The 481,663-nt window shown below is 44.3% G+C and overlaps 2 protein-coding genes across 7 annotated transcripts in view; both read right to left on the reverse strand.

Moving 5' to 3' along the window:
• Positions 1 to 7,447: 7,447 nt before the first annotated feature.
• Positions 7,448 to 258,093, reverse strand: TMEM132A (transmembrane protein 132A). Its single transcript, XM_077250795.1, has 11 exons — positions 257,725 to 258,093; positions 220,802 to 221,019; positions 201,643 to 201,849; positions 171,137 to 171,438; positions 170,907 to 171,050; positions 104,676 to 104,859; positions 102,979 to 103,122; positions 102,707 to 102,888; positions 69,786 to 70,083; positions 41,417 to 41,611; positions 7,448 to 12,246 (listed from the first exon to the last, which is right to left on the reverse strand). Exons 1-11 carry the CDS (start codon positions 257,813 to 257,815, stop codon positions 11,050 to 11,052), a joined length of 3,162 nt encoding a protein of 1,053 aa, XP_077106910.1. The 5' UTR covers positions 257,816 to 258,093; the 3' UTR covers positions 7,448 to 11,049.
• Positions 258,094 to 365,176: 107,083 nt separating this feature from the next.
• LOC143764815 (catenin delta-1-like) overlaps positions 365,177 to 481,663 on the reverse strand; it is a 152,932-nt gene continuing 36,445 nt past the window's right edge. The window contains exons 2-20 of one of the 6 annotated variants that reach the window (XM_077250796.1): positions 469,761 to 469,978; positions 465,084 to 465,149; positions 464,855 to 464,992; positions 462,858 to 463,273; positions 455,992 to 456,220; positions 442,373 to 442,595; positions 439,016 to 439,208; positions 434,924 to 435,041; positions 434,401 to 434,548; positions 415,592 to 415,657; positions 409,946 to 410,073; positions 400,044 to 400,194; positions 399,740 to 399,923; positions 388,547 to 388,661; positions 380,200 to 380,278; positions 374,935 to 374,982; positions 370,178 to 370,257; positions 369,423 to 369,504; positions 365,177 to 365,737 (exon numbers count right to left, since the gene is read on the reverse strand). In XM_077250796.1, the coding sequence (XP_077106911.1) occupies positions 369,442 to 369,504; positions 370,178 to 370,257; positions 374,935 to 374,982; positions 380,200 to 380,278; positions 388,547 to 388,661; positions 399,740 to 399,923; positions 400,044 to 400,194; positions 409,946 to 410,073; positions 415,592 to 415,657; positions 434,401 to 434,548; positions 434,924 to 435,041; positions 439,016 to 439,208; positions 442,373 to 442,595; positions 455,992 to 456,220; positions 462,858 to 463,273; positions 464,855 to 464,992; positions 465,084 to 465,149; positions 469,761 to 469,955 (2,640 nt within the window). In that variant the 5' untranslated portion in view covers positions 469,956 to 469,978 and the 3' untranslated portion in view covers positions 365,177 to 365,737; positions 369,423 to 369,441. Of the gene's footprint in view, positions 365,738 to 369,422; positions 369,505 to 370,177; positions 370,258 to 374,934; positions 374,983 to 380,199; positions 380,279 to 388,546; positions 388,662 to 399,739; positions 399,924 to 400,043; positions 400,195 to 409,945; positions 410,074 to 415,591; positions 415,658 to 434,400; positions 434,549 to 434,923; positions 435,042 to 439,015; positions 439,209 to 442,372; positions 442,596 to 455,991; positions 456,221 to 462,857; positions 463,274 to 464,854; positions 464,993 to 465,083; positions 465,150 to 469,679; positions 469,979 to 481,663 lie in introns of those variants that run through there. The other 5 variants (XM_077250798.1, XM_077250800.1, XM_077250797.1 and 2 more) reach the window with 5 other exon arrangements.

The raw sequence follows: 481,663 nt of genomic DNA on the forward strand, positions 1-481,663 counted from the left end.
CTTCTATTCATTGTGCTTTTGTGATGTGTGCATAATGCTTGTGTGACATGGCCTCGATATTCTGATGTATGTACTGTGTTGTTCATATGTGTGTACAGCATGTTTTTTTGTCTGAGAAATTATTTAAAGGGAACCCGTCAGCAGGATTGTGCACAGTAACCTACAGTCAGCGTCAGGTTGGCGCCGTTATACTGATTAATATGATACTTTGGTGATGAAATCCGTCTTGTGGTTGTTGTTTAATCTGTATTTGCAGTTTTCAGTTAATGAGATTCTCGTGCCCCGGGGAACCTGATGTGGTAGGACTTTATGTGGTGCTCTGCTTACATATTTATCTGTATGTCTTATGACAAGTCACGGATACGATTATCTTAATCAAAATGGCACCATCTTGTTGGAGCCAATTTTTTTTCTCTAGCAAAATTGAGCCGGGGGCACCTGCGCAGTAGCATCTATTGCATTCCGAATGATGCTACCGCACAGACGCGGCCGCCGGCGCCATTTTGATTAAGATTTTTTTTCTCAAGAAAATTACATGACAAAATCAAAGGGAAATATGGATATTTTAGATCGTATCGTGTTAGAGCGCAGGTGCCTGAATGATGAATGTAATTTTTTTTTCAAACAATAAGATACACACAGTATGTATAATAGGGGGCAGGTCGGTGAGGGAACAGTGACCTGTCATAAGCCACACAGATGAATATGTAATCAGCGCACCACATGAAGACCCTCACACCAGCCGCCCCGAACACAAGAATCTCATTAACTGAAAACTACAAATACAGATTAAACAACAACCACAAGACGGATTTCATCACCAAGGTATCATTTTAATCAGTATAACGGCGCCAACCTGACACTGTCTGTAGTTTACTGAGCACAATCCTGCCGACATTGTTCACTTTAAGGGAAGGAAGGGAAGGTAGCACATACACTTTTTGCACAGGGTCCCTTTGATCAAAATATTGGCCCAAGGTCAATTGCCTGTATAAAAAAAATGCATATTCACAATCCCTAATGCATACTCACCCACCCCCACTCCAGTGCCAGCTCTCCAAAATTTCCTTGGCTTTTGTTTAAGAGAGGTGACATCATGATAACTACAGTACATGTGACCTATCTCTGGGCTCAACGGTCTCTTGATGTGGACAGGCTCACATACACATTACACAAAAGTAGGCCAAACCCAATTTTTACATGATTCTCCAACAGTTTGTGTATGATGCCTCCCAACCCTCCGGCCAAAGATTTAGTGTGGTGGAGAGAAGGATACGGCCTGTTAGATTTCCAGTAGCTGTTCATTTTTTCTTCTCCACGAAATAAGATGCTGTCAAAAGAGTCTGCAGGTAGACCGAAGAATCTGCAGGAGGACAGAGGTGTTTAGAGAAGTCCAGCAGTGACTCTCTCATAGAGAACACAGGAGCACATGACAAAGCTGAGTGTTCCAGTGCCAGGTGGAGCTCACAGAGATAGTTGCTCGTCAAAAGAATTGTTCAACCAACAACTAAAGTGTGTGGGGCCTTACCTGTTCATGAACGCTAATCTTAGTGATTAGTAGCAGTAGTCACATGCACTGTAGTTGTGATGTCACTACTGCAGCCTGTCAACAAAGATGGGAGTAGCAATGGAGAGGCAGCACTGGACCTGGGGAAAGTATTGGCATGTTTGTTATATTCTATATCCGCTGGTTTATGGGCAAATAAAAATGAATCCTGGATAATCGGTGTAATGGAGTGGTGTGGGGCATGGCAAAAGCAAAATTTACTGAACCATCCCATTGCATGCTGCTATTTTTGCTTGATGTGGGAACAAAGGGTATTATGTGGGCTAGTGGGATTTTTATATTTTTAATATGAACTTATAAAAAGTGAATTATTTTTATATTAATTTTAGTGGTTATCTTTTTTTTTCTGGCTGTGTGTTAGTGTCACTGACTTACCACTGTGTTAAATCGATATCTATAAGGAATACTGTAGGAGAGAGAAGCGCGAATAGGGTCGTATCCGATGGATAGGAAATCAGATTGCACTCACCTGATATATCTTTACACTAGCGCATGGAAACTCATCAGACTTGACAGCTGCTGCAGCTCCACTGGTCAAACCGGTGACCAAGTCATAGTATTGAACTGACAAAATTTGTGGATGATGCCTGCGCTGCTGTATAAAATCTCCGGTCACACAATTTTGAAATAAAGATGATGGTTTAATTACTCAACGCGTTTTGAAGTCGATAGGACTTTTTCTTCAGGAGACGCTATAGGTGTGTATAATCACACTCCACACTGTTTAAATAGATGCAACATTCAAATCTGGAGCCAAAAAAAGGAAATCACGTCGGACAGTGTCAAAGTTCAAGAGTCTGACACATGGTACAGCACATGACAGTTATAGCATAGTACATAAAATTTGTTTCACAATAAAGAAAAAACCTCATATTAAAAAATTGTAACCATATATTCTTATTTGTAGGTGCACTAATACAGTAGAAGCCGAAAAAAAAGATGAAAAAGGCAATTTTAATGTACTATGCTATAACTGTCATGTGCTGTACCATGTGTCGGACTCTTGAACTTTGACACTGTCCGACATGTGATTTCCTTTTTTTGGCTCCAGATTTGAATGTTGCATCTATTTAAACAGTGTGGAGTGTGATTATACACCTATAGCATCTCCTGAAGAAAAACCATCATCTTTATTTCAAAATTGTGTGACCGGAGATTTTATACAGCAGCGCAGGCATCATCCACAAATTTTTCCAGTTCAATACTAAATTGATATCTATGGGAGGGCTCTAGAAATATTTACATTATAAGTGGGTGAAATAAGTATTGAACACGTCACCAATTTTCTAAGTAAATATATTTCTAAAGCTGCTATTGACATGAAATTCTCACCAGATGTTGGTAACAACCCATTCAATCCACAGAGGCAAAGGAATCACACCATAGATGTCCATACATTAAGGTATGGGTACTAATGAGAAATCACACAGGGAAAAAGTATTGCACAGACTTACTGAAATTTATTTAAAACTTTGTACAAAAGCCTTTGTTGTTGATGACAGCTTCAAGACGCCTCCTATATGGAGCAACTAGTTGCATACCTTGCCTATTCTTCCACACAGTCTTCAAATCCTGAAGTTTCCGTGGGCTTCTATGAATTCTGAGCTTTAAATATAAATATACTTTTGCTATTGGATTCAGGTCAGGTGAATGGCTGGGCCATTGTAGCAGATTTATTTTCCTGCTCTGAAACCAATTGGGTTTCCTTGGCTGTGTGTTTGGAATCATTACCTTGTTGAAATGTCCACACTCATTTCATCTTCATCATCTTGCTAGATGGAAGCAGATTATTATCAAGGATCTTCGAGGTACATTTATCTATTCATCCTTCCTTTAATTATATGAAGTTTGCCAGTGCCATATGCTGAAAAACAGCCCCACACCATGATGTTCCCACCTCCAAACTTCATTGTTGGCCTCCAAACATGGTGTGTATTATGGCATCCAAACAGTTCAATTTTGGTCTCATCTGACTAAACTATATTCTCCTAATTTTTCACAGGCTTGACTAGATATTCCTCAGCAGACTCTTCAGAAAGATTTAGCAAACTCTGGTGTTGTGGTATATTGTTCTACTGTTTAGAAACACATGCACAAATATAGCCTTCATGGAAGAGTCCTCAGAAGAAAACCTCTCATGTGCCCTCACTATAAAATTCAGCGTCAGAAATATGCAAAAAAAAAATATCAAAACATGCCTGATGCATTTTTTTTTAAACAAGTCCTGTGGACCTATTAACTTAAAATATAACTCTTTGGCCACAATGATTAAAGGTATGTGTGGAGAAAAAAAGGCACAGAATTTCAGGAAAAAAAATATCTTGCCAACCATTAAGCATGGGGGTGGATCAATCATGCTTAGGGGTTGTGTTGCAGCCAATGGCACTGGAAACATTTCATAGGTAGAGGGAAGAATGAATTGCTTGAAATTTCAACAAATAAAACCATCTGTAAAAAAAAGCTGAAGTTGAAAAGAAGATGGATTCTACAAATGGAAAATGATCCTAAACACACATCAAAATCAACAATAGAATACCTCAAAAGGCGCAAGCTGAAGGTTTTACAATGGCACTAACCGTCCCCTTATCTGAACATTATTGCAAATCTGTTTCTAGGCCTCAAAATAGCAGTGCATGCAAGATAACCCAAGAATCTCACAGAACTGGAAGAATTTTCCAAGGAATGGATGAAAAGCCCTCAAAAAGAACTGACTCTTGGATGGCTATAAAAAGTGCTTACAAGCTGAGATACTTGCAAAAGGAGTGCTACTAGGTACTAACCATGCAGAGAGCCCATTTTCCTTTTGGTAATTTTTTAAATGTAAAAAATTACGATTTATGCATTATTTTGCCAAAAAATACAAAGCAAATGTGTATATACTTGAGTACAAGCAAACCCAAGTATAAGCCGAGGCACATAATTTTGCCACGAAAAACTAGGTAAGCTAATTGACTTGAGTATAAGCCAGGTATGCATTGTCCCCTCATCCCTGTCCTGGTATGCATGGCTCCCCCGTCCCTGTCATTGTATGCATGGTTCCCCCCTCCCTGTCGTTGTATGCATGGCTTCCCCATCCCTGTCATTGTATGCATTGCTTCCTGATCCCTGTTCTTGCATGCATGGATCCCCTATCCTTATATGCATGTTTCATATTAAAAAAAATAAACATCTTACTCATCTTCCTGCGTGCCCTGATTCCACTCATTCCGGCGCCAGCAGCTCTTACTGCCAAGCAGCCACGTGATCGCTCGGCGGGAAATGCTGCTGGCGCCGGAACCAACAAGATGCAGCGACTCCACGAGGGCGAACAGGAAGGCGAGTAGGATGTCTTCTGGAAGCCGGCGGATGCGGGTGTCACTGTGAGCGCTATAAGATAAATGAATATTCATTTCCCTTTAGTAGCGGGCACAGCGACAGTCGCAGCCGCCGTCTCCTGCCTCCTGTGACCAGCTGCTCCGCCGATCCCCCTCCACTGCCAGACATCTGGGACAATTGACTCGTACATAAGCTGCGCGGGGGGGGGAATTTTCAGGGAAAAAAAATGTGCTGAAAAACTGGGCTTTTACACGAGTATATACGGTATCTTTAACTTTGGGCCTTTTAGAGATCGTTTCATATTTAAAGGGAACCTGTCACCCCCAAAATCGAAGGTGAGGCAAGCTCACCGTCATCAGGGGCTTATCTACAGCATTCTGTAATGCTGTAGATAAGCCGCCGATGTTACCTGAAAGAGGAGAAAAGACGTTAGATTAAACTCACCCAGGGGCGGTCCGATCCGATAGGCGTCTCAGGTCCGGTACAGCACCTCCCATCTTCATTCCATGACGTCCTCTTCTGGTCTTCACACCGCGGCTGCAGTGCAGGCCTACTTTGTCTAGTAGTACTGCAGTGCGCAGGCGTCGGAAAGGTCAGAGAGGCCCGGCGCCTGCGCACTGCAGTAATTTGCTCCGCCCTCAACAGGGCAGACAAAGTACGCCTGCGCCGGAGCCGCGGCGTGAAGACCAGAAGAGGACGTCATGGAATGAAGATTGGAGGCGCCGGAGCGGACCTGAGACGCCCATCGGACCGGACCGCAGCGGGACCGCCCCTGGGTGAGTATAATCTAACCTCTTTTTCTCCTCTTTCAGGTAACATTGGGGGCTTATCTACAGCATTGCAGAATGCTGTAGATAAGCTCCTGATGCTGGTGAGCTTACCTCACCATCGATTTTGGGGGTGACAGGTTCCCTTTAACTTGCTAACCTGTTCACAATAACAGTAACCTTGACCAGGAGTGCCCAAACTTTTAGGGTATGTGCACACACAGAATGGTCCTCTGCGGATTTTTAACAGCGGATTTGATAAATCTGCAGGGCAAAAACGCTATTTTACATTCTAATGTAAACTCATGGGAAACGCTGCGGATCCGCAGCAAAATCCGCATCGTGTGCACATAGCCTTACATGCGACTGTATCTATCTATATATATCTATCTCTATATATCTATAGTTATAATATATATATATATATATATATATATATATATATATATATATATATATATATATATATATATCTATCTATCTATCTATCTCCACCATTACCGTTTCTCCTCCTATCCCTGGAAACAAGTACATATTCATACCTATATCCATGTTTGTCTGTGTATTAGTCAACACACTAACTGATTATTCATTATTTCTGATCTGTGATATTCTGGTGTTACCATGTTATATTATTTGTGACTTAAGATGTGGATTTTATTATTCAATATGCAGTCCTTTTTTATCATACGATGTTTTAAATTTATTCACACCATAGTTTTATGTGGATATGCACCTGCTTTTCATCTTGTACGATTACTGCACACCAACTGATTAATAAAATTTACATAGTATTTCAGTACATCCTATATTGGCTTATTTCTTTGGTTTTCATTCTCGGTTCCAAATATCAATTAAGACCTAGAAGGCCCAACATGCCCAAAGACTGCCGCCCTTACAAAGGCAGTCCATAGCTGAACCTTTATCACACTTGGCCCTGTTCATTCACTATGTGCCTCCCAACACATTTCCTAGGCCAGGATTCATCAGGGGAATTGCTATAAGGCCGGAGTCACATTAGCGTATATTAGCGATATGCTAATAACACTCGGCTCCAGCTTTGCTGCGAGCATGAGCTGACTGTCAGTGATCTGTGCTACGATCCGCTCGCATGCAAGCATCTGAGCACAGGGGCGGAGGAGACAGAGAAAGTGATTTCTCCATCTCCTCCATTGCTGGTGTCCACAGGAGTCGCAGTGCACTCGGGTGATATCCAAATGCAGTGTGATGTTTCACATGCAGCCATAGAATTGTATGGGTACGTGCAATCCAATTCACTGATTATTGTACTGGACAAACTTGTTGGTGGAGGCACTCCTGTTGGTATTTAAGCAAGGTTACTTATTATAGTTGCTTTTGGTGGACAGGACACTAGGTGGTTATACGGAGCAGCCTAGGTCATGGTATGGGTTGAATTACCCTATGGAATTTTCTGAGTCTTATAGCAATTTCCCTGAAGAATCCTGGAGAAGGAAACTCGTTGGGAGGCACATATGGAATGAACAGGGCCAAGTGCGATAAAAAGTCAGCTGTGGATTGCTCTTGTAAGGGCAGAAGTCTTTGGGGACATAAGGCCCTGTAGATTTCAGGATATTTGGTATCCTCCATACATATTGAATGAACAATCACGACATTCTTGACTGACCCCGCCTCTTCAACACCAACCAAATAGGGGAGATCATTCCACTTTTGTACATCACTGTGTTTGAATAGACAAGAACATGAAATTCCCTTAAGCACCATTGCTGATTATATATATATATATATATATATATATATATATATAATCACCATTGTGATTTGTCTGTATGAGAACATCTGTTCTGTTTGTCAGTTTTGGAACATGTGTCTCATAGGGGTGATTACTGTATTTCAGTATTTGTGTCCAACCACTGTTGGCTTCTTTGACCCAGTGTTCAAGGCTATGTGCACACGTTGTGGATTTTGCTGTGGATTTGACGCTGCGTATCTGCAGCTGTTTTCCATGAGTTTACAGTACCATGTAAACGTATGGCAAACAAAATCTGCAGTGCACATGCTGCGGAAAAAAATGTGCGGAAACGCAGGTGTTTTTTTCCGCAGCATGTCAATTCTTTGTGCGGATTCCGCAGCGGTTTACACCTGCTCCTCAATAGGAATCTGCAGGTGTAAAACCACAGGTGAAATCCGCACAAAAACCGCGGTAAATCCAGGGCAAAACCACGGGTAATCCGCAGTGCGGTTTACCTGCAGATTTTGTAAAAACAGTGCGGAAAAATCCGCACACCAATCTGCAACGTGTGCACATAGCCCAATTTTGTTTTTGGAATTGTGATTTTGATTCTAATTCTCTCATTGTCTATTATTTATTTGCTTGTTTCTTACTGGTGTAGGATATCACATTTAGGTGGGATAGATACCTACTGAGGTTAACATCAGTTCCCTCATAATTGGAATAATTAACATTGCAATTCTATTGTTAATATTAATAGGACTATCATTTTGTCCACTTGTTGATATGAAGTGGGAATTATAGGAGATGACACCTACACTACATTAGTTCTTAATCTTCTATTTCCATTTTAGATTTTGGATTATTGATTGGTCTCAGATTTTAGACTGATTTAATAAAGATTTGTTTTTTAATAAAATTCTTTTGTAACCAATGCCATCTGTGAGTTTTGCAACAATAAGGTTGCGAAGGTCTTGAGACAGCTCACTGGTTTTACACATCATGAGAGGTTTCTTGTGTGGCACCTTGGTAATGAAACACCTATTTATAAGTCATAAATTAAACCATCTGATATTTTTTACTAAGTGTCAGGATTGCATTCTAATTACTGATAGAGTGGCGTCATTAATTTCCATGGCTTTTTGCATCTCTCTTTCTTCATGTTTTTAAATAATTTTTCCCTGTATTATTTTTCATAAATACACATAACAATGTATGGATATTTATGGCTTGATTTTTTTGCCTGTGTGGATTGGAGGGTTGTTACTAACATCTGATGGGATTGGGAATTTCATGTCAATAGTGCCTTTAGAAATATATTTACTTTGAAAATTGGGGCCGCATTGAATACTTATTTCACCCACTGTATTTCTAGCCCTTAAGTGTAACATGTTTTGAAAGATATAGGAGCACGATTCATTACTTCACAGAACACATTTCTACTGCCTCACAGCTCAGTGGTGGCAGATTTACACATTAATCCATCCATCACTTGGTATTGTGCTTGCTTATGTAAGGCTTGCATGCATCTGCTCGGCTATGGAAACCCATTTCAAAGAGCTCCCATATTACAATTTTTCTGCTGATGTTAATGTTAGAAGAGGTTTGGATCTCAGCAGTTATTTAGTTAAAAAAAGTAACTGGAAACTCTTATGGGACCCCACTCAGTAACTTTAGGTGCTGACACATTGTGTTCCGAAAGCTTCCATTTTTCATGAACACCATTCACAGTTGTGGAATATTTACAAGGGTAGTACTATGCTCCAATTTGGTAAGCTATATAGAAACAACCATTTCATTTAGGTCTCATTGAGAGGTCCATTTTTTGCACTTAAGTGAAAAAACAGACTGCTTTTCATCTGTGTGCTAGATCAGAATTTCATCAGTGTTGGGCAGTGTATTAGTTCTTACCACCATATGTATGCCCCAAAAAAAGCTTCTTTTACCCATTACAATGATAAAACGGGACAAAAATGAATGAGTCAATTACTTTATACATCCTATATTGTTAGTTTCTCCTATGTTAACTGTAAGAGCCAAACAGTGCTTTAAAATTGTGGACTTATTAATTCAATGATTTAGTAAAAGCTGGCTAAGTTAGAAGTGGTTGCTTCTTTGAAGGTATACCCTATGAGAAATTGATACACTGTGTAAACCATTTATGGAAACCACATTGGATATAAGGGTATTCATTGCAATCATGTTTAAAGTGGTAGGGAACTATCTGGATAAGTTTCTTAGATGTCAAAAGCTTGTGTTTTGTGACAGGAAGCTCTAAACTTACACTAGGTCTTCACTTCAAAACGTGTTGTCTATTGGTAAGACTATAAACACAGGCCATGAGTATCCTCTTGTAGATAGACAGCCAACTCCACCATCATGAGTCCTCTGGACTCCATCCACTTCTGCATGAAAGCAGATATAGGACATGTTATTGTCTGCACAAGCGTATTTGGTCACATAAGTAGACAAATCTGGAGTCCATTGTCAGCAGTGGTTAATTCATGAGACCATCACCATAGTCTTCTCTATGGGCAGCATCAGGCTTTAAATAAACACCTGTGTTTAGAGCTTACAGGAACACAAAAGTTGATGGCCTATTAGTAGAATTGTGCATTGGAAATACTGCAATACTGGCATAAGCTTGAACAAAATTATTCTTAAAGGGAATCCGTCAGCAGGCTTTTGATATGTAATCTGAAAACAGCAGGAGGTAGAGGCTGAGACACAGAATTATGTGATGTGTCATTTGTCAATGGGTGGTGCTGTTTCTTTATGGTGAAGGATTTATTACTACAAGATTAACATTGCAAACTAGTCTGGCAACTAAGCACCTCACTGTCTATGAACTTTGTACATAGACAGTCTGGTGTGGGCAGGGGCAGCTTTCTTGGCAGTGCTTCATTGCTAAAACGATTGTGTCAGAACGGCTGCAACCAGTAACCTAAGTGATACACCTTTGGATTCAGTTTCTCTTTACCTACATAAAGGCTGCTCTCAGATAAGTAGTAAAACCTGCTGACAGATTCCCTTTAACCTGATTCTACAAACGGAGCTGTGTTAGCTTATCATATTTCATTATTTATATCTTACGCAAACTACTTATAGCAACTTTTCTTTCTTAAATGCATGTCCATACCATTACTTTCTCTTAAAACTGTCATTTGGTTTTCAATATATAAAAATGTCCAGAATTATAATCTCTTCTCTTGATCAAGAACAATAGAGAATGGTAATCCTGATACCCTACTCTCTTATGTTTCACATAACACTGAAATATACATGAAATTGTGGCCATTGCCTACAAGATCTGTGGGTTTATTGTATCTACAAATGGACATCTTAAGGCCCCAATAAATATTAGATAGCTGACGAACAAATGATTGTTCAGCCGACAGCCATATCTCCTGATTCCCCCATACATAGGATAATTCAGCTCAGCTGAAAATTCTTGTGTTTTCAAAGTGGAGAGCAGAAAAAGCCACTAACAGACAGTTCTGGCATCGTCTTATCTCCTGAATCACAGCAGATTCGGGCATTAAAACTCAAACTGTCCGACCCTTATCTGCTCCTACGTCATCTGTTAAAGCATTGGGAAAGCCCCCATACACATGGACCATTGGCCGATCCCGCCAATATCTGCATGTTCAGCCAACTTTAGTTTAATGTATATGAGGGCCTCCAAGCTTTTATTTGTCATCTACTGCTTTACCAAATTCATTCATTTTTGTGACATTAAGTTTTTTTTTTACTCTTGTTCCCATAATATCTATTCCTCTGCCTTTTAGTCCTTCTCTTTTAATATGATCTTGAGGATGCGTTTCAGCTCTGACCTTTTCCATGTAACTTAGGATTTCTTGAGGTTCTCTCATGCCCATATCCTTACATACCCAAACAATGTCCTCTTCACTTGCCACCATAATAGACTGCATATTAGGATCATAAGTTACCCTTTCAAATCTTCTTCCTCCGTGAGGAGGAGGAGTTGTTTTAAGTGACTTAACTTCAGATCTTAGTGCTTCTATAAATGCCATAGCATGGTTTGTAGAAGTAGAAAATGAGCTGGCATCCGACTGACATTCACTATTAGTCTCAGCCTCATGTACATTTTTTACTGGATGGAAAGTACTTGTTAGAGTTTGAGAACCTGAGTTACTGGCAAACCACTGCCCTCTTTCTTCCTCTTCCTCACCCACTGCTCCTTGGGATTTTGGTTCATCAGCATCTGACCCGTCTAACCATACCCAGTTTGGAGCCTCAGGATTGCAAGGGCCATCATGTGCTGATTTTTTCCTGTACCTTCTTATGAAAGCCAGACAGCTAAAAAAGAACAGAAGGGTGAGAAGAGAAAATATTGCAAGGAGTCCGTAAAGTCCTTTATCCAAGCCTGGTATTCCCCATCGTGTTGTAACAATGTCATCAGCACCTGCATGAGATCTATCATCTTCTATGGTAGTATGATCACTCCTAAGGATTATGTCATTGGTCCCTGGAATAACATTGTTAGCACTTGAGATAATTTCACGATCTCTGGACAATAGGATAGTATCCCCCTGAATTATATCTCTTTCAGGATGCTCATCAGCTGTTGTTCCATTTCTTTGAAAGGTCACCCTGGTATATCCAGCACTAAGTAAGCCATTGGATTCTTTTACTCTACATCTCTCTGGTATGAAGAGAGACATACGCAGTATAGGTTCGTCACCCAGATCTTCAAAAATTATTACTGGCAAAGACCAGTAATTTGCTGACGTCACAGTGCGACCAACTGACAAAACTGAGGGATCGGAGGACAAAACAGATAAAGACAGCTCTTGAGGATTATAGATGGTTATTGGAGTGACCGACATATCACTGAAAATTAGCCAGACAGATAGAACAGCCTCCTAAAAAAAAGAAGAAAAAAAAAATAATTAATTTAACTCTTAACTGCTTGGATAAATTTGATTTGCCATTCGTAAGCAAAGACACAGCTGGCAGGATGTGTTTCTCACCCAGAATCACAAGGAGCTGAGAGAATGCCATTACCAGTCTATGTTAGATGTCAAAGCCTGTAAGCACACTGGTGCAATTGCAGGTTGACATGGTCATCATCTGCCAAAGAATGGTCCACAGGCCTGCCATGCTAGCATATAAGGCAACTCTGTATTACTAGCATGGATATTTGAAATGTGTGCATGTTCTCTACTTTTATTTAAAGGAATTTTAAACCTAGAAATTAGTGTTTAAATTAAATGGGAAACTGAGTTGTCACTGTTCAATAGTCCATTGAATTTTCTGCATGATCCCGAAACAAGCAGTTTTTCAGTAATCCTGCAGAAAGTGCAGGGATTAAAAGAATATTCTCAAAATATTACATTGTTTTAATTAGACAACATGAAAATAAGCAAGTTTTCAATTGATTTGCTTTTTCTTTCTGCTGTCATTCTCCAGCTTTTATCTTTCATAGTGTACAGCTGGTTTCCACTGAGCTCAGTCCTGGCTGAGAGGGCTGAGTAGTTACATACCAGAAGAGAGGTTAACTCCTAATATCCCAGTCATCTCTCTCTAGGACAATGATTTCTACAAAGCAGTTAGCTGGTCACCTCTTTCTATCTCAGCTTCTGGTGAGCTGCTGTTAAAAATCTTGCAAAATCACCATCAGGTCTCCTAATCAGGGCTCTCACTGTCTAGAACTCTTGCACTGCACGTCGCTATGCGTCGTTTTGCAGAAAAAAACGCATCCTGCAAAAGTGCTTGCAGGATGCGTTTTTTCTCCATTGACTTGCATTAGCGACGCATTGCCACACGTCGCAACCGTCGTGCGACGGTTGCGTCGTATTGCGTCGGACCGTCGCCACCAAAAAACGTTGCTTGTAACGTTTTTTGGTGCGTCGTTCCCGTCTTTTCCGACCGCGCATGCGCGGCCGGAACTCCGCCCCCGCCTCCCCGCACCTCACAATGGGGCAGTGGATGCGTTGAAAAACAGCATCCGCTGCCCCCGTTGTGCAGCGCATTCACTGCTAGCGTCGGTACGTCGAACCGACGCAATTCGTCGTGCGTCGTCCGACGCTAGTGTGAAAGTAGCCTAAGCTTGTTGAAATGCCCTGTTATCTCTGGTTGTCAATACAGTGATAACTGTGTAGACACCAGAACAAACCACTGATAACTGAATGTGTTCCAGCAGAGCATGCGCTGAGCTTTTAGCTCTACTTATGCTACAGATCTATCACCAGAACGGTCACTCAAGGAGGAGTGCCCACTCTGCCAGAAACCAGGAAAAAAAGGGACTACACACTGCTTTAAAGAGTCATCAACTGGTAACTATTTATCGATCAGCGGTCGTGTAATAGCCTGTTTATACATACTGACGTGTTTAATGATGCACACTGAACAATCTGTAAAAGTACGATCCACTACAGAGAATGATGATTGTTTGTGGATCTGAAAAACATCATTCCACCATAGCCTCGAGTGTTTTCGTTGTGTGATTGGCAACCTGTTTAGAGAAAACAAGACTAAAGTGAAATGAGCTTTCAGAGCAACACTTTTCATGATAGTTTTGCACTGTAAATGGACCCTTAGCCACGTTCAGTATTTTACATCAATATTTGTAAGCCAAAACCAGGAGTAGGTGAAAAATGCACAAGTGGTGCACGTGTTTCTATTATACTGTACCTCTGACTGTTCAACTCCTGGTTTTGGCTTACAACTACAAAAGGTAAAATACTGAACGTGTGAACGTGGCCTTAGGCTATGTTCCTACGATGAGTATTTGCTGAGTTTTTGGGCTTGCAGATTTTCTGCACCTATTAGGTAAGTTAGCTTACGTTAAACAAAGCTAATTTGTTTTTGATACTTCCTACTATTTGGCTTTGATTAAAATCTATTGATACAGAAGAGAAATGGAAGCATGTGACCCAAAGAAGCAGGAGGATGAGGAGACAGTCAGCACCTGTAAAGCTGAAGTCCCGCTACCAGGTTTCTCTCACAGGAAAACTATGAAGATGTACATCAAAAAAGTGCTTTGCCCACAAGGAACACTCCAGTAAGCAATCAGAAGCCTCTTGAAGTGAGAAAAAAGTGCTGTGGTGAAGTAAAAAGGAGAGCCGTGGTCGCAGGGATTCCCTACTGAGAGGAACAGAAGCCACTATCTGCATAATGGACATCACCTCACAAGCAATTAACTGTCTTCCAGGTGCACAAATCAAAAATGTGTTGAATAGGATATCAAGACTTCAGTGCTACAGACGACTATCTGTGTCTGCGAATACATGTAGGAACAAATGACACAGTAAAAAAGGACCTGGAAACTACATGCAGAGACTTTGAAGACCTAAGCCAGAGAGTAAAGGAACTGGGAGCCCAGGTCATCTTCTCATCCATCCTCCTAGTGGATTGACATTGAACAAGGAGATTGAACAGGATTCTACAGGTTAACAATTGGCTATGTAGATGGTGCCGTTTTGGGTTTCTAGACCATGAAGTGAATTACCTGTATGATGGACTCCTTGCTAGAGATGGATTGAATCTTACATAAACAGGAAAACACTTTTGGTAGACGCCTTCCTACACTCATCAGGAAAGCTTTAAACTAGAGCAATATGGGATGGGAAAATATACGGTCAGGTAAGCTTTAAACTAGAGCAATATGGGATGGGAAAATATACGGTCAGGTAGAGGTATGCAGCTAATGAATTCTTTTTAGAGCCCTGCTATTAGAATTGGAAATAAACAACAAAGACAACAAATTCTGAATGAAAATAGAGAAGCTATAGAAACAGACTACAAACTAAAATGTGTATATAAAAATGCACAGAGCATGGGAAACAAACAAGGAAAACTGGAGCAGGTAACACAGGAAGAGAGATATGATGTCATAGGCACCAGTGAAACGTGGTAGAATGATACACACAATTAGAAAACAGGAGGAGGTGTTGCACTGTATGTTAGGAAAGAGTCTATCTACCCAGAGATCCAAGCTTCAGAGAATGGTAGCTCTGTAGAAACGGTTTGGGTAAGAATACAAGGAGAGAACAGAATGGACACTTTTGTAGGCATTTGCTACAGGCCAGAAGTAGATATTGATTCAACTCACAGGACGCCAGCTTGCAGGTAAAATATAGAGTACCTTTATTCCATTTTGTTAAAAACAACAGTGCGTCGCAAAATTGATAGAGAAACTATGTCCATGATAAAGTCGGGGGCACACAGAGGAGAGATGTATAGAACCAGATGAGTTTTGGGTGTGCCACGCTTGCAGCAGCGCTAATCACGGACTCTGGGACAAACTGAAGCTGCAGGAGGGTGAGCCGTTTCTTTGTCCTTTATCACACCATTTACTACAGGCCACCTGGACAAACTGAAGATATGAATGAACTCTTTTTACATTAGATATCTCTCTTATGCAAAAGTAATGGGTCCAGAAAATTCTTATCTTCTCTCACTGACAACTTTATCTTTCAAAAGGTAGAAAAGAATACAAGAGGATCTGCCATCTTTTACCTAATTCTTACCAATAGGGGGAAATGGTTGAGGAAGTAAAAGGTGGCTGGGAAGTTAGGAGGCAGCGATCATGCATTCTCCAAATTGTGGATTACAAGAGAAGGAAGACCTGTGAGGACTTAAACTTTAAGGCTGGGCTTCAGAAAGGCAGATTTTAATGAGCAGGCTGGGCTTCAGAAAGGCAGATTTTAATGAGCAGGCTGGGCTTCAGAAAGGCAGATTTTAATGAGCTCAGAAACAGGGTAGAAAAGGTTCAATGGCTGGATGCTCTAAAGGGCAGAAATGTCCAAGAAGGAGGGAAGATTATGCCAAATGAAATTCTCACTGTACAATCAGTAAAAATACCAAAGAGTAGGAAAAATTGAAAGCATTTAAATAGACCAGGATGGGTGAATATACACTCATCTTTAGCTCCCATCTCCTCCAATCCTGTGCAGACTCAGAATTGTCACACTACAATAAAACAGTGCAGAGTGCCCTAAATGTAGCAGCACCTGCTACATGCAGAAAGACCAGACACAGACGACGGCAACCCTGGCACAGAATGCAAACACGATTTCTTTAGCGTTGCTCAAGGTGCACTGAGCGTCAGTGGAGAAAATTGCTTTTAGCAGAGGATAATATCCACTATAAATTCATGCTCAAAACTAATACCTCTGCCCTTCATCTGGCCAAACAATCATACTTCACCACCCTCATCACTTGACTAGCCAATAATCCTAAATAACTTTTTGAAACCAAACACTCCATCCTGAGCCCCGGTCAACAATGTCAGCTGTGAGGATTTGGCCACTTATTTCCTAGAAAAAAAATCAACCACATCCATCAGGATATTGCTGTCCAACCTCCTCAGTGCCTGGATCCCTTTCTTTGCTGCACGTCAAGCTCACTTGCCATCTTTGAGCCTGTTACAGAAGAAATTACCCGACTCCTTGCTTCTTCTCAGCCTACAACCTGCATCAGTGACCCTATTCCCTCACATCTTTTATTCCTACAAAAAAACAAAGTGCACGAATATGTAATAAGATAAAAAAAAGTTTATTGTATCAATACAAGGCATAAGTAGACAGTTGAAACCAGAAGTTTACATATAGTATATAAAAAGACACATATGCATGTTTTCCCAATATCTGACATGAAATCAGAATAAACCTTTCCCGTTTTAGGTCAATTAGGGTTACCATAATTATCAATATTTGTCAAATGCCAAAATAATGAGAGAGAGAGAGAATGTTTTAAGGCATTTTTATTACTTACTGCAAAGTCAAAAGTTTACATGCACTAAGATTACTATGCCTTTAACCTTTTCATGACCGGAGCTTTCTTCGGCTTTGCGTTTTCGTTTTTCGCTCCCCTCCTTCCCAGAGCCATATTTTTTTTATTTTTCTGTCAATATGGCCAAGTGAGGGCTTATTTTTTGTGGGACAAGTTGTACTTTTGAACGACACCATTGGTTTTACCATGTCATGCACTAGAAAATGGTAAAAAAATTCAAAGTGCGGTGAAATTTCAAAGAAAAGTGCAATCCCACACTTGTTTTTTGTTTGGCTTTTTTGCTAGGTACACTAAATGCTAAAACTGTCCTGCCATTATGATTCTTCAGGTCATTACGAGTTAATAGACACCAAACATGTCTAGGTAAAAAAAAAAATTGCGCCAATTTCCGATACCCACAGCGTCTCCATTTTTCTTGATCTCAGGTTGAGGGTTTATTTTTTGCGTGCCAAGCTGACATTGTTAATGATACCATTTTGGTGCAGATACGATCTTTTGGTCGCCCATTATTGCATTTTAATGCAATGTCGCGGCGACCAAAAAAAGTAATTCTGTCGTTTTGACTTTTTTTCTCGCTACGCCGTTTAGCGATCAGGTTAATCCTTTTTTTTTATTGATAGATCGAGCAATTCTGAACTCGGCGATACCAAATATGTGTATGTTTGATTTTATTTTGATTCTTTCATTTTGAGTGGGACGAAAGGGGGGTTGATTTAAACTTTTATATTTTTTATTTTTTAATATTTTTAAACACTTTTTTTTTTTTTTACTTTTGCCATGCTTCAATAGTCTCCATAGGAGACTAGAAAGTGGCACAACCCGATCGGCCCTGCTACAAAGAGGCGATGGTCAGATCGCCTCTATGTAGCAGAATTGCTGAGTGCCGACCACTGGGTGGCCCTCACAGCAATCTGGCAGTGACAACCTTAGAGGTCTCCAGGAGACCTTGGGTTGTCATGCCGACACACCGGTGACCCGCGATCACGTGACGCGAGTCACCGGTGTGCATATTTCCAGAAGTGCCATTTACATACCGATGTCAGCGTTTGACAGCGCCATTTAACTAGCGGGCACATGTCCAGCATTTAACTAGCGTCTACTGCGGGCACATGTCAGCTGTTCAAAACAGCTGACATGTCCCAGGAAAGATGTGAGGCTATCCGCCGAAGCCCACATCAAAGGGAGGGTATCCGACATTGGCGTACTATTATGCCCGATGTCGGAAAGGGGTTAAACAATTCTGGACTGCCCATATGATGGTGTCATGTGTTTGTAAGCTTCTTTTTTTTGCAAAATCTGATTTAGAGACACACCTGTGGATGTATTTTAATGCACACATGAAACACACTACTTCTTTGCGTAGCAACATGGGAAAGTCTAAAGAAATCAGTCAAGATATCAGGAAGAGAATTGTGGACTTGCAAAAGTCTGACTCATCCTTGGGTACAACTTCAAGAAGGAGCCTCGTTCATCTGTACAAACAATTATTTACCTTCCTCTGGATCAACATGTTAGGGCATGTTAGGTTAGGCTATGGGTTGAACTAGATGGACTTAAAGTCTTCCTTCAACCTTAATAACTATGTTACTATGTTATACACAAGTATAAATAAGATGGGAATGTCCTGCCATCATACCGCTCAGGAAGGAGACAGGTTCTGTGTCCCAGAGAAAAACATACTTATTCCGACCTGTGCATAGCAACCCAAGGACAAAAGCAAAAGACCTTGTGAAGATGATGGCAGACGCTGGTAAGTTTGTGTCAATATCCACAATGAAATGCATACTTATAAACATGGGCTGAAAGGTCACTGTGCCAGGAAGATGCCATTACTCCAAAAGAAATATAAAAGGGCCAGATAAATGCTTGCGAATGAACACAGGAACAAAAACCTTAATTTTTGGAGACATATCCTGTGGTCTGATTAAACTAAAATTGAACTTTTTGGGCATAATGACCATTTGTACATTTGGAGGAAAAAAGGAGAAGCTTGGAACCCTAAGAACACCATCCCAACTGTGGAACACAGGGGTGGCAGAATTATGCTATGGGGTTGTTTTGCTGCATGAGGGACTGGGGTACTTCCCAAAATGAGATGGCATCATGAGAAAACAAGATTATGTGGCAATACTGAAGCAACAAACAGCTCAAAACATCAGCCAGGAAGTTAAAGCTTGGGCGGAAATGGGTCTTCTAAATACACAATGACCCGAAGCATACTGCAAAAATGGTAACAAAGTGGCTTAAGGAGAACAAAGTCAATGTTTTGGAGTGGCCAACAGAAAGCCCTGATCTAAATCCTATTGAAAATTTATGGTCAAATCTGAAAGAACAGGTGCCAGCAAGGTGACCTACAAACCGGGATCATTTACACCAGTTTTGTCGGGAGGAATGGGCCAAAATTCCGACCAACTATTGTGAGAAGCTTGTGGAAGGATATCCCAAACGTTTGACCCAAGTCATTCAGTTTAAGGGAAATGGTACCAAATACTAATGAAATGTATGTAAACTTTTGCCTTTGCAGTAAGTAATAAAAATGCCTTAAAAACATTTTCTCTCATTACTCTGGCATTTGGCAAATATTAATAATTATGGTAATCCTAATTGACCTAAAAGGGGAAAGGTCTATTCTGATTTCATGTCAGCTATTGAGAAAAACATGCATATGCGTATTTTTATATCGTGTATGTAAACTTCTGGTTTCAACTGTATAACAAAAATCATAAAAGTCAAAAGAAAAAGGCTCACATGTTCAGGACAGAAGATCATCAGTAATAAATCAGAGTGGGATAATAGTGGGCCCCTCTATCAACGTATAATGATTGTCATTATATAAATACATAAAGTGCTTGGTGCAGTCATGTCATAAATCAGAGAACAACCAATACTGTACCATCCATGTATAATGTGTGCACACACCATGCACAGATGCACCACTATTATTGAGAACACCAGTGTAAGAGTATAACCAGGCAACAATAGTCCGTAACTCAAGGGAAAGTATACATCTATATAAAGTACTGCAATCCACTTAGGGAACACCTGTGCTGTTTGGTAGACAGCAAGTTCCAGATATTCTAAGTGAGAGCTGTCTTTAAGTCCAGGGCTGCAGATAAGTCCATAGTTAAATGCAATATCATAGTTTGTGATAACAGTATGTTGTGTCCCATGAATGTTATGTACTTTCTATGTTATGCATTTCATTCTACTGTTGCTAGGGAGAAGCTCTGCCTTTTGAAGTTTGTCCCTTTTTCTCTCCTGTAGTTGATGTTTAGCCTATGCTCCTCCCGTCTTTCTCATTATCAGTTTGCTGTAGCCATTTTGGATGTACCGTATATACTCGAGTATAAGCCGAGAATTGCAGCCCATTTTTCTAGGCTAAAACTGCCCCTCTCGGCTTAAACTCAAGTCATTCCCAGGGGTCGGCAGGGGAGGGGGAGCGGCAGCTGTCTAATAATACTCACCTGCTCCCGGCGCGGTCCCTGGTTCTCCGGAAGCGAACAGCTTCTTCCTGTATTGAGCGGTCAGGTGGTACCGCTTATTACAGTAATGAATATGGACCCGACTCCACTCCCATAGAGGTGGAGCCGCATATTTATTACTGTAATGAGCGGTACCCTGTGACCGCTCAATACAGGAAGAAGCTGCCGGCACCCAGAGAACCAGGGACATGCAGGGACTGCACCAGGAGCAGGTGATTATGACGGGGGGCAGTGCGCTATATTCACCTGTCCCTCGTTCAACCGTCGGCGCAGCTGTGTCTTCTGCGTCCTCTGCAGTGACGCTCAGGTCAGAGGGCGTTATGACGCAATTAGTGTGTGCGCTGCCCTCTGCCTGAGCGTCAGTGCGGAGGACGGGGAAGACACATCGGCGCCGACGGTGGAACGGGAAAGGACAGTATAGTAAGTGCCGGGGGCCTGAGCGACGAGAGGTGAGTATGTGATTTTTTTTTTTTTTAAATCGCAGCAACAGCATAGCTCCATAGAGATATTTGCCCCAAATATCTCTATGGAGCATCCTATGGGGCCATGTGCAGTGCTATATGGGGCAAATATCTCTATGGAGCATCCTATGGGGCCATGTGCAGCACTATATGGGGCAAATATTTTTATGGAGCATCTTATGGGGCCATAATCAGCATTTGTGCAGCATTATATGGAGGCAAATATCTCTATAGAGCATTTTATGGGGCCATAATCAGCATTTGTGCAGCATTATATGGGGGCAAATATCTCTATGGAGTATCTTAAGGGGCCATAATCAGCATTTGTGCAGCATTATATGGGGCAAATGTCTGTATGGAGCTTCTTATGGGGTCATAATCAACATTTGTGCAGCATTATATGGGGCATATTTTAATATGGAGCATCTTATGGGGCCCATCATAAACTGTATGGAGCATTACCGTATATACTCGAGTATAAGCCGAGATTTTCAGCCCACTTTTTTGGGCTGAAAGTCCCCCTCTCGGCTTATACTCGAGTCATACCCAGAGGTCGGCAGGGGAGGGGGAGCGGGGGCTGTCTAAAAATACTCACCTAGTCCAGGCGCGGTCCCGGCAGGTCCCTGGCTTCTCCGGCGCCGGCAGCAGCAGCTTCTTCCTGTACTGAGCGGTCACATGGTACCGCTCATTATGGCAATGAATATCCGGCTCCACCTCCCATAGAGGTGGAGCCGCATATTCATTACTGTAATCAGCGGTAACAGTGACCGCTTAGTACAGGATGAAGCTGCGGCGTCGGGGAAGCAGGGACTGCACCGCGCCAGGACCAGGTGAGTATATGGGAGGGGAGCGCTGCGCTGCGCGATAGTCACCTTTCCTCGTTCCGGGCGCCGCTCTGTCTCCAGCAGTGACGCTCATGTCAGAGGGCGCGGTGACGTAGTTAGTGTGCGCCCTCTGCTGAACGTCAGTGCTGAGCATAGAGCGGCGCCGGAACGAGGTGCAGGTGACTACTGAAAGTGCCGGGGGCCTGAGCGACAGAGAGGTGAGTATGTGATTTTTTTTTTTTTTTATGGCAGCAAATGGGGCAAATATCTGTATGGAGCATCTATGGGGCCATAACATTTGTGCAGCACTATATGGGGGCCATAAAGTTTGTGCAGCACTATATGGGGCAAGTGTCTGTATGGAGCATCTATGGGGCCATAACATTTGTGCAGCACTATATGGGGCCATAACATTTGTGCAGCACTATATGGGGCCATAACATTTGTGCAGCACTATATGGGGCCATAACATTTGTGCAGCACTATATGGGGCCATAACATTTGTGCAGCACTATATGGGGCCATAACATTTGTGCAGCACTATATGGGGCCATAACGTTTGTGCAGCACTATATGGGGCCATAATGTTTGTGCAGCACTATATGGGGCCATAATGTTTGTGCAGCACTATATGGGGCCATAATGTTTGTGCAGCACTATATGGGGCCATAACATTTGTGCAGCACTATATGGGGCCATAACATTTGTGCAGCACTATATGGGGCAAGTGTCTGTATGGGGCCATAATTAACATTTGTAGGGCACTACGGTATATGGGGCAAGTGTCTGTATGGAGCATCTTATGGGGCCATAATAAAGGTTTGTGCAGCACTATATGGGGCAAATATCTTTATGGAGCATCTTATGGGGCCATAATCAGCATTTGTGCAGCATTATATTGGGCAAATGTGTCTATGGAGCATCTTATGGGGCCTTTATTAACCTTTATGCAGGATTATATGGGGCATATTTTAATATGGAGCATCTTATGGGGCCATCATAAACTGCATGGAGCATTATATGGGGCTTCTGATTCAATATGGATATTCAAAAACACAACCTACTGATGTCTCAATTAATTTTACTTTTATTGGTATCTATTTTTACTTTTGACATTTACCGGTAGCTGCTGCATTTTCCACCCTAGGCTTATACTTGAGTCATTAAGTTTTCCCAGTTTTTTGTGGCAAAATTAGGGGGTTCGGCTTATACTCGGGTCGGCTTATACTCGAGTATATACGGTATATGGGGCGTATTTTGTATGGAGCATTATATGGGGCCCATCATGAACTGTATGGAGCATTATATGGGGCTCCTGATTCAATATGGATATTCAAAAACACAACCTACTGATGTCTCAATTAATTTTACTTTTATTGGTATCTATTTTTATTTTTGACATTTACCGGTAGCCGCTGCATTTTCCACCCTAGGCTTATACTCGAGTCACTAGGTTTTCCTATTTTTTTGTGGCAAAATTAGGGGTCTCGGCTTATACTCGGGTCAGCTTATACTCGAGTATATACGGTACATTTTCTTCTCTGATAGGGATTACTCTTTCCACCTGCTGTATTGTGCTTAACCCCTTCCCGACATGTGACGGTATAGTACGTCACATGTCGGGACCCCCGCTTTGATGTGCGCTCCGGCGGTGAGCGCACATCAAAGCCGGGACATGTCAGCTGTTTTGAACAGCTGACATGTGCCCGCAATAGGCGCGAGCAGAATCGCGATCTGCGCGCGCCTATTAACTAGTTAAATGCCGCTGTCAAACGCAGACAGCGGCATTTAACTACCGCATCCGGCCGTGTGGCCGGATATGAGCGCATCGCCGACCCCCGTCACATGATCGGGGGTCGGCGATGCTCCTCCATTGTAACCATAGAGGTCCTTGAGACCTCTATGGTTACTGATTGCCGGTGGCTGTGAGCGCCCCCCTGTGGTCGGCGCTCACAGCACACCTGCAAATCTGCTGTGTAGCAGCGATCTTATGATCACTGCTGCATAGCAGAGCCGATCGGGCTGTGCCTGCTTCTAGCCTCCCATGGAGGCTATAGAAGCATGGCAAAAGTAAAAAAAAAAAGTTTTTAAAAATGTGAAAAAAATAAAAAAAATATAAAAGTTTAAATCACCCCCCTTTCGCCCCAATCAAAATAAATCAATTAAAAAAAACCCCAACCTACACATATTTGGTATCGCCGCGTTCAGAATCGCCCGATCTATCAAAAAAAAAAAGCATTAACCTGATCGCTAAATGGCGTAATGAGAAAAAAATTCGAAACGCCAGATTTATGTTTTTTTGGTCGCCACGACATTGCATTAAAATGCAATAACGGGCGATCAAAAGAACGTATCTACACCAAAATGCTATCATTAAAAACGCCAGCTCGGCACGCAAAAAATAAGCCCTCACCTGACCCCAGATCACGAAAAATGGAGACGCTACGAGTATCGGAAAATGGCACAATTTTGTTTTGTTTTGTTTTTTGCAAAGTTTGGAATTTTTTTTCACCACTTAGGTGAAAAATAACCTAGTCATGTTAGGTGTCTATGAACTCGTAGTGACCTGGAGAATCATAATGGCAGGTCAGTTTTAGCATTTAGTGAACCTAGCAAAATAGGCAAGCAAAAAACAAGTGTGGGATTGCACTTTTTTTGCAATTTCACTGCACTTGGAATTTTTTTCCCGTTTTCTAGTACACGACATGCTAAAACCAATGATGTCGTTCAAAAGTACAACTCGTCCCGCAAAAAATAAGCCCTCACATGGCCAAATTGACGGAAAAATAAAAAAGTTATGGCTCTGGGAAGGAGGGGAGCGAAAAACAAAAACGGAAAAACGGAAAAAGCTCCGGGGGTGAAGGGGTTAAATACAAGATTTCAGAGAAAATCAACTCTGTTTCTCCTGGACTCTTAGGCCAGGGTCACACTATCAGTATTTGGTCAGTATTTTACATCAGTATTTGTAGCCAAAACCAGGAGTGGAACAAATAGAGGGAAAAGTATAATAGAAACACATCACCACCTCTGGATTTATCACCCACTCCTGGTTTTGGCTACAAATACCGATATAAAATACTGACCAAATACTGATAGTGTGACCCCGGCCTTATTACAAGTCAGTGTGGCTGAGTTGGAACAATCTTGAGGACGCATTGCATGTGAGCAAAACAATCATACAGTTATCTAAGGGATTGATGGCTAAGGATTTAGAGACTCATACTGCCTTGAAGAGTCAGAATAGTGTATCTGTGATATTTGATGGGGAATTATCTGTGTTTGTTTGTCTGTCTGTCTGGGGGGCTGGTTAATACTTGTTTAACCCCTTAGTGACGGAGCCAAATTTTTGAAATCTGACCAGTGTCACTTTATGTGGTATTAACTATGGAACGCTTCAACAAATCCCAGTGATTTTGAGATCGTTTTTTCGGGACACATTATACTTTATGACAATGGTAAATTTAGCTCGATATGTTTTGTGTTTATTTATAAAAAATATCAGAAATTTGAGAAAAATGTTAGAAAATTAGCAATTTTCACAATTTAAACGATTATCTCTTTAATCCAGATAGTCATACCACATAAAAACATTAATAAATAACATTTCCCTCATGTCTGCTTTACATCAGCACCATTTGTAAAATGTTCTTTTATTTTGTTAGCATTTTAGGAGTTTTAAAAATGTAGCAGTAGTTTTTCATTTTTTCGAGTAAATTTACAAAATGTACTTTCTTAGGGACGTATCCATGTTTGAAGTGCCTTTAGGGGTCCCATATATTGGGAAAGCCTCAAAAGTTATACCATTTTAAAAACAGCACCCCCTAACATATTGAAAACTGCAATCAGGTAGTTTATTAACCCTTCACATGCTTTTCAGGAATTAATGCAAACTGGCATGACAGAAATGAAAATATGTATTTTTACCACCTAAATGCGGCTAACTTCTGAACCTATTACTACAGCAATCAGACTCTAAGGCCACTACTTGGTCATGAATTGCCATGGCAAACATCAGGACCACAAAATCATGATCTGAGGGCACCAATTTGGATAAAGAGGAAGCCCCCACACTCTGTTAACCATTTATAGTTAGGTCCATATATATTTGGACAGAGACATTTTTCTAATTTTGGTTATAGACATTACCACAATGAATTTTAAATAAAACAATTCAGATGCAGTTGAAGTTCAGACTTTCAGCTTTTATTTGAAGGTATCCACATTAAAATTGGATGAAGGGTTTAGGAGTTTCAGCTCCTTAACATGTGCCACCCTGTTTTCAAAGGGACCAAAAGTAATTGGACAGATTCAATAATTTGAAATACAATGTTAATTTTTAGTGCTTGGTTGAAAACCCTTTGTTGGCAATGACTGCCTGAAGTCTTGAACTCATGGACATCACAAGACGCTGTGTTTCCTCCTTTTTGATGCTCTGCTGGGCCTTCACTGCAGTGGTTTTCAGTTGCTGTTTGTTTGTGGGCCTTTATGTCTGAAGTTTAGTCTTTAACAAGTGAAATACATGCTCAATTGGGTTGAGATCAGGTGACTGACTTGGCCATTCAAGAATATTCCACTTCTTTGCTTTATCAAACTCCTAGGTTGCTTTTGCTTTATGTTTTGGGTCATTGTCCATCTGTAGTATGAAACGACGACCAATCAGTTTGGCTGCATTTGGCTGGATCTGAGCACACAGTATGGCTCTGAATACCTCAGAATTAATTCGGCTGCTTCTGTCCTATGTCACATCATCAATAAACACTAGCAACTCAGTGCCACTGGCAGCCATGCATGCCCAAGCCATCACACTGCCTCTGCTGTGTTTTACAGATGATGTGGTATGCTTTGGATCATGAGCTGTTTCACGCCTTCGCCATACTTTTCTCTTTCCATCATTCTGGTAGAGGTTGATCTTGGTTTCATCTGTCCAAAGAATGTTCTTCCAGAACGGTGCTGGCTTTTTTAGATGTTTTTTTTTTAGCAAAGTCCAGTCTAGCCTTTTTATTCTTGATGCTTATGAGTGGCTTGCACCATGCAGTGAACCCTCTGTTATTTACTTTCATGCAGTCATCTCTTTATGGTAAATTTGGATATTGATACGCCTACCTCCTGGAGAGTGTTGTTCACTTGGTTGGCTGTTGTGAAGGGGTTTCTCTTCACCATGGAGATTATTCTGCGATCATCCACCACTGTTGTCTTCTGTGGGCACCCAGATCTTTTTGCATTGATGAGTTCACCAGTGCTTTCTTTCTTTCTCAGGATGTACCAAATTGTAGATTTTGCCACTTCTAATATTGTAGCAATTTATCGGATGGGTTTTTTCTGTTTTCGCAGCTTAAGGATGGCTTGTTTCACCTACATGGAGAGCTCCATTGACCGCATGTTTACTTCACAGCAAAACCTTCTAAATGGAAGCACCACACCTCAAATCAACTCCAGGCCTTTTATCTGGTTAATTGAGAATGACATAACAAAGGGATTGCACACACCTGTCCATAAAATAGCCTTGGAGTCAATTGTACAATTACTTTTGGTCCCTTTAAAAACAGGGTGGCACATGTTAAGGAGCTGAAACTCCTAAACCCTTCATCCAATTTTAATGTGGATACCCTCAAATGAAAGCTGAAAGTCAACTGCACCTGAATTGTTTTGTTTAACCCCTTCCCGACATGTGACGGTATAGTACGTCACATGTCGGGACCCCCGCTTTGATGTGCGCTCCGGCGGTGAGCGCACATCAAAGTCGCGACATGTCAGCTGTTTTTTACAGCTGACATGTGCGCGCAATAGCGGCGGGTGAAATCGTGATCACCCGCCGCTATTAACTAGTTAAATGCCGCTGTCAAACGCAGACAGCGGCATTTAACTACCGCATCCGGCCGTGCGGCCGGATATGAGCGCATCGCCGACCCCCATCACATGATCGGGGGTTGGCGATGCTTGTACATTGTAACCATAGAGGTCCTGGAGACCTCTATGGTTACTGATCGCCGGTGGCTGTGAGCGCCCCCCTGTGGTCGGCGCTCACAGCACACCTGCATTTTAGCTACATAACAGCGATCTGATGATCGCTGTTATGTAGCAGAGCCGATCGGGCTGTGCCTGCTTCTAGCCTCCCATAGAGGCTATAGAAGCATGGTAAAAGTAAAAAAAAAAAGTTAAAAAAAATGTGAAAAAAATAAAATATAAAAGTTTAAATCACCCCCCTTTCGCCCCAATCAAAATAAATCAATTAAAAAAAACCCAACCTACACATATTTGGTATCGCCGCGTTCAGAATCGCCCGATCTATCAATAAAAAAAAAGCATTAACCTGATCGCTAAACGGCGTAATGAGAAAAAAAATCGAAACGCCAGATTTACTTTTTTTGGTCGCCACGACATTGCATTAAAATGCAATAACGGGCGATCAAAAGAACGTATCTGCACCAAAATGCTATCATTAAAAATGCCAGCTCGGCACGCAAAAAATTAGCCCTCACCTGACCCCAGATCACGAAAAATGGAGACGCTACGAGTATCGGAAAATGGCGCAATTTTGTTTTGTTTTGTTTTTTGCAAAGTTTGGAATTTTTTTTCACCACTTAGGTGAAAAATAACCTAGTCATGTTAGGTGTCTATGAACTCGTACTGACCTGGAGAATCATAATGGCAGGTCAGTTTTAGCATTTAGTAAACCTAGCAAAATAGGCAAGCAAAAAACAAGTGTGGGATTGCACTTTTTTTGCAATTTCACTGCACTTGGAATTTTTTTCCCGTTTTCTAGTACACGACATGGTAAAACCAATGATGTCGTTCAAAAGTACAACTCGTCCCGCAAAAAATAAGCCCTCACATGGCCAAATTGACGGAAAAATAAAAAAGTTATGGCTCTGGGAAGGAGGGGAGCGAAAAACGAAAAAACGGAAAAAGCTCCGGGGGTGAAGGGGTTAAAATTCATTGTGGTAATGTCTATAACCAAAATTAGAAAAATGTTGTCTCTGTCCAAATATATATGGACCTAACTGTATAATGATGTAGTCACTATTGACAGCAGCATCTAAGGGGTTAAACAGATATGGAAGGTGCAAACACTGATCGTGTCTGATACAGCAAGTTGTCAGCTATAGTGTACAGCTAACAGATGCTGGATTGTCACCTGTATGTGGAGGCTATTCTCTTATATCTCAGGTCAGTTAAAAGACGTATTGAACGTCATTAAGGGGTTAAAGAAAAACAAAAAGGGGAATGCTGTGATTGGTGCATGTGATCAGGTATCTGTGAGGTATTAGTTTCAGAATCTTCTAGCAGATAATCCTGTGCTTTGCTGCTGGGTTTACTACAAGTTCCAGATACTCTAAGTGAGGGCTGCTCAGAGGAGTGAGAGCTGTTTTCCAGTCCAGGGCTGCAGATGGGTCTATAGTTAAACGCAACATCATAGTTTAACACAGCGTTCCCTAAGTTCGGTCCTCAAGAGCCACCAACGGGTCATGTTTTCAGTATTTCCTTAGTATTGCACAGGTGATAATTGCATCACCTGCACAGGCAATAATTCCATCACCTGTGTAATACTAAGGAAATCCTGAAAACATGACCTGTTGGTGGCTCGAGGACCGGAGTTGGGGAACACTTGAACACCATAGCATAGTTCGGTGTTTTCCTTACTAGCTTTGCATTGCTTTTTTTCTGCTTTTATCTGTACGGTTTATCTCCATTGAATATGTGCTCCATGGACTATGCCACCAGTTGGGCAGCTTGTTAGATGTATGCATGCCTTGAACAACCATTTGAAGGTGAATACTGTATGTCTGCACTCTTTGCCAGAGAGTTACATGTTTGGAAGCCCAGATAATGGATCTACAGTGGGTATGGAAAGTATTCAGACCCCTTTAAAATTTTCACACTGTTTCATTGCAGCCTTTTGGTCATTTCAAAAAAGTTCATTTTTTTATCATTAATGTACACTCTGCACCCCATCTTGACTGAAAACCCCCCAGAAATGTGGAAATGTTTGCAAATTTATTAAAAAAGAAAAACTGAAATATCACACCCTTAACAAATTAAGGGAAGAGCTTAATCGACTAGACTGGGACCACATCATGGTAACTGTGGATACCGAACATAAATGGGGCATTAAGGAAATACTACTAGAATCCTGCAGAAAACTTATACCATCTGGTGATAAAATGTCAAGGAATAAAAAGAAATCATTATGGATAAATAAGACAGTACAAACTTTAAGAAGAAAGACAAAAACAAAGGGCATTCAAAATCTTCAAAGCCGAGAATACTGAAATAGCATTTCAGGAGTATAAAGAGCTAAATAAGAAATGTAAAAAAAAAAAGAAATCAAGCTCGCAAAGCTATCTACAGAGAAACAAATCGTCAACGACATTAAAATAAATCCTCCAAATTTTTATAAATACATAAAAACAGATGGTATCGGCCCCTTAAAAGATGACAATAACAAAATAATGAAGGACAAAGAAAAGGCTGAGATATTAATCAGGCACTTTTCATCTGTGTTCATCAATGAATTGTCTGTTACAGGGATCATTCAACAAGGCAAAAATCAAAATTCACCACCTGATATAACTATTTTAACGCAAAAAGAAGTACATCTACGTCTGAGCAACTTAAACATTGATAAATAACTGGCCCAGATGGAATTCATTCACAGATACAGAGGGAATTGAGCTCAATAATTAACAGACCATTTTATCTCATATTCTTAGGGTACCGTCACACAGTGCCATTTTCATCGCTACGACGGCACGATTCGTGACGTTGCAGCGTCGTATAATTATCGCTCCAGCGTCGTATACTGCGGTCACACGTTGCAATACACGGCGCTGGAGCGATAATTTCATGACGTATTTGCGATGTAGAAGCCGTTGGTTACTGTGCGCACATCGTATACAACCTGTGTCACACAATGCAATCATGCCGCCACAGCGGGACACTAGACGACGAAAGAAAGTTTCAAACGATCTGCTACGACGTACGATTCTCAGCGGGGATCCGGATCGCAGTAGCGTGTCAGACACTACGATATCGTAACGATATCGCTAGAATGTCACGAATCGTGCCGTCGTAGCGATGAAAATGGCACTGTGTGACGGTACCCTTAGACTCTCTTGTAACAGGGGTGGTGCCACGGGATTGTCAGATGGCTCACATGGTACCAATATTTAAGAAAGGTAAGAAGGTGGTTCCAGGCAACTACCGTCTGATAAGTCTGACATCAGAAGTGTGCAAAATATTTGAGGACATTATAAGAGATGACCTGCAGAAATATATTGTAGATAATATAATAACAGACAACCAGCATGGATTCATAAAGAATAAGTCATGTTGGGTTTCTATGAGGAGATATGTGCAAATCTGGATGTTGGTAATGTGGCTGATGTGATTTATCTGGACTTTGCAAAAGCATTTGATGCTGTTCCTCATAACAACCTTATACTGAAGCTACAGAAGCAAGGAGGGGGGGAAACTATATGCAGATGGGTAAGGAATTGGCTAAATGTCAGGAAACAAAGTTGTCATAAATGCTACGTTCTCTAAATGGGATATAGTCAGCTGTGGAGACTGCAGGGATCTGTGCTAGGACCGATTCTTTTTAACCTCTTTATTAATGACCTTGTGAATGGGACTGAGAGTAAAGTGTCAGTCTTTGCTGATAATACCAATCTATGTAAGATATTAAAATCTGACCTTGACATTACAGTACTGCAAAACGATATGAATAAGATGACTGAATGGGCAAAGACTTGGCAAATAAGATTTAATGTAGATAGATGTAAAGTAATGCACTTAGGACGGAGTAATCCTATTGCTGCATTTACATTAAATGTGAGTATACACGGGACTACAGAACAGGAGAAAGACTTGGGTATTCTGGTAACAAGTAAGCTGAGCAGCAGTAGTCAAACAGCAGTCACAAAAGAAACAAGATTTTAGGATCTATGCAAATAAAGATAAAATCCTGCGATCCTAACCTATTACCCCTTTATAAATCACTGGTCAGGCCACATCTAGAACAGGATATTCTAGGATATTCAGAAGTTAGAATCAGTTGAAAGACAGGCAACTAGATTATTACAAGGGATGGAAGGCCTCTCATATGATAAAAGGTTGGAAAAGTTGGCCTTGTTTAGATTAGAAAAAATGCCTCAGAGGAGATCTCAATTACATGTATAAATATATTTGTGGCCAGTACAAAACACTGGCACATGACTTATTTCTTCCAAAGACCACACTGAGAGCTAGGGGGCACTCATAGGGAAAGAAAGGTGATTCAGGCAGCTAAATAGGAAAGGGTTCTTTACAGTTAGAACAGACTGTGGAATGCTCACCTACAAGAGGTAGTAGAGGCAGACACTATAACAGCTTTTAAAAAAGGAAAAAAGGGTTGAACGATTTCCTTGATACACAAAGCATTGCGGGTTATAGTTAAATTATAGTTAAATTAATGACTAAATGTACAATTGGTGGAGAAAGGTTGAACTTGATGGACCTAGGTATTTTTTCATTCAAATAATTTTTTATTGAAAATTTTTCTCCCTAGGTCTTTTTTCAACCTATGTAACTATGCAACAATGATTTGTATAACCACGTTTAAGACCCATTTACCCATACTTCCACCTATGATGGTGGTATGGTATGATAAGCTGTACCTGCAGCCCCAATGCAAACCCTGTGAAAGATGTGTGGCCTACCCCAATATTGTTCAGGCTAATAATAATAATAATCTTTATTTTTATATAGCGCTAACATATTACACAGCGCTTTACAGTTTGCACACATTATCATCACTGTCCCCGATGGGGCTCACAATCTAAATTCCCTATCAGTATGTCTTTGGAATGTGGGAGGAAACCGGAGTACCCGGAGGAAACCCACGCAAAGAGAGAACATACAAACTCTTTGCAGATGTTGTCCAAGGTGGGATTAGAACCCAGGACTCCAGTGCTGCAAGGCTGCTGTGCTAACCACTGCGCCACCGTGCTGCCCTACTGATTTCTCTTCTTCTGATGGCCGCATTTTTGTTATCACGCAGACTATTACATGTACTACCTCAATGGTCGTTTACTATGCAACGTGTCCTTGTAACACAATTTATGTGGGCCTCACTACACAAGCTTTGAAGGTCCGCACGCGTGAACACATTTGTGACATTATAGCTGCAGCCAAGGAAGATAATGTGGAGTCTTTGAAAACTGTCCCATGCCATTTTAAGAAATATCATATTTGTGATTCATCTGGGTTGAAAGTAAAGGGGATAGATCGTGTTGTCTCTAATCTTCGTGGGGGTAATTTAAGTCGTTTATTGGCACAGAGGGAATCATACTGGATTTGGAGGCTCCGCACTGTACAGCCTCAGGGCCTTAATGAGGTTCTAAGCTTTTCCCCCTTTCTTTGAATACGCTGGTGCTGTGTACATGGTTTTTATTGGCATTCTTCTTTTTTTTTTTTTTTTGGTGTACATATTATTAACCATTTGTTTATATTTTCAGCATGTTCCTTAGTTCTCATCGGTCTGCTTCTCATCGGTCTGCTTTTTGTCAGTGATGAAATAACATCTGCTCGCACATCTTATGTGGATTCGCTTTAGATCAATCCAATTCCATTATTTGGCTTCCTTATTTTGTATGGAATGCTTTTTTTGTAGTAATCTAATTGAATTACTGTCACTTTTGTACTATTTATCTGTATCACTTATTATTTTTTTTACATATGGGTATTCGGTTGTTTATACTATGTATTTGAGTAATTTTTGATCACCTTGTATAAATGGTGATTTTTTATCACTATATACTATTGTATTGCATAATCTTTTTATATACTCCCTATTTCTAGGGTTTTTTATATATGTATTAGCATCTAATCTGTTTATAACATCGCTACTCACTTTAATATTTTCACTTTTGTATGTCTCTAGCGAACAGGTATTCACATTGTATTGTTGGCATGAATTGCGCCTACCTTATGTCACTTTGTTTAGGTGCTCACGCACTTTTTTATATTTGTATATCTCAGTATATTCATGACTTACTGCTAGAATGCATGTGTGCCTGCCCCCGGCGGCTTGGCTCCGGTGACAGCATCTTATCCGGCTCTGCTTTCTGTGTACGGAGTCCCGGTCACATGACTTTGTGGTAATTGCAAACAAAAGGTTTCTGTGCCAAATATTAAGTTCTGTTTCTCTAATGTATCAAATACTTATTTCATGCAATAAAATGCAATTTAAATATGTAAAAATCATACACTGAGTTTATGAATTTTATTTTTAGATTCTTTTTCTAAGTATACCTACGATAAACATTACAGACCTCTCCATTCTTTGTAAAACTTGCAAAAGAGGAAGATCAACTGCAGCCCTGACTTCCACTTCCTGTTCAATTTGTACGAAGGTGGGGACAGTGACGCTAACGCTGTTTGGGCTCCGGGATCACGTGTCATAACAACTGCACAAGAGCCCCAGGAAAACAAGTGCCAACACCACTGGAAAGATGCCAGCACGGGGGCGTGGCCTGCATGCAGACTAGGGGGGCGTGGCCTGCATGCAGACTAGAGAAGCAGCATAACTCACAGGCTCCTGCTTCTCCGGACTTAAACCGGCTAATATCAGCACTTTTTATTATCTCTTCTCCTCTCTGTGCACTGTAACGGCTCCTGGAAGATCTTGGGCACATGATGACCCGAGGGAGATCGCAGAAACGCAGTTCCCCACCGAGGCTCCCAGATTTCTTCCCCAGAAGACAGTCTGCACATGCGGCAGGTAAAATGGCAGCAGCTTCCCCCTCGGCTTCCTCCCACTCATCTGGTGGCTCTGGAGGGAGGGAGACATCTGAGACTCTTAGCAACTTGTCTCCTATTTCTAAAGGAGACATGAAGGAATTTTTAGCCTCCATCCGTGCTTCTCTAAAGGAAGACATGCAGTCTATGTTGCAAGAGATTAGGGGGGAAGTCTCATCCTTGGGGGAGAGGACTGCACATGTTGAGAGCAAGATGGCCGAATATGCCACAGCTATAAATGCTCTAGTGGATGAAAACAAAGCTTTGAGGGAGGATATGGATATGGTACAAGATAAGATGCATGACTTGGAAGATAGATCACGGAGAAATAATGTACGTGTCAGGGGTATACCAGAGGACATTCCAGATAAAGATCTAGCTGACTTTTTAATTAAGTTCATGCAATCTGTGCTCCCTTCCTTGCTCCCCAGGGATTTCCTAATTGATAGGATACATAGACTCCCTAAGCCACGGCATGTGAACCCAGCCTTGCCCAGAGACACTTTGGCGCGCGTACATTTCTATTCTACCAAAGACGCCTTCATGCAGAAGATGAGGAAAACCCCTGAGCTCCCTGCTGAATACCATGGCTTACAAGTGTTCTCTGACTTATCAGCACCCACACTGGCAAGGAGGCGAGAATTTGCTCATGTCTGTAAAGCACTACGTGATGTTCATATCCGATACAAATGGGGATTCAACCCTGTCAAGCTGATAATTTCCTATGAAGGTCGTGGTGTAGTCTGCCAATCTCCCAAGCAGGCTGAGATCATGCTAACTGAATGGAAGATTTCCTTCACTCCCCGTCAGAATCCGACAGGAAAGAAAATTGCTCAGGACTGGTTTCAAACTTGAAGAGGAGAATGAGTTGCTGTCCAGATGCAGGACTATGCTGTGAGGGTGCTGCGGATCTTATATTCTGTTTCTCTATTTTTGTTGTTTTGTTTTTTTTTTCTCTCCACCTTTTTTTCTCTCCACCTTTTTTTCTCTGCTCCAGCACCCCGTCCAAGATAACTCCTGGTTATTTTTACCTGTTTGGGAGTGACTCTTGGAATTGCCCTGAGCTGGCATCCACCTACGGTCTAGGACTGACCTTTTAGGTGTTTATCGCCTGACCAGCCTGGCCTTTGGCCTAGTGGCTACATGACTTTGTGTTTAGAAGTTCTTCTAGTTTTCTTTGTGTTTTGTTTCCCTTGTCTTTCTTTTTTTAGGTACACTTCCGAGATGGGTCTTTTTAATGTGGTTCCTGTGATCTTTTATGTGGCTAACACAGGTACACTGATGCAAGTGATGTGGGTTCATGAAGATGTATGTGTGATAGCAAGGTTTAGAATGTTCAATTATGAGTGTTACCATTTTGTCTCTGAATGTTAGGGGGTTGAACTCCCCCTGTAAGAGGTCCATCCTATGGAAAGAAGTGAAAAAATCAGGTGCGGAGATCATCTGCCTGCAGGAGACACATCTGATAGAAGCTGATAATTTTAGGCTTTGTCACCCACAATTCTCTAATATCTACTTCGCTAATAATAACACTAAAAAAGCTGGGGTGTGCATCATCTTTAAAAATACTTTAGCCTTTAAATATATTCGGAGGGTGGCGGATCCTGCGGGCAGATTTCTGATCCTCATATGTACATTGAATGGCGAGTTGCACACCATCACAGTCCTATATGCCCCAAATAATTCGCAACAGTCATTTATCCGCAAGGTATTACAAAGAGTGGATGGTTTGGCACAGGGTGAAAAGTTATATTGCGGAGACTTTAATCTCCCCATGGATAGAGATTTAGACTGCTCACGAGGTGGCGTTCGGCCTAGGGGAGAGTTGAAAGGCTTAACCAAAGAATATCATCTACATGATTTCTGGAGGTACTCCCATGCGAGTGAAAAAGATTATACCTTCTATTCTTTCCGACACCGTACATACTCTCGGATAGACCATATTTTGGTAGATACTACGGTTCTTTCAAGATGCATCTCCTCCAACATAGGACTAATTACCTGGTCTGACCATGCTCCCATTGTGTTACAGTTAGCATTAAAACATCATGTGAATCCTGCCTTTAGATGGCGCCTGAACCCTTCTCTCTTACTAAATGAGAGGGTGACGTGTGGTATTTCTAATGAGCTGACCCACTATTTCCACATTAACAATAATGGGGAAGTTTCAGATGAAACGCTATGGGCTGCACATAAAGTGGTTATTCGGGGATATCTCATACAACAAGCCTCCATACTGAAGCGCAATAGAGGGTTACGGGATGACCTCTTAACTAGACTTGATCAATTGGAATCACTGAATAAAACCTCACCCTCTCAGGCGGTATCGGATGAGATATACGGGGTTCGCTTTAAATTGCGGGAGAATTTGCTTTCTACCTATGCCCATAATTTACGTAAATTTAAAACTCATTTTTATGCCACTGGAGATAGGGCGGGAGCTATACTGGCCCGTAGGGTACGCAAGCGAGAGGCTAAATCCAGATTAGATGGTTTGCTAGGGCAGAATGGGTGTTTGGTTAGGAATCCGATTGAAATCGCAGAGACATTTGCAAAGTATTACTCCCATTTATATAACTTACATTCTGACCAGCAGACCCGTCAACCCACCCAGGTATCAATCGACTCATATCTACAGTCAGTTAATTTACCATGCGTATCCCAAGAACAATTACTCTTGTTAAATGCCCCATTTACAGAGGAGGAGATTAAAAAAACCATTAAAAGTAGTAAGCTGCACACCGCACCTGGTCCGGATGGACTATCAAATGAATATTATCGCACTTTTCAGGATCTTCTGGCCCCATATCTATTGAGGTTGTTTTCTAGTTGGAGGGAATCAGGCAAAGTTGCTGCCTCCAATCTGGAAGCTATTATTACCACTCTCCCTAAGCCAGGTAAGACCCCTGATAGTCCTGGAAATTTTAGGCCCATTGCTTTATTGAATTGTGATTTAAAGATATATACCAAATTGTTAGCCTCCCGCCTTCATTTGATAATCCCCTCTCTTGTCTCTCCTGACCAGGTCGGTTTTGTGGCTGGCCGGGAAACTAAGGATGGTACCCGCCGAATGTTGAATCTCATCAGGGTGGCGGAACTGTCGGGCCTTCCCAGTGCCTTTCTGTCTTTGGATGCTGAGAAGGCTTTTGATAGGGTACATTGGGGATATTTGGGAAGTGTTCTTCGGAAGTTCGGTTTGGAGGGCCCCATCCTATCGGCGATCTCGGCCATATATTCCACTCCATCTGCCAGAGTTCTCGCCTCTGGAGTAGTATCTGCCCCCTTTCTGATCACCAATGGGACGCGGCAGGGATGTCCATTATCCCCCATTATATTTGCATTATGCATGGAGCCATTGGCGGAGAAAATCCGTTTTAACTCGGATATTTCAGGCCTGATGGTGGGCCCGGCTGCTCATAAGATTGGTCTATACGCGGATGACGTTATCATAACTTGTGTGGATCTGGAGCGGTCGTTCTCGGCAGTCATGGCTGAACTAGAGGATTTTGCGTCAGTATCCTATTACAAACTGAACGCATCCAAATCTTTGGTATTCCCTGTCGCGGTCCCTTTGGTCGTCAGAACTGAATTAGAGAATAAGTTTCCCTTTCGTTGGACTGATCAGGGTATCCCTTTCCTTGGTATAAAGCTTACATGTTCTCAACATATTATAGAGGTGAATTATTCTGCTCTATTCAGAGAGATTAAGTCTGAGTTAGACACCTTGCATATGTTTATGACATCCTGGGCGGCCAGAATCAACATTTTCAAAATGAAAATTCTCCCCAAGATATTATATTATTTTAGATGTCTCCCTTTGAGGGTTCCAAGCAAAATTATAACAAACTTTCAACGCTTAACAAATAGATACATATGGGCCCACAAAACTCCTAGAGTGGCTAAATCCCTTATGTACTACCCTTATGATTTGGGGGGAATGGGATTACCAAATTTGATGGCGTACTATAAGGCCTCGGTGGTGGCAGGGTTGCGGGACTGGTGGCAGCTTGATAAGGATCATAGATGGTTGCAAATTGAAAATTTCTATGCAACTAGAGGCTCCACCCGATTCATGCTGGAGGTTGAAGCTTTGGGTCCGCGGACAGGTAGTCTCCCCCTACCGACCATGTCTACTGCACTGCATTTTTGGAGACAGACGGTCCCGTCTCTTATTAAAATTCCGTTAACTGAAGTGTCACTGAAGGCGCTAGAATTACATATTCCATATATAGATTTACAGCCATGGGTACTAGCTGGTGTAAAATCACTTCATCAGCTGCTTGATGACACAATGATTAAACCGTTTGATCGCCTAGTTGCGAAACACCCTGATATTCGGCATAGATTTTATCAGTTTTTACAATTAAGACATCTTATGCACACTACTCAACTGACGCCCTTTTTTAATACCAACCTAGTTCGTACAGTAAATGGTCTTTTCTTGGTGCCTGGTCCTAGTACTCGCAATGTATCTATTTTGTATAGAGCCCTGAATGATCCTGACCCAGAGGTTAAGTTGCAATTCATGAGCCAGTGGGAGGATGACTTGCAGGTCACCCTAGCGCCTGATGGGTGGCGGGAAGCGGTGTTAGAGGTTCGGAGAGTATCCTCATGTGTAAACCATCTGGAACAATTAAAAAAAGTCCACTTACGCTGGTACTATTACCCAGTTAAAGTTGCCCATTTTGGCCCTCAATGCTCCCCATTGTGCTGGAGAGGCTGCGGTATGTTGGGGACACTTAGCCATATGTGGTGGTCATGTCCGAAATTACAAAATCTTTGGGTTAGTTTAGAGGACGTGATAGCGGAGGTGACTGGGATTCGGGTGGCCCTGCGACCTAGTATGGTTTTATTGCATATTGGTTTGGATGAGATCCCACATGGGCTGAGAGGTGTGTTCTCACATTTGTTTATAGCCGCTAGACTGGCAGTGGCTTCCAAATGGAGAGTGACTAGCGCACCGACCATACAATCTGTGATTGATAGGATGAACCTTCATTGCCAATACGAACGGGCACTGGTGTTATCTGCGTCATCAAAAACAAAAAAGTCTCAGATCTGGGAGCCGTGGCTTGATAGCCGGTTTTCCTTTATCCCAGTGTGAAGACGCTTGTCCTACTGTGATCCGGGATCTGATACTCCCGGCACGTGAAAATCTTGCACTGTGCCTAGCTGTCTAGTTTATATGTCGCTTTGACTGTCAGGAACCTGTATTTCAGTAGGTTAGTTTATGTTTAGACCTTTGATCTAAATAATCTACAGTTGTATACCTATGTGTACCTACTCCCTTTCCCCCCCCTCCCTTGCGTTGGTATGTCTGTTTTCTTATTGTATTAATAATCTACTCTGCTCTGTTTGCGGAATTGTTGTGTTTATCTGTGTAACCTGAAAAATTTTTAATAAACATGATTCAGTAAGGAATGATGCCAGCACGGGAGGCAAGTTTTTACTTTTATCAAGGCCAAACATTTAGATCATGAAGGGGTTGTCCTAGTAGAACAGATACTAAATACACACAATTGCTGACATTTATTTGCTGAACCAGTAATTTTCCCTCCGCATTGTTTCAAGCTAGCCAGACTCTACTGTACAGCGAAAACTCTCCAAAATCCTCCTGAAAAACGCCTCAAAAACTTGGAGGTTCAGCTTATTTTCTGCTCCGAAAACTTTGCAAAAAGACTGTGTACACATACTCTTATAGTGTTATGCAACAAAACAGTTTTCATTCATGGGGCTCCAAAAGGTCAGATGCTGCTTTTTCCACTTTTACAGTTGGCCATGGACACGATCATAGCCTGAGGCATTCCCTTGTTCAGTGCCAAAACGTGTAGACTTATGCATTTTAGTATAAACGTTTTCTTTGGATGTATTTACTTACTTCAGTCTCTATTTTATTATTTCTGACCAGCAGCGCTTTTAAAGATGAATTGCTCTAAAGTGGGACTGCACAATATAAAGCAGCATGTGGTTCACCAAAGGATTTCTTGCTGCTCGCAGAGACCTTCCTGTATTCAAATGTATTCTCTCATCTTGTAGACGTGACTAGGCTTGAACGCCAGAAGACAAGGGCCGAGGAGCTCTAGTCAGCTCCGCTCCACGACTTCCCCATACTGCTGCGGTCACTATAGTGCTACAGAGGTAGTGGAAACGGTAGAGAGGTTGAACGGTAAGCACTCCATGGAGGAGTGAAAGATTAAATGTCACATTATTGTATGACCTGACATTGCAATTAATTGCTTTACTAAGCATGGTGGTGTATTCATGTACTGATGGTAGATCTGTTGATGTATTCATGTACTGATAGTGGTTCTGAAACTGTATTCCATTCATGTACTACCAGTGGTTCGAAGGCTGCATTCATGTACTGATGGTGGTTCTGGTGATGGATTCATGTACTGATGATGGTTCTAATCGTTTTGATTTTATAAGAAGGATTTGGGGAGTTTCTGCACATTTTCTGCTCCAAAAACTTGAGTGTGTTGTAATTTTTTTTTTTTCAGCAGAAATGATCTGATTTATTAATTTAATGATGGCTGTTCTGATGATCTAATCTTGTAAATACCCTTTTACATTTTTTTTGCAGCGCTCAAGATTGGTTCAGTATGACAATGTGGCCCCGTACAAAAAAAAATAATAAAATGTTGCGCACCTATGCCTATGCCCTAGGGGCTATAAGTAACCCTTTGAAAAGCTCACTTGAATGCATAAACTGCCCCAAATAGAAAAGCTACGAGACCTTACAAAGTTGCTTACCTGTTTAGGAATCATTCTTGCTTCTTGAGACATGTATGAAATATTGAAAACACCATAATGTTTGGTAACAGTTGGGGTGACAGAGAGGGATATACCCCAAAGCAAACTTGAACGCAGTTCCAAGATGGAAACAGTTTCTGGAGATACAGAGATTGTTTGCTCTCCAAGAATTGAATGTGAAAGTGGAGAGCGCACCTATATAAAAAAAAAAAATATATATATATATATATATGTCAGACAATCATGGCAGAAAACATAATAAAACAACAACAACAACAAAAAAAAAAATATATATATATATATATATATATATATATATATACAGTGCCTACAAGTAGTATTCAACCCCCTCGGGATTTAGCAGGTTTACACATTTGGAATTAACTTGGCATTGTGACATTTGGACTGTAGATCAGCCTGGAAGTGTGAAATGCACTGCAGCAAAAAAGAATGTTATTTCTTTGTTTATTTTTTTTTTAAATTGTGAAAAGTTTTTTCAGAGGGTCATTTATTATTCAACCCCTCAACCCACCAGAATTCTGTTTGGTTCCCCTAAAGTATTAAGAAGTAGTTCAGGCACAAAGAACAATGAGCTTCACATGTTTGGATTAATTATCTCTTTTTACAGCCTTTTCTGACTATTTAAGACCCTCCCCAAACTTGTGAACAGCACTCATACATGGTCAACATGGGAAAGACAAAGGAGCATTCCAAGGCCATCAGAGACAAGATTGTGGAGGGTCACAAGGCTGGCAAGGAGTACAAAACCCTTTCCAAGGAGTTGGGCCTACCTGTCTCCACTGTTGGGAGCATCATCCGGAAGTGGAAGGCTTATGGAACTACTGTTAGCCTTCCACGGCCTGGACAGCCTTTGAAAGTTTCCTCCCGTGCCGAGGCCAGGCTTGTCCGAAGAGTCAAGGCTAACCCAAGGACAACAAGGAAGGAGCTCCGGGAAGATCTCATGGCAGTGGGGACATTGGTTTCAGTCAATACCATAAGTAACGTACTCCACCGCAATGGTCTCCGTTCCAGACGAGCCGAGTAAGGTACCTTTACTTTCAAAGCGTCATGTCAAGGCTCGTCTACAGTTTGCTCATGATCACTTGGAGGACTCTGAGACTGACTGGTTCAAGGTTCTCTGATCTGATGAGACCAAGATCGAGATCTTTGGTGCCAACCACACACGTGACGTTTGGAGACTGGATGGCACTGCATACGACCCCAAGAATACCATCCCTACAGTCAAGCATGGTGGTGGCAGCATCATGCTGTGGGGGGCTGTTTCTCAGCCAAGGGGCCTGGCCATCTGGTCCGCATCCATGGGAAGATGGATAGCACGGCCTACCTGGAGATTTTGGCCAAGAACCTCCGCTCCTCCATCAAGGATCTTAAGATGGGTCGTCATTTCATCTTCCAACAAGACAACGACCCAAAGCACACAGCCAAGAAAACCAAGGCCTGGTTCAAGAGGCAAAAAATCAAGGTGTTGCAGTGGCCTAGTCAGTCTCCTGACCTTAACCCAATTGAAAACTTGTGGAAGGAGCTCAAGATTAAAGTCCACATGAGACACCCAAAGAACCTAGATAACTTGGAGAAGATCTGCATGGAGGAGTGGGCCAAGATAACTCCAGAGACCTGTGCCGGCCTGATCAGGTCTTATAAAAGACGATTATTAGCTGTAATTGCAAACAAAGGTTATTCCACAAAATATTAAACCTAGGGGTTGAATAATAATTGACCCACACTTTTATGTTTAAAATTTATAAAAATTTAACTGAGCAACAAAACTTTTTGGTTTGTAAGATTTATGCATCTGTTAATAAATCCTGCTCTTGTTTGAAGTTTGAAGGCTCTAACTTATTTGCATCTTATTAAACCTGCTAAATCTGCAGGGGGTTGAATACTACTTGTAGGCACTGTATATACAGTACAGACCAAAAGTTTGGACACACCTTCTCATTTAAAGATTTTTCTGTATTTTCATGACTATAAAATTGTAAATTCACACTGAAGGCATCAAAACTATGAATTAACACATGTGAAATTATATACTTAACAAAAAAGTGTGAAACAACTGAAAGTAGGTCTTATATTCTAGGTTCTTCAAAGTAGCCACCTTTTGCTTTGATGACTGCTTTGCACGCTCTTGGCATTCTCTTGATGAGCTTCAAGAGGTAGTCACCGGAAATGGTTTTCACTTCACAGGTGTGCCCTGTCAGGTTTAGTAAGTGGAATTTCTTGCCTTATAAATGGGGTTGGGACCATCAGTTGTGTTGAGCAGAAGTCTGGTGGATACACAGCTGATAGTCCTACTGAATAGACTGTTAGAATTTGAATTATGGCAAGAAAAAAGCAGCTAAGTAAAGAAAAACAAGTGGCCATCATTACTTTAAGAAATGAAGATCAGTCAGTCCGAAAAATTGGGAAAACTTTGAAAGTGTCCCCACATGCAGTTGCAAAAACCATCAAGCGCTAAAAAAAAAACTGGCTCACATGAGGACAGCCCCGGGAAAGAAAGACCAAGAGTCACCTCTGCTTCTGAGGATAAGTTTATCCGAGTCACCAGCCTCAGAAATTGCAGATTAACAGCAGCTCAGATTAGAGACCAGGTCAATGCCACACAGAGTTCTAGCAGCAGACACATCTCTACAACAACTGTTAAGAGGAGACTTTGTGCAGCAGGCCTTCATGGTAAAATAGCTGCTAGGAAACCACTGCTAAGGACAGGCAACAAGCAGAAGATGTTAGGGCTAGCGGAACGCACCGAGTAAATAGATGAAGTTATTGGTGTGATCGCAGCCCGGGGTCCACCGTGCAGGAGGAACCTGCTGCTAGCAAATGGCACTATATGACGGTATAAGCGAACTCTGTTACTTCACAGAGTCGCCGACAAAAGAAAGCACTGTGCCCTGTTAGACTCACAGGAGTACACAGCTAACTGCTGAGCTGATAGCAGTCAGTGGTCTTGCACAAACACAAACTCCTCACCGGAGGTGCCGGTATTCTAGGGCTTGTTCCAGCCGGGACCCTAAATACATACACACAAAACTCCTCACCGGAGGTGCCTGTATTCTAGGGGCTTATTTCAGCCGGGGCCCTAAATACATACACACAAGACCACACTGGCACAAAGCACATAACTTAGATTGATACTAGCGCATGGCCGTGCGGTCATGCAAACCTTTTATAGCTGCAGCAACTACAGGACCTTCCCAGAAGGACCAATGGGAGGCTGCCACAGAACTTGAGCAACTTCAGGACCTTCCTAGAGGACCAATGGGAGTTGCTGCAGTACCTGAGCATGTGACCCTTGATCTCCAATGAGAGATCTTACCCTGGGCATACTCAGAAGGGGAGAAGTAGGACTTAGTCCCAAAGACATCTGCTCGCCGCTGACCAGTACTGGCTACAATGGCAGAAGCTGGAAAGGCAGCAGTAACCATTTGCACAGTGTCAGACTGAGCGAGACGCTGGGACCGATGCCTCCGCTGAGCAGGCTCCACTGCGGCAGGAGAAGAATGGGAGACCGCAGCGGAGATAGCTCGAGATTCCCCCGTGCAGAGGCGGGAACTCGACTCCTAACAGAAGAGACTTGTTTGGGCTAACGAACACAAGGAATAGACATTAGACCAGTGTAAATCTGTGCTTTGGTCTGATGAGTCCAAATTTGAGTTCTTTGGTTCCAACCACCGTGTCTTTGTGTGACGCAGAAAAGGTGAACGGATGATCTCTACATGCCTGGTTCCCACCGTGAAGCATGGAGGAGGAGATGTGATGGTATGGGGGTGGTTTGCTGGTGACACTGTTGGGGATTTATTCAAAATTGAAGGCATACTGAACCAGCATGGCTACCACAGCATCTTGCAGCGGCATGCTATTCCATCCGTTTTGCGTTTAGTTGGACGATCATTTATTTTTCAACAGCACAATGACCCCAAACACACCTCCAGGCTGTGTAAGGGCTATTTGACCAAGAAGGAGAGTGATGGGGTGCTACGCCAGATGACCTGGCCTCCACAGTCACCAGACCTGAACCCAATCGAGATGGTTTTGGGTGAGCTGTACCTCAGAGTGAAAGCATCTCTGGGAACTCCTTCAAGATTGTTGGAAGACCATTTTTGGTGACTACCTCTTGAAGCTCATCAAGAGAATGCCAAGAGTGTGCAAAGCAGTCATCAAAGCAAAAGGTGGCTACTTTGAAGAACCTTTGAAGAACCTAGAATATAAGACATACTTTCAGTTGTTTCACACTTTTTTGTTAAGTATATAATTCCACATATGTTAATTCATAGTTTTGATGCCTTGAGTGTGAATTTACAATTTTCATAGTCATGAAAATACAGAAAAATCTTTAAATGAGGTGTGTCCAAACTTTTGGTCTGTACTGATCTACTATATAATTGTCTAAGGGGTACTTCCGTCTTTCTGTCTGTCACGGATATTCATTGGTCGCGGCCTCTGTCTGTCATGGAATCCAAGTCGCTGATTGGTCGTGGCAAAACGCCCACGACCATTGCCACGACTAATCAGCGACGGGCGCAGTCCGACGGCAACATGGCCGCTCCTTCCTCCCCGCAGTCAGTGCCCCCTCCATACTCCCCTACAGTCAGCGCTCACACAGGGTTAATGGCAGCGGTAACGGACCGCGTTATGCCGCGGTATAATGCACTCCGTTACCGCTGCTATTAACCCTGTGTGACCAACTTTTTACCATTCATGCTGCCTATGCAGCATGAATAGTAAAACGATCTAATGTTAAAAATAATAAAAAAAATAAAAAATCGTTATATACTCACCGTCCGTCGGCCCCCGGATCGACAACAGGCCTTTCCCGCTCGCGACGCTCCGGTAACCGGTCCATGCTGCAATCTCGCGAGATGATGACGTAGCGGTCTCGCGAGACCACTACGTCATCATCTTGCGAGAGCGCAATGCACTCTTGAGACCTGAGCACACGAGCAGCGTCGGTAACCGCTTCGCTTGGATCCGGGGACTCTGGAAGGTGAGTATAAAACTATTTTTTATTTTATTTCTTTTTTTTTAACAGGGATATGATGCCCACATTGCTATATACTACGTGGGCTGGGCAATATACTACATGGGCTGGGCAATATACTACGTGGCTGGGCAATATACTACATGGGCTGTGCAATATACTACGTGGGCTGCGCAATGTACAATGTGGGCTGAGCAATATACAGTGTGGGCTGCGCAATGTTCTGCGTGGGCTGCGCAATATACTGCATGGGCTGCGCAATATACAACGTGGGCTGCGCAATATACAATGTGGGCTGCGCAATCTACTGCGTAGGCTGCGCACTGTACTATGTGGGCTGTGCAATATACAACGTGGGCTGCGCAATATACAACGTGGGCTGCGCAATATACTACGTAGGCTGCGCAATATACTACGTAGGCTGCGCAATATACTACGTGGGCTGAGCAATGTACTGCGTGGGCTGCGCAATGTACTGCGTGGGCTGCGCAATGTACTGCGTGGGCTGCGCAATGTACTGCGTGGGCTGCGCAATGTACTGCGTGGGCTGCGCAATGTACTGCATGGGCTGCGCAATGTACTGCGTGGGCTGCGCAATGTACTGCGTGGGCTGTGCTATACACTACGCACATATATTCTAGAATACCGATGCGTTAGAATCGGGCCACCATCTAGTATATATATATATATATATATATATATATATATATATATATATATATATATATATATATATATATACACACTAGATGGTGGCTCGATTCTAATGCATCGGGTATTCTAGAATATGCATGTCCACGTAGAATATTGCACAGCCCACGTAGTATATTGCCCAGCCACGTAGTATATTGCCCAGCCACGTAGTATATTGCCCAGCCACGTAGTATATTGCCCAGTGACGTAGTATATTGCCCAGACACGTAGTATATTGCCCAGTGACGTAGTATACAGCACAGAGCCACGTAGTATATTGCACAGTGACGTAGTATACAGCACAGAGCCACCTAGTATATTGGCCAGTCACGTAGTATATTGCCCAGCTACGTAGTATATTGCCCAGCCACGTATGTCACAAGTTCAAAAATAAATCATAAACATATACTCACCTTCCGGGGGCCCCTTATAGTTGTGTCGCCTGTGTGTGGTGCAGGCGGCAGCTTCCGGTCCCAGAGTGTGATGACGTCGCGGTCACATGACCGTGCCGTCATGGCAGGTCCTTCTCGCATACCATCCTTGCCACCGGAACCTGACGCTTGCATGGAGCGGTCACCGGAGCGTCGCGAGGAGCGGGAAAGGCGGCGGAAGGTGAGTATATAATGATTTTTTTTTTTTCCACATTAGATGTTTCTACTATTGACGCTGCATAGGCAGCATCAATAGTAAAAACTTGGTCACACAGGGTTAATAGCGGCGGTCCGTTACCGCTGGCATTAACCCTGTGTGAGTGGTGACTGCGGGGAGAATGGAGCAGGTGCCGGGCACTGACTGCAGGGGAGTAGGGAGGGACTAATCGGACTGTGGCCGTCGCTGATTGGTCGCGGCAGCCATGACAGGCAGCTGGCGAGACCAATCAGCGACTTGGATTCCATGACAGACGGAGGCCGCGATCAATGAATATCCGTGACAGACAGAAGGACAGACAGAAGGACAGACAGAAAGACGGATGTGACCCTTAGACAATTATATAGTAGATATATATATATCTAGCACAGTCAAAGAGAAATACAAATAAAAAGGGATTGTACATTATTTTAACTCAAATGATTGCAGAAGATGAGAATAACAGCCTCAGCTATACTTCCCCGCTCTGGTCTTTGTTGAGTGGCTGCAGCATTAGAGGTAACTAATATACTGTAGTTACATCCAGACACTGAGAAGAATGGATTTGCAAATGTAGACAGAGCAAGCTGCTGAGTCTATTGATTGATTTTTTTTAATGAGTTTTATAACTGTGTGGCACTGTAATTATATATTTATTGTTAGTTTTATAACATTTTCTGATGTTAAATGTTATTTGTCACTTGGTCACCTTTTCATGCACTGTCACCATAATAGTTAATATGGTTGGGATATCTAGCCGTATTTATACTTTTAAAGTACTTTAATTTTTATATAAAATATGCTTTTCTGTTCACCTAGAATCATATTAGCACGGGGCCCATCCTTATTTTATAGATGGCATAGGTTTTGAATCGATTGTGGGATAATATAAATATAATCCTTTATCTGTGAATATGGAAGATCTTGTTATCACTATGTGATTGGTTGCCCTTACCAAAGATGTTGTTCCGAGCCCCGGCCAGGAGGTAAAATGGCGACTGGTGTGTCAGTGCGCATGCCCGGAGCGCGTCCTTTAGCGGTGCGTTGCCAAAGGTCTCTGATACTTCCGGTATCGCCGATCAATGACGTCATGCGGGAATTCCCACTCAGTGACGCCGGAATTTGAGGCCGGAAGCGTAGCGGTCGCGGGGAAGCGATACTCCGCGCATGCGCCGTATGATCACACTAATCTAATTGATTCCCCTATATAATGAGCGTTAGTGGCACACAGTGAGTTACAGCCCCCTGAGGAAGCCCATGCGAAAAGCGCGTTGGGGCTGCATTGCTCAGGTTTCAGCAGTGGAGACTATGGGTAAGGACACTAGCAGATCTCCTTAATACCATGACTTTATCCTCAAATGTTATATATTTAATTACTGGATTTATGACATGTTGAATGGCTTGGCTGCTTCTGGATCAGTAGCACTTTACATTTGGGTATAATCCTATGCACTTGGCACCTTAAAGATAGTATGAATTCATCACATTTGGTATTTTTTAGCAGCAGCGCCATTAAATGTGACAGTGACATTTATTAACTATAGGTTCTGTGTTTTTGTGTCCTCCCATCCACATATTTATGCTATCCCTGGGTATTATACCTGTGAAGTCAGTTTTTCCACCTTGTCTATATGTGATTGCCTTTGTTGGTTATTGTTATGATTTATTTGTACTTATTAAATAAATTGGATAAATATTTGGATTTTATTCAGGACTTTTTGTACTCTCTTTTGGTTCTCTTGTGTGTTATAGTTATTTGAGAGTGTTCGGAGCTAAATTTAGCATCCCCATGATGGTACTAGAGGGGAATTGATGTCTTAGCAAATGTTTTCTGCTCTGGAGCTTGTGTTTCTTGAGACTATTGATTGGGTGCAGTGACATGATCTGTTGTCATGACATCACTGCTGCAGCCTGTCAACCAACAGCAGAGCAGCCAACCAGACTCTCTTCTACACTTATTAGCAACAAACAGGTTGTCTTTAGACAAGTTTCTGCCATTAAACTATGATCTTGTCGCAGGCTCATTACAGGATTGGACAGTGATTTCTATTTCTTTAGAGTGTAGATATCTGCTAGGTGGTACATGTGATCTAATTTCTGAATTACTGGGGTGTGTTGTTGGTTCAATAAAATCAGTATTTTATTAGCAGATTATCACTTCAGGACTAGGTGTCTCATGTCATGTAGTTCTCCTGCTCTGTGTAAACCCTTTCCACTAATTAGTATTTTTTGTGAATGCACAGTGTATAAAGAAAGCTGCCAATCAGTGGTGCGGGCAGGGTAATACAAGGCTCAGTATTCAGAGAACTGCTAAATATGCAGCAGAGATCTGTGATTGTGTCAAATCAGCACCAAGCAGACCAGAATGTAACACCTCAGGTGAATCACTATGTCTGTGACTACATCATGCGGCTCTCACATTACATAGCAAAAACCTGCTAACAGGTGACAGACTCCCTTTTAAATATTTAAATGTATTTTTGCCAAATTATTTTGTGTTTATGGCAAATAAAGTAAACGTATTGGATACATTAGATATGGTTGTTTACACAAATAAGATTACATTTGATTAATTAACCATGTAGAAAAACATTGAATTTAATAAAATAATATTTTTACAATTCTGACCACTGTCGCTTTATGTGGTAATAACTCTGGAATGCTTCAATGGATCCCACTGATTCTGAGAAAGTTTTTTTTTGCAACATATTGTACTTTTTATGAAAAAAAATATAAATTTGGCCCAACATTTGGAAAATTTAGCAATTTTCAAACTTTTAATTTTTGTGCCCTTAAACCAGAGTCATATCACACAAAATACTTCATAAAGGACATTTTTCACATGACTACTTTACATCAGCTCAATTTTGGAAACATGATTTTTTTTTTGGTTAGGAAGTTAGAAGGATTAAAAATTGATCAGCAATTTCTCATCTTTCCAACAAAATTTACAAAACCAATTGTTTGGGATCACATCATAATTGAAGTGACTTTGAGGGGCATTTATGTCAGAAAATACCCAAAAGTGTCACCATTCTAAAATCTGCACCCCTCAAGGTGTTCAAAACCACCAACAATGTGGAAGGAAAAAAAATTAAGGTTAAAACCTTTTTCACAAAAAAATTACTTTACAAACGTTTTTATTTTCACAGGGTAACATGAGAAAATGGACCACAAAATTTGTTGTGCAATTTCTCCTGAGTACATCAATACCCCATATATTGGGCAAATCCACTGTTTGGGCGCACGGCAGGGCTTGGAAAGGAAGGAGACGTTTGACATTGTGAACGCAAAATTGTCTGGAATCGAGCGTTGACGCCATGTCGCGTTTGGAGAGCCCCTGATGTGCCTAAACAGTGGAAACCCCCCACAAGTGACCCCATTTTGGAAACCACACCCCCTCGAGGATTTTATCCAGGTATATAGTCAGCATTTTGAATCCACAGGCAGGACATAGTATTTGAGAAAAAAACAAAAACAGGCAGAGATGCTTAACTGTCTAACTAGGCCTCAAATACAATTGCACTAACGGTGCAGCGGATCCAAGTAAAATGGCAACTGCACAGGTGCAATAATACCTAATGAGACAGACAGCCTTCAATCAGGGATTGGCCGTGGTTCTGTAAACTCTGGCCTCTGTTCACACAGGATGCATTATAGTAAGCACTGGGCAGCCCGCCATAGGGCGTCATTAAAAGGCTGAGAACCAGATGCTTTGCATTCCTTGTGTGAACATTGCCACATACAGATTATATTTTTTTTGCATTGGTGTACCACATAGCCAATCCTTGATTGAAGGCTGGCTGTCTCATTAGGTATTATTGCACCTGTGCAGTTGCCATTTTACTTGGGTCCGATGCACCCTGTTAGTACAATTGTATTGAGGCCCATTTAGACAGGTAAGCATCTCTGCCAGTTTTTGTCTTCTTTCTTGAATATTGGAGGTTTTTCCTCTTTTTGTGGTTTTCATGTTAGGACATAGTATTTGCTAAGATTAGATTGTCATATTGAACATGTCGTCATTGGAGTATTGAGCACTTGCGCTCAACAATAGTTTGCATCGGCTGCTCTGGTATGCACCAAATATCATGGGTGAATGAGTGACATGTTCCAGTCCCTGCCTCACATGTTTCGCAGCTATTAGACACCCCAAAAAAACATGTGGGGAGCCGCTATACTCCATGCATACCCGAGCACCCAACACAAACTTGAATAAAATAAACATAAGGATGAATGACCTCGGGGAGATCAAAACATCCAACACCGCGACACCATCACGTGTTTCTCAATGTTTATAGTCTTTTCACTAGGCACTGCTCCAAATAGCCAGTTTCCTACTCCACACTAATGAGGGGCAAATACCCCGAAACAGCTGTCTGTGGATGGATACCATGTTTTGGCATAGGTGGTTTTCCTTTATTGGATGCTGCCCTTCCCGTGGTTGTTCCTTCCCGGTGAAAGACCTGGCTATTTATTGCTTGCGTTGAGAAACACGTGATGGTGTCTCCACGGCTTTTCTACATGCATTTGCATATTTCCCATAAGGGATGGGGGCAGTGTTCTGGATCACTGCGTTGAGAAACACGTGATGGTGTCTCCGTGGTGTTGGATGTTTTGATCTCCCCGAGGTCTTTCATCCTTTGGTGTCTATAGACTCGTAATCTATAAACATAAGGATGAAAGACCTCGGGGAGATCAAAACATCCAACACCGTGGAGACACCATCACGTGTTTCTCAATGTTTATAGTCTTTTCACTAGGCACTGCTCCAAATAGCCAGTTTCCTACTCCACACTGATGAGGGGCAAATACCCCGAAACAGCTGTCTGTGGATGGATACCATGTTTTGGCATAGGTGGTTTTCCTTTATTGGATGCTGCCCTTCCCGTGGTTGTTCCTTCCCGGTGAAAGACCTGGCTATTTATTGCTTGCGTTGAGAAACACGTGATGGTGTCTCCGCGGCTTTTCTACATGCATTTGCATATTTCCCATAAGGGATGGGGGCAGTGTTCTGGATCACTGCGTTGAGAAACACGTGATGGTGTCTCCGTGGTGTTGGATGTTTTGATCTCCCCGAGGTCTTTCATCCTTATGTTTATAGATTACGAGTCTATAGACACCAAACATGTCTAGGTTCACTTTTATCCAAGTGGTAAAAAAAAATTCCAAAGTTTGCTTAAAATAAAAAAAAAAAAATTGCGCAATTTTCCAATAATGGTAGCGTCTCCATTTTTCGGGATCTGGGGTTAGGTGAGGGCGTATTTTTTGTGTGGCAAGCTGACATTTTTAATGATACCATTTTGGTGCAGATACGTTCCTTTGATCGCCCGTTATTGCACTTTAATGCAATGTTGTGGGGACCAAAAAACTTAATTTTGGCGTTTTGATTTTTTTTCTCGCTACGCCGTTTAGCGATCAGGTTAATCCTTTTTTTCATTGATAGATCGGGCGATTCTGAATCCGGCGATACCAAATATGTGCAGGTTTTATTTTGTTTTTTTTCTATGCAGCAGAATTGCAGGCTTGCTATGAGCGCCGACCACAGGGTGGTGCTTATAGCAATCTGCCATCAACAACTATAGAGGTCTCAACGAGACCCCTGGTTGTGATGGCAACGCACCGATGACCCCCGGTCACATGACGGGAGTCAGCGGTGCGAGTACTTCTGGCCGCGCGGCTGACAGCGCTTGTTAAATGCCGCTGTCAGAGTTGAGAGGTCGCGGCTTTGAGGTGGGCTCACTGCTGGAGCCCACCTCAAAGTGGGGGATACTGCCAGCTGACGTACTATTCCGTCAGCTGGCAGAAAGGGGGCTAATTATAGCAACGGCTGTTGCAGGAGTAATGGGGCCTCATTTATGAGAACTGCCTCATAGTAAGATTGTTCTGGTTGCCTATAGACATTTTTTAAAGTAATTGGGGCCTGATTTATGAAAATTGCCTAATAGTAAGATTGTTCTGGCTGCGTATAGCCATTGTAGAAGTAACTGGGGCCTTATTTATAAGAATTGCCTCACAGTAGGATTGTTCTGGTTGCCTATAGCCATTTTTGAAGTAACTGAGGCCTCATTTATGAAAATTGATTCATAGTAAGATTGTTCTGGTTGCCTATAGCCATTTTTGAAGTAACTGAGGCCTCATTTATGAAAATTGCCTCACAGTAAGATTGTTCTTGTTGCTTATAGGAACCAGAATGCAGCTTTCAGTATTCGGGACACTGCGGCTTAGGCCGCTGTCCCCTGACTGCTGCGCCTTCCCCCTGTTGATATGCGGTCTCCCATTCTGTGAGACTTATGGTGGTACGGGGTTAACTCCCGCGGAGGGGGCAGGGCTTACCTCCTGTCTTGGGGCCGGGAAGCGCCGACGCCACATCCGGATCCCTGGACCCGGACCTGTTTGGGCAGCCGGCAGCATGGACCCACTGGAAGACGCGGTGAGGGACAGAATCAGCAGGGAAGGCAGCGCTTGGTTGGCAGCTTTGCTGACCAAGAGCGACTCCTTCCCTGCCATGGCGCAGGCGGTGCTGCCGGAGGGCCGGCGATCTCGCAGAGCCACCCGGCCTCCGGCACGGCTGAGCCCGCGATTATATTCAAATAAGAGCGCGCGCAACTCGCGTGCGCGCGCTTCTTCTGCTCTGGGTGCCAGGCGCGATAGTGCGGCGGGAAGAAGTGTTTTACCTCAGGTGGGGGAGGCTCAGGGGTCGGCGCCACGTGACACATTTATTACAGCCCCTTCTGCCCCGGGTACCCTCAGAGGGAGTAAAGGTCCGCAAGTGCCAGCGTTGTTAACCGGAGCTGCACATTTATTTGGGAATAGCATGGGGGGGAGTCCAGGGGACGTCTGCTTCCTCGCAGGACTCAGGCGCTGCAGAAAAGGAGACTGAGGCTCCACAGGGAGGCATCCCACCACTTTCAAGGAACGTGGGGGAAGCTATTGCTAATGCTGACAGGAGCAGGGATACGGCAGCGCCAGCGCAGCAGAATGTGGGATCATCTCACATAATATTAGCGCCCGGACATCAAAGCGCATACTCCCAGTCTAGTATAGGGGGCGAGTCACAGTTTCCCTCCTACCCACTCATCTTTAGTACTCTGTATTCGCAAATACCGGGCGGGCAAATAACTCCCTCTCAGGTGGCGGCAGTCGAACATCAGAACGCCCCAGCGTCACTATCGCTGATGGCAACCGGTGTTCGTGCCCCAATTCAGGGTGTTGGCACCCCGGCTCTTGACAACAGACAGAGTGCGGGTGTCCGCTCCGCGTGCAGATCATCATCGCCATCATCATCATCCTCCAGGGAGCACCGTAGAAGCAAAATTAGGAAGCGCGATCATTATAATAGCAAGCGACGTTCGAATAGATCCAGATCCAGCCGGCGCAGTAGGCGGTCTAGAGCCTCGCGTTGGCGCTCGCCTTCTTCATCCGGTAGTTCATCGGGCAGGTTGCACAGGCAGGAATCTTCTCGTCGTAGGTCCATGCCTCGCACGGAGCATCAAGGTTCGAAGACTCCCGTGTCACGGGAACCAAGCCATCCAGAATCTGGTGCGCCAATTGGTGAGTACCCCTTTATTGGGGCATGGGGCGGGGATAGAACCAATGCCAACCTCTTAGACTAAGTAGCCAATGCAAACTCAGGGAATAGAATCTATGTGAACCCAAAATTGCTACAACCAGCAGGCTTGAACAGGCAACCCCCCCTCCTCGCCCGGATGTCCTTTTTTGTGGTGTTCCCCCGCTAGGGGCTCACTTAGACAGTAACATCAGAGAACAAATCTGGGCTAATGAATTCATCGACATATGGTCCCTAGTTTTCACGGATCAGCACTCAATCGATAGAGAGAGGCGGTTGGGTGATAAAACGTACGAACGAAAACCAAAAGTAGCAAAAACCATTAACAACTGGTTGCAAGCTTTTGCGGTCCTAGGCTGTGTTATGGGGGAAAAACACCCCGAAAGGTGCTCCGAGCTATTTATATACTTAGATAGCATTTACAACTCCTATAAGGCCCACGGGGGATCAGCATGGTGGAAATATGACGAAGATTTTCGACGTCGCTTGGCCGTCAATCCCCAATTAGGTTGGGGAGTAAAAGCCACGAATTCGTGGCTCCGCCTGATGATGGCTCAGAAGCCAATCCTTTCCCGGGCCCGCTGCCGGGTCCAACAGCAGCGCGGCAGCAGCATCCATGCGTAGACCAGGTTCATGCTGGTTATTTAATGAAGGACATTGTAAGTTCTATGGACTTTGCAAATACAGACATGAATGTTCAGCGTGCGGAGGATCTCACCCTGCGGCAAAATGTACACGGCCCCCCCAAAAAGCTAATATCAGAAAACCCCTCCCACAGGAGAGGCTCACGACGCCAGTGAGCGTAAAAAGAATGGGGCCGTGGCTGGACAGATACCCCAATAAATCGGCTGCAGTGCAATTGCGTTTCGGTTTTCCTACGGTTTTTTCATCCCGTTTAATTGGTCCCATGAGCCACAGTCAGCCCCAAATCTAAAATCAGCAAAGGAATTACCCAACGTATTATCAGAGAAATTGGACAAGGAAATCAGGTTGGGGCGCTTCCGGGGCCCCTTCAAGGCCCTTCCTTTCCCTAATTTACGAGTTTCACCCCTGGGCATAGTCCCCAAAAAAGAAGAAGGAAAATACCGGTTAATTCACCACCTGTCCTACCCCAAGGGGATGTCGGTGAACGATGGTATACCGAGTGAGGACACAGCCGTCACTTATGTTTCTTTCGACAAAGCAGTTGAGTTAGTTAGAAATGCCGGCCCGGGGGGCCCTTATGGCCAAATCGGATATAGAATCCGCTTTCCGTCTACTCCCAGTTCACCCGGACTGTTACCACCTACTGGGAGCCAAGTTTGAGGGTTTATATTATTACGATACATGCCTCCCGATGGGATGCTCAATTTCCTGTTTTTACTTTGAATTATTCAGCACGTTTCTAGAATGGGTTGCACGCAAGATCACCCGGCTAACCGCCATTACACACTACCTCGATGACTTTTTGATAGTTGGTCCAGCCGATTCAGACATGTGTTCCATAGCCCTGGCCCAGTTCAAAGATTCCATGGCACATTTTGGTGTTCCTCTGTCCCCTGAGAAGACGATAGGGCCAGTATCAGTGATCACTTTCCTCGGGATTGAAATCGACTCGATTGCCATGGAATTTAGGTTGCCGAAAGAAAAAATTGACAGGCTTTTGGAGCTCATTAGCGGCTGTGTTTCGGTTGGCAAGGTCACGTTGACCCAAATGCAGTCGCTTCTTGGCTCTTTAAATTTTGCCTGCAGGGTTATGCCAGCGGGTAGGATTTTTTCTCGCAGATTAACGTTAGCCACGAGAGGCATAAAGCAACGTTATCATCGGATCAGGATTACGGCACAGTTGCGTTCTGATCTGAACACATGGAAGCTTTTCCTCAGCAACTACAACGGGAGGACCTGCTTTCAAGAGGCTGAGTGTACAAACGATGATATAAGATTGTTTTTTGAAGCGTCAGGTCATGCGGGTTTCAGTGTTCGTTTTGGTAACCAATTCTGTACAGCAAAATGGCCTGCTTTGTGGGTTAGCAAGAACTGGAGCGTGAATCCAACCCTGATTGAGCTTTTCCCTGTCGCAGTGGCTATAGAAATATGGGGGGCACAACTGGCCAACAAGCGAATTCGCCTACAACTTGAAACCGTTGGAGCGGCGCATGCCATAAACTATCTAGCATCCTCTTCACCGCTGGTTTTAGACCTAATTAGGTTCATAGTTTTAAAAAGTTTGATTTTTAATGTTCGGTTCAAAGCTAACGCATTAATCGATGACAATGAGATTGTAACAGATTTGTTAAATGGGACTTGTTCACAGGAGTTACCGGGACTGCGTCTTCAGGAGCGTTTGGAGGAGGTGGAATGTCCACATTCGATCTGGGATGTCCTGGGGATCTGATTCCGTTGATACGTTCGTCGGTAGCCCCATCGACATGGAGAGCCTATGGTAAGGCGTGGGAGGAGTGGTGCCTTTTAGCAGCTGACAAACCAGTGGGGTCTTCGGATGATGCTCGGATGCAGGTGACAATGGCATTTTTATCCAAAATGCATGCCACGGGAGTATCGGGTGCGGTGGCAAGCAACCGTGTATCTGCTTTAGCTTTCCACTTCAAACTGCGAGGTTGGTCAGATTCTACGAAACATTTTCTAGTCAGTCAGCTACTGAAGGGCTGGCGCCGAGTGGATAAACACTGCGATAACAGGCGTCCTATCTCCTTCGATTTATTAGTCAGCTTAGTCAAGACCACAGAATCAGCATGTGACTCTAAATATGAAGCTGCACTTACATCAGCGGCTTTTGGCCTGGCCTTTTTTGGGGCCATGCGTGTCAGTGAGATTTTACCTACCGCCCTTAATAAGTCAGGTGGCCTGAGGCGAGAAGATATATTAATTTGTGACAATGGTTTGAGGATCAGAATATGCAAATCTAAAACTGATCAGGAGGGTAGGGGGACCTGGTTTCCAATATTTGCCATCAACAAGGATATTTGTCCATTAGCATTAATTAAGAAGTACATGTTGGTCAGAAAGGATGGTGCCCAATTTTTCATTCATGAGAATGGTCTCCCTTTATTGTCGGGTCAATTCTTAGCAATATTACGACGCACTTTGCTGTTGTTGGGAATGCCCGCAGCAGAATTTGGTACTCACTCCTTTCGGATAGGAGCGGCGACTGAAGCTTCCAGGGCGGGTTTATTTGAATCAGAAATTCAAAGGGTGGGTAGATGGAAATCCCGCTGTTTTACTAGGTACATCAGGCCTGATTTATTGTTATAAGGTTTTTGTTTCTGTTTTTTTTTTATTTAAAGATATAGCTTCGGGGTTACATCGGAAGACATACCTTGGGTTGTATGGTAATTGACTGGTTGGCTAACTGTATACTTTACTTCCCAGATGGTGTACGTCCCAGCGTCTGGATGGTGGGCCACTCATACATCTATTGGGCGGCTCGTTGTGCCGAATTGTGCCCAGGAGGGCGATCATTGGGCTTCACCGATATGGACGTGATATGGCGTGGTATGAGAGGTCTGATGTGGTCCCAAGTTCTTCCTGAGATAGTTCGCATCACGCGAGTGGCGTCATCTCCTGCTATTGTTGTTATCCATGCCGGAGGGAACGACCTGGCTTCGTCTCCACTTGCTGAACTGCTTACGCTTATCAGATCAGACACTGACAAGTTTCCGAGCTTTTTTCCGCTGATGCGTTTAGTCTGGTCAGAAGTAATTCCGAGATTGGTATGGCGGGGTGCCAGAGAATTGAATGCTATGGAGAGATCCAGACGCACTCTGAATCAGAGGATATCACGCTTTGTCAGGTTTAAGGATGGTGTAGTGGTAAGGCACCATCGTGTGGAGGGAGACAATTCCGGTTTTCTTCTTCCAGATGGAGTTCATCTTAACAAGGCGGGTTTAGATATCTTCCTCAACGGCCTTCGTGAAGGTGTGGTTCAGGCGATTCATTCGTTGGGGGGGGGGGTCGTAGCTCACTGTCCTCGCTCCTCCTTGGCGGAAGGGTGGAGTTTGTTGGTGGTGAAGATACCTGCCCGGGAGACCGGAAGGCAGTTAAACACCCCAGTTGTTGGCAGATATTGCCTGTATTAAGCTGCGACCAAAAATAATTTAACCCAAAGTAAAAGATGGAAATTTTTATGATTATATTTCCCAATAAACGTTTACAAGCTTTGATATGTGTCGTTGTGTCACTTAATGGGAGAAACGGTTGTGGGTCGTAGCAGTCTTCGGGACACTGCGGCTTAGGCCGCTGTCCCCTGACTGCTGCGCCTTCCCCCTGTTGATATGCGGTCTCCCATTCTGTGAGACTTATGGTGGTACGAGGTTAACCCCCGCGGAGGGGGCGGGGCTTACCTCCTGTCTTGGTGCCGGGAAGCGCCGACGCCACATCCGGATCCCTGGACCCGGACCTGTTTCCCGCCCTCCCTCCCTTTTTGTTATGTATTTGTTCAGTTGCAGCTGCAGAAGGGTGGAGTTTGTTGGTGGTGAAGATACCTGCCCGGGAGACCGGAAGGCAGTTAATCTCCCTACACCCCAGTTGTTGGCAGATATTGCCTGTATTAAGCTGCGACCAAAAATAATTTAACCCAAAGTAAAAGATGGAAATTTTTATGATTATATTTCCCAATAAACGGTTACAAGTTTTGATATGTGTCGTTGTGTCACTTAATGGGAGAAACGGTTGTGGGTCGTAGCAGTCTTGAAGCTTCTGAGGTAAAGTGAAAGCTGAGCTCTGATTGGTTGCTATGGACAACTAGAACAATCTGACTGTGAGGAAGTTTACATAACTGAGATTCGAGATCCTTCAGGACACACATTTACTGATTTATATACCGTATATTCACCTATGATGATCAGTGTGAGGTGTTTACCAAGAAGAGTTGAAAAAAACTACTTTTAAGGGTATGTGCACACGTTGCAGATTTCCTGCGGATCTGCAGCGTTTTTTACGGTGCAGAAACGCTGCAGATCCGCAAGTGATTTACAATACAATGTAAATCAATGAGAAAAAAAACCTGCTGTGCTCCGTGAGGAAACGCTGTGGATTAAAAGAAATAGCATGTCCCTTCTTTTTTTGCGGATCTGCAGCGCTTTTGTACCCATTCCATTATAGGAATGCGCAGGGGTAAAAAACGCAAGAAATCCGCACAAAATCCACAGTAAATCTGCACAAAATCCGCTGAAAAAACGCATGAAATCTGCACCTGCGTTTTCTACCAAGAGATGCCGAATCCGCACAAAAAATTCCTGAGGCAATTCCGCAACGTGGGCACATAGCCTTAAGATGTGGACCATACGCCAGGTATCAACATGTCTGATATCCTGGGTAAAAATTCTGAAAATCCTATACAAGATAAATCCACATCAAAATTTACTTTTCTTGATGCAAAAAAGTATTTGGAAATGATAAAGAACAAACTGAGAAAATCAATGAAGTAAGGAGAAAATCGCAAAATTTCAAAGACCTTCTCCCAGTTTTCCCTAGGGATAATCTTGACAGAGAATCCCATAATCCCGCTTTTAAGAGTACCTGTTTACCCACTGGCAGTGATCTACTGCATTCCCAAAACCTTTACTGCATTCTACACAAAACCTTTACTGAAGATGAAGCTGGAAAAACACAGCAAAAAAAGGAAAAACAGTGATCCCTGTGATCCTAAACTAAGGGGACATGCAAAATTTGTAAATATTTTTAATTTATGGATACGAAAATGTTCTCTCCAAAGGACTTTCTTTTTGACCAACTTATGAAAGGAAGAATTTTTAATCTTAGATTTTCATTTTTTAGTAAAATAACTAGAGACATTTTCTTATGAATAAAAAAGAAGTACCTCTAATGGCACAAGGAGACACATCTGATAATTATCTACATGTGGATTGCAATGCAAATCCTCTTTTTACCCAACTGAAAGTAAAAGGCAGCATATCAGCACGTTTTGTGCTACTCAAGAAATTTAAGAGCTCCCTTAACTTGAAGACCAAAAAAATTTGACCACACAAGAGAGAAAAGCCCTAAAATCCCTTTAAAATAATGCTGATATTATCATTGGACCTGCTGATAAGGGTAGGGGGATTGTTATTCAATACATCACTTATTACTGCAAGGAGGCGAATAGAGTATACGGTATATAGAATGTGTATCACCATGTGATCCAAATTGATCCTTTCCGTCATTAAAGGACGGTATTCGGTATTCGGTATTAACGAATATAATATATTAATTGCTTACAGTAACTATGAATAACCTAAACAAAAAAAGAAAAAAAAAGTCCTTGCTGAACAGATTTCCAACTATCCCAATTTATTATTATCTTCCCAAGATCCACAAAGATTTTAAGAATCCCCCTGGTCGACTAATTATCTCAGGTATTGGGTCTCTCACAAGCAATTTATCTGCTTACATAGATAAAATCATGAAACCACATGCCTGCAATTTACCCAGCTACATCAGGGATTCCATGGAATTGATAAATTTACTTTGAAATTTGAAATGGAAAAATTCAAATTTTTTTTAACCATGGATGGGTCAGCATTATATTGTAACATTGATCATAACTTTGTTCTTCTTTGCTTTAAGAATTTTGTTTTTAGTGACCCCAGATTCCATTTAAGCCAAAAAGTTTTTTTTTATCATACAGGGGCTATCCTTCATTTTAAACAATAATTATTTTACCTTCCTGGGAAAATGTTATCACAAGAAGCGGTGGACTGCAATGGGATCGAGGGTAGCACCAACCTATGCTAACCACAAGTGGTTAAAAAATATCCCCATTAACCAATTTAAGAGAATCATAGAATCAAGAACTGTATGCCTGATTCTGATTTTATATACCAATCTAACATCCTACGTGACAGATTTGTGGAGCAAGATTACCCCCCAAAAAACTAATAAATGAAGCTTATAATATCTCAAAAACCGTTACTCAGGGTGTGGTATTGGCTAACAAAACCATTGCCCCCCCCAAAAAAAAAAAACCCCAACCTAATTTAGTGTTAATACTACTTTTAGTTCCCCCAATGACGTGATCCGTAATATTTTAAAAGCAACATTGGTGCATAATACTAGGTGATCCTATTCGGGCCTCCTATTTACCAAAAAAAAACAGGAATCAAATTCCACAGTGCTCCGACCATAAGAAACATTATAGCTCCCAGCTGTATACAAACAAAACTCTACAAACATGATAACCGATTAGACCTACGTTGTGGAACAGCAACGATTTTCCATTGGGGTAAGGTCTGCAGACTGGCTAGGCCACCACAGGACCTTGAGATGCTTCTTACGGAGCCACTCCTTAGTTGCCCTTGATGTGTGTTTCAGGTCATTGCCATGCTGGAAGACCCAGCCACGATCCATCTTCAACACTCCTACTGAGGGAAAGAGGTTGTTGGGAAAAATCATACGATACATGACCCCATCCATCCTCCCTTCAATAAGGTGCGGTCTTCCTGTCCCCTTTGCAGAAAAACATCCCCAAAGTATGTTTCCCCCACCATGCTTTATGGTTGGGACAGGGTTCTTGGGATTGTACATCATCCTTCTTCTTCCTCCAAACATGGCGAGTGGAGTTGATTTCAAAAAGTTGTATTTTGGTCTCATCTGACCACATGACCTTCTCCCATGCCTTCTCTGGATCAGCCAGATTGTCACTGGCAAACTTCAAATGGGCCTGGACATTTGTCGTGAGGAGGCGGACCTTGTGTGCCCTGCAGGATTTTAATCCTCGATGGCTTAGTTTGTTATAACGGTTTTGTTTGAGACTGTGGTTCCAGCTCTTTTCTCGTCATTGACCAGGGCCCCCTGTGTAGTTCTGGGCTTATTCATGACCTTTCTCAGAATCACCTTTACCCCAAGAGGTGAGATTTTGCAAGGAGACCAGACTGAGGAAGATTGAGGGTATGTGCCCACGTTCAGGATTTCTGGCAGAAATTTCCTGACAAAAACCGGACATTTCTGCCAGAAATCCGCATGCATTTATTTTGCGTTTTTGATGCGTTTTTTCACGTTTTTCCCAATGCATTACCTAGCGGGAAAAAAGCAAAAAATCCGCAAAATTAATGAACATGCTGCTTTTTTTACTGCGATGCGGTAAAAAACACACCATGCGCACAAATATTGCGGAATGCATTCTAAATGATAGGATGCATATTATGCGTTTTTTAATGCATTTTTATAGCGAAAAAAACGCGAATAATCCTGAACGTGTGCACATACCCTGACAGTAATCTTGTGATTCTTCCCTTTTCTAATAATTGTGCCAACACTTGTTCACTTCTCACCAAGCAGCTTACCGATTGTCCTGTAGCTCAAACCAGCTTTGAGCAGTTCTACAGTTTTGTTCCTGGTGTCCTTGGACAGCTCTTTGGGTCTTGGCCATGGTGGAGAGGTTGGAGTGTGATTGTGTGGACAGGTGTCTTTTAAATTATTAATAAAGGGTAGTGACACACTTGGTCATGGATGTAGTCCTTAGGCTGATCTCGTGATCTTGGGCTGGGTGAGGGCTTATTTTCTGCATGTCGAGCTGACGTTTTTATTTATACCATTTTGGCATAGATACAATCTTTTTACCTCTCGTTTGCAATGTAGCGGTGACAAAAAAAACAAACATTTTTCGGACTATAAGATGGTGCAGACGCACCTAGGTTTTAGAGGAGGAAATTAGGAAAAAAAATTGAAGCAAAAAATAGTAAATTCTGTACTGTAATATCCCCTATCCTGGTATATATGGTCCCCTCATCCCCATGCTGATACACATGGCTCCCTCATCCCTATCCTGGTATGCATGGCCCCCTCATCCCTATCCTGGTATGCATGGCCCAATTCTTATCCTGGTATGATTGGCACCATCCCGGTCTTGGTATGCAAGACCCCATCCCGTTCCTGGTATGATTGGCCCCATCCTTTTTCTTTTATAATTGGCCTCATCCTGTTCCTGGTATGATTGGTCCCATCCTTTTTCTTTTATCATTGGCCCCATCCTGTTCCTGGTATGATTGGTCCCATCCTTTTTATGGTACAAATGGCCCCATCCTGTTCCAGGTATGATTGGTCCCATCCTTTTTCTTTATAATTGGCCCCATCCTGTTCCTAATATGCATGGCCCCATCAGGAAAGATTAAAAAAAACAAACACTTACACTCACCTACACAGCACTCCCTTACAGCGTCCTGCTCCATGCCATCAGCTACTTAATGCTTGTAAGCAGCGCATGGCAGGGACGTCGTGTGCTGCTCACAAGCAGAGCACAGCTGCCAGAATACTCACCGGGACCATTCATCGCAGAGAGCGGTGAGTATCCATTCCTCTTCAGTAGCACACAGTGTCAGCCGCCGGTTTCCTGCTGCGGCCGGCATTCACGTGTGCCGATACTTAAGAGAAATTAATATTCTGAATATTCATTTCTCTTAAGTATCGGCACATGTGACCGCCGGCCGCAGCAGGTTTTTTTTCTTCCAAGATATATATACAGGGTGGTCCAAAAGTAGGTGGATAGTATGTGTAATAGGGTTATAAAGGGGGGGATTTATCAAACATGGTTTTTGGGGTTCAAAGTTCTCACCACACATCTAGATAAGTTTCTTGGGGGGTCTAGTTTCCAAAATGGGGTCACTTGTGGGGGGTTTCAACTGTTTAGGTACATCAGGGGCTCTGCAAACGCAACATGACGCCCGCTGACCATTCCATCAGGGTATGTGCACACGTCCAGAATGCATGCAGAATTTTCCTGAGATAAACCTGAGGTTTTCCACAGGAATTCTACATGCGTTTTTTTCGCGTTTTTTTTTGCGGATTTGACGCATTTTTTTTTTGCGTATTTTATGCGGATTTTTTGCGTTTTTTCCCTGACACTCCAAAACAATGGGAAATTCGCAAAAAGAATAAACATGATGCTTCTTTTCCCGCAATGCGTTTTTTTTTGCGGAAAAAAACGCATAATGTGCACAAAAATTGCGGAATGCATTCTAAATGATAGGATGCATATCTAAGCGTTTTTATAGCGTTTTTATCACGAAAAAACGCGCAAAAAACGTGAAAATTCCTGAACGTGTGCACATACCCTCAAAGTCTGCATTCCAAAACATCACTACTTCTCTTCCGAGCTCCGACGTGTGCCCAAACAGTGGTTTACCCCCACATATGGGGTATCGGAGTACTTAGGACAAACTGGACAAAAACTTTCTCCTTTTACCCCTGGGAACATAAAAAAATTGTTGCTAAAAGATCATTTTTGTGACTAAAAAGTTAAATATTCATTTTTTTTCTTTCATGTTGCTTCTGCTGCTGTGAAACACCTAGAGGGTTAATAAACGTCTTGAATGTGGTTTTGAGCACCTTGAGGGGTGCAGTTTTTAGAATGGTGTCACTTTTGGGTATTTTCAGCCATATAGAGCCCGCAAACTGACTTCAAATGTGAGATGGTCCCTAAAAAAAAATGGTTTTGTAAATTTTGTTGTAAAAATGAGAAATCGCTGGTCAACTTTTAACCCTTATAACTTCCTAACAAAAAAATTTTGTTTCCAAAATTGTGCTGATGTAAAGTAGACATGTGGGAAATGTTATTTATTAACTATTTTGTGTCACATAACTCTCTGGTTTAAACAGAATAAAAATTCAAAATAAATAATAATAATAATAATAATAAATCAAAATAAATGTTATTATTTTCTGTCCACCTACTTTTGGACCACCCTGTATAATATTCATTATGTAAACTAGGGGGCAGGTCACTGAGGGAACAGTGACCTGTCAGATGCCATACACATGTATACATGTATATATATAAGCAGAGCACCACATGAAGGCCCCACTCAGGCCGCCCCAAAGCCCGAAAATCTCATTAACTGAAGGCTGACAATATGGATTAAACAACAACCACAGGACGGATTTCATCAACCAAGGTATCATTTTAATCAGTATAACGGTGCCAACCTGACACTGTCTGTAGGTTAATGTGCACAATTCTGCTGACAGGTTCCCTTTAATTTCATGACGGAGCCCTTTTTCATTTTTGCGTTTCTGTTTTTCGCTTCCCTTCTTGCCAGTGCCCTAACTTTTTTTATTTTTTCCATCAATATGGCCATGTGAGGGCTTGTACTTTTGAGCTGACGTTTTTGGTGTGCATGCGATCTTTTGATCGCCCGTTATTGCATTTTAATGTAATGTTGCGGCAACCAAAAAACTTAATTCTGAGGTTTTGACTTTTTTTTCGCTAGGCCGTTTACTGACCAGATTCTTTTTATAGCTTGATAGAAGGGGCGATTCTGAACATGATGATAACAAATGTGTACGTTTGATTTTTTTATTGTTTTATTTTGAATGGGGAGAAAGGTGAGTGATTTGAACTTTCATTTTTTTAATTTTTTTTTTACTTTTTGCATGCTTCAACAGTCTCCATGGGAGACTAGAAGCTGCAGTTGTCCGATCGCCTCTGCTACACACAGGCGATGATCAGATCACCTGTGTGTAGTAGAAATGCTCACTTGATATGAGCGCCGACCACCGTAGCGCTGACAACCATAGAGGTCACCGATGGGCGGGATTTCCAGCGCGCTTCCCAGAAGCGCAAGTTAAATGCCGCTTTCAGAGATTGACAGCGGCATTTAACAGGTTAACAGCCATGGGTGGATCCCACCCAAGTCTGTTAGAGGCACATGTCAGCTGTTCAAAACAGCTGACATGTGCCAGGAAACATGTGGGCTCAGCACCGGAGCCCACTTCAAAGGGGAAGACACAACATGTGCAGTACATGTATGGCGTATGTCGTAAAGGGGTTAAAGAATCTTTGGGACCAAAATGAGTTAAACGGTCTTTATTTCCACAATGTGTTTCAACGCTGGACAAGGATCTTTTTCAAGTGAAAAAAAAAACAGTTGAATAGTAAGTATTCAAGGGCAGGTGGTTTAAAAAGGCTGGAGGTGAGACTGAAACTGAAGAAAACGCCCACAGGAAAAAAAAAAAAAAAAGAGAGATTGGATGATGGGCGGGGATCAAACCCATGCACTGTTGGGAAATAAAAAATAAGAGGAAAAGGGTGATTGAATTAATTGAGCTATTGCAAGAGGGAGAAAAGAAGATCAGAGAGCGGAGATGAGAAATGAACGAACAGAAGCAGGGAAAAAAGGAAAAGGGAACCAGTGATAATTGATGTAGAGAAAGATAGTGTGCAAGTAGTTATTGCCAGAGACACTGAAAGCTGTGAAATAGGTAATGGGGGACGTCTGGAGCTATTCAGGTTGATAGCTGATGATGACCACAGTGGATATTTTGACAACATAAGTCATTTAAATCATCTTGGTCCCAAGGATTATTTATTACAGCAGTGCAGCCTGATATCATGTTATCATCCAAAATGATCAACTATCCTGGAGGAGATCATCCCCCAGCCATGAGACAGCAGCAGCTGATATTACCAGGTGTTCATAGGAGTTGTAAAAAAACAAAAGGTATGAATTGGGATATAAACTGGTATGCATGCAGCATGTAAGCGCACGTTCACACCGGCCACTCAACAGAAAAAAACAAAGACAGAAACATAATTATTAAATACCCTGCAGTAAATAACTAAATAGCATAGTGCATGGAAATAATATACGGTACTTAGTAAAAATGTGGGGGGTTTTTTATGAAAAAAAAATGCAAAAGCCATCCCAATCACTTCACGGTGACTGTAATTGGTACAGTCCTAACTCTAATATTAAAAACCTTACCGTTTGTCAGTTGACATGCATGTGGATCAGGGCTGAGAAGGACTGGGCCCAAGTAGTGGACACACAGCCATGAATTAAATATTTAATCTTTATGTTTCTGTCTTTTTTTTTCTGTTCAGTAGCAAGTGTGAACGTGCGCTTACATGGGGCATACACACCAGTTTACATCCCAGTTCATACCTTTGGGTTTTTTTCAGTCTGTTTGCATCATATGCAAATAAAGGTGTGGACTGTCTTTCCTTGAGCTGGGTAGTAATGTGGTCTCTCATGGGTGTGTGTCCACTTCTTGGGTCCCTGTCCTTCTCCGCCCTTATCCACCTGCATGTCACTTGACAAACTAGTTAGGATGACAATATGCAGTTATATATGGTAGAAATTAAACCCTTTATATGACCTGTAGAAGCAATAGTATGATGATGATGAATAGGGGCGATGTATGCAAAGATCCATCAGACCCGAGATGAGAGAGCATGTCTGATTTGCAGGTATTGAAAAAAGTGTTACACGATAAATTGAATTACTCTTGAAGCTGTTGAAAACTTTTAAGGACAGAGTTTTTCAATAATTGTTCTATCAACCAGATCCCCATTTGCTCCAAATCAGAAAAACCCTTTAACTTTGCTACTTCAAAAGACACAGAGGGGAGGCCCATTTCATATTCTGTAAAATAAGAGCACCCGACTTGCCCATGTCATTTCTACCTCCCCATCCAGAGGTGTTGTAATTGGGATGCAATAAAATACAGCCATAGGTACATTCATATATATTTAGTATTTAGATAAAAGGGCTTTTGAAGAAGCACATGACTCAGGAAGGGAAGAGTGATTAATAAGGAGTATATCTCTAAACTACTAATAGAAAACCTCTCCTGCGTCCTCACCATAAAATTCATCATCAGAAGTATGTAAAAAAACATCTAAACAAGCCTGCTGCATTTTGGAAAGAAGTCCTCTGGACCGATGGGGTTAAAATAGAACTCTTTGGCCACAATGATTAAAGGTATGTGTGTAGAAAAAAAAACACAGAATTTCAGGAGAAAGAACATCTCGCCAACCATCAATCATGGGGCTAGATCTATCATGCTTTGGGGTTGTGTTGCAGCCAATGGCACAGGGAATATTTCATGAGTAGAGGGAAGAATGGATTCAATGAAATGTCAACAAATTCTTGACGCAAACATAACACCACCTGTAAAAAAGCTGAAGTTGAAAAGATGACGGCTTCTACAAGTAGATAATGATCGTAAAAACAATTATCAAAATCCGTACTAGACTACCTCAAAAGGCGCAAGCTGAAGGTTTTACAATGGCCCTCTCAGTCCCCTGATCTGAACATCACTGAAAATCTGTGGCTAGACCTCAAAATAGCAGTACATCCAAGATGATCCAGGAATCTCACAGAACTGGAAGACTTTTCTAAGGAAGAATGGATGAAAATCCCTCAAACAAGATTTTAAAGACTCTTGGCTAGCTACAAAAAATATTTGCAAGCTGTGACACTTGCAAAAGGGGTTGCTACTAGGTACTGACCATGCCGGGTGCTAAAACTTTTGCATTGACCCATTTTCCTTTTTGTAATTTTTAAAATGTAAAAGATGAAAATCTATATTTTTTGCCTAAAATACAAAGAGAATGTTTCATCTTTAACTTTAGGCCTTTTAGAGATCATTTCATCTTTAACTTGCTTGACTATTCTAATCTGAAGTAACGATTGCATTTTTTTTATCTTTAAGAAGAAAAAATCTGCAGCTACACACATTTGTTCAATCCAATTTAAGAATGAAAACTTTACCTCAACAGATGTGACACCTGGCTGCTGGCCAATAAGAACACTGCCCTCCTCCTCCAGACGAGCAATACGCTTATCAGTGACAACAGCCTGACTTCTAATCAGAGGGGATACATCCAACATCCAGTCAGAACCCAACAGATAGGTTAGCTGATTGCCACCATCCAAGGAATGTGCCACAAAGCTGGCCAAAAAACGCACAAATGCCCTTTGATATTGAGGACGACAACTTTGGCCCTTGTGATTTGATGTAGATCTACGATAATCTTCGCTTTCATTTTCCATAGTATTTCCTAAAGACCTGAAAGACATTGCACATTATAATCATTTAAAAAAACAAACATTTTAAAAACATTTTATATATTACAGCAAATCAAACTTCTAAACTATTCAATTTCACAGATTAAAATGAACTTGTTAGCAGTTTTGATCACACAAGGAACTGGAGATCTGCTTAAAGAATGACCATCGTTTTAATTTTGATTTCATAAATCAATAGTACAAATAAAAATAAGCAATTTTATAATATGTCTTATCAGAGAAATCTGCTTTCTCCACCTGGACTAATCATTCATTCTCAAAATTCTCAATTCAGAGGTAAAATCAGTATTCCGTGAAGACCGACTTCACATTACTGAGATAGAAGATGGCAGGTGCTACTGATGAGATTCTATGTAGTGGGGAGACTGGATTCTCAACTCACGGCAATATCTATATTCGGTGAAGAGGCAGTAACCTGCCTTCTTTTTAAAATTCCATGCCGCCGCCATTATTGTGTGGGCAGAGCATGCCCAGTGCGAGTCTGTGGCCTGTGTGCAAGATTTCAATAAAATAGCACTTGGTGAAAAATTCAACTGAGCCGAATTCTCGATCTGCACATGCGCCACCTCCGGCGGCATTTTATTGAAGTCCTACACAGGACACAGACACACTGTGATGGAGGCGGCAGAGCAGAATTGTCAAAAGGGAGGCAGGTCACTGAATAATCAGTGACCTGAACAGGATGTAGAGGAGGCTGGTTGGGGGGCGGAGAACCAGAAAAAGACACTGCCCCCACGTCCCACCCCGAAGCACACAAGATGTTATTATTGAAAACTTCATACGGTGAGTATTCAGCAGTCAGTGAGCGGATCCCTTCACATCAGTGTCAGATTAATCAGCATCACAGCGCCATTATGGCCATGCATTTAGTTTATAGGGCTAAATCCTGCTGACAGGTTCTCTAAGTACAGAGAGACATGACTCTGTGGCAGTGAAGTGCAGTGCCCCGATTCCACTTTGGTATCTCACTCACATTACTCATAATCTGTTCTTTCCATTCACGAAAAAAGGCAGTTTCATTGATTCTTAACTGTGCAGCACTAATTGTAACTCTTTGTGCGCTTTGCCTGCGGTACTTCAAATACTGTTCCCTCTACTTGGCAGAATTTTTAAGCCACCTCCTCTCATACTCTCTGACAGGCGCCATTCAATCACAGGTCACGCAACAAACTTTCCTGCAGTACCAGTGTCAAATAGCCCCAGAAGTCAGTTAACATCTAATGGATCCCAGTGTTGCCAGGGGCATTGATAGGGTGAAAAGAGATCAGGGGTCCAATCCACAAGACATACATTCTTCTACCCACTCCCCTTCCCCCCATAAAAAAATAGAAAATAAAACCTTACAGATCATACACAATGATAAGTCTGAATTCAGATAATGTAGTAGATGTTACCTGAAGTACTGAGTAATAAGTGATAACTGAGTACAAAAAATGTACTGAATTTCACTAGCGGTCCTATGTAACACCACAGATAACTCACAGTTATGACTTGAGCACAGATCCTGTAGAAGAAGCATTTTGGTGATGATCATTGCTTTTTCCAGCGTGATGGAAACCAAGGGATTACTAAGTGGCTCAGTGAACAAAACACTGATATTTGAGATTCATAGCAAGGAAACTACCCAGGTCTTTATCCTCTTGGGAACCTGTGGTCAATCCTCAAAATGTGAGTGGACAAACAAACACACAGAAATTGTGATAAACTCCAAGCACTGATTAGACAAGAATGGGGTCTCATCCCTCAGGGTTTGGTCCAGAACATGATATCCAGAAAACACAGGGCGAGGGGCAGAAGTATCCTCAAATAAAGGACAACACTGTAAATATTGAGTCTTTCCACAAACTTGATTTATTGTCAATAAAAATGTAATACCATATATACTCATGTATAAGCGGAGTTTTTCAGCACTTTTTTGTGCTAAAAACACCCCCCTCGGCTTAAACACGAGTCAATGTCCCAGAAAGACGGCGGGGGAGAGGCAAGGCCGAGCAGCGGGTTACAGAGGCAGGAGCCGGCAGCTGCAGCTGTAACTGTGCCCACTGCTAAAGAGAAATCAATATTGACTGAGCTGGCAGTGTGGACGCCGGCTTCAAGCACAGCAGCACACATCCTACATACCTTCCCTGCGCACGCTCGCTGCATCTCGTTCAGTCCGGCGCCAGCAGCTATTCTGGCCGAGCAATCACGTGTCCCCCACTCATTAAGGTAATAAATACCTCCCATAGGCGTGGAGTGAATATTCATTACCTTAATGAGCGATGACACGTGATTGCTCGGCAGGAAGAGCTGCTGGCAGTGGAACGAGATGCAGCGAAGACACGCGAAGAAGGTAAGTAGGAAGTTTTTTTTTTTGTTTTTTTTTAATAGGAACCATGCATACAAGGATAGGGGATAAGGAGCCATGCATACAAGGATGGGGATAAGGAGCCATGCATGCAGGGATGGGGAGCCATGCATACCAGAATAGGGATGAGGGGACAATGCATACTCGGCTTATACTCGAGTCAATAATTTTTCCAGTTTTTCGTGGCAAATTTAGGTGTTTCGGCTTATACGCATTCGCAAGATGATTTCACTGCACTCAAACAAGCAACACTCGCATTCAAATCAGCTCTCACCTCTGCTAAATAGGCCTACTTTACATCCCTTGTATCTTCCTTAACCCACAACCCCAAACAGTTGTTTAACACTTTTAACGCCCTCTTCTGCCCACCACTGCCCCCTCCAACCTCCCTCATCTCTGCTGAGGACTCTGCCATGAACTTCAAAAATAGGATCGACCAAACAAGGCAAGTCTTTATTGTCTGACCTATGCCCTAACTCAAACTTTCCTCTCCAAATCACACCTCACCACTTGTGCACTTGACTCTATCCCATCTCCTCCCCAACCTCACCACTACACTAATCCCATCCCTAATGTATCTCTTCAATCTATCACTAACTTCTGGTACCTTCCCCTCTAATTTCACACATGTCACAATCACACCTATCCTCAAAAAGCCATCCCTTGACCCGAGCTCTATGTCCAGCTTTCACCCCATATCTTTGCTCCCATTTGCTTCCAAACTCCTTGAGCAGCACGTACACACTGAACTTTCCTCTCACCTTGCATCTAACGTGCTCTTCGACAACCTGCAATCTGGCTTCCGTCCCCACCATTCTATTGAGACTGCCCTGACCAAACTTACGAACGACTTACTTACAGCCAAAGCTAATAGACAATTCTCTATACTCCTCCTTCTAGACCTGTCCTGTGCCTTCGACACAGTTGATCACTGCCTCCTACTACAGATCCTCTCTTCCTTTGGTGTCAAACACCTTGCCATATCCTGGATTCCTCATACCTTACCAACCACACATTTTAGTGTTTTTCTTCTCCGATGCTACCTCTTCATCTCGCCCCCTCTCTGTTGGTGTCCCTCAAGGCTCTGTCCTAGGAGCCCTTCTCTTCTCAATCTGTACCCTTGGCCTGGGACAACTATGCTTCCAGTACCATCTATATGCTGATGACACTCAGATCTACCTCTCTGGCCCAGATGTCACCTCTCTGCTCTCCAGTATCCCAGAGTGTCTATCAGCCATATCCTCTTCTCCTCTCGCTTCCTAAAACTCAATGCGGACAAGTCTGAACTAATTATCTTTCCTCCATCTTGCATACCCTCCCTTCCTGATCTATCGATCACAATAAACAAATTCACACTTTCCCCTGTCCCGGTAATCCGCTGCCTCGGAGTAACCTTTGACTCTGCCCTGTCCTTCAAACCGCACATCCAAGCTCTCGCCACCTCTTGTTTCCTCCAGCTCAAAAGTATCTCCAGAATCTGTCCTTTCCTCAACCCTCACTCTACCAAAATGCTAGGGCATGCCCTTATCATCTCCCACCTCGACTATTGCAACATCCTCCTCTGTGGCCTACCTTCTAACACTCTTACACCTCTCCAGTTAGTCCTTAACTCTGATGCCCGACTAATTAATCTCTATCCTCGCTACACTCCTGCTTCCCCTCTTTGAAAATCCCTTCACTGGCTCCCTATTTCCCAGCGTATCCAGTTTAAACTACTAACAATGACCTACATAGCCATCCATAACCTTTCTCCTCCATACATTTCCGAACTAATCTCTCAATATCTACCCTCATGTAATCTCCGGTCCTCCCAAGACCTCCTTCGCTCCTCCATGCTTATTCGCTCCTCACCCAATTGCCTCCAAGACTTCTCCCGAATATCCCCCATCATCTGGAATTCTGTGCCCCAACACGTCCGGTTATCCACCACATTTGGATCCTTCAAACGGAACCTGAAAACCCATCTCTTCAAAAAAGCTTACAACCTGTAATGACCACATGGCCACCTCAACACCATTGGAGCTACTGCAACCCCTGACCTACTGTCTCCTTCCCCATAATCCTGTAGAATGTAAGCCCGCAAGGGCAGGTCCTCTTCCCTCTATATCAGTCTGTCATTGTTAGTTTTGTTTATTGTAAGTGATAATTTGTATTTTGATGTAACCCCGTCTAATGTACATCACCATGGAATTAATAGTGCTATATAAATAATAATAATAATAATAATAATAATAATAATAATAATAATAATAATACTCAGGTCGACTTATACTCGAGTATATACTGTAACTCTAATTTGAAAAGATATGGAGTTCTTGGTTGGATACTCCGTGGCTTCCCACAAATCTAAATAGAGGTAGAATATTTACGATGCTATCCCTTGTTAGTCCTCTTTTTTCCTCCTCCCCCTTCTATGAATTTTATGCTCCATTATTCTAGACCTAGAAAATGAAAAAAGTATTCTGGAATGTTGGGATTTGGGTGGGTTAGTGTCACAAAGTGACTGTTCAAACGTGATACGACCCAACGGGTGGTCGGTCACAAAATGGCGGAACTCACAAGGGAACACCGGGGACACAATAACAACGGTGGGCCCTGCGATAGGGAATGGGGAAATGGACACCTCCTGCACTCTCCTAAGGATGTGCCCTAATCTTCCTGATGTCCTTATACAGGTTCTTTCAACCTGTCACCGAGCAGGATACCTTAGCCCTCGCTCGCCCTGCACTTATCCCTGGGTAGGGAATTGGCTAGTTAGAGCACTGGTCCCACCGCTGCACTAATAAAACACAAAAGGAAAATTTAGACAAACAAGGTATAAGCAAACAACACTTAGCTTTCTCTGCTGCAATACACAGTACAGCAGAGTAATGTACCAGGTATGAATATTTAGCAGAAGAACCACTGCACTAAGAAAACTCGTTCCACCTGCTTGGTTGATCTCCAGAAGGACCTGTATAACCAACAGTCAGCTGATGCACCAGGCGACCTTATGAAGGATGGTGGGAGTGGTCACCACCAACATCAGCTAACCCAGCAGCAATACAATTTAATGCAATGCAATAACACCAGCGGCCACCGGGGGGCAATGGACATGTTTGTGTTCTTGATTTTGAAGCCTCAATGCTATGCTGCTATTAATTGACAGTTACTATAATTGAATGGTAAATGAATAGATGATGCATAAGAATGGTTAAACCTGATATAACACTGTAGGCAAAAATTTACATTAACCAAAAATTCCATGATTGGTTTTCATGACGGTGTATAGATGCATTTAAATGTCTGATACAGGGTAGCATCTATGATAATAGAAGGGGTCAGTTCATAGAATGTTGTCTTCCATGTAAGTTTGACCTGAGATACAAAATTTACTCTTTCACGGTCTGATTGAAACCTGCACCTCTCTAAGGGTCACAAGAGGAATCATTTCTCTTACTCTACACTAAGTGTAGATTTGCATCATTTCCCTGACCGGGACATTACCAATACAGGGAACAATTAGTACTGTCATTTTATATGTTTTTTGTGTTTGTCCTCCCTTCTGTGTAGGGTACAGAGCACATTTTTCACTAGGGTCCTCTTTCCCCTTGTATCTTTTTCGTGTTTTTTGCATTTTTTCTTACATAGGTATTGTTTTTTAATACAATTTAATAAAAGTCAAGTTTTAAAGTTTCCAATCGCTATTCCCTACCTAAGTTACAGTTGGATAACTCACCCTGCTTGTCTACTAGGATTGCAGCATCTTTTTTGGAAGCATTGGAAGACTCTGACTATAATGTGAGTATACAAGCTATATGTCTGCCTGTCTGTTTTTCTCCCTGCAGTCTGAAATCATTCTCTTGCAGCATACCTCATCATGTCCTCCAGTGAAGATCAGAGCTCACAGAGTGGACAGGAGACTGAAGTGAGTACATTTGCTACTGATTGGAAAGTATTCACTGTCACTATACACGTGGCAAAATATATTTTTTCTTTTTACAGAACCATTCCAGTGCAGATGAGCAGAAGCAGCATGCTCAGGCCCAAGTTCTGGTAGCAAGACGGAGTGTAAGTATTCTTGACTGTTTTTATTTATTCTTGACTGTTTTTGCTACTCTTGACTGTTTTTTTTCTTCTTTTTGACAGTTTTGGTTTTAAGTGTTTTATCTTTCCAACATCAATGTCTTTGTTTCATTTCTAGGTTCCACAACGGGAGAAGGATTTCATAGACAACTACCTCCTCATCACCTTGGTGCAGGAGCGAGTTGCGTTGTGGGACACCCAGGAGCAGCAGCACTCAGACGCTGTGGTGATTCGGCGGCTGTGGAATGAGGTGGCCCAAGCGCTGATGGATGACTGGGACGCCACGTCACGAATGTCAGAAAGGCTTTTCGTAAGTATTGCAGTGTGGTCTGATGCGGCAGTGTCATGTTGGACGCTGTTCATACTAGGGCGTTCGACAGACAGCGGTAATTCCGCTTTTGGCCACTATGCGCTCAGTGGCGTCGGCTAGATATTATTTAGCTGGTCCGGGGTTAATTTAGCTGGTGCTCGGATTGGAAGCTGGGTCACGCCCACTGCCTTTAAATAGTTCTTCTGAACATTGGGCGTCGCCGATTATAGCTTCTGTCTTGTGCTTGGTTATCTCGGTCTGGAGTGGTGGTCTAGGAGAAGGAGAATCGTATCAGGTGGTGTATTTCCCTTTGTCATATTTTCTCCTTCCTTTATTTGTATTTGTTTTGCCCTGTGCACTTATAGTGTATTCCTGTGTGACTGCGGCGTGGTGCATATTTTCCGTTATCCTTGTCTGTGCTAACTGTGGGTATTGGTGTATGGTCTCTTCACTGGGTGGTGGGTGGTGGTTTCAGCCTAGGGTTGAAACAGGAGACAGGGTGAGGGTGGAGGCCCAGACATGCACACCATCAGTGTAAACTCTGGGAGAGGGTCAGTCAGGGTTTGCCAGAGTTGAGGGAAATCGCAGGGGCCTGGGTTATTAGCTCTTGCCTACCTAGGCTTCCAGTGACAGATAATACATACAAATGTCCTCATAATATTAGTGAGACCCCTCCATCAATATATAATGGGCATAAAAAGAGAAAGAAATGAAGAGACTGGGTCAAAGGTAAATATAACCATAAAAACAATCTATTTATTGATAAATAACAAGATAAAATCAGCTAGACATAATAACAATAACAAGGTGAGAATCAATCACATAAGCGGAGTCGCTACAAAGCCAGGGACTGAGATAACCTCCCTCTCATATAAATATCTGCCAATCACGGCACAGCTGGCCTAGCTGTGAATATCCGGCATATTGTAGGGGAACACCATAGGTCTAATCTCATAGATGGAAATATCGGATATAAAGGTAATCCAAACCTAGCTTAGGTGTACCTACTCGTCCTACATCAATCAAGATGCCGGTTAGCTAACCAGGGGCTATACAAGCGGTAAAAAAACAACAATTATAGTACCTGCAGTCATGTTGTATAGCCAGAGGGAGAGGGGGGTCGCACAGCCCAGAGTGCACCTCGACGCGCGTTTCGCCAGACAACCGGCTGACGAAGCCGGTTGTCCGGTGAAACGCGCGTCGAGGTGCACTCTGGGCTGTGCGACCCCCCTCTCCCTCTGGCTATACAACATGACTGCAGGTACTATAATTATTGTTGTTTTTTTACCGCTTGTATAGCCCCTGGTTAGCTAACTGGCATCTTGATTGATGTAGGACGAGTAGGTACACCTAAGCTAGGTTTGGATTACCTTTATATCCGATATTTCCATCTATGAGATTAGACCTATGGTGTTCCCCTACAATATGCCGGATATTCACAGCTAGGCCAGCTGTGCCGTGATTGGCAGATATTTATATGAGAGGGAGGTTATCTCAGTCCCTGGCTTTGTAGCGACTCCGCTTATGTGATTGATTCTCACCTTGTTATTGTTATTATGTCTAGCTGATTTTATCTTGTTATTTATCAATAAATAGATTGTTTTTATGGTTATATTTACCTTTGGCCCAGTCTCTTCATTTCTTCCAGTGACAGGCAGTGAACCTGAAGGCTGGGATCACACAACTGTGTGTGATGCGAGAAACTCCTGCGAGGTTCTCGCATCACACACGGTTGTGTGATCCCGGCCTAAAGTACATTGTTTAACAATTTTTTTTTCCCTATTCACAGTGAACTAAGTCAAAACCCGTTGCCTTTCGATGAAGGCTCGCTCCAACAAGGACCTGAGACAGGAGATCCAAGTTCGCAGTGGTGCTGCAGCAAGTATCGGGAAATACAAATATCACCAGGTGCTGTCTTTCCTGAGGCCTGTCTTTGCTCAGAGAACGTAAGTATTTTTGTGTTGTATTCCATTGTGTTGTATTCACTAATCTGAAATTTTCTACTCCACAGGAGTTGGCGCTTTTACAATTGTTGTTTTTGGGTAGTATTTCTTTTCACAGAACCTGTAGCAGCACCCTCGAACCTGGATCGTCCTCTGGAGCGGTCCCTCATTGAACAGCCATGGACCAGTCCCAGCCATCCACCAGCGAAGCAGCAAGTGGGCCGGCGTCATAGTCTGGAGAACAGGCAGCTGGTCTTTCAGGTGTTCCCCTGTCCCAGTCCTCTGCCTCTTTTTTTGGGGCTCTTCCCGCCAGCGGCAGAAGGCCTCGGACAGGTCACTCATGCCCAAGTTTATGCACTTGAGCTCGGTCTTCCAGCATGGCTTGAAGGCGCTGGGAGATAAACTGGAAAGTGGTCTGACCCATATTAACACACTTTTCCAGGATGTCAACCAACGCCTTAACTGTCTGGAAGCCGACCTCCAGAGACCAGCACACCATTTTTTTAATAAGATAGAGCAGTGCATGTCGGAACACCTTACGCCTGAATTCCAGCTCAATGTGTTGTATGCCTGCAATGCTGCTTACGTTCAGACTATGCAGCAGACTCGGTATTTCCATCATCCACAGGTGGTATTTTCACCTGTGCCACAAATTACACACTTAACATCAATACCAAGTTCTGCTGCATACCACTGTACGGCCACCACTATGCCCAGTCCTGCCGCACACCACTACACCGCCACCACCATGCCGGGTGCTGCTGAAAGCCACTCCACTACCACCATGCCAAGTCCTGCATGGCTGACCACCGCCACCAGCACTAGGCAGCCAACAGATCCTGCACGGCTGTCCACCGCCACCACCACTAGGCTGCCTGAAGATCCTGCACGGCTGTCCACCGCCACTAGGCCGTCTGAAGATCCTGCACAGCTGTCCACTGCCACCACCAGGCCGGGTCCACATTGTTAACGACCTGCTGACCCCATCACTCCCAAGGAGACACAAAAAAAGGAAGCTGCCGCATAAAACGGGACAGAAAGCCAAAAGGACTAAAGGTAGCAGAAGTGTCATACTACCTCTACCCTCACCTCCCAATGTGTCTGTGTTGTCCAGTTTTTCTCTCCCTTCCAATGTGTCTCTCCCATCCCATGCTTCCACTCCTAATGTGTCTACTTCCATTTTTGATCTCCCAGACCCCACAAGTTTAGTTAGCCCTTCCCTTGGAACCCTGTTATGGACCTGGTGGTTAGGAGCACCCGGAATGACCTGATGAGTAAACTAGAAATCGGAAAAAGCTCTGGGAAAGTGGGAACTCTGCTGACCGCAAACACTACTCCTATCACACACACTAGAAATAGCCGTGGAGCGTACCTAACTCTCCCTAGACGCCTCTTCACAGCCTAAGAGCTAACTACCCCTAAAGATAGAAATAGAAGCCTAACCTTGCCTCAGAGAAATTCCCCAAAGGTAAAGGCAGCCCCCCACATGTATTGACTGTGAGTTAAGAGGAAAGTCACAAACACAGGAATGAAACAGGTTTTAGCAAAGGAGGCCAGACTTAACTACTTAGTCAGAGGATAGAAAAGTGAACTATGCGGTCAGCACAAAAGACTACAAAAAACCACGCAGAGTAAGCAAAAAGACTCCCCACACCGACTCACGGTGTGGAGGTGCCACTCTGCACCCCAGAGCTTCCAGCTAGCAAGGGAATATCATGATAGCCAGCTGGACTAGAAATAGCAGTACTAAGAAATATATTCAGGAAGCTGTAACAAAAAATGAACTAGCAAAGACTTAGCTTCTGCTGGAGTAGACAGGTCCTCAGAGAAGTCCAAGAGAGATCTGAACCAATACTGAACCATTGACAGCTGGCATGAAGTAACGATCTGAGTGGAGTTAAATAGGGAAGCTAGCATAGCAATAAACGAGAGCAGCTGACAAAGCCAACCTCAGTGACCAGCAGTTCCGCTCAAAGCCACCAGAGGGAGTCTAAGAGCAGAACTAACCAAAGTACCATTCATGACCACAGGAGGGAGTCCGAGAACGGAATTCACAACAGAACCCCTTCATCATCCACCCATAGCCAATCCTCCCAGCTCCACACCCCCCAGGTCCATAACATTTCCCACTCATTGGTTTGTAAAAGTTATTTTTTTTTTAATAAATTTGTGTTGTTTTTTTCCCAATAACTGCTTGAAGTTTGTCTCTTTTGTCGCCTGCAACACACATGTCGCCATATACACACACTGTGTTTTTGCCACCTCATAGCTCCACAACATTACAAGAACACTAAACCCATGTAATTTTGCCAGGACAGACATCCACTCTCAGAAACAAAGTAGGAAGCAAATATATCCCTCATTTGGGCAATTTCAACTGTTGTCCTGAGAGGGTGATGATGGTAATCTGGCAATGAGTTAGAAATAGGTTCATCAAGTTCAACGTTGGGTCGTTCTTTAGCCATTATGTAGTTGTGCAGAACCACACACGCCTTGACAACCTCATCTTCTGTCTGAATTTTGAGATTAATGGCTGTCCCTAAAATGCGCCATTTTGAGACAAGGATACCAAAGGCACGCTCAACTGGTCTTCGTGCCCTCGTCAGTCTGTAATTAAAAATCCTTTTTGTGTGTGTCAAGTCCCGACTGGAGTATGGTGTCAGGAGGTTTCCACGCATCTGAAAGGCCTCATTCCCAACCACAACAAATGGTCAATGAATGGAATGCAGGGGAAGGTAGCATCGTAGACTTGCGGTGCTGCGCCCCCTGCTGGCATAAACTCATATGAACTCGAGCGTGAGAAAATATTCTGAAAAATTCCCACGCTCGAGTTCATAAGATTTTATACCAGCAGGGGGAGCAGCACTGCAAGTCTAGGTAGCTATGTTCCGCTGCATTCCATTCATTCCCCACTTTTTACAAGCAGGAGCACAGCTGCATTAGCAGGCTCCTGCTTGTAAAATTATTTAACACCTTCTGATGGATTTACATCTTGGCACTTAACTGTAACGCCGGAGAGGTATGGGATATTGTTTTTTATTTTAACTTTGTTTCAGGTGACAAGGGTCTTCAATTGGATTGAGCGTTTAATAAACTATTACAACTGTTATGATCCGGTGACCTTGGAGCGGCATGAGACTTTCTCAGGAGTAGGTGGAACCTGTACTGACCGCAAACCCTAAACGGTCACCGCAACTAGAAGTAGCCGTGGGGTATACCTAACACATCCTAGACACCTCGACACAGCCGGGGACCTAAATACCCCTATAGATGGAAATGGGAATTCTATCTTGCCTCAGAGCAGAACCCCAAAGGATAGGCAGCCCCCCACAAATATTGACTGAGTATGAGAGGAAAGACACACGCAGGCAGAAATCAGGATTTAGCAAAAGAGGCCACGCTAGCTAAATAGGAAAGGATAGGACAGAATACTAAGCGGTCAGTATTAAAACCCTAAAAATATCCACAGCAGATAATACAAAAATTCCACCATCTAACTAAAGACATGGAATGTATATCTGCATCTCCTGAGAATCCAACTTGACTGAAATATCCAAACACAGTCTAAGCTGGACAAGAAAAAACATTGAATAGTACTGAATTGTAAAGCACACAGCATGTGTGCTGCAGAAACAAAACCAGACACTTATCTTAGCTGATTTGGCAGCAGGGCAGTAGGAACCAGACAGAGATGCAAAACCTCCAAGAACAATGGACAACTGGCAAGGGCTAATGAATCCTGCACACCGAAATATCCCAGTCAGAGCTGCAATCAGCAGGGACACTTGCCCAGGATTGCAACCCAGGGACAACTGAATTACTATCAACAACCACCGGAGGGAACCCAAGAGCAGAATTCACAACAGTACCCCCCCCCCCTTGAGGAGGGGTCACCGAACCCTCACCAGAGCCCCCAGGCCGATCAGGATGAGCCAGATGAAAGGCACGGACCAAATCAGCAGCATGGAAATCAGAGGCAAAAACCCAAGAATTATCCTCCTGGCCATAACCCTTCCATTTGACAAGGTACTGAAGCCTCCGCCTCGAAAAGCGAGAATCCAAAATCTTCTCAACCACATACTCCAACTCCCCATCAACCAACACAGGGGCCGGAGGATCAACAGAGGGAACAACAGGCACCACATATTTCCGCAATAAAGATCTATCGAAGACATTATGGATAGCAAAAGAAGCCGGAAGGGCCAATCGAAAAGACACCGGATTAATAATCTCAGAGATCCTATAAGGACCAATAAAGCGAGGCTTAAACTTAGGGGAAGAAACCTTCATAGGAACATGACGGGAAGACAACCAGACCAGATCCCCAACCCGAAGCCGGGAACCAACACACCGACGACGGTTAGCAAAACGTTGAGCCTCCTCCTGAGACAATACCAAATTGTCCACCACATGAGCCCAAATCTGCTGCAACCTGTCAACCACAGAATCCACACCAGGACAGTCAGAAGGCTCAACCTGCCCCGAAGAAAAACGAGGATGAAAACCAAAATTACAAAAGAAGGGCGAAACCAAGGTAGCCGAACTAGCCCGATTATTAAAGGCAAACTCAGCCAATGGCAAGAAAGCCACCCAATCATCCTGATCAGCAGACACAAAGCATCTCAGATAAGTTTCTAAAGTCTGATTAGTTAGCTCGGTCTGGCCATTTGTCTGAGGATGGAATGCGGAAGAAAAAGACAAATCAATGTCCAGCTTAGAACAAAAGGCCCGCCAAAACCGAGAAACAAACTGGGAACCTCTGTCGGACACAATATTCTCCGGAATACCATGCAAACGAACCACATGCTGAAAAAACAACGGAACCAAATCAGAAGAGGAAAGCAATTTAGGCAAAGGCACCAAATGGACCATCTTAGAGAACGGTCACAAACAACCCAGATGACAGACATCTTCTGGGAAACCGGAAGATCAGAAATAAAATCCATAGAAATATGCGTCCAGGGCCTCTCAGGGACCGGCAAAGGCAAAAGCAACCCACTAGCACGGGAACAACAAGGCTTGGCCCGCGCACAAGTCCCACAGGACTGCACAAAAGAACGCACATCACGTGACAAAGAAGGCCACCAAAAGGACCTACCAACCAAATCTCTGGTACCAAAAATACCAGGGTGGACCAGCCAACACAGAACAATGAACCTCAGAAATCACTCTACTAGTCCATCTATCAGGAACAAACAGTTTCCCCACTGGACAGCGGTCAGGTTTGCCAGCCTGAAATTCCTGAAGAACCCGTCGTAAATCAGGGGAAATGGCAGAAAGGACCATCCCTTCTTTCAGAACGCTGACCGGTTCAAGGACCTCAGGAGAATCAGGCAAAAAACTCCTAGAGAGGGCATCAGCCTTAACATTCTTAGAACCCGGAAGATACGAGACCATGAAATCAAAAAGGGAAAAAAACAAGAACCATTGAGCCTGTCTAGGATTCAGCCGCCTGGCAGACTCGAGGTAAATCAGATTTTTATGATCGGTCAAGACCACAATACGGTGCTTAGCTCCCTCGAGCCAATGTCGCCACTCCTCAAATGCCCACTTCATAGCCAACAACTCCCGATTGCCGACATCATAATTGCGTTCAGCGGGCGAAAATTTACGGGAAAAGAAGGCACACGGTTTCATCAAGGAACCAACAGGATCCCTCTGAGACAAAACGGCCCCTGCCCCAATCTCAGAAGCGTCAACCTCAACCTGAAACGGAAGTGAAACATCCGGTTGACGCAACACCGGGGCAGAAGTAAATCGGCGTTTACGCTCCTGAAAGGCAGAGACAGCCGCAGAGGACCAATTCGTCACATCAGCGCCTTTCTTCGTCAAATCGGTCAAGGGTTTAACCACACTGGAGAAGTTAGCAATGAAACGGCGATAAAAATTAGCAAAGCCCAAAAATTTCTGAAGGCTCTTCACAGATGTGGGTTGAATCCAATCATGAATGGCCTGAACCTTAACCGGATCATCTCTATAGATGAGGGAGACAAAATGAAGCCCAAAAGAGAAACCTTCTGCACTCCAAAGAGACACTTAGACCCCTTCACAAACAAAGCATTATCACGAAGGATCTGAAATACCATCCTGACCTGTTTCACATGAGACTCCCAATCATCGGAAAAAATTAAAATGTCATCCAAATATACAATCATGAATTTATCAAGATAAGTCCGGAAGATATCGTGCTTGAAGGACTGAAAAACAGATGGAGCATTAGAGAGCCCGAATGGCATCACAAGGTATTCAAAATGGCCTTCGGGCGTATTAAACGCAGTTTTCCATTCATCACCCTGCTTAATACGAACAAGATTATATGCCCCCCAAAGGTCAATCTTCGTAAACCAACTAGCCCCCTTAATCCTAGCAAACAAATCGGAAAGCAGAGGTAAAGGGTATTGAAACTTGACCGTGATCTTATTCAAGAGGCGATAATCAATACAGGGTCTCAAGGAGCCATCCTTCTTAGCAACAAAAAAAAATCCCGCTCCCAACGGTGAAGAAGATGGCCGAATATGTCCTTTCTCCAAAGACTCCTTAACATAACTCCGCATGGCGGTATGTTCAGGCACAGACAGGTTGAAAAGTCGGCCCTTAGGAAACTTACAGCCTGGAATCAAGTCAATCGCACAATCACAGTCCCTATGCGGTGGAAGGGAACTGGACTTGGGCTCATCGAATACATCCTGAAAATCAGACAAAAACTCTGGAATTTCAGAAGTGGAAGAAGAGGAGATTGACATCAAAGGAACGTCATTATGAACCCCCTGACATCCCCAACTAGTCACAGACATAGACTTCCAATCCAACACAGGATTATGTGCCTGCAACCAAGGAAAACCCAGCACGATAGCATCATGTAAATTATGCAACACCAGAAATCGACAATCTTCCTGATGGGCTGCTGGCGCCATGCACATGGTCACCTGTGTCCAGAACTGGGGCTTATTTTTAGCCAAAGGTGTAGTGTAGCGCCCCCACTGCCGCAGGGCCGAGGGGTACCCGGTACCGGGCCTCTGAGTCTCTGCTCTGGGGTTGTCACGGTGGCTAGGCCCAGTCCGTGACCCTGCCGAGGGGCGCACAGTGATAGATATGACGGATGATGGTTGTGGTGAGGCTGTAGTGGTGCGGTGCAGTAAATAACGAGGACACCAGGTTGCAGTCTCTTTACCTCTTTACTGAAGATTTCTGGGTCCTCAGTCCGGAATCCGGATAACCAGGCTACGCAAGTCCGGCCGGTCCAATGGCACCTCCAGAGTTCTCTTAGCAGGTGGAAATCTGTGCCTTCCTTCTAGCGCTATGTGTTGCGGTCCTTCCCTGCTGTGCTTACAGAAAGTCCCCACAACTGTTGTGTCTGTTTCTTAAAGGGAACCTGTCACCACGTTTTTGGAAGATGGGATAAAAATAGCGTTAAATAGGGGCAGAGGTGGGCGTTACATTAGTGTGTTTGTTATGCGTTTATTACCCACCTAAGTTGCCGAAATACCTTTGCAAAGTCTCCGTTTTCGCCTGTCAATCAGGCTGGTCTGGTCAAAAGGGCGTTGTCTTCCCCCAGATTTTGCGTAGTTTTCCGTTGGTGGCGTAGTGGTGTGCGCATGCCCAAGGTCCCGAATCCTCTGCCAGGGGATTTAAAAGAGCGCGCTGTTCGTTATTTCATTGGTGATCGGTGGGCGCGGCCATCTTCCTTTGGCCGCGCGTGCGCAGAAGCGGCGCTCTGCTGGCCGCGGCTTCAGGAAAATGGCCGCGGGATGCCGCGCGTGTGCAGATGGATATCGCGGCGGCCATTTTCCTGAAGCCGCGGCCAGCAGAGCGCCGCTTCTGCGCACGTGCGGCCAAAGGAAGATGGCCGCGCCCACCGATCACCAATGAAATAACGAACAGCGCGCTCTTTTAAATCCCCTGGCAGAGGATTCGGGACCTTGGGCATGCGCACACCACTACGCCACCAACGGAAAACTACGCAAAATCTGGGGGAAGACAACGCCCTTTTGACCAGACCAGCCTGATTGACAGGCGAAAACGGAGACTTTGCAAAGGTATTTCGGCAACTTAGGTGGGTAATAAACGCATAACAAACACACTAATGTAACGCCCACCTCTGCCCCTATTTAACGCTATTTTTATCCCATCTTCCAAAAACGTGGTGACAGGTTCCCTTTAAGTTCCCTCACAACTCGATTAGATGATGTTCTGCTAATCCTCCGTCCCTCCCTGGTGTTCTGGTTGGGACGCCACCCGTTTGACGGGTAGGCTCGGAGCTCTTCCGGGACCCTAGAGTCGCCCCTCTCCACAAGTTGCCCCCCAAGACTGTATAGGTGATATAAGTTAGACAGCCCGCCTTAGACTGACTGCCCTGCCGCTGTTTAGAGTATTGCTTGAAGCTGGATGTTGAAAATACCCTCTCGGCGTTCCGGCCACCGGTAGTGCGCCTCAGTAGGGTGTTGCTTCGGTCTTACAGCACGACCCCTACTGGTATTCTCCTATTGCTTGATCTCGTTTCTCACTCAGCACAATCTATCTCGCTTCTCGTCCTTCCTTGGGCACCGCCGCTATCCTGAGCAGGCACGGTCCCGTTACGTTCGTTCAAGTTGCCAAGCCTCTGTCAGGATCCCACCCCTGACAGAGACCCTACTGTATCTTCCCCACAACACCCTCTGCCACAAGGTGTTGCCTGGTTCCAACCCAGTCAGCTTTCTGATCTAACTTCCTGCCTGACCCCCAGTTTACCCACTATGGTGGGGAGTGGCCTAGTGAATAGAACCCTTAGCTCCCCCCGGAGGCCCGACTGTGAAATGTATTGGTGTCTGTGATGCCTGATCAGATGAACTCTTTCAGTGCCACCAGACGCACCATAGCTCCCCTTAGTGGCGGAGCCACAGTACTGCAACGACCAGGACTCTGGGGCGCTGCAGTAGCATCAATCCCTCTTAAAGGAATAGGGTTCTGCAAAGACTGCAAGGGAAAACCACAACGCCTGGCAAAATCAAAGTCCATTAAGTTCAAGGCGGCGCCTGAATCCACAAACGCCCTGACAGAAAATGATGACAATGAGCAGATCAAGGACACAGATAATAAAAATTTAGGTTGGACAGTACTGATGGAAAATGAACTAGCGATCCTCTTTGTACGCTTAGGGCAGATTGAAATGACATGAGAAGCATCGCCACAATAAAAACACAACCTATTCTGACGTCTGAATCCCTGTTGTTCTGTTCTAGACAGAATACTATCACACTGCATTGACTCAGGCATCTGCTCTGAGGACAACGCCACAGCGCGCACAGTTCTGCGCTCCCGCAAACGACGATCAATCTGAATGGCCAGAGACATAGAATCACTCAGACCGAAAGGCGTGGGAAACCCCACCATAACATCTTTGACGGATTCAGAAAGACCCTTTCTGAAAATTGCCGCCAAAGCATCATCATTCCATTTAGTCAACACAGACCATTTTCTAAATTTCTGACAATACAATTATGCCGCTTCTTGACCCTGAGACAGGACCAACAAGGTCTTCTCCGCTTGATCCAGAGAATTTGGTTCATCATATAATAATCCTAAAGCCTGAAAAAAGGCGTCTACATTAAGCAAGGCCGGATTCCCAGATTCCAGGGAAAATGCCCAATCCTGAGGATCGCCACGCAGCAGGGAGATGACAATTTTAACCTGCTGAATGGAATCACCAGAGGATCGAGGTCTCAGAGCAAAAAACAGTTTACAGTTTACAAATCAGGAGTAGGAATCTTAGGCTCTAAAACTGGAGTCTGAACAATATAATCAGAAATACCCTGTACCCTAGCAGCAAGCTGGTCTACACGAGAAGCTAATCCCTGAACATCCATGCTAGCACAAGGCTCCTCAGCCACCCAGAGAAAAAGAGGAAAGAAAAGACAAAGCAGGCTACAGAAAAAAAAATGGCTCTTTCTTCCCTTCTTCTGAGATGCATTTAACTCATTGTTGGCCAGTTGTACTGTTATGATCCGGTGACCTTGGAGCCGCATGAGACTTTCTCAGGAGTAGGTGGAACCTGTACTGACCGCAAACCCTAAACTGTCACCGCAACTAGAAGTAGCCGTGGGGTGTACCTAACACATCCTAGACACCTCGACACAGCCGGAGGACTAAATACCCCTATAGATGGAAATGGGAATTCTATCTTGCCCCAGAGCAGAACCCCAAAGGATAGGCAGCCCCCCACAAATATTGACTGTGAGTATGAGAGGAAAGACACACGCAGGCAGAAATCAGGATTTGGCAAAAGAGGCCACGCTAGCTAAATAGGAAAGGATAGGACAGAATACTAAGCGGTCAGTATTAAAACCCTAAAAATATCCACAGCAGATAATACAAAAATTCCACCATCTAACTAAAGACATGGAATGTATATCTGCATCTCCTGAGAATCCAACTTGACTGAAATATCCAAACACAGTCTAAGCTGGACAAGAAAAAACATTGAATAGTACTGAATTGTAAAGCACACAGCATGTGTGCTGCAGAAACAAAACCAGACACTTATCTTAGCTGATTTGGCAGCAGGGCAGGAGGAACCAGACAGAGATGCAAAACCTCCAAGAACAATGGACAACTGGCAAGGGCTAATGAATCCTGCACACCTAAATACCCCAGTCAGAGCTGCAATCAGCAGGGACACCTGCCCAGGATTGCAACCCAGGGACAACTGCATTACTATCAACAACCACCGGAGGGAACCCAAGAGCAGAATTCACAACATACAACACCATGTGTCTTTATTTCATTAAAATACTTTTTCCTAATGTGTGTGTGTGTTTTAACCCTTTAAGAACATAGGATTAATAATGGATAGGTGTCTTATTGACACCTCTCCATTATTAACCTGGCTTAATGTCACCTTACAATAGCAAGGTGACATTAACCCTTTATTACCCCATATCCCACCTCTACAGGGGAGTGGGAAGAGAGTAGCCAAGTGCCAGAATAGGCGCATCTTACAGATGTGCCTTTTCTGGGGTGGCTGGGGGCAGATGTTTTTAGCCATGGGGGGGGCCCAATAACCATGGTCCCTCTCTAGGCTATTAATATCTGCCCTCAGTCACTGGCTTTCCCACTCTGGCGGAGAAAATTGCGCGGTAGCCAATGCCAGTTTTTTCCGTGATTTAACCCTTTATTTTAACAGCTAGAGCCCCCAAATTTTGCACACATATACTTCTAACATTACTAGTGAGGAATATGTAAAAAAAATAAGGGATATGAAATGGTTTACTGTATGTAAACCATGTCTCATATCCTATCGGGTTTGGGAAGGAGATAGCAAAAGCCGGCAATTAAATTACCGGCTTTTCTGCTACAATTATCTGTATGCCCTGTATGAAATATAAATATACATACATATGTGTCTCACTGACACATTATATACAGCATATACAGTATATACATTATATATATATATATATATATATATATATATATATATATATATATATATATATATATATATATATATATATATATTTATCCCTATACTATGTGTAGACATTAATTTTATCTGTTCTATTCTAACCTGTCAGTGTGATTTTACTATACACCGCACTGAATTGCCGGCTTTTCTATAGAACGCCGGTGCGTATTTCTCGCAAGTCACACTGATGATCCGTGTGTAATCCGATTTTTTTCTCGCACCCATAGACTTGCATTGACGATTCTCAGCCGAGATACGCTGACAATCGCAGCATGCTGCGATTTCACTCGGATCCTGAATACGGCCGAGAAAACAACGGATAATAGGAGCTGCCCCATAGATTAACATTGGGCCGAGTGCTATGCAATTTTTTTATCGCATTGCACTCGTCCGTATTACGGTCTAGTGTGACTCCGGCCTAATCCAGATAGTCATACCTCAGAAAAGCATTAATAAATAACATTTCCCTCATGCCTGCTTTAAATCGGCACCATTTGTAAAATGTTATTTTATTTTGTTAGCATCTTAGGAGGTTTAAAAATGTAGCAGCATACTGTGTGATTTTGAGGGATTGGATGGATTTTCAAACTCTAATGCCTTCCATCTAGTCCCAAACTAACATTATACGGGATGTCGTCACAAAAATGTTCATAATCACACTCTATTGATTGGTGGTCTGCCATGGTCCGCTCCCTCTCTCGCTTTATCTTTCATATGGAAAAACACATGCTTATACTCCCAATATACTGTAGTTATGCATAGATTTATATTTGTATTTTACTCCCTGTAGTATTTGTATTGTATTTCCTTGTACTTTCTAAATACAAAAATAAAAAACTTGAATTTGAAAGAAAAAATGGAGCAATAATTTTTAATTTTTTCATGGAAATTTACAAAATTTATTTTTTGAGGGCCCCATCCAGGTTTGAAGTGACTTTAGGGGTCCTATATATTGGAAACCCCCCAAAAGTGATACAATTTTAGAAACAGCACCCCCTGACATATTAAAAACTTCTGTCGGGTATTTTATTAACTCTTCAGGTGGTTTCCAGGAATTAATGCAAAGTGGCATGACTGGAATGAAAAAGAGTATTTTTACCACCTAACTGAACAGGCCGCTATAGCCATCAGACTCTAAGGGTATGTGCACACGGTGCAGATTTGCTGCGGATCCGCAGCGGATTTTACTGCGCAGAAACGCTGCAGATCCGCACTGTGATGTACAGTACAATGTTAGTTAATGGGAAAAAAAAAGATGTGCAGTCGGTGCGGAAAAATCAGTGCGGAATTGCTGCGGATTTCAAAGAAGTGCATGCCACTTTTCTGCGGACCTGCAGCGTTTCTGCACCCCTCCATGTTAAAAATCCGCAGTGGCAAAATCCGCACAAAATCTGCATAAAAACGGCACAAAATCCGCACAAAAACCGCGGGAAATCCACGGCTGCAGTTTCTGCCAGGAGCTGACGATTTTGTGCAGAAAATTCTGCACCTCTTTTCTTACGTGTGTGTAGCGCCCCCACTGCCGCAGGGCCGAGGGGTACCCGGTACCGGGCCTCTGGGTCTCTGCTCTGGGGTTGTCACGGTGGCTAGGCCCCGGTCCGTGACCCTACCGAGGGGCGCGCAGTGAATAATAGATATGATGGATAGCTGATGGTGGTGGTGAGGCTGTAGTGGTGCAGTGCAGTAAATAACGAGGACACCAGGTTGCAGTCTCTTTACCTCTTTACTGAAGATCTCTGGGTCCTCAGTCCGGCATCCGGATAACCAGGCTGCGCAAGTCTGGCCGGTCCAATGGCACCTCCAGAGTTCTCTTCACAGGTGGAAATCTGTGCCTTCCTTCTAGCGCTATGTGTTGCGGTCCTTCCCTGCTGTGCTTACGGAAAGTCCCCACAACTGTTGTGTCCGTTTCTTAAGTTCCCTCACTACACGATTAGATGATGTTCTGCTAATTCTCCGTCCCTCCCTGATGTTACGGTTAGAACGGCACCCGTTTGACGGGTAGGCTCGGAGCTCTTCCGGGACCCTAGAGTCGCCCCTCTCCACAAGTTGCCCCCCAAGACTGCATAGGTGATTTAGGTGAGACAGCCCGCCTTAGACTGACTGTCCTGCCGCTGTTTAGAGTATTGCTTGAAGCTGAATATTGTAATACTCCCTCGGCGTTCCGGCCGCCGGTTGTGCGCCTCAGTAGAATGTTGCCTCGATCTTACAGCACGACCCCTACTGGTATTCTCCTTGTTGCTTTGATCTCGTTTCTCACTCAGCACAATCTATCTCGCTTCCAATCCCTTCTTGGGCACCGCCGCTATACTGAGCAGGCACGGTCCCATTGCTTTCTCTCTAATTGCCAAGTCTCTGTCAGGATCCCACTCCTGACAGCGATCCTACCGAATCTTCTCCCGCAACACACTCTGCCACAAGGTGTTGCCTGGTTCCAACCCAGTCAGCTTTCTGTCTAACTTCCTGCCTGACCCCCAGTTTTACCAGTGTGTGAGGAGTGGCCTAATGAATAGAACCCTTAGCTCCCCCTGGAGGCCCGGCGGTGAAATGTATTGGTGTCTGTGATACCTGATCAGATGAACTCCTTCAGTGCCATCAGACGTACCATAGCTCCCCTTAGTGGCGGAGCCACAGTACTGCAACGACCAGGACTCTGGGGCGCTGCACTCCCCCCTGGTTAAATCCAGTACTCCGGGACTGGGAAGAAAACAACAATACAAGTTAGCAAAAAGACATACAATTTTGTTGAGTGCAATAACAATAAGTATATTTGAACAGAGCTTCCCTTTATGGGAGGTGAGGACACTTGAACGTTACAAACATGGTTAAATATCATAGCAACATGCTATAAGTAACTTTTCTTACCCAACCGGGTATTCTACTTAGTACAAATTCTTGAACAATAATTTAACATTGCCTTTAAGGCCGTACACTCTGAATCCGCTAAAGACCTTCTCATAATCACATTATAAGGCAATTTAACTTTTACATTCTCCTTCTTTAAATCTGCAGGACCGCCTGTCCTAACGGCACCAGACCTACTGCCTCTCCTTTCTTACAGGACCGCTCCTTTCAGCCCGAGCCTTCTGTCTTTTCAACTACTATACATAGTATAGAACATAACATTTCTTTCAGTTTAGGATCAATGAGCCCTTTCTTCTCCCTCTGCGCTCCCCGTGGCGCTGCAATGGCGGCGACTTTTGGCGGGAGTTTTGGCGGTAAATGGCGCAGCACAGTCTTTACAATAAAGTACAGTCCAAGCACAACAAATCACAGTTCCAAGGCACACATGACCTGATTCTTCAGGCTTAAGTAGATCCTGTTCGTGACGCCAAGTTGTAGTGCCCCCACTGCCGCAGGGCCGAGGGGTACCCGGTACCGGGCCTCTGCTCTGGGGTTGTCACGGTGGCTAGGCCCCGGTCCGTGACCCTGCCGAGGGGCGCGCAGTGAATAATAGATATGATGGATAGCTGATGGTGGTGGTGAGGCTGTAGTGGTGCAGTGCAGTAAATAACGAGGACACCAGGTTGCAGTCTCTTTACCTCTTTACTGAAGATCTCTGGGTCCTCAGTCCGGCATCCGGATAACCAGGCTGCGCAAGTCCGGCCGGTCCAATGGCACCTCCAGAGTTCTCTTCACAGGTGGAAATCTGTGCCTTCCTTCTAGCGCTATGTGTTGCGGTCCTTCCCTGCTGTGCTTATGGAAAGTCCCCACAACTGTTGTGTCCGTTTCTTAAGTTCCCTCACAACTCGATTAGATGATGTTCTGCTAATTCTCCGTCCCTCCCTGATGTTACGGTTAGAACGGCACCCGTTTGACGGGTAGGCTCGGAGCTCTTCCGGGACCCTAGAGTCGCCCCTCTCCACAAGTTGCCCCCCAAGACTGCATAGGTGATTTAGGTGAGACAGCCCGCCTTAGACTGACTGTCCTGCCGCTGTTTAGAGTATTGCTTGAAGCTGAATATTGTAATACTCCCTCGGCGTTCCGGCCGCCGGTTGTGCGCCTCAGTAGAATGTTGCCTCGATCTTACAGCACGACCCCTACTGGTATTCTCCTTGTTGCTTTGATCTCGTTTCTCACTCAGCACAATCTATCTCGCTTCCAATCCCTTCTTGGGCACCGCCGCTATACTGAGCAGGCACGGTCCCGTTGCTTTCTCTCTAATTGCCAAGTCTCTGTCAGGATCCCACTCCTGACAGCGATCCTACCGAATCTTCTCCCGCAACACCCTCTGCCACAAGGTGTTGCCTGGTTCCAACCCAGTCAGCTTTCTGTCTAACTTCCTGCCTGACCCCCAGTTTTACCAGTGTGTGAGGAGTGGCCTAATGAATAGAACCCTTAGCTCCCCCTGGAGGCCCGGCGGTGAAATGTATTGGTGTCTGTGATACCTGATCAGATGAACTCCTTCAGTGCCATCAGACGTACCATAGCTCCCCTTAGTGGCGGAGCCACAGTACTGCAATGACCAGGACTCTGGGGCGCTGCATGTGCACATAGCTTAAGGCCGCTCTTTGGCCGTGAACTGCCATGACAAACATCAGGAGGACCACCAAACCATGATCGCCGATGGGGATAAAGAGGGAGCCCCACACTCTTAACCATTTATATGATGTAGTCACTATGGACAGCAGCATCTAAGGGGTTAAACAGATATGGACGGTGCCGACACTGATCATTGCTGATGCAGCAAGTTATCAGCTACAGTGTACAGCCGACAGCTGCTGGATTGTCTCCTGTGTGGGCATGCTATTCTCTTATATCTCAGGTCAGTAAAAAGACGTATTGGCGGTCATTAAGGGGTTAAAGGACTTCAATAAATGTGTAATTTTATACAGTGAGTGCCGCTTTCTTTTGCTATAACATTGCTCTTTGTAGAACAAGTGATCACACGATTGCAGCTTCGAGTCCCCTAAGAGAACCATTAATCCCTTTCTACCATTGGACGTACTATTCCGTCTATCTGGGGTGGGCCCTACTTCCCATGGACGGAATAGTACGTCCAGCGCGATCAGCCGCGCTCTCGGGGGGAGCGCGGCCGATCACGGCCGGGTGTCAGCTGAATATCGCAGCTGACATCCGGCACTATATGCCAGAGCGGTCACGGACCGCTCCTGCCATACTAACCCCCGGAACGCTGCGATCAAAGATGATCGCAGCGTTCTGGCAACATAGGGAAGCATCGCGCAGGGAGGGGGCTCCCTGCGTGCTTCCCTGAGACCCTCGGAGCAACGCGATGTGATCGCGTTGCTCCGAGGGTCTCCTACCTCCTTCTCCCTGCTGGCCTCAGATCAAAAATTGCCGATGGGGCTGCTTCTGGGTCCTGCAGGGAGGTGGCTTGCAGGCGCCTGCTCAGAGCAGGCGCTGGTAAGCCTGGAGCACTGCCTGTCAGATCGCTGATCTGACACAGTGCTGTGCAAAGTGTCAGATCAGCGATCTGACACTATAGTGTGATGTCCCTCTCTGGGGCAATGTAAAAAAGTTAAAAAAAAAATATTTACATGTGTAAAAAAAATAATAAATAAATAAATAAAGAAAGAAAAAAATATATATATATTGTTTCAATAAATACATTTCTTAATCTAAATTTAAAAAAAATAAATAAAAGTACATATATTTAGTATCGCCTCGTCCATAACGACCCGACCTATAAAACTGTCCCATCAGCAAAAATATAAAAAAGTTATAGTCCTCAGAAAAAAGCGATGCAAAAATACGGTAATTATTTTTTATATAAAATAGTTTTTATCGGATAAAAGCGCCAAAACACAAAAAAATGATATAAATGAGGTATCCCTGTAAACGTACTGACCCGAAGAATAAAACTGCTTTATCAATTTTACCAAACGCGGGACGGTATAAATGCCCCCCTCCAAAAGAAATTCATGAATGGCTGGTTTTTGGTCATTCTGCCTCACAAAAATCAGAATAAAAAGCGATAAAAAAATGTCACGTGCCCGAAAATGGTTCCAATAGGATTAGGGTTTCAGTTAGAATTGGGGGTTTCCACTGTTTAGGCACATCAGGGGCTCTCCAAACGCGACATGGCGTCCAATCTCAATTCCAGCCAATTCTGCATTGAAAAAGTAAAACAGTGCTCCTTCCCTTCTGAGCTCTCCCGTGCACCCAAACAGGGGTTCACCCCAACATATTGGGTATCAGCGTACTCAGGACACATTGGACAACAACTTTTGGGGGCAAATTTCTCCTGTTACCCTTGGGAAAATACAAAACTGGGGGCTAAAATATAATTTTTGTGGAAATTTTTTTATTTTTTATTTTCACGGCTCTGCGTTATGAACTGTAGTGAAACACTTGGGGGTTCAAAGTTCTCACAACACATCTAGATAAGTTCCTTGGGGGGTCTAGTTTCCAATATGGGGTCATTTATGGGGGGGTTCTACTGTTTAGGTACATCAGGGGCTCTGCAAATGCAACGTAAAAAAGGGTTGACCGTCACAAATGTAAATGCCCAAACAGTGGTTTACCCTCACATTTGGGGTATCAGCGTACTCAGGACAAATTGCACAACAACTTTTGGGGTCCAGTTTCTTCTTTTACCCTTGGGAAAATAAAAAATTGGGGGCGAAAAGATCATTTTTGTGAAAAAATATGATTTTTTATTTTTACGGCTCTGCATTATAAACTTCTGTGAAGCACTTGGTGGGTCAAATTGCTTACCACACATCTAGATAAGTTCCTTAGGGGGTCTACTTTCCAAAATGGTGTCACTTGTGGGGGGTTTCAATGTTTAGGCACATCAAGGGCTCTCCAAACGCGACATGGCGTCCTATCTCAATTCCAGTCAATTTTGCATTGAGAAGACAAATGGCGCTCCTTCCCTTCTGAGCTCTGCTGTGCGCCCAAACATTGGTTTACCCCCACATATTAGGTATCAGTGTACTCAGAACAAATTGCACAACAACTTTTGGGGTCCAATTTCTCCTATTACCCTTGGTAAAATAAAACAAATTGGAGCTGAAGTAAATTTTTAGTGAAAAAAAATTAAATGTTCATTTTTTTTAAACATTCCAAAAATTCCTGAAGGGTTAATATTCTTCTTGAATGTGGTCTTGAGCACGTTGAGGGGTGCAGTTTTTAGAATGGTGTCACACTTGGGTATTTTCTATCATATAGACCCCTCAAAGTGACTTCAAATGTGATGTAGTCCCAAAAAAAGGTATTGTAAAAATGAGAGATTGCTGGTCAACTTTAAACCCTTATAACTCCCTAACAAAAAAAAATGTTGGTTCCAAAATTGTGCTGATGTAAAGTAGACATGTGGGAAATGTTACTTATTAAGTATTTTGTGTGATATATCTCTGTGATATAAGGGAATAAAAATTCTAAGTTGGAAAATTGCAAAATTTTTGCCAAATTTACGTTTTTTTCTCAAATAAACGCAGGTAATATCAAATAAATTTTACCACTATCATGAAGTACAATATGTCACGAGAAAACAATTTCAGAATCATCAGGATCCGTTGAAGCGTTCCAGAGTTATAACCTCATAAATGGACAGTGGTCAGAATTGTAAAAATTGGCCCAGTCATTAACATGCAAACCACCCTTGGGGGTAAAGGGGCTAAGAACAGATGAAAAGAGAAAAAAAATCTACGTTATATTTAAACAAATACGAAAGAAGATAAACAAACATAAAAGTTCAAATCTATTAGTGCAGCTCCCGCTTCAAATACCTATTCCACACAATTATTCTGGGTAAACGTGTACCAAAATTACCGTACCTATTGAGATCCACATACACCCTATGCTCACATTCTCAACTCGGCGAGCTTTGAGACCTTCCCAGGGAGGACCGGTCACATTTTCTGCAGCCTCAAGTGGAGAAGAGCCATCTTTGCATGGGATCGCCAGCTGAGGAAAGCTGTCAGGCTGTCTCCCTCCCATTTGAGTGGTTCCCAAGCTGGGGCTGACTTTTGGTGGAGATTCGGAATCTGACCGATGCCGGAGACTTAGGGGGTGAGGTGACGCGGATTCCCCCGCAACGTCTTGGAAGTGAGGATCAAGAAACCCATGCTGCAAGGTTCCTGAATCACAGATTGGTTGGCTGCTGATTGTGACTGAAGTGCACATGCTAGAGATGTTCTGGGGGGTTCTCCTCTGCCTTGGTGCTCCTTCTTCTCAAGACGCCCTTATAATCACCTTTTGACGCCAAAGTGGCCATTTATAGAAGTGGATCCAATAAGCTTCTTTTGAGTACTGCATATCCCATTACTGAGGGACCCCCTACCCCTCCTTGGCATTGTACTGCTATTGATTCTTGCCTCCTTTGCTGATGACCCACTGTTATACATCAAGGGGGAAAACAAAAGGGCTCGACAGAACTCGGGCACACTCTTTTTCCTGACATTTTTTTTCAAAACCCTGAAACACCTAAAAAAGGAGATGTACTCACTCCCAAGACGAACATCTTCAAGGACTATATCATCTGTCCGTACCGTTATTGCCTCCCCCCCCCTCCCCACACACACACTATTCAGGAAACACAGAAACTCAAAACCCTAAAGGATAACTCAACAGAAAAATGTCTTTCTGTTAACACCATATCCCTTAAAATGCAAAGATTTCAACTAAAGAACATATCCGGAGAAGCTCCTACCTCTAGAGAATGGGAGGACCCCTCTGAAAACCTAGGAGCTACTTTACCTCCGGCTTAATGGAAAGGCTCGATCCATGGGATGACCCCCTTGACCCTTCTCACTGCACAGTTACGGTAATTTGTCACCAAGATCATCTTTTCCTGAGGACTTACACTTAAATCTCCAACATCTACCAACAAAAGAGGACTTCAAAGCAGTTATGTCAGAAGTGAAATCCATCTACAGATCACCTGCAAACTTTGGATTTTCTTTTCACCACATAAATAAAGAACCAATACATGCTTGGTATCTGAAAACCTGTAATGACCTGGAGATTCATAATGGAATGTCAGTTTTAGCATTTAGTGAACATGGTAAAAATAAAATTATAAAAACTTGGAATTGCACTTTTTTGTTGCAATTTCACCGCACTTGGATTGTTTTTCCGGTTTTCCAGTACATTATATGGTAAAATCAATGATGTCGTTCAAAAGAACAACACTTCAAGCAAAAAGCAGGCACTCATACAGCCATATTGACAGAAAAATAAAAAAGTTATGGCTCTGATAATTAGGAGAATGAAAAACGAAACTGAAGAAAAAAAAAAAAAGGAAAATGGCCCTGGGGTGACAGGGTTAAAACTGATCTGGTATTCCTACAAGAAGCCCACTTTAATAAGTTTGACTCCTTTAATGGTGCCTTAAACTACTACCCTAAAATATACTCCGCCACACAATAGAGAAGAAAATCAGGAGTGGCAATTCTTCTATCACAGACATGTCCAATCCAGATATCCTCTTCTCACCTAGATGCCAATGAGAGATACTGTATATAATTTTAAAAGGTACTCTTAGGGGAAATCCCCTTATACGCTGCCACATCAAAACTCCTAACACAGATCAAATCACATTTCTAAGAAGAATCTTGCTCAAAATCTCACATATCAAGCCCTCTCATTTTTACCATCAAAATCTTGTTTTAGCCCCAGATTTTACGTTTACACACTGAGAAATGGGTAGAAATGGCACTAAAATTTGTCCCACAATTTCTGCTGAATGTAGAAATACCCCGTATGTGGCTATACAGTACTGCTTAGCCACACAGCGAGACTCTAGCCCATAAGTGCCAGAAGAGTAGAATTCCCCCTCAAGTGACCCCATTTTGGAAATTATACCCCTTTGGGAATTTATCTACAGGTGCAGTGACAACTTTGATTCCTTGGATGCTTTCCAGGAGCAAGCAGTAGTGGATATTGCTGAGTGAAAATTGCAAACTGCCATTGTAGTGACCAGTACGTGGTAGTGACCAGTACGTTATGCCCAGCTTGTGCTTCTGGAGATACGCATCCGTATATTAGGCAGGCTCTCATCGCTACAGACATGCCAAACATGTGGATGCTAAATGTGGTTTAGGCACACTGGGGCTCAGAAGAGAGAGGTGCATTTGCATTTGGGAGAACAGAATTCACTGGATTTCTTTTGGGGGGCGAGGAACCATTTTGCTAACAACAAAACCAGTAACATGGAGATCCCCTATATTTCCATTGACAGATGACAGACCCAAGAGGGACTTGCTATTTTGTGGATTGATTTAAAGCTTTTGTTGGGAACATTTTACATAACTTTTGGGATCACATTTATCCGGAGCTCTGTGCTGAGTAGTTACATCGTGGTTTCCAAGTAAATCTCCCAACTGCTGTGATTCAGATGAAATATCCGAGGGAGCCATTCACTGTAATGAGGCAGCAGAGTTACTCTAGACTCTGTCTGGCCTCTGTTCAGCATTATCCTTTTCAGAAGTGCACAAAAATGTGGCTGACGTCACTTTTATGCACGCCTAAAAAGAAGCATACTGCCAAATCACAGGCCAGACAGTGTCCACAGTGCCTCCATTTGCCTCATTATAAAGAATCTTCCGCTGGAGGTTCAGTCTCAACCACGTCTTTCAGAGATTTACACGGAAACCCTGGTGTAAGCACTAAATGTAGAGCGTAGTATAAATGTGAGCAGAGCCTTACTGCGATCTTTGAGAGGCAGAATGAACAAATCAACAGCAGGCAAAGAATTGTTTTTATTTATTTTTATGCAGTTCCTTGTGCAGTATAAGTGATTAGACAACTTTATTCTTCGGGTCGGTGCGATTACAATGATACCATATTTATATCTTTTTTATGCTTGGCTGCTTGTCACATGCTAAAAGACGCTTTTTTTTTGCAAAAACAAGTTTTTGCATCCCCATATTTTGAGAGCTATAATTTTTTTGATTGCTTTCTATTCCAATTTTTGGGAGGCAGGGTGAACAGACACCAGCAATTCAGGAATTTTTTTTTTTTATGCCGTTCTGTGTGTGGTAAAATTGATAAGACAGCTTTATTCTTTGGGTCAGTATGATTACTGCAATACCACGTTTATATAGGTTTTTTTTTTAATGTTTTGGCACTTTTACGCAATAAAAGCTATTTTATTGAAAAAATAATTATTTTTTGCATAGCTTTATTCTGAGAGCTATAACTTTTTTTTTTTTTCACTTAGTCCTACTTAGTCTTAGGCTGCCGTTACACTATCAGTATTTGGTCAGTATTTTACATCAGTATTTGTAAGCCAAAACCAGGAGTGGAACAATTAGAGGAAAAGTATAATAGAAACATATGCACCACTTCTGCATTTATCACCCACTCCTGGTTTTGGCTTACAAATACTGATGTAAAATACTGACCAAATACTGCTAGTGTGACGGCAGCCTTACACTTTCTGCAGTCTGAGAGTTGTAGTGTTACCTAAAGAAGGGCAGAACTTGACCATATCAGACTCTTAAAAAACAGTTTCTTCAATTGACAAAGTGCTAGCAAAAGCATTACCTATAAATTTGTTTAAGGTAGTGACATAGTACAAGCCCTGTATAGTCTTTAGATGCTGCCAAGGCATTTGAGAGTATACAGTGGGGGGTATCTGACCAGCATCCCGTAAAAGTTTGGTTTTGATTCAAACTTTGTTGGGTGAATGAATTTGCTGTATTTTACTCCAAAAGCATGGATTTTGCTTTCAGGTTGGTCCAGAAACTTTTGCCCTGGCTGTAGAATCTTTGCCATTCACCATTAGGCAGCATTCGGTGATGGCGAATTTTAGGATTGGTAGGTTGAAGGAGTGTAATGCACTTTATGCCAAAAAGAGTTATTATTGTTTTTGGGGGTAGGCTAGTCGCACTTTTCCTATCGTAATAGAAGTGATACCTTAATTTGGATGATTTCCGGGTTTAAAACATAAATTGGACTTAGTCCGCCATTATATACCGTACATAGAACTCTTTTTTTCTGCTAACTAAAGTTTTGGAGGGATTTAAAAAGATAATGTAGGTGGGCTGTCTGGTTACTATTTATCCTCTTTGGGGTAATAATAAACTCCCACATTTGTTAGTTTCCCTGGGCTAAACTCTAGGAAAATGGGAAGAATGACTGTCCCACTGGAAGTTGTATTGAATGAGGCCAAGCACGTCTAGTCAGAATGTTTCAGAGAATATGCATATCGCATACTTGCAGTCACATGACCATCCAGTCTCACCTCCAGCACCGGAGAATTTTGACAGTGTGTGCTGTGAGAATGCCAACCCTGGACAACGTCTTTGAAGACTCACTCTCAGGAACCTTTTACAACAGTCTTTCAGTGATCCAAATATTGGGAGGTGGGAGATCTGACAGGTAGGAAGAACTCTTCTTTTTCCATATTACAAAACAACAGTCATTCAAATTCCAAAACATCCTATATCAAGAAGCTCATCATGGGACAAATAAAGAAACTCAGCGACCGCCAAATCGCTAGCTGTAACGGTCTCACAAGCTGATCACAATGTATGCCCAATTTTATGCTTTTTAAAGGATATTCTGTCTTTCATGAACCTAATAACTTACCCTGATCCTGGTAAATGCTGCAAATTTGTATCAGACACCTCAACTCTCAGAGGAAGCAGAGGCACCCAGAGAGAAAGAGACAGAGAGGAACGTAGGCGCTCTAGCCAAAACTCCACTTTTACACCTACAGCTCCTTGAGTCTCCTTTCCACCAACAAACAAGAAATCACAGGAATCTGACACCTGCCAGGATGAATGTTTAAAAATAATTAGTTGACAAAAATGAGAATACCTACATTACTGTGTACATAATATAGAACAGCATACATATACCTGTATAATCTGTGCATTTGGAGTCTCACAACCTGCCTCTTTGGTGACATCCATCACAAATCCACCAGCCTCCAAGGCAAACACACGCACAGGAATCTTCTGAGAAATGCCAGTCAGCGGAGCTGTATTCAGTATCTCATGAGACTGCAGTAAAGAATAATAAAACGGTGTGTAAAGTATAATAAAAGGGTGTGTAAAGTCCTGAAAGCTTATCTGTGCAATATACAAGGATATATTTTGTGTCATTCCACTTTTATTATAGGTTTCTCATCATTAGTATGTTCCTTTACCACAAATTTTCAGCTATCTGACTGTCAGAAAAAAGGAAATGGCACACTCAAAGGACAACGGAATTAAAATTCCTGAAACTGTACAGATATCTACCCATGAGAATATAGGAGGTTTTTGTCAGCTCTGTATACATACTATCATACTGTATTTGCCATTTATATAAAGGCTATGCTGTATTATGCTGACATTTGTATACATGTGGCATGTACTCAACATTTGTTGACACATTTGTGACTAACCAGTACAATGCTGATATTTGCATATATTTGGCAAGTGTTTTTTATACTCTATGTGATGCATAGTCTTGCCTCTAAGTTACTAGTCAGATTACATGTGGAATACTATATACAAATTTGGGTTCCCGTGTATACGAAGCACATAGTTGAATCAGAGAAGAGGCAGAGATGGACAAAGGTATTCAAGGGATGTTCTGTTTTCTCATGGCACATGTTTAAAATCAAACTGTGTTTTCTCACTCTTCGAGGGTCCAGCGTTGAGTCTTCACCATTACTCACAGTGTGTTATTGTCTGCAGCATTGACATAATATCAACATACCGCCCCCAAAAAAAGCAATATCAATCAAATTGGTATAATTTAACCATCAGCTTGACACGCAAAAAGTAAGCCCTGACACAGGTCAAATGATGGAAAACTAGAAATGTAATGCGTCTCAGAATTTTTTATTTTTTTTTACACCAATTACAAAAAAAATTATCGTATACATGATTGTTATTGTCATAATTGTACTGACCTAGCGAATCATGTTTGAGTGAATTTAGCACATAATGAAACAAGTAAAGCAAAATTTAAAAAAACAATGCAGCATTGTATTTTTTCACAATTTCACCAAATTGAAATTTTTATTTTCTCGTCTTCCAGTACAATGAATGTAAAAATGAATGGTGTCATTGAAAACTACAAGTCTCCCCACAAAAAAACAAGCCCTCATATTACCATGTTGATGAAAAATTAAAAAAAGTCATGGCTTTTAGAAAAAGGCAGAGAACGAAAAAAAACCCTCAAAAATCGCTCGGTCACCCCCAAAGGCCACATTCATATGTTTAGTGTTTGGTCAGTATTTTACATTGGTAGTCGTAAGCTAAAATCAAAAGTGGAACAATCAGAGAAAAAATATATTAGAAACATGTCACCACTTCCGTATTTATCAACCACTCTTGGTTTAAACTAACTACTACTGATGAAAAATACTGACCAAAATACTCTACGTGTGAACACGGCCCATAGTTTATCTTTCAGTCCAACAATTTTCAGTATGCTGAATTATTTGGAAAGAATATGGTTAACATGCCTGAAACCATTAATCAGAATAATGTCCACTTCAGTAATGTAGCTAGATTATGCATATTAATGTGCAAAACAGATAGACAGAGAATTATTAATGTACCTTTACAAGTGGGATAATCGCTTTGAGGTCATGATCAGATACCAGCACTTCAATGTTGCCTCTACCACCTGCTGTAGCTCCACCACCACCTGAAGCGTCCAGCTGGAATGTAATTCTCCGAGATACAGCAAAGCCTACAGAGACATTACTCACAAGGAAATCCAAAAGAGCAACTTGTAGAAACCTGAAAGAAAGATGAACATGAAACTAGTGGCTAAAATTTGCGAAATCTGATATATTTAAAAGGAGAGTACAATAATAAAAGCAATAGCCTTGACATCTGGAGAGTCTCCTGGCCATGGAAGCAAAATGTCAATGTTTTGTTCACCGAGCTACTGGGAAGGCATTGTTCATCCCTAAATTGCTTCTGGATCGTTGTGCATTGTTTTAATTTGGCTGCCTTGTTATAGCTAAATATTTTAAGTTTTGAGTCATCGGTCCAGAGAACCTCCTGCCATTAAGCTGAACCCCAGTTCCTAGGTTTTCGTCCATGCTTGAGTCACTTGGCCTTGTTTCCACGTTGAAGTTACGTGGAAAGCAATCAAGAGGAAGATGGATAGTCACAAGCCATCAAACAAAGAAGAACTGCCTAAATTTTTGTACCAGGAGTGGCATAATGCCACCCAAAAGCAGTGTGAAAGACTGGTGGAAAGCATGCCAAGACGCATGAAAGCTGTGGTTAAAAATCATGGTTATTCCACAAAACATTGATTTCTAAACTCTTCCTGAGTTAAAACATTAGTATTGTTGTTTCTAAATGATTATGAACTTGTTATTTTTTGCATTATTTGAAGTCTGCAAGCAATGCATTTTTTTGTTATTTTGACCATTTCTCATTTTCAGAAAATAAATACAAAATTTATTGTTTGGAACGTCGGAGACATGTTGTCAGTAGTTTATAGAATAAAAGAACAATTTACATTTTACTCAGTAATATACCTATAAGGAGAAAAATCAAACTGAAAATTTTGCAGTGGTCTCTTAATTTTTGCCAGAGCTGTATATACATATACACACACACAAATACACAGTGGGGGAAATAAGCTCACAGAGATATGTTACACAAAATACTTAATAAGTAACATTTCCCACATGTCTACTTTACATCAGCACAATTTTGGAACCAAAATTTTTTTTTGTTAGGAAGTTATAAGGGTTAAAAGTTGACCAGCGATTTCTCATTTTTACAATACCATTTTTTTAGGGACCACATTATATTTTCAGTCACTTTGAGGGATCTATATGATAGAAAATACCCAAAAGTGGCACCATTCTAAAAACGGCACCCCTCAAGGTGCTTAAATCCACATTTAAGAAGTTTATTAACCCTTCAGGTGCTTCACAGGAATTTTTGGAATGTTTTTTAATAAAAAAATGAACATTTAACTTTTTTTCACAAAAAAATTACTTCAGATCCAATTTGTTTTATTTTACCAAGGGTAACAGGAGAAATTGGATGCCAAAGGTTGTTGTACAATTTGTCCTGAGTACACCGATACCCCATATGTGGGGGTAAACCACTATTTGGGTGCATGGCAGAGCTCGGAAGGAAAGGAGCACCATTTGACTTTGTCCTGAGTACGCCGATACCCCATATGTGGGGGTAAACTACTATTTGGGTGCATGGCAGAGCTCGGAAGGGAAGGAGCACCATTTGACTTTCCAATGCAAAATTGGCTGGAATTCAGATAGGACGCCATGTCGTGTTTGGAGAGCCCCTGATGTGCCTAAACAGTGGAAACCCCCCAATTATAACTCTAACCCTAACCCCCACACACCCCTAACCCTAATCCCAACCACACCCCTAATCCCAACACACCCCTAACCCTAATCCCAACCCTAACCATACACCTAACCACATCCTAACCCTAATCCCAACCCTAACCATAACCCTAACCCTGACACACCCCTAACCCTAATTCGAACCCTAATCCCAACCCTAACCCCAACCGTAATCTAAACCATAACCCCAACTCTAGCCCCAACCCTAACCCTAACTTTAGCCCGATCCCTAACTTTAGCCTCAACCCTAACCCTAACTTTAGCCCTAACCCTAACGGAAATAAATAAAAAATTGTATTTTATTATTTTTCCTTAACTAAGGGGGTGATAAAGGGGAGTTTGATTTACTATTTACAGCAGGTTTTTATGTTTGGCAGCTGACACACACCAAAAGACGCTTTTTATTGCAAAAATTAGTTTTTGCATCACCACATTTTGAGAGCTATAATTTTTCCATATTTTGGTCCATAGAGTCATGCGAGGTCTTGTTTTCTGCAGGACGAGTTGACGTTTTTATTGGTACCATTTTCGGGCACATGACATTTTTTGATCGCTTTTTATTTTGATTTTTGGGAGGCAGAATGAACAAAAAACAGCAATTCCTGAATTTCTTTTGGGTGGGGCATTTATACCGTTCCGTGTGTGGTAAAATTGATAAGGCAGTTTTATTCTTCAGGTCAGTACGATTACAGCGATACCTCATTTATATAATTTTTTTATGTTTTGGCGCTTTTATACAATAAAAACTGTTTTATATAAAAATAATTATTTTTGTTTCGCTTTATTCTGAGGCTTATAACTTTTTTATTTTTTCGCTGATGATGCTGTATTGCGGCTCGTTTTTTTGCGAGTCAAGATGACGTTTTCAGTGGTACCATGATTATTTATATCCGTCTTTTTGATCGCGTGTTATTCCACTTTTTGTTCGGCGGTATGATGATAAATAAAAAACGAGGCAAAAAACAATTCTTTATTTTTTTTACGATGTTCACTGAAGGGGTTAACTAGTGGGACAGTTTTATAGGTCGGGTCGTTACGGACGTGGTGATACTAAATATTATTGTTTTTTAATTTACATAAAGAAATGTATTTATTGGAATAATATTTCTTTATTTTTTTAGTGAAGTTTTTTTTTTTTTTCAATATTTTTACACAGTATAATATTTTTTTTTTACTTTTTTACATTGTCCCAGGGTGGGATATCTGTTATGATCCTTAGTGGCTGAGGATCACGAATAGACCAGCAAGTGAATAAACTAAGGACAAGCTCTAGGGAGATGGTAACTGGACTGATCGCAAATCTGAACCTATCCAACACAACTAGAGGTAGCCGGTGAACGTGCCTAAAAAATTCCTAGACGTCTCGAGCCAGCCTGAGGAACTAGCTACCCCTAAAGAGAAAGAAAGACCTCGCTTGCCTCCAGAGAAATAATCCCCAAAGATATAGAAGCCCCCAACAAATATTAACGGTGAAGTAAGAAGAAGGCACATACGTAGGGATGAAATCAGATTCAGCAAAAGAGGCCCACTAGTACTAGAAAGCAGAAAATAGAGTAGGGGTCTATGCGATCAATAAAAAACCCTTACAAAATATCCATCCTGAGATTTCAAGAACCCACGCACCAACTAATGGTGTGTGGGGAGAAACTCAGTCCACTAGAGCATCCAGCAAGCGAGGGAATCACATTTTAGCAAGCTGGACAAGAAAACAAGATAAACACTGCTGATCAAAAAATGAGCAAACAAAACTTAGCTTGTCCTGGATGGACTGGGAGCGAGGTAGTCAGAAAGAATCTGAGTAGCACTGATTACATCGACAGCCGGCAACAAGTGGAAGTGAAACAGAGCTATATAGGAACCTCCCAGAGGATAACGAACCAGCTGATAGCCAGAGACCAGCAGGATAACAAACAAAGCCACCAGGGGGAGCCCAAAGCAAAAGTCACACCATACCACCAGTGACCACAAGAGGGAGCCTGAAAACAGAGTTCACAACAGATATCACTGTAAAAAGTCAGATCGCTGATCCGACACTTTGCAGAGCACTGTGTCAGATGAGCGATCTGACAGGCAGTGCAGGGACTTGCCAGCGCCTGCTCTCACCAGGCACTGACAAGCCACCTCCCTGCAGGACCCAGAAGGACCCCACGGCCATCTTGGATCCGGGGGCCTGCAGGGAGGAGAACGGAGGAGACCCTTGGAACAATGCGATCACATCGCGTTGTTCTGAGGGTCTCAGGGAAGCACGCAGGGAGCCCTCTCCCTGCATGATGCTTCTGAAAGCCACCGGAATGCTGCAATCTTGTTTGAGAGCAGTGTTCCGGGGTTTAAAGTCCCGGGAGCCATTAGTAACCGCTCCTGGCACATAGAGCCGTATGTCAGCTGTGATAATCAGCTGACACCCGGCAGCAATCGGCCGCGCTCCCCCCGTGAGCGCAGCTCATCGTGTTGGACGTACTATTCTGTCCATGGGAATTAGGGCCCGGGTCACATGGACGGAATAGTATGTCCAATGGTAGAAAGGGATTAAGGGTAGGTTCATTTTAAGATTGAGAGATAGAATATCAAAAATAAAATCCAGAAAATCACATTGTATAAATTATATAAATGTATTGGCATTTTGCAGTGAGAAATAAGTATTTGATCTCTCTGGCAAACAAGACTTAATACTTGGTGGCAAGACCCTTGTTGGCAAGCACAGCAATCAGACTTTTTTGTAGTTGATGAGGTTTGCACACATGTCAGGAGGAAATTTGGTACACTCCTCTTTGCTGATCATCTCTAAATCATTAAGATTTTGAGGCTGTCGCTTGGCCCACTGGGAATGGAGCCTCAATGACCGGAGGTAACCTCTATGATGTCACCGCCGGTCACTGACGCTGTGCTCGCAGCAGCAGCTCATTCACCAGTGGATCTCTGCCTGGAAGGTCGCATCTTGGCACCGTCTAGGTTGAAAACGGTTTTTCCCCCCAGACATGGATTACGGCGTGGGACAGGACCACTGACAGGTGAGGGATATTGTTGTTTTTTTATTTTTGTTTTACTACAGAAGAACGAGGGCTTCGGTGGAATAGGCATTAGGTGAGTATAACCGTTTGTTATTTTGAAATAAAAATGGAAAAGTGTGTTTTGTTTTATTTAAAAAAAAAAAAAGACTATATTTTGGATGTGTCTTTCTTTACCATACAACTATAGGATTAGTAATGAATCTATTACTAATCCGTGGGCTTGATGTAACCAGACAATACAAAGGTGACATTAACCCCACAAATATGAACCCCACTTTCCACCGCTACAGGGCAAGTGGGAAGAGCCGGGCAAAGTGCCAGAATTGGCACCTCTAATAGATGTTTCTTTTCTGGGTGGCTACGGGGCTATTTTTGGGCTGGGGGTCAATATCCATGGCCCTTTACCAGCCTGAGAATACCAGCCCCCAGCTGTGAGCTTTTAGCAAGGTTAATTGTCAAAAATGGGGTGGACCCCACGCCTTTTTTAAAAAATTTATTTAAATAATTAAAAAAAGAAAAACAGTGTGGGGAACCCTCTATTCTTGATAACCAACCTTGCTGAAGCTGACAGCTGAGGGTTGCAGCCCCTAGCTGTGAGGTGAGTTTTTACTGGCTGGTTAAAGAAAATACAGGGGAACCCATGCCGTTCTTATCATTTATTGCGCAGTCAGCAGCTGATGAATACTCCCATCAGCTGCTCCTGCTGCCACTGTTATTAGCGGCAGCAGGTGTAGGCTGACGGGAGTAAGAGTCCCATTAGTCGCCGCCTGCTGTTTCTTTTATCACTTAAATAAATCTCTCATCATTCTCCCCTGCTCGCGCCGATCACAGGCAGTGCAGTGGAGAATGATGAGAGCCGTTCTCAGCACCCAGCACTGGGGAACAGCGCTTACTGTAACGCTTCTTCCCTGTTGCCCGTCCGTGTGTTTCTGATGTGGCACACGTGTGCCGCAAACATTACACACACAAAGACACTGACATCTCTGGTACTGGAAATATTAGAACGTGTGAAAGGGGCCTTATAGCGGGTTTTTAGGTTTGGCTGCTGTCACAGACTAAAAGATGCTTTTTATTGCAGAAAAATAGTTTTTGCAACACCGTATTTTGAGAGCTATAATTTTTCCATATTTCATTCGAGAGAGTCATGTGAGGTCTTGTTTTTTGGCGTGACAAGTTGACTTTTTTTTATACCATTTTCAGGAACATGACGTTTTTTGATGGCTTTCTATTCTGATTTTTGGGAGGCAGAATGAACAAAAACCAGCAATTCATGAATTTCTTTTGGGGGGAGGGGGTTGGGGTGGTTTATGCTGTTCATTGTGTGGTAAAATTGATAAAGCAGTTTTATTCTTCGGGTCAGTATGATTACAGCGATACCTCATTTATATATTTTTTTTATGTTTTGGCGATTTTATACAATAAAAGATATTTTATAGAAAAAATAATTAATAATTATTTTTGCATCACTATTCTGAGAGCTATATAGGTATATGTAGGTCGCTTTTCTCACACCTGCCTTTTCAGCTTTGGCCATACATTTTCAATAGGATCAGGGCTTTGTGATGGCCACTCCAAAACATTGACTTTGTTATCCTTAAGCCACTTTCTTATCATTTTGGCAGTATGCTTGTCTTTGTCCATTTGGAAGACGCATTTCCGCTCAAGCTTTAAGTTCCTTGCTGATGTCTTGAGACGTTGCTTCAGTATTGCCACATAATCTTCTTTTCTCATGATGCCTTCTATTTTGTGAAGTGAACCACTCCCTCCAGCAGGAAAGCAACTCCACAACATGATGCTGCCACCTCCCCCCCATGTTTCACAGTTGGGATGGTGTTCTTAGGCTTACAAGCTTCTCCTCCAAACATAATGATTGTCATTATGCCCAAAAAGTTAACTTTTAGTTTCATCAGACCATAGAACATGTCTCCAAAAATTAAGGTCTTTGTTCCTGTGTGGTGTGCATTTGCAATGATTAATCTGGCTTTGTTATGTTTCTTTTGGAATAATGGCTACTTACTGGCGGAGTGGCCTTTCAGCTCATGTTCAGCCTTTCAACCCAGTACTCGTTTCACTTCATCTTCAAGGTCTTTTGCATTTGTCCTTGGATAGATATGCACATGTCAGACCAAAGCATGTTCAAGTCTGGGACACAGGACCCATCTCCTTCCTGAGCGGTATGATGGCTGGGAATTCCCATCTTGTTTGTACTTGCATAAAATTGTTTGTACAGAGAAAGAGGTCCACAATTCTCTTCCTGATATCTTGGCTGATTTCTTGAGATTCTGATGCTACAAAAAGAAGCAGTGTGTTTCCGGAGTGCATTAAAATACATCCATAGGGGAGGGGATGCGGGGCTATTGGTTCTGGATCTCATATCTGGTGGTCCTGTCCGCGGATTCAGGTCTTCTGGCGTCAAGTTGAAACTCTGATTGCGGAGGTCATTCAGGTTCCTTTTGTTTTAACCGGGTGTCTGGCTGTTTTGGGTGTCTCCCTTGTGGGATTCCCCTCACCTCTCCGTCCAATAATCTCTAATATTCTGATTGCTGCTAGACAATGTATAGCGGGTCATTGGAAATCCTCAGATATTCCATCTATGGCTATTTTGATTTCCAAGATCAACCTTCATTTTACCTATGAAGCAATTATGGCACAGAGCCTCTCCAAGAAAAATAAAGTGCTCTCCTGGTGGGATCCTTGGGTTTCCTCAGTCCACATACCTCCATCCGCCCTCGCTCTCATTTAGTAACTTTTGTAAGCTGCGATTTGTGCTATGGTTAATTCTGTATTTCTTTGTTGGAATTGCTGTGATTCTGAACATTGTGTATTCTCCCCCCTTCCCCTTGTACCTTTTTCCCCTTTGTTTCTCCTGCGGGGGATGTTATATGTACTTATGTACTTATTTCTTTATTGCTAATAAAAAGTTAATTGGTTAAAAAAAAAAAAAATACATCCATAGGTATGTCTCTAATTAACTCAGATGTTGCCAAGAAACCTATCAGAAGCTTCCAAACACATGACAACATCATATGGGCAGTGCAGAATTGTTTAACCCCTTTACCCCCAAGGGTGGTTTGCACGTTAATGACAGGGCCAATTTTTACAATTCTGACCACTGTCCCTTTATGAGATTATAACTCTGGAACGCTTCAACGGATCCTGAGGATTCTGACATTGTTTTCTTGTGACATATTGTAGTTCATAATAGTGGTAAAATTTATTTGAAATTACCTGTGTTTATTTGTGAGAAAAACGGAAATTTGTCGAAAACTTTGGAAATTTTGCAATTTTCCAACTTTGAATTTGTATGCCTTTAAATCACAGAGATATGTCACACAAAATACTTAATAAGTAACATTTCCCACATGTCTACTTTACATCAGCACAATTTTGGAACCAAAATTTTTTTGTTAGGGAGTTATAAGGGTTAAAAGTTGATCAGGAATTTCTCATTTTGCAACACCATTTTTTTTAGGGACCACATCACAAATTGAAGTAACTTTGTGGGGTCTATATGATACAAAATACCCAAGTGTGACACCATTCTAAAAACTGCACATCTCAAGGTGCTCAAAACCACATTCAATAAGTTTATTAACCCTTCAGGTGCTTCACAGGAATTTTTGGAATGTTTTAAAAAAAAAATGAACATTTAACTTTTTTTTTTTTTTTTTACAAAAAATTTACTTCAGCTCCAGTTTGTTTTATTTTACCAAGGGTAACAGGAGAAATTGGACCACAAAAGTTGTTGTAAAATTTGTCCTGAGTATGCTGATACCCCATATGTGGGGGTAAACCACTGTTTGGGCACATGGCAGAGCTCGGAAGGGAAGGAGCGCCGTTTTACTTTTCAATGCAAAATTGACTGGAATTGAGATGGGACGCCATGTTGCATTTGGAGAGCCCCTGATGTGCCTAAACATTGAAACCCCCCACAAGTGACACCATTTTGGAAAGTAGACCCCCTAAGGAACTTATCTAGATGTGTAGTGAGCACTTTGATCCACCAAGTGCTTCACAGAAGTTTATAATGTAGAGCCGTAAAAATAAAAAATCATATTTTTTCACAAAAATGATCTTTTCGCCCCCAATTTTTATTTTCCCAAGGGTAACAGAAGAAACTGGACCCCAAAAGTTTTTGTGCAATTTATCCAGAGTACGCCGATACCCCATATGTGGGGGTAAACCACTGTTTGGGCACATGGCAGAGCTCGGAAGGGAAGAAGCGCCGTTTGACTTTTCAATGCAAAATTGCCTGGAATTGAGATGAGACGCCATGTCGCATTTGGAGAGCCCCTGATGTGCCTAAACATTGAAACCCCCACAAGTCACACCATTTTGGAAAGTAGACCCCCTAAGGAACTTATCTAGATGTGTGGTGAGCACTTTGACCCACCAAATGCTTCACAGAAGTTTATAATGTAGAGCCGTAAAAATAAAAAATCATATTTTTTCACAAAAATGATCTTATCGCCCTTTTTTTTTATTTTCCCAAGGGTAACTGTTGTGTATCCGCTTTTTTGGCTCCCCTGGTGGTTGCTGGTGGTACTGGTGACTTGTTTGCACTTTGCTTCTTCTGTTCACCTGCTTCCATCAGTGTTTGGGAGTTTCCTATTTAGCCTTGCTCTCCAGTCATTTCCTTGCCGGTCATCATTGTAACCAGAGCCTTCGGTTGCATGTTCCTGCTACTAGTCTGCTGATCAGCTAAGTGGACTTTGTCCTTTTGTTTTGTACCTTTTGTCCAGTTTGCAGTTTTTGTAAGTCTCTGTAGCTGGAAGCTCTTGCGGGCTGAAATTGCCACTCCTGTGTCATGAGTTGACACAGGAGTCTTAAAGTAATTTCAGGATGGTTTTTGAAAGGGTTTTCAGTTCACCGTGAAGTCCTCTTTTGTATCCTTCTGCTATCTAGTAAGTGGACCTCTCTTTGCTAAATCTACTTTCATACTGTGTATGTCTTTTCCTCTTAATTCACCGTTATTACATGTGGGGGGCTGCTATCATCTTTTGGGGTATTTCCCTAGAGGTAAGCCAGGTCTGTTTCTTCCTCTACCAGGCGTAGTTAGTCCTCCGGCTGGCGCGTGGCATATAGGAAGCCGTAGGTATGCTCCCTGGCTACTGTTAGTTGTGTGGTAGATTTAGCTCACGGTCAACTCGAGTTTCCATCACCCGAGAGCTCGTTCGTTACTTATGTGTTTTTTACGTTCCCTTGCCATTGGGAACCATGACAGTATGACCGGCCTACAAAGTGTTAATTGTTTGGGCTGAAGCAGGAGAAAAAGAAGTGTTGAAGGGAAAATTTTTTTTTTTTCTCTTTTCCTCAGAGTTTTGCTGCCTAGCCCTTAATTGCTGTCTAGCTGCTTCTTACCTCCTCTTAACCCTTGAATGGCTCTGACCTTAGCTGTTTAACATGGATGTCCAGAGTTTGGCTGCAGGTTTAAATAATCTTGCTACGAAGGTTCAAAATTTACAAGATTTTGTTATACATGCTCCTATTTCTGAACCTAAAATCCCTACACCAGAGGTGTTTTCCGGAGATAGATCTCGGTTTTTGAATTTCAAATATAATTGTAAATTATTCCTTTCTCTCAGACCTCACTCCTCAGGAGATCCTGTCCAGCAGGTTAAGATTGTAATCTCTTTGCTGCGAGGTGACCCTCAAAATTGGGCATTTTCATTGGCACCAGGGGATCCTGCGTTGCTCAATGTGGATGCGTTTTTCCTGGCTTTAGGGTTGCTTTATGAGGAACCTAATTTGGAGATTCAAGCTGAAAAAGCTTTGATAGCCCTATCTCAAGGGCAAGATGAAGCGGAGATATACTGCCAAAAATTTCGTAGGTGGTCTGTGCTTACTCAGTGGAATGAGTGCGCCTTAGCGGCAAATTTCAGAGAGGGCCTTTCTGATGCCGTTAAAGATGTTATGGTCGGGTTCCCTGCGCCTACAGGTCTGAATGAGTCCATGACAATGGCAATTCAGATTGATCGGCGTTTGCGGGAGCGCAAACCCGTGCACCATTTGGCGGTATCTTCTGAAGAGACGCCAGATAAAATGCAATGTGACAGAGTTATGTCCAGAAGCGAGCGGCAGAATTATAGGCGTAAAAATGGGTTATGCTTCTATTGTGGTGATTCTGCTCATGTTATATCGGCATGCTCTAAGCGTACTAGGAAGGTTGACAAGTCCATTTCAATTGGCACTTTACAGTCCAAATTTATTTTGTCTGTAACCTTGATTTGTTCATTATCAGTTATTACAGTGGATGCCTATGTGGACTCGGGCGCCGCTCTGAGTCTTATGGACTGGTCCTTTGCCAGGCGCTGTGGGTTTGATTTAGAGCCTCTGGAAGTCCCTATACCTCTGAAGGGTATTGATTCTATACCTTTGGCTTGTAATAAACCACAGTTCTGGACGCAAGTGACTATGCGTATGACTCCAGACCATCAGGAGGTGATTCGCTTCCTTGTGTTGTACAATTTACATGATATTTTGGTGCTTGGATTACCATGGTTACAGTCTCATAACCCAGTCCTTGACTGGAAGGCTATGTCTGTGTTAAGCTGGGGATGTCGGGGGGCTCATGGGGACACTCCTATGTTGTCCATTTCGTCATCTATTCCATCTGAGATTCCGGCATTTTTGTCTGATTATCGTGATATTTTTGAAGAGCCTAAGATTGGTTCACTCCCTCCTCACAGGGATTGTGATTGCGCCATAGATCTGATTCCTGGCAGTAAATTTCCAAAGGGTCGTTTGTTTAACCTATCTGTACCTGAACATGCTGCTATGCGCGAGTATATTAAGGAGTCCCTGGAAAAGGGACATATTCGTCCTTCTTCATCACCTTTAGGAGCCGGTTTTTTCTTTGTCTCTAAAAAGGATGGCTCTCTGAGGCCTTGTATTGATTATCGTCTCCTGAATAAAATTACAGTCAAATATCAGTATCCGTTGCCTTTGCTGACTGATTTGTTTGCTCGCATAAGGGGGGCTAAGTGGTTCTCTAAGATTGATCTTCGTGGGGCGTATAATTTGGTGCGAATTAAGCAGGGGGATGAGTGGAAGACCGCATTTAATACGCCTGAGGGCCATTTTGAGTATTTGGTAATGCCTTTCGGCCTTTCTAATGCACCTTCTGTCTTTCAGTCCTTAATGCATGATATTTTCCGGAAATATTTGGATAAATTTATGATTGTGTACTTGGATGATATTTTGATTTTTTCTGATGACTGGGAGTCTCATGTTCAGCAGGTCAGGAGGGTTTTTCAGGTTTTGCGGGAGAATTCTTTGTGTGTAAAGGGTTCAAAGTGTGTTTTTGGGGTTCAAAAAATTTCATTTTTGGGGTATATTTTTTCCCCTTCTTCTATTGAGATGGACCCTGTCAAGGTTCGGGCTATTTACGACTGGACGCAGCCTACTTCTCTGAAGAGTCTCCAGAAATTCTTGGGCTTTGCTAATTTTTATCGTCGATTTATAGCTGGTTTTTCTGGCGTTGCTAAACCTCTGACGGATTTGACTAAAAAGGGTGCTGATGTTGCCAATTGGTCCCCTGCTGCCGTGGAGGCCTTTCGGGAGCTTAAGCGCCGCTTTTTGTCTGCCCCTGTGTTGCGCCAGCCTGATGTTTCTCTTCCCTTTCAGGTTGAGGTCGATGCTTCCGAGATCGGAGCGGGGGCGGTTTTGTCGCAGAAAAGTTCCGACTGCTCAGTGATGAGACCTTGTGCGTTCTTTTCGCGAAAATTTTCAGCCGCCGAGCGAAACTAGGATGTTGGTAATCGGGAGCTTTTGGCCATGAAGTGGGCATTTGAGGAGTGGCGTCATTGGCTTGAGGGTGCCAGACATCAGGTGGTAGTTTTGACTGATCACAAGAATTTAATTTATTTGGAGTCTGCCAGGCGCCTGAATCCTAGACAGGCACGTTGGTCGTTGTTCTTTTCCCGGTTTAATTTTGTGGTCTCGTACTTACCGGGTTCTAGGAATGTGAAAGCAGATGCTCTTTCTAGGAGTTTTGAGCCTGACTCTCCTGGGAATTCTGAACCTGCTGGTGTCCTTAAGGATGGAGTGGTTTTGTCTGCTGTCTCTCCAGATTTGCGACGTGCTTTGCAAGAATTTCAGGCGGATAGACCTGATCGTTGTCCGTCTGGTAGACTGTTTGTTCCTGACGAGTGGACCACTAGAGTCATCTCGGAAGTTCATTCTTCTACTCTGGCAGGTCATCCGGGAATTTTTGGCACCAGAGATTTGGTGGCTAGATCCTTCTGGTGGCCTTCCCTGTCTCGAGATGTGCGTGTTTTTGTGCAGTCTTGCGATGTGTGTGCTCGGGCCAAGCCTTGTTGTTCTAGGGCTAGTGGGTTGTTGTTGCCCTTGCCTATTCCAAAGAGGCCTTGGACGCACATCTCTATGGACTTTATCTCGGATCTCCCTGTTTCTCAGAAGATGTCTGTCATCTGGGTGGTGTGTGACCGTTTTTCTAAAATGGTTCATTTGGTGCCATTGCCTAAGTTGCCTTCCTCATCTGAGTTGGTCCCTCTGTTTTTTCAAAATGTGGTTCGCTTGCATGGTATTCCGGAAAACATCGTTTCTGACAGGGGTACCCAGTTCGTGTCTAGATTTTGGCGGGCAGTCTCTGCCAGGTTGGGCATTGATTTGTCCTTTTCGTCTGCATTCCATCCTCAGACCAATGGCCAGACGGAGCGAACTAATCAAACTTTGGAGACTTATTTGAGGTGTTTTGTGTCTGCGGATCAGGATGATTGGGTTGCCTTTCTGCCGTTGGCGGAGTTTGCTCTTAATAATCGGGCTAGTTCTGCCACTTTGGTTTCTCCTTTCTTTTGCAATTCAGGGTTTCATCCGCGTTTTTCATCTGGTCAGGTTGAATCTTCGGATTGTCCTGGAGTGAATGCGGTGTTGGATCAGTTGCATCGGATTTGGGGACAAGTGGTGGATAATTTGGAATTGTCCCAGGAGAGGACTCAGCAGTTTGCTAACCGTCGTCGTCGTGTTGGTCCCCACCTTCGCGTTGGGGACTTGGTGTGGTTGTCTTCCCGTTTTGTCCCTATGAGGGTTTCTTCTCCCAAATTTAAGCCTCGGTTCATCGGTCCTTATAGGATTTTGGAGATTCTTAACCCTGTTTCCTTTCGTTTGGACCTCCCGGCATCTTTCGCTATTCATAATGTGTTCCATCGGTCGTTGTTGCGGAGATATGAGGTACCGGTGGTTCCTTCTACTGAACCTCCTGCTCCTGTGCTGGTGGAGGGTGAATTGGAGTACGTCGTGGAGAAGATCTTGGACTCCCGTATTTCCAGACGGAGACTTCAATATCTGGTTAAATGGAAAGGCTATGGTCAGGAAGATAATTCTTGGGTAACTGCCTCTGATGTTCATGCCTCGGATTTGGTTCGTGCCTTTCATAGGGCTCATCCAGATCGCCCTGGCGGTTCTTGTGAGGGTTCGGTGCCCCCTCCTTAAGGGGAGGGTACTGTTGTGTATCCGCTTTTTGGGCTCCCCTGGTGGTTGCTGGTGGTACTGGTGACTTGTTTGCACTTTGCTTCTACTGTTCACCTGCTTCCATCAGTGTTTGGGAGTTTCCTATTTAGCCTTGCTCTCCAGTCATTTCCTTGCCGGTCATCATTGTAACCAGAGCCTTCGGTTGCATGTTCCTGCTACTAGTCTGCTGATCAGCTAAGTGGACTTTGTCCTTTTGTTTTGTACCTTTTGTCCAGTTTGCAGTTTTTGTAAGTCTCTGTAGCTGGAAGCTCTTGCGGGCTGAAATTGCCACTCCTGTGTCATGAGTTGACACAGGAGTCTTAAAGTAATTTCAGGATGGTTTTTGAAAGGGTTTTCAGTTGACCGTGAAGTCCTCTTTTGTATCCTTCTGCTATCTAGTAAGTGGACCTCTCTTTGCTAAATCTACTTTCATACTGTGTATGTCTTTTCCTCTTAATTCACCGTTATTACATGTGGGGGGCTGCTATCATCTTTTGGGGTATTTCCCTAGAGGTAAGCCAGGTCTGTTTCTTCCTCTACCAGGCGTAGCTAGTCCTCCGGCTGGCGCGTGGCATATAGGAAGCCGTAGGTATGCTCCCTGGCTACTGTTAGTTGTGTGGTAGATTTAGCTCACGGTCAACTCGAGTTTCCATCACCCGAGAGCTCGTTCGTTACTTATGTGTTTTTTACGTTCCCTTGCCATTGGGAACCATGACAGGTAACAGAAGTAATTGGACTCCAAAAGTTGTTGTAAAATTTGTCCTGAGTATGCTGATGCCCCATATGTGGGGGTAAACCACTGTTTAGGTGCATGGCAGAGCTCGGAAAGGAAGGAGCGCTGTTTGACTTTTCAATGCAAAATTGACTGGAATTGAGATAGGACACCATGTCGCGTTTGGAGAGCCCCAATATGCCTAAACATTGAAACCTCCCACAAGTGACACCATTTTAGAAAGAAGACCCCTAAGGAACTTATCTAAATGTGTTGTGAGAACTTTGAACCTCCAAGTGTTTCACTACAGTTTATAACGAAGAGCCGTGAAAATAAAAAATATTTTTTTTCCACAAAAATTATTTTTTAGCCCCCAGTTTTGTATTTTCCCAAGGGTAACAGGAGAAATTATACCCCAAAAGTTGTTGTCCAATTTGTCCTGAGGGCACTGATACCCCATATGTGGGGGGAACCACCGTTTGCGTGCATGGCAGAGCTTGGAAGGGAAGGAGCGCCATTTGGAATGCAGACTTAGATGGATTGGTCTGCAGGCGTCACGTTGCATTTGCAGAGCCCCTGATGCGCCTAAAAAGTAGAAAACTCTACAAGTGACCCCATATTTGAAACTAGACCCCCTAAGGAACATATCTAGATGTATTGTGAGAACTTTGAACCCCCAAGTGTTTCACTACAGTTTATAAAACAGAGCCGTGAAAATAAAAAATCTATTTTTTGCCACAAAAATTATTTTTTAGTCCCCTGTTTTGTATTTTCCCAAGGGTAACAGGAGAAATTGGACCCCAAAAGTTGCAGTCCAAAGTACGCTGATACCCCGTATGTTGGGGGTAAACCCTTGTTTTGGTGCACGGGAGAGCTTGGAAGGGAAGGAGCACTGTTTTACTTTTTCAACGCAGCATTGGCTGGAATTGAGATCGGACGCCATGTCGTGTTTGGAGAGCCCCTGATGTGCCTAAACAGTGGAAACCCCCCAATTCTAACTGAAACCCTAACCCAAACACACCCCTAACCCTAATCCCAACCATAACCCTAACCACACCCCCAACCCTAATCCCAACCGTAATTGTAATCCAAACCCTAACTTTAGTCCCAACCCTAACTGTAGTCCTAACCCTAACTTTAGCCCCAACCCTAACCTTAGCCCCAACCCTAACCCTAACGGGAAAATGGAAATAAATACATTTTTTAAAAATGTACTATTTTTCCCTAATTAAGGGGGTGATGAAGGGGGGTTTGATTTACTTTTATAGCGGGTTTTTTAGCGGATTTTTATGAATGGCAACAGTCACACACTAAAAGGTGCTTTTTATTGCAAAAAATAGTTTTTGCGTCTCCACATTTTGAGAGCCATAATTTTTCCATATTTTGGTCCACAGAGTCATGTGAGGTCTTGTTTTTTGCGGGACAAGTTGACGTTTTTATTGGTACTATTTTTGGCACGTGACATTTTTTCATCGCTTTTTATTACGATTTTTGTGAGGTAGAATGAACAAAAACCAGCTATTCATGAATTTCTTTTGGGGGGGGGATTATACCGTTCCACGTTTGGTAAAATTGATACAGCAGTTTTATTCTTCGGGTCAGAACGATTACAGCGATACCTCATTTTTATTATTTTTTATGTTTTGGTGCTTTTATACCGATAAAAACTATTTTATATAAAAAATAATTATTTTTGCATCGCTTTATTCTGAGGACTATAACTTTTTTATTTTTTTGTTGATGACGCTGTATGGCGGCTCGTTTTTTACGGGACAAGTTGACGTTTTCAGCGGTACCATGGTTAATTATATCCGTCTTTTTGATCGCGTGTGTTAGGGGTCGAGTTCCCGCCTCTGCACAGGGGGAATCTCGGGCCATCTCCGCTGCAGTCTCCCATTCTTCTGCCGCAGTGGAGCCTGCTCAGCAGAGACGTCGGTCCCAGCGTCTCGCTCAGTCTGACTCTGTACAGAGAGTTACTGCTGCTTTTCCAGCTTTTGCCATTGAAGTCAGTGCTGGGCAACGGCAAGCAGACGCTTCTGGGACTAAGTCCTGCTTTTCTCGTTCTGAGCATGCCCAGAGTAAGATCTCTCAGTGGAGATCGAGGGTCACATGATCAGACACTGCAGCTAAGGCCATTGGTCCTTCAGGAAGGTCCTGTAGGTGCTCACGCTCTGTGGCAGCCTCTCATTGGTCCTTCTAGGAAGGTCCTGTACGTGCTGCAACTATTTAAGGCTCGCATGGCCGCATGCGCTAGTATTGTTCTATGTTGTACTTTGCGCCAGTGTGGTCACGTATGTTTGTGTTCAGGGACCCGGCTGAAATAAGCCCCTAGAATGCTGGCACCTCCGGCGAGGAGTTTGTGTGTTTGAGTATTCAGGGACCTGGCTGAAATAAGGCCCTAGCATGCTGGCACCTCCGGCGAGGAGTTTTGTGTGCATGCATGACCACTGACTGCTCTCGTTTGGATAGTTAGCCTGTGCCACTGTGAAGTTTAACAGGGCGCAGTGCTTTGAGTTCACGGCTACTCGGTGAAGTAACAGAGGTAGCTCCTACCGCCATTTATTTCCGCCATTTGCTAGCAGCAGGTTCTCCTGCACGGTGGACCCCGGGCTGCGAACGCATATATTATAAAGTCTCTATATCCATTTGGTGCGTTCCGCTAGCCCTAACAGCGTGTCATTCCACTTTTTGTTTGGCAGTATGTGTTGTGAATTCCGCTCTTGGGCTCCCTCCGGTGGTTGTAAGTAGCACTTTTGTGAGTTCTGCTCTTGGGCTCCCTCTGGTGGTTTTGAGTGGTATGGCTGCTTCTTGGATTTAGCATCAGCAGCTGCTTCCACTGATCGTCTTTCTGGCTCGGCTATTTTAGTCTGGCCTTATCCCTCAATCAATGCCAGTTGTCAATTGTTCCTGCTTTGAGTCACGGCTCTTTTGGATTTCCCTGACACTCTGACCTGTTCAGCAAAGATAAGTCCTTGCTTGTCCTTTTGCAGTCCTCTTGTTGTGGACTTTATTGTTCAGCACATTCTATGTTTTGCTCATTTGTCCAGCTTATCAGTATGGATCTATTCAGCTAAGCTGGAAGCTCTGGGCAGCAGATTTTGCCCTCCACACCTTTAGTCAGGTGTGGAGATTTTTGCATTTCTCTGCGGTGGACTTTTTCTAGTTTTTATTACTGACCGCACAGTGTTCTTTCCTGTACTGTCTATCTAGCTAGAAGTGGCCTCCTTTGCTAAATCATGTTTCATTCTACGTGTGTCATTTCCTTCTCCACTCACAGTCATTATTTGTGGGGGGCTATCTGTTCTTTGGGGATTTTCTCTGAGGCAAGATAGCTTTCTTGTTTCTACCTTTAGGGGTAGCTAGTTCTCCGGCTGTGACGAGGTGTCCAGGGAGTGACAGGAACATCCCACGGCTACTGCTAGTGTTGTGTTAAGATCAGGAACTGCGGTCAGTATAGTTACCACCTGCTCAAAGCTAGTCGCATGTCGCTACTAAATTACCAGTCCATAACAGTATGATAATAAAGCGTCGTTTTTTTGCCTGTTTTTTTTTTTTTTTTACGGTGTTCACTGATGGGGTTAACTAGTGGGACAGTTTTATAGGTCGGGTCGTTACAGACGTGGTGATACTAAGTATGTGTATCTTTATTGTTTTTTTTTTATTTAGATAAAGAAATGCATTTATTGGAACAATATTTTTTTTTTCTTTATTTAGGAATTTTTTTTTTTTACACATGTAAATATTTTTTTTAAACTTTTTTACATTGCCCCAGGGGGGACATCACAGTAAAGTGACAGATCGCTGATATGACACTTTGCAATGCACTGTGTCAGATCAACGATCACACAGGCACGCACTGCAGGGAGGCTTCCCGGTGCCTGGTATGAGCAGGTGCTTTCAAGCCACCTCCCTGCAGGACCCAGAAGGCCCCCAGCGGCCATTTTGGATCCGGGCCTGCAGGGAGGAGCAGGTAGGAGGGGACCCTCGGAACAACGTGATCACATCGTGTTCTTCTGAGGGTCTCAGGGAAGCACGCAGGGAACCCCCTCCCTGCGCGATGCTTCCCTGTGCCACCGGAACGCTGCGATCATCCTTGATCACAGTGTGCCGGGAGTTAATGTGCCAGGAGCGGTCCGTGCGATAGTCAGCTGACACCCGGCCGTGATCGGCCGCGCACCCCCGTGAGCGCGGCTTATCGCGTTAGACGTACTATTCCGTCGGTGGTCATACGGGCCCATACCACCTCGACGGGATAGTACGTCTAATGTCAGAAAAGGGTTAAAGGCATAGTAATTTTAGTGTATATAAACTTTTGACTTTGCAGTAGTACTAAAAATGCTATAAAACATTCTGTCTCTCTCTCTCTCTCATTATTCTGGAATTAGCAAATATTAATAATTATGGTAATCTTAATTGACCTAAAATGGGAAAGGTTTATTCTGATTTCATGTCAGATATTGAGAAAAACATGCAAGTGATGTAGAAAGTAAAATTACAACAGCCCTGGTGATAAAGATTATCCTCTGCTTCCCCTTCACTGAAATGGACGATGGGCTGGATCAATGGATGGATGGGGAGAGATCTGAATTTAAAGAATCTCTGCGCTATTAGTATAATGAAGACAACTGCTTAAAAGACAATGACATACACCAAAGAAAACTGCATAAAAGCAGCAACCTTTTTAAATTGCTGCCAATAACTGAAAATTATAAAAGTACATTGCAGGAAAGTTATGGTGGTATCACAAATTAACCCCTTCATCTCCAGGTCATTTTCTGTTTTTGCGTTTCTGTTTGTTGCTTACTTTCTACCCAGAATTATAACTTTTTGATTTTTTTCTGTCAATATGGCTGTGTGAGGTCTTGTTTTTTGGGAGGGACGATGTAACGGGGTCTACCAAGCTGTGGTACCTCTTTCAGTACCACCCCGTGTTTCAGGAGGTCCACTTTGCATTGGCTGGAGTCTGAATGAAGGACGCTGGCTGGAATTCCTTGATTACATGAGAGCATATAAAAGCTGACTGCTTCTCCACGTATTTCTAGTCTCACACCCCTTTATTCACAGAACACAGAATATACTGTATGTAACAACAGATACAGAGGGCAGGTCCATTCAAAAGCAGCAGGCCAGACATAGGGTACCGTCACACAGTGCCATTTTCATCGCTACGACGGTACGATTCGTGACATTCTAGCGATATCGTTACGATATCGCTGTGTCTGACACGCAGCAGCGATCAGGGACCCTGCTGAGAATCGTACGTCGTAGCAGATCGTTTGGAACTTTCTTTCGTCGCTTGATCACCCGCTGACATCGCTGGATCGTTGTGTGTGACACCGATCCAGCGATGTGTTCGCTTGTAACCAGGGTAAACATCGGGTAACTAAGCGCAGGGCCACGCTTAGTAACCCGATGTTTACCCTGGTTACCAGCGTAAACGTAAAAAAAACAAACAGTACATACTCACATTCCGGTGACTGTCCTCCGGCGTCTCAGCTTCTCTGCACTGTGAGCGCCTGCCGTCCGGAAAGCAAGCACAGCGGTGACGTCACCGCTCTGCTTTCCGGCTATGGTGCTTACACAGTGCAGAGAAGCAGAACGCCGGGGGACAGACACCGGAATGTAAGTATGTACTGTTTGGTTTTTTTACGTTTACGCTGGTAACCAGGGTAAACATCGGGTTACTAAGCGCGGCCCTGCGCTTAGTAACCCGATGTTTACCCTGGTTACCCGGGGACTTCGGCATCGCTCCAGCGCTATGATTGCAAAGTGTGACCGCAGTCTACGACGCTGGAGCGATAATCATACGACGCTGCGACGTCACGGATCGTGCCGTCGTAGCGATGAAAATGGCACTGTGTGACGGTACCCATACATTACAATAGCCGCAGGGGGCCAGAGCCTGCTGATATTTACTGTGGGAATTACAAAGGTGGGGGAGGTCAGAATGGGGATATCTTGTCTCCTCTGCCCAGGGGAGCAGCCTGTGGGCTGATGCATTAGGGACATATATCTCACATGGAACCTATTATATATACAAATAACTGCATAACATATTCTGGGTGCTGGGGGGTTCTGTAACACGACTCCCCCTTTCAGCGACGCGATCGGCATACACAGTCTGATCCTTAACGGATTGGTTTGGTGATGACCGAAGTTTATGGGGTTGGTACAAGTTCCGTTTGTCGACTTAGTCCATCGGCGTTACCGTTTGTTTGCCGGGTCTGTAGTGGATGGTGAAGTCCAGAGGTTGTAGGGCTAAACTCCACCGCAGTAATCTGGCGTTGTCTCCGGAGACCCGATTAAGCCAGATTATGGGATTATGGTCCGTTAGGAGGGAAAACTGTCGTCCATACAAATATGGTTGTAACTTTTTGAGTGCCCATACTACTGCCAGGCACTCCTTCTCGATGGCCGCATAGCTTACTTCACGGGGCAGTAGTTTCCGATTCAGGTAAGCTACCGGGTGTTCTTGGCCGTACGGCCCGACTTGGCTCAGTACTGCCCCCAATCCACACATAGAAGCGTCTGTGTGAAACAGGAAACGTTTAGTTGGATCGGGTGCGGCCAATACAGGGGTATTGGTGAGGGCGTCCTTTAGCTGGCACACTCTGGGGTCCTGGTTACCTGGCGGGGTTGGTTCTTACGGGTCAGATCAGTGAGGGGCTTGGCTACGCTGCTGTAATTGGGGATGAATTTCCTGTAATACCCCGCTGTCCCTAGAAACGCCATGACCTGGGTTTTAGGGCGTGGGGTGGGCCATTTGGCTATGGCCTCAATCTTGGCTGGTTCTGGTCGCTGTTTCCCACTTCCCACCCAATGTCCTAAATACTGAACCTCCGCTTTGCCCACGTGACACTTGTTTGGGTTCAGGGTGATTCCGGCCTTGTGGATCCTGTCTAATACTGTCTCTAGGTGATTTAGATGCTCTTCCCATGTCGCGCTGTAGATGGCGATGTCATCCAGGTAGGCACACGCATAGTCCTGGAGACCATCCAGAAGCCGGTCAGCCAGCCTCTGGAAGGTCGCAGGGGCATTCTTCATCCCAAATGGCATAACTCGAAACTGGAATAAGCCGAACGGGGTGACAAATGCAGACTTGGGAATAGCGTCAGGACTAAGGGGAATCTGCCAGTAGCCTTTGCATAGATCGATGGTGGCCAAATACTTTGCCCCCGCCAGCCCGTCTAACAGCTCATCCACGCGCGGCATGGGATACGCATCCGTCACCGTTTTCTCATTGAGCCTGCGATAGTCTACACAAAACCGCGTAGTCCCATCCTTCTTGGGCACTAACACTACGGGGGATGCCCAGGGACTATCTGATTCTTCAATGACCCCTACATCTCTCGTATATCTTGTCGCATCCCTTCTCGTACAGACTCAGGGACACGGAAGGGGGGTTGTCTCAGGGGGGTCTGATCCTGGGTCTCAACCTTGTGTTGTGCCAGGTGGGTGTACCCCGGTCTCCCTGAAAACATCCTCTGTCGCTGCCTCAACAACGACTCTGCCTGCTGTCTCTCCCGGGGACCTAGGTCTTCACCCCAGTGTACCTGGTCTCATGTTTTAGACTGAGTCCTCTCCCCTAAGACATCAGGCAAGGGGAGTCCGGCTACATCCTCTGCTTCAGGTGCACAGATGGCCACTACCTCTTCAGGGCGCTCCCGGTAGGGCTTCAGCATGTTCACGTGGAACATGCGGATAACCCTGGGGTCGTCACAATTGGCGACATTATAGGTGGTGTCGGCTATTTTCCCCACTACCTGGTAGGGCCCCTGCCATGCAGCTTGGAACTTGTTCTGCCTAGTGGGTTCTAACACCAGGACCTTCTGTCCTATCTCAAAGGTGCGTTCTCTGGCCCTCCGATAGTACTATACGTGCTAGCGCCGTTGGGCCACCTGCAAGTTCCCACATACAGCCTGGGTCAGCTCCTGTAGGAGGTCCCGGAATTCCAGCACATAGGGTACAATAGGTACCCCTTCTATGGTGCCCTCCCCTTCCCAGTGTTCTAGCACTAAGACTAGGGGTCCCCTTACCCGTCTCCCGCATACCAATTAGAACGGGGAGAACCCCGTGGATTCTTGGGGCACCTCCCGATAGGCAAACAGGAGGTGAGGCAAGAATTTCATCCAGTTCCTGTAGGTCCTGGTAAAAGTCCCAATGAGTTATTTTAATGTCCCGTTAAAGCGTTCACACAACCCATTGGTTTTCGGGTGGTACGGGGCGCTTCTAATGGACTTTACGCCGCACAGCTTTCACAGTTGGTTGGTCACCTCTGCTGTAAACTGGGTACCCTGGTCCGAGATAATCTCCCGGGGAAATCCAACCCGTGAGAAAACCTGGAGCAGGGCAGCAGCCACCGTCTCTGCCAGTATGTTAGGTAACGCAACCGCCTCTTGATACCGTGTGGCATAATCTACCACTGTCAATATATACCTTTTTCCCTGACGGACTGCGTTTGGCTAACGGCCCTATCAGATCGACCGCTACTCAGCTAAATGGTTCCTCCACAATGGGGAGGGGGCTTAATTTGGCCTTGCATCGATCTCCCCTCTTGCCAATGCGCTGGCAACTGTCACAGGTCTGGCAGTACTGACGAACATCATAGGTTACCCCCGGCCAAAAGAAGTTTTGTGTCAGACGATGCCTGGTGCGACAAACGCCGAAGTGCCCGGCCAAGGGTATGTCATGAGAGATTCGCAGTAACTCCTGCCTATACTTCTTGGGAACTACCAGCTGTCGTTTTATAGTGGGGCTCGTCCCTGTGTGGCGCTGCTCTGTGATCCGGTAGAGGAGTCCCTGCTTCCATATAAACTGTTCCCCTTCCAGTACCCCTCTCCCCTCCTGTGCCTTCCCACGATATCCCTCCAATGAAGGATCCTCAAGCAACTCCCTCTTAAATTCATCTGGGGTGGCCCAAGAAATGTGTCTGGCTATGGGAATACGTGTAGGGCTGGGATGTCTTACCTGGGCCTCCTCTGAGTGTGATTCCGCCTCCGCAGCTCGAGCTTGTCTCCGGGTGGTCACAGGATATGTCTCAGCCAGAGGGGCAACCGAGAAGGCAGACAACATGGGCCCCAAGTCATTTCCCAGCAAGACGTCTGCAGGCAAATCCTCCATCAAACCGACCTCAACAAGGCCATCCCCGACTCCCCAGTTCAGGTGAATCCTGGCAGTGGGCAGTCGATGTATGGCTCCTCCTGCTACACGGACTGCCACTGTCCGGTCCGTCTTCTCTTGGTCCCGGATGAGATGAGGCTTCACAAGGGTCAAAGTTGCTCCGGAATCCCTTAGTCCCTGCATGCGTTTCCCATTAACCCACACGACCTGTCTATGCTGTGGTCGATTATCTGCCCGGGCTGCCTGCACGGGGTCTATTTCATGCAGCACTTCCTCCATTTCTTCCACCCCTTGGTTAGTTGTAGCCCCCAATGCCGGGTCACCTTCGCCTTGGTAGCAGTGTACAGCGGCCCGGCTAAAGGTAGCTGTTCCCGCCTTTGGCCACTGGGTATGCTGAGTCCGGTTAGGACATTGTCTTTGCAGGTGGCCCAGCTGACGGCAGGTGTGGCATCGCGCCCCAGGGGAACTGTGGTAGGCCAGGTTTCTAGCTGGTCCCCCTACAATCTTTGGTGGTTTGGGGCCCTCCAGGTCCATGGGCGGACCCTTAGTGACCATCTTTGATCCAGACAACTGAGGCCTCCTGGCGTCATGATGTTCATCGGCCAGACGAGCGGCTTCCTCAAGAGTCATTTGCCGCCTGTCCCGAAGCCATTCCTGTGTCTCGGGGGTTAGTCCATTAAAGAATCATTCTAACAAGAAGAGCTGGAGGACGTCCTCTTTAGTGGTTGCTTGGCTCCCTTGTACCCACTGTAGCAGTGACCGCCGTAATTTACAGGCCCATTCAGCGTGGGTATCAGTTACTCGTTTTATAAGTCCACGGAACTTTTGTCGGTATGCCTCTGGTGTCAGTGCATACTGGGCCAAGATCACTTCTTTGATCCGCTCATAGTCCATACAGACATCATCAGGTACCGTGCGATAGGCGACCGCTGCCCGGCCGGTCAGCTTGCTGGCCAGAATCTGAACCCGTTCCTCCGGCTTCACTTGATGAAGGGCACACTGCCGCTCAAAGTCCTGCAGAAAGCCATCAATGTCTTCCTCTGCCTCCCCCAACTGTCGGAAGGCTTTATACTGGATCTTTTTGTGGCTGAGGGTATGTGCACACGTCAGGATTTCTTGCAGAAATTTCCTGAAGAAAACCGTAAATTTTCTGCAAGAAATCCACATTTTTTTTTTGCGTTTTTTCCCCGTTTTTTTCCGCATCTTTTTTAAGCATTTTGCAAGCGAAATTAGCTTGCAGAATGCTAAAGTTTTCCAAGCGATCTGTAGCATCGCTTGGAAAACTGACTGACAGGTTGGTCACACTTGTCAAACATAGTGTTTGACAAGTGTTACCAACTTTTTACTATAGATGCTGCCTATGCAGCATCAATAGTAAAAGATAGAATGTTTAAAAATAATAAAAAAAATAAAAAAAATGCTTATACTCACCTACAGACAGCCGATCTCCTCAGCGGCGTCCGTTCCTATAGATGGTGTGTGTGTGCAGGACCTTCGATGACGTCGCGGTCACGTGAGTGGTCACACGACCAATCACAAGACCGCGACGTCATCACAGGTCCTTCACACACACCATCTATAGGAACGGAAGCGGCAGCATGCACCTGAGAGGCGGGAAGACTCCGGGGCCATCAGAGGGTGAGTATATGACTATTTTTTATTTTAATTCTTTTTTTTTTTACCAATTATATGGTGCCCAGTCCGTGGAGGAGAGTCTCCTCTCCTCCACCCTGGGTACCAACCGCACATGATCTGCTTACTTACTGCATGGTGGGCACAGCCACATGCGGAAAGTAAGCAAATCAATGCATTCCTAGTTGTGCGAAATCCCCGCAATTCCGCAAATTTAATGAACAGGTTGCTTTTTTTTCCGCGATGCGATTTTTTTGCGGAAAAAAATGCAACATTTGCACAAGAAATGCGGAATACACTGTAAATAATAGGAGGCATATGTAAGCGGTTTTTTTCGCGTTTTTATCACTTTTTATAGCGAAAAAACGCGAAAAAAACGTGAAAAATACTGAACGTGTGCAAATGGCCTTACTGTTGAAGGTACCTGGTAGGAGGCCAGAGCTCCCCCTGCTCGCTGACTCTCCTCTCTCCGCTCTGCCATCTCCATCTTGGCCAGCTCCACTTTGTTCCGCTCTGCCATCTCCATCTTGGTTAGCTCTATCCTGGTCCGCTCGGCCATCTTTTCCTTCAGATCAGTACGTACATCAGCCTCTCGTATGATCTCTACTGCAGGGTTTGGGCCATAGAACACCAGTCTGTTCTTTACCTCCCTCTGGAATTCAGTCTCCTCCACGTTCACATTGGGGGGCGCTGCACCGTTGTGTTCCATGATGGCTGCTATCAAATCCGCTTTTGTTTTGTTGCTGGCGATTAACCCTCAGGCTTCCACCAGATCTTTTAATGAAGTCCTCTTTAACTTCTGGTAGTTGTTTTGTTAGAAGGGGTATCAGAACCCGCTGTCTGCCACCAGTGTAACGGGGTCTACCAAGCTGGGGTACCTCTTTCAGTACCACCCCGTGTTTCAGGAGGTCCGCTTTGCATTGGCTGGAGTCTGAATGAAGGACGCTGGCTGGAATTCCTTGATTACATGAGAGCATATAAAAGCTGACTGCTTCTCCACGTATTTCCAGTCTCACACCCCTTTATTCACAGAACACAGAATATATGTAACAACAGATACAGAGGGCAGGTCCATTCAAAAGCGTCAGGCCAGACATACATTACAATAGCCGCAGGGGGCCGGAGCCTGCTGATATTTACTGTGGGAATTACAAAGGTGGGGGAGGTCAGAAGGGGGATATCTTGTCTCCTCTGCCCAGGGGCGCAGCCTGTGGGCTGATGCATTAGGGACATACACTCACCGGCCACTTTATTAGGTACACCTGTCCAACTTCTTGTTAACACTTAATTTCTAATCAGCCAATCACATGGCGGCAACTCAGTGCATTTAGGCATGTAGACATGGTCAAGACAATCTCCTGCAGTTCAAACCGAGCATCAGTATGGGGAAGAAAGGTGATTTGAGTGCCTTTGAACGTGGCATGGTTGTTGGTGCCAGAAGGGCTGGTCTGAGTATTTCAGAAACTGCTGATCTACTGGGATTTTCACGCACAACCATCTCTAGGGTTTACAGAGAATGGTCCGAAAAAGAAAAAAAATCCAGTGAGCGGCAGTTCTGTGGGCGGAAATGCCTTGTTGATGCCAGAGGTCAGAGGAGAATGGGCAGACTGGTTCGAGCTGATAGAAAGGCAACAGTGACTCAAATCGCCACCCGTTACAACCAAGGTAGGCCTAAGAGCATCTCTGAACGCACAGTGCGTCGAACTTTGAGGCAGATGGGCTACAGCAGCAGAAGACCACACCGGGTACCACTCCTTTCAGCTAAGAACAGGAAACTGAGGCTACAATTTGTACAAGCTCATCGAAATTGGACAGTAGAAGATTGGAAAAACGTTGCTTGGTCGGATGAGTCTCGATTTCTGCTGCGACATTCGGATGGTAGGGTCAGAATTTGGCGTAAACAACATGAAAGCATGGATCCATCCTGCCTTGTATGGAGCATCTTTGGGATGTGCAGCCGACAAATCTGCGGCAACTGTGTGATGCCATCATGTCAATATGGACCAAAATCTCTGAGGAATGCTTCCAGCACCTTGTTGAATCTATGCCACGAAGAATTGAGGCAGTTCTGAAGGCAAAAGGGGGTCCAACCCGTTACTAGCATGGTGTACCTAATAAAGTGGCCGGTGAGTGTATATCTCACATGGAACCTATTATATATACAAATAACTGCATAACATATTCTGGGTGCTGGGGGGTTCTGTAACAGACGAGTTGTACGTTTGAACAACACCATTGATTTTACCATATAACGTGCTGGAAAACAGTGAGATTGCAAAAGAAGTGCAAGTCCACAGTTGTTTTTTCAGTTGTTTTTTTTACGATGTTAACCAAATTCTAAAACTGACCTGCCATTATAATTTTCAAGGGCATTACGAGTTTGTAAATAGCAAACATATATAGGTTCTTTTTTTATTTAGGTTCTTTTTTTTTTAAGTGGTGAAAAAAAATCTAAAGCTTGTAAAAAAAATTAAAACATTTTAAAAAAAGATGCCATTTTCTGAGACCCTTAGGCCGGCATCACACTAGGCGTATGAAAATACGGTCTGTTTTTTACGGCCGTAATACGCAGAAATTGTCCCAAAACACTGTTCTGTATTCAATGTGAGGATGCGATTTTTACACACAAATTTATCCGTGTGTCATCCGTATGGCATCCGTATGGCTTCCGTACGGCGTTTTTTTCACGCAGGCTTGCAAAATGGACATATCATGGATCCATCGGCTCAAATATTCTTAAAATGTCAGTGAGACACACACACATATATATATATATATATATATATATATATATATATATATATATATATATATATATATATATATATAATTCAGCGCTAGATAGCAGAAAAGCTGGTAATTCAATTGCCGGCTTTTGCTATCTCCTTCACAAACCCGACAGGATATGAGACATGGTTTAGACACAGTAAACCATCTCATATCCCTTCTTTTGTTACATATTCCTCTTTATTAATGTAACAAGTGTCTCTGTGTAAAATTTGGGGTCTCTAGCTATTAAATTAAAGGGTTAAATCCCAGAAAAAATTGGTGTGGGCTCCCGCGCAATTTTCTCCGCCAGAGTGGGAAAGCCAGTGACTGAGGGGCAGATATTAATAGCCTAGGGAGGGACCATGGTTATTGGCCCCCCCTGGCTACAAACATCTGCCCCCAGCCACCTCAGAAAAGGCACATCTGGAAGATGCTCCTATTCTGGCACTTAGCCTCTCTCTTTCCACTCACGTGTAGCGGTGGGATATGGGGTAATGAAGGGTTAATGTCACTTTGCTATTGTAAGGTGACATTAAGCCAGGTTAATAATGGAGAGGCGTCAATTATGACACCTATGCATTATTAATCCAATAGAATGAAATGGTTAATGAAACACACACATTATTAAAAAGTATTTTAATGAAATAAAGACACATGGTGTTTTCATATTTTATTATACTCTTAATCAACCTGAAGACCCTTGTCACCTGAAATAAAGTTAAACAAAACAAACAACAATATTCCATACCTTCCGTTGTTCAGTCTTGTCCCACACTGTAAATCCATCTGAAGGGGTTAAATCATTTTACACCCAGGAGCTCTGCTAATGCAGCTGTGCTCCTGCCTGTAAAACTTTGTGAATGAATGGAATGCAGGGGAATGTCCTGTAGTTACCTCAAGTCGCGGTGATGCGCCCTCTGCTGGATGAACTCATATGAACTCGAGCCTGGGAAAATATTCTGAAAAGTTCATTTACTGTACACCGCACTGAATTGCCGGCTTTTCTAGAGAACACCGCTGCGTATTTCTCGCAAGTCACACGCATGGTCCGTGTGTAATCCGCAATTTTCTCGCCCCCATAGACTTTCATTGGCGGATTTTTTGCGCAATACGCTGACAAACGCAGCATGCTGCGATTTCCTACGGCCGTACAAGACCGTATAATACGAATCCATAAAATGTGGCAGATAGGAGCTGGGCCATAGAGAATCATTGTACCCTATGCAATCCGTATTTTCTGCGCCTCTCATACGTCCGTAAAACACGCCAGTGTGACGCCGGCCTTAGAGTCTCAATTTTTCTGGATCTGGGGCTGGGTGAGGGCCCTTTCTTTTTGTGCACCGAGCAGACATTTTTATCAAAACCATTTTGGTTGAGATGCGATGTTTTGACTGTCTGTTATTGCATTTTATGGCAATGTTGTGGCGACCAAAAAACGTAATTCTGGCGTTTTGAATTTTTTTCTTGTGACGCTCTTTTACTGATCTGATTATTTTTATATTTTGATAGATATGGGGTTTCTGAACACGGTGATATCCAATGTATATATATTTTTTTATTATTGTTTTATTTTGAATGGGGCAAAATAGGTGATTTGAACTCTTATAGTTTTTGTTTTAAAATTCTCTTCTACATTTTTTAAAAACCTTTTTTTTCACTTTTTACATGCTTCAATAGTTTTCATAGGAGACTAGAAGCTGCGATCTTCTGATTGCTTGTGCTGCACAGAGCAGGGCTTCAGGTGCCATGAGCAGGAAAAGATGCAGGCTCAGCACCGGAACCCACATCAAAAGGGAGACATGACAAATGCCATATATGCATACGGCACATTCCCCATCGAAAAAAGCTTACGCGAAACGTGCGTCTGGGGTCAGCCCCTAGGAATTCTGTGGTCTGTGCAGTGGCACTTTAAAACATGGGTAAGTGCATGCAACCCTTATAACTTGGGTACGGGCAGTACTTTATGCCCTTGCTTTCCACATTATCAGTTTATAATTAATGGAAGATCCTCTAAACACAAGCACGCTATGATTGTTGCAAGATTACTACATTTGCACTAGGAGAGTATATGTTTAATTGATCTTTCAATACTGTATACTTATGTAATTTGTGGAACTGCCTCTTACCCCAACCACTTATTCCCAGGGCTTCTGTTGTGGATCCTATCTTTTTCTTCATCAATATCTTTTGTGTGTAAGAATATATGTTACTTATCATTGTATTAATAAAATCATATCTAATTTTTAAAGTCAGCACTCCAATTATCTTTATTTAAATCTTTTAGGAGTTTCTTCTATAATTTTTATCCTAATTTTTTTATTAAGACTGCACTATTAATTATGTTCATTACATCAATCAAAACATGTCTTATAATCAATGACCCTGTGAATTATTTAATATATAAATATATATATATAAAATAGGGTTGCTATGTATGAAGCTATGCAGGTGCGTAGGATGCAGTGACACACAGGAGGCAGAGCAAGCATTAACAGGTATTTTTATGTAAAACAATAGTAGGGGGGTACAATAGTAAAAGTAACAACAGTTTAACTTATCAGTCTCTGGGCCCTGGTGGAAGGTGGCTGGAAGATCCCTCGGTGGCGCCGCAAGCGGAGCGAGATGTCTCTGATCCGGTCCCGCAGAAAGGCGATGCACTGTCTCCACGCGGTGATGAATCTTTCGGGTCCTTTGGCACATGGTATCCTGATACAGACACGGGATGTTGTAGAGGCGTTGGTCCGCGGCGCAGCAGACGAAGCAGGCAGTTCAGCAGACAAGACCGCAGAAGACGTACACAGTCCAGCGATCACAGCCTCAGGAGCAGGCCGGTTCTCTGTAGGCACCGCAGGGATATGGCTGAGCGGTGCTTCCGCAGTGGTCAGCGGAACGATGCAATTCACTCTGTACCAGTAACTGTACAGTTCGGAGGTCTCTCTGAGCTGTGTGTCATCAGTCGGGATAAACTCACTAACCTGGTATATTGGCACGGAGAGCTGGCGTGGGTAAGTTGAGAGGGAGTCAACTGTCTCTGTCCTCACTCACTGGTTCCCCGCCAAAAGCTCCGTCTTCCCCCAGCTATTTAAGTCGGACCCGCCCCTACCAGTCAGGTGTCCTGAACTGCTCCGGTCAGAAATCTCTTCCCCCCCGGATTAATGGTCACATCCGGGTCACCAGGCACTAGGAAGTTGGTTAGATCACGCGCAGTGCATGATCTAACTAACTTGTCTCTGAAGGGCTGACAGTTATAAGGTTTAGCAATGCTGCTGCATTACTATGCCTTATAATTCTGATCAGACTGCAGAAAGTGAGAGTCCCATAGTGGGACTCGGGAAAAAAAGTAAAAAAAAAAAAAAATTACTTTTTTTTTTTATATCACAAGATAAAAAAAATTATTGTAATTATGAAAAAATAAACAACAAACTAAAAACATTAAAAGTAAACATATTTGGTATCCCTGCGTCCGGAATGACTTGAACTATAAAACTGTACCACTAGTTAACTCCTTTAGTAAACACCATTAAAAAAACAACAACAAAGAAACGCTTTTTATCATACTGCCGAACCAACAGTGGAATATAACACGATCAAAAAGATGAATGTTCTGTAAATAAAAATGGTATATCTGCAAACATCATCTAAAAAAACAAGCTTCCACACAGCTCAATCAGCGGAAAAATAAAAAAGCTTAATTATCAATTTTACCATAAGTGGAATGGCATAATAAAAAAAAAATCCTGAACTGCTGGTTTTTGTTTATTCTGCCTCCCAAAAATTGGAATAGAAAGCAATCAAAAAATTTCATGTGCCTGAAAATAGTACCAATAAAACCGTCAACTCGTCCTCCAAAACACAAGCTCTCAAAATATGGGGATGCAAAAACTAGTTTTTACAATAAAAAGCGTCTTTTAGTGTGTGACAGCAGCCAAACATAAAACCCCAATATAAATCTGGTATCGCTGTAATCGCACCGACCCGAAGAATAAAGTTGTGTAATTGCTTAGACCACACGAGGAATGGCGTAAAAACTAAATAAAACAAATTCTTCACCAGCTATTGATTTTTTTCATTCTGCCCCCCAAAGATCACAGTAAGGCTCGGCTCACATTTATCCTGCACTCTGAGCTGAGAACTTACACCGGGGTATCATGTAAATCTCTGAAGAATACGTGATTCAGACAGAACAGCCAGCGGATTCCCTATTATGAGGCACATGGAAACACTGTGGACGCCGTGTGGCCTATGATCCAGCAGAGTCCGCCTTTTTTTTTTTTTAGAGTGCATAAAAGTGCCGTCTGCCACAGTTTTCTGCACCTCTGAAAAATGGACACCGCGGAACAGAGGCCAGACGAAGTGCAGAAGTAACTCTGCTGCCTCATTACAGTTACAATCCCATGGGGGTTTCCTCTGAATTACGTCACTCAAAGATTTAAAGGGAAACCCAGATGTAAGTACTCAGCATACAGCGCCAAATAAATGGGATCCAAATTATGTAAAATGTTCCCAATAAAATCTTCAAATGAATCCAGAAAAAAAGAAAGTCACCACTCATGCCGGTCATCTGTTAACGGAAATATAGGTGGCTTCCACATTACTAGTAGAACAAAGGCTCTGGAAAAGCAAAATGGCCCTCGCCCCACAAAAGAACTTCAGCAAATCCAAATGCCCCCCTCCCTTCTGAGCCCCAGGCCTAATCAATATTTATAGTCCACATGTTTGACATTTCTGTAGCGATGACAGCCCGTCTAATTTACAGGTGCAAGTGTAGCGCCCCCACTGCTGCAGGGCCGAGGGGTACCCGGTACCGGGCCTCTGAGTCTCTGCTCTGGGGTTGTCACGGTGGTTAGGCCCGATCCGTGACCCTGCCGAGGGGCGCACAGTGAAGGTTGTGACGGGTGTAGATGGTGGTGGTGAGGCTGTAGTGGTGCGGTGCAGTAAATAACGAGGACACCAGGTTGCAGTCTCTTTACCTCTTTACTGAAGATCTCTGGGTCCTCAGTCCAGAACACGGTTCACCAGGCTACGCAAGTCCAGCCGGTCCAATGGCACCTCCAGAGTTCTCTTCACAGGTGGAAATCGGTGCCTTCCTTCTAGCGCTATGTGTTGCGGTCCTTCCCTGCTGTGCTTACGGAAAGTCCCCACAACTGTTGTGTCTGTTTCTTAAGTTCCCTCACAACTCGATTAGATGATGTTCTGCTAATCCTCCGTCCCCCCCCTGTTGTTCTGGTTGGGACGGCACCCGTTTGACGGGTAGGCTCGGAGCTCTTCCGGGACCCTAGAGTCGCCCCTCTCCACAAGTTGCCCCCCAAGACTGCATAGGTGATTTAAGTTAGACAGCCCGCCTTAAACTGACTGTCCTGCCGCTGTTTGGAGTATTGCTTGAAGCTGAATGTTATGATACTCCCTCGGCGTTCCGGCCACCGGTAGTGCGCCTCAGTAGGATGTTGCTTCGGTCTTACAGCACGACTCCTACTGGTATTTCTCCTTTTGCGTGATCTCGTTTCTCACTCAGCACAATCTATCTCGCTTCTAGTCCTTCCTTGGGCACCGCCGCTACCCGGAGCAGGCACGGTCCCGTTACGTTCGTTCAAGTTGCCAAGCCTCTGTCAGGATCCCACCCCTGACAGAGACCCTACTGTATCTTCCCCTACAACACCCTCTGCCACAAGGTGTTGCCTGGTTCCAACCCAGTCAGCTTTCTGATCTAACTTCCTGCCTGACCCCCAGTTTACCCACTATGGTGGGGAGTGGCCTAGTGAATAGAACCCTTAGCTCCCCCCGGAGGCCCGACTGTGAAATGTATTGGTGTCTGTGATACCTGATCAGATGAACTCCTTCAGTGCCATCAGACGCACCATAGCTCCCCATAGTGGTGGAGCCACAGTACTGCAACGACCAGGACTCTGGGGCGCTGCACATGAGCTGGGCATAATGTATGGGCACTATAACATACTGGGAACTACACCAGCAGTTTGTAATTTTCAGTTAGCAACATCCACTGGTGCTTGTTTCTAGAAAACTGCCATAGAGTCAAAATCGTCACGACACCTGTACATAAATTCGCAAAACGGGTATAATTTCCAAAATGGGGTCACTTGAGGGGGGATTCTGCTCTTCTATCACTTGGTGGCTCTGTTTATTAAGTATGCAAATTATTCTAGGAAATTCTGCACTCCTGGATGCCTCCTGTATAACAGTACTACTTAGCCATATTGTAAGACTCAGGAGGGATGCAGAACTATTTGCCAATAGCACTCCGTCCCTTCCGAGTCTCGCCATATGGCTAAGCAGTACTGTACAGCCTGGTTTGGGGTATTTCTATATTCAGCAGAAATTGTGGGACACGTTTTGGTGACATTTTTACCCATTTCCCAGTGTGAAATGTAAAATCTGGGGCTAAAACAACATTTTGGTGTTAAAAATATAATTCTTTTTTTCTTCATTGCCCAATGGTATAAAATTCTGTGACCCACCTGTGGTGTCAATGTGATCACTGCACCCATATATTAATTAATTGAGAGGTGTAGTTTGTAAAATGGGGTCTCTTATGGGGGATTCTGCTGTTCTGGAACCTCAAGGGCTCTGCCAATGTGACATGGCACTCTCAAACCATTCCAGCAAAATGTGAACTCCAAGATGGTGCTTCTTTCCTTCTGAGCTTTGCGCTGTGAGTCAAAACTATGGTAGTTTTTAACCACATATGGGGTATCGACGTACTCAGGAGAAATAGCACAACAAATTTTGGGGTCCATTGTCTCCTGCTATCCTAGTGAAAATAAAAAAATTGGGGCTAAAATAACATTTTGTGGAAACAATGTGAATTTTGTTATTTTTATTTTCACTGCTCTACATTATAAAGTTCTGTTAAGAAGCTGGGGGTTCAAGGTTCTCATCACACATCTAGATATATTCCTTGAGGGCACTAGCTTACAAAATGGTGTCACTTGTAGGGGTTTTCCACTGTTTTGGAACATCACAAGCTCTCAAAACGAGACATGACACCCGCAGACCATTTCATCAACGTCTGCATTCCAAAATGTCACTCCTTTTCTTACCCCTGCCGTGAGCCTAAACAATATTTTACCCCAACATATGGGGTATCTGCATACCCATGAGAAATTGCGCAACAAATTGTATGGTGCAATTTCTCCTGTTACTCTTGTGAAAATGCAAAATTTGGGGCTAAAAATCAATTTTGTTGGGAAAATGTGATTTTTTTTATTTTCACGGCTCAATGTCATAAACTTCTGTGAAGCACCTGGGGGTTAAAAGTATACATCTCGATAAGTTCCCAGAGGGGGTCTAATTTCCAAAATGTCTGGGCGGTTTAGACTATATAGGCACATCAGTGGTTCCCCAAATGCAACATGGTGTCCGCTAAATAATCCAGCAAACTTTAAATTAAAAAATCAAATGGCGCTCTTTCCTTTCCGAGCCTTGCCGTGCGCCCAAACAGTAGTTTTCCTCCACATAAGGGGTATCGGCATACTCAGTAGAAATTGCACAAATTTTGGGATCCATTTTTTCCTGTTTCCCTTGCAAAAAAAATGCGTCTAAAGTAAAATTTGGGTGACAAAGTTAAGTTTTTTTCCAAAAATTCCTGTGAAGCACCTGCAGGGTTAATAAACTTCTTGAATGTGGATTTGAGCACCTTGAGGGGTGCAGTTTTTAGAATGATGTAAATTTTGAGTATTTTCTTTCATATAGGCCCCTCAAAGTAATTTCAAATGTGAGGTGGTTCCTAAAAAAATGGTCTTGTAAATTTTGTTGGAAAAATGAGAAATCGCTGATCAATTTTTAACCCTAATAACTTTCTAACAAAAAAATTGCAAAACAATTGTGCTGATGCAAATTAGACATGTGGGAAATGTTATTAATTATTTTATGTGATTTAACTTTCTGATGTAAGGGCATAAAAGTCAAAAGTTTGAAAACTGCAAATTTTTCCAACTTTTCACCAAATTTCCGATTTATCACAAATAAACACAAGTCATATTGAATAAATTTTACCTCTATCGTGAAGTAAAATATGTCACGAGAAAATCTCAGAATCAGTGGGAACTGTTGAAGCCTTCCAGAGTTATTACCACAAAGTGACACTGGCCCCAATTGTATTGACCTGGTCATGAAGGTGAAAACAGGCTTGGGGATGAAAGGGTGAATACCAAGAATGTTATGCAGTATGTGTAAATGGAAAATGTAGTGGTGATAAATAGATAATTAAATAGGAGATGTTACCACTGTAGTGCTGCATAATTGGTAATAGAATGATTTCTCTGCACTTTTGCCTATTTTTTTTTTTATAATAGCATGATTTTTTATAATATCTTCCACAAATGTGCCATAATCGTTCCACAAGTTAATTGTTCATGCATATTTCACCCGATTACCAATTATGCAGCACTATAGTAGTAACAACTCTAATTATATATTTATCATCATTTTTCTTTTACATTAGTTCATCTAATAATTTTAATTTGTATATACTCCATCCCTTGTGTTAAACAATTTCTCCTTAGTCACTCCATCTCTTTATTTACGATCAAACTATTTCTACTATTACTATATGTGGTTAAATCCTTTGTCATTTTTCCCCCTACATTTTCCATTTACACAAGCTGCATACCATGCTTAGTATTAACATGATTTATGGTGTCAATAAATATAGCCTAGATGTTATCTGTTCACTTTTATTTTTGGCACCTATCACAACCATTGCTATTCTCTTTATTGCAAACTTATTATTAAGGTTATGTTAGTGTTATTCTTTTCTATTATATTTTTTCTGATAAATTCTCATCATTTTTCCTTTAATTTATCCACATATTTATTCCTCCATTTACTATCATCAACCCATGCGACACTATCACTTAAGGCCCCGTCTCACACAGCGACGCTGCAGCGATACAGACAACGATGCTGATCGCTGCAGCGTCGCTGTGTGGTCGCTGTGTGGTCGCTGGGGAGCTGTCACACAGACAGCTCTCTCCAGCGACCAACGATCAGGGGAACGACTTCGGCATCGTTGAAACTGTCTTCAACGATGCCGAAGTCCCCCTGCAGCACCCGGGTAACCAGGGTAAACATCGGGTTACTAAGCGCAGGGCCGCGCTTAGTAACCCGATGTTTACCCTGGTTACCAGCGTAAATGTAAAAAAAAACAAACAGTACATACTCACCATCTGTTGCCCGTCAGGTCCCTTGCAGTCTGCTTCCTGCTCTGACTGAGCCGCCGTACAGTGAGAGCTGAGAGAGCAGAGCGCAGCGGTGACGTCACTGCTGTGCTCTCACTGTACGGCGGCTCAGTCAGAGCAGGAAGCAGACGCCAAGAGACCTGACGGACATCAGATGGTGAGTATGTACTGTTTGTTTTTTTTTACATTTACGCTGGTAACCAGGGTAAACATCGGGTTACTAAGCGCGGCCCTGCGCTTAGTAACCCGATGTTTACCCTGGTTACCAGTGAAGACATCGCTGGATCGGTGTCACACACACCGATTCAGCGATGTCAGCGGGACCTCAACGACCAAAAAAAGGTCCAGGCCATTCTGACACGACCAGCGATCTCGCAGCAGGGGCCTGATCGCTGGTACGTGTCACACATAGCGAGATCGCTACTGAGGTCGCTGTTGCGTCACAAAACTTGTGACTCAGCAGCGATCTCGCTAGCGATCTCGCTATGTGAGACGGGGCCTTTACAGCCCTACTTCATGCTTTATCACAATTTAGATTTTTCTGAATAGATTTATCTTCATCTCCTATTCTATCACCTTTATTTCTATACCATAAGCGTTCTTCCCTGTGGGTGGTCACACTGGACATGCATTTCACGTTCTGGGATAGTCCTTTCTAATGCGGCACAATGAGTGGATTTCCTTTCATACCCTATGATTAGTGAGGCCGTACTGGGCCACCGGCCCTTTAACCCCTTCATGACCCAGCCTATTTTGGCCTTAATGACCTTGCCGTTTTTGGCAATTCTGACCCTTTATGAGGTAATAACTCAGGAACGCTTCAACGGATCCTAGCGGTTCTCAGACTGTTTTTTCGTGACATATTGGGCTTCATGTTAGTGGTAAATTTAGGTCAATAATTTCTGCGTTTATTTGTGAAAAAAATGGAAATTTGGCGAAAATTTTGAAAATTCTAAGGCTATGTGCACACGCTGCGGAAAACGCTGCGGATCCGCAGCGTTTCCGCAGCTGCGGGTCCGCAGCAGTTTCCCTTGAGATTATAGTTCAACGTAAACCTATGGGAAACAAAAAACGCTGTGCCCATGCTGCGGAAAAAACTGCGCGGAAACGCAGCGGTTTACATTCCGCGGCATGTCACTTCTTTCTGCGGATTCCGCAGCGGTTTTACAACTGCTCCAATAGAAAACCGCAGTTGTAAAACCGCAGTGAAATCCGCAGAAAAATCACGTTGAATCTGCGATAAGTCCGCAGCGGTTTTACACTGCGAATTTATCAAATGTGCTGTGGAAAAATCCACAGAGGACCAGAATACCCTAACCCTAAGGAAAAATCCACAGGGGACCAGAAAACCCTAACCCTAACCCTAACCCTAACCCTGGTTCTGAACCTAGTGGGGGAAAAAAAATATATATTTTCTTTATTTTATTGTTGTCCCTAGCTATAAGGGTGATAAAGGGGGGGGGGGGGGGGGTCATTTACATTTTTTTTTATTTTGATCACTGTGATAGGTTTTCACAGTGATCAAAATGTACATGGAACGAATCTGCGGCAGGCAGATTCGGCGGGCGTACTGCGCATGCGTCCGCCATTTTGGAAGATGGCGGCGCCCAGGGAGGAGACGGACCGACACCGGGAGGCTCGGTAAGTATGTGGGGGTAAGGGGGGGAGCTCGGGGGGTGGATCGGAGCACAGGGGAGGTGGATCGGAGCAAGGAAGGAGCGGGCAGGAGGACGGGGGAGCGGACAGGAGGACGGAGAGGACCGGGCCACATAACGGACGACTGGGGAGGAGATCTGGGCAGAACATGATTTCCAGCCATGGCAGATGCTATTGCAGCATCAGCCATGGCTGGATTGCAATATTTCACCATTTTCATAGGTGAAATATTGCAAATTGCTCTGATTGGCTGTTGCACTTTCAACAGCCAATCAGAGCGATCGTAGCCACGTGGGGGCAAAGCCACCCCCCCTGGGCTGAAGTACAACTCCCCCTCTCCCTGCAGATCGGGTGAAATAGGAGTTAACCCTTTCACCCGATCTGCAGGGACGCGATCATTCTGTGATACAGCATATGCGTCACAGGTCGGATTGGCACCGACTTTCATGACGCATACGCTGTGTCACAGGTCGGGAAGGGGTTAAAGGGAGACCGGCATGACAAGGAGACGTGGGATGATAAGGAGCGCTTTGGTTTTAAAAGTAAATAAAGGGTTAATGGGAATGCTGAGGTGATGAGATCACTGTTTGGGAGGGGCAGAGGGATTCAAAAAAGGCGGGTTTATAAATAGTGCAGCCATATTGGTGGGACAAACAGTCAGGTACTCACCTGTTAGAAGAAGCTCCCTATCACATGGCAGATATGGAGGTGGAAGCCCTGCTTCAAAGTTTGAGGGAGGCTGTGGGCACCCAAGGAAATACCAAAGACAAGTTCCCCAAGTATGTGGAGAGGTGGCGGGGTGAGTTGGGAGTTGCCATATCGGAGGCGGAGTGGAGGAAGGCGTTCGTATATTCACATAAATTCTCTATTGCCTGTGCCGCACAGGAAACGAATTAGAAAATTCTCACCAGGTGGTATCGCTGTCCTGATGTCTTACACGCCGCTTTTCCCTCAGTCTCCGATAGGTGCTGGCGTTGTGGAGTAGAGAGAGGTACCATGCTACACATTTGGTGGGGATGTAAGCTTATTAAGTCATTTTGGGATCCTGTCTTTTCCGCTTATCAAGCCATTAGTGGTCATTTGGTGACCAACTCCCCCCAGGTGGCTTTATTATCTATCCTCCCGGGCTCGTTTCGCTTCCAGAAAAAGGGGCTCCTAAGATTCTGCTTAACTGCTGCGCGCACTGTGATCCCGAGACATTGGAAATCCTCACAATCTCCTAATGTGTCTGAATGGGTCAAGGAGATGACCAGCCTTCAAAGTATGGAGGAATTGTCCGCCGGTTAACGGAGAAATATCTGCAGGTCTGGAGTCCTTGGATTTTGTTTATGGACTCTCAGGAATTTCAATCCCTCTTTTCTAAGCCATAAGGAAGATAGATTGAACAATATGGGTTAGATGGACGTCATTATAGGGGTGCAAGTTGCCCCCTTCTATATCAGACTTCATAGCTCCTCCCCCTCCCCCCTTTTTTTTCATCCTCTCTCCTCCCTCATATTCCTCTTCTTAGTCTCATTCTTTCCGTTCGTGTTTATACCATTATTACTTGGAGTGACCTAGCTCCTCTTGTTTGGGTCGCTCTCTTTCAGAGGATACCTCATATGTATCACCAAAGGTCCTACAGTCTCCCTAAATAGGGGATACCTACATCTGCCATGGATTTTTTTTTTCTTTTCAAATCTTGTTGGACTTGATTGAAAATTATTTTGACCTGAAAGTTATACCATTTCAGGACTTGTTGGTTACAGGTCTTGATATACAGTTGTTGTATATGAGATTTCTTTTTGTACTCAATACTTTTTATGTTGTTGAATCCTTTGTTCCTTGTTTGTTTTGAAGTTCTTTTCAATAAAAACCAGATTAAACATAAAGATCTCTATAAAATATGAAAAACATTTATGTGATTTGGGCTGGGTCTTGAGTAGCGTGAACCTTTGGGTTCTCTAATCAGGGGAATGTAACTGGGATCTTTCCTGGAATGCTAGACTAGATAACTGTGTCCCGCATTTATCCGCATTAATAAAAGAATCGATCTAGTCTAATTTTATCGCAATGGTATTTCTGATCAAAATATTTTTAAGTTCTTCTCTAGTTCTGATAAAAATGACTTTTTATGGGAGCTTTCAAGATTGTTGATCTTTTGCAATAAAGAGGTGACACTAGATGCTCTCTTTAACCAAGTCCCATGTTTAATCAAGACACCACTTAAGTGCCTCCCACTGCATTGGAAGACATGTCAGTCTCTGGAGTGTATTTCCAGAAATTCAGTAACAGAACTCTGAATTTCCAATGAATAAATTTGGTCTTTAAGCAAGTTTTCAATAATTCACCAACTCCACAGATGATGAAAGCCATAGGGGAGTGTAAGATGTAGCAAAAATGGGAGCATGGTCAGACCAAGATGTGTCTAATAAACGTCTCTACTTGCCAGGTTAAGTTGACGAAGAGCATATCAATACGACTATAGGAAGAATGTGCTGGAGAGTAACAAGTATAGTCTCTGTCAGTAGGATGCAAGACCCTTCATGTGTAGGCCCGGGAGAGAGTTCTTTAGGGCATTAATCTGTTTAAGGGAAATAAAGTGACGGCTCAATGAAGTATCAACCTTTGGGTCAAGAGTAAAACTAAAGTTGCAGCACACAGCCAAAACCCCCTCAGTAAAGTTTGCCAGTATAAACAGTATAGAGGAATAAGCCAAAGTTGGATATCTATTGGGAAGATACCAATCACCAACGGTAAATTTGGTGGAGTTAACACTTATTTTCAGAAAAGGAAACCTACTCTCTTGGCCAATCTTAGTATCCAAGACTGAGTGAACCAGAGATTTGTGTAGAGCAATGGAGACCTTGACTCGAAATATTGTATCTATCTCAGAGTGGGGATACGGCCAGTCTTTAAACTAGTTTCTTGGAGCATTAGGATATGGGTCCTCTTTTTATGCATATCATATGAGAATTGGGATCTTTTTTTGTGAGACATTCAACCCCACAAGTAGGACCAGTAGTCAATCTGTGTCATTTTGAAGCTTGAGGAAGGGGGGGGGGGGGGGAGAGATAAGAGGGGAAGATTGATATTAAATCAATATAATAAGTAAGAAAGTTAGGGGTTAGAAAAGAATAAGGGACAATGATAAAGAAAATAACTAAATTACTAGATTATTAATGTTCCACAAGATGGATGGGTCTGGTGTATTGGTAGAATTTGTAGTAAGAATAAAGTAAATAAGAATGCACAATTTGCAGAAAATAATAGGCTAACGTCACTAGTCGCTACACACTGACATATAATCCCAAGGATTATTTCCATGGAGATGCTCCCTTTCCTGAGCCGAGAAAAAGCATTCAATTCTTAGAAGACAATTGGACTGTAGGATGTTACTGGCAGAATAGGACAGAAAAAAGGGCAAATACAATTTCAAACAATAAGAACAATATAAAACAACAGATTTGTCAACTTTGCTTTTAGAGCCTATTATAAGAATTATATTGATCGGTATATTCTTATTTATATAGCAATGTCCTCGAATAGACCACTTTTGTAAGACACCACATCAAACTAGGGTGAATTAGTATTGAGATAACTGCTCAAATAAGCATTATATGGGTATTAGTTCACACTCTCATTGATAACAATTGTAACTGAGATAACACAGCAATAATCATAAAACAAAATCCAAACCAATTTTAGGGATATTTTCACATAACCATAAGGTCTAAAAAAATTGACTAAGCAAAAAATCTGATATCAAGGAGGGTGGAAGCCTTCAGTGTCTCTCCTCTTGCAGCGCTGGGTATTCCTTGTGGCACTCAAAAAAGGTCTAATTCGAAAGTATGTTGGAATAGCCAATCCTCGATTTCTTTCAAGGGAATATTCAGAGCCGTGTTAAAAGCAACGATGTCCTCTGGTGACCCGAGCATGAACATACAACTAGCATGACGCACTTAAAGCTGGGGGTTTCCATTTTGCCTTCATGTCAAATCGTATGACTGAAGCAAGTCCAGAAGAGATCTAAGAGCTCTTCTTTTTTGCAGGGTAAGGCGAGAAAAGTCAAGCAGTATTTGTATCTTGGACTTTTGGAAGAAAGCCACGGGTCTATTGCAGAGATTTTACATAATGGTGTGACGCTAGTCACGTCTTACAAGCTGTGAGTCAGAATGGTCAAGGAGTCCAAGTTCAGAATCCAGGAGGGTACATCATAAACAGAAGGAAGAGACAAAAACGTGGTCAGGTAACATTCCGAGGTCAGAATACTAGAATGATAATGGATCAGAGCAGGAATTAAACAGTCCTATGGTCAGAACAAAGTCCAAGGTCAGGCATCAAAAGATCAAGTATACAGAACTCAAGGCACAGGAGAACAAACCTCACAAGCCGAATCTGGTCTGGCAGTGGTCTGGGAGAAGCAGCTCAATTAAGTAGCATGGCAATCACCCAGAATAATGAGCGCTTGGAGACAGCCGACACCTCCCAGTCTCAGACTGGATAGTCGAGCTGTCAATCAACACACTGGCAGCTCAGCACACTCCTGTACAACATTGTATGGCCGAGCTGTCAGTAACTGCATCCCAGACGCACTGAGGGGTAAAGTATGACAAATGGCCTCCTTTTGGACATAACGGTGACAATGACAGGTCACATCGCATTGGCGATCAGGATCACTAGGTTTGGGGCCGAGATCCCTATGTGCCCTATCTGTTGTGAATTCCGTTCTTGGGCTCCATCCTGTGGTTGCGAATGGTATTTTTGGGAGTTCTGCTCTTGGGCTCCCTCTGGTGGTTTCAAGTGGAACTTAGCAGCTGCTGTCACTAATCGGTTCCCTGGCCTTGTTATTTAACTGGGCTTTTGGCTGTAGTTGATGCCAGCTGTCAATGTTCTCCTGTGGATTCAGTCCTTTTCTGGAAGTTCTCTGTTGGCCAGTCCATTTCAGCTCAAGATAAGTTCTGCTAGTTTTTGGGTGTTTCCCTGCTTATGACCTTCTGTTCAGTTTATGTTATGTCTCTTTTGTCCAGCTTGTCATTATGAAATATTCCGGCTAGTTGGAAGCTCTGGGGTTGCAGATTTGCCCCTCCACACCGTGAGTCGGTGTGGGGGTTATTTTTGTAAACTCTGCGTGGACATTTAGTTTTTATACTGACCGCACAGTAGCCTTTTCTATCTCTGTCTATTTAGATAGTATTGGCCTCCTTTGCTAAAATTCTAGTTTCATTTCTGAATTTGTAATTTCCCTCTCCACTCACCGTCAATATATGTGGGGGCTATCTTTCCTTTGGGGGTTTCTCTGAGGCGAGATAGTTTTCCGTTTCCATCTTCAGGGGTAGCTAGTTCTTAGGCTGTGAAGAGGCGTCTAGGCAGAGATAGGAACGCTCCACGGCTATTTCTAGTGTTGGTGTTAGGAGTAGGGATTGCGGTCAGTAAAGCTACCTCCTCCTCAGAGCTAGTTCATTATTTCTTTTTCCCACCAGGTCATTTCAGTGCTGCTCCGTAATCACTAGGTCATATCAGTGATTTCTGTCTGTGGAGCTGCCACCTCCTCTGAGCTTGTTCATGATTGGTTTTACCCACCAGGTCATCTCAGTACCGCTCCGTAACCACCAGGTCATAACAGTACAGCTGGCCCACAATGTGTTAAATGCATCTCAAAAGAGGGAAGAGAAAGTTCTGAGTCATTGTTTTTTTTTTCTTTTCTTGTTGCTTGTTTCGTCCCTTTTTTTTCCCCTTGATTTTTGGATGGTGCAGGAGCTTGGTGCTGATATGGAGGTTCAGGGTCTGTCTGCGCGTGTTGATCATCTCGCTGCAAGGGTACAGAGTATCCAAGACTATGTTGTTCAAACTCCTGTTTCTGAGCCTAGAATTCCTATCCCTGATTTGTTTTCTGGGGATAGACCTAGGTTTTTGAACTTTAAAAATAATTGCAGATTATTTTTTGCTCTGAGACCCCGTTCCTCTGGTGACCCCATTCAGCAGGTGAAGATTGTTATTTCTCTGCTGCGTGGCAACCCGCAGGATTGGGCATTCTCCCTTGAGCCAGGAAATCCTGCATTGCTCAATGTAGATTCATTTTTTCAAGCACTTGGATTGCTTTATGACGAACCCAATTCTGTGGATCAGGCAGAAAAAATTTTGCTGGCTCTGTATCAGGGTCAGGAAGCGGCAGAGATATATTGTCAGAAATTTAGAAAGTGGTCTGTGCTTACAAAATGGAATGAGGATGCCCTGGCGGGTATTTTCAGAAAGGGTCTTTCTGAAGCTCTTAAAGATGTTATGGTGGGGTTTCCCACGCCTGCTGGTTTGAACGAATCAATGTCTCTGGCCATTCAGATTGATCGGCGCCTACGTGAACGTAAGGTGGTGCATCATATGGCGGTGTCCTCTGGGCAGAGTTCTGAGCCTATGCAATGTGATAGAGTTTTGACGAGAGCAGAACGGCAGGAGTTTAGACGTCAGAATGGGCTGTGTTTTTACTGTGGTGACGCTACTCATGCTATCTCTGACTGCCCGAAGCGAACTAAGAGGGTTGCTAGGTCGGTTACCATCAGTACTGTACAGCCTAAATTTCTCTTGTCTATTACCCTGATTTGCTCATTGTCGTCCTTTTCTGTAATGGCATTTGTGGATTCTGGCGCTGCCCTGAACTTAATGGACCTAGAATTTGCCAAGCGCTGTGGTTTTTCCTTGGAGCCTTTGCAGAATCCTATTCCCTTGAGGGGGATTGATGCTACGCCATTGGCCAAGAATAAACCTCAGTACTGGACACAGTTAGCCATGAATATGGCTCCAGCACATCAGGAAAATATTCGCTTTTTGGTGTTGCATAATTTGCATGATGTGGTTGTGCTGGGGTTTCCATGGTTACAGGTACATAATCCAGTGCTGGATTGGAAATCTACAGGTCCTTCTCAAAAAATTAGCATATAGTGTTAAATTTCATTATTTACCATAATGTAATGATTACAATTAAACTTTCATATATTATAGATTCATTAGCCACCAACTGAAATTTGTCAGGTCTTTTATTGTTTTAATACTGATGATTTTGGCATACAACTCCTGATAACCCAAAAAACCTGTCTCAATAAATTAGCATATCAAGAAAAGGTTCTCTAAACGACCTATTACCCTAATCTTCTGAATCAACTAATTAACTCTAAACACATGCAAAAGATACCTGAGGCTTTTAAAAACTCCCTGCCTGGTTCATTACTCAAAACCCCCATCATGGGTAAGACTAGCGACCTGACAGATGTCAAGAAGGCCATCATTGACACCCTCAAGCAAGAGGGTAAGACCCAGAAAGAAATTTCTCAACAAATAGGCTGTTCCCAGAGTGCTGTATCAAGGCACCTCAATGGTAAGTCTGTTGGAAGGAAACAATGTGGCAGAAAACGCTGTACAACGAGAAGAGGTGACCGGACCCTGAGGAAGATTGTGGAGAAGGACCGATTCCAGACCTTGGGGAACCTGAGGAAGCAGTGGACTGAGTCTGGTGTGGAAACATCCAGAGCCACCGTGCACAGGCGTGTGCAGGAAATGGGCTACAGGTGCCGCATTCCCCAGGTAAAGCCACTTTTGAACCATAAACAGCGGCAGAAGCGCCTGACCTGGGCTACAGAGAAGCAGCACTGGAAATTTTGCATGTCATTCGGAAATCAAGGTGCCAGAGTCTGGAGGAAGACTGGGGAGAAGGAAATGCCAAAATGCCTGAAGTCCAGTGTCAAGTACCCACAGTCAGTGATGGTGTGGGGTGCCATGTCAGCTGCTGGTGTTGGTCCACTGTGTTTCATCAAGGGCAGGGTCAATGCAGCTAGCTATCAGGAGATTTTGGAGCACTTCATGCTTCCATCGGCTGAAATGCTTTATGGAGATGAAGATTTCATTTTTCAGCACGACCTGGCACCTGCTCACAGTGCCAAAACCACTGGTAAATGGTTTACTGACCATGGTATTACTGTGCTCAATTGGCCTGCCAACTCTCCTGACCTGAACCCCATAGAGAATCTGTGGGATATTGTGAAGAGAAAGTTGAGAGACGCAAGACCCAACACTCTGGATGAGCTTAAGGCCGCTATTGAAGCATCCTGGGCCTCCATAACATCTCAGCAGTGTCACAGGCTGATTGCCTCCATGCCACGCCGCATTGAAGCAGTCATTTCTGCCAAAGGATTCCCGACCAAGTATTGAGTGCATAACTGAACATTATTATTTGATGCTTTTTTTGTTTGTTATTAAAAAACACTTTTATTTGATTGGACGGGTGAAATATGCTAATTTATTGAGACAGGTTTTTTGGGTTATCAGGAGTTGTAGGCCAAAATCATCAGTATTAAAACAATAAAAGACCTGACAAATTTCAGTTGGTGGCTAATGAATCTATAATATATGAAAGTTTAATTGTAATCATTACATTATGGTAAATAATGAAATTTAACACTATATGCTAATTTTTTGAGAAGGACCTGTATGTCTGTGACTAGTTGGGGTTGTCAGGGGATACATAGTGACATTCCTCTGATGTCACTTTCCTCGTCCCCTTCTTCTGAAGTTCCTGAGTTTTTGTCGGATTTCCAGGATATATTTGAGGAGCCTAAATCCAGTCCTTTGCCTCCTCATAGGGACTGTGATTGCGCTACTAATTTGATTCCTGGCTGTAAGTTCCCTAAGGGTCGACTTTTCAATCTGTCTGTGCCAGAGCATGCCGCTATGCGGACTTATGTAAAGGAGTCCTTGGAGAAGGGGCATATTCACCCGTCTTCGTCACCGTTGGGAGCGGGGTTCTTTTTTGTTGCCAAGAAGGATGGCTCCTTGAGGCCCTGTATAGATTATCGCCTTCTCAATAAGATCACGGTCAAATTCCAGTACCCTTTGCCTTTGCTCTCTGATTTGTTTGCTCGGATTAAAGGGGCTAGCTGGTTTACCAAGATTGACCTTCGAGGGGCGTATAATCTGGTCCGCATCAAACAGGGTGATGAATGGAAAACAGCATTTAATACGCCCGAAGGCCATTTTGAATATCTTGTGATGCCTTTCGGGCTCTCTAATGCTCCATCTGTGTTTCAATCCTTTATGCATGATATTTTCCGGGAGTATCTGGATAAATTTATGATTGTATATTTGGATGATATTTTGTTTTTTTCCGATGATTGGGAGTCTCATGTGAAGCAGGTCAGGATGGTATTTCAGATTCTTCGTGCTAATACACTGTTTGTGAAAGGGGTCTAAGTGCCTTTTTGGAGTTCAGAAGGTTTCTTTTCTGGGGTTCATTTTTTCTCCCTCGGCTATTGAAATGGACCCTGTTAAGGTCCAGGCTATATATGATTGGACTCAACCCACATCTGTGAAGAGCCTTCAGAAATTTTTGGGCTTTGCTAACTTTTATCGCCGCTTCATTGCTAATTTTTCTACTGTGGTTAAACCTCTGACCGATTTGACCAAGAAAGGTGCTGATGTGGTGAATTGGTCCTCTGCGGCTGTGGAGGCCTTTCAGGAGCTTAAGCGTCGTTTTACTTCTGCCCCTGTGTTGCGTCAGCCAGATGTTTCTCTCCCTTTTCAGGTTGAGGTTGACGCTTCTGAGATTGGGGCAGGAGCTGTTCTGTCTCAGAGAAGTTCTGATGGCTCTGTGTTGAAGCCGTGTGCTTTCTTCTCCAGAAAGTTTTCGCCTGCTGAGCGTAATTATGATGTCGGCAATCGGGAGTTGTTGGCTATGAAGTGGGCATTCGAGGAGTGGCGACATTGGCTTGAGGGAGCTAAGCATCGTGTTGTGGTCTTGACCGATCATAAGAATCTGATTTACCTTGAGTCGGCCAAGTGGTTGAATCCTAGACAGGCTCGGTGGTCTTTGTTTTTCTCCCGTTTTGATTTTGTGGTCTCGTATCTTCCGGGATCTAAGAATGTGAAGGCTGATGCCCTGTCTAGGAGTTTTTTGCCTGATTCTCCTGGAGTCCGTGAGCCGGCTGGTATTCTCAAGGAGGGGGTGATTCTTTCTGCTATCTCCCCTGATTTGCGGCGGGTGCTTCAGGAGTTTCAGGCTGATAGACCCAACCGCTGTCCTGTGGGGAAATTGTTTGTTCCTGATAGATGGACTAGTAAGGTGATTTCTGAGGTTCATGGTTCGGTGTTGGCTGGTCATCCTGGGATCTTTGGTACCAGAGATTTGGTTGCCAGGTCCTTTTGGTGGCCTTCTTTGTCACGGGATGTGCGTTCCTTCGTGCAGTCCTGTGGGATCTGTGCCCGGGCTAAGCCCTGCTGTTCCCGTGCTAGTGGGTTGCTTTTGCCTTTGCCTATCCCTGAGAGGCCCTGGACGCATATTTCCATGGATTTTATTTCGGATCTTCCTGTTTCTCAGAAGATGTCTGTCATCTGGGTGGTTTGTGACCGGTTTTCTAAAATGGTCCATTTGGTACCTTTGCCTAAGTTGCCTTCCTCCTTTGATTTGGTTCCTTTGTTTTTCCAGCATGTGGTTCGTTTGCATGGTATTCCGGAGAATATTGTGTCTGACAGAGGTGCCCAGTTTGTTTCTAGGTTTTGGTGGTCCTTTTGTGGTAGAATGGGCATTCATTTGTCTTTTTCTTCGGCGTTTCACCCTCAGACAAATGGACAGACGGAGCGAACCAATCAGACCTTGGAAACCTATTCGAGATGCTTTGTGTCTGCTGATCAGGATGATTGGGTTACCTTCTTGCCGTTGGCCGAGTTTGCCCTTAATAATCGGGCTAGTTCGGCTACTTTGGTTTCGCCTTTTTTTTGTAATTTCGGTTTTCATCCTCGCTTTTCTTCAGGGCAGGTTGAGCCTTCAGACTGTCCTGGGGTAGATTCTGTGGTGGACAGGTTGCAGCGGATTTGGACTCATGTGGTGGACAATTTAACATTGTCTCAGGAAAAGGCTCAGCGTTTTGCTAATTGCCGTCGGTGTGTTGGTCCCCGGCTTCGGGTTGGGGATTTGGTCTGGTTGTCTTCTCGTCATGTTCCTATGAAGGTCTCTTCCCCTAAGTTCAAACCTCGTTTTATTGGTCCTTACAGGATTTCGGAAATTATCAATCCTGTGTCTTTTCGTTTGGCCCTTCCAGCTTCTTTTTCCATTCATAATGTGTTCCATAGATCTTTGTTGCGGAGATATGTGGTGCCCATGGTTCCCTCCGTTGACCCTCCCGCTCCGGTGTTGGTTGAGGGGGAGCTGGAGTATGTGGTGGACAAGATTTTGGATTCTCGTCTTTCAAGGCGGAAACTTCAGTATCTGGTCAAGTGGAAGGGTTATGGCCAGGAGGATAACTCTTGGGTTTTTGCCTCCGATGTCCATGCTGCCGATTTGGTACGTGCTTTTCATTTGGCTCGTCCCGATCGGCCTGGGGGCTCTGGTTCGGTGACCCCTCCTCAAGGGGGGGTACTGTTGTGAGTTCCGTTCTTGGGCTCCATCCTGTGGTTGCGAATGGTATTTTTGGGAGTTCTGCTCTTGGGCTCCCTCTGGTGGTTTCAAGTGGAACTTAGCAGCTGCTGTCACTAATCGGTTCCCTGGCCTTGTTATTTAACTGGGCTTTTGGCTGTAGTTGATGCCAGCTGTCAATGTTCTCCTGTGGATTCAGTCCTTTTCTGAAAGTTCTCTGTTGGCCAGTCCATTTCAGCTCAAGATAAGTTCTGCTAGTTTTTGGGTGTTTCCCTGCTTATGACCTTCTGTTCAGTTTATGTTATGTCTCTTTTGTCCAGCTTGTCATTATGAAATATTCCGGCTAGTTGGAAGCTCTGGGGTTGCAGATTTGCCCCTCCACACCGTGAGTCGGTGTGGGGGTTATTTTTGTAAACTCTGCGTGGACATTTAGTTTTTATACTGACCGCACAGTAGCCTTTTCTATCTCTGTCTATTTAGATAGTATTGGCCTCCTTTGCTAAAATTCTAGTTTCATTTCTGAATTTGTAATTTCCCTCTCCACTCACCGTCAATATATGTGGGGGCTATCTTTCCTTTGGGGGTTTCTCTGAGGCGAGATAGTTTTCCGTTTCCATCTTCAGGGGTAGCTAGTTCTTAGGCTGTGAAGAGGCGTCTAGGCAGAGATAGGAACGCTCCATGGCTATTTCTAGTGTTGGTGTTAGGAGTAGGGATTGCAGTCAGTAAAGCTACCACCTCCAAGCTAGTTCATTATTTGTTTTTCCCACCAGGTCATTTCAGTGCTGCTCCGTAATCACTAGGTCATATCAGTGATTTCTGTCTGTGGAGCTGCCACCTCCTCTGAGCTTGTTCATGATTGGTTTTACCCACCAGGTCATCTCAGTACCGCTCCGTAACCACCAGGTCATAACACCTATCTAATTGAAGCTATGTATCGGGAGGTTCAAGACCTTCTTAAAAATATGTTGCAAAGTGTGGGGAAAATATTTGGATTCGACAGTTTCTGGAAGGCCCCTTATTCTGAGGTTATTGTGTCCTCTCCTATTTTCTCTTATCCATGGTGTCTATTAGGTAATGCATTATATGAGAATGTGATTCTATTATAGACTCGTGAAAGCGTACCTCTTCTTCCAGGGACATAATTCTATTTGCATGGGCTTGGTCTTGACTGTCTACCTGCTGCACGTCAGCACGTAGGCCAGGTATTTCGGTGGGGTATGCGTTTTCCAGTTTAATAATGTAGGCCTCCATGGCTGTGATACGTGAGAGCAGTTCACCAAGTTCAGCCAGCACCACTGCCCCCTGTATACTTGGCCTTGAAATGTCCTCATCACCCTTTGTTAATAACTCAGCCTGAGAGGGGTTATCAGTGAAAGGAGAAGGCTACTCATATGTTGCCCCCAGGCCGGGTCCCCAATATTAAAGGTAAGATGGTCCGTGTGACGTACCTGGGGAGCCTGGGTTTGCATATTGAAGATCTTCCGAGCCTGCTGTGTTAACAGAGGATTCCCCCTCTGTCTGCAGACTGAGGGCCTCCACCACATTCACACCAGCCAACTGTCTGCTCGAGCCCCTGGTTATGAAGCCCAGATTCCAGAGGGGAACCTGACAGCTTAGAGTCTGTTGGGAGTTTGACTCCTTTCACAGGGCTGTGTCAACACTAAGGGAGGAAGCTAGTTCCGCATAGCTAGAGATGTTGGTGGCATGTTTCCTACCCTCAGCATGGCAGGAACTGCAGTCGGTCCAGAAAAAAAAAAGCTGAAGACCTCTATATTTGGCTGGTAAGTCCAGAGTCCTGCACCCAGATGATCCTACTAAGGAAAGCTGAACCTTTTGTTTCAACTGTGGTGGATTGGCTCACTCGGCTGCACCTAGAGGTACACACAGGAACACTGTCTCTAATGTTTTCACTGGTTTATTACAAGCACTGCATAAACCATTTCAACGTTAACAAAACAAAAACATAACATATGGCACAGTCCTTATTGCTACAGGAAACCACCCACTTCAGGAACAAACAAAAGTTTTAGCTTTCCTTAACATGAAAACACCGCTTAAGAGCTTGCAGCTCCAGGCCCACCCCACTCTGAATACTCTGGAAGGCTGGACTCTGCACACTCTACAGCTGTTCAATTAAGCTAGCACTAAACATGGCCGATTAACCCCTCACAGGACTTAGTGTGATGGAGCATTTTCCAAGATTTATTATTACTGAAGCCAATAACCTCAGCGCTACCTATCTCCCTTTCAGTACTTTGCTAGTGACTTTGTCGCACCATATATATATACAGGTCCTTCTCAAAAAATTAGCATATAGTGTTAAATTTCATTATTTACCATAATGTAATGATTACAATTAAACTTTCATATATTATAGATTCATTATCCACCAACTGAAATTTGTCAGGTCTTTTATTGTTTTAATACTGATGATTTTGGCATACAACTCCTGATAACCCAAAAAACCTGTCTCAATAAATTAGCATATCAAGAAAAGGTTCTCTAAATGACCTATTACCATAATCTTCTGAATCAACTAATTAACTCTAAACACATGCAAAAGATACCTGAGGCTTTTAAAAACTCCCTGCCTGGTTCATTACTCAAAACCCCCATCATGGGTAAGACTAGCGACCTGACAGATGTCAAGAATCAGATGTCATCATTGACACCCTCAAGCAAGAGGGTAAGACCCAGAAAGAAATTTCTCAACAAATAGGCTGTTCCCAGAGTGCTGTATCAAGGCACCTCAATGGTAAGTCTGTTGGAAGGAAACAATGTGGCAGAAAACGCTGTACAACGAGAAGAGGTGACCGGACCCTGAGGAAGATTGTGGAGAAGGACCGATTCCAGACCTTGGGGAACCTGAGGAAGCAGTGGACTGAGTCTGGTGTGGAAACATCCAGAGCCACCGTGCACAGGCGTGTGCAGGAAATGGGCTACAGGTGCCGCATTCCCCAGGTAAAGCCACTTTTGAACCATAAACAGCGGCAGAAGCGCCTGACCTGGGCTACAGAGAAGCAGCACTGGACTGTTGCTAAGTGGTCCCAAGTACTTTTTTCTGATGAAAGCAAATTTTGCATGTCATTCGGAGATCAAGGTGCCAGAGTCTGGAGGAAGACTGGGGAGAAGGAAATGCCAAAATGCCTGAAGTCCAGTGTCAAGTACCCACAGTCAGTGATGGTGTGGGGTGCCATGTCAGCTGCTGGTGTTGGTCCACTGTGTTTCATCAAGGGCAGGGTCAATGCAGCTAGCTATCAGGAGATTTTGGAGCACTTCATGCTTCCATCGGCTGAAATGCTTTATGGAGATGAAGATTTCATTTTTCAGCACGACCTGGCACCTGCTCACAGTGCCAAAACCACTGGTAAATGGTTTACTGACCATGGTATTACTGTGCTCAATTGGCCTGCCAACTCTCCTGACCTGAACCCCATAGAGAATCTGTGGGATATTGTGAAGAGAAAGTTGAGAGACGCAAGACCCAACACTCTGGATGAGCTTAAGGCCGCTATTGAAGCATCCTGGGCCTCCATAACATCTCAGCAGTGTCACAGGCTGATTGCCTCCATGCCACGCCGCATTGAAGCAGTCATTTCTGCCAAAGGATTCCCGACCAAGTATTGAGTGCATAACTGAACATTATTATTTGATGGTTTTTTTGTTTGGTATTAAAAAACACTTTTATTTGATTGGTCGGGTGAAATATGCTAATTTATTGAGACAGGTTTTTTGGGTTATCAGGAGTTGTATGCCAAAATCATCAGTATTAAAACAATAAAAGACCTGACAAATTTCAGTTGGTGGATAATGAATCTATAATATATGAAAGTTTAATTGTAATCATTACATTATGGTAAATAATGAAATTTAACACTATATGCTAATTTTTTGAGAAGGACCTGTATAACATATATACTGGTTATATCTTTTCTGGATACACTACCATCAGCACAGGTTACCAGCATCTCTTAATACTCAAAAGATTTTATTAGGTAACTCTAAATATGAACGTTCAGTAAAAAAGAAACAGTTTAAAGGATCATGGAAGTGCACTTTCTCATCCAATTATTTAAAAACATTTCCCTCCGGAAGTACCGTAGTTTTCGGACTATAAGACGCACCGGACTATAACACGCACAACAAATTTGGGGTGAAAATTGCAGAAAAAAATATTTTTTTATAAGATGGGGGTCTGTCTTATTGTCCGAATTTACAGTATCTTACCTGAGGGCTGGCGGTGGCAGAGCAGGGTCACAGGAGGCATGATGTCGGCAGAGGTGGGGTGATGCGGTACGGCGTGCACCTGAGCAGGGTCCCCTCCTGCTTAGGTGGGCAATGCCACGGCCTGGTGTTCATGGGGGGGGTTGCAGCAGTGGTGTGGCGACGGCAGAGGTGCGGGGATAATGAGCGGTATAGCGTGAGCAGGGACCCTTCCACAGGTGAGGTGACGCAGGGGCCCGGTATCCAATGTGAGCAGCAGAGCCAGGTTAACTACCAGTTTCTCGGTGGCGGCGGCCATCTTCCTGAGGCCGCGCGTGTGCAGATGGAGTGCTCTGCTTCCCGGGGCTTCAGGAAAATGGCCGTGGGAGGCCGCACGTGCGCAGATGGAGATCGCGGCAGCCATTTTCCTGAAGCCGAGATCTAAATCTGCGAACTCGGCTTCAGGAAAATGGCCGCTGCGATCTCCATCTGCGCACGCGTGGCCTCCCGCGGCCATTTTCCTGAAGCCCCGGGAAGCAGAGCACTCCATCTGTGCACGCGCGGCCTCAGGAAGATGGCCGCCACCACCGATAACGGCATGATTCACCCGGCTCTGCTGCTTACCGGGCTACTGCGTCACCTCAAGTGTGGAAGAGACCCCGCTCACGCCATACCGCTCACTGCGCCTCCTCATCCCCGCACCTCTGCCGGTAAGCCTGTATTCCAACTATAAGACGCACCCCCCATTTTCCCCCCTTTTTTGGGTGGGAAAAAGCGCGTCTTATAGTCAGAAAAATACGGTATGTTTTTTCTGCTTCTCCAGAACTGCAGGGCTTTTTAGTGCTGTTTCTCAACGCATCTAGCAAGATGTTTCATTTCCACTACCAGCGCATCTCCCATGTGGACAGACCAGCAATCTAGTATATGGCAGCATATGGGAGTCTCTTGAGGAGTTTGGATGAGACAGAACGTTCTCCAGTTGCTTCTGTGACAGATATGTGATGGACTTGGCAGCAACATGCGAGAAGGTGACTGCTTCTCATCACAATTGGACTGGGGGATAATGTTGCCTGTATCATCCATGTCACACTAAGTAGACACAGTTAAGTCCATATATATTTGGACAGAGTCAACATTTTTCTAATTTTGGTTATAGACATTACCACAATGAATTTTAACCAAAACAATTCAGATGCAGTTGAAGTTCAGACTTTCAGCTTTCATTTGGGGTATCCACATTAAAATTGGATGAAGGGTTTAGGAGTTTCAGCTAATTAACATGTGCCACCCTGTTTTTAAAGGGACCAAAAGTAATTGGACAAATTCAATAATTTTAAATAAAATGTTCATTTTTAGTACCGTACTTGGTTTAAAACCCTATGTTGGCAATGACTGCCTGAAGTCTTGAACTCATGGACATCACCAGACGCTGTGTTTCCTCCTTTTTGATGCTCTGGCAGGCCTTCACTGTGGTGGTGTTCAGTTGCTGTTTGTTTTTGGGCCTTTCTGTCTGAAGTTTAGTCTTTAACCCCTTAAGCCCCGAGGGTGGTTGCACGTTAATGACCGGGCCAATTTTTACAATTCTGACCACTATCCCTTTATGAGATTATAACTCTGGAACGCTTTAACGGATCTTGGCGATTCTCTCATGACATATTGTACTTCATGATAGTGGTAAAACTTCTTCGACATAACTTGCGTTTATTTGTGAAAAAAAAATGGAAAATTGGTGAAAATTTTGAAAATTTCACAATTTTCCAACTTTGAATTTTTATGCCCTTAAATGACAGAGATATGTCACACAAAATACTTAATAAGTAATTTCCCACATGTCTACTTTACATCAGCACAATTTTGGAACCAAAATTTTTTTTTTGTTAGGGAGTTATAAGGGTTAAAAGTTGACCAGCAATTTCTCATTTTTACAACACCATTTTTTTTTAGGGACCACATCTCATTTGAAGTCACTTTGAGGGATCTATCTGATAGAAAATACCCAAAAGTGGCACCATTCTAAAAACTGCACCCCTCATGGTGCTTAAATCCACATTCAAGAAGTTTATTAACCCTTCAGGTCTTTCACAGGAATTTTTGGAATGTTTAAATAAAAATGATCATTTAACTTTTTTTCACACAAAATTTATTTCAGCTCCAATTTGTTTTATTTTACCAAGGGTAGCAGGAGAAAATGGACCACAAAAGTTGTTGTGCAATTTGTCCTGAGTACCCTGATACCCCATATGTGGGGGTAAATCACTGTTTGGGCGCATGGCAGAGCTCGGAACGGAAGGAGCGCCATTTGACTTTTCAATGCAAAATTGACTTGAATTGAGATGGGACTTCATGTTGCGTTTGGAGAGCGCTTGATGTGCCTAAACATTGAAACCCCCCACAAGTGACACCATTTTGGAAAGTAGACCCCCTAAGGAACTTATCTAGATGTGATTTGAGAGCTTTGAATCCCCAAGTGTTTCACTACAGTTTATAACGCAGAGTCGTGAAAATAAAAAATATTTTTTTTTCCACAAAAATTATTTTTTAGCCTCCAGTTTTGTATTTTCCCAAGGGTAACAGTTGAAATTGGACCCCAAAAGTTGTTGTCCAATTTGTCCTGAGTACGCTGATACCTCATATGTTGGGGGGAACCACCATTTGGGCGCATGGCAGAGCTCGGAAGGGAAGGAGCGCCATTTGGAATGCAGACTTAGATGGATTGGTCTGAAGGCGTCACGTTGCATTTGCAGAGCCCCTGATGTACCCAAACAGTAGAAACTCCCCACAAGTGACCCCATATTGGAAACTAGACCTCCCAAGGAACTTATCTAGATGTGTTGTGAGAACTTTGAACCCCTAAGTGTTTCACTACAGTTTACAACGCAGAGCCGTGAAAATAAAAAATCCTTTTTTTCCCACAAAAATGATTTTTAGCCCCCCAAATTTTTATTTTCCCAAGGGTAACAAGAGAACTTGGACCCCAAAAGTTGTTGTCCAGTTTGTCCCGAGTACGCTGATCCCCCATATGTTGGGGTAAACCCCTGTTTGGGCGCACGGGAGAGCTCGGAAGGGAAGGAGCAGTGTTTTACTTTTTTAACGCAGAATTGGCTGGAACTGAGATCAGATGCCATGTCGCGTTTGGAGAGCCCCTGATGTGCCTAAACAGTGGAAACTCCCCAATTGTAACTAAAACCTTAATCCAAACACACCCCTAACCCTAATCCCAACGTTAACCCTAACCACACCCCTCACCCTGACACACCCCTAACTCTAATCCCAACCGTAAATGTAATCCAAACCCTAACCCTATCTTTAGCCCCAACCCTAACTTTAACTTTAGCCCCAACCCTAACCCTAACTTTAGCCCCAACCCTAGCCCTAACCCTAGCCCTAACCCTAGCCCTAACGGGAAAATGGAAATAAATACATTTTTTTAATTTTATTATTTTTTTCCTAACTAAGGAGGTGATGAAGGGGGGGTTTGATTTACTTTTATAGCGTTTTTTATAGCGGATTTTTATGATTGGCAGCTGTCACACACTAAAAGACGCTTTTTATAACAAAAAAGTTTTTGCGTCTCCACATTTTGAGACCTATAATTTTTCCATATTTTGGTCCACAGAGTCATGTGAGGTGTTGTTGTTGACGAGTTGACGTTTTTATTGGTAACCTTTTCGGGCACGTGACATTTTTTGATCGCTTCTTTTTCCGATTTTTGTGAGGCAGAATGACCAAAAACCAGCTATTCATGAATTTCTTGTGGGGGGGGGGGCGTTTATACCGTTCCACGTTTGGTAAAATCGATAAAGCAGTTTTATTCTTCGGGTCAGTACGATTACAGCGATACCTCATTTATATCATTTTTTTAGGTTTTGGCGCTTTTATACAATAAAAACTTTTATAGAAAAAATAATTATTTTGGCATAGCTTTATTCTGAGGACTATAACTTTTTTATTTTTTCGCTGATGACACTGTATGGCGGCTCGTTTTTTGCAGGACAAGATGACGTTTTCAGTGGTTCCATGGTTATTTATATCTGTCTTTTTGATCGCGTGTTATTCCACTTTTTGTTCGGCGGTATGATAATAAAGCGTTGTTTTTTGCCTCGTTTTTTTCTTTTTTTACGTTATTCACTGAAGGGGTTAACTAGTGGGACAGTTTTATAGGTCGGGTCATTACGGACGCGGCGATGCTAAATATGTACTTTTATTGTTTGTTTTTTATTTAGATAAAGAAATGTATTTATGGGAATATTTTTTTTTTGTTTATTTTTGGAATTTATTTATTTTATTTTTTTTTTACACATGTGGAATTTTTTTTTTTTACTTTTTTACTTTGTCCCAGGGGGGGACATCACAAATCGCTGATCTGACAGTTTGCTCAGCACTCTGTCAGATCAGCGATCTGACTTACAGCACTGCAGGTTTACCAGCGCCTGCTCTGAGCAGGCGCTTGGTAAGCCACCACCCTGCAGGACCCGGATGCAGCCCCGTGGCCATCTTGGATCCGGGCACCTGCAGGGAGAGGAGGTAAGAGACGCTCGGAGCAACGCAATCACATCGCATTGCTCCGGGGGTCTCAGGGAAGCCCGCAGGGAGCCCCCTCCCTGCGCGATGCTTCCCTATACCGCCGGAACACTGCGATCATGTTTGATCGCAGTGTGCTGGGGGTTAATGTGCCGGGGGCGGTCCGTGACCACTCCTGGCACATAGTGCCGGATGTCAGCTGCGATAGTCAGCTGACACCCGGCCGCGCTCCCCCCGTGAGCGTGGCCGATCGCATATGACATACTATCCCGTCACTGGGAATTAAGTCCCAGGTCACCTTGACGGGATAGTACGTCATATGGGATTAAGGGGTTAACAAGTGAAATGCATGCTCAATTAGGTTGAGATCAGGTGACTGACTTGGCCATTCAAGAATATTCCTGTGATGAAACCTCCACCAGGGGGAGCTGGTGAGGGAAGAGAGGTTAAACATTAAGCGAAGTAACACAGAGCACAGGCACAGGTGTCACAGGTAATAAGAGAAGTCAGACAAGCCTAAAGTCATACACAAGAATATCAGCGTGGTACAGAAGGGGCGAGCAGGGAATAGTCGGGGACAAGCAAGACGTCAGAGCCTACCGGGATCGAGGTAACCAAATCGTGACACGTAAGAGAAAGTCGGGACACAAGCAAAGTCAGAACCAGGAGGGTAACGTGGTATCAGAGACAGGAAACCAGAGCCGAAGTCCAGGGAACAGATTGAGTTATACACGGGTATGGGCAGACAGAGACACAAGGATCACCAAGATCAGGATACAGGTCAGGGGCTCAAGCTGGGAAGCATGAACTATCACTAACAGTGGTAGGCAGCCTGTGAAGGACTGAAATAGCCCAGCCAGCTCAAGAACGAGGCTGATGAGATTAACCCCCGTATGACCAGTCTCAAAAGAGGAAATATGAAAATAAACTCCGGACTGGACCATGACAATTCCACTTCTTTGCTTTAATAAACTCCTGGGTTGCTTTGGCTTTATGTTTTGGGTCATTGTCCATCTGTAGTATGAAACGACGACCAATCAGTTTGGCTGTATTTGGCTGGATCTGAGCACACAGTATGTCTCTGAATACCTCAGAATTCATTCGGCTGCTTCTGTCCTGTGTCACATCAGCAATAAACACTAGTGACCCAGTGCCACTGGCAGCCATGCATGCCCAAGCCATCACACTGCCTCCACCGTGTTTTTCAGATGATGTGGTATGCTTTGGATCATGAGCTGTACCACGCCTTTGCCACTCTCTTTCCATCATTCTGGTAGAGGTTGATCTTGGTTTCATCTGTCCAAAGAATGTTCTTCCAGAACTGCGCTGGCTTTTTTAGATTCTTTTTTAGCAAAGTCCAGTCTAGCCTTTTTATTCTTGATGCTTATGAGTGGCTTGCACCGTGCAGTGAACCCTCTGTATTTACTTTCATGCAGTCTTCTCTTTATGGTAGATTTGGATATCGATACGTATTTTTCCCAATTTTTTTACCACACTTTTTGGATTTATAAAGCTTCTCCAATTTTTCTAAATTTTCAAACTGTTACACAAGCTATTTTTTTCTAAGCAGATTTTCTAATGATATGGAAGGCCTAATAGACAGCATCTGACTAGCTCACCGGAGAACCCGATGGGGGCGAGGCATCGGCACTGGAGTCAAAGCACAGATTATAATGGAGGTAATGTTGATAACCACCAGGGCCCGAGACTCTGGGTGGGATTTATGGCCAGACAGCCCTCATTATATAGTCTATTTTGCAACCACTGGCAGAGATATGATGGGATTAATAATCTTATAGATTGTAAGCTTGCGAGCAGGGCCATCATTCCTCCTGGTATCTGTTTTGAACTGTGATTTCTGTTATGCTGTAATGTCTATTGTCTCTATAAGTTGTAAAGCGCTGCGGAATATGTTGGCGCTATATAAATAAAATTATTATTATTATTATCTTATTTGTAAAACAACCTCAATTATTATGAACAGCACTATCCCTCAGTTTTTATATTGTACTCGTTATGTATAGCACCATCTCCTATTACATAGCCCCCTCTCTAATTATGTATAACACTAGATGGTGGCCCGATTCTAACATGTTGGGTAACCTAGAATATGTATGTAGTTTATTTATGAAGATTTCAGAATAATGCAATGAATACACAGGATTCGGCCAGGCGCGACCAATTAGCAAAGCGTGGTTCAAATCTCGCGCCAATTCGCGGCCGAACTGCGCCTGTCGCTGATTGTTCGCGGCCGGCTGCGACCAATCAGTGAAGCCAGGGCCTGCTGCTGGTTTTTGAGGGCACCGGGCGAAAGAGTCTCACAGCCCACGTAGCATATAACACAGCCCACGTAGTATATAGCACAGCCACGTAGTATATAGCACAGCCACATAGTATATAGCACAGCCACATAGTATATAGCACAGCCACATAGTATATAGCACAGCCACATAGTATATAGCACAGCCACATAGTATATAGCACAGCTACGTAGTATATAACACAGCCACGTAGCATATAGCACAGCCACGTATATAGCAGCCACGTAGTATATAGAAGCCACGTAGTATATAGCCCAGCCACATAGTATATAGCACAGGCACATAGTATATAGCCCAGCCACGTAGTATATAACACAGCCACGTAGTATATAGCACAGGCACGTAGTATATAGCACAGCTACGTAGTATATAGCACAGCTACGTAGTATATAACACAGCCACGTAGTATATAGCACAGCCCACACAGTATATAACACAGCCAACGTAGTATATAGCAAAGCCCATGTAGTATATAGCACAGCCCACGCAGAATATAACACAGCCCACGTAGTATATAGCACAACCCACGTATATAGCACAGCCCACGCAGTATATAACACAGCCCACGCAGTATATAACACAGCCCACGCAGTATATAACACAGCCCACGCAGTATATAACACAGCCCACGCAGTATATAGCACAGCCACGTAGTATATAGCACAGCCACGTAGTATATAGCACAGCCACGTAGTATATAGCACAGCCCACGTAGTGTAGAGCACAGCGACGTAGTATATAACACAGCCCACGCAGTATGTAATACAGCCCACATAGTATATAGCAATCTGGCACCATATCCCTGTTAAAAAAAGAATTAAAATAAAAAATAGTTATATACTCACCTTCCGGCGGCCCCCGGATCCAGCCCAGGCCTTTAGCGATGCTCCTCGCGACGCTCCGTTCCCAGTAATGCCTTGCGGCAATAACCCGTGATGATGTAGCAGTCTCGCGAGACCGCTACGTCATCATGGGTCGCTGCTGCAATGCATTCTTGGGACTGGAGCGTCATAAGGAGCGGGAAAGGCTGCCGCGGACGCCGGAAGGTGAGAATATAATGATTTTTTTTTATTATTATTTTTAACATTATATGTTTTTACTATTGATGCTGCGTAGGCATTGGTCACATAGGGTTAATGGCAGCGTTAACGGACTGCGATACACCGCGTTATGCCGGACTGCTAAAACGCTATGTGGGCGCTGACTGGAGGGGAGTATGGAGGGGGCACTGACTGGAGGGGAGTAGGGAGGGGCCAATTCGCGGCCGGACTGTGCCTGTCACTGATTGGTCGCGGCCGGCTGGGTGCGACCAAGCAGCGACGCGGGATTTCCATGACAGACAGACAGACAGACAGACGGAAGTGGACCTTAGACGATTATATAGATAGATAATTATTGTATTGTATTCTCTCATTATGTATAGTGCCATCCATTTTTACATAGCATCCTCTCTGATTATGTATCCCTCGGTATATAGTGTACTTTCTTGCTATATATAATGCTGTCCCTTACGAAATAGTGTCCTCTCTTAGAATGTATGGCGCTGTCTCTTATTACATATCTTCAGAAATTGGAAAAGAATATTGGAACAGAATTCAAATAGTAACCAAAGAGGTTTTTGATGCGGATCTTGGAGCATAACCCGCTTCATAAGGAGTGTTCACACAGTTTGTAGGTGTGAAATTTAGTGCAGATTATTTACTGTATCATTTTACAGTGTTGTGATCCTAAAAAGAATATTATTTTAATTTTACCTAGTGAGGATTTACATCACCGACTACAAGTGACAATGTAGCAGAGCAAGATTTGCTGGATAGTAAGTGGATCAGCAAGGGTTTGTACAGCAGGGTATGCAGACATCAGATGGACAAGCAGAGTGGATGCACTAGATCAGTGTTCCCCAACTCCAGTCCTCAAGAGCCACCAACAGGTCGTGTTTTCAGGATTTCCTTAGTATGGTCCAGGTGATGGAATTGTTGCCTGTCTAGATGTTGGAATTCTCACCTGGGCAATACTAAGGAAATCCTGAAAACATGACCCATTGGTGGCTCTTGAGGACCGAACTTGGGGAACATTGCACTAGATGCAGCGAACCAGTGTCAGCCTGGTGTGCCAGGGGCCCTCTAATAATATTGACTTTGGGGGCCCACTGTTGAGCTACATGCAAATATTGCCCACATTCAGAAATTTACCAAAGATTCTAAATACAGTTAAGTTCATATATATTTGGACAGAGACAACATTTTTCTAATTTTGGTTATAGACATTACCACAATGAATTTTAAACAAAACAATTCAGATGCAGTTGAAGTTCAGACTTTCAGCTTTCATTTGAGGGTATCTACATTAAAATTGGATGAAGGGTTTAGGAGTTTCAGCTCCTTAATATGTGCCACCCTGTTTTTAAAGGGACCAAAAGTAATTGGACAGATTAAATAATTTTAAATAAAATGTTCATTTTTAGTACTTGGTTGAAAACCCTTTGTTGGCAATGACTGCCTGAAGTCTTGAACTCATGGACATCACCAGACGCTGTGTTTCCTCCTTTTTGATGCTCTGCCAGGCCCTCACTGCGGTGGTTTTCAGTTGCTGTTTGTTTGTGGGCCTTTCTGTCTGAAGTTTAGTCTTTAACAAGTGAAATGCATGCTCAATTGGGTTGAGATCAGGTGACTGACTTGGCCATTCAAGAATATTCCACTTCTTTGCTTTAATAAACTCCTGGGTTGCTTCGGCTTTATGTTTTGGGTCATTGTCCATCTGTAGTATGAAACGACGACCAATCAGTTTGGCTGCATTTGGCTGGATCTGAGCACACAGTATGTCTCTGAATACCTCAGAATTAATTCGGCTGCTTCTGTCCTGTGTCACATCATCAATAAACACTAGTGATCCAGTGCCACTGGCAGTCATGCATGCCCAAGCCATCACACTGCCTCTGCCGTGTTTTACAGATGATGTGGTATGCTTTGGATCATGAGCTGTACCACGCCTTCGCCATACTTTTCTCTTTACATCATTCTGGTAGAGGCTGATCTTGGTTTCATCTGTCCAAAGGATGTTCTTCCAGAACTGTGCTGGCTTTTTTAGATGTTATTTTTTGAGCAAAGTCCAGTCTAGCCTTTTTATTCTTGATGCTTATGAGTGGCTGCACCGTGCAGTGAACCCTCTGTATTTACCTTCATGCAGTCTTCTCTTTATGATAGATTTGGATATTGATACGCCGACCTCCTGGGGAGTGTTGTTCACTTGGTTGGCTGTTGTGAAGGGGTTTCTCTTCACCTTGGAGATTATTCTGCGATCATCCACCACTGTTGTCTTCTGTGGGTGCCCAGGTCTTTTTGCATTGATGAGTTCACCAGTGCTTTCTTTCTTTCTCAGGATGTACCAAACTGTAGATTTTGCCACTCCTAATATTGTAGCAATTTCTCGGATGGATTTTTTCTGTTTTCGCAGCTTAAGGATGGCTTGTTTCACCAGCATGGAGAGCTCCTTTGACCGCATGTTTACTTCACAGCACAACCTTCCAAATTCAAGCACCACACCTCAAATCAACTCCAGGCCTTTTATCTGCTTAATTGAGAATGACGTAACAAAGGGATTGCCCACACCTGTCCATGAAATAGCCTTGGAGTCAATTGGCCAATTACTTTTGGTCCCTTTAAAAACAGGGTGGCACATGTTAAGGAGCTGAAACTCCTAAACCCTTCATCCAATTTTAATGTGGATACCCTCAAATGAAAGCTGAAAGTCTGAACTTCAACTGCATCTGAATTGTTTTGTTTAAAATTCATTGTGGTAATGTCTATATACAAAATTAGAAAAATGTTGTATCTGTCCAAATATACATGGACTTAACTGTAATAATGATGATATGCTGCTCACGTAGAAGGGTGGCGTACCACTCCTGCACAGTGGCCTACCAAGTGATTCCGCTGTTCCTGTGTGTGCCAGTCCATGCCTACCACAAACACAGTTGTGCAGGAAGTACAGGAATATCAGATATGCAATCTGGTATCTTACAGAAGGAGTGCAGTTACACTAAGGAACAGCAACAGTGAATAGGCCAACTGGTATCTTGCAGCATTTCTGGTTTTATACAGAGATACACTAGAGTTATTAGTGTAGGGGACTGAATTGAAGATGTGAACGACATCAGAATAACAGAAAGGAACTATAATAAAAAAAAAATGGTGTGAAAACATAGAGGCGAGAGCAGTTGGTTATCTGAAATCTTGACTCAGCAGCATTTTAGATGCAGGCAACACCTATAGAAGAACTTGGTAGTAAACGGTAGGTTGCTGTATTGAATGTATTGAAAACAGGAGAAGCTAAAGAGAACCACAGAATATTATGTAGAGTCATGGCAGCAATGCGGCGCAGATAGCTTAGCTGGCCATAAGGGAAGTACAAAACAGAGGCAAAACATGGGACAGGCGAGTAACAAGTACTTTGTAAATCAGTTTCCCACCTTCGGTCTGAAGCCCCTCTGTGTGTCAGATGTCCCGTTATAGTGTGATGTTTAGCACCTCTCTGTATATCAGTCTTGATAGCCCAGGTATTGGGAGCAGCCGACCGTGCAAACAGGAGTTCCAGACCAGAACGGCAGCGCAATCTATTACATGTAAAAGCATGTTATGTTACATTCAGCATACTATAAACAAAATATACTTATATCAACACTGGTAGGAAACGTCTTACCTTAAAGTGAAACTAGGTTGTGTCCAATTATGCCTGAGACTAACGGAGGCAGTGAACACCTCTCCTGGTAACAAAGTCTTGTCAGGAAGTGTGATCGTCATGAAGTCCCCCACATTTAAATGCTGAACCTTTGGTGAGCTCACACCCATCATTTGCACAATCCCTGCAATCTCGGATTCTTCCTGTGAGTACTTGCAATCTTCAGAAACAGAGTAATTCAGGGTTACATTCACATGTGTTGAGACCAGGGTGAACCAGGGAGGTGAAAAAAGAAGCTCCACAACACACACATCTAAAGGAAGCTGGAAAAGAGAATGATTGTACTTCACAATTCAATTCTGAGCAACTAAGTTATAGAAAATATTAAGGTACAGTATATGCAAACATGATTAAAAAACACCATTCGCTTTTATCTATATATATAAGAGGCATCGTGATTACTCGCTAATCCCGCCCCTTGTACAGTAGCTCCGCCCCACCACATCACCACACATAATCCCTCCCCCACCCCATTACCACAAACAATCCCGCCCCCCACCACATTACCACACATAATCCCACCCCCCACCACATCACCACACACAATCCCGCCCCCCACCACATCACCACACGCAATCCCGCCCCCCACCACATCACCACACACAATCCCGCCCCCCACCACATCACCACACACAATCCCGCCCCCCACCAGATCACCACACACAATTCTGCCCCCCACCCCATCACCACACACAATCCCTCCTTAACTTTATTTTAAGTTAATTTACCACCTGCGTAAGCGCCATTGAATGTTGTCATTATTTACTTTAATCACCAGCAGCGTTAATTAGATGGCAATGAGCGTGCCGATTGTTAGCTGGCTGGAAACATCTAGTATACAATATATAGGAAATACGGTGCAGTATCACCTATAATTCATACATAATACATATACATACTGTATTTTTCGCTTTGTAAGACGCACTTTATTTCCCCCAAATTTGGGGGGGGGGGGAAATGGGGGTACGTCTTACAAAGCGAATATATATTGCTTACCAATACAGGCTGGGATGAGGGGGTGTCCACCGCCGCTGCCGCGGTTGTAGGCCGCCGCGGTTGTCCGCTGCTGCCCAGACTGATGCTGGAGTCTCCGATGCTGCGGGGGGCTCTGGCAACATTTTGTGAAAGGCCAGAGCCCCCCAGCAGTTCGTCCATGCTTTCCTGCGCGACGGACTCCGGGAAATGGCCGCCAGAATTTTGGGAGATGAGATTTCAGCGCTGAGATCTCATCTCTCGAGATCTTGGTCCCAAGATGTCCATCTCTGCATGCGCCGCCTAACGGCGGCCATTTTCCCGAAGTCCACCGCACACAAAAGCATGGACGAACTGCTGGGGGGGGCGCTCTGACAGAACCCCCCGCAGCACCGGAGACACCCCCGCAGCACCGGAGACACCCCCGGAGCACTGGAGACACCCTTGCAGCACTGGAGACACCCCTGCAGTACAAGAGCCCCCCTGCACACCCCCTCATCCCAGCCTGCATCAACGCTCCACTCCTGCCTCCTCCAGCAGCGACTCTGGGACCCTGATCCACCACAGCCACAACCCCCGGTAAGCAATAAGACGCATGGATTATAAGAAGCACCACCAATTTATTAAAAAAAATTTCTTTCCTCTTTTTCTCCTCAAAATTTGGGGTGCATCTTACAATCCGGAGCGTCTGTATTACAAAGCTAAAAATACGGTATATAATAGCCAAACCAGAATCTCAACTTGCAGACACTGTTTCGGGGTACTGCCCCTCATCAGTGCAAAGTGGAGATCTGGTTTGGCTGTATGAGAGGCGTCAGACTGGCAAATCTGCAAATTGAGATTCTGGTTTGGCTTTTATCCTAAGTCATGTGACAAGGCTCGTTAAAGGCTCAACATTGACTTGTAGGATTGCTACCTTCCAATAGGTGGCACTAGAGTTCTAGCTCTCTTCCTCTCTGAAGAGACAATTGGCATAATTAGCATATTACCCAGAGGAGCATTGCGGCTTTAAGTCTCCTCATCTCGGCATGCTTAGCATGTTGCTCTCCGCAAGGAGAAACGATACTTCTTGGATAACGTCCTAAAAGCATTTCACCCACTGCTTAATAGTTGATGGTGCTTAGTTATATTCTGTTGTTTAAGTGTTCCCTTTATTTTTTTGAGTAGTGTATATTAATTAGGGTGTTTCATTTTGTATGGTAAAAATTAAAATGTCAAATTTTTGCAGACTTTGCTTACGCCCCGAGTCTCACTAATGTAAAAAGTATATATGCCAAATTTCAAGTCGATCGAACAATATTTAGAGGTTGCACACTTTTATCAGTTTAATAAGAGTACGCAAAAAAAAAGATTTTCAATGTGAAGTATTTTTTATTAGAAATTAAAAGCATTAAAAACTTAGAATAATAGTGACAATAAACAGTAACATTGATAGGCAATATCATACGTATTAAATGATTTACATTAATGTGCTGTGAAAGATGCAACTCCTTCTTTTGTTCGCTTGGTGGCGGCTTTTCTATGATACTCGACAACTCTTAACAAGAACTGTTTCTGTTGTTCATCTCTGATTGAATTATTAAACTTCTTTATCAGAGCAATGCCCCTTTCAGTGGTGTCATTCACCACCTTAAGAGCATTGACGGAGCTTCATAGTGTATCACTGCAATATTCTTCTACGTCGTGGATCCTAAACAATTCAAAGAATGTCTTTGTTTTACTTGTAAAAAAAATCGCTGAGGTCTTTTCCTTCAAAAACTAGGTTGTTACCTTCCAACAGTTTCAGTTCCTTTTTCTTTGCAGGTTTCATTCTTAAATTTTCAAACATCTTATCCTTCTCAGCCTGACCGATACGTTCATCCCAAAATGCCAATCCTATGTTCGTTTCTGACAGATACCAAATGTGACTCTTAGCCACTGTGAGGGCACTTTCTCTGACATCTTTATCTGGATAATATTGCAAAAGCTGTAGCATCTCCAAATCATTCTTTGGAGCCCATCGACTTACAACTGCCTCGTGCCAAAAGTGGACATATATTAGACAGACAAAACGCGCTACTTTTCTTATTCCTTTCAATTCGGTATTAGAAATATGCAATTGTTTAGTGAATAGCACAATTTTGAGTACATATATGGCCTTTGCCATCCACCTTGCTTCAGTCAGAGCCCCTGGAACCCTAAATTCGAAATAGTTTTCATCCCAGCCTCCAAGATATAGAAATGATAGTTCTAATAGCTCTTTGTAATCTTCTCTTGGATGACTGCCATCTTGCAAGACATTGTTGAGGTAGTCCACTATTTTCACACGTTGTTCTTCTAGAAAACCTTGAATGGGATTTTCTTCATCTAACATCGTGGAATAGGATTTCTTATCAACTGAATTCCACTGATTTTGGAACTTTCGGAAAATCTGGATGTCAGGACCACTTGATGGTATGTTACAACAGTTACCAAACACTCCTTTCACGATTAATTCGTGGGTGTGGTGACGGCAAGCCAACCACAACAATGGTCGCCCAAATTCAATTTCAATTCTGATACATGCTCCTTGGATCATTCCTGTATTCGATGCAGTTGTATCGAAAGATATACCAATGATACAGTCAAGTAGCGGGAATCGGTCCACCTCCTGAATAACAACTTCAGCTATTAGCTCACCAGTACTTTTCTGGGCAACAGGTACGCCAAGCAAATGCTCAAAATCTTTTCCAGTTACAAGAACAGCAACTCTATCTTCTAGAGTTTTGACACTCCCACAGGCAACCGAGGGCAACAATTTACTATCCCCATGTAAGACTAAATGAGGAGGATTTTCAAACAGTGACTTTTCCATGTTCTCAGCCATTTGTCTTTTGTTAATTGCCCGAGCTCGGAAAACGGTAGATGGAGATATGGAAATGCATGAAACATCGTGACCAAGGCTTTTTGCAGTTGCAATAAATAAAGTACTTGTTTGTCGAATGGAGAGTTGTTCTCGATCCCATGTAGCCGTGAGTGTGTGATCAAGAAGTTTTAATCTACGACCTGAATAAGATTTTTTCACTGGCGATGCAGAAAATTCGTCCTCTTCATGAATTGATGATGATGGAGATGAGACTGAGTGTTCCACTATAACTGTCTTGTGCATTTTGGCGATTTCTTTATAATGTTTCATCTTGTATGCCTCCTTTTTTTCTGTATTTATTTTCTTCATTTTAAGTTGTGAGGCAAGAACCTTATCTACACCACTCATTGATGAACTCATACGATCCTCTGTTTGTGACATAAGGAATGCTTTATCATCTTCTAGTTCGCTATTCATGGACATCACATTTTGCCTGGCAATATCAAATGGCTCAACAAGATCACCTTTCCAAATCTGCCGCTTCTTATTTGCTTTGTCAGTGTTTTTGATTTCTCTTTACCCAGATGTTGATATTCCTTGTATAACTTGTGTATACGAGTTCAGATATTCTCCTCTGTCATAACAGGGATATTTGTTTTCCTCCACACTTCCTGTAGTTTAATACTTGTGGATTTAGCAGCACGCGAGAGTGTTTCTTTCATTTCCTTGTAATGTTAAATAAAAACTAAAAGCACTTGTTCCTTGGAAGGGAGTCGAGCTCCCAAAAATTCACCACCAGGCACCTGTTCAAGTAACCAAATTCCCTTTCTAGTACTGATTTTCAGTTTGACTACCTGCAAAACATAATAGAAACACAACATACACATTAGTGTGATGTCGATGATACATTTTCATGAATTTCAGTACTTTCAGATAAAAGTGATCAAAGTGTGCAACCCCTAAATATTAATCGATTTCGCTAAAAATTTTTACATGGATCTTTTAGATGACTTAGACCAAGGATTCAAGCAAAGTCATGTGAAAATCATAACTTTGGAAAAATGAAACACCCTAGTGTATATACATAACAGCTCTGGCAAAAACTAAGAGACCACTGCAAAATTTTCAGTCTGTCTGATTTTTCTCTTAATAGGTATATTTTTGAGTAAAATGTAAATTGTTCTTTTATTCTATAAACCATAGACAATATGTCTCCGAAGTTCCAAGCAATACATTTTGTATTTATTTTCTGAAAATGAGAAACGGTCAAAATAATAAAAAATTAATTGCTTGTAGACCTGGATTTCTGAACGGTCCATGAAATCTGAAATAACAGGCTGATAATTTTCAGGTGGTAGGGTCCTTATGGGATCCACTGCCTTAGGAGTTGCCTGGTTCCTAGGGCCCCTTGCTGGTGGTCCCTCCTCACTAGATGAGGAAGAAAAAGGAGGAAGCTCACTGCCTGAATCCATGTCAGAGGCAAGGAAGGCGTACGCCTGAAAGCGTATGGTGAATAGCATCTTCTTGACAAATGGGCCATTTTTATTTTATTCTTCAAAACACTGTGGATGTGTGTGTAAGTGGTGCCTTTACCAATGTATTGTGTGGGGATTGTGTAAACGGTACTATTTATTATAAAAAGTAGAGGAAACAAAAGAAAAAGGAAACATTTAGGAAAAACACTTAGAAGAAAAAAAATGAAAAGAAAAAGGAGTAGATGTAAAATAGAAAAATAAAAAAACACAAACAAACTTTATATAAAAAATAATTGCAGTGACGTTCACTACAATAGTGCCCTACCTATAAAGTTACTCGGTGCTATATTTTTTTGCAAACAAAAAACGGACGTACACTTCCCTAATGCGTTAGCTAAAAATTTACTCTGCGCCATTTAATTTCCAAAAGAAAAACAGTACCTCCCTACCTATAAAGCTACTCTGTACTAACTACCATTTTTTTTAAGGAAAAAAAACCAAAACGGACGTTACTTATCAGAGCGCTGTGGCCGAAACACGCGTTGGGGAGGGCGCACTGCCCGCAGTTATGATAATTGTGTACTCACTATGAATGTCACATGGGTTATGTCTGCTCTAGACAGTGTTAGGCCATATGGAATAGTGCAATAATGACTGTTAACATCTTGATTACAATTACAGCTGTATATTGTACATGGATGTATATTGTTGAACTATGTGCGCCTTATTTTTTGCATGTGCATGTTTAATTCTTCACCCCATATCCTTGCACCTTGGTTATGTTCAATAAAATATTTTGTAATTTGATACTATTTGATCGTTTTTGTTTTGGTCTCTTGTTGGTGATATTAAAGGTTAAAATGCTCAGACAGCGGGCACACTGAAAAAGCACAAAAAAGTGAGCCAAAGATACAAATGGGAGCGAGTGGGATAGAGGGTGTGGTGGGGGAGGGGGACTAGAACAGGGATTGGGGAACTTCTGCTATAATCACAGATCTTTTACACAGCAGTTAGATTGAGATCACAGGAGGATCGCACTGGCTACCAATGATTTTTCTCTCAGTTAACGGGATGGGGGGGTATACAACCATTCTGCATGCCAACTCTGAGGTAAAGATGGCATGCAGAGTAGTGATCGCCTTTTTAGATTAACCCCTTTTGCGCTGATTGGCTGAACAATAATTACTGACCAATGTGCGCCAAAGGGGTTAATCAGCCGAGATGATATCGCGATCACCCTATCCATTGTGATTGCTGTCATTGGAGATGTCTCAGACAGCACCAATCACAGCATATCACATTGATTTTTTTTGTTAACTCAGACCACCCTATCACTGTGAGAGCTGGCACAGGGGGGGTACAGTGACATGCAGGGGCAGCCTGCTGTCAGAGACAGAAGCCATCTTGACTTGTTCACCATGCGATGCAGCGAGATGACCGGAAATAGCAGGGTCATATATACATCACTTTGTGTTAACGCAGCTCCAGCAGCGCAGTATATATATGGCACATGTCAACAAGGAGTTAAACATGTTGTCCTTGGTGTGATTAGAATCCAGAACTAGGGATGGGCGAATCTGAATGCTAAAGTCTAGGGTCTGTACCGGACACCTAGTGTCCAAAACCGAACCCCTAACATGAACTTCAAACCAGAAGTGCTTTTAGCGTTCGGATTCATCTGTCTAATAAAGCTTGTTGAAGCCATGAACCTTTATGGCTGTGGGCACTTACTGCTGCATCACAGCCATGCCAAGTACTGGCATGGCTGTGATTGGGTGGTGCATGTGACCCAGCCTGTATAAAGGATGAACCATGGGTTGCACTACGATCAACAGCGTTGTCACAAGAGAAGTGTGCCACACAGCCTAGTGAATACAGCTCCTATTCTGTTCTTTACAGCCTGGCTATTAGTGTCCATACAGCCTGGCCCACAGTGCACTTACAGCCTTGTCCAGAGTGCCCTAACAGCTTGGTGCACACTGCCTATACAGTCTGATCCAGAGTACAAGCACAGAATGCTGCACACTGCCTGTAAAACCTGGTGCATAGTGCACTTAGAGCCTGGTCCAAAGTGCCCTACAGCCTGGTGCACACTACCTGTAAAACCTGGTGCTTAGTGCCCTGACAGCCTGGTGCACAATGCACTTACACCCTGATCCAGAGTGCCAATAAAGCCTGCTGCACACTGCCCTTACAGCCAGGTGAACACTGCCTATGAAGTTTGTTGCTTAGTGCCTGGTGTATAGTGCCCATAAACATGGGCAGATCATCAGATAGGGGGCGTGGTTGTGGTGCTGCTGGTGGTGATGGTAGAGCTACTGCAAGGAGAGGACGTGGTAGATCTGTGCCAGTTATGTGCCCAAGTGAAACACCTTCCTCAGGTAATTGCAGGTGAAAGAACATTCTGCGTCATTACGTAGGCCTGAGTACTACTGGCAGAATGGTGAGGCCGACAGTGCATCCAGTTCCCTTGCATTGTCTTCCACCTGATCCCCTGCAGATTTGGCACCTGAGGACCATGGTCATCATTCTTCCATCTCACCCCCTTGCAAAACAGCCAAGCAGTTTGAGCCCCAAATCATGCAGCAGTCTCTACTGCTTTTTGATGACTCTGCTGGTTGGGGTTCTTTGGTCCATCCACCTGGCCCTGCCTCAGAAGTGGAAGAGACTTTCCGACAGATTGTCCTTCTGTCATACTACTACATTCAACCAATTTTAGTAAAAAAAACTCACTCTAATTAGGCATTTTGCTATCAAGGAGCATAACCATGCACTAGACTAGTAAAGGAGTCCCAAACCACAAAGAGCCCTTACATCCACCTCCAGAGAGGTACTTTGTAACCCTGTCGATTCATGGGCCCAAATCTAAATCAATTTTAAACTCCACACGTCCTCCCCATTACCCAGGGAAATCACATGGAGATGCTTTTCTCAATGGTAGTTAATGAGTTTAGATGCATCAATAGTAGCTAATGAGTTTAGCTGTATCAACAAAGCGGTCAACACACAAACATTTAATGAGAACAGAACAAATGTCCCAGATGTCCCGTAGGAGTAACCATAATATTGACATCAGAAGTGCGTACAAAAGGGACTCGATCAAGACTATGTATGCTGTTTGATACTGACTACTATGAGAAACTCCCTGATAATCTCATGAAATAATGAGAACGCACACAACTTCTACAGAACGATATAAATGAAGGTGTCATTAAAAGGAGAGGGATTATGTTCATATAAAAAAATCCACCCATGGCTTTATTCTACTATCTACCCAAGATACATAAGAATATCACTAACCTATTGGGTAGGATAATTATTTCAGGGATCTCCTTCCTCACCTGAAATCTATTGCATTTAATTGATTTATACATGCAATAACATGTCACCTTCAGAACATCGCAAGGAAAAATTAATTGTTTGGGTCACTCTTGATGTATCCTTGTTATATTCGTATCCACAATATAAGTGGATTAACTCCATCAAAAAATTTCTGTATGATGATCCATTCATACATAATCAACAGAGTGACATTTTAATTAATGCCATCCATTTTACGTTCACTCATAATGCATTTTCTTTTGATGGCTCATTCTACAGAGAAACCCGAGAGACTGCTGTAGGGACACATTTTGTCCCTAATTATGCTAATCTCTACATGGGTTTCTTTGAAAATAAAAACATTTACAACAATGACCTCTGGTATAAATACATTGTCCTACATATGATATATATTAATTATGTGATCTTCAATTAGGACACCACCAACAAGGATCTTGAGTCTTTCGTCCAATAAACAACAATGACTGGGATCTAGTTTTCTCACATACTTTTTTCAACTAGAGAAATCAAATGCCGTGACAAAACGTTCTTCAAAAAAGTGGATTGCAATAGTTCTTGACTTTAGGAGTGCACATTACAAATGCTCGAAGGTCAATATCTTGTTCAGCAAATACAAAATGTATCAGGCGCAAGTGCACCAAGAAAGACTATAATGTCACTCAGCTTGGTTCTGAGCAAAAGATTTCTAGCAAGCAAAAATGAGAGAAAGTTGTCGAACATAAAAAGAATGCTTGATTCCTAACCTTAAAGATGAAACACATGTACATGGTTTTAATATGAATTTTATTGCAATATTAGGTGTCACTCAACAGTTAGAGAAATATTATGCATATATTGTTCTATCCTTGAAAACTCTCTATTTAAAAGGCAATATTCCAAAAAGGATTACGTATCATAGGTGTGAATACTTTTCTGCCAATGACAAAAGTATTCTCGGAGTGATACCTTTATTGGTTAAAAAGAAAAAAATATGTTTGCAAGCCTTCAGAGCACAGAGGCTCCTTCTTTAGGCAGATAGCAAATAGATTAATAAGAAAAAAATCACAACAGTAGGGCATTTGTTCAGGGGGTGGGAGGTGTGATGCCTCCTAAAGATAGGCCAAGGTAATCAAATTAGGCATTTTGTTACAAATGGAGAGGCAGTGGGAATGTTCTTAAGGCGGAGTCACACATAACGATATCGTTAACGATATCGTTGCAACGTCACGCTTTTGGTGACGTAAGCAACGATCCTGCTAACGATCTCGTTATGTGTGACAGCGGCCAACGATCAGGCCCCTGCTGGGAGATCGTTGGTCGATGGGAATGATCAGGACCTTTTTTTGGTCGCTGATCACCCGCTGTCATCGCTGGATCGGCGTGTGTGACGCCGATCCAGCGATGTGTTCACTTGTAACCAGAGTAAATATCGGGTTACTAAGCGCAGGGCCGCGCTTAGTAACCCGATATTTACCCTGGTTACCATTGTAAAAGTTAAAAAAAAAACAGTACATACTCACATTCTGATGTCTGTCACGTCCCCCGGCGTCCACAGGGTTGACTGTGTCAGCGCCGGCCATAAAGCAGAGCACAGCGGTGACGTCACCGCTGTGCTCTGCTTTACAGCCGGTGCTGACACATTCAGTGCAGGCAAACTCTCGGCAGCAGCGTGTGCATTACCAGCGCTCCTGCCGAAAGCAGTTTTAACCCTGTGGACGCCGGGGGACATGACAGACATCAGAATGTGAGTATGTACTGGTTTTTTTTAACTTTCACAATGGTAACCAGGGTAAATATCGGGTTACTAAGCGCGGCCCTGCACTTAGTAACCCGATGTTTACCCTGGTTACCCGGGTGCTGCAGGGGGACTTCGGCATCGTTGAAGACAGTTTCAACGATGCCAAAGTCGTTCCCCTGATCGTTGGTCGCTGGAGAGAGCTGTCTGTGTGAAAGCTCCCCAGCGACCACACAACGACTTACCAACGATCACGGCCAGGTCGTATCGCTGGTCGTGATCGTTGGTAAGTCGTTTAGTGTAACGGTACCTTTAGTGATCTGGAGTCCTTCTGGTGGAGGTGTGAATTGTATCCATGTAGTGACTCATAAATCCAGGTCTTAAATTGAGTCCTAGTGTCAAAGAATTGAACATCTTTATCAGTTTGAATTCTCAAATTTCTTTCTCTGTCATCCTTAAAATTACCTTTTAGTATTAAGAATTACCCTTAAGGTATGTGCACACGTCAGGATTTCTTGCAGAAATTTTCCTGACAAAAACTAGTCATTTCTGCCAGAAATCCGCATGCAGGCACAACTCGATCACCTCTGCTACATAACAGCGATCATCAGATCGCTGCTATGCAGCAGAAAATCAGGTGTGCTGTGAGCGCCGACCACAGGGTGGCGCTCACAGCTACCGGAGATCAGTAACCATAGAGGTCTCAAGGACCTCTATGGTTACAATACTGAAGCATCGCCGACCCCCGATCATGTGACGGGGGTCGGCGATGCGCTCATTTACGGCCGCGCGGCCGGAGGCGGTAGTTAAATGCCGCTGTCAGCGTTTGACAGCGGCATTTAACAGGTTAATAGTGGCGGGTGAATCATGATTTCACCTGCCGCTATTGCGCGCACATGTCAGCTGTACAAAACAGTTGACATGTTGCGACTTTGATGTGGGCTCACCGCCGGAGCCCACATCAAAGGGGGAGACACGACATGCGCAGTACTAGTTCGGCGCATGTCGTGAAGGGGTTAGAGGGAGGGTGCCATAAAAAAAAAAATTCCAGTGGTGGTGTGTATATAGGGGCAGGTAGCAGTGGTAGGTGGCATACAGTGCCTAAAAGTAGTATTCAACCCCCTGCAAATTTAGCAGGTTTAATAAGATGCAAATAAGTTAGAGCCTTCAAACTTCAAACAAGAGCAGGATTTATTAACAGATGCATAAATCTTACAAACCAAAAAGTTTTGTTGCTCAGTTAAATTTTTATAAATTTTAAACATAAAAGTGTGGGTCAATTATTATTCAACCCCTAGGTTTAATATTTTGTGGAATAACCTTTGTTTGCAATTACAACTAATAATCGTCTTTTATAAGACCTGATCAGGCCGGCACAGGTCTCTGGAGTTATCTTGGCCCACTCCTCCATGCAGATCTTCTCCAAGTTATCTAGGTTCTTTGGGTGTCTCATGTGGACTTTAATCTTGAGCTCCTTCCACAAGTTTTCAATTGGGTTAAGGTCAGGAGACTGACTAGGCCACTGCAACACCTTGATTTTTTGCCTCTTGAACCAGGCCTTGGTTTTCTTGGCTGTGTGCTTTGGGTCGTTGTCTTGTTGGAAGATGAAATGACGACCCATCTTAAGATCCTTGATGGAGGAGCGGAGGTTCTTGGCCAAAATCTCCAGGTAGGCCGTGCTATCCATCTTCCCATGGATGCGGACCAGATGGCCAGGCCCCTTGGCTGAGAAACAGCCCCACAGCATGATGCTGCCACCACCATGCTTGACTGTAGGGATGGTATTCTTGGGGTCGTATGCAGTGCCATCCAGTCTCCAAACATCACGTGTGTGGTTGGCACCAAAGATCTCGATCTTGGTCTCATCAGACCAGAGAACCTTGAACCAGTCAGTCTCAGAGTCCTCCAAGTGATCATGAGCAAACTGTAGACGAGCCTTGACATGACGCTTTGAAAGTAAAGGTACCTTACGGGCTTGTCTGGAACGGAGACCATTGCGGTGGAGTACGTTACTTATGGTATTGACTGAAACCAATGTCCCCACTGCCATGAGATCTTCCCGGAGCTCCTTCCTTGTTGTCCTTGGGTTAGCCTTGACTCTTCAGACAAGCCTGGCCTCGGCACGGGAGGAAACTTTCAAAGGCTGTCCAGGCCGTGGAAGGCTAACAGTAGTTCCATAAGCCTTCCACTTCCGGATGATGCTCCCAACAGTGGAGACAGGTAGGCCCAACTCCTTGGAAAGGGTTTTGTACCCCTTGCCAGCCTTGTGACCCTCCACGATCTTGTCTCTGATGGCCTTGGAATGCTCCTTTGTCTTTCCCATGTTGACCATGTTTGAGTGCTGTTCACAAGTTTGGGGAGGGTCTTAAATAGTCAGAAAAGGTTGGAAAAAGAGATAATTAATCCAAACATGTGAAGCTCATTGTTCTTTGTGCCTGAACTACTTCTTAATACTTTAGGGGAACCAAACAGAATTCTGGTGGGTTGAGTGTTGTGAACTATACTTCTTGGCTCCCTCTTGTGGTCACTAGTGATTTGGCACTTGGATTGTCTTTTACCAGGTTGGTACTCACCTGCTTCGTTAGGCCTGGGGTGTTGCTATTTAAACTTCCTGGATTCTCAGTCCAGTGCCTGGCATCGTTGTAATCAGTTCATTTCTGTTTGCTCCTGTCTTCGGGTCCTGGTTCTTTGCAAGATAAGCTAAGTCCTGCTTTCTTATTTTTGATCATTTGCATTGTTTATATTTTTGTCCAGCTTGTACAAAATGTGATTCTATGGAGCTGGAAGCTCTAGGGGGCTGATATTCTCCTCCCACACCGTTAGTTGGTTTGGGGGTTCTTGGATATTCAGCGTGGATATTTTGCAGGGTTTTTGCTGACCATATAAGTCATCTTACTATATTCTGCTATTAGTCAGTGGGCCTCTCTTTGCTAAAATCTAGTTCATTCTTACGTTTGTCTTTTCTTCTTACCTCACCGTTATTATTTGTTGGGGGCTTGTATTACTTTGGGATCTTTTCTCTGGAGGCAAGAGAGGTCTTATTTTCCCTTATAGGGTTAGTTAGTTCTCCGGCTGGCGCGAGACGTCTAGGATCAACGTAGGCACGTTCCCCGGCTGCTGTTAGTGTTTGTGCTAGGATCAGGTATATGGTCAGCCTAGTTACCACGTCCCTATGAGCTGGTATTTATGTTTGCAGACTTTGCTGTAATCTCTGAGATCCTTTGCCATTGGGATCATAACAGTATGCCAGGCCTATGAATAGTTAATGCATTGCAGAAGTGGGATTAAAAGAAAAGGAGTTCTGAGGTTTTTTTTTTTGGTTTTTTTTTTTTCTCCTCTTTCTTCCTTCCCCTTTTTCTCAGAGTGGCTGTAAGCTTTGCTGCAGACATGAATGTTCAGACCTTGATTACTAGTGTGGATCAGCTTGCTGCACGAGTGCAGAGCATTCAGGATTTTGTTGTTAGCAGTCCTATGTCTAAGCCTAAGATACCTATTCCTGAGCTGTTCTCTGGAGATCGATTTAAATTTAGGAATTTTAGGAATAATTGTAAATTGTTTCTATCTTTGAAACCTCGTTCGTCTGGAGATTCAGCTCAGCAAGTTAAAATTGTTATCTCCTTTTTGCGTGGCGACCCTCAGGATTGGGCTTTCTCGTTAGCGCCAGGAGATCCGGCATTGGCGGATGTCGATGCGTTTTTTCTGGCGCTCGGATTGCTTTATGAGGAGCCTAATCTTGAAATTCAGGCAGAAAAAGCTCTACTGGCTATCTCTGAGGGCCAGGATGAAGCCGAAGTGTATTACCAAAGATTTCGGAAATGGTCCGTGCTTACTCAATGGAATGAATGTGCTCTGGCCGCAAATTTCAGAAATGGTCTTTCTGAAGCCATTAAGAATGTGATGGTGGGTTTCACAATTCCTACAAGTCTGAATGATTCTATGGCGCTGGCTATTCAGATTGATCGGCGTTTGCGGGAGCGCAAATCCGCTAATCCTCTGGCGGTGTTGTCCGAACAGACACCTGTTTCAATGCAATGTGATAGAAACCCCGATGCAGCAATGCAATGTGATAGAATCCTGACTAGAACCGAACGACAAAATCATAGACGACAGAATGGGCTGTGTTTTTACTGTGGTGATTCTACACATGTTATATCAGCATGCTCTAAACGCCTAACCAAGGTTGTCAGTCCTGTCTCCATTGGTAATTTGCAGCCTAAATTTATTTTGTCTGTGACTTTAATTTGTTCATTGTCTTCCTACCCTGTTATGGCGTTTGTGGATTCAGGTGCTGCCCTGAGTCTTATGGACTTGTCGTTTGCCAAGCGCTGTGGTTTTGTCCTGGAGCCTTTAAAAGTTCCTATTCCTCTCAGGGGAATTGATGCTACGCCACTGGCGGAAAATAAACCGCAGTATTGGACACAAGTGACCATGTGCATGACTCCTGAACATCGGGAGGGGATTCGTTTTCTTGTTCTGCATAAAATGAATGATTTGGTCGTGTTAGGTCTGCCATGGTTACAGACCCATAATCCTGTTTTGGATTGGAAGGCTATGTCGGTGTCGAGTTGGGGTTGTCAGGGAATTCATTGCGATTCTCCGCCGGTGTCTATTGCTACTTCTACTCCTTCAGAGGTTCCTGAGTATTTGTGTGACTATCAGGATGTATTCAGTGAGTCCAGGTCCAGTGCTCTTCCTCCTCATAGGGACTGTGACTGCGCTATAGATTTGATTCCTGGCAGTAAATTTCCTAAGGGACGATTATTTAATTTGTCTGTACCCGAGCATGCCGCGATGCGTTCTTATGTCAAGGAGTCTTTGGAGAAGGGGCATATTCGTCCATCCTCTTCCCCTCTTGGTGCGGGATTCTTTTTTGTGGCCAAGAAGGACGGGTCTTTGAGACCTTGTATAGACTATCGGCTTCTGAATAAAATCACTGTTAAGTTTCAGTATCCTTTGCCACTATTGTCAGACTTCTTTGCTCGGATTAAGGGTGCCAAGTGGTTCACCAAGATAGATCTTCGTGGTGCGTACAACCTTGTGCGCATTAGGCAGGGAGATGAATGGAAAACTGCATTCAATACGCCCGAAGGTCATTTTGAATACTTGGTGATGCCCTTTGGGCTCTCTAATGCTCCTTCAGTGTTTCAGTTCTTTATGCATGATATCTTCCGGAAGTATCTGGATAAATTTATGATTGTTTATCTGGATGATATTCTGGTTTTCTCGGATGATTGGGATTCTCATGTAAAGCAGGTCAGGATGGTGTTTCAGGTTTTGCGTGATAATGCTTTGCTTGTGAAGGGCTCAAAGTGTCTCTTTGGAGTGCAGAAGGTTTCCTTTTTGGGTTTTATTTTCTCCCCTTCTGCTGTGGAGATGGACCCAGTCAAGGTCCGAGCTATTCATGATTGGACTCAGCCCACGTCTGTTAAGAGTCTTCAGAAGTTCTTGGGGTTTGCTAATTTCTACCGTCGCTTTATCGCTAACTTTTCTAGCGTTGTTAAACCTTTGACGGATATGACCAAGAAAGGTTCTGATGTGACTAGTTGGGCCCCTGCAGCCGTGGAGGCCTTCCAGGAGCTGAAGCGCCGGTTTACTTCGGCGCCTGTTTTGTGCCAGCCTGATGTCTCACTTCCCTTTCAGGTTGAAGTGGATGCTTCTGAGATCGGTGCTGGGGCTGTTTTGTTGCAGAGAGGCTCTGGTTGCTCTGTGATGAGACCATGTGCTTTTTTCTCTAGGAAGTTTTCGCCTGCTGAGCGGAACTATGATGTTGGTAATCGGGAGTTGTTGGCCATGAAGTGGGCATTTGAGGAGTGGCGTCATTGGCTCGAGGGTGCTAAGCATCGTGTGGTGGTCTTGACTGATCACAAAAATCTGATGTATCTCGAGTCTGCTAAGCGCCTGAATCCTAGACAGGCTCGTTGGTCATTGTTTTTCTCTCGTTTTGACTTTGTGGTCTCGTACCTGCCTGGTTCGAAGAATGTTAAGGCTGATGCTCTTTCTAGGAGCTTTGTGCCTGACTCTCCTGGAGTCTCGGAGCCAGCTGGTATTCTTAAAGAGTAATCGTGTCGGCCATATCTCCTGATTTGCGACGTGTGTTGCAGAGATTTCAGGCTGGTAGACCTGACTCTTGTCCACCCGACAGACCATCCCGAAGAGGCTTTGGACACACGTTTCCATGGATTTCATTTCTGATCTTCCGGTGTCTCAAGGAATGTCTGTCATCTGGGTGGTGTGTGATCGTTTTTCCAAGATGGTCCATTTGGTACCCTTGCCTAAGTTGCCTTCCTCTTCCGATCTGGTTCCTTTGTTTTTTCAGAATGTGGTTCGTTTACACGGCATTCCGGAGAATATCGTGTCCGACAGAGGATCCCAGTTTGTGTCCAGATTCTGGCGATCTTTTTGTGCTAAAATGGGCATTGATTTGTCGTTTTCATCTGCCTTCCATCCTCAGACTAATGGTCAAACGGAGCGAACTAATCAGACACTGGAGGCTTATTTGAGATGTTTTGTTTCTGCGGACCAGGATGATTGGGTGACCTTCTTGCCATTGGCGGAGTTTGCCCTTAATAATCGGGCTAGTTCCGCTACTTTGGTTTCGCCATTCTTCTGCAACTCTGGTTTTCATCCTCGTTTCTTCTCGGGTCATGTTGAGTCTTCTGACTGTCCTGGGGTGGATTCCGTGGTGGATAGGTTGCAGCGGATTTGGAATCTTGTGGTGGACAACTTGAAGTTGTCACAGGAGAAGGCTCAGCGTTTTGCCAACCGCCGCCGCGGTGTGGGCCCCCGACTTCGTGTTGGGGATTTGGTTTGGTGGTCTTCTCGGTATGTCCCTCTGAAGGTTTCCTCTCCTAAGTTTAAGCCTCGCTTTATTGGTCCTTATAAAATTTTGGAAGTTCTTAACCCGGTTTCTTTTCGTTTGGATCTTCCGGTGTCGTTTGCCATTCACAACGTGTTCCATAGGTCTTTGTTGCGGCGGTACGTTGTGCCTGTGGTTCCTGCTGTTGAGCCTCCTGCTCCGGTGTTGGTTGAGGGCGAGTTGGAGTACGTGGTGGAGAAGATCTTGGATTCTCGTCTCTCTAGACGGAGGCTTCAGTATTTGGTCAAATGGAAGGGCTATGGTCAGGAGGATAATTCCTGGGTGGCCGCCTCTGATGTTCATGCGGCCGATTTGGTTCGTGCCTTCCACGCTGCTCATCCTGGTCGCCCTGGTGGTCTTGGTGAGGGTTCGGTGACCCCTCCTTAAAGGGGGGGTACTGTTGTGAACTATACTTCTTGGCTCCCTCTTGTGGTCACTAGTGATTTGGCACTTGGATTGTCTTTTACCAGGTTGGTACTCACCTGCTTCGTTAGGCCTGGGGTGTTGCTATTTAAACTTCCTGGATTCTCAGTCCAGTGCCTGGCATCGTTGTAATCAGTTCATTTCTGTTTGCTCCTGTCTTCAGGTCCTGGTTCTTTGCAAGATAAGCTAAGTCCTGCTTTCTTATTTTTGATCATTTGCGTTGTTTATATTTTTGTCCAGCTTGTACAAAATGTGATTCCTGATATCGCTGGAAGCTCTAGGGGGCTGATATTCTCCTCCCACACCGTTAGTTGGTTTGGGGGTTCTTGGATATTCAGCGTGGATATTTTGCCGGGTTTTTGCTGACCATATAAGTCATCTTACTATATTCTGCTATTAGTCAGTGGGCCTCTCTTTGCTAAAATCTAGTTCATTCTTACGTTTGTCTTTTCTTCTTACCTCACCGTTATTATTTGTTGGGGGCTTGTATTACTTTGGGGTCTTTTCTCTGGAGGCAAGAGAGGTCTTATTTTCCCTTATAGGGTTAGTTAGTTCCCCGGCTGGCGCGAGACGTCTAGGATCAACGTAGGCACGTTCCCCGGCTGCTGTTAGTGTTTGTGCTAGGATCAGGTATATGGTCAGCCTAGTTACCACGTCCCTATGAGCTGGTATTTATGTTTGCAGACTTTGCTGTAATCTCTGAGATCCTTTGCCATTGGGATCATAACAGTTGAGGGGTTGAATAATAAATGATCCTCTGAAAAAACTTTTCACAATTTAAAAAAAAAAAATAAACAAAGAAATAACGTTCTTTTTTGCTGCAGTGCATTTCACACTTCCAGGCTGATCTACAGTCCAAATGTCACAATGCCAAGTTAATTCCAAATGTGTAAACCTGCTAAATCTGCAGGGGGTTGAATACTACTTGTAGGCACTGTATATAAAGGCAGGTAGCAGTGGTAGGTGGCATATATAGGGGCAGGTAGCAGATGTAGGTGGTATATATAGGGGCAGGTAGCAGTGGTAGGTGGTATATATAGGGGCAGGTAGCAGTGGTAGGTGGTATATATAGGGGCAGGTAGCAGTGGTAGGTGGTATATATAGGGGCAGGTAGCAGTGGTAGGTGGTATATAGGGGCAGGTAGCAGTGGTAGGTGGTATATATAGGGGCAGGTAGCAGTGGTAGGTGGTATATATAGGGGCAGGTAGCAGTGGTAGGTGGTATATATAGGGGCAGGTAGCAGTGGTAGGTGGTATATAGTGGTAGATGGTATAGAGGCAGGTAGCAGTGGTAGGGGGTATATAGAGGCAGGTAGCAGTGGTAGGTAGTATATAGAGGCAGGTGGTATATAGGGGCAGGTAGCAGTGGTAGGTGGTATATAGAGGCAGGTAGCAGTGGTAGGTGGTATATAGAGGCAGGTAGCAGTGGTATATAGGGGCAGGTAGCAGTGGTACGTAGTATATAGAGGCAGGTGGTATATAGGGGCAGGTAGCAGTGGTAGGTGGTATATAGAGGCAGGTAGCAGTGGTAGGTGGTATATAGAGGCAGGTAGCAGTGGTATATAGGGGCAGGTAGCAGTGGTAGGTGGTATATAGAGGCAGGTGGCAGTGGTAGGTGGTATATAGAGGCAGGTAGCAGTGGTAGGTAGTATATAGAGGCAGGTGGTATATAGGGGCAGGTAGCAGTGGTAGGTGGTATATAGAGGCAGGTAGCAGTGGTATATAGAGGTAGGTAGCAGTGGTAGGTGGTATATAGAGGCAGGTAGCAGTGGTAGGTGGTATATAGGGGCAGATAGCAGTGGCATATGCATAAGAAAAAAAACAAAACCTGTACTTACCTTCCCTCCTCTCCCAGGAAGTGCTGCATCCTGTTCAGGGCAGAGCAGTGTGCCGCTCTCCCTGCTGTGCTCTGAATAGGTAGTACAGGCTACAATCACAGCTCCCCGCTGCAGATACTTACCCTAGACCCTCACTTCACAGCAGCTTCTCCCCAGCAGCTCCTGTTATCGCATGCACTGAGCTGTGTGTGCGATGACAGAGGAAAATGAAGCCCACAGCTGTGGGCTACAACAAAATGGCCGCGATCTCCTCCTGACATATTGGGCTTCATGTTAGTGGTAAATTTAGGTCGATAATTTTTTAGTTTATTTGTGAAAAAAACGGAAATTTGGCGAAAATTTTGAAAATTTCGCAATTTTCACATTTTGAATTTTTATTCTGTTAAACCAGAGAGTTATGTGACACAAAATAGTTAATAAATAACATTTCCCACATGTCTACTTTACATCAGCACAATTTTAGAAACAAATTTTTTTTTTGCTAGGAAGTTATAAGGGTTAAAATTTGACCAGTGATTTCTCATTTTTACAACAAAATTTACAAAACCATTTTTTTTAGGGACCACCTCACATTTGAAGTCAGTTTGAGGGTTCTATATGGCTGAAAATACCCAAAAGTGACACCATTCTAAAAACTGCACCCCTCAAGGTGCTCAAAACCACATTCAAGAAGTTTATTAACCCTTCAGGTGTTTCACAGCAGCAGAAGCAACATGGAAGGAAAAAATGAACATTTAACTTTTTAGTCACAAAAATGATCTTTTAGCAAATTTTTTTTTATTTTCCCAAGGGTAAAAGGAGAAACTGGACCACGAACGTTGTTGTCCAATTTGTCCTGAGTACGCTGATACCTCATATGTGGGGGTAAACCACTGTTTGGGCGCACGGCAGGGCTCGGAAGGGAAGGCACGCCATTTGGCTTTTTGAATGGAAAATTAGCTCCAATCATTAGCGGACACCATGTCGCGTTTGGAGAGCCCCTGTGTGCCTAAACATTGGAGCTCCCGCACAAGTGACCCCATTTTGGAAACTAGACCTCCCAAGGAACTTATCTAGATGTGTGGTGAGCACTTTGAACCCCCAAGTGCTTCACAGAAATTTATAACGCAGAGCCATAAAAATAAAAAATAATTTTTCTTTTCTCAAAAATGATTTTTTAGCCCACAATTTTCTATTTTCCCAAGGGTAACAGGAGAAATTGGACCCCAAAAGTTGTTGTCCAGTTTCTCCTGAGTACGCTGATACCCCATATGTGGGGGTAAACCACTGTTTTGGCACACGTCGGGGTTAGGAAGGGAAGTAGTGATGTTTTGAAATGCAGACTTTGATGGAATGCTCTGCGGGTGTCAGGTTGCATTTGCAGAGCCCCTGATGTGCCTAAACAGTAGGAACTCCCCACAAGTGACTCCATTTTGGAAACTAGACCTCCCAAGGAACTTATCTAGATGTGTGGTGAGCACTTTGAACCCCCAAGTGCTTCACAGAAGTTTATAACGCAGAGCCGTGAAAATAATAAATGTGTTTCCTTTCCTCAAAAATATTTTTTTAGCCCAGAATTTTTTATTTTTGCAAGGGTAACAGGAGAAATTTGACCCCAAAAGTTGTTGTCCAGTTTCTCCTGAGTACGTTGATACCCCATATGTGGGGGGAAACCACTGTTTGGGCACATGCCGGGGCTCGGAAGGGAAGTAGTGACGTTTTGGAATGCAGACTTTGATGGAATGGTCTGCGGGCATCATGTTACGTTTGCAGAGCCCCTGATATGCCTAAACAGTAGAAACCCCCCATAAGTGACCCCATTATGGAAACTAGACCCCCCAAGGAACTTATCTAGATGTGTGGTGAGCACGTTCAACCCCCAAGTGCTTCACAGAAGTTTACAACGCAGAGCCGTGAAAATAAAAAATCATTTTTCTTTCCTCAAAAAAGATGTTTTAGCAAGCAATTTTTTATTTTCACAAGGGTAACAGGAGAAATTGGACCCCAATATTTGTTGCCCAGTTTGTTGTGAGTACGCTGATACCCCATATGTGGGGGTAAACCACTGTTTGGGCACACGTCAGGGCTCGGAAGGGAAGTAGTGACGTTTTGGAATGCAGACTTTGATGGAATGGTCTGCGGGCGTCACATTGCATTTGCAGAGCCCCTGATGGTCCTAAACAGTAGAAACACCCCACAAGTGACCCCATTTTGGAAACTAGACCCCCCAAGGAACTTATCTAGATGTGTGGTGAGCACTTTCAACCCCCAAGTGCTTCACAGAAGTTTATAACGCAGAGCCGTGAAAATAAAAAATAATTGTTCTTTCCTCAAAAATTATGTTTTAGCAAGTAATTTTTTATTTTTGCAAGGGTAACAGGAGAAATTGGACCCCAACAGTTGTTGCCCAGTTTGTCCTGAGTACGCTGGTACCCCGTATGTGGGGGTAAACCACTGTTTGGGCGCACGTCGGGGCTTGGAAGGGAGGGAGCACCATTTGACTTTTTGAACGCAAGATTGGCTGGAGTCAATGGTGGCGCCATGTTGCGTTTGGAGACCCCTGATGTGCCTAAACAGTGGAAACCCCTCAATTCTAACTTCAACACTAACCCCAACACACCCCTAATCCTAATCCCAACTGTAGCCATAACCCTAATCACAACCCTAACCCCAACACACCCCTAACCACATGCCTAACCCCAACACACCCGTAACCCTAATTCCAACCCTAACCCTAATCCTAACCCTAATCCCAACCCTAACCCTAATCCCAACCCTAACCACAACTGTAACGCCAACACACCCCTAACCCTATCCGTAACCCTAACCACAAGCCTAATCTTAACCCTATTTCCAACCCTAACTCTTATTCCAACCCTAACCCTAAGGCTATGTGCCCACGTTGCGGATTCGTGTGAGATTTTTCCACACGATTTTTGAAAAATCTGCAGGTAAAAGGCACTGCGTTTTACCTGCGGATTTACAGCGGATTTCCAGTGTTTTTTTGTGCGGATTTCACCTGCGGATTCCTATTGAGGAACAGGTGTAAAACGCTGCGGAATCCGCACAAAGAATTGACATGCTGCGGAAAATACAACGCAGCGTTTCTGCACGGAATTTTCCGCACCATGGGCACAGCGGATTTGGTTTTCCATAGGTGTACATGGTACTGTAAACCTGATGGAAAACTGCTATGAATTCGCAGCGGCCAATCCGCTGCGGATCCGCGGCCAATCCGCTGCGGATCCGCTGCAGATCCGCTGCGGATCCGCAGCCAAATCCGCACTGTGTGCACATGCCATAACCCTAACCCTACCCCTAACCCTACCCGTAACCCTACCCCTACCCCTAACCCTAGTTCTAACCCTAACCCTAGTTCTAACCCTAACCCTAGTGGAAAAAGAAAAAAAAAATATTTTCTCTATTTTATTATTGTCCCTACCTATGGGGGTGATAAAGGGGGGGGGGTTAATTTATTATTTTTTTATTTTGATCGCTGTGATAGAACCTATCACAGCGATCAAAATGTACTTTTAACGAATCTGCCGACTGGCAGATTCGGCGGGCGCACTGAGCATGCGCCCGCCATTTTGCAAGATGGCGGCGCCCAGCGAGGAGGCGGACGGACACCGGGAGCCTCGGTGAGTATAAGGGGGGGGGAGATCGGGGCACGGGGGGGGCGTCGGAGCACAGGGGGGTGGCATAGCAGCACGGGGGGAGCGGGCAGGAGCACGGGGCAGCGGAGCACAGGACCGAGGGGAGCGGAGCACAGATCGGTCGCTTGGGGGGGCGATCGGTGGGGTGGGGGGGGTCACATTAGTGTTTCCAGCCATTGCCGATGATATTGCAGCATCGGCCATGGCTGGATTGTAATATTTCACCAGTTTTTCAGGTGAAATATTACAAATCGCTCTGATTGGCAGTTTCACTTTCAACAGTCAATCAGAGCGATCGTAGCCACGGGGGGTGAAGCCACCCCCCCTGGGCTGAAGCACCACTCCCCCTGTCTCTGCAGATCGGGTGAAATCGGAGTTAACCCCTTCACCCGATCTGCAGGGACGCGATCATTCCATGACGCCACATAGGCGTCATGGGTCGGAATGGCACGGGTTTTCATGACGCCTACGTGGCGTCATGGGTCGGGAAGGGGTTAAGGAATCTCCTTGTCAGAAGTGTCCTCTTATCACCATCAGTGATGGGCAAATTCCCATGTAACAATAAAAAATGCAAAACATGTACCCACATATTACCAACAAATATAGTCCACGTACCAAACACAAATCCGGACTATAAGGTCACGGGCTCCTTTTCATGTACATCCTCCAACGTGGTGTACATGATACAATGTACGAGGTGCCCTGAAAGTATCTATATTGGGGAAACCATGCAAAGACTACAAACTAGGATTAATCTACACAGACACACAATCAGGAATGAAATGGACACACCTGTGGGAAAACATTTCTCTGGATCTGGACATTGTATGACAGACTTAAAATTCTTAATACTAAAATGTCATTTTAAGGATGACAGGGAAAGAAAAATTTGGGAATTCAAACTGATGAAGATGTTCAATTCTTTAACATTAGGACTCAATTTAAGACCTGGATTTATGAGTCACTACATGGATACAATTCACACCTCCACCAGACGGACTCCAGATCACTAAGAACATTATTCCCACTGACTCTCCATTTGTAAGAAAATGCCTAATTTGATTTTCTTGGCTTATCACAACTCCCACCCCTCTGATTTTCTTATTAATCTATTTGTAATCTTGCCTGAAGAAGGAGCCTGTGCTCTGAAAGCTTGCAAACATTATTTTCTGGTTAGCCAATAAAGGTATCACTCCGAGAATACTTTTGTCATCATTGGGCAGAAAAGTATTCACATCGGTTATTCTGGCTAACACGGTACCACAATACAATTTGTTATTGTACAGTATCATAGGTGTAAAATGATTAAAAATATTGCCACATCCTGTAGTCTCAGGCCATTGAAAATGGGAGTTAATAATGTTGACTAAAAATATTGCAAATGCTGTGACAATATACCGTAGCCAAATGTGTAGAAACATTCTCTGAAATTACCACTGGTGAAACCTTTCTGATCAAAACTCTCAATTGGCCTAGTTAATATATTGCGTACCTTATGGGATCATATTACAATATGTAGGTCGCACTACTATAGTTGTGCTCATAAGTACACATGCCCTGGCAGAATGTTTGCTTTCTTGGCCTTTTTTCAGAGAATATGAATGATAACACCAAAACTTTTTCTCCACTCACGGTTAGTGGTTGGGTAAAGCCATTTATTGTCAAACTACTGTGGTTTATTTTTTTTAAATCATAATTACAACCCAAATCATCCAAATGACCCTGATCAAAAGTTCACATACCCCATTTCTTAATATCGTGTATTGCCCCCACTAATAGAGTAATGTTCAATCACCGCACACTCTTAATAGATGTTTTATTATACAGACTTTATCATACAGATGTGGATGCAGCGATAACACAATTCATGAATAAGGAATTGGTGCAGGGATAGAGAAAATGGTGAGGCGACGAGACCATAACGTTTCGACCCTCATAGGGTCTTATTCCTATAGTCGCTGTTGTCAAAATTGACTGAACGGTGTAAAGGATATCCTGATTGCAAAAGGACACCAGGGTCCTGGGTAGGTCCGGCGCACCTGTGCCTTGGATTGCCCCCCTCTAACATCAATGACAGCTTGAAGTCTTTTGTGGTAGTTGTGGATGAGGTTCTTTATTTTCTCAGATGGTAAAGCTGCCCACTATTCTTGGCATAAAGCCTCCAGTTCCTGTAAATTCCTGGGCTGTCTAGCATGAACTTCACTCTTGAGATCTCCCCAGAGTGGCTCAATGATATTGAGGCCAAGAGACTGAGATGGCCACTCCAGAACCTTCACTTTGTTCTGCTGTAGCCAACAACAGGTGGACTTGGCCTTGTGTTTTGGATCGTTGTCATGTTGGAACGTCCAAGTAAGTCTCATGCGCAGCTTCCGGGCTGATGAGTGCAAATTTGCCTCCAGTATTTGCTGATAACGTGCTGCATTCATCTTTCCTTCAACTTTCACCAAGTTTCCTGTGTCTTTGTTGCTCACACATCTCCAAAACATCAGCAATCCACCTCCGTGCTTTACAGTAGGAATGGTGTTCCTTTCACCATAAGCCTTGTTGACCTCTCTCCAAAATGTAACGTTTATGGCTGTGGCCAAAAAGTTAAATTTTGGTCTGATAACTCCAAATTACCTTGTTCCAGTAGTTTTTAGGCTGGTCTCTGTGCTGTTTTGCATATTGCAGGTGAGATACTTTGTGGCATTTGCGCAGTAATGGCTTTCTTCTGGCGACTCGACCATGCAGCCCATTTTTCTTCAAGTGCCTCCTTATTGTGCATCTTGAAACAGCCACACCGCTAGTTTTAAGAGAGTCCTGTACTTCAGCTGATGTTATTTGTCGGGCTGAGCGGAAAGCAGGTATTTGTTCTTATTTGGGCATCCACACCTTAGTCATGTTATGGCACATGTTATAAATGTATGAGAGGCGAGACCTGCACCTGTCTAGTTCTATAATATTCCTCTGCATGAGGCAACCACGGTCCACTTCATCCTGCCTGTAAAGATAGTCTTGAATGTTAACAGCTCTCTATTCACTTGTATGAAAGTCTCGGCTGTTTTATAAACTCCCACAGAAGTGAATGGAAAAAGCCATGTGGCTTCCTCTCCACTCTATATGAAGATGACATGGTCAGTGACTACCTCACTGTTGTGTTACTCTATGCAGGTCCCACATGTGTATACTGTTAGCATAAGGCCCCGATCACACTGGGTTTCTGTAGCAAGTTCGGGCTTCCACCTGGATCCACCATGCACTCCCTTCACCACCTGATGGCGTCATACACTGCAGTGACACAAATAGTGTTCAAATGAGCCAAGTGAGAGTTTGTGATCTTTTTGAAGGGATGAATCTTTTAAGACAGGCACATAAACTTGGTCTGCTAATTTCCATGGATATGTGAAAACACAGATACTCTTTGAAAAAAAAACACAAATTGAGTTAATTTGAATCCTGTTCTTGTCTCTGCAGGCTATGGCCCTGTCTTTTGTCTGAATTTCATTTTCATGGGCATTCAGGTGGAACTCCTGAAAACAGTGTGAACAGGGCCTATTGATCGCTGCCCACTTCCTCTTCCCACTTGATTCCAACAACTAGCTGCCGCCTCTACCAAATTAGGCCTCTTTCACACTAGTGTCGTGCATTGCACGTCTCTATGCGTCGTTCTGTAGAAAAAACGCATCCTGCAAAATTGCTTGCAGGATGCGTTTTTTCTCCATAGACTTGAATTAGCGACGCAGTGCGACGCATTGCCACACGTCGCAACCGTCGTGCGTCAGTTGCGTCGGACCGTCGGCACAAAAAACGTTACATGTAACTTTTTTTGTGCGTCGATAGCGTCTTTTCTGACCGCGCATGCGCGGCCGGAACTCCGCCCCCGCCTCCCCGCACCTCACAATGGGGCAGCGGATGCGATGTAAAACAGCATCCGCTGCCCCCGTTGTGCGGCGCTTCCACACTATGCGTCGCTGCGCTGCAATGTCGCATAGCGACGTGCAGTGCACGACGCTAGTGTGAAAGTAGCCTTACCACAGCGAGAGTTACAACTTTGTCCAGTCCGGGCAGATAAGGAGGCAGGTCAATGTGTATCCTGCCAATAAAAGAGTAATATCCGTGGGTATTTCTTCTAAGATAGTATAAGAACACTAATTTCACGATTATATTCCAGAGTCAACAGGCTTCTGGTCACCCAATAAACAAGTAAAATGCTTGTGCAGCAGGTGAACTGATTTTTTAACCTCTTAGTGACAGAGCCAATTTGGTACTTAATGACCAGGCCAATTTTTACAATTCTGACCACTGTCAATTTATGAGGTTATAGCTCTTGAACGCTTCAACGTATCCCACTGATTCTCAAAGACTGTTTTTTCGTTACTTATTGTACTTCATGTTAGTGATAAAATTTCTTCGATATAACTTGTGTTTATTTATGAAAAAATGGAACGAAAACGGAAATTTGGCAAAAATTTTGAAAATGTTGCAATTTTAAAATTTTTAATTTTTTATCCTTATATCAGAGAGTGGTGTCACACAAAATAGTTAATAAATTACATTTTCCACATGTCTACTTTACATCAGCACAATTTGTACCGTGTTTTTATTATACCTGAAGAGGGATATATACTGTATCCGAAACGCGCTGTAATAAAAAAATATGAAATATCAACTTTGGATGTGAGTCCGGGGAAGTGCTGCCATTCATAGGCTGTATGTGCTTTTCTTGATCAGCACAATTTTGGAAACATTTTTTTTTGTTAGGACGTTATAAGGGTTAAATAAAACTTGACCAGCGATTTCTCAATTTTCCAACAAAATATACAAAACCTTTTTTTAAGGATCACCTCACATTTGAAGTGAGTTTGCGAAGTCAATATAACAGAAAATACCCCAAAATTACACCATTCTAAAAACAGCACCCCTCAAGGTGCGCAAAACCACACTCAAGAAGTTTATTAACCCTTCAGGTGCTTCATGAGAACTAAAGCAATGTTGAAGGAAAAAATGAACATTTTACTTTTTTCACAAAAAGTTTACTTTGGAACCAACTTTTTTATTTTCACAAGGGTATCAGGAGAAAATGGACCTCAAAATTTGGTGTGCAATTTCTCCCGAGTACGCCAATAATCCCCCCCCCCCCCTGTATGTGGGGGACTGTTCAGGCACATGGCAGGGATCAGAAGGGAGGGAGCACAGTTTGACTTTTTGAATGCTAGATTGGCTGGAATCAATGAAGGCACCATGTCGCATTTGGAGACTCCCTGGTGTACCTAAACGGTGGATCCCCCCTAATTCTAACTCGAACCCTAACCCCAACGCACCTCTAACCATAACCCCATCACACCTAACTCTAACCCCAACACACCTCTAACCCTAACCTCAACACACCCCTAACCCTAACCACAACCCTCACCCCAACACACCCCTAACACTTACCCTAAGGCCGGGGTCACACTTGTGTGTGCAATGCGAGAAACTCGCACGAGTCTCTGGCATCAATATCCGGCACTGCCGCCGGAACTCAGGACCGGAGCATGCGGCTGCATGTATTTCTATGAAGCTGAACGCTCCGGTCCCAAGTTCCAGCGGCTGTGCTGGGTATTGATGTGTGAGACTCGTACGAGTTTCTCGCATTGCACAAGTGTGACCTCGGGCTTAGCCATAGCCCTAACCACAAACCTAACCCTAACACCCCCTAACCATAATCCCAACCACAACCTTAACTTTAGCCCAGGGGTGGGGAACCTCAGGCCCCAGGGCCATTAATGGCCCACAATGACCTTTTATCAGGCCCCCGAGCAGATTGTCATGGACCACATTCTTGGGCAGGGAGGTGTATTTTGATTACAACCAGCTCATTCATTTCTTCTTGCTCTGTTATCCCACACATGCAGTGTTCACTACTGAACACTGAAGGGCATGCAATGAAAGATTACGTCCTGAAACCTGTGCCAGAGGCAGAATGTACTTTGTGGGTGGAGTTTGTATGGCCCCCGAAGGATGGTATAAATATCCAAATAGCCCTTGGCAAAAAAAAAAAAAGATTCCCCACCCCTGCTTTAGCCCAACCCTAACCCTATAAATAAATACTTTTCTTTATTTTATTAATTTTACCTAACTAAAGCGTGATAAATGGGGGGTTGATTTACTATTTTTTATTTTGATCACTGTGATAGGGTCTATCACAGTGATCAAAATGAACCAATAGGAAAAACTTCCTATTGTTGCCGGGTGACGGCCAGCAGATCTCGGCTGGCGCACTGCACATGCGTCCACCATTTACTTGCCAGAAGAAGATGCCACCAGCCGGGGGACATAACGGGGGGATGCAGGTAGGTCCAGGAACATCGGAGGTACCGGGGGGAATCGGGGGACCCCATTTCTCTCTCCTCTGATGTGCGATCACATCAGAGGAGAGAGAAATTAAATGGGAAATCTGACTTTTTTTTTTGCCGTCGCCGCTATTCCGTTAATAACGGCGATCGCAACACTGGGGTAGGTAAAAACTGACCCCAATCATGTTCACTGGGGTCCCGGCTACCCCCGCTAGCCAAGATCCCTGCGAAATTCCAACACTGGGGGGCGCTATGCACTTATTTCTTAGCGGCGTTAAAAAGCGGCACTGATGCATAAGTACCCTTAACTGATGCCATTAAAAGGCGTATCGGCGGTCGTTAAGGGGTTAAGCAGGTTTGAAAATTATCCTCCTCAGTGATGCACCGTCCTGTGTAAACAGGACTCATGTTGCCCAAAACAACGGCAGCCTATTTTGTACTGAGCGACCTAATACAGATCATTCAGTGTGTATCACATTTACCAGTCAGCGGTAGTTTAGCGTCGCTGGACTTTCCATGTAAACAGATCCCAAGTAAGGTTTGCAGCCTCTCTGTGCTATTTATTTGCATAGTAAACTGCAACTCGTCTGCCTTCTTCCCTGCAATTTGGCTATATGAACATGTAGGGCTAAGATCACTTATGGACCAGCCAAAGTCACCCCACTGGCTTTCCCGTATCTGGCTAGCATCAAATACAGCCCTAGCTCCATAAGCTTCTAATCCCTTGCACTTTAGGTCTAAAACTGTCTGGGCTGCTGACAAGGCTGCGTAAGAGCATTATGACAAATATTTTATTATTTATATGTCTTTGTCTGTCTTCTATAACTCAAGAAAACTTAAAATTAGTAGATCAAGCAACTCAACACTAAGAGTACTTTTTAGAAGGTTTTCAAACATTTTTAATGTGCTTTTTGTTAATTCACAAAAAGCACAAACAAAATTGCATTAACACATTAATTGGTGGTTAATTGTGTGCACTTTTGACATTTAATTAATGTGTGGCACATTATTTCTTAGAGTATATTCACACATGAAAATAAACATATGCAATAAACTGATAGAGAAAACCACTTACTTGTATTCTGCAGGATCCTTGAACACTCAATACTTCATGTGCTGCTTGCACTGTCACACAATGGTCCCAAGGAACTTTTGAGTGCTCATCAATTCCTGAACGATGAAACAATACACGTGCCACTGGATCAGAGGGAGACACCTCTCCACCAACAACCTCACCTTGAATCCCTTTCAATTGAGTACCCAGCATTTCCCATGGAATATTCTGAAATAAAGATAGAAAACTGTACAAGCAAGAATTATGAATTATAGAATCTCTCAAAAACATAAGAAATGGCACAGGAAAGTAATTTGCAATATTACATTTTCCCCTAAGATCATCTCTATAGATGTTATAATCATTGGCATCTGAAGATCATAAACTAAGAGACTGAAGAAAACCAGGATTGGCAGTTCATGGGCGCTGCCAAGGAGTGCAGGAACTGGATGTGAATTGGAATCGGATAGACTCCTTGAAGTACAATAGAATAGAAAATACCTGCTCCCTTAAAAAAGGAACTTACAGTGGGAAAAGTAAGTATTTGATACACTGCTGATTTTACAAGTTTACCCACCTACATAGAATGGAGAGGTCTGTAACTTTTATCGTAGGAACATTTCAACTGTGACAGACAGAATCTTAAAAAAAAAAATCTAGAAAATCACATTGCATGATTTTTACATACCGTATATACTCTTGTATAAGTCGACCCGAGTATAAGTCAAGGCACCTAGTTTTTCCTCGAAAAACTGGGAAAACTTATTGACTTAAGCATCGTCCTCTAATCCCTATTCTGGTATGCATAGCTCCTGATCCCAATCCTTGTGTGCATGGCTCCTTATCCCCATCCTTGTGTGCATGGCTCCTTATTGCCATCCTTTTGTGCATGGCTCCTTATCCCCATCCTTGTGTGCATGGCTCCTTATCCCCATCCTTGTAGGCATGGCTCCTTATTCCCAATCTTGTCTGCATGGTTCCTCATCCTCATCCTTAAATAAAAAAAACACACATCCTACTTACCTTCCCTGCGCACTCGCAGCATCTCGTTCCGGGAAATGAATATTCATTGCTAATGCAGTGAATATTTATTTATCTTTAGCAGCAGGCACAGGCTTTAGCCGCAGCCGCCTGCTCCTGCCTCCTGTGACCAGCTGCTCCGCCGTTCCCCCTCCCCCGGCGTAAACAGGTAAAAACTGGGACATTGACTCATGTATAAGCCGAGGGGAGCACAAAAAAAGTGCTGAAAAACTCTGCTTATACACTAGTATACACGGAAATTAATTTGCATTTTATTGCATTAATCAATTATTTGATTCAATAGTAAAACAGAACTTAATATTTGGCACAGAAACCTTTATGTGAAATTACAGACGTCAAAGGTTTCCTGTAGCTATCAAGTTATCAAGCTATCAAGCTATCAAGATCAAGTTTGCACACACTGCTGCAGGGATTTTGGACAAATTCTCCATACAGATCTTCTCCAGATCTTTCAGATTTCAGGACTGTAAGTGGGCAACATTGAGTTTCAGCTTCCTCCAAAGATTTTCTATTGGGTTCTGGTCTGGAGACTGGCTAGGCAACGCCAGGACCTTGAAATGCTCCTTACGGAACACCACTGCTTAGTTGCTCTGCCTGTGTGTTTCAGGTCATTGTCATGCAGGAAGACAACTCATCGTCAATGCTCCTACTGAGGGAGGTTGTTGGCAAAAATCTTGCAATACATGACTCCATCCATCTTCCCTTCAATACGGTGCAGTCATCCTGTCCTCTTTGCAGAAAAACACCCCAAAGTATGATGCTTCACTCACCATGCTTTACAATTAGGACGGTGCTCTTGGGGTTGTACATATTCCCTCAAACACGGCAAGTGGAGTTGATACCAAAAAGTTCTATTTTGGTCTCATCTGTCCACATGACCTTCTCCCATGCTTTTTCTGGATCATCCAGATGGTTATTGGCAAACTTCAGACAGGCTTGAACATGTGCTGGCATGAGCAGAGGGACCGTGCGTGCCCTGCAGGATATTAATTCTTGATGGCGTAGTGTGTTACTAACGGTAATGTTTGAGACTGTGGTCCCAGCTCTCTTCAGGTCAGTGATCAGGTCCTCCTGTGTAGCTCTGGGCTGATCCATGACCTTTCTCAGAATCATCCTTACCCCATGAGGCAGGATCCAGACCCAGGAGCTCCAGACCAAGGAAGATTGACCATCATCTTGTGTTTATTAATAACACAGGTCAACAAAAAAAATTTTTTTTTCTGGTGTCCAAAATATTTAAATGAATTTGGGGTATTTTTGGGGTGCTGATTCTGAATATGTTATCAGTTTTGCCAGATTGGCTCAAGTTTTTGAGATTTTTGGTATCTTATTTATAGCACTTGTTGGTAAATGCGACGCATCATCTCATTAATTTCTTTGGATTAGTACTTGAACTGAGCAGTTCTCAATATAGTTTTGTGTTAATTAGTGTTCTAAAAGTTTGTTCATAGCTTGATTTTTGCACTAACTTTATGTTGTTGTCTGTTTTCCAGTGAAAAGCATGAACTCATCAAGAAGAAGTTGTCTTAACGATCCAGACTCATTCTGTTACATTTGTGGTGAATACACGCTGCCAAAACATAGAAGAAACATAACAGACTTCGTAAAAAAAAGTGTATTTTGCCTATTTTGGGGTTATGCTTGGGGACCAAGACAAGTTTTGGGCACCACACATAGTGTGCAAAGCATGTATCGAATTATTACGAAAATGGAGCAAAGGACAAAGAAAAAGCTTCAAATTTGGTGTTCCAATGGTGTGGAGAGAGCCAAAAAATCATCATGATGACTGTTATTTCTGTGCAGTGCAAGTGCAAGGATTCAATAAGCATAAGAAACGAAAATGGGAGTAACATGGAATCTGCAAGAAGGCCTGTCCCTCATTGTGAAGATGTGCCTGTACCTGTGTTTACCATAAATAACAGTCATCATGATGATTTTTTGGCTCTCTCCACACCATTGGAACACCAAATTTGAAGCTTTTTCTTTGTCCTTTGCTCCATTTTCGTAATAATTCGATACATGCTTTGCACACTATGTGTGGTGCCCAAAACTTGTCTTGGTCCCCAAGCATAACCCCAAAATAGGCAAAATACACTTTTTTTACGAAGTCTGTTATGTTTCTTCTATGTTTTGGCAGTGTGTATTCACCACAAATGTAACATAAGGAGTCTGGATCGTTAAGACAACTTCTTCTTGATGAGTTCATGCTTTTCACTGGAAAACAGACAACAACATAAAGTTAGTGCAAAAATCAAGCTATGAACAAACTTTTAGAACACTAATTAACACAAAACTATATTGAGAACTGCTCAGTTCAAGTACTAATCCAAAGAAATTAATGAGATGATGCGTCGCATTTACCAACAAGTGCTATAAATAAGATACCAAAAATCTCAAAAACTTGAGCCAATCTGGCAAAACTGATGACATATTCAGAATCAGCACCCCAAAAATACCCTAAATTCGATGAAATATCTTTGGCACCAAAAATGCTGTTGACCAGTGTAATTGAGCGAACAGTTGCTGCCTTCTCACCAAGCTGCTTGCCTATTGTCCTGTAGCCCATCCCAGCCTTGTGCAGGTCTACAATTTTGCCCCTGGTGTCCTTAGGCCAGTCTCACACGTCCAGATAATTCCGGTACCGGAGAAAACGGTACCGGAGTTATCCGTGTCCGTGTGCTCACGTAGGCCATCCGTGTGGGATCCGTGTGATGTCCGTAAGTACGTTTTTAAGGTCCGTGTGATGCCCGTGTGTCCGTGTCTGTGTATTGCAACAATTTTTACAATTTTAACCCTATGACAGGAAAAACGCACACAGACAGCACACGGATGTCACACGGACAGCATCCGTGTGCGGTACGTGTTTACACGGACCCATTGACTTTAATGGGTCCGTGTGATCCGTGCGCTCCCACGAACACTGACATGTCTCCGTGTTTTGCACACGGACACACGGTCCGGGAAAAATCACTGATATCCGCAGAGACACATTCATTTTAATTTGTCTACGTGTGTCAGTGTCTCCGGTACGTGAGAAAACTGTCACTACACGTACCGGAGCCACTGACGTGTGAAACCGGCCTAAGACAGCTCTTGGCCATGGTGGAGAAGTTGGAGTGTCCTTGATTCAGTGTGTGAACAGGTGTCTTTTATATAGGTAACGCATTCAAAAAAGGTGCAATTAATACAGATAAGTAGTACAAAGTAGGAAGGCTTCATAAAGAAAAAAACAACAGGTGTGTGAGAGCCAGAATTCTTGCTGGTTGGTAGGTGATCAAATACTTATTTAATGCAATAAAATGCAAAATAATTATGTAAAAATCATACAGTGTGATTTTTGTGTATTTTTTTAAGATTCTGCTTCTTACAGTTGAAGAGTACCTACGATAAAAAATTACAGACCCCTCCATTCTTCGTAGGTAGGAAAACATGCAAAATTGGCAGTGTATCAAATACACTTATTTTCCCCCACTGTAGGTGACGTATATATACATAGCTTAAGAAAATGCATAAAAACAAAGAAAAAGTAATTTTAAGGATATCCCATCTCAAGAAAACTCCTTTCTAATGTTCTTGATTCATTTAAAAAAAATGTTTTATCTGAAGTACAATACTTTCTGATTTGCCAATATTGTCCATATGGAGAATTTTTTATCCATTTGGGATAATGACTGCTGGAGAACTCAAGATAGCTATTGACTGCAACATTTTTGTTTGTGGGACAACACCTTTTAAGTGAATCAAGGATATCAGAAAGGAGATTTCTTGAGAAGGGATATCTCAGAAATATTCTAAGGGATGTGTTTAATAGCACACAAAAATTAAAACAGACTGCCTGCTCAAAAAATTAAAAGCTCAAAAGTAATATAGTGGCTAATGGAATGAATAATAAATCAGAATTACATGTTATTAAGTATAAATGTAGAAATGTAGAAATACACACAGCAATATAAATAATGTATATGAAATAAGGGAATATTCTCAGATAGATAGATAGATGTGTGTGTGTGTGTGTGTGTGTGTGTGTGTGTGTGTGTGTGTGTGTGTGTGTGTGTGTGTGTGTGTGTGTGTATGCATGTCCCCTAAATAAAAGTGAATAGCCACAAAAAATAATCTAAAAGTATAATTTTATTGATACATACAAGTGTAAAAATTCTGCATTGCTGTAAAAATTCTGCATTGCAAACACATACACATACACTAGAATGGATCAAAATAAGACTTCAGTGCAGTTATGCTACAAATATACAAAATGTTAACCCCTTATCGACCACCGATATGCATTAAAACGAAGCTTGTAAGGGGCCTTATTACATCAATGCAGTTTTAAATCAGGAATAAGTGAACAGCACCCCCTTGGGAGAAAATCCCAAGGGTGACAGGTGAATAGGGCAGCAGATGCCCTGAGGCATCAACCCGACAGGTTTTGAAACAGATGGGGGCCTGGCAATCCCTTAAATACCGCTATTAATTGCGACAGCGGCATCTAAGTGGTTATAAGGGAGTCACAAGACCACCTTTGACACCATCGCCCCATCGTGATCATAATCGTGAGTTCCCATAGTTGCCATGGTATCCCGAGGTTAGATGATGATCCCAGGGTACGGTGGCCTGTTAGATCCTGCTGTAAACAGGGTTTAACATGCAAATTCAGTGAAACACTGACAGGTTTCATCACTGCAGTACACAAGTACAGTAGTGCATGAGACCAGCGATCAAAGTAAAAAATATTCAAGTCCCACAGCGAGACTAAGTGGAAAAAGTAAAAAAAGTTAAGTGTTTTGCCCAAAAAAGGTGTTTGTGTTAAATGACCCAAACTATGAAACGATCAATGTTATTTATTCTGTACGGTGATCAATGTTAAAAAAAAAAAGCCAAAAGTGTAGTTTTTTCATCATACTGATACAAAAAAAATTGAATAACAAGCAACAAGAGTCATATGTCAAAAGATGGAGCAACTAAAAATGCCAAACCATCCTGCAAAAAATAAGCCCCAATATGGCTTACTCAGCCAAAAAAATTAAACGTTACAGCTCTAAGAATATGGTGATGCGAAATTTTTTTTTTTGTAAAATATGCTTTTAGTCTGTAAAAGTAGCAAAGCAAAAAAAATAAAATATAAAAACAATTACTGAATTGCTGATTTTTGTTCATTCTGCATCCCAATTTTTTTCATTTTCACAAGGGTAACAGGAGAAAATCGACTGCCCAATTTGTTGTGCAATTTCTTCCGAGTATGCAGATAGCCCATCTATTGAGGAAATATACAGTTTGGCTACATGGCAAGGCTCAGAAGGGAAGGAGCACTCTTTGACTTTTGGAGCGCAAGATTGTCTGAAATAGTTAGCAGATGCCATGTTGCGTTTGCAGAGCCTCTGATGTTCCTAAACAGTGGAAACTTCCCACAAGTAACCCCATTTTGGAAACTATAGCACCACAGAATTTATCTAGAGGTGTGGTGAGAACCCTGAACCCACAGATGTTTCACACAATTTTATAACGTTGAGCTGAGAATATTAAAATTAAGATTTTTCCTAAAAAAATGTTGCTCCAAATTTAGCTCCAAATTTTTCATTTTCACAAGGGTAACAGGAAAAGATGGACCCCAAAATTTGTTGTGCAATTTCTGACAATACCCCATGTGTGGTGGGAAACTGCCATTTGTGCTCACTGCCAAGCTCCAAAAGAAAGAAGCGACGTTATTGAGCGCAGACTTTGATGGAATGGTTGTGGGCACCATGTTGCATTTGGGGAGCCCTTGATGTGAATAAACAGTGGAAAATCACAAGATGCCTCATTTTGGAAACTGCAACCCTCAAGGAATTTATCTAGAGGTATGGTAAGCACTTTGAACCCACAAGTGCTTCACAGAATTTGATAACGATGAACTGTGAAAATAAAATTTTTTCACACAAAAATGTTGCTTAGCACCAAATGTTTCATTTACACAAGGGTAAACATGAGAAAAATAATTATGCAATTTATTATGCACTTTCTCCTGTGTATATCAATACCCCATTTGTGGTCAAAAGTAGAGATGAGCAAATATACTAATATTCGGTTTGGCTCATGATCGTCATTATTCGCAATATTCGCCAATTTAATTGCCGAATATATCCAAACACCATACACAACACAAGCGCCAGTGTTTTTCATGCTGTCAAACACCGGCATTGTGCTTCTAATCGGCGGTAACGTTGCTGCTGTCAGAGCCTTGCGGGGTCACGCTATCAGATGTCGGAATGACCCCGCGGAGATGCGGTGACCCGCGGTAAAAAGCTTGCCGCAGGTCAGTAGGCGTCGGCTGATGAGAGACTACTCCTCCCTTCTGGCTATATCAGCTGTCACCGATAACAGTGAAAGCATGTGCCGTTGATGGGAGAAGTAGTCTCTCGTCAGCCAGCACCTTTGTGCAAAGTGAAAAAAACAAACAAAAAAAACATGCAAATTAATGAAATACATACATACTCACTTAACACCAAATCCCCGATGCCCTCGTCTCCCATAAAAATGTAAAATAAAAAAAAACATATACTTACCTTAAGGACAGAGACAGACTGCCTCATTTCTCGTGCGAGAATCGCATCGTAAACCTCTCACTGGCTGTCGGCTCTCCTGACCTGAGCTTGACAGCTGCATAGTAATCCATCATGCTGTCTTGTTCAGGTCAGGAGAGGTGCTAGGCCAGTCCGTGCAGTGCGATGCAATTCTCGCACGAGAAATACGACAGTCTGACTCTGCCCTAACGCCCAATCTCTGAGAAAATAATCAAAAATAGTAAACCACCAAATACTCACCAGTCCGCCGTGGGACACTCAGGATTACATCAGCTCTCAGCTGACCCAGATAAGGGGCATTTACAAAATGCTCCAAATCTGGTGCTTAGCCTCACTCTTCTCACTTGCCCTGTAGCGGTAGCAAGTGGGGTAATGGTTGGGGAGGTTGATGTTACCTTTGTATGGTCAGGTGACATCAAGCCCACAGGTTAGTAATGGAGAGGTATCTATAAGACGCCCCCATTACTAACCCCATAGTGATATTATAAAAATAAACACATCCAGAATAAAGTCCTTTATTTGAAATAATGACACAGACTACATTATTGAATCTAAATTAAACCATGCTCACCGAACGCCTAATCCATTGAAGCCAACATCCCTGCAACAAAAATAAAATAAATCACAATATTCCTTACCTGTCGGCAGAGAAGATAATAATCCATAATGACTGACACAGGAGGTAATCGCTCCTGCAGTGCATAGCACTGAGCTGCCATGAGAAAGGTCACTCAAGTTCATCAGCTGAAGTTCACCGGAGTTCATCATGAACTCATGTGACCTCTCTCACAGCAGCTCAGCGCTTTACACTGTGGGAGCAATTACCTCCTGTCATTGTATCGCCAGCAGCCAGGTCAAGCAGTCGCATCTCCCGCTATCACTGTTCTACACTTTGTAGACTTGCGACTTTTCTGGGTGGCTGCAGGGCTGCTCTTTTTAGGCTGGGGAGGTTCAATATCCATGGCCCCTTACCAGCCTGAAAATACCAGCCACCAGCTGTCGGATTTAGCAAGGCTGGTTGTCAAAAATGGGGGAAACGTATGTCTTTTTAATTATTTAGTTAAATAATTAAAAAAAAAAAAGAGTGCAGACCCCTCTATTATTGATAACCAGCCTTGCTAACACATACAGCTGAAGATTGTAGCCCCAAGCTGTCAGTTTTGCCTGGCTGGTTATCAAAAATACACGCCGGATTATTACTTATAGTGCAGGCAGCAGGTGAGGAATACTCCCATCAGCCACTCCAGCTGTCACTGTTATTAGCGGCAGCAGGTGTAGGCTGATGGGAGTAATAGTCCCAAAAGACACCACCTGCTGTCATTGTTTTCACTTGAATACAACTCTCATCATTCTCCCCTGCTCGGGCTGATCGCCAGAAGAGCAAGGGAGAATGATGAGAGTAGTCTTCAGCACCTGGCGCCGGGGAACAGCGCTTACTGTACCGCTGCTTCCCTGGTACCTGCCATGTGGTACTGATGCGGCACACGGTTGCCACATGCATTACACACACAGAAACGGACATCTCTGGTACAGGTTTGACGTCAGCGCGAGCGTCGTCGGAATATTTCTAATGGCGCTAGTGCTGATGTCAGATAGGTGAAGCGAGTTAATTGGCTGTGAACTCCCAGAACCTTTCTGATGGCACCGGAGAAGTGAGAACTTTGTCATGCTCGCAGTGACGTCAGACAGGTCCTACGAGTTCACTGCGAGACACTGGTTAATGATAGCAGACGCTGCTCAGTGTTTCTGCTGGATGACAGGCTGTATGGTCGCATCATGCAGCCTGTCATCTAGATGTAGCAGAGCTAGACCCATCGTGGGACAAATGGATTATCGTCTCTGCGGAAAAGTGAGGAATATTGTTGTTTTTTTTATTTTAATACTCTTGCAAGAGACAATGGCGTCACTGGAATGGGCGACGACATGAGTATGGTTTAATTAAGATTTATTAAAGGATTTTGTGTCATTCTTTAAATTTATGGACTTTATTCTGGGTGTGTGTTTTTATTCAATATGACTATGGGGTTAGTATTGGGGGCGTCTTCTAGACGCCTCTCCATTACTAACCTCAGGGCTTGATGTCACCTAACAATACATAGGCACGATCGTTTTCTGAACATATTCTCTCATCAAAAGCTACTTTTCAGGCACAGTACAACGCTCAGAAGGGATGGAGTCCCATATTATAGTGCAGATTTTTCTGTTATGGTTTGCGGGTGCCATGAAGTGACGTCAGGTTTGTAATATAAGGGTGCAATGATCATACTGACACCATAGATATGTCACAGAATCTTATACCATCGGGCAGTGAAGAAAAAAATAATTACATTTTTACCACAAAAAATGGTTTTACCCCAGATTTTACATTTTCACACTGGAAAATCAGTAAAAATGGCAAAAAAATGTGTCACAATTTTTGCTGAACATGCCAATACCCCATATTTGTCTGTACAGTACTGCTTAGCCACCTAAGTTTGAGACCATAGAATCATCCCTCAAGTGACCCCATTTTGGAAATTACACCCCTCTGGGAATTTATCCACAGGTGTTGTGACAATTTTGACTCAAAGGGTGTTTGCCAGAAACAAACAGCAATTGATGCTGCTGAATGAAAATTGCAAATCTGCCATTGTAGTGCACAGTACAGTATGGTGTAGTGCACGTACATTGGAGTGCCCATATATTGCGTCCAGCTCATGCTTCTAAAGACACTCACCCAGTAAATTAAGCAGGCTCTCATAGCTAAAGTACTGACAAATGTGTGGATGCTAAATATGGTTTAGGCTCACTGTGTGGCTTAGAAGGGATGGGTGCATTTGGATTTTGGAGTGAAGAATTTGCTAGATTTGATTGCAGTAACATGGAAGCCCCCTATATTTCCGTTAAGGGATGACAGACCTGAGTGGGGGCTTGATTTTTTGTGGATTGAGTTGAAGCCTTTGTTGGGAACATTTTACTTAACATTATGGACCACATTTATCCTGCGCTCTACGCTGAGCTTTTACACTGGGGTTTTCATCTAAATCTCAGAGTGACGTGATTCAGATGAAACCGCTGATGGATCAAATAATGCACATTAGACTCTTGTCGGCTGTACCCGTCGATATTCACAGTCTAATGTGTAAGGGGGCGCCGGACGACTGATGGTCGAGAGAGAGGTCAATCACACATGTTCGATTTCGGACTGCCGATCACATTATTTTCCCGGAGATAAGCAGTTGGCAGACAGGTCAGTTGGCTGCTTTCTCACAGAGACCAGAGGAGCGCTCAGCTGAGCAAGCACGTCTGTGTATGGGAGAGTGGGTTGAGGTGGTTGTCGGTCAAACAATCAGCTCAAGCATCGTTGGGACGGCAGCCATCTAATGTGCATGGCCAGCCTTTGGTGTAAAAAGATCTCTGTACTGTCCATTTATATATTTGCATAATGTAATTATATATTAATATATTATATAACTGAAACCCCTCTCCAAAGTTTGTTAACCTGCCTGGTTCCTACAGTTTTTTAAAGGTAATCTATAAAAAAAATTTGGATGAGGATGTTTGGATTTGTTAAAAGTTAATTTAGGGATGAGCGAACATGCTCGGTGATATTCAGCCATCATCCGAATATCTAGGTACTTGGATGTGCTCATTACTCCGCCCCGCATGTTTGGTGTCTGGTACACAGCTAATAAGCATGCGGGGATTGCCTACGCATCACTGTAATGCAGTAGCCATCTTGGTTGTGGCATTACTGTAATTGGCTGGCAGTGTGACATCATCAGCAATAGGGCCAGAGTCAGCACTCGGCACACCTGGGCAAGTGCCGGGACCCTGAGCAGGCTGGGGGGGGTCCACTCGCCGTTGGGGACACCGGCGCACTATGGGGGCCCGGTGCAAAGTTCCCCCCACCTCTTCGCTTGCTCAGGGCCCCGATACCTGCAATACTTACTTCTCTCCGTTCCTCCGCTGCAGCATCTTCCACGTCAGAAGGCATGATGACGAGACTAGCATGCTCCTTCTGCCTGAACAGTCGCATTGGGAGAGCCAGAAGACTGTGACGCCAAGTCCGGAGCAGAGCAGCGGTCATCTGCTGGTATAGTTACACTGTGTTTTATCAAGACCAAAGACAGCGCAGCCGTCTACCGGGAAATTTTAGAGAACTTAATGCTTCCCACTGTCGACAAGCTTTTTGGAGATGGAAATTTAATTCTCGATCAGGACTTGGCACCTATCCACACTGCCAAAAGTACCAATACCTGGTTTAAAAACAACAGTATCACTGTGCTTGATTGGCCAGCAAACTCATCTGACCTTAACCCCATAAAGAATCTATGGGGTATTGTAAAGAGGAAGATGAGACACCAGACGAGCTGAAGGCTGCTATCAAAGCAACCTGGGCTTCCATAACACCTCAGCAGTGGCACACCTAACCATTACTAATCCTATAGTTACATTTTAAATAAATAAAGACACGGCCAGAATAAAAGTCCTTTATTTGAAAGAATCATACACACTCATTTATTGAATCTAAATTTACCATACTTACTGAATGCATAATCCCCGACGCCCTCGTCTCCTGCAAACAATCAAAAAATAATACACCAAGTATTAATTGTAATTGATGCCAAAGGAGCCCCGACCAAGTATTGGAGTGCATTTGCTGAATATACATTTCAGTAGGCCAACATTTTGGATTTTAAAGTCATTATTTCAAGCTGGTGTAATAAAGTATTCAAAATTACTGAGACAATGACTTTTCGATTTTCATTGGCAGTAAACCATAATCATCAACATTAACAGAAATAAACACTTGAAATAGATCACTCTGTTTGTAATGACTCTCTAATATACGAGTTTCACTTTTTGTATTGAAGAACTGAAATAAATTAACTTTTTGATGATATTCTTATTTTGTGAGATGCACCTGTACATTCTGCATTTAGTCTAGGGAGGGTGTGTTGCAGGAGCAGGGACAGTGGCAGAATACAGTCTTTAGACAGGGATTAGGGTTGTGCAGTCCCTTGCAAAATATATAGCTGTTTTTTTTTTGTGTGAAAAAAATTGAACGTATTGTGTGACTCATCGAGAATTACTTGCTTTGTGGTACCTTTTGGAGATATATAAAACACTCCCAGAAAGAGTTGACTTTTTTCTGGATAAATTTATTCACCTGTAGAGTATTTCGTGGTCTGGGTTACATTTTTGTGATATACAAACACTCCCAAAAAAGCATTTAAAAATTTGTTGGGTTAAATTTCTCACCAATACACTATTGTGTGATATTGGCTACATTACTGTGATATCGAATAATCCAAAAAAGTGTTTAGAAATTTTGTTGCTTAAAATTAAAAAAAAGTGTTAACATTTTTTACTATATTCAATTAGTTATCCATACAGTGTAATGTGCAGACTGCGGGGCCTAGGCTGGTCTAAGGAGGAGAGCCAGGACCAGGTTTGGAGAAATGTTATCTGGGCCGCTAGTTGCAAGGTACCGAGAGTTGGCATCCCAGGGATGGTCATTACTCACTACCATCAGCGGAAAAGGGGGTCCACTGAAGAGTTTGGGACATGTCATCACATCTCGTTCAACGATTGGGCAGTACAGACAGAATACTTTCCTCGAATGCTGCAAGAGCTTATGGCTGAAACCAGTGTGACATTCCTCAAACTGGAGGAAAACATCTGCTGGTATGCAGTGGGTGGGATCCTAGAAGGAAGGGAGCAGGATGAACCCTTCTTAAGGAGGAGAGGCTACTTAAGACGGCTCGAGACAGGGCTACTACCACCCCTGAGAGCGTACAGTCTTTGATGCAGTTGACACAGGGGGCTATTGCCCATTTCTATATGTCAGGGACTCTGGCACTACCGGAAGCCAGTTCACTTACAGCCCAGGCACCTCCTAATCAGGTTCTAGGAAGCAGGTGCAGGCAGCACCCCCACCCTACCAAAGAAGAAGCGGACACATGAAAAGGATTAATGTATTACCCGTCTTATACATTTTTACTGGCTTTGCACTTAGTGCAAAGCCTTTCTGAGTACAGGAGTACAGCAACTACACTTTAAAAATATTTGAATGAGACCCACCAATTATTGCCTTTCATGGGCCTATGGATGACTTTCCTTTAATTTTTCCTGGCTTTGCACTTTCTGAAAAGTCTTTATAAGTGTAGAAGTACATAAACTACACTTTCAAAATATTTACATTCCAAATTAATTTCTGGATTCAATTAGTAATCCATACATTTTAATGTGGTTATTGGTATATTAATGTAAAACTCTAAAAAAGGTTTTAAAAATTTTGCTGGTTTAAATTTCTCACCAATCTACTATTACACAGTCTAGGGTACATTTTTGTGCCATATAAAACACTCCAAAAAAGCGTAAAAACATTTTGCTGGGTTCAATTTCTCACACATCCATTATTACATGGCTTGGGGTGCATTCTTGTAAAGTAGAACACTCCCCCCCAAAAAAAATGTAGTTAAATAAAATTTAGGATTAAATTAGGAATCCATATAGCGTGTTCTGGGGTACATTTTGTTGGTATATAACCCTCAAAAAAATTATAAAAAAGTGTATCATTATTATCTTGCTCATCCACACAGTATTACGTCTTCTTGGGTACATTTAGGTGGTATATATAACATTATAAAAAAGCAGTGAGAAATTTGCTGGATTCAAATACTCATCCATACAGTTTTACATGTTTGCGGTGTTATATAAAACTAAAAAAAGACTGAATTTTTTAAATTTATTCAATGATTGATCCATATAATCATATAATATTACGAGCTGTTACATTTCAATGTTATATAAAAATTAGAAACTTTGAAAAAAGGTTTATGGATTCAACGATTCATTCATACACTGTAACTTGGTTCTTGTTACATTTCGCTGGTTTATTAAGACTGACAAAAACCCTTCCAAAACAATTTATGGATTCAATTAGTCATCCATAAACTGTAATGTGGTTACTGTTACATTTCATTGACATATTAAAATCACAAAAAACTTCACATTTTTTTATTATGGATACAATGATTCATGCATACAGTTTAACCCACTGTAGTTTTAAACAAAGAATGTTACAAATTTTAAAGCCCGATTGGCCTGGTACAGTTGACTAGTGTTATACTGTATATACTGGTGAAATTTCGTTGGTTTAAAATAGAAGCCAAAATTGGCCTACTACAAGTGTACACTTTCTTAATATTTTAATGAGGCCAACCAGTTGTTGCCGGGTCATTCCATTTCAAGTGATCCAAATATGAATATTTTTTTTACCTTACGTCTTTAGATTTTTTTTATTTTTTGTTTTTATGAAGTACAACTTTAGTTAATTACAAATTAAAAGTTTAGAATTTTTTTCATCAGTTAATTTTTTACAGATTTTTAAAGTTTTGAAAAAGCATGGATTTTGGCCTGGTATGGCATTACATTTTTTATCATATCTCGGGCTAGAATTAAGATATAGAGGTGGGAGAGGCATCATTTTTCTCAGAACGGTACCGGCTTTCATTTGATATGTCACAAGACTATGTTTCGTTATATTTTGTTTTGGAGAAATCAAATTAAAAATTTTGATGTGCAATTCTGAAAAAAACGTATGTTTTAAAATTGTGAAAACATGCATGTGTGTTACTTGTGTCCTTGTTTACATTTGTACAGGGATTCAACTTGGGATCTATCACATTTGTATTTTTTTTTAAGCCTTGAATCATCTGATTTTATGTTTGTGTGAGTTTCTTCCTTTTTTCTTTTCAAATTACAACTTACTGCATTCAACATTTATATGTAACAATAAAGAAACACAAAAAACAAAGTGCCAGAATAAATGCATCTTAGGCTACTTTCACACTAGCGTCGTACTCGGCCCGTCGCAGTGCGTCGGGCCGACGTACCGACGCTAGCGTTGTTAGCGCTGCACAACGGGTGCAGCGGATGCAGATTTTCAGCGCATCCGCTGCCCCATTGTGAGGTGCGGGGAGGAGTTCCGGCCGCGCATGCGCGGTCGGAAAAGACGTTCCCGACGTACCAAAAAACGTTGCAAGCAACGTTTTTTGCTGCCGACAGTCCGCCACAACACGATGCAACCGTCGCACGACGGTTGCGACATGTGTCAATGCGTCACACTGCGTCGCCAATGTTAGTCTATGGAGAAAAAAACGCATCCTGCAAGCACTTTTGCAGGATGTGTTTTTTAACCAAAACGACGCATTGCGACGGAGGACAAAAAACGCCAGTGTGAAAGTAGCCTTAATCATCATAACTTGCTCAGCATTTTCAACCTGAATTTATTAAACAAGCCAAAAGATAAAAGGTGATCACATCCTCCAGTGTGGTTTTCTAAATACAGTCTGATCCTAATTATATGTTACAAACAAGATTAAAAGAACCAATATTTCTACCACCTATTTATACATGGAACGATTTTTTTTCTACTATATCACTAAACATGTCATTTCTGAAGTGTTTAAGAAGAATAGTCCAGTAGTTAAATCCTCGTTCTATAAAATATGAACTAATCAAACAATTAATAGTAGATTTTTACACTGGCCTTTTATCATCAATGTGTCCCTTCTAGTGGGTGAAATGCCATCTTGTCCATAAGCGCTCACTAGCAGTGGCCATTTCCTTCTGTGTCAGAGTATGTGTGGCCTGTCATGGTGCTCGGCTCCACCTGACTTAATATGTGATTTTTGTTCACTTTTACAATGTCTGATTTTCTTGGATACACAAAGGATGGCGCTGGACCAGAAGGTGCAGAAAAGTCACTTCTACGTCTTCATTTTCACAATCTTTGGAGAGTCCAGTAGCCGCCAGCGCTGACCATATTCACAGGTCACGTACCAGTTGTGTCATCCATTGCCGATCTTGTGCCGCCTTCTACCACGTCATGGACGTCACTGTCTTTATTTCCACTACATGTGATGACAGTCCGGTATTGCCGAGTCCCTGTGATGGGTTCTGCTTCCTGTAACCGATGTTATAACAATCTCTCCTCCTCCCCGTAGTCCTGGTTTGTACAATACATGAACTGGATGTTAAGAATATTTTTCTCCCTCCATTTGAGGAGTGGCTTGGGTGATAAGATTTGGTGTGAATACGGTCTGTGGAGGCCCGAGCTGCCGGCCTGTCATCTGCTCTGCAGTCACCGTCTACCCCTGGCAATCCTCAGCCCTAACAAAGCTTCTCCTCTGTCCTCTCCTGCTTCTAAGCTGTAACATAATAAAATAATACAGGAATATCTAACAATCATGGATTATTTGGTAAATCTAGACCTCACACTGTTAGACCCCAAGCTGAGCAGATATGAAATCAAGATTTTTGAACTGACACTAATAGTTTTATTTTTTAAAATATGATCCCATCATGATCCCATCTTGTATTTTGGTACATATGTGAATAGGCGCATAGCAGGTACATGTGCAGTTTTTGAAATTTTTAAATTAAACGTTTTTTTCGGAAATGCGTTTTAAAGTTTTGCGCTTGCGTTCGCATAGGTAAAATATTATCAAAGTTACTCTTGTGACATATCTGGTGAAAGCCTGTACAGTTCTGAGTAGAATGGTGTTTATTTTGTTTCTCTATCTCTTTTCTAGCCTGAGTTATGGGGAGAAATGTAAAGGCAGGCAACACCGAAATTCGCACTTTTTCCGAACTTTGAAAATCAATAAAAAATAAAAATCTAGAATTTTTTTCTTCTTCACATTTTGCATTCTCTGACACACTATTACCAAATAACAAAATCTCAAAAGAATTAAAAATATAGTGGTAAAAATCATTGGTTCACTTGACATGGAATGACCCTGCCTTCAATGATGTATAGACCCTGTTTGTAATTTTTGGAAGGCTTTGCACTCTGCATAACCTTTTACAAGTGTAGGAATACTACAATTATACTTTGCACAGAATATTTGTGTGAGGTACTACAGTTGGTGCCTTCAAGGGTGTATGGATGACCCTGATTGTAAACTTTGGAAGACTTTGCAGTTAGCGCATAGCCTTCATGAGTCTAGGAGTACCAGTACATGACAATTTGAACAGAATGTGTAAGAGGCCCTCCTTTATGTCTGATATAGTTCCATCACATTTTTTGGCAGTTCTTGCTTACTTTATAAATTACATTAATATTTCCAATTTTTTACAAAAAAAAATTAAACTTTGGTTTACTTAAATTATTATTTTTTTAAATCCTTTTTAAATTTTGCCTTATATAAAAGTCATTATACAGGAAAGAATGTGGCTTAACTTTTTTTTCATGTCAACTCCAATTTCTTGTCGATTTGAAACGTTTTAAGGTCATTCCTTAAAGTGGAGTAAAAGTGTGACTATTGTTCTCAGCAGCGATCTGGGAGTCAGATGCCAGATCCGTTTTTTTTCAAAATTCGACAGATTGCGACTGATGGCAAAAAACTGATGTGTGAAAGGGGCCTTAGATAGTGGGACAGTTTTATGGGGCAAATCGTCATGGACGTGGAGATACCAGACGTGTACTTTTTTTTTGCTTGTTTTTTTTTTTTAACACACAAAAATAGAAATCTATCAGTACAATATATTTTTAGTTTGTTTTATTTTTTACAATTTTTTTTTTTTTGTAACCTTTTTACTTTGTTCCACTATGGGACTTTCACTTTCAACAGCAGGATGATCACAGTTATAATCCATTGCAATGCATGAGAATTGCAATGGATTATAACTATCAGTGATGCACTGACAAGCCCCGGAGACCGTGCTCTGCGCATGTTTTGAGGGGTTTGTCATAGCCTGGTGACCCGACATGACAACATCGGGTCACCATGGCAACGATTGGGTCCCCGTGATTACGTTGCGGAGCATCGATCGGAGGGAAGAGGGAGCTCCCTCCCTCTGCCTGCCTTCTAAATTCTATAATCGCTAGTGCTCCCACTATTTAGGGGGTTAAAGGGAACCTGTCATCCCCAAAATGGAAGTTGAGCTAAGCTCACCGGCATCAGGGGCTTATCTACAGCATTCTGTAATGCTGTAGATAAGCCCCCGATGTATCCTGAAAGATGAGAAAAAGAGGTTATATTATACTCACCCAGGGGCGTTCCCGCTGCGGTCTGGTCTGATGGGTGTCGTGGTCCGGGGCCTACCATCTTCATAGGATGACGTCCTCTTCTTGTCTTCACGCTGCTGCTCCGGCACAGGCGTACTTTGTCTGCCCTGCAGTGCGCAGGCGCCGGGCCTCTCTGACCTTTCCAGACACCTGCGCACTGCAGTACTTTGCTCTGCCCTCAACAGGGCAGACAAAGTATGCCCACACCAGAGCTGTGGCGTGAAGACAAGAAGAGGACGTCATCGTAAGAAGATGGGGGGCCCCGGACCGGACCACAGCGGGACCGCCCCCGGGTGAGTATAATATAACCCCTTTTTCTCCTCTTTCAGATTACATCGGGGGCTTATCTACAGCATTACAGAATGCTGTAGATAAGCCCCTGATGCCGGTGGGCTTAACTCACCTTCCATTTTGGGGGTGACAGGTTCCCTTTAAAGTGCCGGGATCCTGCACTGAGTGATAGTTGTTAGTCTTCTACGTTTAAGCTTCCCTGAAAACACTGATCATACAATAATCTTACCTTTTGGCTTTGTATGTGTTGAAGAGATGCCCTCACATGTGGCTCACGAGCCCCCAGACGTGGAACAAAAAAAATTTCACTGTGTGACTGTGTCAAAGAGCCCTGAGGCAGTGCAGCATCATCCCCAGATAGTGTTTTCTGTAAGCGGAAGTACTGTGGGACATCTTTTATCTCTAGAGTTACTGGTAGCATGGGTGCGCTGGGAGAACAGTGAGCAGCTGCAACGACACAAAAAAGTTAGGTTATAATTTAGGTCATAAGTATCCATTTACTGTATTCAGATTGCTGACCTGTAGGGTATAAAACATTTTTTACCGACTCAAAAGTGCGCAGGGCAAGTAATGCGATAACAGACATAAGCATTATTTAACCCCTAAAAACCCCGCTCCCAAGATCCAGCAGCACCCTGAAGGTACCGGAGGTGATGAAGCCTTGCCAATTGTGCAGCACTCCTATACATTACCATGGGAGGACAACAAAATGCAAAAACAACCAATACCCAACCTTACCAAATGACCTCTCTGTCCCCTCCACTCCTCATAGTTACTCATCCTGACAACGATACATCTTCAGATTGTTGCCCCTCATGCTGGGCCAGGTATTCCAGGTTTGAACAGTCCTGGGAGGGTTCTGCATGTATGTCGTCATGATACCATAACCCTCCTGGTCCTCTTCACACCCAGAAGTAGCTGAAAGGAGAGATGAGCAGCTGTGAGGAGCACTGCTTTGCCTCTCCAGTAGATGAGAGGTGGGGGAAGGGCATTACGGACATGGAGGGACTGTGAAAAGAGTGCAGAACTGCTAATCTGAACTGCAAAGCCCTGATAAGGGCTAAATTGCTGGTGAGGAGGCAAGTAGCTGTGATGGGCTGAGCATAGCAGGGGCAGCTATCCAAAAATGAAAGGGGCTGGGCAGAAGTGGCCAAGATCGGGGAGCTAGGGTGTTTCAGATACTGACCAGCGTCAGTGTAAACTGCACTTTCGGCTACCTCTCCAAGACAGCAGCAGTGGCCAGTCCCCTAGGTAACGAACAATAAACAATATAAACCAATAGAGACACAGCAGAAGACCTGAGGGAGATAAGCAATTTTGCATGCTTTAGTTTCACATTGTCTACCTGGCTACACCCATTTAACAGCATGGGAATAATCATTTAAATAAGTGCATTGGCCAGAAATGTTACTAGGACCTGTCGTCCAGAAACTTCAGTCTAATCTGCAGGCACCATGTTATAGAGCAGATGGATTTATATTTTTGTGAGAAAAGATTCAGTATAACCTGGGATTTCATCTTTTAGTTTCAACAATTTTATTGCAGATATCAGAATAACATGAATGCCATGGAATATGAAGTACAAGGATCCCCTCGAAGAGGGAAGTATATCAATGTAAATAATATTAATACAATATCCTTGATTTATTAATTGTAGCTGGAAAGAACAAATATACGTTTGTATAACATTAGCTGCATTGTATTAATAATAAAAGTAAAGGAAAAGAAAATAAAACAGAAACAAAACAAAAGAAAAAGGAAGGAATGTAAAACCTTGGGTAATAACTTTGTGGGCTATGTTAACGTACTGTATAATTCGTGTAGGATGTAAATCCTAGTCATCAATTAGTAAAGTAGCCATGTTATAATTTATACAGATAGTGACATTATTCTGGAAAAGTCGCCATCAGTCTGAGTCTGGATCCATGGGTCCCAAATACCTAGGAAGATTTCAAGAGAGTCGGATGTGGTGGCTTCTATTTTTTCATATAGCATAATTCAATTTATCTGTCTCTTCACCTGGGTTATAGATAAAGTATTGGTTTTCCATTGCCCAGCTATGTGGTTTCTAGTTGCCATGGTAGTATAATCTATAAGCCGACAAGTCTTACCATTGGCATTGACTGGCCTATCACCTAAAAGAAGTACCGTTGGTGGATGGAGTAGTTCCTTTTTCAAGACAGTGTTAATTAATTTAGCTACATCCTTCCAAAGAGATTTCTTTAATAGTTTCCACAGGATCGCTTGTGCTTCACAGACCAGGGCAATAGCCGTGCTCTGTGTAGCAGAAATGCTCACTTGATCGGTGCTCATAGCTATGCGGCAATGACAACCACAGAGGTCTCCTGCAGACCTCGGGTTGTCATGCCAACCCATTGGCGATCCGCGGTAGTGTGAGACGGGCACCGATGGGCAGGGTTTGTGATGAGCTTTCGGTGATTGACAGTGGCATTTAACATGTCAACAGCCACGGGTGGATTACATGTCAGCTGATGAAATCAACTGACATGAGCCCGAAAAGTTGTGGGCTCATCGCCGGAGCCCTCAGCATACAGCACATGTACAGCACTCTGAAATTAACGGGGCTTTAAAAATAAATAAACCATATATTTTTGCTTGAAAGCTCACTTCGTATATATCAAGGGTCAGTGTCCAATGTTTTATTGCCTTTTTATCAGGAAAAGACTTTGCTGTTAACACATTTACAGTGCTGCAGAGAACAAATGGAAACCTATCTAATACTGATTGCTACATATCAAATAATAATATGCAGATGGACAATCGGTAGTAATTTAATGCTGCAGATCACAATGTAAAGGCACTATTGCTACATTATAGCCTACTCTGTTATCTACTAGCTTACCGCATTCACGGACATCCTGCATTGTCTACAGTTTGCTGCCACCTGCTGACCACTAGACGTAGTGCAACAACTACAATTCTATGGATCTCATCGAACACAGCAAAGCGTTTCTGCCCGCCTACATAAGTGGCACCTCAATATCCATTAATAGGAAAGCGGTCACATTGCTATTAAAGGGTTTTTCCCTCGAACAAAGTTCATTTTAATCAATAGATCTTGGAATAATAACAATTTCCACAATTGGATGTGCGTAAATAAAATGTTCCTGTGCGGAGATAACCTTGTAAGTGTGCCCATGCTGTGTATTGTGTAATGGCCAAGTCTGACTGTAAAGGAACATGGTCTGATCATACCACAGCTCCAACAGCAAAACGTTATCCTGCCCATTTTTAACCTATGTTTTACCTCACAGAAAGAATCAGCTGTGATCCCCTGCTGTCCTGTCTGTATACTATTCTCCATCCACCCCTGCCCAGTCCTGCATAGAACAGACTATCTCAGAGGAATCCCCCAACTTTGCTTCAAGTTTATGGACTCAGAAGATATTAAGGGTACCAGATTAGGAGGCAGAATCACATCCGATAAATCTGCTTTGGAGTTCGCAGATTCCTCCATTCTGCTCGAGCTGTGCCGACTGGATTTAGAATTTTTGGCCTTTTATAATTCACCTGAGCTAGCCCCCATTGCTACTGCCCCGTCGACCTGCACATGGCTGCAGGTGAGCTTGCTTCCTTTTCCGTGGTTGATTTGATAGACATGGCCGTTGCTCCTTCTCCAATTGCTGCTGCTCCAGCAGTATTGGATGCTGCAAGTCCATGACAGAACACAGAGGCCTAGCGTGGCCGGCGGCCAACTTTTTCATTGGCATGGGGACCAGATGGCCAGCGCGTTCCATGCAGCTTTCAGTCCCACCCTCGAAAATACACTCAAGGTCTAGAGTTAGCAGCGTGCGTAATCAGGGCGCAACTTCCAGGAACGTCCCCTGTGCAAACCGAGACACGCGGCCACCAGGCAACCATAAGGTGCCGCCACTCATGTATGCTTGTCAGAAGAGGCCCCACTGGATTCACTGCTCGCTTCCAGCCCCCAGGCACCGGCCGCAGCAGAGACGGTGCCTTGCAAGAAACCAACCGGCACAGGTCTGGGAATACGTCTTCATTCTTCAGTCTACTTACCGCTGTTTTTACAAGGCTCCCCTGTCAAGGACTGAAAACCAACTGATGCGGAGAGAGGTACTGCCTTTTTATCTTGAAGGATTCCTGTCTTTGCAGAGCAATCCCCTCTTTTGTTGGTGGGGTCATGAGTGAAACAAAAAAAACAATTCCTGAATGACTGATTTTTGTTCATTTTCTTTTTCTTTCTTTTACGCTGTTCACCATTAGGTAAAAGTGATACGACAACTTTATGCTTTGGGTCAGAACGATTACAGTGTTTCACATTTATATTGTTTTTTTGCTTCACTATATTATGTAGCTTTTCAGGGATATCATTTTTATTTACGTACAACTTTTTTTATTTCATTTCATGCCACATTTTGCTTGGCTGTATGATGAAGAAACAGTTTTTGCTGTTTTATATTTAATTTTGGTGTTCACTGTAGAGCTTAAAAAGACAGTTTAATAGATCATGTCGTTCCAGACAACGCTATACCACATGAATTAAATGCATTAGAGTTGTCAGGCTGACACAGGCATTAGACCCTGCCAAATGCACTGTATAACAGGCCACTGTATTTGGAAGACCTGGAAGTAATTATTTGACCTCCGATTGCTATGAGAACCATCAGCTCCACACAATCGTGTTGCGGGGGTGCCCATGGCGTATGAGACATGTAGAATTGGAGAGGAGTAGGTTAAATCTGCCATGCCAGAGGTGCATTGATGATCCAAGTAAAAGATGGGTAGAAATGAGGTTTGTCAATGCGTTTTGAAGTGGAACACTTCATCAGGACAAAGCACAAGCTTTTTTTTCCCCCAGGTGGAATTAAAAACTTTAATAGATTACGCATTTCAAGGACAGTCTGCCCCCTTCATCAGGTATTTACAGACAGGGAAACTTGACCTTTTAAATTTACAAACTTGACAGTTTTAGATGTAAGTGATTACATCACAATAGACGTAAAAAGAATTACTTACAAATTACCATATATAAGCTGTATATAAAAGCTATACATTGTTCATAAACTATTAACAATAAATTATGAATATTTGTTATCACACCAACACTCCATGATTTATAAAATAAGACGTCCACATGATATAGGTGCTTCTTACAAAATTAGAATATCATCAAAAAGTTAATTTATTTAAAGTCAACCTGTCACCAGGCTTGGCCCATAAGAGATACGGCCATCACCTTTCATAGCTGATATACAGTGGGTACAGAAAGTATTCAGACCCCTTTAAGTTTTTAACTTTTTTTTTCATTGCAGCCATTTGGTAAATTTAAAAAAGTTCATTTTTTTACATTAATGTACAATGTGTCTGCAACCCATCTTGACTGAAAAAAAAACACACAAATTTATTTAAAAAAGAAAAACTGAAATATCACATGGTCATAAGTATTCAGACCCTTTGCGCAGACACTCATATTTAAGTCACATGCTGTCCATTTTTGTTGTGATGCTCATTGAGATGTTTCTATCTACTCCTTGAATGGAGTCCAGCTGTGTTTAATTAAACTGATAGGACTTGATTTTGAAAGGCAGACACCTGTCTATATTAGACCTCAGGGTACGTGCACACGTTGCAGAAAGTGTTGTGGATTTTTCCGGACTGATTTTGGTAAATCCGCAGGTAAACCGCACTGTGAATTTCCTGCAGATTTACCGCGTTTTTTTTTTGCGGATTTTGTACGGATTCCACCTGCGTCTTTACACCTGCAGATTCCTATTATGGAGCAGGTGTAAACCGCTGCGGAATCCTTACAAAGAATTGACATGCTGCGGAATAAACAACGCAGCGTTTCCGCACGTTTTTTTCCGCAGCATGTGCACTGCGGATTTTGTTTTCCATAGGTTTACATGCTACTGTAAACTCAGGGAAAACTGCTGCGAATCCACGATTCACAGCAAAATCCGCAACCTGTGCAAATACCTTCACAGCTCACAGTGCATGTCAGACCAAATGAGATTCATGAGGTCAAAGGAACTGGCCAAGGAGCTCAGAGACAGAATTGTGGCAAGGCACAGATCTGGCTAAGGTTACAACAGAATTTCTGCAATACTCAAGGTTCCTAAGAGCACAGTGGCCTCCATAATCCTTAAATGGAAGAAGTTTGGGACCACCAGAAGTCTTCCTAGACCTGGCTGTCCAGACAAACTGAGCAATCGTGGGAGAAGAGCCTTGGTGAAAGAGGTAAAGAAGAACCCCAAGATTACTATGGCTGCGCTCCAAGAGATGCAGTAGGGAGATGGGAGAAAGTTCCACAAAGTCAACAATCACTGCAGCCCTCCACCAGTCTGGCCTTTATGGCAGAGTGGCCTGAAGGAAGCTTGCCCTCAGTGCAAGACATATGAAAGCTCATACAGAGTTAGCTTAAAAAAAAAAAAAAACACACATGAAGGACTCCCAGACTATGAGAAATAAGATTCTCTGGTCTGATGAGACGAAGATAGACCTTATTGGTGATAATTCTAAGCGATATGTGTGGAAAATACCATGCACTGCTCATCACCTGCTCAATGCAATACCAACAGTGAAACATGGTGGTGGCAGCATCATGCTATGTGGGCGTTTTTCACCTGCAGGGACAGGACAAGTGGTTGTCATTGAAGTGGCCAAGTTCAGAGATATCCTGAATGAAAACCCCTTCCACAGTGCTCTGGACCTCAGACTTGGCCGAAGGTTCACCTTCCAACAAGACAATGACCCTAAGCACACAGCTAAAATAACAAAGGAGTGGCTTCAGAACAACTCTGTGACCATTCTTGACTGGCCCAGCCAGTGCCCTGACCTAAACCCGATTGAGCAGCTCTGGAGAGACCTGAAAATGGCTGTCCACCAACGTTCACCATCTAACCTGACGGAACTGGAGAGGATCTGCAAGGAAGAATGGCAGAGGTTCCCCAAATCCAGGTGTGAAAAACTTGTTGCATCATTCCCAAGAGGACTCATGGCTGTTCTAGCTCAAAAGGGTGCTTCTACTGAATACTGAGCAAAGGGTCTGAATACTTATGACCATGTGATATTTCAGTTTTTCTTTTTTAATAAATGTGCAAAAATTACTTTTTTAGTCAAGATGGGGTGCAGAGTGTACATTAATGAGAATTTTCTTTTTTTTTTTTAATTTACCAAATTTCTGTAATGAAACAAAGAGTGAGAAATTTAAAGGGTATGAATACTTTCCGAACTATAATGAGGTATATCTATAATGCTATACACTCACCGGCCACTTTATTAGGTACACCATGCTAGTAACGGGTTGGACCCCCTTTTGCCTTCAGAACTGCCTCAATTCTTCGTGGCATAGATTCAACAAGGTGCTGGAAGCATTCCTCAGAGATTTTGGTCCATATTGACATGATGGCATCACACAGTTGCCGCAGATTTGTCGGCTGCACATCCCAAAGATGCTCCATACAAGGCAGGATGGATCCATGCTTTCATGTTGTTTACGCCAAATTCTGACCCTACCATCCGAATGTCGCAGCAGAAATCGAGACTCATCAGACCAAGCAACGTTTTTCCAATCTTCTACTGTCCAATTTCGATGAGCTTGTACAAATTGTAGCCTCAGTTTCCTGTTCTTAGCTGAAAGGAGTGGTACCCGGTGTGGTCTTCTGCTGCTGTAGCCCATCTGCCTCAAAGTTCGACGCACTGTGCGTTCAGAGATGCTCTTAGGCCTACCTTGGTTGTAACGGGTGGCGATTTGAGTCACTGTTGCCTTTCTATCAGCTCGAACCAGTCTGCCCATTCTCCTCTGACCTCTGGCATCAACAAGGCATTTCCGCCCACAGAACTGCCGCTCACTGGATTTTTTTTCTTTTTCGGACCATGCTCTGTAAACCCTAGAGATGGTTGTGCGTGAAAATCCCAGTAGATCAGCAGTTTCTGAAATACTCAGACCAGCCCTTCTGGCACCAACAACCATGCCACGTTCAAAGGCACTCAAATCACATTTCTTCCCCATACTGATGCTCGGTTTGAACTGCAGGAGATTGTCTTGACCATGTCTACATGCCTAAATGCACTGAGTTGCCGCCATGTGATTGGCTGATTAGAAATTAAGTGTTAACAAGAAGTTGGACAGGTGTACCTAATAAAGTGGCCAGTGAGTGTATAATTCTATAATGCTGTATATCTGCCCCCAACCCGACCTGCAAGAGAAGAAAAATAACTTATTATACTCGGTCCGATGGATGTTGCTGGTCTTGGTTCGGCACCTCCCATCTTCTTACGATCCCTGTCCTCCTGCTTGCTTCATGAGGATGACGCGTCTCTTTGTCATCCACACAGTCTCCTCAGTACAGCGCTCCTGCGCAAGCGTGCTTCTCTGCCTTGTCGAGGGCAGAGCAAAGTACGGCAGTGAGCATGCGCCGGTGCTCTTTGACCTTTCCCGGCACCTGCGCACTGCAGTACTTTGCTCTGCCCTCAAGAGGGCAGAGAAGCACGCCTGCGCAGGAGCATGGTGCCAAGGAGGCGTGTCATCCACACGAAGCAAGCAAGAGGGCGGCATCGCAAGAAGAAGGGATTTGCTGGAACAAGACTAGTGACGCGCATCGGACCGGACAGCCCTGCAGGTGAGTATAATAAAAGTTATTTTTCTTTTCTTCCATGAGTTGGGGATGCTCTATATCAGCCCTGAAAGGTGATGGCCGTATCTCTTATCAGCCTGTTTGTAGTGACTCTATTTCAAGTGTTTATTTCTGTTAATGTTGATGATTATGACTTACAGCCAGTGAAAACTCAAAAGTCATTATTTCAGTAAATGAGAATAACTAACAAAACACACCTGCAAAGGTTCCTAAGCATTTAAAAAGGTCCCTTAGTCTGTTTCAGTAGGCTCCACAATCATTGGGAAGAATGCTGACTTGACAGATCTCCAGAAGGCAGTCATTGAAACACTAGAGCCACAAAAGGTCCTTGCTAAAGAAACTGGCTGTTCACAAGTGCTGTATCCAAGCATACTAACGTAAAGTTGAGTGGAAGGAAAAAGTGTGGTAGAAAAAGGTGCACAAGCAACTGGGATAATCGCAGCCTTGAAAGGCTTGTTTAGAAAAGGCCATTCAAAAATTTGGGGGAGATTCACAAGGAGTGGACTGCTGCTGGAGTCATTGCCCCAAGAGCCACCATACACAGACGTAGCCAGGACATGGGCTATGTGTCCCATTCCTTGTGTCAAGCCACTCCTGACCAATAGACAACGCCAGAAGTGTCTTACTTGGGCCAAGAAGAAAAAGAACTAGACTGTTGCTCAGTGGTCGAAGGTGTTGTTTTCAGATGAAAGTACATTTTCCATTTCATTTGGAAATTAACGTCCCAGAGTCTAGCGTAAGAGTGGAGAGGCACACAATCCAATCCAAGCTGCTTGAGGTCTAGTGTAAAGTACCCACATTCAGTGATGGTTTGGGGAGCTGTTATGACCTGGTGGTTAGGAGCACCTGGAATGACCTGATGGTTAAACTAGAAAACAGGACAAGCTCTGGGGAGTGGGATCTCTGCTGACCGCAAACTCTAATCCTATCGTGCACACTAGAAATAGCCGTGGAGCGTACCTAACTCTCCCTAGACGCCTCTTCCCAGCCTAAGAGCTAACTACCCCTAAAGATCGAAAATAAAGCCTTACCTTGCCTCAGAGAAATTCCCCAAAGGAAAAGGCAGCCCCCCACAAATATTGACTGTGAGTTAAGAGGAAAGTCACAAACACAGGAATGAAACAGGTTTTCAGCAAAGGAGGCCAGACTTACTAAATAGACTGAGGATAGGAAAGGAATCTATGCGGTCAGCACAAAAAACTACAAAAAGCCACGCAGAGTGTGCAAAAAGACCCCCACACCGACTCACGGTGCGGAGGTGCCATTCTGCACCCCAGAGCTTCCAGCTAGCAAGGCAATATCATGTTAGCAAGCTGGACTAGAACTTAGCAAGTACTAATAAATATATTCAGTACACAATGAACAACAAAAGAACTAGCAGGGACTTAGCTTCTGCTGGAGTAGACAGGTCATCAGAAAGATCCGAGAGAGATCTGAACCAGTACCGATACATTGACAGCTGGCATGAAGTAACGATCTGAGTGGAGTTAAATAGAAAAGCCAGCCCAGCCGCAAACGAGGGCAGCTGAGGAAACAACCTCAGAACCAGCAGTTCCACTCACAGCCACCAGAGGGAGTCCACGGACAGAACTCGCCGAAGTACCATTCATGACCACAGGAGGGAGTTCGAGAACGGAATTCACAACAGGGAGCCAATCATCTGCTGGTGTAGGTACACTGTGTTTTATCAAGACCAAAGTCAGCGCAGTGGTCTACCAGGAAATTTTCCCTCTGCCAACAAGCTTTTTGGAGATGGAAATTTAATTCTCCAGCAGGACTTGGCACCTGTCCACACTTCCAAAAGTACCAATACCTGGTTTAAAAACAACAGTATCACTGTGCTTGATTGGCCAGCAAACTCACCTGACCTCAATCCCAAAGATTCTCTATGGGGTATTGTAAAGAGGAAGATGAGAGACACCAGACCCAACAATGCAGATGAGCTGAAGGCTGCTATCACAGCAACCTGGGCTTCCATAACACCTCAGCAGTGGCACACCTAACCATTACTAATCCTATAGTTACATTTTAAATAAATAAAGACACGGCCAGAATAAAAGTCCTTTATTTGAAAGAATCATACACACTCATTTATTGAATCTAAATTTACCATACTTACTGAATGCATAATCCCCGACGCCCTCGTCTCCTGCAAACAATCAAAAAATAATACACCAAGACATAATACTATCCTGTCCGATGTAGTCCATTTAATACCGAGTGTCCCACGGCGATGTGACCACTCTACCCGGCCTCTGGCAATACACTGACAAGACGTTATTGCTCCCGCAATATTATCACTGAGCTGCCGTGAGAGTTCACCAGCTCTGGTGGTCTCACTTACAGCACTACCACTGTGTGGGAACTTTGCCACGCAAGGGTGCTGTATGTGAGAGCACCAGAGCTGATGAACTCCGGTGAACTCTCACGGCAGCTCAGTGGGGGAGCGATCACCTCCTGTCAGTGTATCGCCGGTGGCCAGGTGAGAGTGACGTGGACTATGGACTACAGCGGAAAGGTAAGTATATGTTGGTTTATTAATTTTTGATTGTTTGCAGGAGACACGGACATCAGGGATTAGGTGTTCGGTGAGTATGTATTTTGTATGTGAATATGTAAAATGTTTTGATTTTTTTTTTACAATTGAACACAGGCGCCAGATGATGAGACTATTCTCCCATCATCGGCTCATGCTGTCTCTGTTATACATGACAAAACACATAGCCGGATGGGAGTAGTAGTCCCATCAGACGACGCCTGGGTATACATGTCGCATGGGTACACACACACACAGACACATACACATATTCTCCGCCCACACACACAGAGACAAACACACATTCTCCACCCACACACAGAGAGACACACACACACACTTCCTCCTTCTGACATCACTTCCCTTTGACAAATCGCAGCATTTTTGGCAGTAAATACGCAGCCAATATGTAAACCTTTTTACACCTGCGTTTTTGTTGCAGATTTGACTAACTCAATTGAAGTCAATGAGTTAAAAGCAGAAACACAAAGAATTGACATGCTGCAGAAAATAAAACGCTGGAAACAAGGATGGAAATTTACTGATCATGCGCACAACACTTCAGGATTTTCATACCTTGCTTTACTGTTCCATCGCGTTTCTGGAGCATTTCCACACTTAAAAAAACGCCTTGAAAACACATAAAAATGCATCGTGTGCACATAGCCTAATTGTTGAAAATATGCTGTCCTGCTAGGACAACTTATTTCAGGCCTGCTCTCCTTTTCGCTATAATCACAACATGACTCCTTTTCTCCATGACATAACTCACAGGGCCACCCTGTCCTCAGATAATGCCAGCTCCTATATCCATCTCTGTAGTGCAGGACTGACACAGAGCAGTTTGTAATACATCTCTAAAAGGATAGCTCCTCTCAGTAGCGTAGCTACCGGGGGGGAGGGGCAGAGGGTGCGTTACTCTGGCCCACCCGGAGCTACGCAACTGTAAATGTATCGGCACGCGCATTGTGCGTCAGAGCAGGGAGAATCGGTCTCCCTGCTCTGCAGCCCGGCCTCTATGGGCCCCCTGAGCAGGCGGGGGGCCCGGTGCCAGCAGTGGGCCCCCCGCTGTCATCGGACGATCAGCTGTACCGGCATTTAGCCGATACAGCTGATCGCATTGATGGGAGAAGGAGCGCTGCGCTCCTTCTCCCATCATCCCCCTGTCAGTGTCGGCGTCTGACGTCGCCGACACTGACAGCGGGTGCGATAACGTCACTGCGCGGTGCTGTCAGGAGATCAGCGGAAGCAGCGCAGGAACCAGGAAGAAGAGAGGTGAGTATTTATTTATTTATTGGTGCTGATGCCTTATTACAGGGTCTGCCTATGGGGGGGGCTACCTTATTACAGGGTCTGACTAGGGGGGGCTGCCTTATTACAGGGTCTGACTATGGGGGCTGCCTTTTTACAGGGTCTGCCTATAGGGTTGCTGCCTCATTACAGGGTCTGCCTATGGGGGGTGTCATGATTCCAATGGCAGGGAATCACCAAAAGGGCAAGCACAAAAATAGGACAAGCTCTAGGGTGATGGAACCTGAGCTGACCGCGATCCTGAACTTAACACAAACACTAACAGCAGCCGGGGAACGTACCTACGGGGACTCTAGACGTCTCGCGCCAGCCGGAGAACTAACTTCCCCTAGAAGATGAAAAGCAGACCTCGCTTGCCTCCTAGAGAAATACCCCAAAGGGATAGCAGCCCCCCACATATAATGACGGTGAATTAAGAGGAAGGCACATACGCAGGTATGAAAACAGTTTTAGCAAAATGAGGCCCGCTACAGCTAGATAGCAGAAGGATACAAAAGAGATCTAGGCGGTCAGCGAAAAACCCTTTCTTCAAAAAACCATCCTGAAATTACTGGGACCCATGTGCCAACTCATGGTACATGGGGAGTAATTTCAGCCCACTAGAGCAACCAGCAGCAAAGATTCATATGTATGCAAGCTGGACTAAAAACATGATAAGGCAGAACACAAAAAACAGGAAAATCAGAACTTAGCTTGTCCAGCAGATTATAGAAGCAGGTAGCAGAGGCAAACAGAGACACTCTGATTACATTGATAGCCGGCAAGGGAATGACAGGAAAGCCAGGTTAAATAGGAAACACCCAGCCTATGATGGACAGGTGGAAACCAGAGACAGCAACCCACCAAAGTCACCCAGTACCACTTGTAACCACCAGAGGGAGCCCAAAAACAGAATCCACAACAGCGGGGCTGCCTTATTACAGGGTCTGACTATGGGGGCTGACTTATTACAGGCTCTGACTATGGGGGCTACCTTATTGCAGAGTCTGACTATGGGGGTACTGCCTTATTACAGGGTCTGCCGCCTTATTACAGGGCCTGCCTATGGGGGAGCTGCCTTACACTACAGAGTCTGCCTATGGGGGCACTGCCTTATTACAGGGTCTGCCTATATAGGGGTGCTGCCTTATTACAGGGTCTGCCTATGGGGGCCATTTTCCTGAAGCCGAGTTTGCAGATTTAGATCTCGGCTTCAGGAAAATGGCCGCCGTGATCTCCATCTGCGCACGCGCGGCCTCCCGCAGCCATTTTCCTGAAGCCCCGTGAAGCAGAGCACTCCATCTGCGCATGCGCGGCCTCGGGAAGATGGCCGCCGCCACTGATATTCAACCTGGCTCTGCTGCTCACATTGCATTCCGGGCCGCTGCGTCACCTCACCAGTGGAAGGGACCCTGCGCACGCCATACCGCACCTCTACCGCCGCACCTCTGACGTCGCCACACCACTGCTGCAACCCCCCCATGGACACCAGGCCGTGGCGTCGCCCACCTAAGCAGGAAGGGACCCTGCTCAGGTGCACGCCACACCGCATCACCCCACCTCTGCCGACACCATGCCTCCTGTGACCCTGCTCTGCCACTGCCAGCCCTCAGGTAAGATACTGTAAATTCGGACAATAAGACGGACACCCATCTTATAAAAAATCTTTTTTTCTGCAATTTTCACCCCAAATTTAGGGTTCGCCTTATGGTCCGGTGCGTCTTATAGTCTGAAAAATACGGTAATTATATTAGTCCGGCCCTCTAAAACCATCCCAATTTCTCATGCGGCCCCATGGCAAAATTAATTGCCCACCCCTGCTATAGAGTCTGCCTATGGGGAGTGCATTATACTATATTGTGGACTATTTGGTGCATTATGCTACTGTATATGGAGGCTATCTAGGGGGCCATCATATAGTATGGAGATTACAGTGAGGGGGTCATTATACATTGTTGGAGCCATCAGTTTGGAGGCTACTAAGGAGTCAGTATACTGTGTGGGTGGTACTATACAGTGATGGGGCATTATACTGTGAATAAGAGAGCATCATACTGTGTATAGGGGAGCTGTACAGGGGGGAGACTCGGGACATTATTCAATGTAAAGAGGGGACTTATTGTTATAGGGGAACTCCGGTTACTGTGGCTATCAAAGGGGCACGCAGGGCAATATTACTTTCTAGGGGGCAAAATATGGGCACTGTTTTCTAGGGCACTTGCACCCAGTACCCAGTATTACTGTATTATAGAGGGGTGCTTTAGAATTTAGAGGGCACAGAGAATTGGGGTATCAGGGGCAGTAATAGGAACACATACGGCAGCAGAGGCTCAGTATTGGGGTATCAGGGGCAGTAATAGGGACACATACGGCAGCAGCGGCTCAGTATTGGGGTATCAGGGGAAGTAATAGGGACACATACAGCAGCAGCGGCTCAGTATTGGGGTATCAGGTGCAGTAATAGGGTCACATAGGGCAGCAGCGGCTCAGTATTGGGGTATCAGGTGCAGTAATAGGGACACATACGTCAGCAGCGGCTCAGTATTGGGACATCAGCAGGATGAGGCGTTTGTGAAGGTTGGGAATAGATGGTGATGGGGCTGGAATATGAAAAGTGAAATATGTCTTTGTTGTTTTCTCTGCAGACGAGTTGTAGCTGGAAGAAGTGGTCATGTCGGTCTGGGCCAGATGGAAAAGACGGGAAAAGTGAATGATTCCATCAGAAAGATTGTCAGCAGAGATTATCTGTAACTGTGCAGTGATCTCTTATATGTTCTGCAGGGCTGGTATCTACCACTGACCATATGGCGGTAATATCCATGTTGGTCTTGAAATAGAGATTATCTTCAGTAACAGCGCGGTCATCTGCTGAAGTTCTCCTCCACTATTAGGGTGCGTCACCCAGCTGTAGTCAAGGTTACCTGGTTAGAGGCCCACTCAGAAGCTTCGCTTCCCCTGAACCAAAACCCTAGCTACGCCTCTGGCTCCTCTACTTGCGACCTCTTTGGTGCCCAATGACAAATTTGGCTACAGTCTGTCAAATCTGAAAGAAAATATTGCATCTTTAAAAACCAGCAGAAAAAGGGTAAAGCAACAGTGAAAGAGTTCAAATCATGTAAATCTGCATTACACGTTAAAGGGGGCCCGTCATCATGTTTTTCTACACCAAACTAAGGCCATGTAAACGCTGACTACATCCATTCCTTTATTTTAGAAAATAAAAAGGCAAGCACAGTACGGAAGGAAGGCAGTCAGTATCTGGAGTGACCTGCAAACTAACAATCACTGATAGTCATCTTCCTTGGTTTCCAGTACCAATCTGGTCCTCTTCTCACTCACATGACTGCGATTCCGACTCGCTGGGTCATACTGCGCTGTGTGTGAGTGACGGAAGTCGCTTTTACATTGAAATCCTATGGAGCTTTGCTCTGACATTGTAAAAGCGACTTGTCTCACACAAACCTATGCGTGATTCATCAAGTTAGACCTGCAGTCACGTAAGTGAGTAGTGGACCATAGTGGTACTGGAAACCGGCGATTGGTGAGTACATTAATGCACTTGCACTACAATATACACACACATGTACACAAGTTTAGGGAATAAAAAATATATGCGAGCATTTGTATAAAGAAAATTGATCACTTTCTTTTTCTTAATGTTTTGTATTTATTTAAAAAGTTTATTTAGGACTTTTTATAATTAATTATTGTAATCCTTATATATTATTTCTAAACACTCTTTTTCGGTGATTATTTTTGTATCTCCGTTCATACTGCACCCACACACACAAATGATACACTATTTGAAAGGTAAACTTGCCTCCTTCAGCAAGAAAATAGCCAAACAAACCACTCATCCGCGATGTGATCACAAAATACAGTTTAATCATTAAATTTCATAAACCTGCAGTAAGAAAAATGACCTGCAGGTGGCACCACACTACCCCAAAGCGCACTACCACAAAGCTGCTTACAGACATCACAAACAAATCCTAACATTTGCCTTGGGGGCTTTCCAGCTTGCCGAATACCTTGCCCAGCCGAATTCAGGCACATTTTAGGATTACACACTTCACTGCAGGTGAGTCACATATGCAAACACATTTGTAAACATGCACTGCCTATTCAATTGCACACTTGCTCCATTTCTACTCCACCGACACACACAAATGATACACCATTTCAAAAGGTCAAACCTACACGTGGTATTTACCTTGGGGTCTTTCCAGCTTGCCAAAGTGCTTGCCCAGCCTATTTCAGGCAAATTTGAGGATTGCACACTTCACTGCAGGTGAGTCACATATGCAAACATATTTGTAAACATGCACTGCTTTTTCAGTGATTACTTCGCAACACACACACAAATAATACACCATTTAAAAGGTAAACTTGCTCCCTTCAGCAAGAAAAGACACAGACAAACCACACATTCACGAATTGATCAAGAAATACAGTTTAAAACATTCATTTTCAGAAACCTGCAGAAAAAAACAATAACCTGCAGGTGGCACCACAACCTCAAGTTGCTCCGTTAAGGCTACTTTCACACTTCCGTCGTTTGGCCAACGTCGCGTTTTGGAGAAAAAACGCATCCTGCAAAGTTGCCCGCAGGATGCGTTTTTCCCCATAGACTTGCATTAGTGACGCATTGCGACGTATGGCCATACGTTGCATGCGTCGTCCACCGGATGCGTCAGGTTTTGGCAGGCCGTCGTTTCAGAAAAACGTTCAAGGGAACCTTTTTCCGTACGTCGCATCCAGTGTTTCACACTGCGCATGCCCAGCAGGAAATATCGCTCTCACGATCTTTCCTGCTCGGCAACGCAGACGGAAATGTAAAAGCAAACACTTCTGTCGGTACGTCGCGCCGACACTTCGTGACGGCCCCATACCGACGGAACTGTGAAAGAAGCCTTATACTCCACCCACACACACAAATGATACACCATTTCAAAGGTCAAATTACCTGTAGGTGGCATTTGCCTTGGAGTCTTTCCAGCTTGCTGAAGTGCTTGCCCAGCCTATTTCAGGCAAATTTGAGGATTGCACACTTCACTGCAGGTGACTCACATATTCAAACACATTTGTAAACATGCACTGCTTTTTCAGTGATTACTTCGCCCCCACACACAAATGGTGAGTCACATACAGTGGGGCAAAAAAGTATTTAGTCATTCAGCAATAGTGCAAGTTCCACCACTTAAAAGATGAGAGGCGTCTGTAATTTACATCATAGGTAGACCTCAACTATGGGAGACAAACTGAGAAAAAAAAAAATCCAGAAAATCACATTGTCTGTTTTTTTATCATTTTATTTGCATATTATGGTGGAAAATAAGTATTTGGTCAGAAACAAAATTTCATCTCAATACTTTGTAATATTTCCTTTGTTGGCAATGACAGAGGTCAAACGTTTTCTGTAAGTCTTCACAAGGTTGCCACACACTGTTGTTGGTATGTTGGCCCATTCCTCCATGCAGATCTCCTCTAGAGCAGTGATGTTTTTGGCTTTTCGCTTGGCAACACGGACTTTCAACTCCCTCCAAAGGTTTTCTATAGGGTTGAGATCTGGAGACTGGCTAGGCCACTCCAGGACCTTGAAATGCTTCTTACGAAGCCACTCCTTCGTTGCCCTGGCAGTGTGCTTTGGATCATTGTCATGTTGAAAGACTCAGCCACGTTTCATCTTCAATGCCCTTGCTGATGGAAGGAGGTTTGCACTCAAAATCTCACGATACATGGCCTCATTCATTCTTTCATGTACCCAGATCAGTTGTCCTGGCCCCTTTGCAGAGAAACAACCCCAAAGCATGATGTTTCCAGCACCATGCTTTACAGTAGGTATGGTGTTTGATGGATGCAACTCAGTATTCTTTTTCCTCCAAACACGACAAGTTGTGTTTCTACCAAACAGTTCCAGTTTGGTTTCATCAGACCATTGGACATTCTCCCAAAACTCCTCTGGATCATCCAAATGCTCTCTAGCAAACTTCAGACGGGCCCGGACATGTACTGGCTTAAGCAGTGGGACACGTCTGGCACTGCAGGATCTGAGTCCATGGTGGCGTAGTGTGTTACTTATGGTAGGCCTTGTTACATTGGTCCCAGCTCTCTGCAGTTCATTCACTAGGTCCCTCCGCGTGGTTCTGGGATTTTTGCTCACCGTTCTTGTGATCATTCTGACCCCACGGGGTGGGATTTTGCGTGGAGCCCCAGATCGAGGGAGATTATCAGTGGTCTTGAATGTCTTCCATTTTCTAATTATTGCTCCCACTGTTGATTTCTTCACTCCAAGCTGGTTGGCTATTGCAGATTCAGTCTTCCCAGCCTGGTGCAGGGCTACAATTTTGTTTCTGGTGTCCTTTGACAGCTCTTTGGTCTTCACCATAGTGGAGTTTGGAGTCAGACTGTTTGAGGGTGTGCACAGGTGTCTTTTTATACTGATAACAAGTTTAAACAGGTGCCATTACTACAGGTAATGAGTGGAGGAAAGAGGAGACTCTTAAAGAAGAAGTTACAGGTCTGTGAGAGCCAGAAATCTTGATTGCTTGTTTCTGACCAAATACTTATTTTCCACCATAAAATGCAAATAAAATGATAAAAAAACAGACAATGTGATTTTCTGGATTTTTTTTTCTCAGTTTGTCTCCCATAGTTGAGGTCTACCTATGATGTAAATTACAGACGCCTCTCATCTTTTTAAGTGGTGGAACTTGCACTATTGCTGAATGACTAAATACTTTTTTGCCCCACTGTATGCAAACACATTTGTAAACATGCACTGCTTTTTCGGTGATTACTTTGCCCCACACACACAAATACACCATTTGAAAGGTAAACTTGCCCCCTTCAGCAAGAAAAGACACAAACCACACATTCACGATTTGATCAATAAATACAGTTTAAACATTCATTTTCAGAAACCTACAGATAAAAAACAATAACCTGCAGGTGGCACCACAACCTCAAGACATTTTTTTTGCCTCTACTTATCAAACCAATTTATTGTATTACGAATATACATATATAAATATCTCTCTGTGTTCATTATCTCATTAAATACATTAACATTTGACCAGTTTGATTTTCAAGAAATTGTCTGCACCCCTGACAACCAATGTGTGAAAATTTTGCATGGGCCAACTAGTATGTATTTTATTGCTATTTATTACATCAGTCACTGGGGGCTGACATTTTTATTTGCTGGTGTGTGTCAGGGACAACACTAATGATGCCAAAAAGAAGAAAAGCACTACTGTAAGGCATGCACACTACACCAAAATAATAAAATATAATAATTTTATTGACCCACAATTACAGAAACAGAAAACAAAAGTAAAAACCATGTGAGAACCACCACTCAAACCCACTGCAATAAACACATACAATAAGAGCGATGCAATCTTATAACCCTGAGGCAATCAATATAGCTCCTAATAAATATTTATGCAATGCACCCTGGGATATCAATAATCAGGACATGTCAAAATTTGGATGATCCCTACTATGCACTAAAAGGGACCAATAAGGAAGAAAAAAACTCAGTGTTGGAGAACCAGCACAGAGCATCCCTACAATTAGGGTAAAAGTAAGAAACCGCCCAAAAAAACTGGGTTTATACTATGAGCGCTGTGAGTAACAGATCAGTCAAATACAGTGCCTTGCGAAAGTATGCTCCCTGGAACTTTTTAACCTTTTCCCACATATCATGCTTCAAACATAAAGATACCAATTGTAAATTTTTGGTGAAGTATCAACAACAAGTGGAACACAACTGCGAAGTTGAACGAAATTTATTGGTTATTTTAAATATTTGTGGAAATTCAAAAACTGAAAAGTGGGGCGTGCAATATTATTCGGCCCCTTTAACGTAATATTTTGTTGTGCCACCTTTTGCTGCGATTACAGCTGCAAGTCGCTTGGGGTATGTCTCTATCAGTTTTGTACATCAAGACTATTCAAATTGCCTCTTCTGAGAAAAAGAGGACTTAAACTCTATAGCGCCACCTGTTGGAAGTACCGATCCTACAAGTCACAATCAACCCTTTAACGAGTCGTGCAATATGACTTAGGATAAAAGCCAAATCAGTATCTAAATTCGCAAACTGAAATTCTTGTCCATTCTTCCTTGGCAAACAGCTCAAGCTCAGGGAGGTTTGATGAAGATCGTTTGTGAACAGCAGTTTTTAGCTCTTTCCACAGATTCTCGATTGGATTGAGGTCTGGACTTTGTCTTGGCCATTCTAACACCTGAATACGTTTATTTGTGAACCATTCCATTGTAGATTTTGCTTTATGTTTGGGATCATTGTCTTGTTGGAAGACAAATCTCCATCCTAGTCTCAGGTCTTTTGCAGACTCCAACAGGTTTTCTTCAAGAATGGCCCTGTATTTGGCTCCATCCATCTTCCCATCAATTTTAACCATCTTCCCTGTCCCTGCTGAAGAAAAGCAGGCCCAAACCATGGTGCTGCCACCACTATGTTTGACAGTGGGGATGGTGTGCCCAGGGTAATGAGCTGTCTTGCCTTTACGCCAAACATATCGCTTGGCATTGTTGCCAAAAAGTTCGATTTTGGTTTCATCTGACCAGAGCACCTTCTTCCACATGTTTGATGTGTCTCCCAGGTGGCTTGCAGCAAACTTTAAACGACACTTTTTATGGATATCTTTGAGAAATGGCTTTCTTCTTGCCACTCTTCCATAAAGGCCAGATTTGTGCAGTGTACGACTGATTGTTGTCCTATGGACAGACTGTCCCACCTCAGCTGTAGATCTCTGCAGTTCATCCAGTGATCATGGGCCTCTTGGCTGCATCTCTGATCAGTCATCTCCTTGTTTGAGATGCTTGGGATGCTTAAAGTTTTGGAAATCATTTTGTATCCAAATCCGGCTTTAACCCCTTAACGACCGCCGATACGCCTTTTAATGGCGGCCGCTAAGGGTACTTAAACCACAGCGCCGACTTCCGGGAGGCGGGACACATAGATGGCCGCATCTTAAGCAGCTCCCTGCTAGTGGGACCTAAAGTGCACCTTGCTGTGCCCACAGACGCCGCATTTGTGTCAGACAAGTGACCGGAGACTCACTGCAGGGGCCAGTCATCACCACCTGCCTTTTTCTCCCGGAATCCAAGGCTGCACGAGCCTGAAATTAACCTCCCGGCCGACACACGTGCTCTCTCGCCCGCCATCTCGGAGGCCTGGGAGAGGGAGAGTTTTTCACCCCGCTGTCAGGGGACTCCTACTGAAGACAGGAGCCAGGTAGGAGCGGAGCCCCGCGGCGCAGAAGCCTCCAGTGTGTGCTTCTGCCGGCAAAGGAGACCACACACAGGCAGCAGTAACCAGCGGCACCCGAGAGATTGCATTCCTCGGCCCCCCCTCCCCGCCGACATACCTCCGTGCTTCATCACCGCACCGCTCAGCCTAGTAAGGAAGGAGCTGCTCCTGAGAGACTGCAGCTCTTTTACAAAATCCTCGCCAGGAGTCTGAACTTTGCAAGCCGTTCTTACAGGCTGCACTTCCAAAATTGACCACCAGAGGGAGCCAACACTCCACCATTTAAAATAACTGCAAAATAATTCTAAAACAAACAAAAAAAAAAAAAAAATGTAACCTTCATTACTGCATGACTCCCTAGTTAATATTTCTGCTGCATCCATTTTTACAGACATTCTGATGAAAAAATATCTCATCACACCTGAAACAAATATGGCCAACAAACAACCTCCCAAAAGGACAACGGGAGCAAATAAAGATAAAAATATAAATAAGACCCCTTCGGCACCAACAATACAAGCCGGGAAAGGCTCACCGTCTCCGAATAAGTCTGATGACTCAGCTACCCAGTGGGACTTTGATGATACCCAGGTGGAGGCACTAGCAATAAAGGTCTCTAAGATCCTCATGCCAATGTTTGACTCAAAATTTAACCAACTGCAAACCTCTATTAATTCAGTGCTCACGCAAGTTACCACCCTAACACAAAAAATAGGGGAACTGGAGAATCGTGTGGTGGACTGCGAGACCTCCTCCTCAGATATCCGCTCAATCCTTACACGCCAACAAACCACCATTGACTACTTGAAAGACAAGGTCGACGACTTAGAGAACCGGAGCCGAAGGAGCAACCTGCGGTTTGTGGGCATACCTGAATCGATCAGGGGAGAGGATCTCATCACTTTGTTAACAAAGGACTTGCCTAAGGCCCTGGACTTATCCTTCCCACAGAGTCCTCCTTTGATCGAAAGAGCACACCGATTGGGAGACCAGATCCCTGATGAGAAAAGGAGACCAAGACCAGCGATCGCTAAATTTCTATACTACACGGCTAAAGAGGCCATTCTTAGAGCATATAGACAACGGCGTTCACTTGTCATCAGAGACTTTCGGGTCCTAATATTTCAGGACTTCTCACCAACAGTAACTGCCAGGAGAAAGTTGTTTACCCCAATCTGCAGTCAACTGGTAGAGAAGAACGTCAGGTTCCAGCTGCTATTTCCGGCCAAACTCAAGGTGACAGAGAATGGCCGAACGACCGTATATACAGACCCGGATGCAGCAAAAGCGCACTTCCTTCCTCAAAATGATGCTGACTAGGAGAGTCAATTAAGATGATACTGATCATCTCATTTGTGATATGGCAGAACGTTACTTTGCCTGTCAATTATCCATGTTAATGTTTATATGTTTACAGGTTTATGTCTCCCATCCTGGGAAAGTTAATCTGTTGCTTTTTCCCCACCAGCTTCAACCTACCCCCTTCCTCCTGAGGGCACACGGCTTCTTACCCTATCCGGCCTACCTTGAGGGACCTGCTCGCTGGGACAGGACCCGAAAGACCCAGAAGCAAATGTTTCCAATATTCGAGATGCCCAGAGCTGGAGTGGGATGAGTACCGCATCCACACAAATTACACCAGTACATGCACAACCACATACATTTATTTCTTGGAACGTGGCAGGATTGAACTCCCCAGTGAAACGCAGGCGTGTTCTAACTCATTTGAATAGATTTAAGCCCGATGTTGTTTTCCTTCAGGAAACCCACTGGAAGCAGGGAGAAGATAATTCTCTACGAGCTCCTTGGATTCAAAAGTGCTACACGGCCACACATACCACTAAATCAAGGGGCGTGGCCATTTTGCTGGGGACTTCATTATCTTACACGCTGCTAGAGGAACACTCTGACGCAGAGGGAAGATTTCTATATCTCCTGCTCCAGATTGGAGACACTGTTTATACACTGCTCAATATCTACGCTCCAAACAGCCCTAACAGCACTTTTTTTTCTAATCTATATCAGTTTTTATTATCTAAACGTATAGACAACCTTATTTTGGGTGGAGATTTTAATGCTGCTCTTTCCCCACATCTGGACAGGTCTTCCAACTCACCCCATGACAATCAGACTGCTCAAATTATTGTAAAAATGATGCAGCACACTGGTTTGTGCGATCCTTGGCGCGTGCTCCACACCACGGAGAAAGACTATACGTTCTATTCACGGGTGCATGATGTGCATTCAAGAATAGATTATTTCCTACTTACTGATACCTTGTTTGAAAAGGTGGAAAACACAACAATAGAAACCATTGAGGTGTCGGATCATGCGCCAATTACATTACGGCTCTTTCTGAACCCACCAAGATATCCCTTGAGGCATTGGAGATTTCCATCATATTTGTTTAATTCAGAGGATTTTAGGGGATTCCTTCAGACACACTGGAACAACTTCCTAGACGATAACATGTCATCCTCCTCAGACGCGTCCTTACTGTGGCGCACCTCTAAGGCAGTGATGAGAGGCCATATTACTTCCTACCTGATACATCAAAAGAGGGAAAAAAGGGCAAAATACCAACTTTTACACACGGACCTATTGACTGCCCACCAGGCCTATCTGATTGATCCCACAGACACACTTAAAAAGCAAAACTACCTAGAAGCCAAACGACTCATTGATACTTTCACTATTGCCCAGGCTACAAGAAGTATAGATTTCACAAAGAACCATTATTATAGGTGGGGCGGAAAGACTGGCAGCTTACTGGCACGTTTAACTAAGCCGTTCCACTCTAGACGCACAATTATACAGGTGAGACACCCAGAGAACCATCAAGTGGTCACATCAGAAAGGGATAAACAACAGGCCTTCCTAAAGTACTATACTGAACTATACAGAGAACGGCCATATAGCTCACAGGACACGTGGGATCTTATATCCTCGATTGCACTACCAAAAATAACGGGAGACCAAAGGGAACAGTTGTCAGCTCCAATAACTATTGAGGAGGTGCGGTCGACGATCAAGTCCCTACACAATAACAAGTCACCAGGACCTGATGGTCTAACTGCTGAGTATTACAAGATGCTGCAGCCAGATATCACCCCCATGATGGTGGATTTGCTTAATACCATATACACACAGGGGGAACAAGTGGAAGGCTTCCATGAAGCCCATACAATTCTTCTACCCAAACCAAATAAAGACCCTCTTGAGGTAGGCTCATATCGCCCGATATCCCTACTAAATGTAGACTACAAAATACTCACTAAAATCCTGGCGGATCGCTTGCAAGAGTTTTTACCAGGTTTACTCATACCCTCACAACTGGGTTTTACAAGAGGCCGCCACTCTGCCCTGGGAGTTAGGACGGCTGTGGCTGCAACAGTTCTTGCTAAACAACAAAACTGTCCTCCCACACTGCTACTCAGCCTTGATGCTGAGAAGGCATTTGACTCAATATCATGGAGCTTTCTGAACACGGTTTTAAGACACAGAGGCTTTGGCGATATTTTTCTTAGATTTCTACACATCATACAACATAACGCAACCACTAAACTATCCATAAATAATTTACTATCTCCTCCAATCATTTTGGAAAGGGGAGCAAGACAGGGATGCCCAATCTCACCGATACTTTTTAATCTGGCACTGGACCCACTATTAAGGTATTTGCAGAAGTGGCCAGGTCTTCAGGGATTACAATTTGGGAATACTGAAATTAAAACGATGGCTTTCGCAGATGACCTTTTAATCTTTATGTCAAGACCTCGGGTCAATTTGGGCCCTTTGCTTTCAATAGTAGAGCAAAAGGGAGCAATAATAGGTTTCTCAATAAATGTGACAAAATCTGAAGCTCTGATGCTTGCGGGACCTGCAAAACCTACGTGGGCTCAAAGTTACCCTATCCAGTGGAAAACCCAATCTATTACATACTTGGGTGTTCAAATTACTAGATCTCCAGCAGAACTGCAGCGGACTAACCTGCAGGCATTTATCAAATCATTACAGGACGACTTAAATGCGTGGAGCAAATTCACCCTCTCTTTTATAGGTCGGGCAAACCTAATAAAAATGATCTCCTTCCCGCGGCTGCTATACCTGTTTAATGTCTTACCGTTCTATCTAAGACCCGTAGATGAACGCAACATCAATCGACTATTCCGCAATTTCATATGGCAGGGAAGGAGACCTAGAATTGGACTGTACATCCTCCAACAGCCTAAGACTAATGGGGGAATCAATTTCCCAGATGTTAAATTATATAATCTGGCAGCCAATATGCGGATCCTTAAGGACTGGCTGAACGGTACATCCACATATTCATCCAATAACGTAGAATCATCTCTGATAGATAATAGGTCCCTGGTAAGCTTATTACATTCCCCATATCCCTCATTAACATCAGACCATAAAAATAACCCCTTATTTATGTCAATGTGGAGGACGTGGGTGGTGGTACGTAGGAGGCTACACTTGTCCAGTGGTGTTTCACTTGCACAGTCATTTTCCAATAATCCTAGTTTCCATGATGGAAAGGCACACCCCATCTTCTCTAGATGGCAGAGAGAGGGTTTACGGTCCATTGGAGACATAGTTGACATACAGACAAGGACCGTCATTTCATTCGCTCAGGCATGCACTTTGTTTGACTATATACGCGCACACCCTTTCCACTACATGCAGCTGCAAAGCTACGCACATAGTGTCATACACGCTTTCAATGACAATGACTGGCAGGACGAATTACTGAGCAAGTTGAATACAGGCACTCAGACTAAGGGTCTGGTCTCGGAGTACTATACATCCCTCCGTCCTTTGTTACAGTATGATACCGTAGGGGTGGGAATTACAAAATGGCAGGTGGATGATGTCTCCTTTACACCATCTCTTATCTTGCGGGCATTACAGAAAGCACTCAAATATATACCTTCTGTCTCTTATTGGGAAATGGCGTTACAGATCCTGCACAAGACCTATGTTTCACCAAAACGTAGTTATCTGATGGGGAATCTGGCGAGCCCGGCCTGTTCTAGATGTGGGGAACCTGAAGCGGACCATTATCACTGCTTTTGGGCTTGTCCACAAATTCAATTGTTCTGGCAACGTATATATACCTTCGTGTCGACGCACACCTCATATAACATCACACTTACTCCAGCCTGGGCTCTCTTTGGTCATATTACGGATAGTGATGTCCATATACCATACCATGGTAAAAAATTCCTTTTTATTATCTCAGCTGCAGCTCGTAAGACAGTTCTGCAAAACTGGTTAGCGCCTAAAGTGCCCACACTGCGACTTTTCCTGGAGAAACTTGCTTTTCTGTTTAGAATGGATTGGATAGACGCTTCCCTCCAAAAGGAGAGGAGGACTCAAACATTCTTTGACACATGGGAACCATTTATAGCGATCCTTCCGACTCACACTAAGCAAGGAATTAGAGATTGTTTTAAGATGACTACTTGGTTCTTGGAACAAACAATAGCAGGTCGTCCGCCTCTGTGAGGATGACTCGTGGATTGGGGCATATAAACCCGAGGATGTGGGAGTGGAAGCCGTGTGCTCTCCCCCCTTCCCCCTTCCTTCATTTCCCCAGAAGTTTCCCCCCCCCTCCCTCCCCTCCCTCCATTTTCCTAAGTATTTTCCTCATACTTCTCTGTCTTTCTGCCCATTCTGGCATAACGTCAAAATATGGCAACGATAGTTAATAAAGACCAACAACAGACCTTTTAGATTAGCCATTCTACTTATTTGTTATGTCTATGTAAATTATTTTATTTACTTATTCTGTATTGCTCGAAATGTGACGTAACATTGTCTGATTGATACAAGAATGTGCAGATTTTATATTTGTATTGTCAAAAAAAAAAAAAAAAAGTTTAATAAAAACATTATTGAAAAAAAAAAAAAAAAAAAAACCACAGCGCCGTTAATTAACGGCGCTGTGGAAAAAGTGAATAGTGCCCCCCAGAGTTGGATTTTCTCTGGGGTCTCGGTTACCGGGGGTAGCCAAGACCCCTGAGAACATAATTCTGGGGTTTTTTACCGACCCCCGAGTTGCGATCGCCGGTAATTAACCGTTTACCGGCGGTCGCAAAAAACCCCCCAAAAAACGTGATTTCCCAATTAATTTCTCTGTCCTCCGATGTGATCGCACATCAGAGGACAGAGAAATGGGGTCCCCGATCGCCCCCCGATACTCACCTGTCTCCCCCCGGTGCTCCTTGTGGCTCCCGATGGGCGCCGCCATCTTCTTCCGGCAAAAAAATGGCGGGCGCATGCGCAGTGCGCCCGCCGGCCGGCACCTGGAAGATCTTTGGGGTCTCGGCTGCTGGGGGTAGCCGAGACCCCAAAAAACATGATCGGGGTCGGTTTTTACTGACCCGTTTTGCGATCGCCGGTAATTAACTGTTTACCGGCGACCGCAAAGAAAAAAAAAAAAAGCGATGTGTAATCGCACATCAGAGGACAGAGAAATAGGGGGATTCGGGGACCCTATCATACTTACCGGTGTCCCTGGGTCCTCCTGCGTCCTCTCCTGCCCGCCGGCTTCTTCCTATGGAAAGAAAATGGCGGGCGCATGCGCAGTGTGTCCGCTCTCTGCTGCCATCTGCCGGCCGGCACGAGAGAGGAGTTGGGGCTAAAATTAGGGTTAGGGCTAGGGTTAGGGTTGGGGCTAAATTTAGGGTTAGGGTTGGGGCTAAATTTAGGGTTAGGGCTGGGGCTAAATTTAGGGTTAGGGCTAGGGTTAGGGTTGGGGCTAAAGTTGGGGCTAAAGTTAGGGTTAGGGTTGGGGCTAAAGTTAGGACTAGGGTTGCGGCTAAAGTTAGGGTTAGAGTTGGGATTAGGGTTTGGATTAGGGTTGGCATTAGGGTTACATTTGGGATTAGGGTTAAGGTTAGGGTTGGGATTAGGTTGTATTGGGATTAGGGTTAGGTTTGAGGTTAGTGTTGAGATTAGGATTAGGGGTGTGTTGGATTTAGGGTTCTGATTAGGGTTGCGATTATCCTTAGGGTTGTGATTAGGATTATGGATCGGGTTGGCATTAGGGTTAGGCCTCTTTCACACTTCAGTCTTTTGGCGTCAGTCTGAAACCGCCATTTTCGTCAAATAGCGGATCCGCCATTTTTTTTGGCGGATCCGCTATTTTCCCATAGACATGCATTAGCGACGGATTGTGGTGGATGGTCGTCCGTTCCATCCGCCATGCGACGGATCCGTCGAGATTTGGCGGACGTCATCTAGACATTGACGGCCATTGTAACTGCGCCGAAATGGCGGTTCGCGATGCATCCGTCGCGTTCGTCATTCCATAGAATGGCCGGATCCGTCGTTACCGTCATTTTGGCGCCCCAATCCGCTTTTTCAATTGCGCATGCTCCAAAAAGTAGATACTTTTCCCAGACAACCCCCAAGTAACGGATCCGTCAAAAAAACTGATCCATTAGAACCGTTTTCTCAACAATTGTGACGGATCCGTCAATCCGTCACTATGTCGGAGCTGACTGACGCCAAAAAACTGAAGTGTGAAAGAAGCCTTAGGGGTGTGTTGGGGTTAGGGTTGGAGTTAGATTTGGGGGGTTTCCACTGTTTTGGTACATCAGGGGGTCTCTAAACGCCACAGCCAATTTTGCGCTCAAAAAGTCAAATGGTGCTCCCTTCCGAGCTCTGCCGTGCACCCAAACAGTGGTTTACCCCCACATATGGGGCATCAGCGTACAACAACTTTTGGGGTCCAATTTCTCCTGTTACCCTTGTGAAAATAAAAACTTGGGGGCTAAAAAATCTTTTTTGTGGAAAAAATTTTTTTTTTTATTTTCACGACTCTGCATTATAAACGTCGGTGAAGCACTTGGGCATTCAAAGTTCTCACCACACATCTAGATAAGTTCCTTGGGGGCTCTCGTTTCCAAAATGGGGTCACTTGTGGGGGGTTTCTACTGTTTAGGTACATCAGGGGCTCAGCAAACGCAACATAACGCCCGCAGACCATTCTATCAATGTCTGCATTCCAAAACGGCGCTCCTTCCCTTCCGAGCTCTGCCATGCGCCCAAACAGTGGTTTACCCCAACATATGGGGTATCAGCCTACTCAGCATAATAATCTTTATTTTTATATAGCGCTAACATATTCCGCAGCGCTTTACAGGTTGCACACATTATCGTCGCTGTCCCCGTTGGGACTCACAATCTAAATGCATAAATTGCACAATAAATTTTGGGGTCCAATTTCTCCTGTTACCCTTGAGAAAATAAAAGATTGCAGGCTAAAAAATCATTTTTGAGGAAAAAAAAAAGGATTTTTTACTTTCACGGCTCTACTTTATAAATTTCTGTGAAGCACTTGGGGGTTTAAAGTGCTCACCACACATCTAGATAAGTTCCTTAAGTGGTCTAGTTTCCAAAATGGGGTCACTTGTGGGGGGATTCCACTGTTTAGGCACATCAGGGGCTCTCCAAACGCGACATGGCATCCGATCTCAATTCCAGTCAATTCTATATTGAAAAAGTAAAACGGCACTCCTTCTCTTCCAAGCTCTGCAGTGCGCCCAAACAGTGGTTTACCCCCACATATGGGGTATCGATGTACTCAGGAGAAATTGCACAACAACTTTTGTGGTCTAATTTCTCCTGTTACCCTTGTCAAAATAAAAATTTTGGGGCAAAAAGATCATTTTTGTAGAAACAATGCGATTTATGATTTTCACGGCTCTACGTTATAAACTTCTGAGAAGCACCTGGGGGTTTAAAGTGCTCAGCACACATCTAGTTAAGTTCCTTAAGGGGTCTAGTTTCCAAAATGGTGTCACTTGTGGGGGGTTTCCACTGTTTAGGCACATCAGGGGCTCTCTAAACGTGACATGCATCCGATCTCAATTCCAGCCAATTCTGCATTGAAAAAGTCAAACGGCGCTCCTTCTCTTCCAAGCTCTGCAGTGCGCCCAAACAGTGGTTTACCCCCACATATGGGGTATCAGCGTATTCAGGAGAAATTGCACAACAACATATATGGTTAAATTTCTGTTTTTACACTTGTGAAAATAAAAAAAAATGGTTCTGAAGTAAAATGTTTGCAAAAAAAAGTAAAATGTTCATTTTTGCCTTCCACATTGTTTCAGTTCCTGTGAAGCACGTAAAGGGTTAATAAACTTCTTGAATGTGGTTTTGAGCACCTTGAGGGGTGCAGTTTTTAGAATGGTGTCACACTTGTTTATTTTCTATCATATAGACCCCTCAAAATGAGTTCAAATATGATGTGGTCCCTAAAAAAAAATGGTGTTGTAAAAATGAGAAATTGCTGGTCAACTTTTAACCCTTATAACTCCCTAACAAAAAAAAATTTTGTTTCCAAAATTGTGCTGATGTAAAGTAGACATGTGGGAAATGTTATTTATTAACTATTTTTTGTGACATATCTCTCTGATTTAAGGGCATAAAAATACAAAGTTTGAAAATTGCAAAATGTTTAATTTTTTTGCCATATTTCCATTTTTTTCATAAATAATCGCAAGTAATATCGAAGAAATGTTACCACTAACATGAATTACAATATGTCACAAAAAAACAATCTCAGAATCAGCAGGATCCGTTGAAGCGTTCCAGAGTTATAACCTCATAAAGTGACAGTGGTCAGAATTGTAAAAATTGGCCTGGTCATTAAGTACCAAATTGGCTCTGTCACTAAGGGGTTAAACTTCTCCACAACAGTATCACGGACCTGCCTGTTGTGTTCCTTAGGCCTGTCCCACACGTCCAGATAATTCCGGTACCGGAAAAATCGGTACCGGAATTATCCGTGTCCGTGTGTTTCTGTGGCACATCAGTGTGGCACACGTGTGCTGCCCGTGTGCCGACTGGGTACCACACGCACCGTGCAGGAGACAGCGCTAGAGATAAGCGCTGTCCCCCCCACATGGTGCTGAAGCCGCCATTCATATCTTCTCTGCAGCAGCGTTTGATGTAGAGAAGATATGAATAATCCTTTTTTGTTTCTAGTGTTTAACATAAAGATCCCTGTCCCCACCCCCCTCCCACCCCCTGTGCGCCCGCCCGCTGTTATTAAAATACTCACCCGGCTCCCTCGCAGTATCCTGTCCTGGCCGCACCTTCTACTGTATGAGCGGTCACGTGGGGCCGCCGATTACAGTCATGAATATGCGGCTTCACCTCCTATAGGGGTGGAGCCGCATATTCATGACTGTAATGGGCGGCCCCACGTGACTGCATACAGGAGAAGCTGCGGCCAGGACAGGACACTGCGAGGGAGCCGGGTGAGTATTCTAATAACAGCGGGTGGGCGCACAGGGGGTGGGGACATGGATCTTTATGTTAAACACGAGAAACAAAACAAAAAAAAGGATTATTCATATCTTCTCTACAGCAAACGCTGCTGCAGAGAAGATATGAATGGCGGCTTCAGCACCATGTGGGGGGGGACAGCGCTTACCGTAGCGCTGTCTCCTGCACGGCACACGGACTGCACACAGACAACGTCCGTGTGCGGTACGTGTTTTACACGGACCCATTGACTTTAATGGGTCCGTGTAATCCGTGCGCTCCCACGAACACTGACATGTCTCCGTGTTTGGCACACGGAGACACGGTCCGCAAAAAATCAATGACATCTGCACAGATGCATTGATTTCAATGTGTCTACGTGTGTCAGTGGCTCTGGTACGTGAGGAAACTGACACCTCACGTACCGGAATCACTGACGTGTGAAACCGGCCTTAGTCTTCATGATGCTCGTTGTGCTTCAAACAGAACCCTGAGACTATCACAGAGCAGGTGCATTTATACGGAGACTTGAATACACACAAGTGGATTATATTTATCATCATTAGGCATTTAGGACAACTTTGGATCATTCAGAGATCCACAATGAACTTCTGGAGTGAGTTTGCTGCACTGAAAGTAAAGGGGCCGAATAATATTGCTTTTCAGTTTTGGAATTTCCACAAAAATTTAAAATAACCAATACATTTCGTTCAACTTCACAACTGTGTTCCACTTGTTGTTGATTTTTCACCAAAAATTTACATTTGGTATCTTTATGTTTGAAGCATGATATGTGGTAGGTTGAGAAGTTCCAGGGGGCCGAATACTTTCGCAAGGCACTGTAGGATTGATAATGATAACCAGTGACTGATAAACCACTGAGGGAGTAATGGCCAAAAATGGCAAAATGTACCAGAAAGGTTAACAGCTGTTAACTGTGTGCATGCCGCAGCACGTGCTCAAGTTCACAACTGTAGACGGCGCCATATTTATTGTAGCCCAGAGCTATGTGTTTAGTTACAATCTCCCTCTGTCACTGTCACTTACTATGATCAGAGTAGAGCAGTCAAATCTTTGTCAGCTGCAGCGATCTGATCACTAAGATTACCGATGAGCGGTAATTTACAGATCTGGGCACCAGGACTAGAGATGGGTGGACACCTGGATGTTCGGGTCCGAACAGTTACAAAAAGTTTGGGTTCGGGTATCAGAACAGTACCCGGACCCGATTCACTTGAATGGGGGGCCTGCACATCCAGTGTTTGCAACGCTGTCATGTGCACGACAGTATGGCAAACACTGCTTCTGATCAGCAGTGAAATCATCTCTGCAGGTCAGAGAGCCGCGGTTCCCACGCCGTCAAAAGACATCGTGAGCATGCAGCTGTGATCGCAGAAATAAAGTTCATCTCTGATCACTGGTGACAGCTGATGGGACTACATCTTCCATCATCTGACGCCGGCTGCAGCTAATAACAGTGAGAGCAGGAGCAGCTGATGGGAGTATTCATCATCCGGCTCTTGCGCTGTAAATAATTAAAAAAAAAAAGAGTGGGTTCCCCTGTATTTTTGATCACCAGCCAGGCAAAACTCACAGCTGGGGGTTGCAACCCTCAGCTGTCAGCTTCATAAAGACTGGTTATCAAGAATAGAGTGGTCACCACTCTGTATATTTTAATTATTTTAAAAAACGGTGTAGGGTCCCCCCCATTTTTGACAACCAGCCTTGCTAAAGCAGACAGATATGGGCTGGTATTCTCAGGTTGGTAATGGATACTGCCCCCCAGCCTAAAAATAGCCACCCGCAGGTGCCCAGAAAAGGCACATCTATTAGGGGCGCCAATTCTGGCGCTTTGCCCGACTCTTTCCACTTGCCCTGAAGACAAGGGCTTCGGTGGAATAGGCGTTAAGTGAGTATAACTGTTTGTTATTTTTAAATAAAAAAGTAAAAGTGTGTTTTGTTTGAAATAAAAGACTTTATTCTGGATGTGCGTTTATTTACTATAAAACTATAGGATTAGTAATGGATATGTGTCTTATAGAAGCCTCCCCAGTAGTATGCCGTGGGCTTGATGTCACCGGACAATACAAAGGTGACACCAACCCCACAAATATTAACCAAACTTGCCACCACTACAGGGCAAGTGTGAAGAGCCGGGCAAAGCGCCAGAATTGGCGCATCTAATAAATTTGCCTTTTCTGGGCGGCTGCGGGTTGCAATTGTTAGGCTGGGGGAGCAATATCCATGGCCCCTTACCAGCCTGAGAATACTAGCCCCCAGTTTGCTTTAGCAAGGCTTGTTGTCAAAAATGGGGGGACCCCATGACATTTGTTTTTAGTTATTTATTTCAATAATTGAAAAATAAGATGTGCGGACCCCTCTATTCTTGATAACCAGCCTTGCTGAAGCTGACAGCTGAAGGTTGTAGCCCCCAGCTGTGAGTTTTTCGTGGCTGGTTATCAAAAATACAGGGAAACCCATGCCTTTTTATTTTTTAATTATTTACTTACAATGCAGGAGCGGCAGATGAATACTCCCATCAGCCGCTCCTGCTCTCACTGTTATTTGCGGCAGCAGGCGTCGGATGATGGGAGCTGTAGTACCATCAGCTGACGCCAGTGACCGGAAATAAACTTTATACCTCCGATCACAGCTGCATGCTCACACTGTCTTTTGATAGTGTGGGAACTGTGGCTCTCTAACCGGCGGTAATAATTTCAACGCAGGTCAAAAGCAGTGTTTGCCACACGGTCATGCACATGACAGCATGACAAACAGCTGATGTCCGGGGAGCTGAACCCAAACAGTAACACAGACTTCCTGGTGAAGTCAGTGTTCGGTGTCCATGCCCGAACAGTAGGTGTTCGGTACAGACGCCGAAACTTACTGTTCGGGTTCGCCCATCTCTAACCAGGGCTACAGCTGTAACTTCATCCAGCAGCAAAAACAGGTCACTGGCTAAAGTGCTTGCTGCAGACTTGATGCCCAGTCCTGTTCTCGCTCCCAATTACTGTACTCTGAGTGCAGCAATATTACGACTGCTCCGCTCTGATCACTGAGTACCCGTGAGCGGTGACCAGATCCAGCTCAAACTACACCTCCACCTATGTTATTATGATCTTTAAATGCTGGTAGTTGCATCTGTTCCTGGAGAAAAAAATAATAGAAACATCAATATTGTCGTTTTCAGTCATCTCACATCTCTAAAAAAAGGAAAAAAAAGTAATGAAAACATATGTACCCGCATTGGTATCAAACACATCAACCGGAAAACAAAGATACATACACAAGTTTGTCATCGCCCTAATTGTACTGACCTGGGGATCAGGTAACCAGGTGATCTTTACCAGACAAGGACTGCCATAAAAACAAACCCTAGAGGAACTGCATGTTTATATTGTACTCCAGGGAGGGGCGCCATTTACATTTCCGCCTCAGTTACAACGAAAGCCAGAATCAGTGATGCAACCTGTATCTCATTGCAATCCCCAACAAAATGGCTCCGCGCTGTGACCCTAAACCTCATTCTCCATTATCTTTACCCAGAAAGGGGCGAATGACGTCACCCAAGGAGCAGACTCCGCCCACATTTACTGCAGTCGTAAAGCACACTAGCTGTACACTAGGTCTTCCTGTCAGAAGCAGCTCCCCCTAGTGCATAAAAGCTGAAAATGTCAAAACTTCTTATCAGCTTTATATTTTATACCATAGAAAATACATTAAAGCATTGAAACTTTACAATTGTTTTACTTTTTTTTTTATTATTATACATTCCTTAGAGATAACCCCCATTCATGTCCATTATTAGGAATATACTGGGGGAGGAAGGGTTCTTCTGCTTGGAAACCTCACATATGAGCCAAAGCACCCAATGTAGCACAAATCACAAACAGCCTGGGCAGGTCATTCATTCATTCATATTCATTAATCCGACTGGCCGCTACAAACATCCGATTGGCCACATCTTCCCCCACCAATCTCCGCGGTTTGCCGAGGATGCCAGACATTACCCCATAGCAATAGGCTGACCATGCGGGACAGCAGCTGCAAGGTTTTATAAACATTCCCTTGAAATGAAGAGAGGAGGAGGCCAAGAATTAAGTCTGTGATAGAAATGCGCTGTACCATACAAATACACCCAGATCCCAGCCCGCTCTGTACCAAGATGGGGGACCAGTTACAGAGCACGTAGGCCGGAGTTCATGCCTGGCAGCTTGTAGCACAGATGTACGACACAGTGCCACCTGAAAGGCTCGGCCACACAGCTACACTCACACATAATGAAGTGTTTCGCCATCTCAGAAATCTCAACTATACGCCGAGTAAAGAAAAATACGGAGGGGGCATTTACACTGGCCGATTACTGCCAAGGAGTGTAAACGAGCTGCCAATCAGCCGGCGAGCGAGCAAAAGGCTCATCCACCAGGTGGAAGGATTGTTATGCTTAAACATCAGCGTTCTCGGCAGCACATCGACATGACAGTCCGTCCACACACATCTGTCTGTGCACGTGGGAAGGGCGGGCAGCCTGTGGAAACGGCTAATAAAGGACCACCGGTAAGCTCCAGTGCACAGGCCGGGCCCACCCTAGCTGGCAGCTGTTGGTGAGGATCGCCGATTGGCACTGGAGGACCCATTCATTAAGAAAATTAAGTAGCTGGACATGGTAAATACAGAGCAATGTGCTGCCCATTGCCGGTGTGTAGGGGCATGTGCACACATGGCAGCATTGGGAAGGCGGCAGCTACAGAAGTTTGTAATGCCACACTGCTACAGCCCCACTAATGGCAGCATGGGGGAGACACACGGAGAGGCAGGGACAGAAGCAGGGCAGGGGCAGAAGCAGGGGAGGGGCAGGAAAGGCAGGGCAGGGGCAGGAGGGCAGAGGCAGGGCAGGGCCAGAAGAAGCAGGGGAGGGGCAGGAAAGGCAGGGCAGGGGCAGGAGGGCAGAGGCAGGAAAGGTGAGGCAGGGTCAAGAGAGGCAGGGTAGGGGCAGGAAAGGTGAGGCAGTAGAGCCAGGGGCAAGAGAGGCAGGGCAGGAGAGGGAGGAGGGGAGGCAGGTCACCTGTAGGACAGCAGTCGCCCACACTGTGCACATCCACCTGTAAGGTTGCAGACAAAAGACGTGTCAAACAGCCAGTACCTTGTGCCAAAGTCAGCAGCAGCAGCACAACGTCCATCTTCACACCTGAGACCCGCGACGTCCGAATATTCCATTGGGGAGGGTCAGCCATGAAGCCCCTCAGTGACCACCTCTGGGAACAATGATTTAGGGCGTGTCAGTGTGGGAACTGGAGGCAGCAGATGCGCGATGCCGGGGGCACGCAGGATTGTACTGAGCCCTCCTCATACAGGGGCATGGAGAGACAAAAGAGGGCGGGGAGTGGGCGGAGCGAGAGGAGAGGACGGATGAGGGAGCTGGGGGAGCGAGAGGACAGGACGGACGGGGGAGCTGGGGGAGCGAGAGGACAGGACGGACGGGGGAGCTGGGGGAGCGAGAGGAGAGGACGGATGAGGGAGCGGGGGGAGCGAGAGGACAGGACGGACGGGGGAGCGAGAGGACAGGACGGATGAGGGAGCGGGCGGAGCGAGAGGACAGGACGGAAGAGGGAGCGGGGGGAGTGAGAGGAGAGGACAGACGGGGGAGCGAGAGGACAGGACAGACGAGGGAGCTGGAGGACAGGACGGATGAGGGAGCGAGAGGACAGGACGGACGAGGAAGCTGGAGGACAGGACGGACGAGGGAGCTGGAGGACAGGACGGATGAGGGAGCGGGGGGAGCGAGAGGACAGGACGGACGAGGAAGCTGGAGGACAGGACGGACGAGGGAGCTGGAGGACAGGACGGATGAGGGAGCAGGGGGAGCGAGAGGACAGGACGGACGAGGAAGCTGGAGGACAGGACGGACGAGGGAGCTGGAGGACAGGACGGATGAGGGAGCAGGGGGAGCGAGAGGACAGGACGGACGGGGGAGCGAGAGGACAGGACGGACGGGGGAGCGAGAGGACAGGACGGATGGGGGGAGCGAGAGGACAGGACTGACGAGGGAGCCGGGGGAGTGAGAGGACAGGACAGATGAGGGAGCGGGGGGGAGGGAAAGGACAGGACGGACGAGGGAGTGAGAGGGCAGGACGGACGGGGGAGCGAGAGGACAGGACGAACGAGGGAGCGGGGGGGAGCGAGAGGACAGGACGGACGAGGGAGCGAGAGGACAGGACGGACGAGGGAGCTGGAGGACAGGACAGACGAGGGAGCTGGAGGACAGGACGGATGAGGGAGCGAGAGGACAGGACGGACGGGGGAGCGAGAGGAGAGGACGGATGAGGAGCGGGGGGAGCTGGAGGACAGGACGGATGAGGGAGCGGGGAGAGCGAGAGGACAGGACAGACGGGGGAGCGAGAGGACAGGACGGACGAGGGAGCGGGGGGGAGTGAGATGAGAGGACGGACGGGGGAGCGAGAGGACAGGACAGACGAGGGAGCTGGAGGACAGGACGGACGAGGAAGCTGGAGGACAGGACGGACGGGGGAGCTGGAGGACAGGACGGATGAGGGAGCGGGGGGAGCGAGAGGACAGGACGGACGGGGGAGCGAGAGGACAGGACGGACGGGGGAGCGAGAGGACAGGACGGATGGGGGGAGCGAGAGGACAGGACTGACGAGGGAGCCGGGGGAGTGAGAGGACAGGACAGACGAGGGAGCGGGGGGGAGGGAAAGGACAGGACGGACGAGAGAGTGAGAGGACAGGGCGGACGGGGGAGCGAGAGGACAGGACGGACGAGGGAGAGGGGGGAGCGAGAGGACAGGACGGACGAGGGAGCGAGAGGACAGGACGGACGAGGGAGCTGGAGGACAGGACGGACGAGGGAGCTGGAGGACAGGACGGATGAGGGAGCGAGAGGACAAGACGGACGGGGGAGCGAGAAGACAGGACGGACGGGGGAGCGAGAGGACAGGACGGATGGGGGGAACAGGACGGACGAGGGAGCGGGGGGAGTGAGAGGACAGGACAGACGAGGGAGTGGGGGGAGGGAAAGGACAGGACGGACGAGGGAGCGATAGGACAGGACGGATGGGGGAGCGAGAGGACAGGACGGACAAGGGAGCGGGAGGACAGGACGGACGAGGGAGCGGGGGGAGCGAGAGGACAGGACGGACGAGGGAGCGAGAGGACAGGACGGACGAGGGAGCTGGAGGACAGGACAGACGAGGGAGCTGGAGGACAGGACGGACGAGGGAGCGGGGGGAACGAGAGGACAGGACGGACGGGGGAGCGAGAGGACGGATGGGGGAGCGAGAGGACAGGACGGATGGGGAGCAAGAGGACAGGACGGATGAGGGAGCGGGGGGAGCGAGAGGACAGTACGGACGAGGGAGCGAGAGGACAGGACAGACGGGGGAGCGAGAGGACAGGACGAGAGAGCTGGAGGAGCGAGAGGACAGGACGGACGAGGGAGCGGGGGGAGCGAGAGGACAGGACGGACAAGGGAGCGGGGGGAGCGAGAGGACAGGACGGATGGGGGAGTGAGGGGACAGGACGGACGTGGGAGCTAGGGGAGCGAGAGGAAAGGATGGACGGGGGAGCGAGAGGACAGGACGGACGAGGGAGCGGGCAGAGCAAGAGGACAGGACAGACGGGGGAGCTGGGGGAGTGAGAGGACAGGACGGACAAGGGAGCAAGAGGACAGGACGGACGGGGAGCTAGAGGACAGGATGGACGGGGGAGCGAGAGGACAGGACGGACGGGGGAGTGGGGGGAGCGAGAGGACAGGATGGACGGGGGAGCGAGAAGACAGGATGGTCGGGGGAGCGAGAGGACAGGACGGACGGGGGAGCGAGAGGACAGGACGGACGGGGGCGCGAGAGGACAGGATGGACGGGGGAGCGAGAGGAGAGGACAGGACGAACGGGGGAGGGGGGGAGCTAGAGGACAGGACGGACGGGGGAGCGAGAGGAGAGGACAAGACGGACGGGGGAGTGGGGGGAGCGAGAGGACAGGATGGACGGGGGAGCGAGAGGACAGGACGGACGGAGGAGCGAGAGGACAGGACTGACGGGGGAGCGAGAGGACAGGACGGACGGGGGAGCGAGAGGACAGGACGGATGGGGGAGCCGGTGGAGCGAGAGGACAGGACGGACGGGTGCGCTGCCTCCCCTCCTCAGACATTGCCCTATCCTGCTGGGTGCTAATGGCGGCCCTGTACACGGGGGAGTCTGACATGTGCCTCTCTGTAACATGTTCCTAGGGACTAATTCACACGACTGCTTGGCGGCCATCCTTTTCTATCACCTGGCCTGATCTCAGGTGCTGTGATGAAGCTAGCAGCCATGTGTGAGTGTGGTGATGTTACACAGACTGAAAGTGCACGTGTAGGACATTGCCGTGTTCAGTCTAAAAAACGGACGAGCTTAGCGCGCGCTGCGATTGGTGCAGGAAACGTTCACGGGAAACACTACATGGATGATGAGTAGCTGTGCGCCCTGTCATACACATGGATAGCACTGGGGTTGGAAAGACACTAGTGTGAACGGGGCCGGATTCAGATGCGTTAACGGAAAATCATCTGGTTTTTAACCCCTTTACCCCAAAACCAGTTTTCACCTTTATGTCCAGGCTTTTTTTTTTCAATTCTGACCACTGTCATGTTATGAGGTCATAACTCTGGAACGCTTCCATGGATCCCACTGATTCTGAGATTGTTGTCTTATGACATATTGTACTTCATCAGAGTGGTAACATTTCTTTGATATGACTTGTGTTTATTTGTGGAAAAATCTGAAATTTGACTAATTTTGCAATTTTCAAACTTTTAATTCTTATGCCCTTAAAACAGAGAAGTATGTCACACAAAATGGTAAATAACATTTCCCACGTGTAATCAAAGATATCCAAACAAAAAACATGTTCAAAACGTAAACAAGTAGAATAATTACTGAAAATAGCCAAATAGGCGACCAGTAACAAAGGGCACTCCGCTATGTATGAGCCCTATAAGAGACTTGGAGTCAAACAAGCCCAAAGACCTACATATAAAAATATAACAAAATGTATTAAGTAAACAAATACAAAGACCTAATAATTAGTGTTGAGCATTCCGATGCTGCAAGTATCGGGTATCGGCCGATACTTGCTGTATCGGAATTCCGATACCGGGATTCCGATACTCTTGTGGTATCGGGTATCGGAACAACATTAATGTTAAAATGTGTAAAATAGAGAATTAAAATAAAAAATATCGCTATACTCACCTGTCCGACGCAGCCGGGACCTCAGCGCAGGAACCGGCAGCGTTGTTTGTTTAAAATTCCCGCTTTTACATGGTTACGCGAAGTCCCGGCTTGTGATTGGTCAGGGCGGCCATGTTGCCGGGCCGCGGACCAATCACAGCAAGCCGTGACGAAAATACGTCACGGCTTGCTGTGATTGGTCCGCGTCCCGGCAACATGGCCGCCATTAACCAATCACAAGCCGTGACGTCACGGGAGGCTGGAAACGCGCTCATTTTAAAAAGGGCGCGTGTCCAGCCTCCCGTGACGTCACGGCTTGTGATTGGTTGCGTCGCGGTCAACCAATCACAAGCCGGGAGGCTGGACACGCGCCCATTTCAAAATGAGCGCGTCCAGCCTCCCGGCTTGTGATTGGTTGATCGCGGCGCAACCAATCACAAGCCGTGACGTCACGGGAGGCTGGACACGCGCCCATTTCAAAATGAGCGCGTCCAGCCTCCCGGCTTGTGATTGGTTGATCGCGGCGCAACCAATCACAAGCCGTGACGTCACGGGAGGCTGGACACGCGCCCATTTCAAAATGAGCGCGTCCAGCCTCCCGGCTTGTGATTGGTTGATCGCGGCGCAACCAATCACAAGCCGTGACGTCACGGGAGGCTGGACACGCGCCCATTTCAAAATGAGCGCGTCCAGCCTCCCGGCTTGTGATTGGTTGATCGCGGCGCAACCAATCACAAGCCGTGACGTCACGGGAGGCTGGACACGCGCCCATTTCAAAATGAGCGCGTCCAGCCTCCCGGCTTGTGATTGGTTGATCGCGGCGCAACCAATCACAAGCCGTGACGTCACGGGAGGCTGGACACGCGCCCATTTTAAAATGAGCGCGTGTCCAGCCTCCCGTGACGTCCCGGCTTGTGATTGGTCAGGGCGGCCATATTGCCGGGACGCGGACCAATCACAGCAAGCCGTGACGTAATTTCGTCACGGCTTGCTGTGATTGGTCCGCGTCCCGGCAACATGGCCGACCTGACCAATCACAAGCCGGGAATTCACGTAACCAAGTAATAGCGCGATTTTTAAACAAACAACGCTGCCGGTTCCCTCGCTGAAGTCCCGGCTGCGTCGGACAGGTGAGTATAGCGATATTTTTTATTTTAATTCTTTCTTTTACACATTTATATGGTTCCCAGGGCCTGAAGGAGAGTTTCCTCTCCTTCAGACCCTGGGAACCATCAGGAATACCGTCCGATACCTGAGTCCCATTGACTTGTATTGGTATCGGGTATCGGTATCGGATTGGATTCCGATACTGTGACGGTATCGGCCGATACTTTCCGATACCGATACTTTCAAGTATCGGACGGTATCGCTCAACACTACTAATAATGCAAATATAAAGATTGAAGAGTACTACAGGGAGAAAGTGATGGCACAGGATGTCACAAAAATGCAATCTCACATAAAAATGTGTAGGGCATGGGCAAGTCAGAATGACCTAATATCACTATAAGCAAAATATGCTAAAGGTCAAGTATCCCAACTATAAATAACAAATAGCGTCACATAATAGTGACACCCTTCAGTGGTGTAATAATAGTATTCGGTATACTCTGCACATGTAAAATGATAAAGAGGTATATATATAATTCATGTTCACCCAGTACAGAGCATTTAACTGTGTTCCAAGTTATTATGCAAATTGGATTTAAGTGTCAAAGATTTGTTTTGTTTTTCAAATAAACTCGTGGATGGTATTATGTCTCAGGGCTCAATGAATCACTGAAATCAATCTTAAACATGTGATAATTAGTTTTCCAGGTGATTCTAATTAAAGGAAAACTACTCAAAAATGATGTTCCACATTATTATGCAGGTCACAGGTTTCAAGCAATATGGGAAATAAAAAGGATCTCTCTGCTGCTGAAAAGCGTTAAATAGTGCAATGCCTTGGACAAGGTATGAAAAAATTAAATATTTCACGAAAACTTAAGAGTGATCATCATACTCTGATGAGATTTGTGACTGAAACAGAGCACAGACAGAGTTCATGCAAATAAAGGCATAATGAGGAAGTTTTCTGCCAGACAAATACATCGGATTAAGAGAGCAACTGCCAAAATACCATTACAAAGCAGCAAACAGTTATTTGAAGCTGCTGGTGCATCTGGAGTCCCTTGAACCTCAAGGTGTAGGATCCTTCAAAGGCTTGCTGTGGTGCATAAACCTACTATTCGGCCACTCCTAAACAGTGTTCACAAGCAGAAATGGCTGCAGTGGGCCCAGACATACATGAAGACTAATTTTCAAACAGTCTTGTTTACTGATGAGTGTCGAGCAACCCTGGACAGTCCAGATGGATGGAGTAGTGGATGGTTGGTGGATGGCCACCATGTCCCAACAAGGCTGCGATGTCAGCAAGGAGGTGGAGTCATGTCTTGGGCTGGAATCATGGGGAACCAGCTGGTAGGGCCCTTTAAGGTTCCTGAAGATGTGAAAATGACCTCAGCAAAGTAAATAGAGTTTCTGACTGACAACTTTCTTCCATGGTCTAAAAAGCAGAAACATGCCTTCAGCAAAATCATCTTCATGCATGACAATGAATACCTCTGAGTCATTGACTGCTATGCTCATAAAAGGAGATAAACTCATGGTGTGGCCATCATCTTCCCCTGACCTCCACCCTATAGAGAACCTTTGGAGTATCATCAAACAAAAGATCTATGAGGGTGGGAGGCAGTTCACATCAAAACAGCTCTGGGAGGCTATTCTGACTTCATGCAAATAAATACAAGCATAAACTCTCCATAAACTCACAAGTTCAATGAATGCAAGAATTGTGAAGGTGATATCAATGAAGGGCTCCTATGTTAACATGTAACTTGGCCTGTTAGGATGTTTTGGAGTTAAATAGCTTTTTTGTTCAGTGAATGTGACCTAATGCTGCAAATTCCACAAATGAGCATTTTCAGTTCTTTAAAACATATCAAATGTTTAGAAATACTACTGTGCCTAATAATTTGGAACAGTGCATTTTGAGTTTTTATTCATTTTGGAGATTATACTGTTATCATTGGGAGGTTTCTTCAATAAAATTCGATGTATACTCTAACGGGTGATGACTTTTATTAGACTGACTGTCATTTGCACTGACCATTTAGGAAAATCCGAGAAAAATGTCATTTGCATAATAATTTGGAACATAGTGTATATGGAAGTAAACATAAACCGCGTAAGGCCTCTTTCATACGTCGGTGTCTCCGGTACGCGTGGTGACAATTTTCACACGTATCGGAGACACGTAGACCCATTCAAGTGAATGGGTATGTGCACATGTCAGTGCTTCCACCGTGTGTCCGTGGGCAAAACACGCTGACATGTCCATTTTTTACCGTCAGTATGGGCCATAAAATGTGCCGCACAGGTGCACATGGAGAGCACACATTGATGTCCTTCGTGTGACACGCATCGGCACTGGGGAAGAAGCGCTACAGCAAGCGCTGTTCCCCGGCCACTGGTGGTGAAGCTGGCTGTCATTCTCCCCTGCTCTGCCGGCGAGCAGAGGAGAATGATGAGCGTTATAATAAAGTCTTAATGACAGTAGGTGGTGGCTTTTGGGACTGTTACCCCATCATCCGACACCTGTTGCCGCTAATAACAGTGACAGCAGGAGCGGATGATCGGGGTATTCCACAGCCGCCGGCTGCGATCGTTCAGAAATAAATGAATGAAAAACCCGACATGGGTTCCCCCCTATTTTCTTGAACCAACCAGACAAAACTCACAGCTGGGGGCTGCAACCCTCAGCTGTCAGCTTTAGCAAGGTTGGTTATTAAGAATAGAGGGGTCTCCGTGCTGTTTTTTAATTGTTTAAATAAATAATTTTAAAAAATGGTGTGGGGTCCCACCCCATCTCAGGCTGGTAAGGGGCCATTGATATAGCCCCCCCAGCCTATAAAGAGCGTTTTTTTCTGGCACTTTGTCCGGCCTTCCCACTTGCCCTATAGCGGTGGGAAGTGGGGTTCATATTTGTGGGGTTTATGTCACCTCTTTAATGTCAGGTGACATCAAGCCTACGGCTTAGTAATGGAGAGGCGTCTATAAGACACCTATCCATTACTAAGCCTATAGTTGTATGTTAAATAAAGATACGGCCAGAATAAAATCCTTTATTTGAAAAATTACACAGACTCCTTTAATATTCTAAATTAAACCATACTTATGACCTTGCCTAATTCCCCAAAGCCCTCAATCTCCTGTAATAAAAGACAAAATAATAAACCAACAATATACCATACCTGTCCGTTGTTACAGTTAGGTCCATATATATTTGGACAGAGACAACATTTTTCTAATTTTGGTTATAGACATTACCACAATGAATTTTAAACAAAACAATTCAGATGCAGTTGAAGTTCAGACTTTCAGCTTTCATTTGAGGGTATCCACATTAAAATTGGATGAAGGGTTTAGGAGTTTCAGCTCCTTAACATGTGCCACCCTGTTTTTAGAGGGACCAAAAGTAATTGGACAATTGACTCCAAAGCTATTTCATGGACAGGTGTGGGCAATCCCTTCATTATGTCATTCTCAATTAAGCAGATAAAAGGCCTGGAGTTTATTTGAGGTGTGGTGCTTGCATTTGGAAGGTTTTGCTGTGAAGTAAACATGCGGTCAAAGGAGCTCTCCATGCAGGTGAAACAAGCCATCCTTAAGCTACGAAAACAGAAAAAACCCATCCGAGAAATTGCTACAATATTAGGAGTGGCAAAATCTACAGTTTGGTACATCCTGAGAAAGAAAGAAAGCACTGGTGAACTCATCAATGCAAAAAGACTTGGGCGCCCACGGAAGACAACAGTGGTGGATGATCGCAGAATAATCTCCATGGTGAAGATAAACCCCTTCACAACAGCCAACCAAGTGAACAACACTCTCCAGGAGGTAGGCGTATCAATATCCAAATCTACCATAAAGAGAAGTGTTGTGAATTCTGCTCTTGGGTTCCCTCCGGTGGTTGTTGATAGTAATGCAGTTGTCCCTGGGTTGCAATCCTGGGCAGGTGTCCCTGCTGATTGCAGCTCTGACTGGGATATTTAGGTGTGCAGGATTCATTAGCCCTTGCCAGTTGTCCATTGTTCTTGGAGGTTTTGCATCTCTGTCTGGTTCCTCCTGCCCTGCTGCCAAATCAGCTAAGATAAGTGTCTGGTTTTGTTTCTTCAGCACACATGCTGTGTGCTTTACAATTCAGTACTATTCAATGTTTTTTCTTTTCCAGCTTAGACTGTGTTTGGATATTTCAGTCAAGTTGGATTCTCAGGAGATGCAGATATACATTCCATGTCTTTAGTTAGATGGTGGAATTTTTGTATTATCTGCTGTGGATATTTTTAGGGTTTTAATACTGCCCGCTTAGTATTCTGTCCTATCCTTTCCTATTTAGCTAGCGTGGCCTCTTTTGCTAAATCCTGATTTCTGCCTGCGTGTGTCTTTCCTCTAATACTCACAGTCAATATTCGTGGGGGGCTGCCTATCCTTTGGGGTTCTGCTCTGAGGCAAGATAGTATTCCCATTTCCATCTATAGGGGTATTTAGTCCTCCGGCTGTGTCGAGGTGTCTAGGATGTGTTAGGTACACCCCACGGCTACTTCTAGTTGCGGTGACAGTTTAGGGTTTGCGGTCAGTACAGGTTCCACCTACTCCTGAGAAAGTCTCATGTGGCTCCAAGGTCACCGGATCATAACAGAGAAGACTGCATGAAAGTAAATACAGAGGGTTCACTGCACGGTGCAAGCCACTCATAAGCATCAAGAATAAAAAGGCTAGACTGGCCTTTGCTAAAAAACATCTAAAAAAGCCAGCACAGTTCTGGAAGAACATTCTTTGGACAAATGAAACCAAGATCAACCTCTACCAAAATGATGGAAAGAGAAAAGTATGGCGAAGGCGTGGTACAGCTCATGATCCAAAGCATACCACATCATCTGTAAAACACGGCGGAGGCAGTGTGATGGCTTGAGCATGCATGGCTGCGAGTGGCACTGGGTCACTAGTGTTTATTGATGATGTGACACAGGACAGAAGCAGCCGAATTAATTCTGAGGTATTCAGAGACATACTGTGTGCTCAGATCCAGCCAAATGCAGCCAAACTGATTGGTCGTCATTTCATAGTACAGATGGACTATGACCCAAAACAAAGCCAAAGCAACCCAGGAGTTTATTAAAGCAAAGAAGTGGAATATTATTGAATAGCCAAGTCAGTCACCTGATCTCAACCCAATTGAGCATGCATTTCACTTGTTAAAGACTAAACTTCAGACAGAAAGGCCCACAAACAAACAGCAACTGAAAACCACCGCAGTGAAGGCCTGGCAGAGCATCAAAAAGGTGGAAACACAGCGTCTGGTGATGTTCATGAGTTCAAGACTTCAGGCAGTCATTGCCAACAAAGGATTTTCAACCAAGTACTAGAAATGAACATTTTATTTAAAATTATTGAATCTGTCCAATTACTTTTGGTCCTTTTAAAAACAGGATGGGGCATGTTAAGGAGCTGAAACTCCCAAACCCTTCATCCAATTTTAATGTGGATACCCTCAAATGAAAGCTGAAAGTCTGAACTACAACTGCATCTGAATTTTTTTGTTTAAAATTCATTGTGGTAATGTCCATAACCAAAATTAGAAAAATGTTGTCTCTGTCCAAATATATATGGACCTAACTGTATGTCCCACGCTGTAATCCATGTCTGGGGACTAAATAGTTTTCAACCTGGGTGGTGCCAAGATGCGACTGTCCCGGCTGAAAACCACTGCTGAATGAGCTGCTGAGAGCGCAGCCATCATTCACCAGCAGTGACAACATCGAGGCCGAGCTGAACTGACCTCAGGATCATAGGAAAATGCCACGGTCTCAGCAGCTCATTCACCATTGGTTCTCAGTCAGGGCGGTTGCATCTTGGCACCGTCCAGGTTGAAAACTGTTTAGCCCCCAGACATGGATTACAGCATGGGACTGAACGACGGACAGGTATGGTATATAGTTATTTTTTATTTTATCTTTATTACAGGAGATCAAGGGCGTCAGGGAATTATGTGATGCAGTTAAGTATGGTTTATTTAGAATATTAAAGGAGTCTATGTATTTTTTTCAAATAACGGATTTTATTCTGGCTGTGTCGTTATCTTAATATATACTTACCTTGTAATGTCTTCACGTACTGTTCCATCCAGATGTGTCCCGATACCAGAATTCCAAGCGGCGGAAGTTCACCGACCTCCATATTGGGGCACCCAAGTGATGAGTGTCTCAATATGTAAACTGATGGTGGTACCAGCCTCTTGTGCAAAACCACCAGCCGACAACCGTCGCACCACACACACATAGTATACATCGTACACACCACACACACAAACACTGTATACGCTGTATGCAACGCACACTGTTTACGCCGTACGCACCACACACACACACTATATATGCCATACGCAGCCTCTTACGTGGTACCACCAGCAGAACTCCGTCGCGAACATACCGCCGCCAAATGATTCACTGAACCCCGCCATCTTTGTACAGGAGGAGCGCATGCGCAGTTTGAATGTGACCACTGCTATCTGTCTGCACAAAGATGGTGGCGGTCTGATTTACTGCGTCTGCGCGAATACCACTCAGGCGCAGTGAATCATTAGGTTGATCCTGGTGGCAGATGCGCGACATGTCTACAGGCAGAGGAAGCCAGTCACATTAAAGGGGTTTTCCCACGAATGAAAGTTCATTTTAAAAATTGTCTTTGTCTGATGGTGTACGGAGTATACCACATCTTCTGGGCAGGGGAGGAAGCAAAAAAATAATACTGACATTACAGCAGGGGATCACAGAGGATTTCTTTTATCAGGTAAAATATTTCACTGACTGCTTTTAAACAATATTTTACCTCACAAAATGTATCCTCTGCGATCTCCTGCTGTAATGTCAGTATTGTCTTTTGCTTCCTCCCCTGCCCAGGAGCTGTGGTATGTTCGGTACACGGTCAGACACAGGCAATTTGTAAAATGAATTTTTGTTCGTGGAAAACCCCTTTAAAAAGAGGAGAAGACAGCAGATGGGGAGAGAGAAAGTGCACAGGGGTGAGAGACAGAGCACAGGGGGGAGACAGCTCAAACGGGACAGCACATGAGGGGAGAACACAGCACAGGAAAGAGAGCAAAAGCAGACAAGGGGGATGATAGCACATGGGGTAGACAGGTCAAAGAAGAGAGCACAGGCGGGAGAAGTCAGCATATGGGGAAAGAGAGTGGATAGGTGGGTGAGCACATGGGGAGAGAGATTCTCAACACTGCAAAGCCTGCCCCCATCGTGATATTACCGCCGTCCTGATGCGATAGCATCGGGACTCCATCTAGTTATTATTTATTTATATATCACCATTGATTCCATGGTGCTATTTATATAGCACCATTAATTCCATGGTGCTTAACATAGACACCTCTCCATTACTAAGCCGTGGGTTTGATGTCACCTTACATTACAGACGTGACATCAACCCCACAAATATGAACCCCACTTGCCACCGCTACAGGACAAGTGGGAAGAGCCAGGCAAAGCGCCAGAAAAGGTGCATCTAATAGATGTGCCTTTTCTGGGCAGCTGTGGGCTGCTGTTTTTAGGCTGGGGGCCTATGTCAATGGTCCCTTACCAGTCTCAGAATAGCAGCCCCCAGCTGTGAGCTGTAGCAAGGATGGTTGTCACACCATTTTTTTAAAATTATTTAAGTAATTTAAAAAAACAGCATGGGGACCCCTCTATTCTTGATAATCAGCCTTGCTGAAGCTGACAGCTGAGGGTTGCAGCCCCCAGCTGTGAGTTTTGCCTGGTTGGTTCAAGAAAATAGGGGGAACCCACGTCGGGTTTTTCATTCATTTATTTCCTTAGATCGCAGGCATCGGCTGTGGAATACGCCGATCATCTGCTCCTGTTGTCACTGTTATTAGCAGCAGCAAGTGTCGGATAATGGGAGTAATTGTCCCAAAAGCCCCCACCTGCTGTCATAGTTTGGACTTTAATATAACTCTCATCATTCTCCTCTGCTCGCGCCAATTGCCGGTAGAGCAGGGGAGAATGATGAAAGCCGGCTTCAGCACCAACCACTGGGGAACAGCACTTACTGTAGCGCTTCTTCCCTGGTGGCCGTCTGTGTGGTAATGAGCGGTACACGGGCGGCATACGGATGCCACACAAATTACACACACGGACATCTCCGGTACCATTTTTACCGATACCGGAAATATACGGATGTGTGAAACAGGCCTAAATAGGAGTGATATATAAGGGATCAGGTCATCTTACCCATAATAACCCTTGTGACACAGCGCAGAAAAACAGCAGCTCCTAAGTGCATTTCACATGGGCTCCCCCCCCCGAGGAAGCCCACTCGAAACGCGCGTAGAAGCTGCTGTTTTTCTGTGCTCTCACAAGGGTTATTATGGGTAAGATGACTTGATCCCCTATATATCATTCCCATTTATGGGGTTTATGTTTACTTCCATATATAATGCTCTGTACTGGGTGAACATGAATTATATATATACCTCTTTATCACTTTACATGTGCAGAGTATACCGAATACTATTATTAGACCACTGAAGAATGTCACTATTATGTGACATTATTTGTTATTTATATTTGGGATACTTGACCTTTAGCATATTTTGCTTATAGTGATATTAGGTCATTCTGACTTGCCCATGCCCTACACATTTTTATGTGAGATTGCATTTTTGTGATATCCTGTGCCATCACTTTCTCCCTGTAGTACTCTTCAATCTTTATATTTGCATTATTATGTCTTTGTATGTATTTATTTACTAAATGCATTTTGTTATATTTTTATATGTATCGTCGTTGGGCTTATTTGACTCCAAGTCGCTTAAAGGGTTCAGAACATTTGCCACATGTCTACTTTACATCAGCACAATTTTGGAAACAATTGTTTTCGTTAGAAAGTTATACGGGCTAAAAGTTGACCAGCAATTTCTCATTTTTCCAAAAAAATTTGCAAAACCATTTTTTTAGGGACCACCTCACATTTGAAGTCACTTTGGGGGGGCCATTATGACAGAAAATACCTAAAACTGACACCATTCTACAAACTGTTTTTCAATCCCATCTTATTTATATGCGGTGTCGTCTGCTGGACTTACCAATGTGCGAGTGTGACATGTAACAGGAGAAATTGTACCATACAATTTGTTGTGTAATTTCTCCTGAGTGCACAGATACCCAAAATGTGGAGGAAAACTACTGTTTGGGCGCACGGCAGGGTTCAGAAGGGAAGGAGCGCCATTTGACTTTTTGAATGCAAACTTTGCTGCAATAATTAGCGGACGCCATGTTGCATTTGGAGAGCATTTGGATGTGCCTAAACAGTAGAAACCCCTCACAAGTGACACCATTTTGGAAACTAGACCCCTCAGGGAACTTATCTAGATGTGGAGTGAGCACTTTGAAACGGCAGGTGCTTCACAGAAGTTTATAACGTTTATCCATGAAAATAAAAAAAAATAATTTTTCCCACAAAAATGTTTTTAAGCTTCAAATTTTGTATTTTCACAAAGGTAACAGGAAAAAATGGACCCCAAAATTTATTGTGCAATTTTTCCTGAGTTCACCGATACTGCTTAAGTGGTTGAAAACTACTTTTGAGGCACAGTGTAAAGCTCAGAAGGGAAGAGGTGCATTATTACAGTGCAGATTTTGCTGGAATGGTTTGAGGGTGCCATGTTACATTGGCAGAGCCCCTGAGGTACCAGAACAATAGAAATCCCCTATACAGTGGGGCAAAAAAGTATTTAGTCAGTCAGCAATAGTGCAAGTTCCACCACTTAAAAAGATGAGAGGCGTCTGTAATTTACATCATAGGTAGACCTCAACTATGGGAGACAAACTGAGAAAAAAAAATCCAGAAAATCACATTGTCTGTTTTTTTATCATTTTATTTGCATATTATGGTGGAAAATAAGTATTTGGTCAGAAACAAACAATCAAGATTTCTGGCTCTCACAGACCTGTAACTTCTTCTTTAAGAGTCTCCTCTTTCCTCCACTCATTACCTGTAGTAATGGCACCTGTTTAAACTTGTTATCAGTATAAAAAGACACCTGTGCACACCCTCAAACAGTCTGACTCCAAACTCCACTATGGTGAAGACCAAAGAGCTGTCAAAGGACACCAGAAACAAAATTGTAGCCCTGCACCAGGCTGGGAAGACTGAATCTGCAATAGCCAACCAGCTTGGAGTGAAGAAATCAACAGTGGGAGCAATAATTAGAAAATGGAAGACATTCAAGACCACTGATAATCTCCCTCGATTTGGGGCTCCACGCAAAATCCCACCCCTTGGGGTCAGAATGATCACAAGAACGGTGAGCAAAAATCCCAGAACCACGCGGGGGGACCTAGTGAATTAACTGCAGAGAGCTGGGACCAATGTAACAAGGCCTACCATAAGTAACACACTACGCCACCATGGACTCAGATCCTGCAGTGCCAGACGTGTCCCACTGCTTAAGCCAGTACATGTCTGGGCCCATCTGAAGTTTGCTAGAGAGCATTTGGATGATCCAGAGGAGTTTTGGGAGAATGTCCTATGGTCTGATGAAACCAAACTGGAACTGTTTGGTAGAAACACAACTTGTCGTGTTTGGAGGAAAAAGAATACTGAGTTGCATCCATCAAACACCATACCTACTGTAAAGCATGGTGGTGAAAACATCATGCTTTGGGGCTGTTTCTCTGCAAAGGGGCCAGGACGACTGATCCGGGTACATGAAAGAATGAATGGGGCCATGTATCGTGAGATTTTGAGTGCAAACCTCCTTCCATCAGCAAGGGCATTGAAGATGAAACGTGGCTGGGTCTTTCAACATGACAATGATCCAAAGCACACCGCCAGGGCAACGAAGGAGTGGCTTCGTAAGAAGCATTTCAAGGTCCTGTAGTGGCCTAGCCAGTCTCCAGATCTCAACCCTATAGAAAACCTTTGGAGGGAGTTGAAAGTCCGTGTTGCCAAGCGAAAAGCCAAAAACATCACTGCTCTAGAGGAGATCTGCATGGAGGAATGGGCCAACATACCAACAACAGTGTGTGGCAACCTTGTGAAGACTTACAGAAAACGTTTGACCTCTGTCATTGCCAACAAAGGATATATTACAAAGTATTGAGATGAAATTTTGTTTCTGACCAAATACTTATTTTCCACCATAATATGCAAATAAAATGATAAAAAAACAGACAATGTGATTTTCTGGATTTTTTTTTCTCAGTTTGTCTCCCATAGTTGAGGTCTACCTATGATGTAAATTACAGACGCCTCTCATCTTTTTAAGTGGTGGAACTTGCACTATTGCTGAATGACTAAATACTTTTTTGCCCCACTGTATGTGAACTCATTTTACAAACTAAACCTCTCGAATTAATCTAGGTGTGTAGTGATTATATTAACACCACAGGTGAGTCACAGAAATTTATACCATTGGACAGTGAATTAAAAATAATTACATTTTTCCCACCAAAATTGTGTGCTAGCTCCAAATTTTACATTTTCATACTGGGAAATGTTCCATAATTTCTGCTGAATGTAGAAATCCCCCATATGTGGCTATACAGTACTGCTAAGCCACGCAGCAAGATTCGGGAGCAACAGAGTGCTATTTGCCTTCTGGAGCGCAGATTTTCCTAAAATAGTTTGTGGAATCGATATACAGTGCCCCTAAGTAGGGTTGAGCGACTTTCATTTTTTTAAGATCGAGTAGGGTTTTGGGAAACCCGATTTTGTCCAGAGTCGAGTCGAGTGCAGTCGGCCGATTATCGCTAAAAGTCGGGGATCGACCGAAACACGAAACCCAATGCAAGTCAATGGGGAAGCATAGTCGGCAGTGAGTGGAGGCCAGGAAAACACCTACAGTGCCCATTTTAATGCCAAAAACATCCATTCTTGTTTCTGAAGCTTGCCAATCTTAATTAACTGTATAATAATAGTTGGGCATAGGGAATTGGGGGAAAGTTGTGGGGGGAGTAGGGCTGGCTCAAGTTTTTCGTGGGCCCAGGAAATGCGGACTACGTCACGGCGGTGTTGCAGGGAAAGGTAAGTATTTAAAAGTTGCAAGTGCTGTGATCCTGAGCAAGCAGGGGGGGGGCCCACTCGTTCGCATTGCCACTGGCACAGGGCCCCTCAAAGTACGGCGGTGTGTTTGCATGGCGGGGGCGCCTCCCACCAGCAGCGACACTTTTGCGTACTCTGAGGGGCCCTGTGCCAGTGACGTCGCCAACGAGTATGCCCCCCCACCTGATGAAGGAACCTGCACTTTCATCTGCACCTTCCTCTTTGTCCCTGTGTAAGGTGGTATAACATGCGGGAAGGGGAACCTTACTTTCAGCAGGGACAGATTCTGGCTGTGTAGAGTACAAGGGGAATGTAGTGGTCTAGGTCAATGTACCAGCAGACTCATTTAGCAGTGGCTGGGCAATGGGCAGGATGAGGAGGAAACAGATATAGGGCCAAAGAATAAAGTAGGCTACATGCAGTTCAAAATTGGTAACAGGACTAAACAGGCGGCATTGCTTTGTTCAGTGGAGTAGCAAACCCAAGAGCAGCAGACACTGTTTCAAGGGCCTAACCACACTAGTAGGCCAAATGCAGTTTAATATCTGATAGTATAGGGCGAAAGCCAGAATGTGGAAGCTCAGCTTTGTTCAGTTGAGGACAACACCAGGGAGGGGCAGACACCTTTAGTAGGCCGGAAAAGCCTATTGCATTTTTTAAAATGGTAATTTGGAGCAGAAGGTTGAAGCTCAGCTTTATTTAGTTGAGGGCAACACCAGGGAGGGGCAGAAGCCGTTAGTAGGCCCTAACCACCATTTTTTTTTTTTTTAAAACCACTTAATGAGAGCCGGAAGGTTGAAGCTCAGCTTTATTTAGTTGAGGACAACACCAGGGAGGGGCAGAAGCCGTTAGTAGGCCCTAACCACCATTTTTTTTTTAAAACCACATAATGAGAGCCGGAAGGTTGAAGCTCAGCTTTATTTAGTTGAGGACAACACCAGGGAGGGGCAGAAGCCGTTAGTAGGCCCTAACCACCAATTTTTTTTTTTTTAAAACCACTTAATGAGAGCCGGAAGGTTGAAGCTCAGCTTTATTTAGTTGAGGACAACACCAGGGAGGGGCAGAAGCCGTTAGTAGGCCCTAACCACCATTTTTTTTTTAAAACCACTTAATGAGAGCCGGAAGGTTGAAGCTCAGCTTTATTTAGTTGAGGACAACACCAGGGAGGGGCAGAAGCCGTTAGTAGGCCCTAACCACCATTTTTTTTTTTTTTTAAACCACATAATGAGAGCCGGAAGGTTGAAGCTCAGCTTTATTTAGTTGAGGACAACACCAGGGAGGGGCAGAAGCCGTTAGTAGGCCCTAACCACCATTTTTTTTTTAAAACCACTTAATGAGAGCCGGAAGGTTGAAGCTCAGCTTTATTTAGTTGAGGACAACACCAGGGAGGGGCAGAAGCCGTTAGTAGGCCCTAACCACCATTTTTTTTTTAAAACCACTTAATGAGAGCCGGAAGGTTGAAGCTCAGCTTTATTTAGTTGAGGACAACACCAGGGAGGGGCAGAAGCCGTTAGTAGGCCCTAACCACCATTTTTTTTTTTTAAACCACATAATGAGAGCCGGAAGGTTGAAGCTCAGCTTTATTTAGTTGAGGACAACACCAGGGAGGGGCAGAAGCCGTTAGTAGGCCCTAACCACCAATTTTTTTTTTTTTAAAACCACTTAATGAGAGCCGGAAGGTTGAAGCTCAGCTTTATTTAGTTGAGGACAACACCAGGGAGGGGCAGAAGCCGTTAGTAGGCCCTAACCACCATTTTTTTTTTTTTTAAAACCACTTAATGAGAGCCGGAAGGTTGAAGCTCAGCTTTATTTAGTTGAGGACAACACCAGGGAGGGGCAGAAGCCGTTAGTAGGCCCTAACCACCATTTTTTTTTTAAAACCACATAATGAGAGCCGGAAGGTTGAAGCTCAGCTTTATTTAGTTGAGGGCAACACCAGGGAGGGGCAGAAGCCGTTAGTAGGCCCTAACCAAAGTTGAAGGCCAAATGCAGTTTAATTTCTGATACTATAGGCCGAAAGCCAGAAGGTGGAAGTTCCGATTTAGACAGTGGAGGACAATTTGAATTAGGGACTGCAGACAGACTTAGTAGGCTGTCCCCTGTGGACCATGCATCCACCACATTAACCCATTGCGCCGTAATGGACACGTAATCTTCCGTGGCCATGCCTACAGGTCCATGCGTCTGTTGTCAGGTGCACCTTTGTACTCACAGATTGCCAGAGTGCATGGACAATGCGGTCTTCTACATGCTGGTGGAGGGTTGGGATGGCTTTTCTCGCAAAAGAAGTGTCGACTGGTTAGCTTGTAGCGTGGTACAGCGTAGTCCATCATGGCCTTATTAATAGTAAATAAAATATATAACTAGGCTCTATGAACTTTTAAATAGGTTCCAGGGGTACACGGGCAGCATTGGTGTGGTCAGTGGAGGAGTATTGCAAGTAGGGGCTGCAGACAGGCTATCAAAGGCCTAAAATAACAAACAGTAGGCAGTCATGGCAGTTTTACATCGGTTACATGGATACACAGGCAGGCACTCCAGGCAGCATTGTGCTCAGTGGAGGAGTATTGCAAGTAGGGGCCGCAGACAGGCTATCAAAGGCCTAAAATAACAAACAGTAGGCAGTCATGGCAGTTTTACATCGGTTACATGGATACACAGGCAGGCACTCCAGGCAGCATTGTGGTCAGTGGAGGAGTATTGCAAGTAGGGGCCGCAGACAGGCTATCAAAGGCCTAAAATAACAAACAGTAGGCAGTCATGGCAGTTTTACATCGGTTACATGGATACACAGGCAGCTAGGTGGTGAGTGGAGGAGTATTTAAAGTAAGGACCGCAGACAGGCTATCAAAGGCCTAACATAACAAACAATAGGCTCATGGCAGTTTTACAGCGGTTACATGGATACACGGGCAGGCAGCTTGGTGGTGAGTGGAGGAGTATTTAAAGTATGGACCGCAGACAGGCTTCGAAGGCCTAACACAATAAAATGGGCTGGCTGTAGGCACTTTAAAATTGGTTCCAGGGGTACACGGGCAGCAGTGGTCTGGTCAGTGGAGGCCTAGTGGAAGTATGGACCGCAGACAGGCTTCGAAGGCCTAACACAATAAAATGGGCTGGCTGTAGGCACTTTAAAATTGGTTCCAGGGGTACACGGGCAGTAGTGGTCTGGTCAGTGGAGGCCTAGTGGAAGGAGGGACCGCAGACAGGCTTCGAAGGCCTAACACAATAAAATGGGCTGGCTGTAGGCACTTTAAAATTGGTTCCAGGGGTACACGGGCAGCAGTGGTCTGGTCAGTGGAGGACTAGTGGAAGTATGGACCGCAGACAGGCTTCGAAGGCCTAACACAATAAAATGGGCTGGCTGTAGGCACTTTAAAATTGGTTCCAGGGGTACACGGGCAGCAGTGGTCTGGTCAGTGGAGGACTAGTGGAAGGAGGGAGCGCAGAAAGGCTTCAAAGGCCTAAAATAACAAACAATAGGCTCATGGCAGTTTTACAGCGGTTACATGGATACACGGGCAGGCAGCTTGGTGGTCAGTGGAGGAGTAGGGACCGCAGACAGGCTATCAAAGGCCTAAAATAACAAACAATAGGCTCATGGCAGTTTTACAGCGGTTACATGGATACACGGGCAGGCAGCTTGGTGCTGAGTGGAGGAGTATTTAAAGTATGGACCGCAGACAGGCTTCGAAGGCCTAACACAATAAAATGGGCTGGCTGTAGGCACTTTAAAATTGGTTCCAGGGGTACACGGGCAGCAGTGGTCTGGTCAGTGGAGGCCTAGTGGAAGGAGGGACCGCAGACAGGCTTCGAAGGCCTAACACAATAAAATGGGCTGGCTGTAGGCACTTTAAAATTGGTTCCAGGGGTACACGGGCAGCAGTGGTCTGGTCAGTGGAGGCCTAGTGGAAGTATGGACCGCAGACAGGCTTCGAAGGCCTAACACAATAAAATGGGCTGGCTGTAGGCACTTTAAAATTGGTTCCAGGGGTACACGGGCAGCAGTGGTCTGGTCAGTGGAGGCCTAGTGGAAGGAGGGACCGCAGACAGGCTTCGAAGGCCTAACACAATAAAATGGGCTGGCTGTAGGCACTTTAAAATTGGTTCCAGGGGTACACGGGCAGCAGTGGTCTGGTCAGTGGAGGACTAGTGGAAGGAGGGAGCGCAGAAAGGCTTCAAAGGCCTAAAATAACAAACAATAGGCTCATGGCAGTTTTACAGCGGTTACATGGATACACGGGCAGGCAGCTTGGTGGTCAGTGGAGGAGTAGGGACCGCAGACAGGCTATCAAAGGCCTAAAATAACAAACAATAGGCTCATGGCAGTTTTACAGCGGTTACATGGATACACGGGCAGGCAGCTTGGTGCTGAGTGGAGGAGTAGTGCAAGGAGTGTCTGTCCCAGTACTCCCAAAATATAAATAGATGTTAATGTCTCGCAAAACAACCAAAACAAAAAAAAAGATGGCATACTTAGGTACAGGGGTGGGCTCATCTGCTGTGTTTCTGACATAGTAATTTGGCAGTAACTATTTAATGGTGCCAATATAGGACACAGACACAGACTACTTTAAGTTGCATCATAGATGTCTACAAATTTGTATTGTCAGTGCCAGACATTGAATGATGTCAGCGAATAGACTAAAGATTGGTGGAGCTGTGCGACATAATTTTGCACGTAGTAGAGCCCAGTTTGAGCTGGGGTAGGGGGGAACTCTCTTGAGGCCGGCGGGACCGCCCCAGGGCCACTCATGTTACAACGGTGTGTCTGACGTTGGGTGCGCACCACCACCGCCAGAGACACTACATTGTACTATGAGGGACCCAGTAGCAATGCCGTCAACCAAAAGCGAGCACACCCACCTCTTCAGACAAACAGCAGTCTCACGGGTGCTTGCGCCAAGTCGCGATACCACGGCCCCGTGTGGGGAGTTTGGCCATTTAGGGAGGTGTAAACATGTCGTATGCTGTACAATCTGCAGCAGCAAATTAGACATTAGAAAAGTAATTCACAGGCAAGAGCTTTTCATAGGAAAGCTAGGTGTCGGCCGGGCAAGGTGGGGCAAAAGATTTTGAAATCCAGTTGTGGTTCATTTTAATGAATGTTAGACCGTCAACATTTTGGGTAGCCAGACGAGTCCTTTTTTCGGTTAATATTGACCCTGCAGCACTGAATACTCTTTCTGATAGGACACTTGCTGCCGGGCAAGCAAGCTCCTGCAATGCATATTCTGCCAATTCTGGCCAGGTGTCTAATTTGGAGGCCCAGTAATCAAATGGGAATGACGGTTGAGGGAGAACATCGATAAGGGATGAAAAATAGTTAGTAACCATACTGGACAAATGTTGTCTCCTGTCACTTTCAATTGATGCAGCAGTACCTGTCCTGTCTGCGGTCATAGCAAAATCACTCCACAACCTGGTCAGAAAACCCCTCTGTCCAACGCCACTTCTGATGTGTGCACCCCTAACACTCCTAGTCTGCTGCCCCCTGGAGCTCGTGTGAGAACGATCACGTGCGCTGTGTGCTGGGAATGCCTGAAGCAAACGGTCAACAAGAGTTGATTGTTTGGTTGCTAATATTAGTTCCAAGTTCTCATGTGGCATAATATTTTGCAATTTGCCTTTATAGCGTGGATCAAGGAGGCAGGCCAACCAGTAATCGTCATCGTTCATCATTTTCGTAATGCGTGTGTCCCTTTGTAGGATACGTAAGGCATAATCCGCCATGTGGGCCAAAGTTCCACTTGTCAAATCTCCGGTTGTGATTGGTTGAGGGGCAGTTGCAGGCAAATCTACGTCACTTGTGTCCCTCAAAAAACCAGAACCCGGCCGTGACACGCAACCAATTTCCTGTGCCCCCGTGAAAGTTTCCGCATTAAAAATATACTCATCCCCATCATCCTCCTCGTCCTCCACCTCCTCTTCGCCCGCTACCTCGTCCTGTACACTGCCCTGACCAGACAATGGCTGACTGTCATCAAGGCTTCCCTCTTCCTCTGGTGCAGACGCCTGCTCCTTTATGTGCGTCAAACTTTGCATCAGCAGACGCATTAGGGGGATGCTCATGCTTATTACGGCGTTGTCTGCACTAACCAGCCGTGTGCATTCCTCAAAACACTGAAGGACTTGACACATGTCTTGTATCTTCGACCACTGCACACCTGACAACTCCATGTCTGCCATCCTACTGCCTGCCCGTGTATCCTCCCACAAATAAATAACAGCACGCCTCTGTTCGCACAGTCTCTGAAGCATGTGCAGTGTTGAGTTCCACCTTGTTGCAACGTCTATGATTAGGCGATGCTGGGGAAGGTTCAAAGACCGCTGATAGGTCTGCATACGGCTGGCGTGTACAGGCGAACGTCGGATATGTGAGCAAAGTGCACGCACTTTGAGGAGCAGGTCGGAGAACCCAGGATAAGTTTTCAATAAGCACTGCACCACCAGGTTTAAGGTGTGAGCCAGGCAAGGAATGTGTTTCAGTTGGGAAAGGGAGATGGCAGCCATGAAATTCCTTCCGTTATCACTCACTACCTTGCCTGCCTCAAGATCTACTGTGCCCAGCCACGACTGCGTTTCTTGTTGCAAGAACTCGGACAGAACTTCCGCGGTGTGTCTGTTGTCGCCCAAACACTTCATAGCCAATACAGCCTGCTGACGCTTGGCAGTAGCTGGCCCATAATGGGACAACTGGTGTGCAACAGTGTCATCTGCCGATGGAGTGGTTGGCCGACTGCGTTCTGTGGAAGAGCTGTAGCTTCTGCAGGAGGACGAGGAGGAGGAGGAGGGGGTGCGAACGCCTACAGCCAACTGTTTCCTAGACCGTGGGCTAGGCACAACTGTCCCTAAATTGATGTCGCCTGTGGACCCTGCATCCACCACATTCACCCAGTGTGCCGTGATGGACACATAACGTCCCTGGCCATGCCTACTGGTCCATGCATCTGTAGTCAGGTGCACCTTTGTACTCACAGATTGCCTGAGTGCATGGACGATGCGCTGTTTAACATGCTGGTGCAGGGCTGGGATGGCTTTTCTGGAAAAAAAGTGTCGACTGGGTAGCTCGTATCGTGGTTCAGCGTACTCCATCAGGGCTTTGAAAGCTTCGCTTTCAACTAACCGGTAGGGCATCATCTCTAACGAGATTAGTCTAGCTATGTGGGCGTTAAAACCCTGTGTACGCGGATGCGAGGATAAGTACTTCCTTTTTCTAACCAGAGTCTCATGTAGGGTGAGCTGGACTGGAGAGCTGTAGATCGTGGAACTTTCGGGTGTGCCGGTGGACATGGCAGACTGAGAGACGGTTGGAGACGGTATTGTTTCCGCCGGTGCCCTACATGCAATATTTCCTCCTACAAAACTGGTGATTCCCTGACCCTGACTGCTTTTGGCTGGCAAAGAAACCTGCACAGATACTGCCGGTGGTGCGGAAAATGGTGGCCTTACAGTGACGGAAGGGATGTTGCGTTGCTGACTAGCTTCATTGGCCGAGGGTGCTACAACCTTGAGGGACGTTTGGTAGTTAGTCCAGGCTTGAGAATGCATGGTGGTTAAGTGTCTATGCATGCAACTAGTATTTAGACTTTTCAGATTCTGACCTCTGCTTAAGCTAGTTGAACATTTTTGACAGATGACTTTGCGCTGATCAGTTGGATGTTGTTTAAAAAAATGCCAGACTGCACTCTTCCTAGACTCTGATCCCTTTTCAGGGATTGCAGACTGAGCTTTAACCGGATGGCAACGCTGTGCTCCAACAGGTTTTGGCTTTGACACGCGTTTTGGTCCAGATACGGGCCCGGCAGATGGAACCTGTTGCGATGTTGATGCCTGCTGCGGCCCCTCCTCCACCTCCGCTTCTGAACTACTGCCGCCTGCACCCTGTTCCCCCAATGGCTGCCAATCGGGGTCAATAACTGGGTCATCTATTACCTCCTCTTCGAGCTCGTGTGCAACTTCGTCTGTGTCACTGTGTCGGTCGGTGGTATAGCGTTCGTGGCGGGGCAACATAGTCTCATCAGGGTCTGATTGTGGATCTGTACCCTGAGAGGGCAATGTGGTGGTCTGAGTCAAAGGAGCAGCATAGTACTCTGGCTGTGGCTGTGCATCAGTGCACTCCATGTCAGAATATACTTGTAATGGGCATGGCCTGTTAAATGTTTCACTTTCTAAGCCAGGGACGGTATGTGTAAAGAGCTCCATGGAGTGACCCGTTGTGTCGCCTGCTGCATCCTTCTCTCTTGTTGTAGTTTTTGCTGAGGAGGACAAGGAAGCGACTTGTCCCTGACCGTGAACATCCACAAGCGACGCGCTGCTTTTACATTTACCAGTTTCGGAAGAGGAGGCAAAAGAGCTAGAGGCTGAGTCTGCAATGTAAGCCAAAACTTGCTGTTGCTGCTCCGCCTTTAAAAGCGGTTTTCCTACTCCCAGAAAAGAGAGCGTTCGAGGCCTTGTGTAGCCTGACGACGAAACTGGCTCCACAGCTCCAGACTTAGGTGGAATATTTTTATCCCCACGACCACCTGATGCTCCACTACCACTACCATCATTACCAGCTGACAATGAACGCCCACGACGACCTCTTGCACCAGACTTCCTCATTGTTTTAAAATCTTAACCAAAGTAACTTTATTTGTTGCTATCAAACAACTTACACGGTGAGCTATAACTTCAGTATGATTTCAATATCCCTTAACAGGTTGGTGAGACCACAAGGAAAATCAGGCACAATGTTACACACTCTGTTTTCTGTGGCACAAAATCACAGAGATGACACACACGCAGGACTGTCACTCAAGCACTAATGTCAATATTAATCTCCCACCTAATTTATTTATTTTTTTTTCTCAGGGAGACTTTAGAAACCAAATAATATTAAAAAAAAAAAAAAAAAAGGCTTTCTATGGCCCACAATTAGAGAGAGAGAGGTGGCACAACCAGGAGTCAAGACTGGCGCACAAGCTGAAAGGGCAATATTACTCTCCCACTGTTTTTTATGTTTTTTTTTGTTTTTTTCAGGGAGACTTTAGAAACCAAATAATATTAAAAAAACCAAAAAAAAAAAAAAAAGGCTTTCTATGGCCCACTGAATGAGAGGGAGAGAGGTGGCACACCCAGGAGTCAAGACTGGCACACAAGCTGAAAGGGCAATATTACTCTCCCACTGTTTTTTTATGTATTTTTTGTTTTTTTCAGGGAGAATTAGAAACCAAATAATATTAAAAAAAAAAAAAAAATAGGCTTTCTATGGCCCACTGAATGAAAGGGAGAGAGGTGGCACACCCAGGAGTCAAGACTGGCACACAAGCTGAAAGGGCAATATTACTCTCCCACTGTTTTTTTAGGTTTTTTTTTTTTTTTCAGGGAGAATTAGAAACCAAATAATATTAAAAAAAAAAAAAAAATAGGCTTTCTATGGCCCACTGAATGAAAGGGAGAGAGGTGGCACACCCAGGAGTCAAGACTGGCACACAAGCTGAAAGGGCAATATTACTCTCCCACTGTTTTTTTATGTATTTTTTGTTTTTTCAGGGAGACTTTAGAAACCCAATAATATTTAAAAAAAAAAATAAATAGGCTTTCTATGGCCCACTGAATGAGAGGGAGAGAGGTGGCACACCCAGGAGTCAAGACTGGCACACAAGCTGAAAGGGCAATATTACTCTCCCACTGTTTTTTTAGGTTTTTTTTTTTTTTTCAGGGAGAATTAGAAACCAAATAATATTAAAAAAAAAAAAATAGGCTTTCTATGGCCCACTGAATGAAAGGGAGAGAGGTGGCACACCCAGGAGTCAAGACTGGCACACAAGCTGAAAGGGCAATATTACTCTCCCACTGTTTTTTTATGTATTTTTTGTTTTTTTCAGGGAGACTTTAGAAACCCAATAATATTTAAAAAAAAAAATAAATAGGCTTTCTATGGCCCACTGAATGAGAGGGAGAGAGGTGGCACACCCAGGAGTCAAGACTGGCACACAAGCTGAAAGGGCAATATTACTCTCCCACTGTTTTTTTAGGTTTTTTTTGTTTTTTTCAGGGAGACTTTAGAAACCAAATAATATTAAAAAAACCAAAAAAAAAAAAAAAAGGCTTTCTATGGCCCACTGAATGAGAGGGAGAGAGGTGGCACACCCAGGAGTCAAGACTGGCACACAAGCTGAAAGGGCAATATTACTCTCCCACTGTTTTTTTATGTATTTTTTTTTTTTTTCAGGGAGACTTTAGAAACCCAATAATATTTAAAAAAAAAAATAAATAGGCTTTCTATGGCCCACTGAATGAGAGGGAGAGAGGTGGCACACCCAGGAGTCAAGACTGGCACACAAGCTGAAAGGGCAATATTACTCTCCCACTGTTTTTTTAGGTTTTTTTTGTTTTTTCAGGGAGACTTTAGAAACCCAATAATATTTAAAAAAAAAAATAAATAGGCTTTCTATGGCCCACTGAATGAAAGGGAGAGAGGTGGCACACCCAGGAGTCAAGACTGGCACACAAGCTGAAAGGGCAATATTACTCTCCCACTGTTTTTTTATGTATTTTTTGTTTTTTCAGGGAGACTTTAGAAACCCAATAATATTTAAAAAAAAAAAAAAGGCTTTCTATGGCCCACAATTAGAGAGAGAGAGGTGGCACAACCAGGAGTCAAGACTGGCGCACAAGCTGAAAGGGCAATATTACTCTCCCACTGTTTTTTATGTTTTTTTTTGTTTTTTTCAGGGAGACTTTAGAAACCAAATAATATTAAAAAAACCAAAAAAAAAAAAAAAAGGCTTTCTATGGCCCACTGAATGAGAGGGAGAGAGGTGGCACACCCAGGAGTCAAGACTGGCACACAAGCTGAAAGGGCAATATTACTCTCCCACTGTTTTTTTATGTATTTTTTGTTTTTTTCAGGGAGACTTTAGAAACCCAATAATATTTAAAAAAAAAAATAAATAGGCTTTCTATGGCCCACTGAATGAGAGGGAGAGAGGTGGCACACCCAGGAGTCAAGACTGGCACACAAGCTGAAAGGGCAATATTACTCTCCCACTGTTTTTTTAGGTTTTTTTTTTTTTTTCAGGGAGACTTTAGAAACCCAATAATATTTAAAAAAAAAAATAAATAGGCTTTCTATGGCCCACTGAATGAAAGGGAGAGAGGTGGCACACCCAGGAGTCAAGACTGGCACACAAGCTGAAAGGGCAATATTACTCTCCCACTGTTTTTTTATGTATTTTTTGTTTTTTTCAGGGAGACTTTAGAAACCCAATAATATTTAAAAAAAAAAATAAATAGGCTTTCTATGGCCCACTGAATGAGAGGGAGAGAGGTGGCACACCCAGGAGTCAAGACTGGCACACAAGCTGAAAGGGCAATATTACTCTCCCACTGTTTTTTTAGGTTTTTTTTTTTTTTTCAGGGAGACTTTTGAAACCAAATAATATTAAAAAAAAAAAAAAAAAAAAAATATAGGATTGCTATAGCCCACTGAATGAGAGATAGCGCACACACAGCAGTGGCACACAAGCCCTGACTGAGGCCAATATTTTTCTCCCACTGATTGATGTAGTGTTTCTGTGTTGAGGTAGATTTTAGAACACAAATCACGGAAAAAATAAATAGGCTTTCTATGGCCCACTCAGTGAGAGATGGCACACACAGGGATGGCACTGTAGCAGAAATGCCAATCTTAATCTCCCACAAAAAAAAAACAAAAAAAAAAAAAAAACTGTCCTACAATTACTATCTCCCTGCAGTAATGTAAGCCAGGTATGGCAGGCAGCAATAGGAGTGGACTGATGCACAAATTAAATAAAAAGTGTGGACAAACAAAAAAGATAGCTGTGCAGAAAGGAAGGAACAAGAGGATATGTGCTTTGAAAAAAGCAGTTGGTTTCCACAGTGGCGTACACACAGCAATACAGCTATCACGGAGCCTTCTAGGGCAGCCCAATGAGCTACAGCGCTGAGGGGAAAAAAAAAAAAAAATAGCTTCCACTGTTCCTGCACACCGAAGGTGGTGTTGGACAGTGGAAATCGCTGCAGCACAAGCGGTTTGGTGGTTAGTGGACCCTGCCTAACGCTCTCCCTGCTTCTGATGAAGCGGCAGCAACCTGTCCCTAAGCTCAGATCAGCAGCAGTAAGATGGCGGTCGGCGGGAACGCCCCTTTATAGCCCCTGTGACGCCGCAGACAGCAAGCCAATCACTGCAATGCCCTTCTCTAAGATGGTGGGGACCAGGATCTATGTCATCACGCTGCCCACACTCTGCGTTCACCTTCATTGGCTGAGAAATGGCGCTTTTCGCGTCATTGAAACGCGACTTTGGCGCGAAAGTCGCGTACCGCATGGCCGACAAGCACAGGGGTCGGATCGGGTTTCATGAGACGCCGACTTAGCCAAAAGTCGGCGACTTTTGAAAATGATCGACCCGTTTCGCTCAACCCTACCCCTAAGTGCTAGAAAAGCAGAATCCCCCCTCATTTGACCCCATTTAGGAAATTTTACCTATTTGAGCATTTGTCGACAGGTGTAGTGATGATTTTGGCTCCATGGGTGTGTTCCAGAAACAAGCAGCAATGAATGTTGCTGAGTGAAAATTGCAAACTGCTGTTGTAGTGACCAGTACATTGTAGTGACCAATACATTATGCCCAGCTCATGCTTCTGGAGACACTCACTTGTAAATTAGGTGGGCTCTCATCACTACAGAAATGCCAAACATGTGAGCGCTAAATGTGGTTTAGGCACACTGGGGCTCAGAAGGAAGGGGGTCATTTGGATTATAGAGCGCAGAATTTGCTGAATTTCTTTTGGAGGTTAAAGAGCTATTTCACTTTTCTTTGTACTACCAGTAACCTTGAAGCCCCCTATATTTATGTTAACATATGACAGACCTGAATGGGAATTTGCGGTTTTTGTGGATTACTGGGACTCTACGAGCCTTTTCAACTGCAAATACTGGGGAGTATTCATTTCCCAGGATTACTTTAATCCAATTTTCCAAGAAGAGTTCAGGTTGCTGTCCCTCCGTGAGCTCTGGTACACCTATGATCCCTATGTTGTTTCTACACATCTGATTCTCCTGGTTGTCAGCCTTTTGACGCCAGGCATTTATAGATCTAGCAACTTTAGTTAATTTTGCAGCCATAGAGGGTATTTTGTCTGATACCCTTTAAGTCCAATAAGTCCAATACCCTTGACTCAGCCTCAGAGACACGGTTTGACATGACCTGCATATCCTGGCTGAGCAAACCCACATCCAAGTGTACCTCCTCGATAATCCATGGTAAACAGGCTTTGCAAGTGGATATATCTTGTTAAAGTTGGTCAGTGACTTGTCTCAAAGTCAGCTCCTCTTTTTCCCCACCCTCATCGTCATTATCATCAGATGTATGGCACTTACATTTGGTCACTCATTTGGGCCATTGAGAATACTGTTCCCTACCATACACGGGAGGTTTCTGGAGGATCCCCTCTAACAAAGTCCTTTAGCTTATCAGCTATATTGGAAACCCTCACATCTCAGCAGGCAGTATAAGCAGGGTATATTTTAGGAATGTAGGTGCTTTTTATTCTGATAATAAATTATGTAGTATTACCAAAGTAGTCTCAAGTCTCATGTAAGTCTCTAATAGTTAGACAACATTGCCATCATGGTGTCATCACTGAAATGGGCATCAAAACTTCCTTTATATAATTATGCACCAACTCTGCAAATTAGAAGAACTTTCAATAACTTCCAGCACATGAAATTATATGTTCTGGCCTCCTTTACCAGTTGTATAGGAACAGAACTGTAGAAATGTGTTCTCAACACTTCAGGGTATTCACATCACCCTCAGTGTCTTAAAATGGCTGCTGTGCTTTCTTTGTAAAGCCCTCAGGGAGGCCATGGGACCTGTTTTGTTTGGTGCTCAGATGGTAAAGAGGGATAAAGTTTGCGGCGCGCAACGCGCGTCGCGGAAAATTTTAGGCCACGCCTCTGACCACACCCATTCATAATTAGTCACACCCATACCCACGTCCCAACCACACCCATTTAGCACTGCTGATCACACTATTTCATATACAATAATTATAAACAAAAAAATATGGCCACACAGTGCTCCATACTGTATGATGACCACACATGATGCTCCATACTGTATAATGGCCACACATGATGCTCCATACTGTATAATGACTGCACATGATGCTCCATACTGTATAATGGCCACACATGATGCTCCATAGTGTATAATGACCACACATGATGCTCCATACTGTATAATGACTGCACATGATGCTCCATACTGTATAATGACTGCACATGATGCTCCATACTGTATAATGACTGCACATGATGCTCCATACTATATATAGGCTGCACATGATGCTCCATACTGTATAATGGCCACAAAGTGCTCCATACTGTATAATGACCAAACATGATGCTCCGTACTGTATAATGACCACACATGATGCTCCATACTGTATAATGACCGCACATGATGCTCCATACTGTATAATGACCCCACATGATGCTCAATACTGTATAATGACCGCACATGATGCTCCATACTGTATAATGGCCCCACATGATTCTTCATACTGTATAATGACCACACATGATGCTCCATACTGTATAATGACCGCACATGATGCTCCATACTGTATAATGACTGCACATGATGCTCCATACTGTATAATGACTGCACATGATGCTCCATACTATATATAGGCTGCACATGATGCTCCATACTGTATAATGGCCACAAAGTGCTCCATACTGTATAATGACCAAACATGATGCTCCGTACTGTATAATGACCACACATGATGCTCCATACTGTATAATGACCGCACATGATGCTCCATACTGTATAATGACCCCACATGATGCTCAATACTGTATAATGACCGCACATGATGCTCCATACTGTATAATGGCCCCACATGATTCTTCATACTGTATAATGACCACACATGATGCTCCATACTGTATAATGACCGCACATGATGCTCCATACTGTATAATGACTGCACATGATGCTCCATACTGTATAATGACCACACATGATGCTCCAAACTGTATAATGACCGCACATGATGCTCCATACTGTATAATGACTGCACATGATGCTCCATACTGTATAATGACTGCACATGATGCTCCATACTGTATACTGGCTGCACATGATGCTCCATACTGTATATTGGCTGCACATGATGCTCCATACTGTATAATGGCCCCACATGATGCTCCATACTGTATAATGACCGCACATGATGCTCCATACTGTACAATGACCCCACATGATGCTCAATACTGTATAATGACCGCACATGATGCTCCATACTGTATAATTGCCCCACATGATTCTCCATACTGTATAATGACCGCACATGATGCTCCATACTGTATAATGACCGCACATGATGCTCCATAGTGTATAATGACCCCACATGATGCTCCATACTGTATAATGACCGCACATGATGCTCAATATTGTATAATGACTGCGCATGATGCTCCATACTGTATAATGACTGCACATGATGCTCCATACTGTATACTGGCTGCACATGATGCTCCATACTGTATAATGACCGCACATGATGCTCCATACTGTATAATGACTGCACATGATGCTCCATACTGTATATTGGCCGCACATGATACTTCATACCATATAATGGCCACACATAGCTACTCCTACACACGCAGCTGCGCTCCGTACACTTTTCACACATGGCTCCGCTCCGTACACACGCGCTCCGCTCCATACACCTCATACACACATGGCTCCGCTCCGTACACCTCGTACACACACGGCTCCGCTCCGTATACCTCATACACACTCGGCTCCGCTCCATACACCTCATACACACATGGCTTCACTCCATACACCTCATACACACACGGCTCCGCTCCATACACCTCGTACACACATGGCTCTGCTACATCCACACTGTACACCTCCTGACCCCACACAAGGCATTACTTACCTCATCCTGCAGCACCATGTGGCAAGTTGGCAACCAGCACAGAGCCGAGTCCTGCAATCCACGGAGGTCCCGATCATGTGACCCCTGACTCCTCTCCTCCTGTGACCTCATCACAGGTCCTGTGCGCAGAAAGCAGGCAGCCATATGGAAGGGTAAGGGCCCAGGGCATGGCTTAACACAAGGGGGCGTGTCGGTCCTGCTGTCTGCGGGAAGCAGAGCATCCCATGCTGGACAGCGGGGCAAAGGCTCAAAACCGGGACAGTCCCGCACAATGAGGGACGGTTGGGAGCTATGCCGCTTCTCATACTTCCCTCAGCAGGATTTTATGGAACACACTGGACTGGAGCCCATTCCACAGCAGCCCCTCTGAAGCCCAGCGTTACTCAAGGCATAGAGAGACTTCAGGAGCCTGGTAAGCACAGGAGAATATGCAGGATGGCGGGAGCTCAGCTTAGGCTACTTTCACATTAGCATCGTGTGACGCACGTCGCAATGCGTCATTTTGGAGAAAAAACGCATCCTGCATAGTTGCCCGCAGGATGCGTTTTTTTCCATAGACTGGTATTAGCAACGCATTGCAACGGTTTGCCACACGTCGCATCCGTCGTGCGACGGATGCGTCGTGTTTTGGCGGACCGACGGCACAAAAAAAAAGCGTTCCATGCAACTTTTTTTGTGCGTCGTGTCCGCCATTTTCGACCACACATGCGTGGCTGAAACTCCGCCCCCTCCTCCCCGGGAACTCACAATGGGCAGCGGATGCGATGTAAAACTGCGTCCGCTGCCCACGTGATTAATAGCACAATGTACGTCGGGCCGACGGTTTGCAACGGCCCGTACCGACGGACTAGTGTGAAAGTAGCCTTACACACGCCCACCAAGCTGGAGCAGTTTTGCATTGTGAAATGGGCAAACATCCCAGTTGTAAGATGTGGAAATCTCATAGAGACTTGCGACTTACAGCTGTAATTTCCTCAAAAGGAGACTTTACAAAGTGCTGACTTTAGGGGGATGAATAGTTATACACACTGAAGTTTTCAGTTATTTTGTCCTATTTGCTGTTTGTTTCACAATAAAAAGAAAATCAACATGTTAGGGCATGTTAGGTTAGGCCATAGGTTGAACTAGATGGACTTAAAGTCTTCCTTCAACCTTAATAACTATGTTGCTATGTTACTATGTAAATGTTCACAGTTGTAGGCCTGTTCTTTACATGAACTGATGCAAGCTCTCCAAAAAAAAAGGGAAATTCCAGGTTGTGCGGTAGCAAACTACAAAAATGCTGGGTGGGGAGAGGTGGGATTGAATAGTTTTGCAAACCACTGTAGTAGCCTTAAAGGGAATCTGTCGCCCCCAAAATCGTATATAAGCTGCGGCCACCAGCATCAGGGGCTTATCTTCAGCATTCTGTAATGCTTTAGATAAGCCCTCGATGTATCCTGAAAGATGAGAAACAAAGGTTAGATTATACTCACCCAGGGCGGTCCCGCTGCGCTCCGGGTCCGGTCAAGCGCCTCCTATCTTCAGATCACGTCCTCTTCTTGTCTTCTTGCCGCGGCTGCGGCGCAGGTGTACTTTTCCCTGTTGAGGGCACAGCAAAGTACTGCAGTGCGCAGGCGCCGGGAAAGGTCAGAGAGACCTCCTTCCCTGTCTCTAAAGATAAGGATGCCCTAGCTTGCCCTGTTCCCCGGATTACTTCTGATGGTGAAGATGCCGGGGCCACGTACCTTGCCTTAGGTCCTGAAACCGCCCTCAGTTTGTACCCCACCCAGGGAAGAAGTTATTAGTCCCCTCTCCCCTCTGTACCAGTCTGCCATTGTAAATTTGTTTACTATAAACGATATCTATAACTGTACGTAACCCCTTTCTCATGTACAGCACCATGGAAATAATGGTGCTATATAAATAAATAATAATAAAATAATAATAATTAGTAGTGTACCATAATACACCAACCAGACTAACAAGGCAACACGCCCTGGGATAAAGGAAGAAATCAATCATACAAATATACTTACAACAAACCAAAGAATACATCGGGGAGTGAAGGATGGGGTCAAACCAAAGTAGGAAAAGGAGAGGAATTAGCACACACCCAAACCTTAGCAACATTCTCAGATAAATCTACCAAATGCCTTCTAAAATAACAACCTCCAACTGTCATTTATTAACCATGCAGCATGAGCTACTCTGGCAATGAGAGCTTGCCAGGGCCCAGATTATATTGAAGATGTGAGTGGCTAACAGTGAACGTCTGAGAGCTTTAATGTAGGAAAATTTCCTAGACCTCTCAACTGAGCAGATTAACCCCTGAACTGCTAAAAGAAACCTGCACCGTTTAATATGAAAGTGAAGTGCTTCTAATCAGTGCAGGCGTAGGAGAAATCAGACACTGCAATCTTCTGGCTCCTCTCTGTCATGGTAAACCTGTGACAGGACCCTTGCAGCAGAAATGACGACATTTTGGGGGCATTTTGCTGCACATGTAGTCAGAAAACCAGATCTTCATCAATACTAGAGTACTGAAATACCTCTGCAGCACACCGATATTCTGTTTTGCCATGACAAGGACACGATTTGAAGCAATCCAAAAATTTTTGCATTACAGTGATAATACGCAGTGTCCTCCCCGAGACGATCTCAACTTTGATCATCTATATAAACTTCGGCCAGAAAATTTGCTGACGCATACAACCCACAAAAGGGACATCTGTATAGGTGAATTTCTGGTTCATTTCAAAGAGATGTTAAAATTCTGACAATACCTTTCCTAATAAGAGGGCCAGGTACGGCATTAAACTGTACAAGCTGTATGAGAGTACCTCAGTGTACACCCATAGATTTAGGGTCAACAAAGGGAAGGACACCCAGATTGACCCCTCTGAATGCCCCCTTGTAAGTGGGAAAATTGTGTGGGAATTGCTGCACCCACTGCTGGAAAAGGGTTATCACCTCTACATAGACAACTTTTACACCAGCATCCCGCTCTTCAAGACCCTCTCTGTCAGAGGGACAGTTGCATGCGGCATCATGCAAAAAAATGAGAGGTCTCCCTATGCCGTTAATTGGGCAACTGCTGGGAAAGGGTGGAAGCACAGCCCAATGCAGCGATAACATACTGGTGGTCCAACATAAGAAGGGATGTCCTTATCATGACCACCATACACAGTGACAACAACCCAAGTCCCTAAACCAGATTATAGCTTATCTTGGATTATAATAAGTACATGGGGTGTAGAGCTCTCAGATCAGGTCCACAAATCATACAGTGCCATGCGAAAAGCTGAAGTATAGTACAAAAAAATGGCCATGCACATTGTACAGATGGCACTGTACAATGCTTTTGCGCTAAAAGGAGGGGGCGGGTGTTGTGTTAAAAATTAAGGCATCCCTCCAAAAGACAAAAACACCAAGCTAAATGGTAAGGAATTTTTTTATTAAAATGAAAGTATATATATAAACAATGTTGCTAAAAAGTGGGAAACCACAAGATGGCACCATACACCCATATAAAAACAACAGAGGTTGTACAAAGTATATAGTATAAACTTCCCATGTGTTGCAAACAGATGATGTCTTGGGGTCAGAAGAAAGACTCTAAATGGGAATAAGGATACCCAAGAAACATAATATTTAGTACAATGAGAACATTACCTCTTGTGGGTGATGGTGCCTGCCCCAATACATGTCTTGGTTACTGCCTTCTTCTGGGGGTCATATAGCAGTAGTACGATGCTTTTCTGCTCTTTCGATCTGCAGGCAATACGGGGACCTTCCTTCAGTTTCAAGAGGTAGTCATCAAAGCTCTAATGTTTGGGACACAAGAAGGTGAGGGTCCCAGTAATTCTGAAACTGATGGTGCCTGTATTGTACCAGGTCAATATTTTCCAGCAGAGGTTCCCCAAACATCGAAGAAGGGAAGATTACAAAAATGTGTAGCGTATGCTTCAAAAGGGAAATCCGAAACCCCACACACACAATTTATCATTGTGAAACCTACCCTGAGAAACCTGGCCTCTGCATTAAGGATTGTTTCAAAGCGTACCACATGTCTATAAATTAATAAAATTTGGTTTTACCGTTGATAAACACACTTTTATAATCTGATGTATAGACGTACCACCACAAATTTATACATCAATAAAACCAAAAGCAATATCATTACTATAACTATGCCTCTACATAATTCCTTGTGGTGTAGTTTCCAAAATGAAGTCACTTGTGGGGGTTTCCACTGTTTATAGTCACACCAGGGGCTCTCTAATGCGATGTGGCGTGTACAAAGCATTCCATCAAAGTCTGCCCTCCAAAACGTCACTCCTACCTTTTCGAGCTCTACTGTGCACCCAAACAGTAGTTTTCCACCACATATGGGGAATCTGCATACTCAGGGAAAATATCACAACAATATCGGGGTCCATTTTTTAAAGTTACCCTTGTGAAAATAAAAACAAATTGGGGCTAAAAGAACATTGTTGTGGAAAAAATGTGATTTTCATTATTTTCACAGCTGTCTGTTATAATATTCTGTGAAGCACCTGGGAGTTCAAGGAGCCCATCATACATCTACATAAGTTCCTTGTTTCCAAAATGGTGTCACTTGTAGGGGTTTTTTACTGTTTAGGCACATCAGGGTCTCTCCAAACAGGACATGTCGTTCATTATTCTAGCCAATTTTGTGTACGAAAAGTCAAACGGTGCTCCGTCCTCTCCAAGCCCTGCCGTGCGCCCAAACAGTGGTTTTCCCCCACATATGGGGTATCGGCGTACGCAGAAGAAATTGCACAACATTTTCTCCTGTTACCTAGTCAAAATAAAAAAAATTGGGTCTAAAGTAAAATATTTGTTGAAAAAAGTTAAAAAAGTTAAAATGTTCATTTTTTTTTCTTTTCTTTGTTGAAAAAAGTTAAAAAGTTAAAATGTTCATTTTTTTCTTTCAATTGCTTCAGTTCCTATGCAGCACCTGAAGGTTTAATAAACTTCTTGAATCTATATATATAATTGTCTAAGGGTCACTTCCGTATTTCTGTCTGTCCTGTCTGTCACGGATATTCATTGGTCGCGGCCTCTGTCTGTCATGGAAATCCAAGTCGCTGATTGGTCGTGGCAAAACTCCCATGATCATTACCACGACAGCTAAATGGCCGCTGCCCTGCAGTCAGCGCTGAGCGCTCTCACAGGGTTAATGGCAGCGTTAACGGACCGCAGTGTAACGCACTCCGTTAACGCAGCTATTAACCCTGTGTGACCAACTTTTTACTATTGATGCTGCATATGCAGCATCAATAGTAAAACGATCTAATGTTACAAATAATAATAATAAAAAAGGTTATTCTCACCATCCGACGTCATGCGCTGTCCTCGGCAGTGCAAGCGGCAGGTTCCGGTGCCACGGATGCTATGTGAGAAGGACCTGCCATGACGTCACGGTCATGTGACCGTGACGTCATCACAGGTCCTGTGCTCATACCAACCCTGGTACCGGAAGCTGCCGCGTGCACCGCACACAGGCGCCAGGACTTCAAGGGGCCTTCGGAAGGTGAGTATATGTTTATTTTTTATTTTAAGTCTTTTTTAACCACGCATATAGTGCCCACATTGCTATATACTACGTGGGCTGTGTTACATACTGCGTGGGCTCTGTTATATACTACATCTCTGTGTTATATACTACGTAGCTGTGCAATATACTATGTGGCTGTGTCGGTTCTGTTATATACTACGTCGACTGTGCAATATACTACGTGTCTCTGTTATATACTACGTGGTTGTGCAATATACTACGTACCTATGCAATCTACTACGTGCCTCTACAATATACTGCATGGCTATGTTATTTACTACGTGGCTCTGCTATATACTACGTCGCTGACCAATATACTACATAGCTGTGCAATGCACTACGTAGCTGTGCAATACTCTATGTGACTGTGTTATATACTATGTGGCTGTGCAATATACTATGTGCCTGTGCAATATTCTACATGGCTCTACAATATGCTACGTGGCTGACCAATATACTACATACCTGTGCAATACACTACGTGGCTATGTTATATACTACGTAGCTGTGTATATACTACGTAGCTCTGCTATATACTACATACGCTGTGTTACATGCTACGTAGCTCTGATATATACTACATAGCTATGTTATATACTACGTCGGTTGTGTTATATACTACATCACTGTGCAATATAGTACGTAGCCTGTGCTATATACTACCTACATATTCTAGAAAACCACCATCTAGTGTGATTATAAGCACCTTGAGGGGTGCAGTTTTTAGAATAATATCCCTTTTTGGTATTTTCGATCTTATAGGCCCCTCAAAGTCATTTCAAATGTGATGTGGACCCTAAAGAAAATGGTTTTGAAAATGTTGTTGGACAATGAGAAATCACTGGTGAACTTTTAACCCTGCTAACTTCCTAACAAAGAAAATAGGTTTAAAAATTGTGCTGATGCAAAGTAGACATGTGGGAAATGTTATTTATTAACTATTTTGTGTGACATAAGTCTGGTTTAAGGGCATAAAAATGTAAAGTTTGAAAATTGTGACATTTTCAAAGTTTTTGCCAAATTTCCAATACATACAAGTTTTTGAACAAATTTTACCACTATCATGAAGTGCAATATGTCATCAGAAAATGTCAGAATCCGTTGCATCCGTTGAAGCGTTCCAGAGCTATTACCACATAAAGTGAGTTGTCAGAATTGAAGAAAATGGCCTGGTCAGGAAGGTGAAAACTTCAGGGTGAAGGAGTTAAAGAGTAACTAAAATTTTGAAGAGGTTATTTTAGATGTTTTAGGGTCATTAATTCTGAGATGATCAGTATGAAACCCAATTGTTCAAAAGACCTCTTAGAAAAGACCAGTTCATGAGACAGGAGCGCACACAGAGCAGAACGGATGCAGTAGAAAGTAATAGTCTTGTCTCCTGAGCTGTGCACTTCTGAGAGTTCTTCTGAGCAGTTGGTGGGGGTCTCTGGTCTCAGACTTGCACCAATCTGCTCAGAGTTAATGAACCTAAAACATATAAGATATGTGCCAAATGTTAAGATCCTCTATAAATGTTTACTAGTGATCATAATCAAGAAATGAGAAATGCGGCACTTCCTCTTGACCTAGAAGTGGACGACCACAGAAAACTTCCTCCAAAGTTGAGCACATTATTAAGAAAAAGTCATTATCTGATGTTCATAAAAGTGTTGTACAGATTTTGCACAAAATGAACGAAGAATATGGGGTTAAAGTGAGTAGACAAACTGTGGTGCGATGGCTAAGAGCAGTAGGATGAAGGCATGAGTTCCAGTAAAGAAGCCTTTGCAAAGAACTGGAAGGTCCGACTTGAGTTTGCCAAAGAACATAGCTAATGGAGTCAGATTGGTCTAAGGTGCTGTGGTCGGATAAATCCAAGTTCATTCCGGAAAAGGTAATGAAAGGTACCAAACACCTCCAGTGAAACATGGTGGTGGCAATGTCATTGTTTGGGGCTGCTTTTCTACATCTACCATTGACCCTCTGCATAGAATTGATAGAAATATGAAAACTACCATGTACAGAGATATACTGGATGGTAAAACCAAAGTAGTCGGGGCTGGAAATTCCAGCAATTCTGATTCTAAGCACACGTCCAATTTGGTCAAAAATTGGTTAGCAACAATCTCTTCAACTTCCAGGCAGTGAATGTGTGGCATGTCTTACATCCTAAAAGGTAGAGATTACACCCACTACTCATCAGTTCACAACTCATTGTGACGCTATCAGAGGCAAGAAGTAGAGTGGACCCTCTGGACCGTGGAAAAGACCTACCCCCGGGCGAGCTGACCTAGTGTTAACCAACCCCTATACAGAGACCATCAGGAGCAGGCCCAGTGGTCACCAGTCCACAGTAGCAGATACCAAGAGGGATAGCTCAGAAGGAGGGGAAACAAAAAGAAAACAAAAACCAGAGACTCAGGAACGAGGAAGGTGGAACCAACAGCGGCGGTCACGGAGAATGGAAGTCAGACTTGAACTGTAGGGAAGCTGAGACGGAGGTGAAACTGTAAGGAGAGAGAGCAAGATAAGCGGAGGCACATAAAAGCGCGAGACTAAGAGTAGAGCACAGGAGTGCCAAACACGGAGCAGAAAGTGGCCGGAGACAGAAGCAAAAGCTAGTGACAATCTGGCACCTCCTAGCAGGGGAGGTGGCCTGGAATACCGTGGGCCTTACCCGGATTGGCTACTGAGGCTCTCCGGATCCAAGCATCTGGAAGCAGAAGGTCCAGGACTGGGACGCATGCACCTTCTGATGAACCCAGCGCACCTGCGCAGAAGCCGGGCTCCTCCAGCAGAGTGAGAAGCAGGAAGTGGAGGAGGAGCCTGCCAAAGACGAGCATGCCGCCTCCCTAAAGCAGGACAGCAGGGACGGGCAGCGACAGAAGTACCTGGTGCCCCTAAAGAGGAGAAGAGAACAGTGCACCGGGACCTGGAAGAAGAGCGGCAAAGGCGAACAGGGAGAGCAGCCGCAGCAGGAGAAACAGGCACAGCGCGCCGAGAGCCAGAAGCGGAGCGACGAAGGTGAGCAGCAGCGGTAACAGTACCCCCCTCCTTAAAATCCCCTCTCCCAAAACTGGAGAGGAATTTGTTAAGAAGACGAGGTGCATTGATATTCTCTAACGGCTCCCACGATCACTCCTCAGGACCAAAACCCTTCCAATCCACCAAGAAAAAATCTCTCCCACCAACCTTTTTCATGGCTAAAATATCCCTCACCTCAAAAATGCTATCGGCACGAACAGGCTGAGGAGAGGTACAGGAAGAAGGATGGAAGCGGTTAAGGATAACAGGTTTGAGCAGAGACACATGAAAGGTATTGGGAATATGGTGCGAGGCAGGCAACTTCAGCTTGTAGGCGGCATCGTTGACTCGACTCAGAATCTCAAAAGGACCGATGTAGCGAGGACCCAGTTTATAAGATGGTATCTTGAGTCTAATGTAACGTGAGGAGAGCCAGACCTTGTCGCCGGGAAAAAACAGAGAAGAATCTAAACGCCTCTTGTCAGCATGTCTTTTCATCCTAACAGATGCCTTATTGAGTGCTTCTTTAACCTCTCCCCATATTGTAGAAAAGTCCGAAGTCAAAGAATCAGCTGCCGGTACTCCAGAAGTTGAGGAAATCGGAAGAGGCATATTCGGATGCTGTCCAAACACGACGAAGAAAGGAGACTTTGCTGAGGATTCACTGGAATGATTATTATAAGCAGAAGACCCAATCATTTTGGTAGGCATTAGTGAAGTGTCGAAGATAGGCAGCCACAATTTGATTCGTTTGCTCAGCTTGACCATTGGTTTGAGGGTGGTAGGCAGACAAAAAATCTAGAGATACCTTCAAGAATTTGCATAACGCCCTCCAAAAATGAGATGTAAATTGTACTCCTCTGTCGGACACGATGTGTTGAGGAGAACCGTGAAGTTTGAAGATATTCGAAATAAAAATCTTTGCCAATTCTGGAGCCGAGGGTAGACTGGGCAGGGAAATAAAATGGGCCATTTTGGAGAACCGATCTACTACCGTAAGGATGACTGTACAACCTGAGGAATTCGGTAGATCGGTAATAAAGTCCATGGCGATATGCTGCTACGGAGCAGAAGGAACTGGAAGAGGTAGCAGGACTCCACGAGGTAACTGTCTTGGTACTTTGTTCTTGGCACAGGAAGGACAAGAGGCGACAAACTCTTCGACGTCTTGACGTAACGTAGGCCACCAATAGTAGCGGGCGATGAGAAGGAAGGTCTTCTTAATCCCCGCATGGCCTGCCAATTTCGAAGAATGTCCCCAGCGAAGCACCCTCTCTCTGTCACCCTCTGCCACTAGGGTCTTACCCGGAGGAGGACAGATCATCCTTAAAGGAGCCACCATGACGATCATGGAGGGATCCAAGATATGTGCTGGTTCTTCGTCGACATCCTCCGGCTGGGAAAGCCTAGACAGTGTGTCGGCTTTGACATTCCTGTCGCCTGGCCGAAAACAAAGCTCGAAGTCGAAGCGAGCAAAAAACAAGGACCATCGGGCCTGCCGTGGATTAAGTCTCTGCGCAGTCTGAAGATAGGCCAAATTCTTGTGATCGGAGAAGATTACAAATGGATGAACAGCTCCTTCTAGAAGATACCTCCATTCCTCCAGAGCCAGCTTTATGGCCAAGAGTTCTCGGTCTCCAATAGTAAAATTGCTTTCTGATGCAGAAAACACTTTAGAAAAGAATCCACAAGGAACCATTCGACCCACAGGGAACCTTTGGGAGAGCACCGCTCCGGCACCCGTGGAGGAGGCATCCACCTCGAGAACAAATGGCTTGTTAATCTCAGGATTGTGTAATACAGGGGCAGAGGAGAAAGACTGCTTCAGCAGCACAAAGGCATTTTCGGCCTCCGGGGTCCAAATCTTCGGGTTGGAACCTTTATGAGTGAGAGATGAAAGAGGCTGAATTACAGAGGAGAAATGGGATATGAACTGCCTGTAGTAGTTAGCGAATCCAAGAAACCGCTGGATGGCTTTTACTTCGTAGGGTCGCGGCCAATTGGGAATGGCATTCACTTTCTCAGGGTCCATCTTAAGTCCAGAATCCGAGATGATGTATCCAAGAAAGAGTAGAGAAGTTTGCTCGAAGAGACATATCTCGTACTTAGCATAAAGACGATTTTCTCTCAAACGTTGCAAAACCAAGCGGACACTTCTTCTGTGAGTTGGTAAATCTGCAGAAAAAACTAAGCTGTCATCTAAATACACCACAACACAGGAGTAGAGGAGGTCTCGGAAAATGTCATTGACGAATTCTTGGAAGACTGCGGGAGCATTGCAGAGGCCGAACGGCATGACCAAGTACTCATAATGACCGTCCCGGGTGTTAAAGGCGGTCTTCCATTCATCTCCGGCGCGGATACGGACAAGATTGTAAGCACCCCGAAGATCTAACTTAGTGAATATTCGCACCCCTCTAAGTCAATCAAAGAGCTCTTGAATGAGAGGTAGAGGGTACTTTTTTTTGACTGTGATGTTATTCAAACCTCTGTAGTCAATGCAGGGACGAAGCGATCCGTCCTTCTTCTTGACAAAGAAAAATCCCGCACCTGCGGGTGAAGAACACCTTCGAATGAATCCTTTAGTTAAATTTTCTTGGATGTATTCGGACATTGCCTGGGTCTCAGCAGGAGAAAGCGGGTAAATTCTCCCTCTAGGTGGTGTGGAACCGAGAAGAAGCTCGATTGGGCAATCATAGGAACGATGCGGAGGAAGACTCTCAGCTTCTTTCTTATCAAAAACATCAATGAAGGACCAGTAAGGAGAAGGTAATCCGGAGGGAACAGAAACCGCCAGCGGAGGGACAACAGGACAAACGGACTGTAAGCATTGTTTTTGACAAGTGATCCCCAATGAAGCACTTCTCCAGAACGCCAGTCAAGAGTAGGTTCATGAGTTCGGAGCCACAGTAACCCAAGTAACAGAGCATGGGCGATGTTAGGCAGGACGTAAAAAGTGATCTTTTCACGATGTAGAGCCCCTATCCGCAGTTCAACTTCTTCCTTAACCATGGTGATGGCGTCTTGCAAAGGTCTCCCATCTACGGAGGCAATCAGACGTGGAGTGTCCAAAGAGAGAACTGGAACGCGAAGCCTCCGAACCGCCTTAAGACTGATAAAATTGCCTGCCGCACCCGTATCCACATACGCGACCTTGGAAAAACACTTCAGATTAAGAACCAGTAAGACAGACAAAAACAAAGGTTGAGAGGAATCTGGAACACCTAGGGAGGCCTCTCTTACCTGTCCCAGGTGGAGGGGCTTTTCCGGTCTCTCAGGGCAAGACCGCAACAAGTGTGAAGCGCTACCGCAGTAGAAACAGAGTCCTTGGGAACGTCTCTACCGACGACGTTATTCCGCCATCTTGACACGATCTACTTGCATGGGCTCAGGAATGGATGCAGTAGGAGACATCAAAGGCCGCGGACTACCAGACCTGCAGACAAATGGTGTGGAACGAATAGGCCTCCTCTCTCTAGCGGACTCACAAGATCGCTCTTGAAAGCGTAGGTCAATGCGCGTAGATAGGGATATGAGATCTTCTAAAGAGGTTGGGGTATCCCGTCCTGCCAGCTCATCCTTTATCCGAATAGACAGGCCTCGCCAGAAGGCGCCAACCAAAGCCTCATTGTTCCACCCTAGCTCAGAGGCTAGGGTATGAAAGCGGATGGCATTTAGGCCAACAGTTAGAGAACCTTGTTGAAGGTTAAAGAGAGATTCCGTTGTGGAGGCTAAGCGTCCGGGCTCGTCAGAAACCCTGCGAAAGGTCTCCAGGAAAAATGCCAATTGAGAGACTATGGGATCATCCCGCTCCCACAGGGGATTGATCCAAGCCAAAGCCTCCCCCTCTAAATGAGACACTATAAAAGCCACCTTAACCCGATCGGTGGAGTATTGTTGGGGAAGAAGCTCGAAGTGGAGACGGCACTGGTTCAAGAACCCCCTACAGAGTTTGGGATCCCCGCTAAACCTAGAAGGTTTGCCAAGGCAAGGTAGCGGATGGGGCAATGAAGTGAAATTAGAGTCTTGTGAGACTATCTGAGCGGAGGCCGTTGAGACGGACTGCAAGTTAAATAAGCGGTCGTCAATAGAAGCCATATAGGTCAGCATGCGTGCCTGCGTATCATGCTGCTGGGAGAGCTCTTGCTTAAGACCCGCTAATTGAGTAGCATTAACTGGGTCAGCTGCCTGTAACGAAGTCAGATGAGACTCCATGGTCTTCATAAAGGACATAATGCGCTGTTGATTGTCGCGTATGTGCGCCAATTCCTTCTGGGCAGAAAACGCAGTACCTGCGGGGTCCATGGCCAGATTGTACTGTGACGCTATCAGAGGCAAGAAGTAGAGTGGACCCTCTGGACCATGGAAAAGACCTACCCCCGGGGGAGCTGACCTAGTGTTAACCAACCCCTATACAGGGGCCATCAGGAGCAGGCCCAGAGGTCACCAGTCCACAGTAGCAGATACCAAGAGGGACGGCTCAGAAGGAGGAGAAACAAAAAGAAAACAAAAACCAGAGACACAGGAATGAGGAAGGTGGAACCAACAGCGGCGGTCCCGGAGAATGGACGTCAGACTTGAACTGTAGGGAAGCTGAGACGGAGGTGAAACTGTAGGGAGAGAGAGAGCGAGCAAGATAAGCGGAGGCACATAAAAACGCGAGACTAAGAGTAGAGCACAGGAGTGACAAACATGGAGCAGAAAGTGGCCGGAGACAGAAGCAAAAGCTAATGACAATCTGGCACCTCCTAGCAGGGGAGGTGGCCTGAAATACCGTGGGCCTTACCCGGATTGGCTACTGAGGCTCTCCGGATCCAAGCATCCGGAAGCAGAAGGTCCAGGACTGGGACGCATGCACCTTCTGATGAACCCAGCGCGCCTGCGTAGAAGCCGGGCTCCTCCAGCAGAGTGAGAAGCAGGAAGTGGAGGAGAAGCCTGCCAAAGACAAGCGCGCCGCCTCCCAGAAGCAGGACAGCGGGGACGGGCAGCGACAGAAGGACCTGGTGCCGCTAAAGAGGAGAAGAGAATAGCGCGCCAGGACCCGGAAGAAGAGCGGCAAAGGCAAACAGGGAGAGCAGCCGCAGCAGGAGAAACAGGCACAGCGCGCCGGGAGCCAGAAGCGGAGCGACGAAGGTGAGCAGCAGCAGTAACACTCATATAGTAGAATCAACTTCTTTTTGGTTAGTCATTATTTGTTTAGCTGGGGTCACTTTGCTTCTGTGGGCAGTATGTCCTAGTCAGACCATCTTCTTTACTTTCCAGCCATCTACCTTTGCACCACGCCCATGGCATTGGCGTTTAAACCCAAACAGTTTTTGCATCATCATGGAATGGATGATACCCTCCCCATCCAATGGGAAGCTCTAAAATGTGTAATTAGGGGAGGCCTAATCAAAGAAGGTACTAGACTTAAAGCAAAAAGCCATGCGATAGAAAATCTTTTGAAGCAAATACATTCCCTTGAACAATCCCATCAAAAAATCCATATTCTAATATCTTGATTAACTTGAACAAGCAAAAATATGACCTGAAGGCACTTCTAGACCAAAGCTACTCAAAACATATGGAAAGGATACAGCAGATATTTTATGAATTTGCAGACAAATGTGGTGGCCCTCTGGTTATTATTATAAATTTTTATAGCGCCACTTATTCCATAGCGCTTTACATGCAAAAGGGGCAAGTACAATAAACATGAGCAAAACAAGGCACACACAAGTACAGAAGAAGAGATGACCCTGCCCCCGAGGGCTCACAGTCTACAGGGGATGGGTGAGGATACACTAGGAGAGGGTAGAGCTGGTCGGGCGGTGGTTCAGTAGACTGAAGATCACTGCAGGTTGTAGGCTTGTAGGAAGAGGTGGATCTTCAGGCTCTTTTTTTAAGGTTTCCGTGGTAGGCAAGAGTCTGAAGTGTTGGGGTAGAGAGTTCCAGAGTATAGGGGAAGCATGATATGCGGATGAGGGAAGATGTGATAAGAGGGGAGTAGGGAAGAAGATCTTGAGAGGATCAAAGGTTGCGTGTAGGTAAGTACCGGGAGACCATGTCACAGATGTATGGAGGAGACAGGTTGTGGATGGCTTTGTATATCATAGTTAGGGTTTTGAACTGGAGCCTCTGGACAATAGGAAGCCAGTGAAGGGCTTGGCACAGAGGAGTGGCTGGATAATAACGGGGAGACAGGTGGATTAGTCACGCAGCTGAGTGTAGGATGGATTGGAGTGGTGCTAGAGGGGAGGCCAGAGAGTAGGAGGTTGCAGTAGTCGAGGTGGGAGATGATGAAGGCATGCACTAGTGTTTTTGTGGTTTCATGGTCAAAGAATGTACGGATCCGGGAGATATTTTTGAGCATGATGTAAGCAGGAGAGGGAAACGGCTTGGATATGTGGCTTCAAAGAGAGGGCAGAGTCAAGGATCACCCTGAGGCACTGAGCATGCGGGACTGGGGAAAGTGAGCAGCCATTGACATTGATGGATAGGTCTGTGGAGGTGTAGAGTGAGATGGAGGAAAGATGATGAATTCTGTTTTGTCCATGTTCAGTTTTAAAAAGCGAGCAGAAAAGAAAGCTGAAATAGCAGACAGACATTGTGGGATTTTGGTCAGTAAGGAGGTGAGGTCTGGTCCAGATAGGTAGATCCTCGTGTCATCGTTATAGAGATGATACTGCAAACTGTGGGATTCTATGAGCTGTCCCAGCCCGAAAGTGTGGATGGAGAGGAGTAGAGGTCCTAGAATTGAGCTTTGGGAAACACCAAGGCTCAGACAGGGGGCTAGGTGAGGAGGTGGTGTGGGAGAGGGAGACACTGAATGTTCGGTATGTTAGATATGACGAGATAAAGGATAGGGTCAAGTCTGTGATGCCAAGAGATGAGAGAATCTGTAGCAGGAGGGAATGGTCCACAGTGTCGAAGACAGGTCCAGGAGAAGGGGGACAGAGTAGTGCCGCTTGCTGTTGGTGGGTAGTAGGTCGTTAGTGACTTTAGTTAGGGCAGTTTCAATTGAGTGATGCGGTCGGAAGCCAGATTGTAACCGGTCAAAGAGGGAGCAGGAGGAGAGGTGGGAGGACAGTTCAAGATGGACATGCTATTCCAGTAGTTTTGAGGCATAAGGGAGAAGAGATATCGGGCGATAGCTAGACACAGAGGATGGGTCGAGGGAGGGCTTTTGGAGGATGGGTGTGATCGAGGCATGTTTGAAAGATGAGGGGAAGACACTAGTGCTCGGGTTTTCTGGAGCACGCTCGGGTAATCTCCGAGTATTTGTTAAGGTACCGTCACACTAAGCGACGCTGCAGCGATACAGACAACGATGCCGATCGCTGCAGCGTCGCTGTTTGGTCGCTGGAGAGCTGTCACACAGACCGCTCTCCAGCGACCAACGATGCCGAGGTCCCTGGGTAACCAGGGTAAACATCGGGTTGCTAAGCGCAGGGCCACGCTTAATAACCCGATGTTTACCCTGGTTACCAGTGTAAAATGTAAAAAAACAAACAGTACATACTCACCTTCGCATCCCCCGGCGTCCGCTTCCTGCACTGACTGAGCGCCGGCCCTAACAGCAGAGCGGTGACGTCACCGCTGTGCTGTGCTTTCACTTTACGGTCGGCGCTCAGTCAGTGCAGGAAGCGGACGGCGGGGGACGCGAAGGTGAGTATGTACTGTTTGTTTTTTTTACATTTTACACTGGTAACCAGGGTAAACATCGGGTTACTAAGCGCGGCCCTGCGCTTAGTAACCCGATATTTACCCTGGTTACCATTGTAAAACATCGCTGGTATCGTTGCTTTTGCTGTCAAACACAACGATACATGGCGATCTGACGACCAAATAAAGTTCTGAACTTTAATCAACGACCAGCGATATCACAGCAGGATCCTGATCGCTGCTGCGTGTCAAACACAACGATATCGCTATCCAGGACGCTGCAACGTCACGGATCGCTAGTGATATCGTTTAGTGTGACGGTACCTTTAGTGTTCGGAGATTTAGTTTTTGTTGATTCAGCTGCATGATTTACAGCTTCTAGCCAGCCTGAGTACATGTGGGGGTTGCCTGGTTGCTAGGGAATCCCCACATGTAATCAAGCTAACAGTCGTAAATTGAAATGGATTCTTTGTGTAGAATATAAAGATTCTGCTCATAATAAAATTACCTCAGAAAACATTTTCCATACTTGGCGAGGATGGATTTTATTCAGAGATTCCCAGGAGTACTCCTCAATTCTTCTGTCGTGATGAAGACACTATATATTGTACTTGCCTGAATCTGGGTGGATTCATAGATCTTGCTCATCTCTTCCTCTCCCCTTAGAATCTCTTCTCGACTTTTCTATTTTGTTATAATTTTCAACTAAAAGTTATTTTCTTTCCTTTGTCAGGCTTGACAAAGCCCAACTTGATTGCAAGAAGTTAATGAATAGTTTCTTAATATGTCATACCTTTCTTAAAAAAAAAGGGGGTATTCTGATATATGATTTGACATTAACATATTATCTTGATAAATTTTGAAACTTTGACAGTGTCACTATGGTCTGTACCACTATAATGATAACTACTGTACGTCTATGGTTGTATTTAGAAATGTTGTAACTATATGCTGTTCTTAATAAATAAACTAGTTTATGAAAAAAATGGATAGCAAAGAAAAATGTTCGCCCTTTGCAATGGCCAAGCCAATCACCTGATCTAAAACCTATAAAGCACCTTTTGGATGAGTTAGGGCAACGAGTTGGGTCCCGCAACTCATAGCAATAAAGATGAATTGTTTACAGATTTGCAAATGGAATGGAGCAAGATCCCTCAAGATGTCGAACACCCTAGTGGCTTCAATGCCCCGTCAGTGTGGTGCAGTAATTAAAGCAAGAGGTTATGCTACAAAATACTGAGTTGTGGTACTGTAAGCAGTGAATTACTCTATGTTGTGATCAATAAATAGTGTATGCAAAACTTTTGGCAGTCAGTTTTTTTTTTTAATTAAATGACCATACCTATATTCTAGAGCATTTTGGTAAAAATTAAATTCTTAACCTTCAAACAATTTGACAACTATGAGAGACAATTACCTTTCACAACTGGTTCAGGACCCAACAAGAAGGGGGGCACTGCTAGACCTAATATTAACCAACATGCCAGACCGCATAGCAAATATAAGGGTTGGGGGTCACTTGGGGAATAGTGATCACAAAATAATAAGTTTTCATGTATCCTTTAATAAGATGTGTAGTAGAGGGGTTACAAGGACACTAAACTTCAGGAGGGCAAATTTCCAATGGATGAGAGAGGATCTTGGTGCAATTAACTGGGACGATATCCTGAGACATAAAAACACACAAAGAAAATGGGAGACATTTATTAGCATCCTGGATAGGACCTGTGCACAGTATATACCGTATGGGAATAAACATACTAGAAATAGGAGGAAACCAATATGGCTAAATAGAGCTGTAAGGGGCACAATAAGTGACAAAAAGAAAGCATTTAGAGAATTAAAGGAAGTAGGTAGTGATGAGGCATTAAATACATACAAAAAATTAAATAAATTCTGTAAAAAGCAAATCAAGGCAGCAAAAATTGAGACTGAGAGACTCATTGCCAGAGAGAGTAAAAATAATCCCAAAATATTCTTTAACTACATAAATAGTAAGAAACTAAAAAATGATAGTGTTGGGGGAAATGGTGGATGAGGATGAGGAAAAAGCCAATATGCTAAATGACTTTTTTCATCAGTATTTACACAAGAAAATCCCATGACAGACAATATGATCAGTGATAACAAAAATTCCCCATTAAGTGTCACCTGCTTAACCCAGCAGGAAGTACGGAGGCGTCTAAAAATCACTAAAATTGACAAATCTCCGGGCCCGGATGGGATACACCCCCGAGTACTGCAGGAATTAAGTACAGTCATTGATAGACCATTATTTTTAATCTTTAAAGACTCCATAATAACAGGGTCTGTACCACAGGACTGGCGTATAGCAAATGTGGTGCCAATATTCAAAAAGGGGACAAAAACTGAACTCGGAAATTATAGGCCAGTAAGCTTAACCTCTACTGTGGGTAAAATCCTGGAGGTCATTCTAAGGGATGCTATACTGGAGTATCTGAAGAGGAATAACCTCATGACCCAGTATCAGCACGGGTTTACTAGGGACCGTTCATGTCAGACTAATTTGATCAGCTTCTATGAAGAGGTAAGTTCCGGACTGGACCAAGGGAACCCAGTAGATGTAGTGTATATGGACTTTTCCAAAGCTTTTGATACGGTGCCACACAAAAGGCTGATACATAAAATGAGAATAATGGGGATAGGGGAAAATATGTGTAAGTGGATTAAGAGCTGGCTCAGGGATAGGAAACAAAAGGTGGTTATTAATGGAGCACACTTGGACTGGGTCGCGGTTAGTAGTGGGGTACCACAGGGGTCAGTATTGGGCCCTCTTCTTTCTAACATATTTATTAATGACCTTGTAGGGGGCATTCAGAGTAGAATTTCAATATTTGCAGATGACACTAAACTCTGCAGGGTAATCAATACAGGGGAGGACAATTTTATATTACAGGATGATTTATGTAAACTAGAAGCTTGGGCTGATAAATGGCAAATGAGCTTTAATGGGGATAAATGTAAAGTCATGCACTTGGGTAGAAGTAATAAGATGTATAACTATGTGCTTAATTCTAAAACTCTGGGCAAAACCGTCAATGAAAAAGACCTGGGTGTATGGGTGGATGACAAACTCATATTCAGTGGCCAGTGTCAGGCAGCTGCTACAGAGGCAAATAAAATAATGGGATGCATTAAAAGAGGCATAGATGCTCATGAGGAGAACATAATTTTACCTCTATACAAGTCACTAGTTCGACCACACTTAGAATACTGTGCACAGTTCTGGTCTCCGGTGTATAAGAAAGACATAGCTGAACTAGAGCGGGTGCAGAGAAGAGCGACCAAGGTTATTAGAGGACTGGGGGGTCTGCAATACCAAGTTAGGTTATTACACTTGGGGATATTTAGTTTGGAAAAATGAAGACTAAGGGGTGATCTTATTTTAATGTATAAATATATGAGGGGACAGTACAAAGACCTTTCTGATGATCTTTTTAATCATAGACCTGAGACAGGGACAAGGGGGCATCCTCTACATCTGGAGGAAAGAAGGTTTAAGCATAATAACAGACGCGGGTTCTTTACTGTAAGAGCAGTGAGACTATGGAACGCTCTGCCGTATGATGTTGTAATGATACCAGAAAGAAATATATCTTGGTACCGTGTTAGCCAGTAGATAGAAAAATATTTTGAATTGAGAGTCCTCAGTGGTTGATACCTTTTAATGGCTAACTGAAAAGATGGTAACAAATTGCAGTTAGCCATTAAAAGGTATGTAGTCTCGAAAGCTTGCAATTTGTTACCATCTTTTCAGTTAGCCATTAAAAGGTATCAACCACTGAGGACTCTCAATTCTAGATGTTGTAATGAGTGATTCATTACTTAAATTTAAGAGGGGACTGGATGCCTTTCTGGAAAAGTATAATGTTACAGGGTATATATACTAGATTCCTTGATAGGGCGTTGATCCAGGGAACTAGTCTGATTGCCGTATGTGGAGTCGGGAAGGAATTTTTTTCCCCAATGTGGAGCTTACTCTTTGCCACATAAGTTTTTTTTGCCTTCCTCTGGATCAACATGTTAGGGCATGTTAGGTTAGGCTATGGGTTGAACTAGATGGACTTAAAGTCTTCCTTCAACCTTAATAACTATGTAACTATGTAACTTTCAATTCATCACAGCAACCAGACAGAAGTAATCACACTTTCTTAAAAAAAAAAAAAAAAAAGCAAAATATTTGACATACTGTACCTGTGCGTCCGGAGGTGGGAGAGTGATGGGAGCGCTGATTGAGCTCAGGGCTTACATTACATAACCTCCACCCAGGAATGTGAGTGCCGACACCAGTGGAATGGCGCTGGCAAGGGAGGAGAGTATGAGGTCACATTTTCACATTCATCATTTGGTCAGTATTTCACCAGGAGTGGGTGATAAATGCATAAGTGGTGATGTGTTACTATTATACATCTCGTCTGACTGCTCCACTTCTGGCTTTGGTTTACAATTACTAAAGGTATAAAATTCTATAAATAGTGAATGTGACCTAACTGTTTTTATTTTAAAGAGGGGAAAACATTCAGACTGAGAAGGGGTTGTTCTGGTAAAACTGTTTTCTGTCAATTGTCACATATATTTAGAATGTGGGACCTGTTTTACATGCTAGAATATTCAAATACCCATTGAATGTAGAACGAATGTTCCAGGTCAACGAGAACAGTGCACATTTTAGCTTCTGTTCTCTGTTGGAGAGGAAAGCTGCAGTTAAGCGTTTTGTTTTTTGCTTTGTTTAGGTCATGGGGGTCTGCTACATATGAGTGATTTTTATTAGTAACATGGGGTGGAGACTTGTCGTAAACCATATTAGAGACTCATATACACTCACCGGCCACTTTATTAGGTACACCATGCTAGTAACGGGTTGGACCCCCTTTTGCCTTCAGAACTGCCTCAATTCTTCGTGGCATAGATTCAACAAGGTGCTGGAAGCATTCCTCAGAGATTTTGGTCCATATTGACATGATGGCATCACACAGTTGCCGCAGATTTGTCGGCTGCACATCCCAAAGATGCTCCATACAAGGCAGGATGGATCCATGCTTTCATGTTGTTTACGCCAAATTCTGACCCTACCATCCGAATGTCGCAGCAGAAATCGAGACTCATCAGACCAAGCAACGTTTTTCCAATCTTCTACTGTCCAATTTCGATGAGCTTGTACAAATTGTAGCCTCAGTTTCCTGTTCTTAGCTGAAAGGAGTGGTACCCGGTGTGGTCTTCTGCTGCTGTAGCCCATCTGCCTCAAAGTTCGACGCGCTGTGCGTTCAGAGATGCTCTTAGGCCTACCTTGGTTGTAACGGGTGGCGATTTGAGTCACTGTTGCCTTTCTATCAGCTCGAACCAGTCTGCCCATTCTCCTCTGACCTCTGGCATCAACAAGGCATTTCCGCCCACAGAACTGCCGCTCACTGGATTTTTTTTCTTTTTCGGACCATTCTCTGTAAACCCTAGAGATGGTTGTGCGTGAAAATCCCAGTAGATCAGCAGTTTCTGAAATACTCAGACCAGCCCTTCTGGCACCAACAACCATGCCACGTTCAAAGGCACTCAAATCACCTTTCTTCCCCATACTGATGCTCGGTTTGAACTGCAGGAGATTGTCTTGACCATGTCTACATGCCTAAATGCACTGAGTTGCCGCCATGTGATTGGCTGATTAGAAATTAAGTGTTAACAAGAAGTTGGACAGGTGTACCTAATAAAGTGGCCAGTGAGTGTAATACAATGAATAAATCTGGAAATTCACCATGCACCATTATTTAAGTTGTGTGGAATTGTGACTGTGTTCTCGTGGCTTTGCCATTATCAACCAGCCACACTCTGACTTTCTGAGATCTAAAGGGTAACATTTTGCCTTGTGAAGCGTGACATGCCTGAGTGAAATGACAATAAGGAGACTTCTAGGCCCTGCAAAGCCAAACAAGAATCAATGTGCAGACACATTTTTTGAGGTGTTGCCCCCCCCCCCACCAGTGCAAAGAATTTTAGCGCTTAGAGCCCAGTCAGAGGCAACTCCTACAGCCAAATCAGAGTGCATACTTTGCACTGAGGAAGGGCAACTCCCGAAGGATGTGACTGTGAACTGAGATTGATCTTTTCCAACCTAAGTCATGTGTAAAAGGCTCGATATTAACTTTTAGGATTGCTACTTTCAATAGGTGGCAATAAAGTTCAGGCCCTTTTCCCCTCCGAGAAGACACTTTGCTTATTTTTCTTTTTCTTTCAGAGACTCAACTTGCAAATGACAGAATTCAAACAATCTAGAGTGTGTGTGTGTGTGTGTGTGTGTGTGTGTGTGTTTGTGTGTGTATACACAGGACCATAGTACCATATACTGAAGAGAAAAAAGGGTGGCGCTCACGGTTTCTCAAATCCAATCTTTATTGTGACGATTTATAACATCTTCAGCAGGGGGGTGTAGAAAGGGAAGAAAAAAAAAAAATCGGACAACGGCCGTTTCGCCTTCCCTTGTGCTTCTATGGGTCCTGTTGGTACTAGGAAGTGACGAGGCAGAACAAATGCCCTATGGCAAATAGGGTCCTCCCCCATTTGTTCTCTCTCTCTCCTCCACCTCACTCCCATAGGTTATGTGCCCATGTTGCGGATTCGTGTGCGGATTTTTCCGCACCGTTTTTGAAAAATTACTCACGGATTTGCCGCGGATTTCCAGCGTTTTTTTCTGCGGATTTCACCTGCGTTTTACCACCTGCGGATTCCAATTGAGGAGCATGTGTAAAACGCTGTGGAATTCGCAAAAGGAATTGACATGCTGCGGAAAATACAACGCAGTGTTTCCGCGCGGTATTTTCCGCATGTGCACTGTGGATTTTGTTTTCCATAGGTTTACATGATACTGTAAACCGGATGGAAAACTGCTGAAAATCCACAGTGTGTGCACATACCCTTACAATTCCCAAAATACCTGTAACATACAATACAGACCAAAAGTTTGGACACAACTTCTCATTTAAAGATTTTTCTGTATTTTCATGACTATGAAAACTGTACATTCACACTGAAGGCATCAAAACTATTAATTAACACATGTGGAAATATATACTTAACAAAAAAAGTATGAAACAACTGAAATTATGTCTTATATTCTAGGTTCTTCAAAGTAGCCACCTTTTGCTTTGATGACTGCTTTGCACACTCTTGGCATTCTTCTGATGAGCTTCAAGAGGTAATCACCGGGAATGGTTTTCAATTCACAGGTGTGTCCTGTCAGGTTTAATAAGTTGGATTTCTTGCCTTATAAATGGGGTTGGGACCATCAGTTGTGTTGTGCAGAAGTCTGGTGGAAACACAGCTGATAGTCCTACTGAATAGACTGTTAGAATTTGTATTATGGCAAGAAAAAAGCAGCTAAGTAAAGAAAAACGAGTGGCCATCATTACTTTAAAAAATTAAGATCAGTAAGTCCAAAAAATTGGGCAAACTTTGAAAGTGTCCCCAAGTGCAGTGGCAAAACCCATCAAGCGCTGCAAAGAAACTGGCTCACATGAGGACCGCCCCAGGAAAAGAAGACCAAGAGTCACCTCTGCTTCTGAGGATAAGTCTATCCGAGTCACCAGCCTCAGAAATCGCAGGTTAATAGCAGCTCAGATTAGAGACCAGGTCAATGCCACACAGACACATCTCTATAACAACTGTTAAGAGGAGACTTTGTGCAGCAGGCCTTCATGGTAAAATAGCTGCTAGGAAACCACCGCTAAGGACAGGCAACAAGCAGAAGAGACTTGTTTAGGCTAAATAACACAAGGAATGGACATTAGACCAGTGGAAATCTGTGCTTTGGTCTGATGAGTACAAATTTGAGATCTTTGGTTCCAACCACCGTGTCTTTGTGCGACGCAGAAAAGGTGAACGGATGGACTCTACATGCCTGGTTCCCACCGTGAAGCATGGAGAAGGAGGTGTGATGGTGTGGGGGTGCTTTGCTGGTGACACTGTTGGGGATTTATTCAAAATTGAAGGCATACTAAACCAGCATGGCTACCACAGCATCTTGCAGCAGCATGCTATTCCATCCGGTTTGCGTTTAGTTGGACCATCATTTATTTTCAACAGGACAATGACCCAAAACACACCTCCAGGCTGTGAAAGGGCTATTTGACCAAGAAGGAGAGTGATGGGGTGCTGCGCCAGATGACCTGGTCTCCACAGTCACCAGACCTGAACCCAATCGAGATGGTTTGGGGTGAGCTGGACCGCAGAGTGAAGGCAAAAGGGCCAACAAGTGCTAAGCATCTCTGGGAACTCCTTCAAGATTGTTGGAAGACCATTCCCGGTGACTACCTCTTGAAGCTCATCAAAAGAATGCCAAGAGTGTGCAAAGCAGTCATCAAAGCAAAAGGTGGCTACCTTGAAGAACATAGAATATAAGACATAATTTCAGTTGTTTCACACTTTTTTGTTAAGTATATAATTCCATATGTGTTAATTCATAGTTTTGATGCCTTCAGTGTGAATGTACAATTTTCATAGTCATGAAAATTCAGAAAAATCTTTAAACGAGAAGGAATGTCCAAACTTTTGGTCTGTACTGTATGTTACAGGTATTTTGGGAAGACTCTACTTCTGAAAAGACCTCTCAACATTTGTATCGATAGAGAAGGGTCCCTTAGGACATCCCTTTTTCGTAAACCTACATCCACTAATAGCCTCTTGCGTTGGGAAAGTCACCATCCCCCCTCCCCCCCATTGAAAAGAGGGATCCCCAGGGGTCAGTTCCTCAGGGTCAGGAGGAACTGCTCCGATTGGGGAGACTTTGAAGCATAGTCTAAGGATCTGAAAGGACGCTTTAGGGTTAGGGGATACCCCATGAGAACCGTTGAGTATGCATATAATCATGCTAGACTAACTAGTAGGTCCTCCCTAATTGTTCCTAAGGAGAAACAAGACTCTAACAAAACTGATAGGCACATTCAATGATCAATCCAGGAGAGTTGTGGAGGTCTTGAACAAATACTGGGCAATCCTAATTGCTGATAGTGACATCTGTGACTATATCTCCCACAAGCCAACTGTTACATACAGAAAAGGCAAGTCGATAAGGCCTCTTTCACATTTCCGTTTTTTGCCATCCGTCGCAATCCGTCCTTTTGGCAAAAAAATGGATCCTGCAAATGTGCCCGCAGGATGCGTTTTTTTGCCATAGACTGCTATTGCCGATGGATTGCGATGGATGGCAACACTTCACATCCCTAGTGCAACGGATGCGTTGTGTTTTTGCGATCCGTCGTGATGAAAAAATGTTCAAGGGAACGTTTTTTCGCCCGTCGGATCCACTATTTTCGACCGCGCATGCGTGGCTGGAACTCCGCCCCCTCCTCCCTGGACTTCATAATGGGCAGCGGATGCGTCGGAAAACTGCATTCGCTGCCCACGTTGTGCACTATTTTGCACAACATCCGTCGGTACGTAGGGCCGACGGTTTACGACGGCCCCATACCGACGGAAATGTGAAAGAGGCCTAAGAGACTGTGTTGTACATAGTCACTTTGAACCCCTGAAGAAAGAAGGAACATGGTTACAAAACAGATCAGTTGGAACCTTTAGATGTGGACATTATAGTTTCTGAAAATCTGTATGTCCATCAAAGACCTTCTCTAGTGCCCACACGAAGAGAATGTATAACATGAAATGTTTTGCTAACTGTAAAAAAAAAAGGTTGGTAGTATATCTATGTACGTGCACATGACCATTGGACTACGTGGGCAAGACCAAGCGTGAGCTACGTGTTCGAAACAGTGAACATTTTGGTGACATAAAACACGGTAGGGATACTCCGCTTGCTCGCCACGTTAATTCCAAACATGGGGGTGATGTTAGCAAAATTTATTTTCGAGTAATTGAAAAAAATTCAACCATCAGTTAGACAGGGAGATTGGGACAGAAATATTTTACAGAGTGAAGCATGCTGGATATTCTGGCTGGAATCTCAGAGCCCTAAAGGCCTCAATGAATCACTAAATTTTACGAGGTTCTTGTAAACAATGAGGTTATGGATGGGTCCACCATACTTATTTAGGCTTTTTGCCTGGACTAACCTTGGTCCATTTATTATGAGAATACTAGGAATATATTTTGTTCATACCTTGAGATGTTCTATTTACACTGATGCGTCGTTTGCACTTAAGCAGCTTGTATCATAGGATTTGTATTGTCTGTACCTAATTATTTACTGAATATCTGATCGTGTCTCTATTTAAATTGGTTTCATGTCAGAATATATAAGTTGGCCCTTGAATACACTATATGTTATTTCTAGCGTGGCTGCCTGGAACGCAATTTGTGCCCCACATACCACTATATACCTTCTGCATTGGAAGGAAATCTCTTTGTGTTTTGTGCCTATAATGGTTTGCTTTAATTGGGATTGGCCAGAGGAATTATATATATAATGGGCAACATTCTTTACCTTTGAAATATATGCTGCATTCCACTGTGATTACCATTTACACCACTTCCTATGCTTTTTGGAACGCTGTTGGCTGATGGAGCGCACTTTACATTCTATTGATGGCAGTCTATGCCGCTTCCGGTGCGCGGATGCCTGGAGCGCAATATGCAATATGCGTTCCACACACCGCTTTGCACCTTGGGACAGGAAGCGACGTCTTCCTGTGTTCGGCGCTTTGTGCATTTATGGTGGCCCATATGACCTGACCACGCCGCACAACCCATTTGTCTTTCGGCCACTGGGGGAGAAGGAAGCCCCCATTTCTTTCCCCTGATGAACCTTTCATTTACCATGAGAGGGGGAAACGCGTCGGGACCTTCACAACCGATGGCTGATAAGTATCATGGCTTTGTTCCTAAATGCTATTGACAGCATCATCTGGAGAAGCTATTTAGCAATTATTTATGATTATTATCTGTGACCGGTTCAATGACATGTGGGTTTTCTATGTGCATTGTGACCTCTGTAGTGCTTTTATTAGTGTGTTGCTATCACAATACTGGCAATCATGTCACCTCATTTTTAAATGATTTATGGGCTATTTTGAATCAGTTGTCTTACTGTGGACAACACTTTGGCTACTTTTCGTAGGTGGGGATATACTAACTAGTTCTCAGAACTAACATTTGTGTCCATAAATCTGGCATTTGTATAGCATTATACAGTAGAGGGTGATTTTCCTATTTCTGGTATGTCCATCATATATGAAAATTAATGGAGTTGTGCCTATGTATACGAGATGGGAGTGGCATACTTTGATGAAATATAGACTGCTGTGGTTGATACAGTACATGCCCAAAAACGGCTATATGGTTTAAAGCTATTTAGCGTATTATATTCTCTGTAGTCATTCAGGATTTCCCTGGATGACAGCATGGACCTTTTTGAATGAGTTATAAGTTTTTTAGGCACAATCTCTCAGATGGAGACTATTGATTTAACATTCTAGTGTGGGCACTGACCCTACCAATCATTGACAGCACACTCAGCATCTTTTTCTACGAGATAAGGTTCTCAACACTATTTGAGACATTGCTTGTGTCCCCATTAGGGGTTTGTCCTCGGTCTTTTGTGTGTGTGTTTTTTGTGTGCCCCATTTTTTGGTATGGTTTGTAGGGTGATCTAGTGCCCTTAGGGACATCGACGTTGAGCGAGGGCGCCACATCGTCAACAACTAGGGTGACAACCTCCGCAGATAAGTAGGGCCGCTTCTAGAGTGATAGTAGTTCCCCCCTTCCCAATCTTTGTTGCTAAATATTAGTCATTTGACTTTTTATGGATTTATATGAGTCTCTATATTTACCTTGAGTGAATTTTAACTATATTATTAAAAGTTACATTTTAGAGCTTTTTTTTTTTCTTTTTGTAGTGTGAAAACTAAAATGACCCACACAGATTTAGGAAAAGAACTGGCTGATTTTGGTGGTATATTATAATCATCCATTCTGTATAAGGACCTCCTAACACTCCCCCAGAGAAAAGGAGGACCCGACCTTGTTGAATTTCAAGGACTGGCTCTTTTGTTAGGCTCCTGGCAGCAGCGTATCTCTGTGCCTGGTAGCGGCTCTACTAAAGAAAAACACAGGAACTGTTGGTCGACAGCTATTGTTCAGCCCACATCTATCGAATGTGTATGGCCAGTTTAGGTCAGGGTCAGAGAAGAATAAGAAGAATAGTCTGAGTTTAGTCTAGAAAACATGGACGATTTTCCTCTGTATTGTCATCCAACTGTCCAGTGATATACTGGGAACCATTGAGCCCGTGCCAGAACTCGATGTTGAGGGCCCACCTTTCATCTATAAAAAAACAATGCATTGCCATTAAATGGGTTTTTCAGAACATGGCTAATTTTTGTCAAGTACTGTATCTCACAGTATTGCTATAGGATGACAATAATCAAACTAACAAACAGGTCCAAATTCTATCGTCATCACATGTTGCTCACATGCAATTCTCATACTTGTGGTTATGTGCTGACTAGATAACACTGGTCAACGCAATTTTTCTGGCAAAAGGTTTTAAAAAATATTTTAAGTCAATTTTGGCTGCCGATTGCGAATATGAACTCCGTTTTTGGCTATCACATCAGGATTTCGAGATATTTTCAATTTTTGATGAAAATTACTCCTAATGTTTTATGATAAAAACACATGATTTTCGGTACTACATTTTGTATATTTTTAATCAATGAATAACAAAGATTACAAAGTCTTTGTACAGCAAATCAAATATACTTACGGGGGGGGGGGGGGGCGTGGCTATGTAGCAGGAGCGAGAAGACACACTCGGCTAGAGCTCCTGATATCCTGACCATACTCTAGCATCATAACTCCCTTCAGGGGGAAGCGCTTGATATTTGCTGATCCCCTGGGACCCCGGGAGGTGAGGGGCTGCTGCGGAAGGTGTACCGAGGCATAGAGACGGCTGGGGACCCGAGGGAACCCGCGGGATCGGTGAGGCACACGAGGCGGTGGCCAACTTCTAAAGACGTGCGCTCAGGAGAACACTGAGCGGCGCCGCTCCTATCTGCGCTGCCGGGACTCTGCCGAGCTCGGGAGGCCCTTCATTATAAGCGGCGGTGTACACTGGAGCTCAGTTCTGCCGGTGACCGAGGGAGCGGATTGGCGGTGCCGGTGAGAGGTGGCGGTTACTTACAGGCGCGCACTCAGTCAGGAGGAGCTGCTGCGCTGAACACTCTCCTGACAGCGCTATAAGGGAGGTGATTATAAACCCCATTCTAAGCAATATAGTGGGGATAGTCGGTGTGTGTGCCCTGAGATATTGGACCCCGATCTTCCCCCGAATCTGAAGACGCCTACCTCCGTTGTCACTAGAAATTTGGAGGGCTTGGCCCCCTTCCTTGCTGCTATATCTGTGGGGCTGCGGTCCCTCTCCTCCTCCCGGAGGTTCTGGGTTCTGGACTGGACTGGCACTGCTGCGCTTAATTTGCTCTGCCATAATTATAATTATTCCACCTATCTTGTGTTGCCTCACAAGTGCCTTATTGTCTCCCACCTTGACTAGCTATGCAACACTCAAAAGGTTCGGGAGCTACCGAGAAACTAAAAAAATATGCCAGAGAAGACCCTCCGGATGGCGGGCGAAATCTTAGGAATAACCCCACACAGGCTCCCCGTAAAGGTCGCCCATCAGATAGTAATGAAGAGGGGGAGCAGGAAGGATTAACTCTCAAACAAGCCTCTGAACAATTAATGCAGGCTATCTCCTTGACCAGATCTTCTCTTACAGAAAAGATAGAGGATGTGCACACGGAGGTGGGCCGCCTGAGACATGACATGCAAACTATAGGAAGACGCATTACGGAGGTGGAAACAAGAGTATCACAGATGGAAGATATTATCCCCCCCATGGAGACCAAATTGACAAAAGTGGCTGGCTCCATAAATGCATGGAAGCAAAAAGCGGATGATCTGGAAAATAGACTACGCCGAAACAATATTCGGATTATTGGTCTACCAGAACGCTCCGAGGGCCAACGTCCTGAAGAATTTTTAGAAGATTGGCTTTAAACCTCCTTGGAGGGTGAATTCTCCTCAACCTTCTCCGTGGAGAGGGCCCATAGAGTTCCCACAAGACCTCTTCCTCCCGGAGCCCCACCGAGGCCTTTTCTGGCACGCCTTCTCAACTGCAAAGATAGAGATACTATCCTTCGCCTGGCAAGGCAGAAGAGCCCTATTAAATTTCACAATGCTACTATTTCAATTTTCCCGGATTTCTCGGCAGAGCTTCAGAAACAAAGGGCACGCTTCATGGATATAAAGAAACAACTCAGAGACCGCAATCTCATATATTCCATGATCTACCCTGCTCGGTTGCGAGTTGTCTGCGAGGGTGCCTCCTTGTTTTTTACTGATCCAGAGGAGGCAGCTGAGTGGCTGCGAACCCACGGGGCAACTGGTGCAAAATAATCCTAATGTATTGGTGCTACTAATGGCATAGTGGAGCTTTCTATGAGGGCGTCGAATTTAACAACAATACCGGACACTGACACCAGTGAGGGTATTCCCATTTTTTCTTGTTAATAGGAGCACAGGACTTTACTCCTATATTGCTTGGTTTTTGCTCTGTTTTTCTTTTTATGTTGGTTTTACTTGTTCTATAGGTAGAAATCGCCGACAGCAAATACTCTGCCCTACATGGGCTATCCACGGATTTTACTCGGGTACCACTGTTTATCATGTTTTGATGTACGAGCATGGGATCTGAAATAATTTGTATGTCTTGGAATGTACGGGGGATTAAGTCGCCTCAGAGAAAGATTAAGGTTTTCTCACAAATTAAGCGTCACCGTCCCCATGTTGTGACACTGGTGGAGACTCATTTGACCAGAGATTCGGCCCGTTGTGTGCAAAAGCCATGGGTGCAATGGTCCATTCACTCGTTCCATACTAGCTATTCTAGAGGGGTCTCACTGCTTATCCACAAGGACGTTAGATGAGAGGTCAAAGAAGCTAGAAGAGATACCGAAGGACGTTTCGTCTTTGTACATGCCTTAATCAACTCTCATGAATATGTTCTATTGTGTGTCTATAACCCCCCCCCCCCAGCCAACATCTCTATCCTACGGAAGGCATTGAATTTTGCTCTAAGCTTCCCAGAAGCTAATGTCATATGTATGGGGGACTTCAATTTGGTTATGGACCACCGCCTGGATAGGTTGAGATTAGGCAATGAGGCAGTTGGGGAATCTCCCTCACAAGCTTCTTCACAACTGGCTCTATTTATGGAGGGCAGTGGATGGTTAGATCTGTGGAGAATACGCCATCCTGAGGTGCAGGGATATACATGTCACTCATCTACTAAACGCTCTCTCTCCCGGTTAGATTACATATTTGGATCTGAGCGGGTGGCAATGTGGGTAGATAGCATTGAACATGGCAACAGGGGAATATCTGACCACAGTCCAATTATCCTTAAGCTTAAATACGGACAATCCAACAATGGTATAATCTGGAAATTGAATCCATTTTGGCTTAAATTAATAGACTCTAGTGATAGAACTGTTGATCAGCTGAAATGTTTTCTTTTGTCCCATCCGAAACCCCAAAACGTTAATACGCTCTGGGATACCCTCAAGGCATATCTACGGGGTTGTTTATCCTCCACAATTTCTTATATAAAGAGAACGACCTCATGGGAGGATGATGAGGTAGAGAGGCGTTTAAAAGACTCGGAAGCTGCATATATATCTGACCCTACTAATGGCAATAAGATTGCATGGTTATCTTCCCAGAGGCTGTATGTGCAGCATGTAGACACTAAATCCAAGCGTAAATTATTCTTTACGCGTCAATCTTACTTTGAACTAGGAAACCAAGCTAGTAAATTCTTGGCCTTCTTGGTGCGTCAACACAATACCTCCAATACCATATTGCAGATCCGAACACCAGACGGATCATTGACATCCTCTAATGAGGAGATACTCCGCTGTTTCCATGAATATTATAAGTCATTATATTCCTCTAAATCTGATTCGGATATTTCGGAAAATTTAAATTACCTATCGGATATAACATTTCCTGTACTAAGCCCAACCCAACGGGCCTTTATGGATGCCGAGTTTACCTTGGAGGAGGTTGAATATGCAATAGCCGATATGGCCTCTGGGAAAGCTCCTGGCCCGGGTGATATACTTGCACCGCTTTTGTTAAAAGTATTTCGAGGGATGTGGGGGAGAGGTTCTATGCCTGATACTTTTTATGAGGCACACATTGTTGTGCTCAAAAAGGAGGGGAAAGACCCTTCGGAATGCGGATCTTACCGCCCTATATCATTGGTCAATGTGGACTACAAAATTTTTACCAAAATTTTAGCCATCAGATTGAACTCAATTATACTAGACCTTATACACCCAGACCAAACGGGTTTCATGCCGGGCAAGAACACTTCCATTAACATTAGGCGAGTCCAATCAATGGTCCAATATAGTTCATTGGTACCAGATAACTCTTGGGCGTTGGCATCGCTGGATGCAGCTAAGGCCTTTGATTCTCTTGAGTGGTCCTTTCTTTCAGCCTGCCTGCAGAAATTTGGTTTCGGAGATAAATTCTTACAATGGGTGGGTTTGCTATACATCAAACCTAGAGCTCGTCTGGCAGTGAATGGGACAATTTCTAACCCCTTTTCACTACATAGAGGAAACCGCCAGGGGTGCCCCCTCTCCCCGGCCCTCTTCGCTCTCGCGATAGAGGCACTGGCGATACGTGTAAGGTCTTCCCCGGATATCAAAGGTATAGACATAGCTGGTCGAGTGGACACTATTGGTCTATATGCTGATGACATGGTAGTGTTTATGGATAAAGTAGAAGAAACATTGCCACAGGTAATTGCCACTATAGATAAATTTAGTAAATACTCAGGCCTATACATAAATTGGGACAAATCGGCGTTGATGCCCCTCTCTCACACTCCAATACCCCGCCTTGAGACCCTCTCTCCTCTCCCTATTGTATCGAGCTTCAAATATTTGGGCATACATATCTCCCAATTTAGCAAACTTGACTTACAACTCAATATATCTCCTCTGATAGAGTTGGTTAAATTTAAATTTGCGACCTGGTCTAAACTTCCGCTCTCTGTGGCTGGCCATATTAATTTAATTAAAATGATACTGCTCCCTAAGCTTAATTATTCCCTTTAGCATAGTGCAACACCGATCCCTAAATGCTTTTTTGCCACCCTAAACTCCCAAATTACAACTTTCATTTGGGGGAGCTCTAGGCCTAAACTTAAATTATCCACGCTACAGAGACCAAAACAGGAGGGAGGGGCGGCACTACCCGATCTCTATCTCTATTATCTGGCTGGTCAGGCTAGAGCTCTCAATAAGTGGATGCCAGGTGAATCCATCCCCAACTCTGAAAGTCACTTATTTCATTCGGCCCATATTGACTGTCCTTTAAACTTTTTGGAGATGGAGAAAACTAGTGTTCCCCGTTTGCTACCTCTACTTCATTTGGCATGTTCAGTTTGGAGGCAAATAAAAAAGATTATTAGTTTTACAGCCATTATAGCAGAAATGCCTTTGTGGAACAACAGCTATTTTCCGGCTCTATCTGGCCACCCGTCCACGGTTTTTTGGGTGACGCATGGTGTCTCTTCAATAGGTGATCTTTATAATGGGGGAATCTTTGTGTCTTTTGAGCAGCTACAAACTAAGTATAGTATACCGAGGTCCCAGTTTTTACGATTCTTACAATTGAGGTCTGCCGTGCAATCGTATATGAGACACTCGGGTGCAAACCGTGTTATATCCTCTCTACCCTTGATAGGGATCCTCAATTCTCAAGGTCCTCAGGGTCTCATCTCCTCTCTCTATACTTATTTACAATCTATGGGAGCTACACCTACTCTAGATTCTATTAAAGGGAAATGGGGGAGACTTCTTTCCGGTATACAGGAAGAGGATTGGGATGATGTTCTTGAATCTCCAATTAAAGTATCCCCATCAGTCAACAATAGGATGACCCAGCTATATATAATACACCAAGCATACTTAACTCCGGTACAGCTCTTTAAAATGGGTCGTTTCCAAACATCAGAATGCTTGCGATGTCATTCACCGGATGCAGACTTTATTCACATGATATGGGGCTGTCCTGTCATTTCTCATTATTGGAGGGATGTAACGTCCTTGTTGACATCGTTATTATCAACCCCTGTTCCCCTTGACCCACTAACTTGTATATTCGGTGTGTGGGAGGAGGAGAATTGGGATCACCACACTGGGATTCTCTTGCGGGAAACTCTCTTTATGGCACGGAAAGTGTTGGCGCTGCGGTGGATGGGAGGCTCACACCCCTCCCTGAGATCTTGGATTGACCTGGTAAACTCGATCATTCCATATGAACGTACGTTATATCAAAACAGGGGGTGCCCGGGAAAATTTTAAAAAATTTGGGGTAGATGGAACTCTTCCCAACTTACTCTGTAGTTACAACATGACTGCTTTTGGTACTGTTAGAATTATTATATGGGTGGAGGTATGAGGTAAGACGGCGTATTAGTAGTTAGAGTAGAGATAGGTACAGTTTATGATTGACTTCTTTATTTGTTACAAATAATTTGGTATCCTTATTCCATAGCTTCATGAAAATGTTTGCTATAATTAAGACAATATTATTATAGGTTCACTAAATGCATAACTTAGCTGTATTGTTCATTACGTTTAATTGTTTGAAAGCAAATATGATTGTAACGTAATTATAGTGCTTTGGAACAAAGCACTATACTGTTATTCCACCGTGGTAAACTTCTTCTTATTATTATTATAGTGCTTTGGAACAAAGCACTATACTGTTATTCCACTGTGGATAACTTCTTCTTATTATAGTGCTTTGGAACAAAGCACTATACTGTTATTCCACCGTGGTAAACTTCTTATTATAGTGCTTTGGAACAAAGCACTATACTGTTATTCCACCGTGGTAAACTTCTTATTATAGTGCTTTGGAACAAAGCACTATACTGTTATTCCACCGTGGTAAACTTCTTATTTATAGTGCTTTGGAACAAAGCACTATACTGTTATTCCATCGTGGATAACTTCTTCTTATTATAGTGCTTTGGAACAAAGCACTATACTGTTATTCCACCGTGGTAAACTTCTTCTTATTCTTATTATTCAGTCCGCACGTAATGCGGCCCGAACCGCTAAACTCACAGACTCCAGTGAGGTGTCATTTCGAAGCCAGCGTTCCTGAGAGGTGTGCTAAGTATTTTTCGTGTCGATCGGATTTATAGTTTTTGCGCAATTTGTGTTTGAAAAAAGTCTTTCAATGCGTTTCAATGGAGAAATTTTCCTATACGTTTATAATGGGCTGGTTTCTGAGGCAATTTCTAAAAATAACTGCCACCTGGCTGATTAGCTCATTGATATGCGCAGTCAGACACAGTTACTATGCCAACTCCTATGAAATCTACATCAGCTCACCAGGTCACAAGTTTTGTCAGATAATATCAGCTCTTAAAGTGACAGTACAGCACAATTCCAAACCACTATCCGTAGTCTTATGATTATTAGACTGTGGCCCGATTCTAACTCATCGGGTATTCTAGAATATGCATGTCCACGTAGTATATTGCACAGCCACGCAGTATACAGTGCAGAGCCGCGCAGTACACAGCGCAGAGCCGCGAAGTACACAGCGCAGAGCCGCGAAGTAAACAGCGCAGAGCCGCGCAGTACACAGCGCAGAGCCACGCAGTACACAGCGCAGAGCCCCGCAGTATACAGTGCAGAGCCCCGCAGTATACAGCGCAGACACGCGCAGTACACAGCACGGACACGCGCAGTACACAGCGCAGAGCCGCGCAGTACACAGCGCAGAGCCGCGTAGTATACAGCGAAGAGCCACGCAGTATATAGCGCAGAGCCGCGCAGTACAAAGCGCAGAGCTGCGCAGAGCTGCGCAGAGCTGCGCAGTATACAGCGCAGAGCCGCGCAGTATACAGCGCAGAACGCGCAGTACACAGTGCAGAGCCGCGCAGTACACAGCGCAGAGCCGTGCAGTACACAGCGCAGAGCCGCGCAGTACACAGCGCAGAGCCACGCAGTATACAGCGCAGAGCCGCGTAGTATACAGCGCAGAGCCGCGTAGTATACAGCGCAGAGCCACGCAGTATACAGCACAGAGCCACGCAGTATACAGCGCAGAGCCACGTAGTTATACTGCCCAGTCACGTAGTATATTGTCCAGTCACATAGTATACTGCATATCCCTGTTAAAAAAAAAAAAAGAATTAAAATAAAAAAGTTACATACTCACCTCCTGGAGCGGCCGGTATCTGATGGTTGTTGCACCTCCTAGAGCGGCCGGTACACGATGCTTGTTGCACCTGGAGTGGCCGGTACCCGATGCTTGTTGCGCGCTCCGGTCCCAAGAGTGCATTGCGGTCTCACGAGATGATGACGTAGCGGTGTTGTGAGACAGAAAGACGGAAGTGCCCTTAGATAATTAGATAGTAGATTACCCCGCTCACCAATTCGGAACCCGAGAGGCCCGGCCCACCAAATCGGACCCCGAGGGGCCCGGCCCACCAAATCGGACCCAGAGTGACCCCGCCCCCTAAATCAGACCCAGAGTGACCCCGCCCACCAAATCGGACCCAGAGTGGCTCCGCCCACCAAATCGGACCCAGAGTGACCCCTTCCACCAAATCAGACCCAGAGTGACCCCTTCCACCAAATCGGACCCAGAGTGACCCCTTCCACCAAATCGGGCCCAGAGTGACCCCGCCCACCAAATCAGACCCAGAGTGACCCCACCCACCAAATCGGACCCTGAGGTGCCCAGCCCACCAAATCAGACCCTGAGGTGCCCAGCCCACCAAATCGGACCGAGTGACCCCACCCACCAAATTGGTCCCTAAGGTGCCCCGCCCACCAAATCAGACCCAGAGTGGCTCCGCCCACCGAATCGGACCCAGAGTGGCCGCGCCCACAGAATCGGACCAAAAGTGACCCCGCCCACCGAATCGGACCTAGATTTACCCCGCCCACAAAATCAGACCCAGATTGACCCAACCCACCAAATCGGACCGCCTGAGGGGCACCCAAGTGTGAAAGTCTTGCAGGGGCAGCCCGGGCACCATTCCAAAGCACTATCTGTAGTTCCTTCAGGAAATACCCATCTAGTTATTATAGTGCTTTGGAACAAAGCACTATACTGTTATTCCACCGTGGTAAACTTCTTCTTATTCTTATTATTCAGTCCGCACGTAATGCGGCCCGAACCGCTAAACTCACAGACTCCAGTGAGGTGTCATTTCGAAGCCAGCGTTCCTGAGAGGTGTGCTAAGTATTTTTCGTGTCGATCGGATTTGTAGTTTTTGCGCAATTTGTGTTTGAAAAAAGTCTTTCAATGCGTTTCAATGGAGAAATTTTCCTATACGTTTATAATGGGCTGGTTTCTGAGGCAATTTCTAAAAATAACTGCCACCTGGCTGATTAGATCATTGATATGCGCAGTCAGACACAGTTACTATGCCAACTCCTATGAAATCTACATCAGCTCACCAGGTCACAAGTTTTGTCAGATAATATCAGCTCTTAAAGTGACAGTACAGCACAATTCCAAACCACTATCCGTAGTCTTATGATTATTAGACTGTGGCCCGATTCTAACTCATCGGGTATTCTAGAATATGCATGTCCACGTAGTATATTGCACAGCCACGCAGTATACAGTGCAGAGCCGTGCAGTACACAGCGCAGAGCCGCGCAGTACACAGCGCAGAGCCGCGCAGTACACAGCGCAGAGCCGCGCAGTATAAAGCGCAGAGCCGCGCAGTACACAGCGCAGAGCCGCGCAGTACACAGCGCAGAGCCGTGCAGTACACAGCGCAGAGCCGCGCAGTATAAAGCGCAGAGCCGTGCAGTACACAGCGCAGAGCCGCGCAGTACACAGCGCAGAGCCGTGCAGTACACAGCGCAGAGCCGCGCAGTATAAAGCGCAGAGCCGTGCAGTACACAGCGCAGAGCCGCGCAGTACAAAGCGCAGAGCCGCGCAGTACACAGCGCAGAGCCGCGCAGTATAAAGCGCAGAGCCGCGCAGTACACAGCGCAGAGCCGCGCAGTACACAGCGCAGAGCTGTGCAGTACACAGCGCAGAGCCGCGCAGTTTAAAGCGCAGAGCCGTGCAGTACACAGCGCAGAGCCGCGCAGTACACAGTGCAGAGCCGTGCAGTACACAGCGCAGAGCCGCGCAGTATAAAGCGCAGAGCCGTGCAGTACACAGCGCAGAGCCGCGCAGTACACAGCGCAGAGCCGCGCAGTACACAGCGCAGAGCCGCGCAGTATAAAGCGCAGAGCCGCGCAGTATAAAGCGCAGAGCCGCGCAGTACACAGCGCAGAGCCGCGCAGTACACAGCGCAGAGCCGTGCAGTACACAGCGCAGAGCCGCGCAGTATAAAGCGCAGAGCCGTGCAGTACACAGCGCAGAGCCGCGCAGTACACAGCGCAGAGCCGTGCAGTACACAGCGCAGAGCCGCGCAGTATAAAGCGCAGAGCCGTGCAGTACACAGCACAGAGCCGCGCAGTACACAGCGCAGAGCCGCGCAGTACACAGCGCAGAGCCGCGCAGTATAAAGCGCAGAGCCGCGCAGTATAAAGCGCAGAGCGGCGCAGTACACAGCGCAGAGCCGCGCAGTACACAGCGCAGAGCCGTGCAGTACACAGCGCAGAGCCGCGCAGTATAAAGCGCAGAGCCTTGCAGTACACAGCGCAGAGCCGCGCAGTACACAGCGCAGAGCCGTGCAGTACACAGCGCAGAGCCGCGCAGTATAAAGCGCAGAGCCGTGCAGTACACAGCGCAGAGCCGTGCAGTACACAGCGCAGAGCCGCGCAGTACACAGCGCAGAGCCATGCAGTACACAGCGCAAAGCCGCGCAGTATAAAGCGCAGAGCCGCGCAGTATAAAGCGGAGAGCCGCGCAGTACACAGCGCAGAGCCGAGCAGTACACAGCGCAGAGCCGCGCAGTAGACAGCGCAGAGCCGTGCAGTACAGAGCGCAGAGCCGCACAGTATAAAGCGCAGAGCCGCGCAGTATACCGCGCAGAGCCGTGCAGTACACAGCGCAGAGCCGCGCAGTACACAGCGCAGAGCCGCGCAGTACACAGCGCAGAGCCGCGCAGTACACAGCGCAGAGCCGAGCAGTACACAGCGCAGAGCCGCGCAGTACACAGCGCAGAGCCGCGCAGTACACAGCGCAAAGCCGCGCAGTATACAGCGCAGAGCTGCGCAGTACACAGCGCAGAGCCGCGCAGTACAGAGTGCAGAGCCGCACAGTATAAAGCGCAGAGCCGCGCAGTACACAGCGCAGAGCCGCGCAGTACACAGCGCAGAGCCGCGCAGTACACAGCGCAGAGCCGCGCAGTACACAGTGCAGAGCCGCACAGTACACAGCACAGAGCCGCGCAGTACACAGCGCAGAGCCACCCAGTATACAGCGCAGAGCCGCGCAGTACGCAGCGTAGAGCCACGCAGTATGCAGCGCAGAGCCGCGCAGTATACAGCGCTGAGCCGCGTAGTATACAGCGCAGAGCCCCGCAGTATACAGTGCAGAGCCCCGCAGTATACAGCGCAGACACGCGCAGTACACAGCACGGACACGCGCAGTACACAGCGCAGAGCCGCGCAGTACACAGCGCAGAGCCGCGTAGTATACAGCGAAGAGCCACGCAGTATATAGCGCAGAGCCGCGCAGTACAAAGCGCAGAGCTGCGCAGTATACAGCGCAGAGCCGCGCAGTATACAGCGCAGAACGCGCAGTACACAGTGCAGAGCCGCGCAGTACACAGCGCAGAGCCGTGCAGTACACAGCGCAGAGCCGCGCAGTACACAGCGCAGAGCCACGCAGTATACAGCGCAGAGCCGCGTAGTATACAGCGCAGAGCCGCGTAGTATACAGCGCAGAGCCACGCAGTATACAGCACAGAGCCACGCAGTATACAGCGCAGAGCCACGTAGTTATACTGCCCAGTCACGTAGTATATTGTCCAGTCACATAGTATACTGCATATCCCTGTTAAAAAAAAAAAGAATTAAAATAAAAAAGTTACATACTCACCTCCTGGAGCGGCCGGTATCTGATGGTTGTTGCACCTCCTAGAGCGGCCGGTACACGATGCTTGTTGCACCTGGAGTGGCCGGTACCCGATGCTTGTTGCGCGCTCCGGTCCCAAGAGTGCATTGTGGTCTCACGAGATGATGACGTAGCGGTGTTGTGAGACAGAAAGACGGAAGTGCCCTTACATAATTAGATAGTAGATTACCCCGCTCACCAATTCGGAACCCGAGAGGCCCGGCCCACCAAATCGGACCCCGAGGGGCCCGGCCCACCAAATCGGACCCAGAGTGACCCCGCCCCCTAAATCAGACCCAGAGTGACCCCGCCCACCAAATCGGACCCAGAGTGGCTCCGCCCACCAAATCGGACCCAGAGTGACCCCTTCCACCAAATCAGACCCAGAGTGACCCCTTCCACCAAATCGGACCCAGAGTGACCCCTTCCACCAAATCGGGCCCAGAGTGACCCCGCCCACCAAATCGGACCCAGAGTGACCCCACCCACCAAATCGGACCCTGAGGTGCCCAGCCCACCAAATCAGACCCTGAGGTGCCCAGCCCACCAAATCGGACCGAGTGACCCCACCCACCAAATTGGTCCCTAAGGTGCCCCGCCCACCAAATCGGACCCAGAGTGGCTCCGCCCACCGAATCGGACCCAGAGTGGCCGCGCCCACAGAATCGGACCAAAAGTGACCCCGCCCACCGAATCGGACCTAGATTTACCCCGCCCACAAAATCAGACCCAGATTGACCCAAACCACCAAATCGGACCGCCTGAGGGGCACCCAAGTGTGAAAGTCTTGCAGGGGCAGCCCGGGCACCATTCCAAAGCACTATCTGTAGTTCCTTCAGGAAATACCCATCTAGTTATAGTGCTTTGGAACAAAGCACTATACTGTTATTCCACCGTGGTAAACTTCTTCTTATTCTTATTATTCAGTCCGCACGTAATGCGGCCCGAACCGCTAAACTCACAGACTCCAGTGAGGTGTCATTTCGAAGCCAGCGTCCCCAAGAGGTGTGCTAAGTATTTTTCGTGTCGATCGGATTTGTAGTTTTTGCGCAATTTGTGTTTGAAAAAAGTCTTTCAATGCGTTTCAATGGAGAAATTTTCCTATACGTTTATAATGGGCTGGTTTCTGAGGCAATTTCTAAAAATAACTGCCACCTGGCTGATTAGCTCATTGATATGCGCAGTCAGACACAGTTACTATGCCAACTCCTATGAAATCTACATCAGCTCACCAGGTCACAAGTTTTGTCAGATAATATCAGCTCTTAAAGTGACAGTACAGCACAATTCCAAACCACTATCCGTAGTCTTATGATTATTAGACTGTGGCCCGATTCTAACTCATCGGGTATTCTAGAATATGCATGTCCACGTAGTATATTGCACAGCCACGCAGTATACAGTGCAGAGCCGTGCAGTACACAGCGCAGAGCCGCGCAGTACACAGCGCAGAGCCGCGCAGTACACAGCGCAGAGCCGCGCAGTATAAAGCGCAGAGCCGCGCAGTACACAGCGCAGAGCCGCGCAGTACACAGCGCAGAGCCGTGCAGTACACAGCGCAGAGCCGCGCAGTATAAAGCGCAGAGCCGTGCAGTACACAGCGCAGAGCCGCGCAGTACACAGCGCAGAGCCGTGCAGTACACAGCGCAGAGCCGCGCAGTATAAAGCGCAGAGCCGTGCAGTACACAGCGCAGAGCCGCGCAGTACACAGCGCAGAGCCGCGCAGTACACATCGCAGAGCCGCGCAGTATAAAGCACAGAGCCGCGCAGTACACAGCGCAGAGCCGCGCAGTACACAGCGCAGAGCCGTGCAGTACACAGCGCAGAGCCGCGCAGTTTAAAGCGCAGAGCCGTGCAGTACACAGCGCAGAGCCACGCAGTACACAGCGCAGAGCCGTGCAGTACACAGCGCAGAGCCGCGCAGTATAAAGCGCAGAGCCGTGCAGTACACAGCGCAGAGCCGCGCAGTACACAGCGCAGAGCCGCGCAGTACACAGCGCAGAGCCGCGCAGTATAAAGCGCAGAGCCGCGCAGTATAAAGCGCAGAGCCGCGCAGTACACAGCGCAGAGCCGCGCAGTACACAGCGCAGAGCCGTGCAGTACACAGCGCAGAGCCGCGCAGTACACAGCGCAGAGCCGCGCAGTACACAGCGCAGAGCCGCGCAGTACACAGCGCAGAGCCACGCAGTACACAGCGCAGAGCCGAGCAGTACACAGCGCAGAGCCGCGCAGTACACAGCGCAGAGCCGCGCAGTACACAGCGCAGAGCCGCGCAGTATACAGCGCAGAGCCGCGCAGTACACAGCGCAGAGCCGCGCAGTACACAGCGCAGAGCCGCGCAGTACAGAGCGCAGAGCCGCACAGTATAAAGCGCAGAGCCGCGCAGTACACAGCGCAGAGCCGCGCAGTACACAGCGCAGAGCCGCGCAGTACACAGTGCAGAGCCGCACAGTACACAGCACAGAGCCGCGCAGTACACAGCGCAGAGCCACCCAGTATACAGCGCAGAGCCGCGCAGTACGCAGCGTAGAGCCACGCAGTATGCAGCGCAGAGCCGCGCAGTATACAGCGCTGAGCCGCGTAGTATACAGCGCAGAGCCCCGCAGTATACAGTGCAGAGCCCCGCAGTATACAGCGCAGACACGCGCAGTACACAGCACGGACACGCGCAGTACACAGCGCAGAGCCGCGCAGTACACAGCGCAGAGCCGCGTAGTATACAGCGAAGAGCCACGCAGTATATAGCGCAGAGCCGCGCAGTACAAAGCGCAGAGCTGCGCAGTATACAGCGCAGAGCTGCGCAGTATACAGCGCAGAGCCGCGCAGTATACAGCGCAGAACGCGCAGTACACAGTGCAGAGCCGCGCAGTACACAGCGCAGAGCCGTGCAGTACACAGCGCAGAGCCGCGCAGTACAGAGCGCAGAGCCACGCAGTATACAGCGCAGAGCCGCGTAGTATACAGCGCAGAGCCGCGTAGTATACAGCGCAGAGCCACGCAGTATACAGCACAGAGCCACGCAGTATACAGCACAGAGCCACGTAGTTATACTGCCCAGTCACGTAGTATATTGTCCAGTCACATAGTATACTGCATATCCCTGTTAAAATAAAAAAGTTACATACTCACCTCCTGGAGCGGCCGGTATCTGATGGTTGTTGCACCTCCTAGAGCGGCCGGTACACGACGCTTGTTGCACCTGGAGTGGCCGGTACCCGATGCTTGTTGCGCGCTCCGGTCCCAAGAGTGCATTGCGGTCTCACGAGATGATGACGTAGCGGTGTTGTGAGACAGAAAGACGGAAGTGCCCTTAGACAATTAGATAGTAGATTACCCGCTCACCAATTCGGAACCCGAGAGGCCCGGCCCACCAAATCGGACCCCGAGGGGCCCGGCCCACCAAATCGGACCCAGAGTGACCCCGCCCCCTAAATCAGACCCAGAGTGACCCCGCCCACCAAATCGGACCCAGAGTGGCTCCGCCCACCAAATCGGACCCAGAGTGACCCCTTCCACCAAATCAGACCCAGAGTGACCCCTTCCACCAAATCGGACCCAGAGTGACCCCTTCCACCAAATCGGGCCCAGAGTGACCCCGCCCACCAAATCGGACCCAGAGTGACCCCACCCACCAAATCGGACCCTGAGGTGCCCAGCCCACCAAATCAGACCCTGAGGTGCCCAGCCCACCAAATCGGACCGAGTGACCCCACCCACCAAATTGGTCCCTAAGGTGCCCCGCCCACCAAATCGGACGCAGAGTGGCTCCGCCCACCGAATCGGACCCAGAGTGGCCGCGCCCACAGAATCAGACCAAAAGTGACCCCGCCCACCGAATCGGACCTAGATTTACCCCGCCCACAAAATCAGACCCAGATTGACCCAACCCACCAAATCGGACCGCCTGAGGGGCACCCAAGTGTGAAAGTCTTGCAGGGGCAGCCCGGGCACCATTCCAAAGCACTATCTGTAGTTCCTTCAGGAAATACCCATCTAGTTATTATTATTATTCAGTCCGCACGTAATGCGGCCCGAACCGCTTCACTCACAGACTCCAGTGAGGTGTCATTTCGAAGCCAGCATCCCCAAGAGGTGTGCTAAGTATTTTTCGTGTCGATCGGATTTGTAGTTTTGGCGCAATTTGCGTTTGAAAATGTTTTTTCCCCTCATTGTAATGCATTTCAATAGGGCAATTTTCCCATAGGTTATAATGGCCGGGTTTCTGAGGCAATTTGAAATGTACCTGCCACTTGCCACCTGGCTGATTAGCTCATTGATATGCGCAGTCAGGCCCAGTTACTATGCCAACGCCTGCGAACTGTACATGACCACACCAGCACAGTTTTGCCAGATAATATCAGCTCTTAAAGTGACAGCACAGCACAATTTCAAAGCACTATCTGTAGTCTTATTATTATTACAGTACACAGCGCAGAGCCCCGCAGTGTACAGCGCGGAGCCGCGCATTATACAGCGCAGAGCCACGCAGCATACAGCGCGGAGCCGTGCAGCATACAGCGCAGAGCCCCGCAGCATACAGCGCAGAGCCGCGCAGCATACAGCGCAGAGCCGCACAGCATACAGCGCAGAGCCCCGCAGCATACAGCGCAGAGCCCCGCAGTATACAGCGCAGAGCCCCGCAGTATACAGCGCAGAGCCCCGCAGTATACAGCGCAGAGCCCCGCAGTATACAGCGCCCACCAAATCGGACCCAGAGTGGCTACAACTACCAAACCAGCGCCTGAGGGGCACCCAAGTGTGAAAGTCTTGCTGGGGCAACCCGGGCACCATTCCAAAGCACTATCTGTAGTTCCTTCAGGAAATACCCATCTATTTCTCTCTGTTATCAGCCATTCCCTGTACTGCTGTCAGTCTATTTCTCTCTGTTATCAGCCATTCCCCTGACCTGCTGTCAGTCTATTCTTTCTGTTATCAGCCATTCCCCGTCCTGCTGTCAGTCTATTTCTCTCTGTTATCAGCCATTCCCATGTCCTGCTGTCAGTCTATTCTCTCTGTTATCAGCCATTCCCTTGTCCTGCTGTCAGTCTATTCTCTGTTATCAGCCATTCCCTTATCCTGCTGTCAGTCAGAGTGACCCGGGCCACCAAATCGGACCCAGAGTGACCCGGCCCACCAAATCGGACCCAGAGTGACCCGGCCCACCAAATCGGACCCAGAGTGACCCGGGCCACCAAATCGGACCCAGAGTGACCCGGCCCACCAAATCGGACCCAGAGTGACCCGGCCCACCAAATCGGACCCAGAGTGACCCGGGCCACCAAATCGGACCCAGAGTGACCCGGGCCACCAAATCGGACCCAGAGTGACCCGGGCCACCAAATCGGACCCAGAGTGACCCGGCCCACCAAATCGGACCCAGAGTGACCCGGCCCACCAAATCGGACCCAGAGTGACCCGCCCACCAAATCGGACCCAGAGTGACCCGGCCCACCAAATCGGACCCAGAGTGACCCGGCCCACCAAATCGGACCCAGAGTGACCCGGCCCACCAAATCGGACCCAGAGTGACCCGGCCCACCAAATCGGACCCAGAGTGACCCGGGCCACCAAATCGGACCCAGGCCACCAAATCGGACCCAGAGTGACCCGGGCCACCAAATCGGACCCAGAGTGACCCGGGCCACCAAATCGGACCCATAGTGACCCGGGCCACCAAATCGGACCCAGAGTGACCCGGGCCACCAAATCGGACCCAGAGTGACCCGGGCCACCAAATCGGACCCATAGTGACCCGGGCCACCAAATCGGACCCAGAGTGACCCGGGCCACCAAATCGGACCCAGAGTGACCCGGGCCACCAAATCGGACCCAGAGTGACCCGGGCCACCAAATCGGACCCAGAGTGACCCGGGCCACCAAATCGGACCCAGAGTGACCCGGGCCACCAAATCGGACCCAGAGTGACCCGGGCCACCAAATCGGACCCAGAGTGACCCGGGCCACCAAATCGGACCCAGAGTGACCCGGGCCACCAAATCGGACCCAGAGTGACCCGGGCCACCAAATCGGACCCAGAGTGCCCCGGGCCACCAAATCGGACCCAGAGTGATCCGGGCCACCAAATCGGACCCAGAGTGATCCGGGCCACCAAATCGGACCCAGAGTGACCCGGGCCGCCAAATCGGACCCAGAGTGACCCGGGCCGCCAAATCGGACCCAGAGTGGCGCCGCCCGCCAAATCGGACCCAGAGTGGCGCCGCCCGCCAAATCGGACCCAGAGTGGCGCCGCCCGACAAATCGGACCCAGAGTGGCGCCGCCCGCCAAATCGGACCCAGAGAGGCGCCGCCCGCAAAATCGGACCCAGAGTGGCGCCGCCCGCCAAATCGGACCCAGAGTGACCCGGGCCACCAAATCGGACCCAGAGTGACCCGGGCCACCAAATCGGACCCAGAGTGACCCGGGCCGCCAAATCGGACCCAGAGTGGCGCCGCCCGCCAAATCGGACCCAGAGTGGCGCCGCCCGCCAAATCGGACCCAGAGTGGCGCCGCCCGCCAAATCGGACCCAGAGTGGCGCCGCCCGCCAAATCGGACCAAGAGTGGCGCCGCCCGCCAAATCGGACCCAGAGAGGCGCCGCCCGCAAAATCGGACCCAGAGTGGCGCCGCCCGCAAAATCGGACCCAGAGTGGCGCCGCCCGCCAAATCGGACCCAGAGTGACCCGGGCCACCAAATCGGACCCAGAGTGACCCGGGCCGCCAAATCGGACCCAGAGTTGCGCCGCCCGCCAAATCGGACCCAGAGTGACCCGGGCCACCAAATCGGACCCAGAGTGACCCGGGCCGCCAAATCGGACCCAGAGTGGCGCCGCCCGCCAAATCGGACCCAGAGTGGCGCCGCCCGCCAAATCGGACCCAGAGTGGCGCCGCCCGCCAAATTGGACCCAGAGTGGCGCCGCCCGCCAAATCGGACCCAGAGTGGCGCCGCCCGCCAAATCGGACCCAGAGTGGCGCCGCCCGCCAAATTGGACCCAGAGTGGCGCCGCCCGCCAAATCGGACCCAGAGTGGCGCCGCCCGCCAAATCGGACCCAGAGTGGCGCCGCCCGCCAAATCGGACCCAGAGTGACCCGGGCCGCCAAATCGGACCCAGAGTGGCGCCGCCCGCCAAATCGGACCCAGAGTGGCGCCGCACGCTAAATCGGACCCAGAGTGGCGCCGCCCGCCAAATCGGACCTAGAGTGGCGCCGCCCGCCAAATCGGACCCAGAGTGGCGCCGCCCGCCAAATCGGACCCAGAGTGGCGCCGCCCGCCAAATCGGACCCAGAGTGGCGCCGCCCGCCAAATCGGACCCAGAGTGGCGCCGCCCGCCAAATCGGACCCAGAGTGACCCGGGCCGCCAAATCGGACCCAGAGTGGCGCCGCCCGCCAAATCGGACCCAGAGTGGCGCCGCCCGCCAAATCGGACCCAGAGTGGCGCCGCCCGCCAAATCGGACCCAGAGTGACCCGGCCCGCCAAATCGGACCCAGAGTGACCCGGCCCGCCAAATCGGACCCAGAGTGACCCGGCCCGCCAAATCGGACCCAGAGTGACCCGGCCCGCCAAATCGGACCCAGAGTGACCCGGCCCGCCAAATCGGACCCAGAGTGACCCGGCCCGCCAAATCGGACCCAGAGTGACCCGACCCCCCAAATCGGACCCAGAGTGGCGCCGCCCGCCAAATCGGACCCAGAGTTGCGCCGCCCGCCAAATCGGACCCAGAGAGGCGCCGCCCGCAAAATCGGACCCAGAGTGGCGCCGCCCGCAAAATCGGACCCAGAGTGGCGCCGCCCGCCAAATCGGACCCAGAGTGACCCGGGCCGCCAAATCGGACCCAGAGTGACCCGGGCCGCCAAATCGGACCCAGAGTGACCCGGCCCACCAAATCGGACCCAGAGTGACCCGGCCCACCAAGCCTCAACCCTGAGGGGCTACAACTACCAAACCAGCGCCTGAGGGGCACCCAAGTGTGAAAGTCTTGCAGGGGCAGCCCAGGCACCATTCCAAAGCACTATCTGTAGTTCCTTCAGGAAATACCCATCTAGTTCTTATTATTATTATTCAGTCCGCACGTAATGCGGCCCGAACCGCTAAACTCACAGACTCCAGTGAGGTGTCATTTCGAAGCCAGCGTTCCTGAGAGGTGTGCTAAGTATTTTTCGTGTCGATCGGATTTGTAGTTTTGGCGCAATTTGCGTTTGAAAAAAGTGTCTCAATGCATTTCAATAGGGAAATTTTCCAATACGTTTATAATGGGCCTGATTTCTGAGGCAATTTCTAAAAATAACTGCCACCTGGCTGATTACCTCATTGATATGCGCAGTGAGACCCAGTTACTATGCCAACGCCTATAAACTCTACCAGCCCACCAGGTCACAAGTTTTGTCAGATAATATCAGCTCTTAAAGTGACAGTACAGCACAATTACAAAGCACTATCTGTAGTCTTATCATTATTGCCCCGCTCACCAAATCGGACCCAGCCCACCAAATCGGACGAGAGTGCCCCCGCTTGCCAAATCGGACCCAGAGTGCCCCCGCCCGCCAAATCGGACCCAGAGTGGCGCCGCCCGCCAAGTCGGACCCAGAGTGGCGCCGCCCGCCAAGTCGGACCCAGAGTGGCGCCGCCCGCCAAATCGGACCCAGAGTGGCGCCGCCCGCCAAATCGGACCCAGAGTGGCGCCGCCCGCCAAATCGGACCCAGAGTGGCGCCGCCCGCCAAATCGGACACAGAGTTGCGCCGCCCGCCAAATCGGACCCAGAGAGGCGCCGCCCGCCAAATCGGACCCAGAGTGGCGCCGCCCGCCAAATCGGACCCAGAGTGACCCGGGCCGCCAAATCGGACCCAGAGTGACCCGGGCCGCCAAATCGGACCCAGAGTGACCCGGGCCGCCAAATCGGACCCAGAGTGGCGCCGCCCGCCAAATCGGACCCAGAGTGGCGCCGCCCGCCAAATCGGACCCAGAGTGGCGCCGCCCGCCAAATCGGACCCAGAGTGGCGCCGCCCACCAAATCGGACCCAGAGTGACCCGGGCCACCAAATCGGACCCAGAGTGACCCGGGCCACCAAATCGGACCCAGAGTGACCCGGGCCACCAAATCGGACCCAGAGTGACCCGGGCCACCAAATCGGACCCAGAGTGACCCTGGCCACCAAATCGGACCCAGAGTGACCCGGGCCACCAAATCGGACCCAGAGTGACCCGGGCCACCAAATCGGACCCAGAGTGACCCGGGCCACCAAATCGGACCCAGAGTGACCCGGGCCACCAAATCGGACCCAGAGTGACCCGGGCCACCAAATCGGACCCAGAGTGACCCGGGCCACCAAATCGGACCCAGAGTGACCCGGGCCACCAAATCGGACCCAGAGTGACCCGGGCCACCAAATCGGACCCAGAGTGACCCGGGCCACCAAATCGGACCCAGAGTGACCCGGGCCACCAAATCGGACCCAGAGTGACCCGGGCCACCAAATCGGACCCAGAGTGACCCGGGCCACCAAATCGGACCCAGAGTGACCCGGGCCACCAAATCGGACCCAGAGTGACCCGGGCCACCAAATCGGACCCAGAGTGACCCGGGCCACCAAATCGGACCCAGAGTGACCCGGGCCACCAAATCGGACCCAGAGTGACCCGGGCCACCAAATCGGACCCAGAGTGACCCGGGCCACCAAATCGGACCCAGAGTGACCCGGGCCACCAAATCGGACCCAGAGTGACCCGGGCCACCAAATCGGACCCAGAGTGACCCGGGCCACCAAATCGGACCCATAGTGGCCTGGCCCACCAAATCGGACCCATAGTGGTCCGGCCCACCAAATCGGACCCAGAGTGACCCAGCCCACCAAATCGGACCCAGAGTGGCTCCGCCCCCCAAATCGGACCCAGAGTGGCCCCGCCCACAAAACCTCAACCCTGAGGGGCTACAACTACCAAACCAGCATCTGAGGGGCACCCAAGTGTGAAAGTCTTGCAGGGGCAGCCCGGGCACCATTCCAAAGCACTATCTGTAGTTCCTTCAGGAAATACCCATCTAGTTCTTATTATTATTATTCAGTCCGCACGTAATGCGGCCCGAACCGCTAAACTCACAGACTCCAGTGAGGTGTCATTTCGAAGCCAGCGTTCCTGAGAGGTGTGCTAAGTATTTTTCGTGTCGATCGGATTTGTAGTTTTGGCGCAATTTGCGTTTGAAAAAAGTGTCTCAATGCATTTCAATAGGGAAATTTTCCAATACGTTTATAATGGGCCTGATTTCTGAGGCAATTTCTAAAAATAACTGCCACCTGGCTGATTACCTCATTGATATGCGCAGTGAGACCCAGTTACTATGCCAACGCCTATAAACTCTACCAGCCCACCAGGTCACAAGTTTTGTCAGATAATATCAGCTCTTAAAGTGACAGTACAGCACAATTACAAAGCACTATCTGTAGTCTTATCATTATTGCCCCGCTCACCAAATCGGACCCAGCCCACCAAATCGGACGAGAGTGCCCCCGCTTGCCAAATCGGACCCAGAGTGCCCCCGCCCGCCAAATCGGACCCAGAGTGGCGCCGCCCGCCAAATCGGACCCAGAGTGGCGCCGCCCGCCAAATCGGACCCAGAGTGGCGCCGCCCGCCAAATCGGACCCAGAGTGGCGCCGCCCGCCAAATCGGACCCAGAGAGGCGCCGCCCGCCAAATCGGACCCAGAGTGGCGCCGCCCGCAAAATCGGACCCAGAGTGGCGCCGCCCGCCAAATCGGACCCAGAGTGACCCGGGCCGCCAAATCGGACCCAGAGTGACCCGGGCCACCAAATCGGACCCAGAGTGACCCGGGCCACCAAATCGGACCCAGAGTGACCCGGGCCATCAAATCGGACCCAGAGTGACCCGGGCCACCAAATCGGACCCAGAGTGACCCGGGCCACCAAATCGGACCCAGAGTGACCCGGGCCACCAAATCGGACCCAGAGTGACCCGGGCCACCAAATCGGACCCAGAGTGACCCGGGCCACCAAATCGGACCCAGAGTGACCCGGGCCACCAAATCTGACCCAGAGTGACCCGGGCCACCAAATCGGACCCAGAGTGACCCGGGCCACCAAATCGGACCCAGAGTGACCCGGGCCACCAAATCGGACCCAGAGTGACCCGGGCCACCAAATCGGACCCAGAGTGACCCGGGCCACCAAATCGGACCCAGAGTGACCCGGGCCACCAAATCGGACCCAGAGTGACCCGGGCCACCAAATCGGCCCCAGAGTGACCCGGGCCACCAAATCGGGCCCAGAGTGACCCGGGCCACCAAATCGGGCCCAGAGTGACCCGGGTTGACCAAATCGGGCCCAGAGTGACCCGGGCCACCAAATCGGGCCCAGAGTGACCCAGGCCACCAAATCGGACCAAGAGTGACCCGGGCCACCAAATGGGACCCAGAGTGACCCGGGCCACCAAATGGGACCCAGAGTGACCCGGGCCACCAAATGGGACCCAGAGTGACCCGGCCCACCAAATGGGACCCAGAGTGACCCGGCCCACCAAATGGGACCCAGAGTGACCCGGCCCACCAAATGGGACCCAGAGTGACCCGGCCCACCAAATCGGACCCAGAGTGACCCGGCCCACCAAATCGGACCCAGAGTGACCCGGCCCACCAAATCGGACCCAGAGTGACCCGGCCCACCAAATCAGACCCAGAGTGACCCGGCCCACCAAGCCTCAACCCTGAGGGGCTACAACTACCAAACCAGCGCCTGAGGGGCACCCAAGTGTGAAAGTCTTGCAGGGGCAGCCCGGGCACCATTCCAAAGCACTATCTGTAGTTCCTTCAGGAAATACCCATCTAGTTATTATAGTGCTTTGGAACAAAGCACTATACTGTTATTCCACCGTGGTAAACTTCTTCTTATTCTTATTATTCAGTCCGCACGTAATGCGGCCCGAACCGCTAAACTCACAGACTCCAGTGAGGTGTCATTTCGAAGCCAGCGTCCCCAAGAGGTGTGCTAAGTATTTTTCGTGCCGATCGGATTTGTAGTTTTTGCGCAATTTGTGTTTGAAAAAAGTCTTTCAATGCGTTTCAATAGAGAAATTTTCCTATACGTTTATAATGGGCTGGTTTCTGAGGCAATTTCTAAAAATAACTGCCACCTGGCCGATTAGCTCATTGATATGCGCAGTCAGACACAGTTACTATGCCAACGCCTATGAAGTCTACATCAGCTCACCAGGTCACAAGTTTTGTCAGATAATATCAGCTCTTAAAGTGACAGTACAGCACAATTCCAAACCTCTATCTGTAGTCTTATAATTATTAGACTGTGGCCCGATTCTAACTCATCGGGTATTCTAGAATATGTATGTCCACGTAGTATATTGCACAGCCACACAGTACAAAGCGCAGAGCTATGCAGTACACAGCGCAGAGCCACGCAGTACACAGCGCAGAGCCGCGCAGTACACAGCGCAGAGCCGCGCAGTATAAAGCGCAGAGCCGCGCAGTACACAGCGCAGAGCCGCGCAGTATAAAGCGCAGAGCCGCGCAGTATAAAGCGCAGAGCCGTGCAGTATAAAGCGCAGAGCCGTGCAGTACACAGCGCAGAGCCGCGCAGTACACAGCGCAGAGCCGTGCAGTACACAGCGCAGAGCCGTGCAGTATAAAGCGCAGAGCCGTGCAGTACACAGCGCAGAGCCGCGCAGTACACAGCGCAGAGCCGCGCAGTACACAGCGCAGAGCCGAGCAGTACACAGCGCAGAGCCGCGCAGTACACAGCGCAGAGCCATGCAGTACACAGCGCAAAGCCGCGCAGTATAAAGCGCAGAGCCGCGCAGTACACAGCGCAGAGCCGCGCAGTACACAGCGCAGAGCCGCGCAGTACACAGCGCAGAGCCGCGCAGTATAAAGCGGAGAGCCGCGTAGTACACAGCGCAGAGCCGCGCAGTACACAGCACAGAGCCGCGCAGTACACAGCGCAGAGCCGCGCAGTACACAGCACAGAGCCGCGTAGTACACAGCGCAGAGCCGAGCAGTACACAGCGCAGAGCCACGCAGTACACAGCGCAGAGCCGAGCAGTACACAGCGCAGAGCCGCGCAGTACACAGCGCAGAGCCGCGCAGTACACAGCACAGAGCCGCGTAGTACACAGCGCAGAGCCGAGCAGTACACAGCGCAGAGCCACGCAGTACACAGCGCAGAGCCGCGCAGTACACAGCACAGAGCCGCGTAGTACACAGCGCAGAGCCGAGCAGTACACAGCGCAGAACCGCGCAGTACACAGCACAGAGCCACGCAGTACACAGCGCAGAGCCGCGCAGTACACAGCGCAGAGCCGCGCAGTATAAAGCGGAGAGCCGCGCAGTACACAGTGCAGAGCCGAGCAGTACACAGCGCAGAGCTGCGCAATACACAGCGCAGAGCCGCGCAGTACACAGCGCAGAGCCGCGCAGTACACAGCGCAGAGCCGCGCAGTACACAGCGCAGAGCCGCGCAGTATAAAGCGGAGAGCCACGCAGTACACAGCGCAGAGCCGAGCAGTACACAGCGCAGAGCCGCGCAGTACACAGCACAGAGCCGCGCAGTACACAGCGGAGAGCCGCGCAGTACAGAGCGCAGAGCCGAGCAGTACACAGCGCAGAGCCGAGCAGTACACAGCGCAGAGCCGCGCAGTACACAGCGCAGAGCCGCGCAGTACACAGCGGAGAGCCGCGCAGTACACAGCGCAGAGCCGCGCAGTACAGAGCGCAGAGCCGCGCAGTATAAAGCGCAGAGCCGCGCAGTACACAGCGCAGAGCCGCGCAGTACACAGCGCAGAGCCGCGCAGTACACAGCGCAGAGCCGCGCAGTACACAGCACAGAGCCGCGCAGTACACAGCACAGAGCCACCCAGTATACAGCGCAGAGCCGCGCAGTATACAGCGCAGAGCCGCGCAGTACACAGCGTAGAGCCACGCAGTATGCAGCGCAGAGCCGCGCAGTATACAGCGCAGAGCCGCGTAGTATACTGTGCAGAGCCCCGCAGTAAACAGCGCAGAGCCGCGCAGTACACAGCGTAGAGCCACGCAGTATGCAGCGCAGAGCCGCGCAGTATACAGTGCAGAGCCCCGCAGTATACAGCGCAGAGCCGCGCAGTACAAAGCGCAGAGCCGCGCAGTATACAGCGCAGAGCCGCGCAGTATACAGCGCAGAACGCGCAGTACACAGTGCAGAGCCGCGCAGTACACAGCGCAGAGCCGTGCAGTACACAGCGCAGAGCCGCGCAGTACACAGCGCAGAGCCACGCAGTATACAGCGCAGAGCCGCGTAGTATACAGCGCAGAGCCGCGTAGTATACAGCGCAGAGCCGCGTAGTATACAGCGCAGAGCCACGCAGTATACAGCGCAGAGCCACGCAGTATACAGCACAGAGCCACGTAGTTATACTGCCCAGTCACGTAGTATATTGTCCAGTCACATAGTATACTGCATATCCCTGTTAAAAAAAAAAAAGAATTAAAATAAAAAAGTTACATACTCACCTCCTGGAGCGGCCGGTATCTGATGGTTGTTGCACCTCCTAGAGCGGCCGGTACACGATGCTTGTTGCACCTGGAGTGGCCGGTACCCGATGCTTGTTGCGCGCTCCGGTCCCAAGAGTGCATTGCGGTCTCACGAGATGATGACGTAGCGGTGTTGTGAGACAGAAAGACGGAAGTGCCCTTAGACAATTATATAGTAGATTACCCCGCTCACCAAATCGGACCCCGAGGGGCCCGGCTCACCAAATCAGACCCAGAGTGACCCCGCCCCCTAAATCAGTCCCAGAGTGACCCCGCCCACCAAATCGGACCCAGAGTGGCTCCGCCCACCAAATCGGACCCAGAGTGACCCCTTCCACCAAATCAGACCCAGAGTGACCCCTTCCACCAAATCGGACCCAGAGTGACCCCTTCCACCAAATCAGGCCCAGAGTGACCCCGCCCACCAAATCGGACCCAGAGTGACCCCACCCACCAAATCGGACCCTGAGGTGCCCAGCCCACCAAATCAGACCCTGAGGTGCCCAGCCCACCAAATCGGACCGAGTGACCCCACCCACCAAATTGGTCCCTAAGGTGCCCCGCCCACCAAATCGGACCCAGAGTGGCTCCGCCCACCGAATCGGACCCAGAGTGGCCGCGCCCACAGAATCGGACCAAAAGTGACCCCGCCCACCGAATCGGACCTAGATTTACCCCGCCCACAAAATCAGACCCAGATTGACCCAACCCACCAAATCGGACCGCCTGAGGGGCACCCAAGTGTGAAAGTCTTGCAGGGGCAGCCCGGGCACCATTCCAAAGCACTATCTGTAGTTCCTTCAGGAAATACCCATCTAGTTATTATTATTATTCAGTCCGCACGTAATGCGGCCCGAACCGCTTCACTCACAGACTCCAGTGAGGTGTCATTTCGAAGCCAGCGTCCCCAAGAGGTGTGCTAAGTATTTTTCGTGTCGAACAGCGCAGAGCCCCACAGTATACAGCGCAGAGCCGCGCAGCATACAGCGCAGAGCCGCGCAGTATACAGCGCAGAGCCGCGCATTATACAGCGCAGAGCCGCGCATTATACAGCGCAGAGCCACGCAGCATACAGCGCAGAGCCCCGCAGCATACAGCGCAGAGCCCCGCAGCATACAGCGCCCCACAGTATACAGCGTAGAGCCGCGCAGCATACAGCGCAGAGCCGCGCAGTATACAGCGCAGAGCCCCGCAGCATACAGCGCAGAGCCCCGCAGCATACAGCGCAGAGCCCCGCAGTATACAGCGCAGAGCCCCGCAGTATACAGCGCAGAGCCCCGCAGTATACAGCGCCCACCAAATCGGCCCCTGAGGGGCCCCACCCACCAAATCGGACCCAGAGTGGCTACAACTACCAAACCAGCGCCTGAGGGGCACCCAAGTGTGAAAGTCTTGCTGGGGCAACCCGGGCACCATTCCAAAGCACTATCTGTAGTTCCTTCAGGAAATACCCATCTATTTCTCTCTGTTATCAGCCATTCCCCGTACTGCTGTCAATTTCTCTCTGTTATCAGCCATTCCCCTGTCCTGCTGTCAGTCTATTCTCTCTGTTATCAGCCATTCCCCGTCCTGCTGTCAGTCTATTCTCTCTGTTATCAGCCATTCCCCTGTCCTGCTGTCAGTCTATTCTCTCTGTTATCAGCCATTCCCCTGTCCTGCTGTCAGTCTATTCTCTCTGTTATCAGCCATTCCCCGTCCTGCTGTCAGTCTATTTCTCTCTGTTATCAGCAATTTCCCTGTCCTGCTGTCAGTCTATTCTCTCTGTTATCAGCCATTCCCTTGTCCTGCTGTTAGTCAGAGTGACCCGGCCCACCAAATCGGACCCAGAGTGACCCGGCCCACCAAATCGGACCCAGAGTGACCCGGCCCACCAAATCGGACCCAGAGTGACCCGGCCCACCAAACCGGACCCAGAGTGACCCGGCCCACCAAACCGGACGCAGAGTGACCCGGCCCACCAAACCGGACCCAGAGTGACCCGGCCCACCAAACCGGACCCAGAGTGACCCGGCCCACCAAATCGGACCCAGAGTGACCCGGCCCACCAAATCGGACCCAGAGTGACCCGGCCCACCAAATCGGACCCAGAGTGACCCGGCCCACCAAATCGGACCCAGAGTGACCCGGCCCACCAAATCGGACCCAGAGTGACCCGGGCCACCAAATCGGACCCAGTGTGACCCGGGCCACCAAATCGGACCCAGAGTGACCCGGGCCACCAAATCGGACCCAGAGTGACCCGGCCCACCAAATCGGACCCAGAGTGACCCAGCCCACCAAATCGGACCCAGAGTGACCCGGCCCACCAAATCGGACCCAGAGTGACCCGGGCCACCAAATCAAACCCAGAGTGACCCGGGCCACCAAATCGGACCCAGAGTGACCCGGGCCACCAAATCGGACCCAGAGTGACCCGGGCCGCCAAATCGGACCCAGAGTGGCGCCGCCCACCAAATCGGACCCAGAGTGGTGCCGCCCGCCAAATCGGACCCAGAGTGGCGCCGCCCGCCAAATCGGACCCAGAGTGGCGCCGCCCGCCAAATCGGACCCAGAGTGGCGCCGTCCGCCAAATCGGACCCAGAGTGGAGCCGCCCGCCAAATCGGTCCCAGAGTGACCCCGCCCACCAAATTGGTCCCAGAGTGACCCCGCCCACCAAATCGGACCCAGAGTGGCCTCACCCCTTTAGGGGCTACAACTACCAAGCCAGCGCCTGAGGGGCACCCAAGTGTGAAAGTCTTGCAGGGGCAGCCCGGGCACCATTCCAAAGCACTATCTGTAGTTCCTTCAGGAAATACCCATCTAGTTATTATTATTATTCAGTGCGCACGTAATGTGGCCCGAACCGCTTCACTCACAGACTCCAGTGAGGTGTCATTTCGAAGCCAGCGTCCCCAAGAGGTGTGCTAAGTATTTTTCGTGTCGATCGGATTTGTAGTTTTGGCGCAATTTGCGTTTGAAAATGTTTTTTCCCCTCATTGTAATGCATTTCAATAGGGAAATTTTCCCATAGGTTATAATGGCCGGGTTTCTGAGGCAATTTGAAATGTACCTGCCACCTGGCTGATTAGCTCATTGATATGTGCAGTCAGGCCCAGTTACTATGCCAACGCCTGCGAACTGTACATGACCCCAGCACAGTTTTGCCAGATAATATCAGCTCTTAAAGTGATAGCACAGCACAATTTCAAAGCACTATCTATAGTCTTATAATTATTGCCCCGCTCACCAAATCGGACCCAGAGTGGCGCCGCCCGCCAAATCGGACCCGGAGTGGCGCCGCCCGCCAAATCGGACCCAGAGTGACCCGGGCCACCAAATCGGACCCAGAGTGACCCGGGCCACCAAATCGGACCCAGAGTGACCCGGGCCACCAAATCGGACCCAGAGTGACCCGGGCCACCAAATCGGACCCAGAGTGACCCGGGCCACCAAATCGGACCCAGAGTGACCCGGGCCACCAAATCGGACCCAGATTGACCCGGGCCACCAAATCGGACCCAGAGTGACCCGGGCCACCAAATCGGACCCAGAGTGGCCTCAACCCTGAGGGGCTACAACTACCAAACCAGCGCCTGAGGGGCACCCAAGTGTAAAAGTCTTGCAGGGGCAGCCCGGGCACCATTCCAAAGCACTATCTGTAGTTCCTTCAGGAAATACCCATCTAGTTTCATTTTGTTAATAAACAAATTTAAAAAAAAAATATATACTTACAGAATTAAACTACAAAATATAAAAACACATATATATGGCACACAGATGAATGACAAATGGCAGTTATTTGAACTTTCTTTTCTTGACTGATCTGTGATGTACAACTTCTGGGTTGTCTCTCATCAAGCTCCAGCAATAGTCAGCCATCATATGTGAGTCCCACCGTCCTTGATACCGTTATATCATATAAAGCATCATGCCTCACTATCATGGACTTAAGTAGGGGATATTGGTAGATATCCCTGACCAAGGAAGCTTAGGAGACGTCCACCTTTATAAAGCTATTCGGGCTGTTTGAGTTTCTGGTGATGCTATTTGGTATGAAGAATGCCGCTGCCACCTTCCAGAGGTTGGTCAATCACTTATTGGAAGGATGTGATGGTTTTGCCGTTGCTCATCTTGATGATACAGCCATTTTTAACAATTCTAGAGAGGAACATCTTGTACATCTTTCTCAGGTGTTGCAAAGGCTTGAAACTGCAGGTCTTACTATTAAGCCGGGGAAGTGTCAGGTAGACATGCGGTAAGTACACCTCGGACACTGGTTGGGGGGGGGGGGGTTTACTGCTAAAACCAGGGAAGATAGAAGCCATTACAGCCTGGCCCACCCCACGAACCAAGAAGCAGGTACTGTCCTTCTTGGGTACGGCTGGCTACTATAGGAAGTTTGTACCAAACTAGTGTGGTGTCTGGCCAAGCCGTTAGCGGATCTGACCAGGAGGAAGCTTCCCCACATTGTCTCCTGGACTCCTCAGTGTGAGGAATCATTTTCTGCCCTAAAGTCAGCACTCGTTAGTTCACCAGTCCTTCAGGCCCCAGATTTCACTCGCAGGTTTGTGGTGCAGACAGATGCCAGCACCTATGGGCTAGGCGCGGTTTTCAGCCAGGTGAACCAACAAGGTGAGGAGCACCCAATTCTCTACCTAAGGCTACGGTCACACTATCAGTATTTAGTCAGTATTTCACATCAGTATTTGTTAGCCAAAACCAGGAGTGGGTCAAAAATACAGACTTTGTGACGTGTTTCTATTATAACTTTTCCCTCTGTTTGTTCCACTCCTGGTTTTGGCTTACAAATACTGATGTAAAATACTGACAACATACTGATTGTGTGACCGTAGCCTAAGCAGGAAACTTCTACCCAGAGAAGCGGCTTATGCCACAATTGAAAAGGAATGTTTGGCAATTGTGTGGGCTCTGCAGAAACTACAACCATACCTCTATGGATGCAACTTCACCGTGATAACAGATCATAACTAGTGATGAGCGAGGATACCCGTTCTCGGGTTTTCCCGAGCACGCTTGGGTGATCTCCGAGTATTTGTTAGTGTGTTCGGAGATTAAGTTTTCATCGCCGCAGCTGAATGATTTACAGCTACTAACCTGCTTGATTGCATGTGAGGATTCCCTAGCAACCAGGCATCCCCCACATATACTCAGCCTGCCTAATAGCTGTAAATCATTCAGCTGAGGCGATGAAAACTTAATCTCCGAACACTAACAAATACTCGGAGATCACCCGAGTGAGCTCGGGAAAACCCGAGCAACGAGTACACTCGCTCATCACTAATCATAACCCATTGAGTTGGCTCAACAGTATTGGGGACAACAGGAGATTGCTTAGATGGAGCCTGATATTACAGCAATACGAGTTCACAATTCAACGTAAGAAAGGAGTCAATCATGGTAATGCTGATGGCTTATCTCGCCAAGGTTGGGGCGGAACTAGATATGTGCTCGGGAGCTGACCTGTAAGTCAATCCCATGCACGTTAATAAGGAGAGAGGTGTAGTGAAACATGTGTGGCCAGCTGTTAACTAGCATCTGTCTTCAGGCTGCAGGTCTCACGAAGGTGATAATATAGGTTATCCTGAGAAAAGGCAGTTTTCCTGTTCAGACCCGGGGGGGGGGGGGGGGGGGGGCCTTCATGGAAAGACAGTTGGAAACTTAACACCTCTAATGCCTCAAAGGCAGATGCCAAATGGGACCTAGTGTAGCCTGACAATTTCTATTTATTATGAGAAAGGAAGGTTACACAGAGTTTCAGAGAAAAATAATGTATTCATTGGTGGAGTGGCCATGGTCCAGTCACAAATCAGCAATTGGAATATTAACCCGAGAGGCTGGTCTAGAAATTTGACCTCCAGGTTGACTCTATAAATTAGGCCTTTACACTTAGAAAGATGTTCACATGTGGGGGCAGCCTGGAAAGCTAATGTGAGCCATTCCATATTTCTCCCTCCCTAAGGTCAGAGTACCAGACTGCAAAGTTCAATATTTCTGTAAGTTTTCTCCCTTTATTTTATCAGTTTTTTGCATATTTGTATGTCACACTTTATTTCCATTTTTATACCTTTTATTGTAAGCACTGTACCTTTTCTATTAAAGCTTAAAACTTTAATAAGTCTGAACCTTGTATGCTCTAAAGAATCCATAGCCTTAGAGTGTGTGACCCTGGTGATTGGCAGACAAAATATTTCACGCAAAAAAACAGTGGAGTACATGTCCATAGATAAATAATTACAATTTTATTGAACAAAAAAAATCACAAAAATACAGATATTTCCATAAATCCATATAATATCGTCACTTATTCAGATATAAGGGAGCCAAGTAGCACAGACAAAGAACTAGTGTGAGTCTCTGAAACAATGCCATATACCGCCATAAAGTGCATAGTGCAAATCTCTAAGGGTATTCTTACTGGGGAGGTAGTAACCGCGTAAAAGACATAGTATGAGCCCTGTACACAGGCTCAAAAAAGTGTCATGTGCATATCCCAGAAACCCCCCAACTAACTATAAAAAGAGATAATCTTACAGTAAAGCAGAGGGGAGCATTACAAGAAATTAAAGAGTGGGATGATATTGTTATTAAACCAGCAGACAAGGGGGGAAACGTGGTCATCTGGCCAGTGGAGAGGTACGAAAAAGCCTTTCGGCAATTGAGGAATCGAGATACTTATACCCCGCTATCAACAAATCCTCTTCCCAGGTTTCAAATCCAACTGCAAAATATTCTTGAGATGGCATTCGAGAGGGGGATTATTAGTAAAAAAAACTTTGGGGGGATTGTTGGTCCAATACCCAGTGACACCCACTTTCTACCTGCTCCCCAAGGTCCACAAAGACATTGTCTCTCCTCCGGGGCGTCCGATTGTCTCTGGCATAGGTGGGCTATGCGACATGCAAATTTATTGAACACTATTTAAGACCACAAGTGGAAACACTGCCCTCCTATGTCAGGGACACTACGGACGTCCTGAGACGGGTTGATGGCCTTGTCGTGGAGGAAGATATGTTATTGGTAACGGCGGATGTTGAATCGTTATATACTGGCATCCGCCATGTGGATGGGATGAGGGCTTGTCGGTTTTTCTTGGAGTCCAGTAATCTGGACCCTGATTTACGTGAACTGGTGTTGGAGCTGTTGGAGTTCATCCTGACGCACAATTTTTTTGTTTTTAAGGACCGTTTTTTTCTCCAGCGACAGGGCACTGCCATGGGGGCGGCCTGTGCGCCATCCTATGCTATCCTGTTCCTAGGTTATTGGGAGCGTGAGATATTTCAGGGTGGCGCGCAGTCCGCCCCCCAAATACTCAGATGGTATAGATATATTGATGACGTCCTGTTTATATGGCATGGCCCTGTCCTGGAGTTACAGGAATTCATGGTCGGATTGAACGACAATGGCTCCAACATCAGGCTCACTTATACACATCATCCGAGTGAGATCTCGTTTCTGGACATCACATTAAGGGTCCAAGAGAATGGTTACATTTACACAGATATGTACAGGAAGGAGACCTCCGTTAATGCTTTGTTGCATTCAACCTCGTCCCATCCACCCTCCACGATAAGAGCCATCCCCATAGGCCAGTTTCTTCGAGCACGAAGGATCTGTGCCTCTGATCCACTATTTGAGAGACAGGCTGTGGACCTTGGTGAGCGTTTTAGACAGCGTGGATACAGTGGCCGCGCTATTAAGAAAGGGTACATGAGGGCCAAAAAAACACATAGGAGTGACCTCTTGGTGGAGGGGAGAAAAATCAAACAAAAATCGTGGGGTGATAAACCCAGGTTCGTGTCCACATTCAATCATAAGTGGGATACAATGAGACATATCCTGCGAAAACATTGGCCTGTTCTTACCACTGACCCATTGCTCGGGAGATGCCTGTCTGATCAACCCCTCATGACCGCACGCCGAAGCAGCAACGAGAGACATACTTGTGCACAGTCACTACGTGGCAAAAATACCAGACCCCTTTAAAGCTGGGAGACCAAAGAATGGGTTCTTCCCATGTAGTGACTGTCTTGCCTGCAAGAATCTAGTCAGATCCACAACATTTGTCTCATCGGATGGGAGGCGTGAGTTCAAAATTAAAGAACATATCTCATGCAGCACAACGCACGTTGTCTACTACGCCACTTGCACTTGCAATTTGGTATACACTCACCGGCCACTTTATTAGGTACACCTGTCCAACTTCTTGTTAACACTTAATTTCTAATCAGCCAATCACATGGCGGCAACTCAGTGCATTTAGGCATGTAGACATGGTCAAGACAATCTCCTGCAGTTCAAACCGAGCATCAGTATGGGGAAGAAAGGTGATTTGAGTGCCTTTGAACGTGGCATGGTTGTTGGTGCCAGAAGGGCTGGTCTGAGTATTTCAGAAACTGCTGATCTACTGGGATTTTCACGCACAACCATCTCTAGGGTTTACAGAGAATGGTCCGAAAAAGAAAAAAAATCCAGTGAGCGGCAGTTCTGTGGGCGGAAATGCCTTGTTGATGCCAGAGGTCAGAGGAGAATGGGCAGACTGGTTCGAGCTGATAGAAAGGCAACAGTGACTCAAATCGCCACCCGTTACAACCAAGGTAGGTCTAAGAGCATCTCTGAACGCACAGTGCGTCGAACTTTGAGGCAGATGGGCTACAGCAGCAGAAGACCACACCGGGTACCACTCCTTTCAGCTAAGAACAGGAAACTGAGGCTACAATTTGTACAAGCTCATCGAAATTGGACAGTAGAAGATTGGAAAAACGTTGCTTGGTCTGATGAGTCTCGATTTCTGCTGCGACATTCGGATGGTAGGGTCAGAATTTGGCGTAAACAACATGAAAGCATGGATCCATCCTGCCTTGTATGGAGCATCTTTGGGATGTGCAGCCGACAAATCTGCGGCAACTGTGTGATGCCATCATGTCAATATGGACCAAAATCTCTGAGGAATGCTTCCAGCACCTTGTTGAATCTATGCCACGAAGAATTGAGGCAGTTCTGAAGGCAAAAGGGGGTCCAACCCGTTACTAGCATGGTGTACCTAATAAAGTGGCCGGTGAGTGTATATTGGACTAACGTCTAGAGAATTGCGTGTTCGCATACGTGAACACGCAAGAGATATTGAAGCAGCACGAGATGTGACGGATGAGAATGTTTTAAAACCAATTCCAAAACATTTTTATCGACATCACAAATGTAACCCGAAAGATCTTAAGGCTTGGGGCATCGACAGGATTCGGTTGGGCATTAGAGGAGGTGATGCTAAAAAGAGGCTGGCACAGAGAGAATGCCGCTGGATTACGATCCTTAACACTATGGCTCCCGCAGGCCTAAACGAACAATTGAGCTTTAGTTCCTTTTTATAGTACCTTGTCCGGAAGGTTTTTATTTATTATTATTTGTTGTGTGTGTTGCTGTTGTATTTTTGTCTTTTATTCTAATTTAATTTTTCGTTTTTATTTAATCTTTTCATATTTAGTATTCTACATGCATCATTCTTGGTACCATCTACTTGGGTTTTTTACCCTTTCCCCCCAATGTCGGAGAAGGCAAGCATAACTGGACTATTGAACTATTCACCTTCCTGACTGCAATTATTGTTCCACTCTCCATATATCATGAAGTTATAATATTTATGGAGTATGAAAATTATGGACTGAACGCTATTCCCCTGGATTAGTATTGCTAGTATATTTATTATGTATGCGCACTATGTAGCTTGTTTGTTTTTTATATGTTTTTTATATGGTCTTCTTATATTAGATGGTTATCACCCCTTTTAAATGTGTTTGACAATAGCATTTTAAATCACGAAGCTGGGTTTCTTTCCCATATTATACATGCCACATTGTAGGAAGGCTCTTGATTTGATGCGTATATATATATATATATAGAAAACAGCACAAACAAAGTAACAAAAAAAAGTGGGTCTTTAATGCCTGGACGGCGTGGCGACGTTTCGGATTTTCCAATCCTTTTTCAAGCAGTGAACATACAAATGAAATGAGTATATATAGGTATTACACATGTTGCTCATTAATTAATTACTAAAACATTGTTTGCAAATATATCTTCAATATCCATCCATTATCATATTACAATAAAGTGCATTCGTACATATTCCATTTAAAATAGATAAACATCAAACCATGATATTTTACAAATAAAGTGCAATGTGATTGTGAACTAAATCTATAAATGATCAATTAAAATCCCCCAGATGTCCCAATCTATTTAAAAATTAAGCTAGAGACGTACTTACAACACAACACCACGTTTTTCATTCTCAGCGTCCCCCTAGAATTACTGCGCATGTCTGTGGCGTCAAAACAAGAAAGCAAAGGATTATGGTAGGCGCCTGCGCACTAGCATTCTAAGAACGTCGGCGCCATTTTGGAAAAGGGAAAGAGGACCTGATTCCCAAAAGAAAAAGAACGAGAGCAAAATAAAGAAAATATGTTTGATTTTTTTGTAGTTCTTTCATAGCGCTATCTTACCCATCAGCTCATAATGCCATGACTTAAAAATGTTATATCAAAGAATATTTCTCTCTTTTTACATATATCTACATGGCTGATAGGAACGCTATATATATTTATATAAGGGCACTCACTATTTCTTAGCATCTTAGAGTACCTTAATTATATCTTAATGGCATAGACAGTCTAGGACATAAGTCCAAAAAGACACAGGACAGCCCTCCCCAATTAAGTGGGACCTCCTGTATTCCAACAAGGACACAGAGAGAACAGGGGGTGGACAATCCCCCTCAGCTCACTCTCGTCACCTGTATAATCAAGACCATGTCTTTTTTGCCAAATAATACTCCAGAGAAGCAAATGAGTGCCAATCATATTTTTCTTTTATTATAATAACATTTTCTTTTTATATATAGTCCACTTTTGCCAAAAAAAAAATATATATTTTTTTCAAAAATATTCCAAAAAATCTTTGCGTAGAATACGTCTCTATTTTCATAGATTGGAAATCTGGAAGATAAATTAAAAACATCCATTTAAACATATATATATTTAGAGGAACAAATTGATACATCCTACAAGACCTGACTAGTTTTAAAGTCCACGTTTAATCCATACGGTTTCAATGTGTTGAGTTTCATAATCCACTCTAATTCCCTCTTTTTAAGTAATTTGACTCGATCACCACCTCTTCTTTGAACGGGGATCATGTCAATGATGCGAAATTTTAATTGTTTCTCTGTATGTGATTTTTCCACAAAGTGCTTTGATACCGGCAAGTCCATACGTTTCTTCCTTATGGTATGTCGGTGCTGATTGATACGAGTTTTAAAATCACAAGTTGTCTCACCGACATACCATAAGGAACAAGGACATTGCAGCAGATACACCACGAACTCGGAATCACAAGTTAAAAACTGCTGTATTCTGTATTCTTCGTGGGTAAACGGGTGAACAAAACTTGACCCTTTAAGCATCATGCTGCAATTAATACATGATAAACATGGAAAACATCCTTTTCTACTCTGACCTGATAGTGTAGTTTGGATAGACTTTTTAAACGATCCAATATCAGATTTAACTAAAGTGGAACCTACAGTTCGACTACGTTTATAAGAAAATACTGGTAAGTTAGAAAATTCTGTTACATTTGGTAGACATTTGGATAGCATTCCCCAATGTTTGCACACAATATTTGACATTTTTTTACTTTCTTCACAGAAGGATGTTACAAAGGGGATCCGATTTAAGTCCTTCTTATAAGGTTTCTTCTGTAGCAGGACTTCTCTACTTATCATATCAACCTTAGTTTTCTGTTTACACAAGAGATTGGTGGGATAGCCCCTATTTGAGAATTTTTGTAAGACACCTTCCATTGATTTTTGCATGGACTCCTCCTCACTTTCAATTCGTTTAACCCTAATCAACTGGCTAAACGGAATTGATTCAATTGTTTTTTTGGGGTGCTGACTGCTATATAAAAGAAGGTCATTTCTATCTGTCATTTTCGAATACAGCTGAGTCGCAAGTCTGTTATTATTAATTTTCACATTAACATCCAAAAATTGGATGTTTGTTTTTGAATAAACCAAAGTAAATTTGATTGTGTCATCAACTGTATTCAAAAAATTGTGGAAATCAATTAATGAATTTTCTGAGTCTGTCCAAATGAGGAAGATGTCGTCTATGTATCTCCACCACGCAGCCACATAGCTAAAGTGGGGAGACACATAGACAAGATCCTCCTCCAGGACACTCATGACAATGTTCGCATAAGCGGGCGCCATATTTGCGCCCATGGCGACTCCTCTTGTTTGTAAATAAAATATATCACCAAACAAAAAATAGTTCTTGGTCAATATCAATTCAAGTAGTTCTAAAATAAATTTTTTGCTTCCCTCAGTGTATTTAGTATTTTGTAATTTTTTACTAACTGCTGCTAAGCCCTTGTTATTCTTAATGGACGTATACAGGGAAGTTACGTCAAAAGACGCTAGTATCACTTCACCTGTTATTTCAATCCCTCCAATTTTCTCCAAAAAATCCGTTGTATCCCTTACAAAAGATTCTGCCTGATTAGCAATAGGGTTCAAAATTTTATCTAAAAAGATTCCAATATGAGAAAGGATGGAATCGCAGCCTGAAACAATAGGCCTACCCGGAGGATGTATGAGAGACTTATGTATTTTCGGTAGAGTATACATCACAGGAGTTATAGGAAACTCCACTATCAAAAAATCAAAAACATCCTGATCAATAATTCCTTTGTCCAAGGCATCATTCAAAATACATTTTATACTTTTTGCAATGTCAAACTTTGGATCATGATTAAGTCTCTCATACACCTCCGGGTCGGCAAGTTGACCAAAAATTTCATCAATGTAATCTTCTTTGTTCATAATGACGACTGCGCCGCCCTTATCTGCACTTTTAATAATTATTTTATCATCCCGTGCCAGTTCATACAGAGCTTCCATTTCACCCGCTGTCATATTAGGATACAAAAACTGGTTTGTACATTCTTTTTTTAAAGACTCAATATCCTGATTGACAGCAAGAATAAAAGCCTCAATTACAGATGGATTACTTGGTGGGATGAAATTACTCTTTTTTCTCAAATTAAATTGATGTAAACTCAGGTTACAGTTAGCACTTTTTTCTAATTTTGGTTTATTAGAGAACCACTCTTATAATTTAATGGATCTGTAAAAACGCTGAAGGTCCAAATTAAGTTCAAGCCAGTTCACATGTGTACTTAAACTAAAAGATAACCCTTTGTTCAAGACCGATATTTGAGTATCACTAAGAGTCTTACTTGAGATATTTATGATCAAGTCTGTTCTTTGCTCCTTGTCGCCATCTGTTTTTCTGATGGTTTGCTTTTCCCTCTTTTCTCTCTTTTGTTGTCTGCGGTGTTTTTTTCCCCCTCTTTTCCTGTTTTCATTTTTTCTTTCATGGGGTCTGGTCCTGAAAAAATCAATGTTAGACAATAATTTTCCATCATTATAATGAGAAGGTCCATTTTTTTCCATCCAATAACCTCTTTTTTTCCAACCGCCTGCAATGTCTCTTTGCCAATTATAAATGTTCCCATCTTTGTAGTCATCCATGTCTCGGTTCCACTTTCTACGTTTGACATCCTCCAATTCAAGACGTAATTTATCTATTTTGATCTTTATACTTTCTTTAAAGGTATTCCATTCCTCCTCACTCAAAGAGGTTATTGGATGGAAAAAAATGGACCTTCTCATTATAATGATGGAAAATTATTGTCTAACATTGATTTTTTCAGGACCAGACCCCATGAAAGAAAAAATGAAAACAGGAAAAGAGGGGGAAAAAAACACCGCAGACAACAAAAGAGAGAAAAGAGGGAAAAGCAAACCATCAGAAAAACAGATGGCGACAAGGAGCAAAGAACAGACTTGATCATAAATATCTCAAGTAAGACTCTTAGTGATACTCAAATATCGGTCTTGAACAAAGGGTTATCTTTTAGTTTAAGTACACATGTGAACTGGCTTGAACTTAATTTGGACCTTCAGCGTTTTTACAGATCCATTAAATTAAAAGAGTGGTTCTCTAATAAACCAAAATTAGAAAAAAGTGCTAACTGTAACCTGAGTTTACATCAATTTAATTTGAGAAAAAAGAGTAATTTCATCCCACCAAGTAATCCATCTGTAATTGAGGCTTTTATTCTTGCTGTCAATCAGGATATTGAGTCTTTAAAAAAAGAATGTACAAACCAGTTTTTGTATCCTAATATGACAGCGGGTGAAATGGAAGCTCTGTATGAACTGGCACGGGATGATAAAATAATTATTAAAAGTGCAGATAAGGGCGGCGCAGTCGTCATTATGAACAAAGAAGATTACATTGATGAAATTTTTGGTCAACTTGCCGACCCGGACATTGCAAAAAGTATAAAATGTATTTTGAATGATGCCTTGGACAAAGGAATTATTGATCAGGATGTTTTTGATTTTTTGATAGTGGAGTTTCCTATAACTCCTGTGATGTATACTCTACCGAAAATACATAAGTCTCTCATACATCCTCCGGGTAGGCCTATTGTTTCAGGCTGCGATTCCATCCTTTCTCATATTGGAATCTTTTTAGATAAAATTTTGAACCCTATTGCTAATCAGGCAGAATCTTTTGTAAGGGATACAACGGATTTTTTGGAGAAAATTGGAGGGATTGAAATAACAGGTGAAGTGATACTAGCGTCTTTTGACGTAACTTCCCTGTATACGTCCATTAAGAATAACAAGGGCTTAGCAGCAGTTAGTAAAAAATTACAAAATACTAAATACACTGAGGGAAGCAAAAAATTTATTTTAGAACTACTTGAATTGATATTGACCAAGAACTATTTTTTGTTTGGTGATATATTTTATTTACAAACAAGAGGAGTCGCCATGGGCGCAAATATGGCGCCCGCTTATGCGAACATTGTCATGAGTGTCCTGGAGGAGGATCTTGTCTATGTGTCTCCCCACTTTAGCTATGTGGCTGCGTGGTGGAGATACATAGACGACATCTTCCTCATTTGGACAGACTCAGAAAATTCATTAATTGATTTCCACAATTTTTTGAATACAGTTGATGACACAATCAAATTTACTTTGGTTTATTCAAAAACAAACATCCAATTTTTGGATGTTAATGTGAAAATTAATAATAACAGACTTGCGACTCAGCTGTATTCGAAAATGACAGATAGAAATGACCTTCTTTTATATAGCAGTCAGCACCCCAAAAAAACAATTGAATCAATTCCGTTTAGCCAGTTGATTAGGGTTAAACGAATTGAAAGTGAGGAGGAGTCCATGCAAAAATCAATGGAAGGTGTCTTACAAAAATTCTCAAATAGGGGCTATCCCACCAATCTCTTGTGTAAACAGAAAACTAAGGTTGATATGATAAGTAGAGAAGTCCTGCTACAGAAGAAACCTTATAAGAAGGACTTAAATCGGATCCCCTTTGTAACATCCTTCTGTGAAGAAAGTAAAAAAATTTCAAATATTGTGTGCAAACATTGGGGAATGCTATCCAAATGTCTACCAAATGTAACAGAATTTTCTAACTTACCAGTATTTTCTTATAAACGTAGTCGAACTGTAGGTTCCACTTTAGTTAAATCTGATATTGGATCGTTTAAAAAGTCTATCCAAACTACACTATCAGGTCAGAGTAGAAAAGGATGTTTTCCATGTTTATCATGTATTAATTGCAGCATGATGCTTAAAGGGTCAAGTTTTGTTCACCCGTTTACCCACGAAGAATACAGAATACAGCAGTTTTTAACTTGTGATTCCGAGTTCGTGGTGTATCTGCTGCAATGTCCTTGTTCCTTATGGTATGTCGGTGAGACAACTTGTGATTTTAAAACTCGTATCAATCAGCACCGACATACCATAAGGAAGAAACGTATGGACTTGCCGGTATCAAAGCACTTTGTGGAAAAATCACATACAGAGAAACAATTAAAATTTCGCATCATTGACATGATCCCCGTTCAAAGAAGAGGTGGTGATCGAGTCAAATTACTTAAAAAGAGGGAATTAGAGTGGATTATGAAACTCAACACATTGAAACCGTATGGATTAAACGTGGACTTTAAAACTAGTCAGGTCTTGTAGGATGTATCAATTTGTTCCTCTAAATATATATATGTTTAAATGGATGTTTTTAATTTATCTTCCAGATTTCCAATCTATGAAAATAGAGACGTATTCTACGCAAAGATTTTTTGGAATATTTTTGAAAAAAATATATATTTTTTTTTTGGCAAAAGTGGACTATATATAAAAAGAAAATGTTATTATAATAAAAGAAAAATATGATTGGCACTCATTTGCTTCTCTGGAGTATTATTTGGCAAAAAAGACATGGTCTTGATTATACAGGTGACGAGAGTGAGCTGAGGGGGATTGTCCACCCCCTGTTCTCTCTGTGTCCTTGTTGGAATACAGGAGGTCCCACTTAATTGGGGAGGGCTGTCCTGTGTCTTTTTGGACTTATGTCCTAGACTGTCTATGCCATTAAGATATAATTAAGGTACTCTAAGATGCTAAGAAATAGTGAGTGCCCTTATATAAATATATATAGCGTTCCTATCAGCCATGTAGATATATGTAAAAAGAGAGAAATATTCTTTGATATAACATTTTTAAGTCATGGCATTATGAGCTGATGGGTAAGATAGCGCTATGAAAGAACTACAAAAAAATCAAACATATTTTCTTTATTTTGCTCTCGTTCTTTTTCTTTTGGGAATCAGGTCCTCTTTCCCTTTTCCAAAATGGCGCCGACGTTCTTAGAATGCTAGTGCGCAGGCGCCTACCATAATCCTTTGCTTTCTTGTTTTGACGCCACAGACATGCGCAGTAATTCTAGGGGGACGCTGAGAATGAAAAACGTGGTGTTGTGTTGTAAGTACGTCTCTAGCTTAATTTTTAAATAGATTGGGACATCTGGGGGATTTTAATTGATCATTTATAGATTTAGTTCACAATCACATTGCACTTTATTTGTAAAATATCATGGTTTGATGTTTATCTATTTTAAATGGAATATGTACGAATGCACTTTATTGTAATATGATAATGGATGGATATTGAAGATATATTTGCAAACAATGTTTTAGTAATTAATTAATGAGCAACATGTGTAATACCTATATATACTCATTTCATTTGTATGTTCACTGCTTGAAAAAGGATTGGAAAATCCGAAACGTCGCCACGCCGTCCAGGCATTAAAGACCCACTTTTTTTTGTTACTTTGTTTGTGCTGTTTTCCTTTTTTTCTTATATTATTGGAACCACTTGAATACTGGTTTGGAAAGCTTTGCACTGCAAGTGTGGTAATATGATGCTGTTCTAAAAATTTTTTCAATATATATATATATATATATATATATATATATATATATATATATATATATATATATATATATATATATATATATTTCCTTCCTCTGCACTTTTTGCACCTTTTCACATAACATTCAAGCTAGTCACAGTAATATTATCGATGTGGCTTGTCTTTGATTAATTGCTCAATAGTCTACATACTTTGTTTTTTCTTTTCCTCTTCAGTAGATAGGGGAATAGCAATCGTGTCCTACCAGGCACCTAATAGATTCCGTCGGTTTAGGTGTCCAATAGACAGTATACCGGCTCCACAGTGCGCATGTCCTCTGCTGCTTGTGTCCCGGGGCATCATGGGCGGCGCCGTGTGATGATGTGTGCGGTACAGTGACGTCATTGCGACGGAGCTGTGGACCGCACCGCCATCTTGGACGCCGTCGGTGATGCATTACCCGGCCGTGCAGGCTGTGAACATGCGCCGCAACAGGTGGAATGAGTGGGCAATTTATGGGGGACCTATAAATGATGCCTTTAGTCATTCAGCAGCACCGCCCCCGGAAGAAGCTGTCGCGAAACGTGCGTAGGGGTAACGGTGTGGTCCTCTGTCTGATGCCAATATATGGGTAAGAACCTGGGGTGTTTCTGGGATATGCACATGACACTTTTTTGAGCCTGTGTACAGGGCTCATACTATGTCTTTTACGCGGTTACTACCTCCCCAGTAAGAATACCCTTAGAGATTTGCACTATGCACTTTATGGCGGTATATGGCATTGTTTCAGAGACCCACACTAGTTCTTTGTCTGTGCTACTTGGCTCCCTTATATCTGAATAAGTGACGATATTATATGGATTTATGGAAATATCTGTATTTTTGTGATTTTTTGTTCAATAAAATTGTAATTATTTATCTATGGACATGTACTCCACTGTTTTTTTGCGTGAAATATTTAGTTGTATTGGAGTGTCCTTAAGTACCTCGAGTAGGTAGAATTCCCCCCTGAAAGATCCCCCCATTGTGGTGTGGGACATGGTGGTGAATAATCAAGTTGTACCCTTCTGTTTGGGCTTTTTTATCCTGATTGGCAGACAGTAGTAGTAGTATTCCCGGGACTCATCGCCCGTGCGTTCGGTGAGTGGTGGCAGCGTGTATGAGCGGGGTGCATGGTATGTGTCGAGGTGTGATTTGTGCTGCCATTGCAGCATAGGACAGAGGTTGAATGCTGAACTGAGTGAGAGGAGACCAATTAACCCTTGCAGTTGCAACCCCAAGTCACGTGCTGAGAAGCGGGTACGTGACAGTGTCTAACATCATGGTCTTTCTATTAAGCAAAATCTTTCAAATAGAAAGCTTTACTTGTCTTCATCTCAGCATGTGGTTCTACAAGAAGAACTCCCGCTGTCTTTTGCAATCATGATGGACTTTGTTTAAATTATATCAATTCGTTGCTTTCTTTGTTCAAGTTCTGCATGTTTTAAAGCATTATTTTGATTGAAGTTCTAGTTATTAACTGGTATTTTTTCTTTCACTACTGCAAAGTTGCATGAAGGTAGCTGTGACATATTTGGATTATAGTTTGATAAAAGACAGTAAGACTCTTGGACAAGCCAAAATAATTAAGGGTCAATCTAAGACTAGATACACACTGTTTATGCCCACTGTCAACTGCGTACTCTCCTGAAATTTGCACCGGAAGTGGGCAGTGTCATGATGGATACCCAGCCATCTATTCACCATATGGACCCACTGGAAAGAAACATTTCTTTGCAGAAGCCTGCTGTGGTTTCCTATACAGTTAAACAAATGAAACGCAGACTGATACCTGCCAGCCCGAAGCCAAAAGAACACACTTTTCCTCTTCATCTGTTACAGTGTACATTAGGAAAACTTACATAAGGCTGCCAGTAGTCTGATATGCTTACAAAAATGAGCAATCATGAATATAGTAGAAATTAAATTACATACTAAACAATCTCCAGCCATTTGATATGCTTATCTAAAACCTCAGCAGGCAATGAATGCTGCAGCAGATCTGCAAATAAAACGCCAGACAATTTATTTAATAAGATTGTCTTAAAAATTTTTATTTATTAAAAAACATAATCCTTGGCATCAGATTGTTATGAAATGGAAAGGAAGCAAGATGGGTTGGGGTCGGGGTAGTCCATTATTCAGCCTATGTCTACATTCCCCACAGAAAGGCCACTGGTGATTCCAAGAGGAGGACAAAAAATAGTGTCATAAGGAAAATTAATTGCAGCAAAGATGTAACCGGATCACCCAGAAAAATATAAACAAAATACAAACCAAAATTATATAGTGCTAGAACAATTGCACCACAATGATCTGTCCTGGAAGATTGTTAGTGTTGCAGGATCAGTTATGTGTTAGTATATCTGTATTTACAGCCTGTTAATATTGCGATATTCCAGTGTTATCGCGTCTCCTGTGCGTCTTGTCCTAGTAACCAGAAAAGTTCACAAATTATCTTCAGAACGCAGCAGAGAGACTAGGAAAGGAGATTTAAAAATAGTGAAGACAGGCAGTGAAGGACAATCGATGAAGCATTCTTGGTCCAGATGCTCCAAAAAGATCACCTAACCATGAGTGCCACCCTGCAAAAAATAAAGAAATGTCAGACAAAACACTAAAAGCAGGCTTTTAATATTTAAAGGGGGTGTCCACCACTTGGTCAATCCCTTCTTAAACATTTTGACATGATTATGCCATGTGAGCTCTGCAGCCAACCAGCGGCCACTAATGGGCTGCACAGCTACTTGGACACCTGGGGGTATTGCTAGCACTGCAGCCCATTCGTAGCAACCGACTGGCTGCATTGCTTATGTGGCATAACTAGGTCACAAGAATTTTGAGGTGAATGAATAGTTAGGTTTTCCCCCAGTTTCTAAAACATGTAAAAAGCATTTAAACATATAAAAGAAAAAATTCTCATTTTCCACAGAAGGAAAAACTTGCCATTTGACCTCGTGCAATAAAGAGACTACTACTGCGGTACTGTGCTTTCAGGAAAAGCCCTGGTTAGATGCAGGTTTTGGATGGTGTTTTAGTGCAGTTATCACTTTTTACATAGAAACAGGAAAATCCACTATGTCTAGACAAACCATATGCATCCCGAATTTGAAAACCTGCTCGTAAACTTTGTTTTCTACTTTTCATTGTAAGAATACTACGGTACTTTTTCCACTTTTCTAGCGTACTTTGACTCCCAGCGGCCCCCGAGATATGACCGAGGTAATGGCAGTCGGGGCCAATAGAAGTCCCACATTGCAGATTTCTCAGTACTCCTGTGATTCTCAGCTACACAATGAGCTTTATAGTACACAGATTTTCATGATATAATGCAAAAAATGTTTGATGGCAGGTTCAAGTAGCATAATGGGACTACGGTAATTAATATACAGAAAGCAATAGCAAATAAAGTGGTTTTCATTTTTTGACCACAACTTTTTAATTTTTCTGCGGACACAGTTGTGTTGGGCTTGTGTCGTGTGACAAGCTGATCGGAATAAAAGGTGACCAAAAATTATACCGTTCTTAGAATAGTGGTAAAATGTTGCTCTTATGTATTTGGTTTCATAGTATTGTATAACTTAATATAAAATAAAATGACTAGCTTATAGCTCAAAACTTTACAATTTTTAAAATAATTTGTAACTTTTTGTTTGCTTTTGTAATAGACTATAAGCACACTCTGGGACTTGTGGTGTAGCTCAGCTCAATGCGTTACAATTCTAGGGGAGCTTTTTTCCTCCCTTATTTCAAGAGCTAGAATTTTTTTTTTAATCTTTTTTTGTGGGACGACTTGAAAGTTATTTGTTTTCCAGCATGTCTAATGGTAAAATAAATGGTGTCACTCAAAACTGCAAGTGGCGTGAAATTACACCTAAAGCACCCCACAAGTTTCTGCAATTATTGTTTGAGTTTTGTCTTTACACCATATACTGTGTGGTAAAAAAAATGGACGTCAACGTAGTTTGGGTCACTCCACAGTGCTGTATGAAAACTTTATGAAAATTTCATGTTATGTTTACGGATAGGTGCATACAGAATTTTATTAGGTTTAATGTTTGTTTTTTTTGGAGGGGGGGGAGGGGGGAGTGCGGTGACAGAAAAAAATAGCAGTTCTGGAGTAGATTTCTCTTTTCAGTGTTTAATGTAAGGTTTTGATTTATATTTTGACTAGACCTTTGGGGACAAGATGATGTCAAACTGTTTATTTTTTATACAATTCTTTATTTTTAATTGTGGAAAAAGAAGGTTTTTTTTGTTTAACTTTTTTTTAAAAAAAATTTTTTTTATAGTCACTTTACTAAAGACAATTTGTCAGTAGGTTTTTGTTGTGTTACCTGAGGACAGCATGTGTTAGAGGATACAATACTGAATTCATGGATGTAATGGCCCCGTCTCACATAGCGAGATCGAGATCGCTAGCGAGATCGCTGCTGAGTCACAAGTTTTGTGACGCAACAGCGACCTCCATAGCGATCTCGCTATGTGTGACACGTACCAGCGATCAGGCCCCTGCTGCGAGATCGCTGGTCGTGTCGGAATGGCCTGGACCTTTTTTTGGTCGTTGAGGCCCCGCTGACATCGCTGAATCGGTGTGTGTGACACCGATCCAGCGATGTCTTCACTGGTAACCAGGGTAAACATCGGGTTACTAAGCGCAGAGCCGCGCTTAGTAACCCGATGTTTACCCTGGTTACCAGCGTTAACGTAAAAAAAACAAACAGTACATACTCGCCTTCTGATGTCCGTCAGGTCCCTTGCCGTCTGCTTCCTGCTCTGATGGAGATCCGGCCGTACAGTGAGAGCGCAGCAGTGACGTCACCGCTGCGCTCTGCTCTCACTGTACGGCGGCTCAGTCAGAGCAGGAAGCAGACGGCAAGGGACCTGACGGACATCAGAAGGCGAGTATGTACTGTTTGTTTTTTTTGGTAACCAGGGTAAACATCGGGTTACTAAGCGTGGCCCTGCGCTTAGTAACCCGATGTTTACCCTGGTTACCCGGGTGCTGCAGGGGGACTTCGGCATCGTTGAAGACAGTTTCAACGATGCCGAAGTCGTTCCCCTGATCGTTGGTCGCTGGAGAGAGCTGTCTGTGTGACAGCTCCCCAGCGACCACACAGCGACTTACCAACGATCACGGCCAGGTCATATCGCTGGTCGTGATCGTTGGTAAATCGCTTAGTGAGACGGGGCCTTAACACTTATCAGGCTGTAAATAAACTGTTTACTTACAATAAAGCTGTTATCACTTAGACATTTTCAATGCCCTTAGTAGCCGCCTTCTGCCAAATCGTCCAATCATGGCCCTTTCCTCTGATAAGTAACTTACTGTGTCAATACACAATGTACTGTGATGTGGCTAGGGGCAGCCTCCTGAGCTCTGCTGCATTCTACTCTAAGAATTGATTGCGTTACTCCTGCACCTAGTAAACTATATGAAACATTGTTGGAATCAGGTTTTTTTTTCCCCTATATTATGCTGCTAAATGAGGTAACAAACTAGTGACAGATTCCCTTTAATTTAGTCCCCTTAAGGGACTTTAACCTGCAGTCAGTTGAGTGCTTATGTTGTATAACTACAATATTGCAGTAATTAGAGTTATCCTCATTTTCAATCAGCATCCAGTTGAGGGTCACTGGGAGGACCCAGAAAGCCTCCGGCTGCCATCGTAACTCATCGCTTTACTCTGAAGGCGTCGTGGAGAGCCAAGGGAAGCCAGTGACCGCACGTGACAAATTACACTGTCCGAGATTAAGCGCAGTATTTAAGTATTTAAACAAATAGCAAACAAACAGTATGTACTGACCGTTGTAGTTACAACCTGATGCCTGCTACATAAACAGCCAGTATCTGCCTTGCATCAAGCGGCTTCAGCTCCTGAGACTGCTTCAAACACTACCGACACATGACTAAAATTGGTTTTATGGAGAAGCCTTCAGTTGAAGACCTATGACCCATTTCCATCTAATAAGGTCACCTTTTCGTTGGCATAAGGGCTCACACACTTTTAGACAAACGTGTAAAGAACTGTTTTGTTTTTTTTTTTTTGTTTTTTTGGTGGGGTGATAAGTTAAGGTGGGGGGTGAAGTAAAATGCACAAAATCGGCAACCTGGTCATGATTGTGTTTTGCAGTCTACCTTGTGGGATAATAACCATGATAGTTCTTGTGGTTCTTGTTTTATACTTTGGGAACCTCTGAATGCAATATAGTGATAAACATGCAGATGAAAATACCAGACAAATGGGAAACAAAAGGTGTGTTACATACACATGCAACAGATGTGGAATTAGACTGGTCGGTCTTCAACATCCCCAAGATCCAATGAACCCCCAGCACTGAGAGACCTTTCCTGTGACAGAGACCATTAAGCAATGAGATGACGAAGCCAAGTGATACAGTTTTATGAAATGCAATATGCCTACCAAGTAGCATGCTTCATACAGACTAGGAATTTTTAGCATTTCACCAAAATGTATGTTAATTATAACAAAAACATTAAACTGGTAAAGGGAAATCAATTTTCAAAGTCAATATACAAAACAATCTTATCTAATTAAAATGAAAACGGACATCTCGTCAAATGTATTGGGGACCCAAGACTATGGGCAAAGGCTGCTGCAATTGGGAAATGACACGATTCAGGACTGTCGGCTAACCTTATCTAAGAATGTATATGTTATTTATCTCCTGCTAGACACCTAGTAATCTGAATTACCAATTAAGAATACAATATTAACATAGCATTAATAAAGGCTTAATTTTTAATGGGCTGTCAGATAAAGTCAGTTTTGCTAGTGGGAAATAAGCCCTTTTAGTACTGTAATTATTTTCACGAAATGAAAGTATTCAGATTGAAATACATCTCACATACAGGAGATAGTGCAATAAATAAAGAGAAAGCCATGCAAACTTGCAGTTTTAGAAATATTTAGCTTGTGCTAAAATTAAGCAGAGAATAAAAAGAATAAAAAAGGTGAAGAATACTGCTATACTTTGCAATGGGCCCATGGTGCTAAACTTACTTTGAGAGGTTCCAGTTCTGAGAGATCCCCTGAACGGTTTAGGTGGCGACTGCCATGATCCCCATTGTGTGAATATATGTCTGAAAGATTGAATGAGTAGGAGTGAAAGCAAAATACATTAGTATATTCTGACTATGCACACTATGGAAAAACATAACAGCAAACACAGGTTTCCTAATTAAAGGGAAAAGTTCACAGGTTTTTGCTATGTAATCTGAGCGCAGCATAATGTAAGAAAAGAGACCCCAATTACAGCAATGCATCACTTAATTTACTGGGGGCAGCAGATGTGATGTACCGTATTTTGTGGATTATAAGACGCACCCCACATTTTTGAGGAGAAAAATAGGGAAAAAAAACCCTTTTTTTTAATAAAATGATTGTGCCTCTTATCATTCATGCGTCTTGTTGCTTACCGGGGGTGGTGGCCGCACTGAAGTGGGGTCCCAGTGTCACTGCTGGAGGAGGCAAGAGTGGAGTGTTGTGGCAGGCCAGGATGAGGTGGTGTTCAGATGTGCGGTGTGCCCCTGCTCGGTGCTGCGGGGGCTCTGCAAACATCTTGTGAAAGCCCAGAGCCCCAGCACTTACATGGTTTACTATGCGGTGGACTCCTGGAAAATGGCTTCCGGGGGCGGTACCTGCGCAGATGGAGATCTCGGCACCAAGTTCTCAGGAGATCTCCATCTGCGTAATTGCCTCCCTGCACATCCGAACACCCAATCATCCTGGCCTGCAGCAATGCTCCACTCTTGCACCCCAATTTTCCCCCAATATTTTTGGGAAAGAAAAAAAAAAAAGTGTATATTATAATTCGAAAAATACGGTAAGTAGCAGAGCTCAAGAAAGCTGCCCCCGCCCACACCACTGATTGGCAGCTCTCTTGTGTACATTGACAATAAGCTGCTAATCACTAGTGGGGGCATGGGTGGTCCAGCAGGTATAAGAGACCTATTCAGTTTTAATCTCCTGCTCATTATATTGAAACAACAGCACACAGCCCAATAAGTGACACATGGCTGAAATCAGTGTCTCCTCTGCTGCCTCTTGCTACCATCTGGCTACATAGCAAAAACCTGCTGACATTCCTTTTAATCAGATGTGCACTGGATCTGGACTTTATAAATGAACATAACCTAGACAGAAAAAAAAGTGTTCCAATTGTTTTGCCATTTCTGAACTTTAGTCCCCAAGTACCCTGAACACTTAGATTTCCTTATTTGACTTTAGTATCATTGTCAGGCACTTCAGTGTCAGAATATTCAATATATTCCAAGTCCGAGTATCCTCAACAATTAAACATCAAAATTTGTTACTGAAATGCCGTAACACCGAGCCAGAGTGAACCGTGGGTATCATCTCCATCAGGATATTGCTGAAGATCTGTCAGATTTGGCCTTTTCTTTATGCAGGGCAAATAAGAAGCTTCTAGAAATCTTCAACTAAGTGCACACCCTGTGGACACGCTTGTCCTGGTGATAGGTCCTCCCTAAGCCAGCCATTGCTCTTATTTCACTTCTGCTGCTCCCCAGTCTGCCGTTTTATTTAGTGATCATTTTTATGATCACAGGATTCTCTGGGAACATGTCTTTAGGCTGCTTGGCTAACTACCCTGCGAGTAAGGCCCATTGCTAAAGACCATAAAAATAGGCACTGGATAAATAAAGCTTCTCTCCAAAACTTGATGGTGGTCTTCGAATGGAAACACAATACTAAGAAAACAGGCAAAACTGAACTCAGGGGAGCAGTGGAAAGAAAAGAAAAAGCTGGCCACTTTTGCTAGGCTCCCTTTATCCCCTTCCAGATACTGGACATACGGGTATGTCTTGTGAGGGTCCAGTGTCTGATGCGGCTTCAGGAACTGAGCCTGCATCATACCCAACAGAAGCCAAGTTACACAGCCAGCAACTGCCAAAACAAGCAGGGAGAGGAGTTATCCTTTTGGGTGTACTTGGCATCTTTTTCAGGCCGAATTAGCCTGAAAAAGCAGTCACACGTATTAAAAATAATGGAAATATGCACATGCAATGTCAAAACGACTTGCTAGTGCATATGTCCATGGTGGCTTTAAAAAAAAAAAAAAAAAAAAAAAAAAAAGAGAAGTGGCCTGACCATTATTCAGGCAGCTTCCATTTTTCATATGAAATAAGAAAAAAAATAATTTCTATTTTTGAAACCGTACTCGGCAGCATTTTTTCCAACACTTGCTTAAGCCTTTTGCATAGTATTGTATTTTTCAGAGACCACCTACTCTCTCAGCGACCAATCTTCAAAGAGTATTTGGGGCCATTGTTAAAAAAAAAAAAAAAAAAAAAAATCACAATACTGATATCTCAGTTTCTCTGAAGCAGTCATCAGAACAATGCTAGAAGCAAGAGGACCATCCCCCTCAAGGATTCATTTTTTTCCACCGATGCGAGGAGCAACACCATTCACATCTTCTCTTCAAGGATTAACTTCTTTCTCCAACATAGTCTGGATCGGAGGATTGGCTTCATTAAAGGTTAAGTATTTTTTATCTGACAACAAGAGGTTTCCCTCAGGGAATCACCTATGCTGTGTGCCCTAGAAGATTCCCCACAACTCCGTTTCAGCTTAGTTTGATCCTAGAAGCCAAGGAAATGGCTCAATTTTAAATTGTGATCTCTGTAGTTTGTCTTTCACCTTCCAATTCCAATAAACCCTCTGGAACATGAATGTGAGAAACCCAATAAGAGCTCTTAGGAGTATCTTTGAGACTGGTAAATCCTATCACCTACCTACTTATAACTGAAAAATAGGTGGTCAGGTCAGGCTAACCCTTGGAAAAGCATATTGTGCCACAGGGAAGGGTCTTCTGTTACGGGAACTGTCAGAGCTGGAGTGGCATCTTGGATGGTGCATCAGACATCTGCATCCCTGGATGACCGACTGGTTGTGTGTTTTTTCCCTTTACTCTCAAGGATTGCCTTTGGTTGTCACATTGTCTTCTGTGCAACATGATATGAGTGAGAAAAGACATCTTTTTGTCTTACACAATTTTTTTTTTTTTTTAACCACCCACCACTCAGTATAATATTCCACTTTTTTTCTGCAGGTCGATACAAAAATGAGAAAACCAAAGTACTCCAATTTTTTTTTTTTTTTTTAATCAAAAGTCTCAATTTTTTTATTGATTTTCCATAGACAATTGTGTGAGTGCATAGAGACAGCAGTGTGCCAGCTTTACTTTTCACTGGTACCACTTTCGGGCACATGCGAATTCTTGATCACTTTTTATTCAAAATTTTTGTAGGGCACACGGGGAAAAACTAAGCTGCAATTCAGGTATTTAGCTCCGGTTAATACGTTTACTGCAACAGCCAAACTATGCCTTCCTTGTGCATAAATGGTAAAAAAAAAATATATCACTTTTTGCATTATATTCTGAAAACCATAACTTTGATTGCACTATGAGGGATTTTTTTTGCATAAGATCCGGTCATTTTTATTGGTACCAATTTGAGGTACATACATCTTTTTCTTACATTTATTTCATTTCATGTGAAGAGAGATGAGCAAAAATGACAATTGCGTTGGGGTGCTTAGTATACTTTTTTTTTTTTGTGCCATTTACCAGAGGAGATAAAAGATGCATTTTTTAGTATACAGATCATTACAGGAATGTAACTTTTTTGAGTTATTTGTTTTATTAGAGCACACAAGTTTTTGTGATTTTTTTTTTTTTTTTAAACACATTTTTATTTTTAGAATATTTCAGAAGTCCCACAAGAAGACTTGAACATATGATCCGTTAATTGCATTAATAATCTGCAGTACTTGTGTAGTGCAGAGCATGGATAAGTCTAAGTGTTATACTGACAGGCAGCCTATTCCACCACTGTGCTCAGCCAGGGTCTCTTAGGTCTATGGCAGACGCAGAGACCACAGGGTTAGGAATTGGATTGCCGTAGTGACCATCAGTAGAATTGAGCACATTTTTAAAAATTCGGTTCCGATTACGATCGGTGGCAAATATTGTTTTTGCAATATGGAGTCAATGGGTGGAGAAATTAACAAATATGTTTGAAATCGATCGTCAAACAAATTCGGTATGATTAAGGTACTAATATGGCAAATTCAGATTCGCCGACTGTTTCCTAACATTCGCTCAACTGTAACAATTAGCACCTCTCATGCTGGGAAAAGCCATGGGAGTGACAGAGGGAGCGATCTCGCCAATGACTGCATAGAGTTACTGGAGCCGCTGCAAACACTAAGGCTACGTGCCCACGTTGCACAAATGCTGCGGAAATGTCTGCAGCATTTCCGCAGCGGGAAAAACGCATGCGGAATTCACATGCGTTTTCCCGCAAAACACAATTGTTTTTAGCTTGCATTCTCCAAGCGATTTGAAGCATCGCTTGGAAAAGTGATCGACAGGTTGGTCACACTTGTCTAGCATAGTGCTTGACAAGTGTGACCAAGTTTTTACTATTGATGCTGCCTAGTCAGTATTTTGCATCTTGTGAATAAGGAATTAAAGTTATGCTTCAATTTGATAATAACAAAAACTATAATGGTATATGAAAATATTTAAAAAGATGAATACTCCTTTCTCGTACATTCACGACACATCCAAAGACACATCATACATATACAGTAAATGCAGGTCCCACTATCTACAGTTCCCATTGGTGGAACCCACATCTATTGTGCATTTAAGGCATATTCCCAAGATCTGCCAGAAATGAATGAGAAGGGAATAACCCCTTTAAATATCAAAATATGTATGACAATACCTGGTCTGATGTCATTCATAGGAATGTTCACGTTCTCAGGCTTCTTATCTACAAAAAAAAAAAAAAAAGTGTGCATTTCTGTATTTCTGCCAAATGAACATCGGGCAATAAAATGTCACATATATTGTAATTATATGAGGAAAAGCAAAGTAAACGGCAGGACAAGTAAAAAAAGAAAGAAAAAAAAAAAAAAGAATGCAGTTAATATGCAATTTTCTTTGGACATGAACGGTCATTAAAAGGATTTACAGAGTACGCCCGAAATGGCCAGCGTCACATTGTCAAGCTGCAGCTGGTCCCGTATACATGGTGTATAGGTCTTTGAGGACAATGTATAAAATGGGGGATCAAAGAGGATAATAGATGTCCACATTGTAGTGAAGGAGGGGGTGGTACTTCTTATAATACTTTACTGTAAATACTTCAAAATAACTACTCCATGAAAAACAAAAGTGCACAACGATTGTTTATTACTGCTGTGCACTTTGGGTGATTCAGTCTCCCCTCTAAAGATTATAGAGGAGTATTTAGGCCATTAGGGGGAATAATTGTCATTTAACCCTTTTCTGCCAGCTGACAGAATAGTACGTTAGCTGTCAGTATCCCCCGCTTTGAGGTGGGTTTTCAACAGCTGGCATGTGCCCGCAATAGGCGCGAGCGGAATCGCGATCCACCCACGCCAATTAACTAGGTAAATTCCGCTGTCAAACTGACAGTGGCATTTAACGAGCGCTGCCGGAAGTACGTTCACCGCTGACCCCAGTCACGTGATCGGGGGTCATCGATGCGTTGCTATCACAACCAGAGGTCTCCTCGACACCTCTATGGTTGTTGATGGCAGATTGCTATGAGCGCCAACCTGTGGTCGGCGCTCATAGCAAGCCTGTAATTCTGCTGCATAGAGGCGATCTGTGAATCACCTCTATGTAGCAGAGGCAATCGAGTAGCGGATGCTTCTAGCCTCCTGTGGAGGTTATTGAAGCATGCCAAAATATTTAAAAAAAAAAAAAAAAAAAAGTGTTTAAAAATACTTTGGAGTCGGGAAGGAATTTTTTTCCCCATGGTGGAGTTACTCTTTGCCACATGGGTTTTTTTTGCCTTCCTCTGGATCAACATGTTAGGGCATGTTAGGTTAGGCCATGGGTTGAACTAGATGGACTTAAAGTCTTCCTTCAACCTTAATAACTATGTTGCTAAATCACCCCCCTTTCGCCCCAATCAAAATAAAATAAAATAAAATAAAAAAAATCAAACCTACAACATTTGGTATCACCGCGTTCAGAATCGCCCGATCAATAAAAAAAGGAATAACCTGATCGCTAAACGGCGTAGCGGAAAAAATCAAAAATGCCAAAATTACGTTTTTTTGGTCGCTGCGACAGTGCATTAAAATGCAATAACGGGCGATCAAAAGAACGTATCTGCACAAAAGTGGTATAATTATAATTAAAAACATCAGCTCGTCATGCAAAAAAAGCCCTCAGCCAACCCGAGATCACGAAAAACGGAGACGCTACAGGTATCGGAAAATTGCGCATTTTTTTTTTTTTTTTAGCAAACGTTGGAATTTTTTTAATTACTTAGATAAAAGAGAACCTAGACATGTTTGCTGTCTATGAACTCGTAATGACCTGGAGAATCATAATGGCAGGTCAGTTTTAGCATTTAGTGAACCTTGCAAAAAAAGCCAAACAAAAAACAAGTGTGGGATTGCACTTTTTTTGCAATTTCATCGCACTTGGAATATTTTTCCCATTTTCTGCTACAAGACATGGTAAAACCAATGGTGTCGTTCAAAAGTACAACTCGTCCCGCAAGAAATAAGCCCTCACATGGCCATATTGACAGAAAAATAAATAAGTTATGGCTCTGGAAAGAAGGGGGGCGAAAAAAGAAAACAAAAAAGCTCTGGGGGGTAAAGGGGTTAATTGTTAATGTAACTGACCAAAATAAAGTCTCGCATTAGTAACAAAATGGCCATTAGGTGGGGTATCCTCCAACATATGTCCAGATTATGTAAAGGGAGACTATGTTCACATTAGGGTACCGTCACACATTGAAATTTTCATCGCTGCGACGGCACGATTCGTGACGTCGCAGCGTCGTATAATCATCGCTCCAGCGTCGTAGACTGCGGTCACACGTTGCAATCACGGCGCTGGAGCGATGCCGAAGTCCCCGGGTAACCAGGGTAAACATCGGGTAACTAAGCGCAGGGCCGCGCTTAGTAACCCGATGTTTACCCTGGTTACCAGCGTAAATGTAAAAAAACAAACAGTACATACTCACCCGTCGGTGTCCTTCAGGTCCCTTGCCGTCTGCTTCCTGCTCTGAGTGCAGCCGTACAGTGAGAGCAGATCGCAGCACCGCTGTGATCTGCTCTCACTTTCCGGCCGGCACTCAGAGCAGGAAGCAAGACGGCAAGGGACCTGAAGGACACCGACGGGTGAGCATGTACGGTTTGTTTTTTTACATTTACGCTTGTAACCAGGGTAAACATCGGGTTACTAAGCGCGGCCCTGCGCTTAGTTACCCGATGTTTACCCTGGTTACAAGCGAACACATCGCTGGATCGCTGTCACACACAACGATCCAGCGATGTCAGCGGGTGATCAAGCGACGAAAGAAAGTTCCAAACGATCTGCTACGACGTACGATTCTCAGCAGGGTGTCTGATCGCAGTAGCGTGTCAGACACAGCGATATCGTAACGATATCGCTAGAACGTCACGAATCGTAACGTCGTAGCGATTGAAATTTCAATGTGTGACAGTACCCTTAGTCTACCAGAAGCCTGATATTCTCTTACAGAGACCATCAGAAACTACTAATCCCTGATGAGGCATGGAATCCGTAAAGATTCACAGTTCAGAATATTTTCAGATTAAGTATGACTGAACTATATTAAATATTGAATTTAGCTGCGGCCATGTAACTGAATCTGACAACAGAATTCCTCCCCCAACTCTTAGGCTATGTGTACACGTTCAGGATTTTTCGCTTTTTTTCGCTATAAAAATGCGATAAAAACGCTTAAAAAAGCATACATATGCATACCATCATGTATAATGCATTCCGCAATTTTTGTGCATATGTTGCGTCTTTTTCCACACAAAAAAACGCATCGCGGTAAAAAACGCAGCATGTTCATTAATTTTGCGGATTTCCCACTATATTATTGCATTGGGAACCTCCGGAAAAAACCCGCAAAAAACACGAGAAAAACGCAAAAAAAGGCATGCAGATTTCTTGCAGAAAATGCCAGGTTTTGTTCAGGAAATTTCTGCAAGAAATCCTGACATGTGCACATAGCCTTAGGGTATGTGCACACGTCCGGATTTCTTGCAGAAATTTCCTGAACAAAACCGGAAATTTTCTGCAAGAAATCTGCGTTTTTTTTGCGTTTTTTTAGCATTCTGCAAGCGTAATTAGCTTGCAGAATGCTAAAGTTTTCCAAGCGATCTGTAGCATCGCTTGGAAAACTGACTGACAGGTTGGTCACACTTGTCAAACATAGCGTTTGACAAGTGTGACCATCTTTTTACTATAGATGCTGCCTATGCAGCATCAATAGTAAAAGATAGAATGTTTAAAAATAATAAAAAAAATGGTTATACTCACCTGCAGGCGTCCGTTCCTATAAATGCCGGTGTGGTTCAGGACCTTCCATGACGTCGCGGTCACGTGAGCGGTCACATGACCGGTCTCGACCAATCACAAGACCGTGACGTCATCGCAGGTCCTTCACCGCACACCAGCTATAGAAACCGAAGCGGCAGCATGCAGCTGAGAGGCGGGAAGACATCGAGGGTGAGTATATGACTATTTTTTATTTTAATTCTTTTTTTTTTTACCAATTATATGGTGCCCAGTCCGTGGAGGAGTCTCCTCTCCTCCACCCTGGGTACCAACCGCACATAATCTGCTTACTTCCCGCATGGTGTGCACAGCCCCGTGCGGGAAGTAAGCAGATCAATGCACTCCTAGGTGTGCGGAATCCCCTGCAATTCCGCATTTTAATGAACATGTCGCTTTTTTTTCCGCGATGCGATTTTTTCACGGAAAAAAAGGCTACATTTGCACAAAAAATGCGGAATACACTGAAAATAATGGGAGGCATATGTTAGCGGTTTTTTTCGCGTTTTTATCACGTTTTTTAATAGCGAAAAAACGCAAAAAAAACCGCGAAAAATACTGAACGTGTGCACATGGCCTTATTCTGGTCCTCACTTCGCAAATAATAAAGTGCAATGTACATATTCATACACCAGTACACATTACTCCTACATGTTACACGTTTCTCCACAACCCCGAGGTTCATCAGGGAGAATATTCGCTCTGAAAGAGACCAGCAGCTTGTCTCACTGGTGTGGCTATTGCCCAGTCAGATTTAGGCTTCTAGTCTGGGAGTGGACAACTGGTCCCTGGAAAAGGAGATCTGGCATCTCCAGAAGAACCCATGAGTCCAACTCAGTAAGTCTATTGGCGAACCAGTCCAATTCTTCATCTGCCACAGAGGGTAACAGTTTGTGAATATTTTCTGATTTAGGCACCAAACACACTTAACTAATTTATAGACACTTAGAAAATCTGTCTGCACATTGTCTGCAGGTCATCTACCTCTTCTTCTGCTGTACTCCAGATAAGTAGGTTCTCTCAGTCCCCGAAGATTCCTTCCTTCAGATAGAACGTAGTAGTTGCGCCACCACCATACATCCTACAGCAGAGGTGTCAAACTGCATTCCTCGAGGGCCGCCAACAGGTCATGTTTTCAGGATTTCCTTGTATTGCACAGGTGATAATTTAATCACCTGAACAGAATGATTCCAGCACCTTGTGGAATGCTAAGGAAATCCTGAAAACATGACCTGTTGGCGGCCCTCGAGGAATGCAGTTTGACACCTCTGTCCTACAGTACATTCACAGCCAGGCTATGTCCCTTGTTTTTAAGGTTTAATTCAATTTAATTGTAGATTATAAAAAGGTGTTTGGTTTCTATGATCTTGCAATCTATCTATCTATTGAGAGAGAACGGAAGGAAGGAATGAATATAAATTATATATATATATATATATATATATATACACACACACACATATATACACACACACATACATATATACCCTTTAATTTCTCAAATAAAACCCTCTTAATATAAGAGTACATGAAATATATATGAAGCGTATATTATATAGTGTAGCATACATATGCTACACTTCAGTTTTACCAGCATTTACATTTCTGGACAGCATGTCTTGAGCCTTACCGTTCCTCTGGGTTCTTTCAATGAGCGGGAGAGTGCTATCATCATATCCTGGAGCTCGCTTTGGGCCTGCAACAGACACCTAATAAAAGGAAGGCAACAGTGGATATGGGCATAACACAACTCAGCACTTCAAACTGAGAAAAAACAATAGGTGCTCACAAAAACTAATTGGGCATTTTGCAGTTGTAAATGTTAAAAGGGGCGATCTCTATTCTAACCAACATCACTAGAGATATATACGAGTATGGTCTTGCAGTGAGAACTCTGCTCCAAGTGGCTGGGTCATGGGCAGATTGCTGTCCTGCCCCCAGTACCATTGTAATGCACTATTCATCTGCTATGGTGCAGCCCATCATTATACATACACATTCTGCGTATGTTGACACAGAAAAGGGAGTTTGTTTAATGGTACATTTACACCTGTAGATTAGCTGACAAGTGCTCCACTGCTGTACGTGTTATTAATCTTGTGATGGGATGGTTTATGACAGAAAACAAAACAAAACTTGCCATCAGTCCGGCAGTGGCTGTATATCACCCCATGTAAACAAGGAATTTGCTACCCAATAATATGATACTGTATGGTGACAAGAGTTTGAAAGAGTGACTGTTCTGTTCTCAACCCTGTTCATTGGCTTGTGTAGCCCAGCTAGGAAACAAGCAAGGTTGTGGAGTCGGAGTTCATTTATGTATTTTAGGAGTTGGAATCGGTCCATTTTATACTGAGTTCAGTGCAGGATGTGCTGTAAATATTTTCATAAGAATTTGGGAAAGTTATGAAATGTCCTATGTCTGTTCTGTTCCTGATCTCGGCTTTTAGTGGAGATGAATCTGTGCTGCCCTTTATGTACATGCTCAGTAGTGAGGCTGTGCTGTGGGGTTGGGGTCAGAGAAATGTCCTATAAATGTTTGTTATGTTCCTGATATCGACATTTAGTGGAGATGAATCTGTGCTGCCCTTTATGTACATGCTCAGTAGTGAGGCTGTGCTGTGGGGTTGGGGTCAGAGAAATGTCCTATAAATGTTTGTTATGTTCCTGATATCGACATTTAGTGGAGATGAATCTGTGCTGCCCTTTATGTACATGCTCAGTAGTGAGGCAGTGCTGTGGGGTCAGGGAAATGTCCTATAAATGAACAGGAAATCATGAAGCACAAACTCAATATGTGACCGAGAGCAAGAGGTTAAAGCTCTCCCAAAGTCAGTATCCAGACCCACTGGGTCACTAGGACCACTCCAACAGTCAGACTACAGCGAAAAAAAGGAGTAAACTAATCCCAAAAATCATAGTAAAAAAGACAACTTTATTAGTACAACAATAATGCAAAGCTTTTTCAAAAGAGGTTCGAAAAAGCTTGGCGGCGAAACGTGCGTCAGGGGGCTCCTGGTGATCAGTGGGAGAGCTGTCCGGCTACATTATGGGTAAGCATGCGTAGGCATTTTACTTGTTTTAGGAGCGTTCCCTGTGGGATACTGTCCTTGGCACCTTTAGATTGTATGGGAACTATCCTGTGTGTATAGGCTTTACTTACAATAGCCTAATTGCCATCAGCATGCCTGCCTCCGGATTTACATAGTGTCTCCCACTCACACCAGTCTACCTACAGTTTCTTTCTGTATCAACTACCTGTATGGTGCATACATTTTATTATATATCACTTTTGTTATGTATTGTTGTACTAATAAAGTTGTCTTTTTTATTATGATTTTTGGGATTAGTTTACTCCTTTTTTTCACTGTAGCAAATGTCCTATAAATGTCTGTTCTGCTCCTGATCTCGGCTTTTAGTTGAGATGAATCTGTGCTGCCCTTTATGTACATGCTCAGTAGAGAGGCAGTGCTGTGGAGTCAGGGAAATGTCCTATGTCTGTTCTGCTCCTGATCTCGGCATTTGTCATGAATCTGTGCTGCCCTTTATGTACATGCTCAGTAGTGAGGCAGTGCTGTGGAGTCAGGGAAATGTCCTATAAATGTCTGTTCTGCTCCTGATCTCGGCTTTTAGTTGAGATGAATCTGTGCTGCCCTTTATGTACATGCTCAGTAGTGAGGCAGTGCTGTGGAGTCAGGGAAATGTCCTATGTCTGTTCTGCTCCTGATCTCGGCATTTGTCATGAATCTGTGCTGCCCTTTATGTACATGCTCAGTAGTGAGGCAGTGCTGTGGAGTCAGGGAAATGTCCTATAAATGTCTGTTCTGCTCCTGATCTCGGCTTTTAGTTGAGATGAATCTGTGCTGCACCTTATGTACATGCTCAGTAGTGAGGAAGTGCTGTGGGGTCAGAGTCTTGGAGTTGGAAGTCAAGGAAATTGAGGCGTCTGAGTCGATGGTTTGGCTTACCAACTTCACAGCCCTGTAAATAAGTGTTGAAAGATTTGTGTATAGGAAATATGAGCTCAATTGATGGGATAATAAAAAGTAAAGATGAATGTCAACTCAACTGTCTTAACCCATTATTGGCATACATTTCCGTCATACGTCACTTAGGGCTATTATACTTTTCCTTCAATTGTCCCACTCCTGGTTCGGGCTTACAAGTACTGATGTAAAATACCGACCAAATACTGAATGTGTGAATGTGGCCTAACTGACAACCAGAACTTTCTCCAATTACTGCAGTTTATCTGTTTAAATGCAGCTTTCAATGTACCGTAATTTAAATGCAGTTGTCAGAGACTAGTGCAGGAAGCTGATGGATTGCAATGACAGGTGGAGTCATACTGAAGACCCCCATAAATGCCATCTTATTCCTTCTATTAAAGCGGTTGGGGACAATTTTTTTTTCGTATTTAAATGCATGCAGTTGGGGCTAAAATATCATTTTTGCAGCTGGGTTTCATTACAAATTTGACACTGTCTATTGCTGGCTGCAGAGTGAGATAACAGTTGACCACATCATTTTTATTTTAACAGCTGTGTTGGGGACATAATTTTGTTGCACTTACCATTATATACAGCGAGTAAATTAAGTATTGAACACGTCACCAATTTTCTAAGTAAATATATGTCCAAAGCTGCTATTGACATGAAATTCTCACCAGATGTGGTTAACAACCCATCCAATCCACACAGGCAAATAAATCAAACCATAGATGTCCATAAATTAATTAGACCTAGAATCAGCAGATACTTCTGTAGCTCTCCACAGGTCTTTGTCTCTGACAACACTTCCTATAATTCTTTTCACTCCTCCGTCTGAAATCATGCAGAGAGCACCTGGTCATCGCCAGTTTATGCTGAAATTATGTTTTTTTTAACTCCGGATTATGGCTTAAACAGTGGTCACTAACTTTCAGTAGTTTTGAAATGTTTCTGTAAACAATGCCATCAGTATGTTTTGCAAAAATAAGGTTGCAAAGGTATTAAGACAGCTTACTGGTTTTACCCATCATGAGACACTGTATGGCACCTTGATAATGAGACATCTTTTTATAGGCCATTAGTTATAAATATCATCTGGTTCAACTAAGTGGCAGGAATGCTTTCTAATTACTGAGATTTCAGCTGGTGTCACGAGTTTCCATGGCTTTTTCGCACCTTTCTTCATGTGTTCCAATACTTTTACACTGTATTATTTCTCATTAGTACAAATACATTTATGGACATCATGGTTTAATTTGTTTGTCAGTGTGGATTAGATGGGTTGTTACTAACGACTGGTGAGAATTTCATGTCAGTAGCACCTTTAGAAATAGATTTACTTAGAAAACGGGTGACGTGTTCAATACTTATTTGACCCGCGGTATGTAGGACAGGTTCTCCTCCTGCTCTTGTTACTGCATTTTTCCTCATAGACGGCACAATTCTCAGTCTATACAATGGCTGCTAGTGCCGGAACATGTGACCTGACCTATCCATCAGTCTTGTCCAATAAAAAAATAAGTTTTCCAGTGAGGATTTAAATTGGACAAGACTGACAGGTTTGGTCACTTGCTCCTCAACCAGAGCCTATTATATGGACTTTAGAGCTGAGCAGTATGCGAGGAAAGCTGCACTAACAAGAGCAGGAGGACTTGTCATACCTGTATAAGACTAAGTGCCACAAAATCATCTAAACACCACATCTGTTAAAACAACAAGGTATTTTATTACATACTGCAAAAAAGTATTCAGACGACTGCAGGTTCAAGTCTGTTATGGGGACTAAAAATTAAAGCAAAAATAAACACTTTTTTCATTTGAATCACCCCTATTTCTCCCTTAAAAAAAGAAAAGAAAATATTTGGTATGGACATGGTTTGAAAAAAATCTAATCTAGCAAAATACAAAAGGTATTGAAACGGTACATGAAATGCACCAATACCTCCAGCTCGGGGGCATTTGTATTCTGTGAGGTCACTTACTCCAGCCCCAGGGCAGATTCCCAGGAACCGTAGTGCTTGGGTCACCAACCCTTAAATTCTTCTTTCTGGTGCGAATTTGTGCAAGCAGCATTCACTACCTAACGCTGTGGTGCAAGCAACACTGGATTAGGTCTTCAAGCTGGCCAGTGCTAGCATCAAGACATTATTTGCAGACGAAGCGACTCCCATCATGAAGGCCGTAGTCTCACCGCGTCCTAAATAATGTAGGTCTTGGCATCTATGTTACAGACGAGGTACAGTGCACCTCTCTGAAGCCGGCACGCGTTCACCCGGCTTCACAGGATCACTGATGCAAGGGGAAGAAGCCGCGCGCATGTGTGAGATAAGTGTATTACTAGGGATGACGCCGGGGCTTGTAAGTCATGTCATCACACCCACAGGGGCATGCCATCATGCTTTATTGCAGGGTAGTTAATCATTATGTGTCTGTGTTTGGTTTCAGTTCAGTAGATAGGGTAAACGTGCACTTACACACTGCACGCACACCAATTTATATCCCAGTTCATACCTTTGGGTTTTTTTTTTTCAGTCTGTTTGCACCATGTGCATACAAAGGTGTGGTCTGCCTTTCCTTGAGCTGGACATTACATTGATGTGGTTTCCTATGGCTGTATGTCCACTAGTTGCGCTCAATCCTTCTCAGCCCTTATCCACATGCATGTCAACTGACAAATGGTAAGGTTTTCAATAGTTGAGTTAGGACCGTCCCAGTTAGGGTCACGTGGAGTGGAGGGGATGGCTTTTGCAGTTTTTTTTTTAAATCAAAAAACTTGTTAACTAAATACTGTATATTATTTCCATGCACTATGCTGTTTATTTACTGCAGGGTATTTAATCAGTATGTTTCTGTCTTTGCCTTTTTCTGGTCAGTGGCCGGTGTGCATGTGCATTTACATGCTGAATGCATTACAGTTTATATGCCATTTCAGACCTTTGTGGGTTTTTTTTTTTTTTTTAAAGTGGGCTGACTAGTCTTGGGACACAAACGTTCCAGCGACTAGTCAAAGGCCTCATTTACAAATCACAACCAGGCAGTAGAATAACTTTCTTAAGATCTGTATTTGTAATGTAACACAGGGCAACTATTAGGCAGAGAAATCGTATATGCAGACCCAACTTCTGGAGGTTCGGGGGGCATGGGGGGACCGACAGGTTTCCTTTAAATGTTTGACCAAATATAGCAGGGTGATCTTAAGTTGATAATTTTTTACAGCCTGCGAATGATTGTATAAATAGTCAAATAGCCCTTGGCAGAAAAAAGGTTCTCCACCACTGCCTAAGGCCGGCGTCACACTCAGCGTAAGACAATACGGTCCGTTTTTTACGGCCGTAATACGGAGAAATGTTCCCAAAATAGTGATCCGTATATCATCCGTAGGCAGGGTGTGTCAGCGTATTTTGCGCATGTCATCCTCCGTATGTAATCCGTACTGCGATATTTTCTCGTCGCAGGCTTGCAAAACCGACATCCAATGGATTTATGGGCTCAAATGTTCGTTCGTATAATATATATATATATATATATATATATATATATATATATATATATATATATATATATATATATATATATATATATATATATATATATATATATATATATATATATATATATATATATATATATTTCATTCTGTATTTATATTTAATTCAGCGCGAGATATGTGAAAAGCTGGTAATTCAATTGCCGGCTTTTCATTTCTCCTTCACAAACCCGACAGGATATGAGACATGGTTTACATACAGTAAACCGTCTCATATCCCTTTTTTTTTTTGCATATTCCACGCTACTAATGTTAGTAGTGTGTATGTGCAAAATTTGGGCGCTGTAGCTTGTAAAATAAAGGGTTAAATCGCGGAAAAAATTGGCGTGGGCTCCCGCGCAATTTTCTCCGCCAGAGTGGTAAAGCCAGTGACTGAGGGCAGATATTAATAGCCAGGAGAGGGTCCATGGTTATTGGCCCCCCTGGCTACAAACATCTGCCCCCAGCCACCCCAGAAAAGGCACATCTGTAAGATGCGCCTATTCTGGCACTTGGCCACTCTTCCCACTCCCGTGTAGCGGTGGAATATGGGGTAATGAAGGGTTAATGTCACCTTGCTATTGTAAGGTGACATTAAGCCAGATTAATAATGGAGAGGCGTCAATTATGACACCTATCCATTATTAATCCAATAGTACTAAATGGTTAATAAAACACACACGATTACAAAGTATTTTAATGAAATAAAGACACAGGGTGTTGTAATATTTTATTAGACTCTTAATCCATCTGAAGACAATCGTCCTGAAACAAAGTTAAAAAAAACAAACAACAATATTCCATACCTTCCGTCGTTATGTCCCACGAAGTAAATCCATCTGAAGGGGTTAAATCATTTTACAGCCAGGAGCTGTGCTAATGCACTCGCTCGTGCCTGTAAACCCCCGGGTACTGAAAGGAAAGCTGGGTGATCTGTAGTTACCTTGAGTTGCGGTGATGCGCCCCCTGCTGGATGTCCTCATATGAACTCGAGCGTGGGAACTTTTCCAAGGCTCCAGTTCATGAGGACATCCAGCAGAGGGCACCTCACCGCAACTCAAGGTAACTACAGATCACCCAGCTTTCCTTTCAGTACCCGGGGGTTTACAGGCACGAGCGAGTGCTTTAGCACAGCTCCTGGCTGTAAAATGATTAAACCCCTTCAGATGGATTTACTTCGTGGGACGTGACAGATCATCGGAAGGTATGTATATTGTTGGTTTATTATTTTTCAGAGCGAGGGTCTTCAGGTGGATTGAGAGAGCAATAAAATATTAAAACAACCTGTATGTTTATTTCATTAAAATACTTTTTAATAATGTGTGTGTTTTTTAACCCTTTCATACAATTGGATTAATAATGGATAGGTGTCATAATTGACGCCTCTCCATTATTAACCTGGCTTAATGTCACCTTACAATAGCAAGGTGACATTAACCCTTCATTACCCCATATCCCACCGCTACACGGGAATGGGAAGAGAGTGGCCAAGTGCCAGGATAGGCGCATCTTACAGATGTGCCTTTTCTGGGGTGGCTGGGGGCAGATGTTTTTAGCCAGGGGGGGCCAATAACCATGGACCCTCTCCTGGATATTAATATCTGCCCTCAGTCACTGGCTTTACCACTCTGGCGGAGAAAATTGCGCGGGAGCCCACGCCAATTTTTTCCGTGATTTAACCCTTTATTTTACAAGCTACAGCGCCCAAATTTTGCACATACACACGACAAATATTAGTAGTGTGGAATATGCAAAAAAAAAAAAGGGATATGAGATGGTTTACTGTATGTAAACCATGTCTCATATCCTTTCGGGTTTGTGAAGGAGAAATGAAAAGCCGGCAATTGAATTACCGGCTTTTCACTAACACCGCTGCGTATTTCTTGCAAGTCACACTGCTGGTCCGTGTGGAATCCGTATTTTTCTCGCCCCCATAGACTTTCATTGGCGATTTTTTTGCGCAATACGGTGACAAACGCAGCATGCTGCGATTTTCTACGGCCGTACAAGACCGTATATTACGGATGCGTAATATACGGCAGATAGGAGCTGGGCCATAGAGAATCATTGGGCCGTGTGTAATGCGTATTTTACGGACGTAGTTTATGCGCTCATACGTCCATAAAACTCGCTAGTGTGATGCCGGCCTTAGGAGATCATTTACCATTTAACAGCAGCCATAGTGCTAATCTGCCGGTTTTCATGGCAGGTTCCCTTTATAAAATAAAATGGTGTGTGTCTCCCACCGAACAGTTTGGCAGTCTAATGATGCTCCAGTGACCAAATAACAACCTTTATTCCCCTCCGTTAAATATCACATTAGATTTGCACATATATGTGGAAGGGTATTTGCCTGCAGATCAGCAATATGGCTACTGGTCTGGTAAATCCTGCTTGCTTTGTTTTGTTTTTTTTCATGGCTCCCTTAAAGCAAATAGCCAAGTTGTACTGTTTATCGTTACCTGAAAGTCGCTCTTCTTCCAGCCTTCCTTTTCTAGAGGCCTCCGGAGCTCCTTATACCCCCAAACAGTCTGAAGGCAGAGACCAGCAGCACGAATCTCTCTGTCAGAGTGTGCACTGCAAACAGTGAAAGGTCAAAGTTAAAGGCATATTCTCGGAATCTGAAGTTATCCCCTATCAATAGGAATGGGGTCCTGAATCTCAGGTACAAGGCTCTGCAGAACCCAGTCAGCCTGACCTACGCTCCATTCATTGTTTATGGGACAGCTGGAAATGGAGGACAACAGAAATAGGCTTTGTCCAGCAGTTCCATGGAAAACTCATTTTCAGTTTAGTAGAGGTTTGGTTACAGAAAAGCTAAAACTATTATGGTCACATGTTGTGTTTTCAATAGGGACACAATTTTTTTTTTTTTGTTACAAAATTGGCTATAAAATGTGCTGTAGATGCCTGCAATAAATAGAATTAAAAGTTCTAAAATGTGGACCAGATAAGCAGAAATGAAAGGAAATCCATGCATCAGCCATTAGACGAGCAGAAATAGTAAGCCCACAGAGATAGAGAAGCCTGAAGAGCTGTAAACTCAGATGGCATGGAAACTATTGTCTAGATTGGGAGAAGGAACCCAGAGGGGAATGTCAAAGGGATATAGGTTAGTTTGAAGGGGAAACAGATGGACAGAAGCTTGGGGAAAAAAAATCCACACGATAGTGAGAAAACCAGTATCTGGCAACTGTTGAAGAATTGAAGGGGGTGTCCCATCTCCTTAAGTAGAAGCTCAAGATCCCCAAGCCTCCCAGCTTCCTGCTGTCTGGGGTCATGGGGTGGAGGTTGCTATGCTCCTATTTTACAGTTCAGACCAGTGGCATTATTGTATGGACTCTTCAATGCTCAAGCCGGGGCGGCTTTGCTTCTGCAGAATGAGAGGAGGGTTGTGGCAGTGAAGCAGGGTGGAGATCACAATTACACCACAAATACAGTAGCCCCATGCCATAGGAGACTGATGTCTGACCGAATCCGCTAGGCAAGCCACTTCACTGCAATCACCGCCACTTGCAGCTGTGACAGGAAGTATGGGCACTAGGGTAGTAAAGCCTGGTGATGTACTACCAACGCCAGCCTACCAATCTGTTGTCACCACTGGAAGAAGTTACCTCTGCAGTCCTGTTCCAGTGACAGGACAGTAACCGGACATTAATAGCACAATGTTAGGCTTCCTGACATGTTCTCACCACCACAGTGTGTACAACTGAATAGTGTTACCACAATACTGTGCTCTGAACACTGACTGAGCTCTGCTATGTCAGTGAAAAGCCTCCATGATGCCAAAACATTTAACTGAGGTTTATTGCTGCATAAGCCAAGGGCTTTGGAAGAGATGACTTAGTCAATGGTTACAGAGCTTTGTACATCCAACTTCAGCGGTGAAGCCTCACTCAACACACTCCTGTATCACAAACCGGAAAAGCCTCAACACAGAGATCCAATCATTGTTCACAGCACAGCAGCGTGATCACCCTGATGAAATATGATAGGGCCAATCCTGTGGATGGGTGATAAACGGATTGGCCAGTAAAAAGTTAACAACTGACATCCTCAACATTTAGAGTAGTAACAGGGGCTGCTACTGTGTCACCTGCATACAGCCGAGGTCAAAACATGACACAAATTTTGGTTCTCACACAGTTTGCGCTTTCAGTATTTTTAGATGTTTTAGACAGATGTTTTAATGGGGTATGAAGGGGTCAGAAGCCGACAAAATAGCTTTACCCCAGACCTCTGCCGTCCAATACCTGTACTTCAAATAAAAGGTATTTTTTCTGATTAAACCTCCATTTGAAACATCTGGAAGCATGATCCAAAGAAGAAAACATGAGTGCTACCATAAGTCTTGTGTCATACCAACAGTAAAGAATCCGGAGTCCATTTATGTGTGAGGGCTTCTCATCCAAGGAGGGGGCTCACTCACAATTGTACCTAAGAACACTGCCATGAATACAGAATGGCACTTAAACATCATTCAAGAGTAACGTCTCCCAACCATCCAAGAGCTGTTCATTGATGACCAATGCCTTTTCCAGCATGATGGCACAATAAGTCACAAGGCAAAGAGTGATAACCAAGTGTGTTGGTAAACACAACATTGAGATTTTGGGTTAATGATGAGAAAGCTCACCTAATCTGAAACCAGTTGAGTACTCATGTTCAATCCTTATACAGCAGGTGGATAAACAAGAACACAAATTGTGAAACTCCAAGCATTGGTTAGACAAGAATGGGCTGTCATCAGGCGAGATTTGGCCCAGAAACAGATATCCAGCTGCTTGGGCAAAGGGCAGAAGACTTGTAAAATAAGGAACAACACTGGGAACATTGAATCTTTAAATAAACTTGATGTATTTATCAAGAAAATATCTAAAAATGGAAACATCTGAATAAGAGATCCAACAACACTGAAGCAGTAAACTTGGTGAGAACCAAATTTTGTGTCAGCCTCAAAACTTTTGGCCACAAACATAGTCCTGCAGTCAGATATTTTTCTCTTCACATGACAATTATGGTATCTAAACATCCTATCCGGCCGGTTTCACACATACTGATATTTCCAGTACCTGAAAAACCAGTACCTGAGATATCAGTGTCCATTTGTGTAATACTTGTGGTGGCAACCGTGTGCCGCATAAGTACCACACGTACCGATGCCTTGGAAGCAACGGTACAGTTAGCGCTGTTCCCCGCTGCTAGGTGCATCCTCCCTTGCTCTGCTGGCGATCAGCGCGAGCCTATTACTCCCACCAGTCTACACTTGCTGCCGCTAATAACAGTGAGAGCAGGCGGTGGCTGATGTGAGTATTCATCAGCTGCCGCCTGTGCTATAAATAAAAAAAAAACAAAAACAAAAAACTCTCATGGTGAACTGTCACCGCAGTTCAGCCCGGCTGGGAATGCAGCCTCAGTGACCAGCAGTAACCACAATGTCACCACTGGTCACTGATGCTGCGCTTGCACCAGCTCATTCACCATTTGTTCTCAGCCTGGACAGTCACATCTTGGCACTGTTCAGGTTGAAAACAGTATCCCCAGACATGGATTACAGCGTGTGACAGAACGTCAGACAGGTGAGGAATATGTTTGTTTTTTTACATTTTTTATTACAAGAGATGTTGGCTTCAATGGCATGGGCGTTAGGTGAGTATAACTGCGTTTGTCATTTTTAAATAAAAAAGATAAATTGTTTTGTTTTGATTTCAAATAAATGACTTTATTCTGGCTGTGTGTTTATTTACCATATAACTATAGGTTTACTAATGGATAGGTGTCTCAGAGACATCTCCATAACTAAGCCACTGGCTTGATGTCACCGGACAATACAAAGGTGACATCAACCCCACAAATATGAACCCCACTTGCCACCGCTACAGGGCAAGTGGGAAAAGCAAGGCAGAGTGCCAGAACTGGCGCAACCAATAGATGTCCCTTATTTGGGCAGTTGCAGGCTGCTCTTAGGCTGGACGAGGTAAATATCGATCTATCACCCGTACTGCTGTTAAAAAACAGGCATGTCAGCGTATTTTGCCCATGGACACATGGTTTGTGAAAACACACTGACATGTAAAAAAGACCCATTCACTTGTATGGATCTGTGTGTGTGTGTGTGTGTGTGTGTGTGTGTGTGTGTGTGTGTGTGTGTGTGTGTGTGTGTGTGTAAGTGTGTGTGTGTAAGTGTCTCCAATACGTGAGAAAACGGTAACCACACATACCGATAACTATCATGTGAAAGAGGCCTAACAGCAAGTTTATGAATTTCGCTTGATGACGAAAATAATGAAATGGTGGGTCCATGGCCCCACTGCAAAACCATTAGTAGCATAAAAAGGATTGGGTGTGCTACTAAATTGAAGTCTATTGAACAACCAGTTACTTAAAAAAAAAACAGAAAAAAAAAAACACAACATTTATGTGGGAGACAAATAGTGAAAAAAGTACTTTAGAATTTACACCTCTGCTTTTTTTTTTTTATTTCGTTTTCACGTTTGGAAAAAATATGGCATCAATCCTTTAGGTCAGTAGGATTACGTGGAGACCACACATTTTGTGGTTTATGAAGCTCTTTGTGGGCATGGCGAGTTTCCACTCTTATCGATACCACTTTAGGGTACATACGGTGTTTTGATTGCTTTCTATCACAATTTTTGGGGGAGAGGTGCAGCGGAAAAATTCTATAATTTGAATTTGTTTTCTTTAAAACCACATTATACAGCTCGATAAATCAGACTTATCGATGTGAAGGTAAACCTGTTTTTTACTTTATCTTTATATATTCAGAAAAGGTAGAGTAATTCAGACTTTCACATTTTTTTTAGTACAGCAGGGGGACTTGAATATGCAATCCATATTGCGTTATGTAGTCAAATTAACAATCTTCTAAAAAGTCCTGCCACAGGGAGGATTTCGCAGAGCGGAGGAGATGATGGTCATCACAAAGGACTCCTGCAAAGTGAATAATACTGGCAGCGGCGGTTGAGCAGGTAAACAGCAGCAGTAAGGAGTTAGCTCTTATCCCTCATGCATAAAAAGAACATAAAAAGGCTCTATACAAGCAGACAAGTACAGCAAATATCCTGAGTAATTCAGAGAAAACGATTTTACGGTGAGTACACAAAAATCCCTGTTTCTCCTTTGCCTCATTGGGGGACACAGGACCATGGGACGTCCTAAAGCAGTCCCTGGGTGGGGAGCCGACATAGCAGATCAAACCCCACGTACCAACTGTTTGGACATGCGCCACTGCCACTTGCAAGATCAGTCTGCCCAAGCCCCCATCTGCGGAAGCCTGGGTGTGAATATTGTAGTGCTTTGAGAATGTATGCAGACTGGACCAAGTTGCAGCCTTGCAAACCTGTTCCGCCAAAGCCTGGTGCCGAATGGCCCGAGCAGCGCCCACCGACCCAGTGAAGAGTGACTTAATCCCCACTGGGATACGCTTGCCTCTGACATGATAGGACTCATGAATCACTGAGCATATCCACCTGGCTCGTGGTCTTCGAAGAGGCTAGTACATTCCTGTGACCTTCAGTAAGAACTAACAAGGCATCCGACCTATGGAAGAATGCTGTCCACGAGATATAACTTCTGAGAGCTCTTACCCGATCCAGAGTGTGGCGGGCTCTCTCAACCCGGAGTACTGGTGCCAGGCAGAACGAAGGCAGGAAAATGTCTTCGTTAAGGTGGAAGGAAGAGACCACCTTGGGCAAGAAGGACGGGGACGGCCTGAGCACCACCTTGTCCTGGTGGAAAATTAGGAAAGGAGCTTAACAGGACAGGGCAGCAAGCTCTGAGACCCACCTGATTGACGTCACCGCGACCCGAAAGGTAACCACCTCAGAAAAGTAGGTCAGCGAGATGTCCTGTTCGAAAGGCATCTCTTGTAGAACACCCAGGACCAAGTTAAGGTCCAAGGCCTCGAGTGGCAATTTATAGGGGGTATCACATGGGAGACCCCCTGGATGAAAGTCCTCACTTGTAGTTTGGAAGCAATCCTGAGCTGGAACAAAACAGATAAGGCAGAGATCTGGTTGGCCCTTGATAGAACTAAACGCCAGGCCTGAATCCAAGCTGGCCTGGAGGAACTCCAAAATGGTTGGAATGGAAAAGACAAGAGGAGGATGCCCGCGATCTCTGCACCATGAGAAAAAAGGCTTTACAGGTGCGGTGGTAGATGTGCACTGATGCAAACTTTCAGGCGCTGATTATGGTGGAAATCACCTGTTGGGAAAACCCAGCTCAGCCCTCCCCGTCCCTCCGTCGCCCGGCGTCACCTCCCGCGAGGGAGGCCGTCGGTCGGAGGCGGGGGTCCCGCGGGGTTCGGCTCCCAGCGCGGCTGTCAACCGGGGCAGACTGTCGGGGCGGTTAGGACCCAGGATGCAACGCCCATCTCCCCCCCGAGTTCTGGTGGCAAATTGGACCCCGGGAGAACAGATCTGGACGATCCAGCAATCACCAAGAAACGTCAACGACGAGCTACACCGACTCCGCCTGCCACACACTGCGTGGCCAGTCCAGAGCAAGTAGGATCACCAGAACCCCTTCCGCCTTGATATTCTTGATGACCCTCGGGAGCAACAGAAGTGGGGAAAACACGCATGGAAGACGGACGCCATTGAAGGACCAGTGCGTCCGCCCCAATGGCTTTTGGATCCCGAGTGAGCCATGAACTCTGGCACCTTGGCGTTTAATCTTGAAGCCATCGATCCACGCTCAGTCCTGCAGCGATAACAGATCTGTTGGAAAACCTCTGGGAGAAGAGCACACTCCCCTGAGGCGAGACCCTGATGGCTGAGGAAGTCTGCCGCCCAGTTTTCCACACCCAGGATGTGAGCTGCTGAAAAGACCGAATGTTTTTTCTCAGCCCAGCGGAGGATGTGAACCACCTCATGTATTGCAGCCCTGCTGCAGGTGCCCCCTCGGCGGTTGGTATTTGCCTCGGCCGTGGCATTGTCCGATTGTATTCGGATGGGGCGACCCGCCAGAAGATGATGGAACCGCAGCAGGAATAGCCGAATCTTCAGAACGTTGATCGGAAGGTGCGCCTCCCCCCGAGGTGACCAGCGCCCCGGGGCAGTGTGGTGACGGAAGACAGCCCCCCAGCTGAGGAGACTGACGTCGGTAGTGACCACCAGCCATTGAACCAGAATGGTCTGTCTGAGAACGGCCCCTGCTGGCCGACGGTTCCTGTGTAGTAGAGGAACCCTCTAAGACAGGAAGACGAATGCCCCGACCCGTGGAGGGATCTTTGAGGAACTCAATCACTTAAGCCAGTGAGGCCATGGACTGCGACAGTGACGAAACCCACTCAGGGGGACTTTGTACACTGGGTTCGGTAGCGACGTAGGGCTCCTGAGGGCATTCGGGGTCACAAGCTTTGCAGTTTTGTGCTCTGTCCCCGAGGAAAAAAGAAGCCTGGCAGGAGGTACATGAGGTAAAGAATACTGTATGTGCCTTGTTACCCCTCTTGGAAGCTTCGGAGAGTGACATGGTGTACCTCCGAAGTTTTTCCCTGCTAATATCCAGAGAATTACTGCAGAGAAGCGCCAATATGTATTGCAGTTGAAATCTTACCCAGGTCTTGTGGCCCTTTGAGGAGGTCATCCCGCTGCCCCGAACTCCAGAAGAGTCCACTAGGAAAAGGGATGGAACGATAAGGATGTCAGGCAGATCCCCCATACATGAGGAGAAAGCAGGCATGTGTGGACAAGGCAGCAGGTATTGAAAAATGGCCGCCGAGAATACCAAAAAAGGCGGTCTCCCCCTGACAGAAGCGCCAAGAGTGTGGGTGGAGCTGCCGGTGAGGCTCAAGCAGGAGGGCGGGACTTCCTAATTGCGGCCTAGGAAGGGGCCGAAGCCGGGGACTAAATTTTTCAGGACCAGACCGGAGCGTACTCTGAGCAGGGAAGGAGAACGGAGAACAGGGCACCATTTGAGCATGGGCGAGACCTCTCACCGCGCGCTGCCGGAACTCTCCTGCCATACCAGAATTAGCTATATTCAAGTAAGAGTCCGGGGATCGTGAGGTGAATCAGACTGCTCTGCCTGCAGTTCGGATGCACAGTGGACGGTGCAGGAAAACACCCTCTATCCACCATCCCATTGTGCACGAGGTGGAGAGGGACCGTCCGCCTCCTTCCATCACCGCTGTTTGTCAGTGGTGATGCAGTGGGGGCTGCACAGATGCCATGAGTGCCTCTGTACATCCCAGGGGTGCACTCCCCTAGGATGGAGCAGGGCGGTTGGTCCGGTTGAAATAAGCCTGGCCTCAGAAGGGGGTATGTGGAGGCAACACCCCATGTTCCCATCTGTTGATGGTGTGGGGGGAGAGCAGTGCCCTGAAGGGAACAGTCGCCCCTAATGATTGCGCAGAAATACCTTTTATAGTGTTGCAGGAGGGGGTACGTGGAAGCGACACTCCACGTTCCTGCCTGTTGTTGGTTTGGGGAGATCGGAACCCTAAGGCTATGTACCCATGCTGCGGATTTTTCCGCACCATTTTTTAAAAATCCGCAGGTAAAATGCACTGCGTTTTACATGTGGATTTTCTGCGTTTTTTGTGCGGATTTCACCTGCGGTTTTACACCTGCGAATTCCTATTGAGGAGCAGGTGTAAAACGCTGCGGAATCCGCACAAAGAATTGACATGTTGTGGAAAATACAACGCAGCGTTTCCCTGCAGTATTTGCCACACCATGGGCACTGCGGATTTGGTTTTCCATAGGTTTACATGGTACTGTAAACCTGATGGAAAACTGCTGCGAATCCGCAGCGGCCAATCCGCTGCGAATCCGCAGGCAAATCCGCAACATGTGCACATAGCCTGAAGGGCTCCGTACCCCCTTGTAATCCATTAAAAGAGAATAAAAACTATCAAAAGTAAAAATAAAAAATTGTGATCTGAAGACCAGACCCGTGTGTCTCCTACAGACACGAAGCATGAACTGGTTCGGCTGGAGCCAGTGTGTGGGTGTATACTGCAGAGGAGCTAACTTTTTGTATTCACTTAGTGTCAGCCTCCTAGCGACAGCAGCATACACCTATGGTCCTGGGAGAAAAAAAAAAGAAGCATGTAAAAAGAAAATGGGGAAAAAAGTGCAAATTAGTAATGAAATTTAATCGCAAAACTGTGTTTAGATCAAAACACAAGAATTAAAGTGGTTGTTTCACGGGGGGACATTCATGGCATAGTCATCTGATATAATAGGTCATAAAAGTATACTTCTACTTAGGTGTGGGGCCCGCATTTATATCCAGAATGGAGGTCATTGGATACTCGTTGTTTGATCAACTCCAGCTCATAGATAAATCTTCAGCCTGTCTCGTGCCTGAATCAGAAATTCGTCAGTCTTTCTCAAAACTCCACTACAGTAAGATGCTCCAAATTCATTAAGAGTCACAAATATGGTGCATATTACTCCCAACAGACTTAATAAAGGCTGGCATATAAAACGTACCAGTCTCAAAAAATTCACCCTTAAAGCATTTCCGGAAATTTTTAAAAACAAGCAGTTTTGTTGTGTACATTGAGAATACTATTATTTCTGGCCATTATAGGACGTGAATGTTTCATTTCTCACAAATTTTCCCATATGGGTGTAAATGCAAAACTGCCTCTCTCTGCTCTCTCCCTCTCAATAGATTTCAAAAGGAAGCTGCAACCTGATCCCAGTAAGTCAGACAACAATCCTTCTGGTCTTGGGCAAGGTATGAACAAAGAGGGGAAAAAAAGGACTGAAAAAATAAGCATATTTCTCAGATAAGATATTACAAAGTCTTAATATTTGGTTGTACTGCTGATTTACGCAAATGCAAGGTTTCTTGACACAACAGTAGCTATTTTTTTTTAGTCGCCACATTTCAAGCCCCATGTTTGTAACATTTTTAAAGTACACTTTACTTAATTCTGTAAATCAGTGCAACTGCGGTGATTCCAAACTTAGTTTATTTTTATGCCTAAATGTGGCGACAATCTTTTTGCAAAATAAGTAAAAGATTAAAAATCAGCAATTCTGGCATATATTTATTCTTTCAACAGGGAGATCACGGTTTGGAAGACCTAATGTGCGATATATATTTTTTTAATTTCTTTATTTTTCAGGGTATGTGCACACGTCAGGATTTCTTGCAGAAATTTTCCTGAAAAAAAAAAAACGGAAATTTCTGACAGAAATCCGCATGAATTTTTGGACGTGTTTTTGACGCGTGTTTTTTGTGCGTTTTTTCCCAGATGCATAGAATTGCGGGAAAAACGCAGAAAATCCGCTAAATTAATGAAGATGCTCATTTTTTTACCGCGATGCGTTTTTTTTTGCGGAAAAAAACGCATCCATGTGCACAAAACATGCAGAAAGCATTCTAAATGATAGAATGCATAATGCATGCGTATTTAATGAGTCTTTATAGCGTTTTTAGCGCGAAAAAAAAAACGCGAAAAAAAAACGCGAAAAAACCTGAACATGTGCACGTAGCCTCAGACTTCTTCAATATTTAGTCTTTAACCCCCGGAGCTTTTTTCGTTTTCGTTTTTCGCTCCCCTTCTTTCCAGAGCCATAACTTTTTTATTTTTTAATCAATATGGCCATGTGAGGGCTTATTTTTTGCGGGACAAGTTGTACTTTTGAACGATACCATTGGTTTTACCATGTTGTGTAACAGAAAACGGGAAAAATATTCCAAGTGCGATAAAATTGCAAAAGAAAGTGCCATTTTGATTCTCCAGGTCATTACGAGTTCATAGACACCAAACATGTCTAGGTTCCTTCCTAGCCAAGTGGTAAAAAAATATTGCTTTAAAAAAAAAAAAAAAAATTGCGTAATTTTCCGATACCGGTAGCATCTCCATTTTTTGTGATCTCAGGTTGGGTGAGGGCTTATTTTGTGTGTGCGGAGCTGACTCTTTTAATGATACCACTTTTGTACAGATACGTTCCTTTGATCACCCGTTATTGCATTTTAATGCAATGTTGCGGCGGCCAAAAAAACCAATTTTGGAGTTTTGGGTTTTTTTCTCGCTACGCCGTTTAGCAATCAGGTTAATCCTTTTTTTTTTTTAATTGATAGATCGGGCGATTCTGAACTCGGCGATACCAAATATGTGTAGGTTTGATTTTTTTTTATTGTTTTATTTTGATTGGGGCGAAAGGGGGGTGATTTGAACTTTTACATTTTTTTTTTATTTTTTAAAATATTTTTAAACACTCCATGGGAGGCTAGAAGCATGCACTACTCAATCACCTCTGCTACATAGAGGTGATGCACAGATCACCTCTATGCAGCAGAATTTCAGGTTTGCTATGAGCGCAGACCACAGGGTGGCGCTCATAGCTATCTGCCATAAACAACCATAGAGGTCTCAAGGACGTTCTATTAATTACTTGCATAATACACTACGCTACCAATGTATTATGTCTGCCTGTCAGTATTCTATTGTGAAGCAACATATTGGGCAAAATGACCGGCCATGGCAACCTGCTAACACACCGTGATCAGATGTCTAACAAGATTATAGGAAAGTGACAACAGCTGCATAAAGCAGGTCAGAATTTTGAAGCAGAAAATTACACATATCTACTACTTCAAATGTAGTTTTCCTTCTATCTATACTAAGGAAATGTAGACTCCAGATCACAATGCTAATTAATACTCACCCTCCCTTGTTAATAAGCACGAGTCTCTCAATTCCTTGGCTCTCTCGCAGTTTCTTAGCAGCCTCTAGGTTATTAGTGATAACTTCTTGAATAGTGCCCAGTATTGCCACAGTTGTATCATCTGCCACCGCAGGAGACTGAGGACTGGGTAGACGAGCCACCAGGCTACTTAAGGCGTGTTTACCTGTATGCAACAGCAATGGAGAAGAGGACACAAAAAATTGAAACTAAGAATACATTTCACATCTTCCAAAACACCTTTTTGTATTCTGATGCATGACATCCCAAAGTCTCACGGCCTCACCTATTAGCTCTCTGTTCCGGCTGTCTCCACAAAGGTTGCGTAGTGCTCCACAAATGGCACGTACAACACGCTCACTCTCATGGGTCAAATGATCAGCAAGTGACGACAGACCTTTCTCCTGACGGACAGCAGCACGAATAGAGCGGCCATACTGTGAAAGCGCACACCACAAAACATCAAATGTAGTGAAAGCACAATGACCGTGTATAACAAAAGCCATACAAAGAATGCACCAATACAAGAACAATATAAAAGGTTGTCTCTATATAAGGTGGTTAGTGTATGAAATGAGGTGATCTTTAAGTTACTGTTTTTCAGGCAAATATCCACTATGGATATTTTACAGAAAAATGTTTCTCAAGTCCTGAAATAACACAAAAAGGTCATGGATTTTGGAATTCCCTTAGTACTTTACAAGTAGTATACCGTAATTGTCCGTGCATTTGGAATGGCTACATAAATTCTTATTGAAATTCCCTCAAATCATGGCAGTTTGGTGATACTCAAGGACTAGCGCTAAGAAACAAAAGTATAGACCCAAATAACTTTGCAACAATTAAACAATGCATTTAGTTTGATGTGGTTTTCCAGTTTAAAGGGAAACTCAACAGATTCATACTGATCGAACAACAGACGGCATGAATCAAGACAGAGGCTGCGTTATTACAGCAGTGTAGGTTTCACATGGAAAGACTGCAGAAAGATTTTCAGAGAAAAAAAATACTTTGAGACCTGTTTGGGGAGTTAGGGGTCTCAGAACACTTGTCCTATTACAGCCCCTGGCTGACCCCCACATCCCTTTAGCAGGCCTCTCACTGGGTTTTTATATAAAGTAGAGACCTGTCAGTTAACTGGAGTGAGGCAGGGAGACCATCAGGGACCAACCTCAGGCTAGTCCGCTGAGATTAACAGTCCCTGACTGGCTTTTCAAAGCAGGTTTACTCTGAAACACCACAACTGCAAATCATAGTTTGGGCAGCATGAATATGATAACTGGTATCCTTTAGCCCCTTTAATTTGTGTTCCCACCTGCTGGTTGGGGGAGATCGGAACCCTTTTGAAAAAATATATTATATTTTGAAAAAAATATTAAAAAGTAAAAAATAGAATAAAAAAAAATAAATAAAAAAATTGTGGTCTGAAGAGCAGACCCGTGTGCCTCCTACAGACACTAAGCATGAACTGGTTCGGCTGGAGCCAGTGGTAGGTGTATACTGCAGGGGAGGAGTTCATTTTTATGTATTCACTTAGAGTCAGCCTCCTAGTGGCAGCCGTATAACACCCATGGTCCTCTGTCCCCCAACGGGGCGAAAAAACCTGCATAAGTGATTGGTTGAATACAAAAAACAAATGTTACAGCAAAAGCAAGCTCATACACAGATCACATTGATGGTAAAAAAAAAAATCCTCACAAAAGAGAAAATTGGGGATTTTTTTTTTGTAAGTCTTGTCTAGCCAGTAATTTAGCAAAAATGCTACAAATCCATCAGAACTGACCGCTCTTCTGCTCCTCCATTCCATCTCTCAGTATTAGAGACAGAGGGGAAAGTGGTTGTACAGAGGTCTCCAGTGGAGAGGGGGAGAAAGTACCTCAGAAAAGACAGAAAACTGGTGGAGGAAATCACACAGAGATAATAAGGAGATAAGTGCAGGATAGAAGCTGTGCTGATACAGAAGCAGTGAAGGCAGCAGCGCATGTGAAACACAAAGACCTCACATCCAGCCTATATTCCTGGATTCCCACAGGAGAAAAAGGTGAAGCTTGGACCAGGCTACTGTTTGTCAGTGTGTAAAAACACATATGTAAAGAAAAACATTTTACATTAAAAGTTCTCCATAGTTTCATTATCCAAGCTGCTTTTTAAGCAAGACTGAGTATATTAACCAGTTCAAGATTAAGCTATTTAGACCAGTTCCTAAATAGGCAAATTTTCAGGGTTTATTTATTCTTTTTAACATGCAGTTTAAAGAGTCATTGTTTTTCATTCAGATTTTTAAGCTAATTTTGCAGCTTTTTTGTGATACATGGGGCTTTATATTTAAATCAGTCTTTTTTGACAACGCCAGGCAATAATCAGTGGAAAAATAACAAATAAGTGTCCGCTTTCTTTTCTTTTTTTTTTAACCCCTTCACCCCCAAGGGTGGTTTGCACGTTAATGACCGGGCCAATTTTTACAATTCTGACCACTGTCCCTTTAGGAGGTTATAACTCTGGAACGCTTCAACGGATCTTGGCGATTCTGACATTGTTTTCTTGTGACATATTGTACTTCATGATAGTGGTAAAATTTCTTCGATATAACTTGCGTTTATTTGTGAAAAAAACGGAAATTTGGCGAAAATTTTGAAAATTTTGCAATTTTCCAACTTTGAATTTTTATGCCCTTAAATCACAGACATATGTCACGCAAAATACTTAATAAGTAACATTTCCCACATGTCTACTTTACATCAGCACAATTTTGGAACCAAAATTTTTTTTTGTTAGGGAGTTATAAGGGTTAAAAGTTGACCAGAAATTTCTCATTTTTACAACACCATTTTTTTTTAGGGACCACATCTCATTTGAAGTCATTTTGAGGGGTCTGTATGATAGAAAATACCCAAGTGTGACACCATTCTAAAAACTGCACCCCTCAAGGTGCTCAAAACCACACTCAAGAAGTTTATTAACCCTTCAGGTGTTTCACAGGAATTTTTGGAATGTTTAAATAAAAATGAACATTTAATTTTTTTTCACACAAAATTTATTTCAGCTCCAATTTGTTTTATTTTACCAAGGGTAACAGGAGAAAATAGACTGCAAAAGTTGTTGTACAATTTGTCCTGAGTACGCTGATACCCCATATGTGGGTGTAAACCATTGTTTGGGCGCATGGCAGAGCTTGGAAGGGAAGGAGCGCCATTTGACTTTTCAATGCAAAATTGACTGGAATTGAGATGGGACGCCATGTTGCGTTTGGAGAGCCCCTGAAGTGCCTAAACATTGAAACCCCCTACAAGTGACACCATTTTGGAAAGTAGACCCCCTAAGGAACTTATCTAGATGTGTGGTGAGCACTTTGACCCACCAAGTGCTTCACAGAAGTTTATAATGCAGAGCCGTAAAAATAAAAAATCATATTTTTTCACAAAAATGATCTTTTCGCCCCCAATTTTTTATTTTCCCAAGGGTAAGAGAAGAAATTGGTCCCCAAAAAATGTTGTGCAATTTGTCCTGAGTACGCAGATACCCCATATGTTGGGGTAAACCACTGTTTGGGCGCATGGCAGAGCTCGGAAGTGAAGGAGCGCCATTTGACTTTTCAATGCAAAATTGACTGGAATTGAGATGGGACGCCATGTTGCGTTTGGAGAGCCCCTGATGTGCCTAAACATTGAAACCTCCTACAAGTGACACCATTTTGGAAAGTAGACCCCCTAAGGAACTTATCTAGATGTGTGGTGAGCACTTTGACCCACCAAGTGCTTCACAGAAGTTTATAATGCAGAGCCGTAAAAATAAAAAATCATATTTTTTCACAAAAATGATCTTTTCGCCCCCAATTTTTTATTTTCCCAAGGGTAAGAGAAGAAATTGGTCCCCAAAAAACGTTGTGCAATTTGTCCTGAGTACGCAGATACCCCATATGTTGGGGTAAACCACTGTTTGGGCGCATGGCAGAGCTTGGAAGGGAAGGAGCGTCATTTGACTTTTCAATGCAAAATTGACTGGAATTGAGATGGGACGCCATGTTGCGTTTGGAGAGCCCCTGATGTGCCTAAACATTGAAACCCCCACAAATGACACCATTTTGGAAATTAGACCCCCTAAGGAACTTATCTAGATGTGTTTTGAGAGCTTTGCACCCCCAAGTGTTTCACTACAGATTATAACGCAGAGCCGTGAAAATAAAAATTCTTTTTTTTTTTTCACAAAAATGATTTTTTAGCCCCCAGCTTTTGTATTTTTACAAGAGTAACAGAATAAACTGGACCCCAAAAGTTGTTGTCCAATTTGTCCTGAGTACGCTGATACCCCATATATGGAGGGTAACCACTGTTTGGGCGCATGACAGAGCTCGGAAGGGAAGGAGCGCCATTTGGAATGCAGACTTAAATGGATTGGTCTGCAGGCGTCACGTTGCATTTGCAGAGCCCCTGATGTACCCAAACAGTACAAACCCCCCACAAGTGACCCCATATTGGAAACTAGACCTCCCAAGGAACTTATCTAGATGTGTTGTGAGAACTTTGAACCCCCAAGTGTTTCACTACAGTTTGTAACGCAAAGCCGTGAAAATAAAAATTCTTTTTTTTTTCACAAAAATGATTTTTTAGCCCCCAGCTTTGTATTTTTACAAGGGTAACAGAATAAATTGGACCCTACAAGTTGTTGTCCAATTTGTCCTGAGTACGCTGATACCCCCTATGTGGGGGGTAACCACTGTTTGGGCACATGACAGAGCTCGGAAGGGAAGGAGCGCCATTTGGAATGCAGACTTAAATGGATTGGTCTGCAGGCGTCACGTTGCATTTGCAGAGCCCCTGATGTACCCAAACAGTACAAACCCCCCACAAGTGACCCCATATTGGAAACTAGACCTCCCAAGGAACTTATCTAGATGTGTTGTGAGAACTTTGAACCCCCAAGTGTTTCACTACAGTTTACAACGCAGAGCCGTGAAAATAAAACATATTTTTTTCCCACAAAAATGATTTTTAGCCCCCCAAATTTTTATTTTCCCAAGGATAACAAGAGAACTTGGACCCCAGAAGTTGTTGTTCAATTTGTCCCGAGTACGCTGATAACCCATATGTTGGGATAAACCCCTTTTTGGACGCACGGGAGAGCTCGGAAGGGAAGGAGCACTGTTTTACTTTTTCAACGCAGAATTGGCTGGAATTGAGATCGGACGCCATGTCGCGTTTGGAGAGCCCCTGATGTGCCTGAACAGTGGAAACTCCCCAATTCTACCTGAAACCCTAACCCAAACACACCCCTAACCCTAATCCCAACAGTAACCCTAACCCTACCCCTAACCTCACCTCTAACCGTTTAATGAACATTTTCTGACAGTCATAAGTGCCACGTATTTAAGTGCCACGTATTTAAGTGCCACATATTTAAGTGCCACGTATTTAAGTGCCACGTATTTCAGTGCCACGTATTTCAGTGCCACGTGTTTCAGTGCCACGATATTTCAGTGCCACGTATTTCAGTGCCACGTACTATAAATACTATAACTATGTGGTTATACGTGGCACTGAAATATCGTGGCACGTAAATACGTGGCACTTAAGTACGTGGCACTTATATACGTGGCACTTATATACGTGGCACTTATATACGTGGCACTTAAGTACGTGGCACTTAAGTACGTGGCACTTAAGTACGTGGCCACTGAAATATCGTGGCACTTATATACGTATATAAACGTATATTTTAGTGCCACGTATTTCAGGTTAGGGGTAGGGTTTTTTTTTTTGTTTGTTTTCTTGTGTTTTTCTATAAAAACGCATGCGTCTAAAAACGCATGCGTTTTACCACGTTTACATGCGTTTTTTCACACATGCGTTTTTTTAAAAAACGCATGCAGATAAAAACGCAAGTGCGAAACCAGCCTAAAAGATGCTTTTTATAGCAAAAAAGTTTTTGCGTCTCCACATTTTGAGACCTATAATTTTTCCACATTTTGGTCCACAGAGTCATGTGAGGTCTTGTTTTTTGTGGGACGAGTTGACGTTTTTATTGGTAACATTTTCGGACACGTGACCATTTTTGATCACTTTTTATTCCGATTTTTGTGAGGCAGAATGACCAAAAACCAGCTATTCATGAATTTCTTTTGGGAGAGGCGTTTATACCGTTCCGCGTTTGGTAAAATTGATAAAGCAGTTTTATTCGTCGGGTCAGTACGATTACAGCGATATCTCATTTATATAATTTTTTTATGTTTTGGTGCTTTTATACGATAAAAACTATTTTATAGAAAAAATAATTATTTTGGTATCGCTTTATTCTCAGGACTATAACTTTTTTATTTTTTTGCTGATGATGCTGTATGGCGGCTCGTTTTTTGCGGGACAAGATGACGTTTTCAGCGGTACCATGGTTATTTATATCCGTCTTTTTGATCGCGTGTTATTCCACTTTTTGTTCGGCGGTATGGTAATAAAGCGTTGTTTTTTGCCTCGTTTTTTTTTTTTTTTTTCTTACGGTGTTTACTGAAGGGGTTAACTAGTGGGGCAGTTTTATAGGTTGGGTCGTTACGGACGCGGCGATACTAAATATGTGTACTTTTATTGTTTTTTTTATTTTATCTAGATAAAGAAATGTATTTATGGGAATAATATTTTTTTTTTCATTATTTTGGAATATTTTTTTTTTTTTTTTTTTTTTACACATTTGGAAAATTTTTTTTTAAACTTTTTTACTTTGCCCCAGGGGGGGACAATACAGATCGGTGATCTGCCAGTTTGCATAGCACTCTGACAGATCACCGATCTGAGGAAAGTGCAGGCTGCTTCACAGTGCCTGCTCTGAGCAGGCGTCTGTGAAGCCACCTCCCTCCCTGCAGGACCCGGATCCGCGGCCATCTTGGATCCGGGTCTGGGAGCTGCAGGGAGGGAGGTAAGACCCTCGCAGCAACGCGATCACATCGCGTTGCTGCGGGGGGCTCAGGGAAGCCCGCAGGGAGCCCCCTCCCTGCGCGATGCTTCCCTGCACCGCCGGCACATCGCGATCATGTTTGATCGCGGTGTGCCGGGGGTTAATGTGCCGGGGGCGGTCCGTGACCGCTCCTGGCACATAGTGCCGGATGTCAGCTGTGATAATCAGCTGACACCCGGCAGCGATCGGCGGCGCTCCCCCCGTGAGCGCCGCTGATCGCGTATGACGTACTATCCCGTCGGCGGTCATACGGGCCCACCCCACCTCGACGGGATAGTACGTCAGATGTCAGGAAGGGGTTAAAGACAAAAGACCATTAAAATTCATTTACATTTTTTCCCCATTCTGAAATAAGGATACTCCATCTTTTTAAGCCGATAACTGGGAAAGCCAAGTTAGGAGATATTTTTGAAGCTTGGGTGGGTCGTTAACGTGGCGATACTAATTATGTCTTTTTTTTTCTAATTGTCTTTATAAAAAAAGAATCCCCCAAAAAATAAAATATAGGCTCTCTATTTTTTTTTTTATTTATACACACACATTTTGCTGGTGAGGTACACACTTACATAGGTATAGGATACCACCACCAATCATTTCCCCCGGTTGCTGCAGCCTGTCAACTCTCTCACAGCCCTCTTTCTCTCCTGCCTCACACTGGCTGAAGGTAGGAAGGGGTATAGGCTTTTTCATAGGCTGTATCAAGAGTTTTTAGCTTTCTCCTTCATTGTCTGCGTCTGCCTAAATTGGACTGCACTTGGATGACATGCAAGTGCAGTCTGGTGTTTTAAAAACACCCAGACTTGAATGGGTGTGTGTCACGTGATTTGCGGAGCCACTCGCAGCATGCTGAGATTCTTATTAAGTAATTCGGCTTGTAGACAGAAGAAAAAAAAAAAAAAAAAAGATTTGCACTGCCCCATAGTATAACATTAGTCCGAGTACTATCCGATAAAACCCTAAATAGCACACGTCCGAGTTATGCTCTCGTGTATGTTAAATATTAATTATTAATTGAATTATTCTTATTCTCAATTCTGTACTGAACACATTGCCTCTCGCTGACATTACAAAAGCTATTTCTGTATATGTAGCTCAGAGTATAAGTTAACATCATATAGAAGGACACGTGGTGTGTGGGACACGTTTATAATCACAGCTCTTAGGAGGAGGGGGGTTTGTCACGCGGGGGCTGTCACCTCCTGCCTTCACCATCATTCTCCATGGACGTCAGACAAGTCACACAAGGAATGAACAGCTGGTAGCCATGATTCTACTCCATGAAAGAAAGATGACTTCTACTCCATCTCAGAAACGATGAGGAACAAGCGCTGATATGAACAAATGGACAATCTGTTCATAACTATTTCACCTATTTTAATGTTTTGCTGCAATGTGGTTTTTCTGTGGACAATCCAATAAACCACTACATTTTTTATGAAAATACATGACATTTTTCTTTAAGAGTAAGGCACCTGGTAAAAAGTCCTGATTAAATAAATGTGTGAAATAAGCATATTTAACAGCAAGCCCTTTGCGCGAGTTGGGAGTGATCTCCGCATACGCTTGCAGCTCTCAATTTAACTTGTGATTTCTCAGGCTGAGTCTTTGCTTCAACAGGAGTTCACCTCTGCAGCTGCCATTCAGGCCGAAATATAGCCATTAGGGATGAGCGGATTCATGAAAGTTCGGGTTCTGATACCCAACCTAAACTCTATTGCGAAGTTCGGTTTCAGCACCAGAATCCCATTAAAAACAATGGGGACCCAAACTTTTGAGATAGAAAATTCTCTATAACTCATACAGGTGCATCTCACAAAATTAGAATATCATCAAAAAGTTAATTTATTTCTGTTCTTCAATACAAAAAGTGAAACTCATTAGAGTTTTCCGAGCATGCTCGAGTCTCAATCAAGTATTGCCAGGGCTCGGATGCAATGCTCAGATCCAAGCCCTGCATGTTGCATGGCTTAAAAAAGATGCAGGGATTGCCTGCCATACAGGGTTAAACTGTAGCCATGTTTATTGGCTGTATTACAGCCTCGAAACATGCAGGCAGGGATACAAGCATCGCATCCGAGCATCAGCAATACTCGGCTGAGACTCGAGCATGCTCGGAAAACTCGAGTAACAAGCACACTCACTCATCACTAATTACAAACAGTGACCTATTTCAAGTATTTATTTGTTAATGTTTATGATTATTGCTTACAGCCAATGAAAACCCAAAAGTCATTTTCTCAGTAAATTAGAATACTTTATAACACCAGCTTGAAAAAATTATTTTAAAATCTGAAATGTTGGCTTACTGAAATGTATGTTCAGTAAATGCACTCAATACTTGGTCGGGGCTCCTTTTGCATCAATTACTGCATCAATGCGGCGTGGCATGGAGGCCATCAGCCTGTGACACTGCTGAGAGGTTATGGAAGCCCAGGTTGCTTTGATAGCAGCCTTCTGCTCGTCTGCATTGTTGGGTCTGCTGTCTCTCATCTTCCTGTTGACATTACCCCATAGATTCTCTGTGGGGTTAAGGTCAGGTGAGTTTGCTGCCAATCAAGCACAGTGATGCTGTTATTTTTAAACCAGGTATTGGTAATTTTGGCAGTGTGGACAGGTGCCAAGTCCTGCTGGAGAATGAAATTTCCATCTCCAAAAAGCTTGTCGGCAGAGGGAAGCATGAAGTGCTCTAAAATGTTCTGGTAGACTGCTGCGCTGACTTTAGTCTTGATAAAACACAGTGGACCTACACCAGCAGATGACATGGCTCCCCAAACAATCACTCATTGTGGAAACTTCACACTAGACCTCAAGCAGCTTGGATTGTGGCCTCTCCACTCTTCCTCCAGACTCTGGGACCTTGATTTCTAAGTTCTAGTGTGAAGTTTCCACAATGGCTGTAAGCCATAATCATCAACACTAACATAAATAAACACTTGAAATAGATCACTCTGTTTGTAATACATGAGTTTCACTTTTTGTATTGAAGAACTGAAAAATTAACTTTTTGATGATAGGTTAATTTTGTGAGATGCACCTGTCTGTCCTTGGCTGCCGGGTTGCCACTCTGTAAGGGGTGTATGAGATACATCCTTGATAGAGAAAGAGTAAAGGTTCTGAATTTGGCAAAACATTTTCTGTAACTTAGGTTTTTCAAAGCTCAATCAGCAATTTACTTTTCAGGAAAATTTCAACAAACTAGGCAAATGGGGACAAAACAAGCATGTGCATAGATAAGTAATGGACACTCACAATCCAACATCCAGCACACAGGTTTTGAATGGCACCGGCTGCTGCTTCCAGGACTGCAGGTGTCCGAGACAACTTCACAAGAGAAACGTAAAGACGCACAATCTCAGGCTGGAAAAGGAGTTCATAACCTGTGGGAAAAATGAAAGTCTGGGTGTTGACTCAGGGCAGGGGTGAACCACCACAGCAATAATACGGCACTTGCCTCACCATTGCTCTGTTCTCTGAGCGATCAAGCGTTTAATCCCTTCCCAACATGAGAAGTATATTGAGTATGGGCAAAACCATGGTGTTTCCTGTGCAGTCATGGCTGCCCTTGTGGCTTCCATGGTAGTAACACTATGGAGCACCACCGGAGACAGTTTATTGGCAAATAAGTCAACCAGATTACAGTGGGTTGTACAAGCGACTAAACAACGGTTGGTAAGATCCCAAGGGGAAAATGAATGCAGGTGAGAAAAAAAAAAAAAAGTAAAATCTAGAAATAAAATCACTTCCATCCACAAAAAATGTGATGTCACAGCGTCCATAATCATTTCAAAATAAAAGTTCTGTATCCTGTCCAGTGAATACTTGAATTGAGGTTTTTAAGTCACCTAGCTCTACCCAAAAACACATACAAGAGTTTAAAGTGTTAAATTGACCTTCAAGTGGTACAAATAAAAATTGGCCAGAATAAAAACAAACCCACTGAAAGAAAAATAAAGTAACGGGTCTCAGAAAATGACAACACATCAGATTTAATTAAGTAAATTTACGTCATACATCAGGTCTCTGTCATTGATGTGGGCTAAGGAGAGAAGTCTCCATGGTAGCTGGCAGAGGCAGATGGCGGTGTTACTGCCCCCTCCTGGTATGATGGCCTCCTCATCCCCATCATGGTATGCATGGCCTCCTTATCCTCATCCTGGTATGCATGGCCCCCTCATCCCCATCCTGTTATGCATGCCCCCTCGATCCGAAAAACATTAACAAAACAAAACCATCCTACTTACCTTCCTGTGCTCCCTCGCAGCATCCTGTTATGATACCAATAGCTGATTTATGCTGTAAGTAGCACATGGCAGTGACATCATGCACTGCTTACAAGCAGAGGACAGCTGCCAAAATACTCACTGCTCTCCATATTCATTCCCTTAAGTAGCAGCAAACTTCAGAGCCCACCAGCTGCAGGAAGCTGGCTGCTACGGCTAATAGCATTTCTGCTATTAAAAAGAAATTAATATTCACCGCTCTCCACTCCCATGGGCATGGAGAGCAGTGAATATTAATTTCTCTTTAGTAGCGGGCACCGGTGTTCGCTGTACCAGCCGGCTCCTGCCTCCTGTGACTCGCTCCGTCTTATAGTCTGAAAAATACAGTAAGTACAGTGCTGTGCAAATTAATTGGGACAAAGCAAAAAAACACATTTTTGAATATTTAATAATAAAATGTTATAATGCATTGTTGTATACTAATTCTGAAAGTTACCTTTTTCCACTGGCTAGTTGACCAAGATTTATTATACATTAAAACTGGTTTGAATCACTGACTGGTAACCAACTTACGATTTTACTTAAAAAATGCTGTGTCCCAATTAAATTGCACAGCGCTGTAGGACCCTTACTTGAGTATAAGCCAAAGGGCGCTTTTTCAGCATAAAAAATGTGCTGAAAAACTCAGCTTATACACAAGTATATACGGTACATAAATATATCATGAAAACACAACATTATCATACCCAATGTATGAACTGATCTACAAGTAATCCAGGATTATACATATTATTAAAGGATGAAAATTGAACACATTTGTTCTCTATTGGAAAGATTAGTCTAGGCTTGCCATTGGGAGGATTTCTATTAATAACCCTTCTTTAGTTTGTATTTTCAATGCATTCACTCAAGTCCCAGAATTAAATAATGCCAAAAATTATAATCTCTGCACACTTTTAGTCACCACATTTTCCAGCGTATAAGATGACTTTTTAACCCCTGAAAATCATCTCAAAAGACGGGGGTCGTCTTATACGCCGGGTACGGCGTGTGCAGGGAGTGGTCCTGTATGGTACCCAGGGTTTGGAGGAGAGGAAACTCTCCTTCAGGCCCTGGGATCCATATTCATGTAAAAAAAAGAATAAAAATAAAAAATATGGGATATACTTACCCTCCGACGACCCATGGCTCTCAGCGGCGGCCTCTGTTCCTAAGGATGCATTGAGCGAAGGACCTTCGATGACGTTGCGTGACTGACGTCATCGAAGGTCCTTTGCTCAATGAATGCTTAGGAACGGAGGCCGCCGCTTGCACCGCTGAGAGCCGCGGGCCGTCGGAGGGTAAGTATATCCCATATTTTTTATTTTTATCCTTTTCTTTACATGAATATGGATCCCAGGGCCTGAAGGAGAGTCTCCTCTCATCCAGACCCTGGGAACCATCCGCACCGCACACGCCGTATAAGATGACTGGGTGTAAAAGAAGACCCCAGTCTTATACGGCAAGTATATCCCATATTTTATATGGAAAAGTTGGGGGTCGTCTTATACGCCCAGTCGTCTTATAAACCAGACAATACGGTACTCTTTAACCCCTTAGGCCATGTTCACACTTTGCGGGTTATACCGCGGATCCGCGGCGATTTTGATGCTGCGGGTCTGCAGCAGTTTCCATAGCGTTTACATTTACATGTAAACCCTATGGAAACCGCAATCCGCTGTGCACATGCTGCGGGAAAAAACGCGCAGAAACGCAGCGGTTTACATTCCGCAGCATGTCACTTCTTTGTGCAGAATCGCTGCGATTCTGCACACATAGGAATGCATTGATCCGCTAACTTCCCGCATGGGGCTATGCCCACGATGCGGGAAGTAAGTGGATCATGTGCAGATGGTACCCGGGGTGGAGGAGAGGAGACTCTCCTCCAGGCCCTGGGAACCATATTAGTTTAAAAAAAAAAAAAAAAGAATAAAAATAAAAAATAATGCTATACTCACCTCTCAGCGCTGCACGCGGCCGTCCGGTCGCAGGGTTGCTGTGTGAGCAGAACCTGCGGTGACGTCGCGGTCACATGACCGTGATATCACGAAAGTCCTTCTCGCACAGCATCTTTGGAACCGGACCGCCGCGGGCAGCGCCGAAGAGATCGGGACGTCAGAGGGTGAGTATAAACCATTTTTTATTATTTTTAACATTACTATTGATGCTGCATATTGCTGCATATGCAGCATCAATAGTATAGGAGTAATCCCGCAGCGGAAACCGCAAAACAAACTGCGATAAATCTGCAGGGATAACCGCAGCGGTTTTGCCCTGCAGATTTATCAAATCCGCTGCGGGAGAACCCGCAGAGGACCCCGCAAAGTGTGCACATAGCCTAAGTGACCAAGCCTATTTTGACTTAATGACCAGGCCATTTCTGACCACTGTCACTTTATGTGGTAATAATTCTGGAACGCTTCAACGGATCCCACTGATTCGGAGACTGTTTTCTTGTGACACATTGTACGTAATCATAGTAGTAAAATTTGGTCGATATGACTTGGATTTATTTGCATAATATTGGAAATTTGGATAAAATTTTGCAATTTTCAAACTTCGTTCATAAATAACATTTCCCACATGTCTACTGTACATCAGTACAATTTTTTAAAACTTTGTCAGGAAGCTAGAGGGGTTAAAAGCTTATCAGAAATTTAAATTTTTCCAACAAAGTGTAAATTTTTTTATTTTTTTTTTTAAAATAGGGACCACGTCACATTTAAAGTGACTTTCAGGGGCCTATGACAGAAAATACTGAAAAGAGACATTCTAAAAACTGCACCCCTCAAAACCACATTCAAGAAGTCTATTAACCCTTCAGGTGCTTCACAGAAACTGAAGCAATGAGGATAAAAATGAAAATTTAATTTTACACAAAATTTTACTTATAAGTCTGGCCTCTGTTCAGCTATGTCCTTTTCAGAGGTGAACAAGACAGGGGCGGAGAGAGATTTTATGTATGTAAAAATATGGACACTCCTGGGTCATAGGTCAGACTGCACTCACAGTGCTTCCATTTGCCTCATTCTAGGGAATCACATCAGAGGACAGAAATTAAATGGCAAATCAGGCATTTTTTTTTCGGTTGCCTTTATACGGTTAGTAACGGCGATCACAACCCCGGGGTCGGTAAAACTGACCCGAATCATGTTCTCTGGGGTCTCGGCTACCCCCGGCAGCCGAGACCCTGGAGAAAATCAGACTCTAGGGGGCGCTATACACTTTTTCCACAGTGCCGTTAATTAACGGCGCTGTGGTTTAAGTACCCTCAACTACTGCTGTTAAAAGGCGTATCGGCGGTCGTTAAGGGGTTCTCTCTATATCCATCTACTAGATGGTGGGTCGACTCTAACGCATCGGGTATTCTAGAATATGTATGTATATAGCAGCCACATAGTATATAGCACAGGCCATGACATATTCTAGAAAACCAGATACGTTAATACAGGCCACGCAGTATATAACACAGCCCACGCAGTATATAACACAGCCCACGCAGTATATAACACAGCCCACGCAGTATATAACATTGCCCATGTAGTATATAGCAGCCACGCAGTATATAACACAGCCCACGTAGCATATAGCAGTGTGGGCACCATATCCTTGTTAAAAAAAAATTAATTAAAATAAAAAATAGTTCTATACTCACCCGCCGGCGTCCAGCAAAGCTGTGTCGATGCGCGCGCGGCTGCCGCCAGCTTCCGTTCCCAGGATGCATTGCGAAATTACCCAGATGACTTAACGGTCTCACGAGACCGCTAAGTCTTCTGGGTAATTTCTCAATGCATCTCTGGGAACGGAAGCTGGCGGCAGCCGCGCGCGCCTCGGCGGACGACGGAAGGTGAGCATAGCAGGTTTTTTGCTTTTTTATTATTTTTAACATTAGATCTTTTTACTATTGATGCTGCATAGGCAGCATCAATAGTAAAAAGTTGGTCACACAGGGTTAATAGCAGCGTTAACGGAGTGCGGTACCCGCGGCATAACGCGGTCCGTTAACAATGTCTTTAACCCTGTGTGAGCGCTGACTGGAGGGGAGTATGGAGCGGGCGCTGGGAACTGACTGGACAGAAGTAGGGAGGGACTAATTCTCGGCCGGCTGATTGGTCGCGGCAGCCAGGACAGGCAGCTGGCGAGACCAATCAGCGACGCGGGATTTCCGTGACGGAAGTTGCAAACAGACAGACGGAAGTACCCCTTAGACAATTCTATATATAGATATGGAGATAGATACACACACTGGGTATACAGTATTGACTACCTACTCTTACGAATAGAAGCTATGGTAACTAGTGATACACAAAATATATAGAATACTGACAAGGAAACTAAATCCTCATAGCTCAAAGTTTGTATCATGGCTACAAACAGATACTAACATTGTAAAAATAAGACCCATAAAACAATTGCAGAATTGTGTTTTTGTGTTTCATACTTCCCACCCACATCCACCACCCCCCTCATTTTCAAACAACAATGTGTTCTACAAAAGAAAAAGAAAAAAAAAAAGTACTTGCGTAGCTATGTGGATGGAAAAATAAAACAAGTTCTGGCTCTTTGGAGAAAAGGTGGTAACAATGAAAGGGCAATTTAAAAAAAAAAAAACATTAAAATTTCCTAGTCAGCTCACCTACTGCTGGCGTTGTTCTCTTTGGAAACTCCACCGTGTCCGCTTGATCTTCAGGAGTTTTCTTGACTGATGGAAAAAAAAAAAAACACACACCAGGAAATAGAAAATATTTAGTGTGTGTAATACAAGTTTTAGATAGCAGGTTGTAAAAATTAACGTATTTCTTGAAATCTCCATTTATGTTCATCTCTCTAATAAAAGAACATTCTGTGTTTGTACATGTCTACTGATCGATAGTAACTATACTACTACTACTAATAATAATAATCTTTATTTATATAGCGCCCACATATTCCGCAGCGCTTTACAGTTTAACAGTTTGAAAAGCAACAGTCATAAGTAACAACGTTATCAATACAATAATTAAAGCACAATAAGACGGCCCTGCTCGTGAGAGCTTACAATCTACAATGAGGTGGGGGATATACAAAGTACAGGTGTGTATTTACAATGATGTATATACAATGATGGTCCAGCCATCTTCAGGGAGTGAGGGATAGATGGTGATAGTGAATTGGGCTACACACACACACTTACACATAAAATGACTGATTAGGGAACATGATAGGCTGCTCTGAACAAATGTGTTTTGAGGGCGCGCCTAAAACTATGCAAATTGTAGATGGTCCTAATTTCATGGGATAGAGCATTCCAGAGGATTGGCGCAGCACGGGAGAAGTCTTGGAGACGGGAGTGAGAGGTACACGGATTAGTACAGAGGTTAGTCATTTGCAGAGCGCAGCGATCGGCTAGGACAACAGACAAATGAAGGAGGAGTTGTATGGGGTGCCGCACCGTGGAGAGCTTTGTGGGTGAGACGAAGTACTTTGAATTGGATCCTATAATGAATGGCGAAGAGCGCACAAGTCCGAGTAACGATTAGTCAGATGGATGACCCTGGCTGCTGCATTTAGGATAGACTGGAGAGGTTAAAGTCGAGTAAGGGGGAGGCCAATTAAGAGAGCGTTACAGTAGTCCAGGCGGGAGTGGATCAGGGCAACAGAGAGGGTTTCTGTTTCCATGGTGAGAAAAGAATACTTATTTTTTCCATTATAAAGCAACAATACAAAGTATGATCTCATTAAGGAAAGATGCCTCTTTCCACCCGGTAAGTCACTTTTTGACTCCTACATTGATCATTTACGTTGAAAAACTGATATATTCTGTCTCCACATTTGTCTTGATTGAGGGATTAAATTATTTCTGATTCTATAAAAGCCTATAGAGAGGGGAGGGTGGCAACTGGAGGGAAACAAACTAGAAAGGCACAAGATGAAATTAGCAGAGCATCTAGTGCAGTGCTAAAAGGCGCTTCATGGGAGGACCAAGCTGACAGGCACGGTAAGCCATAGTCCCACGCGATAGCACAAGTGGCCTAATGGGAGCCAGAGTGCGAGAGCTCCAGCAATTCTCCATCTAAAGGGAACCTGTCACCCCCAAAATGGCTGGTGAGGTAAGCTCACCGGCATCAGGGGCTTATCTACAGCATTCTGTAATGCTGTAGATAAGCCGCCGGTTACCTAAAAGAGGAGAAAAGGACGTTAGATTATACTCACCCAGGGGCGGTCCCGCTGCGGTCCGATCGGATGGGTGTATTCGGTCCGCTCCGGTGCCTCACATCTTCGTTCCATGACGTCCTCTTCGGGTCTTTACGCCGCGGCTCTGGCTCACTTTGCCCTTTTGAGGGCAGAGCAAAGTACTGCAGTGCGCAGGCGCCAGGCCTCTCTGACCCTTCCGGCGGCTGCGCACTGCAGTACTTTGCTCTGCCCTCAACAGGGCAGACAAAGTACGCCTGCGCCGGAGCCGCGGCATAAAGACCCGAAGAGGACGTCATGGAACGAAGATGGGAGGCGCCGGAGCGGACCGAATACACCCATCCGACCGGACCGCAGCGGGACCGCCCCTGGGTGAGTATAATCTAACGTCCTTTTCTCCTCTTTTAGGTAACCGGCGGCTTATCTACAGCATTACAGAATGCTGTAGATAAGCCCCTGATGCCGGTGAGCTTACCTCACCAGCCATTTTGGGGGTGACAGGTTCCCTTTAAATATTTTGGTCAGTGATCAGGGTCGGACTGGGACACCGGAGAATCCATGGCCATATATTGTGCAGAGGAGCTGAGGGATGGCTGCAGTCAGTGTGACTAAGTAAATAACTATATGATGCCTGCACCCTGAGAAGATATCCAGCCAGAGGCAGTTAGGGGAGGGGGCCCCATGCATCCTAAAGGTGACACAGGGGAGGGGGCCCACAGTGATATTCTAATTTTCTTGTGGGCCCCCTCCCCCATTGTGTCAACCACCTCTATTTTACTGTGGCTCCCCTTTCCCTCTCTGAGCAGGCCCATAGGAAAATAGAGGTGACACAGTGGGGGAGGGAGCCCACAGGAAAATAGAGGTGACACAGTGGGGGATGGGGCCCACAGGAAAATAGAGGTGAAACAGTGGGGGAGGGGGCCCACAAAATATTGAGTGACAGTGAGTGAGGGGGCCCACAGGAAAATAGAGGTGACACAGTGGGGGAGGGGGCCCACAGGTAAATAGAGGTGACACAGTGGGGGAGGGGGTCCACAGGTAAATAGAGGTGACACAGTGGGGGAGGGGGTCCACAGGTAAATAGAGGTGTCACAGTGGGGGAGGGGGCCCACAGGTAAATAGAAGTGACAGTGGGGGAGGGGGTCCACAGGTAAATAGAGGCGACAGTGGGGGAGGGGGTCCACAGGTAAATAGAGGTGACAGTGGGGGAGGGGGCCCACAGGTAAATAGAGGTGACAGTGGGGGAGGGGGTCCACAGGTAAATAGAGGTGACACAGTGGGGGAGGGGGCCCACAGGTAAATAGAGGTGACAGTGGGGGAGGGAGTCCACAGGTAAATAGAGGCGACAGTGGGGGAGGGGGTCCACAGGTAAATAGAGGTGACACAGTGGGGGAGGGGGCCCACAGGTAAATAGAGGTGACACAGTGGGGGAGGGGGTCCACAGGTAAATAGAGGTGACACAGTGGGGGAGGGGGCCCACAGGTAAATAGAGGTGACAGTGGGGGAGGGGGTCCACAGGTAAATAGAGGCGACAGTGGGGGAGGGGGTCCACAGGTAAATAGAGGTGACACAGTGGGGGAGGGGGCCCACAGGTAAATAGAGGTGACAGTGGGGGAGGGGGCCCACAGGTAAATAGAGGTGACAGTGGGGGAGGGGGTCCTCACGTAATTAACACCTTTACGACATCCGCCTTACATGTATGGCGTGTGTTAAATGCCACTGTCAATCTCTGACAGCAGCATATAACATGCCAACATGCGTGCGCATCATTCTCTCACACATTGGCGCCCATGATGTGATCGACGGTCGCCAACGGGTTGTCATGACAGCCAGGGGTCTTCTTCCTGTGGCCAGGCTTTAAAGGAGACCATGATTTCTGCTATATGCAGTGATGCTGTGGCATCACTGTATATAATGGCACAAGCGATCGGATGATCGCATCTCCATGTCTTCTAAGGGGGCTAACTGTACCAGTGAAAGGTAAAAAAAATTTAAAAAAATTCCTAAAAGTTCAAATCACCCCTTTTTATTCCACTGAAAATAAATATGTAAAAAATAAAAAACATCACATATTTGGTATTGCTGAGTTCAGAAAAGTCCGATCTATCAAAATATAAAAACAATTAACCCGATCAGTAAACACTGTAAACAGAAACATCTCAAGAAGTCCAAATGTCCTTTTTTCTGTTCGCCACAATTCCACAAAAAAGCTATGACAAGTGATGAAAACATCACATCCATCCCAAAATCGTACTAATAAAAACAATGTCTCACCCCCAACAGAAAGCTTTCATACAGCTTGTATGTATATAAAGGATCTGTCAGCTCTCCTGTGTAGTGTAGTACATAGAGCAGTGTTTCTCAACTCCAGTCCTCAAGACCCACCAACAGGTCATGTTTTCAGGATTTCCTTAGTATTGCATAGGCGATGGAATTAATGCTTGAGCAGGTGATGAAATTATCACCTGTGCAATACTAAGGAAATTCATAAAACATGACCTGTTGTGGGGTCTTGAGGACTGGAGTTGAGAAACACTGACAGAGGATCTGTCAGCTCTCCTGTGTGGTGTAGTATATAGAGGATCTGTCAGCTCTCCCGTGTGGTGTAGTATATAGAGGATCTGTCAGCTCTCCTGTGTGGTGTAGTATATGGTGGATCTGTCAGCTCTCCTGTGTGGTGTAGTATATAGAGGATCTGTCAGCTCTCCCGTGTGGTGTAGTATATAGAGGATCTATCAGCTCTCCTGTGTGGTGTAGTATATAGAGGATCTGTCAGCTCTCCTGTGTGGTGTAGTATATAGAGGATCTGTCAGCTCTCCTATGTGGTGTAGTATATAGAGGATCTGTCCGCTCTCCCGTGTGGTGTAGTATATAGAGGATCTGTCAGCTCTCCTGTGTGGTGTAGTATATAGAGGATCTGTCAGCTCTCCTGTGTGGTGTAGTATATAGAGGATCTGTCAGCTCTCCTGTGTGGTGTAGTATATAGAGGATCTGTCAGCTCTCCCGTGTGGTGTAGTATATAGAGGATCTGTCAGCTCTCGTGTGTGGTGTAGTATATAGAGGATCTGTCAGCTCTCCTGTGTGGTGTAGTATATAGAGGATCGGTCTGCTCTCCTGTGTGGTGTAGTATATAGAGGATCTGTCAGCTCTCCCGTGTGGTGTAGTATATAGAGGATCTGTCAGCTCTCGTGTGTGGTGTAGTATATAGAGGATCTGTCAGCTCTCCTGTGTGGTGTAGTATATAGAGGATCGGTCTGCTCTCCTGTGTGGTGTAGTATATAGAGGATCTGTCAGCTCTCCCGTGTGGTGTAGTATATAGAGGATCTGTCAGCTCTCCTGTGTGGTGTAGTATATAGAGGATCTGTCAGCTCTCCTGTGTGGTGTAGTATATAGAGGATCGGTCTGCTCTCCTGTGTGGTGTAGTATATAGAGGATCTATCAGCTCTCCCGTGTGGTGTAGTATATAGAGGATCTGTCAGCTCTCGTGTGTGGTGTAGTATATAGAGGATCTGTCAGCTCTCCTGTGTGGTGTAGTATATAGAGGATCTGTCAGCTCTCCTGTGTGGTGTAGTATATAGAGGATCTGTCAGCTCTCCTGTGTGGTGTAGTATATAGAGGATCTGTCAGCTCTCGTGTGTGGTGTAGTATATAGAGGATCTGTCAGCTCTCCTGTGTGGTGTAGTATATAGAGGATCTGTCAGCTCTCGTGTGTGGTGTAGTATATAGAGGATCGGTCTGCTCTCCTGTGTGGTGTAGTATATAGAGGATCTGTCAGCTCTCCCGTGTGGTGTAGTATATAGAGGATCTGTCAGCTCTCCTGTGTGGTGTAGTATATAGAGGATCTGTCAGCTCTCCTGTGTGGTGTAGTATATAGAGGATCTGTCAGCTCTCCTGTGTGGTGTAGTATATAGAGGATCTGTCAGCTCTCCTGTGTGGTGTAGTATATAGAGGATCGGTCTGCTCTCCTGTGTGGTGTAGTATATAGAGGATCTGTCAGCTCTCCCGTGTGGTGTAGTATATAGAGGATCTGTCAGCTCTCGTGTGTGGTGTGGTATATAGGATCTATCCTGTGTGGGATTTTTAAACTGCATGGTGGGCCCCAAGAATGATTTTCCTCTGGTGGGCCCAAGGCACTCCAGTCAGACGCTGTCAGTTATTAACAGCTGCATCTAAATGATCAGAGCGGCCTCCAGCCGCTCATGTTACACGTAGATACTAGTTCTATAAAAGCAGGCAGCTGCAATATATGAACTGGGATCAGCTTGAGCCCACTGCTTCATATACATCACAGCAACCAGTACCAAAAAGCTGTGTCAGAAATGGTTAAGGGGTTAGGTGAAAGTCAGGGAATACAAAGAAAATATATGTACATCTTAATTTAAAGATGATGTGACTTGTGTTCTCTATATTTGATACAGATACAAAATTCTAGTTTTAGTCCAGTGGGTAAAACCAGAAAGCAACAAATATGCCACGTCTGAAACAAAAGCAGGAAATTAGCAGATCAGTCATAGAATTCAGTGGGGTGTTGGGGGAGAGAAGGCATATTAGGACTATGTGTTTTTTCATAAGGGAAGGGTGGAAAGTGATCATGCAAGAAGTGACCCCCTCTTTGTGACGGAGCAGAGAAGTATTTAAGAAATTCAAGGCTCGCATTAACATGTGACAAGAGCGTTGTGGGTTCTTTTTACATTTACAAACATATCTTTTGTGCAGCCGCTTGTCTTCCCGGGGGGGGTTGGCTTCTTCCAACATGAGCGGCTGCTCGGGCAACAATTGTAATAAATGACAAACCACTGCCTGTTTTCACAGGGCATAGATGTGCGGACATTGATGCCAATCACCTGACATTTATAATTAGTTTTTTTTTTTATTTCTACTTTCCTTGCATCATGAACCAAATGTACACAGATCAGTGAGGAACCAGGGTAGTGGGGTTTGTAAATTAATTAAGTAAGAGTGTGTGTGTGTGTGTGTGTGTGTGTGTGTGTGTGTGTGTGTGTGTATATGTGTGCGTATATGTGTGCGTATATATATATATTTTATTTTTTATTTTTTTTTCCCCCACCTAGTGGCATCTCTGGGACTCACGCCCTGCCTGTTGTGGTATGGTTTATGCTATGTATTTGTCCACATATAAAACTTAAAAATGAAAAAATATTTTATTGGTTATGCATTTGTGACACTGCCAACCTTACTATGTAACCAATGTTGTATATATATATATATATATATATTCCGGATTTATAAATTGTATGATTGAATCTGTTGATTTTAAAGTTATGGGAATAGATTGCATATTTGACCATTTCCAAAATGGCGATTTGAGCATCACAGGTGCCAGTGCGCATGTGCAGGCATATGGAATTATGGGAAGACTTCTGACATCACAGACATGCCCAGTGGAACCATATGGACGCTGAGGACAGAGCATGCAGCAATATTTGGAACATGTGAGTGCGGTTCCCATTAGGATGCGACACCTGGAACCATTTAATTATTTATGTATTTTCACTTATATTGTGCACAATATTTAATATGTATTATTGTTATAATGAGGTTTTATAAGAAATCACATGTATCTGCACTAATTATATACTTTGAATATATTATATACTTTTTAATAATTTGTGAATAATTGATATATCAAATTGATGAATGGAGCACCTATAAACGTCTGCACTCGTAGTACATTCATTGCTTGAGAAAGGATTGTATCCAAAACGTCGCCACGCCATTGGGGCAATAAACATCACTTTTTTTTTTTTTCTTGAAGTCTGCTGTGCTGTTTTCCCTTTTTTTTTTTCTATATCTATATATATCTATATATATATATATATATATATATATATATATATATCTATATCTATATATATATATATATATATATATATATCTACTAGATGGTGGCCCGATTCTAACGCATCAGGTATTCTAGAATATGCATGTTCACGTAGTATATTGCCCAGCCCACGTAGTATATTGCCCAGCCCACGTAGTATATTGCCCAGCCCACGTAGTATATTGCCCAGCCCACGTAGTATATTGCCCAGCCCACGTAGTATATTGCCCAGCCCACGTAGTATATTGCCCAGCCCACGTAGTATATTGCCCAGCCCACGTAGTATATTGCACAGCCACGTAGTATATTGCACAGCCACGTAGTATATTGCACAGCCACGTAGTATATTGCACAGCCACGTAGTATGTAGTATATTGGTCAGCCACGTAGTATATTGCCCAGTAATGTAGCATATTGGCCAGTGACAAAGTAAAAAATAAACATATACTCACCTAGTCCTGGCTCCTGTGTACGGTGCACGCGGCAGCTTCCGGTCCCAGGGTTGGTATGACTGAGCGCAGGACCTGTGATGACGTCGCGTCGCAGTCACATGACCGTGATGTCATGGCAGGTCCTTCTTCCTTAGCACCGGAACCTGCCGGCGGACAAGACACGACGTCGGAGGGTGAGAATAAGGTTTGTTTTTTTATTATTATTTGTAACATTAGATCGTTTTACTATTGATGCAGCATACACAGCATCAATAGTAAAAACTTGGTCACACAGGGTTAACCCCTTCACCCCCGGAGCTTTTTCCGTTTTTCGCTCCCCTCCTTCCCAGAGCCATAACTTTTTTATTTTTCCGTCAATTTGGCCATGTGAGGGCTTATTTTTTGCGGGACGAGTTGTACTTTTGAACGACACCATTGGTTTTAGCATGTCGTGTACTAGAAAACGGGAAAAAAATTCCAAGTGCAGTGAAATTGCAAAAAAAGTGCAATCCCACACTTGTTTTTTGCTTGCCTATTTTGCTAGGTTCACTAAATGCTAAAACTGACCTGCCATTATGATTCTCCAGGTCACTACGAGTTCATAGACACCTAACATGACTAGGTTATTTTTCACCTAAGTGGTGAAAAAAAATTCCAAAATTTGCAAAAAAACAAAACAAAACAAAATTGCGCCATTTTCCGATACTCGTAGCGTCTCCATTTTTCATGATCTGGGGTCAGGTGAGGGCTTATTTTTTGCGTGCCGAGCTGGCGTTTTTAATGATAGCATTTTGGTGCAGATACGTTCTTTTGATCGCCCGTTATTGCATTTTAATGCAATGTCATGGCGACCAAAAAAACGTAAATCTGGCGTTTCGAATTTTTTTCTCATTACGCCATTTAGCGATCAGGTTAATGCTTTTTTTTTATTGATAGATCGGGCGATTCTGAACGCGGCGATACCAAATATGTGTAGGTTGGGGTTTTTTTTAATTGATTTATTTTGATTGGGGCGAAAGGGGGGTGATTTAAACTTTTATATTTTTTTTATTTTTTTCACATTTTTAAAAACTTTTTTTTTTTTTTTACTTTTGCCATGCTTCTATAGCCTCCATGGGAGGCTAGAAGCAGGCACAGCCCGATCGGCTCTGCTATGCAGCAGTGATCATAAGATCGCTGCTACACAGCAGATTTGCAGGTGTGCTGTGAGCGCCGACCACAGGGGGGCGCTCACAGCCACCGGCAATCAGTAACCATAGAGGTCTCAAGGACCTCTATGGTTACAATGGAGGAGCATCGCCGACCCCCGATCATGTGACGGGGGTCGGCGATGCGCTCATATCCGGCCGCACGGCCGGATGCGGTAGTTAAATGCCGGTGTCTGCGTTTGACAGCGGCATTTAACTAGTTAATAGGCGCGCACAGATCGCGATTCTGCTTGCGCCTATTGCGGGCACATGTCAGCTGTTCAAAACAGCTGACATGTCCCGGCTTTGATGTGCGCTCACCGCCGGAGCGCACATCAAAGCGGGGGTCCCGACATGTGACGTACTATACCGTCACATGTCGGGAAGGGGTTAATAGCTGCGTAACCGGAGTGCGTTACACCGCGCTCCGGTAACGCTGGCATTAACCCTGTGTGAAGGCTGACTGGATGACTGGAGGGGAGTATGGAGCGGGCACTGACTGCGGGGAGGAAAGAGCGGCCATATTGCCGCCGGACTGTGGCCGTCGCTGATTGGTTGTGGGCGTTTTGCCACGACCAATTAGCAACTTGGATTCCACGACAGACAGATGCCGCGACCAATGAATATCCGAGACAGACAGACGGAAGTGACCCTTAGACAATTATATAGTAGGATATATCTATATATACACACACATATACATGCCTGGGCATAGTAAATATCGGTGGTTAGTTACAAGCACCTCACTTCTCTTATTTTCCCATCACGCCTCTCATTTTCCCCCTCACATCTCTCATTTTCTCCCTTACACCTCTCATTTTCCCTCTCACTCCTCTCATTCCCCCTAACACTTGTCATTTCGACCTCACATCTGTCATTTTCCGATCACTCCACTATTTTCCCTCATTCCTCTCATTTTCACCCCACACCTCTCATTTTCCTCAGTATATACATGTTTGTCATCTCCCTTATATATAGTATACACCTGTATGTCATCTCCTGTATATAGTATATACCTGTATGTCATCTCCCCTGTATATAGTATATACCTGTATGTCATCTCCCCTGTATATAGTATATACCTGCTGTATGTCATCTCCTCCTCTATATACCTGTGTGTCATCTGCTCTTTTATATAGAATATACCTGTGTCATCTCCTCCTGTACATAGTATATACGTGTGTCATCTCCTCCTGTATATAGTATATACCTGTATGTCATCTCCTTCTATATATAGTATATACCTGTATGTCATCTGCTCCTGTATATAGTATATATCTGTGTGTCATCTCCCCTGTATATAGTATGTACCTGTATGTCATCTCCTCCTGTATTAGACCATGTTCACACGTTATTTGGTCAGTATTTTTACCTCAGTATTTGTAAGCTAAATTGGCAGCCTGATAAATCGCCAGCCAACAGGAAGCCCTCCCCCCTGGCAGTACATATTAGCTCACACATAATAGACAGGTCATGTGACTGACAGCTGCCGTATTTCCTATATGGTACATTTGTTGCTCTTGTAGTTTGTCTGCTTATTAACCCCTTCACCCCCAAGGGTGGTTTGCACGTTATGGACCGGGCCAATTTTTACAATTCTGACCACTGTCCCTTTATGAGGTTATAACTCTGGAACGCTTCAACAGATCCCGGTGATTCTGACACGGTTTTCTCGTGACATATTGTACTTCATGATAGTGGTAAAATTTCTTTGATATTACCTGCGTTTATTTGTGAAAAAAACGGAAATTTTGCAAAAATTTTGAAAATTTCGGAATTTTCCAACTTTGAATTTTTATGCAATTAAATCACAGTGATATGTCACACAAAATACTTAATAAGTAACATTTCCCACATGTCTACTTTACATCAGCACAATTTTGAAACCAACATTTTTTTTTGTTAGGGAGTTATAAGGGTTAAAAGTTGACCAGCAATTTCTCATTTTTACAACACCATTTTTTTTTAGGGACCACATCTCATTTGAAGTCATTTTGAGGGGTCTATATGATAGAAAATACCCAAGTGTGACACCATTCTAAAAACTGCACCCCTCAAGGTGCTCAAAACCACATTCAAGAAGTTTATTAACCCTTCAGGTGCTGCACAGGAATTTTTGGAATGTTTAAATAAAAATGAACATTTAACTTTTTTTCACACAAAATTTACTTCAGCTCCAATTTGTTTTATTTTACCAAGGGTAACAGGAGAAAATGGACCCCAAAAGATGTTGTACAATTTGTCCTGAGTACGCCGATACCCCATATGTGGGGGTAAACCACTGTTTGGGCGCATGACAGAGCTCGGAAGCGAAGGAGCGCCATTTGACTTTTCAATGCAAAATTGACTGGAATTGAGATGGGACGCCATGTTGCGTTTGGAGAGCCCCTGATATGCCTAAACATTGAAACCCCCCACAAGTGACACCATTTTGGAAAGTAGACCCCCTAAGGAACTTATCTAGAGGTGTAGTGAGCACTTTGACCCACCAAGTGCTTCACAGAAGTTTATAATGCAGAGCCGTAAAAATAAAACAAAAATTTTTTCCCACAAAAATTATTTTTTAGCCCCCAGTTTTGTATTTTCCCGAGGGTAACAGGAGAAATTGGACCACAAAAGTTGTTGTCCAATTTGTGTTGATACCCCATATGTGGGGGGGAACCACTGTTTGGGCGCATGGGAGGGCTCGGAAGGGATGGAGCACCATTTTGAATGCAGACTTAGATGGAATGGTCTGCAGGCGTCACATTGCATTTGCAGAGCCCCTAATGTACCTAAACAGAAAAAACCCACAAGTGACACCATTTTGGAAAGTAGACCCCCTAAGCAACTCATCTAGATGTATTGTGAGAGTTTTGAACCCTCAAGTGTTTCACTACAGTTTATAACGCATAGCTGTGAAAATAAAAAAATAAAAAATTTCCCCAAAAAATTATTTTTTAGCCCCCAGTTTTGTATTTTCCCAAGGGTAACAGGAGAAATTGGACCCCAAAAGTTGTTCTCCAATGTGTTCCGAGTATGCTGATACCCCAATATGTGGGGGTAAACCACTGTTTGGGCGCACGGGAGAGCTCGGAAGGGAAGGAGCACTGTTTTACTTTTTCAACGCAGAATTGGCTGAAATTGAGATCGGACGCCATGTCGCGTTTGGAGAGCCCCTGATGTGCCTAAACAGTGGAAACCCCCCAATTATAACTGAAACCCTAATCCAAACACACCCCTAACCCTAATCCCAGCTGTAACCCTAACCACAACTCTAACCCAGACACACCCCTAACCCTAATCCCAACCCTATTCCCAACCGTAAATGTAATCCAAACCCTAACCCTAACTTTAGCCCCAACCCTAACCCTAACTTTAGCCCCAACCCTAACTGTAGCCTTAACCCTAACCCTAGCCCCAACCCTAACCCTAGCCCCAACCCTAACCCTAGCCCCAACCCTAACCCTAGCCCTAACGGTAAAATGGAAATACATTTTTTAATTTTTTTTTATTTTTCCCTAACTAAGGGGGTGATGAAGGGGGGTTTGATTTACTTTTATAGCGGGTTTTTTAGCGGATTTTTATGATTGGCAGCCGTCACACACTGAAAGAAGCTTTTTATTGCAAAAAATATTTTTTGCGTTACCACATTTTGAGAGCTATAATTTTTCCATATTTGAGTCCACAGAGTCATGTGAGGTCTTGTTTTTTGCGGGACGAGTTGATGTTTTTATTGGTAACATGCTCGGGCACGGGAGATTTTTTGATCGCCTTTTATTCCAATTTTTGTGAAGCAGAATGACCAAAAACCATCTATTCATGAATTTCTTTTGGGGGAGGCGTTTATACCGTTCCGCGTTTGGTAAAATTGATAAAGCAGTTTTATTCTTCGTGTCAGTACGATTACAGCGATACCTCATTTCTATCATTTTTTTTTTATGTTTTGGCGCTTTTATACGATAAAAACTATTTTATAGAAAAAATAATTATTTTGGCATCGCTTTATTCTGAGGACTATAACTTTTTTATTTTTTCGCTGATGATGCTATATGGCAGCTCGTTTTTTGTGGGACAAGATGATGTTTTCAGTGGTACCATGGTTATTTATATCCGTCTTTTTGATCGCGTGTTATTCTACTTTTTGTTTGGCGGTATGAGAATAAAGCGTTGTTTTTTGCCTTTTTTTTTTTTTTTACGGTGTTCACTGAAGGGGTTAACTAGTGATATAGTTTTATAGGTGGGGTCGTTACGGACGCGGCGATACTAAATGTGTACTTTTATTGTTTGATTTTTTTATTTAGATATAGAAATGTATTTATGGGAATAATATATATATATTTTTTTTCTTTATTTAGGAATTATTTTTTTTTTTTTTACACGTGGGAATTTTTTTTTTTAAATTTTTTACTTTGTCCCAGGGGGGGACATCACAGATCGGTGATCTGACAGTGTGCACAGCACTCTGTCAGATCACCGATCTCACTTACAGCCGTGCAGGCTTACCAGCGCCTGCACGGCACCCGGAAGTAATCCCTGCAGGACCCGGATGCAGCACCGCGGCCATTTTGGATCCGGGGCCTGCAGGGATAGGAGGTAAGAGACCCTCGCAGCAACGCGATCACATCACGTTGCTCCGGGGGTCTCAGGGAAGCCGGCAGGGAGCCCCCTCCCTGCGCGATGCTTCCCTGTACCGCCGGCACACCGCGATCATGTTTGATCGCGGTGTGCCGGGGGTTAATGTGCCGGGGGCGGTCCGTGACCGCTCCTGGCACATAGTGCCGGATGTCAGCTGCGATAGGCAGCTGACACCCGGCCGCGATCGGCCGCGCTCCCCCCGTGAGCGCGGCCGATCCTGCTGGACGTACTATTCCGTCCTTGGGAATTAGGGCCCACCCCACATGGACGGAATAGTACGTCCAATGGCAGAAAGGGGTTAATCAGATTGTTATTTTTGAAGGATAATACCAGACTTGTGTGTGTTTTAGGGCGAGTTTCATGTGTCAAGTTGAGTGTGTTGAGTTTTGTGTGGCGACATGCGTGTAGCAACTTTTTGTGTGTCGAGCTGCATGTGGCAGGGTAGTGTAGCAAGTTGAGTGCAGCAAGTTTTGCGCGTGGCGAGTTTTATGTGTGGTGCGTTTTGAGTATGTGCAAGTTTTGTGTGAGGCAACTTTTGCATGTGTTGCAACTTTTGTGCATGTGGCAATTTTTCCACATGTGCAAGTTTTGCATGTGGCGAGTTTTCCATGAGGTGAGTTTTGCACGTGTGGCGAGTTTTGCGTGAGCCTAGTTTTGCGCGTGGTGAGTTTTGCATGTGGCGAATTTTGCGCGTGGCGAGTTTTGAGTGGCGACTTCTGTGTTTTGACTTTTATGTGGCGAAGTTGGTGTATGTGTGGTGAAATGTGTGCGGAGGGTGATATATGTGTTCAAGCAGGTGGTAGTGTGTGGCACATTTTGTGTGTGTTCATATCCCCGTGTGTGGCGAGTATCCCATGTCGGGGTCCCACCTTAGCAACTGTACGGTATATACTCTTTGGCGCCATCGCTCTCATTCTTTACGTCCCCCTTATTCATATCTGGCAGCTGTCAATTTGCCTCCAACACTTCCTTCCACTTTTTCCCCCATTATGTAGATGAGGGCAAAATTGTTTGGTGAATTGGAAAGCGCGGGGTTAAAATTTCGCCTCACAACATAGCCTATGACGCTCTAAGGGTCCAGACGTGTGACTGTGCAAAATTTTATGGCTGTAGCTGCGACGGTGCAGATGCCAATCCCGGACATACACACATTCAGCTTTATATATTAGATATACCTGCAAGTCCTCTCCCCTGTATATAGTATATACCTGTATGTCATCTCCTCCTGTATATAATATATAGCTGCAAGTCATCTCCTCCTGTATATATTATATACGTGTATGTCATCTCCCCTGTATATAGTATATACCTGTATGCCATCTCCTCCTGGCTGTCAATTTGCCTCCAACACTTTTCCTTTCACTTTTTCCCCATTATGTAGATAGGGGCAAAATTGTTTGGTGAATTGGAACGCGCGGGGTTAAAATTTTGCCTCACAACATAGCCTATGACGCTCTCGGGGTCCAGACGTGTGACTGCAAAATTTTGTGGCTGTAGCTGCGACGGTGCAGATGCCAATCCGACATACACACACACACACACACATTCAGCTTTATATATTAGATAACATTTTCTTATGAAGTACAGTCACAGAAGGCCAAATATGGAAGCCGTGCTGGCCTCTAGCAGTTCCCAAGTCGTCATATCTAGACATGAGCAAATATCTTTGGCTCCCTCCTTATTCGGCAACCTATAGCGCTTACCAAATAGCTGCAGCTGGAACCTGGAGCGCTCCTGATTATCAGGTGTCCGATGCCGCAGCTGCATGTGTCGCAGCTGTGTGACTGTCACAACATATGCATGGAGAACCTGTGTGTTGTGACTGTCACACAGCCGCGACACATGCAGCTGCGGACCCGAACAGCTGATTATTGGGAGTGATCCAGGTATTCAGGTTCCCTCTGCAGGTTCTTCGGTAAGCGCTATAGGTTGCTGAATAAGGAGGGAGCCGAAGATATTCACTCATCTCTAGTCAGAACATCCCATTGGCCTCCTATGATTGTGATGGGAAGTGGTGCTCATTGTTTAAATGCCGCTGACTGCGATAGAAGCATTTAAATAGTTAAACAGCAGTGATCAGAGATAGTGCTGCTCTAGGTTTGGAGTGGGCTCAGCTTCTTAGTCATCTCCTTACACAGGTACCTGACACGTGACTTCCTATTAAGTCGCATGGCAGTAAAGGGATTAAACTTTTTCCCCCACACTTTCTATGCTTTTTTTTGCCCCCTTCTTCGACAGCCATACTTTTTTTGTGATGGCTTGTATTTTAGTGGAACTAGTTTTAGCTCTGAAAGACACCATTTCACTTTAAATAAATAAAAATAGTGTCGCCATTTATTGACAACTAATTCTCCACTGATTGAGCTGTATGAAGACTTGCTTTTGTTTTTTTGTTTTTCTGAGACAAGCTGTAGTTTTTAGTGCTACCATGTAGGGGTACATGCGATTGATTGCTGTATATTAGATTTTTTGGGGTAGGTGAATACCTGAAAAACGTTAATTCTGGCATTTTAATTCTTTACAACACTTACTGTAATTATTTCATAGTTTGATTGAACTTTTAATCGCTTTACCACCTTAGACGAATAGTTACGTCAAAGGTGGCCTCCCCCCCGGTTTGCTGTGGGCTCCAGCGATGAGCACGCAACTTTTCCAGCACTGTCAATCTGACAGTGGGATTTCACACCATTGCACTGGAAGCAGGTCACTAATTCCGCCCATCGGCACCCATGTCACATGACCGCAAGTTGACGATGGGTTGTGCGACAACCCGAGGTCTGCAGCAGACACCTGTGGTTGTCATTGTCGGATTGCTATGAGTGCCGCCCAGCGGTTGGCACTCATAGCAAGTGAGCATTTCTGATACTGACAGTAGGGCTTTAGCCCTGCTCTGTGTAAGCACAAGCAATCAGATGATTGCAGCTTCTTGTGTCTCCAATTCAATCAAATAGTGGCAGATCTGCAAAAACTCTTACTGTTTCTCTTATTCATTCCCGTCTGGACTATTGTAACTCTCTACTAATCTGCCTCCGTCTTACCAAACTCTCCCCGCTCCAATCTGTCCTTAATGCTGCTGCCAGGATCATATTCCTCACCAATCTTTATACTGATGCCTCTACCCTGTGTCAGTCATTACACTTGTTATCCACTCCAGAATCCAGTACAAAACTATTACCCTCATCCACAAAGCACTCCATGGCTCAGCACCACCCTACATCTCCTCTCTGGTCTCAGTCTACCACCCTACCCGTGCCCTCCGCTCCACTAATGACCTCAGGTTAGCATCCTCAATAATCAGAACCTCCCACTCCCGTCTCCAAGACTTCACGTGCTGCGCCAATTCTTTGGAATGCACTACCCAGGTTAATACGATTAATCCCCAATCCCCACAGTTAAGCGTGCCCTAAAAAGGCATTTGTTCAGACTGGCCTACCGCCTCAACGCATTAACCTAACTATCCCTGTGTGGCCCATTCAAAAAACAAACCATAATCAGGTTCCTCGCATCATGTTCTCATACATTTTATACAGTTAATAGCCCTCGGTGTCTGCACTGTTACATATTTAGGCTGATAACCGGTTCATGCAGCTTTACATGAACACCCGATCCTTACAATATTGCTGGTCCGAACAACGAAAGCAATTGTTACCATCCACGTCTTGTGTCTCCCCTTTTTCCTCATAGATTGTAACCTTGCGAGCAGGGTTTTTATTCCTCTTGGTATCGGTTTTGATCGGTGTTTAGTGTTATGCTGTAATGTCTATTGTCTGTACAAGTCCCCCTATAATGTAAAGCATTGTGGAATATGTTGGCGCTATATAAATAAAATTATGATTGTCATCTGCTACAAAGGCAAATAAAATAATGGGATGTATTAAAAGAGGCATAGATGCTCATGAGGAGAACATAATTTTACCTCTATACAAGTCACTAGTGCGACCACACTTAGAATACTGTGCACAGTTCTGGTCTCCGGTGTATAAGAAAGACATAGCTGAACTGGAGCGGGTGCAGAGAAGAGCGACCAAGGTTATTAGAGGACTGAGGGGTCTGCAATACCAAGATAGGTTATTACACTTGGGGCTATTTAGTTTGGAAAAACGAAGACTAAGGGGTGATCTTATTTTAATGTATAAATATATGAGGGGACAGTACAAAGACCTTTCTGATGATCTTTTTAATCATAGACCTGAGACAGGGACAAGGGGGCATCCTCTACGTCTGGAGGAAAGAAGGTTTAAGCATAATAACAGACGCGGATTCTTTACTGTAAGAGCAGTGAGACTATTGAACTCTCTGCCGTATGATGTTGTAATGAGTGATTCATTAATTAAATTTAAGAGGGGACTGGATACCTTTCTGGAAAAGTATAATGTTACAGGGTATATACACTAGATTCCTTGATAAGGCGTTGATCCAGGGAACTAGTCTGATTGCCGTATGTGGAGTCGGGAAGGAATTTTTTTCCCCATGGTGGAGTTACTCTTTGCCACATGGGTTTTTTTTGCCTTCCCCTGGATCAACATGTTAGGGCATGTTAGGTTAGGCTATGGGTTGAACTAGATGGACTTACAGTCTTCCTTCAACCTTAATAACTATGTAACTATGTAACTATCTTAAGTACCAACCCCACTACCTTCAGCCACTATGCAGTTAACTGAGCCATGCAGTACTGCTCCACAACCAAGCACATTTAAATGCCACTGGGAACAGCTGATCGGTGGTGGTGCCAGTTGGTGCCGATCTGGTATTGATGACCATCAATATTAAAGTAGGAGACAACCTTTGTGAAATGGCTTTTTAAGGATAGGGATCTCTTTATATTATTTAATTTATTTTTTCTCCAGGTAAATTGAACCTGCAATAAATAAATAAATTTTATTGCAGTATATGATAAAATTAATGTTCTCTTATGAAGCCCAGCCACAGTAAAAAGACAACAACGAATGGGTCCTTTAGTAGACTCTCGGGTGTAATGGTAACCTATTCCATTGGCACTGTTGATTTTTTCCTTTTAAATAACACACAGCCGCAATCATCCTTGCAGGATTGAATCAGATGCCAGTGCCAGAGATTGACAATCTGACAGTAGCTTTTAAGTGGTTAACCAGCAGTGATCACATCTGCTCTTCGGAGTCATACAGTTGGCACCTGCCTGCAGCTAATTTTATATGAGAAATCAGAATGCAATTATTACCTTTACCGCGACGTACACCAAAGCAACTAGGATTCTGTGGTTCAGTGTTCACAGTTGGAGGGTTTTCTTGATACTTATCAGCCTGTGGTATCTCACGATGGATGTGATAAGAAAGATTCCTAAGGAGGCACACAACATTCTCCACAAGCTAAAGCAAATAAAAAAAAAAAAAAGCACAATAAATAAAAATGGGACAAAACAATTGAACCGAAATTGTTCAATACAATAAATGCCCAAGAAAACATCCAGTAATGGCCATTTACAACTGCTCTCTCCACACTTATCGAAGACTCGAGAACTGGAAGACGTTAGCACCTCTCAGACTTGGCCCATGGACACTATAAATGTACACGGCACACCACTTCCAGTTACCTCTCACATTTAAAGAGCTTCTTAACCTACATTTACGGAAGGTTATAACTACTACTGCGATACAATGGTTTGCCAACTGTTAACTTGCTTTTTCCCCGTTTATGACCAGTAATTAAACAGGTAAGTTCGTGTATGTGACACCAATAAATACCTTGCTGTCAGCTTGCCCGTGGCCAACCTCTGAACGCAATATGTGGACAACAGAGTCCACAAGCCCCTCACACTCCCTCATTTTCCTGCGTGCTTCAGAGCGCTCAGAAGAGATATTCCTGAAGGGTAAAAAGGTCATATGTATATTACAATGCAAGACAAAGGTTTTGACAAACTACAAAACATTTTTTCCCATTTTTTACTGTTCACGACTAGCGCATTTTCCCTTAATTCCTGACATTTTCTGATTTTATTGTGCATGCGCTTTTAACAGATAAAAAACAAAACAAAACATGTCTGCCTTCTCTGCCTGCCCAATGATGTGCAGCTGCTCTACATTGCAGTGGCATTTAGGAGACTAATTGGACATATATGTGGACAACCCCTGTAACCCCTTCATGACCCAGCCTATTTTGGCCTTAATGACCTTGCCGTTTTTTTGCAATTCTGACCACTGTCCCTTTATGAGGTAATAACTCAGGAACGCTTCAACGGATCCTAGCGGTTCTGAGATTGTTTTTTTCGTGACATATTGGGCTTTACGTTAGTGGTAAATTAAGGTCGATAATTTTTTAGTTTATTTGTGAAAAAAATAGAAACTTGGCTAAAATTTTGAAAATTTCGCAAATTTCAAATTTTTATTCTGTTAAACGAGAGAGTTATGTGACACAAAATAGTTAATAAATAACATTTCCCACATGTCTACTTTACATCAGCACAATTTTGGTAACAAGATTTTTTTTTTGCTAGGAAGTTATAAGGGTTAAAATTTGACCAGCGATTTCTCATTTTTCCAACGAAATTTACAAAACCATTTTTTTTTTTAGGGACCACCTCACATTTGAAGTCAGTTTGAGGGGTCTATATAGCTGAAAATACCCAAAAGTGACACCATTCTAAAAACTGCACCCCTCAAGGTGCTCAAAGCTACATTCAAGAAGTTTATTAACCCTTCAGGTGCTTCACAGCAGCAGAAGCAACATGGAAGGAAAAAATGAACATTTAAGTTTTTAGTCACAATGATGACTAAATGATCTTTTAGCAACAATTTTTTTATTTTCCAAGGGTAAAAAGAGAAACTGGACGCCAAAAGTTATTGTACAATTTGTCCCGAGTACGATGATACCCCACATATGGGGGGGGAACCACTGTTTGGGCGCACGACAGGGCTCGGAAGGGAAGGAGCCATTTGACTTTTGAATTAAAAATTAGCTACAATCGTTAGCGGACACCATGTCGCGTTTGGAGAGCCCCTGTGTGCCTAAACATTGGAGCTCCCCCACATGTGACCTCGTTTTGGAAACTAGACCTCCCGTGGAACTAATCTAGATGTGCAGTGACCACTTTAAACCTCAAGTGCTTCACAGAAGTTTATAACGCAGAGCCGTGAAAAAATCATTTTTCTTTGCTCTAAAATTATTTTTTAGCCCGCAATTTTTTTTTTTTTCACAAGAGTAACAGGAGAAATTGGACCCCAAAAGTTGTTGTCCAGTTTGTCCTGAGTACGCTGATACCCCATATGTGGGGGGGAACCACAGTTTGGGCACACGTTGGGGCTCAGAAGGGAAGTAGTGACATTTTGGAATGCAGACTTTGATGGAATGGTCTGCGGGCATCATGTTACGTTTGCAGAGCCGCTGATGTGCCTGAACAGTAGAAACCCCACACAAGTGACCCCATTTTGGAAACTAGATCCCCCAAGGAACTTATCTAGATATGTGGTGAGCACTTTGAAGCCCCAAGTGCTTCACAGAAGTTTACAACGCAGAGCCGTGAAAATAAAAAATATTTTCTTTCCTCAAAAATGATATTTTAGCACGCAATTTTTTATTTTCGCAAGGGTAACAGGAGAAATTGGACCACAAAAGTTGTTGCCCAGTTTGTCCTGAGTATGCTGGTACCCCATATATGTGGGGGTAAACCACTGTTTGGGCGCACGTCGGGGCTCGGAAGCGAGGGAGCACCATTTGACTTTTTGAACGCAAGATTTGCTGGAATCAATGGTGGCGCCATGTTGCGTTTGGAGACCCCTGATGTGCCTAACCCTAATCCCAACTCTAGCCATATCCCTAATCAAAACCCTAACCCCGACACACCCCTAACCACAACCCTAACCCCAACACACCCCTATCCCTAATCCCAACCCTAACCAAAACCCTAACCCCAAACACACCCCTAACCCTAATCCCAACCCTAACCCCAACACACCCCTAACCACAAGCCTAATCTTAACCCTATTTCCAACCCTAGCCTAAATTCCAACCCTAACCCTAAGGATATGTGCCCACGTTGCGGATTCGTGTGAGATTTTTCGGCACCATTTTTGAAAAATCCGCAGGGAAAAGGCACTGCGTTTTACCTGCGGATTTACCGCGGATTTCACCTGCGGATTCCTATTGAGGAACAGGTGTAAAACGCTGCGGAATACTCACAAAGAATTGACATGCTGCGGAAAATACAACGCAGCGTTTCCACGCGGTATTTTCCGCACCATGGGCACAGCGGATTTGGTTTTCCATAGGTTTACATGGTACTGTAAACCTGATGGAAAACTGCTACCAATCCGCTGCGGATCCGCAGCCAAATCCGCACCGTGTGCACATACCCTTAGAATTAGGCTATGTGCACACGCTGCGGAAAACGCTGCGGAAAACGCTGCGGATCCGCAGCGGGTCCGCAGCAGTTTCCCATGAGTTTACAGTTCAATGTAAACCTATGGGAAACAAAACGCTGTGCACATGCTGTGGAAAAAACTGAGTGGAAACGCAGTGGTTTACATTCCACAGCATGTCACTTCTTTCTGCGGATTCCGCAGTGGTTTTACAGCTGCTCCTATAGAAAACCGCAGTTGTAAAACCACAGTGAAATCCGCAGCGGTTTTGCACTGCTGAGAAATCCGCAGAGGACCAGAATACGTGTGCACATAGCCTTACCCTAACCCTAGCCCTAACCCTAGTGGAAAAATAAAAGTAAATATATTTTCTTTATTTTATTATTGTCCCTTCCTATGGGGGTGATAAAGGGGGGGCTCATTTACTATTTTTTTTTATTTTGATCAGTGTGATAAAACCTTACATGGAACGAATCTGCCGTCCGATTCAGCGGGCGCACTGCGCATGCGCCCGCCATTTTGGAAGATGGCAGTGCCAATGGAACAGATGGACGGACACCGGGAGGCTTGGTAAGTATGGGGGGGGGATCGGAGCACGGGGGGGGGGGGGGGGGGGGGGGGATCGGAGAACAGGGGGAGCGGACAGGAGGACCACAGAACGGAGGACTGGGGAGGAGATCGGTGGCGGGGGGCAGATTAGGTTTTCCAGCCATGGCCGATGATATTGCAGCATCGGCCATGGCTGGATTGTAATATTTCACCACTTTTCATAGGTGAAATATTACAAATTGCTCTGATTGGCTGTTGCACTTTCAACAGCCTATCAGAGCAATCGTAGCCACGTGGGGCAAAGCCACCCCCCCGGGCTAAAGTACCACTCCCCCTGTCCCTGCAGATCGGGTGAAATTGGAGTTAATCCTTTCACCCGATCTGCAGGGACGCGATCCCTCCATGACGCCACATAGGCGTCACAGGTCGGGAAAGGGTTAAAAGGAATGTGACAACAAGATTTCACATCAAAAAACTATGTTTATGTGCACGTAGCAGTTTCTAAAACAAATCCTGCAATATTCTTTACATGGCCAGTCCGTTCCTTGTTACTGGGTAATCAGAGCTTGAATTCATATGCAAATGAGGCTTATGAGCTATGGTAGATCTGAAGCATCTGTCACCCTAGCCACTATGCTGTATAACTTCAGGCAAAAAAGACAAGCAGGAGGAGGCTCAAGAACACCATCTTCGGAAATTTCACCTTCCCAGCCAATGGAGTCATGGTGTCTCAGGCCACCTCTCCAACCACAGATAGAGCGTAGCTTAAGACCGGACAACCTATGTGACAGCACACTACACGCTGTGAGGATTCTGCGATGCTGGTAGAGTGACAGGAGGCCACAAACTCCACTACATTATTGTATATTCAGTAAAAGTTTGTCAGACAAATCAATCACCAATGCAAAAAAAAAAAAAAGTTTAAATAATTACCGCAAACATCCTGTTGTATTAACCAATGCAGGTTCCCACTCAATGTGTCGAGACTTCCCCTCTTCAGCATTCACTTCACCATCCCTGTGCCAACCAGAATAAGGAACAAGGATCTCCTGAGTCAGAGTGTAAAGGGCTTGATCAACAAGCTCCATCTTTATGGAGTCCATGGAGGATAAATTCCAGAGTGTGCCTAATTAATATAAATGATAAAAAAAGTCAGCAACCTTCATAAAAAATGGAGGACTGTTGGTGGAAAATTGAGTGCACTTTTCATTTTTGTATAAATTAAAGTGGAAAACAAACCTGAAATTTGACAAATATGTAAACATATTAGCAGTCCTCGATCTTTGAATAGTTATACCCTTAAACCGGATAGTCAGACCACACAAAAAAGTAAACCTTTCGCCCTACGTCTACTCTATGTCAGATTCATAAAACAAAGAAAAAAAAGTCTTACTTTGTTAAGCTATTAGCAACATTAAAATTTAGCGGCAGTGTTATTTTTTTCAATGAAATTACATTTTTTTTTTTACAGACCCATTTAGTTTAATAAACTTTGAGAGGCATATATAATGGAAAACTCTCAAAGGTGATATTTTAAAAAATGGCACTCATCACGTTATTCAAAACGACTTTCACGATATTTGCTAATTCTACAAGGCGATCCATAAGAATTAATGCAAAGAGGGGAAACAATGCTCTCGCAAATGCATTGACTATGCCCCAAAATTGTCATTTTCACAAGGAGTAATAGGAGAAAATGGAACTAAATGTATTAAACAATTTCTTCTGAATGCTGTTATACATCCATATGTTTTGGCACATGGAAGGACTTGGAAGAAAGAGCACATATTTGTCTGCAAACAATTGCGGATGCCGTGCTGCCCAAGTGGCTGAGTGACAAAATACTTAAAAAAAAAAAATAATAATAATAATAATTAAATATATATATATATATATTAAATAGAAAAAAATAAAATTAAAATAACCAAGTGTCCCCACTTTTGGAAACTAAACCCCTCGATGAATTCACCTACGAGTGTAATGACTATTTCAACCCCAAAAGGTGTTTCCAGAAATAAGCACGAATTAGTGTTGCAGAGTGAAATTGTAAATCTACCAGCTTAGTGCCCAATACATTGTAGTGCCCAGCGGGCTTCTTGAGACTCGCATCCTAGTAATTAGGTGCTCCGTGCTACAGTGATGTCAAATGTGGTTTAGGCACATTGTGGGTCTCAGCAGGGAGTGGACATTTGGATTTCCCTGGATTTTATTTGAGGGGGTGGGTGAGGTAGTGGTGTCATTTGTTCCAGGGCCTTTGTACCACCAGTAATGTGGAAATGCCGTACCTATCCGACCTTAGTGTGGGCTTATTATTTGCGGGATGAGTTGATGCTTTAATTAATAACATTTTGAGGTATAAAATATTTGTTCATTGAGGCTGGCTACTAATACTTTTTTGCTGTTATTGATGACCTCATTAATATCTGATTGGGGCGGTGCGACACCTCACCGATTAGCTGTTCGTGGCGCCAGCTGGAGGTTGTCCGATGCTGCCAGAAAACAGCAGCTGTTATAATTTTAGTGGCCATTGAAAATTACGGCAGATATGTGCACCGAGGCGTGGCCACAATATAGATTATAAAGCTAAAGAAGCATAAAAATAATAAAAAAAGAAATCTGAGAAACCGAGACCAGACAAAGTGCAAAATAACTTCATCTGCCTCATAGTGAATGGTTTTGTCAGGGGTTTGTCCAAATCACAATTTTTGGAAGTCACATAAGGGCACAGGTTAACCCCTTCACGACCTTGCCCTTTTCAGTTTTTGCGTTCTCGTTTTTCGCTCCCCTCCTTCCCAGAGCCATAACTTTTTTATTTTTCCATCAATATGGCCATGTGAGGGCATATTTTTTGTGAAACGAGTTGTACTTTTGAACGACATCATTGGTTTTAGCATGTCGTGTACTAGAAAACGGGAAAAAAATTCCAAGTGCGGTGAAAATGCAAAAAAAGTGCAATCCCACACTTGTTTTATGTTTGGCTTTTTTGCTAGGTTCACTAAATGCTAAAACTGACCTGCCATTATGATTCTCCAGGTCAGTACGAGTTCATAGACACCAAAGATGTTTAGGTTACGTTTTATCTAAGTGGTAAAAAACAAGTCAAACTTTGCAATAAAAAAAAAAATAAAAAATGATGAGCAATTTTCCAACATCCGTAGCGTCTCCATTTTTCATGATCTGGGGTCAGGTGAGGGCTTATTTTTTGCGTGCAGAGCTGGCGTTTTTAATGATACCATTTTGGTGCAGATACGTTCTTTTGATCGCTCGTTATTACATTCTAATGCAATGTCGCGGCGACCCAAAAAACTTAATTCTGGCTTTTCACATTTTTTTCTCCCTAGGCTCTTTAGCGATCAGGTTAATCCTTTTTTTTATTGATAGATCGGGCGATTTTGAAAGCGGCGATACCAAATATGTGTAGGTTTGATTATTTTTTTTTGAATGGGGCGAAAGGGGGGTGATTTAAACTTTTATATTTTTTAAATTTTTTTTTTTTTTACTTTTGCCATGCTTTAATAGCCTGGGAGGCTAGAAGCTGACATAGCCTGATCGGCTCTGCTACATAGCAGCAATCATCAGATCACTCCTATGTAGCTGAATTACAGGCTTGCTATGAGCGCTGACCACAGGGTGGCACTCACAGCAAGCCGGCATCAGCAACCATAGAGGTCTCAAGGAGACCTCTGGTTGCTATGCCGATGCATCGCTGACCTGATCATGTGACGGGGGTCAGCGATGCGCTCATTTCCGGCCATAAGCGCCGGTTAACTGCCGCCGTCAGCATTTGACAGCGGCATTTAACTAGTTAACAGCGGCGGGTGAATCGCGATTTCACCCGCCGCTATTGTTCAAAACAGCTGACATGTCCCTGCTTTGAGGTGGGCTCAGCGCCAGAGCCCACCTCAAAGCAGGGGATCCGACCTCCGCATTAACATTACGGCGGAGGTCGGTAAGGGGTTAAGGTGAACTTAAACTGCTGCTTGAATTTTTCATTCCACCTCACAAAAATTAAAGAATTAGATATAACTTATTACATTTTTGGCCAACAGGTGTAGATGTTTTTTTTTTTTTAGAAATGAGTTGAAGTCATTTGAAGTCATAGATGTGATGAAGGCCACGGAGCCTGGTTCTAAAAGTTTAGGTCCCAGAGAAGGGACTCATTAATTACACACTTATCTCTAAGAAAGGAGCGAGCGGTTAATGATTTGGAAATTATTTATGTACTTCTAAGCATCTAAACATTCCTAGAATATTAAAAAATAAAAAATCAGAATCCACTAGACAACTCACCAGTGACGCACTCGGCCAACTCTCTTCCTTCTCGCCCCTCTCCCCTTCTGCGTAGTAGTCTTGCTAGCGCTGGCACTCCATCACAGTTTTTCACGGCCATTTTGTTCTCCTTTGCAGGACCGTAAGAAAGATTTTTGAGTGCACCACAGGCAGCAAGTCTTACAGGAGCCCGTGGATCCTCCAGGAGACTTATAAGTGGTGGTATTCCTCGTAAACGGCATACCTGGGGAGAAAATTATTAGATATTTAACCCTTTGGTGACAGAGCTCATTTTCACCTTCCTGACCAGGCCAAACTTTAGAAATCTGACCTCTGTCACTCTATGAGGTAACTCTGGAACATTTCAAAGGATACCAGTGATTCTGAGAATGTTTTTTCGTGACATATTGTGTAAACCCACATATCACCATTTTGGGAAAAAAAAAAAAAAATTCTTCACACTTTTAATCTTTATGGCCGGGTGCACTCAATTCAGAAGTGGCAGCTCTTTGGACGCAGCATACGTTTGATGCCGTATATTGAACACAGGTGAATCCGCATGTGTTCACTGAACCGTGTGGATTCACTGTGTCCAATTCATTGTACGGGTGAAATTTCTCTTGCGGAGATTAGTGTTTCTGCAAGAGAAATGGACTTGCTGCGGTCTGGAAAGACGTGCCACATGTCTGTTTCCATGGGTAAGCCACGGGCATCTGTGGACGCATAGTGGACGTGGGATTTCTTAAAATCCCATCCACTATGCTGTAACATCTGGGCGCTGCACAAGTACACAGCATCCAACCTGCAGTGCTTACTGACAGTGTGCACAGACCCTGAATCCTTATACCAGTTACCTGCACAAAATTATTAACATTACCTAAATATCTACTTTACATCCGCATCATTTTTAAAGCTTTATTTTGTTAGGATGTTAGAGGGGATAAAAGCAGCAATTCCTCATTTTTTCAACAAATTTACCAAACCTGTTTCTTTCAGATTTCAATGGATTTTGGAGGGGCCTATACATTGGAAACTCCCCAAAAAGATTTTAACAACCACACCACTCAAATACTTCAAACTGCTATCAAACTTTATTTAACCCTTCAGGTGCTACACAAGAATTAATGAAGAGCGGAATGAAAATAAGTACATTTAACCTTTAAAATGTTGCTTTAGCCAATTAATTTACTTTTTTGCAAGCAGCAACACAAAAAAAGTGGACCCCACAGTTTGTTACCTACTTCCTTACGAGCGCAGCAATACCCGACGTGAAGTCAAAAAGTTCTGTTTGGACAAACACCAGGACTTGGAACCGAAGGAGCAATATTTGAATTTTGAAGCATAAATTTAGCTAAAAGATTACAGGCTCCGTGTGACACTTGCAGAGCCCTTTAATATGCATAAACAGCAGAAATCCACAAGTGTTCCTAATTTTGTTAAGTACGCACTCAAAGACTTTATCCAGGTATATTGTAAGCGTTTGGAACAGACCGTTACTGCACAGAATTTGATAACATTATGTCATCATATTGAGTAGGTTATGACTTTTGAAGAAAAAAAAACAAACCCCACAACCAACCAACTCCAACCCTTAGCCTAAACGCTAACCAAATCACTAACCCAAGCTTAAGACCAAGCCCAACCACAACCCCAGGACCAAACCTAAGTCAAAGACCAACCCCAAGCTTAAGACAAAGCCCAAACATAATCCCAAGCTTAAGACAAAGCTCAAATTCAAACCCACCCTCAACCGTGGGTGCAACCAAGCGCAGGTTCAACTCCAACCCTATCCCTGATCCCAACCCCAACCGTAAGCTGAAGCTTAAGATGAACACCCTTATCACTGAGCCCAACTCTAGCTCAACCCAATTCTAAAACTAGCCGTCACCGTAAGCCCAACCCCTAAGCCCGAGTCCAACCCCTAAGCCTTGAGGCCCAACCTCTAAGCCTTCAGACCAACCACAACCCTAATCCTTAGCCCAACTTTACCCTAACCCCAATTCAAGCTCAACCCTTAGCCCAAGTCCAAAGCTAACCCCAAGGTAACTCCTAACCCCAACAGCAAAGAACAAAAATTATGAAAAAAAACACCTTAATCTGACTAGGGGGTGCACAGCGAGGCACAGCCCAAGTGCTGACCTATTTATTAATTATTGGGCTTTTGATCACTGCGATAGACCCTATATCAAAAGTCAGCAACCAATAGGAAAAATCCCTGTGGCTCCTTGGTCCCGGACGGTAGATCTGTGGGATGCAGATTATGGGCCTGATATTTTGCTTCATGAAGATGAAGAGAAGGGCTGTGGGGTTGGAGTCATTGGTACCGAGATATAGTGGGAGGCTCTGGGACAGTTTCGCTCTCATCTGACATGTTAGATCATGGAAGGAGACATTTATATATCTGAGCTCACTTTTTTTTATTTTTTTATTTACATGATGGAGGCCTCCTGATTGTGTTTCTCCAGAGTCTCAGTAAACAATGGTGGTCGTTAAGTGGTTAAAACAAACATGCTTCTAGTTTTCTATTTAGTTAGAACATGGTAAAAATCAACCTTTCAATGAAATGCAATAGTCAAAACCAAATCTCGTTGAGTCCACAGTCAGTATGATGTCCCATTGTAGTAATAACTGTATTAAGGAAATCTGCCAGTAATATCAACCCTCCAAAAAACGCATTCATGGGCATGCAAAGGTTTCAAAGTAAAACCAATGAACCTTTTATATCGTTTGTTATTGCATTCCTGAGAAATCAGAGTTTGGTTCTGGAGATCATTTGTTTCCCTGTCCAGCACCAGCCTTTTTAGGCCACGTTCAGTAAATTTACATCAGTAATTTTTTCTTTCAAATAATTTTTATTAAACATTTTGAAATTTTAACTGCATTTTGTAGATAGTAATATGCTTCTCATTTGGGGAAGTGGGGGTGGGAAAAGGGAGGTAGGGAGGGAAGAGGATATGGGGAGAGGAAAGAGAAACCGGTATATGAATGAGTATACAAGTAGGTTTAAACATAGTATCGGTTACTTAGTATCTATACCTGAAAAAGAAGAGACAGACAAACATATGCTTAAAATTAGCCAAAGGTCAGTTGATTGACTTCAATACCTGAAAGAAAAAAAAACAAAACATACATGTGCCTATAATATTAGCCAAAAGTCAGTTGCTTGTATTTGTACCTAGGAGAAAGAAGATTAACTATAGCAATATGCATTTAATAACGTATAAATATGGACGTCTGTCTAGTCCGGGCACTCCTTTAGGTGACCTCAGACTGATTAGGGGCCAATGTTCCGTTCATTCAAAAGGCTCCAAAGTGGAGATAGACAACTCTGGTTCAAATTCCTCCATCGGAATTCAGATCTGATGTCGGCGTAGAGGGAGATCCAGAGGAGGCCATAGGAAGTTGTATTCTGGCTGATTGTAGAAAAACATTACCCTTGTTCGGAGAGGTGATAGAAATAAGGCTTGAAGCATAGTTCACTTTGAGAGTCGACGCCTGTGTCGAAACTTAGGGGATCCCGGCCCGTCTGAGTCTGCTCGTGATGTGGGAAAAAGCTTTCCTTTTCTGTAGAGTCTTTCGATAGGTTTTTAAAGAAAACCAAGCAGCTATATGGCGAAGAAAGAAATTCTGATTCCTTTGATATGTTGAGAAGTGCATTTCTTATCCAATTAGGATAGAAGGTGACAATTACATCCCTTGATACGTCCTGGGGAAGAGATGCTGTCTGCGTACTCTGAAAAGTCTGTCTATTAAGAACTTTTCGTTGGTATTGGGAAACAAGTGTGATAACATTGATGTAATGTAATTTTTGAGCTGGAAAGTTTGAACTGACTCTGGGATTCCCCTGATTTTTACATTATTCTGTCTTTTATAGTTCTCGTAATTGGCGAAATTAGTTTTGAGGGTAGAAATATCCTTTTCAATCCTATCCAGTGATTCTTGGGGTAAGGAATAACTTTGGGAAACTTACCGTTTGTTTTTTCTGGATGGATTTTTTGATTTCGAAGCATAGCAGGGAACCACAGGGGATTCTGAGTTAGTTAAATCGGCGTCATTAGTCACGGATAGGAGAGTATCTTTGAAAAGTCTTCAGATGCTATGGGGTTGCCTTGTTTATTATGGTCATGCAGTAAATCCCTGTCCCTATCCCCAATAGCTTCATCTTTCAAAAGGTTCACCGATATTAGGAAGGTTTTGAGCATATCAATCATAAAACCCTCCGTTGGCTGATTGTTCGATGCATGGATCTCGTCAATAAGTAATAAACCAGGGGAGGACCTTCCCAAATTAGGGTTTTCAACCTGTATATGGTTCGCACAAAAAAAGTCACTCATTGAAGAGTGTGTAAACGAGATATTGTCGGATGAGTCAGTTTTAATATAGTCCGATGTGTCTATACAATTTAAGCTTTCCGTGGATCCAGTAGAACTAACTGAATAATTTGACAGGATGCTCTCCTCACCTCCACCCCCCAAGGTCTGAAAAGAATATTCATATCTTTTGAAGCTGGCGTCAAATATGGCTGGCACATATAGGATTCCCACTCAGGTGTGAACAATGGTCTTTCAAGATGCCCTGGGAGATCTTCAGAAAGTTTAACACTTAGTGTTAGATTCTGATTGTCTGTGGTGGGGCTACAGGGAGGACATATGGCAGTGGAATGATGCTTATTGGTTTGTGAGGTTGGGGCAGGAAGCTCTTTTTCCCCAGTTATCTCCCCTGAGATGGGCTGTTGAGTGAATGGTATATGGGGAGGCTGTGAAGGTCTGCTTACCTTGTGTTGTGGCTGGCCCCTTTAGTCTCCTTTATGTCGCTAAACTCTGCCGTTGTAAGATTTATACTGTCCCCCACCGCTCCTCCAGCACGCAGAAGTGCTCCTTGTCTCCTGCGGAACACTGTGTCCCTCTGCCATCTGAAGGGATTTTCCCTCTAGGTAATCACCTTCCATGTATGTTCCACAGCTGGCTCCCTCGTTCTGAATTTAGTGGGGCTCCACGGGTCGGAGTTGCATCAGCGCTTTATGACTAGCCCCACTCATTACCTCCGCTCTTTTACGGAGCTCTGCCACTGTAAGGGATTTTACTTGTCCCTCCCAGCTCCTCCAGCCGGTCTCAGCGCTCTGATCTTCTATCCGCAGTCTGAGTTCGGCCTCCATCAGCAGTCTCTGAGTAAATACAGGGGCTTCATACCTCAACGTCGCTCCTGAGTCAAGCTTGTCAGGAGGGATTCGGCCACGTGCCTGCTGTGAGGACGCCGCAAGACTTCCGGTTCTGCTGTGCAGCTTCGCGGCTTTTGAGCTCACCGTTGCTTTCTGGCTTCCCTTCTCTTCTTTGCCAGTTGGTGCAGGGGCTCCGGTGGATGCAGACTTCTTTCCGGTGAGGTGTCCGAGGGGCTGCTGTGCTTTAGGGAGATCACTTTGGCTGAAGGTGCTCTGTCGGGCGCATGGTGTTGATTTGGCGCCGAGACACTTCCGGCTCTGCTCCGCTGCTTCCCGCCATTAGAGCTTGCCGCTGCATTCAGGCATCCCTCCTCCTCATTGCTGGCTGGTATAAGGGCTCCGGTGGCTGAGGGTTTCTTCCCTCAGAGGGTCCCACGGGGCTGCTGTGCATTAGGGAGCTTTGGTCTTACCAGGGTATGGTGAGGGTTTGGTGCCGCAGCTGCATGCCTGGTTTGTTTAGGTCTGAGTGCCGATAGGCCTCCACCGAGACCCCTCTTGCTTTTCTGTCCCGATAGAGGATTTCCTCCCACAAATTCCGGACTTTTCTTGTTGTAAGAGAATCCTGGCATGTTGTAGTTGCTTTGGGGGATCAGTATCTCCACTTTTTGTAGGCTTTTCGGTGCTTTATTATGGGGAAATCGCAGGAGCTCCTGTGAAGCAGGACCTCTCAATTCCCCATGCAAACCACGCCCCCCCGCCTTACACAAGTAATTTTAAGCCAAAACCAGGGGTGATCGGAACCCTGAAGGGATCCGTCGCCCCTGCGATCCATAAAAAGGTAAAAATATTAAGAGGTGAAAAATAGAATAAAAAATAAAATTAAAAAAAGATTGTGGTCTGAATAGCAGACCCATGTGCCTCCTACGCATGAACTGGTTCAAGCTGGAGCCAGTGGTAGGTGTATACTGCAGAGGAGGAGGAGTTAATTTTTAGATGTTCACTTAGGCCGGTTTCTTATTTGTGGTTGTGTCCGCAGCGTTTGACGCACACATCCGCATGCGTCTTGATTTCATATCTTTTACATTGTGGACGCAGGTACATGCGTTTGCATGCATTCGCCTGCATTTGCTTACGCATGCGTCATTTTGCGGTGTGCGGCCAACGCACCATGTTGCAATTTTTGAGGTCGTCAAATTTCCGCTGCCATGCGCAGACGGACACTTGCGGAAGGAGTGTCAAAGCAACGCATTACAGTCTATGGGAATGCAAGGACATGCGTTCGCCTGCGTTTGCACAAGGGTCTATATACAGAAATCCTATGAGGGCACAACCATTTGGTGTGGCTTTTGTGAAGGAAATTCTCCTCAAAAATTTTTTTTCCTATCGAACGCATGCGCATAAAAAGCGCAAACGCAGCTTTTTATCCATCATGCGAAAGCTGATGCGGATAAAAAACACTGTTAGAATGCGTTTGCGGACGATACGCTGCGGGCTAAACCGCAAATGTGAAACTAGCCTTAGTGTCAGCAGCATACACCCATGGACCTGTGTCCTCCAATGAGGCGAAATACAGAAGTGATGCACGTGTTTCCATTATACTTTTTCTCCGATTGTTCCGCTCCTGATTTTGGCTCACAAATCATGATGAAAAATGCTGACCAAATACTTTGCGTGTGCACGTGGCCTTAGGCTGACAGTTCAGTCTGATGTCTCAGTGACACAACTATCAATCAAGATAAAGAGACTAAGCAATAGGCGTCACGATAATATGAATATGCCATGTTTGAGTATCTACCTAACTTTACAAGACACACGCTGCAGGCCAGTCCGACCCCCCCCCTCGTCGTGTGTGTGTGTGTGTGTGTGTGTGTGTGTGTGTGTGTGTGTGTGTGTGTGTGTGTGTGTGTGTGTGTGTGTGTCCTAAACCCCTCATTTCCCCCTCCCAGAGGAATTTTTATGGTACTATGCTGCCAGCGAACCATTCTCCCTAAAACTACTTTGTTCCATTAATGTGATATATAGGGGCACCGATCGGTGCTAGGGTTATAATAATTATATAATACGGATGTCGATTGATAGATCTATCACTCACTGAAAGCGCTAGGAGCTAAACGCAACAAGTGCAGAGTGCGGATTTCTCAGTAAGCGGTTCACGTAACTCTGTGTTCACACTTAAAAGAACGCCCCCGACGTGGAGATCATCATGAGCATGGTGCCCTACTTATGCGAGGTTCACACAGCAAGTTATGCATAAAAATAGTTAACATAGCTCTAAGTAAATGGGAGGTGTAAGCCTCTAAGTGATGTCACCACAGGGGGAGTGCCTGGGTTTTTGGGCTAGAATAATTTAGTGAGACCAGCATTCTTGGAGTGTCTTTGTGTCCGGGGTCTAGCTGCTGTCTAGATGTGTGGTATGCATCGAGATGTGACCCCCCTCCTTTGCACACGGCCAGTCAAAAGAGGAAATGATGTGAACAAAATTGTAAGTGTTCTTCTTTCAATTTTAGTCCCTGTTTAATTGTAATTGCATTGTACACATGATTTTGTCTTCTTTATAATATCTTTTTATACCTTGTAAACACTGCCTACCTTTTTTTTGGAGCAAAATATATAATTTACTAGCTTGTCTATCCCGGCTCTATAAACGAACTGTCGCATCCTCAAGTGAATTACGCTACTGATTTGGGTTGGCTCCGAACCAGTTTTGTGCGTTTGGGAGGCTTTGTAGCGACGGCGGCGTTGATAATTATTGTTCCCGCCTGAGTGGGAGTAGTTATATCGCCCTCGCTGCAGCATGCCCAATAGCCAGTACATAGCAGGCAGCCTTTCTAGCGACTAAATTACCCTAGGTGCAGTACCTAGTCTGACCTGAGAGTAAGGGGGGCGAGAGAGCTGCAAGTTCCAAACCTGAACTGGGATATAAATAAATCCCCTTCAGAAGGAACCAGGGGCAACCAAACAACCCCAGATCGTGACAAATTGGTGTGAGTGGTGGGGATGATAAAGGTATCTTCCCAGTGACAGATTGGCGGGATACCTGACATATACAGTGGGATCTGTGACATACTGGTGGCAGCACGATGGGATCGGTGACAATGGTCTAGAGAGAAAAAAAAAAAGCTCAGGAGGCAGAGACTCAGAAGCTGCTCCGTCACTCCTACAGCTGCATGCATATGAATTAAAACGCTGATAATTCTGGAATGCAGCAACTGATAGAGTATATTAATGGGGTGTATGGATGTACAAAGACCTGCATGCCTATATATGCAGTTTGTCTTACTTACAGATTCTCAACAAATGAGACTCAACTTGAAAGGAATGTGTCAGCACAATGACCATTCCAACCAAGTAATTGTGCTTGGTGCATTTACGTGGCCAAACAGTTTAGTAAACCATCCCATCTACTTCTTAGTTGTCAGCCCTGGCTGTACAGAAGACAGAGAAAAGTGGCGATAGCTTAGTGCATCGTTCCCACCTACATGCGCTCTTGTTTGGTCACGTGAAGAGTCCGCAGAGCGCCTATATTTGGTTTGAACAGTCATTTTGCCTTGACAGACTCCTTTTATCCAATATTCTTGGAAATAATGACAAGCAACACAGAAAAAGCATGTTTGTTAGCTGATCACATTTTTTATGTGTGCCCAAAAATCATTCTTGGCCCATGTTGGGATGTGGATGCTGACAATGAGCAATGGGAACTAAACAATCATAAAAACAAAGTTTGCCCTCATGCAGGTTGCATTGCCCCAATGGAAAGTCTTTAACAAACCCTTCACCCCGAAGCCTGTTATCACCTTCCTGACCAGGCAAATTTTTTCAATTCCGGCCACTGTCACTTTAATGCCGCAGCCAATTTTCATTTTTGAATTTCCGTGTTTAGCTCCCCGTGTTTTTCCCCCCTTCTTCCCAGAGCCATAACTTTTTTAATTTTTCTGTCAATATGACCATGTGAGGGCTTATTTTCTGCGGGACAAGTTGTACTTTTGAACAACACCATTGGTTTTTACCATATAATGTACTGGAAAACAATAAAAAAAATTCCAAGTGCGATGAAATTGCAAACAAAGTGCAATTCCACAATGGTTTTTTTCTTTCCTCTTTTTTTTTACCATGCTCACCAAATGCTAAAACTGACCTGACTCCAGGTCATTACAAGTTTGTGCACATCAAACATGTATAGGATTTTTTATTATTTAAGTGGTCAAAAAAAAAAATCCAACGTTTATGGGGAAATTACTTTTTTTTTCTGAGACCCGCAGCGTCTCCAATTTTCGTAATCGAGAGCTGGGTGAGGGATTATTTTTTTGCGTGTCAAGCTGACGTTTTTTATTGATACCCTTTTCGTGTAGATACGATGCTTTGATCGCCTGGTATTACATTTTAATTCAATGTCGTGGCGACCCAAAAAAAAAAAGACATTTTTTTTTCTCATTACGGCGTTACCAATCGGAATAATTCTTTTTATATATTGATAGATTGGCATCGCCACATTCAGAATTGTCCAAATACGTATTTTTGATATTTGAATTGTTTTAATTTTGTAGTCGGCTAATGGGCGATGAGTTACACTTTTTTTTTTTTTTATATTTTTAAACACTTTTACTTGCTTTAATAGTCTCCATGCTGCGATCACCCGATTGTGCTTCAGCCCTGCTTTGTGTAGCAGAAATACTCACTTGCTATGAGCCGCTGGGCAGTTTCAGTTTATTTTTTACACCATTCGTTGTGGGGTATAAGTGATTAGGTGACTTTATTCTTCGGGTCGGTGCGTTTACAGCGATACCAGATTTATAGGGGGGGGGGGGGGTGTTAGGTTTGGCTGCTGTCACACACTAAAAGATGCTTTTTCTTACAAAAAATAGTTTTTGCATCGCCATATTTCATATTTAGACAGCTATAATTTTTACATATTTAGGCCCACAGTCATGTGACAGCTCCATTTTTGCTGGACAAGTTGATTTTTTATTGGTCTCGTTTTCGGACACATGACTATCGCTTTCTATTCCAATTTTTGGGAGGTAGGATGAACAAAAACAGCAATTCAGGACATTTTTTGTTTTTAATACTGTTCCACATGTGGTAAAATTGGTAAGGCAGTTTTATTCTTCGGGTCAGTATGATTACAGCGATAACCCATTTATACCATTTTTTTATGTTTTGCCGCTTTTACACAAAAACTATTTTATAGAAATATTTTTGCATCTCTTGCGAGCTATAACTTATTTTTCCACTGATTGATCTTTATGGCAGCTTGTTTTCTGACAAGACAACTTTTTCAGCGATACCATTTTTATTTACATTCGTCTTTTTGATCACGTTTTATCGCACCTTTTGTTCGGCGGTATGATAAAGCATACTTTGCCTTATTTTTTACGGTGTTCACTGAAGGGGTTAACTAGTGGGACCGTTTTATAGGTATACAGGTCCTTCTCAAAAAATTAGCATATAGTGTTAAATTTCATTATTTACCATAATGTAATGATTACAATTAAACTTTCATATATTATAGATTCATTATCCACCAACTGAAATTTGTCAGGTCTTTTATTGTTTTAATACTGATGATTTTGGCATACAACTCCTGATAACCCAAAAAACCTGTCTCAAATTAGCATATCAAGAAAAGGTCCTCTAAACGACCTATTACCCTAATCTTCTGAATCAACTAATTAACTCTAAACACATGCAAAAGATACCTGAGGCTTTTAAAAACTCCCTGCCTGGTTCATTACTCAAAACCCCCATCATGGGTAAGACTAGCGACCTGACAGATGTCAAGAAGGCCATCATTGACACCCTCAAGCAAGAGGGTAAGACCCAGAAAGAAATTTCTCAACAAATAGGCTGTTCCCAGAGTGCTGTATCAAGGCACCTCAATGGTAAGTCTGTTGGAAGGAAACAATGTGGCAGAAAACGCTGTACAACGAGAAGAGGTGACCGGACCCTGAGGAAGATTGTGGAGAAGGACCGATACTGAGTCTGGTGTGGAAACATCCAGAGCCACCGTGCACAGGCGTGTGCAGGAAATGGGCTACAGGTGCCGCATTCCCCAGGTAAAGCCACTTTTGAACCATAAACAGCGGCAGAAGCGCCTGACCTGGGCTACAGAGAAGCAGCACTGGACTGTTGCTAAGTGGTCCCAAGTACTTTTTTCTGATGAAAGCAAATTTTGCATGTCATTCGGAAATCAAGGTGCCAGAGTCTGGAGGAAGACTGGGGAGAAGGAAATGCCAAAATGCCTGAAGTCCAGTGTCAAGTACCCACAGTCAGTGATGGTGTGGGGTGCCATGTCAGCTGCTGGTGTTGGTCCACTGTGTTTCATCAAGGGCAGGGTCAATGCAGCTAGCTATCAGGAGATTTTGGAGCACTTCATGCTTCCATCGGCTGAAATGCTTTATGGAGATGAAGATTTCATTTTTCAGCACGACCTGGCACCTGCTCACAGTGCCAAAACCACTGGTAAATGGTTTACTGACCATGGTATTACTGTGCTCAATTGGCCTGCCAACTCTCCTGACCTGAACCCCATAGAGAATCTGTGGGATATTGTGAAGAGAAAGTTGAGACGCAAGACCCAACACTCTGGATGAGCTTAAGGCCGCTATTGAAGCATCCTGGGCCTCCATAACATCTCAGCAGTGTCACAGGCTGATTGCCTCCATGCCACGCCGCATTGAAGCAGTCATTTCTGCCAAAGGATTCCCGACAAAGTATTGAGTGCATAACTGAACATTATTATTTGATGGTTTTTTTGTTTGTTATTAAAAAACACTTTTATTTGATTGGACGGGTGAAATATGCTAATTTATTGAGACAGGTTTTTGGGGTTATCAGGAGTTGTATGCCAAAATCATCAGTATTAAAACAATAAAAGACCTGACAAATTTCAGTTGGTGGATAATGAATCTATAATATATGAAAGTTTAATTGTAATCATTACATTATGGTAAATAATGAAATTTAACACTATATGCTAATTTTTTGAGAAGGACCTGTAGTTGTTCTGGACATGGCGATACCAAATATGTACTTTTTTTAAATAAAAGTATTTATTGGAGTTTTTTTTGTACTTTGAGGATTTTTTTTTAAACATTTTTTCCTGCTAACCTTTTGAGACACATTTTATAGAGTTTGGATCCCCACTAGGTATGGATTTTAGAAAATACCGTATTTTTCAGACTATAAGACGCACTTTTTCCTCCAAAAATGTGGCGGAAAACAAGGGGTGCGTCTTCTAGTCCGGGTGTACCGGCTCTGGCTGTGGTGGGGGAGCGGCATCGGCAGAGCAGCAGGTCACAGGAGGCTGGAGCTGGTGGCTGTGGCTAACTCCTGTGCCCGCTGCTAAAGAGAAATGCATATTCACATGAAACTCATGAAGGACTCCCAGACTATGAGAAATAAGATGCTGTGGTATGATGAAATGAACATAGACCTTTTTGGTTATCATTCTAAGTGGTATGTGTGGAGAAAACCAGACACTGCTCATCACCTGCCCAATACAATCCCAACAGTGAAAATGGTGGCATGGTGGTGGCAGCATCATGCTATTTGGGCGTTTTTCAGCTGCAGGGACAGGACGACTGGTTATCACTGAAGGAAACTTGAATGCAGCCAAGCACCGAGATATCCTAATAATAATAATAATAATATCTTGGATGAAAACCTCTTCCAGAGTGCTCTGGACCTCAGATTTGGCTGACGGTTCACCTTCCATCAAGACAATGACCCTAATCACACAGCTAAAATAACAAAGGAGTGGCTTCAGAACAACTCTGTGACCATTCTTGACTGGCTCAGCCAGAGCCCTGACCTAAACCCACTTGAGCAGCTCTGGAAAGATCTGAAAATGGCTGTCAACCAACGTTCACATCCAACCTGACGGAACTTGAGAGGATCTGCAGGGAAGAATGGCAGACGTTCCCCAAATCCAGGTGTGAAAAACTTGTTGCATCATTCCGAAGACGACTCATGGCTGTACTAGCTCAAAAGTGTGCTTCTACTCAATACTGAGCAAAGGGTCTGAATACTTATGACCTTGTGGTATTTCAGTTTTTCTTGATTAATAAATTAGCAAAAATTACTACATTTCTTTTTTTTCCCCCAGTTAAGAAGGAGTGCAGAGTGAACATTAATGAGAACAAAAAATTAACTTTTCAATTTACCAAATGGCTGCAATGAAACAAAGTGAAAAATTTAAGGGGTCTGAATACTTTCCGTACCCACTGTACATACCAGGATAGGGGATATAAAGTATTAGAACTGACCACATTTTTTGTTTCAATTTTTTTTTTCTCCTAATTTCGTCCTCTAAAACTGAGGTGCATCTTATGGCCCAGTGCCTCTTATAGTCCGAAAAATATGGTAGATGGGCAAGTAGTTTTTAATTGTGTAGAGCAAAAAATTGTAAAACGTAAAAGCTGTCCTTAGACTCTTGGCAGTAAGAATTACTAATACATCAAGTCGTAGAAGAATATGCACAAACCTCTTTCTTGACATCTTCATTACGATATGACAAGTGCTGCAAGTACGCAGCTGCATTTAGTCTCACAGCATCAAGAGTGTAACTCAGCATTGCAAGAACTTCAGGAAGCTCTGGTTGTCTCCAAGGGCCACTTGGGGCAAGTGTCAAAGGTGCAGGTCCAAGGCTGGAAAGGCTCCCAGACTGAGGCAGAGATGATCCATAATGCTCAGACAATGGATCCTCGTAACTCCTACACAAAAAAGACAGGAAAAAGAAAAGGTCAACACACTGACACTATTAAAAGCGTTATTTCACTTAACACTCCAGTATAAGCAGTTTCCAGCAACTAGATGCAGCGCAAGACTGAAAATTAAGTAACACATGAAGAGGGCTGCATACATGCAAAAGGCATTTCATTCAGACGTCTAGGAATGTATATTTTAAAGGGGGGTGTTCACTACTTGGACAACCCATTATTAAATGACCCCCTTATAAATAAAACAACAGATGCTCACCTGTTGCACCAATGCTGGGGTCTTCCGAGGCTCGCAGGACATCGTTAGAGCACATGAACCCCGGCCAATGTCACTCTAGCCCACCCATCGCTGGATCAGTGAGTATTTCTCTTTTACAAGGAGAACTACTTTGTTTAAAAAAATAAATAAAAAAATACACGTCCAGTAAGTGGACATCCTGTTTAACCTCTTAGTGACTGAGCCAATTTGAATATTAATGACCAGGTCAATTTTTACAATTCTGACCACTGTCACTTTATGAGGTTATAACTCTGGAACGCTTTAACGAATCCGCCTGATTCTGAGACTGTTTTTTCGTGACATATACTTTATGTTAGTAGTAACATTTCTTCTATATTACTTGCGTTTATTTACGAAAAAAACTTAAATTTGCAAAATTTTAAAAATTTTCACATTTCCAACTTTGAATTTTTATGCCCTTAAATCAGAGAGATATATGTCACACAAAATAGTTAATAAATAACATTTCCCACATGTCTACTTTACATCAGCACAATTTTGGGAAAAAATTTTTTTGCTAGGAAGTTATAAGGGTTAAAAGTAGTGATGAGCGAATATACTCGTTACTCGAGATTTCCCGAGCACGCTCGGGTGATCTCAGAGTATTTTTTTGTGCTCGGAGATTTAGTTTTCTTCACCACAGCAGAATGATTTACAGCTATTAGCCAGGCTAAGTACATGTGGGGGTTGCAGGGTTGCTAGGGAATCCCCACAAGTAATCAAGCTGGCTAATAGCTGTAAATTAACCCTTTACATGCTTCACAGGAACTGAAGCAATGTGGAAGGAAAAAATTAACATTTAACTTATTTTTAACGAACATTTTACTTCAGAACCAATTTTTTATTTTCAAATGTTTAAAAAGAAAAATGAACCACAAAATTTATTGTGCAATTTCTCCTGATTACGCAGATACCCTATATGTGGTGGTAAACCACTGTTTGGGCGCATGGCAGAGCATGGAAGGGAAGGAGCACCGTTTGACTTTTTCAATGCAGAAATGGCTGGAATTGAGATCGGACGCCATGTCGCTTTTGGGGAGCCCTTGATGTGCCTAAACAGTGGAAACCCCTCACAAGTGACACCATTTTGGAAAGTGGACCCCCTAAGGAACTTATCTAGATGTATGATGAGCACTTTGAACCCCTAAGAGCTTCACAGAAGTTTATATCGTAGAGCCATGAAAATAAAAAAAAAAATCGTATTTTTCTCCACAAAAAGGATCCTTTCACCCCCAAATTTTTATTTTCACAAGGGTAACAGGAGAAATTGGACCACCAAAGATGTTATGCAATTTGTCCCGAGTAAGCCGATACCCCATATATGGGGGTAAACCACTGTTTGGGCGCATGGCAAAGCTCGGAAGGGAAGGAGCGCAGTTTGACATTTTCAATGCAGAATTGGCTGGAATTGAGATCGGACGCCATGTCGCGTTTGGAGAGCCCCTGATCTGCCTAAACAGTGAATGATTTTTTAGCCCACAATTTTTTTTTCCCAAGGGTAACAGGAGAAATTGGACCCCAAAAGTTGTTGTCTAGTTTGTCTTCGAGTACGCTGATACCCCATATGTGGGGGTAAACCACTGTTTGTGCACACATCGGGGCTTGGAAGGGAAGTAGTGACCTTTTAAAAAGCAGACTTAGATGGAATGGTCTGGGGGTGTCATGTTGCATTTGCCTAAACATCTCCACAAGTGATCCCATTTTGGAAACTAGGCCCCCAAAGGAGCTTATCTAGATGTGTGGTGAGCACTATGATCCCAAGTGCTTCACAGGTTTATAATGCAGAGCCGTGAAAATAAAAAAATCCTTTTTTTTTTCCACAAAAATGATTTTCCCACGTGTAACAGGAGAAACTGAACCCCAAAAGTTGTTGTCCAATTTGTCCCGGGTACCCTGATGCCCCATATGTGGGGGTAAACCACTGTATGGGCGCACGGCAGAGCTCAGAATAGAGGGAGCACCATTTGACTTTTTGAACGCAAAATTGTCTGGAATCAATTCATGTCGCGTTTGGAGACCCCCTAAACAGTGGAAACCCCCCCAACCCTAATCCAAACCCTATCCATAATCCTAATCACAATCCTAACCCCAACACACACCTAACCCCAACCCTAATCCCAAACCTAACCCTAATCCCAAACCTAACCCTAATCCCAAACCTAACCCTAAATCTCAACCCTAACGCTAATCCAAACCCTAATCCCAACCCTAACTTTAACGTTAGCCCCAACCCTAACTATCTCAACTCACTTTATCCCAACTCTAATCCTAATTGGAAAATGGAAACAAATACACTTTATTTTATTATTTTTTCCTAACTAAGGGGGTGATAAAGGAGGGGTTTACTTACTATGTTTTTTATTTTGATCACTGTAATAGGGTCTATCACAGTGACCAAAATGAGCCAATAGGAAAAATCTTCCTATTGTTGCCGAGTGCCGGCCGGAAAAAGATGGCGCCCATTGGGGGAAGCAGGAGGGCCGAGGAGCACCGGGAGACACTAGTAAGTATCGGGAGGCGATCGGGGACCCTATTTCTCTGTCCTCTGATGTGCGATTACATCGGAGGAGAGAGAGAAATTAAATGGCACAGCGGACATTTTTTTTTTTTTTTTTGCGATCGCCGGCATACGGTTAATACTGGCTATCGCAACTCGGGGGTCGGTGAAAACTGACCCAGATCATGTTCTCGAGACCCCGGAGAAAATCCGACTCTGGGGGGGTGCTATACACTTTTTCCACAGCGCTGTTATTTAATGGCACTGTAGTTTAAGCACCCTTTACCGCTGATAAGCATTTTAACTGCGGTAATTGTTAAGGGGTTAATGAAGTGAGAAAAATGAGCTACTGTCAAACTTCTTTGGTGGTGTCTTATTTCCCACAGGCTCAAAGTATTTGATTTTTTTCCTATGATAAACATGTTTAATCCTTCTGACACCCCCCACCATCAAGAAGTTGAGGCCTCATTCATATCAGTGTACAGGTCCTTCTCAAAAAATTAGCATATAGTGTTAAATTTCATTATTTACCATAATGTAATGATTACAATTAAACTTTCATATATTATAGATTCATTATCCACCAACTGAAATTTGTCAGGTCTTTTATTGTTTTAATACTGATGATTTTGGCATACAACTCCTGATAACCCAAAAAACCTGTCTCAATAAATTAGCATATTTCACCCGTCCAATCAAATAAAAGTGTTTTTTAATAACAAACCAAAAAACCAACAAATAATAATGTTCAGTTATGCACTCAATACTTGGTCGGGAATCCTTTGGCAGAAATGACTGCTTCAATGCGGCGTGGCATGGAGGCAATCAGCCTGTGACACTGCTGAGATGTTATGGAGGCCCAGGATGCTTCAATAGCGGCCTTAAGCTCATCCAGAGTGTTGGGTCTTGCGTCTCTCAACTTTCTCTTCACAATATCCCACAGATTCTCTATGGGGTTCAGGTCAGGAGAGTTGGCAGGCCAATTGAGCACAGTAATACCATGGACAGTAAACCATTTACCAGTGGTTTTGGCACTGTGAGCAGGTGCCAGGTCGTGCTGAAAAATGAAATCTTCATCTCCATAAAGCATTTCAGCCGATGGAAGCATGAAGTGCTCCAAAATCTCCTGATAGCTAGCTGCATTGACCCTGCCCTTGATGAAACACAGTGGACCAACACCAGCAGCTGACATGGCACCCCACACCATCACTGACTGTGGGTACTTGACACTGGACTTCAGGCATTTTGGCATTTCCTTCTCCCCAGTCTTCCTCCAGTCTCTGGCACCTTGATTTCCGAATGACATGCAAAATTTGCTTTCATCAGAAAAAAGTACTTGGGACCACTTCGCAACAGTCCAGTGCTGCTTCTCTGTAGCCCAGGTCAGGCGCTTCTGCCGCTGTTTATGGTTCAAAAGTGGCTTTACCTGGGGAATGCGGCACCTGTAGCCCATTTCCTGCACACGCCTGTGCACGGTGGCTCTGGATGTTTCCACACCAGACTCAGTCCACTGCTTCCTCAGGTTCCCCAAGGTCTGGAATCGGTCCTTCTCCACAATCTTCCTTAGGGTCCGGTCACCTCTTCTCGTTGTACAGCGTTTTCTGCCACATTGTTTCCTTCCAACAGACTTACCATTGAGGTGCCTTGATACAGCACTCTGGGAACAGCCTATTTGTTGAGAAATTTCTTTCTGGGTCTTACCCTCTTGCTTGAGGGTGTCAATGATGGCCTTCTTGACATCTGTCAGGTCGCTAGTCTTACCCATGATGGGGGTTTTGAGTAATGAACCAGGCAGGGAGTTTTTAAAAGCCTCAGGTATCTTTTGCATGTGTTTAGAGTTAATTAGTTGATTCAGAAGATTAGGGTAATAGGTCGTTTAGAGAACCTTTTCTTGATATGCTAATTTATTGAGACAGGTTTTTTGGGTTATCAGGAGTTGTATGCCAAAATCATCAGTATTAAAACAATAAAAGACCTGACAAATTTCAGTTGGTGGATAATGAATCTATAATATATGAAAGTTTAATTGTAATCATTACATTATGGTAAATAATGAAATTTAACACTATATGCTAATTTTTTGAGAAGGACCTGTATGTGTAGCCAACATAAGGGGAATGCCTCAAATTGCAACTAAATCCAGCTAGTATTTCTTTAGTTTTCTATTTGACAGTAGATTGCTGTACTCTATTTTCTAAACATATCATCAAGGCGCCCCCATCTTGCCTAATCTTACCAGCATTTAGACAAATGCTTTACAAAATCCTCCATAATGGTCCACTGACTTGTGTGTAAAGGTATTCTAGGCATGCAATGTGATTTCTGCAGACGTGAGCAGGAAGAGACATGAATCAAGATGTGACAATTACTTAAATGAGAATTCACGTACACATGCTGAGACTTCCATGAATAGCATATGCACCCATTATAGTCTATGGGGCTATTTACTCGTATGTTTTTTCACAGACTGTCCAAAAAAAAAAAAAAATCAAGAAGCTATGCCTAGTTTTCAATATGCAAATTGCCTCTTCAGAGAAAAAGAGGACTCAAACTCTATAGCGCCACCTGTTGGAAGTAGCGATCCTACAAGGCACAATCAACCCTTTAACGAGTCGTGCAATATGACTTAGGATAAAAGCAAAATCAGTATCTCAATTCGCAGACACGGTGTTTCGGGCTGTTGGCCCTCGTCAGTGCGAAGCATGAGAATTAATCGGCTAGGTGAGAGGCTCTGGACTGGGGTCTAAGGGGTAACGTTTCTCCTTATAGAGAGTGACATACCAGCTCTGGCATGTCAAGGTAAGGAGGCTTATTCGCCATGCAATGCTCCTCTGGGAATTATAACATGCACATCGCCTCTTCAGAGAAAAAGAAAACAGTATTCAATCGTAGTGCAGTGAGATCAGCCATCACACTGTCATTTAGAATAAGCTCTGGAGGCGCAGCCTCATGCAGATCAGTGCCTGGTGCATAGAATTGAACAAGCTCTCTTACATAAGAAAATAATATCTCTGTTATAGGATATCATAAAGCAGATATTAAGGTATAACTTTATTCAGCTTCCTATGACCTACATATCCATATAAATAGATGGCTTAGGAGGGTTGATCCTACTGACAGATTCCCTTTAATATTCTAATGGAAACAAGAAGCTTTTTTTTCCCCCGGACCAGAAAATCCTTCCGGGCATGCTCAGAATGAAAAAACGGGATACGTCGCTGGATTCCTGTGTTTGACGGTCAGAGACGGATCCAGCGTCCATAGGCTTCCATTATAGCCAAAAACGAACAGCGCAGAACCCGTCGCTGACCGATTTTACCTCTGAACGTTTTCTCTGCCCGACGGACCGCTATTTTCCGACGGATGAAACGGATGGCCATCCGTCACAATCCGTCACTAATACAAGTCTAAGGGAAAACACAGGATCCTGCAGCAAAAGTTGCAGGATCCTGTTTTTTCAAAACTCGACGGATTATAACGGGAGGTAAATGACGGAAGTGTGAAAGAGGCCTAAACTAAATGCCCCAGTATGAAATAATAGCAGATACTCCTCTCCGGCACGGTCATCATGCACTGACGCAACATAGTTACGCCATATGCACACTGCATATGGCCAATAGTTCTTACACTTCCTTCAGACGTCTACGGTTTGTCTGTAGTGTATGGGGGGAGGGAGGGGGCTTTTGAAATGGTAGCTTAGCATACCAAAGTGAATGATAGGGTGCACATATCAAAGGAACCATGAAAGGTATAAACAAAAAAATGTAAGAAAAATTCCACAAAATGTGTAATTCATAGTTCTGTGAGCAAATAACACAAGTCTGATTGTATAAGTAAAACAGTACTTAACTCACCTAAGACGCATACGCTGATCTCCTCCATTGGCAGCTCTTCTACCGGCTGTTGAATAGTCTGGTCCATCTACATAACCACCAAGACTTCTACGATCGTCTTCTAGTCCATATGCATCTTCAGAGCCATACCTGGCAGTCAGCAAATCAGATTGACTACCTCCAAAGCCAGCCCCCCTGACCTGAGGTTGAGCCCCATAACCAGGACCCCTATAAGGTTCCACAGTGCGGTAGCGATTATTAGGTCTAGACAAACTGCTGTAACCAGGATGCTGAGGAGGTGGAATCATTTGCACCTGATCTGTTCCAGGTCCACGGAAATGATAATTACGGGGCACAGTAGTGTAGGCTCCACCGCCACCTACAACATCACGATAGGGGCGATCTAAAGTTTGAGAATATCCAACCGAAAGCTTTACCTAAAGGAAAAAATTAAAAAAAGTTTTATGTAGGAAATAAAAATGAAAACATCTGTATAACTTTAATACTGTTTTTTTTTAAGACAGAAATCAGACTAGTGACCAATGTAATAACATTTTCTCCATTACCAGCAAGCATTAATCAGAGTACAAGAATCTTCCACTTCATCTGACATAAGGGTATATAACAATACTGTTTTGTTGAGGGGATTGGCATTAAGGAAAACATGTTTGGTAAAGCAATGTCTACATTCAGTTTTAAGGGGTTTCACTTGTTCTAAAACAGCTGTGGTCCATTGACATGGTGCACCACTTCACTTAACAGACGTCCCGCTGCACCCATGGAGAGCCTATTCTGGCCGAAAATTCATCAGTACTTACAGGTAATAATTGGCTTAAGAACTTTACCAGGATCAACACGCAAAAACAGAGGTCTTGGGATTAAGATTTTATTCAGGGAGAGGGGTATATACCGTGATTAAAGTTTTGATTCTGAGAATACAATTTAAGGGGTCAATGAAATAGTAATCAAAATTCCTATTTAGTGTTGCAATCTAAACTAATCTATAATATGCTGGCATTAAAAATTCCCTAATGTTCCTTAACTACACTAACTGCTGGTGTATTCTTTTTCCCTGCTTCCTGTGTGATGACGCTTCGTTTGAGAAACCCACTGATTGCTGGGTTACTGCAAGCGCCATCACACAGAAAGCAGGAAACAGTACAATGGCAGTTAGTGAGCCGTAGGGAATTTTGACTGCAAGTATATTATAAAATAGTTTATACTTCAAAAGGGATTTGGCTAAAAAAAAAAAAAAAAGTTGACCCATTTAACCTCTTAAGAACCAGGTGATATTTTGGTGTACCTTTTCTTCAAAGAGCCATCACTACTTTTTTTTCTAGGAAGGGTTGTAGCTTTGAATGACTCCATTTATTTTACCATATAATGTACTGAAGAATGGGGAAAAAAAAGACCAAGTGCTGTTTAAAGAAAACATTTTTTAATTTAGCTTTTTTTTTTGTTTGTTTAATAGCATGCATTGGGCGGTAAAAATCACCTGGTAACATGATTTTCCTGAACAATTACAGCAATAGAAATAAATGGGTTTGTTTTGCCATGTTATGATGAGATCCATAACTGTAAATTCATTTTTGGGGGCTATATAGGACATGTTAAATCATTTTCAATTGCATTTTTGGGGGTAAGTCTTGGCAACCAAAAAACTACAATTTTGGAGCTCTGATACTCTTTCTCCTTCATTCCAGCATTTACCATATGGGATAAGTATTTGTATATTTTATTAGCTCATGGCAATGCTATTTTCATTTGGATAAAAGGGACAATATTGGTAAAGCTTTATATATTTTTTACCATGCTATTGTAGTGTGTTATGAGATTAATGGTCTCCTGTGACATCAAGTCACAGACTGGGCTTCATAGATTTCTTATAGAAGGCATGGACTTTCAAAATGCTCCATTTTAAGGGTTAAACTGATAGAATCAAGGACAGCTGACAGTTACAGAGCTGGCGCCCGTGTTGCATGGGGACGGGATGCATAGCAGGTGCATTTTACACTTACAGGGATATCTGTGTGACGTGGATCTTCAGACATACTGTAGGACATGTAGGAGGGCTCATCATCCAAGACATAATTTTCATCAGCAGGAAGACCATGGCCCTCCATCCTGACTGGCGAGTACACAAAAGGTGAATGTTCCTATAGTAGGGGCATTTAAACAGTTTTACACAACAACCAGTGATGCAAACTTGTATTTTGATATTAAACTTTGTCAGTGGGTCCACCTCACCTGTGTAGAGTTTATAGCTGGATATATCTTCCTCTGACCCTCCGTGGAATGAATGACTTGCCCGTTCTGCAGGAGAGACGTTTTAGTTGAAAGAGTTAAACCACATTAAAAAGCATGTATTCCTGAATACTGAGCATCTACTTTACCTATAAAATAAAAATGCTGCATCTTTGGCTAATTTGTATTTTACAGTAGAGCAGCACTGTAGCAAAAATAGTGACTAAAGTCCAGAGAAGTGAAAATGCCTTGTATAGTCCTGCCACTTCGGAGGTGTCTTCCCTCCATGCAGACTACATTTCCCATGATGCATTAGGCTTTGCAGAGGGGACAGAGTCATGACATTGCTCTTGCTCCCATGGACTGTCACAGCCAGTAGCAGAGGAGAGAACTGCCGCCCCCAGAAGCACACAGCAGAATCTCACCGATCCCCATGTGCTGCAGCTTCAGCAAGTCTCACCTCTTCTGCTGATCACTGTGTCAGATCCTTGGATAATTCTTGGAAATATTTGTATTTTGTTTAAAGTGAGACTTGTCTCCCCCAAAACATAAATTAAAAACAATTACATGGGGGACTTTAGCAGCAATAAAATATATACTGTTTTAGGATTTATTTTTAGGTGCTATTACCGTACTTTTAAAACTCTTTATACCATAATGCACATGAGAGGGCTTCGGTGCACCCTTGGTGTGGCCAAGAGCTTGGTGCACCTTTACACCTCCTCAGTTTGCATAATGAGAAATCTCTGACTATGAAGGAGTCAATGGTGCGCACACACAAATGGGAGCAGGGCCCCCACTGCATCACCCAAACAGGTAAAGAGCTTGAGAGGTGAGGAGAGAATCAATTACAGGTTCCTCCTGTCTTCAGTGGATCACAGAATAGATCAATATCACCGCTGACCCGGACCTACTCTTGGATGTACTGAAGACGGGATGAGCAAGTGGCCGATCCTCTCTGAAGCCACTCACTACATTTCTGGGGATGAGGGGCAGCAGCTTACATGAGGCAATGATGAAAAGGGTGCACTGCCCCTGTACTCTGAGCACCCACCCCACCGACTCCTTCACAGCCAGTGTGAACACACAGCACAGCGCTGTCAGAACCAAGGGAACTGCGAGGTGTAAATGTGCCCGAAGCTCTTAACCATGCCAAGGGTGCACCAAAGCCCCCTCATTCGCATATAGAATAAAACAACTTTTATAAGTAATTACAGCAAATATATGACTGAATACATAATTTTTTTATATGGGCCAAGTCTCCTATGTAACCTCTGAATTACAGTAGTTTAATTTGCATTTGAAGGGTGACATTCCTTTTTAAATATATCCTGTAATGTATATTGTTTTCCATTTTACTAGAAGTTAGAACTTAAAGGGGGTTTCCCTCAAACATACATTTTAATCAAATAGATCTATGAATAATAAGTTCCAAAATTGGATGTGTGTATAAAATGTTCCTGTGCTGAGATAACCTTAGAAATGTCCCCTGCTGTGTAATGGCTGTGTCTGATTATATGGGAACATGGTCTAAACATACCACAGCTCTTGGGAGGGGAGGAAACAAAAGAGTATACAGACAGGACAGAATGGGATCACAGCTGATTGTTGATGGTATTTTTAGGCTGGGAAGGGCCTAATATCCACAGACCTTCTCAGCCTGATAATCAGCTGTCAGCTTTACTTTTGCTGGTTACCAAAAATGGTGGTCAACCACATTTTTTTCATTTAATCATAAAAAGCAGTTTCATAAGCTCCACGGGGTGCAATTTTATTATATTTGGGGGTTGTCAAATTATATGCCCATTATCTATTGCTATCTATTATCTATCTATTATCTAAATCTAGTCACCTCTATAGAATTCACTGATGCAAAATACATTCACTTCTGGGGGCAGGGTTCCTTTGCACCAATACCTCAATGTGCTGTGCAAATGCAACATGTCAAACTAATCCAGCAAACTTTGCTCTCCAAAAGCCAAATGGTGCTATTATAAAGATATATAAAATAAACAGTGGTATGTATTGCCACTGAACATTTTAATCTTATTTTTATGGAGGTGCAAGGGTTCTAATTTTGTGTTTGGGTTAAACTTTAAAGCCATAAATATAATTTATGCATTCTGTAGAGAAATTTTTTTTCCCATATAGTAACATACAGGTGCTTCTCACAAAAATAGAATATCATCAAAAAGTTAATTTATTTCAGTTCTTCAATACAAAAAGTGAAACTCATTATATAGTCATTACAGACTGATCTATCAGCTTTACTGCATTGTTGGGTCTGGTGTCTCATCGCTTGATTGGGCAGCAAACTCGCCTGACCTTAACCCCATACAGAATCTATGGGGTATTGTCAAGAGGAAGATGAGACACCAGATCCAACCCAATGTAGATGAGGTGAAGGCTGTTATTAAAGCAACCTGGGCTTCCATAACACCTCAGCAGTGCCACAGGCTGATCGCCTCCATGCCACGCCCCATTGATGCAGTAATTGATGTAAGGAGCCCCGACCAAGTATTGAGTGCATGTACTGAACATACATTTCAGTAGGCCAACATTTCAGATTGTAAAATCATTTTTCAAGCTAGTGTTATAAAGTATTCTAATTTACTGAGATAATGACTTTTGGGTTTTCATTGGATGTAAGCCATAATCATCAACATTAACAAAAATAAAACACTTGAAATAGATCACTCTGCAATGACTATATAATATGGGTGTTTCACTTTTTGTATTGAAGAACTGAAATAAATTAACTTTTTGATGATATTCTAATTTTTTGAGGAGCATCTGTGGCTCCCTATCCACCGGTAGCCTTTCACTACAATCAGATACACTAGCATACTTCGCTCGGCGCTCATATTTGGCGTTATGGCTTAAAAAGTCTATGGTGAAAATCCGAAATAGAAATACTAGTCAATCACTTTACAGAAAATGGAATTTTATCTTATTTTTTGGGCAGTGCAAGTGGAAAAAAAAAAAAAAGTAACCAGTAATACGCGAGATTTAATTTTTCTTAATGGCGTTCATCCAACAAGACAACTTAATGGACTTTACAGATGTGTTGATAACTTTGCAGCTTTTATCTTTGAAATCTGAAAAGGGATGCAATTTAAACTTGGCTTTTTTTAAAATTAAATTTTTTTTGTCCCCTTGGAGATTCATTCTAATTCATTCTATTAGTAGCCATTGAAAAGAGATTTAAATGGGACCCAACAATGGTTACATGCTGCTTGACTCACAGGCAGAAATTGGCTGTATGATTTTCGCCATGTAAGTTTGACTCTGGAATGCTGAATCATTTCAGATAAGAAGAAAACTTTAACAGCAACTGAACCAAACAGGTAACTAGTCGAAAAGAGGAGTCGCAAGTGGTTTCACCCCACCCACTGCCAATGACTGACCGGTCTCTCCCTATACATGCACACATTTTTTGGAAAAAACTTGCTCAATTTAAGGAGCGCTATGGCTATAGAGCACACTGCAATAGATTAGTGGTAAACAAACCTTTTATTAAACCACTACGCGTTTCGGCAGCGGACTGTTACCTTCCTCAGGTGAATTCTACATGAGGAAGGTAGCAGTCCATTGCAAAAAGGCGTAGTGGTTTAATAAAAGGTTTGTTTACCACTAATCTATTGCAGTGTGCTCTATAGCCATAGCGCTCCTTAAATTAACCACATTTTTTTCCAAAAAATGTTTACATTCCCCTTGAGAGATTGTGGCCATAGAGTTCATCTCCAGGAAACAGGACCTGAAGTGACGTCACATCCTGTGAAGTGGCATCACGTGACTGGATCTTGGGTCCATGTGATCAGACCAGGAAGCACAGCACAGGAGTGGTCCCGGAGCAACAGAGCAGAGTGCACGGAGACGTCCGCTACCGGAGTTGTGCAGGGGAGACCAACCCTTCCAGATGAGAGGCTAATCCCCCCCACCTTTCATTGAAACATCCCAATTAAACCACCTGGTGCTTCTCATGCTGCGGTCTTCCATGTTTATTGTTTATATACATGCACACAGGGAGAGACCTGTCGTCACTCAAGGATACACCACCGGCTTTTAAAGTGTATTATTCTCTGAACCGCTGCAGTCAAAAATGTATGGTTGAAAACATACACCCTTTCGATAGTTCAAGCAGCATGAATCGATTAACAGGTTCCCTTTAAACGGGTCTTCTGGCTTCAACGTACAATGGCCCACAATCTAAATCTGTTTTAATGCACCAAAATAAGCTCCACAGAGAAAATGAAACCACACTCACCACTGATGTGTCCAAAAAGTTATTGGTCATGGATGTTAGACACAAAATTTTGTTCATTCTTATTCTCTGCAACACCCATGAATAAACTTTTCTTGGACATGTGGACAGGGATGCCACCTCCTTTTGTGAAATAAAGTGACCATTTGTTCTATGAAGACAGATTTTGGAACTTGAATAGGAGTGTTTTCCACATGGATTAAGATGTTACCACAGCACCAGCACTTATTACTGAAGCCTCTGTGGTGCCATGATCTGCTGCTTCTCACGATTTACAGGGCTGCACAGGGACGGCATATCTACAGGACTTCTGAATGTGTGCACAAATTACTTACCATAATATGAACATAATTGTGTCATGTAGTAAATAAAATAATAAAAGAATCACGCCAGACATGCTGATATCAGAAGATTACCTGCTGGCGACGGGTGAGGGTGCCATTTGAAAGCGGGGTAGTAGCCTCCTGAGGGGTCACCCACACCCGGTCCAGCTGTGCTGTGACGTGTCTCCTTTCTTCTTCCAAGGCACGAGACAAGAGCTCAAACTGTGCCTCCTGCGCTCTCACTGAGGCCAAAATGCTGGCCGGGCTTTCGGACTCGGGCTCATCCATAAAGATTACAATGAAACCCTAAACTAAAAAAGGGAACATATAGAGAAACAGAAAGAGGGATTGAGGGTAAAGGAGAGAGAAGAGACACCAAATTAAAAACCAGCAAGAGACAGACCCACAAACCAAAAGAAAATTCCACACCTGGCTGCGTGTAGTTCATAGGTAAAAAGAGTGTACATGAAAGAATCTGTCATCAGGTTTACTTTGCTCCATCTGAGGACAGCTAAGAAATCCAGATTCTAATACTGGGCACATACAGAGCAAAGCTTCTTATAGAGGTCATTAAACACTTAATTGCTGCAGCTCTGCTAGTCCTTTCAAGGATGGATTCTGCTGTGCAGTCCTTTATAACTTAGTTATGCCTGCACCCCACCATTGTTTGGAAGCTTCTTGCCTATGCACAGTGCACACAGAATGCCAATAAAAAATGGTATATTGGCAGGGTAAGATTAAGTCATCAAAAAGGACCAGTAGAGCTACAAAACTGTTAAATCAAAAGTACAGTAAAAAGCCCAGTAAGTGACAAGCCCTTGGATTTTGTGCTGTCCTTAGATTGGGAAAATAGTGACAGATTCTCTTAAATTATTTGCAAAGATAATCAACATTTAAATGCCCTTGTTTTAAACAGATTACCGTAAGTCATGCAAAGTTTTACTTCTCAATTCAAATGCAAATTCTGACGATTCCCAGAGAGCAATCAGTTTAGCAATCAGATCCATGTCAGTGGAGTGGAGTCCGATTTCAAGAAAATCAGCAGAACTTAAGAAATGTAACTACTTTTCTGCAAATTTAAATGTTTTAAATATTGAAAAATTAAATTTACTCCTTAAAAAGGCGGGCTTGTCCTCTCAACGCAAGATGGAATATAACATGTATTAAACCTAAAAAGTTTTAGACACTTAACTCTGTTCTGTTCTATTACTCCTCCGAAATGTTATGAATACACTGACATTTGTTCTTTCACGTGCTTTCAGTGTCCCAGAGAGCATCCATCACACCCACAAGTTTGTAGCTCTACATGTCAAGTCTCATTCAGCTGCCTCTTTCACAAACAGAATGTGTATCCATTAGTTTATGGGGCTGTTCACATGTCAAGCATTTTTTTTTTTTTTTACAGACCCATTGATTTGCATTGATAGGGTGTGTGTGTCTGTGTCTATCTCACACACACACATACACACACACACACACGTGGATCATGCTGCCAGTGCAAGTTAATGGGTGTGTTAAAAAATACAAAACTAATGAGACCACACAGGTGTCATATCCATGTGCTGTGTAATATCTGCCCATTTTTACACCATGTTTTTGTGGTGTATTTGACATTCATTACCCATTACTACTGTAAAAGTATTTCAACTGATACATTAGTGTTTATATAAAATATAATGGGAAAACATGTCAAATACGTATGTGTTATACATACATTTGTGCACATCTCCATTTCATATTTTACTACTGTGCTTTCTGATGCGCTTTTTTTTCTTTAAAAACAAAACAAAAACATAAAAAAAAACAGATCAGTTGGCTCAATAACATTGCAGTCTATGGAAGATGGATTTCTATGTTTGCATAAGTTTTTTTTCCATTTGTCCTTTTTTCTTTTTATACAACAATAGACAGTCTCTTAACACTACCCCGCATCAGTTAAATAAAACAGATGCTTAAGAAACAAATATGCAACATATGTAGAAATTAAAACAAAACACAGATCAACTTGTATCAGTTAGCATCAATTTTACAACAGATCAGTTGTTTACATTCTGTAAATGAGTAGCCATTATAGGTTACAAACATGTGGAATGAAATAAGCTGCTTTTCATTAGAAAGGCCTATTTTATTGAATTTATGAACAATTCATATTTTATTTACCATACATAAGAGAAAAATGGATGTTTTGCTGCTTGTAAAAAAATGTATCGGACCAAGTACTTTTTTTCTCTTGAACATATGGAAACTATAAGGCTATGTTCACACGCTGCGGGTTTTGCTGCGGACCCGCAGCTGTTTTGCAGCTGCGGGTCCGCATCCTTTTTCCATGTAGGTTACAGTACAATGTAACCTAATGGAAAACAAAACCCGCTGTGCCGACGATCCTTTTTTTCTGTGGAAAATCCGCGCGGATTTTCTGCAGAAAAAAAGAAGGACCATGTCACTTCTTGGTGCAGAATCGCAGCGATTCTGCACCCATAGGAATGCATTGAACCGCTAACTTCCCGCATGGGGCTGTGCCCACGTTGCGGGAAGTTAAGCGGATAATGTGCCGATGGTACCCGGGGTGGAGGAGAGGAGACTCCTCCAGGCCCTGGGAACCATATTTAGGTGTAGAAAAAAGAATTAAAATAAAAAATAATGCTATAACTCACCTCTCAGCGCTGCCCGCGGCGTCCGGTCTCAGTTGCTGTGCCGAACAGGACCTGTGGTGACGTCGCGGTCACATGACCGTGATGACGCCGCGGTCACATGACCGTGACGTCACGAAGGTCCTTGTCGGCACAGCCGCTTGCAGCGCCGGGGAGATCGCGACGTCAGAGGGCGAGTATAGCCAATTTTTATTATTTTTTACATTACTATTGATGCTGCATATTGCTGCATATGCAGCATCAATAGTACAGGAGTAATCCCGCAGCGGAAACCGCGGAACAAACCGCGATAAATCTGCAGGGATAACCGCAGCGGTTTTGCCCTGCAGATTTTCAATTCTGCTGCGTGTGAACGTGGCCTAACAATAGACTAGGGATGAAAGTGAAGTTTGCCAAGTTAGAACAGTTTGCAAAAAAATATAAACACAAATTATATATATATATATATATATATATATATATATATATATATATATATATATATATATATATATATATATATACACACACACACACACACACACATACATACACATACATACACGCACACACACACACATATACATAATACGGACCAAAAGTTTGGACACACCTTCTCATTTAAAGGATTTTCTGTATTTTCACGACTATGAAAATTGTAAATTCACACTGAAGGCATCAAACCAATGAATTAGCACATGTGGAATTATATACCCGAGTATAAGCCGAGATTTTCAGCCCAAATTTTTGGGCTGAAAGTGCCCCTCTCGGCTTATACTCGAGTCATGATCAGTGGTGGGGTCGGCGGGTGAGGACTGTCATATACTCACCTAGTTCCGACGTTCCTGTCGCTCCCCCTGCCCGTCCCACGGTCTCCGGGTGCCGCAGCTCTTCCCCTGAGCGGTCACATGGGACCGCTCATTAGAGAAATTAATAGGCTGCTCCACCTCCCATAGGGGAGGAGCCGCATATTCATTTCTCTAATGAAGCGGTGCCGGTGACCGCTGATAGAGGAAGAGGCTGCGGCACCGAAGACCAGCTGTCCGGGGGAAGGAGCGGGACGCCGGGAGCAGGTAAGTATGTCATATTCACCTGTCCGCGTTCCACACGCCGGGCGCCGCTCTGTCTTCCCGGCGTCTCTCTCTCCGCACTGACTGTGCAGGTCAGAGGGCGCGATGACGCATATAGTGTGCGCGCCGCCCTCTGCCTGATCAGTCAGTGCGGAGAGACGCCGGGACGGGACCGGACACTGAGGAGCTGCAGACAAGAGAGGTGAGTATGTGTCTTTTTTTTTTTATTGCAGCAGCACAGCTTTATGTGGAGTATCTATGGGGCAACGGTGCAGAGCACTATATGGCACAGCTATGGGGCAACGGTGCAGAGCACTATATATATGGCATAGCTATGGGGCAATGGTGCAGAGCATTATATATATGGCACAGCTATGGGGCAATGGTGCAGTGCACTATATATATGGCACAGCTATGGGGCAATGGTGCAGAGCATTATATATATGGCACAGCTATGGGGCAATGGTGCAGAGCATTATATATATGGCACAGCTATGGGGCAACGGTGCAGAGCACTATATATATGGTACAGCTATGGGGCAATGGTGCAGAGCATTATATATATGGCACAGCTATGGGGCAATGGTGCAGAGCATTATATATATGGCATAGCTATGGGGCAATGGTGCAGAGCATTATATATATGGCACAGCTATGGGGCAATGGTGCAGAGCATTATATATATGGCACAGCTATGGGGCAACGGTGCAGAGCACTATATGGCACAGCTATGGGGCAACGGTGCAGAGCACTATATGGCACAGCTATGGGGCAACGGTGCAGAGCATATATGGCACAGCTATGGGGCAACGGTGCAGAGCACTATATGGCACAGGTATGGGGCAATGGTGCAGAGCATTATATATATGGCACAGCTATGGGGCAACGGTGCAGAGCACTATATGGCACAGCTATGGGGCAACGGTGCAGAGCATTATATATATGGCACAGCTATGGGGCAATGGTGCAGAGCATTATATATATGGCACAGCTATGGGGCAATGGTGCAGAGCATTATATATATGGCACAGCTATGGGGCAATGGTGCAGAGCACTATATGGCACAGCTATGGGGCAATGGTGCAGAGCACTATATGGCACAGCTATGGGGCAACGGTGCAGAGCACTATATGGCACAGCTATGGGGCAACGGTGCAGAGCACTATATGGCACAGCTATGGGGCAATGGTGCAGAGCACTATATGGCACAGGTATGGGGCAATGGTGCAGAGCATTATATATATGGCACAGCTATGGGGCAACGGTGCAGAGCACTATATGGCACAGCTATGGGGCAACGGTGCAGAGCATATATGGCACAGCTATGGGGCAATGGTGCAGAGCACTATATGGCACAGGTATGGGGCAATGGTGCAGAGCATTATATATATGGCACAGCTATGGGACAACGGTGCAGAGCACTATATGGCACAGCTATGGGGCAACGGTGCAGAGCACTATATATATGGCACAGCTATGGGGCAATGGTGCAGAGCATTATATATATGGCACAGCTATCTATGGGGCAACGGTGCAGAGCACTGTATATATGGCACAGCTTTATGTGGAGCATCTATGGGGCCATAATGAACGGTGCAGAGCATTATATGTGGCACAGCTTTATGTGGAGCATCTATGGGGCCATAATGAACGGTATGGAGCATCTATTTTTAATTTTGAAATTCACAGGTACCTGCTGCATTTCCCACCCTAGGCTTATACTCGAGTCAATAAGGTTTCCCAGTTTTTTGTGGCAAAATTAGGGGGGTCGGCTTATACTCGGGTCGGCTTATACTCAAGTATATACGGTACTTAACCCCTTCATGACCTTGCCGTTTTTTGCAATTCTGACCAGTGTCCCTTTATGAGGTAATAACTCAGGAACGCTTCAACGGATCCTAGCGATTCTGAGACTGTTTTTTCGTGACATATTGGGCTTCATGTTAGTGGTAAATTTAGGTCGATAATTTCTGAGTTTATTTGTGAAAAAAACGGAAATTTGGCAAAAATTTTGAAAATTTCGCAATTTTCACATTTTGAATTTTTATTCTGTTAAACCAGAGAGTTATGTGACACAAAATAGTTAATAAATAACATTTCCCACATGTCTACTTTACATCAGCACAATTTTGGAAACAAATTTTTTTTTTGCTAGGAAGTTATAAGGGTTAAAATTTGACCAGTGATTTCTCATTTTTACAACAAAATTTACAAAACCATTTTTTTTAGGGACCACCTCACATTTGAAGTCAGTTTGAGGGTTCTATATGGCTGAAAATACCCAAAAGTGACACCATTCTAAAAACTGCACCCCTCAAGGTGCTCAAAACCACATTCAAGAAGTTTATTAACCCTTCAGGTGTTTCACAGCAGCAGAAGCAACATGGAAGTAAAAAATGAACATTTAACTTTTTAGTCACAAAAATGATATTTTAGCAAAAAAAATTTTATTTTCCCAAGGGTAAAATGAGAAACTGGACCACGGACGTTGTTGTCCAATTTGTCCTGAGTACGCTGATACCTCATATGTGGGGGTAAACCACTGTTTGGGTGCACGGCAGGGCTCGGAAGGGAAGGAGCGCCATTTGACTTTTTCAATGAAAAATGTTTAGGCACACGGGGGCTCTCCAAACGCGACATGGTGTCCGCTAAAGATTGGAGCGCCCCCACAAGTGACCCCATTTTGGAAACTAGACCCCCCAAGGAACTTATCTAGAAGCATAGTGAGCACTTTAAACCCCCAGGTGCTTCACAAATTGATCCGTAAAAATGAAAAAGTACTTTTTTTTCACAAAAAAAATTATTTTAGCCTCAATTTTTTCATTTTCACATGGGCAACAGGATAAAATGGATCCTAAAACTTGTTGGGCAATTTCTCCTGAGTATGCCGATACCCCATATGTGGGGGTAAACCACTGTTTTGGCACACGTCGGGGTTCGGAAGGGAAGTAGTGACGTTTTGAAATGCAGACTTTGATGGAATGCTCTGCGGGCATCAGGTTGCGTTTGCAGAGCCCCTGATGTGCCTAAACAGTAGGAACTCCCCACAAGTGACTCCATTTTGGAAACTAGACCCCCAAGGGAACTTATCTAGATGTGTGGTGAGCACTTTGAACCCCCAAGTGCTTCACAGAAGTTTATAACGCAGAGCCGTGAAAATAATAAATGTGTTTCCTTTCCTCAAAAATATTTTTTTAGCCCAGAATTTTTTATTTTTGCAAGAGTAACAGGAGAAATTGGACCCCAAAAGTTGTTGTCCAGTTTCTCCTGAGTACGCTGATACCCCATATGTGGGGGTAAACCACTGTTTTGGCACACGTCGGGGTTCGGAAGGGAAGTAGTGACGTTTTGAAATGCAGACTTTGATGGAATGCTCTGCGGGCGTCACATTGCATTTGCAGAGCCCCTGATGTGCCTAAACAGTAAAAACACCCCACAAGTGACCCCATTTTGGAAACTAGACCCCCGAAGGAACTTATCTAGATGTGTGGTGAGCACTTTCAACCCCCAAGTGCTTCACAGAAGTTTATAACGCAGAGCCGTGAAAATAAAAAATAATTGTTCTTTCCTCAAAAATTATGTTTTAGCAAGTAATTTTTTATTTTTGCAAGGGTAACAAGAGAAATTGGACCCCAACAGTTGTTGCCCAGTTTGTCCTGAGTACGCTGGTACCCCAAATGCGGGGGTAAACCACTGTTTGGGCGCACGTCGGGCTTGGAAGGGCGGGAGCACCATTTGACTTTTTGAACGCAAGATTGGCTGGAATCAATGGTGGCGCCATGTTGCGTTTGGAGACCCCTGATGTGCCTAAACAGTGGAAACCCCTCAATTCTAACTTCAACACTAACCCCAACACACCCCTAATCCTAATCCCAACTGTAGCCATAACCCTAATCACAACCCTAACCCCAACACACCCCTAACCACAACCCTAACCGCAACACAACCGTAACCCTAATTCCAACCCTAATCCTAACCCTAATCCCAACCGTAACCCTAATCCCAACCCTAACCACAACTGTAACCCCAACACACCCCTAACCCTATCCGTAACCCTAACCACAAGCCTATTCTTAACCCTATTTCCAACCCTAGCCCTAATTCCAACCCTAACCCTAAGGGTATGTGCCCACGTTGCGGATTCGTGTGAGATTTTTCCGCATGATTTTTGAAAAATCCGCTGCCAATCCACTGCGGATCCGCTGCGGATCCGCGGCCGATCTGCTGCGGATCCGCGGCCAATCCGCTGCCGATCCGCGGCCGATCCGCTCTGTGTGCACATGCCATAACCCTACCCCTAACCCTAACCCTACCCGTAACCCTAACCCTAACCCTACCCCTAGTTCTAACCCTAACCCTAGATTCTTTGGGCGCACTGAGCATGCGCCCGCCATCTTGGAAGATGGCGGCGCCCAGGGAGAAGACGGACCGACTTCGGGAGGATCGGTAAGTATGAGGGGGTGGTGGATCTGAGCACAGGGGGGGGGGGGGGAAATCGGAGGACGGGGGGAGCGGAAAGGAGCACGGGGGAGCGGACAGGAGCACGGGGGAGCGAACAGGGGGACGGAGGGGGGTACCTGACAGAACGGAGGACTGGGGAGGAGATCGGGGGCGGTGGGGGGGGGGGCCAGTACATGATTTCCAGCCATGGCAGATGCTATTGCAGCATCGGCCATGGCTGGATTGCAATATTTCACCATTTTCATAGGTGAAATATTGCAAATTGCTCTGATTGGCTGTTGAAAGTGCAACAGCCAATCAGAGCGATCGTAGCCACGTGGGGGCAAAGCCACCCCCCCTAGGCTGAAGTACAACTCCCCCTCTCCCTGCAGATCGGGTAAAATAGGAATTAACCCTTTCACCCGATCTGCAGGGATGCGATCATTCCATGACGCCGCATAGGCGTCATGGGTCGGGAAGGGGTTAAAAAAGTGTGAAACAACTGAAAATATGTCTTATATTCTAGGTTCTTCAAAGTAGCCACCTTTTGCTCTGATGACTGCTTTGCACACTCTTGGCATTCTCTTGATGAGCTTCAAGAGGTAGTCACCAAAAATGGTCTGGTGACTGTGGAGGCCAGGTCATCTGGCGTAGCACCCCATCACTCTCCTTCTTGGTCAAATAGCCCTTACACAGCCTGGAGGTGTGTTTGGGGTCATTGTCCTGTTGAAAAATAAATGATGGTCCAACTAAATGCAAACCGGATGGAATAGTATGCAGCTGCAAGATGCTGTGGTAGCCATGCTGGTTCAGTATGCCTTCAATTTTGAATAAATCCCCAGTGTCAGCAGCAAAGCACCCCCACACCATCACACCTCCTTCTCCATGCTTCACGGTGGGAACCAGGCATGTAGAGTCCATCCGTTCACCTTTTCTGCGTCGCACAAAGGCACGGTGGTTGGAACCAAAGATCTCAAATTTGGACTCAGACCAAAGTACAGATTTCCACTGGTCTAATGTCCATTCCTTGTGTTCTTTAGGCCAAACAAGTCTCTTCTGCTTGTTGCCTGTCCTCAGCAGTGGTTTCCTATCAACTATTTTACCATGAAGGCCTGCTGCACAAAGCCTCCTCTTAACAGTTGTTGTAGAGATGTGTCTGCTGCTAGAACTCTGTGTGGCATTGACCTGGTCTCTAAACTGAGCTGCTGTTAACCTGCGATTTCTGAGGATGGTGACTCGGATAAACTTATCCTCAGAAGCAGAGGTGACTCTTGGTCTTCCTTTCCTGGGGCGGTCTTCATGTGAGCCAGTTTCTTTGTAGAGCTTGATGGTTTTTGCCACTGCACTTGGGTACACTTTCAAAGTTTTCCCAATTTTTCGGACTGACTGACAATTCTTAAAGTAATGACGGCCACTCGTTTTTTCTTTACTTAGAATTTGTATTATGGCAAGAAAAAAGCAGTTAACAGTCTATTCAGTAGGACTATCAGCTGTGTATCAACCAGACTTCTGCACAACACAATTGATTGTGCCAACCCCATTTATAAGGCAAGAAATCCCACTTATTAAACCTGACAGGGCACACCTGTAAAGTGAAAACCATTCCCGGTGACAACCTCTTGAAGCTCATCAAGAGAATGCCAAGAGTGTGCAAAGCAGTCATCAAAGCAAAAGGTGGCTACTTTGAAGAACCTAGAATATAAGACATATTTTCAGTTGTTTCACACTTTTTTGTTAAGTATATAATTCCACATGTGTTAATTCACAGTTGTGATGCCTTCAGTGGGAATGTACAATTTTCATAGTTATGAAAATACAGAAAAATCTTTAAATGAGAAGGGGTGTCCAAACTTTTGGTCTGTACTGTATATACAGTGCCTACAAGTAGTATTCAACCCCCTGCAGATTTAGCAGGTTTAATAAGATGCAAATAAGTTAGAGCCTTCAAACTTCAAATAAGAGCAGGATTTATTAACAGATGCATAAATCTTACAAACCAAAAAGTTTTGTTGCTCAGTTAAATTTTTATAAATTTTAAACATAAAAGTGTGGGTCAATTATTATTCAACCCCTAGGTTTAATATTTTGTGGAATAACCTTTGTTTGCAATTACAGCTAATAATCGTCTTTTATAAGACCTGATCAGGCCGGCACAGGTCTCTGGAGTTATCTTGGCCCACTCCTCCATGCAGATCTTCTCCAAGTTATCTAGGTTCTTTGGGTGTCTCATGTGGACTTTAATCTTGAGCTCCTTCCACAAGTTTTCAATTGGGTTAAGGTCAGGAGGCTACTAGGCCACTGCAACACCTTGATTTTTTGCCTCTTGAACCAGGCCTTGGTTTTCTTGGCTGTGTGCTTTGGGTCGTTGTCTTGTTGGAAGATGAAATGATGACCCATCTTAAGATCCTTGATGGAGGAGCGGAGGTTCTTGGCCAAAATCTCCAGGTAGGCCGTGCTATCCATCTTCCCATGGATGCGGACCAGATGGCCAGGCCCCTTGGCTGAGAAACAGCCCCACAGCATGATGCTGCCACCACCATGCTTGACTGTAGGGATGGTATTCTTGGGGTCGTATGCGGGTGCCATCCAGTCTCCAAACGTCACGTGTGTGGTTGGCACCAAAGATCTCGATCTTGGTCTCATCAGACCAGAGAACCTTGAACCAGTCAGTCTCAGAGTCCTCCAAGTGATCATGAGCAAACTGTAGACGAGCCTTGACATGACGCTTTGAAAGTAAAAGGTACCTTACGGGCTCGTCTGGAACGGAGACCATTGCGGTGGAGTACGTTACTTATGGTATTGACTGAAACCAATGTCCCCACTGCCATGAGATCTTCCCGGAGCTCCTTCCTTGTTGTCCTTGGGTTAGCCTTGACTCTTCGGACAAGCCTGGCCTCGGCACGGGAGGACACTTTCAAAGGCTGTCCAGGCCGTGGAAGGCTAACAGTAGTTCCATAAGCCTTACACTTCCGGATGATGCTCCCAACAGTGGAGACAGGTAGGCCCAACTCCTTGGAAAGGGTTTTGTACTCCTTGCCAGCCTTGTGACCCTCCACGATCTTGTCTCTGATGGCCTTGGAATGTTCCTTTGTCTTTCCCATGTTGACCATGTATGAGTGCTGTTCACAAGTTTGGGGAGGGTCTTAAATAGTCAGAAAAGGCTGGAAAAAGATAATTAATCCAAACATGTGAAGCTCATTGTTCTTTGTGCCTGAACTACTTCTTAATACTTTAGTACTTTAGGGGAACCAAACAGAATTCTGGTGGGTTGAGGGGTTGAATAATAAATGACCCTCTGAAAAAACTTTTCCCAATTTAAAAAAAAAAAAAAACAAACAAAGAAATAACATTCTTTTTTGCTGCAGTGCATTTCACACTTCCAGGCTGATCTACAGTCCAAATGTCACAATGCCAAGTTAATTCCAAATGTGTAACCCTGCTAAATCTGCAGGGGGTTGAATACTACTTATGTGTATGTGTATATGTATGTGTATATATATATATATATATATATATATATATATATATATATATATATATATATAATTGTCTAAGGGTACTTCCGTCTGTCCTTCTGTCTGTCACCGTTATTCGCTCGCTGATCGGTCTCGGCAGCTGCCTGTCATGGCTGCCGCGACCAATCAGCGACGTGCACAGTCCAGAAAAAAATGGCCTCTTACTCCCCGCACTCACTGCCGGCGCCCGCATACACCGCTCACACAGGGTTAATGCTGGCGGTAACGGACCGCGTTATGCCACGGGTAACGCACTCCGTTACCGCTGCTATTAACCCTGTGTGTCCCCAACTTTGTACTATTGACGCTGCCTATGCGGCATCAATAGTACAAAATGTAAT

This window comes from Ranitomeya variabilis, chromosome 4 (assembly GCF_051348905.1).
Source record: "Ranitomeya variabilis isolate aRanVar5 chromosome 4, aRanVar5.hap1, whole genome shotgun sequence".
Classification (NCBI taxonomy): Eukaryota; Metazoa; Chordata; class Amphibia; order Anura; family Dendrobatidae; genus Ranitomeya; species Ranitomeya variabilis.

Excerpts from the sequence above, each read along its gene's own strand:
- TMEM132A (XM_077250795.1), bottom strand. The coding sequence starts at position 257,815 with ATGGCTGACCCTCCCCAATGGAATATTCGGACGTCGCGGGTCTCAGGT. Across the intron at positions 221,020-257,724 it reads GCTGCTGACTTTGGCACAAG|CTGCTCACTGTTCTCCCAGC; the intron begins GTACTGGCTGTT and ends GTGTCGTTGCAG. Across the intron at positions 41,612-69,785 it reads CAGGTGTCACATCTGTTGAG|GTGCGCTCTCCACTTTCACA; the intron begins GTAAAGTTTTCA and ends TTTTTTATATAG.